At 41.5% G+C, this 558058-nt stretch overlaps 169 protein-coding genes across 169 annotated transcripts; 88 read left to right on the top strand and 81 right to left on the bottom strand.

Moving 5' to 3' along the window:
- Positions 1–61696: 61696 nt before the first annotated feature.
- N7478_008000 (uncharacterized protein) lies at positions 61697–61933 on the top strand (the record flags this gene model as incomplete). Its single annotated transcript, XM_056924214.1, has 1 exon — positions 61697–61933. One exon carries the CDS (start codon positions 61697–61699, stop codon positions 61931–61933), a length of 237 nt encoding a protein of 78 aa, XP_056776940.1.
- A 55768-nt stretch (positions 61934–117701) lies between these two features.
- On the top strand, positions 117702–118757 carry N7478_007999 (SWIRM domain-containing protein; the record flags this gene model as incomplete). Its single annotated transcript, XM_056924213.1, has 1 exon — positions 117702–118757. The coding sequence occupies one exon, from the start codon at positions 117702–117704 to the stop codon at positions 118755–118757; it is 1056 nt and encodes a 351-aa protein (XP_056776939.1).
- A 1318-nt stretch (positions 118758–120075) lies between these two features.
- N7478_007998 (CDC50/LEM3 family protein) lies at positions 120076–121517 on the top strand (the record flags this gene model as incomplete). The annotated part of the gene is made up of 5 exons (XM_056924212.1): positions 120076–120175; positions 120258–120439; positions 120503–121211; positions 121279–121441; positions 121487–121517. The coding sequence occupies 5 exons, from the start codon at positions 120076–120078 to the stop codon at positions 121515–121517; spliced, it is 1185 nt and encodes a 394-aa protein (XP_056776938.1).
- A 732-nt stretch (positions 121518–122249) lies between these two features.
- On the top strand, positions 122250–123254 carry N7478_007997 (zinc metalloprotease; the record flags this gene model as incomplete). The annotated part of the gene is made up of 2 exons (XM_056924211.1): positions 122250–122534; positions 122595–123254. 2 exons carry the CDS (start codon positions 122250–122252, stop codon positions 123252–123254), a joined length of 945 nt encoding a protein of 314 aa, XP_056776937.1.
- Positions 123255–123996: 742 nt separating this feature from the next.
- Positions 123997–127498, bottom strand: spt16 (chromatin-remodeling protein SPT16; the record flags this gene model as incomplete). The annotated part of the gene is made up of 7 exons (XM_056924210.1): positions 123997–124488; positions 124554–125152; positions 125256–126681; positions 126738–126890; positions 126955–127076; positions 127142–127226; positions 127316–127498. 7 exons carry the CDS (start codon positions 127496–127498, stop codon positions 123997–123999), a joined length of 3060 nt encoding a protein of 1019 aa, XP_056776936.1.
- A 566-nt stretch (positions 127499–128064) lies between these two features.
- Positions 128065–129450, top strand: N7478_007995 (putative mitochondrial carrier protein; the record flags this gene model as incomplete). Its single annotated transcript, XM_056924209.1, has 4 exons — positions 128065–128234; positions 128296–128302; positions 128372–128520; positions 128592–129450. The coding sequence occupies 4 exons, from the start codon at positions 128065–128067 to the stop codon at positions 129448–129450; spliced, it is 1185 nt and encodes a 394-aa protein (XP_056776935.1).
- Positions 129451–129785: 335 nt separating this feature from the next.
- Positions 129786–133124, top strand: N7478_007994 (putative MFS monosaccharide transporter; the record flags this gene model as incomplete). Its single annotated transcript, XM_056924208.1, has 7 exons — positions 129786–129840; positions 130761–131127; positions 131184–131261; positions 131343–131631; positions 131685–131878; positions 131952–132664; positions 132733–133124. 7 exons carry the CDS (start codon positions 129786–129788, stop codon positions 133122–133124), a joined length of 2088 nt encoding a protein of 695 aa, XP_056776934.1.
- Positions 133125–134262: 1138 nt separating this feature from the next.
- On the top strand, positions 134263–136757 carry pmt2 (uncharacterized protein; the record flags this gene model as incomplete). Its single annotated transcript, XM_056924207.1, has 5 exons — positions 134263–134397; positions 134476–134606; positions 134674–135226; positions 135286–136045; positions 136114–136757. 5 exons carry the CDS (start codon positions 134263–134265, stop codon positions 136755–136757), a joined length of 2223 nt encoding a protein of 740 aa, XP_056776933.1.
- A 368-nt stretch (positions 136758–137125) lies between these two features.
- On the bottom strand, positions 137126–138022 carry N7478_007992 (Rab family GTPase; the record flags this gene model as incomplete). The annotated part of the gene is made up of 2 exons (XM_056924206.1): positions 137126–137884; positions 137954–138022. 2 exons carry the CDS (start codon positions 138020–138022, stop codon positions 137126–137128), a joined length of 828 nt encoding a protein of 275 aa, XP_056776932.1.
- A 391-nt stretch (positions 138023–138413) lies between these two features.
- Positions 138414–140765, top strand: N7478_007991 (uncharacterized protein; the record flags this gene model as incomplete). The annotated part of the gene is made up of 2 exons (XM_056924205.1): positions 138414–138426; positions 138490–140765. The coding sequence occupies 2 exons, from the start codon at positions 138414–138416 to the stop codon at positions 140763–140765; spliced, it is 2289 nt and encodes a 762-aa protein (XP_056776931.1).
- Positions 140766–141337: 572 nt separating this feature from the next.
- Positions 141338–143620, bottom strand: N7478_007990 (uncharacterized protein; the record flags this gene model as incomplete). The annotated part of the gene is made up of 1 exon (XM_056924204.1): positions 141338–143620. The coding sequence occupies one exon, from the start codon at positions 143618–143620 to the stop codon at positions 141338–141340; it is 2283 nt and encodes a 760-aa protein (XP_056776930.1).
- An 842-nt stretch (positions 143621–144462) lies between these two features.
- N7478_007989 (aldo/keto reductase) lies at positions 144463–145556 on the bottom strand (the record flags this gene model as incomplete). The annotated part of the gene is made up of 3 exons (XM_056924203.1): positions 144463–145045; positions 145144–145424; positions 145497–145556. 3 exons carry the CDS (start codon positions 145554–145556, stop codon positions 144463–144465), a joined length of 924 nt encoding a protein of 307 aa, XP_056776929.1.
- A 451-nt stretch (positions 145557–146007) lies between these two features.
- Positions 146008–148209, top strand: N7478_007988 (uncharacterized protein; the record flags this gene model as incomplete). The annotated part of the gene is made up of 6 exons (XM_056924202.1): positions 146008–146365; positions 146433–146442; positions 146514–146544; positions 146633–146783; positions 146846–147951; positions 148009–148209. 6 exons carry the CDS (start codon positions 146008–146010, stop codon positions 148207–148209), a joined length of 1857 nt encoding a protein of 618 aa, XP_056776928.1.
- A 395-nt stretch (positions 148210–148604) lies between these two features.
- N7478_007987 (uncharacterized protein) lies at positions 148605–149693 on the bottom strand (the record flags this gene model as incomplete). Its single annotated transcript, XM_056924201.1, has 6 exons — positions 148605–148714; positions 148766–149071; positions 149142–149170; positions 149246–149280; positions 149419–149438; positions 149663–149693. The coding sequence occupies 6 exons, from the start codon at positions 149691–149693 to the stop codon at positions 148605–148607; spliced, it is 531 nt and encodes a 176-aa protein (XP_056776927.1).
- A 250-nt stretch (positions 149694–149943) lies between these two features.
- Positions 149944–150282, top strand: N7478_007986 (uncharacterized protein; the record flags this gene model as incomplete). Its single annotated transcript, XM_056924200.1, has 2 exons — positions 149944–149957; positions 150036–150282. 2 exons carry the CDS (start codon positions 149944–149946, stop codon positions 150280–150282), a joined length of 261 nt encoding a protein of 86 aa, XP_056776926.1.
- Positions 150283–150984: 702 nt separating this feature from the next.
- On the bottom strand, positions 150985–152710 carry N7478_007985 (WD domain protein; the record flags this gene model as incomplete). Its single annotated transcript, XM_056924199.1, has 2 exons — positions 150985–152482; positions 152547–152710. 2 exons carry the CDS (start codon positions 152708–152710, stop codon positions 150985–150987), a joined length of 1662 nt encoding a protein of 553 aa, XP_056776925.1.
- A 291-nt stretch (positions 152711–153001) lies between these two features.
- N7478_007984 (SAE2 C-terminal domain-containing protein) lies at positions 153002–155056 on the top strand (the record flags this gene model as incomplete). Its single annotated transcript, XM_056924198.1, has 1 exon — positions 153002–155056. The coding sequence occupies one exon, from the start codon at positions 153002–153004 to the stop codon at positions 155054–155056; it is 2055 nt and encodes a 684-aa protein (XP_056776924.1).
- A 326-nt stretch (positions 155057–155382) lies between these two features.
- Positions 155383–156728, top strand: N7478_007983 (peroxisomal membrane protein PEX16; the record flags this gene model as incomplete). Its single annotated transcript, XM_056924197.1, has 2 exons — positions 155383–155536; positions 155617–156728. The coding sequence occupies 2 exons, from the start codon at positions 155383–155385 to the stop codon at positions 156726–156728; spliced, it is 1266 nt and encodes a 421-aa protein (XP_056776923.1).
- A 221-nt stretch (positions 156729–156949) lies between these two features.
- On the bottom strand, positions 156950–157978 carry N7478_007982 (ribonuclease H2 catalytic subunit RNH201; the record flags this gene model as incomplete). Its single annotated transcript, XM_056924196.1, has 1 exon — positions 156950–157978. One exon carries the CDS (start codon positions 157976–157978, stop codon positions 156950–156952), a length of 1029 nt encoding a protein of 342 aa, XP_056776922.1.
- A 317-nt stretch (positions 157979–158295) lies between these two features.
- N7478_007981 (Cupin domain protein) lies at positions 158296–160477 on the top strand (the record flags this gene model as incomplete). Its single annotated transcript, XM_056924195.1, has 5 exons — positions 158296–158357; positions 158429–158592; positions 158660–159853; positions 159917–160165; positions 160236–160477. The coding sequence occupies 5 exons, from the start codon at positions 158296–158298 to the stop codon at positions 160475–160477; spliced, it is 1911 nt and encodes a 636-aa protein (XP_056776921.1).
- Positions 160478–160824: 347 nt separating this feature from the next.
- N7478_007980 (tubulin-folding cofactor B) lies at positions 160825–162005 on the bottom strand (the record flags this gene model as incomplete). Its single annotated transcript, XM_056924194.1, has 3 exons — positions 160825–161165; positions 161241–161460; positions 161730–162005. The coding sequence occupies 3 exons, from the start codon at positions 162003–162005 to the stop codon at positions 160825–160827; spliced, it is 837 nt and encodes a 278-aa protein (XP_056776920.1).
- A 1047-nt stretch (positions 162006–163052) lies between these two features.
- Positions 163053–164029, top strand: N7478_007979 (tRNA (carboxymethyluridine(34)-5-O)-methyltransferase; the record flags this gene model as incomplete). The annotated part of the gene is made up of 3 exons (XM_056924193.1): positions 163053–163142; positions 163210–163334; positions 163555–164029. The coding sequence occupies 3 exons, from the start codon at positions 163053–163055 to the stop codon at positions 164027–164029; spliced, it is 690 nt and encodes a 229-aa protein (XP_056776919.1).
- A 308-nt stretch (positions 164030–164337) lies between these two features.
- Positions 164338–165389, bottom strand: N7478_007978 (MYB DNA-binding domain protein; the record flags this gene model as incomplete). Its single annotated transcript, XM_056924192.1, has 2 exons — positions 164338–164761; positions 164926–165389. The coding sequence occupies 2 exons, from the start codon at positions 165387–165389 to the stop codon at positions 164338–164340; spliced, it is 888 nt and encodes a 295-aa protein (XP_056776918.1).
- Positions 165390–170636: 5247 nt separating this feature from the next.
- N7478_007977 (uncharacterized protein) lies at positions 170637–170885 on the bottom strand (the record flags this gene model as incomplete). Its single annotated transcript, XM_056924191.1, is given in 2 exon segments — positions 170637–170822; positions 170838–170885. The coding sequence occupies 2 exon segments, from the start codon at positions 170883–170885 to the stop codon at positions 170637–170639; spliced, it is 234 nt and encodes a 77-aa protein (XP_056776917.1).
- Positions 170886–172735: 1850 nt separating this feature from the next.
- N7478_007976 (uncharacterized protein) lies at positions 172736–173019 on the top strand (the record flags this gene model as incomplete). Its single annotated transcript, XM_056924190.1, has 2 exons — positions 172736–172750; positions 172828–173019. The coding sequence occupies 2 exons, from the start codon at positions 172736–172738 to the stop codon at positions 173017–173019; spliced, it is 207 nt and encodes a 68-aa protein (XP_056776916.1).
- Positions 173020–173745: 726 nt separating this feature from the next.
- N7478_007975 (uncharacterized protein) lies at positions 173746–174600 on the top strand (the record flags this gene model as incomplete). Its single annotated transcript, XM_056924189.1, has 1 exon — positions 173746–174600. The coding sequence occupies one exon, from the start codon at positions 173746–173748 to the stop codon at positions 174598–174600; it is 855 nt and encodes a 284-aa protein (XP_056776915.1).
- A 921-nt stretch (positions 174601–175521) lies between these two features.
- N7478_007974 (uncharacterized protein) lies at positions 175522–176397 on the top strand (the record flags this gene model as incomplete). The annotated part of the gene is made up of 1 exon (XM_056924188.1): positions 175522–176397. One exon carries the CDS (start codon positions 175522–175524, stop codon positions 176395–176397), a length of 876 nt encoding a protein of 291 aa, XP_056776914.1.
- Positions 176398–176966: 569 nt separating this feature from the next.
- Positions 176967–178207, bottom strand: rpn8 (proteasome regulatory particle lid subunit RPN8; the record flags this gene model as incomplete). Its single annotated transcript, XM_056924187.1, has 3 exons — positions 176967–177572; positions 177663–177934; positions 178024–178207. 3 exons carry the CDS (start codon positions 178205–178207, stop codon positions 176967–176969), a joined length of 1062 nt encoding a protein of 353 aa, XP_056776913.1.
- Positions 178208–178798: 591 nt separating this feature from the next.
- Positions 178799–179841, top strand: adk1 (adenylate kinase ADK1; the record flags this gene model as incomplete). Its single annotated transcript, XM_056924186.1, has 4 exons — positions 178799–178961; positions 179028–179080; positions 179161–179315; positions 179433–179841. 4 exons carry the CDS (start codon positions 178799–178801, stop codon positions 179839–179841), a joined length of 780 nt encoding a protein of 259 aa, XP_056776912.1.
- Positions 179842–180221: 380 nt separating this feature from the next.
- N7478_007971 (Gfo/Idh/MocA family protein) lies at positions 180222–181601 on the bottom strand (the record flags this gene model as incomplete). The annotated part of the gene is made up of 4 exons (XM_056924185.1): positions 180222–180793; positions 180867–181397; positions 181452–181472; positions 181571–181601. 4 exons carry the CDS (start codon positions 181599–181601, stop codon positions 180222–180224), a joined length of 1155 nt encoding a protein of 384 aa, XP_056776911.1.
- A 368-nt stretch (positions 181602–181969) lies between these two features.
- On the bottom strand, positions 181970–184119 carry N7478_007970 (putative mRNA cleavage factor complex component Pcf11; the record flags this gene model as incomplete). Its single annotated transcript, XM_056924184.1, has 6 exons — positions 181970–182017; positions 182082–182447; positions 182512–182707; positions 182761–183413; positions 183474–183899; positions 183955–184119. The coding sequence occupies 6 exons, from the start codon at positions 184117–184119 to the stop codon at positions 181970–181972; spliced, it is 1854 nt and encodes a 617-aa protein (XP_056776910.1).
- A 931-nt stretch (positions 184120–185050) lies between these two features.
- On the top strand, positions 185051–185566 carry N7478_007969 (uncharacterized protein; the record flags this gene model as incomplete). Its single annotated transcript, XM_056924183.1, has 2 exons — positions 185051–185191; positions 185417–185566. The coding sequence occupies 2 exons, from the start codon at positions 185051–185053 to the stop codon at positions 185564–185566; spliced, it is 291 nt and encodes a 96-aa protein (XP_056776909.1).
- A 455-nt stretch (positions 185567–186021) lies between these two features.
- Positions 186022–188640, top strand: N7478_007968 (putative microtubule binding protein HOOK3; the record flags this gene model as incomplete). The annotated part of the gene is made up of 7 exons (XM_056924182.1): positions 186022–187394; positions 187447–187504; positions 187559–187562; positions 187634–187801; positions 187857–188239; positions 188304–188399; positions 188458–188640. The coding sequence occupies 7 exons, from the start codon at positions 186022–186024 to the stop codon at positions 188638–188640; spliced, it is 2265 nt and encodes a 754-aa protein (XP_056776908.1).
- Positions 188641–189148: 508 nt separating this feature from the next.
- On the bottom strand, positions 189149–190525 carry hem13 (coproporphyrinogen oxidase; the record flags this gene model as incomplete). Its single annotated transcript, XM_056924181.1, has 2 exons — positions 189149–190255; positions 190319–190525. The coding sequence occupies 2 exons, from the start codon at positions 190523–190525 to the stop codon at positions 189149–189151; spliced, it is 1314 nt and encodes a 437-aa protein (XP_056776907.1).
- A 1505-nt stretch (positions 190526–192030) lies between these two features.
- N7478_007966 (autophagy-related protein 8) lies at positions 192031–192603 on the top strand (the record flags this gene model as incomplete). The annotated part of the gene is made up of 3 exons (XM_056924180.1): positions 192031–192120; positions 192226–192458; positions 192570–192603. 3 exons carry the CDS (start codon positions 192031–192033, stop codon positions 192601–192603), a joined length of 357 nt encoding a protein of 118 aa, XP_056776906.1.
- Positions 192604–193373: 770 nt separating this feature from the next.
- On the top strand, positions 193374–194693 carry N7478_007965 (putative mitochondrial GTP/GDP transporter Ggc1; the record flags this gene model as incomplete). The annotated part of the gene is made up of 7 exons (XM_056924179.1): positions 193374–193461; positions 193521–193558; positions 193615–193656; positions 193730–193843; positions 193921–194054; positions 194117–194294; positions 194358–194693. The coding sequence occupies 7 exons, from the start codon at positions 193374–193376 to the stop codon at positions 194691–194693; spliced, it is 930 nt and encodes a 309-aa protein (XP_056776905.1).
- Positions 194694–195238: 545 nt separating this feature from the next.
- On the top strand, positions 195239–195530 carry N7478_007964 (uncharacterized protein; the record flags this gene model as incomplete). The annotated part of the gene is made up of 2 exons (XM_056924178.1): positions 195239–195261; positions 195353–195530. The coding sequence occupies 2 exons, from the start codon at positions 195239–195241 to the stop codon at positions 195528–195530; spliced, it is 201 nt and encodes a 66-aa protein (XP_056776904.1).
- A 1150-nt stretch (positions 195531–196680) lies between these two features.
- hsp70 (molecular chaperone Hsp70) lies at positions 196681–198582 on the bottom strand (the record flags this gene model as incomplete). Its single annotated transcript, XM_056924177.1, has 1 exon — positions 196681–198582. One exon carries the CDS (start codon positions 198580–198582, stop codon positions 196681–196683), a length of 1902 nt encoding a protein of 633 aa, XP_056776903.1.
- Positions 198583–200177: 1595 nt separating this feature from the next.
- On the top strand, positions 200178–202541 carry N7478_007962 (OPT family oligopeptide transporter; the record flags this gene model as incomplete). Its single annotated transcript, XM_056924176.1, has 1 exon — positions 200178–202541. One exon carries the CDS (start codon positions 200178–200180, stop codon positions 202539–202541), a length of 2364 nt encoding a protein of 787 aa, XP_056776902.1.
- A 382-nt stretch (positions 202542–202923) lies between these two features.
- Positions 202924–203465, top strand: N7478_007961 (histone H2A.Z-specific chaperone CHZ1; the record flags this gene model as incomplete). Its single annotated transcript, XM_056924175.1, has 3 exons — positions 202924–203058; positions 203134–203143; positions 203269–203465. The coding sequence occupies 3 exons, from the start codon at positions 202924–202926 to the stop codon at positions 203463–203465; spliced, it is 342 nt and encodes a 113-aa protein (XP_056776901.1).
- A 747-nt stretch (positions 203466–204212) lies between these two features.
- N7478_007960 (SNARE domain- containing protein) lies at positions 204213–204951 on the top strand (the record flags this gene model as incomplete). The annotated part of the gene is made up of 4 exons (XM_056924174.1): positions 204213–204223; positions 204306–204506; positions 204570–204663; positions 204748–204951. 4 exons carry the CDS (start codon positions 204213–204215, stop codon positions 204949–204951), a joined length of 510 nt encoding a protein of 169 aa, XP_056776900.1.
- Positions 204952–205488: 537 nt separating this feature from the next.
- Positions 205489–206680, bottom strand: N7478_007959 (uncharacterized protein; the record flags this gene model as incomplete). The annotated part of the gene is made up of 2 exons (XM_056924173.1): positions 205489–206568; positions 206648–206680. The coding sequence occupies 2 exons, from the start codon at positions 206678–206680 to the stop codon at positions 205489–205491; spliced, it is 1113 nt and encodes a 370-aa protein (XP_056776899.1).
- Positions 206681–207274: 594 nt separating this feature from the next.
- On the bottom strand, positions 207275–208006 carry N7478_007958 (GNAT family N-acetyltransferase; the record flags this gene model as incomplete). Its single annotated transcript, XM_056924172.1, has 1 exon — positions 207275–208006. The coding sequence occupies one exon, from the start codon at positions 208004–208006 to the stop codon at positions 207275–207277; it is 732 nt and encodes a 243-aa protein (XP_056776898.1).
- Positions 208007–211523: 3517 nt separating this feature from the next.
- N7478_007957 (glutamate synthase (NADH)) lies at positions 211524–218113 on the top strand (the record flags this gene model as incomplete). Its single annotated transcript, XM_056924171.1, has 4 exons — positions 211524–211699; positions 211771–211811; positions 211893–217905; positions 217966–218113. 4 exons carry the CDS (start codon positions 211524–211526, stop codon positions 218111–218113), a joined length of 6378 nt encoding a protein of 2125 aa, XP_056776897.1.
- A 672-nt stretch (positions 218114–218785) lies between these two features.
- Positions 218786–219415, bottom strand: N7478_007956 (EMI1 family protein; the record flags this gene model as incomplete). The annotated part of the gene is made up of 1 exon (XM_056924170.1): positions 218786–219415. The coding sequence occupies one exon, from the start codon at positions 219413–219415 to the stop codon at positions 218786–218788; it is 630 nt and encodes a 209-aa protein (XP_056776896.1).
- Positions 219416–219686: 271 nt separating this feature from the next.
- yme2 (uncharacterized protein) lies at positions 219687–222291 on the top strand (the record flags this gene model as incomplete). The annotated part of the gene is made up of 3 exons (XM_056924169.1): positions 219687–219879; positions 219936–221681; positions 221735–222291. The coding sequence occupies 3 exons, from the start codon at positions 219687–219689 to the stop codon at positions 222289–222291; spliced, it is 2496 nt and encodes an 831-aa protein (XP_056776895.1).
- Positions 222292–222807: 516 nt separating this feature from the next.
- Positions 222808–225744, top strand: N7478_007954 (WD40 repeat domain-containing protein; the record flags this gene model as incomplete). Its single annotated transcript, XM_056924168.1, has 9 exons — positions 222808–222847; positions 222905–223065; positions 223128–223279; positions 223335–224251; positions 224347–224481; positions 224537–224665; positions 224727–225025; positions 225079–225130; positions 225191–225744. The coding sequence occupies 9 exons, from the start codon at positions 222808–222810 to the stop codon at positions 225742–225744; spliced, it is 2439 nt and encodes an 812-aa protein (XP_056776894.1).
- Positions 225745–226042: 298 nt separating this feature from the next.
- On the top strand, positions 226043–227178 carry N7478_007953 (uncharacterized protein; the record flags this gene model as incomplete). The annotated part of the gene is made up of 2 exons (XM_056924167.1): positions 226043–226316; positions 226403–227178. 2 exons carry the CDS (start codon positions 226043–226045, stop codon positions 227176–227178), a joined length of 1050 nt encoding a protein of 349 aa, XP_056776893.1.
- A 453-nt stretch (positions 227179–227631) lies between these two features.
- Positions 227632–229088, bottom strand: N7478_007952 (putative tetracycline transporter; the record flags this gene model as incomplete). The annotated part of the gene is made up of 2 exons (XM_056924166.1): positions 227632–228939; positions 229020–229088. The coding sequence occupies 2 exons, from the start codon at positions 229086–229088 to the stop codon at positions 227632–227634; spliced, it is 1377 nt and encodes a 458-aa protein (XP_056776892.1).
- A 481-nt stretch (positions 229089–229569) lies between these two features.
- On the bottom strand, positions 229570–231049 carry N7478_007951 (uncharacterized protein; the record flags this gene model as incomplete). The annotated part of the gene is made up of 4 exons (XM_056924165.1): positions 229570–230147; positions 230205–230715; positions 230821–230848; positions 230907–231049. The coding sequence occupies 4 exons, from the start codon at positions 231047–231049 to the stop codon at positions 229570–229572; spliced, it is 1260 nt and encodes a 419-aa protein (XP_056776891.1).
- A 444-nt stretch (positions 231050–231493) lies between these two features.
- N7478_007950 (uncharacterized protein) lies at positions 231494–232067 on the bottom strand (the record flags this gene model as incomplete). Its single annotated transcript, XM_056924164.1, has 2 exons — positions 231494–231586; positions 231972–232067. 2 exons carry the CDS (start codon positions 232065–232067, stop codon positions 231494–231496), a joined length of 189 nt encoding a protein of 62 aa, XP_056776890.1.
- A 312-nt stretch (positions 232068–232379) lies between these two features.
- Positions 232380–233745, bottom strand: N7478_007949 (NUDIX hydrolase; the record flags this gene model as incomplete). The annotated part of the gene is made up of 2 exons (XM_056924163.1): positions 232380–233208; positions 233273–233745. The coding sequence occupies 2 exons, from the start codon at positions 233743–233745 to the stop codon at positions 232380–232382; spliced, it is 1302 nt and encodes a 433-aa protein (XP_056776889.1).
- Positions 233746–234315: 570 nt separating this feature from the next.
- N7478_007948 (SPX domain protein) lies at positions 234316–236749 on the top strand (the record flags this gene model as incomplete). The annotated part of the gene is made up of 2 exons (XM_056924162.1): positions 234316–236562; positions 236624–236749. 2 exons carry the CDS (start codon positions 234316–234318, stop codon positions 236747–236749), a joined length of 2373 nt encoding a protein of 790 aa, XP_056776888.1.
- Positions 236750–237277: 528 nt separating this feature from the next.
- On the top strand, positions 237278–238067 carry N7478_007947 (DsbA family oxidoreductase; the record flags this gene model as incomplete). The annotated part of the gene is made up of 2 exons (XM_056924161.1): positions 237278–237322; positions 237420–238067. 2 exons carry the CDS (start codon positions 237278–237280, stop codon positions 238065–238067), a joined length of 693 nt encoding a protein of 230 aa, XP_056776887.1.
- Positions 238068–238850: 783 nt separating this feature from the next.
- On the bottom strand, positions 238851–241319 carry N7478_007946 (6-phosphofructo-2-kinase PFK26; the record flags this gene model as incomplete). Its single annotated transcript, XM_056924160.1, has 2 exons — positions 238851–240702; positions 241021–241319. 2 exons carry the CDS (start codon positions 241317–241319, stop codon positions 238851–238853), a joined length of 2151 nt encoding a protein of 716 aa, XP_056776886.1.
- A 1415-nt stretch (positions 241320–242734) lies between these two features.
- On the bottom strand, positions 242735–243233 carry N7478_007945 (uncharacterized protein; the record flags this gene model as incomplete). Its single annotated transcript, XM_056924159.1, has 2 exons — positions 242735–243136; positions 243225–243233. The coding sequence occupies 2 exons, from the start codon at positions 243231–243233 to the stop codon at positions 242735–242737; spliced, it is 411 nt and encodes a 136-aa protein (XP_056776885.1).
- An 821-nt stretch (positions 243234–244054) lies between these two features.
- On the top strand, positions 244055–245659 carry N7478_007944 (cytochrome P450; the record flags this gene model as incomplete). The annotated part of the gene is made up of 4 exons (XM_056924158.1): positions 244055–244126; positions 244219–245010; positions 245066–245380; positions 245462–245659. 4 exons carry the CDS (start codon positions 244055–244057, stop codon positions 245657–245659), a joined length of 1377 nt encoding a protein of 458 aa, XP_056776884.1.
- A 327-nt stretch (positions 245660–245986) lies between these two features.
- N7478_007943 (sugar porter family MFS transporter) lies at positions 245987–247618 on the bottom strand (the record flags this gene model as incomplete). Its single annotated transcript, XM_056924157.1, has 2 exons — positions 245987–247431; positions 247534–247618. The coding sequence occupies 2 exons, from the start codon at positions 247616–247618 to the stop codon at positions 245987–245989; spliced, it is 1530 nt and encodes a 509-aa protein (XP_056776883.1).
- Positions 247619–248493: 875 nt separating this feature from the next.
- On the bottom strand, positions 248494–250158 carry N7478_007942 (carboxylesterase/lipase family protein; the record flags this gene model as incomplete). The annotated part of the gene is made up of 1 exon (XM_056924156.1): positions 248494–250158. One exon carries the CDS (start codon positions 250156–250158, stop codon positions 248494–248496), a length of 1665 nt encoding a protein of 554 aa, XP_056776882.1.
- A 1388-nt stretch (positions 250159–251546) lies between these two features.
- On the top strand, positions 251547–252872 carry N7478_007941 (nitronate monooxygenase; the record flags this gene model as incomplete). Its single annotated transcript, XM_056924155.1, has 5 exons — positions 251547–251604; positions 251730–252266; positions 252346–252374; positions 252430–252692; positions 252764–252872. The coding sequence occupies 5 exons, from the start codon at positions 251547–251549 to the stop codon at positions 252870–252872; spliced, it is 996 nt and encodes a 331-aa protein (XP_056776881.1).
- A 793-nt stretch (positions 252873–253665) lies between these two features.
- Positions 253666–255027, top strand: N7478_007940 (RNA-DNA hybrid ribonuclease; the record flags this gene model as incomplete). Its single annotated transcript, XM_056924154.1, has 3 exons — positions 253666–253873; positions 253958–254525; positions 254601–255027. 3 exons carry the CDS (start codon positions 253666–253668, stop codon positions 255025–255027), a joined length of 1203 nt encoding a protein of 400 aa, XP_056776880.1.
- A 553-nt stretch (positions 255028–255580) lies between these two features.
- On the top strand, positions 255581–257470 carry N7478_007939 (putative Na/H antiporter; the record flags this gene model as incomplete). Its single annotated transcript, XM_056924153.1, has 5 exons — positions 255581–255698; positions 255776–256449; positions 256506–256588; positions 256644–257052; positions 257108–257470. 5 exons carry the CDS (start codon positions 255581–255583, stop codon positions 257468–257470), a joined length of 1647 nt encoding a protein of 548 aa, XP_056776879.1.
- A 1118-nt stretch (positions 257471–258588) lies between these two features.
- Positions 258589–259386, top strand: N7478_007938 (uncharacterized protein; the record flags this gene model as incomplete). The annotated part of the gene is made up of 1 exon (XM_056924152.1): positions 258589–259386. One exon carries the CDS (start codon positions 258589–258591, stop codon positions 259384–259386), a length of 798 nt encoding a protein of 265 aa, XP_056776878.1.
- A 488-nt stretch (positions 259387–259874) lies between these two features.
- N7478_007937 (uncharacterized protein) lies at positions 259875–264575 on the bottom strand (the record flags this gene model as incomplete). The annotated part of the gene is made up of 3 exons (XM_056924151.1): positions 259875–260039; positions 260106–260294; positions 260349–264575. 3 exons carry the CDS (start codon positions 264573–264575, stop codon positions 259875–259877), a joined length of 4581 nt encoding a protein of 1526 aa, XP_056776877.1.
- A 533-nt stretch (positions 264576–265108) lies between these two features.
- N7478_007936 (uncharacterized protein) lies at positions 265109–265699 on the top strand (the record flags this gene model as incomplete). Its single annotated transcript, XM_056924150.1, has 2 exons — positions 265109–265125; positions 265237–265699. 2 exons carry the CDS (start codon positions 265109–265111, stop codon positions 265697–265699), a joined length of 480 nt encoding a protein of 159 aa, XP_056776876.1.
- Positions 265700–267856: 2157 nt separating this feature from the next.
- N7478_007935 (chitin synthase export chaperone) lies at positions 267857–269196 on the bottom strand (the record flags this gene model as incomplete). The annotated part of the gene is made up of 7 exons (XM_056924149.1): positions 267857–268068; positions 268135–268468; positions 268540–268633; positions 268701–268788; positions 268858–268951; positions 269033–269113; positions 269167–269196. 7 exons carry the CDS (start codon positions 269194–269196, stop codon positions 267857–267859), a joined length of 933 nt encoding a protein of 310 aa, XP_056776875.1.
- A 949-nt stretch (positions 269197–270145) lies between these two features.
- N7478_007934 (dienelactone hydrolase family protein) lies at positions 270146–271551 on the bottom strand (the record flags this gene model as incomplete). The annotated part of the gene is made up of 5 exons (XM_056924148.1): positions 270146–270300; positions 270404–270515; positions 270644–270895; positions 271085–271236; positions 271491–271551. 5 exons carry the CDS (start codon positions 271549–271551, stop codon positions 270146–270148), a joined length of 732 nt encoding a protein of 243 aa, XP_056776874.1.
- Positions 271552–272333: 782 nt separating this feature from the next.
- erg4 (c-24(28) sterol reductase) lies at positions 272334–274298 on the bottom strand (the record flags this gene model as incomplete). The annotated part of the gene is made up of 5 exons (XM_056924147.1): positions 272334–272345; positions 272401–272618; positions 272681–273012; positions 273072–274115; positions 274261–274298. The coding sequence occupies 5 exons, from the start codon at positions 274296–274298 to the stop codon at positions 272334–272336; spliced, it is 1644 nt and encodes a 547-aa protein (XP_056776873.1).
- A 925-nt stretch (positions 274299–275223) lies between these two features.
- On the bottom strand, positions 275224–277472 carry N7478_007932 (RING-type E3 ubiquitin transferase MAG2; the record flags this gene model as incomplete). Its single annotated transcript, XM_056924146.1, has 2 exons — positions 275224–277155; positions 277215–277472. The coding sequence occupies 2 exons, from the start codon at positions 277470–277472 to the stop codon at positions 275224–275226; spliced, it is 2190 nt and encodes a 729-aa protein (XP_056776872.1).
- A 783-nt stretch (positions 277473–278255) lies between these two features.
- Positions 278256–280917, top strand: N7478_007931 (mRNA-binding ubiquitin-specific protease UBP3; the record flags this gene model as incomplete). Its single annotated transcript, XM_056924145.1, has 2 exons — positions 278256–278828; positions 278884–280917. 2 exons carry the CDS (start codon positions 278256–278258, stop codon positions 280915–280917), a joined length of 2607 nt encoding a protein of 868 aa, XP_056776871.1.
- A 1272-nt stretch (positions 280918–282189) lies between these two features.
- On the bottom strand, positions 282190–284046 carry N7478_007930 (putative tRNA-specific adenosine-34 deaminase subunit Tad3; the record flags this gene model as incomplete). The annotated part of the gene is made up of 3 exons (XM_056924144.1): positions 282190–283765; positions 283838–283889; positions 283950–284046. The coding sequence occupies 3 exons, from the start codon at positions 284044–284046 to the stop codon at positions 282190–282192; spliced, it is 1725 nt and encodes a 574-aa protein (XP_056776870.1).
- A 794-nt stretch (positions 284047–284840) lies between these two features.
- Positions 284841–285896, bottom strand: phoB (regulatory cyclin phoB; the record flags this gene model as incomplete). The annotated part of the gene is made up of 1 exon (XM_056924143.1): positions 284841–285896. One exon carries the CDS (start codon positions 285894–285896, stop codon positions 284841–284843), a length of 1056 nt encoding a protein of 351 aa, XP_056776869.1.
- Positions 285897–289773: 3877 nt separating this feature from the next.
- Positions 289774–292898, top strand: N7478_007928 (armadillo repeat protein; the record flags this gene model as incomplete). The annotated part of the gene is made up of 3 exons (XM_056924142.1): positions 289774–290077; positions 290141–291843; positions 291909–292898. 3 exons carry the CDS (start codon positions 289774–289776, stop codon positions 292896–292898), a joined length of 2997 nt encoding a protein of 998 aa, XP_056776868.1.
- Positions 292899–293240: 342 nt separating this feature from the next.
- N7478_007927 (uncharacterized protein) lies at positions 293241–293961 on the top strand (the record flags this gene model as incomplete). Its single annotated transcript, XM_056924141.1, has 2 exons — positions 293241–293336; positions 293506–293961. The coding sequence occupies 2 exons, from the start codon at positions 293241–293243 to the stop codon at positions 293959–293961; spliced, it is 552 nt and encodes a 183-aa protein (XP_056776867.1).
- Positions 293962–294903: 942 nt separating this feature from the next.
- N7478_007926 (putative cyclin) lies at positions 294904–296312 on the top strand (the record flags this gene model as incomplete). Its single annotated transcript, XM_056924140.1, has 5 exons — positions 294904–295133; positions 295214–295295; positions 295328–295480; positions 295549–295870; positions 295933–296312. The coding sequence occupies 5 exons, from the start codon at positions 294904–294906 to the stop codon at positions 296310–296312; spliced, it is 1167 nt and encodes a 388-aa protein (XP_056776866.1).
- Positions 296313–297332: 1020 nt separating this feature from the next.
- On the bottom strand, positions 297333–298831 carry cds1 (phosphatidate cytidylyltransferase; the record flags this gene model as incomplete). The annotated part of the gene is made up of 4 exons (XM_056924139.1): positions 297333–297368; positions 297426–298216; positions 298268–298649; positions 298715–298831. 4 exons carry the CDS (start codon positions 298829–298831, stop codon positions 297333–297335), a joined length of 1326 nt encoding a protein of 441 aa, XP_056776865.1.
- An 831-nt stretch (positions 298832–299662) lies between these two features.
- mirB (uncharacterized protein) lies at positions 299663–301621 on the bottom strand (the record flags this gene model as incomplete). Its single annotated transcript, XM_056924138.1, has 3 exons — positions 299663–300594; positions 300662–301278; positions 301386–301621. 3 exons carry the CDS (start codon positions 301619–301621, stop codon positions 299663–299665), a joined length of 1785 nt encoding a protein of 594 aa, XP_056776864.1.
- A 2718-nt stretch (positions 301622–304339) lies between these two features.
- On the top strand, positions 304340–305957 carry N7478_007923 (purple acid phosphatase family protein; the record flags this gene model as incomplete). The annotated part of the gene is made up of 3 exons (XM_056924137.1): positions 304340–304877; positions 305210–305373; positions 305460–305957. The coding sequence occupies 3 exons, from the start codon at positions 304340–304342 to the stop codon at positions 305955–305957; spliced, it is 1200 nt and encodes a 399-aa protein (XP_056776863.1).
- Positions 305958–306651: 694 nt separating this feature from the next.
- Positions 306652–308930, top strand: N7478_007922 (uncharacterized protein; the record flags this gene model as incomplete). The annotated part of the gene is made up of 2 exons (XM_056924136.1): positions 306652–307074; positions 307137–308930. 2 exons carry the CDS (start codon positions 306652–306654, stop codon positions 308928–308930), a joined length of 2217 nt encoding a protein of 738 aa, XP_056776862.1.
- Positions 308931–309942: 1012 nt separating this feature from the next.
- N7478_007921 (mitochondrial 37S ribosomal protein uS4m) lies at positions 309943–311412 on the top strand (the record flags this gene model as incomplete). Its single annotated transcript, XM_056924135.1, has 3 exons — positions 309943–309978; positions 310043–310471; positions 310537–311412. 3 exons carry the CDS (start codon positions 309943–309945, stop codon positions 311410–311412), a joined length of 1341 nt encoding a protein of 446 aa, XP_056776861.1.
- A 973-nt stretch (positions 311413–312385) lies between these two features.
- On the top strand, positions 312386–313726 carry N7478_007920 (uncharacterized protein; the record flags this gene model as incomplete). The annotated part of the gene is made up of 1 exon (XM_056924134.1): positions 312386–313726. One exon carries the CDS (start codon positions 312386–312388, stop codon positions 313724–313726), a length of 1341 nt encoding a protein of 446 aa, XP_056776860.1.
- Positions 313727–313786: 60 nt separating this feature from the next.
- On the top strand, positions 313787–315973 carry N7478_007919 (ankyrin repeat domain-containing protein; the record flags this gene model as incomplete). The annotated part of the gene is made up of 1 exon (XM_056924133.1): positions 313787–315973. The coding sequence occupies one exon, from the start codon at positions 313787–313789 to the stop codon at positions 315971–315973; it is 2187 nt and encodes a 728-aa protein (XP_056776859.1).
- An 87-nt stretch (positions 315974–316060) lies between these two features.
- N7478_007918 (putative fructosamine-3-kinase) lies at positions 316061–316735 on the top strand (the record flags this gene model as incomplete). The annotated part of the gene is made up of 1 exon (XM_056924132.1): positions 316061–316735. One exon carries the CDS (start codon positions 316061–316063, stop codon positions 316733–316735), a length of 675 nt encoding a protein of 224 aa, XP_056776858.1.
- A 1422-nt stretch (positions 316736–318157) lies between these two features.
- N7478_007917 (OSTA/TMEM184 family protein) lies at positions 318158–319665 on the top strand (the record flags this gene model as incomplete). The annotated part of the gene is made up of 6 exons (XM_056924131.1): positions 318158–318200; positions 318266–318416; positions 318477–318780; positions 318862–318987; positions 319043–319192; positions 319267–319665. The coding sequence occupies 6 exons, from the start codon at positions 318158–318160 to the stop codon at positions 319663–319665; spliced, it is 1173 nt and encodes a 390-aa protein (XP_056776857.1).
- Positions 319666–320469: 804 nt separating this feature from the next.
- N7478_007916 (uncharacterized protein) lies at positions 320470–321855 on the top strand (the record flags this gene model as incomplete). Its single annotated transcript, XM_056924130.1, has 1 exon — positions 320470–321855. One exon carries the CDS (start codon positions 320470–320472, stop codon positions 321853–321855), a length of 1386 nt encoding a protein of 461 aa, XP_056776856.1.
- Positions 321856–322439: 584 nt separating this feature from the next.
- N7478_007915 (pyruvate dehydrogenase (acetyl-transferring) subunit E1 alpha) lies at positions 322440–323888 on the bottom strand (the record flags this gene model as incomplete). Its single annotated transcript, XM_056924129.1, has 4 exons — positions 322440–322945; positions 323019–323473; positions 323547–323680; positions 323769–323888. 4 exons carry the CDS (start codon positions 323886–323888, stop codon positions 322440–322442), a joined length of 1215 nt encoding a protein of 404 aa, XP_056776855.1.
- A 10271-nt stretch (positions 323889–334159) lies between these two features.
- N7478_007914 (VWA and PH domain-containing protein) lies at positions 334160–337016 on the top strand (the record flags this gene model as incomplete). The annotated part of the gene is made up of 2 exons (XM_056924128.1): positions 334160–334836; positions 334916–337016. The coding sequence occupies 2 exons, from the start codon at positions 334160–334162 to the stop codon at positions 337014–337016; spliced, it is 2778 nt and encodes a 925-aa protein (XP_056776854.1).
- Positions 337017–338342: 1326 nt separating this feature from the next.
- N7478_007913 (M48 family metallopeptidase) lies at positions 338343–339483 on the top strand (the record flags this gene model as incomplete). The annotated part of the gene is made up of 8 exons (XM_056924127.1): positions 338343–338533; positions 338616–338856; positions 338925–338949; positions 339001–339046; positions 339098–339158; positions 339223–339254; positions 339308–339366; positions 339440–339483. The coding sequence occupies 8 exons, from the start codon at positions 338343–338345 to the stop codon at positions 339481–339483; spliced, it is 699 nt and encodes a 232-aa protein (XP_056776853.1).
- A 299-nt stretch (positions 339484–339782) lies between these two features.
- N7478_007912 (chaperonin-containing T-complex subunit CCT8) lies at positions 339783–341720 on the top strand (the record flags this gene model as incomplete). Its single annotated transcript, XM_056924126.1, has 3 exons — positions 339783–339841; positions 339987–340357; positions 340459–341720. 3 exons carry the CDS (start codon positions 339783–339785, stop codon positions 341718–341720), a joined length of 1692 nt encoding a protein of 563 aa, XP_056776852.1.
- A 644-nt stretch (positions 341721–342364) lies between these two features.
- N7478_007911 (mitochondrial 54S ribosomal protein bL12m) lies at positions 342365–343067 on the top strand (the record flags this gene model as incomplete). The annotated part of the gene is made up of 2 exons (XM_056924125.1): positions 342365–342601; positions 342735–343067. 2 exons carry the CDS (start codon positions 342365–342367, stop codon positions 343065–343067), a joined length of 570 nt encoding a protein of 189 aa, XP_056776851.1.
- Positions 343068–343761: 694 nt separating this feature from the next.
- N7478_007910 (uncharacterized protein) lies at positions 343762–345230 on the top strand (the record flags this gene model as incomplete). The annotated part of the gene is made up of 2 exons (XM_056924124.1): positions 343762–344077; positions 344182–345230. 2 exons carry the CDS (start codon positions 343762–343764, stop codon positions 345228–345230), a joined length of 1365 nt encoding a protein of 454 aa, XP_056776850.1.
- A 1574-nt stretch (positions 345231–346804) lies between these two features.
- On the bottom strand, positions 346805–347149 carry N7478_007909 (uncharacterized protein; the record flags this gene model as incomplete). The annotated part of the gene is made up of 2 exons (XM_056924123.1): positions 346805–346993; positions 347021–347149. 2 exons carry the CDS (start codon positions 347147–347149, stop codon positions 346805–346807), a joined length of 318 nt encoding a protein of 105 aa, XP_056776849.1.
- A 511-nt stretch (positions 347150–347660) lies between these two features.
- On the top strand, positions 347661–348107 carry N7478_007908 (uncharacterized protein; the record flags this gene model as incomplete). Its single annotated transcript, XM_056924122.1, has 1 exon — positions 347661–348107. One exon carries the CDS (start codon positions 347661–347663, stop codon positions 348105–348107), a length of 447 nt encoding a protein of 148 aa, XP_056776848.1.
- A 567-nt stretch (positions 348108–348674) lies between these two features.
- Positions 348675–350211, bottom strand: N7478_007907 (velvet factor family protein; the record flags this gene model as incomplete). Its single annotated transcript, XM_056924121.1, has 2 exons — positions 348675–349671; positions 349859–350211. The coding sequence occupies 2 exons, from the start codon at positions 350209–350211 to the stop codon at positions 348675–348677; spliced, it is 1350 nt and encodes a 449-aa protein (XP_056776847.1).
- A 3703-nt stretch (positions 350212–353914) lies between these two features.
- Positions 353915–355750, bottom strand: N7478_007906 (uncharacterized protein; the record flags this gene model as incomplete). Its single annotated transcript, XM_056924120.1, has 1 exon — positions 353915–355750. One exon carries the CDS (start codon positions 355748–355750, stop codon positions 353915–353917), a length of 1836 nt encoding a protein of 611 aa, XP_056776846.1.
- A 245-nt stretch (positions 355751–355995) lies between these two features.
- On the top strand, positions 355996–357004 carry N7478_007905 (pre-mRNA-splicing factor SYF2; the record flags this gene model as incomplete). The annotated part of the gene is made up of 3 exons (XM_056924119.1): positions 355996–356175; positions 356254–356889; positions 356957–357004. The coding sequence occupies 3 exons, from the start codon at positions 355996–355998 to the stop codon at positions 357002–357004; spliced, it is 864 nt and encodes a 287-aa protein (XP_056776845.1).
- A 169-nt stretch (positions 357005–357173) lies between these two features.
- horA (ubiquinone biosynthesis protein COQ11) lies at positions 357174–358216 on the bottom strand (the record flags this gene model as incomplete). Its single annotated transcript, XM_056924118.1, has 4 exons — positions 357174–357595; positions 357654–357994; positions 358066–358120; positions 358171–358216. The coding sequence occupies 4 exons, from the start codon at positions 358214–358216 to the stop codon at positions 357174–357176; spliced, it is 864 nt and encodes a 287-aa protein (XP_056776844.1).
- Positions 358217–358455: 239 nt separating this feature from the next.
- On the top strand, positions 358456–359318 carry yaf9 (YEATS domain-containing protein YAF9; the record flags this gene model as incomplete). Its single annotated transcript, XM_056924117.1, has 3 exons — positions 358456–358488; positions 358550–358574; positions 358633–359318. The coding sequence occupies 3 exons, from the start codon at positions 358456–358458 to the stop codon at positions 359316–359318; spliced, it is 744 nt and encodes a 247-aa protein (XP_056776843.1).
- A 680-nt stretch (positions 359319–359998) lies between these two features.
- On the bottom strand, positions 359999–361403 carry N7478_007902 (indoleamine 2,3-dioxygenase; the record flags this gene model as incomplete). Its single annotated transcript, XM_056924116.1, has 3 exons — positions 359999–360367; positions 360448–361041; positions 361110–361403. The coding sequence occupies 3 exons, from the start codon at positions 361401–361403 to the stop codon at positions 359999–360001; spliced, it is 1257 nt and encodes a 418-aa protein (XP_056776842.1).
- Positions 361404–362363: 960 nt separating this feature from the next.
- Positions 362364–363962, top strand: N7478_007901 (kynureninase; the record flags this gene model as incomplete). Its single annotated transcript, XM_056924115.1, has 4 exons — positions 362364–362541; positions 362618–362955; positions 363009–363486; positions 363544–363962. The coding sequence occupies 4 exons, from the start codon at positions 362364–362366 to the stop codon at positions 363960–363962; spliced, it is 1413 nt and encodes a 470-aa protein (XP_056776841.1).
- A 196-nt stretch (positions 363963–364158) lies between these two features.
- On the bottom strand, positions 364159–365610 carry N7478_007900 (fungal specific transcription factor domain-containing protein; the record flags this gene model as incomplete). Its single annotated transcript, XM_056924114.1, has 2 exons — positions 364159–364614; positions 364681–365610. 2 exons carry the CDS (start codon positions 365608–365610, stop codon positions 364159–364161), a joined length of 1386 nt encoding a protein of 461 aa, XP_056776840.1.
- A 1637-nt stretch (positions 365611–367247) lies between these two features.
- N7478_007899 (cytochrome c oxidase subunit 7) lies at positions 367248–367896 on the bottom strand (the record flags this gene model as incomplete). Its single annotated transcript, XM_056924113.1, has 5 exons — positions 367248–367268; positions 367364–367395; positions 367458–367518; positions 367593–367671; positions 367868–367896. The coding sequence occupies 5 exons, from the start codon at positions 367894–367896 to the stop codon at positions 367248–367250; spliced, it is 222 nt and encodes a 73-aa protein (XP_056776839.1).
- A 306-nt stretch (positions 367897–368202) lies between these two features.
- Positions 368203–370737, top strand: N7478_007898 (uncharacterized protein; the record flags this gene model as incomplete). Its single annotated transcript, XM_056924112.1, has 1 exon — positions 368203–370737. The coding sequence occupies one exon, from the start codon at positions 368203–368205 to the stop codon at positions 370735–370737; it is 2535 nt and encodes an 844-aa protein (XP_056776838.1).
- A 504-nt stretch (positions 370738–371241) lies between these two features.
- On the top strand, positions 371242–372516 carry N7478_007897 (uncharacterized protein; the record flags this gene model as incomplete). The annotated part of the gene is made up of 3 exons (XM_056924111.1): positions 371242–371438; positions 371507–371682; positions 371753–372516. 3 exons carry the CDS (start codon positions 371242–371244, stop codon positions 372514–372516), a joined length of 1137 nt encoding a protein of 378 aa, XP_056776837.1.
- Positions 372517–372548: 32 nt separating this feature from the next.
- On the bottom strand, positions 372549–373785 carry N7478_007896 (thiamine-binding protein; the record flags this gene model as incomplete). Its single annotated transcript, XM_056924110.1, has 6 exons — positions 372549–372697; positions 372946–372962; positions 373150–373212; positions 373334–373436; positions 373563–373668; positions 373726–373785. 6 exons carry the CDS (start codon positions 373783–373785, stop codon positions 372549–372551), a joined length of 498 nt encoding a protein of 165 aa, XP_056776836.1.
- Positions 373786–374528: 743 nt separating this feature from the next.
- On the bottom strand, positions 374529–375667 carry N7478_007895 (inositol-pentakisphosphate 2-kinase; the record flags this gene model as incomplete). Its single annotated transcript, XM_056924109.1, has 2 exons — positions 374529–374750; positions 374819–375667. 2 exons carry the CDS (start codon positions 375665–375667, stop codon positions 374529–374531), a joined length of 1071 nt encoding a protein of 356 aa, XP_056776835.1.
- A 923-nt stretch (positions 375668–376590) lies between these two features.
- On the bottom strand, positions 376591–377649 carry N7478_007894 (uncharacterized protein; the record flags this gene model as incomplete). Its single annotated transcript, XM_056924108.1, has 1 exon — positions 376591–377649. The coding sequence occupies one exon, from the start codon at positions 377647–377649 to the stop codon at positions 376591–376593; it is 1059 nt and encodes a 352-aa protein (XP_056776834.1).
- A 606-nt stretch (positions 377650–378255) lies between these two features.
- Positions 378256–378891, bottom strand: N7478_007893 (nucleotide triphosphate diphosphatase NUDT15; the record flags this gene model as incomplete). The annotated part of the gene is made up of 3 exons (XM_056924107.1): positions 378256–378417; positions 378525–378730; positions 378804–378891. 3 exons carry the CDS (start codon positions 378889–378891, stop codon positions 378256–378258), a joined length of 456 nt encoding a protein of 151 aa, XP_056776833.1.
- An 828-nt stretch (positions 378892–379719) lies between these two features.
- Positions 379720–380331, top strand: N7478_007892 (VOC family protein; the record flags this gene model as incomplete). The annotated part of the gene is made up of 4 exons (XM_056924106.1): positions 379720–379862; positions 379930–380092; positions 380148–380239; positions 380313–380331. 4 exons carry the CDS (start codon positions 379720–379722, stop codon positions 380329–380331), a joined length of 417 nt encoding a protein of 138 aa, XP_056776832.1.
- Positions 380332–380455: 124 nt separating this feature from the next.
- On the bottom strand, positions 380456–381093 carry N7478_007891 (uncharacterized protein; the record flags this gene model as incomplete). Its single annotated transcript, XM_056924105.1, has 3 exons — positions 380456–380575; positions 380639–380898; positions 380961–381093. 3 exons carry the CDS (start codon positions 381091–381093, stop codon positions 380456–380458), a joined length of 513 nt encoding a protein of 170 aa, XP_056776831.1.
- Positions 381094–382371: 1278 nt separating this feature from the next.
- Positions 382372–383264, top strand: N7478_007890 (copper acquisition factor BIM1-like domain-containing protein; the record flags this gene model as incomplete). The annotated part of the gene is made up of 3 exons (XM_056924104.1): positions 382372–382564; positions 382619–382690; positions 382762–383264. 3 exons carry the CDS (start codon positions 382372–382374, stop codon positions 383262–383264), a joined length of 768 nt encoding a protein of 255 aa, XP_056776830.1.
- Positions 383265–385525: 2261 nt separating this feature from the next.
- On the top strand, positions 385526–386282 carry N7478_007889 (nitroreductase family protein; the record flags this gene model as incomplete). Its single annotated transcript, XM_056924103.1, has 3 exons — positions 385526–385831; positions 385898–386012; positions 386077–386282. 3 exons carry the CDS (start codon positions 385526–385528, stop codon positions 386280–386282), a joined length of 627 nt encoding a protein of 208 aa, XP_056776829.1.
- Positions 386283–386837: 555 nt separating this feature from the next.
- Positions 386838–387908, bottom strand: N7478_007888 (chitin deacetylase; the record flags this gene model as incomplete). Its single annotated transcript, XM_056924102.1, has 3 exons — positions 386838–386899; positions 387019–387383; positions 387550–387908. The coding sequence occupies 3 exons, from the start codon at positions 387906–387908 to the stop codon at positions 386838–386840; spliced, it is 786 nt and encodes a 261-aa protein (XP_056776828.1).
- Positions 387909–388328: 420 nt separating this feature from the next.
- On the bottom strand, positions 388329–389768 carry N7478_007887 (CCDC47 family protein; the record flags this gene model as incomplete). The annotated part of the gene is made up of 3 exons (XM_056924101.1): positions 388329–388701; positions 388770–389631; positions 389708–389768. The coding sequence occupies 3 exons, from the start codon at positions 389766–389768 to the stop codon at positions 388329–388331; spliced, it is 1296 nt and encodes a 431-aa protein (XP_056776827.1).
- A 533-nt stretch (positions 389769–390301) lies between these two features.
- On the bottom strand, positions 390302–392094 carry N7478_007886 (MDM34 family protein; the record flags this gene model as incomplete). The annotated part of the gene is made up of 2 exons (XM_056924100.1): positions 390302–391658; positions 391760–392094. The coding sequence occupies 2 exons, from the start codon at positions 392092–392094 to the stop codon at positions 390302–390304; spliced, it is 1692 nt and encodes a 563-aa protein (XP_056776826.1).
- A 1537-nt stretch (positions 392095–393631) lies between these two features.
- On the top strand, positions 393632–395729 carry N7478_007885 (uncharacterized protein; the record flags this gene model as incomplete). The annotated part of the gene is made up of 3 exons (XM_056924099.1): positions 393632–394834; positions 394895–395193; positions 395252–395729. The coding sequence occupies 3 exons, from the start codon at positions 393632–393634 to the stop codon at positions 395727–395729; spliced, it is 1980 nt and encodes a 659-aa protein (XP_056776825.1).
- Positions 395730–396379: 650 nt separating this feature from the next.
- N7478_007884 (cytochrome P450) lies at positions 396380–398158 on the bottom strand (the record flags this gene model as incomplete). The annotated part of the gene is made up of 4 exons (XM_056924098.1): positions 396380–396554; positions 396639–396814; positions 396900–398021; positions 398096–398158. 4 exons carry the CDS (start codon positions 398156–398158, stop codon positions 396380–396382), a joined length of 1536 nt encoding a protein of 511 aa, XP_056776824.1.
- Positions 398159–398880: 722 nt separating this feature from the next.
- N7478_007883 (nucleoside transmembrane transporter FUN26) lies at positions 398881–400279 on the bottom strand (the record flags this gene model as incomplete). The annotated part of the gene is made up of 2 exons (XM_056924097.1): positions 398881–400054; positions 400128–400279. 2 exons carry the CDS (start codon positions 400277–400279, stop codon positions 398881–398883), a joined length of 1326 nt encoding a protein of 441 aa, XP_056776823.1.
- A 725-nt stretch (positions 400280–401004) lies between these two features.
- Positions 401005–402281, bottom strand: N7478_007882 (uncharacterized protein; the record flags this gene model as incomplete). Its single annotated transcript, XM_056924096.1, is given in 4 exon segments — positions 401005–401118; positions 401275–401656; positions 401668–401841; positions 401926–402281. 4 exon segments carry the CDS (start codon positions 402279–402281, stop codon positions 401005–401007), a joined length of 1026 nt encoding a protein of 341 aa, XP_056776822.1.
- Positions 402282–402854: 573 nt separating this feature from the next.
- Positions 402855–405324, bottom strand: mdr2 (ATP-binding cassette permease mdr2; the record flags this gene model as incomplete). The annotated part of the gene is made up of 3 exons (XM_056924095.1): positions 402855–403340; positions 403392–404027; positions 404083–405324. The coding sequence occupies 3 exons, from the start codon at positions 405322–405324 to the stop codon at positions 402855–402857; spliced, it is 2364 nt and encodes a 787-aa protein (XP_056776821.1).
- A 459-nt stretch (positions 405325–405783) lies between these two features.
- On the top strand, positions 405784–407310 carry N7478_007880 (Hsp90 co-chaperone CDC37; the record flags this gene model as incomplete). The annotated part of the gene is made up of 2 exons (XM_056924094.1): positions 405784–406742; positions 406815–407310. The coding sequence occupies 2 exons, from the start codon at positions 405784–405786 to the stop codon at positions 407308–407310; spliced, it is 1455 nt and encodes a 484-aa protein (XP_056776820.1).
- Positions 407311–407715: 405 nt separating this feature from the next.
- On the bottom strand, positions 407716–408657 carry N7478_007879 (clathrin light chain CLC1; the record flags this gene model as incomplete). Its single annotated transcript, XM_056924093.1, has 4 exons — positions 407716–408067; positions 408145–408242; positions 408310–408545; positions 408618–408657. 4 exons carry the CDS (start codon positions 408655–408657, stop codon positions 407716–407718), a joined length of 726 nt encoding a protein of 241 aa, XP_056776819.1.
- A 1191-nt stretch (positions 408658–409848) lies between these two features.
- Positions 409849–411321, top strand: N7478_007878 (CTD-interacting domain-containing protein; the record flags this gene model as incomplete). The annotated part of the gene is made up of 5 exons (XM_056924092.1): positions 409849–409946; positions 410014–410105; positions 410156–410214; positions 410268–410409; positions 410474–411321. The coding sequence occupies 5 exons, from the start codon at positions 409849–409851 to the stop codon at positions 411319–411321; spliced, it is 1239 nt and encodes a 412-aa protein (XP_056776818.1).
- A 287-nt stretch (positions 411322–411608) lies between these two features.
- N7478_007877 (t-SNARE syntaxin TLG2) lies at positions 411609–412964 on the bottom strand (the record flags this gene model as incomplete). Its single annotated transcript, XM_056924091.1, has 4 exons — positions 411609–411851; positions 411910–412253; positions 412325–412854; positions 412942–412964. 4 exons carry the CDS (start codon positions 412962–412964, stop codon positions 411609–411611), a joined length of 1140 nt encoding a protein of 379 aa, XP_056776817.1.
- Positions 412965–414660: 1696 nt separating this feature from the next.
- Positions 414661–415600, top strand: N7478_007876 (calmodulin; the record flags this gene model as incomplete). Its single annotated transcript, XM_056924090.1, has 6 exons — positions 414661–414663; positions 414824–414880; positions 414966–414981; positions 415074–415199; positions 415262–415474; positions 415566–415600. 6 exons carry the CDS (start codon positions 414661–414663, stop codon positions 415598–415600), a joined length of 450 nt encoding a protein of 149 aa, XP_056776816.1.
- A 414-nt stretch (positions 415601–416014) lies between these two features.
- N7478_007875 (uncharacterized protein) lies at positions 416015–417092 on the bottom strand (the record flags this gene model as incomplete). Its single annotated transcript, XM_056924089.1, has 2 exons — positions 416015–417017; positions 417079–417092. The coding sequence occupies 2 exons, from the start codon at positions 417090–417092 to the stop codon at positions 416015–416017; spliced, it is 1017 nt and encodes a 338-aa protein (XP_056776815.1).
- A 1538-nt stretch (positions 417093–418630) lies between these two features.
- N7478_007874 (glycoside hydrolase family 47 protein) lies at positions 418631–420555 on the top strand (the record flags this gene model as incomplete). The annotated part of the gene is made up of 3 exons (XM_056924088.1): positions 418631–420117; positions 420187–420444; positions 420510–420555. The coding sequence occupies 3 exons, from the start codon at positions 418631–418633 to the stop codon at positions 420553–420555; spliced, it is 1791 nt and encodes a 596-aa protein (XP_056776814.1).
- A 313-nt stretch (positions 420556–420868) lies between these two features.
- On the bottom strand, positions 420869–422662 carry N7478_007873 (uncharacterized protein; the record flags this gene model as incomplete). The annotated part of the gene is made up of 4 exons (XM_056924087.1): positions 420869–421712; positions 421787–421929; positions 422011–422235; positions 422468–422662. The coding sequence occupies 4 exons, from the start codon at positions 422660–422662 to the stop codon at positions 420869–420871; spliced, it is 1407 nt and encodes a 468-aa protein (XP_056776813.1).
- Positions 422663–424280: 1618 nt separating this feature from the next.
- Positions 424281–426215, top strand: N7478_007872 (putative GABA permease; the record flags this gene model as incomplete). Its single annotated transcript, XM_056924086.1, has 7 exons — positions 424281–424418; positions 424474–424544; positions 424610–424723; positions 424777–424859; positions 424930–425331; positions 425388–425713; positions 425775–426215. 7 exons carry the CDS (start codon positions 424281–424283, stop codon positions 426213–426215), a joined length of 1575 nt encoding a protein of 524 aa, XP_056776812.1.
- Positions 426216–427839: 1624 nt separating this feature from the next.
- On the bottom strand, positions 427840–429525 carry N7478_007871 (uncharacterized protein; the record flags this gene model as incomplete). The annotated part of the gene is made up of 1 exon (XM_056924085.1): positions 427840–429525. One exon carries the CDS (start codon positions 429523–429525, stop codon positions 427840–427842), a length of 1686 nt encoding a protein of 561 aa, XP_056776811.1.
- A 979-nt stretch (positions 429526–430504) lies between these two features.
- N7478_007870 (FAD binding domain protein) lies at positions 430505–432572 on the top strand (the record flags this gene model as incomplete). The annotated part of the gene is made up of 3 exons (XM_056924084.1): positions 430505–430508; positions 430600–432506; positions 432561–432572. 3 exons carry the CDS (start codon positions 430505–430507, stop codon positions 432570–432572), a joined length of 1923 nt encoding a protein of 640 aa, XP_056776810.1.
- A 993-nt stretch (positions 432573–433565) lies between these two features.
- On the bottom strand, positions 433566–434164 carry N7478_007869 (uncharacterized protein; the record flags this gene model as incomplete). The annotated part of the gene is made up of 2 exons (XM_056924083.1): positions 433566–433688; positions 433841–434164. 2 exons carry the CDS (start codon positions 434162–434164, stop codon positions 433566–433568), a joined length of 447 nt encoding a protein of 148 aa, XP_056776809.1.
- Positions 434165–435487: 1323 nt separating this feature from the next.
- On the top strand, positions 435488–436388 carry N7478_007868 (pyrroline-5-carboxylate reductase family protein; the record flags this gene model as incomplete). The annotated part of the gene is made up of 2 exons (XM_056924082.1): positions 435488–436037; positions 436096–436388. 2 exons carry the CDS (start codon positions 435488–435490, stop codon positions 436386–436388), a joined length of 843 nt encoding a protein of 280 aa, XP_056776808.1.
- A 6441-nt stretch (positions 436389–442829) lies between these two features.
- Positions 442830–443943, top strand: N7478_007867 (homeobox domain-containing protein; the record flags this gene model as incomplete). Its single annotated transcript, XM_056924081.1, has 3 exons — positions 442830–442934; positions 443011–443733; positions 443797–443943. The coding sequence occupies 3 exons, from the start codon at positions 442830–442832 to the stop codon at positions 443941–443943; spliced, it is 975 nt and encodes a 324-aa protein (XP_056776807.1).
- Positions 443944–452652: 8709 nt separating this feature from the next.
- On the bottom strand, positions 452653–452923 carry N7478_007866 (uncharacterized protein; the record flags this gene model as incomplete). Its single annotated transcript, XM_056924080.1, has 2 exons — positions 452653–452820; positions 452861–452923. The coding sequence occupies 2 exons, from the start codon at positions 452921–452923 to the stop codon at positions 452653–452655; spliced, it is 231 nt and encodes a 76-aa protein (XP_056776806.1).
- A 2032-nt stretch (positions 452924–454955) lies between these two features.
- N7478_007865 (Zn(II)2Cys6 transcription factor domain-containing protein) lies at positions 454956–455731 on the top strand (the record flags this gene model as incomplete). The annotated part of the gene is made up of 2 exons (XM_056924079.1): positions 454956–455173; positions 455335–455731. 2 exons carry the CDS (start codon positions 454956–454958, stop codon positions 455729–455731), a joined length of 615 nt encoding a protein of 204 aa, XP_056776805.1.
- Positions 455732–455910: 179 nt separating this feature from the next.
- On the top strand, positions 455911–457236 carry N7478_007864 (fungal specific transcription factor domain-containing protein; the record flags this gene model as incomplete). The annotated part of the gene is made up of 2 exons (XM_056924078.1): positions 455911–456209; positions 456288–457236. The coding sequence occupies 2 exons, from the start codon at positions 455911–455913 to the stop codon at positions 457234–457236; spliced, it is 1248 nt and encodes a 415-aa protein (XP_056776804.1).
- A 2830-nt stretch (positions 457237–460066) lies between these two features.
- N7478_007863 (alpha-amylase) lies at positions 460067–462004 on the bottom strand (the record flags this gene model as incomplete). Its single annotated transcript, XM_056924077.1, has 9 exons — positions 460067–460348; positions 460407–460647; positions 460701–460847; positions 460901–461063; positions 461119–461347; positions 461413–461521; positions 461575–461690; positions 461742–461780; positions 461843–462004. The coding sequence occupies 9 exons, from the start codon at positions 462002–462004 to the stop codon at positions 460067–460069; spliced, it is 1488 nt and encodes a 495-aa protein (XP_056776803.1).
- Positions 462005–463061: 1057 nt separating this feature from the next.
- Positions 463062–463607, bottom strand: N7478_007862 (acetyltransferase (GNAT) family protein; the record flags this gene model as incomplete). The annotated part of the gene is made up of 1 exon (XM_056924076.1): positions 463062–463607. One exon carries the CDS (start codon positions 463605–463607, stop codon positions 463062–463064), a length of 546 nt encoding a protein of 181 aa, XP_056776802.1.
- Positions 463608–463890: 283 nt separating this feature from the next.
- N7478_007861 (glycoside hydrolase family 31 protein) lies at positions 463891–467062 on the bottom strand (the record flags this gene model as incomplete). Its single annotated transcript, XM_056924075.1, has 5 exons — positions 463891–465568; positions 465623–465793; positions 465857–466264; positions 466323–466944; positions 467008–467062. The coding sequence occupies 5 exons, from the start codon at positions 467060–467062 to the stop codon at positions 463891–463893; spliced, it is 2934 nt and encodes a 977-aa protein (XP_056776801.1).
- An 821-nt stretch (positions 467063–467883) lies between these two features.
- N7478_007860 (putative RING and UBP finger domain protein) lies at positions 467884–470058 on the bottom strand (the record flags this gene model as incomplete). Its single annotated transcript, XM_056924074.1, has 1 exon — positions 467884–470058. The coding sequence occupies one exon, from the start codon at positions 470056–470058 to the stop codon at positions 467884–467886; it is 2175 nt and encodes a 724-aa protein (XP_056776800.1).
- A 796-nt stretch (positions 470059–470854) lies between these two features.
- On the bottom strand, positions 470855–471893 carry N7478_007859 (ubiquitin family protein; the record flags this gene model as incomplete). Its single annotated transcript, XM_056924073.1, has 2 exons — positions 470855–471750; positions 471872–471893. 2 exons carry the CDS (start codon positions 471891–471893, stop codon positions 470855–470857), a joined length of 918 nt encoding a protein of 305 aa, XP_056776799.1.
- A 1552-nt stretch (positions 471894–473445) lies between these two features.
- N7478_007858 (Zn(II)2Cys6 transcription factor domain-containing protein) lies at positions 473446–475814 on the bottom strand (the record flags this gene model as incomplete). The annotated part of the gene is made up of 2 exons (XM_056924072.1): positions 473446–473546; positions 473612–475814. 2 exons carry the CDS (start codon positions 475812–475814, stop codon positions 473446–473448), a joined length of 2304 nt encoding a protein of 767 aa, XP_056776798.1.
- A 1983-nt stretch (positions 475815–477797) lies between these two features.
- On the top strand, positions 477798–480027 carry N7478_007857 (CAAX farnesyltransferase subunit beta RAM1; the record flags this gene model as incomplete). Its single annotated transcript, XM_056924071.1, has 7 exons — positions 477798–478315; positions 478628–478783; positions 478853–478927; positions 479011–479138; positions 479207–479324; positions 479385–479663; positions 479769–480027. The coding sequence occupies 7 exons, from the start codon at positions 477798–477800 to the stop codon at positions 480025–480027; spliced, it is 1533 nt and encodes a 510-aa protein (XP_056776797.1).
- Positions 480028–483549: 3522 nt separating this feature from the next.
- On the top strand, positions 483550–484206 carry N7478_007856 (uncharacterized protein; the record flags this gene model as incomplete). The annotated part of the gene is made up of 1 exon (XM_056924070.1): positions 483550–484206. The coding sequence occupies one exon, from the start codon at positions 483550–483552 to the stop codon at positions 484204–484206; it is 657 nt and encodes a 218-aa protein (XP_056776796.1).
- A 1815-nt stretch (positions 484207–486021) lies between these two features.
- On the top strand, positions 486022–486694 carry N7478_007855 (uncharacterized protein; the record flags this gene model as incomplete). The annotated part of the gene is made up of 2 exons (XM_056924069.1): positions 486022–486146; positions 486268–486694. The coding sequence occupies 2 exons, from the start codon at positions 486022–486024 to the stop codon at positions 486692–486694; spliced, it is 552 nt and encodes a 183-aa protein (XP_056776795.1).
- A 1116-nt stretch (positions 486695–487810) lies between these two features.
- N7478_007854 (uncharacterized protein) lies at positions 487811–489439 on the top strand (the record flags this gene model as incomplete). Its single annotated transcript, XM_056924068.1, has 2 exons — positions 487811–488192; positions 488415–489439. The coding sequence occupies 2 exons, from the start codon at positions 487811–487813 to the stop codon at positions 489437–489439; spliced, it is 1407 nt and encodes a 468-aa protein (XP_056776794.1).
- A 168-nt stretch (positions 489440–489607) lies between these two features.
- Positions 489608–490316, bottom strand: N7478_007853 (uncharacterized protein; the record flags this gene model as incomplete). Its single annotated transcript, XM_056924067.1, has 3 exons — positions 489608–489684; positions 489759–490077; positions 490215–490316. The coding sequence occupies 3 exons, from the start codon at positions 490314–490316 to the stop codon at positions 489608–489610; spliced, it is 498 nt and encodes a 165-aa protein (XP_056776793.1).
- A 4492-nt stretch (positions 490317–494808) lies between these two features.
- On the bottom strand, positions 494809–495569 carry N7478_007852 (Hpt domain-containing protein; the record flags this gene model as incomplete). The annotated part of the gene is made up of 3 exons (XM_056924066.1): positions 494809–495232; positions 495308–495474; positions 495534–495569. The coding sequence occupies 3 exons, from the start codon at positions 495567–495569 to the stop codon at positions 494809–494811; spliced, it is 627 nt and encodes a 208-aa protein (XP_056776792.1).
- Positions 495570–500037: 4468 nt separating this feature from the next.
- N7478_007851 (protein tyrosine phosphatase-like domain-containing protein) lies at positions 500038–500796 on the top strand (the record flags this gene model as incomplete). Its single annotated transcript, XM_056924065.1, has 2 exons — positions 500038–500662; positions 500723–500796. The coding sequence occupies 2 exons, from the start codon at positions 500038–500040 to the stop codon at positions 500794–500796; spliced, it is 699 nt and encodes a 232-aa protein (XP_056776791.1).
- A 282-nt stretch (positions 500797–501078) lies between these two features.
- On the bottom strand, positions 501079–502529 carry N7478_007850 (adaptin-binding domain-containing protein; the record flags this gene model as incomplete). The annotated part of the gene is made up of 3 exons (XM_056924064.1): positions 501079–501158; positions 501216–501545; positions 501638–502529. The coding sequence occupies 3 exons, from the start codon at positions 502527–502529 to the stop codon at positions 501079–501081; spliced, it is 1302 nt and encodes a 433-aa protein (XP_056776790.1).
- A 616-nt stretch (positions 502530–503145) lies between these two features.
- N7478_007849 (putative small nuclear ribonucleoprotein SmD3) lies at positions 503146–503878 on the bottom strand (the record flags this gene model as incomplete). The annotated part of the gene is made up of 4 exons (XM_056924063.1): positions 503146–503251; positions 503384–503513; positions 503641–503701; positions 503822–503878. 4 exons carry the CDS (start codon positions 503876–503878, stop codon positions 503146–503148), a joined length of 354 nt encoding a protein of 117 aa, XP_056776789.1.
- A 395-nt stretch (positions 503879–504273) lies between these two features.
- On the top strand, positions 504274–505035 carry N7478_007848 (phosphatidylglycerophosphatase; the record flags this gene model as incomplete). The annotated part of the gene is made up of 1 exon (XM_056924062.1): positions 504274–505035. The coding sequence occupies one exon, from the start codon at positions 504274–504276 to the stop codon at positions 505033–505035; it is 762 nt and encodes a 253-aa protein (XP_056776788.1).
- Positions 505036–506346: 1311 nt separating this feature from the next.
- On the bottom strand, positions 506347–508307 carry N7478_007847 (homeobox domain-containing protein; the record flags this gene model as incomplete). Its single annotated transcript, XM_056924061.1, has 3 exons — positions 506347–507656; positions 507726–507928; positions 507991–508307. The coding sequence occupies 3 exons, from the start codon at positions 508305–508307 to the stop codon at positions 506347–506349; spliced, it is 1830 nt and encodes a 609-aa protein (XP_056776787.1).
- Positions 508308–511030: 2723 nt separating this feature from the next.
- Positions 511031–512212, bottom strand: N7478_007846 (uncharacterized protein; the record flags this gene model as incomplete). The annotated part of the gene is made up of 1 exon (XM_056924060.1): positions 511031–512212. One exon carries the CDS (start codon positions 512210–512212, stop codon positions 511031–511033), a length of 1182 nt encoding a protein of 393 aa, XP_056776786.1.
- A 2513-nt stretch (positions 512213–514725) lies between these two features.
- N7478_007845 (uncharacterized protein) lies at positions 514726–514908 on the top strand (the record flags this gene model as incomplete). The annotated part of the gene is made up of 1 exon (XM_056924059.1): positions 514726–514908. The coding sequence occupies one exon, from the start codon at positions 514726–514728 to the stop codon at positions 514906–514908; it is 183 nt and encodes a 60-aa protein (XP_056776785.1).
- Positions 514909–516279: 1371 nt separating this feature from the next.
- Positions 516280–517191, top strand: N7478_007844 (aromatic alcohol reductase; the record flags this gene model as incomplete). The annotated part of the gene is made up of 1 exon (XM_056924058.1): positions 516280–517191. One exon carries the CDS (start codon positions 516280–516282, stop codon positions 517189–517191), a length of 912 nt encoding a protein of 303 aa, XP_056776784.1.
- A 179-nt stretch (positions 517192–517370) lies between these two features.
- N7478_007843 (uncharacterized protein) lies at positions 517371–518974 on the bottom strand (the record flags this gene model as incomplete). The annotated part of the gene is made up of 4 exons (XM_056924057.1): positions 517371–517616; positions 517672–518124; positions 518182–518528; positions 518593–518974. The coding sequence occupies 4 exons, from the start codon at positions 518972–518974 to the stop codon at positions 517371–517373; spliced, it is 1428 nt and encodes a 475-aa protein (XP_056776783.1).
- Positions 518975–519800: 826 nt separating this feature from the next.
- On the bottom strand, positions 519801–520787 carry N7478_007842 (SDR family NAD(P)-dependent oxidoreductase; the record flags this gene model as incomplete). Its single annotated transcript, XM_056924056.1, has 2 exons — positions 519801–519991; positions 520055–520787. 2 exons carry the CDS (start codon positions 520785–520787, stop codon positions 519801–519803), a joined length of 924 nt encoding a protein of 307 aa, XP_056776782.1.
- A 378-nt stretch (positions 520788–521165) lies between these two features.
- N7478_007841 (NmrA/HSCARG family protein) lies at positions 521166–522089 on the bottom strand (the record flags this gene model as incomplete). The annotated part of the gene is made up of 1 exon (XM_056924055.1): positions 521166–522089. One exon carries the CDS (start codon positions 522087–522089, stop codon positions 521166–521168), a length of 924 nt encoding a protein of 307 aa, XP_056776781.1.
- A 395-nt stretch (positions 522090–522484) lies between these two features.
- On the top strand, positions 522485–523785 carry N7478_007840 (Zn(II)2Cys6 transcription factor domain-containing protein; the record flags this gene model as incomplete). The annotated part of the gene is made up of 2 exons (XM_056924054.1): positions 522485–523034; positions 523103–523785. The coding sequence occupies 2 exons, from the start codon at positions 522485–522487 to the stop codon at positions 523783–523785; spliced, it is 1233 nt and encodes a 410-aa protein (XP_056776780.1).
- A 1421-nt stretch (positions 523786–525206) lies between these two features.
- Positions 525207–525740, top strand: N7478_007839 (uncharacterized protein; the record flags this gene model as incomplete). Its single annotated transcript, XM_056924053.1, has 3 exons — positions 525207–525335; positions 525395–525628; positions 525687–525740. 3 exons carry the CDS (start codon positions 525207–525209, stop codon positions 525738–525740), a joined length of 417 nt encoding a protein of 138 aa, XP_056776779.1.
- A 3091-nt stretch (positions 525741–528831) lies between these two features.
- Positions 528832–529576, bottom strand: N7478_007838 (uncharacterized protein; the record flags this gene model as incomplete). Its single annotated transcript, XM_056924052.1, has 2 exons — positions 528832–529266; positions 529361–529576. The coding sequence occupies 2 exons, from the start codon at positions 529574–529576 to the stop codon at positions 528832–528834; spliced, it is 651 nt and encodes a 216-aa protein (XP_056776778.1).
- Positions 529577–530262: 686 nt separating this feature from the next.
- Positions 530263–530835, top strand: N7478_007837 (uncharacterized protein; the record flags this gene model as incomplete). Its single annotated transcript, XM_056924051.1, has 1 exon — positions 530263–530835. The coding sequence occupies one exon, from the start codon at positions 530263–530265 to the stop codon at positions 530833–530835; it is 573 nt and encodes a 190-aa protein (XP_056776777.1).
- A 1450-nt stretch (positions 530836–532285) lies between these two features.
- N7478_007836 (aminophospholipid-translocating P4-type ATPase DNF3) lies at positions 532286–537304 on the bottom strand (the record flags this gene model as incomplete). The annotated part of the gene is made up of 1 exon (XM_056924050.1): positions 532286–537304. One exon carries the CDS (start codon positions 537302–537304, stop codon positions 532286–532288), a length of 5019 nt encoding a protein of 1672 aa, XP_056776776.1.
- A 1973-nt stretch (positions 537305–539277) lies between these two features.
- Positions 539278–541802, bottom strand: rfeF (uncharacterized protein; the record flags this gene model as incomplete). Its single annotated transcript, XM_056924049.1, has 7 exons — positions 539278–539655; positions 539712–539779; positions 539844–540735; positions 540868–541164; positions 541402–541485; positions 541564–541731; positions 541797–541802. 7 exons carry the CDS (start codon positions 541800–541802, stop codon positions 539278–539280), a joined length of 1893 nt encoding a protein of 630 aa, XP_056776775.1.
- A 1308-nt stretch (positions 541803–543110) lies between these two features.
- N7478_007834 (Gfo/Idh/MocA family oxidoreductase) lies at positions 543111–544454 on the top strand (the record flags this gene model as incomplete). Its single annotated transcript, XM_056924048.1, has 1 exon — positions 543111–544454. One exon carries the CDS (start codon positions 543111–543113, stop codon positions 544452–544454), a length of 1344 nt encoding a protein of 447 aa, XP_056776774.1.
- Positions 544455–545053: 599 nt separating this feature from the next.
- N7478_007833 (signal recognition particle subunit SRP72) lies at positions 545054–547171 on the bottom strand (the record flags this gene model as incomplete). Its single annotated transcript, XM_056924047.1, has 4 exons — positions 545054–546254; positions 546316–546460; positions 546516–546789; positions 546851–547171. 4 exons carry the CDS (start codon positions 547169–547171, stop codon positions 545054–545056), a joined length of 1941 nt encoding a protein of 646 aa, XP_056776773.1.
- A 2441-nt stretch (positions 547172–549612) lies between these two features.
- On the top strand, positions 549613–551064 carry N7478_007832 (glycosyltransferase family 31 protein; the record flags this gene model as incomplete). Its single annotated transcript, XM_056924046.1, has 1 exon — positions 549613–551064. One exon carries the CDS (start codon positions 549613–549615, stop codon positions 551062–551064), a length of 1452 nt encoding a protein of 483 aa, XP_056776772.1.
- Between the last annotated feature and the right edge of the window lie 6994 nt (positions 551065–558058).

The raw sequence follows: 558058 nt of genomic DNA, 5'->3' as shown, positions 1-558058 counted from the left end.
AAATAGTGTATATATAGATCTAAAGAAGATCTATATAATTATTAAATAGAAAACCCAAACTTATCTAATTAATATATAAGCCCTTTTTAGTTTTATAAACTACTATTAATAGTTTATTTAAGATTTTTAAAAGTTCACTATATAACTAATCTATCTAACTAAGAAAAGTATTATTTTCATTTAGAATCCTATTTATTAGAAAATATTTAAGATACTAAAGTCTATCTTTATTTTTACTTCTATTCTAATATTTTATAACTAGATAAAAGACATAATACTAGAAACTCTAACTATATTTCTACTAAAGTAATCTTATAATATAATAACTAGAATATCCTATATCCTATTATATTCTTTTTAAAGAAATACTTTATAATAGAATATAACTATAAGATCTATAATAAAGAATTACTTATAATTATATAATATTTTAATAAATAGTATCTAGAATTAGAAGAAAATAAATTCCTTAATCTCTATAATTATATTAAAGCCTAGAATATTTTAAAATATTAAAGTTACTAAACTAATAATATATTATAGGATTCCTAAATCCTCTTAGATACAACTTAGATATAATTTATAGCTACTCTATAGATAAATCTACCTTAATATACCTATTTATATATAATAGTCCTAAGCCCTAGTAATATAAAAATCTAGTATTATTAATTATATATATAGATAGTTCTAGCTATAAAAGTAAGATAGGGACAGTTATGTAGATAGATACTACCTATAAGGGTAGTAACTTTCTCTAGAGCTAGATAAATATACTAAAGATAGTAATAGTCTATAGTATAGAACATCGAGACTTAGAAATAATAATAGAGTTAATCTAGAAGAGAGCTTATAATTAATTATATATATATTATATATTATAATCTTCTCTAACTCCTAGACAATACTCTTAGTACTCTACTATCTATAGATACTATCTAGCTAATACTTCCTCTACTCTACTCTTAAAATATTATATATCCTTACCGATATAGATATTAATATTAAGTTCTATTAGATTCCTATCTATATAGGGATCTTTAATAATAAGGAAGTCAATAAGCTAGCTAAAGAAGCTATAATATCTACTAGATATACTACCGATTATAATATTATATAAGACTATATAATTATTTTAGGTATAGCTATTAAGACCTATATCTAGAAAGAAGCAAAGGAAATATAGAAGAAAAAATAGAGAAGAACGAAAATAGTAAAAGCGATACAATATTTAATTAAGCTACTAAATAAAAAGACTCTAGAAAACTAGTAAAAGAAATAAAAAGGTACTATATTAGTAATAATATAACTATATATAGGGAAGATAGCTATAGTAGCTTATTTTATAAAGATCAATACTTATAATATACTATAATATAACTATAGTCTTAGAAATTAATTAGTAAGATATATTTTATTAGAGTATAAACTCTAGATAGGTAAGAGATATATAATAAATCTTAAACTATATAAGAAAAGCTTTAACTAGTTAATACTAGATATAATTCTTGTAAAAGAGAAAGTATCTAATATCATAGTAGATTTTATCTTTACTATAGATATATTAGGCTAGTTCTATATTATTAATCTAGAGATAACTAGATAGAAGCTAATAAATACTATAGATATAGATAAATAAGAGTAATATAGAGTAATATATTAATAAAGATAAAGAGAATACTTAAAGAGGTATAGCTCTAGTTAATTATATCTTCTTAATATTAAAAGAACTCAATTAGTAAATAGTTTTTATAAAGGGGATTTATTATATTATAGTCAACTCTTAATTATTACATACCCTTCTATCTAAGGAAAATTATATATAAAAGGCAGGAGATATAATAATAGGAGAATTATATAATCAATTGGTCAGCTAGCCCTAAGCCCTATTACCTATTTAAGCTTCTATCCTATATCCTCTAAGATTACCTAACGCTTCTCTTCTATCTAAATTTAGCTAAAATTACTAATTAAGCTCTTAATCTAATATATATAGTTAGATATACTCTTTTCTTTACTTCTAGCCTATAGTAATATACCCTATATATAACGGGCTGAAGCCCTGTAGTAGTTATATAGCACGTGACCGATCGCCTGTGTTTACGTCTGAACGTATATAGAAAGCTTCCTTTTCTTCAAGATTATTGTAAATAGTATGTTAGCCTAGTATAATTGAATCAATTCTGCTATAGTCTTTTATATATAATAATCTTCTGATTTATATTATTAAATATAATAAAACCTTCTAGATGCTATTATATACAACGATATATGATTAGTCCTTAACGGATAATAAAAACCCCTTAGGAAGATTATATTCCCTGACGACGATAATAAAACTCCTAGAAAGATAGTCTTTCCCGATAACGATAAAAATAGATGATACTAGGTTCTCTAGTCTCTTATAGTAGGTATAGACCCTTTTATAATAGATAGCTGAACGCTTATACTAATAAGATAAGCGAATTTAACGGCTTAAAATACTATTTTTATAGTAGAATATCTTTTAGTTATCTATAGTAGAGACTAAGGATATATAACTATATATAACTTTTAATAATAAACCTATAGCTTCTAATAGAGTTATATAATAACCTTAAATATATCTACTAGATCTTATAATATTCAGTAGAAATATAAATAAATAGTTAATATAGAGAATTACTATAGAAAATAAACTAGATATTAACAGTAATATAATTAGACTACTATAAGACTAATTTATTTATATTTTAAATATCTTAAGAAGATAGTATAGAAAAATATAGATATATTTATTTATATTTATTATAAGAATAGTACTCTTAAGACTTTCTTAAATTATTTTAAGAATATATATAGTAATCTAAATATAAATATATAAATAATAAGATACTTCTATTAGATATACTAGGATAAGAATATTCCCTTCCAAAAATTTTTATTTAAGATTAAATAAGAATTTATAGATATAGATATAATTAAATAACTAGATAAGATAAAATATTAGATTATATTAAATATCTTAAATAGTAGTATAAACAAAGACTTAATAAGTTATAGAGTTCCTAAAATATTTATAGGTTTAATTAAGTAGTTATAATAAATCTCTATAGACTAGGATATACTAGATATAGACTATAAGATATAAACTATAATAAAAGAAGTAAAATCTTATTAGTCTATTATAATTAATAAGATAGACTAGATATTATTAATTAGTATAAAATATATAGATATCTATATAGGATCCTATAAGAGAAGAGCTATAAATATAGATTATATAGATATATAATAGATATAGGTATAATAGGTACTATAGAGTAAGCTAGAATAATATTATAAGAATAGAATCTATTTATAATATAGTAAAGAAGATTACTAGATATTAAGATATCTATATTTACTAGTAGTATATTAGTTATAGAGAAATAATATAAATTATATTAAGAGGATTATAATAGATAGATCTAAATATAGTTTAATATCCTTATCTAAGAATAAAATAGGCTAAACTAATAATAAGGATTTAGAAAAAGAATAACTTCTATTCTTAGTTATAAATAAAAGTAAAAGAGGGTTAAGAGATTACTAAAGAAAGAATTATTACTATTTATTATTAATACTAGAGTAAATAGAACCTAATATATTTAAGTTTAAGTAGATAATAGTTACTAGAGCTATATAACTATAAATAAATAAATAGTTAGATCTTTTAACTTACTATATATTTAGATCTCTATATAGTAGCTAGATAATATTATATCTAATCTAGGTTTAATTATATATATTATCTATTTTAATCTAGATATCTATAGATATTAATAAAGATAAGTATTTATATATATTATTAAATAATAGATAGATAATATATTATTTAGAGACCTATAGTTAACTAATATTAATAGATAATATTTAGTAAAAAAAGGGTATCTAGATATTTATAACTAGAATAGTATAAAATTAAGATATTAGAATTATATAGACTATATAATTAGATTATTATATTTATAATAATTAAATATAGAATTAATAAATATTATTAGAGTTAAGAGATTATTTAGCTTTATTAAAGACCTTAATTAAATAAAGATTAGAAAAGTAATATTAGATAATATTAAGAAGGTATTATATTTATAAATAGATATAGATCCTAAGAAGAAATTATTATAGTACTATTAGTTATAGCTAGATATATTTAACTAGTAATTAGTAAATAAGCTACTACTATATAGGCTTAGAATTAATTATTAGATATTATTAAAATATAATATAACTAAAATTAAAGAATTATTATTATATAGATTACTTTATAGAATAAATAAAGAGAAACTACTTTTTCTATAGAAAATATTAACTAATCTACTAGATAAAAACTTTATATATATTAGTTAATTACCTATAACAATACTAATATTATTTATATAAAAACTAGATAGAGATATATAATTCTATATAGACTATTAAGACCTAAATACATTAAGTATTAAGAACTATTATCTATTATTATTAATTTATAAAATACTAAGGAATATAGGGAAGATATATTAATTTATAAAACTTAATATTATTATTATTTTTTATAAGATTTATATCTAACTAAATAATAAGTAGAAAATAGTCTTTTATATATATTATAGACTCTTTAAATAGAATATAATATTATTTAGACTTACTAGAGTATCTATAACTTTCTAGTAATATATTAATTATATATATATTAAGGGAATTTCTAGATAACTTTATCTCTATATATATAGATAATATTATTATTTATTTTAATAGATTATAAGATAACTATTAATATAAGATTAAAAAGATTTTAGATAAGTTATATAATATAGGTTTTTAATATAATATTAATAAATTAGAGTTTAAAAGAATATAGTTAAATATCTTAGGTTTATTATATATATAAATAAAGGGATATATATAGATTTAGTAAAGATTAAAGCTATTTATATATAGATAATACTATAGATAGTATAGGATATATAAAGTTTCTTAGACTTTATAAACTTCTACTAATTATTTATATCTAGTTTTATAATAATTTTAGTATCTCTTATCTAGCTTATATAGAAAAATATATAGTTTAATTAGATAAATAACTATTAATAGGTATTTATAAGTTTAAAGGAGTTATTTATTAATATATTAATCTTAGTATATTTTAAAGAAGATTATAATACTATAGTAGAAATAGATATATCTAGATAAATAATTAGAGTTATTATCTTTTAATAATAGAATAATAGTAATCTAGTACTATTTATCTATCTATCCTAAAAGCTATTACTTATAGAAGTAAACTATAAGATTTATAATAAAGAACTCTTAGTAATTATATATATACTATAAGAATAAAAACTAGACTTAAAGATAGTCCTAAAGTTTATAATTATTATAGATTATAAAAACTTATAGTATTTCTAGAAAGTATAGTATCTAAATAAATAATAGATATAGTAAATAAGTTTACTTTTAGAATTTAATTTTAATTTATAGTATAGGCTTAATAAACTTATAGTATAACTAAATATATTATTATAATATAGATAGGATATACTATAGAATATTATAGATAAATATCTTTTTAATTAGTTTAGAGTCTTATTAAAATAATTATAAGTAAAAAAAGTATAAATAAGTAGTATTATAAGTAATAAGAATCGTATATTAGACTTTAAGATTATAATTCTAGTATTTAAGCTAGATAAATAATAATAAGAATAGATACTAGTATATATAATAGACTAGACCATTAAGCTATTTTAGAAGTTTTATATAAAGATAATTAATAACTAGTAGTAGATCTTAGTATAAAGACTAACTTAGTAAAATATTATCTAGATAAATAGGGATTATTATACTTCTAGGACTATATTTAGATACTTAAGAATAAGAGTCTATATACTAGAATTATCTAATAGATTTATAACTTGTATATTATAGGATACCTAGGATATAATATAATATATATGATCCTCTTATAATAATTCCTTTAGTCTAAAGTTATAAAAGATATATAATAGTTCTTATATAATTATACTATCTATAGATAAAATATAATATAGAGGGATATAAAATATAAACTCTTTAAATTATTATTTATTCTATAGTATATATAGATTAAGATATTAATAGACTTTATTATAGATCTATCTATATCTAGACCTAATAAAGTAATAAATTATCTTATAATTATAGACTAATTAATAAAAGGGATTATCCTAATTAGAATAAGTAATATTATAGCTAAGAGTATTATAAATATCTTTCTTATATATTTTTATATATATTATAGACTTCTATTAGTAATTATAAGTAATTAAGGAAGTTAGTTTATTAGAGGGTTTTAGAGAGTAGTTTATATATATTTAGGGATATAATAATAATTATCTATAGTTTTCTATCCCTAATTAGATAGTTTAATAGAATAAGTAAATCAGGAAGTAGAATAGATATTATATATTTTTATAATATATATATAAATAAACTAGAATAACTTATTTCTTATTATAATAGGTACTATTAATAATTATAATATAGTGTTTATAGGTCTATTACTCTTTTTCTTTATATATAGTTATTATATTAATCTTATTATATTAGAAGAATCTATATTAATAGAGATATAAATACTATTTAAGAAGTCTAGATAAGACTTTATATAATAATTTTAAGATACTATAGAATAGGTATAATTAGCTATTATAGGGTTATAGATATATTAATATTATATATAGTATAGTTAGAGGTTCCTACTGGAATATACTTTATCTTCTATATAGATCTTATTTATCTAGTAGTAATAGATCTATTATCCTCTTAGACTATTAATAATATATAATCTCTAGCTATTATAGTTAATAGTTAACTAGAGTATAAGATTGAAGAGATTCAGGATATTAGGGAATGTTGTGTAGGACAATATATATATATAGAAGTACTTATTAAATAGACTGGATACACTAAGCTAATATAGGAGCTAATTAGTGAAATCAAGGATTATTTAGTACTTAATAAATATAAGAAGAAATTTGAAAATATTATTTTAAAGTTAATAAATATAATCTATATAGGTTTAGTATATATAAAGAGAGAGAAAGTACTATAATAGACTAAAGCCTTATAGTAGTTATATAGTATATAACTAATTACCTATATTTATATCTAAATATATATAGAAAGCTTCCTTTTCTTTAAGATTATTATAAACAGTATATTGGCCTAGTATAATTAAATCAATTCCGCTATAGCTCTTTATACTATAGATAAACTATAACCTTAGAATTAGATAATATCTTTAGTAGTAGCCTATTTTCTTTAATATCTTATACTTCTAAGCTCTTTATATTAATATATATATCTTATCTATTAGCCTTATCTTATCTATTGGTCTTATCTTTAATAATATCTTCCTTTATTAGATTTAAGAATTAATTAAATAGTATAATATTATTATAACTAAGCTTCTTAATTATTTTATTATATAAAATTAAAATCTTATTAATTAATTCTAATTTAGATATTAGATATAGTTTAGAATTAGTTTTAGACTAATCTTTTAGATAAATTAAAAAGTTTTTAATAAAATAATTCTTAATTATTTAATCTAATACTAAACTTTTTTAAATCTAAATAATCTAAAATAATATATAGAAGATATTTATCTAAATATATAGATTAAGATCTTAATTAATAATAGTATTTATCTATCTTATCTATTTCTTCTAATAATAGTATTTTAAATTTTAAATAATTCCTTAATCTAATAATTAATAAATAGATATTATATTTATTAGGAATAAAAGAATCTTAATATAGATAGATAGTAGAATAGACTTTAGATTAGTAATATATAGAGAAATATTATCTAAAAGTAATAGTACTTTCTTATATAAAGGAATATACCTATAAAAAATATATAACTACTCTACTATAATATCTTAATATATCTATACTTTCTTATTTAAATACTAGATATATCCTAAATTTTAGAGATTAACTCCCTAGAGAGTATATAATATTTTTACTCTTCTAATTAACTAGAAAGATATTTAGTCTAAACTATCTATATTTATTATTATGATAAGAGAGATTTAAGTCTTATCTTTCTTTTTTCTAGTAATTTTTCTATTAGAAAGACCTCTATTTAGTATTTATTACTAGGATAGGCCGGTTTTATCTATATTATATATCTTAGATAGTTTATATTAATCGTATATTAGACGAATCCCTTTTATCTTATTATATATAGAAGATAGGACTAAAACAGCTTCTCTATAGAAAGTATAATATTATAGATTATACTAGTTTTTAAAGTATATAAGCTATCCTTCTAAGAAAGTAGGTTTTTATTAATTTTAATATTTAGGAATTCAAGACCAAAACTTATTTACTTTAATCTAAATTAAAAAGCTAATAATTAGATAACTACTATTAATATAGCCAATAGCCTAATCAGAGAGCTTTTAGTCTAATATAGACTAAAAAGATAAAGAAGTATATATATTTAACCCTATAGGCCCTATATTAAGATATTTATATTAGGACGAAAGAATTCTTAAGACTAATATATAATTAATCTTATAGTTAAATTAGGACTAAAACTAATCTCTATATATAGATTAGGTCGGTTTAGGGTTAGAATTAGACTAAAAGATATATAATACCTACTTCTATATATCTAATATACCTAATCAACTACGTTTTAGTAGTAATAGGATAACTTATATAGCCGGTCTAACATATAGTAGGAGTAGAAGATTAGGCTTTTCAGATATTCTAATTAGTTAATATTAATAACTAAGCAAATAACTTAGCTAAAAAGTTATATAAAAAAATAAGTATAAAATAAGCAGGAGATTTATATATAAAATCAAAAAAGTAGGTGCAAACTATATCTTATATATAAGAGTATATAATAAGTTGATATATAATAACTAAGAGTTGACTATATATATAATAAGCTTAATACTAAGAACTTATCTAGCTAATATAAAGAAGCCTATAAGATATAGTAATATAATATAGTAGTAATCTTAGTAATTCAAGATCTTAATAATATAAAGAAGCCGATAGGAAGTAGAAATATATATAATTAAGAAGGGCTTATAGGGATAGAGCTATAAGGGATATAAGATCTTAAAGGGGAGTTTAGCTATAACGTAGTAATACATATTGTCAAGAGATCACTACTATATTTAGTATATTTAGTATATTTATTTTTGTTTATTTATTTACTACATTTGCACACTCTTTCTATATTTCCTTTATCTATATTATATTTACTTTGCTTCTATAACAACAATAAGTAACTTAGACATATCTTCTAGATATACTTAGGGGTACCTAAAGCCTAAGCCTAGCGCTAACACTATTTTTCTTAGCTGTAGCTAGCCTAATAGTAACCCTAGTATAGCCTACTTCATAGACTACAGTAGGTTAATAAATTCTATTAATACTACTACTACTACTATAAGAAAAGTATTAAAATATTAATTCTAAGAAACTTTTATATTATAAGAGATATCTTTATATTCCTATTATAAGAAACCTAAAGTAAAAGTTAATTAAACTTTATTATAATAAATAACTTATAGAATATTTTAGAAGAATATATATAAAAGAACTTTTAAAAAAGAAATTCTATTAGGAATATCTATTAAAAGATATATAAAAAAATATTAAAATATATCTAATATATTAAGAAATTAAAATATTTAGATATTATTTCTATAGAAAACTCTAATCTCTTTCTATATTTTATAGATTATTTATAAAATTAAATATAGATTTTATTATAAGATTTCAAATTATAATCTTTTTAAAAAAAAGTATAATATAATTCTAGTAATTATTTACTAACTTATAAAATTCTTTTAATTCTTTTTATATTAATAATAATATTTATAAAAGATCTTACTAAACTTTTTTTTTATTAAATTAAACTTAAATATAGAAACCTAAAAAAATTATCTTTAATTAAAAGTCTATTTTTATAAATAGATTTTTGTTATAACTTTATTATTATTCTAAGATTAAATTATAGTTCTCTATTATATTCTACTTCTAAATTAATAGATAAATAGAAAGATTTAATTAAGTATTAAAAGATTATCTTAGGTATTTTATTAATAAAAAATAGTTAAACGAAGCTTAATTCCTTAAGATAGTATAATTTATATATAATAATACTATTAATATATTAATTAATAAGATCTCTTTTTATATATTATTTAGATATAATCTTAATTTCTAAATCTAAACTCTTAATAAAATATTTAAAAGGGAAATCCTTAATACTAAAAAATAAGTAAATTACCTTTAAAATATCTAGAAAGAGACTATAAAAAAGCTTTAAATTTTATAAGAAATATAATAAAAATCCTATAATAAAACCTATAAGCTAAAGAACTTTAAACTAGAAATCTTTATATCCTTTTTAATAAAGAATTTCTATTTTAAAGCTAAAGAAAAGAAATTATCTCTCTATTAGATTAGACTCTTTTATATTCTTATAAAAGTGAGTACTTAAGCTTATTATATTATATTACTAGAAAAATACTTAAGATTATATAATATCTTCTTTATTTCTCTTTTTAAACTATAGAATAACTAAAATAATAATAATTTATAGATACTAATACTAAAACTTAAGAAGAATAGAAAGTTAAAGAGATCTAAAATAAAAAAGTCTTTAATAAAATACTATATTACTATATAAAATAAATAGGATAGTCCTTAGAATATAACTAATAGAAACTAGTAGAATACTTAGAAAATATAAGAGATATAATAACTTTATTTAAGAAAAAATAAGCTTATAAGATAATATTATAATAATACTAAAAAACCCTTAAAACCTATTTAAAATACCTTTAAATTAATACTAGATAAAAAAAAAGCTATATTAAATAAGATTATTTAATTTAAAAAAAAGGAAGAATAAATAAAATAAAAAATAAAAAACTACTATAGAATACTATACTAAGCTATAAATATCTTAATATTAATAATAGTTACTATTATAACTAGAGTTAAAGTAATCCTAACTAGAGTTATATTATACTAATATCCTACTATAACCTCTATAAAAAAAGATTATATACTACTCTATTAGAGAGTAAAACTAATATTACTAATCTATAGATATAAAAAATTATTAGGATAGCTATAAGATTAAATAAAAGAAAAGAATTAGTCTTAAGATTTAACTCTTTTTATTACTTAATAATAAATATACTATACCGTCCTATAGCTTAGTCTATATTCTATAAATTAAAATAAAGCTTATAACTAAAAAGATAAATAAAGATTATCTTTTAAAAAGATACTAAGAGATAAGTAGATCTCTTTATAGCTATAGCTTTATTTTCTTTACTTTAAATAAATATACTATTACTAATAATTATTATAGTAATATTATTACTCTAAACTTTATATATCTAGTTAAAAATTAACTAAAACTAATATAAGTTATTTTAAATTCTATAAGATATCTAAAATAAATTAGTCCTAAATTAAATATAACCTTATTTAAAAATAATTCTTACTATACTTTTTATATAAAGTATAAGTAATTAAATTTATATAATCCTAGTTATATCTAATTTTAGGAATAGTATCTATAGAAGAACAAAAAGCTATTTTAATAATATATCTAATATAGAATATAAAAGAAGAATAAGTTATTTAATTATAAAGAGAATATAAGCTAGTAGAAGTATTAGTAATACTTCTTAAACTAGATTTACTCTCTTCTTTACTTCTATTATCTCTATTATCTCTATTACTATTATCTTTATCTCTATCTCTAGCCTAATCTTTATCTCTAGTTATATAATAACTACCTTAATAAAAAGGACTACTAGAAGTACTAATAATAATAGTATTAGATATATTAAAAAAGAAATAAAACAAAAGTAGAGAGTAAGAGAAATAGAAAGTTAAAAGTTAAGAGAAAGAAAGAGATAGAAATTAAGAAAATAAAAAAGAAGCTTTTATCTTAAAGATATTAAAGAAACTATATTACTTTATTTATATCTATATATAAAGATACCTAAAATAGTATTAGTTCTAGAAGTTTTATTTAATATAATACTACTTTATATAGATTATCTAATTAAATATAAGTTATAAAGATAGTTAAGTTAACTATTATTAAAAGAAAAGAATAAATTATTATAGGATTCCTAAATCCCTTTAGATATAACTTAGATATAATTTATAACTACTCTATAGATAAATCTATCTTAGTATATCTATTTATATATAATAGTCCTAAGTCCTAGTAATATAAAAATATATAAATAATAGCTATAATTCTTATTCTATAAGAATCAGTCTATATATTAACTATTATATTTGATCTCTACTATCTAATATCCTTACCTAGTTATAGGTCTCTAGCCTAATAACTTAGTAACTATTATATAATAAGTCTAATAATCTAGATTCCTATCTTATTTTAACTTTAAGATTACTTATTATTTTAGATAATAAGGTATCAAATCTAATATCCTAACTAGGAGATTCTAAAGAAAAGGATAAATAACTCCAATACTAAAGTTATATAATCTCAAATAGAGAGAACTTAAATAACTAGATTTAAAATAATCTAAATATTAATACTACTACTATACAATAACTTAGTCTAACTTTATTAGAATATAATCCTAAACCAACTTTACTAGAGTATAAACCAACCCCTAAAAGTCCCTAAAAGTCCCTAAGATTTATTAATAATATTCTATATAAACTACTTATTATACTAAAAGAAGCCTTTAATAAGATATATAAAAGAAATAATAAGCTCTAATTAATCTTAGAAGTATTAGACTAAAACTGATCCTAATATCTAAAAATTATATTTACTAAGTATATATAAAGTAAAAAATATTTTCTATTTAAAGATTAACTTTATATTTCTAATAATAAGAATCTAAAAAATAAGCTTATATAATTTTATTATAAAACCCTTACTACTAGATACTCTAAGTATTTAAAGATATATAAGCTAATCTCCTAAGAATATTACTAGTCTAGAATATACTAATATATTACTTATTAGATCTAAAATTACTATATCTACTAAAGAATTATCCTATTCTAAGAAACTTAATAAGAAGTTATCTACTCTCTATTTATATCTATATAATCTTAGTAAAATATATTAATAGATTTTATTACCTATCTACTTAAAAGTAATAGATTTAATATTATTCTAGTAGTTATAGACTAACTTATAAAAATAAGATATTTTATATCCTATTATAGAATCTATAATACTAAAGAAATCTTTTAACTATATATCTAAAATATCTAGAAACTATATAGTTATCTTATATAATTATATTTAATTATAGATCCTAGTTTATATCTAAACTTTAGAAATACCTAATTTAATATCTATAAATTATAAATCTATTATTAACTATATATTATTTTAAGACTAATAATTAAACTAAATATATAAATATAATCTTAGAATAATATCTATAAATATATATATTATATCTATAAGATAAATAGTTAGAATAACTACTATTAATTAAGTTTATATTAAACTCCTATAAATTAAAGACTACTTCAATCTTTTTATTTTTTATTAACTTTAGATTCTATTTAATCCTAGGATTTAAATCTATATAATTAGAATCTTACTTATCTGCTACTATCTTAGATACTAAAAGGATTATTTCCTAAATAAAAGATATTATTAAGTTTATATAAAAAAGATAATATCTATTTAAGCTTATTATAAAGACTTTATAAACTAATACTATTAGTCTATTTAAAATTATTGAATTAAATAACTAGTCTAGTTTAATATTTAAAATATAAAACTTTTTATTTATAGAAGAAACTTAGAAGAATCTTAATCTATTTAAAATCCTAGAAACTATAGGTTTATATATCTATTCTCTAAAACTTCTACCTAAGATAAAGATTTATCTTATCTTTAATATAATATTACTTTATTCTATTAATAATAATCTATTCTTAACTTAATAATAATCTTCTTTACTTCTAATTAAGATTGAAGATCTTAAAGAATAGATTATTAAAAATATCCTAGATTCTATCTAGGAATAATAAGATTATATAGAACTTTATTTAAAATATATTATAAAATAGATTAATTATAGTAATCTAATTAAAGAGCTTATTAAATATTTAAAAAATACTAATAAGATTATAAAGAACTTCTATTAAAGATATTTATTAAAATCTTATTTAACTTAGGTACTATCTATATTTTATAGAGCTTAGCTTTAAGAAGAGGAATAATATTATATTATAGATCTTTATATAAAAGGATTCCTATTCCTATTATTATATAATCTATAAGTTTATTAGAACTTCTTATTCTTATTAGATATAGCTTAAAAAGCTATATCTTAGTTAATCTTTTATCTTATAGTCTATCAAAATATAATCTATTCTATATTCTTATATCTATTATATAAGTTAGTCTACTAGCTCCTAATATATATTTATCTATACCCCTAATACTATAGTCTATAAATTAGGCTATACTAAGATTACTATTAGACTAGCTATAACTAAAGAAAAAAATACTAGTACTAGGCTTAGACTTTAGGTATACTATTATTAAAGAAGTAAAGTAAATATAATATAGATAAAGGAAATATAGAAAAAATATATAAATATAGTAAACTAAATAAATAAAAATTTATATATTAAATATACTAAATATAATAGTAATCTCCTAGTATTATTTTTCTAAACTATCTATTAATTCAATTGCTTTAATATTAAGAAGATATAATTAACTAAAACTATATTTTTATAAGTAATTTTTTTATTTTTATTAATATACTATTTTATATTATTATTATTTATTTATATCTATAATATTTATTAGTTTCTACTTAGTTACTTCTAGATTAATAATATAGAATTAATCTTATATAATATTATTATTAGATATCTACTTTTCTACTAGACTTATTCCTCTAAGAATAACTATCTATAGAAATACTATTAAAGGATTCTTTCTATAATTATAAGCTTTAAAATAGTAAAGATTAGGTCTATATAAATCTATATAGCTATTTTTTTCTTAATTTAATCTATCTATTATTTATAGAGATTATAAATAAAGATATTTATTTATTTAATACTAGTCTTTTTCCTATATAGATTTAGAATCTAGTAATTAAAGTTTATAAATTAATTAAATTAGATTATAAGATTAATATTTTTAGATATCTATATTATAATATCTAGAAGCTTTCTCTTCTTAATAAAAAAAAAATAGTTAGAACTATTCTAATACTAGTTAATATATAATATTAGAAAATATATTTTATTATAAGTCTTATATTATAATTATATCTATATCTAATATCTTTTAATTATAGAGAAATAATTAGATTATTTCTATATTATAGTTTATATTATATTAAATAAATTAGAATTAATCTATTTCTTCTATAAAAGGCTTTATAAGAGATTAAAATAATCTTCTAGATTATATATCTCCTTTATTTGAAAGATTATTTTATTAGTTTAGACTAATATTCATATAGTAAGCTTAATAAATATCTAATATAGTAATAGAGACCTTTTAGGATATTATTTAAATTTATATAGCTAAATATTAGAGAATTATATAATTAAATTGATTAGTGAAAATAATATAGAATCTAATATATATAGTAATAATTATAATAACTATAGTAAACTAAAGGATAAGCTAGGAAACAATAAGTAATTTAGATTAATCAAGTTATTAAAATAGATTAAGTCTTTTTCTATCCATTATTCTAGACTATATATTTAGACTTTTCTATATAAAATAAGTAAGTACTTCTATAGAGATTTAATTAAATCTTAGAGAAGAGTTAATTAACTTTAAGTTCTTTATTATCTTAATTAATTATATATTATTTAGATAAATATAATATTCTTATATATTTTCTTATTTCTACTTTTATAACTATATATACTTCTATTGTCAAAAATTTTAATAACTAATATAATATTAGACTTTATAGACTAAGAAACTCTATCTCTAGTTTTAGTTTTATTCTTAGAGTTCTTTAAATATCTATATCTTTTTTTTAAAGATCTATAAGTATTATATAGCTTAGGAGAAGTATCTAACTAATTTTCTAAAACCTTAGTCTATTATATTAATTTTTAGATTAGATTAAGCTAGTTTTTAGTTACTAGTATAATAGTATATAATAGTAATATAGTATATTAGTAATAACTACTTAAACTATAATAAGTATCTCTTATTTTATTAAATAGTTTAGATAAGTAGTTTTATATAGCTATTTTAATAGAAGGTTCTAATATAGTAAAGCTTACTATTTTAGACTACTTCTAGATTAATTATATTATTAATTACTAGAGGATTAGTAATCTCTATAACTAATATATTTTACTAATAAGTAAGCTGTCCCGGTCAGATAAGCTATCTTATTAACTTTAATTAATTTAAACAAGTATAATTTACCTAAAATAATATAATATTAAATATCTAAGCTATTTAATTAATTTTAGATAATATATTCTCTTATAACCCTAGATATTATACTTAGAGTATCTTAGTAGTACCTTAGGTTATTATTCTTATACTTCTATTTAACTAGTCAACTAGTTGAATGGAGCTATAATTTAACTATTTCTATTATCTTGAGCTAGTTCTTAAAGCTTAGTAATAGATATATCTTCTTAAGCTGCTATCTAGAGCTGCTATCTAGAGCTTAGAATATACTTTTTTTAATTTTTTTTCTCTACTTTAGTCTATAAAAGCTTTATATCTTAAGTTATAAGAGTATAATTATATATATAGATTTAAGCTAATTTAAGTACTTAATCTATATAAGAAACTAATAGACTTAGTAGGTTCTTAAAGTATACTTTTAAGAGCTTTTTCATTAAAATTTTATACTTCTAGAGCTATTTATAATTTAAAGGTATCTAATATATACTACTTTAGCTATTTTAGCTATTTTAAAATAGTAGTAGTATAGGTATTTAGAACTAAATATTAAGCTTTAAAATAATCTAATTTAGATTATATAGTAGTAGTAGTAGTAGTAGTAGTAGTAGTAGTAGTAGAATTTATTGACCTACTGTAGCCTACGAAGTAGGCTATGCCAGGGTTACTATCAGATTAGCTATAGCTAAGAAGAATAGTGCTAGCACTGGGCTTAGGCTTTAGGTACCCCTAAGTATACCTAGAAGGTATACCTAAGTTACTTACCGTTACTAAAGAAGCGAAGTAAATATAATATGGATAAAGGAAATACAGAAAGAGTAAACAAACGCAGCAAATAAACAAAAATAAATAAAAATAAACATACTAAATATACTAAATATAATAATGATCTCCCGATAATATATATTATTATACTATAACTAAACTCCTCTCTAAGATCCTATATTACTTATTATTTATAGCCTTTAAGCTTTGTTCCTTATAGCTCTATCCTATAAGCTATTTCCTACTTTTAATTAGCTTCCTTATATTACTAAGGTCTTAAATCACTAAGCTTACTACCTATAATATAGTATATCCCCTTTTATAAAAACTATTTACTAACTAGGTTCTTTTAATATTAAAAAGATATAACTAACTAGAGTTATATCTCTATAAGTACTTCCTTTATCTTTATTAGTATACTATCCTATATTATTCTTATTTATCTATATCTATAATATCTACTAGTTTATATCTAGTTATCTCTAGATCTATAATATAGAACTAGCCTAGTATACCTATAGTAAAGATAAAGTTAGCTACAATATTAGATATCTTCTCCTTCGCAAGAAGTATATCTAATATTAATTAGTTAAAGCCTTTTTTATATAGTTTAAGGCTTATTATATATCTCTTATCTATCTAGAGTTTATACTCTAGTAAGATATATCTTACTAATTAATTTCTAAGGCTATACTTATATTATAGTATATTATAAGTATTAATCTTTATTAAGTAAGCTGCTATAACTATCTTTCTTATATAGAGCTATATTATTACTAATATTATAGCCTTTTATTTCTTTTACTAGTATTCTAGAGTCTTCTTATTTAATAGCTTAATTAGATACTATATTACTTTTACTATCTTTATTCTCCTCTACTCCTTCTCCTATCTTTCCTTTATTTTCTTCCGGATATAAGTCTTAATAGCTATATCTAAAATAATTATATAGTCTTATATAATATTATGATCGGCGGTACACCTAGTAGATATTATAACTTCTTTAGCTAACTTATTAACTTCCTTATTACTAAAGATCCCTATATAAGTAAGAATCTAATAGAACTTAATATTAATAACTATATTAGTAAGGATATATAACATTTTAAGAATAGAGTAGAGGAAGTATTAATTAAATAATATCTATAGATAGTAGAGTACTAAGAGTACTATCTAGAAGTTAGAGAAGATTATAATATATAGTATATATAGTTAATTATAAGCTCTCTTCTAGATTAACTCTATTATTATTTCTAAGCCTTAATATTCTATACTATAAACTATTATTATCTCTAGTATACCTATCTAGCGCTAGAGAAAGCTACTACCCTTATAGATAGTATTTATCTATATAACTACCCCTACCTTACCTTTATAGCTAGAACTATCTATATATATAATTAATAGTACTAGATTTTTAAATACAATAACCTATAGATAAATATCCTCTATAGTATCTTTATTCTTAATAAACACCTTTAGTAGTACTTACTATAGTTCCTAGATAAATATTTATTAGCTCTTCTATACTTTTACTATAGATCTAGAGAAAGCTATTAGATATCTACCCTTCTACTAGGCTTATTCCTCTAAAGATATCTACCTATAGAGGTATTATTAAAGGATTCTCTCTATAATTATAAGCTTTAGGATAGTAAAGGTTGGGCCTATATAGATTTATATAACTATCTTCTTCTTAATTTAATCTATCTAAATCTATATTAATAACAAAAACAGCTTAGCTTCTAATACTATAAGTATAATAGTATAGAAGATACTAGAGATTAGATATATAGTATATTTTTAGATAGAGTTAAATAGTATTATTAGTTTTCTTACTTATTCCTAGGTCTATAGTTACTACTATACTAATACTTTATATAGTATCTATAATAGTACTATAGCAAGATAGATTTAATATATAACTATTATTAATAAGCCCTATATTAAGTCTAAGAGACTTTATATCACTTCTAAGGACTTATTTACCTTCTTTATTACTTTAGTCTAATAAAAGTCAAAGCTTAGTTCTTAATTAAACTAAAACCCTAGATATTTAACTAGTTTAGTAGTTATATATAGATATTAAATAGCTTATAGAGTATATCTAATACTACTAGAGTCTTAATAACTAGATACTAGAAGAAATTAAGGATTAGATCTTTTTTAAGGGCCTTACTTGTAGGTATATCTATTACTACCTCTTTGATCTTATATTTTATAATTTCTAAAAAAACTAGTAGTTCTAGATACTTATATCCCTTAATATTAGTTAAATTAGACTTTAGGAATATAGAGAAGAAGGCTATTTAGAAGGCTTTAGCCTTAGCTTCTAGTATCTCTATAAGACCTCCTTCTAGTAGTTTTAGCAATAATATAATACTCTTCTTATATATACTAAGATAGTTATATATCTATTTTATTAGTTACTAGAGCCCTTAGGATCTATTTTCTATAACTTATTATACCTAGTATTAATATACTAAGTAAAACCTCTATTTAATTAGTTTTAATTTCTTATTCCTTATAATTATATATATTATCTAGTTATCTAGTTAATAGAACTAGCTCTATATCCTCTTAAAATATCTTACTTCCTTTATAGTTTCCTAATAATTAGTATTAAAACCTAGTCTTACCTATTAAAATAATATAGTCTAAGAGATATACTTCTTAATTATAATATAGATTATCTATAAAAATATACTAAATTCTAATTCTAACTAGTCTATAGTAACCTATTTTAATAGTTAGGGTTATATATTTTTAGTAATAAATTTAATAAGTTTTTTAGTATCTATAGCTTACTAATTTCTATATTTTTATAGTATAAATAGAGGGGTTTTAATATCTAAAAGTATCTATATTAGCTAATAATCTAAGCTATACTTAATATTATCTATAGGCCTATAGATAATAAACTAGTTAATAAGATTCTTACTAATATATATAAGATCTAAGATAAATAATTATATTTCTTTACTATATTACTACTTCTATATTATTCTACTCTTCTTTATAATTATCTCTATTTCTAGTTTATCTATAATTATAATAAAATCTTTATCTATAGGTATAATTCTTACTCTTATACCTTCCTATATAATATAATAAGTATTTATATTATCTATTATAATATACTTATCTAGCTATATCTAGATCTTCTATTATAAGATAAAGAAGAGCTCTAACCTATTCTTTAGTTATTTATAGAGATTATAGATAAAGATATTTATTAATTTACTACTAGCCTTTTTTCTATATAGATTCAGAATCTAATAGTCATAGCTTATAAATCGATTAGATTAGGTTATAGGATTAATATTTTTAAAAATCTATATTATAATACTTAGAAGCTTCCTCTCTTCTAATAGGAAGTATAATAATTAGAACTACCCTAATATTAACTAATATATAGTATTAGAAAAAACATTTTATTATAGGTCTTATACTATAATTATATCTATATCTAATATCTTCTAGTTATAGAGAAATAATTATATTACTTCTATATTATAGTTTATATTATATTAGATAAGTTAGAATTAATTTATTTCTTCTATAAAAGGCTCTATAAGAGGTTAGAGTAGTCTTCTAGGTTATAGATCTCTTCTACTTTAGAGATTATTTTATTAATCTAGATTAATATCTATATAGTAAGCTTAGTAGATATCTAATATAGTAATATAGACTTTTTAAGATATTAGCTAAGCCTATATAGCTAGATATTAGAGGACTATATAATTAGATTAATTAATAGAGATAGTATAGAATCTAATATATATAATAGTAGTTATAATAAACTAAAAAATAATAAATAGCTTAGGCTAATTAGATTATTAAAATAGATAAAATCTTCTTCTATCTATTATTCTAGGCTATATACTTAGACTTTTCTATATAAGATAGATACCTCTATAGAGATCTAGCTAAACCTTAGAGAGTAACTAATTTACTTTAGGTTCTTTATTGTCTCTATTAGTTATATATTATTTAGATAGATATAATATTCTTATATATATATATATTTCTATTTTTATAGTTATATATACTCCTATTTTTAAGTATTAATAACTAATATAATATTAGACTTTATAGACTATAAAGTTTTACTACTAGTCTTAGATTTATTCTTAGAGTCCTTTAGATATCTATATCCCTTTTTCTGAAGGTCTATAAATATTATATAGCTTAGGGTAAGTATAGCTAGCTATAATATATAGATAGATATATCTAATTAGTTTCCTAAAGTCTTAGTCTATACTAAATTTTTAGACTAGACTAAGCTAGGCTTTAGTTATTAATATAGTAGTATATAATAGTAATATAATATATTAATAATAGCTATCTTAGCTATAATAAGTACCTTTTACTTTATTAGATAGCTTAGATAGGTAGTTTTATACTTCTTACTATTATAATTTATATATTTAATAGCTATTAGCTTACTATATTTAGATAGATATTCCTAGGTTAAGTATCTATTAGTATAGAGACTATATTTAGCTATATTTAGATAGTATATTTATATATATCTAAACTTTTAATATTTCTTATATTACTTTATATAGCTATCTTAATAGAAGGCTATAATATAGTAGAGCTTACTATTCTAGACTACTTCTAGATTAATTATATTATTAGCTATCTAGAGATTAGTAATCTCTATAACTATTAATATATAAAACTAGTAGTCCTTTAGGATAGTAAGCTATCCTAGGTATATAATTCTAAATAGCTTCTTTTTAAATAGCTTCTTCTTAATACCCCATATTATTATATTTTAGTATTATAGATCTCTTATCTTCTCTATCTATATCTCTAGTATAAGCTTTATTCTATATATCTTAATACTATAAATTACTATACCCTAGGTTGGCTATTAGATATATATATCTAGTCTAAATATCTTTAACTAACTATTATAATACTAGAGGATCTCTATACCTATAGCTATATTAGTATATAATATTATATTACTAGATTATAGTTTCTAAACAGCCTAGAAGTAGTAGCTACCTCCTAGAGGAAGAGATTTTCTATTTTTAGCTAATATCTACTATATCTACTCTAGTTTATCTATTAGCTCTACTAAAGAATACTTTTATATTATCTTATAGTATTAGTTAGATACCTTAACTATAATTTCCTAGTTAGATTATAATACTAAGAATAATATACTAGGGGTAACTAAGCTATTATTAATAAAAAGAGAAGCTAGTAGCCTAGTATAGTAGGTACTATATTACTAACTTATTATATTAAAATAGACTATAGAAGTATAGGTTTATATAGTATTCAATAATAATAATAATAATTTAGTAGTCATCTTAAATACTTTTATCTTACTCTAGAGAATATTAATTACTATAAGTATCTTCTATATAGTAGGTATATTACCCTATTAAGTACTTTCAATATATTTTTCGATTTATTAGAGGAATATAATACTAAATAGGCTAGAAAAGCCGGTATTCTCTATCTTATTTAGTACTCTATATACTCCTTTAATAATTTAGTTTATTATAAGTTCTAGAGGGATATAAGTCTTTTAGTATATAATTTTCAACCTCTAGATAGATCTTAGCGGTATAGAATAGTATAAAATTCGACAATCGGGATATAGGAAAGCTTCCTTAGACTACACTACCTCGACGGCGGCCATTTTGACGGATAAAACCAATATCAAAATATAGCTAGCGAAGTAACTAAGAATTTGAACTAGGTCTTAGGTTCCTAGGACCTCTAGTTAACGAGTTATTCTAAGAATTAGATTTGACGAGAGATAGTTGTTTTATGTTGTGGATAGTAAATCTTTGTTATAATTTAGATTATATAGAACTAAACTAATTACCGAAAAACTATTTTTATCTATTTTTATTTATAAGCTTTAATTTAAGTATCTAGAAAGGTATTTAAGAAGTCTAACTTATTGATATAGTTCTAATCTAATTATATTATATTCTTAATATAATTTTTATATATATACTTTAAGATAGCAAAACAACTTATATCTAGAGGTTATAAAAAATATAAAAAATATAGTAATATATAGATTAGAATAACACAAATTTTAGAGTAAATTTTATTAAATTTTAGAGTTAGATAGCTTCTATAATTATCTAGAACTAAAAGTTAATATATTCTATTTAATCTTAAGAAAGTTAATAGAATAAAGATTTTTTTTAAGCTAGTAAAGTCTAATCTTATTTAAGTTTTATCTATTTAAACTAACCTAGAATTATTAATTACTTAGAAGCTTTAACTCTTAAGCCTAGCCTTTTATAAATAATTCTACTTTAAAAATAACTATTAAAGGAAGACTATACCTAGATATACTTATATATTTAATTATAATAATCTATTTATAATTTCTAGGCTATAAAAGAGAGTATTAACTATAATATTCTATTTTTATAATAACTTTTATAGTTATAGTTAAGGCTATTATAAACCGTATCTTATTAAAATTATAATAAATTTTTATAGATCCTATACTTTAAGATTATCTTTTGAACTAGATTAAACTATTCTATATTAATCTTTAGGTCTTTATACTTTATATACTTATAATTATAATATCTTAAGAATCTTATATTAAGCTTTAGATATTATTTAATATATTTTATAATCTAATTTTTACTAAAGGTTTAGATTGGGGTAGTTCTATATATAATAAGTAAAAGATTAGTTATTTCTTAGACTATAGAAGATTATAGTACTACTTTATATATATCTATAGAGATTATCTATTCTTTAAATAAATTCTTCTTATATTTAGTTGATTTAAAGAAGATTATATAAAATTTAATAACTTTTCTTACTTTTTTTTAATAGTTTAGATAGTAAGTAAGATATAATCTTCTTATTTAATTAATTTTAAACGATTTTAAAAGTAAATTAGTAATATAGTAGTTAGTTAAAGAAGATAGATCTAATTAATTAATATATTTTAGTTAGATTAGCTTATCTAACTAGGATAGCTTACTTAGTAGTAAATTATATTTATTATAGGATTCCTAAATCCCTTTAGGTATAATTTAGATATGATTTATAGCTACTCTATAGGTGAATCTACTATAATATATCTACTAATATATAACTACTCTAAGTCCTAGTAAGCTTTAATAATATTAAAATATATAAATAATAGCTATAATTCTTGTCCTATAAGAATTAGTTTTATATATTAACTATTCTATTTAATCTTTATTATCTAATATTCTTATTTAGTTATAGGTCTCTAGTCTAACAACTTAGTAATTATTATAATTCTAATTCTTCTCTTTTAATTACCTAAGGATTAATAATAGTACTCTCTATATACTAAAACCCTATATCCTTTTATAATAGTACTTAATCTAAGTCTACTATATCTTTTTCTTAATAATCTAAGATTAAATTAGTTCTAGATTAGTATATAAACCTAGTTAAATCTAGTCTAGACTAGATTAGGGAAATTATTAATAGCTTTATAACTAAAAGTATTAATAGACCTAGAAGTATTACTATAGATATCCTAGAAAAAAAGAGATATAAATTAGAATACTTAGAAGAGTTCCTTATAATTTATATTTACCTTAAAAAGCTTTTTACTTAGGTCTTTAGAATTAATATTAGGGCTTTCCTAGATAATCTATCTATAGCTTATAGAGGAACTAAGATTAAAATATATAAGAAAATAGAGGGTTTTAAGATTAATAAGTTTAAGAAATTATTTAGTTTTTAAGAATAAGTAAATTAGCTTTTATAGTTTAGATATATTTTTTAAGATAATCTTAGGATCTATAAAGATAAAAAGATAAAGATTCTTATAGAAGTTAAATATCTTAACTCTAATTATAAAAATAATTAGACTATAGAGGAAAGATATCTTAAAGATAATAATAATAATTATTTTAGTAATTAGAAATACTTTAAGGAATAGACTCTTATCTTAATATATAATAAAAATATCTTTATTAAAGAAATTAATAATAAGATAAAGTATTATTACTAATAAACTAATAAGGAATTAAAGACTTTTTATTATTATCTTATAGATCTAGAATATTATTTTTCTTAGGTCTTTTAGAATAAGTAAATATACTATTATATATTAAAACTATAGCTATAGTTAATACTATATATTTATTAATATATAAAGGTTTTTTTTAAGACTTAAGTATAATAGATAGAAGAAATATAAAGTATCTAGGAATTTATAAAAGTAAAGATATATAAATATAATCTATTTATTAATAATTTAAATTTAAACTTAAAATATCTATAATCTAATAGCTTATTCTTAAATTAGTCTAATAGTATAGAATAAGACTAAAAGAGTCCTAGAAATCTATACTTGAAAGATTTTTATAGTCCTAGACCTAATCTAAATTATAATAACTCTAAGTTATATCTAAATCTTTTTTATTTTAGAGATAAATCTTAATTATTTCTCTCTTAGAATAAGAATAATCTAAATAATACTTTTATTAAAAGGACTAATCTATTTAATCTATCTAATCTATTTACTAGAATTCCTTTAAATAGTTAGTTTAATTATAATAAACTAGGTTACTAAATAAATAAATATTATTTATTACTATAAACCTTAAAAATAAAGATCTAGAAAGCTTATTTAAGACCCTAATATTATTATTATAATACTTAGTTAAAAGACTTAGGAAAAACACTAGGATTAAATTAACTTCTATAAATTCTAACTCTTAGTCTTAAGTAGGAATAGTTATTTATCTTTATATTCTAATTTATATCTAAAATAATATTAAGATATATATAGATATTAATATTTATATAGAGATAGATCTTATTAGTTATAAATTTATTGAGAAATACTACTTTAATTAAACTAAGTATAATACCTTTATTCTAGAAGTAGTAGACTAATAAAATATCCTTATCTATAGTATATAGACTTTTTAATTACTATATATAACTTTTAAAGAATTAAATAAAAGTTTTTATATCTTTATATTATAGTTAATAGAGATCCCTATTTATTATAATTACTAGTATTACTATTAAATATAACTATCTAAGATATATAAATTATATTAGCCCTATAGTAGAAATAATAGTAGTTTAAATATAAGGGAGAAATAATAGAATAGTTAAAGCTTTATTAGTTTATAAAAGTATATAAAAACTAAGCTTATATCTTTATAGTTATTAAAATCCTAGAAGAAATTTAGCTTCTCTTAGAAGAAAAAGAAAATAAATTAATAGTAAGTTAAGGCTAAATCCCTCTTAAATTATTAATATTCTAGGATATATTTAAGATATAGAACTCTAAAATTATATTATTATAAAAAGAGACTAACTATTTAATTAAACTTAAAGAAGATATATTATCTTTATATAGTTTAATCTATCTCCTCTTATAGATAAAACTTATAGAGTTATAGAAGTATTTTAATAAAAACTTAATAAATAGTTAAATTAGACTATTAAAGAGCCTAACTAGTATATCTATCTTATTTATATTTAAAAAAGATAGAGAGCTATAGTTTTATATTAATTATTAAGATCTAAATAAGATTTTAGTTAAAAATCAATACCCCCTACCCTTTATTTTAGAGATTTTTAACTATCTTTCTAAGGCTTAATTCCTTAGTAAAATTAATATATAAGATATATACTATTAATTTTATATTTAAAAAGAAGAAGAATAGAAGATAGCTTTTTATATAAGATATAGCTATTTTAAATATATAGTTATACTATTTAGTCTTATTAATATATCTATAATATTTTAAAACTATATCTATACTATACTTTATAGTCTTCTTAATATTATCTATATTATATATTTAGATAATATTCTTATCTTCTCTAGGACCTATAAAGAATATATAGAATATCTTTATCTTATATTTAAAAGATTAAGAGAAGTATAACTATTTATAAAAGTCTCTAAATATTAATTCTATAAGAAATAAATTAAATTCCTTAACTTTATTATTAGTTAAAATAATATCTCTATAGATCTAGAATAAGTTTAAGCTATCTAAGAATAGAAATAATCTATATCCTATAGAGAGATTTAAGTCTTCCTAGGATTCTATAATTTTTATTAAAGGTTTATTAAAAAATACTTCTTAATTATATTACTATTTATAGAGCTTCTTAAAGAAAGCAAAGATAGGAAAAAACTAGAGAATATTAAGCTAAATAACTATAAATTAAAAGTATTTTAAGATCTTATTAAGATCTTTTTAACTATATCTCTCTTATAATACTTTAATCTAGAGAGATCTATCTAATTTAAAACTAATACTTTAAGTTTTAGAATAGATAGAATCCTTTTATAACTAGATAATTAAAGAATATAGTATCTTATTATCTTCTAGTTAAAGAAATTCTTATCTATAGAATAGAACTATATAATATTAGATTAAGAGCTATTTATAATTATTTATTTATTTAAATACTAGTATTAATATCTTAAAGAAAGCTAATATTAAATTAAGGTTCTAATAAATTACTATAACCTAAAGCTATTTATAGATTAATCTAAGATTAATAGAAGATAAATATATTAATATCTTTCCCTTACTCTATTTAACTTTATAATATATTACTACTCTAAGAAGACTAATCTTATATTAATAAAGTATAATATCTAAATAAATAATAAATAAGATAGATAGATATCTATTATAGGCCAATACCTAGTATAAGGTTATATAGTATATATAACTATAATAACCTAATATATAGAATACCTACTTAGTAATTCTTTCTTTAAGCTTTTTATATATAGTATATAGCCTAGCTTAATTAGGTATAAATTCTACTTTAGCCCTTTATAAATAAAAAGCTTCTAATTAGATATTGTAAAAATCTAAAACCATATATAAATTATCCCTAAATCAAAAGTAATTTAGTGATATAACCCCTAAATAAAAGATATAGAAGTCTATAAGCCTACTATTATAAATATAAATACTACTATAGTAAATAGTATAGTTATAAGCTATATAAAGTAAATAGAATAAGTAAATTGATATAGAATATATAGTAGAGGAAGAATTAATATAATAATATGACTAAGAGTATATTATCTAAGATAAATAAATCTATTACCTAGAGACTATAATAGAGTAATTAGTCTTATAATTAATAATAAAAATAATAAGGGAACTAACTCTAGTATAAACTATAATTAAATTAACCCTAGAATCCCTACGATTAGAATCTATATATTACTTAAAGATATAATTACTAGATCTAATCCTATTTAGAGAAAAAGTAGTTAACTAGTTAATATAATATATAATAATAGAGAATAAACTATATATAAATAATATAGTAATTAGCTTACCCTAAGACTAGTTTATATATATATTCTCTAGGTTTCAAAAGCTTATCTAGAAGAATACTAGAATCTTTATAAAACTATAATAAAATAATAGAAATCTATAGATAATTCTAGATTATCTTAAAGGTATTTATAAAGATCTAAATATTAAAATATATACTATAAGATATCTCTACTAGATATACTAGTTAAATAATATATCTTTTATAAAATTCCTATCTAGATTAGAGAAGGAGTTTATAGATATAGATACTTTTAAATAATATAATATAATAAAGAGATAGATCTTACTAAGATCTTTAAATAAAAATATAATAAATTTATTAATAAATTATAATATTCCTATTATATTTTTGGATTTTATTACTTAACTCTATAAAATTAGTACTAATATAGATACCCTTAGTATTAATATCCTAGAAAGATTATATTATATATATATCTAGTAGTATTAGGATTTAATAGATTGAGCTCTAATTACTATAATTAATTAAGCTAAATTCTATATAAAATACTATTAATTAAGATCTAAAATAAATAAATAAATAAAGTAGATTAATTATAAAGAGATAGAGAGATAATAGGATAAAGAAAGATATCTTTATTATAGTAAATAAAATTACTTTATTATAAAATATTCTTTACTAACTATATAATATTAAAAACTAAGAGAAAGATATCCCTATAGGATTAAAAATAAGAAAGCTAGAAATATAACTAACTATAAGTTAAGTATATTAGCTTCTAAGAATAAACTCCTGTTAAATAAAGATTTAGAAAAAGAGTAATTCTAGTTCTAAGTTATAAATAAGAGTAAAAAGAAGTTAAAAAACTACTAAAATAAGAAATACTACTATTTCTAGTTAATACTAAAATAAATAAAATCTAATTTATATAAGCCCTAGTTAATAGTAGATATTATTATTATATAACTATAAATAAAGTATTAGTTTGGTTACTTAACCTTCTATATATTAAGATATTTATATAAATCCTAAATAAAGTAGTTCTAAATTAGAACTAAATTACCTAGGTTATATACTTTAACCTAGATATTTATAACTATTATTAAAAATAAGTATTTATATATATTATTCTCTAATAGAAGAATAGTATAATATTAAAGGACCTTTAGCTATAAGATATTAATAATTAATACTTAGTAAAGAAAGAATATATTAATATATTTATAAGAAATAAAGAGTAAATAAGATATTAAAACTATATAGACTATATAATTAGACTAACTAATATAAGAAAAATATAGATTAAGAAGTTAATAGCCTAAGTACTATATAACTTTATCTATAGAGAGAAATAACTAAATTAACTATAAATTAATAAAATTATAATAGATAATATTAAGAAAGTACTATATCTAAAGAAATAGAATAACCTTAAGAATAAGTTATTAAGATATTATTAATAATAGTTAGATATCTTTAATTAATAGTTAGTTAATAAGTTATTTCTAAATTAACTAGGAATTAACTATAAAATTATCTTAAAATAAGACTATAATAATATTAAGAAACTATTCTTATATAATCCTTTCTATATTATAATATGACTCCTAGTTAGCCGGGCGAACCGGTTAAGCGAGTAACCCTATCAAAATTTAAAAACCTATTAAAACAACAAAAATAATAAAATATTGACTATTTAACATATATAGGGTATTTAGTATAAGTATGATCTTTAATTCCATATCTAGAACATATTATCTACTAATATATTATAGATATAGAAGGTAAAGCTAGCTTAGCCTTAGTTTCTACAGGTACGTCTAGTAAAGATATATCTTTGCTTTTAGTCTAATTCTTGATTACTATATTATCTTTACTACTCTCTAAACCTCTAAATAGGCCTTTTTAAGTAGTAAATATATACTTTATAGCACATTTTTTAATTTGTTTTTTATTAGTAGCTTCTAATTAGCTACAACAATCTTAAAGAAAAAGATAGTAATAAACAATTTTAATAGTTATATTATATATCTTCTTAATCTCTTGTTTAATCGGTAATAATATAATTAATAATAATAATTCTAGACCTTTTTCAATTAAAGATTATAATTTTATGAATTTTAATAAAGTCTAAAGAGTATTAGGGTTACTATTATTACTAGATAATATTAGTTAGTAATCTTAGATCTTAAAAATAGGAAGAGACTCTAAGTATATATTTAACTTTTCTAAGATCCTATTAGAATTAAATAATACTAGTCTAGTAGCTAAGAAGCTATTTTAGATAATAGAGCCTTTAAAAGTCTTTAATCTTATATCTATAATTATTTTAAGAAAGTCTTCTTTATCAATAGAATTAACTCTATTCTATATCAAGTTTAAAATAGCTCTATTATAAAGCTTTTTTAATACTAAAAAACAGCTTATATCTAAAGGCTATAAGAGATAGGATATATATAAAGATATATAGATTAAAATAATCTAGTTTTTCTTATAAAGTTAATTAAATTTAGGGGTTAAATAACTTCTATAACTATTAAGGACTAATAAGTAGTATTTCCTAACTTTTTTCCTAATATTAGAAATAAAATAATACTCTAACTACTATAAACTAATTATATTAGTTATTTAACTATTTTTATTTATAATTAAATAAGAGTCTTTTTGGTTTTAAAGAAGATAAGGTTATAAATATTCTAGAAATATTTTTCCTTTAAAAATAAAAAGTAGAGATAAAATACTTCTAGAAGCTTAAATATATTTAATTATAATAACCTATTTATAATTTCTAGCTTATAAAAGATATCTTTTATTATAGTATTTTACTAAAGAAATAACCTTTTGTATTAAATTAATACCTATAGTAAAACTACTCTTATAGAAGATTAAAGATATTATCTAAAACAATACCCTACTTTTCGATTGTTCTTTAAACTAAATTAAACTATAGTTTAATAATTTGAGGATCTTGTAAAAGAGCTTTCTAATAGTTATATTATTATAAAAATTAACCAAAGAGGTCTAAATATTGTTTAATAAACTCTATAGACTAGTTTTTATTAATACTAGGCAGTAGGGTAGTAGAGAGTATATTTTTCTATATATAGAGTAGAATATTAGCTATATCTTATAATATAGAGAGACTAAGAGCTATACTTAAATTTATACTTAAAAGCCAATCTTCTATTAAATTTCCTTCAATTTCAGAGAAAATATAGCAATTATATCGTTTTTCAATATATAATTAATATCTATTAAGCCAGGTCTTCAAAGTTAAGACCAGTAGTTAAAAAGACTATATAGCGATAGTAGTCGAGGTATATTTACTATCTTTTATAGCTTATATAACTAATAAAAGACAACCCTCCTATTCGACTAGCTTTTTTTTCCGATTAGAGCGTTGGGGTGGCATCTTTATTGTAATTAAAAAAAAGTACTGTTTTAAAAGTAGATTTTTGATAGGGCCGCTCGCTTAGCCGGGGTGCCCGGGCAACCAGAAATCATGTTAATTAGAAGATAAAGTTTGTTAATATTAACTATATTTAGTAGTAGTAGTAGTAGTAATAATAGTAGTAGTAGTAATAGTAATAGAATTTATTAACCTGCTACAGCCAGCGGAGCTAGCTATACTAGGGTTACTATTAGACTAGCTTTAGCTAAAAGAAAATAATACTAGTACTAGGCTTAGGTATTAAGTATACCTAAGTATATCTAAAGAGAATACTAAAGTTACCTACTATTACCTAAGAATTAAAGTAAATATAATATAATAAAGGAAATATAAAAAGGAATACAAATATAATGAATAATACTAAAATAAATATACTAAATACGATAGTAATCTCTAGTACCCTACTAATAAATATTACTATACTATAACTAAACTTCTCTCTATAAGATCCTATAACTCCTATATAGCTTCTAATCTCTTAAGCCTTATTCCTTATAACTTTACTCTATAAATCTTTTCTTACTTATTTACTCTCTACTTCCTACTTCCTACTAGCTTCTTTATATTACTAAGACCTTAAATTACTAAGAATACTATTATATTATATCACTATACTCTAAGGATTTCTTTATACTACTAAGATAAGATCTTAATACTAAGCCTACTATTTATAATATATCCCTATGATAGAAACTATTCACTAACTAAATTCTTTTAATATTAAAGAAATAAAGCTAATTAGAGTAATATCCTTAATTATATCTTCTTTTATTTACTTATACTATCTTTATAAGTTTATTTATCTTTTATCTAAAGCTTTTTTAATAATATTAAGACTAATTATCTATAGATCTATATTATAAAATTACTATAATAACCCTATAAATAGTATAAAGTTAACTATAATATCTATAGTTATTATATTACTAAGAAACTCTTTAATAGAGAACTTAATATTCCTCTTACTAAGCTTAAGCTATAACGTAATTCCCGGTCGGGCTGTACACCCGGCCGAGCTGTACACCCCAACCCATTAGAAAAATTTAAATCGATATATATTGGCCAACATATATTAATTTAGCTAAATAACGCGATTTATACATCGATTGATCTTATGGCCAATATTCCCACATCCACTACACCGAGGCGGAGCCCTTTTGGCTGGCTGACCTGGCTGAATAGGCGTTTTGCCCTGTGTATTCGAATCTACCGGAGTAGCTTCATCTAGTAAATTGTAGGCCCTCTTCGACCGTTAGACCAGTATCATAGGGTATCTACCTATTTGATCGATTGCGTTTTTAGCGTTTTTTCTTATTGGCTGTACGTAAATTTGTGTTTTCCTATATGAGTAACGTTGTGTTATATAGCGATATATAGTAACCTTTAATAATTTAATCTAATATAGTCTTTGATGGGCTTGGTGGGCTATTTGACCGTTGTTTTAATAGATTTTTTATTATAGAAGCTTATTTTTGTAGTTGAATGATAGTTCTCGGCGTTTTTGGTATAAATTAGCTAGATCTGCTGCTTGGTCGGCTTCCTGGGGGTATTGGTGTTCGTAGAGAGATATTAAGCTTTAAAAGTACTTTTTCTGGATTAATAGGTACTAGACCAGTAGCTATAAAGCTATTTTAAATAATAATTAGCTTTTTAAACACTTCTAGTCTTATGTATTAGTAGTTATCTAGAAAATTAAACTTATTAATATAGTTATAGTCTATATATGCAAGATTACTTATAAAGTAACTGTATATGCGTTTAAGTACTACGAAATATCCAATATCAAGTAGTTATAATAAATATAAAGAATACGTAGGTATATAAAGTGGTATAATATTATTTTCTGCGTAGATTTAGTTAAATTTAGTTGTAAGATAGCTACTATAGCTATTAAGAATTAATAGTTGAAACCGGCTATATATATACAAATTTATATATAGGATAAATAGTTTCTGTAGCTAATGTAGGCCAATTTTATTAGTAGTCTAGCTATTATTTAAGATCTTAAATCGCTAGTCTTTTAGTAGATTATTAAACTAATTAGCTATAGTAACTTAGCCTTTAAAAACTATATATAGTAGTAATAAATAGCTATCTATACAAATAGTTTTAATAGTAGTAACCTATTTGTAGTTTCCTAGTTATAATATAGCTCTCCGACCATAGTATCTAGCTTATATAACTACTTTCTATATTGAAATAAGACCCATTGCAAACCCTATCTTATTGAAGTTATAGATATCCCGTTATCGTCAATAGTATGTTATACAGTCATAAACTACTCTCGTAGCGATTTAGGATCTTCGTTTAATATACGTTAATAGTCGTAACGCCTAGAGAAGCGTGATCGAATCTCTTTACGTCGATTTATAAAGCTTGATGGCCAATTTTTACCAACTATTAGTGGAGGGTAGTTACTACACGTAGCTAGTAGTATATTAGCCATCTCTCGTACAGTAGCTAGCCTAGGCGCTGCTCCATACGTATCCATAGAGATTATCTATTCAACAAGTGAATCCTCTTCTAATTGTGTCAGTTTATAGCCATTTGGACGTATATCGACGCATAATTATACACTATTGATACGCGTAGCCAGCGTTGTATAGGGGATATCATATAGCTTTGCTGCTGCGCGGAGAGAGTTAATACGGCCATCTTTGAATCTTTAACAGCTAATAAGATCCTACCCTCTTTTCCGGCAGAATTTCGAGACGATTGGGCGCGAATTGGTGGCATAGTGGCTGGTTAAAGTTGGTATATTGGTAGGAAGATGTGATTTTTGATAGGGTATACAGCTCGGCCGGGTGTACAGCCCGACCGGGAATTACGTTATCTTATAATATTACTTAATCTATATTTAATATATTATTAGAATATACTCTATACCCTAATATTATCTAAGACTATATAGATAGTATAATAACTTATAAGTATAGATTCTCTAAAGGTAAACAATAAATCCAATCTTTCTAGACTATAGTTAAATTATAACTAATATAGTAACTTTTCTCTTTCTTTTCTAGTACTTAAGGTTTTTCTTATATAGTTTTTTTATTAGTTTCTTAGTTAATTATAATATATAGATTGATTCCTACTACTTTTCCTATAATACTTTAGCTTTTTTATTAATGTATATTTTAATAACTATATCTAAAAATATACTATAATTATTACTTATATTATAGACTTTAGAAGTATTTCTATCTATTGCTATAGCTACTTCTTTAACTAAATTATTAACTATCTTATTACTTAAGATACCCTAATATACTAAGATCTAATAAATTTTAATATTAATACTATCTTCTATAAGAAACTAAAGGATTTTAAGAATACTAAGGATATATACTTAGTTAAATAATATTTATAGTTAGTAGAGTACCTTTAATATAATTTAGGAATTAGAGAAGATTACTATTCTATAGCTAAGGATACTATCTAACTCTATTACTTTTCTCTAGATAATTTCTATAGCTATCTTAATAATATAGAGCTCTATAATATAAACTATATATACTAATAATATATCTATCTAATATATTACAAAATATTTCTCTTAGATAATATCTATCTAGATAACTACTCTTACTTTATCTTTATAGCCAGACCTATCTATATAAATAATTAATAGTATTAGAAGTTTTTTAATATAAATTTAGTAGTATTTATTTTTATAGCCTTATATTCCTTAATAAATACCTTTAAAACAAATATATTATAGTTCCGAATAAATACTTGCTAGCTTTTCTATTTATATCTTACTAAATTAGTTTCTAAGAGAGTTATTAAGTATTTATCTTTATACTAAGCTTATTCCTCTATTAGTATCTATTCTAGCTAATATTATATACGGTTTCTTTCTTTAATTATTAATCTAAATATTATAAACTTAGATCCTATAAAAATCTAAATAATAGTATATCTTTTTAGCTATTCTATCTAGATAACTATTAGTAGAATAAAAAGCTTAGCTTCTAGTACTATAATTCCTATAATATAGAAAGTATTAGAAATTAGATATATAACTTACTTTTAGATAAAATTAAATAGTATTATTAGTTTTCTTATTTCTTTTTTATTATAAAACTACTATTATACTGATATCCTATAGAGTATCTATAGTAGTACTATAATTAAATAAACTCTCTATATAGTATCTATAGATAAGCCCTATATTAAGTTATATAAGCTTTATAGTACTTCTAATAACTTATTTTTTATACTACATTTTAGCGATAGAAATTAAATAATAGCTCTAGATCTAGCTAGAAGTCTAGATATTTTATAGACTTTATAGATATAGGAATAATCATTTTGTTCCCTAGTAATACTAATAATATTAACCTTAGTTCATAGAGCTTTAGATAGATAAATTAAATTAAATTATACCTTTTTATATTAAAAACTAATATATATTACTTAGCCTGTTCTTCTATTTTTATATAAATCTATTATAATATAGCTATATTATTAGACTTCTAGTTCCTAATTACTATAACTTCTATATTATTAATTTAGCTACTAGTTATTGATTTAGATATTATATATGCTTTAATTAGGTCTATATTATAAAAGAGATAAAGAAAGGATTGGTAAGAATAGTAAGTCTTAGGGAATTCCTATTAATATATTTATTAATTATAAGATATCCTTAAATATTCTAATCTTTATACTATAACTAATAAGAAATACCTATATCTATAAAATAAGATATCTAAGATACTATTTCTATAAGATATTGTTATAAGCTCTAGAGATATTAAATATTAAGAAGATAACTACTAGCTACTTTTTCTTTTATACTTAGTAGATCTAGTCAATAGAATTTAGATAGTATAGTTAGTAAAAATACTATACTACCTATTAAGATAATTATCTAATAAAAGGATATATTTTTCTATTAAAAAGCTAATCTACTAATCTATAATAGCTTCTAGGAGCTTATCTAGTATATTAAATAGTACTATTAGATAGTAGGATTTTAATATTTAGTAATCTTAATTACCTCCTTTCTATAGTACTACTATAATAGATTTTTAGAAGTAAAATTAATTATAACTAAATTAGATATAAGTATTAAATAACTTATAAAATATATCTAGAACTATAGGAATTTTAATAGTAATATACTAAATTAAATTAAAGATTAAATCTTTCTTAGATATTTTAGTTCTAGATATATCTTTAATAATCTCTTAAATTTTATAGTATATTACTTCTAGTAATATAATAAGTTCTAATTATTTAAATTCTTTAATTATCTAAGAGATCTAGTTCTAAAGATATTAAAAAATTTTTTAAAAGGCTTTAGCTTTAGTTTTTATAGTTTCTATAAGACTTTTATCTAATTACTTTAAAGCTAGTATAACTCTATATTTATATATTTTAAGATAGTTCTAAGCTTATCTAGTAAACTATTAAAATCTATAAGGCCTTTTCTTAACTATTTTTTTATTTTTATTAGTAAATTAGTTATAACTATTATTTAATAAGTTTAGACTTCTTATTATATATAATAATATACTTTATCTCTATTAATAAATACTATTTCCTCTATTTCCTCTTTAACTATTTTACTTTCTTTTTAATTTTCTAATAGTTAGTATTAAAACCTAGCTTAGGCTATAAAAAGGTCTATCTAGGGGATAGCTTAATAATAGTATAGATTACTTTTATAAAAATATTAAATTTAAGTCTAAAGTACTTTATCAAAGTAGATACTTATAGTTAATATTATATATTTTATTTAAAAAATTTAATAAGTTTTTCTATATCTATAATATACTAGTTCTTTCTCTTTAGTATCATAAACTCTAGTATTTCTAGATTAAGAGTAGTTTTTGTAAATAGATAGTTAAAGTTATAATTAAGACTAATATTAATACTATAGTAAATTAAATAATTATATAGACTAATACTAATATAGATAAGATTAAGAACTAATAATTAAACTATTACTATACTATCTTTTATATTCTTTCTTTTCTATATAGTACTATTCTTCTCTGTAGCTATTTCTATCTCTAATTTATTTATAATTAATATAAAATCCTTACTATATAAATTAATCTTTATATAAGCTTCTCCCTATAATATATAATATATATTTATATTATCTATAATAACATACTCTTCTTACTAATTTTAGATCTCTCTCTATATAATAAAAAAATAGCTCTAATCTAGAGCTTTGTTATTAATATATATTATAAATATAGAGAGAAGAAGTAATATAGAATAGCTCTCTCTATTCTATATTACTTCTTCTAGTATCCTATTAACTATAATTAGGTTTATAACTTCTTTGATAACTAAGACCTATGATTACCTTAATATAAAGATAGTAAACTAACTAAAATATAAGATCTTAAAGGATTAATTATTATCTATCTATATTATAATATTCTAGTACTTTAATTCTACTACTATAACTTCCTAGCTCTCTAGTATAACCTTTATACTCTATATAGGAAGCTATATAACCTGTAAGGCCTTATTAACTATTAGACTATCTTAGTATACTATCTACTTAGTTGATTATATACATTTCTACTACTTTTTCTTGTTCTACAAGTATAGATCACTAGCTTCCTTTATAAGAAGTACTATATAATAAAAAGCAAAATAGTAGTCTTTAATAATTTGGTTAAATATAGTTTTAGAAGGACTTAGTAGGCTTTTTAAATATTATTTAAATAGATCTTTAAGTATTTTAGCCCACTTCTCTAATTAAATAATTATTCTAGGTGTTTTTAGTATAAAAATATTGGATCTACTACTTAGTTAGCTATTAGATAATATAGGTATATATAGTAATATAGGTATATATAGTAATATAGGTATATATAGTAATATAGGTATATATAGTAATATAGGTATATATAGTAATATAGGTATATATAGTAATATAGGTATATATAGTAATATATTAAGTTTTAAAAGTATATATTTAGGGTTAATTAGTAATAGGCCTACTACTATAAAACTATTTTAAATAGATTCTAGTCTAAATATATCTATACGTATTTTGAGATAGGCTATTAAAAAATTAAACTTATTAATATAGTTATAGCTAAGCTGTACTTAATTCTCTATAAGATAGTAAAATAACCTATATTAAGAGGTTATAAGATATATAATAAATATACTAGTATATAGAGTACTTATTTTCGGAGTAGATTTAATTAAATTATACTATAAGATAGTTACTATAACTATTAAGAATTAATAATTAATATTTTCTATATGTATAACTAGCAATTATAGGAATAAAGAATTTTTCTAGTTAACGTAGATTAATTTTATCAGTAGTCTAGCTATTTGATAAGACTTTAAAGTACTAGTTATATAGAAGACCCTTAAACTATCCTTTAATATAGTTTTTACTCTTAATTATTATAGTAGGCGGTAATATCTAACTAATAGTATTAAGTAATTTAATTATAATATAGCTTAGATTATTAGTTAATATAGATACTTTTAGATATTAAAGCCTCTCTATTTATACTATAAAAATATAAGAACTAATAAACTATATATTAAAAACTTACTAAGTTTATTACTAAAAATATATAACTCTAGTTATTAAAATAGATTATTATAAACTAGCTAGGATTAGAATTTAGTATATTTTTATAGATAATCTATACTATAATTAAGAAGTATATTCTATAGACTATATTTTTCCTATAGATATAACTAAGCTTTAATACTAATTACTAAGAAACTATAAAGAAAATAAGATATTTTAAAAGGATATAGAGCTAGTTCTATTAACTAGATAAATAGATAATATATATATTATATATAATTAGAAGATAAAACTTATTAAATAATAGCTATATTTAATATACTAATATAGGATATAATAAGTTATAGAAAATAGATCCTAGGGGCTTTAGTAATTAGTAAAGTAGATATATAACTATCTAGGAGTATATAAAAACGATTATTATACTATTACTAAAGCTAATAGAAGAAGATCTTATAAAAATATTAGAAACTAAAGCTAAAGCCTTCTAAATAGTCCTCTTCTCTATATTTTTAAAGTCTAATCTAGCTAATATTAAAAGATATAAGTATCTAAAACTATTAGTTTTCTTAAAGATTATAAAATATAAAATTAAAGAAGTAATAACTAATATACCTATATATAAGATCCATAAAAAAGATATAATCTCTAATTCCTTTTAGTATTTAGCTATTAAGATCCTAATAGTACTAGATATACTTTATAAGCTATTTAATATCTATATATAACTTAGCTATAACTTACTATACTTCTAATAATTAATTATTATAATACTATATAAAAGAAATAACTATAACTACTAGATATCTAAATTTTATTAGCTAGTAATACTATTAAATATCCTTAGGAAGTATTTAGAAACTATATAGTAACCTATTTATAGTTTCTAACCTATAGAAAAGCTTACTGACTATAGAATCTAGTATAAATAATAACCCTAGCTATAGTAATTAAGCCTATTGTAAAGCCTATCTTATTAAAATTATAGATATCCTCTAGCTAAATACTATTATTATTAATAATATTTTATATAGTTATAAACTATATATATATAGCCTTTAGATCTCTATTTAGAGTATATTAATAGTTATATTATCTTAAGAATTGTATATAAAGCTTTAGCTAGTGGTTAATAAAGATTAATAGCTAATTTTTACTAATAGTAGATAATAGTATAGACCTATATACTATAAGAAGAATATTAGCTATTTCTTCTATAGTAGCTAGCCTAGGCGCTACTCTATATATATCTATAGAAAGTATCTATTATATAAACAAATCCTCCTCTTCCTAAGTTAATTTATAGCGGCTATTATATATATTATCTTTATAGGCTATATCGTTTAGCTAGTCCTAGAGTATAATAAGAGAGATCTTAAATATAGCTGTAACTTAATATTAAGATACTATTTTATAATTTTTAATAGTATTTATAGTTAGTAGTATTCTACCCTCTTATCCTAGTGATTTCTAGTGTTTTTCAGTATGTTTTGGTAGTATAGTGGATAGTTAAAGATAGTAGGTTATAATAGAATATATATAAATATGTTGGGTGACCGGGTCGACCGTAAGATATATTAGTAGTTTAGTAAAGACTATACTATTAGTTGGATATTAGTTTTACTACTCTAGTTATAATAGAAATCTAGGTTAATTAAATAGTATTAGTTAATCTAGTAATAGCCTTTTTAATAATAAGTATCTATTTATTTAATATACTAATAGTAGAAAATACTCTCTCTATAGTATTTTAATTATTTTTTTTAGATAATTTTAGTAAATAGTTTAAACCGGACGATAAAATAGATAATATAAGTATTAATATAGCTATTATTTTCTATATTATCTAGGGCTCTATATACTCCTTTAGTAATTTAGTTTATTATAAACTAACTAGGGGTATTTAATAGGTTTTTAGGTATATTTTTCAACCCCTAGCCGGGTCTTAGTGCTTAAAGATTTTAGAGAATTTAATAGTCTAGGTATATAACTATATCTATAGGCTGTACTATATTAATAGAAGCTATTCTACTAGGTAAAAACCGAGATTAAATAGTAGTTGGTGAAGTAACTAAGAATTTGAACTAGGTCTTAAGTCCCTAGGACCACTAGTTAGTGAGTTATTCTAAGAATTAGATTTCCTAAGAGATAGTTAGATCTCTTTAATAACTATACTTAGTATATTAATATAGGATATGATAAATAATAAAAAATAGATCTTAGGGATTCTAGTGGTTAATAAAGTAGATATATAACTATCTTAAAATATATAAGAAGAATATTATACTATTACTAAAATTACTAGAAAAAGAATATCTTATAGAGATACTAGAAGCTAAAACTAAAGTCTTGTAAAGTATTTTCTTCTTTATACTCTTAAAATCTAAGTTAGTTAATATTAAAAGATATAAAGATCTAGAATTATTAGTTTTCCTAAAGATTCTAAAGTATAAGATTAAAGAGACTATAATTCATATATTTGATAAGCTATTTAATATTTATATATAGCTTAGCTATAATCTACTATACTTCTAATAATTCATTATTATAGTACTATATAAAAAAGATAACTATAACTACTAAATATCTAAATTTTATTAGTTAGTAGTATTATTAAATATCCTTAGGAAATATCTAGAAACTATTATTATATAGAGAGTTGGTTTTTTTAATAGAAAAATATAGTTTATTACTAGAAGATTATTTTAGTAGGAGATATAAGATTTCTATTAATTATATAATATACCAAATTTAGAGAAAATAGAATAAAGTAGTCTTATTTCTAATATTAGATATCTTTAGAGGATATAATATTATCTTATATATATAATTACTTTATAATCTATAGAAATAATATTTAGAATATCTTATACTATAAATATAGATCTTTTTAATAAATAATAGTATAAAGATATAGATACTAAAAGATATTTTAGATATAATTCTTATATTAATAAATATTCTAAAAGAATTACTACTATCTTTAATTCTGAGGTCTTAGGGTACAAACAGATATATATTACTAAGTTAGGGGAAACAACAGTTAATATATATATATATTAGTTAAATAAACATAGTAAACAGATAGGGCCTAATTATATATAATCAGCTAACTATAATAGATAGTAATAGATATAGATATAGATATTACTATATATAAATAAATATAATAGATCATAATATATAAAATATATAGAGAGAATTAGATAAAAATATCTTATTCTTCTTTATTTAATCAAAGATTATCTCGATCTTAAGTATTTATATAGAGTAGTAGTATATAAAATACTTATAATATAATTATATATATAGAGGATCACAAATATTTATAATTTATTTTTATAAGAGTGCTATATAGCTTGATTTCGGCTAATCCTATATTATTTTATATAATAGCTTATATTAGTATATTTAGCTATATAGTAAATAGTCTAATTATATTATAGATATTATATAAGGGAATACTAATAATATTAAGGATTGTTATATAATTTATAGTATTCTAGGGGTATAGAGATAACAAAGCCTTATAAGTTACTTTTCTAGCTTCTAAATTAATAGCCTTAGGCTTAATAATAGCCTGTTAATCATTTCCGGATAGTTCTAATAATAATATAGTAAATAGTAAGAAGGAAAAGACTATAATAATGGTTTGTATAGGGTTTTCTAAATAGTATTATAATTACTACTTTTAGTATTATAAATACCTATATTAGCCTAAGGCCTCTTACTTAGCTTTATAAAGCTTCTTATCTATAGGGGTCTATATAAAGTATTAATCCCCCCCCTTAGCTATAAGTTTTCTTTCTCTTTAACCTTCTATTAGTTTAATAGTTAGTATTATCTTATTATTATATTACCTTCTTTCGGTAGTATAATTCTATTTATATTCAAAAAAAAGCTTACTAATACTATCCTTCGGCTTATTTACTATGCTTCTTATATATTATTGTTTTTTATACTCTCTTCCTTTATATAATTCTCTTCTTATATTTCTCTTTCTATATATCTTATTATATCTCTTCTTTTCTAATAGGTACAATTCTAGATTCTTATAATATTATTTAAACTAAATATAAGCTAACATCTTATTTCTTATAGAAATATTAGGTATTCTACCTCTTAATATAAATATAATCATACCCTAGAACTTTAATATTAGACCTTAGATATATTAGTCTTAACTATAAATAGTTTTATTAGATTAGGTTAGATTAATATAAGAATAGTAATAATAAGATAGTTTAGTTATCTAAAAGCCTTTTTATATATTATTAACTATAAAATTAGATAAAGCTTATCTTTTTAGAGCTACTTATTAGGCTTCTTTAATAATTTATATAAAGATATATAGATTCTAGTAAAATCCTTAATAAACCATTAGTAATATATTATAAATCCTAAGAATTACTAGACTTTATATATATTTATAGACCTTGGCTATAATATAATTATATTAAACTTTACTAATACTTTTAAAATTTATTCTCCTTTAATATAGAATCTATAGAACTTAATATATTTAATATATAGAATCTATAGAACTTAATATATTTAATAGTAATCTTATATTTTCCTAATATAGTATATAGTTAATATTCTTTTAGTATAATTAATATTTTTTTAAGGTATTTATAATATTCTTCTATAGTTTTTTAAAAAATAAAGATATTATCTAAGTAAACTATAATAAATTAACTAAGAAATAATCTTAAAATATTATTTATAATAGATTAGAAAGTAATAAATATATTATATAGTCTAAATAGTATTATAATCTACTTATATTTTCCCTATATTGTATTAAAAATAGTCTTTTTAATTAACTATACTCTTATTTAAACCTACTAGTATCTAGATATTAAATCTATCTTAAATATAATCTTAGTAATATCTCTATAATTAAGTAGATCTTAAGTTTATAATAGTAGATAACTATTCTTTAATATTAATCTATTTAATATATAATAATCTATATATATCCTCTAGCTACTATTCGGTTTTATAATAAATATTATAGAGAATCCTTTAGTACTTATAGATAGTTAAATTAGACCCTTTTCTAATAGTTTAAATATTTATTTCTTCTACTTTTATAGCTTTTGCTTAAATAATATATATAAATTAATATTAATAAATATACTATCTCTAGTATATATATTATATAAAATAGCTTATTCTAGTAGTAATTCTTATAGTAATATTAATTTAAAGATATCTTTATATTCTTTTAGAATAGTATAAATCTTTAGGTCTCTATATATAAGAATCCTAGATAACTTAGATGTTTTAAACTGTTCTATTATCTTTAGATATATAATATACTATACTCCTTATATAGACTTATAATTTAGTTCTTTTTATATTTATCTAGCTAATATTAAATTTAGCTATAGGTTATTATTATTTAAGATATACCTATATTAATTATTAACCTATATAATATATATTTAGTTATAATTATAAATCTTTATAATAGATATTTTCTAATAGATCTTAAGGTTCTAATACTTTAGGAAATCCTATCTAAGAATAAGTTTATATTCTAGTAAATTAAGTACCTATACTAAAATTATTATATACTAGCTTCTAAGAACTACTAAAAGATAAATCTTTAATCTTATAATAAGCCTTTTTCTATTAGGTATTTAAATATATATATCTAAGCTTATTTTATAATAGTTAAGATATAAATAATTTTTCTTAAGGAAGTCAATAGAAATAAAGATATAGGAAGTACTATAATTAAATAAGATATAAATAGCTATATTTCTATTTTAGCTATATACTAAAACTTTATAATATAATAAGGAATCTCCTATAGTATAAAGATCTATCTTAATATTAGTAAATTTAGCTTTCTTCTTAAATTTTTCTATACTCTCTAGCTTCTATAAAATAACTAGAGTAATAAGAACTACTAATAACGTATTCGGTAAGCGAGTGACGCATATAAGCAAGTAACGCACCCCACCCAAAACGCGTCTATGAATTAGCACTTAATTAATTCGACCACCTATTATACTACTAATTCGCCTCTAAACCTCAAGAAACTCAATCGAGTAAGAGGATAGGATCTTATTAGCTATATAGACTATAAAGAACCAAGAAATCAGCGCTATTTATAAAGTAGTATATTGTTTTAATATGTCGGAGCCGATACTTCACCACTATCTCCATAGTATTCAAAACCACACAAATTCACACACCAACTTATATGAATTAACAGAAATCGAAGAGGAAACACTTCAAAAATAGATTTTATTACTTAATAATCGTAGAGTAGCACCCCGGCCGACTACTATATAAGAAATTGTGAATATTCTTCTTAAGGCTTATAAAACAACCCCTATTTAAATAATTAGGGAAAAATAGGTTTATAACTTTATAAAAAGGTATCCTAAACTATTAAACTAGTTCTTAAGATACTATAATTATAAATATATAAAATATAAAGACCCAAAAATTATTAGTAAACGGTTTAATCTTATTTAAAAAACAATACTTTAATATAATATCGATCCTAATAATATTTATAATTTTGATAAGACTGGTTTTGTGATAGGATTAATAATAATTATAAAAGTTATTATAAAAATTAAATATTATAGTCAGTAATTACTTTTATAACCTAGAAATTATAAGTAAATAACTATAATTAAATATATAAATACTTTAGGTTAGGTCTTATCTTTATATATAATTTTTAAAGATAAGGTTTTTATTAAATCTTAGTTTAATAATATTCTAGATAATTAGCAATTTAAAGTAAGCCTAAATAGCTAGACTTCCGATAAAATTAGTCTTTATTAGTTTAAAAAGCTCTTTATTCTATTAATTTCTTTATAATTAAAGGGTTAATATTAACTTTTAATATTTAATAACTATAGAAGTTATTTAATCCTGAGGTTTAACGAAATCTGTGAAAAAAACAATATTATACTAATTTATATATCTATATATTTATTATATCTTTTATAGCCTCTTAATATTAGTTATTTTATAGTATTAAAGTACTTATATAGTTAGTTTATTAAAATAAAGATATATCTTAAGATTAACTATATTAATAAACTTAATTTCTTTAAGATATATCTATATATCTAAATTAAGGCTTTTAAACGTAATACTATTAAAAATAGCTTTAGAGTAGTTAGTTTAATACCTTTTTTACCCGATTAAATACTCTTAAAGCTTAATATTTATTTTTAAATCTTAATATCCCTAGTAAGCTAAGATAGTAAATTAAGCTAAAATTTTATATTAAAAACTCCCTATATAGAGAAAGAACTATATTAATAGGCTTTATTAATTAAAGTTTTATTTTATATATAGTCTTATAGTCTATCTAGTCTATTAGATTATATATTAAACCGGCTTATAAAAAGCTTTTAACTCTAGATATAAAGTTATATTCTATAAGTATAAGAAATTAAGGAATTATATACTACTAATAAGAAATAGAAGCAAAAGCAGACTTAGTCGACTAGACAAATAGCTTATAAAAATAATATCTTAGTTTAAGAAGTTTATAAGCTATATATAGAGCTATTTAAGGCCTAAGTAGTCTATATTAATACCTATTATAAATAGGTTTTAAAAGGTTTATAACTATCTATATAGGACTAGTGAGAATATAGAATATATAGGAAGCTAAGATATAAAAAAGAAACATACCTAGATAGAGAAGCTAGCTAGTTAAATTAATTTAATGGCGTTTTGGTTAAGAAAAATGCATTTAAAATAGATAATATATAGTAGGTGTGTCACTTGCTTATATGCGTCACTCACTTACTAAATACATTACTAGGTCTAATAGATCTAGATCTATATATATTAATAATTTCGAAGCCTTTTTTATATAGCTAATAAGAGCTTTAGTTATTTTAACTATCTTTAGTTTTTTAACTTTATAGTATATCTATAATTCTTATTCTAACTTTTCTTAGATAATTAGTAACTCTACTTAATATATCCTTTCTTATTATAATTAAAATATATTTAAGTTTCTTTCTATTAGTTATCCTTTAATTTATTTATAGACTTAAGAATATCTTAGTCTATTATATTAGGATTATACTAGTTACTATATAGATTACTACTTCTATTCTTCTTTTCTAAATAACTAATAATTATAGCTTTTTATTTAAACTATATAAAATACTTAATTATCTCTATAAGTCTTATTAAATAATTTTAGTTCTCTATCTAATACTTCTATAACTATATTTTTATATCCTTCTATAAGAATTAAATTAGAATAGTCTCTAATATCTTAATTCTATATTTAGCTATAGCCTCTTAGAGATCTATTATATATTTAATAAAAATATAATCTCTCTAATAACTCTTCTAGAAGTAGTCCTATTGTTTTTTACTACTAAGATATTCTAAGAACTTATATTTAATCTATATCTTATATATTATAAATATATAAACTTCCTAGCTTAGATTTATAACTATAATACATTACTTATAACGTTTCTAAAACTAAACTACTCTTCCTTTAAGAGCTCTATTTGTTTAAATTATCTTATTATATTCTTTTAGTTATACTCTAGTAAACTATATAATCTTATAAAAGTAATATCTATAGTTATAGAGATAGTTTTGTATAATATTGTACTAAATTTAACTATTATATTTATTAATTATATAGATACTTTTTATTAATATATGTTTAATAGTTAATATATTTAATTATATATAAATAATATTAGATATAATATTATTATACTAAGTAGCTTATAGTACTTCTTACTCTATATATTCCTATTTAAATATAGTAGTAGTCTAGATAATAATTTTAAATATAACTACTAGATTACTATTGATACTCTATATATTTATATAAATCTCTATAAATACCTGTAGTAGAATAGAAAGTATATATATGGTTTACTTATTTATAAATAAAGCTTACTATTAATCTTCTAGTCTATTATTAATAGCTTTATATAAGTAATAATTATCTATTACTATTAATATATTCTAGCCTTTTCTTTAATAAAATTAAATATACTAACTCTTCTTTTCTTTATAGTAAAGTTCTTCTAAAGATATTAAGTCCTTACTATATTTCTCTTTTTTACTTCTCTTAGAGATAACTATATAATAGTTCTTAACTACTAGTCTCTAGTTTTACTTAGAAGAATACCCTAAAATAGTATAGTCAATATAATATAATATAATAGCTCAAAAATAAAATACTAATATATATAGATCTATAGGATTTACTATATTTTATCTATACTTAGAGTTTTAACTATCCGATTATAGTAGTTTGTGCTTTTCCGATAAACTTTAGCTTCAGAATTCTCTTAAATAAAAGCTATATATATAGTATTAAGTTTTTATATACTATTACTATATTAAGACTCCTTCAGCGGACTTTATTACTTTTTAAATCGTTTTTTCTAGGGTTATATAGATCTTTATATTATATCTCTAGTAACCCCTAATAGGCTATAAAAGGTACTATCTTTAAAATAATACTACTATATAAGATCTTAGGGTATAAATAAGTATATATTACTACGTTAGGGGAAATAATAGTTAATATATATATATTAATTAAATAAACATAATAAATAGATAGGGCCTGATTATATATAATTAGCTAACTATAATAGATAGTAATAGATATAGAAATAGATGTTGCTATATATAAACGAATATAATAGATCGTAATATATAAAATATATAAGGAGAATTAGATAAAAATATCTTACTATCTTTAATTCTAAATATTTTTTATTAATCTATTAGAAGTGTATACTATAAAGAGATTAATTACTAGTAATTAAATAGATAATATAGAAATTACTATAGTAGATAAAGATAAAACTTAGAATATAGTAATCTTATAAGAAATCTATACTAAAATATAACTCTAGATATATAGATATACTTTAGTATTTAACAAAAGAAGTATTTACTATTTTATTTTATATATCTAAAACTTATAGAATCTAAATTTATATCTTTTATTTCCCTAGATAGTCTAATTACTATATTAATAACTACTAAACTAATTAAATATTATTTAATTTATCTAAAAATATACTATATATCTGATTTTTAATATTCTCTATACTAATATATTTATAATTCTAAAAGCTAAACTATTTTAATTATTAATATAGATCTAGATAGATTAAATTAAGAAAAAGATAATTATATAGATTAAGTAATAGAAGTAGTAGTAGAATTTATTAACCTACTATAGCCTACGAAGTAGGCTATACTAGGGTTGCTATTAGGTTAGCTATAGCTAAGAAGAATGGCGCTAGTGTCTGGCTTAGGCTTTGGGTACCTCTAAGTATATCTAGAAGGTATATTTAAGTTACTTACTATTGCTAAAGAAGCGAAGTAAATATAATATGGATAAAGGAAATACGGAAAGAGTGTGGAAATATAATAAATAAATAAATATAAATAAATATACTAAACGTAATGGTAATCTCCCGATAATGTGTATTACTATATTATAGCTAAACCTCTCTCTAAGATCATATATCTCTCATAGCTCTGTCCTATAAGCTACTTTCTACTTTATATACTTCTTTTTTCTACTTCTAATTAGCTTCTTTATATTATTAAGACCTTAAATTACTAAGATTACTATTATATTGTATTACTGTGCTTTAAAAGTTTCTTTATATTACTAAGGTGAGTTCTTAGTACTAAGTCTACTATATAATATATCCCCTTTATAATACTATTTATTAACCAAGTTCTTTTAATATTAAGAAGATATAACTAATTAGAGTTATATCTTTATAAGTACCCTCTCTCTTTATCTTTATTAATATACTATCCTATATTACTTTTATTTATCTATATCTATAATTTTTAGCTTATACCTAGTTATCTTTAGATCTATAGTATAGAATTAATCTAGTATATCTATAGTAAAGATAAAGTTAACCATAATATTAGATATCTTCTTCTTTATAAGAAGTATATCTAATATTAGTTAGTTAAAGCCTTTTTTATATAGTTTAAGGCTTATTATATATTTTGTATCTATCTAGAGTTTATACTTTAGTAGAATATATCTTACTAATTAATTTCTAAGGCTATACTTATATTATAAATATTAATCTTTATAAGATAAGCTGCTATAATTATATTTTTTATATATAGCTATATTATTACTGATGTTGTAGCTTTTTGTTTCTTTTACTAGTATTCTGAAGTCTTTTTGTTCAGTAGCTTGATTAAATACTATATTACTTTTACTATTTTCGTTCTTCTTTACTCCTTCTATATTTCCTTTATTTCTTTCTGAATATAAGTCTTAATAACTATACTTAGGATAATTATATAGTCTTATATAGTATTATAGTTATAATTAGCTACTTACCTAGTAAATATTATAGTTTTTTTAGCTAGCTTATTAAATTCCTTATTATTAAAGATCCCTATATAAATAAGAATCTAATAAAACTTAATATTAAAACTTACATTAGTAAGAATATATAATATTTTACAGATAAAATAGCGGAAGTATTAGCTAGATAATATCTATAGATAATAGAATATAAAGAGTACTACCTAAAAATCAAAGAAGACTATAGTATATAATATAAGTAGTTATTAATTATGAATTCTTTTCTAGATTAACTCTATTACTATCTCTAGACTATAATAATCTATCCCGTAGACTATTATATTTCTAATATACCTATTTAGTTTTAGAGAAAACTACTTCTCTTATAAGTGGTATCTATTCATATAACTACTCTAACCTTATCTTTATAGCTAAAGCTATCTATATAAATAATTAATAATATTAGATTTTTAAAAGCAATTACCTATAGGTAGGTATCCTTTGTAGTTTCTCTATCCTAGTTAAATAGTATTATAAGTTTTCTTATTTATTCTTAGGTTTATGGTTACTACTATATTAATACTTTATATAGTATCTATAGTAGTTCTACTATTAGATAGATTTAGTATATAGCTATTACTAATAAGCCCTATATTAAGCTTAAGAGGCTCTATATTACTTCTAAGGACTTATCTACCTTCTCTATAGCTTTAGCTTAGTAGAAATTAAAGCTTAGTTCTTAATTAGAGCCTAAATATTTAATTAGTTTAGTTACTAATATAGTCATTAGATTACTAGATAGGCTCTGAGGTCCTATATCTATATCTAGGAGAATAAAAGATATAAGTTTAGGCTTTATAAGCTTTAGATATATAAAGTAAAGTAGTAAATATTTCTTTATATTAAATATAGAAGTATATCTATATATCTATAACTATATTTTAGTATAGGTTTCTTATAAAATTTCTATATTCTAAGTCTTACTTTTATCTACTATAGTAATTTCTATATTATCTATCTAACTATTAGTAGTTAATCTCTTTATAGTATAAGCTTCTAGTAGATCTATATTATAAAAGAGACATAGAATTAGGAATAATAGTAATTCTTATAGAATACTTATTAATATAGGAATTGTATCTAAGATATCTTCTAGTGTCTAGATCTTTATACTATAATCTATTAAAAAGGCTTATATCTATAGTACTAGATACTCTAGGTACTATTTCTATAGATTATAAAGTAGTTATATATATAAGATATTATTATAGGCTCTAGAGATATCTAATATTAGAAATAAGACTATTTCGTTCTGTTTTCTTTAGGTTTAGTATACTTTATTAATAAGGATTTATATTATATAGTTAGTAGAGATTCTATATCTTCTACTAAGATAATCTTTTAGTAATAAACTATATTTTTCTAGTAAGAAACTAACTCTATATATAATTCTAGCTTCTAGATACTTTCTAAAAATATTTAATAATACTACTAGTTAGTAGGACTTAGATATCTAGTAGTTATAGTTTCCCCCTATATATAGTACTATAATAATTAATTATTAGAAGTATAGTAGGTTATAGCTAAGCTATATATAGATATTAAATAGCTTATAGAGTATATCTAGTACTATTAGGATCTTAATAACTAGATACTAGAAGAAATTAGGAATTAGATCTTCTTTAAAGGTCTTATCTATACGTATATTAATCACTACTTCTTTAATCTTATACTTTATAATCTCTAGGAAAACTAATAGTTTTAGATACTTATATCTCTTAATATTAACTAGATTAGACTCTAGGAGTATAGGGAAAAAGACTATTTAGAAGGCTTTAGCTTTAGCTTCTAATATTTCTATAAGGTCTTCTTGTAGTAACTTTAGCAATAGTATAATATCTTTTTTATATATTCTTAGGTAGTTATATATCTATTTTACTAATTATTAGAGTTCCTAGAGTTTATTTTCTATAGTTTATTATACCCTATACTAGTATACTAAATATAATCATTACTTAATAAGCTTTATCTTCTGATTGTATATGATAGTATATATTATTTAGTTATCTAGCTAATAGAACTAGCTCTATATTCTCTTAAGATATCTTACTTTCTTTATAGTCTCCTAGTAATTAATATTAAAATCTAGTTATACCTATAAGAAGAGGATAGTCTAAGAGATATACTTTTTAATAATAGTATAGATTACTTATAAAAATATATTAAATTCTAATCTTAGCTAGTCTATAGTAGCCTATTTTAATAGCTAGGATTATATATTTTTAGTAATAAATTTAGTAAGTTTTTTAGTATCTATAGCTTATTAGTTCCTATACTTTTATAGTGTAAAAGAGAGGGTTTTGATATCTAAAAGTATCTATATTAGCTAATAATCTAAGTTCTATTTAATATTATCTATAGGCCTATAGGTAATAAGCTAGCTAATAAGACTCTTGTTGATATATATAAGATTTAAGATAGATAATTATATTTTCTTATTATATTACTATTTCTATATTATTCTATTCTTCTCTATAATTATCTCTATTTCTAGTTTATCTATAATTATAATAAAATCTTTTTCTATAGGCTTAATTTTTGCTTCTACATCTTTCTGTATAATATAGTAAGTATTTATATTACTTACTATAATATACTTATCTAGCTATACCTAGATCTCCTATTGTAAAATAAAGAAGAGCTTTAATCTACTCTTTAGCTAATTATAAAGGTTATAGATAAAGATATCTATCTATTTACTACTAGTCTTTTTCCTATATAGATTCAGAATCTAATAGTTACAGCTTATAAATTAATTAGATTAGGTTATAAAATTAATATTTTTAGATATCTATATTACAATGCTTAGAAGCTTCTCTTCCTTAGTAAGAAGATATAATAATTGGAACTATCTTAATATTAGCTAGTATATAGTGTTAGAAAAAATATTTTACTATAGGTCTTATATTGTAATTATATCTATATTTAATACTTTCTGATTATAAAGAAATAATTATATTATTCCTATATTATAGTTTATATTATATTAGATAAGTTATAATTAATTTATTCCTCCTATAAGAGGCTCTATAAAAGATTAGAGTAGCCTTCTAGGTTATATATCTCTCCTATTTTAGAGATTATCTTATTAATTTAGACTAAGACCTATATAATAGGCTTAGTAAGTATCTAATATAGGAATAACGTAACTCCCGGTTAGCCGGGCGAACCGGTTAGGCGAGCGACCCCATCAAAATTCAAAAAACCATCAACTTTCAATAACTATTAAAACAATAAAAACGAAAAAATATTGACTATTTAATATATATAGGGTATTTAGTATAAGTATAACCTTTAATTCCATATCTAGAATATGTTATCTGCCGACGTATTGTAGGTATAGAAGGTAAAGCTGGCTTAGTCTTAGTTTCTATAGGCACATCTGGCAAAGATATATCTTTATATTCAATCGTACTCTTAATCACTATATTATCTTTATTACTCTCTATACCTCTAAAGATACCTTTTTTATTAATAAATTAATACTTAGTAGTACGTTTTTTGATTTGTTTTTTGTTAGTAGCTTCTAATTGGCTACAATAATCTTAGAGAAAAAGATGGTGATAGACGACTTTAATAACGTAATCCACTACCGAGCCGCCAGAACCACCGAGCCGCCAGGCTAACACGAAACGCGTCAATTAATTAGACCTTCCTTCTTCAACCACCCACTATACCACCAATTCGCACCCAAAATAGTCAAAAATTGATAAAATAAGAGGGGTGGATATTACTAGCTATTCAGGCTATTAAGAAATAAGAACAGCTCTCTATTAGTGTAGCAGCACACTATTTCAATATACCTTATATAACCCTCTACGATCGACTATATAGCCACCAAAATCGACACAAAACATATACAAACAGTCATAAATTGACTGAAATTGAGGAAGAATCGCTTTAAAAATAGATACTTTCTATAAATAATTATGGAGTAGCCCCTCAGCCTACTACTATACAAGAAATAGTAAATCTACTACTATCTGTACATAGATCGACCCTAGTTCAAATAGTTAGCAAAAATTAGATTAATAAATATATAAGAAGACACCTACAGCTTTTAACCCGATTCTCTAGATATTATAATTATAAGTATACAAAATATAAAGATATAAAGATTATTTAAGAATAGTTTGATCTTATTCAAAAATCAATCCTTAAAAATAGTATTAACCTAGACGATATCTATAACTTCGATAAGACTAGTTTTATAATAGGCTTAATTATAATTATAAGGATTATAATAAGAGCTAAATACTATAGTTAGAGAGTACTTTTATAATCTAGAAATCGCTAGTAGATAACTATAATTAAATATATAGATATATCAGGGTAGATACTTTCTCTATATATTATTTTTAAAAGTAAAGTCTATATTAAAGATTAGGGTAATACTCTTCTAAGGGATTAGCAACTTAAAGTTAATCTAAATAGATAGATCTCTAATAAAATTGGATTTCACTAGCTTAAAAAAGTCTTTATTCCTTTAACTTTTCTTTATATAAAAGGGAAATATTAATTTTTAATCCTTAATAGTTATAGAAGTCATTTAACTCTAAAGTTTAATAAACTTTATAGTAAAAATAATACAATTCTAAGTTATATACTAATATATTCCTTATACCTTTTATAACCTCTTAATATTAGATGTTTTATAGTTTTAAAACGTTTATATAGTTAACTTATTAAGAATTAAATATAGATTAGGATCAATTATATTAATAAATTTAATTTCCTTAAAGTTTATCCTTCTATCTAAGACAATATATTTAAATTAGAGATAATTAAAAATAGCTTTACAGTAGCTAGTTTAGTCCTATTTAACCCTGATCAAGTTATTTTAAAGCTTAATATTTAATTTTAATATCTACTCCTCTCTTAAACTAGAGTAGTAAATAGGAGTTAAAAATATCTTTAAACTATATCTAATTATAAAAGTAAGTATCTTCGATTAAAGTACTACTAAAACAATACTTATAGAGCCTACTAAGTCTATTAAATTCTATACTTAACTAGATTTTAAAAGCTTACTAAATTAATATATAATCAAATACTTTTCTTAAGAAAGAAATAAGTGATTTACGTATTAGAATAGAGAAGAAGAAATAAAAAAGGACTAGATCTAGGCAGTAGATACCACATAAACAAGCCTATTAGTTATAGAGCTTCAAGACTTTATTAATCTATTAGCTATACCCCTAGTAGTATAAGGAGTAAGACAGGCCTAGAGGCCACAACTACCTTTACAACTATATACAAAAGCCTTACCAAAGTGTGGATTATATAGAAATAAGGAACATAAAAGAAATATATATCCAAATAGAGCTATATAGGTTATAATATTAATAAATTAATATTTTGGTTGATATAATTGCGTTTAAATCTATTAGGTATGGATTGCCTGGCGGCTCGGTGGTTCTGGCGGCTCGGTAGTGGATTACGTTAGTTATATTATATATCTTCTTAATCTTTCATTTAACTGGTGAAGATATAATTAAAGATAATAATTCTAGACCTTTTTTGATTAGAGATTACGATTTAGTGAATTTTGATAGAGTCTAAAGAGTATTAGGGTTATTGTTGCTACTGGATAATACTAGTTATTAATTAAAGACTTTAAGAGTAGGAAGAGAATCTAAGTATATATTTAACTTTTCTAAGACTTTATTAGTATTAAATAATGCTAATCTAGTAGCTAAAAAGCTATTCTAGATAGTAGAACTTTTAAAAGTCTTTAATCTTATATCTATAATTATTTTAAGAAAATCTTCTTTATCGATAGAACTAACTCTATTCCGTATTAAGTTTAAAATAGCTCTACTATAAAGCTTTTTTAATACTAAAAAACAGCTTATATCCAAAGGCTGTAAAAGATAGGATGTATATAGGGATATATAGATTAGAATAATCTGGTTTTTCTCGTAAAGTTAATTAAATTTAGGGATTAAATAGCTTCTATAACTATTGAGGACTAATAGATAGTATTTCCTAACTCTTTCTTTAGTATTTAGAATAAAATAATATTCTAGAAATAGTTTTCCTTTAAAAATAAAAAGTAGAGACAAAACACTTTTAGAAGCTTAAATATATTTAATTATAGTGATCTATTTATAATTTTTAGCTTATAAAAGATATCTTTTACTATAGTATTCTACTAAAGAAATAATCTTTTATATTAAACTAATATCTATAGTAAAACTACTTTTATTAAAATTAAAGATATTGTCTGAAACAATACCCTATTTTTTAATTATTATTTAAATTAAATTAAACTATAGTTTAATAATTTGAGGATCTTCTAAAATAGTTCTCTAATAGTTATATTATTATAAGAAATAACTAGAGAGGTTTAGTTATTATTTAATAAACTCTATAAACTAATTTTTACTAATACTAAGTAGTAGGGTAGTAGAAAATATATTTTTCTATATATAAAGTAGAATATTAGCTATATCTTACAATATAGATAAATTAAGAGCTATATCTCTTAAATCTATACTTAATAACCAATTTTCTATTGATTCTTCTTCAATTTTAAAGAAAATATAATAACCATATTGTTATTTAATATATAATTAATATCTATTAAACTAGGCTTTTAAAGTTAAGACTAGTAGTTAAAAAGACTATATAATAGTAGTAGTAGAGGTATATTTACTATCTTTTATAGCTTATATAGCTAATAAAAGATAACCCTTCTATTTAATTAGCTTTTCTTTCCGATCAGAGTATTAGGATAGTATCTTTATTGTAGTTTTAAAAAAAAGTACTATTTTAAAAGTAGATTTTTAATAGGGTCGCTCACCTAATCGGGTTACTTAGTTAACTAAGAAATATATTATAGGCTCCTTAGGATATTAGCTAAGTCTATATAGCTAGGTATTAAAGGATTATATAATTAGATTAATTAGTAGAGATAGTATAGAGTCTAGTATTTATAGTAATAGTTATAGTAGCTATAGTAAATTAAGAAATAAATCAGGAGATAATAAGTAGTTTAGGCTAATTAGGTTATTAAAATAAATAAAATCTTTTTCTATCTATTATTTAAGGCTATATACTTAGGCTCTCTTATTTAAAATAATATATTTAATAAGTAAGTAATATATATAAATAAGTAATATATCCTATCTAAAATATAATTATAAATTAGTACTTAATTAATTTAACTACCTATTATATTACTAATTTATCTCTAAACCTTAGGAAACTTAATTAAGTAAGAGGATAGGATCTTATTAGTTATTTAAGCTATAAAGAACTAAGAAATTAGTACTATTTATACAATAATATATTATTTTAATATATCAGAGCTAATACTTTACTACTATCTTTATAGTATTTAAAACTATATAAATTAATAGAAATCGAAGATAAAATACTTTAAAGATAAATCTTATTATTTAATAATTATAGAGTAATACCTTAGTTAATTACTATATAAAAAACTATAAATATTCTTCTTAAGACTTATAAAATAATCCTTATTTAAATAATTAAGGAAAAATAGGTTTATAGCTTTATAAAAAGATATCTTAAACTATTAAACTAATTCTTAAGATATTATAATTATAAAGGGCTAAAGCAGAATTTATATCCAATTAAACTAGGCTATATACTATATATAAAAAGCTTAAAAAGATAATTATTAAATAGATATTCTATATATTAGATTATTATAGTTATATATACTATATAACCTTATATTAGGCACTAGCCTATAATAGTATCCCTCCTTTAGAGTAGTTCTTCTTATATATATTATAGTTATATTTAATTATCTTTAGATCTATAATAGAGTTAAATAAAGCTAAATTTTCTTTCAAAGATATATAATACAGAGTAATCTTAAATATTATTAAGACTCTATTAGATCTATTTTATTTAATCTATCTCTTTTATTAGGGCTTTATAATAATATCCTTAATTAATTTTCTTATATCTTATATTTATTATCTTTTCTACTTTATACTTAAGTTCTTTATTAACTAATATTAATAGGGGATATAAATTATCTATAATTTATAATAGAAATAGATCTAAAACAACCAGTTTAACTAGCTTTATGTAGAATACTAGATAGATATTAGTAAATATCTTTAATTATACTATATAAAATATAGGAATATCTAAAACTTAATATTAGATATAAAATTAGTCTAGCTTCTTTAATTATTATTATATATATATATTCTATACATTTAACTATACCTAGTTATCTTTCTTATAGACTAGTGTAGCCTATTATTACCTATTTAATTACTTTTCTTATAGAGCTTATATAGAAATAATTATAGCTTAGGCCTAATTAATAGCTTCTTATAATTAATTTATAAATATTTTATCTATAATTCCTAGTTATATATAGATTTTATAAGATTCCTTTATCTTTTTTCTTTTAATAAGATTAATATAGTAACTATATATAAAGAAGAAAAGGGATAGTCCTATTATACTAATATTTCAATTATTAATTACTATAGTAATAATAAGAAGTAGTATATCCTAATTATTCTAAGTATAGGTTATAAATATATATAAGATCTATTTAACTTCTTAGTTTATATACTCTATGATACTATCAGATTATAGATAGAAAGTAGTCAATAGTCAATATTAAATCAATAGCTTCTTATATATTATTTACTAGAATATATCTATAAATTAGGATCTATAATTATTTATAACTACTTATAATAGCCTATATATAGTATATATAAAAGTAAATAAAGAATATATCTATTACTTTTTTAATAGTTATTTCTACTATACTTATAAGAATTATATTTTTTATAAGCTAGTCTATAATTATTATTAAATTTGTTATATCTATATATACTATTAGGGGTAGTTCTATAATAAAATCAATAGATAATTCTATCTATATTTATTATAGAATTAGTAGTAGTTTTAGTAATCTATACTTTATATTATATTATATAATACTATAGTTATAAACTATATAGTTTTATAAGAAGTATTATATATCTCTTACTACTTCTAGCTAGAAGAATCTCTATAATAGTATTATATAGATAGTATCTTAACCAGGATATATTATAATATAAGAGTTATAGATCTTCTATATAATCTCTATATATAATATCTTATTATTTAGGATCTATATCTATTATCTAAAATAAAATTGTCTTTATTTATCTAGATAGTACTCTAATAGGCTTACTTATTTTTATATTTACTTTAGTAGCGATTCGCTAGTCTCCCTCTACTAAGGTTTTATATATCTTCTAATACTCTAGATTAATAAATCTTATATTCTTCTATTCTTATTATAATATAGAATCCTTAAATAAAGATATTTTCTTCTTAAAGTTAATTCTCTCTATTACTAGTAAGTTAAGTTATCCTATCTTAATCTATACCTTTTTTAATAGGGTTTAGAACTAATTTAATAGCTTTTTATCTATAATATACTATAGGATATCTTAGCTTTATTATAAAAGTATATTAAATCTTATAATAAGCTTCCTAAAATAATACTTTAGTTTATAGTTAAATTTTATAAGGATATCTATCTATCTTATTTATTATTTATTTAGATATTATATTTTATTAAAGTATTATAGGTTTTTATAGTCTATTATAATAGTAAATTAAGATATTATCTTTAACTTTAGTCTCTACTCTTAGAGAATATATATAATTACTAGTAACTCTTTATTATAAATCTTATAATTTAACTCTACTAGTAATAGTTTCTAAGAAAAGTAGATATATAGATATAGTTACTTATTTAGCTTATATTATAATAAGATAGCTTTTATAACCTATTCTAATATATCTATCTTAATAATAATTTCCTCATTCTCTTTAAAATATACTAGAATTAAGATATTAATAAAGAAGCCTTTTAATTCTTTAAATATTTATTAATAGTTATTATTCTATATAAATTAGATATCTTTTCTTATTAATTTTATTAGGAATACTAAGAGATTAGTAAATTAGGATATAAATAAATAGTAAAAGTTAATAAATCTAAAGAAGCTTTATATATCTTATATTATTTTTAATATTTCCTATTTTTAGATAGCTATAATCTTTTTAAGATTAATATAGATTTATTTATCTACTTATATAATAAACCCTAGATATTTTATAGAATTTTATTTAAACTTTGATTTTCTAATATTATATTATAGGCCTACTTCCTATAGTTTCTATAGTATTTATTTTACTTTCTATTAAGAATCCTTTAATAATCTATTATTATATATAATAATATTATCTATATATATAAATATAAAATTATTAAAATATTTTTATAGAGTCCTATTAATATATCTCTAAAAAGTTATTAGTATATTAGTTAGTCTAAATAAAGTAATATTCTATTTATATAGATTATACTATATATCTAAAACACTATTTTCTATTCTTCTTTTAGTTAGATATAAATCTTATAGAAAGTAATATTAATATCTAACTTAGAAAACTATTTAGTCTATCCTATATTCTTTAGTATCTCTCTAATTAATAATAATAAATAATAATTCTTTATTATTAATTTATTTAATCTATAGTAATTAATATAGAATTATACTTCTTTATTTAGTTTTTTTATTAGTAGGACTAGAGCTATAGTAAATAATTTACTTATTTAGATAAAGCTTTTTCTAAGAAGATCTATTAATATCTTTTATATATAAAGAAACTCTTTTTTATTTATACTATAGAGAGAACTAACGTAATTCCCGGGCGGGTCGTACACCCAACCGAGCCGGACACCCCATCAAAAATCACGTCTTCCTACCGATATACCAACTTTAACCAACCACCATGCCACCAATTCGCGCCCAATCGTCTCGGAATTCTGCCGAAAAAGAGGGTAGGATCTTATTAGCCATCAAAGATATCAAAAATGGCTGTATCAGCTCTGTCCGCGCAGCAGCAACTCTATACGTAATCCCCCATACAATGCTAGCTGATCGTGTCAATGGTGTACAATCACGCGTCGATATACACCCAAATAGCCATAAATTGACAAAATTAGAAGAGGATTCACTTATTGAATAGATACTTTCTATAGATATACATGGAGCAGCGCCTAGACCAGCTACTATATAAGAGATAGCTAATATACTACTAGCTATATATAGTAGCTACTCTCCACCTACAATTAGTAAAAATTGGCTATCAAATTTTATAAATCGACATAAAGAGATTCAATCACACTTCTCTAGGCGCTATGACTATTAATATACATTAAACAAAGATCCTAAATCGCTACGAGAGTGGTTTTCGACTGTATAATGTATTATTAATAATAACGGTATACAGACAGAGGATATCTATAACTTTAATAAGACAGGATTTGCAATAGGTCTTATTTTAACACAGAAAGTACTTATATATGCTAGATACTACAGTCGGAGAGCTATATTACAGCCAGAAAACCGTAAATAGATCACTATTATTAAAACTATTTATATAGATAGTTATTTACTACTACTATATATAATTTTTAAAGGTAAAGTTACTATCACTAGTTGGTTTAATAATCTACCAAAAGACTAGCGATTTAAGGTCTTAAATAATAGCTAGACTACTAATAAAATTGGTCTATATTAGCTACAGAATCTATTTATCCTATATATAAATTTATATATATATAGCCGGTTTCGGCTATTAATTCTTAATGGCTATAGTAACTATCTTATAACTAAATTTAACCAGATCTATATAGAAAATAATATTATACTACTTTATATATCTATATATTCTTTATATTTATTATAACCACTTAATATTAGATATTTTATAGTACTTAAATATATATATAGTTACTTTATAAACAATCTTATATATATAGGCTATAACTATATTAATAAGTTTAATTTTTTAGATAACTACTAATATATAGGACTAGAAGTATTCAAAAAGCCAATTATTATTTAAAATAGCTTTATAACTACTAGCCTAGTACCTATTAATCTAGAAAGAGTACTTTTAAAGCTTAATATCTCTCTACAAATACTAATACCCCTAGGAAGCTAACTAAGTAGTAGATCTAATTAATTTATACCAAAAACGCTAAGAACTATTATTCAACTATAAAAATAAGCTTCTATAATAAAAGATCTATTAAAACAATAGTTAAATAGCCTACTAAGCCTATTAAAGACTATATTAGATTAAATTATTAAAGGCCATTATATATTGTTATATAATATAGTATTACTAGTATAGGAAAACATAAATTTATATATAGCCAATAATAAAAAACACCAAAAATATAATCAATTAAATAGATAGATACCTTATAATACTAACCTAATAGTTAAAGAGGGCCTATAACTAGCTATATAGCTAAATTTACTAGATAAAACTACTCTAGTAGATTTAAATATATAGGATAAAATACCTATTTAACTAGATCAGCTAGCTAAAAGGGCTCTATCTTAATATAATAGATATAGGAATATTAACTATAAGATTAATTAATATATAAATCATATTATTTAGCTAAATTAATATATATTAGCTAATATATATTAATTTAAATTTTTCTAATAGGTTAGGATATATAGCTTAGTTAGGTATATAACCTATCTAGGAATTATATTATATAGAAATAGTTTTTTAATATTATTATAATCTTATTTTAGAATAATTTTATAATTAATTCTTAGTTAATTTAAGAATAACTTATTAATTAACTACTAGTTAAAGATATTTAAATATTATTAATAATATTTTAGTAGCTTATTCTTAGGATTATTCTATTTCTTTAGATATAGTGTTTTCTTAATATTATCTATTATAACTTTATTAATTTATAGTTAATTTAGCTACTTCTCTCTATAAATAAAGTTATATACTTCTTAGATTATTAGCTTTTTAATCTATATTCTTCTTATATTAGTCTAATTATATAGTCTATATAGTTCTAATACTTTATCTACTTTTTATTTCTTATAAATATATTAATATACCCTTTCTTTATAAAGTATTAACTATTAATATCTTATAACTAAAGATCTTCTAATATTATACTATTCTTTTACTAGGAAATAATATATATAAATACTTATTCTTATTAATAATTATAAATATCTAGATTAAAATATATAATCTAGGTAATTTAGTCCTAATTTAGAACTACTCTATCTAGGATCTATATAAATATCTTAATATACAAGAGATTAAATAATTAAACTAATACTTTACTTATAATTATATAATAATAATATCTACTATTAACTAAAGCTTATATAAATTAGATTTTATTTACTTTAGTATTAACTAGAAATAGTAGTATTTCTTATTTTAGTAATTTTTTAACTCTTTTTTATTTTTATTTATAACTTAGAACTAAAATTACTTTTTTCTTAAATTCTTACTTAAAAAAAGTTTATTCTTAGAAGTTAATATACTTAACTTATAGTTAATTATATATCTAGCTTTCTTATCTTTAATCCTATAGAAATATCTCTTTTTTAGTTTTTAGTACTATATAGCTAATAAGAAATACTTTATAATAAAATAGTCTTATTTATTATAATAAAGATATCTTCCTTTATTTTATTATCTCTCTATCTTTTTATAATTAATCTACTTTATTTATCTATTTATTTTAGATCCTAATTAGTAGTATTTTATATAGAACTTAGCTTAGTTAATTATAATAATTAAGATCTAATCTATTAAGTCCTAGTACTACTAAGTATATATATAATATAATCTTTCTAGAGTATTAATACTAGGGTTATCTATATTAATACTAATTTTATAAAACTAAGTAATAAGATCTATCTATTTACTTTATTATACTATTTAAAAGTATTTATATTATAAACTCCTTCTCTAATCTAAATAGGAATTTTATAAAAGATATATTATTTAACTAGTATATCTAGTAGAGATATCTTATAGTATATATTTTAATATTTAGATCTTTATAAATATCTTTAAAATAATCTAGAATTATCTATAGATTCTTATTATTTTATTAAAATTTTATAAAGATTCTAATATTCTTCTAGGTAAGCTTCTTAAGCCTAGAGAATATATATATAAACTAATCTTAGGATAAGCTAATTACTATATTATCTATATATAGTTTATTCTCTATTATTGTATATTATATTAACTAGTTAGCTGCTTTTCCTCTAAATAGAATTAGATCTAATAATTATATCTTTAAGTAATATATAGATTCTAATTATAGGGGTTCTTAGTTTAATTTGATTATAGTTTATACTAAAATTAGTTCTCCTATTGTTATTAATATTAATTATAAGACTAATTACTCTATTATAATCTCTAGATAATAGATTTATTTATCTTAGATAATATACTCTTAGTTATATTATTATATTAATTCTTCTTATATTATATATTCTATATTAATTTACTTATTCTATTTACTTTATATAGCTTATAACTATACTATTTACTATAGTAGTATCTATATTTATAATAATAGGCTTATAGACTTCTATATCTTTTACTTAAGGGTTATATTACTAAATTACTCTTAATTTAAGTATAATTTATATATAGTTTTAGATTTTTACAATATCTAATTAGAAGCTTTTTATTTATAAAGGGCTAAAGTAGAATTTATATCTAATTAAACTAGACTATATACTATATATAAAAAGCTTAAAGATAGAATTACTAAGTAGATATTCTATATATTAGGTTATTATAGTTATATATACTATATAACCTTATACTAAGTACTAGCCTATAATAATAATTATAAATATATAAAATATAAAGATCTAAAATTATTAGTAAATAGTTTAATCTTATTTAAAAAACTATACTTTAATATAATATTAATCTTAATATTATTTATAATTTTAATAAGATTAGTTTTATAATAGGATTAATAATAATTATAAAAATTATTATAAGAATTAAATACTATAATTAGTAATTACTTTTATAACTTAAAAATTAGAAGTAGATAATTATAATTAAATATATAAATACTTTAGATTAAGTCTTATCTTTATATATAATTTTTAACGATAAGGTTTTTATTAAATCTTAATTTAATAACCTTTTAAATAATTAATAATTTAAAGTAAGTCTAAATAGCTAGATTTCTAATAAAATTAGTCTTTATTAGTTTAAAAAGCTCTTTATTCTATTAACTTCTTTATAGTTAAAGGATTAGTATTAACTTCTAATACTTAATAACTATAGAAGTTATTTAATCCTAAGATTTAATAAGATCTAAAAAGAAAAATATTATATTAATTTATATATCTATATATTTATTATATCTTTTATAGTCTTTTAATATTAGTGATTTTATAGTATTAAGGAATTATATAGTTAACTTATTAAAATAAAGATATATATTAGGATTAACTATATTAATAAACTTAATTTCCTTAAGATATATCTATATATCTAAATTAAGATCTTTAAACCTAATACTATTGAAAATGATTTTAGAGTAGTTAGTTTAATACCTTTTTTACCTAATTAAGTACTTTTAAAACTTAATATTTACTTTTGAATCCTAATATCCTTAGTAAACTAAAGTAGTAAATTAAATTAAAATTTTATATTAAAAACTCCCTATATAGAGAAAGAGCTATATTAATAGATTTTATTAATTAAAGCTTTACTTTATATATAGTCTTATAGTCTACCTAATCTATTAGATTATATATTAAATTAGTTTATAAAAAGCTACTAACTCTAGATATAAAGTTATATTCTATAAGTATAAGAAATTAAAGAATTATATACCATAAATAAAAAGTAGAAGTAAAAGTAGACTTAGTTAATTAGATAGATAGCTTATAAAGATAATGTCTTAGTTTAAGAAGTTTATAAGCTATATATAAAGCTATTTAAGGCCTAAGTAGCTTATATTAATATCTATCATAAGTAGTTTTTAGAGGGTTTATAACTATTTATATAAGGCTAGTAAGGATATAGAATATATAGAAAGCTAAGATATAGAAGAGAAATATATCTAGATAGAGAAGCTAGCTAGTTAAATTAATTTAATAGTATTTTGGTTAAGAAAAATATATTTACAATAGATAATATATAGTAGGTATATTACTTGCTTATATATATTACTCGCTTACTAAATATATTATAGTAAGCTAATAGCTATAATATATATATTATAATAGTAAGAAGTATAAAACTATCTATCTAAGCTATCTTATAAAATAAAAGGTACTTATTATAGCTAAGGTAGCTATTACTAATATATTATATTATTATTATATATTACTATACTAGTAACTAAAGCCTAGTTTAGTCTAGTCTAAAAGTTTAGTATAGACTAAGGCTTTAGGAAACTAGTTAGATATATCTATTTATATACTATAGTTAGCTATACTTCTCCTAAATTATATAATACTTATAAACTTTTAAAAAAAAAGAATATAAATACCTAAAGGACTCTAAAAATAAATCTAAGACTAGTAGTAGAACTTCTTAGCCTATAGAGTCTAATATTATATTAGTTATTAATACTTAAGAATAGGAGTATATATAGCTATAAGAGTAGAAGTAGAAGTATATATAAGAATATTATACCTATTTAAATAATATATAACTAACTAAGATAGTAATGAACCTAAAGTTAATTGATTATTTTCTAAGGCTTAGCTAGGTTTTTATAGAGATACTTATCTTATATAAGAAAGCTTAAGTGTATAGCCTAGAATAGTAGATAAAAAAAGATTTTACTTATTTTAATAATCTAATTAACCTAGTTAGCCTAGGTTATTTACTTCTTAGCTTACTATAGTTACTATTATATATATTAAATTTTATATTACCCCTACTAATTAATCTAATTATATAATCCTCTAATACTTAGTTATATAGACTTAGCTAATATTCTAAAGAGTCTATATTATTATATTAAATACTTACTAAGCTTATTATATAGGTCTTAGTCTAAATTAATAAAATAATCTTTCAAGTAGAAGAGATCTATAATCTAGAAGACTATTTTAATCTCTTATAGAGTCTCTTATAGAAGAAATAAATTAATTCTAACTTATCTAGTATAATATAAACTATAATATAAGGATAATATAGTTATTTCTTTATAATTAGAAGATATTAGATATAGATATAATTATAGTATAAGACCTATAGTAAAATATTCTTTTTAATACTATATACTAATTAGTATTAGATAGTTCTAATTATTATATCTCTCTATTAAGAAGAAGGAGTTTCTAGATATTATAATATAGGTATCTTAAAATATTAATCCTATAACCTAGTCTAATTAATTTATAAGTTATAATTATTAGATTTTGAATCTATATAGGAAAAAGACTAATAGTAAATAGATAGATATCTTTATCTATAATCTCTATAAATAGCTAAAAAGTCGATTAGAGTCCTTCTTTATTTTATAATAAGAGATCTAGATATAGTTAAGTAAGTATATTATAGTAGGTAATATAAATACTTACTATATTATATAGGGAGATATAGGAATAAGAATTATATCTATAGATAAAGATTTTATTATAATTATAGATAAATTAGAGATAAAGATAAGTATAGAGAAGGATAAAATAATATAGAAGTAGTAATATAGTAAGAAAGTATAATTATCTATTCTAGATCTTATATATATTAGTAAGAGTCTTATTAACTAGCTTATTATCTATAGGCCTATAAATAATATTAGATATAACGTAATTCCCGGTCGGGCTGTACACCCGGCCGAGCTATACACCCCAACCCATTAGAAAAATTTAAATCGATATATATTAGCTAATACATATTAATTTAGCTAAATAATGCGATTTATATATCGATTGATCTTATGGCTAATATTCCTATATCTACTATACTAAGGCGGAGCCCTTTTGGCTGGCTAACCTGGCTGAATAGGTGTTTCACCCTGTGTATTTGAATCTACTAGGGTAGCTTCATCTAGTAAATTTAGCTATATAGCTAGCTGTAGGTCCTCTTTGACCGTTAGGCTAGTATTATAAGGTATCTATCTATTTAATCGATTATGTTTTTGGTGTTTTTTTTTATTAGCTGTATATAAATTTATGTTTTCCTATACTAGTAATATATAGTAGTCTTTAATAATTTAATCTAATATAGTCTTCGATAGGCTTAGTAGGCTATTTGACTGTTATTTTAATAGATCTTTCATCATAGAAGCTTATTTTTATAGTTGAATAATAGTTCTTAGTGTTTTTGGTATAAATTAGCTAGATCTACTGCTTAGTTAGCTTCCTAGGAGTATTAGTGTTTATAGAGAGGTATTAAGCTTTAAAAGTACTTTTTCTAGATTAATAGGCACTAGGTTAGTAGCTATAAAGCTATTTTAAATAATAATTAGCTTTTTGAATACTTCTAGCCTTATACGTTGGTAGTTATCTAAAAAATTAAACTTATTAATATAGTTATAGCCTATATACATAAGATTGTTTATAAAGTAACTATATATATATTTAAATACTATAAAACATCTAATATCAAGCGGTTATAATAAATATAAAGAATATATAGATATATAAAGTGGTATAATATTATTTTCTATATAGATCTGGTTATATTTAGCTATAAGATAACTACTATAGCTATTAAGAATTTTAACTAAAACCGGCTGTATACATACAAATTTATATATAGGATATATTATAGGATTCCTGAATCCCTTTAGATATAATTCGGGTATGATTTATAGCTACTCTATAGGCGAATCTAATATACCTACTAATATATAACTACCCTAAGCCCTAGTAAGCTCTAGTAATATTAAAATATATAAATAATAGCTATAATTCTTATCCTATAAGAATTAGTTCTATATATTAACTATTCTATTTAATCTCTACTATCTAATATTCTTATCTAGTTATAGGTCTTTAGTCTAATAACTTAGTAATTATTATAATTCTAATTCTTTTCTCTTAACTATCTAAGGATTAATAATAGTATTCTTTATATACTAAAATCCTATATTCTTTTATAATAGTATTTAATCTAAGCCTACTATATCTCTTCCTTTTAATATTAGATAACCTAAGATTAAATTAATCTTAGATTAGTATATAAACCTAATTAAATCTAATCTAGACTAGATTAAAGAAATTACTAATAACCTTATAACTAAAAGTATTAGTAGACTTAGAAATATTACTATAGATATCTTAAAAAAGAAGAGATATAAACTAGAATATCTAGAAGAGTTCTTTATAATTTATATTTATCTTAAAGAACTCTCTATTTAAATCTCTAGAATTAATATTAAGGCTTTCCTAGATAATCTATCTATAGCTTATAGAGGAACTAAGATTAAAATATATAAGAAAGTAGAGGATTTTAAGATTAATAAGTTTAAGAAATTATTTAGTCTTTAAGAATAAGTAAATTAATTTTTATAATTTAAATATATCTTTTAAAATAATCCTAGGGTCTATAAGAATAAAAAGATAAAGATCCTTATAAAAGTTAAATATCTTAACTCTAATTATAAAAATAACTAGACTATAGAGAAGAGATATCTTAAAAATAATAATAATAATTACTTTAATAACTAGAAATACTTTAAAGAATAGATTTTTATTTTAATATATAATAAAAATACCTTTACTAAAGAAATTAATAATAAGATAGAATATTATTATTAATAAACTAATAAAAAACCAAAAGCTTTTTATTATTATTTTATAGATCTAGAATATTATCTTTCTTAGATCTTCTAGAATAAATAAATATACTATTATATATTAAAACTATAGTTATAGTTAATACTATATATTTACTAATATATAAAGGTTTCTTCTAAAACTTAAGTATAATAGATAGAAAAAATATAGAATACTTAGGAATTTATAAAAGTAAAGATATATAAATATAATCTATTTATTAATAATTTAAATTTAAACTTAAAATATCTATAATCTAATAACTTATTCCTAAAATAATCTAATAATATAAAATAAGTCTAAAAGGATCCTAGAAATCTATATTTAAAGAGTCTTTATAGTCCTAGATCTAATCTAAATTATAATAACTTTAAGTTATATATAAATCTCTTTTACTTTAGAGATAAATCTTAACTATTTCTTTCTTAGAATAAGAATAATCTAAATAATATATTTATTAGAGAGACTAATCTATTTAATCTATCTAATCTATCTACTAGAATCTCTTTAAATAGTTATTTTAATTATAATAAACTAGATTACTAGATAAATAAATATTATCTATTACTATAAGTCCTAAGAATAAAGATCTAGAAAGTTTATTTAAGATCCTAGTATTACTATAATAATACTTAGTTAAAAGATTTAAGAAAAATATTAAGATTAAATTAACTTCTATAAATCCTAACTCTTAGTCTTAAATAAAAATAATTATTTACTTCTATATCCTAATTTATATCTAAAATAATATTAAGATATATATAGATATTAATACTTATATAAAAATAGATCTTATTAGTTATAAATTTATTTAGAAATACTATTTTAATTAAACTAAGTATAATATCTTTATTCTAGAAGTAGTAGACTAATAAAATATCCTTATCTATAGTATATAGATTATTCTAATTACTATATATAACTCTTAAGGAACTAAATAAAAGTTTTTATATCTTTATATTATAATTAATAAAGATCCTTATCTATTAGAATTATTAGTATTATTATTAAATATAACTATCTAAGAAATATAAATTATATTAGCCCTATAGTAAAAATAATAGTAGTTCGAATATAAGAGAAAAATAATAGAATAATTAAAGTCTTACTAGTTTATAAAAGTATATAAGAACTAAGTCTATATCTTTATAGTTATTAAAATCCTAGAAGAAATCTAGCTTCTTCTAGAAGAAGAAGATAAATTAATAGTAAGCTAAGACTAAATCTCTTTTGAATTATTAGTATTCTAGGATATATTTAAAGTATAGAACTTTAAAATTATACTACTATAAAAAGAGACTAACTACTTAATCAAACTTAAAGAAGATATATTATCTTTATATAGTCTAATCTATCTCCTCTTATAGATAAAACTTATAGAGTTATAGAAATATCTTAACAAAAACTTAATAAATAGTTAAATTAGACTATTAAAGAGCCTAGTTAATATACCTATTCTATTTATATCTAAAAAGAATAAAGAGCTATAGCTTTATATTAATTATTAAGATCTAAATAAGATTTTAGTTAAAAATTAATATCCCCTATTCCTTATTTTAGAGATTCTTAACTACCTTTCTAGAGTTTAATTCCTTAATAAAATTAATATATAAGATATATACTATTAAATTTATATTTAAGAAGAAGAATAGAAAATAGCTTTTTATATAAGATATAGCTATTTTAAATATATAGTTATATTATTTAGTCTTATTAATATACCTATAATATTTTAAAACTATATCTATACTATACTTTATAGCCTTCTTAATATTATTTATATTATATATTTAGATAATATTCTTATTTTCTCTAGGACCTATAAAGAATATATAGAATATCTTTATTTTATATTTAAAAGGTTAAGAGAAGTATAGCTATTTATAAAAGCCTCTAAATATTAATTCTATAAGAAATAAGTTAAATTCCTTAGCTTTATTATTAGTTAAATAGTATCTCTATAGATCTAGAATAGATTTAAACTATTTAGGAATAGAAATAATCTATATCCTATAGAGAGATTTAAGTCTTCCTAGGATTCTATAACTTCTATTAAAGATTTATTAAAAATTACTTTTTAATTATATTACTACTTATAAAGCTTTTTAAGAAAAGTAAAAATAGGAAAAAACTAAGGAATATTAAGCTAAATAACTATAAATTAAAAGTATTTTAGGATCTTATTAATATCTTTTTAATTATATCTCCCTTATAATACTTTAACTTAAAAAGACTTATCTAATTTAAAACTAATACTTTAGGTTTTAGAATATATAGAATCCTTTTATAACTAGATAATTAAAAGATATAGTATCCTATTATCTTCTAGTTAAAGAAATTCTTACTTATAGAAAGAAACTATATAATACTAGATTAAAAGCTATTTATAATTATTTACTTATTTAAATATTAGTATTAATACTTTAAAAAAGTTATTATTAAGTTAAGATTCTAATAAATTACTATAATCTAAAGTTATTTATAGATTAATCTAAGATTAATAAAAAATAAATATATTAGTACCTTTCTCTTACTTTATTTAATTTTATAATATATTATTACTCTAGGAAAATAACCCTATAGATAGATTATCTTATATTCTAAAAGAAGAGAAGTCTCTACCTATAGAAAAGATATTAGAACTAATTTATAAGAGAATTATAGCTAAATTATTTATAAAAATATAGTAGTTTACTACTAGTATAATACTATCTAGAAAAGAAAGTAAAGAGAAATAAGAATTAATAATTATAATTATATTAGTCTATAGAAGTCTATTACTATTCTTCTTCTTAACTATAAGTAGCTTAACTAATAATCTAAAATTAAAACTAAGCTAGATTTAAAATAATACTACTATCCCTATAGATTAGAAGGATCTAAAGAAGACTATAAATAAATCTAATAAAACTAATTATTTAGATCTAAAGAATAATAAAGAAGTTTTCCTAAATTAAGATTATAATATAACTAAGTTTTTCCTAAGTTAAGATTATAATATAATATATTATAAGATTTTAAATTACTCTTAATTTATATTCTTTTAAATAATAGCTACTATAACTATAAATAAAGATCTATTTATAGATAAATCTTTAAAAGAACTAAAATTATTAATTAAAGAACTCTAAGATAAAGATAAGATAATCTAAAAAAGAATTAATATAACTTAAAAAAATATTCTATAAGGAAAGTATTAAAGTATTAACTTTAAGAAACTTTTATATTATAAAGAATATCTTTATATCCCTATTATTAAAAACTTAAGATAAAAATTAATTAAACTTTATTATAATAAATAATTTATAGGATATTTTAAAAGAATATATATAGAAGAACTTCTAAAAAAGAAATTCTATTAGAAATATTTATTAAAGAATATATAAGAATATATTAAAATATATCTAATATATTAAAAGATTAAAATATCTAGATATTATTCTTATAGAAACCTTTAATCCCTTTTTATATTTTATAAACTATTTATAAAATTAAATATAAACTTTATTATAAGACTTTTAATTATAATCTTTAAAAGAAGGAAATATAATATAATCCTAATAATTATCTATTAACTTATAAAATTCTTTTAATTCCTTTCTATATTAATAATAATATCTATAAGAGATCTTATTAAATTCTTTTTTAATTAAATTAAACTTAAATATAAAAACCTAAAAAAGATTATCTCTAATTAAAGATCTATTTTTATAAATAAGTTTTAGTTATAACTCTATTATTATTTTAAGATTAAACTATAATTTTTATTATATTCTATTTCTAAACTAATAGATAAATAAAAAGATTTAATTAGGTTTTAAAAGATTATCTTAGATATTTTATTAATAAAAAATAGTTAAACTAGGTTTAACTTCTTAAAATAATATAACTTATATATAATAATACTATTAATATATTAATTAATAAGATTTCTTTTTATATATTACTTAGATATAATCCTAATTTCTAAAGCTAAACTCTTAATAAAATACTTAAGAAAAAGATTTCTAATACTAAAAAATAAATAAATTACCTCTAGAATATCTATAAAAAGACTATAAATAAGCTTTAAATTATATAGGAAATATAATAAAAATCCTATAATAAAAATCATAAGCTAAAGGACTTTAAAGTAAGAACCTTTATATTCTTTTTAATAAAGAATCTTTACTTTAAAACTAAAAAAAAGAAACTATCTCTTTATTAAATTAGATCTTTTTATATTCTTATAAAAATTAATACTTAGGCTTATTATATTATATTACTAGAAAAATACTTAAGATTATATAATATTTTCTTTATCTCTCTTCTTAAACTATAAATAACTAAAATAATAATAACTTATAAATACTAATACTAGAACTTAAAGATAAAGAAGAATAAGAAGTTAAAGAGATTTAAGATAAAAAAGTCTTTAATAGAATACTATATTACTATATAAAATAAATAAGATAGTTCTTAGAATATAACTAATAAAAACTAGTAGAATACTTAAAAAATATAAAAGATATATAACTTTATTTAAAAAAAACTAAGCTTATAAAATAATATCTTAATAATACTAAAAAAACCCCTAAAACCCTTTTAAATTATCTTTAAATTAATACTAAATAAAGAAAAACTATACTAGATAAGACTATTTAGTTAAAAAAAGGAAGGATAAGTAAAATAAAAAATAATAAATTATTATAGAATTCTATACTAAGCTATAAATATCTTAATATTAGTAATTATTATTATTATAATTAGAATTAAAATAACCTTAATTAGAATTATATTATATTAATATCCTATTATAATCTTTATAAAGAAGGATTAAATATTATTTTACTAAAGAGTAAAACTAGTATTACTAATCTATAGATATAAAAGATTATTAAGATAATAAAAAGGCTAAATAAGAGATAAACTAGTTTTAATATTTAACTCCTTCTATTACTTAATAATAAATATAGTATATACTCCTATAGCTTAGTCTATATTTTATAAATCAAAATAAAGCTTATAACTAGAAAGATAAATAAAGATTATCTTTTAAAATGATACTAAGAGATAAGTAGACCCCCCTATAGCTATAGTTTTACTTTCTTTATTTTAGATAAGTATAGTACTATTAATAACTACTATAGTAGTATTACTATTTTAAACTTTATATATCTAGTTAAAGATTAACTAAAGCTAATATAAATCACTATAAATTCTATAAGGTATCTAAAATAAATTAGTACTAAATTAAATATAACTTAAAGAAGAACCTTATCTAAATATAATTTTTACTATACTTTTTATATAAAATATAAGTAATTAAGTTTATATAATCCTAGTTATAATAAATCTTAGGAATAGTATTCTTAGGAGAATAAAAAGCTATTTTAATAATATATCTAATATAGAATATAAAAGAAGAGTAAATAATTTAATTATAAAGAGAGTATAAGCTAATAGAAGTACTAGTAATACTTTTATTATCTCTATTAATCCTATTACCTCTATTACTATTACTATTATCTCTATCTCTAGCTTAATCTTTATCTCTAGTTATATAATAACTACTATAGTAAGAAGGATTACTAAAAACATTAGAAGTAGTAGTCTTAGATATATTAAAAAGAAATAAAATAAAAATAGAGAGTAAGAAGATAGAGAGTTAAGAATTAAAAGCTAAGAAATAAGAAAAGATAAGAATTAAAAAAATAAGAAAGAAGCTTTTATCTTAAAGATATTAAAAAACCTATATTACTTTATTTATATTTATATATAAAGATATCTAAAGTAGTATTAATCCTAGAATCTTTATTTAATATAATACTATTAGATATAAATTATCTAATTAAATATAAGTTATATAGATAGTTAAGTTAACTATTATTAAAAAAGAAGGATAAATTATTATAGGATTCCTAAATCCCTTTAGATATAATTTAGATATAATTTATAGCTATTCTATAGATAAATCTACTATAATATATCTATTAATATATAACTACCCTAAGTCCTAGTAAGCTCTAATAATATTAAAATATATAAATAATAACTATAATTCTTATTCTATAATAATCAGTTCTATATATTAATTATTCTATTTGATCTCTACTATCTGATATCCTTGCCTAGTTATAGGTCTCTAGCCTAATAACTTAGTAACTATTATAGATTAAACTATAGTTCTTTATTATATTCTATTTCTAAACTAATAGATAAATAAAAAGATTTAATTAGGTTTTAGAAGATTATCTTAGATATTTTATTAATAAAGAATAATTAAACTAGGCTTAACTCTTTAAGATAGTATAATTTATATATAATAATATTATTAATATATTAATTAATAAGATCTCTTTTTATATATTATTTAGATATAATCCTAATTTTTAAATCTAAACTCTTAATAAAATACTTAAGAAAAAGGCTTTTAATATTAAAAAATAAGTAAATTATCTCTAGAATATCTAGAAAAAGACTAAAAAAGCTTTAATTTATATAGGAAATATGATAGAGATCCTATAATAAAAATTATAAACTAAAGAATTTTAAAATAAGAACCCTTATATCCCTCTTAATAAAGAATCTCTATTTTAAAACTAAAAAAAGAAAGCTATCTCCCTATTAAATTAGACCTTTCTATATCCTTATAAAAGTTAATATCTAGACCTATTATATTATATTACTAGAAAAATACTTAAGATTATATAATATTTTCTCTATCTCTTTTTTTAAACTATAGAATAACTAAAATAATAGTAATTTATAAATACTAATACTAGAACTTAATGATAAAGAAGAATAAGAAGTTAAAGAGATTTAAAATAAAAAAGTCTTTAATAAAGTACTAAATTATTATATAAAATAGATAGAATAATCTTTAGAATATAACTAATAGAAACTAGTAGAATATTTAGAAAATATAAGAAATATAATAGCTTTATTTAAGAAAAACTAAGCTTATAAAATAATATCTTAATAATACTAAAAACCCCTTGAATTACCTTTAAATTAATATTAGATAAAGAAAAGCTATACTAAATAAGACTACTTAGTTAAAAAAGAGAAGAATAAGTAAAATAATAAATAATAAACTACTATAGAATTCTATACTAAGCTATAAATATCTTAATATTAGTAATAGTTATTGTTATAACTAAAGTTAAAATAACCCTAATTAGAGTTATATTATACTAATATTCTACTATAATCTCTATAAAAAAGAATTAAATACTACTCTACTAGAGAGTAAAACTAGTATTACTAATCTATAGATATAAAAGATTATTAGGATAGTAAGAAGACTAAATAAGAGATAAGCTAGTCTTAATATTTAACTTCTTCTATTATTTAGTAATAAATATAATATATACCCCTATAGCTTAGTCTATATTCTATAAATTAAAATAAAGCTTACAACTAGAAAGATAAATAGATATTATCTTTTAAAAAAGATACTAAGAGATAAATAGATCTCTCTATAGCTATAGCCTTACTTTCTTTATTTTAAATAAATATAATACTACTAATAACTATTATAGTAATACTATTATTTTAAACTTTATATATCTAGTTAAGGATTAACTAAAGCTAATATAAATTACTATAAATTCTATAAGATATCTAAAATAAATTAGTATTAAATTAAATATAACTTAGAGAAGAACCTTATCTAAAAGTAATTTTTACTATACTCTTTATATAAAGTATAAGTAATTAAGTTTATATAATCCTAGTTATAATAGATCTTAGAAATAATATCCTTAGAAAGATAAAGAGCTATTTTAGTAATATATCTAATATAGAATATAAAGGAAGGGTAAGTAATTTAATTATAAAGAGGATATAAGCTAATAGAAGTACTAGTAATACTTCTTATAATACCCCTATTACCTCTATTATCTTTATTATCTCTAATATCTTTATTACCTCTATTATCTCTATTATCTCTATCTCTAGTCTAATCTTTATCTCTAGTTATATAATAATCACTATAGTAAGGAGGATTACTAAAAATACTAGAAGTAGTAGCCTTAGATATATTAAAAAGAAATAAGATAAAAATAAAGAGTAAGAAGATAGAGAGTTAAGAATTAAAAGCTAAGAAAAGGGAAAAGATAAGATTTAAAAAGATAGGAGAGGAGCTTTTATCTTAAAGATATAAAAGAATCTATATTATTTTATTTATATCTATATATAAAGATATCTAAGATAGTATTAGTTCTAAAGTCTTTATTTAATATAATACTACTAGATATAAATTACCTAATTAAATATAAGTTATATAAATAGTTAAGTTAACTATTATTAAAAGGGAAGGATAAATTATTATAGGATTCCTAAATCCCTTTAGATATAATTTAGATATAATTTATAATTACTCTATAGATAAATCTACTATAATATATCTACTAATATATAACTACCCTAAGTCTTAGTAAGCTCTAATAATATTAAAATATATAAACAATAGCTATAATTCTTATCCTATAAGAATTAGTTCTATATATTAACTATTCTATTTGATCTCTATTATCCGATATCCTTACCTATTTATAGGTCTCTAGCCTAATAACTTAGTAACTATTATATATTATATCTAAAGAAATAGAATAATCCTAAGGATAAGTTATTAAAATACTATTAGTAATAGTTAGATATCTTTAGTTAGTAGTTAGTTTATAAGTTATCTCTAAATTAACTAGGAATTAACTATAAAATCATCCTAAAATAAGACTATAATAATATTAAGGAACTATCTCTATATAGTCCTATTTATAGTATAAATAAAAAAAAGCTTCTATATCTATAGAAAATATTAATAGACCTTCTTAGAAAAAGCTTTATCTAAGTAAATAAATTATCTATTATAGCCCTAGTCCTATTAATAAAGAAGCTAAATAAAGAAGTATAATTCTATATTAATTACTATAGATTAAATAATTTAATAATAAAGGATTATTATCTATTACTATTAATTAAAAAGATACTAAGGAATATAGAGTAGACTAAATAGTTTTCTAAGCTAGATATTATTATTATTTTCTATAAGATTTATATCTAACTAAAAGAAGAATAGAAAATAATATTTTAGATATAGTATAGTCTATATAAATAGAATATTACTTTATTTAGATTAATTAGTATACTAATAACTTTTTAGAGATATATTAATAGGACTCTATAAAAGTATTTTAATAATTTTATATTTATATATATAGATAATATTATTATATATAGTAATAGATTATAGGAGGATTATTAATAGAAAGTAAAATAAGTATTATAGAAACTATAAGAAGTAGATCTATAGTATAATATTAGAAAATTAGAGTTTAAATAAGATTCTATAAAATATTTAGGGTTTATTATATAAGTAGATAAAAGAATCTATATTAATCTAAAGAAGATTATAACTATTTAAAAATAAGAAATACTTAATTTAATATAAGATATATAAAGCTTCCTTAGATTTATTAATTTTTACTACTTATTTATACTTTAATTTATTAATTCCCTAATATTCTTAATAAAATTAATAAGAAAAGATATCTAATTTATATAGAATAATTATTATTAATAAGTATTTAAAGAATTAAAGGACCTCTTTATTAATACCCTAATTCTAATATATTTTAAAAAGGATAAGAAAACTATTATTAAGATAGATATATTAGGATAGATTATAAGAGTTATCTTATTATAATATAGACTAGATAGATAGCTATATTTATATATTTATCTCTCTTAGAAACTATTATTAGTAGAGTTAAAATATAAGATTTATAATAAAGAGCTATTAGTAATTATATATATTCTCTAAGAGTAGAGATTAAAATTAAAGATAGTACTTTGATTTATTATTATAATAGACTATAAAAACCTATAATATTTTAATAAAGTATAATATCTAAATAAATAATAAATAAGGTAGATAGATATTCTTATAGAGTTTAACTATAAATTAAAGTATTATTCTAGAAAGCTTATTATAAGACTTAATATACTTTTATAGTAAAGCTAAGATATCCTATAGTATATTATAGATAAAAGATTATTAAATTAGTTCTAAACCCTACTAAAAAAGATATAGATTAAGATAGAATAACCTAATCTATTAGTAGTAGAGGAAATTAATTTTAAGAAGGAAATATTCTTATATAAGAAGCCTATATTATAATAAGAATAGAAGAATATAAGATCTACTAATCTAGAGTATTAGAAGATATATAAAGTCTTAGTAAAGGGAGACTAGCGAATTACTACTAAAGTAAATATAAAAATAAGCCTATTAGAGTATTATTTAGATAAATAAGGACTATTTTACTTTAGATAATAGATATAGATCCTAAATAATAAGATACTATATATAGAGATTATATAGAAGATCTATAATTTTTATATTATAGTATACTTTAGTTAAGATATTACCTATATAATACTATTATAGAGATTCTTTTAGCTAAGAGTAATAAAGAATATATAATACTTCTTATAAAACTATATAGTTTATAGCTATAGTATTATATAATATAATATAAAGTATAGATTACTAAAACTACTACTAATTCTATAATAAATATAGATAGAATTATCTATTGATTTTATTATAGAACTACTTCTAATAATATATATAAATTTAATAAATTTAATAGTAATTATAGACTAGCTTATAAAGAGTATAATTCTTATAAATATAATAGAAATAATTACTAAGAGAGTAGTAGATATATTCTTTATTTACTTTTATATATACTATAGACTACTATAAGTAGTTATAAGTAACTATAGATCCTAATTTATAGGTATATTCTAGTAAATAATATATAAGAAGCTATTAATTTAATATTAACTATTAACTACTTTCTATCTATAATCTAATAGTACTATAAAGTATATAAACCAAGAAGTTAAATAGATCTTATATATATTTATAATCTATATATAGAATAATTAGGATATACTACTTTTCATTATTACTATAGTAATTAATAACTATAATACTAGTATAATAGGACTATTCCTTTTTTTCTTTATATATAGTTACTATATTAACCCTATTAAGATAAAAGAGATAGAGGAACCCTATAAAATCTATATATATAGTAGTAGGTTAAATATCTCTAACTACCCCTACTGACTACCTATAATACTATCTTCCTATTATAGTATAGTATATCTATATGTAGGTATATAGAATAATCTATATTATGTCTTTTTTATTATTATTTCTATATACTACCCTCTATTATACCTCAAACCAAAGCTTTACTAAGACCTCTAATACCTAGGGGTCCTATACTAATACCTAGAATAAAATCTAAGCCTCTAGTAACTCTATAGCTATATTAAAGAGATTAAAAACTTAATATCTATCTTTATATTAAGATTACTACTTTAAAAAAAAGATAGACTAGTCTTATAATAATATTAAGAAGAAATTCCTTAATCTATTTTTATTAATAATTAAATATACTTATCTAAAGTTATAGTTTCGATATAAAAAGGAATCTATAAAGTAGAGTAGATATCTAAAAAAACTTAATAAGAATAACTATTAAAAGATTTTCTAAAAGGTCTATAAAAATCCTTAAGTTAAATATAAAGATCTTCTTAAAAAGGTAGATTATAAAGTTAAAAAATACTTTATTAGTTAGTTTCTTAGCTTAGAGAATATAAGAAAATAGAGAATTATAAAATATTCTTATTTTAAATCTAAATATTTTACTACTTAACTTAAATAGATAAAAAGATATTAATACTACTAAAAAGATAATTTTAATTAAGTCTTTTAGTTAGATAGATATATAATTAAATAGGGGATTAGACTTTATCCTAAGTATTCTTTTATTTAATCCTTAGACTAAACTATAACTAGAGAAGTTATATTAACTTCTTATTAAAGATTCTAGTATAAGTAAATATTTTAGGGTTATTTTTCTTAGGCTCTTACTATTATTCTAGATTATTAACTTTTAATAGTAATCTAGAGTTAGATAAAGATATAAATTGTTTTATTATCCTTTATATATATTATATAATTTTACTGATTTTTTAATTAATCTAAATATAATTTTCTAATAGGATAATACTCTAACTTATACTATTATTATTATTTATAATTATCTTTATAATAAGCTTAGATAAGAAGTTATAATCTAGTCTCTATTTTTACTAGATCTTAATCTAATTAAGAACCTTTAGACTCTTTTAAAGTAGAAAATCTATAATCTATAATCTAACCTATTTTATATATTTAATAATAATACTATATTAAATATTTTGATTAATATAGCTTAGGCTATATAGTAAGATATTGATTTTAGTATATTAGAGTATCTTTTAGAGACTATATTATATTATATATAAGTAATTCTTAACTCCTATAGATAGTATACTAAATATTAGATAGGAATTTAATATTTTTATAAGGTTTAATATAGTAGAATTAGTATAGTAGAAAATAGTAGTTAGTATAGATAGTTAAAGATATTTAATATACTACTATAACTAAGAATTATAGATAAAATATTTATAAATTAACTATAAGAAGCTACTAATTAGGCCTAAACTATAATCACTTCTATATAAGCTTTATAGGAAAAGTAATTAAATAAATAATAATAAGCTATACTAGTCTATAAAAAAGATAACTAAGTATAACTAAATTTATAGAATATATATATATAATAATAATCAAAAAAGCTAGACTAGCTATATACTTAATATTAAGTTTTAGATATTTCTATATCTTATATAATATAATTAGAGATATCTACTAATATCTACCTAATATTCTATATAGAGCTAGTTAGACTAGTTATTTTGAATCTATTTCTATTATAGATTATAGATAATTTATATTCCCTACTAATATTAATTAATAAAAAACTTAAGTATAAAATAAAAGAGATAATAAATATAAGATATAAGAAAATTAATTAAGAATATTATAATAAAGCCCTAATAAAATAGATAGATTAAGTAGAATAGATCTAATAAAGTCTTAATAATATTTAAAATTACTCTATATTAGATACTTTTAAAAGATAATTTAGCCCTATTTCAACTCTATTATAAGTCTAAAGATAACTAAATATAACTATAATATATATAAAAAGGACTACCCTAAAGGAGAGATACTATTATAGGCTAGTACCTAATATAAGGTTATATAGTATATATAACTATAATAGCCTAATATATAGAATACCTACTTAGTAATTCTCTCTTTAAGCTTTTTATATATAGTATATAGTCTAGCTTAATTAGATATAAATTCTGCTTTAGTCCTTTATATAAACAAAGTCTTATATTAAGTAAGATAAGTAAAGAATTCTTTTAGTTAATAGCTATAGCTTATATCTAATATTTAAATTCTTAAATATAGTTAAAGAAGCTAAGATCATAATCTTTAGTTTTCTACTAAATAAGATAAATTATATTTAACCTTTGGATAGTAAGCCTTTTTTGGCTTATAAGGCTTATTTTTATTAATAAAATAACCTTATTTTATAATAGTATAGGGGTCTTACAGTAAATAAAAACTTATTTCTTACAGATTTCATAGGCTTTAGAGATAAAGCTTTAATATAGAGAGTTTGCTAAAATATATTTCAAAAGTAAGGGATCTATCTAGTTAATACAAAAATTGTATATAATAAATTAGCAGATACTCTTCCTTCTATACTAGAGATATTAATTAATCTCCAAAAAATACTATTACTACCTCTAGAAAATCTATTATCTTCAAGTTTAGAGAATATATCTCTAAAGAATATAGAAGATATTTAGAAATACTATAAAAAACTAGTACCTTTAAGGAAATTAGATAGTATTACACCACAATAAAAATAGATATTAGATTAAATTCTTATAGAGATAGATTTCTATATTAAGGTAATCCAAAACGTATCTTCTATAATCGTAAAAATAGCCTAAATCCAGATCCTACATGCTAGAAAAATTACTAAACAACGATTATTAAATCTCAAAGATAATAGAATTTTATATATTAAGGATACTAATCAATCTATTATTATAAGACATAAGAAAGAAGATATAAAAGAGAATAGATAGCTGGCTAGGGATTTTAAAAAACATTTTAGATATATACCTTCCTAAGATCTATAAAGGGCTAAAGTAGAATTTATATCTAATTGAGCTAGGCTATATACTATATATAAAAAGCTTAAAGAGAGAATTACTAAGTAGGTATTCTATGTATTAGGTTATTATAGTTATATATACTATATAACCTTATACTAAGTATTAGTCTATAATAGTATCTCTCCTTTAGGATAGTTCTTCTTATATATATTATAGTTATATTCAGTTATCTTTAGACCTATAATAAAGTTAAAACAAGGCTGAATTGTCTTTTAAAGATATCTAATATAGAGTAATCTTAAATATTATTAAGACTTTATTAGATCTATTCTATCTAATCTATTTATTTTACTAGGGTTTTATTATAGTATCTTTAACTAATTTTCTTATATCTTATATTTATTATCTTTTCTACTTTATACTTAAGTTTTTTATTAATTAATATTAGTAGGGGATATAGATTATCTATAATCTATAATAGAAATAGATCTAAAGTAATAGGTCTAGCTAGCTTTATATAGAATATTAGGTAAATATTAGTAAATATCTCTAATTATATTATATAAGATATAAAGATATCTAAAACTTAATATTAAATATATAGCTAGTCTAACTTCTTTAATTATTATTATATATATATATTCTATAAATTTAGTTATATCTAATTATCTTTTTTATAGATTAATATAGTCTATTATTACTTATTTAATTACTCTTTTTATAGAGTTTATATAGAAGTAATTATAGCTTAGGCTTAATTAGTAGCTTCTTATAATTAATTTATAAATATTTTATCTATAATTCTTAGTTATATATAGGTTTTATAGGGTTCTTTTATTTTTTCTATTTTAATAGGGTTAATATAGTAACTATATATAAAGAAGAAAGAGGATAGTCTTATTATATTAGTATTATAGTTATTAATTATTATAGTAACGATAAGAAGTAGTATATTCTAATTATTCTATATATAGATTATAAATATATATAAGATCTATTTAACTTCTTAGTTTATATACTCTATAATATTATTAGATTATAAATAGAAAGTAGTTAATAGTGAGATAAATTTATCTAATTCTCCTTGTATACTTTATATATTACGATCTGTTACGTTCGTTTATATATAGTAATATCTATGTCTATATTTGTTGCTATCTATCTATAGTTATCTGATTGTATATGATCAGATATATCTATTTGCTATATTTGTTTACTAGTATATATATATTAACTATCGTTTCTCTTAACTTAGTAATATATATCTATTTGTATCTAAAGATCTTATATAGTTAATATTAAATTAATAGCTTCTTATATATTATTCGTTAGAATATACCTATAAATTAGGATCTATAGTTACTTATAACTACTTATAATAGCCTATAGTATATATAAAAATAGATAAAGAATATATTTACTACTTTTTTAGTAGTTATCTCTATTATACTTATAAGAATTATACTCTTTATAAGCTAGTCTATGATTATTATTAAATTTATTATATCTATATATACTATTAGAGGTAGTTCTATAATAAAATCTATAGATAATTCTATCTATATTTATTATAGAATTAGTAGTAGTTTTAGTAACCTATACTTTATATTATACTATATAGTACTATAACTATATACTATATAGTTTTATAAGAAATATTATATATCTTTTATTACTTCTAACTAGAAGAATCTCTATAATAGTATTATATAAGTAGTATTTTAACTAAGATATACTATAATATAAGAGTTATAGATCTTTTATATAATCCCTATATATAGTATCTTATTATTTAGGATCTATATCTATTATCTAAAGTAAAGTAGTCTTTATTTATTTAGATAGTACTCTAATAAGCTTATTTTTATATTTACTTTAGTAGTAATTTATTAGTCTTCCTTTAAATAAGACTTTATATATCTTCTAATACTTTAGATTAGTAGATCTTATATTCTTCTATTCTTATTATAGTATAGGCTTCTTAAATAGAAGTATTTCTTTCTTAAAGTTAATTCCTTTTACTATTAGTAGATTAGGTTATCCTATTTTAATCTATATCTTTTTTAATAGGGTTTAGAACTAATTTAATAGCCTTTTATCTATAATATACTATAGGATATCTTAACTTTACTATAAAAGTATATTAGGTCTAATAGTAAGTTTTCTAAAGTAATACTTTAGTTTATAGTTAAACTCTATAAGAATATCTATCTATTTTATTTATTATTTATTTAGATATTATATTTTACTAAAATATTATAGGTTTTTATAGTTTATTATAATAGTAAATTAAAGTACTATCTTTTATTTTAGTCTCTATTCTTAAAGGATATATATAATTACTAGTAGCTTTTTATTATAAATCTTATAATTTAACTTTATTAGTAATAGTTTCTAGGAGAGATAGATATATAGATATAGCTATTTATCTAGCTTATATTATAATAAGACTACTCCTATAGCCTATCTTAATATATCTATCTTAATAATAGTTTCTTTATTCTCTTTAAAATATATTAGAATTAGGGTATTAATAAAGAGGCCCTTTAATTCTTTAAATATTTATTAATAGTTATTATTCTATATAAATTAGATATCTTTTCTTATTAATTTTATTAGGAGTACTAAGAGATTAGTAAATTAAAATATAAATAAATAGTAAAAGTTAGTAAATCTAAGGAAGCTCTATATATCTTATATTAATTTTAATACTTCTTATTCTTAGATAGCTATAATCTTCTTTAGATTAATATAGATTTCTTTATCTACTTATATAATAAACCCTAGATATTTTATAAAATCTTATTTAAACTCTAATTTTCTAATATTATACTATAGATCTACTTCTTATAGTTTCTATAGTATTTATCTTATTTTTTATTAGTAATCTTCTTATAATCTACTACTATATATAATAATATTATCTATATATATAGATATAAAATTATTAAAATACTCTTATAGGATCTTATTAATATATCTCTAAAAAGTTATTAGTATATTAATTAGTCTAAATAGAGTAATATTCTATTTATATAGACTATACTATATCTAAAATATTATTTTCTATTCTTCTTTTAGTTAGATATAAATCTTATAGAAAATAATAATAATATCTAGCTTAGAAAACTATTTAGTCTACTCTATATTCCTTAGTATCTTTTTAATTAATAGTAATAGATAATAATCCTTTATTATTAATTTATTTAATCTATAGTAATTAATATAGAATTATACTCTTCTATCTAGCTTTTTTATTAGTAGGATTAGGATTATAATAAGTAATTTACTTATTTAGATAAAGCTTTTTCTAAGAAGATCTATTAATATTTTCTATAGATATAGAAATTTTTCTTTATTTATATTATAGAGAGAACTATATAAAAATAGTTTCTTAATATTATTATAGTTTTATTTTAGAGTGATTTTATAGTTAATTCCTAATTAATTTAGAAGTAACTTATTAGTTAATTACTAATTAAAGATATCTAATTATTATTAATAGTATTTTAATAGCTTATCTTTAGGATTATTCTATTTCTTTAGATATAGTACTTTCTTAATATTATTTATTATAATTTTATTAATTTATAGTTAATTTAGTTATTTCTCTCTATAAATAAAGTTATATAGTACTTAGGCTATTAACTTCTTAATCTATATTCTTCTTATATTAATTAATCTAATTATATAGTTTATATAGTTCTAGTATCTTATTTACTTTCTATTTCTTATAATATATTAATATATCCTTTCCTTACTAAGTATTAACTATTAATATCTTATAGCTAAAGATCTTTTAATATTATACTATTCTTCTATTAGAGAATAATATATATAAATACTTATTTTTACTAATAGCTATAAATATTTAGATTAAAGTATATAACCTAAGTAATTTAGTCCTAATTTAGAACTATCTTATCTAAGATCTATATAAATATCCTAATATATAAAAGATTAAATAACTAAACTAATATTTTATTTATAGTTATATAATAATAGTATCTACTATTAACTAAAGCTTATATAAATTAGATTTTATTTATTCTAGTATTAACTAGAAATAGTAGTATTTCTTATTTTAGTCGTTTTTTATTTTTTTTTATTTCTATTTATAATTTAGAACTAAAGTTCCTTTTCTCCTAAATCCTTATTTAAAGAGAGCTTATTCTTAGAAATTAATATATTTAACTTATAGTTAGTTATATATCTAGCTTTCTTATCTTTAATCCTATAGAAATATCTTTTTTTTAGTTCTTAGTACTATATAGTTAATAAAGTAGTTTTATTTACTATAATAAAGATATCTTTCTTTATCTTATTATCTCTTTATCTCTTTATAATTAATCTATTTTACTTATCTATTTATTTTAGATCTTAATTAATAGTATTTTATATAGAATTCGGTTTAGTTAACTATAGTAATTAAGATCTAATCTATTAAATCTTAGTACTACTAGATATATATATAATATAATCTTTCTAAGATATTAATATTAAGAATATCTATATTAGTATTAATTTTATAAAACTAAGTAATAAGATCTAAAAATATAGTAGGAATACTATAGTTTATTAATAAATTTATTATATTTTTATTTAAGGATCTTAATAAGATCTATCTTTTTATTTTATTATACTATTTAAAGATATCTATATCTATAAACTCTTTCTCTAATCTAGATAGGAATTTTATAAAAAATATATTATTTAACTAATATATCTAGTAGAGATATCTTATTGTATATATTTTAATATTTAAGTCCCTATAAATATCTTTAAGATAGTCTAGAATTATTTATAGATCCCTATTATTTTATTATAATTTTATAAAGATTCTAGTATTCTTCTAGATAAGCTTCTTAAGCCTAGAGAATATATATATAAATTAGTCTTAGAGTAAGCTAATTACTATACTATTTATATATAGTTTATTCTCTATTATTATATACTATATTAACTAGTTAATTACTTTTCCTCTAAATAGGATTAGATCTAATAATTATATCTTTAGGTAATATATAGGTTCTAATTATAGGGATTCTAAGGTTAATTTAATTATAGTTTATACTAGAGTTAGTTCTCCTATTATTATTATTATTAATTATAAGACTAATTATTTTATTATAGTCTCTAAGTAATAGATTTATTTATCTTAGGTAATATACTTTTAGTTATATTATTGTATTAATTCCTTTTATATTATATATTCTATATTAATTTACTTATTCTATTTACTCTATATAGCTTATAACTATACTATTTACTATAATAGTATCTATATCTATAATAGTAAGCTTATAGACTTCTATATCTTTTATTGAAGGGTTATATTATTGAATTACTCTTGATTTAAGGACGATTTATATATAGTTTTAGATTTTTATAATATCTAATTAGAAGCTTTTTATTTATAAAGGGCTAAAGTAGAATTTATATCTAATTAAGCTAGGCTATATATTATATATAAAAAGCTTAAAGAAAGAATTACTAAGTAGGTATTCTATATATTAGGTTATTATAGTTATATATACTATATAACCTTATACTAGGTATTGGCCTATGATAGATATCTATCTATCTTATTTATTTATTATTTATTTAGATATTATACTTTATTAAAGTATTATAGGTTTTTATAATCTATTATAATAATAAATTAAAGTATTATCTTTAACTCTAATCTCTACTCTTAGAGGATATATATAATTACTAGTAGCTCTTTATTATAAATCTTATAATTTGACTCTATTAATAATAGTTTTTAAGAAAGATAGATATATAGATATAGCTATCTATCTAGTCTATATTATAATAAGACTATTCCTATAGTCTATCCTAATATATCTACTTTAATAATAATTTCCTTATTCTCTTTGAAATATATTAGAATTAGGGTATTAATAAAAAGGTCTTTTAATTCTTTAAATACTTATTAATAGTTGTTATTCTATATAAATTAGGTATCTTTTCTTATTAATTTTATTAAAGACGCTAAAAGATTAGTGAATTAGGATATAAATAAATAATAAAAGTTAGTAAATCTAAGGAAGCTCTATATATTCTATATTAATTTTAGTACTTTCTATTTTTAGATAGTTATAATCTTCTTTAGATTAATATAGATTCTCTTATCTACTTATATAATAAACCCTAGATATTTTATAGAATCTTATTTAAACTCTAATTTTCTAATATTATACTATAGGTCTACTTTCTATAGTTTCTATAATACTTATTCTACTTTCTATTAATAATCCCTCCATAATCTATTACTATATATAATAATATTATCTATATATATAGATATAAAATTATTAAGATATTTTTATAGGGTCCTATTAATATATCTTTAAAAAGTTATTAATATATTAATTAGCCTAAATAGAGTAATATTCTATTTATATAGACTATATTATATTTAAAATATTGTTTTCTATTCTTCTTCTAATTAAATATAAATCTTATAGAAAGTAATAATAATATCTAGCTTAGAAAATTATTTAGTCTATCCTATATTCCTTAGTATCTCTCTAATTAGTAGTAATAAATAATAATCCTTTATTATTAATTTATTTAATCTATAGTAATTAATATAGAATTATACTTCTTTATCTAGCTTTCTTACTAGTAGGACTAGGACTATAGTAAATAATTTATTTACTTAGATAAAGCTCTTTCTAAGAAAGTCTATTAATATTTTTTATAGATATAGGAGTTCTTCTTTATTTATATTATAGAGAGAATTATATAAAAGTAGTTCTTTAATACTTTTATAATCTTATTTTAAAGTGATTTTATAGTTAATTCTTAGTTAATTTAGAAATAACTTATTAGTTAATTACTAGCTAAAAATATCTAACTACTACTAATAGTATCTTAGTAGCTTATCTTTAGGATTATCCTATTTCTTTAAATATAGTACTTTCTTAATATTATCTATTATAACTTTACTAATTTATAGTTAATTTAGTTACTTCCTTTTATAAATAAAGTTATATAGTACTTAGATTATTAACTTTTTAATCTATATTCTTCTTATATTAGTTAGTCTAATTATATAGTTTATATAGTTCTAGTACTTTATTTACTTTCTATTTCTTATAAATATATTAATATATTAAATTTTTGCCTTCCTATACTATATTATTTCCTATATTGTCCTACTATGTTAGTATCCCTATTGTATCTGCTGCTATGATATCTATACTACCTGATCTAACCTAATCGAGCCTGTTTATTGTGTTTGTCTTTATACCTAGTATATATTATATAGTTGTTTCCCCTACTATAGTTAAATATACCTATATAATATACTAATTTCGCTATAAAGATCTTATCTAGTAGTATTATTTTCTAATAGTATCTTCTATAAGGCTATTTAGATATAATTACTATATTAGCTAAGAATATATATATCTATTTATAGAAGATCTAATAGTATAGAGATCTGTTGAGAGATAGAGAGCCTAGAACAATACTAGTAATAGAATAATACTAAAAGTGTTATATTATGAAGATTTTTACTTAAAAATCACTATATAGAAGTAATTACTATAATTATATACTAAAGACTACCTAATATTAGTTAAGTATATATAAATTAAGGGATTTCTATAAAGATTATATATAATTATATATTATTTACTATAGAAGGTTTCTACTCTAAACTATTATAGGGGTTATCTATTTATATAAGACTAGAGTATTACTATAGTAATATATTTAGAGGGATATAAAATATTAATTTGATATTAGAGATCTGGTTGTTTTTAGAAGAACTTTAAATTAAAGAAAAGCTATTTAGATAGTATTAAATCTTACTAGAAAGGCTAGTATTTAATAATATAGAATAATAACTATAGTAATTACTACTAGATAGATTAGTAGTATCTAAACTAGATAAAGAGACTCTCTAAATATTATAAATATTGCTTATTAAACTTATAGAATATTATATTATCTTATAGAATAATAACCTAGTAAATCATATAACTATTATAATATTAATATATAATACTACCTAAGTATTCTAGAATAAATAATAGGCTTATATACTATAGCTAGCGCCTATAGTATTTATACTATTACTACCTAAATATTCTATATCTATATTAAACTAACTATCTAAAAATATATTAGCTACTAAGTATATATTAATAAAAGATATCTATTTTATTAAAGAATATAGTAACTAGATTAAAGATAATACTATATAAAAGTACTTATATAATTATAAATATTATTTTTATAAAATCATTTAGTTTATTAGATCTAAACTAGAAGAGTATAATAAGGTTATCTATTCTAATAGAGTTCTTAAGAATTATATAGCTTATATTTAGAGATACTATAATAAGTATATTAGTATATCTAACCTAACCTATACTATATATATTTTTATTATATACTATAAATAGATTAAATATAAGTTTTCCAAATATCTTAGTAAAGAGAAAAAATAGGATTATTTCTAGAAGTGCTATTAGAAAGACTATAGTTTTATTAAATATATAATAGACTTATAAGAAGCTATAATAGAATATAGAATTAATATACTTAAGCTAATACTTATTTAATTCCTATAAAAAAATATAAATATATCTCTCTAAAGATAATAGACTAAAGACTATAACTATCTAAATACTATACTTAATATTATTAAAAGATTTATATAGTATAAATAGGAAGCCTTAATTATAGATTATATCAAAAAGAATAATAATAACTAAGGATATAACTATAATCCTAATACTATAGATTTAGATACTATACTATTAAATAATACTAATTAGAACTATAATTAAAGATAATCTAATTATAGAAATAGCTTATTTAGATACTATAATTATAATAAACTAGGTTATATTATTTATAATTATAGTTATCTAAAGAAGAATTAAGACTTAAAAAAATAGATATAACTAATAAGTATAAAGTTCTTACTAATTATCTAAGAAAGGCTTTGAAATTATTAGTTAATAATAGTCCTAATTAGCTTAATCTAACTATAGAAATTATTACTATTCTAGAGGCTTTATAGGAGTTAAAGAAGGAGGAAAAGGATAATATTATATATATTAATATATATCTTAATATAATAGGTAATTTACTATTATACTATATAGTTTTAGTATATAGTCTAAATTAAGATATAACTATTTATATTTTATTAGATTATAGTATTTTATATATCTTTATTTCTATAACTTTCTTATATTAAAATAGATTAGACTATCTCTATAAGTAAACCTATAAGAATATATATATTTATTTACTAAATAGTAATAACCTAATAATATAATTTTATATATAACTATTAGTTATAATTAGAAGCTAATATACTAGTATTACTATATAGATTCTTAATATTCTAGAATTTAAGCTTATATTAAGGAAGGATTTCTTATATTATTAGAACCTTAATATTAATTAGAGAATATCTATTATAAAGATTTATAATTAAAGTTATTTATATATTATATATATTAATAAATAAAGAAGTTATTATCTACTTAAAAGAGATAACCTAAAGCTAAATTTAATATTAGTAAAATAAGCTAGATATATATTAAAAGATAAAGTAGGGGATATATTATATATAATCTATCTAACTATTAAAAATACTATATCTAAAGAGAAGATATTAAATTATTCTGATTTAAAGATTTATACTATCTTAAATAATTATTAAGATATATATAAGTTAGTATTATTTTAAGAGTTACTACTAGAATAAGTTATCTCTTATAATATCTATACTAGAGATACTATATTTATTAATATTAATTTATATTTATTATCTAACTTAAAGCTATAAGAATAATCAAAATAAGTTTAAGAATTATTAGAAAAAGATCTGATTTAACTATCTACTAGTTCTTAGGGCTTCTCTATCTTATTTATTCTAAAAAAGAATAGTAGCTAGAGGATATATATAGATTACTAAGTATTAAATAAACTAATATTAAAGAATAGATATCTATTACTATATATCTAAGATTTATTAGACTATATAGGAATTACTAAAATTATATCTAAGATAGATTTAATCTCTAGATACTAATAAGTTTATATAGGAAAGGAATTAATTAAAAAGATTATATTTAATACTATTTAGGGAAAGTATAAATAGCTTATTATACTTTTTAGGTTATATAATATCCTAGTAATATTTTAATTAATTATAAATAATACTTTATAACCCTTTCTTAGCTAAATAGTTATTATTTATCTTAATAATATCCTTATTTTCTTAGATACTATAAAGAAGTACTATTAATATTTAAAAGAAGTTTTAGATATTTTACAAAAATATTAGTTATATATATCTCTTAAAAAGTATTAAATCATATTAAAAAAGATTAAATTCTATAGATTTTATCTTAGAGATAGAAAGCTTTTATCTATATCTATTAAAATTAATATAATTATATTATAGCTATAATCTAGAAATATATAAGAAGTATAATAATTCCTTAGTCTTATAATATATTACTAATAATTTATTTATAGTTTTACTAAAATCTATATACTATTATATAAATTATTAAAGGAACTAGATATAGAGTTATATTATAATAAACTCTATCTAATTTCTTAGTTAGTAAATTATAAATAGGCTTTTTAAAGAATAAAGAAGCTTATAACTATTATATCTATATTAGTTTAATTAAATCTTATAAAACCTTTTATAATTAAGATAGATATATTAGAATAGACTATTAGAATAGTTCTATACTAGGATAATATATAAGAAAAGATATATCTAGTTATATTTAATAGTTAGAAGCTTACTAGTATAGAATTAAATTATCCTATCTAAGAGAAAGAACTACTTACTATTAAAGAAGTACTATATATTTAGGATTATTATATTAAAAATAGTATAAAAATATTTATTATTACTAATTATATAAGTTTATAATATTTATAAATAACTATAACCTATAGTAAAAGACTTACTAAATAGGTTATTAAATTCTAAGAGTATAATCTAAAGATTTAGTATTAGAAAGGTAAAGAAGCTATTATATCTAATACTATTAGTAGAAGACTAGACTTTCTAGGAGAAGGTCCTATAAATATATCTGATTTTCCTCTGATTTAGGATATTACTCTTATTATTCTATAGACTATTTCTAAATAAATAGTTATAAAAGTCCTTAAAAAAGAATAGCTATTAGCTATAGAAATATATCTTAATATAAATATATTATCTATTAATAAAAAACTTATAAGTACTATAGAGAAGTTTATTCTAAACTTAAGCTATTATAATACTATATTATTAATATACTCTAAGAGTATAGTTTATTGTTAGTTAGTCTTTATCTATAAAGATAAGATTTATACCTTATTTTTAGAACTAATCTTTTATAGAGAATTATTATAATACCTATATAAAGAATTTAGTTATCTAGAATAACTAGGATTAAATAGAGTAGTCTATTTATATATATAGTAGCTAAATATAAAGAAAGAGATAATAGAAACTACTTAGAAGTATCTATAATACTAAATAAACTAAAATCTAAAGAAAGGATTAGAGTAAGAGACTATTAGATATATAGTTTCTAATAGTATACTTTTATTTAAATAGTAGAGAATTAATCTAATTAGTTATTTTCCTTATATACTAAATAATAATAGATAGATTATTACTATTATTAATTATACTATAGGTTAGGTTATTATAGAAGTTATTTTATATATTATTAAAGAAGTATTAGGAAAGTTCTTATATAATTATATCTTTATGAATTATAGAGTATTGAAGGAAATAATATCTAATAATAGTAAGAATCTCTTAGCTAGAGGTATTTAATATTATATTAATTTACTTAATATTTACTACTATATTACTATACTATATTATCCTTAAATTAATAGAAAAGTTAAGAATATTAATAGTTTATTAGATAGAATATTTACTAAATATTTAATAAATAAACTAATAAAGTTATAGGATATTTATCTTATATAAGCTATTTTTACTATATATATTTATAAATATATAATAACTAGATATAGCTTATTTTACTTAGTTTATAGTATATATCTATATATATCTAGTAATAATAATATTATTATTATAGTACTATCTTTTATAGATAGGCTAGATATTTTATAGAATTTAAATAATATATAATCTAAGATAAATAAATTACTTCCTAATTATACTATCTAGATAAATTATATATATAATAGTAAGATTACTAAAATAGGCTTTTAAAAGAATAACTAGGTATTAATATATAATAAAAGTAGGAAGAAATTTAAAAGTAAGTAGTTTAAACTATATTAAGTCTTAATAATCTATATTCTTAGAATATATATTTTAGTAGAGCTATCTAGCTATATACTCTAATCTCTTATAAATAGATTAAGACTCTTAAAAATAACTATAGATAATCTAAAGAATTTATAGATATTATAATCTATATATTTTACTATATAAAAGGCTAGTATCTATCTTAATTAACTAGAAGAGATATAAAGAATCCTAGAGAATAAAATATTACTACTAACCTATTTAGAATTATTAATATTTATCTATTAGAAGTAAGAGAAGTTCTACTATAATAGAGTATAGTAAGGTTTAATAGGGAAGGAAGTAATTATTAAATATATTATATAGAGAATATATTATTCTATATCTAAATATATAATAAATAAACTAAATAAACTTAAGCTCTCTTTTAATAAGGAGTTAATTAATAAAAACTCTAAAGAATAGATATTAAATAACTAAGATATACTATCTAATAAGAATATCCTAAGAGATAATTCTACTTAAGAATAGGATTCTTATAAAAAAGAGATAGATAAGAATATTTAAATATCTCTAGAAATATCTGTTTAAAGAAGTATAAAAGATAATATATAATAAACTTATACTTATAGATTACTAGCTTATTATATAACTAATACTTATAAATAAATACTAATAAAGAATAGTCTATTTATTATTATAATATCTTCTAAGACTTCTAAATAAATAAGTCTATAGAGAAAAAGAGTAAAGTATCTAGAAATCTTATATATTTTATACTATTTCTAAGAGAATATTTTAGCTTATCTAGAGTATTAGTTAAAAAAGCTTTATTTCTAAATAAGAGAAAAAGAAATTATTAGAATATATTATATTATATTATTAAGTTATCCCTATATAAAAAGAAAGAAAAAAGAATAATTACTTATAAGAATAACTATAACAATATTTAATTAGAGTTAAAGTTAACTAAATAGAACTAGGAGTTATAAGAAATATATTAATAGTAAGAGAATTATTAGTCTCTTTAATAATATTTTTTTTAATTATATCTACTATTTCTATAGTAAATAGATTATTATCTTTAGACTCCTTCTCTTTCTTAATCTATTAGTTAGGATAGGTCTTATTCTTATATAAAACCTTATTTAACTTTTCTATATCTTTATCTAAATATATATAAATAAAAGATAAAGTATCTAGAGTAAAAACTATTTCTAAGAAGTTATTTAATTTAATATAACTATATATCTTTTTACTTTCTAAAGAAGAAGTATATTAGTTAGTAAGATATTCCTTACTAGTAGTTTTCTTTAGAGTTAAAGATATAGTTAAAAATATCTAATTTAGAGGGTTTAAAGAATATTTAATAATAGAAGAACCCTTAGAAGAAATAAGTTTATACTTCTTAATTAGAGTAGTAAAAGATAATATAGTACTAACTAATTTATTATTAATTAAGTAGAATAAATATAAATAATACTCTTAAAGATATATAATTAATTTAGAAGAAGATATCTCTTAGAATAAATAATAATTTATAGTATCTCTATATAAATAATTAATATTGAGATAAATTTACCTAATTCTCCCTGTATATTTTATATGTTACGATCTGTTATGTTCGTTTATATATGGTAATATCTATATCTATATCTGTTGCTATCTATCTATAATTATCTGATTGTATATGATTAGATATATCTATTTGCTATGTTTGTTTACTAGTATATATATATTAACTATTGTTTCCCCTAACTTAGTAATATATACCTGTTTACACCTAAAGATCTTATATGGTAGCATTACTTTAAAGATAGTGCCTTTTATGGTCTATTAGGGGCTGCTAGGGGCATAATATAAATATCTATACGACCCTAGAAAAAACGATTCGAAAGGCGATAAGGTCCGCCGAAGAGATCTTAATGTAGTGATAGTGTATAGAAGCTCAATACTATATATATAACTTTTATCTGAGGGAATTCAAAAGCCAAAGTTCGTAGGATAAGTACAAATTATTATGATCGGATAGTTAAGGCTCTAAGCATAGGTAAGATATAGTAAATCCTGTAGATCTATATATGTTAGCACTTTATTTTTGAGCTATTATATTGTATTATATTAACTATATTATTTTAGGGTATTCTTCTAAGCGAAACTGGAGACTAGTGGTTAAGAATTATGATATGGTTATCTCTAAGGGAAGTAAAAAGATAAATATAGTAAGGACTTGATATTTTTAGAAGAACTTTATTGTGAAGAAAAGAAGAGTTAGTATATTTAATTTTACTAAAGAAAAGGCTAGAATATATTAACTATAATAGATAATTATTATTTATATAAAGTTATTAACAATAGATTAGAAGATTACTAGTAAGCTTTATCTATAGATAAGTAAACTATATATATACTTTTTATCCTTCTATCGGTACTTATAGAGACTTATATAAATATATAGAGTATTAATAGTAATCTAGTAGTTATATCTGAAATTATTATCCAGACTATTATTATATTTAAGTATAAATATATAGAGTAAGGAGTACTGTAGGCTACTTAGTATAATATAATATCCAATACTATTTATACCTAGTTAAATATATTAGTTACTAAATAGATATTGATAAAGAGTATTTATATAATTGACAAATATAACAGCTGAATTCAGGATAATATTATATAAAAGTATCTTTGTGACTATAAATACTACTTTTATAAGATTATATAGTTTGTTGGAGTATAACTAGAAGAATATAATAAGATGATTTAAACTAATAGAACTCTTAAGGAAAGAGTAGCTTAGTTTTAGAAATATTATAAACAATATATTGTAGTTATAGATCCTAACTAGGAAGTTTATATATTTATAGTATATAGGGTATAGATTAAATATAAGTTCTTAGAATATCTTAGTAAAGAAAAACAATAGGACTACTTCTAGAAATATTATTAAAGAGATTATATCTTTATTAAGTATATAATAGATCTCTAAGAGGTTATAGCTAAATATAGAATTAAGATATTAAAGACTATTCTAATTTAATTCTTATAGAAAGGTATAAAAATATAGTTGTAGAAGTATTAGATAGAGGACTAAAATTATCTAATAAGACTTATAGAGGTGATTAAGTATTTTATATAGTTTAAATAAGAAGTTATAATCACTAGCTATTTAGAAAAGAAGGATAGAAGTAGTAATCTATATAGTAATTAGTATAATCTTGATATAATAGACTTAGATATTCTTAAGTCTATAAATAAATTAAAGGATAACTAATAGAAAGAAACTTAGATATATTTTAATTATAATAAGAAAGGGTATATTAAGTAGAATTATTAATCATTTAAGAAGAGTTAAAATAGGGATTTTAGATATATTAAAAAGTTAAAAAACTAAGGATAGCTGAGATAATTAAAACTCTTATTAGTTATATAAAAAAAACTTTGAAATTACTAGTATATATAGGTCTAGATCTATTAGACCTAGTATTAGTAATTCTTACTACTCTAGTTATTTTATAGAAGCTAGAGAGTATAGAAAAGTATAAGAAGAAAGCTAAACTTACTAATATTAAGGTAGATCTCTATACTATAGGAGATTCTTTATTGTATTATAAAGTTTTAGTATATAGCTAAAATAGAAATATAGCTATTTATACCTTACTTAATTATAGTACTTCCTATATCTTTATTTCTATTAACTTCCTTAAGAAAAATTATTTGTATCCTAATTATTATAAAATAAGCTTAGATATATATATTTAAATACCTAATAGAAAAAGACTTATTGTAAGGTTGAAGGTTTAACTCCTAATAATTTTTAGAAGTTAGTATATAACTATTTTAGTATAGGTACTTGATTTACTAGAATATAAACTTATTCTTAAGTAGGATTTCCTAAAGTATTAGAATCCTAAGATCTGTTAGAAAATATCTATTATAAAGATTTATAATTACAACTGGACGTATATCATATAGATTAATAATCAATATAGGTATATCTTAAATAATAATGACCTACAGCTAAATTTAATATTAGCTAGATAAGTATAAAAAGAATTAAAGTATAAGTCTATATAAGGAGTATTATATATTATATATCCGGAGATAGTAGGAGAGTTTAAAGTACTTAAGTTATCTAGGATTCCTATATATAGAGACCTAAAGATTTATACTATCCTAATAGAATATAAGGATATCTTTAAGATAATATTACTATAAGAGTTATTATTAGAATAGGCTATCTTATATAATATATATACTAGAGATACTATACCTATTAATATTAACTTATATATATTATCTAAATAAAAGCTATAAGAATAGGTAAAATAAGTATCCAAACTATTAAAAAAGGATCTGATTTGACTATCTATAAGCGCTTAGAGATTTTTTGTAATATTTATTATAAAACTGAATAGTAGCTGGAGGATATATATAGATTATTATATATTAAATAGACTAATGTCGAAAAATAGTTATCTACTGTTATGAATTTAAGATCTACTTGATTATATAGGTATTATTAAGATTATATTTAAGATAGATTTAATATCTAGGTATTAGTAGGTTCAAATAAGAGTATAGTTGATTGAAAAGATTGCTTTTAATACAATATAGGGAAAATATGAGTGGATTGTAATACTATTTGGGCTATATAATATACTTATTACTTTTTAGTCTATTATAAATAATATATTAAGATCTTTTCTTAGCTGATTTGTTGTGGTTTATTTAGATAATATTCTTATTTTCTTAAAAACTATAGAAGAATACTATAAGTATCTTAAAAAAGTGTTAGCTATATTAAGAGAATATTAATTATATATTATACTAGGAAAATGTAAGATTACTGCTAAATATATTAAATTCTATAGGTTTTATATAGAAGAAGGATAAGTCTTAGTAGTATTAGTAAAGATTAATATAATTATATTATAACTAAGGTCTATAAATATATACAAAGTCTAGTAATTCTTAGGACTTGTAATATATTATTAATAGTTTATTAAGGATTTTATTAGAATCTATATATCTCTATATAAATTGTTAAAGAAGCCTAATAAATAGCTTTAAAAAGATAAGCTTTATCTAATTTTATAGTTAGTAGTATATAAAAAGGTTTTTAGATAACTAAAATATCTTATTACTATTACTTCTATATTAATCTAACCTGATCTAATAAAACTATTTATAATTGAGATTAATGTATCTAAATAGGCTATTAGGATAGTCCTAAACCAAATAGATGAGAATAGAAAACTTTATTTTATAATCTTTAATAGTTATAAGCTTTCTGGTGCAGAATTGAATTACTTTGTGTATAAAAAGAAGTTATTGGCTATTAAAAAGGCCTTATATCTGTAGGATTGTTATCTAGAAAACGGTACGAAAATAACTATTATAATTGATTATTAGGATTTATAGTATTTGTAAATGTTGTTAATCTATAGTAAATAGCTTGTTTATTGGGTTATAGAGTATTAAGAGTATGATCTGAAGATTTAGTATTAGAAAGATAAAGAGGCGATTATTCTTAATACTATTAGTAGGAGGCTGGATTTTATTAGTAAAAGCCCTGTGAATATATTATTCCCTCTAATTTAGGATATTACTCTTATTGTAATCTCGACTATAGTAAAATAGATAATTATGAAAGTCCTAGAAAAAGAATAGTTAGTAGCTATAGAAGAGTATTTAGATTTAGGAATACTTCCTGTTGATAAGAAGCTTATAAGAGCCGTGGAAAAGTTTGCTCCGAACTTGTTATACTATGATATAAAGTTACTAATAAAGTCTATAAGTATAGCTTATTATTAGTTAGTCTTTATCTATAAAGATAAGGTTTATATACCTTATCTAGAACCTCTCTTTTATAGAGAATAGTTACTATACCTCTATAAGAAATTTAGTTATTTAGAATACCTAGGTATAAATAGAGTTATTTACCCACAAGTGTAATAACTAAATATAAAAAAGGATATAGAAGATATTATAAAATTATACCTTGAATACTAAGTTAGCTAGAACCCTCAAAAAGGTTTAGAATAAGAAGTAGCTTAATATATAGTAGAGAACAATATCTATCTATTTAAATAGTAGGGTATTAATCTGATTGGATACTTTTCTTGTATATCTAATAGTAATCACTAGATTATTACTACAATTGATTATACTACTGGCTGGGTTGTTATATAGATTATTCTAGAAGCTATAGAAGAAGCTTTAAGTTAGTTTATATATAAGTAAATCTTTATAAATTATAGTATACTAAGGGAAATAGTTACTAATAATAACTAGAATCTATTAGTCAAGACAGTAAGATACTATATCTAGTTTCTTAGTGCCTAATATCGAATAACTACTCTATACTATCTATATATAAATAGGAAGGTAGAAAACTTTAATAGATTATTAGACTAAATATTAATAAAGTATTTAATAAATAAACTAATAAAGTTATAGGATCTTTACCTAATATAGACTATTTTTATTGTATATATATACAAACATAGTATAACAAGGTTTAGTCTATTTTATTTAGTATACAATAAATAACTATAAATATTTAGTAATAATAATAATATAATAGTAGCATAACTTTTTGTGGAAAGGTTAGATATATTATAGAACTTAAATAATATATAAACGAAGGTAAATAAATTATTATTAAATTATATAATTAAGAAGGGTTATATCTATAATAGTAAAGTTATAAAAACTAGCTTCTAGAAGGATGATTAGGTATTAATATATAACAAAAATAGAAAGAAATTTAAAAGTAAGTAGTTTAGACTATATTATATTCTAATAGTCTATATCCTTAGAATATATACTTTAGTAGAACTATCTAACTATATACTCCAAAATCTTATAAATAAATCAAGACTTCTAGAAATAAGAGTAGACAACCTAAAGTTATTATAGATATTATAAGTCACTTAAACTATAATATAACAAGCTAGTTTAAACCTAAAAAGACTTAAAAAGATCTAGAAGATCTTAAAGAATAATACTTTACTACTAACTTATTTAGATCTATTAACTTTTATTTGTAAAGAGTAGGAAGAGTTCTACTATAACAATATATAGTAAAGTTTAGTAGGGGAGGATATAATTATAGAATATATTATTAAGAAAGTATATAGATATATAGCAAAATACTAATATATATAAGGAGATCTAAAATAGAAGAATCCTAAAGAGTTATAGGAAGAGTTAAGTTTAGACTTAAGTAATAATAATAAAACTAGGTATATCTCTAAAAATAAAGATATAGATATAGAAGGAGATGTTCTTCTAGGAAGAAGTGTTCTATATATTATAATAGTATACAAAAGGATACTAATAAAAGATAGTCCTTTTGTTGTTATAATCCTAAAGGCTAAGTCATAAAGTCTATAAAAAAGGAAGGGGATAAAGTAGAGATTTATATTAGATATATAAGGCTTATTAAGTACTAGCTAAGAATATAAAAGAAAGTACAATCAAATTAAATATAGAAAAATACTAAGAATCATCCCCAGAAAAAGGTTATAAATGTTATAAAGTGGTATAAAATAGTATAAAATAGTATAAATTATACTAAGGTATTCTTATAGGGCCAGCTACAGTAAATAGGTTATTTACTAATAGTCTTCTTTAAAGGAGTTGTTAGAGATCTAGGCAATACACTAAACGAAAGTTTATTATTAAAGGTATTATAGGTGGAAAGTTTAGGCTTATTATAAATAATATCTCTAAACTCTTTAAGTTCTTCCTTAAGAATAGACTTCTTCTTATAATAATTATCCCTCTTTATAGATAAAATAACTACTTAAGATATAGTCTTAATTATATTAAGTATAAAAGGATTCCCCTCTAACTTAGCCTTACTCTTATTAGAATTAAGAATATAGTATTCTATTAGAACTATTACTATCTATATATAATTATAGGCTAGTTAAGACTTTATAAGAGAAAGCTAATTATATATTACTAGTATTAGCTTAAACTTGCTAGTTTTAATATAGTAATAGATATTATAGTTATCTAGTAGAGAAAAATACTAGTCTATTAGATAGACTAGTCTACTAGAATACTTAATATCAATAGTATAAGTAGGTCCTTTTGGACTAGGAGAGGAAGAAGAAGCTATAAGAAAAGAAGATTAGATCTTCTAGGTCTTTTGTATAGGAGAAAGGATCAGCTTAGTATAAACTAAAGTTTTTGGAGTTATTAGAGTAGGAATAGTTATATATAGCTTCTTAGAGATAGGAGATATAGTCTTCTTAGAAAAAGATATAGAGATAGTAATATAATACTTTCATAGTGTGATTATAGGAGAAGAAGCTTCCTCTATATTACAATTATTCTCTTCTATAGCTGGATCTTTAATTAGATGGTAAGAGATATAATAATAGGAGGTTGGATAAGTATCCTATATAAAGTAAATAAGGTTCTTAGGAGGATTCTAATAGAAAGAGTATCTATTTATAGTATTCCTATATACATATAAAGTGTAAGAGCTACTAAATATAATATTTCTACTATTGAGAATTACAACTATATATAAAAGAAAAGGCCCATAATCTACTAAATAGTATATATATAATAGAGAGGTAGCTATCCTGATTTATTAAGTAATATATATACATCTTTGTCCTTTCGAATTGATTTTAACATTATTAATATTATATTAATCTATATTATATATAACTAGTATAGCAATAAGTATAAGATCAGAAGTAGATTAGAAATCAAGAAGAAAGGTATTACTAAATATATTAATATCTTTGCTATATACAATAGCTTTTATAAATTAAGGTCTGATATTAAAGTTCTAGGGTATGATTATATTTATATTAAGGGGTGGAATATCCAATATTTCTATAAGAAATAAGACGTTAGCTTATATTTAGTTTAAGTAATACTATAAGAATCTAGAATTATACTTGTTGGAAAAGAAGAGATATGATGAGATATTTAAGAAAAGAAGTGTAGGAGAAAAAGTATATAAAAGAAGAGAGAGTGTGATATAACGATATATAAGAAGGATAGTAAATAATGTGAAGGTGGTGTTAGTAAGCTTTAGTAAATAAGTAGAATCATATTGCTAGAGAGAAAGACAATATAATAATAATAGTGATGTTAATTATTAAGTTATGATAGGAGATTAAAGAGAAAGAGGACTTACAGCTGGAGGAGGGGTTAATACTTTATATAGACCCCCTATAAATAGGAAGCTTTATGAAGCTAAGTAAGAGGCCTTAGGCCAATATAGGTGTTTATATAGCTAGAAGGGGTAATCATAATACTATTTAGTAAATATTATATAATCTATGATCATAGCCTTTCTCTCTATATTATTCATTACATTATTATTAAAACCATCTAGAAAATGATCGGCAGGCTACTATTAAGCTTGAGATTGTCAATTTATATGCTAGAAGGATAATTTAAGAGGTTCTATTACCTTAATATCCTTAGGATATTACTATTATATAATAATCCTTAATATTATTAGTATTTCCTTATACAATATATACTATATAATAAGACTATCTACTATATAGCTGGATATATTATTATATACTATTATATAAGATGCTTTATAAGTAGCCAAAAAAGTAAGCAATATGGTACTCTCGAAAAGACGAATCGTGAATATTTGTGATTCCTTATATATATAATTACACCACAGGTGTTTTATACACCGTCGTTCTATATGAATACTTAAGATTAAGATAATCTTGGTTAAGTAGGGGAGGATAAGATAAATTTATCTAATTCTCCTTATATATTTTATATATTACAATCTGTTATGTTTGTTTATGTATGGCAACATCTATATCTATGTCTATTACTATCTATCTACAGTTATCTGATCGTACATAATCAGATATATCTGTTTGCTATGTTTGTTTACTAGTGTATGTATATTAACTGTCGTTTCCCCTAACTTAGTAATACATGCCTGTTCGTACCCAAAGATCTTAATATAAGAACCCCTAAAAGTAATATTACTATTATTAAAAATAATAATAATATAGGATATAAAAGGACTATATTAGTAAATATAATAGTTATATAATATATCTAGAAGAACTCTATTATATTAACTAAAGATAACTCTAACTTATTATTTAGAAATAACTTTTATATAGCTAAGATTGCACTAGTTAATATTATATATTATTATTAGATTAGTAAATAGCTTATTATAATTAGTAGTTATAAGAATTATTAGAGGGTTACTAGAATAGTTAACCCTAAGATCCTTAATCTTATTAAGAAGGTATTTTTAAATCTTTAGTACTATTATTATAATTACTATAAAAAAAGATATATTAGTAAGAGAAGTTATATAATCTAGGAGATATAATACTTAGAACGAAAGAGTAAGCCTAAGAGTAATATCCTAAATATAATATAATAATATCTAGAATAATAATAATAAAATAGAATAAATATACTTTTCTTAAAGCTATAATATTATATAATATATACTAAGAAGGAATTGTAAAAAAGAAGAAAAGGATATATATTTAATACTAATCTAAAGACTAGATATAGTAAGAAAAGATAGAACTTTATTTAAACTTAAGTAAAATAATAACTATTAATATATTAGCCTCTATTATACTAGTATATCTATTTTTAGGCTGATTTTAATAAATATTTTTAAGATATTAGAAGAATATACTTTTTATAATTACTTCTTAATAGGGAATTTAATAAACTTATTATAGTTTAAGAGTAGTTAATAATTAATATAAAGATATAAGAATATATAATATATAAGAAGGAAGAAGTTATTAAGTAATATCTTAGACTTTTTTATATCTTAAGAGTCCTTTACTAAGAATTAGATATTTATTATACTAAAGGTTTAGCGATCTAATAGTAGTAAATAGCTTTAATTCTTTCTACTTTAATATAGTTTAATATAATTAGGTATTGTAATTAGATAGTCTATTTAATATTATAACTCTAGTCTATTTACCCTTTTTACTAGTAAGTAAATATATTTAATACTACTATATATTTTAGTATATAGAATATCTAATATTACTATATATATTTGGTCTATAGATATTAATATAACTATATATATTTATATATAAAAAACTATCTATCTAAGGTAGATAAAGAGATACTACTATTTAGACTATATCTTACTATTATAATATTACTAATTTGTAATACTCTAATAGTAATACTATATAATTAGATATGTTTATATTTATTTTGATTAACTATAGATGATTAAGTCTAAGTAGGGAAAGATATTAAATTTTTATCTTCCTATACTATATTATTTCCTATATTATCCTACTATATTAGTATCTCTATTATATCTACTATTATAATATCTATACTACCTGATCTAACCTGATTAAGCCTGTTTATTATGTTTATCTTTATACCTAGTATATATTATATAATTGTTTCCCCTACTATAGTTAGATATACCTATATAACATACCAATTCCGCCATAAAGATCTCAAATATATCCTTTTCTTATTAAGTATTAACTATTAATATCTTATAGTTAAGGGTCTTCTAATATTATATTATCTTTTTATTAGAGAATAATATATATAAATACTTATTTTTACTAATAACTATAAATATCTAGATTAAAGTATATAACCTAAATAATTTAGTTTTAATTTAGAACTACCTTATCTAGGATCTATATAAATATTCTAATATATAAGAGATTAAATAATTAAATTAATATTTTATTTATAATTATATAATAATAATATCTACTATTAACTAAGACTTATATAATTTAGATTTTATTTATTCTAGTATTAACTAGAAATAGTAGTATTTCTTATTTTAATAGCTTTTTAACTTCTTTTTATTTTTATTTATAACTTAGAACTAAAGTTACTCTTTTTCTAAATTCTTATTTAAAAAGAGTTTATCCTTAGAAGTTAATATATTTAACTTATAATTAATTATTATTACGGTGTGGATCCTCGTATGAGAGGATCCCTGTTCCTGTTATCACGTGACCCCTGAGACTATTAGAACTTCCTATTCCTATTTGACATAGCTCTTTAAGCTATGTCTTAGTCAACCTTCTATCCTGTAGTCTATCTATAATATAACTACTTCTGATCCCCTACTTACTGTATAAGCTAGTTTACTAGTTCTTAATATATAACTACCTACTATACCTTAATACTATATAGCTTCTATCCCTATATTAGGAGTTAGACTATCTATTAATTATAAACTAACTACCGGAACCTATAGAGACTCCCCTACTATTATTCCTATCTAAAAATCTTAAAACCTATACTAAATACTATAATATAAACCCTAAAGCCTAGTTTATATACTACAGATAAATATATAAATACCCTAAAGAGATTGGAAAATTAATCTATCTATACTACTAACAATACTATATTATTTAATAAGAGATTATCTATCTAATCTAAGAAATTATCTAGATTAAAGAAGAACTTATATAAACTTATAATAAATTATTTAAGAAAAATAGTATCTTTAAATATTAAGAAGAAAAACTAGTATAAACTTAAGAAAACCTCCTAAAATATACCTATAAACTAGAATCTATCTACTAAAAATATAATTAAATCTTAATAACTACTATCTCTACTATAAATATTCCTTATATAAGCCTAGTTCCTAAAGTATTTACTAAAAGACTATTAATTCTAGTATTAGGAATATCTCTATTATCTAATTCCTATACTACTTACTTCTTTATTCTTTCTAAATATCTTCTAGACCCCTATATATTTAATAGAGATTATAAGAATCTCTACCAATTTATATCTTAAATTTAAAAAAAATTAATTATAAACCTTAATTAATTTCCAACCCCAATAAGCTAAATATTATATATAATAAGTTAACTTAAAGGAATCCTATATATCTAGATCCTACTATATATCTAGAATAGAAATTATATTCTATCTAACTATAGAGAAATCCTAAGTATCCTTAAAAATACTTTTAGTAATCCTAATTATATAAATAATACTTAAGATAAACTCTTCTAATTCCGATAGACTAATAAAGAATTTAGTTAGTTCTTTATTAAATTCTAATATCTTATACTTAAAGAAGAAATATCTAAGAAAACCCTATCTATATTATTAGAATAAACTATTAACTAAGAACTCTATAGAATACTTCTCTATAATAAGCCTCTAACCTATAAATACTACTAGTTTACAGCTTTCCTTTAGAAGCTTAAAAACTAATATATATACTATAATAAAGTAATCTAACCCCCTATTATATAATTAGTATTAATATAGATATAAGTTTATAACTTATCCCCTACTTAGAATAACTATCTAGATTTTTATATAGTAAGGAATAGTTCTTCTATCTTAATATCTATATCTACTTCTAATCCTATAGATCTAACTTTAAACTACCTAACTTATTAAGACTATAGTAAATACTTCTACTATAGAACTAAAAACTATTTTATATAAGACTATCTATATCTTAATTAATATTCTATATAAATATACTCTACCTATATAGAAAGATCTACTTCCCTAGAATACTAGTATACTACCTTACTAGAATAATACTCCTAATCCCTACTATCTAGCTACTCTTTATATAATAAACTACTAAAAGAAATAAGCCTAGTTTAAACTATAACTAGATTAATATAATTTATATAATCTATTTATCTACTACTATTACTTAAAGAACTACTATTAATAAAGAAATCTAATACTCTAACCTAATTATATTACTAATTACCCTAAACCAGAATAAGAAAGAAATCCTGATATATACAATAATTAATAGTAGTACTAAAGAAAAGTATTTTATTAATACTGACTAGACTAAAGAATATAGCCTTATATAAGAACTCCTAAAGAATCTAATCTAACTAGAAGGCTTTAATAACTAAGAATCTAAAAGTAGATAGATAATCTACTTTATATAAATAAAGATAACTACTAGTAAATACTAAGAAAAAGCTAAGTTCTTAGTTATTTAACTTATATACTATCTAATTATTCTTAGACTATCTTAGCTTAAGATCTATAATCTAAGAGTCTAGTTTATTGCTTATATAGTTAAGTTTAATAGTATATATTACTAAAAAAACTATAATACTACTATATGAAGCCTAAAGATCTATATTATATATAAAATTCCCCTAAAAGCCTATCTCTATAATTGACTAGACTAATCTATCTACCTAAGATCCTAAGATATTAAAGCTATAAGCTTAAATACCTATATAGTATATACTAGAAGCCAAAAGGGCTACTAACTCTTTACTATAATAATTAAAGATATTAAAGCTACTCTAAATAAGAAACCTAAAGAAGAGAACCCTACTAATTATCTACCTACTAAATTTTAAGACTATACCGATATATTCTCTCTAAAAGAAGCTAATAAACTATCCCTATACTACTTATATAACTATAATATATAGCTAGTAGAAGATAAGATATTACTATTTAGGCCTCTCTATACTATATCTTATATAGAGCTTACTATCCTAAAGGACTAGATTATAGAGAACCTAAAGAAAGGGTTTATTTATCTAAGTTTATTTTTTATTATCTTATTTATACTATTTATCTATAAACCTAGTAGTAGTCTATAATTCTATATAGACTACTATATCTTAAATATAGTTATAGTTAAAGACTACTACTTACTATCCTTAATAAAAGAGACTCTAAATAACCTAAAAGGAATAAAATTCTTTATAAGAGTTGATATTATATTAGTATTTAATAATCTCTATATAAAGGCTAAGTAGGAATATCTTATAGTATTTTATATAAGACTTAGACTCTTTGAATCCCTTATAATACTATTTGGACTTACTAGAGCCTCTATAATCTTCTAAAGGTTTATTAATAACTCTCTCTATAATTACTTAGACTTATTTTATATTATATATCTAGATAATATTTTAATCTATAGTTGTATAAGAGCTAAGTATATTAAATATATATAAAAAGTCCTATAATAACTCTATAAAGCTAGCCTATTTATAAAACTATTTAAATATAAATTCTATATATATAAGATAAAGTTCTTAGGAATTATTGTTAGATAAGATAGTCTCTATATAGATCTAGAAAAGATTTATATAATTACTAAGTAAAAGATCTTAACCTACTTTATTAATATATAAGCCTTCCTAGGATTTATAAACTTCTACTAATAGTTTATCTAAGATTTTTTAAAACTAACTATATAATTAGTCTATCTAATTAAAAAAGGTATTATCTTTACTTAGAATCCTATCTATTAGAAAGTATTTAAAATATTAAAGTCTACTTTTATATCTACCCCTATCCTAGTCCCTTTTAATTAAATAAAGGATATAATACTTAAAACTAATACTTCTAACTATATCTCTACTAGAGTAATCTCATAGTATAATAACTAGAATATTCTTTATCTTATTGTATTTTTCTCTAAGAAACACTCTATAATAAAGTATAATTATAAAATCTATAATAAAGAACTACTTATAATTATATAATATTTTAAAGAATAGTATCTAGAGTTAAAAGGAATAAACTTCCTAATCTCTATAATTACTAACTACTAAAACTTAAAGTACTTTATAATAATAAAGCTTTTAAACTAATAATAAGCCTAATAGTCTAAGTTTCTATCTTAGTTTAATTTTAAGATTATCTACTACCCTAGATAATAAGGTATTAAGCCTAATACCCTAACTAGGAGATTAGAAGATCTCTCTAAAGAAGGGGATAAATAACTCTAATACTAGAGTTATATAATCCTAAAAAGAGAGAACTTAGATAATTAGATTTAAGATAATCTAAATATTAATATTATAATTATATAATAATCTAAATTAACTCTATTAAAATATAATACTAAATCTAAACTAACTTTATTAGAGTATAATCCTAAATCTAAACTAACTCTATTAGAGTATAAACTAATCTTTAAGAGACCTTAAAAGTCTTTAAGATTTATTAATAATATCTTATATAAACTACTTATTACTCTAAAAGAAGTCTTTAATAAGATATATAAAAGAGATAAAGAGTTTTAATTAATCCTAGAAACCTTAGATCTAAACTAATTCTAATACCTAAAGATTATATTTACTAAATATATATAAAATAGAAATTACCTCTTATTTAGAGGCTAACTTTATATCCCTAATAATAAAAACCTAAAAGATAAGCTTATATAACTTTACTATAAAACCTCTACTACTAGATATCCTAGATATTTAAAAATATATAAACTAATCTTCTAAGAGTATTACTAGCCTAGAATCTACTAATATATTACTTATTAGACCTAAAACTATTATATTTACTAAAGGATTACCCTATCTTAAGAAGCCTAATAAGAAGTTCTTTACCCTCTATTTATATCTATATAACCCTAGTAAGATATCTTAATAGATTTTATTATATATCTATTAGAAAGTAATAGATTTAATACTATCCTAGTAATAGTAGACTAACTTATAAAGATAAAATATTTTATATCCTACTATAGAACCTATAATACTAGGGAAGTCTCCTAATTATATATCTAGTATATCTAGAAGTTATATAGCTTATTTTATATAATTATATCTAATTATAGACCCTAATTTATATTAGAACTCTAAAGATACTTAACCTAATATCTATAAATTATAAACCTACTATTAACTATATACTATTCTAAGACTAATAGTTAAACTAAATAAATAAATATAATCCTAGAATAATATCTATAAGTATATATCTTATATCTATAAGATAACTAGTTAGAATAACTCCTATTAGCTAAATTTACTTTAAACTCTAATAAATCTAAGACTACTAAAGTTTTCCTATTCTTTACTAACTTTAGATTCTACTTAACCCTAGGATTTAAGTCTATATAACTAGATCCCTACTTATCTATTACTATCTTAAATATTAAGAAGATTACTATATAAATAAAAGATATTACTAAGTTTATATAGAATAAGATAATATCTATCTAAGCCTATTATAAAGAATCTATAAATTAATATTACTAGTTTACTTAGAACTACTAAGTTAGATAACTAATCTAGCTTAGTATCTAAAATATTAAGACTCTCTATCTATAGAAGAAACTTAACTAGAAGAACCTTAGTCTATTTAAGATTCTTAAGACTATAAGCTTATATACCTACTATCTAGAACTTCTACCTAGAATAAAGATCTACCCTATTTTTAATATAAACTTACTCTATCCTATCTTAGATAACCCTCTCCTAATATAAAGATAGCTTCCTCTACCCCTAATTAAAGTTAAAGATCTTAAAGAATAGATTATTAAAGATATCCTAGACTCTAGATAGGAATAATAAGATTATATAAAACCCTACTTAAAATATATTATAAAATAGTTAGATTATAATAACCCTACAGAAAAGCCTACTAAATACTTAAAGAATACTAGAGAGATTATAAATAACTTCTATCGAAAATACCTATTAAAACCTAGTCTAAACTAAATACTATCTTAGTCTTACAGAGCTTAGCTCTAAAGAGAAAGATAATATTATAGTATAGATCCTTATATAAGAAGATCCCTATTCCTATTATTATATGATCCCTAAGACTATTAGAACTTCCTATTCCTATTTAATATAGCTCTTTAAGCTATATCTTAGTTAATCTTCTGTCTTGTAGCCTATCTATAATATAACTACTTCTGATCCCCTACTTACTATACAAGCCAGCCTACTAGCTCCTGATATATAACTACCTGCCACACCCTAACAATTATATATTTAGCTTTCTTATCTTTAATCCTATAGAAATATCTTTCTTTTAGTCCTTAATACTATATAGCTAATAAAGAATACTTTATAATAAAGTAACTTTATTTATTATAATAAAAATATCTTCCTTTATTCTATTATCTCTCTATCTCTTTATAATTAATTAATTTTATTTATCTATTTATTTTAAGCCCTAATTAGTAGTATTTTATATAGAATTTAGCTTAGTTAATTATAGTAGTTAAGATCTAATTTATTAAGTCTTAGTATTACTAGATATATATATAATATAATCTTTCTAGAATATTAATACTAAGGGTATTTATATTAGTACTAATTTTATAAAACTAAATAATAAGATCTAAAAATATAGTAGGAATACTATAATTTATTAATAAATTTATTATACTTTTATTTAAAGATCTTAATAAGATCTATCTTTTTATTTTATTATACTATTTAAAGATATCTATATTTATAAACTCCTTCTCTAATCTAGGTAGGAATTTTATAAAAGATATATTATTTAATTAGTATATCTAGTAGAGATATCTTATAGTATATACTTTAATATTTAGATCCTTATAAATACTCTTAAGATAGTCTAGAATTATCTATAGATCCCTATTATTTTATTATAATTTTATAAAGGTTCTAATATTCTTCTAGATAAGCTTCTTAAACCTAGAGAATATATATATAAACTAGTCTTAGGGTAAGCTAATTATTATACTATCTATATATAGTTTATTCTCTATTATTATATATTATATTAGCTAGTTAATTATTTTTCCTCTAAATAGGATTAGATCTAGTAATTATATTTTCGGGTAATATATAGGTTCTAATTATAGGGATTCTAGGATTAATTTAACTATAGTTTATATTAAAGTTAGTTCTCCTATTATCGTTATTGTTAATTGTAAGACTAATTACTCTATTATAGTCTCTAGATAATAGATTTATTTATTTTAAATAATATACTTTTAGTTATATTATTATATTAATTCCTTCTATACTATATATTTTATATTAATTTATTTATTCTATTTGCTCTATATAGCTTACGATTATACTATTTGCTATAGTAGTATCTATACCTATAATAGTAGGCTTATAGACTTCTATATCTTTTACTTAGGGATTATATCACTGAATCACTTTTGATTTAGGGACGATTTGTATATAGTTTTAGATTTTTACAATATCTAATTGGAAGCTTTTTATTTATAAAGGGCTAAAGTAGAATTTATGTCCAATTGAGCTAGGCTACGTACTATATATAAAAAGCTTAAAGAGAGAATTACCAAGTAGGTGTTCTACGTATTAGGTTGTTATAGTTACGTGTGCTATATGACCTTATACCGGGCATTGGCCCGTGACAAGATCTAGGTGAAGATCCAATTATTGCGTTATCTACGCCGATTCTAGGCGGAAATAGCGATATAATTGGTTATCAAGATTCTTTTGTTACTTAGTAAAAAATTGATATTTTGTTATGTGTTTTCCATTATAGTGATATTTTCCAATACAGTGGGGGACACTAATTAGGGGTATCCCAATTAGTGGCCGACGGCACAGCTACCTCCTATCGCTCCAGCTAGTACTACTATTGTACTCCGCCCGCCCTCTCAGCCTGTAGGGCTTATAACACTACTCTATATAACTTTATTGTAGGGATAGAATATAGTAGTATCATAAAGAACACCCTCTACACAAAATTTACAACGGACCCTATTAAGCTTTTTCAGTCACGTGCCCACTACTAAGAGCTCAGTAGGGCACAGCTGACCTGTTTTTTCTGGCTACGAAGTTTCTGTGGTATTGATGCCTGAGGCACAAATGGCATAGATTTGTATATGCCTGGGATTGGGAATAATGGTAGGGATCAGACACCCCTCAAGTGCTCTTTTGGCTTAGTCTAGTTAAGACATCTGACATACTAGAGTCAATTCCTAGGATATCTCCAACTGATCAATGCCGAGGCTTTCTCCCTCCTTCAGGCCCAGTCCTTGTCCTTTATCAGCCCCGTTCTTGATTTCCGATTCTTTCCTTGATCTTCTTATTCTTTAGTATAATGATCAATGGGGTCAGGTGGTAGCTTTTGGAATTGTTATTATTGCTCTCTTTAATCTTTCTAGTTTGGCAGATCCATCAAGCAGGCAACCAGAGCCCTTGTGAGATCAGCCTGCAGATCGACACGATCACACTTACTTCAGATGTCGCAAGGCCCCATCTATCAGATGTATGATTGGTGGAACCCGGGGGAGATGGAGTGGGGCACTCAAGGCAGCATTGGCGTATTGCGAACGATGATACGGGGGTGATAGCGCCCATCAGCCCGCACAGCCTGCATGGGATGTTGTCATGGGGCCCAAGAGGGGGGCGATCTGTGTGTCATCGGGTGCCCAGATGACTCTGCGCTATAGTTAATGGACTACGCGCCAGCCCCGCACGATAGTTTCAGTAACTCTTTGACTCTTTGACTCTTTGACTCATTATACACAATACCGGTTTATAAAGGAAATCGGAATTCATCTTTCTTTCCCCTTCCCCCTCCTTCTCCTACTTACTATCCCCTTCTGAACACTGATCGGGGCTTTCCTTGGGGATTGACTTTCAGGATTTCCCACTGTTCCCACTGTTACCACTGTTACCACTGTTACCTTGGTTTGGGTGCCGAGATCTTGACTCATAACTCTCGGCCATTGGCAACTCTTATCGCCGTTTATCGCCACTGACAAATCCCCAATCCCCTTTGGGCTCGCATGCTCTCTCTCTCTCTTTCTGTATCAATCTCATTATAATATTTCTTTTTCTTCTCACTTTCTCTCACTTTCTCACTTTCTCACCTTCTCAACTTCCTCAAAACCCGCACGTACTGGCTTAAAAAGCGCCATTTCCCCTCCCAACCCAATCTCCCCCACTCACTCACCCCCCTGTCCCCTCCCAATCTCAATTGCCACACCACAAACCATCCATTTGAAACTATTGGTATGAATTCTGGCGCCTCACAGCCCGGAAACCATCCAGACATCATGAATCGGCTTCCTCTTTCAAGCTTGATGTCACCCCCCGAGACGAAGCCATTGGAGAGCTTCCAATCATCTCTTGATATGAAACTACCCCCCATCTCAGCTGATCGCAAGCGCACCCAGTCTGAGATGGACCTCCCATCCCCTCCAGTGACCCCTTATACAGGCACCAAGAAACGGCATTCACACACAGCCGAGCAAATTGAGCGTGATGTTGGTTCTCCGCGGGATCCTGTTTTGTTCCCTCGCCACGAGTCCGTCACTGGGGAGGAACCACTCTTTGGTCCCATTATTCAACCAACAGCTGAGGCCGTGGTCGAGCAGCACATTAACTCGCACATGGCCCGCTTCGACAATAAGCGCAATAAACCCACACGTGATGAGTATTTGCTTGCGCTGTCGTGTGTGCCGATCGTTTCCACGCAATATAATCGAAACCCTGCTGCCTGGGCCCGCGAAGAACGAGAAACCTTGGAACGCCAGTTGGCCTTGATGAATCGATACCGACCGAGTGATCTGGCTGCTAAACTAAAGAAGATTGCGCCCGCTCCCAAGAAAGCGATGACTCCCCGTGTGCAACGCACCCGAGTCAAGCGTACCCCCAAATCCACCCCTAAGCAGCAGACTCTCGATACATTTGATCCCCTCCCCACCACATCGAAGTCCCGGGCCCTGGGAACTAATCGGGATGATACCGACTTCCATGCCCTCCAGGATTATTCGCCTCCATTGGACACACTGGGCAGCAATGCCAAAGCGTTGAAAGCCGATTGGAAAGGGCAAATGTTGGATTTGAGCAATGACCCGGACAGACATTTGCTTAGTCCTGCCGAGCTCAATTTAGCTTCTACCTTACGATTGTCTTGTGCCACATACCTTTGTAGTAAACGCCGCATCTTTGAGGCGCGTTTGCGAGCCTTGGGTGTGGGCAAAGAGTTCCGCAAGACCGATGCCCAACAAGCTTGCAAGATTGATGTCAACAAAGCAAGCAAGCTCTGGACTGCCTATGAGCGCGTTGGATGGTTCAGGCCCGAATACTTTCATCAGTATTTAAGATGATTCCATCATTTGGCTCCTTTCCAATCTCCCCTTTCCCGTCACCGATTCCTCCCCCCTCCAATCCCCAACGGCATTTGAGATGTTTGTCGCCTATTCATATCGATATTCCTTCAAGGCTTTATGGTCTTAGGAATCATTTTCCCAATTCCCCCAACTTCTCAACGTCTCCACCCATCCCTCTCGTCCTCGACTCCCCTTCTTCTTGACGCCTCTTCTCCTTCATTCCTCCTACCAATCTTCAACCATATTGCCTGAGTTCTCGGTCAATCGTGTGGATTGCTGACTTGTGTGGAATTGAATGGGGGCTTGGTCGCATCTCTTCCACTCCACTCCCCCGGCCCGTCAATCCTTTCATCGCCTTCTCACCACCTAGTAACCATGACATACTCGAGTAACTGACTGTGCCTCTTCGGATGAACCTATTATTAATCCTCATTTGACTCCAGTCCCACTACGTGGCCCTGACATCACGATCAGACGGTTGCTCGGGGCTGTGCCCTCCAACGGCGGCAAATTTATTTTTTTGAAGAGGCATTTTACATATTGATGTCTTGTCATACCCGACGATATCTTGGTTGTCTCTTGGCTTTCCATTCTCGACATTTGCACAATTCTGCCATCAATCATGGCTACGCCTTTTGCGACCTCGAGCATTCTTTGCTATTTCGTTCTCGCATCATGCTGTTATTGCTCGCCTAGCTCATGCTTTTCTTCTTTTCACTATATTTTTATTAGTTACTTGTCCTGGTTACAGCTTACTTTGATCTTCTGGTGTTCATGGCGTTCCATTTCCCATCTAGAATGGCAAGGCTTGGGGCTCCTGACATAGCCTCCACATACCCCCTGCAACATATGGAGTTGCTATGATACTTGGTTTTCCCTTTTTTTTTCTGCTTTTCCTTCTTCTTCTTCCCTTTTTGCAGATTCTCTCTCGGCGAGCAATCGGGATGATATGATACCCTCTGACCAGATACGATTCTTTTAAATGATACACCCATTTGCAAATTTTGAACCTTTCAATTAAAATAGATGGTCATCCAGTAGGAAGCCTTGATAATAATAAAAAGAAGTAAAAAACATTAACCATTAAATATTAACACCAATACCAAACAAAGGATCTTGCAATATACGGCCAGACACGGCAAAGCAGTTTCTCCTGGGGCCCGCCTCATGTGGGGCGGCGGTGCACGGTAAGTCAATCCAGTGATCTGGCTCCGCCCGGCGCCACCTTTTTCTGACGTCTCCTTCATTTCATCTTTCACAACCCATCTCCCCATTCATCCGACTGCTTACTACTCTGTGAACACCCATCGAAGCCATGTCACAGGCTGAGGCGACTCGCGCCGAGTCAATCGACGAGCAAGAACGCGCCCGAGCGGCCGATGGCGACAAGAAGTCGAAGTCCAAACGACCCGCCAGTGCGCATCCCCCCCCTGCCTCCAACTTGTTCGCTTCTCAGCTAATATATTCCATGTACTAGATACCGCTTTCCGACAACAGCGATTGAAAGCATGGCAGTAGGTGCAACCAACCCCTTTACGATCCATTCGCCCGATTATCTTACTGACGCGGGCTCTCCCGGTAGACCGATCTTAACGCCAAAGAGCGTCTTGCCATTGTTCTTCATTGTCGGCATCATATTCGCGCCGCTCGGTGGAGTCCTTCTCTGGGCCAGCTCTACGGTAGGTTCGACCAAATATCACCCTGTTTGAATTTCTGCCCATCTGATATTACATTCGTTGTAGGTCCAAGAGATTGTGATTGATTACACCGATTGTATCAGGCTGGCCCCTGATACACTGACCACCATCCCAGATAGCGACAAACGAGTTTCAGCTACCTTCAAATCGAAGTCGTCGCAGTCGCCCATGTGGCAATTTAAAAAAAATGGAACCGACAATATCTGCCTCCTCCAATTCGATATCCCCAATGATATGGGTCCCCCGGTTTTCTTATACTATCGTCTCACCAATTTCTACCAAAACCATCGCCGATATGTGCAGTCCTTGTCACTGCCGCAGTTGAAGGGCGACGCGCTTAGCAACAAAACGATTGCAGATAGTACTTGTGACCCTCTTACGACGGACCCGGTCACCAAGAAAGCCTACTACCCATGTGGATTGATCGCAAACTCCCAGTTCAATGATACATTCTCAAGCCCCAGCGATGTCAGTAGCGGGACGCAAGACCCGGTCACTTACAAAATGACAAATAAAGGAATCGCTTGGGAGAGTGACAGGGCGTTATACGGAAAGAGCTCATACAAACCGGATGAGGTGGTCCCTCCACCCAACTGGGGCTATTACAATGGTAGTTACACGAAAATCCCTGACCTGTCAGAAGAATTCATGGTTTGGATGAGAACAGCTGGGTTACCGTCCTTCAGCAAACTCGCCCTCCGGAACGATGACACGGTTATGGGTAAGGGAACGTACCAGTTAGAAATTGCTGACAGTCAGTTCCCACCGCATAATCTCCTGCAGAGGACTTCTGTCCGAACATGAATACTGACGTTTTCTAGAATTCAATGTGACCGAGTATGATGGAACAAAGTCGATTTTGTTGTCCACTAGGACCGTCCTTGGAGGCAAGAATCCCTTCATGGGAATTGCCTATGTCGTTGTTGGAGGAGTCTGCGTGCTGCTTGGAGCTCTGTTTACCGTGGCTCACCTAATCCGACCGAGGTATGTTCTTATACATCTTGAATCTGTCTCCATTTACACGTTTAGAGCCATATCTCACCCGACTCTTTTCTTTTAGGAAACTTGGTGATCACACTTATTTGACTTGGGATTCAACCAATCAACCAACTACCGCCATGGCCACCGGACATGATGATCGACTACGACCATCATCATAGACACTTGGTAACTCCAATGTGGTTATACTCCCGGCGCCGCGTTTCCCCCTTCTTCTTCTTCCCTATTTTCCTCTTTCTCTGTATTTTGGCTTTCTATTTTCATGTTTCCGTATTTCCATGGGTTTTGACTGTGAATAAATGGACCGTTCCGGCTCAAGGCGTTTAGTCAAGTTTCACGAGGAGTTTTCGATGTATCTAATCAAAATCACAACAATGAGCATTCCTCTTTCTTTCCTTTCCCCACTTTTCGAAGATTTATGTACAAGGCCACCCAGATCTTGAAATTACTCGGCTACACTAAATACCAATGAGTTGCGAATGCTATCTCCACTTTCGCGGACTTTTTGCCGATCTTGTCTAAGCATAGTCAATCCCTTGCTGTTGACATACATTCCACCATGACGCGACATTCTTAGGGCTCATGGCAGAGGACCATGGGTACGTGGATGATCAACTGAGCCATTTGCTGATTGAATGAATGATGAACAGCTTGTTCCTTGATTCTGAATTGCCGACTATCATTTGAGTCCGACCTTCTCTCTTTTGCATCTTCTTCGTTTTATTCGTATTCAACGGTAGGCGTTTTGTTTTTGTTTTTTTTCCTACCCAAGTCACTCCCTAAATCAACCATCATGGCCTGTCACTCATTTACGCCACTGGTCTTTCTTTACATTGCTCTATTTCTCGTGGCTGTTCAGTCCGGTCCAATAATTTCCCAAAAACGCGGCATCTGCGCCACCGAAGATCCAGACTCGTCTTTCTTAGATGCCCTTCAACAAGTCAAGGATGGCGAGTCCCAATCATCTCCCAACGCGTCTGAGGCCCGAAAAGCCCCAATCGAAATTGAAACTTGGTTCCATGTTGTCAGCAGCGAGGCTGAAGAGGACCAAGTTACCGATGATATGATTAATTACCAGGTTTGTTCTTGTCGTCGCCAAGGGCCCATATTGGCGACTGATCACTAATTCCTTCCATAGCTTTCCATCCTTCAGGATTCGTATGAAGATGCTGCCATCAAGTTCCTTTTACAGGGGGTGACCCGTCATGTAAATGACAACTGGGCTCAAGATGGGGATGACATAGCCATGAAGAAGGCGCTTCGAAGAGGAACCTATCGAACCCTGAATGTCTATTTCCAAACCGATCTACAAGCGGCCCCTGGGCAGGCCGGCCGAACTACACACCGAGGAGCCAGCGTGGCTAATGATTTATCATCCAGTGTACTGGGATTTTGTACATTGCCTGATCCAAGTGTGAACGCAACTAGTTCTCGAGATGACTATGTCAAGGATGGGTGCAACATTCTTGCGAAAACGATGCCTGGAGGCTCTTTAGACCTATACAATCGCGGAGGAACGGCCATTCACGAAATCGGGCACTGGAACGGCCTCCTCCATACTTTCCAGGGAGAATCTTGCTCAGATAGCAACCCTGGAGACTACATTGCGGATACACCGCAACAATCCACACCGACAGATGGATGCCCAGCCCGCAAAGATTCATGTCCTGACTCGCCAGGACTTGATGCCGTTCACGATTTCATGGACTACTCATCAGATGTCTGCTATGAGACCTTCACACCAGGTCAAATGAATCGAATGCGTAACATGTGGACTACAATGCGTGAAGGCAAATGAACCACGTCTGGCTTGAAGATACTAGCATGCACTCGTATATCAAAGCAAGATGACAACATTTTATATCAGCAGATAATGACATTCTTCTACGGAGGACCATAGCGTCCAGAGGGAAAATCTTCCATCTTGGCTTATCTTAGACCGGCAAGAAACTGCGATTCATGTAATACAGTAATACTCCTATAGGCCCAAGATATCGCCAAGTTAAGCTGCAAGCATGCTGTCTTGAGATAAATTTTTGAAATATCACCTTTCTTTCTGTTTTAACGAACTTACTAGTACTGCTAGTCTATTCTTGAAATCTAAAGTATCTATAAAAAATATTTCTTTAGTTGTCTTTCCATGTCGAGCTTACAGTACAGCTGGGCAGATAACGGTGTATTTAGACTAAAGCACGGTTATGTAGGGCCAACGGGTTTTCCCCCTTTGGACGCTATCGGCCCCCGTCATTCTCCTTTAGTTAATGCAGGAAGTGAAGCCTCCTTTAGTTTTCTTTCCTTCTTTCTTTTTGCTTGATAAAGTTATACATGACTGAATATTTGAAAATACAATTAATTGACTCTAAGCATCACCGCCTTTTAAAGCCCTGATGATGCGGACTGAATAAAGCAAGCGTTGCCCTGCTCTCAAATTGGAGATGAATTGCGTATCACGAGAGAAAGGAATATAAAAACACATGAAAAGAAAGGGCGGACGACATGTAATACAGTTGAAGAAAGGCAAGAAAATGTTTGATACCCGTCTAACGCTTGCGCTTGGTGCCACGGTCATCCTCCTCTGCGATCGCTTCTTTATCATGACGCTTAGCTTTCTTTTCCAGCTCATCCCAATCTTCGCCGCTTTCCTCGTCGCCACTGAAGTCCTCCTCGCTGGCATCGGCACTAGCATCATCATCAAACTCACTATCCTCTTCCGAGCTTTCATCGGCAGCAGCCAGATCAGAATCGGATAATTCGAATGCCGACTCTTCCTCTTCATCCGAACCCTCCGAGTCGGATTCAGCAGCCAAGAAAGACCAACCACCATCGGTGAAAAAGCCATATGGATCGCTGACGACGGTTTTCATGATTGTGGTCCAGTTCAGGTTCAAGGGACCTTCAGTAAATGCAATGTCAACCGAATCGAGCCAATCCTTAACACTCTCAAGAGCTTCAACTGGGATTGTGTTGACATGGACGGGAGGTCGATGGAAGTCTTTGTAAACGAAGACGAGATCGAAGTTTTTGAGTCCAAACTTTAGTTGTGTTAATAAGAAAAAAATCGTGTAACATAGAGGGAGGGAAGACATGTGTTGCATACCTGTACTCTCTCCAAATGAGCAATTTCAATCTCATTGAGAGTGATTACCATGAAGGGTGGCTCCGTGAGTTGCACGAGCGCGTCCGTGGTGGGTTGAATCAAAACATTAGAGCGGTTAGGAACACCAGTGAAGCCAATCTCTCGGAAAGGAATGTCGACATCCACGGTCTCGTCCTTTCCAGCATCCGCAACCTTCTCAGCAAACGCCTTGAACTCACGATCGAGTGCAGCCCTTCGGCGTCTTTCCTCCTGTTCGGCCTCAAACTCCTCTTCATCTCCAAATCGGTGCTTACGTCGACGGTTGCCGGTCTCATCGAATTGCATCTCTGTAGCTTCACGGTAGAATTGGACATCTCTGGTCTTTCTCTTTCCGATCATGATCGGGGTCTTCAAGTGCACATGAATGAGGACAATCAACTCATGAGCACATGGTTGGAAGAACAGATGCTTGACATTGCTGAAAAGAACATCGACATGTTCGTTTCGGAAAGGTGATAGATACCGAAGACCGTTCTGATGGATTTCCACCTCACCTGGAACTCGCTTGCCGTCCAGTGGGGGCCGAAGATACACATCAGGCAGCTTCACAGGTCGACGATCTAGATAGTGTTAGTCTATTAGTGAAACGGAAAAAAGACAAAATAAACAAAAACTGCGAAGCATGCATTGTTGTTGTTGGGTTGGGGGGGGGGGTTTGCTGACTTCGGATTTCCACAAGTTTATCTTGCTCGACCACGTCTTCCATTTCCTTCTTCTCCTGCTCCCGACGTAGAGCATTCTTTCGGAGTTCGGTGATGTCCTGCGCCACCTGGGCAAACCGATCATTGTGTTTTGACCGCAGTGTTAGGTTTCGAACGAAGTGGGCATTAGGATCCTCAAACGGCTGGTCATCCTTTCTACCGACTCCCTGTCCAGGCGAGAGGAAGTTAATACGCAGGTAAGCATATTCACCTTCATCACTCTTGCTGGCATTTTTGATAGTATTGATATGGAACGGCACCGGTCTGCCCATGATGGGCACAATTATAGTTGATGCTTTGTGGTCGACATAGACTGTGAGGTCTTTGACCTTGGCGGGCAGCTGATTGTCTCGCTTGTAGGACTCGAAACGTTTGAACTTCTTTTGAGCCACACCGTTATCATCTCCTGTGGTTCCGGTAAACCGGTCAAGACCCTCCTTAGTCTTCTTTTGAGCCAACTCCTTTTGGTGTTCTCGACGACGTGCTTCGGCGCCTTCGTTACTTTGTGTAGGACGCTCCGCACGGAGCTTTGTGCGTGTAACATTCCTGCCCGCCACCGCACTTGACTTTGCTTCTTTCTTCTCTTTCACAGGCTTCTCTGGTTCTTCATCATCGCCGAAATAGAACGAAACAGAGTCCATGTCAATACCTGCATCTTTGGTGAAGATAAGAGGTCCACTGTCCCCAACACGGACAGTGTCAGTGATGACCATGGAATACACATCTTTCCCTTTGGAAGATGCATCCTTCACGTCAGTGAACCCGATGCTGATCGCCAAAGTCATGCCGTTCTTTAGAACTCGGGTGTTCTTAGCATTCAAGACCATATTAGAGTCCCGGAGCTCAATGCCAATTCCTGAACCGATATTTTTGGTCATGTGGTTTTCAAGCTCTGGCTTTTTGGACTTCACGAGATTGAGGGCCTTATTGTACACATCTTTGACGACGGCACCATCCCGGATCTCTTTCATGACCGCATCATGGAGACTTAGCAAGAAAGAGTAATTTGCTTCTTGAGACTTGCTGGGATCGACTAGATAAGTGCGACCGATGAGAGAGTTATATGTTTTGTAGCGAATGCCAAAGCTGGATAGAATAATCCCGGCTTCGAGGTTCTTGCTATCGGGAGTTGCAGTTAATTTGAGGTCATATGTACCTCCACTCTGGACAACTGGCCCGTAAGCCCAGTCAATCTGCTCAGCATCAAATTCAGATGGTAGGCGAGCAAGCTTGTTGAAAAATTTGGCATCGTCGATTTTTGCCTCCACCTTGCCAGCAAGAGCTTTGTGTGTCATCTGCTTTTCTTCGTCGAGCAGACGAGACATCTCATCCACGAAATAATCCGACATTAGGCCACTGCATGCCCTGGAAGCATTTCGAATAGAAACCTTATATTTCATCAGCGGACTGGCACCAAGATACTTCGCGGCGTGGTGATACTTACGAGTTCCTCTGGGTCTTTGATTGAAAATGCAGCTGACAGGGCCGGGGTAATATCAACCTCCTCCACGTCCTTGGAAATTTCCGAGAAGGTACGTTTCCAATCATCGGCGAAAGGGCCGGAAGTGGTATCTTTTGGCAGAGTACCAACTTTGTTCTGCGTTCCCTTAATCAGCGAATGCCCATCGTCACCTCGAAGTTATATCCCCATATTAACTTACCCCGGAGTTTTTGATGACCTCAACACATTTTTCAAAGGCCTTTGTTTTGGACTCTGGGTCTTTGGTAGTCACCAAAAGTTCCACCGGAATCTTCCCACCTTTCAGAGGCTCAAGAAGCTCCGCTGAATTTGCGCATATTGTATTAGCAAAACAACCACCAAGAAAGTGAGTTACCGTATGCGCTCACCTTTTTTGGCGGTGGTAACCACATATATCGCTTCGGTGGTCAGGACGAGGAGGGTGGCCGGGAATTCGTAGCCAAGGAGCCAGAACTAAGCGTTCATTTAGATTAGCAATCCAGTTCATTGACATATTGAGCCAAAATGATGATGAAATGGGATGATAAGAGCAGCAAACGTACGTGCATCGCATTGTTCTTCTGAAAGGCGCTTTCATCGGTTCTAGTCTTGCCCATAAGGACGACAATGGAACTTGCGCCCCCGAAAAGAGCATTGCCTGACCGCTTATCCGCCTTCCATGATACGTAGAGGTTGGACAGGTGATTGAAAAAATTGTTTTTGTCGATAGCAATCTTCTCGGCCATCTTTGGCGATCTGGCGCAAGCAAGATCTGCTGGCAGCAGCGAGATAGACGATATGGACGTTGGGAATGAAATTCAGGATCGAAGTTGAGTGTTGCAATAGTGGAGTTAATTCGAAATAAGATAAAAGCCCAGGAACGGCCGGGTGGAAGGTGGAGGGTGGAGGGTGGAGGCTTTTGGGGGAACTTCAAGATGTAAGAGAAGCTCACTTGCTCTCTCACTCTTGGGCCTTTCTCCCTTTGAACGCGAAAAGCGCGTTTCCGCGTAGTTGGCTACTGTGGAATACCGTAAAAATTTACCCTATTAGGTCTAGTGTAGGGAGCGGGCTCTTAGCACCTGAGACCTGAGGCAGCTCAACCTTGTTGCTAATTAACTAGTAGCTTCTTCTTCTTTCTTCTTTCTTTCTTTATTTTTTTTTTGTTGGTGACGAGTCAAAAGGCTCTCGTCTATTTTCCAAAATGCTCTCCATGGATGCCTTGTGTCTTTTTTAAACCGATTTAGTTGCTTCTCCGACTCCTACCACCACCACCGCCCTCCAATCTCCAATGCGATGAACCACGAGATCTGCAATGAATCCCATTTACCTGGACCCCCACCTTCAGGACCCAGGCACTCGACGAAAACCACGCAATGATGCAGCAACTGGTGCGTCGGCAGCCGGTGTTCGTGCCCTCAGTGCTCAAATGGTTGCTTTCTATTTCCGAGCCCCGATCAAGGCATTTTTTCGCACCCGTGTCGAGTAGGTCCAAGTGCATATATGGGAAAGCATCTTTTTGTCGCGAGGTTAACGTGTGATATAGTTACATGGTGAATTATTCTCCCCACTTCCCACCTCATTACTCAGGCTAATTATTTGGGTAACCTTCATGTCAACAGGCATTTGCCCGCGCTGTGAATCCTCGCGTTGCTGAGGGCAAATGGTCCCTCCATACCACCACGCCTGGCCTACTGCTTCATGCCGTCCGAACGTACGGCTGGCAGTTTATCCCAAATCAAGTCTTGCCACCACTACTGGCAAATGCGGCGTAAGCATCACTGTTTCTTATCTGGACCGGTTTCAAACCTGGATACTCGATAGCTGACCGATCATACATAGTGTCGGAGCCGTACTTTACACATCTTATTTACAGGTTCTGGGAGCCCTCCACGAACCTGTATCCCAGGGTGTCAAACGCGTGTGGCCTCCTGCCCCACCATCGGCTACCTTTACCGCTGGGTTCACTGCCGGGGCCATTCAGTCAATTGTTGCGGCTCCTTTGGATGCACTGCAGGTCCGGCTGCAGACTAGCGATATGCTTGAAGGTCAATACCGAAGTATGTGGCACTATGGTAACCACAAGTTAAAACAAATCGGGCTTCGAGGGGTCTTCGCTGGTTGGAGCCTCTCCTTTCTCCGAGACTCTATGGGGTATGCTGTATTCTTTTCGTCTTTTGAATACGTCAAATCTCAATCCTATTATTCCTTTATCACTTGGTATTATGGTTCCCTTCGTGCCGATAATCTGGAAGCGCTTCCTATTTCGGGCTCCAGTGACCGTGGTGTACCCATCATCAAGCCTCATTATGCATTGGAGCCTTGTTTTCTGATGATGGCTGGTGTGGTTGCTTCGATGGCCCAACAAGTGATTCAGCATCCCCTCAGCCGGATTCAGGACCTCCATCTAGGCCGACTGGAATATCTGGATCACCAAGCGAGTTTGGATCATTCACGACGACAGATGCTTCGTCTTTATTACCATGCCTATCAAGAGACGTGGAAACGGTGTCGACGCAAAGCCGAGCGAATCGGTGGAATACGGCAATGGCTTTTCTGTGGATTCTTGAATAGCTCTCTTCGACAGGTCCCTAGTACTAGCGCCGGCCTGATTATCTTTGAGCTGGTGCGTCGGCGATATGCAAGCCTCGCCGACACAGTGCATATCCAGAAAGATGGATACGATATTCTTCTGAACTAAATGGAGACATTTCATCTTCCACAGGTGCACGCTCGATTCTTGTCTCTTTCTGATCTCATTGAAAGATATTGTCAATACCGACAAGCGTTAACACCTCCATCATTTACCTCCATCATTTACCTCCATCATTTACCTCCATCTCCTTATCTCCTCTCCTTACTTCATTGATGCGCAAGGCCCGCCAGATTTCCCCTTCTAACACCCGGCCTCCAAACTCCGGCCAATAGAAAGGTGTATTATCATGGTAAGGTGGGCCATGATGATAACTGCCTGCATAGCAATCGTCCTTGAATGTATATACCATGTCGATATCTTCTGTAGATACACATATGCATATGAAAACCCTTTCTAAAACGTTTCTCGGCTTCTTCCTCCTCATCTTTATTCTTAGTATGTTCAGATGTATATATACTTCATCAACATCAACTATCCACATATACAGTCCGACAATCAGACAGGTATAGATAGATACATTCTAGAAATGCCCGGGTTTTGCTTTATCTAGTAATTTCAAAGGACTCCAGGGCTGATATTTCAAGTGGAGAACTACATATTACGGATCCTTCTTCGGTCGCTCTTGGCTTCTTCTCCACTGTGGGGCCCAAGATCTGACACCCCGTATTCCTTCCCTCTTGTGCCTCATCCGTACAGTGACATTCTTCAAGTTTCTAGCTGAAATACCAATTTGGTCCTTCCAACTTCAATCAACCTTCCTGCTCACATAGGCTACTTACCTGGAAAGTAACGGGCGACTCATATCTACTCGATTTTGCATATACTCTTAACACGTTGTATATTGTGAATCTCGTACCCTTTCCCCCTTTTCACTTTTGAAAGTAACAATCAAATTTTCTCTCTCTCTTACTCTTCGTCTGGTGCCGCTTGCTTCCTCCGACTCTTCTCCATTCTTTCTTTTCCCCTTTAATATATAAGGAAAGAAACTCGGCATCATCCACGCATCGGTCACGCTGCAGTGCCACCTGACTTCCCGCCATCGCATCTTGTGAGCTCTGTGCGACCATCACGTCGTTTTTTTACCCCAATAACTTTGAACCCACTCCAAGCCATTCAGAGAGGCCCCCGGACTACTGATCCTCGACTTGTATTGCCAGGGTTGGCTCTCAAGTTGTTGAGGCTCTCTCTTTTTCCTTTTCTGCGTTTTCCTTGTTTCTTGGTGTCGTCCTCCGCCTCTCCACCCAAACCACGAAACAGGCCTTCCCGGCCCATCGACATCATTCCTTCTCCAACGTCCCCACGCGCCATTCCGCTCCAGTCTCTCTCCCACTCCCCAACCCAACCCATATTCATAGAATCCGCCAGCGAGAAAGGCAGTCGTCGCTCATCGAATTCCTTAGCTCGGTCCGAGTCGGACTTCTCCATTTTGTCAGATACCGGCGATCTTGCCCAGCAATTCGCCGAGGAAGATTCCCCTCAGGCCCATTTGAGGGATTCTTTCGATCGTGACTTTCTGACCCGGAAAGACCGCCGAAAGCCTTCAAAACGAGTCCACTACCCACAAGATTTGCAAACCGATACCTCGGCCTTTAAAGAGGAGATCGAGATCCCCAGCCCTCCGCCGCGGCGGATCACCCGAGTGGAGCGGCTCATAGCCATCACCATGTCCCCTGGGGATCGGCAAAATGCCCGAGTCCATGGATTGGTGGGCAAACCACTGCTGTAAGTGTTTGGATGAGTGGGAAAGCCAATAATTCATACTGACGCTAGTCCCGTAGTTACTTTACCAGTGTCTTTGTATCATTAGGTGTCTTCCTCTTTGGTTACGACCAGGGCGTCATGTCCGGCATCATCACGTACGTCCGTATTTTCGCTTCTACCATTTGCTCCTCCACATGCGACAAAATAAACTAGTAACGAGTCTAACTCATAAATAGTGGGCATTATTTTGCGATCTATTTTGACGAACCCTCCCGGGCCACCATTGGTACGGTGGTAGCTATCTTGGAGGTCGGAGCGTTCATCTCCTCGCTCTTGGTAGGGCGTATCGGGGATATGATCGGCCGACGTAAGACCATTCTATATGGCTCGTTAATTTTTACAGTTGGTGGCGCCCTCCAAACCTTTGCTACGAGTATGGCCATGATGATGGTCGGTCGAATTATTGCTGGTTTTGGTGTAGGCGCGTTATCCACAATCGTGCCGGTATACCAGTCGGAAATTTCAGTATGGACACCTTTAATCCCAGACATATTTATAGTGTGTACTGACTACGGCAGCCTCCTCACAACCGCGGAAAACTGGCCTGCATTGAATTCACTGGAAATATTGCAGGATACGCAACCAGTGTCTGGGTAGACTATGTCTGTAGTTTTATCAAGTCGAATTACTCCTGGAGGCTGCCTCTTATGTGTCAATGTGTAATGGGCCTCGCTCTTGGATTGGGAAGCGTGATAATTTGCGAATCTCCCAGGTAGGTATTCTATGTTAAAGGTGCATAGACTCTTTTATTTTCACCAGCCACTCTAACATTTGCTTTCTTCTAGATGGCTTCTGGATAATGACCATGATGAAGAGGGCATGGTTGTTATTGCCAATCTTTATGGTGCAGGCGATATCCATAACGATAAGGCACGCCAGGAATACCGCGATATAAAAATGGGGGTTCTGCTCCAACGACAGGAGGGTGAAAGATCATACGGTGACATGTTCAATCGTTACTATAAACGAGTTTTGATTGCCATGTCAGCTCAAGCTCTAGCACAACTAAACGGGATCAATGTCATCTCGTATTATGCACCTCTGGTGTTCGAATCTGCCGGTTGGAAAGGTCGAGATGCCATTCTCATGACGGGAATCAATGGAATCTCATATCTCCTGTCCACCATCCCTCCTTGGTACCTTGTGGACGGCTGGGGACGACGGCCCATTCTTCTTTCAGGGGCAGTAGCGATGATTTTATCTCTTTCCGCGATTTCCTACTTCATCTACATCGACATTGAAGCCACTGCAACTTTAACCGTGGTCTTTGTTATGATCTACAATGCTGCATTTGGGGCATCATGGGGCCCTATCCCGTGGCTTTACCCACCCGAGATCCTCCCCTTGAGTATTCGTGCTAAGGGAGCCAGTTTGAGTACCGCTGCTAACTGGGCCTTCAATTGGCTTGTTGGAGAGGTGACGCCAGTGCTCCAAAGTCTCATCACATGGCGGCTGTACCTAGTCCACGCATTCTTCTGCGCGTGTAGTTTTGTGGTTGGTAAGAATTCTTCAAACCCTACTACCTTCAAGGATAGAGTTAAGTGAGCCATGCTGACAATAACACAGTATACTTCTTGTATCCCGAAACTAGGGGGGTTCGACTTGAAGACATGAATACCCTTTTTGGAGATGCCTCAACCGCTATGCCAACTCCAGCCACTGAAGGTGAGCGAGGGTCCCTTCTAGGTGCAGGCTCACCTGTTCCCTCGCTCGATATCCGCCGACCGTATGGTCAATTTGGAACCGAAAGCGCCATACCAGGTCTCAATATCGATCCGCCAACTTTGACCCAGACTCATGATGGTTCTGGCAAGCCTGGGCAGTCCAGCTCGCACCCGAGTAGTAGCCGGGGCGAGGGAATTGGTGGCTGGATTTCGAACATGGTCAGCCGGCAGCGAAGCTCTGTCAGTCAAAGTTATAGCCGCCTGGAACAAGGCGATGAAGCCGAGGACCAGTAGAATAGACGATTGTTGATTCCCAATGGCATCTTCCCTGTTCAAATTGCCTGTCTGCTTCAGCAAGCTGGAAGCCACTCTTACGATCAACCTCTCTATTGACAATGATCTCAGCCTTGATATATTGCCCCCTGACGAACTGGGGCCATAAACTGGAAATACCGCCATAATCAGCCTCCCTGTCAGCCCTTTTTTTTTTTTTTTTTTTTTTTTTACCGAAGTCTGCATACCTGTCATAACCCCAACTTGAACCCGACCTTGCTTTCTAGCGCTGTATCTTTTTTCTTATAATATTCACATGGATGTGTAGCTACATAACAGAGCCCGATTTGGCATGACTTCATAGATTAAAAAAAAGATAATTGACAATTGTCTTTATGAATATTGATGCTGGCCTGTTTGGAACATCGCCGCGTTCCTTTACGGGGATCTATATCCTACGTGCATGATGCTATAGCTAGGCTTTAATATGATATATAATTTGTATCGATATACTGCTTGTCTCTTCGTTGCTCTTTTATGAATATATTCAAGCAAAAAAAAGTTGGCATCATAGCTGTGGTAATGAGTTGAAGCATTTGAGTGTTTTTAGGGTGTCATCACCAGCTTAGCATCAATATTTATTTTACTCGGAATAAAATTGACACATAGAGTATTTGCATGCTTATATTTGGCGTTTACCACAATCCTAATCATTGTCTCGGAGAATTCGGTTGCATGCGGCCAAGCACGTTCGTCCCGAAAACGGCCCCCCCTTAAACCCTTAAAAGGACGGAGAGATGACAAAGGCGGTGTTTACCCTTCAGGACAGTTCAGTCGCTTTCATGAACCTCCTTCTACGTCCTTTTCCCCTTTGCATTTCTTCGCCTACATTTCCCCCTTTCCCTTTCCCTTTTCTTCTTCTTATTCTCTTATTAATACCGTGCTATCGGCAACACCGTTAGCATTGTTCCTCTTGGTCTTTCGTGGCCAGTATGGTTGTTTGAGCCTACGTTGCTAATTCCTCTCCTTATCCTGGTTGACATTGTCCCGCCTCATTTTTCTTGAAATACTTTGTCCAGTTTTTCTTTCCATTTCCCTATTCTTTTCTCTTCACTTTCACATTGGAACGACACGGTATTAAACCAAGTCTTCCGATAAAATGGCCGACAGCGCCATTAGTACCGGTGCCAAACATGACCCCGACCTACGACGGAGAAATGTGCCAGATGCCACCAAAGCCCAGGTGTTCACACCTGCGCCCACCGAGAAAGATGACAAGAAGCGAAAACCACAGGTATGATTGGTTATCTACTACTATGTAGTGGTTTTTTATTTATATATATTTTTTTACTAATTGCGGTTCTGCCTATAGTCTACTTCGTTCCTGCAGGTACTAGCGGGTTGGGAACCAGTCCTGGCCCCCATCATCCTAACGCTGCTTTCCCTCTTCACTCGACTCTATCGTATCGGCCGCTCCAACATCGTGACCTGGGATGAAGCCCAGTAAGATCATATCCTTCCCATTAACTTGGCCATTCTGTGGTACATTGGCTAATTCCATCATTTATAGTTTTGGCAAGTTCGGCTCCCACTACTTAAAACGCGAGTTTTACTTCGATGTTCACCCTCCACTCGGAAAGATGCTGGTTGGCCTTTCGGGCTACCTTGCTGGCTACAATGGATCTTTCGAATTTAAATCCGGTGAAAAATACCCCGAAGACGTCAACTATACCTTTATGCGCGCCTTCAACGCTATGTTCGGTGTTGTATGCGTGCCATTGGCCTACTACACGGCCCGTGACCTGAATTTCCGCAAAGCTACTGTGTGGCTGATCAGCTTCATGGTCCTCTTCGAAAACTCATATGCCACGATTTCCCGCTTCATTCTGTTAGACTCCATGCTCCTGTGCTTTACCTTCACAACTACGATGTGCTGGGCTCGATTCCACCGTCTTCAGCGAGCTAGCTTTACGCTAGAGTGGTATACCTGGCTGTGTTTGACTGGCCTGAGTATAGGCTGTGTCTGCAGTGTTAAATGGGTCGGTTTCTTTTGCACTGCTATTGTTGGCCTGTACACAATCGAGGACCTGTGGAACAAATTTGGCGACTTGAAGATATCTCAGGTGAGTGGTCGTAGAACTGTCGAACCAACTATTTCAATTACTAACTGAATCCTCGAAAGGCGGTACTGGCGAAGCATCTTTTTGCTCGTGTTGGAGGCCTAATTGTCATCCCAATTCTGGTTTACATGGCCTCATTTTACGCGCACTTCCTCGTTCTTTCCAACAGCGGCCCGGGAGATGCCCAAATGAGCTCTCTCTTCCAAGCCAACCTGCGGGGTACCGAAGTTGGCAGGGATAGTCCCCTCGAGGTTGCCCTTGGGTCACGCGTTACCCTGAAGAATATGGGATACGGTGGTGGTCTTTTGCACTCTCATGTTCAGACATTCCCTGAAGGCTCCAACCAACAACAGGTTACTTGCTACCATCACAAAGATGCCAACAATGACTGGTTTATCTACCCTAACAGACACGATCCGGATTATGATGCCGAGGCCGACTTAAGATTCATCGGAGACGGCCAAACAATTCGTCTTATTCACGGTTCAACAGGTCGGAATTTGCACTCCCATGCCATCCCTGCGCCAATTTCCAAATCTCACAACGAAGTTTCATGCTACGGAAATATTACGATTGGCGATGACAAGGATCATTGGAAGATCGAGGTGGTGGACGACGCTGCATCCCGGGACCGCTCTCGGATCCGAACACTAACCACTGCTTTCCGTCTTCGTCATCCAGTGCTGGGCTGCTATCTGCGGGCTGGAAATGTCAACCTCCCACAATGGGGCTTCAAACAGATCGAGACTACCTGTGTCAAGGAAAACAAGCCCGGCGACGTATACACACACTGGAATGTCGAGTCACACAACAACGAGCGTCGTAAGTAATAAAAAATTCCATTATTTTGCTTCTTCAAAGGCGAGCTGTTCTAATCTTCAATTCTGCAGTACCTCCTGGCGACCCTGGCTCCTACAAGTCTCCATTTTTGAAGGACTTCATCCACTTGAATGTGGCCATGATGACATCCAACAATGCGTTGGTCCCTGACCCAGACAAGCAAGATGACCTTGCTTCAAAGTTTTGGCAATGGCCAGTTTTGAATGTTGGCTTGCGCATGTGCTCTTGGGACGATAGCGTGACCAAGTACTTCCTCCTTGGAAACCCCCTTGTTTACTGGGGAAGTACCGCCGGACTCGGTGGCTTCGGTTTGTTGTTCGTGTGGTACCTCCTTCGGTGGCAGAGAGGTTACCAAGAACTCAGCCAGGCGGACATTGACCAGATTCATTATTCCGGAATTTACCCGCTTATCGGCTGGGTTTTACACTACCTGCCTTTCATCATCATGGCTCGCGTGACTTATGTTCATCACTACTACCCGGCTCTATACTACGCCATCTTGACCTTTGGCTTCTGTGTCGATTGGATCTCCCGAAGCTTAAACGCACGCTTTGTGGTCATTATGTATGCCGTTCTCTATGCCATCGTCATTGGGCTGTTTATTCACTTCCGTGCCATCGTGTTTGGAATGGAGGGCCCTAGCCAACAGTGGAACCACCTACGCTGGTTGTCTGGATGGCGGATCTCGAACTAAAAGGAATAGAGAACCAATCCATCATGTTGTCTTTCCTTTCCTTGTTGGCGAAGAGACACAGTGCGCTTATTTGCCAAGTTCCAAATGTAAAGGGAATCTACGGAAAAAGTGTGTGCACGAGACAGACTAAAGAGGCAGAAGCGGAACAGGCCTGCAAAATGCCAACCAATAATATGTTGATGTATGTTTGTTCGAATAGATTTATATGTGTAAATGTGAACAATTCCAAGGCATAATCCTATCTTAACCCTTGTCCTATTGTAGAAGGCTGGGACCGACTTGCCCTGATCAACAGGCTGACTGCAAGTCCTAAAGCCCCCCTCCCCTCAAGATCCTGCTCATTGTTTGTACAAATGGACATGGAGCGCCTAACAGCATCCACCAGCCCAGCTATTACCTCCGCGCATTGCATCGTCCATACCTAGAGTTATTGTTTTCGGCGCACCACTGTTTCCTCCTCCCGAAGCACCAAAGCCTTTGACCCCACTGCGCCGGTCATTAAGATCGTATTTGCCAGCTTCAATGTTGCGATAGATCCGTTCTGCGACCTCCAAAAATGCCCGTTCCACGCCATCTCCTGATTTGGCGCTAGTTTCGACATAGCGCACAATGTTGTTCGCTTGGCACCATGTCTCTGCCTCTTGCTGCGTCACCTCTCTTTTATTTGACCCGGATGCCTGTCCTGCCAGATCGCTTTTGTTCCCCACCAAGATAACCACTATTCCTTCTTCAGCAATCTGGCGCAAATCCTGGAGCCACTGCGTACACGAGATGAAGGTTGAGCGCCTGGAGATGTCAAAGACGAGGAGAGCGCCGGAAGCACCACGGAAGTAAGATCGTGTTATTGACTTGTAGGTTTCTTGACCAGCTGTATCCCACAGAGATAGCTTCATTCGCTTCTGAGGGGCGGTCTCCGGCTTTCGTGGCGGGCTTGGTAACCCTGAGGCTGTTGATTGTGATGTAGCTGCGTCTTCTCCGACCGAGGTAGACTCAGTGCGAGAGAACTCCTCGATGCCCAGTTCCAATGAGGCAGGTGGCCCTACTGGAACAATTCTCGAACCAAACTCCACCCCGATAGTAACATCGTGTGAGGGAGAGAATCGACCTTCGCAGAGGCGGATTGTGAGCTATGATGATATAGATAACCAGTTAACGAAGATCACGATTTAATCGAAACAAAACAACCACACACTCACGCTGGATTTGCCAGTGCCAGAGTCACCGATGCAAACGAGCTTAGCAATATAGTCCCATGGCTGTGACATGGAGAACAGAGGTATACCTATCTGTCTTGTTGAACGTAGAGATACCTATGATGATGCTTGCCGGTTCAGGAGTGGGAAGGTGTTTATCGGCGGGGATGAGTCAGCTATCGGGAGACGGAGACTGACCTGCTCGGATGACGCTTGCATAGTCTGAATGACCTTATCTTCCCTTTTTCTCTTCTCCTCATTATTGGATTGGGGTTTTGGCTTGTAACTCGCTCCTTATTAAGAGGGTGAGGAAACTTACGCTGAGACATCTGGAAAACCCATATATCCTACTTTCAAATGAATATAATTTAATCCTGTCTTTCTTCCTTCTGTCCAACATTTATTCAAAGTGATATCTCCCCATCTCCACACCTACTTACTCCAAGCTTGCCGATAGTGGGCCATGTTCTCGGAATGTACGTGATGCGTCCAAAAATTACATGTAGATTCTGGTCAAGCTAACGGTGAATTTTCCGTAGATGCATCGAGGTTTCTGGCTCAGTCACAGTCGCGAGTAGCATCTCGCCCTGACGAGCTTCAAAGAACTGGTCGTGCCCGCCCCAATAACCAACGGCAGGGTAACAGCTCACGGAACCCATCCTCGCGCTCTTTTCTAAGGACTGGGGATCCTTACCGACCAGGAGCCTCTCAAGTTTCCAACTTCCCATTTGCCTCCCGAGCATCGGCCCAACCAGCTCCCCTATTCTTCAGTGCCACCGATGAATTTCGAGAAGAAGACGATGAGACCGAGCGGGAACGCGAGATCGCCGACTTCTATGCGTTGCAAAGGTCGCGGCGACATTTTGGAGACAGTCACCTAAAAGAATCATCTGAATTAGACGACGATTCTGAACGCTCGGTGGGGCTGGATGATGACTATGATGACAATGAACAATCCCCATATGATGCCCGACCCGGTAATGGGAAGGGTATTAAAAGCTCATGGCGCGGAGACAAGCCCATTCCCCCTACTCATCAATCTCGCATCGATCCAGTAGAAGAAGTTTCAGAACCAGAACGTCGCCCTGCCTCCAGCTCTAGCAGCGGTAAAGCCCGAGGGAATCTTGTGGATGTTGGCCTGGAAGACTCTTTCCGTGGTCATATCGATGAGGATGATCGTAGCCCCTCCGATTTTCTAGGTGATCAGCCGCCCATCCAACGCTTCCGAGAAAGACCAGACACCAAGCCAGACCACTTTGGCTTAAATCGGACTGAAGGATTCGCAGAAAATTCCGAACACTTCCCATCAGATGCCCTGAGACCCCCAAGCTCCGCTAGCTCCTTCCCGGCATCCGTATCACCACTCACATCTGAAGCCTCTTTACATGATGCCTTTTGGGGTCAGCTATTTTTAATATCACTTGCTGGTTTGTTTGCCACCGCATTCCTCGTCTATCTGCATACATCAACTCCATCCGGGGATCAGTCAAAGTGGGGCGATACGATCTACTTCACCGTCCACCGCTCTTTCTTTCGCCTTGGAATCTATACCCTTGTCTCCATTTTTGTGTCTCTTGTCTGGCTTGCTTTGCTACGATCATACGTTAGGCTTCTTGTCTACGTTATTATCGTTACTGTCCCCATCATTCTGTACTCCTTCTCCCTATACCCCTTTATCTCAAGTTTCAAGGGCGCGTGGCATGGATCAAGTGTCCAGGATAATCTTATGCGTTGGGGGTCTATTGTACCATTTCTGATGGCTAGCGCTTGGGTTTACAATGTCGTCCGCGGTCGGCGGTCCATCGGAAAGGCCATCGGGGTCCTTGAATTTTCCTGTCGAATTCTCGCTGCTAACCCAGAGCTTCTTGCCTTGGGCTTAGGCGTACTTGCTATTGTTGTCTCCTGGACCTGGGTATGGATGCTTATGTTTACTCGTGTGTTCTTGGGCGGCCACTTGACTGGACAAAGATCTTTCATAATCGACTTGAGCAGCTGGTGGCTTGGTGTCTACTTTGTTTTGATTTATTTGTGGTCCATCGGAGTTATCGCTGGTATTCAACGCGCAGTCACGGCTGCAACTGTGAGCCAGTGGTATTTCCATCGATTAGCCACCCCCGCGCCGACATCCAGACAGATCATCCAAGCTGCCATCGTCCACGCCACCACGACCCTTTTTGGTACCATCTGCCTGTCTCGTTTCCTAACGCTCCTAATTCGACTTCCTCTCCTACTACTCCCTCGTCGTATCTCTTCCTTGCTCAGTCTCTTTGCCTACTCCATAATTCCCAGTCCCATCACCTTCCTCACAAATCCTCTCGCTCTCACATATGGAGCTATCCATTCCCAGTCACTGGCCAAGTCTGCCCACGGCCTGAGTAGAATGGCTGTTCTTGCTCCGGCGGCAGCTTCGTCATCGTTACATCCCCGGGCATACGGCCGTCCTCCCGGGAATTCGGGGTCATTGCTCTCATATAGGCTCTCCAAACTCATTCTGCATGCTGCACGCTTTATGATGTCTTTGGCATTGGGATTTGGCGGCTGGGTGACTACTGCACGAAGTCTAGTCACGACTGCTTCCAATAATACCATTCGGGGTAGTCTATATGCCTACGTCGTTGGCCTTATTGCGGGTATGCTTGGATGGAGCATTCTAGGCGCTACAGAAAGCGTCATTGCAGATATCGTAGATGCCTCGGTGATCTGTTGGGCTAGTGAAGTCGGAATCAATGGACGAGAAGCTCGATACTGCCGGGAAGCTGGATGGCTCTTCGGCGAGTCCAATACTGATTTACAACCCGATTATCGAGAAGTCTAGCCTGGGGCGCCTCTCCCATATTGTCTATCACCTTTTCATTGGTATTTGAAAGATTCTTCTTTTTCATATCCCCCCTTTAGTTCCCACTGATGTTTACGTTTGATTTTCATGATTTCCTCTTCAGCGACTTGTCATATTGTCATTTGAGATCTAGCGATTAACGGAATGGAGGCGTTGGACAACGATGCTCTTGTTTCTTATCTCTTTTTGGTATTTTTTTCTTACTTTTTTCTTACTCTTCCTTTTGAGAACAAATCGGTAGATCTGCAAATTATTCATTGGTATTGAGCATGGTATATTCAACGTCAAAATAGCTACATTGGAAGTAATTTCCAGGGCTTCATGGTATCATAGGGATATAATCACTCGAAATGCAAAAACCCTGGGACGCCTAACTACCCACGATCCTTGCCGCCAACGTGAGAAAGAAGATATGTAGGAGGAAAAGATGATAGCGACAAAATGAAAAGAGAGAACAAAAAAGTCAAAAATTAGGGAGAGATAGAGATGGGAGGGAGCTGAGAGGGATGAGGATATAGCAGCACCAGGGCCAGCGTTGAACGACATCATTATTAGAGACCCAAACGGGCACTCCATTCCACCTTCTCCTGCGCACACCACTCTTGTAGTAGAGACCAACCAAATCGCACAACTTCGATGGGAGGAGTAGCTCCCCCAAGCGGTAGAAAGTAGTCACCTGCGTAATCCCCCGGTTTTAAAGTTGCCTTGCCTCGATCGCCGTGATTGTGGGATCGTGAAGTCCAGGTAGTAGGAAATTCTCGGCTCAAAACATCCTCAGAGAGACAGCGTGAGCCCTCTAGCCAAAGCTTTTGTGATTCTTTCCAACACTCAGGGAGTCGATTCTTAAGCTCGAGAAACTCCTTGCGATTCTTCCTATTTTCGTCAGACGGGACAGCGTTTCCGTCACTGCCAGGAGTGGGTACAGGTGTATGTTCTCCAGGGAGTGGGCTGACGGCGAGCCGCTCAAGATCTAACGAGTGAATAGCCTCGTAGGAAACAGCTCCCAAGAATAGACAAAGTCCATGCAAGGCTGGGTATGAGACGCTATTCTTTCTGACCACCCGCCAATACGCCAGTATAGATTGCCAGGTCGAAGAGTCCCCCACTTGTCGTGTGATGAGTTTGCAATGATCATCGGCCACAAAAGCGAGAATAAAACACATGATAGCTTCGATTGCAGTCACGGCAGCGAGTTTCTCGTCGGAAGTGGACGAATCAGTCTTGGCGTTATATCGGACAGCGGCATGTTTTAATTCTCGCCCTATATTGCTAAACTTCTGAAACTCATCGCGCCAGACCCTACGCTGATCATTTCGAGAACGGCCGTCGGGTTGAGAAGGAGAGCCCTTGACACCTTGATCCCCAGGGGGGCGTTTGTTCGCCGGGTTTACAGGCGTCCGACCCTCCCCTTCCCCAAGGTCGTTTCGTCGTGAGATGGAGGCTTTCGGGTCTTTCACCGGTGTCAACGATACAGGTTTCGCCTTATCATTCACCGGTTGATGGGAACGAGGGGGGTGAGGCACTTGGCTGTGAGGTTTTTCAGAGGAGCCTTTTGCTTCCTTTGAGCGGCCATTTATCGAGCTAGACAGTCCCTCTTCATGCGTGTTGCTCTTAGCTTTGAGTCGTTCAGACGGTTCACTTGCACGAGATGAAGCTAACTCCCCTCTCTTCAATCCCGCAGATTTCGAATCGTCGTGATCCGTGTCATTGCTAGGTGGGGAGTCAGGCCGGTTCGGTTTCTTTTTCCCTGTGAATTTGAGCAAGGCCTCAACTCGTCGTTTGTTGCCTTTCCCGTAACGAAGCCTCACGAGGAGTTCTGGGTTAGCGTCTTTAGACGAAACAGCGAGGCGACTGCCCGGGAGGCTAGAGTTCGTACTGCTGTTTATAGAGCTCGGTGTCCTGGTCTGAGCTGCTTCTTCCCGCTTCTGCCTGGATGGTAAAGCATCGCCTTTAGGGGATTGGCGAGTGGGGGAACGATCTCCGAGTTTGGCAAGTTCCTTTTCAATGTCTGGTGGGAGAGTAGGGGACAGCAGTCTCGGTAGTTTAGGACCCGGGCCTGTTGGTGGGAGAGTCGGAGAAAGGAGTACTGGCAGTCTGGGTGAATTCGAATTGTTTGGAGTTGGTTCCTGGCGAAGGTCTCTCTCCTGCGAGAGTCGTCGTTTCTTAGAGGAGTGCATATCTTGGTTTCTGTTTGTTGAGGGGTGGCCAAAGTCAAGTTCAGATGTCGAAGGTCGTTTCTTGGGGCCTTTGTCGAGGGAAAGATGTGACTGTAATTTAGGAGGAGGGTGGGAAGGTTCCGTCTTGTCGCTCTTTTTAACACCGTGTTTGGTTTTCTGCTGAGGTTCTTCGCGCGTCGCCGGTTTTCGAGCTTCCCTATCCTTCTGATCATGTAGATTAGGGGACGTGCCACGGTTTTTCTGGTTCTTGTAGTCGTTCAAGCTGATCTTCTTTTTCGCGACTGTCTCTTTTGGGAGCTCGTTTTTGGTCGGTGCCGTGGACCGATCGGTCATCATGTTTCCCTTTTCGTCAGACCAGTCTCCAACTGCCTTGAGCAATGAATCTGTATTGTGGTGGGTTAGGAAGGTCATATACTGAAGTTCCTGTTCCTCTGGTTTGAACGGTCGGTCATGTCCTATAGCCCAATTGCTTGCTGATCGACGGACGAGGCGATAAGGCGACTGTGTTGGAAGGGTGAGGAGGTAAGGGTGGCCGGGTAGCACGTCTTTTGAGAGACTCTTTAATCGTGAATCCAAGGTCTGGAGGTCCGATGAAGGTTGGTTTGCGCGTTGACAGGTTGTTACGTCCACGGAGGGGGGCTGATCGTTCACCGACATCGCAGTCTGCGGGAGATTACAACTTGTCTCACCATTGATGTAGGATTGCGCGCACGATTGTCAAGTTTGCTTATGATCTGCGAGAGAGAAGGTATCACGGAGAGCACCGCGGTGGCATGCGCCTGGGCAAAGATTCGGGGTGGGTCAAAGCATGGAGATCGAGTCGAGGGGTAACGGCCTCGAGGCTCGCTCATCAGGGCGTCTCTCGATGCGCGAAAGAGACGCCAGTGAGGTCACCACCTGCCTTTCGGGGTTGCAGTGGAAAATATGAAATGATGGGAGCAGGTGAAAGAGAAAAGTCCCCGATGCATGAGAGGAAGAGAAAGCGCGAATGGGGAAGTCCGGGGTTGCCCTTTGGGGAAATACATCCCTTGCCGCTTTTATTGTTTATCCAAATGTTGTTATCGACCACCTCCAGCGCTTACTAGTACATGTATATGTAGTAGTAGTAGTAGTATTATTATTATTACTATGCCAATTCACCCGTATATCAGTAGCTAGGTGGCTTGCTATACGATCTGCGACCCCCGAGGCTGAATTTCATCTATTCTATTGTCGCAGCAGGTGATATGAGGGACGATCAGACATACTACAGTAGTAGGTATAGTTTGGAAAACAGCAGACAACAGGCGGGTTATATCTACCCATCTCAACTACCCCAGCAATAGTTTGGGTACCCAGTAGGCAGTAACATATGGTATTCACTTGAAGTTCATTATTCACGGATCTAATTGTCGTAAGATATGCATGTATGTAGCACCTCAGGCTGTCCATGGATTATATGAAATAAGTCAAAAAGATGTTTATTTGTCAACACGTGTAAAAGTCAGTGAATATATAAATCATGAGCGATCATCAGCGGAGAATTTCTCCCGCCAAAACGATCGATGATGATTCTGTTGACCCAATTCAGAGATTTCGGCCACCTCTTGGGGGTTGAGGGTGAATGCCAAGGTACGCAAGTAACTGGCCAAGCGAGATTCCTTGCTGCTAGTGGTGATTGCCACACACCCACGATCCAACGTCCAGCGTAACAAGATCTCCGATTCACTAACTCCATATTTAAAAGCCAGACCAGAGATAAGCGAGTCCAGTGGGCCTCCATGGGCTCGAGTAATTGGTGCAAGCCCACCATACCCAACTGTTCGGATCCCTTGGCTCTCTTGCCACGGGACTAAGTTTCCATGTTGGAGATACGGATGAAATTCAATCTGGTTCACTTCAGGGACGACCTTGGCCGTTTTCAAAATAGTCTCCAGGTGGCTCTGTAGGAAATTGGAAACCCCGATGACACGGGCTTTTCCGGTCGCCTGCACTTGTTCCATGGCCGCCCAGGCTGTCTGCAGCTCTTTCTCGGTCGTGATAGTGAAAGGGGCATGGATCAGGTATCTGTATTTCAAGAAGAAGAAAAGAAGAGAGTTAGTACTAGACAAATATTGGTATATCATCCACCCTCGCTCAACCGTTTTTGATGGAGCAGAAAAGAGAAACACAACAAGATGCAGGTGCAGGCAATATCTTACAAATCAACATAATCGAGACGCAACTTTTTCAAGCTGGCATCCAGGGCAGCAGGGATATCCGCGAGATTGGGATAGACCTTAGTTGTCACAAAAAGGCTCTCGCGAGGGGATTGACTCTCTTCAATAGCCACACCTAGTTCCGGCTCAGTTCCATACACCTCTGCGCCATCGAGATGATTATAACCCAGCTTGATAGCATTCTTGGCGCTGTCAATCAGGTTGCGATCGAGCTCTATATCTCCAGATTTCTTGTACCATGCTGTACCCGTTCCATACCCGAGCTATCTGAATGTCAGGATGAGTTGAACTAGACTCAGAAAAGACGAATAAAAAAAAACACTTCGGGCTCTTACAGTTGGAATCTCGGTGCCATTGCGAAGCTTGATGGTTGGAATGTCGATGGTGCTGGCCATAGTGGTGGTCGAATGGGGTACTAATACTATACTGGTAGATGTTGAAAGCACGCCTGCTATCTTCGGCAGCAGATGGAGGGGAAACCATAACCGAAGCCGGACTGCCCCGCATAACAGATGATGCAAGGGCCCATTATGTCCTGATAAGACGTGAATTGTGTATGGTGGATTGTGGCGACACAGAGGACTTGAGACATTTGGAGAGAGTCTAGTTCGTAAAAGATTAATAATAATGTGATGTCATTCGTGCCGCCTGAAGCGACATCGCGCGGCTTTCTGGTTCGCCGAGTTCCGCAGGAGACCACTTGCAGCGCCATCAAGTTGATTTGAGTTCTATAATCTTTCATACATATTCTTCATGGTCTCGGCTCATGTATCTCGTGTATGCCCAAGATCTCGGTGTATGTCCTCACGAAACTTTTATCCGTCAATTCGGAACCGATTAGGCCAAATGACAGCCCATCTTTCCACTCGCAGTGCAGGGACAACCCTGGAAAACCTGCCCAAATCCAATGTATTCACATCTAAGCTTCCTCCAGACGCGGCATTTCCGACGCCGGATGTCTCTCACAAGGCACCTAGAGAAACACTAGGGCCGCGCATGGTGAAGGAGGCTTTGTTTACATATGTCCGCCCGGAGGAAGCGGAAGAGCCAGAATTACTAGGAGTGAGTCCACGCGCAATGGAAGATCTGGGACTCAAGGATGGCGAAGAGGAAAACCCAAAGTTCCGAGCTTTGGTAGCAGGAAACGAAATCTTCTGGTCCGAGGAAAAGGGGGGTATTTATCCATGGGCTCAGTGCTATGGTGGTAAGTAATTTGAGTTGGCCCGACTATCCCTTGTACCTAGTGGTAATCATGACTGACACATATACAGGTTGGCAATTGTGAGCATACTACTTGACATTATATTGTGTAAACCCACACAGGCAGGAACAAATATGCTGACAATCCACAGCGGCGCATGGGCTGGACAACTTGGAGATGGTGTATGTTTCTCGATCTTGATATACCCTTGCCCCGAATCGCCCAAAAACCCTGAATGAATACCTTGAGGTTACTAACAACTTCCAATAGCGAGCCATCAGTCTCTTTGAATGCCAAAACCCGGATTCAAATATTCGGTATGAACTGCAGCTTAAGGGCGCGGGAAAAACACCATATTCGCGCTTCGCAGATGGTAAAGCCGTTCTTCGCTCGAGTATTCGAGAGTACATAGTTTCTGAAGGTGATTACATCATACATCTCCCCTACCATTGATATCAATTATTAATACGAAGTCTGTTCTAGCACTCAACGCTCTAGGCATACCTACAACTCGTGCATTGTCTCTTACGCTGGTAGCCAAGTCAAAGGTCATACGAGAGCGTCTCGAGCCCGGCGCAATTGTGGCCCGTTTTGCCGAATCATGGTTACGTATTGGAAACTTCGATATTTTAAGGGCTCGTGGCGATCGCGACTTGATCAGAAAGCTGGCCACCTATATCGCAGAAAACGTTTTTGGCGGGTGGGAAACCCTCCCAGCCATAGTATCTGTGGGCGAAGGCCACTCTGCTTCAGAAACTGATAACCCCGCAAGAGGTATCCCATCTGGCGAGGTACAGGGCAAATCAGAGATTGAAGAGAATCGATTTGCTCGACTATACCGCGAAATCTCCCGTCGAAACGCAAAGACTGTTGCTGCTTGGCAGGCCTATGGCTTCATGAACGGCGTTCTCAACACCGACAATACTTCTATCTACGGTCTATCACTTGATTATGGCCCCTTCGCTTTCATGGACAACTTTGACCCCCAGTATACCCCAAACCATGATGATCACATGTTGCGTTATTCTTACAAGAACCAACCAAGCATTATTTGGTGGAACTTGGTTCGGTTAGGCGAATCCCTGGGAGAACTGATCGGTGCCGGAAAGAAAGTCGATGACGAGAATTTCATCAAAGAAGGTGTTAGCGAGGATATGGAACAGGAGCTTATCAAACGTGCAGAAGCCATTATCGACCGAACAGGCGAAGAGTACAAGGCAGTCTTCCTAGCCGAGTATAAGCGGTTGATGTGTCAAAGACTTGGCCTCAAGACGCAGCAGGAGTCAGATTTCCAGGACCTTTTCTCCGAGATGCTCGATACCCTAGAGGCTTTAGAATTAGATTTCAATCATTTCTTCCGCCGTCTATCAGGGCTGAGTGTATCAGAGTTAGAGACTGAGGATCAGCGAACCAAAGCAGCAGCGGTCTTCTTCCATGAGGACGGATTTGGGGGAATAGGCTACACTGATGAAACAGCCAAAGCGCGCATTGCCAAGTGGCTGGATAATTGGCGCGCCCGGGTGCTCGAGGACTGGGGTGCTGGCAACGACGAGCAGAGACAGAGGGCTATGAAGGCTGTGAATCCAAATGTAAGATCTGAATGTATTTCCCTCCTACTGGATACCCTTGTCTAATTATCATGTTAGTTCATTCCTCGAGGATGGATTCTGGACGAAGTCATTGAACGAGTGGAACGTAAAGGAGACCGGGATGTACTGGGCCGGGTGATGCAGATGAGTCTGAATCCTTTCCAAGACAAATGGGGTCTTCTGGAGGAAGAAGAGCAGCGTTTTTGTGGCGACGTTCCCAAGTACAAGAGAGCAATGATGTGTAGTTGCAGTTCATAAGTATCTGAGATTGAAGGCCTTTTTATTTTGAAATAAATGAGAAAGAAAATCTTAAAATATCTCCTGTAAAAGCGCCCAAAGAAATCCCATGCATAACCCGTTTTAGTTTTCTGCAAGCAAAATTGCCAGTTGCATATCACTTCCAATGCGCGAGCCCAGAAGACGCGGAAAGAAAAGAATTAAATTGCAAGAGGAAATAAAGCAATATGCAGGGCGCCCATGCTTGTGATTCAAGCCGTGAGTGATAATACAAAAAATTGAAGGAACCCCCGAGAAATAAACATTTCAGATCGTGGCGCATGCAAAATAGTTCTCATAAATATCAGAAAAATCCATGGGGAAGCGGAAACAACGGAAGAGGAAGATAAGACGCAAGCTTTAAGCTTCTCCCCTCCTTAGTTGGGGCAGGCAGCCTGGACGTGGCCGGGCTGCTTACACTTGTAGCAGACACGCTCACCGCGAGCCTCAGTGGTGCAATCGCGGGAAACGTGGCCAACCTCGCCACCTATTTGGTTGATTAGAAATGTAGGGATTGAATCAGATCAAGGCAACTCACAGTTGTAGCATTTTTGACCCTGGGTGCAGTCACGGGCCATGTGGCCGAAGCCACCGCAGGAGTAGCAAGTTTGGCCACGGTTGTTGTTGAATGACGAGTAGCCACCACCGTAGCTACCACCCTGGGCACCGCCCTGGGAGCAGTTACGGGCAATGTGGCCGGGCTGGCCACACTTGTAGCACTCTTGGGGAGCACCACCCTGGGCACCGCCGAAGCTGCCACCCTGGGGGCACTCCCGGGACAGGTGACCAGCTTGACCACAGCGGTAGCAGGTACGCTCCTTGGGGGGGTTGGGGCACTCGCGGTCTATATAAATCGTTAATGGGCTGTTTTCTTGAAAACTCTCCCATTTGATCGTCGTCCGTTATTAACTTACTGACGTGACCCTCACCACCGCAGTTGTAACTATATAGAAAGATCCGTTAGCTCTTGATTTGGGTGCTGACTGATAAGACTCAGTTGGAAGCAGCGATAACATACCAAGTAGGGGTTCCCTTCTTAGGGCAATCCTTGGCCTATAAGACAAGGGATAGTCAGCTTTAAGCCTGACCAGTTGCCACCATACCCCAAGTACAACACCATTTTAGAGGCGCACTCCTTGAAGTCGCAACTAGCAATTAGAGAGAAAAAAAGGTTCAAAAAGGTATCTTTACCTGGTGAGCAGCGTCACCGCCTGCAAAGAAAAAAAAAGTCAGTCAAGATCGGCCGATTGGTAAAAATTTGGATGCGCTCAAAACAGATCAGATCAGAGGGAGATGTAAATCAAATGAACACAAGCGCATGAAAATTAGGCCCAGTATCAATTTGTTTGCGAATTGAGGCAGTAAATTTCGCATGCATTGTGTGGATTATAGGCGAGCAGAGAACGCGGCACGGCTCGGGGAATGAGAAACGCACAGTTGTAACAGGCACGAGAACGGGGATCCATTTTGAAGCGAGGTTTTGGATTATATCCGGTGAGATAGGAGAATTTTGGGGGGAGGGGTGGTGAGGTTTGGTTGGTGGTTGTAGAAGCGAGGTAGAAGAAGGTTGCAGAGGGAAGAAATTTGTAGTGCGGGGCCCTTGTTTCTGAGGGAGAAAAGTTCCCGAAGGTTTTGGGCGGGTGACAATCTGGAACCGGGAACCACTAAGAAGAACTCGAGACTTTGAGTAAACAATATTGGAAAGATCAAAGGAATATGGAGAAGATACAGTAAGTGAAAAAGATGGTAGGAAGAAGGAAGAAGGAAGAAGAAGAAGAAGAAGAGTAGGATAGAGAGATGGTAAGAAGAAGGAAGAAGAAGAGGAAGAAGAAGAAAAAGAAGAAGAAGAAGAAGAAGAAGAAGAAGAAGAAGAAGAAGAAGAAGAAGAAGAAGAAGAAGAAGAAGAAGAAGAAGAAGAAGAAGAAGAAGAAGAAGAAGAAGAAGAAGAAGAAGAAGAAGAAGAAGAAGAAGAAGAAGAAGAAGAAGAAGAAGAAGAAGAAGAAGAAGAAGAAGAAGAAGAAGAAGAAGAAGAAGAAGAAGAGAGATGGGTTTTAAAGAGTCATTGTTCATACCAACTAACTATTCTTCCTACTTGTCTTCCTCTAAACTATCTCCATATCTCTTCTCGCCCTCTTTTGCTGCCGATATAGCCCATAGAATAGTAGAACTTTTCTATTTCTTGTGCGAGAAAGGCCAGAGGAGCAGTCGGTTCCATATATGGCTGTAAATCGCATACAGGATTTGCTTAATGACGCACCAGCCTCACTGGCCTTACAATCAGCTAAGAACAACATGTCAATGGTTTTATTTGTTTGATCCAAGTGAGTACTTGTACCATCGCCGGCGGAGTGTTGAAAGGCATGGCAACTGAGATGTATTCTCTATCTGAGTAGACCGGAGAACATAATAGGTCGGCCAGGTAGGCATAACACAGAACATAAGAGTTCAATGATTAGAACAGAGAGACTCGCAGAATGCAAAGTTATAAGTTTAGCAACCGAGAGGGGATGTCGTGCTTCTTATATCCGAGGGCGACACAAACTGCTCCCAGGGTCCCCGGTTCCTGAGTACCTTTGTGCTACCCGCCCGACCGCATCCATGATCTTGACATTGACATTGACGTCGTGTATATCATATTCTGGCCATTTTTGGCGGGTATCGATGGCATTGATATCTCATGTTTCCTGTCAGGTATCACTGATGGAAACAATATCGCATATGGTGATCTCTCTCTACATGCTTGAGTCGCCCGAAATGCTACGTGAAATCGTAACATTCCAAAAGTTGGGTGCCAACCGTCTTCTCTCCAAGTAGGAGAACTCGCTCTTCGTCGAAGCCAACGCATTCGTACATACAGTCGAGCGGTTGAGGTGTGCTGGTAACAAGCTCCGACCCGGAAAGCTCTTTTCGGGTACTTTTAGGTATGTCAAACCAGGATTTCGCTGCTCGATTGTCCGGGCTGACTTGTATACTACTCTCTTCTTTCAAGGATCGATGACTGTTCAATGAAGAAACGGCTGTCTCGAGCTCCCAGATCCGGATCTCGTTACCCAGTGAGCTCACAGAGACCGCTTTTCCCCGATTCGTAACCAGAACGGTAGAGACTGATGATGTGTGACCCCAGAGCCGTTGACCGCCTCGAACAAAAAGCCGATCCGAGTCCGAGACCACCAGATACATAGTCAAAGTATTATCAGCATGGGAGGTTAGCAGATACGGGTGGTTATATGACATAGACGTTGGCGGTCGTTGGTGCATGATCGATGGTTCTGTTGGCACCAAAAGCGATGTTGAATCGGAGGTAGAACGCAGCCGTTGGTTGGATTGAAGGTGTCCTCGAAGGAGCCGGGTGCCATACTGGGAATCCACGGTACTAGTGAGCCGGGATTCCAGTTGTTGGCCATCTTTGGCGAACCGCAGCTCTTGGATCCCTGAGGACCAACCGCAGCCGATATGAAAGAAGCTATACACGATGGTAGCCACAATTTCATTTGCGGAGACCCGCAAAGATAGAGTCATCGGTGCAACCATATTTTCCGCCCGAAGAGAGGCAATTTCGCATGGTCCTGTGGTATCTTGAGCATCGCCAGAATTGCCAGACCGGCCTTGAAGGTTGTACAAGGAGAGAAGTTTATGTTGAGAGACAATCAGTAGGTATGGAGATGACAAAGCCATAGCGGTTATGGCGCCATCACTGAATGCAAGGTGGGAAGAGAGTAGCTTCAACTGGGATGTTGCAACATCCAATGCGTAGCGATCAAAGTGGCCATCTTCAAACCCTACCACAATTTCTTGCACATTCTCTAGCTGGGATACCGATAAAGCAGTTGGGCGAGTATTTTGCCTCCGGAGCTCGGGAAATGCGACTTTACACAAACACCTGGTTGGGTCTTTTGCAGCCCATCCCCGAAGCCCATGAGCAGTATCGGCAGTGAATACAATGCCAGAACACAGTTTCACCAGCACAGGAGGGCAAGGCGGTTCGATAAATTCAACTTCCGTGACTCGACATGACCCACTAGCCCAATTGTGGCGCAAGCGATATTGCCGCTTCCAATTAGTTACTCTCCCCTCTGCAGCGAGATGGCCATGATCAAACCAGGTCGAGACTTTGGGCGAGTACTCGGCCTTAGATGGTAATATTGAGCGTCTTACATTGGCCAGACGACGGGCACGAGGGCGTACCCATTGAGAGTAGTACTGTCGCTTCCACAGTTCGGAGTCGCCGCCCAAGGCATGGAACCGGCGGGATAGCCTACAAGAATTAGCAAACGTAAGCCTGGAATTTTCAGAAGAATATATTAAGTGATTCCACAAACCTTTGACAAACATTCAAAGACGATATTGGAAGAAAGGAAAGAATGTGGAGTAAAAGCTCATTGCTCATGGAAGATAGTCGATCGACGGGCGTAGTTATTACAGTACGACTCCTTTTTGTAGAGGGTAAGGCTAACGGTGAGTCTTCCCTTAGACGTTTCGGCATGTTGGTGGATCGTATTGGGAGCCATGAAATATCCTATGAGGATCTGAATGATCCTGAGGATAAGAGACAGTATAACACAAACCCGCCCGATCTTTCCCTACGTCAAAGGGGCCTCTTATCTACATCACGATAAGGCATCACGTGGCACTCCTCATGCCTGGCCCATGGAGATACACTATCTCCGTTAGGCGGTTAGTCACTGCCCCGCGTGGACGCGTTTGACTCGCGTGTTCCTGGTACAGAAACGCCGAGAATAAAACAGTTGGTCCATTCAGTGACGCACATACATCTATGGATGTTTTAAAAGAGCTCCAGTCCGCTGTCACGGATACCTATGAGCGATCTTTTGAAAGAGCTTTTCGGACTCTGGAGTCTAGACTTGCTGCCCATGAGGTAGAGTTGACAGAGGCCAAAAACCACGCATTTATTGCCAACGAAGCCCGTCAAATAGCGGAATGCAGATGTCTAGCACTGCAACAGGAGGCCACAGCACTTCAAGAAGAATTGAGTCACTATGCATCTAAACCAACCGATCTGGAGCCGACTCTGAAATGGGAGGATATCGAACATGAATTTGCTCCAGAGCACGTTTGGAGAACTCATCGAAGCGATACGGGTCGACGGATGCCTTCCTTGGAAAGCAAATACAAGGCACTATACAACAACTTCCAAACATACGGACAGACTTGGATGGATCTCAAAGCGAAGGTCTTACAGCATAAAAAGAAATTGCGCCATATTCAAAGACAGCTGCGACGTGACGAATTCATCCACATACTTGATGATGGCACACCAGTCACATATCAAAGAGTTCCAAGAATGAATGCCGCTCATGCCAGCAAGTCTGCGGAGCCTCCTGTTTCATTGCTGCGAAACTTACCTCAAGTCTCAAGAATCTCGCGCAGCGCGATTGAGAGTGCGGATTCTACAAGCCCCGATCAGAATTTGATTTGCTCCGCTGCAGCTAGTCCCCCTATTAAGTCGGAGCCCAACAGCCAAAATTTGGGGTCCATTCACCATGCAGAACTGAATTCCGCCAAATCACCTCCAAGGCGTGATTCGGAAACCTCGGAGTCGGCCTCCGATATGGTTCCTCCATTGCCAGACTTACACACGCGAAAGAGAAAGCGAGATCCGGTCACTGGCCAGCTCCAACGGGCAAGCTGTATCATTGACCGTCCAGTGCATGTCAAAAATGAGCCAACATCGTCAAGCCCTTCACATAATTCAGCTTATGCTCTGGGGCAGTTAATTCCAAGCACTCAGGACTTAGATGATATGGGCAGCGCTGTACAGACTCCAACAAAACGGCACATGCAACGTACAGTGCGTTGGCACGACTCTGTTCCCCTGGATTTCAATGATTTGTCAGGCCCATCCACTGTGTTACAACCGGTTGACGGCAATTCCAGAAACACAAAATCTCTTGATCAGAGACCCGGATATAAGAAAGCGAAGTTCACCGATCCACGCGCCATTTTGTCCATATCTGAGGATGGTGACACTGGTGATTCTAGTGCTCCTTCGCACCACGCAGGAACACCCTCTATGCCTAGCCCAGAACTTCCACAAATGGAAACTCATTTCAAAGGCACCCAAGGCCGCCTTGAAGGCCTGCTTGAGAAGCCGTTGCGGTCTAGGACACCACTCATGCCTTTTAATGGGAAGGCAAATACAGGAACCACCAAAGAACCACGGGGAATTACTCCGGAGGGAGAAAATCGCCCGACCAATGCTAGCTCTTTTCAACAACAGCCGCAGTTACCCCAGAACTCTATTAGCCAGGTTGAGCAAAATATAAATCCTGAAGATGAGCCATATAGATCACGACCTTTACACCGATTGACTCTGAACCACTTCAAGATCAACCCCCATAACAATCAAGGACTGGACTACGCTTATACCGCAGTTGTCCGCAAGAAGGATGATCGCAAATGCCTCTCGGGTTGTACGCGGCCTGAATGCTGTGGAGGCAAATTTCGTGCAATGGCTCGTCTTGGTGGATTACCAGCCAAGTCCCCAGGAGAACAGAAGGAAGAAGATCAACGAGTGTTAGAAGAGTACGTAGGAGATGATTTGATTTTATTGAACGGGTTGAGTAGCGAAGAACGTGAAAATCTCCTTATTGAAGCTCGAACAAGAGCCATGGCAAATCAATATGGTAAGCATCGACATAACCACCAGCGTGCGAGGTCGCCTCCTGGATTTTGGCGAACCGATATGCCATCTACGCAAGAAATTGAATCTGATCGGGAGACCGCTCAAAGACTCGAGCGAGATAAAGTAGAGGAACGATACCGAGAAGCTATGCGGCCAGGAGGGCTTTGGACCTGGGCAGATGAGTAGGCAGGCGAATCTATGATTATATGAATCCTGCCAAGATCTAATGTAAATATGCTCCATCTTACTTTCTCATTTAATAGAAGAATGCCTATGCAAATATATCATATATGGACCTTGTTTACCGTAGTTCCGCAGCAAAATACGCCAGTGATAGACGAATTCGTCCATATAATGATCCCTGTGCCTAGTATGAGTGGAGAGGGACGAAACACGCTGCAAACAAGCAGACAGCCTCGGCTCGGCTGTCTTGGCGGCCCGTGACTTCCCCCGACATCTTTCCCGCTTTCTCCCACGCGACTGCGCCATGAGTTGCTGTATCCCGTTGGACCATGGAGACCATTCGGAAGATCCAGAATCCCATTCCGACGGCGATGCTACAGCCATCTAAGTGGCTGCCTCTCTATGAAGACTTTGTTACCAAGAATGCTAGCTCTGTTGGGCAGGTCGAGTCCGCTCTGAGGTCCTTAACCTACATCATCCCAGGTACATCAAATGACGAATGCAACCGTTCATCAGCCTTGATCCATATCGCTAATATTGTTCCTTTTTTTTCCCCTGAATAGGTCGATATCGTGAATCAGAAGTCGCTTCAGAATGTGGTAAGTCAAAGCCCCCCGCAACGACGTATCTGCAAGGAAATGTGCCTGACAACCATACAGTGCACTCCGGTGTACAGCTTCTATCGTTATACCATGATTCTCTAGTTTCGCGAGTTGTCTCTCAACTCCCATCAACTGTTCCCAAGCAGCCACTGACCCCCCATACTCGATACACGAAGTACTGGACGTCGCGCTCCTCTCTATATCACCGAGTCGCTGTCGCGCTTCAGATGCTCCAATACACCGAGCTTTTATGGGAGATGTCAGCACGCCGACGAGGCCAGAAAACGAGATGGCGCATTGTTGTATTCATTGAATTTGCGAAAGCAATCTGCCGGCTACTTCTTCTTCGCCTGACCAATTCCCGCCCGCTGGTAAGCCCCCCGTTGCCCGAGCGGGAGGTGGATCCACGTACAACGGAGAAGGAGGACCAAGAGGACTGGAATGGCATGGAGACGCCAATCAGTGAAAGATCCTCAGACCTTAGCTGGACCATGCCTCGTACAGGATTGTCCCTCCCATCTCTTCCAGATGCCAACGACGTCTCAAATTATCTCATCTCAAAAGTACTCACTGCAGATGATATCAAGCCCCCTAAAACGCTACTACACCGTGTCACTGGACAAGGTCAATTGGCAGAGGTTCTCTATATTCTACGACCCGTTGTGTATGCTCTGGCGATGCAGCGGTGGGGTCGTGACAAGCGGAGTTGGCGACCATGGCTAATTGGCTTCGGAATGGAATACGGCTGTCGCCAACTTGCCAAGCGAGACTTCCGTGAACGAGTTGCTGGTGGTCTTCGTGGTCTCACAGGCCTCGAACGAGAGGAGTTGCGAAAGCGTGGATGGTCAATGGGATGGTGGTTGATGCGTGGCGCCTTCTATGAGAATATTACCAAGTACATAACCCAACTCACCTTTTTCTATCATCACGAAGCTAACATTACACACAGATCATGGCTGCACAGTCTAACTAATAAAATGAAGGGAAAACCACTACTCGACTTGGTTGGTAGCGTGGTAGAGGACTACGAATATCTTTGGGACAACTACTACTTCTCAACTGCCACTTTATGATCATTGTGCCCAGAATTTCCCCTTCTTTCGTGATACCCGGTTTATCTTATTTTATTTCATTATATTGATTAACTTTCGTGATGAAAGTTCTTTTTTCGCCCCTTTGTTTGTCAATTACAACATGGTTTATGCTTCACGGATTGGTGGTATGGGGGTATCATCGATTGTTATATTAGCTTCATACTAGCCTCATTATGCCTATTTCTCAATTGTTCCATGTATCATATAATCTCTGCCTGTCTGTTTCCGTACCAATCCCGTAATCCATCATTGCTAGAACTTTTCGTTGGTGCAGATGTCAACAGGAATTCAAGCCGCCCGTTTCCTTCATCGTCCTCTTCCGGCCAGTCAACTCGCGCTCCGCCCTTCACTTCCAACATTTCTTTGGCTGTGCCCCAGCTAAATCGGCACTCATTACCCCATCCAAATAGAGGGTCCATGTTGCGCCGAAGCCAGCCAACACACTTTGAATCCGAAGGGTAGCCACTGCCCCATCCCTCGGGGCCATTTGACGCATCGTCGGGGCTTTGAGCACGCAACACTCCATCGTAGAGCACTTCAAGTGCAACATCACGGGTCACTTTTGCGGCCACACTAGCCGCACTAACGCAGGGGTACAAGGAGTCTGCCTTTTTTGCCACGGTGATTTTCAAAGTTGGGAAAATCCGTTCCAATTTGGCTTGATATGTCGCGGGATTACCAATTGTATCGATGTATACCTCCTGGACACTTACCGACCGATCTTGAATCACCCCGCGAATGATCTCAATTGTAGCGTCCATGGCTTGGGCATTCAAATTGTAAGTGGCGCCAGTTGGTTTCATCATGCCCGAGGAGATGTCACGAGCTGATAGGACTTTGACCGCATATCCACATGACTCGAATAAATTGTTGCCCGGGGTATTAAGGAGTCGCATTAAGTTGGCACGTACGGCGGGTGTCAGGACTTTGCTGTCGTCAAAGCTGTGCTCTTCTGCGAGAAGAGAGTGGTGTAGATGCATGGGCAAATAGAAAGCCCCGTAGACCATTGGACCGAGAACAGGACCACGGCCAGCCTCATCAACTCCAAGTACACATGGTGTGATTTCCGTAGGCTGGTCTGTTGTTGATGTGCCATACGGGGTGATAGCTTCGGGACAGGGAGTATAATAAGCGTAGGACTCGCCCGACAAAAGGCGATCTTTGTCTATACTTGGAGGAACGAAGGACATATCGTCCTCTGTTTGACTCTGGTCATTTTTGTTTTTCATCGTGGAAAGGCTGAGGAAGTAAATTTTGGGGGGATTATAAAGAAGAGAGATGGTGTCAACGTGGATAAGAGCTGATAGGGAAGAATTCCAAAGAATGCGCCAAACGCGTCGACATTTCGGGCTTAGCGGCACGCGCTGGTTCTCTTCCCCAAATTCCGGCGCATTCCTCTTTCCCCTCCGTTGAACTACCCTGGTCATTCTCCCACTCACCAAGGGTGCTAAACCTTGAACAAAAAGTTTTAGGGGTTTATTTACATTTGGTATCACTCGCAAAATTTTCGACCCAAATATTCGATCGCTCCCCAATTCTGCCCAAGATGGCTCGTGGTGGAGTGAAGTCCCGCGAATTAGACTGGACTTCTGTAGGAACCCAGGGAAGGTGAGGCGCGCATCGTTCGCTCCAATCCGCATCGGAATATCTAAGCTGACTCGCTCATTCAACGCTGTTAGACGAACTGGAATTACACTGAAGGAAGGAAAGCGCGACGAGCATGGAATGGAAGAAGTGGATGGGCTTTTCTCGTCTCCTGAGAAATCACCCACCGAATTAAACGGTTTTGATGACGAGGGCAGTGAGGATTCAATCGGCTCTGAGGGGATGTCTATAGAGGATGGTATGCTGATTCCGACTTCCCGTTGAAACGCCTACCAAGATTCTGACTGGACTTACGTGAAAATTAGGCAATGCGCCGGGCCCTCTGGACTATCTTAACCCCCAAAGCAACACACGTACCTCCTTACTGTCTGCGCCCGGTCGTTCGCCTGCGAAGGGTCGCTCTGCATTTACTCGAAGATCTCCTGATCTGCACTCCACACCAGAGCCAGAGGGGGACCTATTATCCTCTAGTCCATCCGATGACAGGAGCTTAAACGTGACACGTCCTTCGCGCCAGGAGCATTCTCCATTAACCGCCAGATCCGCAAACGCGAACATCTCCAGGCAGAGGGTCAATTCTCAGCGAACTACGAAAGCGCAAATGGCAGCTTCTGAGCCCACAGTCCTACCTGAATTTTCAGATGGGGAAGGCGATGAGAATGCCAATTCGTTTCTGCCTGGGGACGATGATCAATACGATAGCTTTGGTGCGGGTGATGACACCGTTCTTCCCGATGGTGGTGATGATTACGACGATGATGTCGCAGAGCCAATCACTGAAAATCACAGTGAGCCGGAGGATGAGGATGAGAATGAGGATGAGGAACCGCCCAAAACATCGAAGAATGCAACATCGACCTCGAAAGAAACAAAGAAGGGGCTCGCAAAGAAGAGCGGCAATCCAGGGAAAACCGAATCTTCAGGTCCGAAAGGTCGTCCTGCGAAAACAGCACGCCCCGTTGACGAAGACGATGATGAAGCTGCAGCCGCAGATGCAAGACCAACCAAGAAGCAAAAGACATTGAAGAAGAAACCCGAGGAAAATCGCGCGCAATTGGACCCCGAGCTTGAAAAAGTGGTTGAAAATTACGCTCAGCGTTCAGGTCCATTAAAGGGCCGTAGCTTATACATTCTTAAGAGAGAGAACCCAACAGATCCGGCCTCCACCCATACTCGTTCTGGACGAACATCCATTCGGCCTCTCGCTTACTGGCGCAATGAAAGATGTGTTTATGGTGATAACGAGGCGGTAGAAGACGGCCATCGTTTCCCACTCTCCACTATCAAAGAAATCGTTCGCACCGAGGAGCTTGAACCAGAGCAGAAGAAAAAAGGCAAAAAGGCAGGTCGTAAAGGAAAGTCCAAGAAGCGTGGGAATGAATCTTCAGATGATGAAGATGGCGAAGCAGATATTTGGGAGAAAGAAGGTGTTCTTCATGGCTACATTCCTAGATGGGACCCCAAGACACAAGCAAGCAGCAAGGACGAAGATATCCTAGGTAATAAAAACCGTACATTTATGGCTGGCTTATGTTGCTCTCGCTAACACGTTTGCCTTGCAGATATTGCATACGCTCCTTCTGGCATTGAGACAAGAGAGGTCAAAGACTCTACTTTCCGATTTGCCAAGTTGCTTAGTTCTTCTTTCATTGGATCTGGTGTTGTAGAGCTCCCACCGGAGGGCGTGAAGCGACCCAAAAACTCGAAGAAGATGCACATGGTCTTTTATGTTTGCCATGGACGTGTGCAAGTCGATATTTCAGGAGTCCAGTTCAGTGCTGGAAAGGGATGCGTCTTCCAGGTTCCTCGAGGTAAACTAAAATACCCCCTCACATAATTTCCAAGTGTCCGACTAACGTGACTTTTTTTCAATAACATTAGGCAATTACTATAGCTTTCAGAACGCCCACAGGAAAGAAGCACGGTTGTTCTTCACGCAGGGATGTGTACCAGAGGACGAGGCCTCTCCTACATCTCAATCGAGACCTGCTGTACAAGAGAGCGAATTTGAAGTCGACGGCGAAGTTGAAAATGGAGCTAAAGGTGGCTCATCTGCAGCCTCAGTTAGAAAGGCCCGTGGTCGCCCCAAGGCCAAGCCGAAGGCCAAACAAATCTTGTCTTGAAGCCTGCTTGTTCCCTTTCCTTTGATTCCCAAGGACCTTCTAGGGCCCTCTTCAATGTGTTATGATACCACATATGTCTTGTTTCTAGCGATTGATCGTCTTATTCCTCAATGGCCCTTTTGTTCCATTAATCTTTTTTTGTTTTCTTTTCTTTTCTTTTCTTCTTTTGTACTCATACCAGGATATTTGTTCCATCAACTTAATCTATGTTGAATATTATGATAATATGGCAGCGGGATAGGCATGGAAGGAAAGAAGGAAAAAAGAAATTGAAAGCAAGGTCTCTCTGATAGTAGTCAACACTTCTTGATCTCAGGAATCAACTCATGTTTCTCATTAATAAAGTTTCAAATCTCCTCCATAAGCTCGTCTAACTCATCATCCAGTCCTAGCGGAGGGAAATCACCCACCTCCACCTTCTCCGGCTTGACAAATGCACCACGTTTCTCAAGACATTCAAAATAACGTTTCCCATTCACACTACCATCATTCTTACCCGTTGGTTCATCCAATTCAATTCCCACCCAGATAGGCTGAAGCTCTACAGGAAGTTCACCTTCATTCTCAAGCTCACGACCAGGTCCAGAGACAGGAATCGATGGTACGGGCCCAACAAAGCGAACAGTCCCGCGTCTAATGTGCGGCGGGGAAGAAGGCAGAATAATAGCACGCTTGGACACGGTGATACCTATTTAATGGCGATATAATTTTTAGGTCCAACTTCAAATTTAAGGTGTTATCACCACTCCTGAGAAATACATACCTTTAGAAACCACCTCGGCCTGGTCTTTTTCTACTTGCTGACGAAGAGACTCTTCGGGAGAAAGAGCATTGGGATCAAAGCGTCCCAGCTTCTGGTTCTTCTTCCACGCGAGGACAGAATTCGAAAGTGTTTCGTACGTCTCGGCGGGCAGTTCATACTTTTCAACCGAGGAAAGGTCGGTGAAGTTAGGTCTCGCAGCTCTTGGGCGAGAGTCATGGACCTAAAGGTAGTTTTTTAGTAAATGTAATAATGGACAAAACAGCCGCCAAAAATCGAAGGGGGCATCATCATGCTGGTGCGAATATAACAGTTCCTTCTGTCTCTCGTCGAGAGCATCACACAGTTGCACATCTCGCACAGGGGATATTCTTCAAAGACATTGCTCAGATGAAAGCAAATTTTTCTCGCAGTATTTTAGGATCATACCAGATAAATCTTTCATGACAATGCATCTAACGCTTCAAATAGCCAGAAAGAAAAAGAACCTACCTCAATTTCCGATCCTTTAGCCAATCCCCAGTCGCCAATTGCACGATCCTCTTCATCTGCCCACTGATCAGGTCGTCCAGGAACTTTTACACGCAGACGTTGGCAGCCTGGTGGGATACCAGTCATAGTCTCTAGCTTCCCTTTCAGCTGATACACAGTCCATGTCGGTGTGATACGACGCTCCGTGACGAAGCTAGGTTCCGCACTGCCACTTCGCGAAACAGTCGAATTGGTGATCAGGACAGAGATATCTGCCGGAGTAGGTTGAAAAGCCATTTTGATAGCGAATCTCCCTTCAGGGGTTGAAGATTCTGTTTAAATTTGTGTTCTGCGGGGCAAAATGTCAGCATTGATGATTGTAGTCTCAATAGTGGGAGGTGTAAAATCAAAATGAAACAGCAGCAAAGCCCCCAACACAGGAACTGTAAACACTAGATTGATCGATTGGCGTAGTGTTTCAAGACAGCCCCTCCAATGCTTTTTTATATTGGATTCAAAATCCATGATCACACTCTTTGTTACGAAGGAATGGCAGTGACTACTGGTCATGCAAACCCCAACAAGCAGCACCAGAAAGATTGCAGGGACCACCATGCCACAATTAAGGGGTGAACTTACATTTTCGATCGAAGTGACCTTTAAGGAGATGCTCCTGAACGCGATATGCGCGATCCATGGATGAGACCTGCATGTGGACGCTGTGGACGCTTAGTCATCGACCACGCCAGCCTTCCAAAGTTTTCTATGTAGGCCCTAGCAGGTACTTTCGACGTTGTACTTGGTATTTAAGCGGCGATCGTGATGGTTTCACGACGACTTCTCGAAAAGCCTGTATAGAAAACCAGATCAATTGGAAATCGAGCACAGTCCCGATTCAGGAGTAGAAGCATCACTGTGCAACCGAATACAGATGTTTCAATTACAACGAGTACGGGAGCCTCACAGATCTGGTCCTACTCTGTATACGGCAAGAAGATTAAATGATTTTATCGGGGACTATGTTTAAGAAAACAACGAAATAAAGTAAAATACAGAGTCAAGTGGAATGATACTGTAGTAGATACCTTCCAATGTCCATGCCCCTTTATACAAATTGAGCCCTGAGCACATGAGTAGACCAGAACCGTTCCAATGCGTTGATTGGTTCATTCAGAATAAGAACGTGTCAACTGGTGCTGTGCTTCTGGCATCCACCAATCACGGGACTTGTAGCCATCTAAAGTAATCATCCCACGTGATACCCCTCGCTTGAATAGTGGGCGATCAAATCATCGGAATCTCTAAACTATTCACTCCCAGGCGCCCAAAGCCCAACTCGCAGCCATGACATCCAACGCCGACGAGTACGAACAGCAAAATGTGCATGAAGTTTATCAACACATTGCCCAGCACTTTTCAGCCACTCGCTACAAGGTAGCGTCATGACCTCATCATCGGAATTACAGTCCTCTAAAATGCGCGATACTTACTGTTTTACCAGCCATGGCCCATTGTGGAACAATACCTCCAAAATCTCCCCCCTGGCGCCATCGGTCTTGATGTGGGGTGCGGCAATGGTAAAAACCTGATGGTAAATCGCAATGTCTTTATTATTGCTTCAGATCGGTAAGTTCGAAATCTACGCAAATACAATGAAAGTTCCCATGAAAAATGTGGTATCAGCATAAATGTTCTTTTTTTGGTTATTTGCTATTTGTGTGTTTTCTTTATGTCCCAATAAACAATTGATTTTTATCATCAACTCTGGGATTGTCTCTTTTTTTGGGTTCTTTCTTTTTCTTCCACTTCCCATCATCCGATCTGGTTCACTCATCAAGTCGGGTAGTTCGGAAAATTTAGCCCAGATTGCTCGTCAGCATCAACCACATACAGCTGTGGTGGCCGATATTCTCCACCTGCCACACCGAGATGCGCAATTCGACTTTGCCATCTGTATTGCTGTCGTACATCACCTATCTACCCCGGAACGTAGAGTCCAGGCCATCGCCGAGATTATACGAACCGTGAAACCAGGCTCAGGCACGCAGCCGGGTGGCACTGTGCTTATTTATGCTTGGGCACTGGAGCAAAAGCATAGTCGTCGTGGCTGGGATAAGGGAGACCAGCAGGACATCATGGTACCTTGGGTCCGAAAGACCCCATCTGCACCAAACGGGACCCAGACTTTCAACCGCTACTACCATCTGTTTGAAGAGGGCGAGCTAGAGCGAGACATCGAGAAAGCTGGTGGTCAGGTTGTGACGTCGGGATATGAGAAGGACAATTGGTGGGCCATCGCAACACCCAAAATCAACCCGTGATCTGTGTGGTATCGAAAAGCCCGAGAGCCAGCCTCGGTCGTCCAACATCAGAGTTTGGGGGGAGATGGGTAACACCGCATGATGAAATTGGAAGGGCAGGCGAAGGTCCCTTCTTTTGATAAAGCACACGGATGAGCTCACAAAAAAGAAATTCGAAAAGAAAACGCGCAAAAGACAGGAGGTGGTGCGAAACTTGTGTCTATTGAAATCACGACCTCCCATAAATCACGGTATACCTCCAGCCGGCGCTATGCAAGTCGTATTGAAACAAAAGGAAAGCCGTACAGGCGTTGATCGTCATCACATCTTTAGGGCAGAGTTCGTGGGGGCATTCCCATGTGAGGGCCCATCATCCCAGGTGGGGGAATGCCCATGTCGGGTCGTCCAACTCCATAGTACTCTCTCGGTGGTGGTAGAGGAGCTGGGGGTGCGGGTGCGTATGCGGGGACTCCCGCTGTCAATTCTTCGAGGGATGGAAGTTGAGGAGCAAGGCCTGGGAGGTGGCCTGGAATGGCTCGGGAGGTAGACATCTTTCGTGGTCGAGTTAGAGATGTGCTGGCTCGACGAGTTCTGGTTGTTGGAGGATCAATTGCATGGCTTGATAAAGAGAATGGCACCACGCCTGCGCGGCGGGCCATTTCCTGCTCTCCAAGCTGCCAATGCATAGCTTCAGCGGCGCGCCAAGGAATGGCCATTTCTTCTGCAACTTTGGACCACATCTCTGCCTTGAATCTATCAGATTAAAAGGTGAACTGTTAGCAGATCGTTCTTCAACTTCATATCTCATTTCCTTCAGTCCTTCAGTCCTTCAGTCCTTCATTCCTCCATGGCTTGTTTCTTCTCCTCCTCCTCTTTCTTTTCTTTGGTGCGTTTGGGAGAGGGAACAAAAAGCATACCTTTCATATAAACGAGCCAGTTTGTTTTTCTTGTCTTCGTCCCACTCGCTGCGTCGCTCTAGGTAGTTTTGATAGTGAAGACGGCAGCTGATCGCACTGCGACCTGGCAACCGTTTGCTGATATCCTCCCATTTCATTCCACTGCCCCGCAGTTCGATGATCAAAGCATCTTCTTCAGGCGACCACTTGGACTGTTTCTTAGCAGGCGATTCTGCGGTATGGGCGGGTTGCAGACGTTTTGTTGCCCCAGTTGGACCTGTCTTAGTCAAAGGTGGTGGTACTGACACTGGTGTCGGGCCAGTCAGGAAGGAAGCGGTACCAAGAGGAGGCCCTGGCAAAGTTCTAGGGATGTAGAGGGGAGCAGGGTTGCCTAAGGCGGCCTCTTCCTCATCTTGGGGCTTGAGTAGCAGTGAGATATCCACTTTGGCGGGCGGCAAGATAGGCCGATTTTGTAACGCAATCATATGCGCGATGGGGGGTCTTGGAAGTTTCAAGGTTTCTCAAAAGATTTTGAATAGTCGGCTTTTTGCTCTGGGGCACACAAGGCAAAATCAACAAGGGACAACAACAAACAGTCCTGTTTGTTTCTTCAAAACTTAAAAAAGAAGAAGCTGGTGGTTCCTGACCGGTTTGGGAAGGAAAAAGAGTAGAGAATGGAAACCCCGATGGGTAAAAGTTGGAAGAAATTTGGAAATTTCTTATGAATGACCACAGTTCAGTGACCGAGAAGTTGACTCAAATGCTCCGTGATTTCTTTTCAACGGAAACTCAAACACTCGTGCAGTCTCGTGCAACAAATAATGAGGTCAGAGGAGGTGTCGTTGAAGGTCTACACGGGCAGAACGGGACCAAGTAACCGTGGATCAGACAAGCTTAGAACCTGGGGAGAGTGAAAAGACGAAAAAAAGAATCCTCCCAAGTAGAAAAGAAAAAGAAGTATATAAAAAAGAAGAAGGAAAAAAATTGAAATAGAAAATAGAAGACAGAAGACAGAAGACAGAAGACAGAAAATTTTAGAAGTTGAAACACCCAAATAGAGATCTTCCAGAAGATAACCCAGGTCAATGGTGTTTGGGAATAAAGGTTGGAGGGGTAAACGATAGAGGGGAGGGAAGAGAGAAAGAGAGAAAGAAAAGAATATTGAAGATGTATGGAAGAGAAGAAGAAGAGGAAAGAAGAAGGTCTAGAAGGGGAAAGACAAGAAGATAATCATCAGTGGTAAGAGTAGAGAGAGTCCAGAACTTGATGAAACTCGTTCGCCAAAACCTCCGGGATAACCAGAGAAAATAGGAGGAGAGAGAGAGAGAGAGAGAGTCTTAGACCACGGGAATGGAGACCTATACAAGATTAGAGAGGGAATATGGAGAACATTTTGATGGAGAACATCGGGAAGAGAGGGTCAACCAGGTATTGTAAAGTGGTATAAACCTGGTATAAAGTGGGCATTGGAAATTGCGAACCCCCCAGAACTGCTGCATGTGGGCTGAATCACTTGGTAATGTAATATAAAACAATTATGGATATAAAATATATAATAATAATAATAATAAATAATAATAAAATAGAAAATAGAAAATAGAAAATAGAAACTAAAATAAATCTTGAATTTATTATTATTATTATTATTCCCCCCTCCAGCAAAAATCCACAATATCTCCGATCCACTCACGGGTTTTAATTAAAGATGGCCCTGCTGCAAGCGGTCAAACCTCTGCTTCAGTGTAATCCTGTTGGTGGTTCATTTCCTGGTCCTACAGAGGGAACGATGATTCCAAGCTTGGAAGTTGGGATGATTATGGTTATGATTGCTAAGTACTGAAGAACCGTGACCTATACACGTTGAAAAGGTTGAGTACTAAATGAAGCATTTTAGATACATAAGGATGACATAGGTCGGAATAGATTTTTATTTTAGTTTGAAATTATAATAATAAAAGGAGAACCAGACCCAAACTCCAGCTCTCCCTAACTGAAGGAAAATGAGGCCCAAGGATGAACATGGTTCCTCTCATGATGGAGACCTAACGGGAGAGAAAAAGAGAAAGGAAAAAATAAAATAAAATTCTCCCCTCTTCCATTCCCCCCCCAAAAAAGTAAATAAATAAATAATCCCTAATTTAAAGAGAGGGGAAACGAGGAGACCCGCAGCCCATCCTTGGTGAAATGAGCGGCGTCAGAATGCGTAACGGGAGACTTTAAAGGCAGCACTGGCCAGTCATAACGCGTGCTAGTGGGCTGCTCCAGTCCAGACGCTAACCCGCCCTAATGCCATGCCGTTGCGACTAACAGCACTGTCTGGACCCAGATCGGACTTGCTTTTCAACGGCTTTCTGCCGCCCTGGCTCCACTTCTTTAAGGGGCCATCACGAGGGGCTGGGTAATGTACTTGGTTGTACTTGTTGGACTCGCTGGGCTCTCGGGTACTCGTGAGTTAGTACTCTTGAGTATGTAAATTGATAGACCAAGATCACTGCATAATGAGGATATACTAGCACTATGTATAATACTATGTATAATGCTATGTATAATGTTATGTCATTCATTACCATAGTTTATTTGATTTACTTTTTATTAGTTCCTATCCCTTTTCCTATTACTTTGAATATCACAATCATAAGTAAACAAATCTCTGTCGTGCTAGGATCGCTGTGTTCGCCTCGTCCCACCTCAGTGGGCGTTGCCTCCTTTGACCTCCGTGGTTTTGCAGCCTCAGTGCAACCAGTCGGGGATTTTTCTCATCTCTTAGGGCTTAAGTGGCTTTCCTAACTCCCCCCTCTTTCCCCCTCTTTTGATATCGCAGGGCCAACTGGGTCTAGCTAGCGCCCTCTTTTTTTTTCTTTTCTTTTTTCTTTTCTTTTCTTTTTTCTGCTGTTTCGGATTTGACGCTAAATCTCCTTTCTTGAACTACCTGGGAGCTATAGCTCGGGGGGATGAGCTTGAATAGAGCTCCCCCTCAATAAGTACGGAACCCGATCCTGTGTTCTCATTTTAATTGATTTTATTCTCGCCTCCTAAGTGGATCCCGGTTTCTCGGGTTTTGTTGTAAGAATGATTGATTTCTATGCGCTTCCATGTGTCGATTTTCAGATCCCGTTTTATGTACTTGGGTACCTACTACATAGTATATGTATAACACTCCGGAGTATCGTTGATGACTTCAAGTTGATATTGTTATTATTCCAATCTCTCTTCTTCCTCCAGTTCGTCCCTCCAACCTCGGTAACAACGATCTGTCAAACCAAAGAGAGAAATGGGGCAGTTCTTCTAGAACTTCCCGCGCCCAGTTCAAGACGGGATAAGCTCGATGCTGTCAGACTGCCCAAAGGTCGTGCGGCAGGGCCATCGTTTGCAGATGCACATCTCTGGTCACACGGCGTCGCAATTGCGATGCTCTGGAGGGGGGCAAAGGGTTTTGCTCTGGCCAGACCCGAGTGAAACTAGACCTGAGTGAAATTGGCCCCGTTGATCAGAAAATCTAGAATTCGAAATCCAATATGAGATGAACCGAATAGAAACCGTTCATCATAGCAAGTACCTAGCCATAATTAGCAGTTTGGCGTATTAAACAGTTACAGCTTGCAGGAGGGCCGATCGAGGGATCAAGGACCGGATCGTCCTCGGCATTCTCCGTTTGGGATAGGATGAGATTAAAGGAATTGAGGCATTGTAAATTATGAGCTACGAGTATGATTTATGATCTATGATCAGTCGGATATTAGGATGATCCCCAGGGAAATAAGGGCCAACAAGCGAGCGAGACTAAGGTCTCAGGATTCCGGGACTAATTAGCCTGAACTGCCCTTAATTTAGGGAGTAGCCCCGTGTTATAAGAGGGACTTTTGTACCGGTTTGTACCTTTTCGCTGGGATTTTAATATATTGAGTATGTTTAATTTCATATCCATACATCATGTATATATTGATACCTTTTTTGAATTGATTCTTTTCTCCCCCAAGAGTTTTATTTTGATTTCTTGTCCGAACGACGGGGCCGCGGAAGGGAGACGCGTTCCCACCAGGGTAAGGGACTAGTGGGTCTGGGTCAACAGCGTCCGTGCTGTTTGATTTGCTCCTTTTTTTTCTTTTTTTTTTGGGGGGGGGGGGGGGGGTCTCCCTATTAATAAAAGACAATAGGATTGACGTAGTTAAGAGATATGGTAAAATTATAATAATACTGAACTAATAAGACAGATAGTGTGTAAGACTACACTATGATCGCATTGACAATAACAATCACAACCACTTTGAAACCCAAACCATAACGGCTGATGACGCCAGAAGAACGGGCAAGCTGCAGCTGCAAATTGTTGTTTTATTCTCCGTGATTGGACCGATGCACACGCAGGCTCTAGCACGGAGCCCCAAGTGGCAAAGCCACCCCTAATGTAGCTTAACCCTGGATGCCTGGTTGTAAAACTGACCCGTGGTGCAAAGTGGCGGTGGAGTGCCAATGCAGGTTCTTCAACCTGCTCGAACATGAGTTCACTTCTTCTTTTCGCCTTGGCTTTGGGGCCGAGTATCGCCGATGCATTTTGATTCTGTGGAAGTATAGTCACTCCACCCCTCGTCGTCCCGAAAGCCTCCCCCCCCCCCCTCTCATAATACCTAGTATACTATATTCCATAATAAAATTAAAATCAAAAATTAAAGATTAAAAATTAAAAATTATCAATCCCGGATTGTGATCCAGTTGCCTGAAACACCCAGTCCATGCGCCGAGTGATCGGCATGCAACCTGTCAACTTTTACAAACTCGTGATTTTTGTCTGGATTGCTTCGTGTCCACTTAGACCATCGCGCCGCCGACAAGATGGGGAACGCTTCGGGCCTCGAGAGTGTTTCCAGTAGTAACATGCGAGTCAACCGCACATCAATGGAGTCTCACCCCATTCATGGCCTGATCTGATGGGCCATGGCCTGATCTGATGGGCCATGTTTGGAGAGGATCAAAAGAAATGGGGCAACGGTCTGGAGGGGCTCCAGTTGGACCCGAAGCGAGGACGATCCCTTGACGATCTCCGTGGCTGGACAATTTCCCGACTGGTGTATTCATAGTATTGATTGATTGATATTTATTTTTGTTCTTCTCATCGGTAGTTGATATTAGTTGAAAAGCTGCTCCAAAGGAAGAGGGGCAGCCTCATACTTACTAACTACATGAATGTACAGTCAATAGTCAGCAACCTTCAAAATCTCCAAATCTCCAAATCCCGATGCATACAGACATTATCATCGCACTTGTGCCTTAGCTTGGCAATCTTTGCCACACGAGCCAACCAAAACAGTGGAGACGGACAGTAGGCCACCGTTAGATCATCGCGACTATGACCTAGGTGGAAGTGCCCGAAGAGCGAAACGGAGTACATAAAAGAAAGATGTAGACCAAGTGCTTTGATTTCGTGCAGTCTTTTGCGCTGTGATCGCCCCCAAGTTCCCGATACATCCACTCATTTATTACCCTAAGTCTCTGGCTTTTCTCCCATTTAATTTATTTCATGCCGAGAATCCATGGAGCTTGGGCTTCGAGTCCTATGAAATTGAGGGGGATGGGGATTGTTAATCAGATATTAATCTATTAAAATCTTATGTTTCGGGTGTTCGATCCCTTTGATCCCGTTTTTTTAGATGACTCCAGAGATTTAATTTATTCTCTGACTTTCCCTTCCAGCTCCTTTTCTTCAATCCTAGGTCATTTCGATGATACCCGTAAAGTTACACCGAGCACTCGGAAGGCCCGACGAGAACGACGGGGGCGGGTTCCACTTTGATGAGTGGCAGAGCTGAATGAGTGGCGCCCAACCGTTGCGATGGGGCAGTGCGCGCAACGGTGGATCTTCGGTAGACGCGAGGAACGCCGCTGTCACCCTCACGAAATGCTAGCAAAATTGTTCGAAAACCCTATGAGAGACATACATATATATAGGACCAACAGGGGAGAACCTGGTTTCTTCCCCGGTGCATATTTGATAGATCCATTTCCCTCCTTTTTTTTGACCCGAAGTACCGTGCCTCTTCCCGAACAGGGTAGATTTGAAGCTAAGAAAGATGAGGAAACGGAGGGAACACGAAACGGGGAGGGGCCACGCAAATTGAAGGAAAACAAGGCTCATGAGGAGGAGATTGAGAGAAGAAAGATCGCCTTGCAGCTTCGGTGTTGAGACTCGGCCGGATCTCAGCACGATCGAACTTGCTGCGAGCCAATCAGTTCCGCGTCACAATCAATTTGAACGCCTTTCGTCAGGTTTGCGCTCCACCCGAGAACCACCTGAAACACGCTTTCTGGCCTTGTGGGGTTGGGGTTGGGCAAAGTGAGCTCATCACCTCGTCTAGACTCTTGGGGGCCTCGATTGCTCAGACTGCCTATACTACCTAAGGGTACAGGTTAGTTCCTTATTTTAAATTAACATCTACGGGGAATTGGATACTGTAGTCACATCTGTACTAACTCCTAAATACGGTAGTTTGTATACCCAGGAACCGGTTCCTGGCCATCGTGAAATAGCATCCACACGAACCTTCGGGACTTGTTTTCTGGAAATTATAGCTCGAACTTCTTGACAAGTACCAAAGCTAGTTCTGTACCGTGGAAATTGTTCCGAGCCGAGATGGCAGGTTACCACCCGGTTGACTCTATCCCCTGTATCCTGTACCCTGTTTGCCTGTCCCCATCGCCACATATATCACATATACCAGATTCAGTAATTAGCAGAGACGATCATTATGACAGTTGATGCCTCACATCTGGTCGAGACTCTGAATCAGATAGCTAATTAAAGGAGCCATGCTGGGATGAATTGTCCCCAAGTCTAGACTCTCAGGTTCTCAGGTCGTGTGTGATTCTGGACCATTGTGGAGTCGGTTTGATCTTCATTGGGGATTCAATCCACGGTTCGGTATGACAGCCCCCACACAACTGGGAAGAAAAAGAAGACAACCAGAAAGGGAGAGAAAGGGAAAAAATTCTCACAGGCTGTTAGGTATCAATCATGTCAAGTTTTAGCTCCATAACGTGTCATAACATAGGAAAACTATGGCTGAGTTCAGGCACTCGTGCCCATCGAACTAGGTTCAACCATGTTTCTGCGGGTTAGGAGATGCCGCCCAAAACCCACTCGAGACGACACAGAAACTTCGGAGTTGGGGAATCTCCCTTGATTCTCTATTTGGGCTTGAAATTAATTTCAGCAACAAATCAAAGACAAGGAAAGAGATAAATTTCTACCAGGCTAATAACATATGGAGTTCTAAGGCTGGCAACTGTAACGTTGGGCCTCTTCTTTGTTACTGTTGTTGCTGAGCCATTCACCGGATTATACAACCACCAAAACTCCATATCATGGAGAACCCCGATCAGTTGCTTTGATGGTTACCTTTCAAACAAGTATAAGTGATTTCTTTCTATTTTCTCTTTTCTTTCGCTTCTCTATATTCCCCAAAGACTAGACCATGATCTAGGGATCTTAGTGCAAAAATATCTTTCACGACTCAAAGGATAGTCGTCATATAAAACTGGCTATCTTTCATCTAGTTTTCTTTTTCTAATCTAGTCCATCGTAGATCCAAGCAGCATCAAATTTCCAAAACAAAGAACTATCTTTTATTCATTCCAGTCTCTTTTCACATAGGTCAAGGAGCCTTTCTTCGAATGCTGAAGCGCCGGATGGAATTCTTTGACCAATATATTGTTTAAATTGACCATAAGAGACTTGAACTTTCTCACAGACATTTCCACGTCGTGCTCGTATTCAAAACGAAGCTGTCAACATAATCATATCTGGGGCTGTCGACCTATTACAACCACTATATCCATCATGGACCTCGGGCCGGTAAGAACATATTTTGAGAATCGCACTCTTAAAACCCCACCCAAAAATGAAACAGAAAATAATATCATTATATATAGTTTACTGGTGAGCGGGATTGGCCAGCGACCATCCATCCAAACCCCAAGGTTTCCCAAACCCTGGCACTTCAGTATGCTATCGGAATGTGTTGTTCCAGACCCTTCTGCGTATACCGGCTTTACAGATTGGGTTGCACTCTATTCAAATCGACATGCTCCCGATCAAAAGTGCCCCTATCAGACAAGTGCTGACAGACTCTGCAAACTGTGCCTGTTTCATAAACTCAATACACTTTACTGGAAGCCCCAGGACGGATCCGACGAAGACTACAATGCCGTATTTCTTAAGCTATGGGGGTCAATTTTAACTGACTGGGAAAAAGGTTTGAAGGGTAGCCGAGACAATCAACAACAAGATGCTCCAGAAGTATGGACTGAACTAGTCACGCAATTCCTAAACAATATACCGCTAGACGTGAAGTCAGTGACTTTTTTATTATTATCCTGTCGCTGAAGGTCTCTGCTTGTTACAAATCAACAATGAATATATAAGCTAATATCTTCCCCCATTCTAGCAAAGAAGTCCCGAGAACTATTTTCTTTCAGTGCATTGTTAGAGTCACAACTTGCACCGTAGGAGACGGAGATGATGCTCAAAAATGCAATGAACCGAAACTCAACCAGCAGCGAGAAACCGTGCTGGGGCTTCCGTTCCCTTCTGCAGTGCAATGGAAGAATTCAAACAAAGTACAGACGACTCTACCTTGCTTCAGGTTGAGAGACGCACTCGACAGTTATTTTGTTAAGACGGATATAGAGACGCCATGTGGAAGATGCAAACATACTCGAAAGGAAAAAACTAAACTTAGCAACGTGGCAGAGGTGCTTGTACTACAACTCAATCGAAGTATATTTGACAAGTATATAAAGCAGATGAGAAAGATCGAAGACAGAATCTTTTTTGAACTATATCTTAAAATGGGGGCAGAATATTATCACGAAACGGTTGGTATTACTGCAGATAACTCCGTTTTTTACGAGCTGGTTTCGTTGATTGCGCACAACGGCGAACCTGGGGGTGGTCATTATATTAACTGGTGCAAAGAAGCTAATACCACATGGACGGCTTGCGATGATGGCATCACAACTGAATTAAATGACTTCAAAGACTGGGGCACTCATCACAAAACCCAAGAGAGTGCATATTTGTTAATATATCGTCGAATTGACCGCATTCCCAATGGAGTTCATGAGCCAAAAGTTCAGGAAACCATTCAGACACCCGGGCCGAAAAGAGGCCTCGATGAAAGCACTCAGACAGACTTGACTTCAAATGAGCATAAGAGGAGCAAGAATGGGCACTCTGGCAACTTCATAGTCAGGTACAATGCGCCGGATGGAGTAATATTGATGGAATTAGATGTCCCAAGCGATAGGATTACTTTCCCAAAGGATGCGACAAAAGGCTCTGTGGAAATCGATTGGGCGGACAATAACAAAAATATTCTCGATCATCTCATTGTACAGGGAGGAGGATTAAGGAGAACTCCTTCTATTGATTTAAAGAGACGCGGCGAAGAGGAGAGACTTCAGATATTGAACGAGCGACTTGAAAAAGAGGGAAAGATTGTTGAAAAAGCGGAAGAGGATAATAGGAAGGAGAAGGAGAGTATTGAGAAAGCGAAAGAGGATATTAAGAGACAGAAAGAGAATAATAGAAAGGAGAAGGAGAGTATTGAGAAAGCGAAAAAGGAGATTAGGAGGGAGAAGGAGAGAGTTGTTAAACGGAAAGAAGATATCAAACAGGAAGAACATAAAAAAAAAGAAAGCTAAGAAAGAAAAAGAAACAGAACTTAAGAATAAGGGAGAAAAACTTAACGAAGAGGAAAAGAGATATAAAAAAGAAGAAGGGAGACTTACAGAAAAAGAAAATATACTCACAGAAAGAGAAGAGAGACTTGGAGAAGCAGAAGAGATACTTACGAAAAAAGAAAAAGTATTCAAGGAAGAAGAAAAGAACTTTAAAGCGAAAGAACTAGATCCCAAAAAAGAAGTCAAGAGACTTAAAAAAGAAGAACAGAAACAACAGGAAGAGATACAGAGACTTAAAAAAGTAAACAAGGATCTTGAATAAGAGATAGGGAAGCTTCAGGACGAGAAAAGGCAAGATGAACTTAAGAGAGAGAGAGAAAGACTCCAAAAAGAGCAATTTGAGCAAGAGAATATGCTACTCGGGAGGCAGGGACATCAACGTAGGACACGGATCCACGAGCTAGAGGGTCATATAAGAGAGATAGAGAGACTCGAGGCAGAAGCGAGAATCACCGAAGAGACGAGAGTCCGTGAAGAGGCGGAGACGGCAGCCGATGCAGAGAGACGCACAAGGAGAAGACACAGAGCTAAAATTACAGACACGGCTAAAGAGATGGGTAAAAAAATTGGGGATAAATTGAAAATTCGTCGCAGACGAGGATAGAAGATCAGGGTTGCGAGTGAATGTTTTCTGCTTTTGATGTTATGATATTTTGATATGTATGTGGATAAGTGCGATGTTGAAATCAAGTTTCTCTACCCAGTCATAAATTAATTAGAAAGAAGCCTCCCTTCAAAGGTTCATATATCTTGATCATCAAAACTGTAAGATATTGACCTCATGGAGTCATGGACCCAGGGCGTCCCGCAGTTCAAACCGCTTCGTCTCCACCGCCCAAACATTAATACTTAGCCAACAACCAACCACTCCATGCCAATATCATGGAGACCCGGGATTCACAACCAGATCTCAAGGTCCAATCTAGTGCATCATTTGTGAATAGCCTGATAAATGATTTGGCGGAATTACAACCTCTCAACACTGCTGCAAATGAACCTGACCCGCCAAGGACGCAACGAGTGCTCCATGAGAAACACCCTCAGAATCCACTTTCGAGACTACCAGCATCACAATTAGCAAGGGCAAAGCCTCTAATGTTGACTTTGCATTGTCTCTTTCCAAATGATCTCCTACCAGCTCTCGACATATTGGACCGCCGACTCGTACATCGTCTCGTGCGTCAAGACAGAGCCAATGTGCTTACCATAGACGCTGACGACAACCAAACAGCCACACCACAAGAAAGCAGTACAAGTACATTCGCCAAAGAATCAGAAACAGGTCATGCTCATGCTCATGCTCAAAACCAAGACCATCATAACCCACGAACACCACACGAAGACATTTTTTTTGTCACATCTGCATCAACTGCCCCTCCACCAGGAACTCAACCTGTCCCTCAACATCAAGTACAGGATCAGATGAAAGGGTACGAGGTTCGCTTGCATGCATGGAATTGCACCTGTCCCACGTTTACTTTATCGGCATTTCGAGATATGCAAACTAGACGACTGGATATACCCACAGGGAATTCCCCTGGATCAGAGATGCCGCGTGATCAGAAGGGAACTAACATCTATCCATTTGGTGGGACCCTTACATGTCTCACAGACAGGGGTTCACCCCCAGTCTGTAAGCATGTTTTGGCTTCTGTGTTGTTTGCTCGATGCCCGGGCTTGTTTGGGGGTGATGGAGACCGTAGATGTCTGGTTTCGATGGAGGAGCTGGCAGGCTGGTGTGCTGGTTGGGGCGGATGAATACTATGCATGTCATTGGGATTAATGCAAAGTCTGACAGTGGCTTGCATTTCTCTATCATTTCTATACGATACTAACACGTGAAAGGTCATGTTGCAATGGCGCTCGTAACGCCGCCATTTCGGTACACAGATAAGTCTCTGGAGGGTCATCGACACTTCCTCAACAGCAAACGGCATGTCCAGCGATACGAATGATCCAACTCCCATTATCTTTTTTAGAGAGTCTGACTTGTTAAGGTCTAGAGTGAAGCGGACGAATCACTGGTTTGCTTGGGCCCTGGAGATTATGGCGGTAGCCATGTATATGTACCTACGAGATCACCGTGTGCTTGTTGAGCCATGGAACAAAGGAATTGTACTAGGTGTGCAATTTCCATCACGAATCTACAATCACATAGATCGCGATGAACAAGATAGAAAGACAGACAGAGAGAAGGGGTTTAATAGCCACCGGGTCATATCCTTGATTATCCATACTATACACTGCTAAAGCAGATGCAGTTCTAAGCGGTCATGTTGTATTGACGGGCATTGAATTTCTCCAATCTAAGACAAACCAAAAGAATTTTAAGTCTTCTTGTTCTTATCGGAAACCTCCTGCTCCTCCTCCTTCTGGTCACCGTTGGTCGAACCATTAGCCTTCTTAGTATCCTTATCTCCCTTAGCCGCATTAAGCTCCTGCTCGCGCTTCGATTCATTCTCCTCTTGCTGCTGTCGGTTTTGGATCTTGTTCTCGATCAGATCGTGGAATGCTGTAATAGCACGGATCAAGCTGCTGATATAGATGGCCATCAGCTGGTCATTCGTCTTCACGCTCATAGCTCGAGCAAGCTCGCTGTTCTCCATCTGTGTCTCTTGGCCGCTGATTCTTGGTGTTTGAGCTGGGGTCGAAAGGTTGGGGAGGAGATTGAAGACATCCTGTAGGTTACCCAGGATAGCGTGATTGACCGGAAGTTCGTGATCGAGGACTTTTTGGAGGTATTGGCCGATATCACGCAGGCGGAGATGCAAGCCTTGCAATGATTGCAGCTGTGAGGTGATCCGTGTAGAGAGCGTGCCGACTGCGACGTCCCTGATATCCCGTAGCAGATGTTCCACACCAATTTCCTCCGCTTCTTCAGCTTCGATTATCGACGGTGTATGCACAAAGGTCTTGGAGGTTGTGGTTCCGTCCTAAATTTCAATAAAACAAAAACATTTGGTCAGCTCTATGATATCTTTACAGGGGCCCGCCTTTCTAGATAACAAGGGAAGTCCACTCACATCTTTGATCTCATCCACGGCAAAATAAGCATCTGTGGGGACGCCAACTTCCTTAGGTTGTACGTCGACAATAACCAGCAAGGGATTAGGGGTGTATTTCTTGAAGAGTTCATTGATTTCCAGATCGGAGGCGCGCAACTTGGGGCCAGAGTGATACCAGCCGACAAGCTTCTCGCGAGCATTGATCTTCTTGAACATATCTCTCATCGACTCGACAAAGTTGTGGTCTAGGAACCATACTGATGGGTCTTTCTCATCTTCCTCGAATGGTACTGAATGGTGATGGTTATAGTTAGCTATCTGGACTTTGTGATGGACCCTATCGTCATCATCATCACAACATAGCTTGGCGTATACATACCTGCGAAACTGTTGGATACCCGCACATTATTGCCAGAGTTCTCGCCAAGTAGCACACCGACTACACGCTTCCGGGTGCCTTTCGCCGTCCGCCCGTAATGATCGGCGACGGAGAGCAGGACTAACGGAGCAACCGTGACGCTGCGGTTGACGAGGGATAAGGTGTCCGCCGTGGTGGCAGGCATGGTGAAAGAGGAGTCCGACAGAAAATGCGATAGGAATAGAAGCTGAACAGGGTCCAACAAAGTGATGATATAATTAACCAGATGAAATGGAGGATACTTGAAGGTGAATTGGTGAGGAACTCGGAGCAGGACGATGATGCTCATTTGGAGAGAGCTTCGGTGTTTGCGCCACTGTGGCTGGTATTGTTTAGGTAATCATGGCGTCGCAGCAAGTTTTTTTCTTTTCTTGTTGAAGATTGATTTGGACTGAGAAGATGTAAATAAACAGGGATTTTAAAGAAGTTGAATATAATATAATATTATATTAACTAGAGATATAGATAGATCTTACTGGATTGACCCCCTACAAAACAAATACCTATTACTAGCCTTGATCTAATACGGAGTATAGAGTCGGTTGAAGCAGGAGTCCGCCTACGTAGCAATACGCAGCCTCCGAGCCTCGGGCGCTAAGTCCTAATTCCTTCCCTTCCGTTTATCCATCTCCATCTCCATTTCCCCGACTCTTCTTCCTCTTCCAACCATCCTACCCCCTTCCCTCTCTCCCCCGAAATAATCCTTAGAGACGCCTCTCCCCTCTCCTCAGTCACAATGGCCCCTATCACTGAAGAGACCGTCTCCGGTCTGAAGAACACCATCGGCCAGCTGGAGGCCAAGGTTGTTGAGCTGGAGCAGCGCTTGGTCAATGGCGACGAGAAGCCCAAGTCCCTGACCGAGCAGATGCGCATCATTCTGATGGGTCCCCCTGGTGCCGGTAGGTGTTATTCCGAAAGAAAAGAGAACCTCAACGAATTGATCTATGGTTATTAACGCGTCCTAGGCAAGGGTACCCAAGCCCCGAACATCAAGGACAAGTACTGCGTGTGCCACCTGGTGCGTAATTGCAATCAATCTACACCAATTCTATCAAGAGGTCATCAAGTTTGCTAATGATATACCGTTTTTCCGATTAGGCTACCGGCGACATGCTGCGCTCACAGGTCGCGAAGAAGACCGACCTCGGAAAAGAGGCTAAGAAGATTATGGACCAGGGTGGCCTTGTCAGCGATGAGATCATGGTCAACATGATCAAGAGCGAGCTGGAGAACAACTCTGAGTGCAAGAATGGGTAAGACAAAAACGACATCCAGTTTCATTTTTTTGCCGGTGTCGATGCCGATGCCGATGCCGGATGTCGGCGCCAGTTGTCTTAATTATTTATGGTTGGTTAACGTTCGATTGACAGTTTCATCCTGGACGGATTCCCTCGCACAGTCGCTCAGGCCGAGCGTCTGGATGATATGCTTAACGCCCGCCAGCAGAAGCTCCAGCACGCCGTCGAGCTGCAAATCGACGACGCTCTCCTCGTTGCCCGTATCACTGGCCGTCTGGTTCACCCTGCCTCCGGCCGCTCTTACCACAAAATCTTCAACCCTCCCAAGTCCGACATGGCTGATGATATCACTGGCGAGCCTTTGATCCAGCGCTCCGACGACAACGCCGAGACTCTGACCAAGCGCCTGGCTACCTACCACTCCCAGACCTCTCCTGTCTGCGACTACTACAAGAAGACCGGTGTCTGGCGCGGCATTGACGCCAGCCAGGAGCCTGGTCAGGTCTGGAAGAGCCTGCTGGGTGTCTTCCACAAGAACTAAGCGAAAAGCGTTTTCTAATTTGGAGGGATGGGCCAAAAATTAACTCCCGCTCCAAAACATAAAGGAGGCTTGTCAGTAAATCTCCCTGGGATGCTCACCCATTTTCTTTTGTTTGGGTTTGGTCCGGGGAGCACCCAAGGAGCTTGTAATGGCTTGATGTCCGCATATAGACGAATAATCTGTCTCCTATGGCCATGTATAGTATGTGTACTCTCTAGTACCCAATACAATGTTATCCACCTTACTTTTTTCCTTTGCACCCTTGTAGACAAATAAACCAGACATATATGGTGATTGAAATTCAATCTGTCAATGAACAGATTAACGGTCTGTATCTTGATGCTCTATGGCGCCTATTTCTATACACCTTTAACAGCTTCTCACAGCTCCAGTGGATATTGAGTAGACTCAATCGACTCAGGATACTTCAAACCACCCTGCCTTCGTACCTCATCCATGACCTCCATGATCACAAGACTTTCCTCCCACGGCATACCTTCACTCTCCAATTTACCACCCCGCAAGCAACGGGCAACTTCATCGGCCTCCCAGTACATACCGCGACCATTGGCGGGGAATGAGAACTCAACATCACGGACCTCCCCGAGACCCTTCTTTGGGATTACGCGATACCGTGTAGGCTGGAATGGTAGTCCGAAAACCTGAATCTCTCCTTTATCACCTTGAATACGAATTGGGGGCCCGGAGGTACCCTTCTCATCCGGGTCATTACCAACACGCATGCTGGTCAAAGCCACGCCGTGGGAATGCTTGACATGAGGTCCATTGTTCGGGGTAGAGGTCGGGAAACCAAGGAGAACTGTGGTGCTTTCGTCTGAGCCAGTGAGGTGGTAGGGTGTGACTTGAGATGTAACAGTTGGTGGCTTTCTCTGGTCTCTGGGTAGAGTATGATAAAGGGTCTGGAAAATCCATGTAAGAGAATAGATACCAACTATCCAGAGAGTTAGTTATGTTATGTTTACTTGAACCAAAGATGCAAAATAGAGGGATTCCAAATAACTCACGATCTAAAAGGCAACCACCAGCCAGATCAAGGTTCACCATTCTGCTTTCAAGACCCCATTTGGTCTCAGGATCATCGCCAAAGCTGGTGTCAGCAAGAACTCGGAACACTTCACCAATAGCACCCTGTTGAATCAACTCGCGCACTTGGATGCTCAATGGAAAGTAGCGAGTCCAGACGGCTTCCATCAGAAATAGATTCTTCTTCCGCGCGGTCTCGACCAGTATCTTGGCTTGAGCTACATTGACCGTGAACGCTTTCTCACACAACACATTTTTGCCGGCCTCGAGAGCCAGCATGGCATTCTGGTAGTGGTGAGAATGCGGAGTAGCAATGTACACAACGTCCACATCGGGGTCGGCAACGAGCTCTTCGTACGAAGCGTATGCGGCGCAGGAACCGGGAATACCGGCATCCGTGATAAATTGAGCTGCTCTATCCTTGGAGGACGACGAGGCGACGGCGACGACCTGGTGGGCGACATCAGTGGCATCGCGGGTCTTGGGGTCTTTTAAAAGGTCGAGGACAAATGCTATGCCGGGGTGGTTAGTTGGTTGATTGATTTCGAGAAGAATTTAGAGCTTACTTTTCGCAATGCCACCCGTGGCTAATTATACATGTCAATCTGGTTAGCGTGGCGTGCTTTAAGTACTTCCCAATGCTCGTTGACTGTCTTGGGATGTTATGTGTTGAGGAAGGTCATACCCATGATACCCCATCGAGTTAAGTGAGCCATGATGAAGTTAAGACAAGAAGAAAAAGGAACAAGGGACAAGGAACAAGGGTGTATCTAGTTATGTTTGTGTGTATGTATTGGAGGACGTCAATGTTTGAGATATTTGAAGAGAAGAGTGCACGAAGGTAATAATCATTGGTGGTTTTTGATTGATGTTACTGCGCTTTGCCACGTGGGGAATACGGGAATCCCAAGCGGAGATGCGCCGAGCGGGGCTCAAAAAGCAACGTCATGATGCGACACGGCGCCATATGAATAATGCCTACTACAGTACATGTATGTAGATATAGAAAAGTGTAACTACGGAGATAGATATTGGCTTTACATAATATGTCCTTTATTTGTTGATGTTATTTCCGAGCGCCTGTTCATGGTTCCGTCTTGATGCGCACTTTCTGCCCAGGAGATTCGACGCCCTATATCAGTTAGTTAATGATTCGAAACGTATAAAGCATGAAGGAGGGCGGAATAAGGACTAACCTCTGCTTTTCGCTTGCCCAGCACTGAGTCCGGTGTCCCTGTTCGCCCTTGAGGCGTGAAACTGCGAGGGGCAGGGCCATCTTTTGTAACTTCATCGTAGCAGCTGGCGTGGTAGACTCGACCAGTGACTGTAACGGCATCTTGCCAGATCCAGTCCTGCACCTCTTCGGACCATGTTGACTCAAATTTCTCCTGGCAAATGGGACAAGGGGTGTTGCGCAGCATGGCATCATTGGGAGCCCGAATCCATTGTTTTGGTGGACTTTGTTTGGAACCATTGTTGTCAGCCCCAGCAGCTCCCTCGGCATTGGCCTCAGAATAAGCTGTCCCTTGGTCATCGTCGGCTTCGCGGGATTGAACCCAATCCTATCGATCTTTGTTAGTAAAGCAACCCACAAATACATCATATTCCGAGAGAAAAAATACGAACCCCTTCATCGACATACCAACTACGAGTCTGGGCTCGCTTGGTAGCCTCAACCATGCGTTGATTTGTTTTGAAGTGCCAGTCTAAATGCCTGGCTTTCTTTTCTTTGCCTTCATTGGTGGCAGGAAAACGGCTACCACAGGTTCCACATCGGTTTGACTTTGCTTCGTAGAGGGAACCGACTAGTGCCATTCGAGGGCTATTTCATCATCAGTAAGAGCAAATGCATTTAGTGCCAAATGGAGTACTTACATTTTCATAGAGGTAGTGGCCATAGATACTGTCGATGAAACTCCAACTGGGGTGGATGCTTGAGGGGTTGATACTGGTGGCGTAGATCGCAGTTGACCAGGAATTAAGAATGGGAGAGATGCTGGAGGAGTAGCGTTGGATCCCATCATCGGTGGTGCTGATGCAGGAGGTAGTAGCCCTCGCATTCTAAGGGCAGCGATGAGGGGGCTCTCTGCTGGCTGCGGGGTGCTACTGGCAGGAGGCATTTGAGGCATTTGAGGGAGAAGGTTGGGCATCTGAGGAGGAATGGGAGCAGGGGGTGTTTGGTTAACGCCAGTCGCTTTGAGGAGTTCTGCAATGGTTTCGGAATTTAACATCGAGGGAAGCGACTGAGCCGGGGGTTGAGGCGGTGGTGTTGGGACAGGAGCTGCACTAGGTCCTGGCTGCGGAGTGGTCAATGAGGCGAGCTGGTCTCGAACAAGCTTGCGCTCCTCTGGGCTAAGCTGTTGGCGTTGCATAATACCCTGGAGATCAAGCAATGACTTAAGCCGCTGTTGGATTGTCTGATTAAATGGATTATTCCCAAAGTCATTTCGCGCCGAAGCGACCAGGGCTTCCAGGTCCCGATGCAATGATGCCAACTCCGAATCAGGGCGATGAGCTTGAGGGGGTGTCTGGGAATGCGATCGGGTCAATATCGATGGCTGGAACAGGGCATAAGTGAGCCTTCTTACCGCAATGCTTGGAATGCCTTGTCCATTGTTGGCATATGGCTGATTCGGTCGAGACATGGCTGGCAGTGTTGGGCTATTGGTCCACCCGGTTGGTGTCACGCTGCCACGAGCTCGATTGATTTCTAGCTGACCTCTCTGTTGTTGAGCCTGCAAAAATGCCGTCCGGGCCTTGATTAGGGCGTTTTCAATGTCCCGAGTGATATGAGGTGGAAAGACCGGGCGTTTGTCTAACGAGCCAGGAACGGGCTCCTTCCATGTCTTAAGCATTTCATCCAGCTTCCGTCGAGTCTGGGCGTCGACTAGAGTGTACGCATTTATAAAAGTCTGGTACATCTTTCGTCCCAGGAAGAGGGTGTATGGGGTGCCCACGTTCTTCACAATGGAATCAACTACATAGAGGGCGGGCAATTTCTGTGGAGGGGGAGTCTACTGAACAGTCAGAAGATCCAAGCTACGTCACGAAACCAGGAATGATACCTACAGCTCGAATATGATCCTCCAACACTTTCGAAATCGCCTCGGCATGCTCGGTGTTCTCTTTGGCGATCACTGTCAAATTGCTAATTTGGAATCTGTCGTTGTTGGTGAGGTCCTCCAAAGAGCTTTTGTAGTCTTCTGCGACTTCGTCTGAAACAGGGTTGGACATAATGGTGATGTGCTATGCGGTATATTGCGACGGCGGCGTTGGTGGTGGTTGGAAGGAGATAAGAGATAGTAGTAAATGCTGGAGAAGGATTAGTTTGGTACCACACAGCACACGCGTAGTCAAGTCTCTTTATATGTGACCCTTCACTGGTCCTGCGTCGAATCAGGGTTGGATATTCCCTTGTCTTCTGTTTTTTCCCCTTCTTGAGTTTCTCTCTTGGTTTTTCTTGTTTCTTTCTTTTCTTGTTGGTTTGTTAGACCGGAATTGAAGCCAAGATCACTATCAACAGGTTTTTCCTTAAGCCAGAGGGGTCCATGCAATGAAATCGCCCTTTGGGACAAGATGGAGAGAAAAGTCGAAACTTGTAAAATGCTTGCTAGCTATCTTGCACGAAGACTCGAGACAATAGGTACTCTAATCCACCCTCTTTTCCAACGGCTATGATTCTTCTTTTTCCAAACCAAAATCAATCGGGAGATGGGAGATGTAACGCCGATAGGGGAAGTTACGGGTTAAGATGAGGCCGTACGAGTAACCGAAACCCGGAAAACCAACACAGTCCACCAAAGAATTAAATTAAAGCAATGGAACGAAAGAAATGGGTTTGGAAATGCAACGCTGAAGAGAAAAGATGAGAAAAACCGAAGATGGAGGGAAGAGTTGAGAGGGCAGTTGAAGGGTCGTGAAGGAGAGATTAAGAGAGAGAGAGAGAGAGAGTCAAAAGGGAGAAAGTTGGAGTTTCCCAACACGGAAGTGCCCGGGTCAGGTGACTTATGACGCAGTCCCGCCTTCTACAATACTCTCTCCTCTTGTACATTCATTATTCCATCTTCTGGACTTTACTCTTTTACTCTTTACATCTCGCGTGGTCTTTTTCAAACTCACACTCTCGTCTTCATATCAGATCCTGATCTCACATCTATTTACCATCATGAAGTTTCATTTCGCGGCTATTCTGGCCCTTCTACCTTTGGCACTGGCCGCCAAGTCCCTCAAATCCGTCATTGTCACATTTCCCAAGGGAACGCCTTCTGGGGTGGTCCAACAGGCCAAAGATTCCCTAGTAGCAGCAGTGAGTAATCCATCTCAATGGTTATCATATCGATAAACAACTGACAGAGTTGGTGTTGGTAGGGCGGTGTTATCACACATGAGTATAGTAGGTTCCCCACATTATATTTATGACTATGGATACCCTAACAAGATTCCCTTTGACCACCGCTAACCATATTTGTGATTTAGATCTTATCAAGTACGGCTGACTTCAATTCCCTTCACTTCTATTCTTTGCTAACAGATGCTTTTTTTCAGTGGGTTTGCGGCAGAAGCTCCAGTGAATGCCCTTCAGACCCTCTCTACGGCATCCACCCAGTACAAACCGGAAATCGAAGAGGACAAGGTGGTTACTATAAATGGAGAATTTGAGGGCTCTAAACATTCCTTTTAAAGGGACCTGACCTTCTCATCCCATGATATTTAACCCATGCAGGTGGTTGTACGTTATGGTCCATCAGGCTGCGGAGCGGCTGAACAAGGGACTCGGGTCGGGCAGGGAGTTACTGTGGAGTTGGATTAATTTACAATGAGATTTTATTTTTTGGAGTAAAACATTTTACTATATTATACATTTTGTAGGTTTAGAGACCAATCGTAATCAAGCGTAACAGACTCCATAAATTTCCCCGGGTCTTTGCAAACTACATGTACCATGGTGCTGAGGCCAACCCCCGTCAGGACGATCATCCCCCCCGCTAGTGACTCGGCGTTCGACTTTGGCCCCGAACGCGCTCGCGTGGATCCGCAACACTTCCCCCCAACTCTTTTGCCCGGGGGAATGTAAATGCTGCACACTGCATTCATTCCTTTCGCCTTTTAGCCAATTTTGAGTTCTCCCATTCCGTCATGTCTGCGGAACACAACGTGACCAAGGTTCTGCTGGAATGGATCAACAGCTTTTCCCTGGGCAAAACACTACGGGCCACAGATGAACTGACAGATGGGATCATCCTTTGGGAAATCCTCCAGGACATCGATCCGCAATACTTCCTCGACGAAATCCCCGAGCGCAATCCTGACAATCATTGGGTGGCCAAATGGCAGAATTTGAAACACATTCATAAACTCCTGTTGAGCTATATTCGACACCAAAACGACGAAACGTTACCGTCAGGCCTCGACCCCTCCCCAGATCTCGAAGCCGTCGCGGAGAAAGCATCTTCCAAAGAGACGAATAAACTGGTGAAGCTGCTCCTGATCGCCGCGATCAGCTCCCCCAATGCGGAGACCTACGTTCAAACCCTCCAAGGGTTGTCAACATCGACTCAGGAGGGGTTGAAGGATATAATTGAGGAGGCACACAATGGTCAACATGAGCCCTTGGATGCAGCTGATGAGCTTCGGGAGGATCTGGCAAAGAATCCTCCAGTTGACTTAGAGCTGCAATTCGAGGAACGTGTTGGCAAGGTGCTTGCGGAGAACGATCGCCTTTCGCACGAGAAAAAGGAGTTGGAGAAGGCGTTGGAGGACCTGCACAATCGCCTGGCGCGCTTGCAAGAGAACAACGATACACTTCAAAATCGATTGGCCTCTACCGAGGATCGTTTAGTCACCCTTAAGTCCGGCAAGGGTGATCTGGGTTTCAATGCCAAAGCTTTGGAGAGCAAGACCCGTCAACAAGATGATCTCATCGCATCCCAGGAGGCCAAATTATCAGCTGCCCAGGATGAGGTGGACAGTCTTCGTATGACCGTAGAATCGTTGAAGGTCAAGAATCAACGCTACCAGAAGTTGCAAGATGACTACGATGAGCTCCGCACGGACAGAGACCAGCTCGCGCGCAAGGCTAACGCGGCAGAGAAGTATCGCCAGAAACTCCAGGCCAGTCAGGATTTTGAGAAAGAGAACCAAACTCTCAAGAATCAGATCACAGATCTTCAGCAGCAGTTGAAGGAGACCGATTCGCAGCAACGGTGGACCTCGGAGCGTGACGTGGAACTCGAAGAGTATCGCAAACTTCTTCCTCGCATTGAGCAGGAGTGTAGTGAGATCCAGAACCTCAAAAAGCAGCTTGAATTCAACAACCACGCGCTTACTGAACGACTTCAGGGTTCTGATGAACAGCACGAAAGAGACGATGCCTTGATCAGTGAACTTCGTGAACGTCTGCGCGAATTGGAAGGTCTACCAGGCAGTCCTTCGCCGGGCTCGGAGACACCTAAAATGCAAGGAACTTTGTCCAAGGATTTCGAGTCAATGAGCATGAAAGATTCTCAGCTGTAAGTGCATCATAATATACAATCAAATGTGCCGGGGCTAACGTGTCTATAGTAAATCCGAACCCGATGAGTCGAAACGAGAGGGAGATTCATTCAAGGTCCCATCAGCGGTATGTTCTTTTATGACAACTACGAGACCGCGCTTTTCAACTGACAGGTACCAGCCGGGTTCGCACACAGAAGGCTTCTCTGAGAATTTCACTGCATCCGTGCAAATCGCCCGCTCTAACTCTACACAGAGGCAGGTGGATCAAAAATCACTGCCTGCATATCAATCGCTAACTCCGTCTCTAGCGATGAATATTGGAAATTATACGAGACTTATACCAGCACATTAAAGAGGCTTGCGGAAATTCAGGATAGTCTGGAAAGTACGAAGAAGGACCTGTCCGAAGCACAAACGCAGAGTATGTTGTCATTAATTAAACCGTCAATTTGAATACACTGCTAATTTTGGCCAAGTCGGTCTTGTCGACATGGAGAAGACCGAGATGTTCCGCGAGCTTGAAGAGCAAAACTCTGTCGAGTTATCTAAGCTCCGCGAAGATTGGGGAAATCTCACTAAGAATATCCACCACATCGAGGCTGAGTTGGATGCAAGCCAAACCTTAGTTCGTGAGGTTTGCTCTGAACGAGAAGAGCTGCGCAAGATGCTTGACAACAAACAGAACGAAATTAGCGTCGAGGACCAGGAGGTCATGAATGAGATGCAGATGCTTCTAGGTGAATTCGAGATGCACAGCAGTGAGGGTGGCGAAGTATCCCAGAAGTCTAGCTTCGAGCTGCTTAAACAGTGCGCTGGGGTATTGGAGAAGAATGTTGAGCGTCTGGCTCAGCGTGCAGAGGTTAGTTTGCATTCCCGAGTTTTATATTGAAATTCCCCCATGCTAATTGAAAATTCGTCGACAGTATATCCAACAACAGAATGAACTTATTAAGTCTCTCCGGGAGAGCTTGAAGAATTATGAGGAGAACTTGGATGACGGCATTCCTAAGGAGCGAGAAGTAAGTTCTAAACACCAATTCATGACTCGGGCGGATTTCTAACAACATATTACTGCAGGTTGAACTTCAGAAAATTATTGATGGTCAAGCTCGAGAACTCACTCTTGTGAGCTCCGCCTGGTACCATCTTCAAAGCCGATGGCAAAATAACAACATGACCGTGTCGCGCTATCGACAAGGCCCGAGTATGACAGATCCACGAGGCTGGCTGGCCAAGCAACGAAGTGCAGTTGCTGGTTAATAGGCTTCATGGGATCTCTGTTGCTAAGGTCATTTCTTTCCTCTTCCTTGTGTTTGTAAAGGTTTGAGATTTTTCGTTTATATCCCACTAGATCATCCGTTTATACCTTCGGTGATATTTTATGCTACTGTAGCATATAGATTGCATTTTACTTTTTGCTTTTCTTTTTGAAATGTTTATATCGCATGGCTATTTCTCTTCTATGTTGCTAGCCATCGCCAGAGGTGCTCTGCCCATTGTTGGATCCTGTACAAATACAAACAATGCATCTGGATTCAGAGTTGAATTAGTCTATGCGGACTTGTGAAATTTAGACAACAATTTAACATTGAGAAACCACATTCCCAGGTTCCAGTATATGTGTAAGTATAATGCTGCTCAAGTAATGTACAATAATAAAAACAGCCATATCTATTATGGCGAACAGATAGTGGTACATCAAATAATTATGACAAAGTTTTGTATTCAGAAGGCAGGGTCTTCCAAACAAGAAGAAGTGGCTCACCCATTAAGCCCACTGTCGTGGGTGCTTCAGCACATCCATGATCTCTTTTTCGCTGGTTTTGTCTTCCGTGAGCTCATCCTCGTCAACGGACATGTTATCTGTCCTTGTACCCGAGACAGGGTCCATATAGGCCCAGCTAGCTGTACGCGGGAGACTCATGAGAATACTCTCAATGCGTGCATTGGGGGTCCGCAGACCGAAGCTAGTGCCACGGTCATAGACGAGGTTGAATTCAACATAGCGGCCACGGCGCAGCTGTTGCCATTCCTTTTGGGATGGAGTGTACGACATATCCTTTCTTCGCTCGATGATAGGCACGTAAGAAGGTAGGAAAGAAGCCAAGCCATCAGAGACAAAGGAAAACAAAGTCTCTTGCGGGTTGGAGGACGAACTAGTAGATGACTGGAGGAAATGTGCGTCTAGGTCATCGAAGAAAATGCCACCAACTCCACGGCATTCACCACGGTGGGGGATATAGAAGTATTTATCACACCAGGCCTTGAATTTGGGATAGTAGGTCGCGTCATGACGATCACAAGTATCCTTGATGGTCTTGTGGAAGTGCTGGGCATCCTCGGAGAAGAGGTAGGTAGGAGTTAAATCCGTACCGCCGCCAAACCACCAGTTTTTGTCACCGTTGATAGGATCCTTGGGGTCCGAAGTCTCGAAGTACCGATAGTTCAGGTGCACAGTAGGAGCCATGGGGTTGTGCGGGTGCAAGACAAGTGAAAGACCAGCTGCGAAGAAACTGAGCGATTCGACATCAGAGCCGACGAATGACTTATGATCGGCGCGCATCTTCTCAATGGCAGGTCGTGGTAACTCGCCGTAGACGACGGAGACATTCACGCCAGCCTTCTCGAAGACATTGCCATCCTGCAGTACGCATGAAATGCCACCACCGCCATTAGGCCGGCTCCAGGTATCCTGCTTGAATTCTGTGCCATCTATTCTGCCCAGCTCCTCGATGATCTTCTGTTGTTGGTCCTTGATGAGTTTTTCCATTCGCAACCGCATGGGGGAAGATTCCGTGATGGCGGATGATCGCTTCAGGGCCTCATCCAGTTCGACAATGGAAGGGGAATCGAGTTCGGTAACTTCGCCAGTTGCCTAATTATGGAATCAACAAATGTTTAACACGCAATTGCGTGAATGCTTTTGATTAATTCATACCATGGAGTATATGATTGCGCTAATGAACGGCACGCCAATCGCGAGCCGTAGGTAAGGACGCCAGACAGTGAATTCTTGTTTTTTCTTAGGGTTTTGTCCTGTGGTATACTCACGGGATGACCGAGCACTTTGACCAGTGGAGCGAAGTTGGCGAGCTGCGAATTGAGCCCAAGTTCGCCGCAGAGGCATGAGTGATCGCGATGCCATTTTTCGCAATGTAGATGAATTGCGCGTTCGGAATTGGGGAATGGGCAACTTTCGGGGGTTAAGCGCGGTTATATCCAATTGTACCGATTAAACCCTTCTATTCATGTGTGCAAAACAATTGATCGGCCAGAGGTCCTTGGGGCATTCAAGAAACGCAGGTGGCATGTCATGTCTTCCTGGGCATCAGACCACAGTTTGTTGCATTTGCTCGGATGAGATAAGCGATAAGATAGGGCCCATGTGATTGGCTGGGGATTCCGGAACCGACCGAGTACTTCTGGCCCACTTCATGCTGCCTCCAGGGCTGGGTCATTACATAGTTTGGGTAGTTAACATAATTATCTCGAGTTGGAAGAACAAGGAGTTGGTTTTCAAAGACAAAGAACCGTTTTTATGATGTAGGGTTTTGGATCTTTACAGATGGCCACAAACAGCAAGAAAGAGAAAATGCCAGTGAGTACTATCTATGTCTCTCAAGGTTGCAATGGAGTCTTTTCTTCGGCGAAGAGAAATAGAACAAAGATCGGACTGGGAAGCATCGGCCTTGTAATCCAAGGACAGGTATCAAGAGCAAAGAATTTGTAATTTTTTGTCAGTCAATATTAGTAGCATTTGTTACTTGGTAGTACTGAAGGAGTGATATACCTTGCAGAGTTACTTGAACGTACTGGAAACATGCTATAGATCATGATACACTAGCACATAGTGAATAACTAATTATACAGCAAGGATCTTGTTACGTTAAAAAAACGACCCGAGTCCTCTAACGTATATCGAACAAAACGGAAATTTTAACGTACAGTATAGCCTGGGCCGGATCACTTGGTGGATCATTGTAGGTGGGAACATTAAACCGCTCCCGGCGATGCAAGTGGGGGGGGGGGGAGGCTCTATCTTTTACATGTAGAGGGGAGACAAACCCAAAGCAGTATATATTCCTCTGTATAAGAAGCTTATAGGAGCTCTAGAGCTACACAAAATTTTACTGCAACCCCCCTGAGTAGTGGAATACCTTGTGGGCATATTATACTTCGAGTTCTACCTAGCTTATCGAATTATCAGTGCAGAACCCACACCTTCCGTAGATGTACCGAGGGTCTGACAATGGCGGTCTACACCATCTCCAGGTAATGTGAGACAAGGATAAATCATCATTAGATCTTCCGCACAAGGAAGAGCCTCCAGATATATTCAAATTATTACGAAATTGCTTCATATGTTAAGTAAAAGAATATAAAGATGAAATGACCTTGTCCCGTGACTGTACTGCGCGTGACTCACCGCCTCGTGATGATGCTCTTACTAACGTCAGCGGGGGTTTGCCAGCTGCCTTTTGTCATCACCCCTCTCCTTTTCCATTTCTCTCTTGGATTCCTCGACACCATTTTCATCACCGTCACATCTCACAACCCATAGTGCTACACAGCTACACTTACTCCTCTGCTGGACCTCGACTCTTTCCGTTCCACCCGCCCCGCTTTCTACTTATCAGCCTTATCAACACCATGCGTTCCAAGTTTAAGGACGAGCACCCCTTTGAGAAGCGCAAGGCGGAGGCCGAGCGTATTCGCCAGAAGTACACTGACCGAATCCCGGTAAGCCTTTCGTGGGTTACTGGATCAGCTAAAGCGCTCGATGCGCTGTGGCAACCAGCACCCTTATCTTCACCGCTTCTTCGGTAGCTAACGGATGTATCATAGGTTATCTGTGAGAAGGTCGAGAAGTCAGATATCGCTACCATCGACAAGAAGAAGTACCTTGTCCCAGCCGATCTCACAGTAGGCCAGTTCGTCTATGTCATTCGCAAGCGCATAAAGCTCTCTCCAGAGAAGGCGATCTTCATCTTTGTGGATGAGGTTCTGCCACCCACTGCTGCCTTGATGAGCAGTATTTATGAAGAGCACAAAGACGAAGATGGGTTTCTTTACATCACGTATGCATTTACCTCATTCGGTTATTCATTTAGCTCTCCTTTTCCTTCCACACTGTGCTTCATCCGGAGAGACGTTCTTTAAGAAATGTTACTAACGCTACGTGTCCACAGATACTCTGGTGAGAACACCTTCGGCGACTTTTGAAGTTTGACGCGATCGATTTTTGTATGCGACATCATGAGATTGAGATAATATCGTCTCTCTCTGCCACGAGGACCCGACGCTCGGGACTTATTTAAATGCCGCAAGCGAGTTGTATTTGCTCAACCTTGGGGTTTTGTTTTCTACTGGGGCGTTCTTTCGGTGTTGTTCTTTCTTATCTTTGCTCGGCAAATATGCCCTTTGCTGGCCTTTTCAAATAAATGAAATCAAATGAACCGATTAGTTTGATGCTCTGGCTCAAACATATCCAAAATATGCCTGGGACAGAAGTCCGAACTGCTTAAAAAGGGTAGTTATTGATTCCGCTCTAGGACCCAACTCTTCGTATATACTACATTAGAACAATACCTAGTATGGACCAACTGGTAGTTATGACATAACGCCTTGAGCTGGCACACCAAAATGGCAAAATCCTACAGAATGCTGGTAATAGGCACATGGCCAGGACAATAACGAAGAAGGCAATTGGAACTTGTAAACTTATTTGTATTGCTTCCAACAACTAAGCCTTAAGACTCCAAAGCTATGTAAAAATGACCAAGTGACTTTGAAAGTGGATTCGGCCATCAACTATGGAAATTTCATTGACCAGTTGACGGGGTGCTCTTATCAGGCCAAACGCGCTTGCGAAGTTCTCCGACTCCGGACCCCAATCAGGACTAGCGCCCGATCCGCATGCTCAGATAAAATTTACGAGAGGCACATGTTCCTGACGCATTTACACCGCTGCATACCTTTCCCATTCTCTCAAAATGTCTCCCGCTCTCGCTCAAGCCGGTGCTGGCGCCGCCTCCAACGATGTCAAGAAGGAATCTGCCGTTGCCCGCCTCCTTGGTTCCGGTACGAAGCTTCTCTCTCTCTGCGCACAGGGATCCGAATCGCTAATCCGTGTTTTGTAGGCTCTGCTGGTATCGCCGAGTTGGCCGTCTTCCACCCCGTACGCTCCAAATGCCCTAGAAGTCATTCGAATCAACAGCTAACAGACGATACAAGGTTGATACCACAGCGAAGCGATTGATGAGCAACCAGACCCGGGTAAGACGAAATGCCAATCACAACTTGTGGATGTCTTCAATCTCGAAATTGTTTACTGATGAACGTCGCTCAGATTACCAACGCGGAACAATTCAATAAGGTTGTCTTCAAGGAGTACGCCGATGCTGCTGTCGGTCGCAAGTTCACCTCGCTTTTCCCTGGTTTGGGCTACGCTGCGTGTTACAAGGTCAGTGGATTCCGGAAATACGAACAAAAACCCCTGGGTTTATTATACGGTGGTCTAACTATCTCTCTACAAAATAGGTTCTCCAGCGTATCTACAAGTACGGTGGCCAGCCATTTGCCCGTGACTACTTGGCTCAGCACTACGGCAACGAGTTCGACAACGCTTTCGGAAAGGGTAATGGAAAGGCTATTATGCACGCCACCGCTGGCAGGTGAGTAATTGTGATGGGATTCATTGGGTTCGGAATACCAGTTGCTAATCTTTTGTTTCTAGTTTGGTCGGTATCGGTGAGGTCGTCCTCCTTCCTTTGGACGTCCTGAAGATTAAGCGTCAGACAAACCCCGAGGCCTTCCGTGGCCGTGGTCTCTTCAAGATCATTTCTGATGAGGGTATGGGTCTCTACCGGGGTGCCGGCTGGACCGCTGCCCGTAATGCCCCTGGTTCTTTCGCTGTAAGTACCCCAACTGGGAATGCTTTTGAGTTGCGGGCCAGTTTTTACTAACATCTACATTAGCTCTTCGGTGGATCTGCTTTTGCCAAGGAATACATCTACGGTCTGACTGATTACAACAAGGCCAGCTGGGGCCAGAACTTCGTCGCCTCCGTCGTCGGTGCCAGTGCTTCCCTTGTTGTTTCCGCTCCTCTGGATGTCATCAAGACTCGTATCCAGAACCGCAACTTCGATAACCCCGAGTCTGGATTCCGAATTGTGTCTACAATGCTTAAGAACGAGGGTCCCACCAGTCTGTTCAAGGGATTGATCCCCAAGCTGCTGATGACAGGTCCCAAGTTGGTTTTCAGCTTCTGGTTGGCGCAAACTTTGATTCCTGCCTTTGGTCAGGTTGTATAGAGGTCAGATACATAGAGACTTTCTTTTTTAGCCCTGGCGTTCTCCGACAACTCCCCCCTTTTCGGCTCATTTTTGTTCTTCATTTCTGTTCTTCTTGGGCATTTTTTGGGCTTGCTCCGCCCTGGGAGGACTTGTGTATTTTTTCTCTCATATACATGGTTTATTTATCCGATAGGGTTACCGCGATAGTCAAAGAAGACGTAACAAAAAGCTCTTATGCCCATAATCATTGGCTAATATTTCCTCACGTCAAATCCCGCATTGCTCTGATTTCCAGTATCCATGGATAATGGAATTCCGATATTCCACCTCCCAGAATAGTCTACCGAGGTCTTCGGTTATAGAACCAGAGTCCCATGAATTAGAACATTATCTAAATGCGTGACTGAGTTCCATATCAAAGGAACCAGCAGTTAGTATGTGTAATGTACATAGTTGTCAGCGTCACGTGACTGTTATATCTCCGGGAGGACGGAAAAGCTTCCCCAATGCTTGATCTAGCTCCACCTCCAATACAAGAAACCAGACTACAATTTTAGGTTATCATGGCTGCCTATCTCATTTCTCGGTAAGGCAATCTTCAATATTCTCCGAACAGCCCATAGTCCGCTCTACCTGACTCCCAGTCTCCTCACTAACGACCATTTCTTGAACAACAGGGTAGCCGATCCTCTCTTCGCAATTACGATGGGCGTCGCTGCTTCCATGTCCCGAATTCGCCGCGATCAGCAAGAAAAGAACCCCGAGAAAGCATCTCAAATTGGGTACGGAACCGTGGTACAGCTTGGCCAGCAGCGACTCCAGCGATGGTGGAACGGGGACTTCAAAGATATTTGAAGCGCTGCGTTTATAATCCCTAGCTCTGCTTGGGTAAGGTCGACATGTCGCCCTCTACTAGACCCAGGCAGAGCCTGTGTACAGTGTCTTGGAGTTGGTGTTACGGTTTTTATCGGGTGCATGGGAATGGATGATGCTCTATGTAAATTGATATGGAAACTGGTGGGTTCACTTCAGATGCATCCACTTGCATTATTTATTTCAGTTGGAGCTAATAGTCTTCTATTCTAAGACGTTTCTTGGAAACTTTCTAATTTTAAGTCGTGTTGGCTATTTGAATACCTGGACGAGATAGTTGATTATTGGATATATTTCAAAGCTACATATCAATTCTATTATGTCCTCAGAAACCTGAATGTTATGGCTGCCCAAAAAGATCCAAGGAATGTTCTCACGATAGGATAAGTAGAAAATGGTACAAAACCTGGGTGGAAGAGCCAATTGGTCATGTCATTTGTCACTGGATCAATATGATTTAGGAACATTTGAAGCTGCAGGTATAGTGTGTTGATAAAGAGGCTTAGCAGACATCCGGCCCGCCATCCGCTTTCGGGGCCGGCTTGGCTGCCAGTTCTTCATACAAATGTACTGTGTACTAGTAGGTATCACTGTCGTAATACTTCATTGTTGTTGTCTCTCTATTCATATGGCTAATAATCTAAGTGCTTTAACAAGTGACGTTTGATTGCCTCGGTGAATAACAAAACATCAGCTCTGTCTATACAACGTACCTAGCATTGGGCAGCAACTGATAGAAAACCCTTTGGTTACAGCATCATGTCAACGGGTAGCATATATGTTTTACTATAAGGGGCAGAGAGATCAAGCGCAGGGCACATGCAATTGTGCAGCTAGGCCATGATACCAAGACTGAACTTTTGATAGTATCATTTTTTCTACGTTGGACTTAATTTACTCAATACAGCATATTACATGGAAGTATATCAGAGAAAATATCTGAATTAAAAGGAAATTTTAAATTCGCTAGGACTTTTCTTTTCCTAGTAAGATAACCTTGTATCTATGCAATCATGCGCAAATAAAAAGAGGAAAACTCGATATCCCATAATTTCGTAAAACAAGACGTGAAAGGAAAAGGTGAAGCCATGAAAACAGCGTCATAACGTGAGAAAAGCAAAAGGCGAGACGCTTAGTCAAGCTCCTCGGGCTTCTCCTCAACATCATCGGGCTGGCGGGCACCACCAGCACCGGGGGCGCCGGCAGCACCGCCGTAGGCAGCGGAGATGATGGGGTTGGCAACACCCTCAAGCTCCTTCTGCTGGGACTCGTACTCGTCCTTCTCAGCAGTCTGGTTGCTGTCGAGCCAGGTGATGGTCTCGGAGATCTTGTCCTCAACAGTCTTCTTGTCTTCCTCAGAGATCTGGAGCTTGCCCTCACCCAGAGTGTTCTTGAGGGAGTAGGCGTAAGACTCAAGACCGTTCTTGGCCTGGATACGGCCGGCCTCAAGCTCATCCTCGGCCTTGTACTTCTCGGCCTCAGCAAGCATGCGCTCAATCTCCTCCTTGGACAGACGGCCCTTGTCGTTGGTGATGGTGATCTGGTGGGACTTGCCGGTACCCTTCTCGACGGCAGAGACGTTCATGATTCCGTTGGCATCGAGATCGAAGGTGACCTCAATCTGGGGAACACCACGGGGAGCGGGGGGGATACCAGTAAGCTCGAACTTTCCGAGCAGGTTGTTGTCCTTGGTGCGAGCACGCTCACCCTCGAAGACCTGGATCAGGACACCGGGCTGGTTGTCGGAGTAGGTGGAGAAGGTCTCGGACTTCTTGGTGGGGATGGTAGTGTTACGCTTGATCAGAGCAGTCATGACACCACCGGCAGTCTCGATACCGAGGGACAGAGGAGCGACATCGAGCAGGAGGATCTCGTTAGTGGACTTGGAGGAAGTGTCACCAGACAGGATAGCGGCCTGGACGGCGGCACCGTAGGCAACAGCCTCATCGGGGTTGATAGACTTGTTGGGGTCCTTGTTGAAGAAGTCGGAGACGAGCTTCTGGATCTTGGGGATACGGGTGGAACCACCGACCAAGACGATCTCGTGGACGGTAGACTTGTCACACTTGGCGTCACGGAGGACACGCTCGACGGGCTCCATGGTGGAGCGGAAGAGGTCCTGGCAGAGCTCCTCGAAACGGGCACGGGTGATAGAAGTGTAGAAGTCGATACCCTCGAAGAGAGAGTCGATCTCGATAGAGGTCTGAGCAGCGGAAGAGAGGGTACGCTTAGCACGCTCGCAAGCAGTGCGGAGACGACGCAGGGCACGGGCGTTGGTGGTGAGATCCTTCTTGTGCTTACGCTTGAACTCGTTGACGAAGTGGTTGACCAGACGGTTGTCGAAGTCCTCACCACCCAAGTGAGTGTCACCAGCAGTGGACTTGACCTCGAAGATACCCTCCTCAATAGTCAGGAGAGAAACATCGAAGGTACCACCACCCAGATCGAAGATCAGGACGTTGCGCTCACCCTCAGTCTTCTTGTCAAGACCGTAGGCAATAGCGGCGGCGGTAGGCTCGTTGATAATACGGAGGACGTTAAGACCAGCAATGAGACCGGCGTCCTTGGTAGCCTGACGCTGAGAGTCGTTGAAGTAGGCAGGGACAGTGATAACAGCGTTGTTGACGGTACCACCGAGGTAAGCCTCAGCAGTCTCACGCATCTTAGTGAGGATCATGGAGGAGACCTCCTCAGGAGTGAACTGCTTGGCCTCACCCTTGAACTCAACCTCAATGACGGGCTTGGTAGCTTTCTCAATGATCTTGAATGGCCAGTGCTTCATATCAGCCTGGACCTCGGCGTCCTGAAATCTACGACCGATCAGACGCTTGGCGTCGAAGACGGTGTTGTGAGGGTTCATGGCGACTTGGTTCTTGGCGGCATCACCGATGAGACGCTCGGTGTCGGTGAAACCAACGAAGGAGGGAGTGGTGCGGTTACCCTGGTCGTTGGCGATGATCTCAATGCGGTCATCACGGAAGACACCCACACAGGAGTAGGTGGTACCCAGATCGATACCGACAGCGGGAGCCATTGTGAATGTGTGTGTGTGTAGTTGAGTCGTTAAAAAAGAAATTCGTGAGGTAATGTGTGTAAGACCCAAGTAGTGTACAGGTAAGAGGAAGAAAGGGTATTGAAGATGGAAGATGAAAAAAAAAAAGAGAAGAGAAGAGACTGTGGGTAGCGAAATCCTGCTATATAGTGAGCGGTGTATTGCTCAGAAGCTTCTAGCAGGGAGCTTCCATGGGCATCCACGGGTTTCCATCAGCTTCGATGCCCCAGCAACAGCGCCAATGCCCCCGTCATTGAAAGGTCTTGTTGGTTCCAGATGGGCCCAGTGGATTCAATCTTTGTTTCTACGAATTTACAAGGGATTTCTAGATGACTCTTTCAGCCGCCAGCTCATATTAACTGTATAGTGTTTATTGGCGTGTAGATTTTTTTTTCCTGATGCAGATGGCGGGGCAAAAAGTATGATGTAATCGTGGGATGCCCGGGTAACAGTATTGAAGGGGTACGTCACTGAATATTCCAGGGAGTTCTAGTGGGGTACTGTGGTATTGGTATGGTCACTGACTCGATAAGCGTCATCATGAATTCATTCATTCAAAACTCTCAGTGCTTAGTCACGTGCCAGTGATTCTATCGACACCTGAGGCAGACAGTCTCCCCAAGGCATAAAGGCATAAAGGCAGAAAGGCAGCCATGGTTGCTTCTAGAGCATTTCCTAATTGAGGGGGACTTCCCTTTCAAGAGGCACACTCTAACCCCGAGGTCCTAGATAAGCACATACTAGTACATACACCCTGGGAACCTTTGTACCAGAAAACCCTACTTTCTAAAGCTTCAACTTTCCTCACGAACAAGGATATTCCTTGCCAGATTCCTTCTTTGTACTTATCGGGTTATCCCTCCGACCACTGCTAAGATGGCCAAGGCATGACACCATAAACTATAGTTCTAGGAAGCCTTTATTCAAAACGTGGTACTACGGAGTAGTATCCATCAAAGGTAGTCTGTTCCTTTATTTTATTTTTATCTTCCTTCCTTTTTATAATAGAAAAGAAAGAAGAAAAGTAAAAAAAACCTCGGCCATCACCGGAGTTCAAGGCAAAAATCAAAAGACCCCCCCGGAGAAACTGTAGCTAAATCCTCGGTGAAATGAAGATTGGGTAAAAAGACCGGTCCACACGAGGGGGACCAAACCCGAATCAGCAGATTTTGATAACGCCATCCACGCTAAGATTGACTTGCTCCCAGGGCTAACTCTATTCAAGCTTCCGGGACGCATAGAATGCATGGAATGTAACTTGCTTGACAACGTCTGGACCCCCACCATATCGTGGTTGCGTTGATCTGCTCCCATGATTGGCTCAAATATCTACACTTAGCCCAAAGTCGCCGTCAGTTGATTTCGTGATTGCTGGCTTGGCACCGAAAGGTCACATTTTCTATTCGTAATGTGTCTATCTGAGTTGGAGTCTTACGGGTTATCCGGTTGAGACATTAAATAAATTGGGATTTCCCCCCGAGCAAAATGAATTGGAATTCTATTACTCCAGCCACTTTCTGGTATTCACAAAAAATACTCAAGAACCTCCCTTGAGAGGCTTCTTCAACTGTACCATCATGGCTCTCTTGGGTGTGTTCAAGCGGCGCAGAGATGTCCAAGAGGACGCGGTCACAGTAGTTGCGGCGGATAGTACCCAGGTTGAACCAGGATCCAAAGCTGAGGTGACTGACACCATTCTACCCGATGAAGAGAAAGTTCATATCCAAAGCGAGACTTTGGCAATTGAAAAGGAGGGTCTTGATGATCCGGAAATTGCTGCATTGCCCTTACAAGTACGCCAATTAATCAACTTGACCGATGACCCGACATTGCCTACCATCACCTTTCGATACTTCGTTCTTTCGGCCCTCTTCGTGATTCCCGGCGCTTTCTTATCCCAAATGAGTTACTTCCGTACCACCAGCGCGCCTTATTCCGTCTTCTTCGTCCAGATCGCCTGTCATTATGCTGGTCACTTTCTCGCTAGAACCCTTCCGGCATGGAATGTCGGAGCGCCAGGAACTCGCTTCTCCTTCAACTTGAACCCTGGCCCATGGAGCATCAAGGAACATGTGCTAGTTACCGTCACTGCAGCATCGGGAGCAACATATAACATGGGTTATACCCCAATTGTCTTAGCAGAGCTTTGGTACGGGACAAAGATTAATCCTGCTGTTGCCATCTTCTTCATGTGGGCTATTGTATGGACTGGATATGCATTCGCCGCTCTTGCTCGCAACATCCTTTTGCCTGATCCGGAGTATCTCTGGCCGAAAGCTCTAATGCAAACGACTTTATTCGAGACTTTTCGAAAGCAAGACGCCTCGTCACCTATCGCCAAACGACAAATGAAGGTCTTCTTCTTTGCATTCTTGGGGATGACCCTCTGGCAGTTCCTCCCAGAATACGTCTTCCCATTTTTCTCATCCTTGGCTTTTCTGTGCTGGGTTGCACCGCGAAATCCAGTGGCTAATTTCATTGGATCGGGTCTTGGGGGTATGGGATTTTTGAATCTGTCACTGGATTGGTCAAATATCAACTGGAACGGCTCTTCCATCATGCTTACTCCTTTCTGGACCCAAGTCATTCTATTCTTGGCTTTTGCTTTTAACTGTTGGGTTTTGATCCCCGCCGGGAAATGGGGCAAGCTGGGCTCATATAAACATGGCATGATGTCCAATAGTCTTATGTTGGCCAACGGGACAGAGTATCCGACACTGGACGTGTTGACTTCGGACTATCACTTGAACGAAACAGCTTATGAGCACTATGGACCTATGTACATGGGGCTACAAAATGTGTGGGCGACATTCTTCGACTACGCTAAATTGCCAGCTGCGATCACCTGGATTGCAACCTTCGGATACGTTCAAATTAAGAACAATCTTACCAAGATTTTCCGTGGTAATAAAGAATCTGAATCTTCGCAGGGTGGAATTCACCATCAGTATCATGACCGGCTCAATGTCATTCAGAGACAATACAAAGAGATCCCCTTGTGGTGGTACGGTCTTTTGTTTCTGGTTGCATTTATCATCCTCGTGGCCTGCATTGCGACTGGAAACCTTTTTATTCCTATCTGGACTCTTTTCGTGGCTTTAGCTAGTGCTGCTATCTTTGTCATTCCATTCGCATGGCTATATGCCATTTCCAACTATCAATTGGAGACTGGTTCATTCAACGAGCTGATGTACGGATACATGGTACACACTAAAGCCGGCTCCGGCCACCAGCATCCATGCGGTCCCTCAGTTTACGGCTCGATCGCCGGTGATGCTTGGTATCGGGCTCAGTACATGTTGCAAGACCAGAAGATTGGTTATTACATGCACATTCCACCACGCGAGATCTTCTTTTCCCAGATCTTCGGTACCCTCATGGGTGTCCCCATAAACTATGCCGTTATCCGCTGGGTTATGGATACGAAGGGCGACTATTTGACAGGCGCAAAGACGGACCCCCTGAACCAGTGGACTGGTCAGAGTTTACACACATCTAATACTATGGGTGTGCAATATGCAGTCCTTGGTCCCAAACGACTTTTTGCTGAAGCTGAGATGAAGCCCCTGCCGTGGTCTTTTCTCGTGGGTGCCGTCATTCCACCGATCCTCTTTGTGTTCCATCGCTTCTTCCCCAAATTGCGCATTGAGCTTTGGAATGTCAGTATCTTCTTCGGTGGCCTGGCGATGTTCTACGGAAATGTCAGTACCGGTTATACCTCAGCCATCATCGGCGGCTATGTTGTTATGTACTGGGCATATCGGCGTCACTTTGAAGTGTGGAAGCGGTACAACTATCTAGTTGCCGCTGCATTTGATGCTGGCTTCAACCTCAACATGCTGCTTATCTTCTTCTTCTTTGGAGCAGGCAAACAAGTGTCAATGCCAAACTGGTGGGGGAATAATGCGCAGTCGGTGGAAAGATGCTTCGCTTTGGAATAAACAAATAAACAGATCTTGTATATGTTTTGCTACTCGGGCTTCACGTCAGAGAGATTAAAATAATTACGAATGAACTTTCTATTCCACATATACGTTTCTTGTACAGAAAATGTAAAAAACAAGGAAGCATTTCACCTAGAAGTATTTACTTCCACCTAGTAGATGGCCCAGGGCACAGACTGTCACGGGGTCCCCACTCTGCAAAACTCAATAGCGAATCACATCACGGGATCGCGGCGTCCCTTACTGCTGCGGTTGTTTTGGTAGGAGAGCTATCTGACTTGCAGACCGTCTCTTTAAATTTCCCCCTCTTTCCTCCCTCCAATCCTCCCTTCCTACCATCCACACTTCCCATTTCATACAACCAACACATCTATCTGCCATGGGTGACCACGCTACTACCAATAACCCCACCACCGACCCCGCCTTCGAGAAGGGCAAGGGCAAGGCCACTGATCCTACCAATGAAATGAGCATGGATGAGGAAGATAGCTCATCTGAAAGCGAGCCCGAAGTTGTAAGTTCACTTCTGTGCAATACGTCACTTCTATTTCTCCTTCTCTCAATTGTGTACTAACTAGTGTCTCTTTAGGAACAAAACGGTACGCGCCGCTCTCAAGTCTGAACGTCATTGTGCCCTGTCTACACCCATACTTGGCCCAATGGCATTCTGCGACTTTCTCTCTATCGATTTCTGAGGCCCCTTATACTAAATTTCCAATTGCAGAGGAGGACGAAGACATGGACAACAACCTCGAGCCCATTGACCAAAGCAACATCATCCAGGGCGGCCGACGCACGCGCGGCAAGGTTATCGACTACGCCAATGTTGCTGAGCAGAATAAGGGCGAGATGGATGATGAGGACGAGGATGATGAGGAGTACGAGGGTGCTGGTGACGAGGACCACGAGATGCGCGGTTAAACGCCCAGCTTCCACGACACGACTCAGGCGATACGGAACTAGCTTTGAAGGATCAGGTTGGACCGGCGCTATTTACTGTCCAGGAGAGGCTTTCTCATCTTGTCATTTACCTGAGCCATGATCTCATCTTCCTCTTTGGGTCACGCTAGCCAGCGTTGACAACGATTCAATGAAAACTCATTTCTGATATGTACTCAACTTTTTCTTTTGCCTTGGAAAGATTCATAACATACATAGATCTTCAAAATGGCAGTGCATCCTTGATATTTAAAAATGCGTAACATGTATATGTGAAAACTTGTATTCAGCAAGGCGCGAGGGACTGAAGTATGTCTCAATTGTTGTGCCGATGATGTAACTGCTCCGATCGCAAAGAGCATACTACGAACACCCCCAAAACCGGACGCTATGACAACACGTATTCTCAACCCCATTGTTAGCATTGTCTTCAATACCATTACCTTTGTTGTATATTTTTCCTTTTCTGTTGTTAAGATCCTTGTAAATAAGACGCCTTATCACGTGCGGCCCCTGGCCGTAGTCTCGGAGTTACGCTTTGGCCACCTTGTGTTTTTGTCCGCCGCAAGCATCCAAAGTGCCTACACGCCTCGAATGCCATGAATCTGACAGTCACCTAGCATCGCACTATGCTTTTTGCTAATTATTGATTGATTATTTGATGGTTAATTGATTGGCGAACCACAGATTTACCGCCCGGGTCCCTCTGAACATATCTACACGAGCGTCATGGCTTCACGGTATAGTCCCGGTCCTCCACGCAAACACATCACAGAACTATCGAACCTCTATCGAAACTTTCAAGCTAATACTCATATATAGATTCCCACGCCAACGTGATCCCCGCGCTTCATCCTCCCTCTTCGACTCATACGGTGGTGGTGGCAACTCCCGCCCGGCGAGCAGATCACCCGCTCCAGCAGGCGGATACGGCTATGGAGGGTATCCCAGCTCAGGGGGGAATGGATATGGCAATGGAAACGCAGCTGGGCCTTCATTTCGAAGTGCGACCCCAGATAAAAAGTAAGCTATTCGGGAAAAAGCCGCTGAGTCCCTCAACATGATTCATGTCTAACCTTCGCTAAGGGGCCACTACTCCGATGCAGTCCTGTCATCACTGGAGTCACAAAACGATTCGGAGGTAGAAGGTATCACCGCCAAGGTGAAGATGCTCAAAGATGTAAGGAGGGTGTTCCATGCGTTCGCGGCGAAGAGAACGCAGCGCTGCATAACTATAAACACGGTCACTGACACGACCCTTTAGATAACTCTTGCCATTGGCGATGAAATCCGAGATACCACACATATGGACAATCTTGAGAGTTCGTTCGAAAACACCCGAGTCCGAATCCGAGGAAACATGAACCGCATGCTTCGCATGGCCGATAGTACTGGTATTGGCTGGAGGGTATGGCTCGGGTTTTTCTTCGCTGTTTTCCTCTTGTTCTTCTACGTCTGGATATTTTGATTGTCAGGATTATGAGACTTGGTCTTTTATACCCATTCGTGACCACCGTTTTTGATTTGACTTTTCGAAGCAATAGTGTCAAGCTCATATATTGTTTCCCTTTCTCTCCCCTGCTGCTTTGCTTGATCGCGGTAGAATTTACATACACGCAAACATACATCACTATTAGTATAGCATGGCTTTTCTGGCTAAGGCGTTTTATGGGCTTTTATTGTCAATTGAATATTCCGATTGTATCGATATGTTATATGCTTTATGGCTATGTGTCACTTTCTAAGGTTTACGCACAAGCACATGATTTATGCTTCTACACTTTGATCTATGGCAGTGATATGCTTTGCATAAAGGCCACCTGAAATGACCAGGGTCTTGAACTTCAGAATGTGGGAAGTAATAATATACATGATATCGAATGCCGTGAATGTTTGGATGCCTGAATCTAATATCTTAACCCTAACCCCATAATTTGATGCCCTTCGCAACGCCCATAGACACCATGCAAAAAACCTCATTTGAACGCAATAAGAGAGAGCCAAATCAATTAAGACTATCTCGTGGACCACCGACATGGCGAGGAAATCGCCGAGCAAATCCACTGCGCCGACTACCATGACTCGTGATTGAAGCACGCAGATCGTCCTCTTCATAAAGCATACTGCTCGAGTCAAGGGCATCACCACCCCCACTCCACCTATTGATAAACCGGCTTTGGGCTTCAGTCTCACGCGCTCGGCGCATCGGTGGCGTAGGAAGCATTCCACCACGAGTATTTGGCGTGCTAGTTCTGAAATTCTCAGCGAAACGACTCCGAGTGATTTCGTCGTTCTCGTTCTCATCTTCCTCGTCGGATTCTTCCTCCGTATCCGTATGTTGCCATTCACCTTCCTGTTCAGATCCATCCTCCGCCGCGGCAGGGATATCATCATCCAAATCTCGAGACATATCCTCACTCATAGGTTCAACGGCCTCAGGAATATCCGCATCCAAATCAGGTTGGTTATCAAAGTCTTCGTCCTCGTCATACAAGCCGCTCTCCTCGTAGTCATCATCATCTGGAAATCCCTCGGGAATATCATCGTCCAAGTCCTGCTCCATAAATCCATCTTCATCCCCAACATCTTCGCCCTCAAGCCCTTCCTCCCCTTCTTCAATTAAACCCTCAACATCTGCGTCCGCATCTGCATCCACAACCGCATCAGGGATATCATCATCGAGATCCCGCTCCATCCCCTGCTCTTCCTCATCATCTTCACCCTGCGTCATCCCCATATCATCCTCCATCATGCCTTCTGCATTCATCTCCATAGCCGCCGCCGCAAGCGCCTCTTCACGCTCCGCCTCTTCCTCTTTCATGCCCAGCATGGTTTTTGGACATCCAGCCGGCTTAATCCAGGAGTATCCGAAAGATGCAATGTTTTGTTTCCGGGTGCGTAAGGCTCGCTCCTCTATCAATAAAGCGGCGAGGCCATTTGATGGGGATCGAGAGGGCATGAAAGCTCGGCTGTTGTTCTGGTTGCTGTGTCCATTGCGGCGGGGGTTTGTAGCGGGGTCTTGGTGGGATTGCTGTGAGTCGACGGAGCGATATGGTTGTGATGAACCGAACCAGAGTTCATGTGACTATTATATTCGCAGGTGTTAGATCTGAGCTGCCCTTCGTTTAGAGATGGAAGGAAAACGAGGTGATCTCGATACTTACGTCGCGTGGGGTGAGGAATGGGAGAGACAGCATAATTGTTAAAGGGATGCAGGATTATATCTTTAGCTTCGTTCAGAAAAGCCACGGTCTTCGGTGGAAGGTGTAGATGTAGAGCTTTGAGATCTTGTGAAGTCCTGGGGTCGTGGCCTGCAACCTTCAGCCTTGCTAGCGCCGAGCGTCTGCTGTAGTTATCGGGGTCGAGAATGAGACGCTATGGGATCGGTGGGCCGGCCTTTAGATCTATAATTTGATTGCTGCGCCAATTCAACAAAGAAAGCCAAAGTGGGATGCGCGTGCTTGGTCTTGAACCAGGTTGAGGGAGCTAGGGCGGGTGGAAAAGTCCGCGGAGGCTCCACCCACCAACCATAACATTGGCAATTGCGGGGAGCTCATGCATGTCGCTATGGAGATGTTTTTATAGATGAATTGAATTGACCGTGTAGTCAATTCTTTGCTTTTTATTTTTTGTCAATGAATCCCGTAGCTACTTATATTCCTGCGCTCAATTGTTTTCGGGCAAGATAAATACCTGCTCATAGTATGTACTATTGACTATTATTTGTTCATCCGAGTCTTTGCTAGTATTGAAGCCGCTCCGCATAATGAGAAATACCTATACTCCAACGACTACTGTGGTGACCACATCATAAACCCTCCTAACATAAGCCCAGCATGTGGAAGGACCATTGAAAATGGCCCTCGTAATTGGAACCCTAAATTTTGATAAAGCTTCTCCCCATCCTCACTTGCTTCCAAATCAACAACCACCCCTTCATCTTGCGCCCTTCGCAAAACCTCATCCATCAATCGACGCCCTAATCCCAGGCGCTGATAGAAAGACGACACAACCACACTTTGCGTATGCCACCGATTCATACTTTTCATCTCAGGAGACCCCCAATAAAGGTGCGTATCATGATGAACAGATTTCATAAATGCACCCATAGCAGCAGGGTCGATCGACCGATCGGGCCAGAAGAAATTCACTACAGAAGTATGAATCTTGAACCACCACCTTCTTAGGGTAAGCCAGACAGAGCTCTGAGTGGCAACTAGTTGCACGGCAGCTTGATCGTGCCCGAGCCGTATGAATTGTGCATAGGCTACTGGTTTGGATGGGTTGAGAGCATCTGCGGCTACGAATCCGATATTCCTGGGATCAAGGGAGCGGCCTTGGATCATCTGGGTGAAGCGACGGGTGACGTGGTCGGGGTATTTATGACGATGTGGACATAGAAATGAATTGAGCTCTGAATCAAAGTATTCTGTTGCTGCTATATGGGCCACGATTGGAATGTCTGAGCTTTGTAGATGGCGGATCAGAAATCCTTCCCCGGGCTTCTGTTGTGACAATGCCATTGGTTCGTTCTGGAGCGAAATATTGGGAAAGTATGTATGCTTTTATGCTGGTCTTATGTACGTAGAGCTGGAGGTCATAAATGCTGAGCTTGATGGATCTTTCGTGGGCTCATATAGGGAGTGAGATGTATACAGTGCAAAAGGGATTGTAGTTATCTTAAGATCTCCAACTCTAAAGGCAATGAGTCATGCTCTGATGTCGTATTCATTCAGATGTCATGGGGCACTTATTTAGCCAGTGACAGTGACTTTAAAAGCAGTTTTTATAGGGGGCTAGATAATCTGATCAAGTGAGATGCCAACCGGAATACTACTCATACCCTAACAGAAGCCATAGCATGCAATAGGAGTCTCAGAGCATTTCCGCAAGTGCCAAGTCAGAATCCCAGGACCACCCGCCACGCTCTGGCTAGTGTTTAACGTAAGGCTATTGCCAGGCCCAAGGCTGTAAGAACACATCCATAATCCGGTTCGTATTCAACTGAACAGTACCCAGTAGACCGTAGACAATTCCAAAGAGCCCCGAAATTCACCGAATCTCCTCCGTGACAGCTAAACTAGCAGCTAATACCCGGTGAACCCAAGTAGACAAAGGTTCCAGGCAGGTGAAGAACAGTGTCTCGGGAAAAGTCGGGTGCGGACGCGATGCGGCGGGTTCTTGCAGCAGGTTACCATCAGTTCGCATTTGATGGGCACGCACCCCAGTCTTATATTCACCTTGCGTTTCATTGGACTATGGAAGATAGTGCATAATCAGGTGATATCCACTACTAGTGGATCCCGCGGCGGAGTGGGTTTTGGTCAGAAACTAGTGGTATGGAGTGCTAGATGCGGGCATAGATACTCAATAACATGATGATTCAAATAAACAGATTTAGATGAATGAGTGTTTTTGGAAATGACGAAATATGGATAGGAATATGTAGGTTCTCGTGATATTTTACCAAATGTTGCTAAGTAGGTCAATACCTAGAAGCTCTGAGTCAAAACGGTCTCTTCCTAGTGCTGGTAGGACTCTTGTAGATGGTCGATTCCCGAAGACTATACACACAATGGGTGACACAGGAGCACTAGCGTGTGAAATCTACTGGTTTCGAATGCGTAGTTAGTGCATGGTCCTGTGTTACCCGAGGCAAGTGGTCCCTGGGAGATGTATGGCCTGATGAAACATTTCATGGTGTCTATGTTAAAGGGAGAAGAGACTAGAATTTTTCGTACGGATCGGCCGATAGGTATTGTGCTAGGAAATTCCTCTTGCAAAACGATTGTTTACAACCATATCCACATGTGCATACTCTTTAGAACGGGATGATGTATTATGTATTTTCATTATCAAGGTGAATCTTATCATACTATACATCCTCACCCGCTTCACGTGTCAGAGTCGGAGTATTGCCCTCCGGATGAATGCTTAAGTCCGAGGTTCTAATTTACGGGGTAAACGAAAGACTGGTCCCAACTCTCCCCAGAAAAGTTTCTATTTCAGACGCGAAAAGTGGAGGGAAAGGGGGGAATGAAGAGTGGCAAGAAGGGAAGAGACCGGGAGTTTATTTGATGTTTTCCCCTGGGAAGAGGAATGGAATCAGTGAGTGAAAAGCGGATTAATTTCCCCCATGCCGCGATAAGCAGTTTGAATGACCATCAACAATGAGCTGGGGAAAACTGATTTGAGGGAGGGGGTCCAGGAGTAGGGGGAAAGCGAATGAAGCGAGCCCGAAATCGGGGAGCGCACAAGCAATGATTTGAGGTGGAATCATTGGTCAGATCAAGTATTGAGAACATTTGAAGGGTACACCTGGGGGGGCAGTTAGGGAGGAGAGGAAGATTCCGGACAGCTTGGCCGTTGTCGGAATTGGGGGAAACATGTCCATACTGTATTGGTATGTATGGGGCGTATGGAGGGTATGGAGGGTATACTCCGCGGGTGCGTGGCCCCTGATCTGATGCACAGGTGCACGCAGAGAAGTGGGTCGAGGCTCGGAAACGGTGAGCTTCAGATCCCCTTCTAAATGGGAGATTCATGGGTTGGATCTGAGGGAGATTACCAATTTTCCAAAACATCTTGGCAGTCCGATCTAGCTGTGCCAAGTTCAATGATCCTTGCCTTGCTTTTTCTTCAAGGATCGCCCTTTTGACTGAGACGTACGCTGGCCGGCGAGCCATCCGTTGTCCACACATAGTAAGTACATAGCAGTGTAGGCATGGAATGGCCATTGGAGGGGGATAAGCATTGGATATACTGCCCCACTACCAGACATCGGCCACGGGGGACCATCAACACTTCTCCGTACACCCGTGCCCAAATGGCCCAGATGGACAAGTAGGGACAAGACGGTTTTCGTGCCTTGGGTGGTCTGTTTGCGGCTACAGGCCAATCAGACTGTCGGATTTCCCAGAAGGGGCCGTTCGGTGGCTCCACCACCCGAGCATGCGTCCGTACGAGATGCATGTGGATGCGGATGAGACTATGGAGAAGAGGAAGAATCTCTTACTTGGGGAGAGAGGGAGAGAGAGAGAGAGAGAGAGAGACCAGATCTCTGTATTGATACAATACGGTTATTTCAATGTACCGCTCCACCTTGGATCAATTAATCTTTGCCCAGGTGAAGGGAGTCAAAGTTGACGTAGCAAAAACCTAATCGTTTTGACCCAAAGGTTGCAATATCAGCCCGCTGATTGGCTGGTCTACGCTTATCTCGATGATTTGCACGCCGTAATCATAATGATTATCATTACTCGGCCCATCATTGCTGGAAGCTCTAACGTCGCTGGAATGTCCTGCTTCCGGCTATGAGGGGAACGAAACCATTTGAACGGGGTTTTTGGGAATTTGGTATTGGAGATTTCATTGATGCTTATAGGTAAATACATAAATGGATGAAATAAATTAAATTAAAATCCAAACCTCCAAATTTGGTTCCAAAAATTACAGCAAACCATCTCCCCCTCCAACTTGACCAAGAAAAGAACTTGAAGCCGGGGAACATTGGAAGTTAACCACCTCGAACTACCTGGGAAAAGACCGACCACTTAAAGTAACGTCTCCAAGTTGAAAGGCCCAGTTTTTTGCCACGAGCAGGGAAATCCAGGCAAAGTAATACCCCACAGGTATTTTATTTGGAGGGGGGAAAAAGGAGCCCTTCGGAGCTGCTCTCTCTCTACCTGCAAAGCCCCCTCGGAGCTATTGTCCTGCCTTAATCTTTTTTTTTTTAATTTTTAATTTTTATTAATTTTTATGGTTATTATTATTATTCCAACCCCTCCTTGATCTTTTTTCTCTCTCTGTTACTTCTCTCCCTCTCCTCATCTTGTGATTTTCCCTCTCCCCCTCGCAGACGGGATATCACATTGAATTGATTGATCTCACCTTCCCCGTGCTGCATCTGGTGACAAATCCTCTTATCGCCCTATCGAAACAACTTATCCCGCCCACGAGTGTCGGCGGAGATCTCCAGAGCCAGCATTTCCAACTTCATCTTGACTTGATTCATTCATTCGCTGCCCCCAAGGCGGAAGGATGGGTCTTAACTTGCAGGAAATATATGGCAATGATATAAGTGAAGCCGAAGCTCCTCATGAGTATTCGGAGTACCAGCCAAAGAAAGGTTATGGCTGGGCAAATACTCTGCCAGAGCGACAGGGTCTTTATGACCCCGAATATGAAAAGGATGCGTGTGGTGTTGGATTCGCAGCGTAAGTGGCACCCATTCAACTCATGAATTGGCCTAGATGGACGGCACAACTGACTCCAATTCCAAATCCAGCCACATCAAGGGCAAGCCGAGCCACAAGATTGTGAGCGATGGTAAGTCCTCCCCCCACCTTCCCTCAGTTTCCTGCAGACACAATGATCCCGAGAATACAGGCTGACGTACTTCCCGGACAGCCCGCAATCTATTGTGCAACATGACCCATCGTGGAGCGGTTGGCTCAGATGCGCGAGATGGTGACGGTGCTGGTGTGATGACCAGTATCCCACATAAGTTTTTTATTAAGAATTTTGCTCGTGAGGTGGGTGTAGACCTCCCACCACTAGGCCAGTATGCTGTCGGCAACTTGTTCTTCAAGCCCGATGAAGATACTCTTAAGCAATCCATCGCTAGCTTCGAGGAATTGGCCACCTCCCTCGGCCTACGAGTCCTGGGATGGCGCGAGGTGCCTCATGACTCCACAATTCTTGGACCGGCTGCATTATCAAGGGAGCCTACTATTATGCAACCCTTTGTTGTGCTGAAATCCGCCTATGGCGAGGGCAACAAGCCCGAGATTACTGACACTGAAAAGTTCGATGCGCGGACGTTTGAACTTCAACTCTATGTTCTACGGAAACGTGCCACCCACGTTATTGGGATGGGTAACTGGTTCTACCTGTGCTCTCTCAGTAACCGTAATATCGTTTACAAGGGTCAGCTATCCCCTGTGCAGGTGTATCAATACTACCATGATCTTGTCAATGTTGACTACGAGGGTCACTTTGCCCTGGTTCATTCGCGTTTCTCGACAAATACATTCCCTTCTTGGGACCGTGCGCAACCCTTGCGATGGGCTGCTCACAATGGTGAAATTAACACATTGCGCGGAAATAAGAACTGGATGCGTGCACGTGAAGGAGTGCTTCGATCGGAAGTCTTCGGCGATGAGTTAGACCAGTTGTACCCCATTGTTGAGGAAGGTGGATCCGACTCGGCTGCCTTCGATAATGTCCTGGAGTTGCTTATGATTAACGGTGTCTTGTCTCTGCCAGAGGCTGTCATGATTATGATTCCCGAGGCCTGGCAAGACAACCCAGCTATGGATCCGGCCAAGTCTGCTTTCTACGAATGGGCAGCTTGTCAGATGGAACCCTGGGACGGCCCCGCCTTGTTTACCTTCTCTGATGGTCGTTACTGTGGTGCTAACCTTGACCGTAATGGTCTGCGTCCATGTCGTTTCTATGTGATGGATGACGACCGCATTGTTTGTGCCTCAGAAGTCGGCGCTATCGATATTGACCCCGAGCGTGTGGTCCAAAAGGGTCGTCTACAGCCCGGAAAGATGCTTCTCGTCGATACGGTGGCTGGACGCATTATAGATGACTCTGAATTGAAGCAGACTGTTGCTCAACGTCAGGACTTTGCCAGCTGGCTGGACAAAGAGCTCCTGAAGTTGCCTGCTATAAAAAAGCTACTACTGGATCAGAATGTTGATCTTTCATTTGCTCTTGATGATAACACAGTGCAGAATGATCCCCGCCTTCGAGCATTTGGCTACTCATTCGAGCAAGTCAGTCTGCTCCTTGGCCCCATGGGTGCGGATTCTAAGGAAGCCCTTGGCTCTATGGGCAACGATGCTCCCTTGGCTTGCATTGCTCAACAACCTCGTCTTCTTTACGAGTATTTCCGCCAACTCTTCGCCCAGGTTACCAATCCTCCAATCGATCCCATCCGAGAAGCCGTGGTCATGTCTCTTGAGTGCTACGTTGGCCCGCAGGGTAACTTGCTAGAAATGGATCCATCCCAGTGCCACCGTTTGCTTCTACCATCTCCTATTCTGAGCATTCCCGAGTTCAACGCCTTGAAGAACATTACTCACGCCCATAGAGATTGGACTGTCCGTACAATCGACATCACTTTTGAAAAAATCAAGGGCACCGCCGGCTATCTTGAAACATTAGATGCAATTTGCGATGCTACAACGGAGGCTATTCAAAGTGGTGACAAAATTATTGTTCTTTCTGACCGCGCTACCAGCGCTGACCGTGTGCCTATTTCGGCATTGCTGGCCACCGGTCTGGTACACCACCACTTGGTCCGCAACAAGTGGCGCTCATTCGCTGCTCTAGTTGTTGAAACTGCCGAGGCTCGTGAAGTTCACCACCACTGTGTCCTCCTTGGATACGGTGCTGATGCTATTAACCCGTACCTTGCCATGGAGTGCATCCTTAAGATGAACCGCGAGAACCTGATTAGAAAGGATCTCCCTGACGAGAAGGTCATTGAAAACTACAAGGCCTCTTGTGATGGTGGTATTCTCAAGGTCATGAGTAAGATGGGTATCTCCACTCTTCAGTCCTACAAGGGTGCTCAGATCTTTGAGGCCCTCGGTATCGATGACAGCGTGATCGATCGTTGCTTTGCTGGTACCGCCAGTCGCATCCGTGGTATCACCTTTGACCTGATCGCCCAAGATGCCTTTGCTTTCCATGAGCGTGGGTACCCGTCTCGCGACATTGTTGAGATTCCCGGTCTCCCTGAGTCGGGTGAATACCACTGGCGTGACGGTGGCGAGGCTCATGTCAACGACCCAGTCAGCATCGCTAATATGCAAGATGCCGTTCGCAACAAGAACGATAAGTCTTACGAGGCTTATGCCAAGGCTGAACACGAGCAGATCAAGAATTGTACTCTACGTGGTATGCTCGAATTCGACTTTGAGCAGCGTGCACCAATTCCTATTGACCAGGTTGAGCCTTGGACCGAGATTGTACGCCGTTTCGTGACTGGTGCTATGTCTTACGGATCCATTTCCATGGAGTCCCACTCGACTATTGCTATTGCCATGAACCGCTTGGGTGGTAAGTCCAACACTGGTGAAGGTGGTGAAGATGCTGAGCGCAGTAACCGTATGGAGAATGGCGACACTATGCGTTCTGCCATTAAGCAGATTGCCTCTGGACGTTTTGGTGTGACTTCGAACTACCTGGCAGACGCCGATGAGCTGCAAATCAAGATGGCCCAGGGTGCCAAGCCCGGTGAGGGTGGTGAGCTGCCTGGTCATAAAGTCCTCGGTCCTATCGCTCGCACTCGTCACTCTACCCCGGGTGTCGGTCTGATCTCTCCTCCTCCGCACCACGACATCTACTCAATTGAGGATCTGAAGCAGCTCATTTACGATCTGAAGTGCTCTAACCCACGTGCTCGTGTCTCAGTCAAGCTTGTGTCTGAAGTTGGTGTTGGCATCGTTGCTTCCGGTGTCGCCAAGGCGAAGGCGGATCACATCTTGATTTCTGGTCATGACGGTGGTACCGGTGCCTCGCGCTGGACTGGTATCAAGTATGCTGGTCTTCCCTGGGAGTTGGGTCTTGCAGAGACCCACCAGACGCTTGTCCTAAACGATCTTCGTGGTCGTGTTGTGGTTCAGACTGACGGTCAGATTCGCACTGGTCGTGATCTTGCTATTGCCTGTCTCCTCGGTGCCGAAGAGTTTGGTTTCGCAACAACTCCATTGATTGCTATGGGTTGTATCATGATGAGAAAGTGCCACCTCAACACTTGCCCTGTTGGCATTGCTACCCAGGATCCTGAACTTCGCAAGAAGTTCAAGGGTACCCCGGAGAATGTTATCAACTTCTTCTTCTATGTCGCTAATGAGATGCGAGCTATCATGGCTAAGCTTGGTGTTCGTACTATCAACGAAATGGTTGGCCGGGCCGAGCTGCTCAAGGTTCGAGATGATATTCGCAACCAGAAGCAGGAACGTGTGGACCTATCGCTCATCCTCACCCCTGCACACTCGCTCCGCCCAGGTGTTGCTACCTACAACGTTCGGAAGCAGGACCATCGCCTTCACACTCGTCTTGATAACAAGTTGATTGCCGAATCCGAGCTTGCTCTGGAGAAGGGTCTTCCTTGTCGCATCGAGTGCGATGTCGTTAACACTGATCGTGCTATGGGTGCTACATTGTCATACCAGATTAGTCGACGCTACGGCGAGGAAGGGCTTCCTCAAGACACTATTCATGCCAACATCAAGGGCTCTGCTGGTCAATCATTCGGCGCCTTCCTCGCCCCTGGTGTCACTCTGGAGCTTGAAGGTGATGCCAATGACTATGTTGGCAAGGGTCTTTCTGGTGGTCGTCTCATTGTCTATCCTCCTCGAGGTGCTGCTTTCAGGGCCGAGGAGAACGTTATTGTGGGTAACACCTGTTTGTATGGTGCTACTCGTGGTACTGTCTACTTCCGCGGTGTTGCCGCCGAACGATTCGCTGTCCGCAACTCAGGTGCCACTGCTATTGTTGAGGGCGTTGGTGACCACGGTTGTGAGTACATGACTGGTGGCCGTGTCCTCATTTTAGGCTCTACTGGTCGTAACTTTGCTGCCGGTATGTCCGGTGGTATTGCTTATGTCCTAGACATGAAGCGGGACTTCCACTCTAAGGTCAACTTGGAAATGGTTGAAGTCTCTGGCATCGAGGACCCCTCGGAGATTGCATTCGTTCGCGGTTTGATTGAGGACCACCACCACTACACTGGATCCGAGCTTGCTGCTCGCATTCTTCTTGACTTTAACCGTGCCCTTCCCCATTTCATCAAGGTTTTGCCAACTGACTACAAACGTGTCATGGAAGAAGAGGCTGCCAAGGCAGAGGCTGCTAAGAAGGCCGAGTTCTCTCTTCCTCAGCTTCCCAGCACTTCCGTTGGAAGCGAGAAAGCCAAGGCTAAGACCGATGAGAAGAAGGCCGAGTTGTTGGACATTGAGGATAGCATTAGTGACTCCAAGACCGAGAAGAAGCGCTCTGCGCTGATCTTGGATAAGACCCGCGGTTTCATGAAGTATAGCCGTCGCAGCGAGAAATACCGCAACCCGACCACTCGTACTCGTGATTGGGGTGAGATATCCAACCGTCTCAGTGAGGACGAGCTCAAATACCAGTCGGCTCGTTGTATGGACTGCGGTGTTCCCTTCTGTCAATCTGACACCGGTTGTCCCATTTCCAACATTATTCCCAAGTGGAACGAATTGGTCTTTCAGAATCAATGGCAAGATGCGCTTAACCGCTTGCTCATGACCAACAACTTCCCTGAGTTCACTGGTCGTGTATGCCCTGCGCCTTGCGAGGGCGCCTGTGTTTTGGGAATCAACGAGGACCCTGTTGGCATCAAGTCCATCGAGTGTGCCATCATTGACCGTGGTTTCGAGATGGGCTGGATGATTCCTTGTCCTCCTCAGACCCGCACTGGCAAAACTATTTCCATCATTGGATCTGGCCCTGCCGGTCTTGCCGCCGCTGACCAGCTGAACCGCGCCGGTCACTCTGTTACCGTCTATGAGCGTGCTGACCGCTTTGGTGGTCTTCTCATGTACGGTATTCCAAACATGAAGCTTGACAAGAAGGTTGTCCAGCGCCGCGTGGATCTGATGGCCGCAGAGGGCGTCAAGTTCGTGGCTGGTACAGCCGTTGGGCCTGACAGTGATGTGACACTACAGTCTCTACGTGCCACCAGTGATTCTGTTATCATTGCCACTGGTGCTACTGTTGCTCGTGATCTAAAGGTTCCCGGACGTGAGCTCGATGGTGTCCACTATGCTATGCAATTCCTCCACAAGAACACCAAGTCTCTCCTCGACTCCGATCTTTCTGATGGCGAGTACATTTCTGCCAAAGACAAGCACGTCGTCGTCATTGGCGGTGGTGACACTGGTAACGACTGCATTGGTACCTCTGTTCGTCATGGTGCTAAGTCGGTCACCAACTTTGAGCTGTTGCCCCAGCCTCCTCCGGAGCGTGCCAACGACAACCCATGGCCTCAGTGGCCCCGTATCTACCGTGTCGATTACGGACACTCAGAGGTCAAGACTCACATGGGCAAGGATCCTCGTGAGTACTGTGTCATGTCTACTGAATTTGTGGACGATGGCAGTGGTCGCGTCCGTGGTATCAACACCGTTCGTGTTGAATGGACCAAGAGTGCTACTGGCGGCTGGGATATGAAGACTGTGGAAGGCAGCGAGCAATTCTTCCCCGCTGACCTTGTTCTCCTGTCCATGGGCTTCTTGGGTCCCGAGGACCGCCTCCTTGGTGATGAGATTTCTCGTGACCCTCGCAAGAACGTCAAGACACCCCCTGGTCACTACTCGACCAACATCCCTGGTGTCTACGCCGCCGGTGATTGTCGCCGTGGACAATCTTTGATCGTCTGGTAAGCTTATCTTGATAAAATGTTCTCATAATTTTGCCCTCGCTAACATGATTATTTTAGGGGTATTAATGAAGGTCGCCAATGTGCTAGAGAAGTTGATGCTTTCCTGAGTGGTGTCAGCTCACACCTCCCTGTCACCGGTGGCATTGTCCGCCGACCAGCTATCGACTCTGTCCCTCAGCCCGCTGAGACACAAGTCGTTGCTTAAACGAATTTCTTATATGCCTGAGGTCTGTTTACGAGTATGACGGATGACTATGAGTATGATATCCGGCCTGGTGACAAAAGGGTGGTCAAAACTGGAGTTTTACTGTACTGTTCGAATGGAGATTCTTTTTGATTATTGATGCGATGTTTTCCTTGTTTTGGTTTTTGTCTCATTTTAATTTCGGCCATTTTAACTGCGCTGGTGGTTTCTTTTTTCTTTTTTCTCCCAGCAGCGTTCCTCTATGCAAGGTGTTTAGAGCGTCTGCCATGCGGTGGTTTTTTTTCTGTTGTACATAGTCCTGCGTTTTCATGTTTGAATTTTTATCAAGCATAATGATTACGTTCCTCATTCAATCTTACTCTTCCTGAGAGTAGTTATCCCGATCCTCTAATACTCACTGAGAAAGGCACTTGCATTGTTTACACCGTAAAGCCAGAAACTCTCCGGCAAGCTTGACAATGTCAAATTTCCTCTATTAAAACCGGGAACAAGAACTTGAACATAATATACCCGTTAGAGTAGAGAATTGCAGGAAATTAAACATCCCTGACATCGTAAATTATAATACAAAATTTGCGCCCAAACAAAGTGATGTATATCTACATATCATAATACAAAGACAAGACCAAAAATAATACACAGAGCCCACTGGCACCAACTTGACCGGATATCTCAAACACCCCCCTTCTGCTTCTCCGTCTGCTGCGCCTCCTCAGCAACCTTCATCTCTTTCTCAAGAGCCGCAAAATCACCCTTAAAAGCATCCGAAGCAGGATCAAGCCTTACATCCCAAACATCCTCGCTACTAGGCCCAGTCTTATATTTAATAGCCTTCTTCTTGTTATGATCACGAATAGTTTTCCTCCGCAGCTCATCCGACCATCCTCTCGTCTTCATGCATAACCAGAAATTATCCCAGTGGTCGCTGCAAGACCTCAATTCTCCATAACGATAGACATTGACGAATTGTCCTCCGAACGATTGACAGAAAAATGCGTAATCAAAGGCTGTGCGGCAGGACATGGTGTCTGCGTAGAGAGATTCGGGAGCAATGGATGAAGTTGGGTGTTCGGCGGTGCCATTTAATGACGACGTAGATGATTGTGTGGTATTATTTAATTCTCCATCTGCTCTTCGGAGGTCGGCGAGAAGCTGATTGAATTCTAGGTCGGCTTGTTCGTCTGGTGTCAACTTTTTAGGTGGTGCATTTTGCGGAGTGGTTGATTCTGGTAAAGTTGGAGTGTTGTTGGAGCTGGAGCTGGGTTTGTCTCCGGAAGTACTGGAGTTCCATAACCAACCCATGATCTTTGGAGGGGAGACTAAGGGATCTGTAGCCTGCTGTGGTATTTGTGTTGGAATTGAAGTAGCACAACGCGGTGCTAATCCGCCTGGCAGATCTCGGGAGTGATATTCGATATGGTCACGTGTTGAACAGGCACCCGATAACTAAGGATAAGGCGATAAGATTGACCGACGTCATCAGTGATCTGAGTTCTTGATCACCGAAACTTAAGAAGCTTCTTGTCCCCTGTATGGATGAACACACTTCCTATTTCATAGGCCAACAGCTATTATGGGCTCTGTTCTCCGATCAAAGGGAAATCTGGCTCCATGGACCCCAAGAAGGCTCTCTCATAGCCAAATCCATTGTCGTCGAGCTTGGAGACCAGCTCCACTATGCTCTCCCATTAACGCGAGGTTTACATCCTCGATCCAGTCCGGACATATCAAACTGGAGGCGAATGAGGGGATCGTCTACATAAATAGTAAGTATTTGAGCTGAAAGGACTATAGGCATTGAAAAATGGCTGACTAGATCCAGATATCTTCCCCCACCGGCTTCAATGGCTGCTGCGGGGCCCTCTTAGCCATGTGCAACCTTTGGAGGGGCTATTAAAACAAATCAACAATCCCAGCTTCGCTGCAGCTGATCCAATCCGAATAGCCCAGCGAGCAGTGCCAAAAACCCTGGATATTGAAATCAAAGAAGTGGTCTCACGCTACAAGGAAGGCGGTGCCTTCGTCAAATACGCACGCAAGCCAGATACAACCGACGAAAGTATCAGCGATGCAATCAAGGAGCATCTTCTTGAAAACCCCATCAAGCCATGGTTTAATCCATTTCAAACGGTAGATGTAGATCGTGTCCGTGGCAGGCCCTGGATAGAAGATCTCTATCGCATTCCTAGCCAGAGTTTGAAAATTGAATTTCTCCCAGATTCAACCGAAGGCCCCCCAGTAGAACTCACACAAGAAGCTCTCTACACGCTCTTTCGCCCTTATGGAAAAATATTGGACATTCAACATCAGCCTTCTGAGTCCAAGGTTGAGCCGAGGTACGCTATCTTACGCTTTTCCCGGCCCCGATCCTCTGTCCTTGCTAGAAATTGCATGCACGGCTTTGCTGCATCTGAGGAGGATGGTGGAGGAAAATCCGGTACCAGATTCAAAATCAACTATGAGCGTAAAATCCGATTCTCCATGATCAAGGACTGGATTCTGAGCCATCCAAGGATTGTGATTCCTGCCATCGCGGCTTTGGTGGCGGCAATCACCGTCATTATTTTTGACCCAATCAGGACTTTCTTCATCAAAATCAAAATCAAGTCCACTCTTCATACCGAGGATAATGCAATCTTACAATGGATCCGAAAGCAAGCTAGCAAAGCCAACAGGATATATTTTGGAGCACGGAAAGCGGACCCTCGAGGGCTGACAGCTATTTGGGAAGATCGCCAAAGTGATATCTCCCAATTGCAGGCTTGGCTTACGGAAACTGCGGAGACATTTATTGTTATTCATGGCCCAAGAGGCTCAGGCAAGCGGGAGCTTGTGCTGGATCAGGCATTGAAGGATCATCACTACAAGGTTGTCATTGACTGCAAGCAGATCCAAGATGCTCGAGGCGACACAGCGAAAATCTCCCGAGCAGGAGCACAAGTTGGTTATCGGCCAATTTTCTCCTGGATGAACAGTATCAGCAGCTTTATTGATCTAGCTGCACAGGGAATGATTGGTACCAAAGCTGGATTTTCCGAAACTTTGGATGCTCAGCTCAGCAAGATCTGGCAAAGTACAGCAGTAGCTATGAAACGGGTTGCGCTTGAAGGCCGTCACAAAGATGACAAGGATGCTAATCTGAGCGACGATGAGTATCTGGAGGTTCATCCTGAGAAGCGCCCCGTCGTCATCGTGGACAATTTCTCATATGACGCTGAAGATAGTGTTGTGCTCGACAAACTTACAGAGTGGGCTGCTAGCTTAACTTCTTCTAACATCGCACATGTCATCTTTTTGACTACCGACTCCTCCTTTTCGAAACCTTTGAGCAAAGCTCTTCCGAGTCAGGTCTTCCGCACAATTGGATTGGGTGATTGCTCCCTCGAAGTAGGCCGCCGCTTTGTCATGAACCACCTGGAGTCCGGGGAATCCGAGGATCAGGAAAAGGGGAAACAAGGCTCAACAAATAACCTTGAAGGTCTTGACGGGTGTATTCAGGTTCTTGGGGGCCGAGTTACCGACCTCGAGTTCATGGCGCATCGAATTGAAGCCGGAGAAACACCTCAAGGTTCGTATTTTCCCTATAAACATGACTATATCTCGCTGACTTACATATAACAGCTGCGGTGGATCGTATCATTGAGCAATCCGCCTCTGAAATCTTGAAAATCTTCATTCTGGACACAGACTCCGCTTCTCCGCAATGGTCTACCGAGCAGGCATGGCATATCATAAAAGCTCTCGGAAAAGCCAAAGACGGCAAAATTCTCTACAGCAAAGCTCTACTCAACGACTTGTTCAAGAGTAACGGAGAAACAACCTTGCGGGCCTTAGAGCAAGCGGAACTCATCTCTGTTGGCTCTGTCCGAGGATTCCCACAATGGATCAAGCCTGGAAAGCCAGTGTACAAAGCTGCGTTCCAGCGACTCGTTGAGAATAAAACTCTGGAAGGTCGCATGGATCTCCTGATTCTGGGCGAGCTGATCAGCAACGAAAACAAGAGCATTGGCAAGTATGAAGAGGAGCTCAAGGTGCTTGCTTCTTTCCCGAACCACCCCTGGGAGCTTAGATCGCGCATTCAGTGGCTGTTGAGCAAGATGAACGGCTCGCAACTCAAGGTTCAGCAGTACGAAAAGGACAGTGCTACTCTGCAAAAGAATCTGGCAAGTGAAGTTTGAGAGGCTTTTAGTTCTGGTCTTTGTTGTACATTTACTGCCAAAAGTCCGTCATGGTCTCTGTAAATAGTGATTGGCGAAATTCTCTGCTCTTCCTTGATTTTTGTACACTCGACTCAATTGGACATACTTTTACGAATCTGGGATCTCCAAAGCTCTATTGTAGATTGTACCTGAGAGGTGGGTCGGTAACTCAAAAGGGAAGAGAGCCTCTGCACAGTATAGTTACCTGGGAAACAGGCTTGAGAATAAGAATTTTAAAGAATTGACTCAATTCTCAAGACCCATCGCCTCATTAGCATGAATTTCCGAACTATGTAGTATAGATCTGAACTATGCATCTCTTATCGGCACGCGCCCTAAGCCCTACTTTTCCATATCGGGCTTAATTCGCCGCGTGACGCGACGCGTTCTTCCCCGTCCCATCATCGGCGATCACCAACACCGTGAGATAGGATGATGCTTTCATGTCTTGCATTGTGATTGAACTTCCCAATTGCAAGCTAGAGATTATCCACAATGAGCCACGACCCCAATCGCCCTAGAGGCCGACCCGCCCGTAAGTTTCATAATGTTGGATCTACTCAACCCTGCTAAGAAGTACCCTGCCACTTAGACACTCCGGGTGTAACGGTCCTAGCCTACACACCAAATGGCAAGCACGTCATTACTGCTGGCTCCAACTCGGCAGTTCGTATTTACAATGTTGGTGATGATGGTGAACCGAAGACCCTCGACGAGGGTTTCCTGGATGGATATGTAGCAATTGGTGCCACGGTAAGGCAGACAGACATCCGATGCGGCGATTGAGATCAAGGGCCTAACAAGGAAGTAAACAGAACGATCAATTCATTGTTGGTACCGAGGATGGACAAGTTTGGCCATACGATATCACGACAGGAAAGATGGGAGATCAGCTGGTGCGGTCTGCTCTACCCTTGAGAGACCTTGCAGTCTCCCCGGATCAACAATGGGTCGCTGTGGCAAGCGAGTGAGTTCATATCCGACAAAATATGGATGGAACGAAGACTAATTCTTGCGACCAGTGAACTTACCGTGAAACTCGTCAAAATCGATAACCAGCTCCAAATCAAATACCTTCGTGAACAAACCACAGGCTCGAAACATGTCACGTTCGATCCCAGCGGTCGCTACATGGCTGTATCCGCCATAGATGGCATTCTCTATATCTATTCGCTCGCCGAAGAGGAACCACAATTGCTTCGCAAACTGGATGGTGTCATTCAAAAACTCGAGCCATCTGCTGAGGCAACCTCTGCAGCTGTTTGGCACCCCGACGGTACTGCGTTTGCCGTGGCAGAAAGTACAAGAGAAATCGCAATTTACTCAGTATCCGACTGGAAGAAAGAGAAATTATTCACTGGCGGACATACTGGTGACATCACTGCGGTGAGCTGGGCATCCAATGGTACCTTGTTGGTATCTGCCGGTGCCGATGGCCAAGTTGTGCTTTGGGAATCACGCACTCAGCAAGTTCTTCGACGATTCGAATTTGCAAACATTATCAACTTTGCGTGGCACCCCAAAAACAAAAACACGGCATCTTTTACCAACTCCGACGGAGAGCTGTTCATCTACGATAACTTTGTGCCAAAGGAACATGAGGCTCAGCTCCAAAAGTCGCTTCAAGCGGCTCCAATTTATCCTGGGCCATTGGGTGAAATTTCCAACAATGTCCAGCGAACACTGACTGATAGATCCAGAGATGCAATCAAGCGGACAGCTCGCGCAGGTTCCCTGGACTCGCTAGATGACATCCTTGGGCAAGATGAGGATATGGAAGACTTTGTGGAAGATGATGATGGAGCAGGGTATTTCGAAGGCACGAATCAGCATGGCAAGCGTCCAAATGGCCATTTGGACGACTTAGATGGCCCAGCCAGCAAGCGAGTGAACTCGGGTGCTGTGCAACCAAAAGCCCATCCTCCTATCCAGCCTGGTAGTACGCCATGGGCAGGAAGCCGGCGTTATCTCTGTATGATGAAAATTCCCTCTCCGATTGCTTTTTTTACGGTATCATTTTGCTAACCAACCTAGGCTTGAACTTGACTGGTGCCGTGTGGACTGTGGATCAAGAAACACACCATACCGTGACAGTGGAGTTCTTTGATCAGGAGCTTCATCGGAACTACCACTTTACTGACCCATATCAATATGACAAAGCATGCATAAGTGAGTTTGCAAAGCAACATATGCTCAAAATTGATGCTAATGGTGCATATGAAAGATGAAAACGGAACTTTGTTCTCGAACGACCCTTCGGATGGACCTGCTACCATCTTCTATCGGCCTCATGAGACATGGACAACGAGAGCTGATTGGCGAATTCAGTTACCTGAAGGAGAGAGCGTGCGAGGTAAGATCTCTTGTTGAGAAAGAAAAAAAAACTTTCAAATATAAATATTAACGCCTCTCAGCGATGGCACTGAGCGAGTCTTATGTTGTTGCCGTCACATCCAAAGATTATGTGCGGGTGTACACTCTATTTGGCACGCCATTTCGATTGTATCGCCAGAAGAGTCAGGCTGTAACATGTGTTGCCTGGCGAGACTATATCATGACCATTGGAAACGGCCCAGTAGGGCCCGACGGTCGGCATACAACTTTGCAATACACACTTGAGAACGTTAAGCGCGATGAAGTTTGCCAGAACGAAGATGTGGTCGCTCTCCCAGCTGAGGCTCAATTGCAAAGTGTTTTCTTTTCAGACACCGGGGTATGTATATTGAACCAATGAACAATTCGTAACATAAAGCTGACTCATTGCAGGACCCGTGCATTTACGACTCAACTGGTGTTTTGCTAGTCCTACAACATTGGCGTACGTCAGGTCAAGCTCGTTGGGTGCCACTGCTGGACACCAAACAACTTGCTCGATTAGCTGGTGGTCGCAAGGAAGAGAATTACTGGCCAGTGGCCGTCGCGCATGACAAGTTCCACTGTATCATTCTCAAGGGTGGTGATAAGAACCCATACTTTCCACGACCACTCCTTAGCGAATTTGACTTCCAGGTGCCTATCTCCAGCAGCGCCGCCAATGATCCCGATGAAACGAAAGAAGCAGCAGACAGTCGCAAAACGTCGTCGAAACTTGAAGAGACGTTTGTCCGCAGCAGTCTACTTCTATCTCTCTTCCGGGACCTCTTGTCTTCGACCAATGCACCGGCCAGTCAACGTTCGGAAATGGCCCGAAAAGAATTGGAGATCGATAAGACCCTGCTGCAGATGCTGGCCATCGAATGCCGAGATGGTGAAGAGCGCGGTATGAAGGCGCTTGAGATCGTGAAGATGATGACAGACCGTAACGGCAAGATGGTTGAAGCAGCAGCCAAGGTGGCCGAACGTTATGATCGTGGTGTTTTAGAAGACAAGATTCGCGATTTGGCTGAGAGACGGGCGACGGGCTTGGACGATGATGATGACGAATTGGCGTAGAACTTCTGCAATGGAAAATAATTTTAAGACACAAGGAATACCAAGGTTATGTTTACGCCCAAACTATTCAAGAAGTTCCTCTTTACCAATCGTATTCAGTAACGTGGCTCGATCTGCGTTCTCAGTATAAACGTACGTACCTTAATCCGGGGCCGTTGCCTTCACATTGTATACTGCCGCACTCCGATTGGCCCGCAAGTTTGAAGCAGAAACCGGGCCGAACTTGATCTCCGCAACTTCCAACTTTCTTCTTTCCTCATTCCCTCACTCCATGGCATGACAATAAAAACAAGGCAGAATGCCAAAGCTGGCCTCGCCCTCTCTGCGCCTCCAGGTGCTACAGCCCTCAACCACAGCAGGCCGAGGCTTCACATCTTCACCGCGGTGCCGGCTCGCCCAAGCGCAGCATGGCATCTTGAATGAGCCCTGGCTGCCCCCACCCACGACAGTGCCTCTCTCTACTACATATTTCTCGCCAGCCAGAGTACGCAGGGGTATCGATGGCCTGGAACCACCTTTTCAAAAAGGAGATTACAAGCCACCAGATGAGCGGGTCCTGAAGCTCGGAAAGAGTGAGTGCGGGACCGAGTTCAATGATTCATTGTTTTCTTACAGCTTGACAAATGTTCATTTAAATAGCGCTGACACTTTATAATAGCTTTACGAACACTATCTCCTCTTCTTCCTACAATTCTATACAATACCCTCCCAGCCGAAATCCTTGCGCCGAGCGTCAATCTCCACCTCTTCCCGTCAACCCATCCACATCTCCCTACCGTTAAAGGCCGTACTCTCTATCGAGCAGCATTATGGACCGTTCCAGTCGCATGGAGTAGCGTTCCACTTGTCGGGAATGTGAAACTTCAAATTCTCAGCGAGCGAATAGTGCGCGCCGGAACCGTTCTTGATCCCGAACATACAGAAAACCACGACTGCGGGGACGAGCGGTTAGTTGTACGTTGGAGGACCGAGCCGCGAACCGATAGTCGACCATTCCATGAGTCGCGTAGTACTGCAGAGGAACAGCGAACCCCTTCAAATCCAGCCCAAGTTGCGGGTACTGATACAGGAGCTACATCCCAACCGCATCATGCGAATAGCCATTTGTCGTCCTCATCAGCAGCGAAGAAGAGCACGAACAAGGGACTGAGTAAACTGCTTGGTGGCGAAGAACCAATCTTCAAGCTATCCAAGGAGGAACAATTTACAGGACTGTTCATATTTTCTTTCGACGAAAAGGGTCGCATCTTAACACATACGATCGAGCACGCTGATGAGGCCGATGGATGGGATCGCACAGCAAAGTTCGTAACCCTGACAGATTGGCTTATCGGTAAAGCACGCGGGTCATTAGACCCAGCACCAAACCCTGGACTAGCGATCGAGTCTTGTGGAGACTATGAGCTACGTACCAGCAACGCTCGGCGATCATAAATAAGCTGTTCAGCAACAACCAACAATGGCCATTCCAGTGAATCGATTATCCTAGGAATGTTACCCTGACGCAAAACCCTCTCACGTACTTGTTATCATCACTCTGGGACTGATTTTCCCCTTTCTACTTCACCTTTGTACTATACCCTCTGTTACATATGCAGCATGATCATAATAAACACCACTCAGATTTCTAAGTTCTCTCATACAAGCCCTAACCGTATAAAGATGATATTCCACTAAACAACAAATGTCAAAATCAAAACCCCATCAATCATATTCGAGCCGATCAAATACCCAGCAACTGCATAGTACACAATTTTGAAATACATCTTTAAATGCTTGCCGAGCACATTGCCGAACGCGACCAGCGAGCGAGGCAAGTGGCTTCATAAATCACCAGCGCATCCAAAATACAATAAATACAACAACGGATGGAATAGAAGCTTCCAATCACTGTGTCTTTTTGTGCACAACAGGCTGCACAACAGGCGACTTCAAGAACCCGAAGACTCCAACTGCAACAACGCACATGGCAGCGCCGCCAACCATGTATGCCGTCTCACGACCTGCCCACCAGAACAAGCTACAGAAAAGGATAGGACCTGTAGCACGACCCGCCTGACCCCAGCCCCGAAGCCGGCCCATAACAGCGCCACGATTGGCATCCCTAGCCTCGAAGCTGCCGAGACTGTTAAGACCTGTTACAACGGTGGCGCTTGTGACTGCAAGGAGAGCGCCAGCGGCGTAGAGGCCTGATACCGAAGAGATACGGGCAAGACAGAAGAATGAGAGTGCGCAAGCTACCACGCCCGCGCGTACGGTTACGAGTGGAGGCAAGCGACGAACAAGCGTTCCCTGGAGAAGGGATGCAATGAGACCCATCAACGAGAGAAGACGACCATTCAGAGCTGCAGGGCTGGCAGTGGTAGTTCCGGCGTAGAGGGTGGTTGTCAGGAACGGTAGAGAGAACTCCAATCCGGAAAATGGGAGCAAGAAAAGGAAGTGGATGACATTGAGAATTGCGGGATTGTTCGTGTGCGGCTTCTGTACCTGGTCACTCGAAGCAGATTCGTTCTTCAAGTTGGATGATTTCCCGTTTAATGAGTCTGCGTCTTCATTCGCAGTCTCTTGTTTTAGTGTCGTGAGTCGCGGATGTGTCTCTGGCAGACATGCCCAGAGATAGAAAGTCTCCAGCGCGATCAAAGCGAGGGAAACAATAGCTGCGACAATGAACGGGTTTGCCGTTACCATGTCGATGGTGCTCAATCCAGCGCCTAGCAGGGGACCAAAGGTAAAGGCCACACTGAAGCAAGCGCCAACCAAAGCCATAGAAGCACCGCGGTGTGCTTCATCAGTGACGTCTGCGACAATAGCATTGGCCAACTGGACATTCGCTTCACTCAAGCCTCCGACAACACGGCTAGCCAGGAAAGTACGGAAGTCCGTCGCAGAGACCCAGAGGGTAACACTAAGGATGTTTCCTACCATTGCGACTAACAGGGCGCGACGGCGGCCATGTTTATCGGATAGGTGACCGATGACTGGGGCAGCGAAGGCCTGAAGTAAGGAGAAGAGAGAGCCAAGGGCTCCACCGAGCAGTACAATATCATAGCGCGAATCGATTGGGCGCGCGAAAGAGTTCTTATACGCATTGAGATAGTGGAAGATGCGATTGAGGAGAGAATTTGGCGAGGGGTCTTGGGCGCGATAGAAAGACAGTAAGGAGGGGAATAGTGGGAGAATGAAGGTAAAGGAGATCTGGCCAGTTCATATTAGAGCCACAGCGTGTCAAGTGGGATGGGGATGATCCAAGTAAATAAATAGAAGGTCACACTTACCAGATCCAAGAGCAACGAGATCATCAAGACCTTGAGGACCTGTTTACGTTGGGCGCCAGCGATAGCCATCTTTGAAATTGTTCAATATGCTTTGCTGACGCCGAGAAAAAAAGTAAGAAAAACAAAAAAATTGAGAGAGAGGTGGGTAATGAAGGTGCAATGCGGAATGATGTGATTACGCTGCAAGTGGGCACTAGTTAAGTGGATCCTTCAAGGTGGAAGATGGGGGTTTACTGGATTCGGCTCTGACTAAACCCATGGAATTTGTTTATCTGATCTTCCCTTGTCAACTGGTCTTTCTTCTCCCTCCCCGAAAACAACTTAAACATAGAATACATGAGACAAAGTCTGGGAATATGCACGCTCGAAACAAAACACATTAATAAAAGAGCTCTTTTTCTTCTTCTCTCTCTTCGTAATTGTAAAAAAAGAAAGACATCACTCCAAAGAAGAAAATTCGTTGCGTTCGTCATCCATCACACCAGACCGATTAACTCAAGACAAAGTGGGAAGGCGACAGATAGAAACCCGGGCTTTCTTCTTATTCTCTCTACTGCTTTTCACCTGTAGGTGTAGCAGTTGGAGAGCCATTGGCACCACCACGCTTGCCACCACGGCCGCCACCCCGACCGCGACCCCGGTGGTCACCTCGACCGCGATTCTCGCGGCCACGTCCACCACGAGACCCATCACCCCGACCGCGTCCATTACGGCCACGGCCACGGCCAGAGTTACCCTTGGCACCTGATGCGTCCTCACTAGCATTGTGGGTCTCATTGTTGGCGGGGGTAGCTTGAAGGCCAGTCTCGGTCTCGGCAGGGTCACGCGGAATTTCAACCCAGCCATCGGTAGTGGCTGAAGAAGTCATGGAAGTAGGATCATAGGTTGCATCAGCCACCTGGTTACCTCCATTTCCAGTTGCAGTCTGGGCCGGCGGGGCCACTTGGTCAACTTGAGGAGCGGAGCTCTCAGCCTGAGTGGCAGCCGCAGCGCTAATTGAAGTGTCCTGGAGCTCGGTCAAGCCAGCATTGACGAGAGTTGGATCGGAGGTAATAGTAGAATCGGTAGCGGTTTGGGTAGGCTCTTCGACGGGTGCGTGTTGGTTGGATGTCTGCTTCACATCTCCGTCTAAAAACGCGCCGTTAGTAAGAGAGTTCAAGAGAATCAGAATAAGAGATTACTAACAAGTGAGATCCAAGGCCCCGCCCTCGATATCCTGCAGCTTTTCATCCGATCCCTCGATAAGCTTCACCATGGACGTCACAGCATCCTGGCTACCTCCATAAACTTGGTATAGAACAGCTTCAAAGGCTCGGCCCTCGGCTGTCTCGTCTCCGGCGCGTCGCAAATTGGCTGCGGCACAAAGGAACTTGCTCACGGTGAGCAATTTTTCACGCAGAGCCTGTGCAGTAGTTTCAGTCGCATCGGCTACAGCATTTGCGCGTACAGCCTCCAGCTCCTCTTGATGACCCTTGGTAATAGCCGCCTTCTGGCTCACCAATTTCTCCTCGTATTGGGCAGCAATTTCTTTGTAATGACCAATCTGTTCCTCGATTTGCGAGATTGTAGCTTGGAGAGCAGGCTTCTTCAGTGCCTGCGCTCTCTGATCTCCATTAATCTTCTTCTCCTCCACAAGTTCGTCGAGCGATTTGCCTGGGTTTTCGGAGATGATGATGTCGACCTTCGCGGTAGCGTTCTAATAATCGAAGAAGGAAGCTCATTAGCATAAACTTCCACACAATATATTTCAAGTGGTCGACTCATTCGTCAGATGCCAGCCAAGGGAAGAAGTACTACATACCAGCTTCTTCACCGCATTGCGAAGGCTCCTACAAACGCGCTGCTCGTTAGTATTATATAGGTGTCACATGCGATCCAGATACTGACTTCTGTAACTCCTTGAGGTAAGCAGGCTCGGATCCATTTTCAGTAGGGCTCTCTGGTTCAGCCTTGGAGACGCTCGAAGCTCGAGAGGTGTGTTTCTTGTCCTTGGCATTGTTGGACTTCTGTGTGGCGGAGGCGGGACCCATGGTGGAATGTGGGTAACACACGGACGAAAGTTTAATAGAAGAGAAAGTAGAGAAAATGATTTACAATGTATAGCTCTGGGGAAGATAATCCACAAGTCCGGAGTAAAGTTGGGGGGGAGAAAGTCGGATTGTTGAAAGAGAAGAATCGATGCGGGTGGAAGTCGCCCGAACCCTTTCCTGATCGGTTCAGCCCACATCGCGCTCCCTTACACCGGCTACATTCACTACTCCAGACATCTTTTACGAACTGATTTCCCTTTATATGAACACCAAGGATTTAATTACATTGATTACGGAGGTGGAAAAAAGCTTCAAGACAAAAGAAAAATACGAGAAGTTGTTTTTTATGGGTATCACCATCCCTCTTAACGCCTGTACGCCATTTCGTCGCAAGAAAAGCAGACAAGAAACCTAGCCCAGAGGCCCTATTCCACCCATTTCCGATTACACGTGTATTGACCAAGTAAATACCAGTTGTAAAACCTCAATATCATCATCCTTGGAATTTGCGTAGTGTTTTCTAGATGAACAGGCGCACTGATCAGTATATGTGTATGTCGAAAGTACAGGACTATAGTCACTGCTGCAAGTTACGGTATCGTATTGATCTTTGACATACCTCAGTAACCTTTCGAATAGAGTTTGCGGAGATATTCTTCTCTCCAGACTTGCGCGATCGGATGGAGGCTTCGCGCATCAATCTGTTACCAAGCAGGTAGGGTTAGCACGCCCACTGCGATTTCAATCGGGGGCTTGTCGGAGAACCGCGTAGTCTGCGACCACCGAATAGTGATTGGATTTAGGCGGGATTCATTCATACTCTTGCATAAACAGCATATAATCGAGAAAGATCTATCGCATCGAGTCAAACACCGGGTTAGTGATGTCGTAGTAGCGTCCGGGGCTAGAACTTGAGACATACCAGGATATCGGCATTCTTGCTAACACTCTTGTTCGAGTGAGCCTTAACAATGCGCTTCACTGTCCCTCGGGGGTAGAGCTTCTGAGTAGGAGCCATATTGCAATGAACTCGGGAAGAAGGTGAAACTTTGGGGAGCAACGCGGGCATTGTTTACGGTGGTGGATCCACAGTGGATTATGTAACCTTATCGCATGTGCGGGTCCGGGCTCTAACTTAGTTATACACAGCTGCTTTGCATAAGATCTGCCGTCCTTGATACTTTAATGCCAGCTTGTAGCTTCCATATAGCTTCATCTTTTTGATATTGGTATTATATGTTCGATTCGCCCCACTGCTTTATCAGATGGAGGCGAGGTTTAAGTATTACATGTCTAGATATCTTGAACACTATACACAACTCGTAAACTATCAACGTCGCCGAAAGAAGCGCCAAGCAGTGAAGCCGGCTGCCGATCCTAGTGCAATGCGCCAGGCAAGAAATAAATAGATCGCCACACGCAATCGATCGTAATAACCTCGTAGCATGATGCCAACTGCATAAGCATGCCCATCGGTTGTTTGGCCACTGGACCCTGATCGTTCGGTTCTGCCAACCTCGCCCTGATCCTGGTTGTGGGTGACAGTATCCGAGGTAGCAGACAGCGCATTGAGTTTGTCGTCTAAGTTAGTATTCTTAAGAATGCCAGCCGCTTTCAATTGCTCTTTATTGTGTTTCCGTAGATTGTAAGTTAAGACACTGACAATCAGCCGGAGATCGGGTACGCCAAAAGTTGGAGGCTTCCACAACTGGACGGCGTCGTTGGGGGGAAATAGATCCAGGAAATCGGTCAAAATGCCGAGGGTGAGACCCCAAAGGAGGAGCGGTCTATCCCTTTCACCGGATTCTGCTTGGTTGCTTAAACACCATGATTTTAAACCTTGTAGAAAGGAGGGCTGAGTTTTCTCATTTGGGATGAATCCAGGAACTGAGGAACATTGTTGAGACTCCGATGGAAGCAGCCGAACAGCGGAGAATTGCATGAACCCCATCAATGATCTAACTGCCATCCTAGCCAGAAAGCCACTCTGCTTAGTGAATCGTTGTGAGATATCCACATGTTCCACGGTGCGGACGCTTGGTGACAGAAGTGCTTTGAAGGGGATCCAATGAGTTGATGCGACCTCGGTGGGCTGTAAATTCAAAGTCGGAGAATCACTTCGAGTGGTTAGAAAGATAAAAGGACAAAGGACCATCAATCTAAGGAAAGCGCAAGATCAGTACCATCCATTTTCAAGTTCAACAGATATTCCATGACACCTACGGCACCGATCCCCAACTAGTCGTTACCCATCGTTCGGGAAGATTTCCCACATGAATGCAGTCATCAGTAGTTAAGTCCAGCCCAATTTCCTCCGAAGCTTCTCGTATAGCTGCTGCTTGATCATCTGTATCTTCTGGGTCTCGTTTTCCGCCGGGCAACGCGATATGACCCGTCCACCGATCTCCGACACGCGCAGCGCGCTTGATAAAAAGGACCTCCGGGTCTCCATTTTGTACCCATGGCTGAGAAAAGAATTCGTCTAGTCGGTCTTTGACTGGTAATGAAGGATCTCCGATTGAGGACGAGGTGGGCCAGTGGTTATAGGTCGGACGAACACGGATAATCAAGGCGACAGAGGCCCGTTTCTTGCAGGATGGAGGGTCAGGAACATGAGGAGAAGGGTGCTGGTAAAGTTCAGACAAAACGCCATGCAGGAAATGCGAAAGGCCTGCTTGGGAGGCGGGGGTATCCATCTGTACAATCTATATGGACCGAGTCTAATACCCCAGGGTTTTAGCGGGGGGAAACATCTCAGCCGACCTCGGGAGCTTTGGTCTGGAATGGCTTGTCTGTATTTTACAGGCTCGGTACGTTAATTACGTTAATTACAATACCGGTAGTTGTGACGGGATCATCTTTAATCCGAGAGCTTCCCTCTGCTGGCTTCTCATTGGCTGAAGCAGCGGTTGCCGGAAACGCTTAACAGCCAGCGAGAGACGCACGTGCAGACTAGTGCAGGCTAAAGCTGTCGACAAGCTGCGATCGCTTAAATCAACTAAACCTGAAGTTTTTAATTCCTGCTTGACGTTTTTGACATTGTTTTTCCCTTGAACTTGAAGATCCTTGCAGTCCGAGAGCATTGTCATTCTATATTCATCAAGCTTGACTGCGTAAGACTCACTCGGGGACTTCCCGTGTTCCCATTCTCTTATCCCATTCTCTCCCTAAGCATCCCCACTTCTTCTCCAATAACCTCCTTCTACCCCCCACTATACTCCGTCCACGCCATATAATCCTGCGTGCTGAATCAAAATCGAGGCAGGATGCGGTTCGGAAAGACTCTCAAGAATACGGTGTACCCCCCTTGGAAGGGCAAGTATATCGACTACACCAAGCTCAAAACACTGCTGCGAGAACATGATGTCACAGGCGATGATGGTAGCGACTCCGATGAAGGTCAATGGACCGAACAGGACGAGGAAGCTTTTGTGCAGGAATTGTTGAATGTTCAAATGGACAAGGTCAACACCTTCCAATCGGAAACTTCACGGCAACTCCGTGAGCGAACCTCGGCATGCGAGGCTAAACTGCGCCCGTTAGCTTCGACCCCAGAGCAAGAGGCCGTCGTCCTGGAGGAAAAAGAGAAACGAAACCTGGCTACAGAAGCCCTACAAGAGCTCGACAGTATCACCAAGGAAGTCAGCGAGCTCGAAAAATACAGTCGTATCAATTTCACTGGTTTCCTTAAGGCAGCCAAGAAGCACGATCGCAAGCGCGGAACTCACTACCGGGTGATGTCCCTGGTGCAGGTGCGCCTGTCTCAGCTGCCATTCAACTCGGAGGACTACTCGCCATTGGTTCATCGCCTGTCCGTGATGTACTCTTTTGTACGAGAGACTCTGACCCAGGACATCGTGCAGCCACTGAAGGAGCCTGAGCGCGGCTTTGGGCACGATGTCTATTCATCCTACAAGTTCTGGGTGCACGCAGATAACGTGCTAGAGGTGAAGACCTATATTCTTCGTCGTCTCCCGGTTCTCATCTACAACCCGGGCACGTCGAAGAATGTCGAGACCCTTGACGACCCAACCATCACCTCCCTCTATTTTGATAACCCTCGATTCGACCTTTACAACCAGAAAGTTGCTCGTGCACCCGAGGCAGGGTCTCTACGGTTGCGCTGGACGGGTCAATTGAAGGATAAGCCATCTATCTTCTTGGAAAAGAAGACTGTGACCGATTCTGACAGCAGTCGGGAAGTTAAGGTTCAATTAAAGGAAAAGCATATCAAAGAATTCCTGGACGACGAATACCACTTGGATAAGAAAGTTCACCGAATGGAGGATATGAACAATGGAGGCTCAGCCGAAGCAGAATCCCTCAAAAATGATGTGGAGGATTTGCAATCTTTCATCAAGGAAAACGACCTGCAGCCTATGGTCCGAGCCAACTACACCCGTACGGCGTTCCAAATCCCCGGCGATGACCGTATTCGTATTTCATTGGATACAAATCTTGCCATGATCCGAGAAGACTCTCTCGACGCCGACCGTCCCTGCAGGGATCCTTCTGAATGGCACCGCACTGACCTTGATGACGGCACTGTGGCTTACCCATTTGGTTCCGTTCGGACTGGCGAGATTGTTCGTTTCCCACATGCTCTACTTGAGATCAAGCTTCGTGGGAAAGCCCATGAGGCAGAATGGATCAATGATCTAATGTCTTCTCATCTTGTCAAAGATGCACCGCGATTTTCAAAGTTCGTTCACGGTATTGCCCAGTTATTTGAAGATCATGTTAACAACTTTCCGTTCTGGATTGGTGATATGGATAATGACATCCGTCGTGATCCTGAAACGGCTTTCTATGAGGAACAAGAGCGGCTAGCAAAGCGCGCGGAGGAGGACATGGCAGTGGGCAGTTTCTTGGGAGGCGCAGGGAGCCCAGGTGGAAATCTGCTCTCAGGATCCCCCCTTGCCCGATGGAATGAGCCTACTTCCCGTTCCACACTACGTCGGCCTTCCGGCATCAGTGAAGTGCCAGTAAAGCGTCGTCTCTCTCATATCGAACCCCATCAGCGTCAGGTGCAGCCTCCCCAGAAAGCGATCGAAGAGCCTGAAGAGCAAGAGCCGCAGTCTCGATTCGCCTCAGTTATCCAATCAATAGGTATTTCGAAACCATCTTGGATGGGCAGAGAGACTGTTTCGTTACCACCTGGTGTGCGAGACCCTGGTGTCTGGATCAAAGACACGGGCCCAGTCCGCGTGGAAAGCAAAGTGTGGCTAGCCAACCAGCGAACATTCATCAAATGGCTGCATATCAGCATTTTGCTGTCAAGTTTGTCTCTGGGTCTTTACAACGCGGCCGGTAAGCATAATCAAATTGCCAAGGCCCTCGCTGCAGTGTACACCTTTTTCGCTCTATTCTCCGCCGCTTGGGGTTGGTACATGTATGAGAAACGCTCCCGACTTATTCGTCAACGAAGCGGCAAGGACTTGGACAACCTGTTCGGGCCTCTGCTTGTATGCCTAGGTTTGGCCGTTGCTCTCGTTCTGAATTTTGCTTTCAAGGTAAGATCGTCTTCTTCTTTTTCTTCTCGAACATGCGCACATATGCTAACAAATTAAATAGTACAAAGCTGTCCTTGAACAAGCTCGGGGAAATAATCCATCCCCTGGAGTTCCTGTTCACAACAGCTCCTCTGCTGCTTTTGAAGCCTCATGGAGTGTCAACAACCAGGCTCAGCAAGTTCTGTAAATTAGAACAATATGTCATGGGCTGGTTCCTTATTTAGAAGGGCAGTTGGAGAAATCAGCATGGTCCTTGGGCCCTTCTAAATGAAGTTCATATTACGCCATCATGTTTTTAGTTGGGACATAGTCTCTTAGCGCATTCATAAATCTGATTGTATGGTATCATGGTCAATATCAGCTTTTCTCGTATACTTCTCATGCGGTTCATGATCAGCAACATTGGAATGGTCGTATGATCTAAACCCCTTCGAGATAAACAGCTCAGAATGAAGATTAATTCCAAATTACAACAAGCACATCGTGACTTGATGTATCTACCTTTGTATCAATTTTATAATCTCAGTTCCGCCCCCTCCGAATGCTGACAAATTGACAGCCGTTGAGACCCACCGATCGACACAAAGTACCTAAGCCTCCACCTCGTGTATGCCGTATGTATAATACGACTGAAGTCCAAAGCAATCGAACATTCTGCATTTAGCCTTTTCCCCTCCCTCTCCCCCTCTCTCCATCACCACCCAACAACCCAACCATGACCAACATCAAGATTCAAATTATCTCCGATAGCGTCTGTCCTGTATGTGACATCTGGAAAAGTGCTTAAGCTCTCTCCAAACTTCTAAATACCCCATAACTACATCTCTACAGAGCCTCCAATACTAATTATCCAATAGTGGTGCTATGTCGGCTACCGGCGCCTCTCACGCGCAATAGCAACACACAAAACCTCCAACCCAAAGGATACATTCACACTCCACTGGCGCGCCTTCTACCTAAACCCAAATGCGGCAGCCTACCCCGGCATAAACAAGCAAGAGATGTACGCTGCGAAATTCGGCGCGGAGCGAGTCACTGCTATGTTTGCCCGTCTTGCACAGGCAGGTGAAGCAGATGGCATCTCGTTCTCATTCGGTGGTAACACTGGTTCCACACGGGATTCGCACAGACTCATCTGGTATGCTGGGGAGAAGGAGAAGGAAGCCGGAGCCGGAGCCGTAAACGAAACAGACGCAGTTGGTGGACTGCAGACACGAGTCGTGGAGAATCTTTTCCGAGCTTATTTCGAGAATGAGAAGAACATTACGGATGCGGAAGTTTTGACTGAGGCGGGTGTTGCGGCGGGATTGGAGAAGGGGGAGATATTGAAGATTCTTGAGGGTGGTGATGGGGCGGAGCAGGTTGATGCGGAAGCATTGACGGCGTCGAGGAGGTTGGTTTCGGGGGTTCCGCATTTTACTATTCAAGGGAAGTATTTGGTTGAAGGGGCAGATGAGCCTGAGACGTTCTTGGAGGTTTTTGAGCGGGTGAAGCTGGATGAATAGACATTTTCGTCTGTACAGGTTGACTTGATAGGAAGTACTCGGGCAGAAACATTGAAGTATTTATGGAAACAATATAATAACTTAGCATTACTTTGAAGCTCGTTTTTGTTGTTTAGCCATCTAAAATATCTGCTTATGTGTATATGAGCACAGACGTATGCACAGTTGAATTAGAAAGACAACGGTCATTTAGATTCATTGTAAACCTGATTGAGACCAGCAAAAGTTGCCAGCATAGAAAAAAAAGGCCATACTAGAGCAAAAAAGGCAGAACACCCTCATAACCTCAAAGTCACTGTACATGGATGACGGATATCTGGCGAAGGATGCTCGTGTGTGTGAATAATATGGTGAGCTCATCAAGTCATCGCTTCCGCTGAAACGCCAAACCCATGCAAAGACAAGGAGTATCATAAGGTGAAAGTCAGAAATCATACCCTGAACGCCCGGATGCAAAAGATGCCTGTATTGTGATCCATGAGAAAAGCAAAAGAGCCGAGAGGGGAGAATTTGAAAATAATACAAAGCAATGACGGTAGGGTGTAGCTTGCGCAAAATGAAATATAAGAGAGAGAAAAAGGCGGGGAAAGCTAGACGCGAGAAGATATGCAAAATGATGCCATGTATTGGCTTTGACCGAGGGGATCTGCAAGACACGTTCTTGAAGGTTGAATTGAGAAAAAAATAATAAAAAAAGGAGAAGAGAAAGGTCATCGCAGTTCATCACAAGTCATGATCATGGAGAGTACATCGCCACGCTTTTCATTCGCTGCAACATGAGGCTTAGGCCACAATGCTTGCCATCCTGTCATGTGCGCTTACTTGTTTCAACTGATAGTTCGGAACTTCGTCAAACCAATCATTGTCGGGGTTGTATCGGTACGCCTTGAAGTCAACGCCGTAAGGCTTAGGCTCGAGCATGTACACAACACCCATCTCAACATCCAGGTTGGCGACCTCATCACGCTTCAGACCCTGAAAATAGGCCAAGAGAACACGAGCGGTGGATCGGTGACTGACTAGCAGGACATGGTCGGTAGTACGCTCCACTTCAACAATGACGGCTCGGAGGCGGTTGATGATGTCGAGATAACCTTCACCACCAGGACCGGGGTATCGGTAGAAAAGCTTATCCTTCTTACGGTGAGCATATTCGTCAGGAAATTGCTGCTGAATCTCTTTGTAGGTCATGCCTTCCATCCTGCCAGAGTGAAGTTCATCGAGCATACGCATCTGCTTGACATCGTAGTCTTCTTCGTTGAAGTAGTCCACTGTCTGAACAGCTCGTTTCATCATTGATGACCATACGCAGAAATTGCGTGGCCGATCACGGGGGATGTAAGAGGGATTAGGAGGAGTACTGTCACCAGGGCGGGGTGGGAAATGTTTGATCAAGTCCTTTTGGCGCTGGTAAACTTCCCACTTCTGGCGGTGGTGATCAATAAAGGCTGTGAGCGCCTTGGCATAACGTTGGCCATTCTCGCTGAGATCAGAATCTCCGCCAATACGACCAGCCTGGTCGTCTTTGCTCTCTCCGTGTCGTGTAATCCAAATTTGGCGTGGGGAGAGGTTGAAGTTAAGAAGGTAGTAAACAACCTGAGATGACAGGAAACCATGTGTTTGGTGAGCAACGACCTTTCGACCGACATCAATCATCTGAATGAAAGCCATGCCCATTTTTTCCTCATATTCACCCAGTGGCACATACGATTTTTCATAGAGACCCACACGTCTCTTGAAGTCTTCCAGTGCCTTAACAGGGTCCTGCCCCTTGTAGTCAGGCCCAGAAAGCTTAAGACGCATGTTAGCCTCCAGCAAGGTCTGATCCACACAGCTGCTCTCGAGGAACAAGATGTTAAGTTCAGGGCCAGCGCGCTTGCGAATGTGGTCGACTACAGCCTTTCGTCGTTCCATAGTGCTGTTGGTCGCATCGAGAATGCCAATGCTGCCACCTTCATCCAGAATGTAGTCAAGAAGTTCATCAAGGGTGTCGAGTGCCACCTGTTCTCGCATCTTAACAGCGCGCTGATTTTGCGGGTCGAAGAAATTGGCGGTCTGGTCCATGGGTTCCGGTGATGCCTCTTTAATAGCCTCTTCGCCCTTGATTGACTGGCCAGGCCCCGCATCGATTGACGGAACTATTGTACTGCCATGCTGGGAGATTGACGGGTTGGGGTCTTCGCCGTTCACAAGAATCTTGGCTGGAACGACTGGGGGAGGGAGAGGTGCTTCATCCGGCGGTGAGATCTCGCCATGATTTTGACTTCCAACACTGACGCTCAGACGGCGCACCGAGTCGAGAAGGTCTCTGTGAACATTCTTTGGACCTTTTCCCTGGCCACAAGCAGGGGCTGGGGAGGGAGATTTTCCGGCTGCGACACGACGACGTTCACCAACATTGAAGATTTGAGTGTCATGCTGGAGCCAGTTCAGGTAACGAGCAAGTTTCTTGGTGATGTAACTTTTGCCTCGAGCCGGGAGGCCAACCATGACAATGACCAACTTAGCACCGACATCTCGTTGAGCAATGCGGCCATCTGGAGAGACCTTTGATTTGGTGAGGCCAGGAATATCAAGAGTAGTTGCTCGAACACGGCTGCTACCAGGAGTACCAGGATGAGTATTACGACCGTTTCTGTAGGTAGAAATAACGTTAGACTAAAGTCAAGCCTCAAAAAACCAAAGAAACACTAATGGATCACGCGACAAACAAGCAAACAAGCGCGGACCCAGTCACATCGACAGAAGGACCGGAGGGGGGCACGCGAGCTAGCTTGTGCATCCCGAGGGCTGCATTTCTCCGCCCTATGAAGCGGGACAAGGCTTGATCCGATGCACATTGCAGATGTCGATCAAGCCCCTGTCTTCGCTCATAGGCTGAAAGCTGGAATTCTTCAAAACAAGGTTCCGAGTGGCAGAAGAATTTGACGACTAAGAGGGGGGTAACACTCACATCTGTGGAGACGGGGGTGCGGTAGAAATCGGAGTGTCAGTCAGGGCAGTTCCGACTCCGCCCTTGGGCGCCTGCGAAGTTTTGTGGGCATCGGAATGCAGGTCATTACCTAGCGCTCTTCCGACTACAGTTTTCGGAGGCATAAGAGTCCCTTCATTTCCCGAGCGGATCCCATTTCCATTCGAACTGATACCGTCAGGGCGGGAGTTCATATTCCTCTGATCACCCAGGGCTGCAGGATCTGGCGAAGTGGCGGACGAAATGATTGCCGACCGTGCAATATCGGAATGTTGTGCCATCCCCGGATAAAGTGCCTGAGGCCTTTCCGGAGAAGCAAGCGATTGCGAGTTTGAAAGTGATCTTTAGACGGTGAAGATGTTTCTGATCTTCTTCAAAGAGGACTGGATCTGTTGAAAGGCCCTGAGAGACAAAGCGGGAGGGGTGAAAAGTAAGGCGGGAGTCACGGATGACTCAACTCCGGGCAAACGTCACTTTCAATAGTGAAGCTGCGGTGCTATTCACCACGGAGCTCTTTCCGTCAAATCGTCCTCTTCAAAGTTGGAAATTGAATGTTTGGGGGGGTTGAAGATGTTCCTTTGGAGGGGTATTCTGAACTATTTTTTTTTCTTTTGGGCGTTTGCGCTGTGTGCGGTGGAGATCAATCGATGGGAAAGGTCAACAGGCATTCACCATAGATAAAACAAACCTCCTTGATATGGAGCCTATAGCACAAGCTATACTGCTTGGAACAGGCAACCGTTCCCCTCTTATTCAAGAGCAAAAACTGACTAGAGAATAAAAAGGTCTGAGAGTCAAGCCACAGTCAATTGATGAAATCACCAAGCAGTTAAAGAAGATCGCCGAGTCCACTCTAGGTGGGGATAAAATGGGGCATCGGAGCTCACAGAATGATGTCAGAGTTTTGCTCTAAAGGGAATAGGAAAAGAATATTATTGAACAAATCAAGTGGGAATAATCGATTAGGATTATGAGGCTCTCTATATACAAATAGGTAGAAAGGAGGTGCAAGGAAGATCTGGTGATATTATGATATGATCTTGATCTCCAGCCTAGAATGCTTGGCTCGAGACATCCTAGGCCAAATCATTATGGTGGAGCAATCACCCATAGCATCCCTGTGCCAATCTAATAGACTCAGGAGAGCTGCGTAGCTCACGAACTGGGGGTCCACTTAAAAGCAATCGAGGTACCTTTGCTTGTCTTGGTGCCCGTGAGACCGAGGCTGATATCAGCTATGCTTCCCAAAGAGAAAGGGGCGATTGTATATATCACAAGTGAGGATCTGAAATAATCAGGCCATGGTCCGATTTCAAAGCCCACGATTCCGGTAGGTTCTCAGCCAGCTATTGGAACGCCTTGTACGACAACTCTTCCACTCGGGCCAGTCCTCCCCTTCCGCAGAACATAACTCGGCTTGCTTGGCGATTCTCGGGCATCAAAACAGCAGCGCGATCTCCGACCAACCGCAAGCTCGGGCTGACTCACGATGATGATCGTCCCGCTATCGTTCCCCCGACACGCCCGACAGGCAATCAATTATCCAGTAGGGTGGCACAGCATCCTTGGCGCTTGGCGGTCACGCAGGGGGTAGGCGCACACATTGTTCAGGGAGATGGGGCTCAGGAAATGTTCTGATAAGCGTATGAATACGGGGTACGGAATGGTCGTTCCATGTTTCGCAAGCGGTTCGTTATCAATTTTGCAGCGAAAGTGTCAGACCGATCAAGCACGCATATGCAGCAATACTGAGTGCGGTCAGAACGACGACTGCATTTCCACTAGTACGGAATTTGTGGCGGTGAATTCCATCCTCCCCCACCTCTGAAAAGAATTGGCGATTCCCTTGGGATCGGCGGAACAATCCAATAATGAGGACTCCAGTGCCGTAGATCGCGAAGAGGGCCCCGATACTGTAGAACTCGGCGGTGAAAATCTTGAGAACGACGAGGGCAAAGGAAAATTGCGAGAGGGCGGTTCGAACATAGGCTCCTTCGAAGGTTCGTTGAGCTGCGCGCACCTCAACGATTTCATCTGAAGTCAGCACTGCCGAGCGGGCGCGGTGCATTCGAAGGTGGTATCGATCCGCAGCTCGGCGCTGATGTTAGCCAGGTTAGCCAGGTTAATCAGAGATAAATGATTCCAAATCTTTCTCAACCCTCAGAGATAAGTCATGATTATCTCACCTCGAACATTTTGTCTACGACATTCAATTTGAGTGGGGGAAATGGAGGAGAACAACTCGGATGCATTCATTGCGGGAAGTGTCCTGGTGATGTTGGTTAACTTATCAACCGACGCATTATGTCATCTGGTGCCAAGTAAGTTACTTTAAACTGCTTTTTTCGCGAATCATCATGTGTACAAACACATTACATTACACATGATAACCTTTGGAATATTTGCAATATTACTTGTTAACCGTGTACCTAGGCAAGGTAAATAGACCCGTGATCACTTCACGTGGTCTGGTGATCTAATCCTAGTGCAAATGATGCAAATATCCATCATCATCACCATCACCGTCGTCATCGTCTGCTATTAAAGTTGGGGTTTGTCTAATATTTGGGTTATCTGCACATTCGTAAAATGTCAATAGAGAAAAGAACGCCTGTAGTCCAGGCTAAGAACATTATGTGGTTAATTATTATTGACTGATTTCTTCGAGCATTACCTATAATATTGATTGATATCCATCAAAGCGCAATGATTACTCACGATAGACTCTGTCCCTTAAGGGGATCTAGATACGAATGCGAACGAGCTTACCATATGAAGCCAATCAGAGCCTAGGAATTATCGGTCAATTTACGCCACCATAAAATGCAGGCAATACTTTGGTAGGGCGTAGGGCCCGTTTACAATGTACTGTACAGTATGTACGTTGTCAAGGGCTGCTGTGTGTTCCCCACCAAGGACTGACGTAGGGACCCACAGGTAAAACAATCGAGGTAACGGGGTACTTGACAACCTCTTTCGCCCGATTTCATAGTTCCAATTGCTAACCGAAGTCAACATGGCTTCGATAGCTTTTCTCCAGTCCCTGCTTCACAACCCTGGCAGTGTGGTAGCTACTCTAATCACAATTGTAAGTCCAACCAACCTTGAACCCGCGAGTCACTCCCAACCCCTTGTTAAAACGTTCCAACCATTTCTCAAACTCTAACAATATCGATACAGGGGTTAATCCATACTCTAGGGAAAGCACTTTACAATGTCTTCTTCCACCCGCTGCGGTCCTTCCCAGGGCCAACACTACATGCAATGTCTCGGATTCCATACTGCTGGAAATTACTACGAGGGACTATGCCATATGACGTGTTAGATCTCCATAAAAAGTATGGCGACGTGGTGCGCATCGCACCAGACGAGTTAGCTTTCTCAAATGCTACTGCCTGGAAAGAAATTATGGGACACCGCCCTGGTGTCGAGGAGTTTGGAAAATTAAAGAACTTTTATCGACCTGTCAAAGCCTCACCAGTGAATATTGTCAATGCGGAGCGCGATGAACATAGCGTCTTAAGGCGTCAATTGGCTCATGGGTTTTCTGAAAAGTCCATGCGAGATCAGGAACCATTAATCAAAGTGTATTTTGACCTCCTTATTCAGCGGCTGCATGAAAATTGTGCTGCAGGGGCAGAGACTATCAATCTAACTGCCTGGTATAACTGGACTACATTTGATATTATTGGAGACCTTGCCTTTGGTGAACCTTTTGGATGTCTTCAGAACTCAGAGTATCATCCCTACGTCCACTTAATATTTGAATCTGCCCGTGCGGGCACCATCTTTCAGTCGGTGGGGTTCTACCCTTTACTCAATAAACTATTTTGGGCATTGATTCCCAAGGCTGCATTGCGAAGATTTGTACGACAAACGAAGCTGTCGATGGAAAAATTGCAAAGACGAATGGAACCTGGAAATGAACGATCTGATCTCATTGAGGGATTATTGCTAAAGAAAGAAGAACTGGTCAGTATATTATCTCCAGTCCATAACATGGTCAAATTCACTTACAAAAGAAAAGAATCTTACTATGGAAAATATCCAATCAAATGGTAACATCTTAATCATTGGAGGCTCTGAGACTACGGCCACTCTTCTATCAGGCGTAACTTATCTTTTATTGTCGAACCCCCACGTCCTCGAGAGGCTTACTACGGAGGTTCGGTCTACATTCGAAAATGAGAAAGAAATCACCATGGCCTCAGTCAACCAGTTAACTTATATGCTGGCTTGTTTGAACGAAGCTCTCCGAGTATACCCACCTGTCCCGACTGGTTTACCCCGCGTTGTCCCTTCGGAGGGCCGTACTGTTCTTGGACGATATATTCCTCAAGATGTAAGATCAAGGATGCCTCTTGGCATTTTTCTCTTCTTCTATTTGTTCATCGCCAGAGGCTAACATATATTCTTCTCAAAGACAATTGTCGCCATACACCATTGGGCATTGTATCACAATGAAAAGCATTTTACAGACCCAGACCTTTATAACCCTGAACGCTTTCTAGGAGATCGGCGGTATGCCAACGACGACTTTGATATACTACAACCGTTCAATGTCGGACCTCGAAATTGCCTAGGAAGAAAGTATGTCAACGCTCTATACCGGCTTCTATAATTGACAACTGTCACTAATACACAGGCCCTAGCTTGGCATATGTTGAAATGCGAATGATCTTAGCGCGAGTCATATTCAACTTTGACATGAAGATTTCCGAGGAAAGCAAAGGATGGATGGAGAGACAGAAGATTTATTTATTCTGGCAGAAAGGACCGCTTCACGTACATTTAACTCCAGCCAGTAAATGATCATATATTGAAACTCTAGAAGGCGAAATATTCTATCTCGCGTTATAATGTCGTGATTCTATTCAAGCGAAATAAATATTTGGAGCATGCCATCTCATAAGATAGTCACCTATACAACTACCGCTGGTAACTCAATCTATAACTCCTCCATGTGCTTAACGGAACATTTGGCATCCATCGTGTTCACAACAAATCCCTTTCCACCTTCACCAGCTATCTCGGCTTCGAAGAGGACCTGCTCTCGTGCAGCTTTGAAAGTCATACCCTTACCTCCTTCAAATTGAATCTCAAACACTCGATCGATCTGTTCAAGAGACAAACGTGCAGTTTCGACATAAAAGAGCCAAATAAATGGAAGGAAGGCAATGTTGAAGATACCAAACATTAAATAGAAGCTCCAACCAAGATTATCCATGCCAATCGGTGTCACCATAACGACCACGTATACGAATAGCCAGTTTGTCGTGGTAGATATCGACGTTCCAACATTGCGCATCGACTGAGAATTGATCTCCGCAGGGTAAAGCCAAGGGATATGAAGATAGCTTATACCAAAGAAGAAGTTATAGACAAATATGAACACCACGCTCAGGATGGAAGTCGAATGTGTTCCAAGCCGAATACCAACAGCTATCAATATGAAGGCAATTCCTTGTCCAGCAGCGCCTATAAGCAGCAACGGACGTCGGCCAACTGAATCAATCGCTAGCATGGAAGTAGTTGCCCATAAAGTTAACGCATGGGAGTAAACTGCCGAGATAATCAGTGCCATCCGATCAGTGAAGCCGAGGGATCGAGTGAGCACAACGGGTAGATAATTTGCAATGATATTAACACCACAAGCTTGCTGCATCAGAGCAAGCCCAGCGCCTAGACAGATACGTCGCAAAGTTTGTGAGCGATCATTCTTCAAGAGATCACGAAAAGAGGCAGTTTCAGCCTCTTGCTCATGATGAACGGTGTTCACGAGAACCTGCAATGATTCCGTAATTTCCGGATCAGAGGGATCTTTATTGGCCAGACGAGCAAGAATATCTTGCGCTTCATCTAGGCGGCCCCTAAGCACCAACCAACGAGGTGATTCTGGCATAATCAAAGTCAAGAGCAATGTCACAATAGAGCAGAAAGATTGAAAGCCCAGAGGAAATCTCCACGAGACAGAGTTGTGAGGAAGGTAGGTAAAGCCATAATTCATCCAACTTGTGACGGCAATACCAAAGATGTTAAGTACCAGTTCCATGATAACTAGTCTTCCTCGATTATGTTGTTTCGAAGTTTCAACCTGCCACATGGGAATAGCAGTGGTGTTCAGACCAGTTCCGAATCCTCCAACGATGCGACCGACAATCATATGAGCAAGCGTACTTGCAGAAGCTTGCAATGCGCCGCCAATTGTCAGAAAAATACATCCCAGAACGATCGCGCGACGACGTCCGATTCGGTCGCCAATGAATCGTGAGCAGAGAGCGCCGAAGACCGCGCCAAGGTAATAAGTGGACGTGATTTGGGCTTGGATTGTGGAATTCGGATTGTTGAACGTAGCAAGGAAGTCTTCATTGTTGAGGATACCACCAAATACACCTATTCATTTTCGAAAGAAGGTTAGCTCGAACTGAAATATCATCCATGCATCATCGCAGTGTCACTGCGATCAACCCCAAGGAGGCTATGAAGCTGGCATACCTTGGTCATAACCGAAGAGGAAGAAACCTGCACCACAAGCAACTGTGATCCCCCAAGTAACGCTCTTTCCACGCAGCAGCACCATTTTGGGCTGAAATACTGACTTGCGAATTTTGAGACTGATGAAGAAAATATAGGGAAAATACAGTAATTGACAGGGACCAGACGTCTGCATTTATAGCAGAGATGTGGACATTTTAAATTGGGTGGGAAATCATTAACTTCGTGAAATCCCTAGGCTATACGCTTTTCCACCCACGAGTCATGGGATTGTTGAGAGTTGGGGGAAGTGGGGGTTGATCAAAGGAATTTTTGTTTTCCCTACAATGTGGTCCCCATCCAGTAATGATTCTGTGAGGGGAAAGGCTGGGGGTGATTCAATGGCGTCCCATGAGTACGATTTGTACATTGGTGAAGGTAAGTAATTGACCATGGATTTTGTTTGGATTTCTTAGATTCATGGTTACAAAAAGGAGGAAAGACTCCATAGATGAACACATGTGAATCTGGGGATTAAGGAGGGTCTGGGGTTTGTGTTCGGGGAAGACCTGGGGTAGATGCGGGGGCGTCTTATTCCCGATGTTATCCCGGTGAACTTTAGCGTCGAAGGATTCACTCGCATCCATGGTATTGGAATCGGGGAAGAAGGCTTATCCCTGCATATCTGTAAGCAAAGTCCAGAGGCTATATTGTCAGCATCTTTGTGGATTCCATGTGCATCTTTCTGAAATTGTAGCTCGACAAATATTGGAATATTGAGGTTTGTCCATTGTGCTTATATGAAGTTCTACATGTACATAAAAGGGCACTCCCGAATTCAGTGTAGAGGGGGCCGTGAAAGAATTGTAAAGTAATGTGATGCAAAGAAGTGAATAAATAAATGAAAGACAAATAATTGTCGAAAGTCATGATGCGGATGCTTCAAGGCTTAAAGCAGAAATGCGAAAGCTCGTCAAAAGCTTACCACTGCTGGAGGGTGGCCTCCCAACGCTTGATGAACTCAATACGAGCCTCGGTCTTGGAGAGAGGGCCAGAGCCCCAAGAGTTGCCAAGCCACATGACATCCTTGTCTGTAGTGGTGGTAGGCCAGTGGGTCAGGCCGTCGCCGTTGGGGTTTCCGGTTTTGATGAAGTTGGCCCAGTAGTTTGACATCTTCTCTTGAATCTTGTAGTCAAGAGGAGTCCAGGTCACGTTTGAGTAATCGGTGTACGGAATGTTGTTGAACACGTACCAAAGCTCACTACCATGGTAAGCACCAGCTGAAGCATCCTCGGCGGGGGTATGGGTCCAGTAGTATGTGTAGACATCGCTCTTGGCACCGCCAGCAGTCCAATCAACACCCCAGCGCCAGGTTCCAACGCGGCTAAGGTCCTGGAACAGTGCGTTGCTGTTATCGTTGGCCTCAGTCTCGTTGTTGCCGGGATAAAGAGAGAAGAATTCTTTGGCAAAAGTGCCAAACATCTCGGTGTATAGCTTCTTGTAGGTAGCAACAGTGAAGTCGGAGTCAGTAGCGGCACCTGACTCATCCTTGTTGTTTCCAGTTAGGATAGGAACATCGGCATGAGCATTGAGATCGAGAGCCTGGCCATAGTTGTGTGTAAGGACGTATCCGTCGATGTTTGGACGCCATAGAGGAGGCTCCATGAAGGAGCTGGTCAGGTTTTCAAACTGGGTGCCTTCAAAGATAGTGTCACTCAGAGAGCCGTAGCTAATAAGGAGCTCAGTTGACAGCTTGCGCATCTCAGCTACAGATGTCGAGTTGAGCTCCTTTTGGAATGAGACTCCCTGGGATTCGGCGGCAGCCTTGGTGCGGTAGCTGGTAGCGTCACTACCAGTGATAGGGTCGTGAGGGCCACGGGCTCCCGACTCGGAGATAACACCGTTGATAAGGTCCTTAGAGAGTGGGGAGTACATCATATCAAGCGAGCTGGAAGATCCAGCCGACTGGCCACCAACAGTCACCTGGTCGGGGTTTCCACCGAACTTAGCGATGTTCTCCTGCACCCATTGGAGGGCGAACTGCTGGTCCAAAAGTCCGTAGTTTCCAGAGCTGTTGTGTCCAGACTCGGCAGAGAGTTCAGGGTGAGCGAGGAATCCAAAGGCACCGAGACGGTAGTTCAAAGTAACCACAATGATATCCTTGCTGGCCAAACCAGATCCATCGTATGTGGCAACATCACCGGATCCAGCTTCAAAACGTCCCCCGAAAATCCAGACATAGACAGGCAGCTTCTTGGAGGTCAGATCACTGGTATCGTTGTAGGTGGGGGTCCAGATGTTGAGGAACAGGCAGTCCTCACTGGAGACATTAGATGCAGTGTTGAAGATTCCAGCGGACGACTGAGTCGACTGGGCGCACTGAGGCCCCCATGTATCGGCCTTCTTCACACCAGACCAAGCCTTGCGTGCCTTCGGCTTCTTCCAGCGGTTTTCACCAGCAGTACTGGCAGCAAAAGGAATTCCCTTGTAGACGGTAATATCATTACGGTAATCAGAAACGATTCCTTGGACAGAGCCCTTGTTGGTCTTGATAACAGGGTACTGGGAGGTAGATCTTGGGACTGGCTCAGCAGCAACCAGAGCTGACCCAATGGCCAGACTGGCAAGGAGTGAATTTAATAACATGACGGGCCAAGGATTTAAAGAAAGACTGGAGTGGAAACTATCAGATGTGAGATCTGCATGACTGCTTATATAGTTTTCAGTCCCTCTGAATAGAGACTTGGCAGGGAAGATAGTGCAGCGAAACGATACATGGCCAGTTACAATTGTGGATTCTTCCACGCAGACGCGTACGTTATGATCAACGTCACGGACCGAAGCCCGTGTTTGATCATACTAGGTGGAGTAGAATTAAGAAGCTTCCGCATGCAAAGTGCGGACGAGAGAACCCTTGCAGAATCTTGCTACAACCGAAGGTGGATCTCGGAGATAGTTAAAGTCGCCTTCGAGTTCCTAATTAGGAATGTAACCTGAAAATCATTGAGGTGCCGAGTTCAAAAGGCTGGAACCACGCGGATGCTGTGGATGTATTAGTTGCCGGGCCAAGCAGATATGTACCAAGGCGTTTTAACGAGCCAAACATGGAAATGATCCGTGACGAAATGCTAAAAATTGGTGCTAAAATTGGCGCCGTCGTTCTCCACATCCGGTGGTGCTTATTGAATATGGTGGATGGGACTATTTGAACAACAACTTAATATGATTTTAATCAATAGATTTACTCCTGGCTAATCAATTTAAGACTGCAAGTTTTGTATTAATAACTGGTCGAGTATTTTTTTAAGATGATGAGTGACCACTGGCAGTGCTGAATACTAGCCCAAGAGCATAAGCATACTTGGAAGCACAGCACAATTGAAGGAAAGAGGTCTTCATGTACAAATTATGGCATGCATAAAACAAAGCAAAAAAATTGTCAAAGTGGGCCAAATTAGAACAATATTATATTATAACTTAGACCTATATCAATAGCAAGGCCTGCGGTCAAGGCAAGGTGCAGGGACTACGAAAGGATCAATTGGAAACACCATAGGCAAACAGGGAGATTGATGACCGATCTAGAGATTTTTACCGGGGTTCCACAATGTCAAATGTGAGTAGTAAATTCATCCTGATGTCAAGTCATGAAGACTATGTTTGGTATCTACCGTTGGCGGGTGCCAGTTGTTCGTTCTCCAAAATGCTCAAAGGAGATAGCGGAGAGAAGGTAGACCTTAATCAAGGTAGGATTTCAAAGTCGAGATCTTTTTCAGTCTTGAGATCAATTTTCGTGGAATTATGAAAGGCGCCGGAAATTTCTGGTGCAAATAAATATTGATTTCTCATCATTAATTATGTCAGATTCATGATGTTGCCCCTCTTTTACACGCTGCACAACCTTCAATCCTTGGAAGTTGCCAAAATAACACAGCAAACAATTCCTGGAATTCATTTACTCGATGGCGTACTCTGAACAGCTTCTTCAGAGATGGTTTCAACATACCCAATCTCCCTTCATCGCCAATGCGCCGATGTTCGGATTCGCGGAATATTCCCTAGCTGCAGCTGTAACAAAAGCCGGAGGCCTCGGTTAGTCTATATCCTCTAGAGCTGATTTATATGAGCATTACGTACCCGTGCCTCCATTGCCTGTGCAATTTCTGGATATGTCCATATGCCCCAGTGTCTCCACTCTTCTAATTGTTCCAAAATAGGCTTCATCGGTGGTGGGTTTGATTTTACCACAGAGTCAGCACAACTCACGAGCCTGAATAATCAACTTGAAAAAGCACGTTCAGAACTGGGAGATATCCCTTCCACAGGCAATCTCCCTATTGGTGTCGGTTTTATTACCTTTCAGCCTGCAGGTTTTATTGAAAACGCTATTCCGATCCTGAGGAAGCACCGAGTTGTGGCCGTCTGGTTATCTTTTCCGGAATCTGACGAAGACCATCTTCCTATTATAGACGCTATTCGTCAAGCTCGGACGCAATCCAATTGGGATGTCCGAATCTTTGTGCAAGTGGGGACCGTCCAGGCAGCCAGAAATGCCACGCAGCAGAGCGCGGACGTCATTGTCGTGCAAGGCTCCGATGCGGGAGGGCATCAGTGGGCACAGGGAGCCAGTTTACTGTCACTTTTACCCGAGGTGCGAGACGCGATCGAGGATTCTGAGGCTGCATCGCGTACTGCAATCCTAGCAGCTGGTGGGATTGTCGATGGCAGGGGCTGTGTTGCGGCGCTTGGGCTTGGTAAGTTCACAGATCTATTGTGATACCATTAAATGGGATAGGTATATGGCATAGCCAACTGACTGATTAATGATTGCAGGCGCAGACGGTGTAGTCATGGGAACTAGAGTAAGATGACCTTCCCATTCCCCTAAATTCGGCAGAGTGCTTACAATTTTTTCAGTTCATTGTAACTGCTGAATGTCCAGCTCCATCTCATTTTAAAGAGACAATTCTGTCCAGTAATGATGGGGGTGTCTCGACGGTCAAGTCCACTCAGCATGATGTTTTCCAATCAACCGATGTCTTCCCTAGACAATATGATGGAAGAGCCATCATAGGTATCAGCTACAAAGAGGCTGAATCTGGTCTTAGCCAAGAGGAAATCATCAAGCGCTACAAAAACGCGACTGAGCAAAAAGAAGACTACCGACGGACAGTATGGGCGTAAGTCTCCACCTGAATGCTCGACTTGAAACTGGTATACTGGTGAAGTGCCTTCTAATGAATATCTTTAGTGGCGCCAGCGTTGGTGTCATTAACGAATTGCTAACTGTTTCCGATCTCATCAAAAATGTCCAGAAGGAGGTTAAGTCCACGCTGGACAGGGTCGCCCGGAGAATCTAGGAGGTCTAGTATATCCATCTTTATCAGCTTTGGATGAGACTTTACAAACCGGCTCGACACAAGCATAGGATTTTTGATCAACTTTGGGGCTCAATTCTTCTTCCAAGAAAGACTCAGGCCAATGCTAAAATCTTTGATTATGAGAATTGGCTTGTGCGTGTACAGCCTTTGGACTCTTCGATCCAAACTATATATGACTGGAGTGTACCAGAGTGAAAAATAAATAAAAATTACCGAACAGATGAATGGCTAGACTTTTTTTTTTTTGAAAGTACGAACTGTTATTTGCCAAGACTCGATTCACGTTGTTTGATGTTGAAAGTTGAAAGTTGTAAGTTGAAGTTGAATTCCCCGATCATCTCTATCACGGTTTGCTCCCCAATCAGGCAAGGTCCCCTCCCTTCCACCCTGTCAACCCCCCCCCCCCCCCCCTCTCTCTCTTCACTTACGGCTTCTCTTCCTCTTTAATTTCTTAGATCCCCCCCCCCCCCCCAACTTACTCTTGCTGAATCTTACTTAAACTATTTTCCTCTTCTTCCTCGCAGCTATTTCCCCGTGTATCTTCGGGGAGTCCATTATTCCCCGTTATATCTCGTCCTTGGCTCGGAGCTTGCGGTCGTGGTCGCTTTGGAGCTCTCAACCGCGTTTCGCTCCGCAGTGCTGGATACCATTTTCGGGTTTAGACCACGCCTCAAATCCGGCCAATAAACTCGCTAAACACTTTATTGCCATTGATCCTTCTTCCGATACTTTGCGATTACCTCCTCCGACAGCTTTATATCCACCCGACTCTATGAAGGGAGCTACTCCTTCTCCAAGCCCGGCTCCCGCGCTGAAAGCTTCACCCGGCCCGAAGTCAACACCTTCTCCTGCCGCAGGGAGCAAACGCAAAAGAGTGGCCGCCTCCAAATATTATGCGGTAAAAGTGGGATTCAAGCCGGGTATCTACTACGGGTGGCCCGAATGCTTAGCTCAAATCACAGGCTACAAGGGAGCTATTTGTGAGTAATTGGAATCCCAGGGAATCTGCAGGCCAATTTCCCGCCCTTGATTTTACCTGAAGCTAATCGACGTATGCTCTGCAGTCCAATCATTTTTAAGCCATGAAGACGCTACTGCTTTTTTAAACGGGACCAAACTTCCATCCGGCCACGCTGCGGATGGCACCGAGAGATATTATGGGATACAAAGAGGTCGCGTTCCCGGGGTGTACACCGACTGGTCAAAAGCACAGGAGCAAATTCGAGGGTTTACACGCCCACGATATCGTAAATTTTCAACACGCGAAGAGGCGGAGGAATTTGTGAGAGAGGGACAAACACAACCCCCAGTCGGATTTGAAGACGCAAAGAAACCCACAGGCCCCCATGGCATAATGAGTGAAAGTCTCAAAGATGAAGAAGGTGCTGAGTATGCTCCCGGAGAGGGTCCTCTACCACAAGGCACAGAGGATCAATTCGATCCAAATGTGCTGCTCGACCCTGCCACAGGGAAGGTGGTCTATAAAACAGCACCTCAAAAGGCCGCCACCAAAACACAGGTGGTGGGGATACCAGGGATGCTCCGGATATACACAGACGGGAGTTCCTTGCGAAACGGGACCCCATTGGCATCAGCTGGGGTTGGCGTTTATTTTGGGCCTGGGGATCCAAGGTTTGTTCCCTCGATTTTTCCTTCCCATTGGGAAATACCAACGTTTCTGACATTTAAATTTTGATGTCCTAGCAGGAATGTATCGGAACCATTGAAGGGTAGCCGTCAAACCAATCAGCGAGCAGAATTGACAGCAATCCTGCGAGCTATTGATATTGCCCCTCGACATCGAGATGTTACCATATTCACTGACAGCAGATACTCGATTGACTGCGTCACCGTTTGGTTTAAAAATTGGCGCCGTAACAATTGGATGACAAAAGACAAGAAGCCCGTGGAGAACCGAGACCTGGTTGAGTCCATTTTGGTGAAAATTGAGGAACGAGCAGAGCTCAAGGTTCAGACCATATTCCAATGGATCAAGGGACATGCCCAGGATCCTGGGAACGAGGCGGCCGATCGATTGGCTGTCAATGGAGCTCACCAGGGTGTGAAGCAGAAGGCTGAGGCGTTGGAAGCTACCCAAGACGTACCCGATGAGACGTTTGAAGATGATTTCTGAAAATTCCATTGCATAGTTTCATTGTCCTTTATCTAACGATCATCATGAGAAAATACCAGTGTCATTTTGCGAGTAATAGTTGGTATAACTTGTATGTACTTGGTAGTGTAGTTCATAGTTTGCCAAGTCCCGCTTTTTTCACGTTGTTCCTTCCCCCACACAACTCTGCGAACAGCAAATCTTCTCTTCTTCCATCATCCCACCCCCGTCTTCCAAAGGAATCATCGACCTCTTAATCACCGTGGCCTTAACCTGGAACCGGTTCTCTATTTCACACATGATCGCCTTGTGCTTCATCCAACTCATTCAAACTATGATTCGATAACATTTGCTCCTTGTTCTACTACCCGTTGACGGTGACCGAAAGTCGTTGACTTTAACTCTGCTACATTGTCTTCGTCGATTTCGATTGAACGTTACTCCAACTTTGATTCTCTTCTCGTAAACTAGATTGAACCCCTAAGATTACCCATCTTTCGTTCTCGATCTACAAATCTCGGACACTGGTTCTCCGTATCGGCTGCCCGATCGTGAAGATTGCATCATCGGCAACATGCCAGCCCTCTCACTGATCAACTTCAATATCGTCTGTGCCACTCTTGGAGGATTTGTATCACTTTTTGGCCTTGTGTCTTATCTATGCAAGGAGAAGTTTTATCTCTCCGAAGCATGTGAGTGACTCCCCTTGCCGCCAGTATCATACAGTAATTATAATAAGCTTGCGGCGAATGACTGACGCATTGCATAGTAATCTCTTTGCTAGCGGGTGTTGTCTTTTCTCCCCATGCAGCCAATTTCATCAGACCGGGGGATTACGCTTTGCACTCCGAAGCGAACCTCGAAGCTATTACCTTGAACTTCACCCGCCTAGTATTGGGCGTGCAACTAGTTCTAGCAGGTGTTCAGCTCCCAAAGCGCTATCTCCAGATCGAATGGCGGAGCTTGTCTCTACTTCTCGGCCCCGGGATGGTCGCGATGTGGATTTGTAGCAGTTTGATTATTTGGGCCATGGTCCCGAACTTCAAGTTCCTTCATGCCCTCATTATTGCATCTTGTGTTACGCCGACTGATCCCGTCCTTTCGAATTCGATTGTGAAGGGGAAGTTTGCCGATAAACATGTTCCGCGTCCACTGCAGCGGATAATTGTGGCGGAATCCGGTGCTAATGATGGTCTGGGTTATCCGTTTCTGTTCTTTGGTATCTATATCCTTAAGTATACTGGTATGGGAGGTCAAGGATACAGTGGTGGCGCTGGCAAGGCTATGGGTCTATGGTTCTATGAGACTTGGGTATATACTATTCTTTTGAGCATTGTATACGGAACAGTAGTCGGTTGGCTATCGAGAAAGTTGCTGCATTGGGCCGAAGAGAAGCATTATGTTGACAGGGAGAGCTTCTTGGTGTTTGCGATTGCCCTTGCGGTAAGTTTCCAGCTGAAGATTCAAAACAGCGATGCTTATTCTAATGATAAACACAGCTCTTCATCCTTGGTACTTGTGGACTCGTTGGCACCGATGACCTTCTCGCATGCTTTATTGCCGGGAATGTATTCACGCAAGAGTAAGATACTATTCTATTTCGAAGAAATAAATATAATGACTGACCTTTTCAAAAGCGATTGGTTCCGCCTTGAGACTATAGATGACTCTCTTCAGCCAACCATCGATATGCTTCTCAACTTGTCCATGTTCATGTGGTTTGGTGCGGTCTGCCCATGGAGATCATTCTTGGATAATGATATTATTCCCATCTATCGACTCATTTTCTTGGGTATCCTCATTCTACTGGTCCGTCGGATGCCAATAATCTTTGCTCTGCATAAATATATCCACCAGATCGATCATCTTTCACATGCAGCCTTTGTGGGATTCTTTGGCCCTATTGGAGTTGGTGCTGTCTTCTATCTATCGATCGCTCGAGAGTTTCTTCTGGAGATCAAAGTCGATGGTAATGTGCGAGAGGATGCACAACAAGTAGCAGATGCTGCCTGGGTCGTGGTGTGGTTTTTGGTTATCTGTAGTATTGTGAGTATTCCCCCGTCCCATCAGAGTCCGAAAGATTTCTGACAGTATACTCTAGGTCGTACATGGATTGTCTGTCCCCGTTGGCAAAGCCGGCTACAATCTTCCTCGGACTCTCTCCACTGTCATAACTACAAGTACTTTGGAAAGCGAGCCTATGCCTATCACAAACACCCGTCATACTCATAGCACTGCAACTCCAGTTGAGAACGATGCCTCAAGCTTCCGCTCGCGTAGGCGCCGACACAACTCATCGCCGACCCCGCCGTTGTTCCGTCTTGGTCGGTCGGTGATCTCTTCGCCATCGCCTTCTTTCCACCAGACGCAAACTGGTGTTGGGCAGACTGATGAACCCGAGCGGCCTGTAAACTTGGTTCTTCACGAATCTGTGAACAGTTTGGGTGAAAGGTATGATGATTGATCTTATTTTAACTTGGTTTTTGTGGTGACAACGTAGTTGGACTGTTTGTTAACTCAGTATATAGCCCACCTTAAAGCATTCAAGCCAGGTGGCTTGAGTCAAATGATCCACCAATCACCAACTTGAACTTGATCCTTATGAATCCCACTCTCGGTTGATAAAATCGAATTCTGCTTGAGTTTTTTACACTTTGATTCTTCTCTCCCTGTCTATTCTGCTTCATTCGCCAACTATTTGTCTCTCGTTTATATAAATTTGTCACTATTGTCAAATAAGCAAGCGCATCAGCCTTGCTTCACCCGAGTATGTTATTATTTGCTCTTATTTATTCTCATATATGTTCCACGGCTATAAATAGCGAATGAAATTTTAATTTGCATCGGACTGAGGACCCAACTAGACTCCGTATGGGACTCTTACGATCGTCCTGAAACGTGGAGAAAAGGCGTAGGGACGGGCTGGCATCAGGGAAAACAAATTGATTGGTTCAATACCGATCTAAACAATACGCACAGCGTGAATCTCAGCCTTGCTAGGAAAATCTAATGCATTCGATTGGCTCAATGGCAATCGCGAACAGACCGGCCCCCACGACCACGTCTCCGCCTCCGCCCCCAATGGACCCCGGGCTATCCTTTAGATAAAAATAGCAGCATACCCACATGGTTCAAGTCGATTATACTAGTTTGGGCAGTTTGTTTGGCCAAACGAGTGCTAGTTTTGTGGATTTTCCTAGAGTCTAATCTACCTCGAGTAAGACTGAGGATGATGAGGATTTGCACCCACTAAACTTTCAACTCGAGGTCCGAGTTCGGGCCATCGGGCCATCATCAAACATATTTACACCGTAATGTAGAGCTCACAGGAGGCTTAAAATGAGAGCCAATAGAATCCTGTTCATGTAGATGATCGATCCTGCGTAGTTATTCCAAGCCCCAGGATCAACCCCAATCCTCTTCCAAGGTTCTTATATAAGGGAGCGAGGCTCTTCATCCCAGGCGTTCGCAATACTTGACTTTTTGTTCTTAAAAGTGATTAATGTCATCATCCGGGCATCCTATACAACCTGATCATTTGTTTTAACAAAAGCCTTTACATCAATCCATTTCACTATAACGATGGATCAAACGGGATATGTGTCTCCCCCTCCATCTCCACCATGGGACGCAGACTCCATCGGTCTTTCACCCCCAATAGACTATTCATCACTCGTCCCTCCGTCGCTGGTAATTCCGGGCCAGGACCAAAAGCGTGACTCGTTATCAGGCCCTCCACAAAGATACCTTAATTACAAGCGCGCCTCACAAGGTCACCCACCTCCATATCGAAACCGCTGCAACCGTGCCTCAATGCCGATACAGATCCAGGAACAGAAAGAACAAATGGACAATGACATATACAAATATGACAAACCAACTGCACCTCCACGACCTAAATTCCATTACATCTCTGAAGCCGATTCCAACCCCGTCAACATATCCAGAGCCTCAACCCGTTCCGAATCAACACAAACGAGTGGCTCTGATACACAAGAGTCTACGACAGAACCTCAAACAAAAAGAAAGCCAACTCCACCGGGACTCGGATCTAGAGAAAGCGCTCAATATAAGGATATCAATCAAAAACGATACTACCAGCCTACAATCATCGGCATGGATAAACCGGACCTCTCTCTCGATCAATCACAACTTGAACACGACAAACTCGCATCTATCACTATAAATATCATTTCGAGTGATAATGAAACTCTTTGGTCAAAAACATGTCCTGAAATTAAGCAGAACCGACCTATTATAATGGGGCCTCCTGTGGAGGCTTTGCGGCGCGGAAAAGTTCAAAACAAACCCGTTTCGACAAATCTGTTGAAGCGTCTTAGGTTCAAGTCGAGATCTCGTGGGAGATCAGCGGACTCATAGTGTTGTATTTGGATATGTGAATGATTTTGATATTATTGTGGCTTCCTTTCTCCCAGATATCTATCTTTCAGTTCAAGGCAAAGTCTACCTATACAGAAGCGAGAATCGGGGATCCTTCCCTTTTAAATGATACCCAATGCAATAAAATTATTTAACTACAATATTTTGATTAAGGGAGTTAGATTATTACTCGAGCTCCTTCAATGTAAAGAGCACACGCAAAAAATGATTCAATTGAAAAAATTAACGAGGCAAAAAGCATAAGTCATATTTGCTTCTGCGTAAGCTATCTTCATGAAAAACGTTCCGCATCGCCAAGATCAAAGAAAAGAGATAAAAAACCCCACTTGAACTCAGGTATGGTACATTATGGTGGAGAGAACCCTGTCAGCAAACGCCGGCAGCCAATCGGTAAGCTCGATGCCATACCGAGTCTCTCCGAACACTGCATAACCCCGAGTAGATATGACGGCCCAGTACTCTTCAACTTAAAGGGAAGCACTATGCAGCTCTCGCACGCGGCGAGAGAGAGGAGGAAGACGACGAAGAAGGGGATCATGTGGGTTCTCCGCAACGAGCCTCATGTACAGAGTGTTCAGGCGTTCAGTCAACACAGACATGATCCGGGCAGAGACACCAGCCAGTTCAGGATCCTGGGATAGAATTAGTTAGCATGAGGGATGTATGAAATGAGTGAAGCATTCGGGTTCGGAACGTACGCGAGGATCAAAGCCATTGAGTACTACACTGAGCCAATGGAAGCGCTGGTGGAGGTTGTTCTCCAGTGAGGTGGTTACGGCCACGCCAACAGACAACATGATAATAGGCTGGAGCCTGGCCAAGAAAGATGGATCCAGGCGGCAAAAGAAATGATCGAACACCTCTGCCTGGTGCTCAGATTGAAGCCACTAAATCGAATATTAGTACTGAATTTTGCTGTTTGAGAATATTAGGGAACTAACCTTGATGATGGCCTCGTCAGGACCAGCGCCCTGTTCGAAGACATGTCTGATCTCAGCGATCTCAGCGCCCAAAGCAGGGGAAGGAGGCGGCTGCAACGTATTCAAAGGACTCTGGGTTGGGGCAGGCGCCAGAGCTGGGGCATGGACTGGAGCTGGAACTGGGGCCCGAGCGGGAGCCCGAGCTTGAGGCTGGACAGGAGCAGGCTGAGCTACAGGCTGGATGCCAATCTGGGTAGGCTGACCCTGAGCATGAACGGGACGATTCTGGGCTGGTCCAGCGCGCGAGAAACCAGCAGGTGGACCAGATGGGTGGCTGTTAACGTCGGTAGCTGGTCGCTCAGTGACAGCGAGCTTGTTGACAGTGGAGGTCAGAGTACGGATCATGTCCTCCATTTGTTCAAGCTTGGCGTTGGTAGCCTTGCGTTCCTGGTTACGTGACTCGTCCGCGCGTCTGATTTGAGACTGGGCATCCTCATGGGCCTTTTTACTATCCTTGGCCATTTTCTCGATCAGAGGCATGAGAGAATTATGGACAGCCTTGATTATGCCATTCTCGACGCGGGTGCTGATTTTCTGCGTGACAAGTTCGGCACACGAATCAATAAAGCCAGTGTTTTGCAGAGACTCTGAAACTGAACGAGGAAGGGCAAGGTGAAGCTGTTCACTGACGACACGCGAGACAGCCTCGTTGGTAGCATCCTTGATAGCAGGAAGAACCTGAGATGAGATACTCTTGTTGATCACGCGATCGAGATTCTTCTCAACGTCCTGTGAGAGCTTGTCAGAGACCAGGCGAAGAACGGTCTCTTGTTTCTTGTTCGAGGCAGTATCCCACTGGCGACGCTCTTCATCAAATCGGGCAAAAAGGGTTTCAATTTCACGGCCCAGAGACGCGTTGAATCCATCAGAGACTGCAGCACGTAGGTCTTCAAAGTGTTTGACGATGGCGTCATTTGTGACACCGTGGCCAGTAAAGCTTTCATCAGTCTCCATTGTTGCGAGGGTGGATGCGAGATTTCCTGAGTCTTTCGGTTGAGAAGTGAGGGGAAGAGATTGAACACCAGCGGTGGCGGTGGGTTCCTTGGCTTTGACGGGAGCCTCAGGAGTCTTCTTCTTCTTTTTCTTCTCAGTCTTCTCAGCACTACTGGGGGTAGGGACAATGTCCAATGGCTCCTCAGAAGGCTTTTTCTTTGAAGAAGTTTTCGTGGGTGAGGGGTTACGAGAGGGAACAACACCAGAAGAAGGGTCAGCGATGTCGTTTTTCTTTGCAACCTCTTTCGCTGTGCGTGAGGGAGTGGAGGCGGTATCACCATTGACAGAGGGGTCATCAGCGGTGTAAGAGGGGAATGATTGAAGGTCAGTGATTTCAATTGAACCGTCCTCCAATGCATCGATGGGAGTGATAACTTTGTTATCTGTAGTCCAACCCAGATCCTCCTTCTTAATGTTAAGACAAGTCACTCCACGGGAGTGCATCACGTAGAGCTCGAACAGATCGCTTTCCTGCGAGTTGCGTTTCTCTGTGCCAGCCCTAGTGAGAGACAGGAGCTCTAGGCTTCTTAGTTGACCCTTAGAGCCAAGAGAAATTTCTCGAATGCCACTGAGGCATGCGGTTGAATCAGGCTTTGGTAGGGAACTGTCCTTCTCCGTCGCAGCCTTGATGAATGCAGCCTGTGACATGCCAGGCAAATTGTACCGTGGCGCAGAGAGATGAACGAAATAGATCGAGTTTCTAGTTGGGTGTCCCACTACGATGATACCTGACGATGGGTGATATGCCACGCTGCAGATCGCGTCCGACTCGTTCTCATGGGGGAACTTCAACTCTTCCACAGCCTTGCCTAGCCCGATATCCCAGAGCTGCAACGTGTGGTTCTGCTTGAGTCCCACCAGAACATATCGAAGGGCATTGGATCGTGAGTAGGGACGCAGCTTATCCAAGAAGAGCACAGATGTGGGCCAAGACTTCTCTGCTGGGGAGCCAGTCACAAATGTGTTTAGAGGAACCCGCACCTCGTTCGGAGTGATGCCTTCACCAAAGTTGGAACGGTCCAACACGTCACGAATATCCCAGAAGCGCAATCGACCGGTCTTATCCAGAGAAGCGATAACAGTATCGTCATCACTGAAGGCAAAATCCTTTCCAGCTTTACCAGTAGAGATCTTAAGTGCACGCTCCTTGAAGAATTTCTCCGTGTTTACGGTACGTTGCGACCCGGACACGCCATAATTGGCATTCATAGCAACTGTGGGGGAGACGACATAGATATTCTTGCCGCGTCCAATAGCGAAGAGATCTGGATGACGAGTGCTTCGTTTGGCCCGCGTTTTCAGCTGGCCGCCAGAAGTATTCTCGTCTGAAGCCGGGAACGGCGGGAAGATAAGGCTTTCACTTTCCAGAGCATCATGCTCAAACAGATCCTTGCCCTCTCGAGAAACGAGGGCCCAGTAGACAGCGCCACTGACACCGATGCCCAGAATGGCCTGCACATCAGGCTGACCCGAAACAGTGACAGAAGTGCATAATGTGACATTGAAGACACGGTCACGGGTAGCACGGAAGACTTGTCGGTCGCTTCCATCGTCTTGGCGAATGATTCGAATTCCACCAGACTTTGCGAGCGCATAAACAATGTAATCAGAGGTAGCTGAAGTAAGCGAGCGATCCAGTTGGTCGAAATCCTTCTTGAGACGTGCGATATCCATGATACCATCATCGCGGAACACCACAAGCTTTCCAGTTCGTGATTTGACGGTAATAGATATGAATGGCTTCAGGGGGAAGTTTTGAACAGACACAACACGCTCTTCTTCCTTTTCAGCGCTGTCCTCGGCGCTCTCCCAGCTATCAGCCAGAGCCTCGGCATTCTCATTCCGGGTCTGGGTAACAGTGGCTGCGGTCTGCGGTTCAGTCGACGCCTTAGCTGGCTGAGAAAACTCAGTCAACTCAGCAACTGCTTTGGCTTCGGTAGCAGTCTCCCGCAAATGGCCAGCAATGGATGAGATAACCGCCTCGGCAGTGTCATCCTTGGCTGGGGTGTCGAACCCAGCTTCCGCTTCCACGGTCGGGACTTTCTCCCCATTGAGCGAGAGTCCAATCTCATCAACAAGACGACCAACGACATCAGTTACAGCCCGTTGCTGGTTTGGCTCTAGGACTGGCGACTTGCTGCGCTTCGGCTGCTGGGGTGCTGCCAATTCTACGGGTGGGGAAGGCTCATCATCCACAGAGACAGAGACATCAGTCGTCAAAGCTTGCGTGGTTTCAACAAACGTCAACTCCTCTTCCTCTCCTTCTTCAAACTTGGGCTGAGGCGACTTGGTTTGTGGGGAGATAGCAGCAAGCTGGTCGAATGGGTTGACGTATGTGAACATCGAGTCCTTGGAGGGAGATACGACCGTTTCCGGCTTCGCAACACTCCCAAACAAGGATTTCACGGTGTCCGTGAGGGCATCGCCATTGTTCAATGAATTTGGATCAATGGATGCAGCTTGTGGAATTGACTGGTGAGCTGCAACTGAGATGGGAGGCTCCGCTGGTCCTCCCTCATGCTGAGATCGGTTGAGCAACCGAAGCAACATATCCTGGGTAATGTCATTGGAAGCACCCTCGACTCTAACAGGAGCTACGCCTACCTCTGCAGGGGCAGGGACATGTGCAGGTGCAGGGGGAACCTGCGCTCCACCAAAGAGAGAAGCCACCAAGTCTGGCCCGGAAGTGTTTCGTCCGTGCGACGAGGTGAGCTCCTGAATCGGTGGGGATTGCGATTGCTCCGGACCACCAACAGAAGAGGACAAGGGAGATTGAGCCCCAGTGCCTGAACCTTGACTGAATCGAAGAAGATTCAGTAGGTTGACAGCACGATCCGGGTTGTTCGGTTGCGGCGGCGGAGGTTGGTTCCATTCAGGGCGAGGAGTAGGCACGTTAGGACTAAGGATATCGGAGTCATGACGCGGTGCAGTATTCGCCGGATGATTGGGGGCAGGGCTCGGAATTCCTGATGAAACGGAGGGATGATGATACCCATGCGCCGCCATTTGAGGATGCGGGTAGTTCTGACCATCATACGGCGGATACTGAGGGTGAGGTGGGAACATGCCGCCAGGTTGGTAGGATTGAGATGGGCGCTGTTGCTGCTGATGATAATCTTGGGCAGACCCATTAGGTGGCGACGGACGAGGCTTAATTGAAGCCAAAAGGGCCTGGAGATTGTTGGGGGTGGACATTTCTGTCACTCGTCATGCACGACGACCTCCGAACGAAATTCCCACACAAGCTTGCGGGAGCTCTCCTCGGTAGCTCTCTCTTTCGAGGGAGAATGTGAGAGCAGAATGCAAGAGACAATCGCAGAAGCTTGACAAAGCAAATGATCGAATTAGTTGGATAACAAAGAGAAGAAAATGAAAAAGGGAGACCGTGAGATCGTGAAAGAGTGATAGTAAAGAGTAGAGTTGAAAGATGAAAGGTGAGAAAGAAGTTCGGAAGTTCCTAATGCGCAAAGATTTGAATTCGGGCTAGCTGTGGCTGGTGTGACCGTGTAATTACATTACCATTGTTACCATCCCTGTCACTGATCTGGACTTCGTCATCGCTGCAACTTCAAATCTTCAAAACGCAACCCTTTTATCCCCTACAGCTGTCCCTGCAAGATTATCTTATATGGGGCAAATACGCATGGATATACAGGAACCCATACAACTTTACATAGGGAGCTCTTGATCTTACCTTGAAACCTCTATTCACTTCAACCTTGCCCACCATGTTCTGTCTACGGAGGTAAGCTTCATGCCTTAAAAGCAGACCAAGTCATAAAAGCCACCCCAAACAGAAATATATCACCAAAAGAGGGGAATAAATGACAGTTCTTCTAATATACAGTTTTTGCAGCTGGCTTCCACTCCTCTTCATCCCAACCAACGCCTCTCCACTATTCATCATTTCTTTCGTCGCCCTCACCTACATCATCCACCGACCATGCATATACTGTTCCGCACTCCTCCTCATTCTCTTCGCCTCATCTTGCCACTGGTCCGATAGATGCATCTTCGATCTGCGCAGCAACTGGTTTGCGCCGCGCTATAGCTCCGAGCCAAATAACTACGCTTCTTTCGCCGGGAACGCCACTATGCCCGCGCCACTACCAGGCGATAGTCTGGCCGGGTTCGCATTCGATACGTTTAACTCAACGGCCAAGGCTCTTGCGGGGGCTGCGTTTGACAGTGCACAGCAACACCTTGGGCTTGAGACTCGGCCGGAGGAGTGGACTGGGGTTGGACTGGAATGGTTGCGCAGTCTTTTAGGAAGACGGGAATGGACACTCCCTTGTGTTGATGTCAAGGTCCGGCTATAGAAGAAATCAAGAGAAAACATGAAATGGCCAGGGTGGGATTTGACCTGGTCGTTTCCTCCAGCTTTATAAGATGCAAAGTGCCTGCTGAGGGTTTTCGCGCAAATGATATAAGATTTCCTTTGTTTTGTTACGAGATATGCCTACTGCAGATGGAGATGGGAATGATGAGCACTCTATTTGGAGTGGAAAAGGATGCTCATATTCAAACAAAATGGGTTAACTGTCGACTACTTGTTATGCCGCTTCCAGAGGGTTGAGACAACACTGTACATAAATAGATCATTGGATATTCAAAAATTGACATTACAGACGTTTTGGTCAAAGAAATATTAATCGATTTATTCATATCATTGCGTCGTCGCGTAATCAAACCATCCTCATCGAATGTCCATACTGAGGTACATTATCAATGTGATCATATAGATAACAGCCCATAGAGACCCCAGGCACAACTTTTTGATAGAATCAGGAACAAAAGCATAAGTATCACCAAATAATCATGGTTCTAGAGTAACTTAGTAGCAGTTGGCTCAGCATTTACTGCATGGGTCTCATCGGTCTTCCATGCCGAGGTATCAAATCATGATGGTGGCCGAGTGACCGGCGGTGGCGCGTAGGTGATTTCCGTCTCAAACAAAGTCGTAAAGGTATGAGAAGGAGAAACGCCCACGTCATCCTCAACGTTCGCCGCAACGCAAATACCAAGAGCTTGTAGAAAGTTGTTTACGGGTGCAATACAAGCCGCGCAAGAGCATATCTGAGTAATTAGAAGTATCAGTCAGAGTCAGAGGAAAGGTAAGTAAATTTCCATAGAACAAGCAGAGAGGGAGAAAAGCTGACCTCGCCTAATCCACCACTTAGACAATGGCGTAAAGCCGACGTGTCTCCGGTTGATACGGCGGATAGAACACATGTAAGTGTCCCTTGAAGCCCGATGCATGCAACTAGGTTACATGTTGGTGGTAGCTGTTCGACAGCTTGACGATTTTGTTCCAGAACTAATAATTCCAATATTGAATAAGCCATGTGGTCGGTGATAAGAAAATGGTTGAATAAGCAATATCAGTGGACTTCATGATGTATGAGGAGCGGATTCCATACAAGATTTTTGATGCAGGTTCTTTGACTGGTCTCGCTGGTTAACTACATGTGAGGATGCTCCAAGAGTGACCAAGACAGATGCCAAAACCCCAGTAGCAATGTTGATACGCATTTTACTTTGAATTTCACTGTGATGTTTCAAGGCCGGCTGTCAAAATAGATTCCCGGAGGTGTCTATAGGGTTCAAATTTGCTGCACCTAGGCAGTGAAGAGTCAAATCGGCTTTATGTTTTCAAGCTACGTGCCAGTCACCTCCGAGGAACTATATACCGCAATATCAATGATCTACAAGGTCCTACAAAGTTTTGGAAAGGAAACCTGCAGCTCGATCAGCATATAATACTGATTCAAATGACCAATGCCACATCTTGAAGGACCATGCCCAGAAAATACCAAGCAAAAGGGAGTTGATGGGTTGCACCATGTCGCATTGAGTTTTGTGTTTCTGTTCTAGACCCTTACACACATAGCATACTACTCCAGGGCTATTATATAAATCGATGTATGTATGTATGTATGTATGTATGTATGTATAGGTACTATTATGACAGAAGCACCATCATTGAAGATATCAGAGAAATCCAGTAAAGATAATCAGCCTCCGATTCAATGGGAAAGCACAAAATAGAGAGAGATAGATTATCGGACATGGGATTATAACTTAAGTACAAGGCTGAGAGGTATCTGACAATTGAAACATAGAAGGATATACCCACAATAAGATGGCCAACCTGTCATTAGATCGTGTCCCTCGTTGAGTGGCCATAGAGGGATCAGGAAGGGCTAGATTATGAGTGAAAGACATGGCAAGCCATTGGACAGACATTAACAAGAGAAATGAAAAAAAGAGGATAAAACAATTAATCGTGAAACATGACCCGGGGGAATGTGGTATCACAACGTCAAAAGCTCTGTTCATCGTTGACGAAAATGTCACAAGGAAAGGATTGAACGACGCGGCGAGTCTGAAAAATGGATGAATAACAGCGGTATGTATTGAACAAAGACATGGAGTAAATCTGCAAGTACCAAATCAAGATCGAAATGAAAATACAATTAGTTGTAACCACTGCCCACGGGCAGAGGCCAGTCATCTTCTGTGATACTACTCCAGAAAGTCCATAGACCGACAACGGAGAGGAGTGTAAAGAGAGTTTCGAACAAGGTTCCGTTGATCTTGCTGCCGGAAGCCGTACAGAGGTGGACGCTGATGACATATTGAAAGATTTGGCCAATGGCAAAGAGGACCGCGGCACCAGCCAGGTAAACTGTATTAAAAAGCATTAGTAGTCTATTCTCGAGAGCATTTCTGCCAAATTTCAAGGTATACATACGCATAGGCCGAATCTCTCCCAGAACACGCAAAACCAGCACCGTCTCAAGGAGGAAGAACACCACTAGGCAGACCAGAGGGAAGAGTTGATACAAGACGTAAAGAGCGATGTTGCGGTAATTGCTGGCTGAGCTGGCATGGAAATGGCCAGACCAGTTGAAGGCTGTATCAAGGGCAATATATCCAGTGCCAATGAAGATAACAGCGGCAGATGAGGCGATTAAGCCAAGAGATGCTGCTGTGCCATCATCGAGTAGCTGGAACCCCACGAAGGCATTCAACAATAAGATCCAACAAGTTGCCGCGATTGCTCCAAGATGAATTGCCGAGAAACCCTTTGTGCATTCAATTAGCCTTGTTGCAGTCTAAATTCCGCATTGGAAAAAGCCGTTCAACTCTCACTTACCTTGCGAACTTTATCCTCGAGTGGAAGTCCACCCACGGTGAAAATCTCACATATCTCGATAATGATGAATCCTAGAAGAAACAGTTGCATTTCACTGTTTGATATCGTGTGTTAGCTTCTGATACTTGCGCGAAATAGGCCCTCAGACGAGAAATACGTACCGACGTCCGACGGCGGCATGCTTCTTGTCCGACCTCCACAGCAAAAAGAGCGATACCAAGATAGCGACAAAGGCGAGCAAAATAGACCCTGTAATTCAAATTAACCTCCGCCACTCCAATACACATATACGATTTCCCGTCCCAGTTGCATTCATACCGAGATTGGCGAGGTTTCGATCCCCACTCAGATCGATACCGTAGAGCGGACATCCTCCAAAGTTCTTGTTGGGAGGCTGGTTGTCTAAGAAGAGCTATAACACGCGACCGAAGATTTCCCGTTAGTTTAGTGTACCTCGCACAGTTTTAGTTATCGAATTTATGGTCTCACGAACATTGCAGACGGGTAATGTCGAGTCGCGACAGAAGTCCTGTAATACCCGGGTCGGGTCTGTGGTCAGCGGGGGGACTGTGACCTATTAAATGGCGAAGCTGAAGGCTTTCGAACGCCCTATTCTCCCGCACTCACCTTGAAGTTGCCAAATTGCGTTGAACCCATGGCGAATACGAGGCGATCACGATCGTTCAGGTGAGGGGCGCGACGAGGACGTGCTGAGTTGGGGACGGGGAACCGGAGCGTCCCCTGACCCGCGCGGAAAAGACGACTTCACAATCGAAAGGAGATGAAGGTGGCGGGTGAGGGCGAGAAGGAATCAGCAGAATCGACCTGGGAGGCTCTAAAGGACGGTGAAAAACGAGAGGAGTCAGGCCCAAGAACGAGAGGAGACGGTTCCAGGTTTCCAAGGTTGGAATTCGGGAAATTGGCACTAGTTGGACTAGGCTCAAGTGGGCTTTCAACGCTAAGCAAAATCTGGGATCACAAATTTCAGATTGCAAATTTGGCTATGGGAATGATTTGGGGCTGAACGATGAATGATAAATCGATTCAAACATTCCAGCTAGAATATCTTTTGATCTTTGCCTTCTCGAAGATCTAAATTCTAATGTTCTATTCTTAACTCATGAATGTGCCATGGGAGACGGCCAGATCCGTTGGTTCAGCATTTTTGGCTCCAGTTGTTGCCGTGGGAGAATGATGACTAAGGAATTAGCACACCACATCATGATTTTTATAGCATAGAGTATGCAGTGCTATACTGTACTATTCAAATTTGGGGCTTCATTTTGTTTGTCCTAAGGTATCCACTAAACATCTGCAAGCAAAGTAATCATCTTCAAATCCATTGGATCCATCACCCTTGCATAATTAACCCGCGAAATCAGCCTGGTCGACGGGGCGACGCACAATAAACTCCACAGCCCATATGTCCTCGGAGTTATTCCTCCATCGCGACAGGCGTTTTTCCAATCCAGCTCTCCACTAAACATGTGTATGAAGAAGTGGCGATGGAGCACCCCGGGAAAAGAGGCAAAGGATCAACAGGCCCCCTCCTCTTATGAGACGCCCACTTGTCCCACCCAGGACGGGAGATCAGCACCAGCTGCGTTTAGCACACATCCTCCACCACCACCTCCCTACCATCATGCTCGCCCAGATCTAGTTTCAACGTGCGTCCAAACAATTCTAGGAGCATCTCAAAACATGATTTGGTGATTGCTGGGTCATATCGGCCCTTGCTGAGTTCATCCCGAATAAACGCATCTAAAGTACGGATATCGATGATCAGCTTGAAGGATCTTGCATCGTCGTAATAGAGCGATATGAGAAGGGGGGAGAAGAAAAAAATAAACAAGAAAAGACTCACGTTGTGCCCACGCAACTTCATAGAAACTAAACAGGACCCCCTTATCATGGAGGTTCTTGCGGATCAAATCGCGACCCTCAGGAGGGACGTGTGTGTCGCTTTTGCCAAAGATCTGTAGACAATCAGTAACTCGCAAATATGTAAATAGCCCGCCATCCAAAATATGTAAAGTGTGTAGAGCTCAAGATCCAGAAAACCCAAAAGAAAGAGACACCCATGAAGAGAAATCAATGAACTCACCATCAACAACTCGCCCTTAATATCCCCAGTCCTTTCAAGACTGTCATCATTCTTACCCGCAGCCAGGGTCTTGCCGTGGATATCCGTGGCAAAGTAACACACGGCTGCCTTAACCCGACTATCGAGCGCACAGCGGTATGCAAGGTGCCCACCCAAACACATGCCTGTAGCGCCAACCCGGCCATTGCAAGTGGGCAACGAGAGCAAGTAATCCACGCTCAGACTTGCGTCCTCATCATAGGCCGCCAATTTCTATTGCCGTAGAATTGGGATTAGTTGCTTTCCTGAAGCTCAAGGTAGATATTCGTCTCTTCCCCAATAAAAAAATCTAAAAATATACCAATGGCTCATACGTATGCGCATGCCCATGCGCATGCCCGGCATATGCCAGGTATACAATCACGATTGGGAGTACATATCATATCAGAACAAATTTCATACCTTGCTGATCTTCCACGCGTTACCCTTGTCCGTATCCTCTGCATTATACTGCAAGGGCTCCGGGCCCGTGAATTCGTGGTAGCTCGATGGTGCCACACAGATGTAGCCTTGGCCTGCGATTTGGCGGGCAAATCGCGCCACAGGTCCCGTTACTGTGGAGGGGCATTAGATCTTGCTTAATCCCTTTATCCAATGAGCTGGGCTGCGGTGCATAGGTAGCCTACCTTGATAGATTTCGCTGAAGACAACCACACCGGGGAAACGGGCCTTGGGATACCCCGGAATTGTTGGGTGAAAGACATACAGCCCTGCCAATATGTCAATTTGAGAATTACATGGAAGTGTGAGGGTGGAGTATTAATCTAGCCTCATGTGATAGCTTAAAGGGCAAAAAGAGTGGTCATACGCATGGTTCCCTGTCCATCGGCTTTGGTGGGGACATCGTGAACGGATTCCTGGACGAGCATGATGTATCTCTATGGAAATAATTTTGAGGTTGATGAGGCTTGTCAATGATTCTGGGACTGCAAAAGAACGTCAATTGAATAGGGTGAAGCTGCAGCTACTTATCGATAAGACCTGCGGGGTTATATGGATTATCTCAGCAGCACGCTGAATGCATCGTCCACAGATCTACATGGAGGTTTTCGTGTCTTAATATCTAGATGAAAATTAGATTGAATTAAAAAAAAAACTTGGGATACGATATCCAGCATTTTTGTGAAGGCTTGATAGCTGTGTTTAAGTAGGATTCGGGTTGGGTTTACATAGTGGTGACAAGCCCCGTGGCATGATCATATCCATGGATACAGTAGTATTCAAGAGTCAAACAGTATAGTAATGTCAACTTGAAACGTCGACTGCAAGCCTGAGCTTAAAGAGACGCTCAGTTGCTCTGGTTGTCGCCCACAGGCAGCTAACTTCAATAAATAAATTTCCAATGTTAAGATGCCAAAATATGTGGTTTACAGAGCAGTGGATAGTCAAGAACCAAATGAAAGACCCGATGAATTGATAGAATATTATACATGGAACAAAATGTTGAACGATTACTGCGAACAGGTGCTTTGGATCAAGGCTCCAAGGAGCCTTACCTTGGCAAAGATTATAAAGAAAGTATCTCGAGTCGTGTGTTGATAATCTCCCCCAAAAGTCCTTTTCCAATTTTTGTGGGTTCAAACCCGCTGTACAGAATGACGGGGAAAGGGAAAAAAAAGGTTATATATGAATACCCGTGTCAATGGATGTATTAGATGACATACTGTGAAAATGAGAGTTAGTACTTGTGTTAACATTGATGGCTGCGGAGAACTAACGGGGATGAAAAGGTAAGGAACATCCCGCTCATACTGGAGCCAGGCCTCGCCGTACTTGGTGCGGCAGCGTTGGATATCACGAAGCGCACGGTGAGAGATCATGCAGGCGAAGAAGAGCGGATAGAACCAGGGGAAGGGGCTTGAGAAGCCAGTGATAAGACCCCAGTTCAAAGCAAAGAAGAGATCGCAAGTGTAGTGGATCTTGCGAGCTTTGCCATCTATAGAGATATTTGTCAGTAATCGGATCATTGAGTCGAAGAGCACATTCAAAGACACTTACACCACCCGTCAACAAGGATCTTTGAGCCATCATCGGCGGTAATAGTCTTGGGGTTCTTGACTGTTTGCCAGGGCAGCTGAGGGAAAGTATTACGGGCCACCATAGTTCCGCGTTCCTGCTGGCGGAAACGGTTCTTCTGGCTGTTGGTAGTATCCCAGACCCAGTAAACAAAGAGGTAAGCGATAAAGAGGAAAGCCAGGAAAAAGCGGTTCCAGCGGTATTCAGCAGGGTCGTGGTTGGCCAAGTAGATAGTGCAATGACAGTAACTCAGGGGAACACCGGCCAAATTCCAGAAGATAAGCATGAAACCCCACTTCTCGTAGTACATGTCCCTATTTGAATGTTAAAAGCTGTCTCTGATGGTCGGATTTGAGGAAGCCTGTCAACTTACCAGGTGGACACGATGCACTCTTCACCCTTAGAGCAGGCATTGGCGTAAAGGTAGTGAGCCATTACAAGGAACATCACTTCACCAGACACATAGCCGTAGACTTCATACTGGCGAGCGGCTGCACCCATAGAAAGGAAAAGCAGAATGTACCAAGGCAGACGGACCTCGAAGAACATCTTGAAATCAAGAATTCCAAACATACGGGGATTGAGTTCCGCACCCATGAAGAAATCATAAATTGGGGATCCAGTCATGCGGTGCTCTGCACCACGAGCGAGAGCTGAGAGGTAGGCGACAATAGATACCAGGAAGCCCGACAGAATGGCAACGCTGAGGATGGGTCCGAACTCGTCGATAATTGTGTATAGCTTGAAGATACCGGTGAAGTGCAAGACCAACACTAGAATAATGCTAGTGTAGAAAGACCAGACAGCTGAGCAGTAGTATGGCAGCTGCTTACCACCCGAGTGCGGCAAAGGACGACCAGTAACGGAAACGCCAGGAAGCAGCACGTAGCAAGCACCCTCAAAGATGAAGAAAGTCCAGTATATAGCCCAAGCCTTGAGCGAAGGGAAAGCGCCAGTATAGACCAGATGCGCCATGTGGCCGAAGAAATCAGAGAAGCTTTGCCCCTCCGCGCGGGTAGGGAATTTGCCATTATAGTAGGTCGCGCCGATCCACATATAGTACATCAGCATAGGGAATCCAATCATCATAGCTGATACCCCCAGGGAGCCGCCAAATTCGTAGTGTCCGCTGTAGTCAACCTTGGGGTCGAGTCCTTCTTCCCACCCGTCCACAATGCGAGACTTGGACTTGGACTTGGATTTGGGAGTGGAAGCCTTGCCATTGGTCTCAGACTTGACCGGCGTTTCATCCTCATCAGAAGTGACCTTGGCGGAAGTACGACGACGAGTGGCCGACTTGGATCGGTTCGCGACCGGCGAGTCGATGACTTGTTCGTTTTCACTGCCATCGAAGACAGAGCTGTTGCGAGTTCCGCGACGACCAGGGGTCTCAATGAAACCAGGGCGATCCATCTTCCTGAATTCCGAAATGAATTGACTTGGTTAGCGAGGGAATTGCAAAATACAGCAGGGTGGAAATCGCAAGGGGATCCTATAAACATCCCGCAACGGGGGGGATGAATAGGGTGGAGCGCAAACAAAATCCGAAGAGAGCCACTCACTTGGGTGTTTTCCCCGTTTGGGAGCGTGTGATAGTCATGATCGTCTCTCTGAAAGGACCAATTCCGAGCAGAGAGAAGTGGGAAAAGGGAACAAAAAGGAAAGAGAGAGCGAGAGTGGAAAATAAGGAAGTGGGAAGGAGAAAAACGGATTGTTTACATCTGGCGTACCTGGCGAGTACCTTTCCGCCTGCTGGAGTATGCGCTGGTACCGGTAAAATACCGCGCTATTCTTACCTGCAGATTACGTCCGGCTCGCGCCTCTTCCGCTTTACGTGGGCCTGTCTCTCCCCCACAGTGCCCTGTCCCTTGGAATAACCGAGATTGTTTATATTATAATAGAGGTATAAGGGGAAGCTAGGTGGTGTGATGTATAGTCGAATACATTGTTCCATGGTTAAAATGTAGAATATCAAGGTTTCAGGATTCTATCGCATTGTGAAAGGCTCCGAGCACCGATCTGTTTGTCCCTGCAGTGACGATCCTGTGCCAAGCTTGTCGTTCTTTGCGGCAATCAGTCAATTGGGTTTCTTCTAGCGCTTACTTCCAAGGATGCAAGCAGTATCAGCTGTCCAGCCACTAACAATGTATACATTAGTGAAGGATGCTCTCAGTGCTCAGTATAACGACCAATAAATAATATCAATTAACCGAGGTAAAAAATGTCTATTGTATGTTTATTTTCCATTGAGGTATTCGACATCAAATCGAAATGTTGGGACTGGAATGTGGGCCCGGTGTTGGAAGAGATTGCAAGACAGACAGACCCAACTGCCCGATGGGATAATCATCCTTGGAATGAGTATAGGTAGTATATTTGCAATACCGCGTATGCAAAAAGCAAATCAGGTGAGCCGAAATGCCGAGAATCCATCATTGAATGTATTTCTGAAGACGTCATCCATTCAACTCTTTAAGATGAGTGAGTGAGGTCGTATGATATGTAGTAATCTCAAAGGGTCCGACTTATGCCCCTCGGTGGCTGTTAGTGGACATCAGAGTGATTTTGCTCTTCTTCTTTTTCTTGCCGCCACCACTTGACGGAGCAGATGCAGAGGACCCCTCGGCGGGGGCCGGGGCTGTCCGGGCCATCACCTCGGATTCTTGCTGGGCTAGTAGTTCATCTTCCCAGCCCTGCCGCCATCCATCGTTGGGTATACCATGCTGGGCTTCTAGAGTTGGAGAGCGCGATTGAATGGCAGTTGTACCCCAGACAGTACGAACGCCCGGTGGGCTGGAAGAAGGAGAGGCCAAAGCTCTGAATTGCGAAGAAGCGCGAGGCGGAGAGGCAGAAGAGGTGCCGGTATCAAATTGCGCCGGATCATTGCTGGTCAGCGGGTGAAAGTCGTTAACTGAGAAGGGAGCTTCGCTGATGTTTCCAATACTAGGTCGCTTGTGCCGTGCTGCAGCCCAGCGTTTATCATCCTCTTCTTTCTCTGCACGAATGCGGTCTTTTTCCTCACGAGCCTCTTTTTCGCGGTTGCGCTTTCGTCTCCGTTCGGTTTCAGGGCGAAATTTGGCAAGAATATCAGGTGTAACTACGTCCCGCCAGTCACATTCGAGGAAATTGACTTCACATCCGTACGGTAGATGTCCTAAGTATTTCACTCGTTTGCGAAGTTCGTCATCGACAATGTGACCCGTCGAGATGTGCTCCACTCGAGGCAATATAGTCGCTGGGAATGAAGCGTATTCATTGAATGCTGATTTGAGAATCCTAATGTCAAGGGACGACAGATAGAATTGGGGAAGAGCTTGATAGAAGTGGTAAGCATGGTCCGTTTGTTGCAGTTCTTTCCCCTTGCCCTTTGGTTGGGACTTGGAACTGGAGACCGGCGCAACCTCCATTGAGCCCATAGCCTCTGCCAATTGGTTTAATTCACCCGAATTGGCAGGTGACAATGTGAAATTAGGCAATAATTGCGAATCTGTAGCGACACCAGGAGCCACATCCGTAGACGGACCAGTAGTCGGTGGAATAGCGTCGGTTGATTCGGTCGCGTTGGATCCTGTCTCCTGGCCTACTTCATTGATAGATTTGGAGACAACTAGGCGGCGTGAAACCTCCGGTGGATTGCCAATGCCCTTTAAACTTTCTTTGGCGCCATAAATAGCTGATATTGCCTTGCGCGTCCAGGTATTTTCATCACCGAATAAAAGCTCGTCCTCAATTTCTTGACGGCGAAGATCTTCAATTTCGCTGTCATACTGTGATTCCATGTACTCTTCACCCCCTTTCATGATTCGAGCATAGTCGCTAACCTCAGCCACATGATACCAAGGAATGTCTTCTCCTTTCTCAAGAGTCTCAGCACCATCCCGAGGTAGGGCAAGAGTACTGCCAGGCTCTCGCTTGACTAATCTTAGTACAACATCTCCACCTTCGAATGGTAGATCACCCTCTTGTCCCCGGAACCAACGAACAGCGCGGGTCTCAGATGAGTATATAGAGTCCCAGCAAATTGGACATTTTTTCCAGCGAGGTCTCTTTTCCGGGACAGGGTTTTCCTCTTCCGATGCGTGCATGTACCGGATAAGACAAGGAAGACAAAAGATATGACCACAGCGAGCCATCCGTGGAGCTACTGGCGTTGATAGGCAGATCGGACAACTGGCAGCCTGAGTCTGGGCAGATACTAGTACTTGGAGCACTGACGCCCAATCCAAATGGACGTCGGCATTCGCCGCCTGTGCATGGTAATTACGATCCGGGGACACGATGAAACGGTAGTTAGCGTGGACATAGCGTGCCTTGTCCACAGCGTGATAACCAGAGCTATTATAACGGCGAGTATTGCGAGGAGGTGGTTGGTATTGTGGACGAGGAGGAAGTGAAAAGTTCATCAAATGAGTGATGGACGTTTGTCCTTTGCGACTGTTTGTTGATTTCATCACGGCCTGAAAAGGAAGTAGGTCAGTAAGCGGCTCTCCTTGGGAGGCGATCCTCAACTACTCACTGATTCACTATATTCGTCATCATCTAAAAGTCGCGGTGCTTTCTGACGCTTAGGCTGATTCTTTCGGCCTTGCGTATTCCTTGAAGCTGCAAAGTTTCTCGAAGACAAGCCTGCTCCAAAACTCCCAGAACCTCCGACACGCCGCTGAGCGTTGGTATCAGTTGAAGCTGACGAATAGAATGTTGGAGAGGCGGCCGGGGTATTGGAAATGTTTATTGCTTTGGAGGGAGGCGGGTTTTGTCCTGCATTAGACGACATCTCCGAGCTCCGATTTTGACAAAGCAGATGCAAGAGGCGAACAGACCTTTTATCAATCAAAGGCTAGCAGGTTAACAAGGCGATGCCCGTTAAGATTGATGAAGGAGGGGTTAGGGTGCTTAAGATAAACCCGCCTGATTAGGGCAAACGACGAGGAATGAAACTAGCCATGCACAGCGGCCTCAATCTCGAGGTCGCTAAACTGTAAGAATAGAATGAGCCTCGAGAGGCCATCTAAGAATAGAGCAACCAGACAACAAAAGCCTCATCTGCATTTGCAACATCCGGAGGGGCATGTCATCAGATGGCACGTGCGTCATGACTCAGCCGGTATTATTCAGCATCTTCACTCTGCACTTCAGCTTCGCTTCGGCAAAAGAGAGAGAGAGAGAGCATTATAGAAGGTCTTCTTGTGGCCATTCCCCCCCCTTTTTTTAATCTGGCCACTTTGATCTTCGGCCTATCAGATCATTTCTTCTCTATTTCATCTGAGTCTCAAGGTACGGATCCATTTGTTGGTGGTATTTTTTAGCGCATTGTGTTAACTCCAACTCCTGCGCTCCCAGGTGTTGAATCTTTAAGTCGCCATCCGATATATCGCCTCACCTGTCACCCACACCCTCGAACACACTTTCCCCTCCATCTCAGGGTAGATGCCAAAATGGCTGCTTAAGTGCACCTGAGGGATTCGATTTTGGCTCACCTTGACTATCTTCCGCGCATGGCCTCCACCGTGGCAAAGCGTGGTTGAATACAATATTTATTGTTCGAGCTTTGATCAAGATGAATCACCACCTGCCTGCGATGCCCCACGGGCAACCGCCCATGCCTCCGTCCCGGCGACAACAAGACTTCTCTTACCACCCAGGCCCTCCAAACATGCGCTCCCCGCCGTACATGGGGGGTTGCCCGCCGCACATGAATGGGATGAATGGGATCAATAATATGAATGGAATGAATGGCATGAGTTCAATGAATGGAATGAATGGTCATATGCCTCCTGGATATGCGCCACAGCAATTCCAGCCTTGGTATCCACCATATGGCCAAGCACAACCTCATCCACGTCCATTTCACCCACCATATGGGCCAATGATGGCAGCTACTATGTACCCGCCATCTCACCATGGGGTAGCCCCGAATCACATCCCGCCGCAGTCTTTACCCATGCAGCCTCGAACAGTCACTCCGCTACAGTCAATATTATCTCCATCTATCCCACCACCTTTCGAACCGGAGATGCAGGACCATCCTGTCCCACCACCGTCAGCACCTCAGCACTATCCCATCGCGTCCACCTCGCCTCAGTGGGATCCTAAGATTGTACTGGAGCCCAAACCACCCTTTGTTGCACCAGTAAGTCTGCTAAGACATGTCTGAATCATTGTATACAAGCTAATTTTTGACGCAGGTCCCTTGGTTATCGGTTCCTGAAGAGCTTTTCCCTGCCAGGTCTACATCCCGCCGCCGAAGGCTTCGTCCCTTGCTGAAGTCTGTGGAGTTCCCTAAAAAAGATGGAATCTGTATAATCGGAGCGAGCAAGGACGCATTAGAGCCCGTTGAAGAGCCCAAACCAACCGATCTATCAACTCAATTGATCTCTGAACCCCAAACACCAACCACCTCAGTCCCACAGTCAGTTGCAAACTCGACACAACCTACGACTCCTTCCTCCACGGCCAAATCTCAAGTACAGACACAACTGAAGGCCACGAAGCCTGCCATTCCCGTCGTCCCAGCTGTGCCGAATACACCACGTCGGCAGACTAAAGATAATAATAGCTCCACCCCGGAAACACCAAAACAGGCTGCAGCCGCTCCAGCAGAAACGGATCCAGAGTCTGTAAACGCTGACGCAGAAGCAACCAAATCTTCCTCCCCTGTTCGTACTGCCCCCAAGTCATGGGCAGAACTTCTTCGATCCAAACAAGCGGCAAAGTTGGCCAGTGCTGTGTCTTCGGTTGAACCAACCGCTGTGGCTCCGCAGCATAGTGAGACTCTTGCTAGTGTTCTGAGCAACTTGGGTGAAGATGTCACGCAATATAGTGATAAAATCGCTTTCCTTGAGCCTCGAGGACTGGTCAACACAGGAAATATGTGCTATATGAACTCAGTATTGCAGATCCTAGTCTCCTGTGTGCCTTTCCACCAATTCCTTGACTATGTTGGCCAGAAAGCTGTGCACAGCTTCCAGAGTGACGTGCCTTTGATCGACGCTATGATTATGTTTATGCGAGAATTCCGTGTCATTGATGCTGCAACTTCCGAAGACCAGCTGAGGATGCGCTTAAAACCCAATGAGCTAGAACAGTATGGTGATTCTTTTGTTCCCGAGTTCGTTTATGAAATGATTCGGCAATTGCCTCGCTTTAGAGATATGCGACGCGGTCATCAGCAGGATGCTCAGGAATTCTTGGGCTTTCTTCTCGAGGAGCTGCATGAGGAATGTGACCGAGCCGCGCAAAAGGCCGCTGAAGCAAAGAATGCTGAAGCTGCTGTGGACGGTGCCTCCGGCGATGGATGGTTAGAGGTTGGACACAAGCAGAAAGCAGCCGTCACTCAGTCATCCGGTGCTATAACAACAGAGTCACCTGTTACAAAGATTTTCGGAGGTAAACTGAGATCTGAGTTCAAGGTACCGGGCAACAAGACTTCTGTTACAATGGAACCTTATCAACCCCTGCAACTTGATATCGGGTCCCCCGAAGTCCATAACATTATTGATGCTCTCAAGGGCCTCACAAAGCCTGAAAGCATTCAAGGTGACTTTAACTCATCGCGGGGACCCAACGTCACTGCAACTAAGCAAATCTTCATTGAGACCCTACCTCCTGTCCTCATCCTCCACCTCAAACGTTTCCAGTACGATAGCCTAACTGGAGCAACCCAGAAGATCTGGAAAAAGGTTGGATATCCGCTTGATTTAGAGATTCCTCGGGAAGTTTTCCCTGCACACCGACGTAATGCTTTGACTGCTTCCGGGGGCCTTCCTCAATACCGCTTGATGGGTGTCATTTATCACCATGGAAAGAACGCCAGTGGAGGACATTATACCGTTGATGTGAGACGTCAAGATGGTCGTGAGTGGATTCGCATGGACGATACACTTATCCGGCGTGTTCGCAGTGAGGACGTGGCTGAAGCCGGTGGAGAGGAAGACCCCAAGGTACTCGCTGCTGCACTTGAACAGCATAAACGAGACAACAAGAACCCCCGTGGCAATATTTTCGACCACATTGACCAAGACGAAATTGATTCTGTGGACAGTGATAAAGGTTGGAGCCAGGTTAATGGAAGTGGATCCAGTGGCCATGCAGCCAAAAAGTCAGTCAATGGCATTACACCATCTCCAGGAAACTCGTCCGGAGTACGCACACCTATGGGAAGATACGGTGCCCGCGACAACCGCGTCGCCTACCTACTTTTCTACCAGCGCATGGATTGATTTCCATGCGATTTTGGACATGCTTCAACCACATTCAATCCTTGCACGCTTTCTCATCCACACGATGACTGACATTTTGGATTATCCCTTTTCATCTTTATCATACATCATCCTCGTCATAACCAACACCATATTTCTCCCCTTTTCAAAGAGCACCATACTGCCATGCCCACTGGTGACCACCACGCATGGGAATCCGTCCTATTTACGTCATTTCTGCCAATATTCGGCCCCTGTCGCGACGGGGCGCTTGGTTTCATTTGTTTGATCGGTTGTACATACTTGGATACTCCCAGCCGAATTTCGCTTCTACGCCCACGAATACACATACAAGGACACTACTTGGCGACCACGAGAGCAATTGATTCTCGGGAAGGCGGGCCCGCTAACTTTGCTTCCCGTAGTCCCAACAGAGTCCTCGGGCTACCTTCAACAGCCTTGTCTTTTAAACAAATCAGCACAAAAGACAATACTCAATACCCTCCTCGACCGACATACTATTCATCTTACTCTCCCGATTTTCACATCCGATACTCCTTTCTTAGCTCTCTTCCTATTCTCTCGATTTTATCCCGTGGGATATCAAATCTGGTTTATACCCTTGTTCGTTCCGTTTCGTCGATTTTGCATCATATGGATGCCCGATCTCACCCCTCTTGTCCAATTTGGGTTTTGAGACACAACCGGTGGATGAAAACTTTTGTTATTACTCCGTTTCCTCCTTTATCTCGCAACATGACGTGGATGAGGAGATACGTGACGACGCCATGAATTTCCTTGTCTATTTTCCTTCCTATAGAATGGAAGATGAGAACTACTGGTTGCGGTGGTGGCGATATAAATATTTTATTCGCTAAGCTGTTCCGATGCGACGAAGAATTCAGCATACTGAAATAAACTTTTATTTTTGGCTTTCTAGTCATACCTGTTGACGGAGTTGAGTGAGCCGTGGTGGTGTTGGTTGCTCGTTATATCCACTTGGGTATATTATTCTGATGATGAGAGAGGAGGAGGAGAGACAGCTTGGTAGAGAAGCCGAGAAAAGACGTAGTTGATGAAGAGGTGGAATATGGAGAACCTCGAAAAAGCATGTCTTTACAGCCCAAAAAAATTCCAAAGGAAATTTACATCACAGTTCTGAATATCAAGTAACACGTACATAGTAGTTAAATCGCTAAAGCTCGACCTGCCCGTAAACTACGAAAGATTCTGCAGGAAGAACGATCGATTATATTCGTGTAAAAGGTCTAATCTATCACGCATTATGACGCATTAAGCATGAAAGTCAACCTCATCCTCGCTCGAATTCACAGTATGCTGCTCATCATCCTCAACAAACTCGAACCCCAACGCCCGCCAGTTCAGCTCCTTTCTCCAATTCAATCCATAGTATAATCGGTCATTCCCAGCCTCAGCAGCATCGCTGGATTCTTTACCTTCATCATCTGCAACGGGGAAAACAACAGGCTCAGAGGCTAATCCACCACTCTTCATCCTGCCGGACCGTGGGAAAATAACCGCCCGGAAGCGAGAAAGGAGCAAACCCATTGAGCAACAGAGACATGGCTCGTGCGAGATGTAGATGTCCAAATCGGTGCAAAGATAACCACCTTGAGATCGGGTGCGAATACGAGAAGACGTAGCAAGACTCGTATCTGCAGGCTCAATATGTGGGTGTCGTATTGTGGGATCAGCCAAAGTAGTGACCGTTGATGGTGGAGGAGCAGGAAGAGGGGCGGAAGTAGTAGTTGGCTGATCTTGATTCTGAGAGCCATTTGTGGGCGAAAGACATGTAGATTCGAGCGGGGCAGAGATAGATTCAGGATTTGGCTCCTCTGCCTTTCTCTTCTTTGGAGAGAAAGGAGAAGGCTCTGGTTGATTTGAGTTAGACTGATGTGAAGGCTCGTCGGCCAATGGGGCTCTAGCTTCGGCTTCATAAAGGAAATATGATTCCATCGGGCTGAGTTGTAAAGAAAGTTGGGGGTCTTTACGTATGACAGCCATTGGGTTTGGCAGAGCCGCCATTTCAGCTTGATGCTCGGTTTCTTCACGGCGGCGCCGCGAGATGAGCTCGACAGCTCGCATCAACGCATGGAGATCCGGGCCACCCTCCACATCGGCGTTGAAGGCCGAGGAAGCAGGATTTGGCGCTACGCCTGGGTGAAGATCAGTTTGAGAGGGATTGCCAGCTTCCGAGCGGGCGAACCGCACATCTTCGCTAACGCAGAGAACAGCATCCATCCATCGATCAAGATTAGAGTGACCGTAATTCTCTGCATCTTCTTCGATCTCAGCTTCGATTGCTGGGTCAACTACGACCGCTCCAACGCCGCGACCACGGCCGGACTTTTTCGCTTCTGCAGCGGCTTTCTGTGCCAGTGCAACATAGTAACCTGCGCGTGGTTTAAGAGACTCATGTGCACGAGTGAGGATTTGCAGGGGCGGCGCAACGGTGGCTCGAGGCGCAGCGGGGTTGAAAGTGACTGGCCACATGGTGTTGGTCCATGTTTCAGCTTGCTGGGAATTGAAAGGAGGCTGTAAAGGAATAGTGACAGTGATGAGATCGATTTTGGGGTGTGGGGATGTAGGCGCGAATGAATCTGAAGTGGGAGAGGATGGGCCTGTCTTGTACGTATTTGGCGCAAAGGGTGCAAGCAGCTCTAGGAGTTCCTCCGGATCAGGTAATGGTGCAATAACCACGAAGATCGTTTTTATTGTTGCTTTTTCATGCGATCCATTGGCTTCGATTCTCGCGCGCAATTTCGGTGGTAGATTTTCTCGTTTGGCGAAACGTCGCAGATGCGATAGAGGAAGAGAGGGGTTGCGCGGGTATTTATAATCCAAGACTCTAGTTATCAGAGAAAGAAGAAAGTCAGTTTGAGCCTTGAGGAAAAGGGCAACCAAGACAAGATATGCTCACTTGATAACTTTGGCCGCAGCTTTGACATTGACTTCTGCGACGTAAGCGTCACCTGCAAGAGTTAGCTGTCAGAGCAGAGGGATCGAGGAAACAGATTCTGCAGACGACCTACCAAATTCTTCTGGGGGATTTGTTTCTTGAACTGTGCGAATGGGAATCACCTCTCCACGCAGAGGCTGGATGGCCTTGAGAGTCTCTGAGATGCCCATTTTGGGAATCGCGTTGGACGTGGGATGACCGGAAGATGTGGAGGATGCAAACTACCTAGATTGCACGATTTTCGTATGGTAATTAGGAATCATGACTAGCAAAGATGGAATGTCCCACGTGAGGGAATCATAAGTGACGTTGTAAAACCTGGTGAGGTGACGCATGAAGTTCAAAAGATTTCCAGAATAATTGCCCTAGCCCCCGCACCCTATACCCTAAATTCCTAGTATGGATACTCCGCATCATACGCCGTTATCAACTCTTAACATTGACTTTTAGATGCTCCGTGCATTGTCTAGCTATATACGATGTTGTGTGCTTCATGTTAAGAATAATAAAAGAATAAATTTGTTTATAAATCAAAATTTAAAAGACATGGATTGAGTAAAGATAGGGTCATAGATAGCACCTCGTTATCCCATAGACATAAAAACGCCGAAGAGTTCCGCTGTAAAATGAACCGCTGAAAACATGCTACAAAATCACCACCCAGTGTGATATATTTGAAGATATACCACTCTATGGGGATGGAGGGAGATGCCACGCCAACTAATGCCAGCGTTCTAATGTGCCACATGCATGGACCGGGGTGGCCGACCGTAGAACAACGCCCTTTCGTAGATGCAAGATAGATAGATTAATAAGGTCGAAGTCGGACAAAAGAGAATCAACCAAGCGAAAAGTCGATCGGACGGCCGGTGTCGTGAAACTCGAGGCCAGCCCGAGAATTTAGTCCGACACAAAGCATTCGCAGCCGGATCGTGGATGCTGATTGGAAACCTGCCTCTGGATTTTATGCCGCAGGCGTTGTACCGCTGCGGTCGATCTCGAAACCTTCACACCGTTCTACGAGACTTTGGTAGTAATCGACCAAGACCTCAGGCTGTGGCACAATTCGCCACTGGACTCGGAAGAGGAACTCGAGCTCTAGCATGGCCAGCTCATTCATGCTGATACCACCGACTCGAGAATATGTTTTATTGGTCCAGAAGCTGTCACTCAGGCCTTTGCTGGCGACGGTGGCGCTGGAGATCAAGAAACGGTGAATGGTCAGACTGGACACAGTGAAGGCGGGGTATAATGCACAGAGACGGTCAATATAGTAGACCATACTGAGAAGGATTGGGGGCGAGAGAGTAGCGTGTGTCGTCAAACGCTGCAGGTAATCTTGCACCGAGATCCGGGGCGGAGATCGCGAGTGGAAACGGGTGAGACGGCCTTGATGCAGGGGTATTTTGTCATTGAAGCGAATCAGCTCCATAAGCATGCTGGAAATCAGCACTACAAGATCGCTAGGATCGGCTAGCTCATACTGCGCTGGCAGGGTCTTGACGTCGGGCGCCGCGGGGCGCAGACGCTTGGGTTGCGATACCTCGACATCCTGAGCACCACCACCACCACCACCACCACCAGAAGGGCCGGGAACAGCGGCGTTCGGTGAGTGGTGGTCGCTCTGGCTGTTGCGCTTGTTAGAGACCAAGCTGCCCGGAGCGGGCATTGAGACTGAGGGGCCAGGTGGCGGAATCACCGAGGCAGGAGGTGTGGCGGTAGGGATGGTGGCAGTGGAAGAAGTGGCGGGTTTGCCTTGGGATGAGGAGGGCAGAGAAGCGCCAGAAACTAGGGAGGGATCGACAGATGCAGAAGCGCGTCGACGTTGGAGGGCGGCGGGGGAGTCAGGGGAGGCAGGATCGACAGTATGGCGATTCAAGGCGGAACGCAACTCCTCAATGGCCAGACGTGAAGAACGGGGGCTGCTAAACTGTGGAGCGTTCTCATATTGTGGATGCGCGGAGCCAGAGCAGCCAGAGCGAAGCGCGGCTGATGAGGGCGAAGGAGAGGAAGCTAACATGGCTTAGGGTTGAAGGGTCCCCCAGTGGAATGTTGCGATAAATCAATCGGAGGGCACGCTGGCACCACGTGGGCGCACGAGTCAACGGGGCACCTGCGGAACCTGAATAGTATTGGCGCACAGCCTCATCCTCACGAAGATCGCAAGGTGGAGGCAGTTGTCGATTGGAAATCCGGGGGATCTGGTTTTCGCAAAATGTACTTTGTGGAGAAACCTTGACTCATTTCAATCGGAAAGAAGATGAAGGGGAGAAAGAAGAGAAGAGAGAGGGGAGAGAATCCTGTCCACGGGGTTTCTTGCTATGAGGTAATTTATTACCGCGAATAATACCTGGGTACTAACAAAGACACCGGCTGAGCGCCTCCCAAAAAATGTGCATTTTTTCTGTTTGCACGCCAGTTTGACCCAGTGGACGGCTTAAACAAGGTTTATCTGGACTCCATCGGCAGGAAAGCCGGCCAACATTGGGGGAAGTGATTGGTGGGACAGAGATTGGGGTGACCATACGTGACAATACACAGGGCTGATCAGGTGATGGAGGTGACCAGGTTTAGTCCCAATGTGAATATGTTTGCTCTGTTTGCTTTGAGCGCCGGGGCAAAAATTCAATTGCCACTAACCCAATTAGGCCAGGTCTGCAAGCCGCTCTAGCCGGTCTAGCCTAGACAAGCCTAATTAACAAGCCCCCAACTAAAGAGTCTACCCTAGCCTATGGAGTACATCCTATGCCACACACACAAACACACACCAACTTCGTACCTGATAATCGACAGGTTCATTTCAAGCCGCGTGAAGTGGAGATCTCCGTATGGAGTACAAATGGCTTTTTTTGGGCGGAAATTAGTGTCAAATCACGTCATTGGTTTTTTAAATCGTGGCCTCTAGCTAATTATACCGCTCCTTATCCGATATTTTCATACGCCTCATCCGACCGGTTATCCGATGGTGTCACAGGTGATCAATGCGCCAAACACGCAGATACTACTAGTACTCCGTACTGGAGCAATTATTGGAATTGGGGAGTGGGAAATTTCAATAATACCTGCAGATAATGGTACATACTATAGGTGCCTACTCCGTAGTGTATTCGCCAACGGAGTGCTATAATTCCTCGATAGCTTCATTCTATCTAATTATATTATTTGCAACGATTTTGAACGGATTATTGTCAGAATGCATCATTGGCCAAACCCAAGGACAAAAACATAAAGAAATACCTTGTTCCAATGGATAGTTCGCATAAATTAAGTGTGGTTTAAATAAGCAACATTTAATCTTTAAAAACAACCGCTACTTCTATGCAACAATTCCTTTTGAACTGGCAGAAAACTATTTCTTAAACAAAAATTTAATTCAGCATACATACATTGCAAATAGCTATGTCCAAGGGCATTACCTGAATAAACCTCTGGCAAAATCTGGCCCGGTGCTCTTCATGCAGACAAATACCAAGAGACAGGAAACTAATAAGACAGCAGAACGTCAACCATAATCAAGACCCTGACTCAAAGGTATAAAGACAGCTAAGGAATAACCGAAAAACTGAGTTGAAAGAAGAGAGGCATAGTAGCTGCTACTAGCTGGCCATATATACCATATTTTCTCCAAAGACCTGCCACAGAAATATTCAAGCAACATCATAGTACTCATGGCTAGAAATATTTTGGGCCTTAGCTTACTGTATGTAGAAAGGTTTCGCCTCTGCGTGAATCACTCCTGTACCATGTTTCGAAAGTCACTTCGCCTAGCATGGTGCCAAACCTCGGCAAAGATCCCTTCCTTCTTGCATTTCCTATACTTTTGCAGTCCAAGGTCCACACCCAATAAGTCCATGTAAGATATGCAGTCAAAAGCCAAATTGGAATATCTCTTACCGGCCCCGCCAGCAGAATGTGGATAGCGGATGCGTAAATATTCAGCGTGGATGACTGTTTCGAATTTCACTTTGCTGTAGGGTGAGCCTGGGGATATCGTAGTGCTTCACACTTACGCATACAACCCAACTAGGATGGATATCAAAGGGGCAATGGAAGATAGTAGCTGATATATGGGTGCGCAAAAGATTATTCCCTTTCTTTGATTGTGCTTAGTATGCCCAGATGCTCCAGATGCTCCCTATGTATGAAGTGTAAGTGACCACGTGATAGTAGGGAATTCAATCATTCTGGAACAGCAGGACATTAGGTCTTTCGAGTCGATCATAGAAACAGTTATCCGTGCTGAATATAACCTAAAAATCATGAAATAACAAAGTGCCCACTAACTTAGTTAACTAACTAGTTAACTAACCTAGTTAACTAGTTAAAGTTAACGTTAACTAGTCAGTTAGTTAGTCAATCAATCAGGCATCAAAATCAGGCATCAACGATATCATAACTGAGGAGGGCAATGCTACACGCACCGCAGTTTTGGCTATACGCACCGCAAACTGCTTATATAACCACTTATGCAATATTTTAATCACGTTTGGTCATGTGTAACTTCCATAAACCTCACGCAGGGTATTCTATATAGATATAGTATTTATTTTATACCAAAACTGTCACGGGATTCCTGAATCCCCTCGGGTACGACTCGGGTACGATTCATGGCCGCTCCGCGGGCGAATCTACTTCGATACACCCGCTTATGCATGACGGCCCTAAGCTCTAGCAATATAAAAACGCACGAACAGTAGCTACGATTCTTGTTCGACAAGAATCAGTCTGTGTATCAACTGTTCTATTTGATCTCTACTATCCGATATCCTTGCCTAGTCACAGGTCTCTAGCCTGACAACTTAGTAACCATTACAATCTTAGGGTGTAAATAGGTATATATTGCTAAGTTAAGGGAAACGATAGTTAATATATATATACTAGTTAAATAAATATAGTAAATAGATAGGGCCTGATCACGTGTGATCGGCCAACTGTAATAGATGGTAATAGATATAGATATAGATATTGCTATACATGAACGAACGTAATAGATCGTAACATATGAAATATATAGAGAGAATTAGGTAAAAATATCTCAATAGCATTACTAGTATAGGAAAATATAAATTTACGTATAGCTAATAAGAGAAAACGCTAAAAACGTAATTGATTAAATAGGTAGATACCCTATAATACTAGCCTAACGGTTGAAGAGGGCCTATAGCTAGCTATATAGCTAAATTTGTTAGATGAAGCCGCCCTAGTGGATTCGAATATATAGGGCGAAACACCTAGTCAGCCAGGTCAGCCAGCTAAAAGGGCTCTGCCTTGGTGTAGTGGATGTGGGAATATTAGCCATAAGATCAATCGATGTATAAATCGCGTTATTTAGCTAAATTAATATGTGTTGGCTAATATATATCGATTTAAATTTTTCTAATGGGTTGGGGTGTACGGCTCGGTCGGGTGTACGACCCGCCCGGGAATTACATTATTACATAAGTGGTTACATAAGCAGTTTGCGGTGCGTGTAGCCAAACTGTGGTGCGTGTAGTATTGCCCTCACCCCCGGTGCGGAGTGGAGTCGGTCACCTCCGTCCAACAGGGAGCTTGGAGTCAGGTGCGAATAGCAGATACTATCGCTTTCAATGCTTTACAAGCTTTGAGAAAGAACCGTAGAATTCATCGAGTGAACAGTCGCACCACAACAGTCTCAGTCCGTCGTGACCCAACGCCACCGGCACCGTACGATACACCACGCTTTCCCCGCCCCAAGAACCTGGCCGAATTCGGCCAAGTCTTTCCATACTCTCCAATTTCGCCCAACGTCCACCCAGTTATCAAAGACCCTGCCATATCCAAAACGACTCATCTCGAAAACCCCAACCTCCTATCCCTCTTTCTATTTGGCTTGCTAGAGGACCTACCCCTCGCCGGGAGGTGGTTGTCCTTCGACAATGACGCGAGCGGCTCCGCCAACCCTGCTGCAATTACAAAACCCGGACTCCATCTCCTCCCAGGTCGCATGCCTTCGTGCCCTAAAGAATGAACTGATCGGTCATGATCAACGCAAAGAAACATATGTCGGCGCCGGCATCATCCCCACATTAGCGCAGGTGCTCGAGTCGCGATGGCCAGGGAAACCGACCACAACTGAATCACATGGGTCTATCCCGAGACAGGTGGCTGCCTCATTTCAAACTTCCGATGACCTTGCTGCTTGTTTGCAGGCGATTTTGATCGTTGGAAGCCTAGCACAAGGTATTTACAAACCTTAGTTCCAGACCAAGCCGGGAAGGAAGTCATGTTAACCATTTTGAATAGGCGGTCCAACGTTCCTAGCCCCAATATTTGCCAGTGAGGTCATCCCCACGCTTCTATCTATCCTTTCCTCACCGGATTGCCCACAATGCTTCTGTCTCCCAATCTTACGCCTTCTTAATACAATTGCGGACCGGTTACCACTGCAAAGCCAGGACCAATGGCCCCGCGACACACGTTTAGCTGATAGCGTCTTTGCACCTGAGACTGTGGGAGTTATCCGGAGAATAATCGCACAGGACTATGAGCAGTCTGGCAGCCAAACATGCATCGAGTTGGCAGCTGCCCTAATCGGAAAGCTATGCACTGAAGAGATCCACAAGACAACGTTGGCGGAATGTGGGGTATTGGATGCCTTAGCTGTCAAGATTGCTAGTTTCATAGTTGCCCAAGGGTTTGTCCTGCCTGGTGCAGAGAACCATCTTCAGGAGCCAGGAACTCTGGGCGATTTTCCCCCAGCCGCTCCAGAATCAGCCCGATTAGCACCAATTCTTCGCGCGGTCACTGTGATTATTGAACAGTCGAAGTGGCGGGCAGAACACTTCCTTTCTTCACCGGGGATTGTTACTGTTTTCCCAAAGCATGTTCCTGGCTTCGCAGCTGCGGATATGAGGAGAGGCCCTTGGGGAGGGACATATTTTTCTGGATCTGCCGTCCCACGTAACTCTGGCACAAACCCTGTTGATAGTCTTCTTCCCTCGGTTCCAATGACAAACGCAAAGTCGCCGTCGAGCTCGGCCAACTTTCCACCGCTAGGAAATTCTGCACCACAGCGTCGCCACAGCCATTCTTTCCCCACCCCCTTTTCGCTAACCGATACCACCTCTCCGGAAGAGGAAGAAAATTCCCTTGTGCCATGGCTTCTCTGCATTCTCCGCTCAGAAAGTGGCATGGCACGATTAATGGCTGCTCGACTGGTCACGGTTCTTTTCCGATTGGGTCTTGCCAAAAAGCATAGAGTACCTATGTTTAGTTATCTTTTGGTTCCGATCCTTATTCGTATGCTGGATAAAGATTTCCGAGTACCAGATGAGCCTAGCGCCGATTATGATGGCCTTATAACCCCAACACAGCGTTTAAAAGAAGAAGCCCCGGCTGTATTGGCAAATCTGGTTATGGACGACCAGGAACTACAAAAGCATGCGGTGGATGGAAATGCGCTCAAACGATTGTCTCAACTTTTGAAGGAAACCTACAACCCAGTATCAGAGAGCGTGCGGCCAATGTGGTATTCGGAGGGGGATGCACCAGTTCGGGACCCTGAGACATTGTCAGGCGACCGTCGACTCGGCCCCTCTGGATACTCGCCTACTCTGTGCCATGTGATGAGGTATCGAGAAAGTATTCTGAAGGCTTTAGCAGCCCTGGTGCCTTTCAAGGATGAATATCGCAAATTGGTCTGTGAAAATGGGGTTGTTCCTTACATTATCGATTCCTTGAAACCTCGGCCAAGTGATGCCCCTGTCGACGCTGTATCAGCACCAAAGAATACTGCAGCAGATGGAAATCCAACACCCACCCTCTTAGCCGCCTGTGGTGCTGCTCGTATGCTTACGAGGTCCGTCAGCGTTCTGAGGACTAGTCTAATTGATGCTGGTGTGGCCCAGCCCTTGTTTACACTTATCAAGCATCCCGATCTTGAAGTCCAAATCGCTGCTACTTCGGCGATTTGTAATTTGGCTTTGGACTTTAGCCCCATGAAAGAGGTCAGTATTATTGTTTCGCGCGTTGCCGTTCTTTATAAACTATCGGCTAATATCCCATCCTACAGGCGATCATTTCTGGTGATATAATTCCTATCCTTTGCGAGCATGCTCACTCATCCTATACCAAGTTGCGTATAGAATCATTGTGGGCGCTCAAGCATGTAGTTTACAATACCCCCAATGACACCAAGATGAAAGTCATTGAGGCTCTAGGGCCTGCGTGGATCCGCCAAGTCATCAGTCAAGACCCAATCAGCGCCCTGACACGAAGGGGCTTGGACGAGGAGACCGATCACACTACAGGAATTGCCATGGGTCGAGCCAATTCGGCTGGCGAGCAGGTTGACATTCTCAATCCTATGGAGGATCCTAGCGAGTCGGCTGAACCATTTGAGATGGGCGACGCCATGCCCCCGTCGAAGATGAGCTTGGATAAGTTCCTCCCCGATGCCAGGCGTCGGCGAAAGCTTGTCCTTCATGGCAATCTAGAGCAATTTACTCAGTCACGCCAAGATGACATTGCTGTTCAAGAGCAGACATTTGATTTGCTGCGCAACATCATTTGTGGGGCTGGTGCAGCAGAAATGATTGATTTTCTATTTGAAAAGATTGGCCAAGACGGACTCCTGGATGCATTGGCAGATAATCTGCGTCCACGTACCATTCAACTACCTCATCGCCGCGAATTTTCTAGTGGAGCATTGCATGTACCCCATGAAATCCTGATCGCCGCAAGTGCTGTCATAATCCATATTGCTGCGGGAACTACCCGCCACAGACAGTTACTGATAGCACACGTCGACCTTTTACGTTCTCTAGCAGGCTATTTCACTCACTCCAACAGAGAAGTGAGAGTGAGCTGCGTTTGGGTAATAATCAATCTAATATACGAAGATGATCCCAGCGACCGCGAGGCATGTCGTGAACGTGCTAGCAGACTGAAAGCTCTGGGAATAACAGACCGACTCAATAGTCTCCAAGAAGACTCTGACTTGGATATTAAGGAGCGTACTAAGACTGCCATCCATTTACTGGGCCAACTGAGTGCGCCTTGAATGTCCTTTGGTTATCGGATTTCATTATGTACGGTGTGTGGAGATATCCACAGGCGTTGTTTCGTTTCAATGTGCATAAATGAGCCATTTGAGATAAACATTGATTGTTTTGTTAGATTACCACTGCAATAGAAAGCATCGCTATCTAATTAATTATGTGTTTGGCATTAGTAGCAAGTCTCTGCAGTTGTTGAGTGCATTGGAGCCGTAGCTGGAGAGTAGAGCTAACAAACTGAATGATGTCAGAAATTTCGGATATACTACGTATTTCCCCGCCACTACGATCTTCAGATCTTCAATTACTCACACTAAGTATCTACAACAAGACATCAATCTCGGAAAATGCCTCCTCCTGATGCCGACCTCTTTCCCGAAGCCTCGGGCACGGCCAAACCTTTGGTCGACCAGCATAGAGTAACTAGGGCAACCACTCAAACTGTATGTGGGATGGTTTTGTCCTTAGGTGTTCGCCGCCACTCATCTTTTTATTGCGCATAGCTGAAAAATCGATCGCAGGTTTGGTAAGAGATTCAACTTTTCAATATGAATCTCATTTCCCTACAAAAACGAGAGGAAATACGATCACCGCTAATTTTTTATAGTGCAGCGTGTTTGGGTCGCCCTTGAAGAAAAGCAAATCCCATATGAGTACATTGAAGTCAACCCCTACAACAAACCAGACTCACTTCTCTCCTTGAACCCGAAAGGTCTTATTCCAACACTCCCATGTCCTACCCAGCAAGGCCACAAACCACTCTATGAATCCACCGTGGTTTTGGAGTATTTAGAGGAAGCAAACCCCGACAATCAACCACACCTTCTCCCGCAAGATCCATATGAAAGAGCCCGAGCAAGAATTTGGATCGATTGTGTGACTTCTAAGATCATTCCATCATTCCACCGCTTCTTACAGTATCAACCTCAAAATGACGAGGAGAAAGAGGCAGGACTAGCAAAAGTTCGAGATGAATTTGTTAACCACATGAAAGTCTGGACAAAGAGATGCATGCAGAAGGACCTTTCTTCCTTGGCTCTGAGATGGCATTTCCGGATATTATGTTAGCGCCGTGGGCCGTGCGACTATGAACGTTGGATTTGTTCAAAGCTTATACTGGGATTCCGCTACAAGGGAGCTGGAGGCCCCGACGAAGAAATTTGGAATCGTTGGCGAACATGGCTAACTGCCATCAGAAGACGCAAGAGTGTGAGAGAGACGACGAGTCTTTATGAACATTATTTACCTATCTATAAGCGCTATGCAGATAATACTGCACAAAGTGAGCTGGCAAAGGCTACTCGGTTAGGTCATGGTGTACCATAAATCTCATAGACATCAATAATCAACTCTTTGATCTCAAATAAACTACGTGTACTATACACAATTCTAATTAAGACATCACACCAATTATCGTCGACTAGTATCTTTTCAGTTTTAGACGTTTTGTGCTTGTTGACTTTCTAGAGCACTGTCCGGCGATTTGTTGACAATGGACCAATCGAAGTTATGTTATGTTATTCAGTTTCGCATCTGGGGGGAGTGGTCATAGCCCCCGTTGGGGCATAGAGATGTGCTAGGCTTAAATAATTACGTACAAAATGTGCCATCTGACACCCTCCGTTTGGATTTTTGCTAATGAAGTCCCTCTTATCAAACGTGGCAGGCTTTACATCACTGTTCACATACTTCGCTATCTCCGTAAGGAAGCCTGCCTTGGGTCCACCGGGTTTCAGTTTTTTTGCTCTTCTGCGCAACGCCCTGTATTCACATACTCCCGCCGGAGTGAGCTATCAAGGTCACTGGTGCGCGGGATCACCCGCGTCGACAATGGTTGCTGACTGTGTCGGATTATAATTTTCCCGCGCGGCATCATTTACTCCATCATCTACTCTGGACTTATGAGCATTATCAGTTGCAGCCAACAGAGACATTCATTTTCGACGCTCCATGCGTCCTTTTATGCCCATTTTGCGTGATAAACACACGACAGTTTCATAACCCCCAGTCATGACAACAGACTTCAAGCCTGGCGAGGCCAGCGGAGGAGTAGAGTCAGAGCTTCCTCCCCCAAAGCTCCCTGCGATCCACCCGTCCTTCATCCAGGTGGCTAGGCCTTATATGTTCGAGCAGACTATTCAAGACTGCATTCACGCCATGGGAATGAATCCCATGCGAGAAGAATCACTTCGTTTACAGGGAGTTTCATGGATCGACAATATCCGGAAAGACCTTCATCTGTATGTTTCCACTGGACCTTTGCCTCAGCTTTGTAAATCAGAAGAGTGACACTGAGATCAACGTTGACTTACTTCCACAGACCTGTACGAACTTTCATCACCGCCACTATGTACTACCACCGATTTCGATTAGTACATCCCGATATCGAATATAACTTTATGGTATTCCTTCTCTTTCCCTTCCATTGTGAAAGTGGTCATATCTGACCCAAGTGCAGGATGCGGCCTCGGCTGCATTATTTACAGCATGCAAAACCGAGGATACCTTGAAGAAATCCAGAGACATCGTCCGCGCAGTATACAACCTCAAATTTTCACCTTCAGAACATCTGGCACCAGATGATCCTGTACGTCTTTGATCTGAATTGCGTTCAACTTCTATATGAAATTCACATACTGACCAGTCACCCCTCAGTTGTTCGAAACGAATGCCCGAGGTATCATCGGGCTAGAGAGACTGATGCTAGAGTCGTCGGGTTTCGACTTCCGCACTCGACACCCTCATAAGACACTTTTCAAACTCGCCCGTCGACACAAACTACCAACGGAAGGCTTACATCTCGCATACCGCATCTCACTAGATCTTTATCGAACCTATGCGCCTCTGAAACAAGGGACACCGACCCTGGCATTTGCATGCCTTGAGCTCTCAGGTCGGTTGTTGGACCAGCGCATCGAAGCTCTAGAATCAGAAGAAGGCTACACAGAATGGAATACCAGTCGAGAAGAAGTCCTTGGTAAGACATCTCCCCATTTGACCAAAAACTCACAAGAGCAATAACTGACTCTCATATTCCAGAAACTCTTTTCGATCTGTTAGAACTTTATACGCATCACCGCTCATCTACCACTGTTGGCCCACACTTTCCAGCAGACAGGTTTCTCACAGTCCGCATCCCTCTCAACCAAGAAGCAGGCGCAAATCAAATAGCTCGCTATGCGTTCTGGACAGAACGCCCCAGACACCCGAAGACGAATAATGGTATCAGCTCTGGGCCTCCCGCGCGACTACCGCACCCATTAACGCCTATTGCTGCCAACGGGGAGCGGCACCGCCCAGAAAAGGGAAGGGATGCCGCTGTGCGCTTCATGCTTGATCCTGCCCAGGCGGAGGGGGAGAAGAAGCAGGTGGAAGAGTATTTCAAGGTTGAGACTGAAGAATATGAGGTGGAGGAGTAGGGCAGGAGCAGGGGAGGGCAATATTGGGGTTTATTGGTTTGCGCTACAAAGCGGATTTTGTGCATTTGGTAGTGAGTGGAGCGATGTTCAAAGGGCGGCCGCTTTTCAGGCTGACTTGGCTGGTATTATTCGTTCTGTCAAAAGCTTTTATGATACCCTAGTTCTTTATACATAATGAGGATTAATGAAGACGAAGATATGGGAATACTTTCCGAACTTGTTATTTGTAGCCGAGTTGGATTTCTTATTTGTACGGAGAGAGCAATGCTAGACGTGATGAATACAATATGAGAACCAGGTTACTTGGTGAATTAACCAGTCTTGGGGCGCACACCAACAATTGAATTGATTATGTACAAATTTTACAGGCCGGGTCCACTGCTCTATAGCACCGAAAAATATAAACTGCGAGAGAGAAGCAACCAAGTCAACTCAAAGGTTCCAATCTTTCATTGATGCCATATGAGAAGAAACCTGTTTATTCCTCCTCGCGCAACGAGGTATACCAGCCAGAGACCCTTCATCCCCCAATAGTAAAAACACAGCCAAGGCCACCAAGCTGAACAGCCTGGAACCCAAAAGGCAGAAAAAGAGGGCAATAAATAAAAGAGAATACTTGTTGAAGGGTGCATGTAGAACATAACATAGCCACGAATCGAAATAGAAAATCATTCCGGCATGTTGAGCTCGAAGGAGATAGACTAGCTCTTCGCCATTTTTTCTTCTCTCGCAAAGGATTAATTTTGTGGTGAAAGGCGAAATGTAGAGGGTAGATGTTTGATAACCGGGGCATGCAGTTGGGGGAGCAGAGAATGCATGTCATGTCGCGGGGCAAGAGCAAATCAATTCCCGGTGGGCGAGAGGGACATCAAAAAAGCCACTTTCATTGAGAAAAAACAGCCCTTGAGGAGGCGGGGGTCACGGAGGTTGAGTCAATCATCGGGTGAATTACAAAAAGAGAAGCTGTAAATAGAAGTCGTGAAGTTTTTTAATGGACCGGAGTATAGAGCCTCGAGTCCGTCAGCGCTTAAGCTCGCTGGTAAGGCATTCCAGAATCTAAACGAAACATTAGCAAGATAGATAGATATTAAAGTAGCCAGTGGGAAGACCAACCGATTCGGAGACAACGCCTTGGTTAAAGAGGTACTTGCTAAGGCCGCGCACAACCTCGAGTTGGTCATCGACCGTCAGGCCATTGATAGCGGTCTCGATGATATCACCAACATTTGCCTTGTAGACAGCAATGAAGCTGTGGTAGTACATATAGGCAAAGAAACCCATAATGAACTGGCAGTCAAAACGATCAGTGATACCACCATGACCGGGAATCGACTCGCCAAAGTCCTTGATGCCAAAAGAGCGCTTCAGACCCGAGGCAAAGAAACCACCGAATGGAGCAATCAAAGAGGCGAAAGAAGCGAATCCCAAAACGTGGAACTGCATTGGTTCAACCCAGAAAACTTTATCCAGACCGAAGATTTCAAGGGAGTAAGGCTGCGGGACAAAGGCGGGGTTTGGAATGCACTCCAAACCGGTCAACAGGTTTGCGCCCAGATCATTGACAGGGCAAATGAAATATTTGGACCGAATCAAGAGGTTGGTAATGAAAAAGCCGAAAATGATAGTGCAGATCCAAGCGCCAAGGAAGCCTTCAACAGTCTTCTTTGGGGATAACTGAATCAACTGGGTGCGTCCAAAGGTGATACCACAGACATAAGCAAAGATATCATTGGTGATCACCAGCGCCGCTGGAAGGAAGAACCAAATCATGCCCTCGAAGATGTTGTTCATAACGAAGTGAGCTTGAACAACGATCAGGTACAATGCCATATGAGTCCAAGCAAAGTGCTGGAATTGCAATTTGTAGGTATCTTTTCGCAGGGAGCCGACGAATATCACAAATCCTAGAAATTATTAGCTATCACGTCAGGCGCTCGAGGGCAAGGTACACCAACCTAGAACATATAGAGTGAAGCTGATGAAGCGATGGTGGTTCGCAAGCGGCAGAAGGAGTTTGTCAACCAGCAGGATATGCTTGAAGTAGTAGATCACGCTCTCTCCGTACAAGAAATACATGGTTGTCGCGAGGAAATACCAGCTGAGTGACTTGGTAAAACGAAGGTTTGGCTCCTTTTTGCCTTCGTGCTTCTTCTTTTCCTTGTTAGCGATAGAGATGACTTCCTTGAATGAGACGAGCTGAATGGCAGTGATCAAGCCAATGATGTAGATGTGACCGGAGAACAAGGCAACGAAGAAACCAGCAATCATCACGAAAGTCCATATTGTCCGGGTAATGAAGGTCTGTTTTTTCTTCTCGTAAGCGGCTTGCGCGGATTCCTATAATGAGAAAGAGCAATGTTAGCGACGTGACCAGGCCTCGATCATATGGATTCCGAGCTCACCTTCTGGGTTGGTTCGGCCGGCTTCTCCATTTTGTTGGGGCTGGAGGGCTCCGAAGGTGCATTGCTGGCCTCGGAATGCCGGCGCGCGTGTTGCTTAGGCTTACTGTTTTTCGCCATCTTGACACAGCCGGTCTGGATGGTGAATTTGGGGGGTGGGTAGAAAAGGACAGAGGAGGGGAGAAAAGATACAGAGGGGGGAAGGGTCCAGTTGCATCCGTGGAGTGAGACTGGGACTTTGGCAGCTCATGGGGGAAAGACGGAAGCGGTGGCTGAGGCGGTGGGTGGGTCTACCATCTGCCCCTGTAACATGGCGTGTTGAAGGCTGAACTTCACTACATCTCCATATAACTACGATATATCGACTGTTGGTCTTGAAAACAGGCAGTTGGTATTCCCAAAGAACTGATGGTCTTCAGCTCCAGCTTCAAACTTTACGGAATGAATGCAGGATATAGTGTAGTACATAAGGCACAAAAATGTACCCGAGTGGGTCAGTTCAGGGACCTGGACCAGTGAACGAATGATGATTTATTTCCCGAGGCTTTTACGATATGGACACCTTAGGAATCAACACACGAGGTTCCTCGGGAGCAAGGGGCCAGGGGGTGATCCGTGTTATACACAAACTGCGACTCGAGCCAAACACCATACGAACATTCAAAATGGCACAGGAAGGCACAGCGCGCCAATGAAAAATTGAAAATGACATATCCGATCTGTCCTCTGCTCAAAAAGAAGACTTTTTTAAGCAACTATTGATTCTTGAGCAGCCCTTGAACTTTGTCAAAATAAGATTATAATTATACGTATGTACCTATGGATGTTCTCATGAAAACACTAGCATTAAAACCCATCGCAAGACTCTATTTATCAGACAGTAAGATAGGTTATCTCACACACATCGAATTTATCCAAATGAACGAAGAGAGAGCATCGATACATCACTTTTTAGAAAACATTACCCTTGGTCTGACTCATGTGCTTGACGTTGGGATTCTTGATCATCGCAACCCAAATGAAGCCCAAGACCATGAATGCAGTACCAGCAGCAAGCATTCTCGGCTGGGCATACCCATAAGACTTGATGATGGCCTCTCGCGTGGGATCCCCCCAAGGATAAATGATCTGATACGCGTAAGAAGAGTAAATGGTCGTAATGTCCAGCAGCGTGGCAGCAGGCAGATTTTGCTCAAGCTGCTTGTAGAAAGTATTCGTCCAAATGGCACCACAGATAGCACTGCCTACTGCATCGCCGATACCACCCATCACAAAAAGTAGAGAGAGGACGGAAGCAACATGTTGGTGATCAACCTCAGCAAGAACAGCGAGTTGACAGCAGAGAATGAAGATAGCTCCAGATGCAGAGAAAAAGATCTCACACATCACGATGTACCCAATGTATCCACCGGGTTGACGGAAGTGAATCATTAAGCCGAGGCCAAAAATATAGAGTGGAACAGATATCCATAAAATCCACTTGAAGCGTCCGGTCCAACGAATAAGAAAGCCAGCGGTGAATAAGAAGAAAAAGGAACACGCGCTGAAAGTATTCGTAATATATCCTGCCGTGGCCAAATCCACGTTGTATACCACCATTAAGAAAGATGAGAGGTAGCTGGCATAGCAGTAGTACGAAATTTGGTAAGTCATGTCTAAAAGACAAGCACCCAAGATTGTCCGGTTGACAAGAAACTCGTGGTTCAAAAATGGAACCGGGGCGACATAGATCTCGTACAGAGCAAATAGCACCAGGAGGACGAATCCAACCACGAGCATAGCAATGATGTAGCCAGTAGCCCAGCCATGAGGCGCTCTCGCGGCCAAGGTGAAAGGAAGAAGGAAGATAACCAGTCCACTAGCAAAGAATAATACGCCTAGCACTATATATCAATATTTGAGTTAGCACTTTTGTTTCTTTCTCATAAAGATCAGGCCAGGAAGTCTCACAGTCAAACTCGTTAATAATCCACCAGACGGTCTGCATGTTTAACTTCCGTTTGCTCTTTTCTCTGACAATGACCCCAGTCTTTTCGGCCTTGCGAAAGTTGTATGAAAGCATAAAGTAAATCGGCAGTGCGAAGACTGGGATAATGATGGCGTAGGCACCGTACCCCCATCGCCAGTTGACCTGTTCGTAAAAGCCTGACGCAACCTTTGATCCCGCAAAGGCAGAGATCAAAGCTGGTGACGAGGTAAATGCGAACGCGAGGCCTCGATTTCGCAGATTGGTCACATCAGCTGCAAGTACGTCCCAACTGTAACCAAGACCCCCAAATCCAACTGTATAGAAGACATATCCAGCACAGTAGGTTGCAAGATTTCGAGATGCAGCCAATATGATCATACCCATCGTAGCAAAAACCAGCATCAGGAGGAAGCCTTCTGCTCGACCCCAAATATCTAGTGCTTTAGCCATGGGAATATAAACGGCGCTTCCCAGACTGCTAGCCACAATGTTGACAACAGTCAGCTCGCCGCTGGCACTGAAGTCGGCCGTCGCGAATATGGACAAGGAACCGATTGTGACCCCCTTCATGTTGTTCGCTAGCGTAAGAAGCCAAATCCTTTAAACGGACGTATTATTAGTCTTATGATAGATAAATATAATTGGCCTTGGGGCACCGCAGCTAGTGCAAAAAGGCTGAGTACAAGAAGATGAAGAGAGACTTACAGTCCTAGAATGATGTAGACTGAGTTTTTGCTCCAGGCTAGAGTGACAGCTTCAATTTTCTGTACACCATTCTGAGCCTCTTCGGTGGGTTTAGCCTTTTTATCGCGACTGGGGACCTCCGTCACAGGATGGGAAGCTTCTTTATCATTGGAAATCGCCTCCTCGGTACTTGGATCCTCTGTAATGTTGTCAGACTTTCCACCGACAACATCACGAATTCGATTTCTGATAGCCATGGTGAATGGACTAGCGAAGAGCCAGGAATGTAAACACAGATCGAAAAATTGCCAAGGGGCACGGCCCAATAAGTACTTGCATGTTCCAGAATAATCAGATCACTGATTGATAAAGAAAAGATTAGATTTTTTTTATTTTTTTTTATTTTGACTAGCGCCCACATGGCGCCATCAGAATGAGCCGGGGTTCAAGGACTCTAGCTACTGGGGCAAAAAAAAGTGCGAGCCAGTCATAAGCTCTCTACAGGTCTTGTAAAGTGCTCCGGCCCGAGCGGGGATGAAAAGTGGTCAGAGTTTTTGGCTCTACTTCGTAAGTAGAAACTGGGTATTATGTATATAGGCGCTGTAACCATGGAGAATATCAATCAGGTTTCCGAGGTCCGGCCGTATTTACCTAGAAAGGTATATGTACTTTGCATATCCAAGGGCAGCACCAATATTCTCTGTATAGATCGTTTACTTCAAGTCTAAGTCCAATGTCATGTACAATGCTCAAGGTTATTTGGCATTCATCTACATAACATGTGAACACCTAACAGCAGATAGTGTCATGACTTAATTCTAAATTTGAACTATCAGTCTTTTCTCTGGCAATATCTTCTTAGCTAATGGAATGGTTCGACATATGAGACTTCCTGTATGGTCCTGTACACAATTAATCTGTCCTTTGGGTCGCAATGGTTAGCAGAAGGCTAAAAAGACCCGATTTCGGAGCATAGGCGACGCTAGGAAGAATCCTTGAGTGTTTTAATCCTAAAACAAAGCCAATCACACGCCGTAGCGTATTTGATCTAAGACTGCGCTATAACTCTGGGGGCATATGGCTTACTTGTCGGATATTACAGCCGCCGGATGTTGCTTCAATCAGTAACACACATACTAATTGCATCCTTCAAGTTGGGTCGATTGGTTTCTTCAAACTTATCCTCAGAAGGGTTGTTAGCAAGGGGCCAAGTGCTTGATGTAATATTTGGGGGATGAGTGGGAAAACAAGAAGACCCTGATAACATCGAAAAGTCCCCACCTATTGGCATGGGCTTCCATCATCTATTGGCCGATCCAGCTCCTTATAACCGAAAGGGTACCAAAACTTTTAGTCCAAAATCGGATCTAGCCGATATCCACAATAAAAATGCCCGTGATCCGTACTTACTCCAAATGGGGTTGGAGACGAGATGCCAAGCTCGGCGATTATCGTATCAATCTTATCTGACCCGCCTTTTCTAGCCCAATCCTTGACGAGCACGCGATGGATGATGAGAGAGCCTTGTCTGACAGCCGAGTAGTACTTGACCTTAGGAGCTCCGTTGAGTGGATTTTGGAAGTCTTTTTTTTTTTTTTTTCATATAAGCACCAATAGGTACTATGCCCGGCCCAAAAATTTCGAGTGATTTGACACTCTTCACAATTGATCGTAATTGACCACGGGTGATTCACAGCCGAAGCTCAGCTTACCTCTTGAAGACCCAGCCAAATGACTACGCAGTGGCTACCGAGGCATCGATATGATTATGTCAAGCCTAGAGCTTACATCGAAGAAAAGATGCGGACGAGTCTGCGCTTTACTAAGAAAAAAAAAAAAAAAAAAAAAAAAAACAGGCTGTGGCTACAGCGGTACTGGATCAGATGCATCTCGATATTTGCAAACCGTCAAATGATCCCAACATGTGCATTGCTGACCTTAAATTTGGGGATTTATTTGTAGCGGACCCATGTATGCGTGGATATGTAACACTCGGCAAAGCTATAAGGTTTTGTTAAGTAGGAAGAGAGACTGAAGAATTGGGAAGAAGAATGGGAAGAGGAGAATGCATATAACGTGATGGATGCAAGGATGGTGCTGGACAGATAGTATGTATGTGCAAGGCACGACACAGAGAGAGGAAATGGTCCATGCTAGGAACTGGGGTCAGATCCAACGTGCATGATTTGGACCAACTGAAACATCTCATTTGCCGCACTGACCGCGATGTTTGTTGCTGAACTTGAAGTCGACATGCCTGGAAAGCCTAAGTTTCCGGGTTCCCCGTTTCAGCTCATAGATATGCGAATTTGCAGGATCATTCAAACTTATTGATGGCTCTGTAATATATAAGGCAATGAGAATTCGGTACAGAGGCTTGTCTCAGTTCTCAATCTCGAGTATCCATACTTTCCAGGGCTGCATTTGGGTTCGATTCTTTTGTTCTTTTCGTTGCTTTTGGAGCCCAAGGAAGACAATTGAAATAAAGATATTCTTTAGATCAGTATGCTCTAGGCAATTATTAAAGAACTCTCCAGTGAACTGTAATATGATGTTATCCTCAATGCCCGAAGAGTAAAACCAAGAGATAAACCGAACAGACCAAAGCACGTGCATTCCAAGAAGTTAGTTTAAAATTATATCTCCAGGAACATGCTCACTGTCATCTTAAAAAAATTATTCGTTATCGGTAAAGTAGCACTGTGTGTGCCTATCATCACGAAGCGGTTGATTGGTAGCAGAGAGTGAAGCTAGGCGTGTGGGGGGATTTAAGTGCGGTTTAGTGTGTTATGCGCCCCCCACGTGCAGAGTATCGCAGACTTTATAGGGTTTACATCGAACCCCATACGCCATACATTGCTTTGGCATGGAAGGATGAATTTTTTTTTAAAAAATTCTTACATGGTTATTTAAATGGAAGAGCAAATATTTCAACATGACTCAAGTCGTCTTCTCTTTGAGAATTTCCTTTCGTCATGGCGGCCCAAGCAATTTTCCTACTTGGCCTTGCAGCTGCTGGACAAGCAGCTCCAAGTATGAAAGATTTTCATCGTGGATGCCAAGGTGAAAAAACAACACCAGAGCAGTTGCATTTCAACTATGCCGGTGATCGTGGTATGACAATAAGTTGGAACACCAAGGCCAAACTTGAATTTCCAGCTGTTCGATACGGACGAGATCGATGGCTTGATCAGATGGTGTTTTCCGAGGTCTCCGTCACGTATCCCACATCCACTACATATAGTAACCATGTCTTTATTGATGGCTTAGAGCCAGACACCGAGTACAGCTTTTCTGTTCTGTGTGCCGATGAGAATGATCACCACCAGTTCAAAACTAGCATTGCTCCAGGAAACCCCCGTCCATACACCTTTGCCTTCATCGGAGATCTGGGTACCATGGGGCCACTTGGATTGGCAGATTACGGACAGGAAGATGCTCTCAGCCTTGGTGAGATCACGACAATGCAATCGCTGAGCCAATTTAAGGACCAGTTTGAGTTTGTTTGGCATGGTAAGTTTTCTTCTTCTGCATTCTCTCTCTCTCTGTGATCAATAATGCGACAAGGTGCTGACAAAATGTCCATCTAGATGGTGATTTGGCATACGCAGATGACTGGCTGAAAGAGGAACGCGACGGTTTCTTGCCAAACACCACAACTGAAGGAGGAGCTGCTGTATATGAAGCCATTCTGAACGCTTTCTATAATGAAATGGCACAAAATATTACCATGTATCGCCCGTACATGGTTGGACCCGGTATACCAACAACTCTTTCGCCTTTTCGCATGCTGTTTCGTATACGCCCATTCCTTTTTTTGATATACTAATCATGTCATCAAATAGGTAACCATGAGGCAAACTGTGACAATGGTGGATCTGGCCCTTACACTGATAGCATTTGCATGGAGGGCCAGACCAACTTCACCGGCTTTCGAAACCACTTTCGTATGCCTTCGCCACAGTCTGGGGGCCTCGAGAATTTCTGGTTCTCTTGGGATTCTGGCCTGGTGCATTACATTCAATTTAACACAGAGACAGATGTATGCATTACTCTTCACCTAGTTTTGTTCAATTTCCATCCTGACCTCCCCAGTTTCTTGACGCCCCCGATCTACCCGGCGGCAGCGGTGACGAGAACGCAGGTCCTTTCGCGCCAAACGGTACCCAAATCGAATGGTTGAAGAAAGACTTGGCTTCAGTCGACCGCAAAAAGACTCCATGGATAATCGTCGCTGGTCATCGACCCTGGTATGTTGATGACTCCAAATGTGGTTCTTGTCAGACGGCTTTCGAGCCTCTGCTTCTGGAATACGGAGTCGACATTGCCCTCTTCGGTCACAAGCATTTCTATGAACGTTTGACGCCCATAGCGAGTGACACACCTGATCCTAAAGGCCTGAACAACCCTTCCGCGCCGTGGTATCTTGTAAATGGGGCTGCTGGTCACTACGAGGGTTTGTCATCTGTGGATACTCCATATGAGAACTATACAGTCAAAGCAATCGACACTGTCTACGGGTGGAGCCGCTTCACTGTTCACAATTGTACCCATATTACGCAAGATTTCATTGGTAAGAAACTTTGGCCCTGATTTAATCTTCGGAGTATATCGCTAACGTGTTTATTTCAATCTTGCTAGCCAGTGCCAATGGCACTGTTCTAGACTCTGCTACTCTCTATAAGAACCATGATGGATGCAAATTTTGATTCATATTTATTCTACGTGATACCAAAATCCGATACTTCTTTTCTTTGATATCATACCCCTTGATGTCTTCTCTTGAATATTAATACAGAGCAAAAATTTGAATTTTTTCTCTCTGCGAAATGACAACTCAAAATATGTCCGGCATGCCAAAAGGCATGAAAGAAGCAGCCGCGATTTCTAAATAGTAATTTTCTCGTTTCGCACTATTTTTATGTAACAAGCATAATCTGAATTGAGAGCTTACAAGCCCAGCATACTTGATTTCAAGATCAAATAATCTCCCATAGTAACTAAGTAGTTTTACTCAAATCATGCTTGTTTTATAGTTAGTTCGTGCCGACATGGAAGCCTCAGGCACTAAGGCGGAGATGGCCTCTACCCGAGATCGCGTGGAAAGCGGTCAGCTTCATCTTCACGCGTCTAGCGATGAAAGTACTGCCATTCATACGAGGTGGAATCAACTTGTTCTGACGACTAAACATGCTGATGCACGTCTAAGAGAAATCCAAAAAAACCTCCTCCCACTTCACTTCTCTTCCCGTCCTTACTCAAACCTCTGTTAATTCATGGCGGGGGCATGGAAGACAACGACGATGACTTCTTCTCCGATGAGTTCGATTCTCTACCGCCTGGAACATGGGTTGAGTTAGAACAAAGCGCCTATCAAGCTACCCAAGGTCAAGCTTCACAATATCATCATGGCCATGATCGGACTGTGCCGAGGGACTCTATCCCGCAACCGCTGGCGCAGCCATCGATCCACGCCTCTGGTACTCTGAAGCCACCTCCACGCTTGCACACCGGATATACGAACGAATATGATACGCTGGAAGTCGGTGAGCTGGAGGCGGAGGTTCACGATAATGTGGCGCTTCACCAGGGTCACAATTTACTAGCAACAAATCATGGAATGGCCGCGGGTAGTGCGATATACGACGCTATGGATGTGGATGAACAAGGTGACGAGGGTATTCACCAATGGCAGGCTCACCTTGAAAAGGTATGCTTGATGAACCGCGCGTCTCACTAATCCACTTTTGCTGACACCTATAACTATTACAGCTAGAACGAGAAAAGGAACAAATGCGACGAGAATTGGCCGAGGCCCGAGTCCAAGTCGAAACCAAAGCCGGAGAGATCGCTATTATCCGATCTAAACAGAATAGGGTGGCCGAGGACCACGAGCGGCAGATGAAAGCATTGCGTCAAGCCATAGCGGACCAGGCAACGGAACATAAACAAGCGGTTGAAGCAGCGATGTCCGAAGGGAAAATGCTTGCAACGGAGAACATATTCCTTCAGAATGAATTGGTAGACGAGTCACATCGATTTCGCAATTATAAGTCAAGGCAGCGAGATGAGGAGAAGAATGCACCTGTCACGCCAAGAAAAAACCGCGTTCTTGCGTTTCGAGATGGCTTTGACGATGATGAGATGGCTGCGGTGTCGCCCAGTAAGTCGGCATCTCGGTCGAAGCGATCAACTCCAACTGGCGCGGGCAAGCGGAAACGGCAATCCAGCCTAGACTGTCCGGTCGGACCACATTTAAGTCCTTCCGGGGAGTTAATTATGGTTGACGCCCCTGCCGATGATCCTGATCCGCCCTTCGAAGAGGACGATATTCATCTGACCGGATTAAACGTGCGCAACCAGCGTGCTATGAAACTTCTTTTCAATCATTGTATGGTTCCGGGACAGGAGACTGATATTGAGGCGTTGTCGAAGGTCTGCTTCCCCTCAGAATCGACTCGACCAATATCTCGAATCGTCTTGGATGAATTGGCCAAGTTGGATAAAGGCAGCTATGTCCTGGAATACATCTATACGATCGGCCCACTGCTGCATCGTACAATAACAGAACGATTTTATGAGCCCGTTCCTCGATTTCTCAGTATCATCCGCTGCGTGTTAACAATGAGCGACACCCCTCTTCCAGACCTAATTCAGCCTCTGGTCATTACATTGCAAGATTCTGTTGAGGTCAATGCGGTTCCTCGCTTTAAATTCTCCCCCACTGCACGAGAAAAGGCGAGGGTACTACGACAAACACCCCAATCAGACCTAAACCCGGAAGTTGATTCAACAGAAGGACTGCGCCTTCTATATCAAATGGCATATGAGCTGTTACATATCAAAAGCGCACTAGATGATTTCTGGCGACAAGTCCGGCATACCTTCATATTGGTAATGCTACACGGCTCACAGCGACTAAAGGACGTGGTACTCGTCATCCATCTACTATCAACCAGTGTTCGACCAGACTCGTTCGGCCCCATAATGTCCTCGGAAGGAGCACAGGGTGATGTGCAAAGGTGGATCATCGATCGGCTTTCCCATATGCTCAGTGAACCCGTATTACCAGACGAGGGCATGGAGCCTTATCCCCCGCACGATATTTGTGCAATGCGCCTCGAGGCTTTACTCTTGTTAGAATCACTCGCGTTCAACCCAGCCGCGCCGGCCCGGGAGCATGGCAGCATGATTATTGCTACACACCCAAATGCATTAGCACGTCTATTTCGTTCGATCCATGACGAGCTAGACGCATTATATTCATCGCCTCCCGAGCAGGAGCTTCGATTCGCCTTAGTTAACGGGCTCATGCGGCTAATATTCGGGGTCATGCGCCGCCATGGATCTTCCATCAATATGCAAGATAAACTATCGCGTGTGCCGGGAGCTAAACAAAAACACCTAGTGGTTCTAACTCGCTTGGCGTTTTGTGATGGATCCGTCCTTGAGGCCGGAATTGATGACGAGACCGTTGACATGGCACATGAACTTCTAGAGGACTGGACTAACCCCCAAGAAGCGGAGTCGTTAGCCGAAGTGTTCCCCAGCTCTCGGCGAGAGTGAGCCGAAGAGTTAAAATTTGTACTATTTTGAGATCTTTTTTGCATAGTTGGCATGGCGCGACACGGCATTGGAGTTTTATTAGCAGCATCTGTTTTATGAATTTTACGAGTCTGAGATACCAATAGTTATTGACAATTTACACCTATCTTACCTTCTGAGCTTTACTGCCTTGTATTGAAGCCAACCAAGACCAATCTCAAAGGAAGGATTACCTCGACCCGGCATATTGAGTGGTACTGGAGATAGTCTCTCTATGTAAAATATGGAAGCCAATTTCGCATATTGCTGTACGCTCTTTCATGCGGCTCGTAAGCAAGGTCGCAAGAACAAAGAAAGAACAAAGAAGAGTACGGGACCCCAGAAGAGAGATGAAAGCCTATCTATCCGTGCATGAAGCTGGGTAATCTTCTCCACTAAATACCAAGACAGGAACAGCGTGAACCAATGGTCAAACGAAATGTTTATCAAACTATCCTTCTATTACAAGGGGAAGCTATGAGATATTTTACTTGCTAAACTATTTTATTCCCTTCTCCAAGCTCGGGTCACTGACCCAAGAATTGATGAAAAGAAAAGTTCCATAAATGGAGAGTGCCAAAGAATACGCCTGTCAATGACCCGAAGGCCGTTGAACAAACTGTTCCGCCGCGATGTGCAATGCAGGGACCAATCTGTGGTGGGCCGCCTTCATGATCGCAGCCACCCAAACAAGGTAAGTATGAAGAAGAAAAGAAAAAGGAGAGGAAAGACGGAAGGAGAGAGAAGTATAAATACCCGTGGCCCAGGGCGGTCAGGGCGGTCAGATTGAACTAGGGGTAAGCGAGACATGGTTCAGCCAATGATAAGCTCTATAATTTGCGGCCTTATTTTGCAGGCGAAACACCGGAGTGGAATGTAATCTAGTCACGTGTCATCGAAGTTTTGGGCCGGAGGTGTTCATCAAGTGAAGCCATAGTCACAATTTCTGACCACCAATTCCTTCCCCCACATTGAGTTCTTCGGAGTCGCCATCATGAGGAATAGGGCCAGTAATACTCTGTCCAAGGGGGTATGTCAATTGCAATTCCTAAATTTTCACCGAAACAAGCCACTAACCATGTTATCCGTCTTAGAAAATCCGTCAATCATGGAACAAATACAACTTGTATAACCTACAGCGATTCCGATCTCCCCCCACCGTCAACCGCACATTCTTCCAGCAAAGATGGGCTGCCAAGGCTATCTCGCGTGCCTACCACGGAGAACAGGTCCGCGAAGGTCAATGGAAGCGCATGTTCTCCAAGCGCATCCGCAGCGTTTTCCCCATGAACACAGCCGATCTTGCCGCAGATGATGGATCCAAGATGTCGGCCGGTCGTGGCTCTGGTTTACTCACAAAAGAAGAGAGACAACCCGCCCGCCTTGTTCCGTATACCCATATGGCATTTGCCCCCCTGGAGCGCCGGCTTGATGTTGCCATTTTCCGAGCACTGTTCGCTAGCAGTGCCCGACAAGCGAGACAATTTGTTATCCACGGTGCTGTCACTGTCAATGGACAAAAGGTATTTGATATCACTGAGGTCTTGTTGAAAGCTACTTGGATACTAATCCTTTATGTTGCTACTAGATGAGACACCCCAGCTACCTACTCAACCCGGGCGATCTCTTCCAGGTTGATCCCGAACGCGTCATGTTTGCGACCGGTGCCCCAAAGACGGCATTCGAGCGACGAGAGACACGTCAATTGAAGCTGAAGGAAGCCGAAGAAGAGGCTGAAGCTGAAGCCGAGGCCGAGGGCGAGAAGAAATCAGAGTCCTCAGAGAAGCCCAAAAAGGAAGACTCTCGTGGTACCCTCAAAATCTTGATGGCTCAGGCCAAGTCTATAATGTCGACAGACAAAGACCTTGCTGCCAAGCGCAAGCAAGAACTGCGCGGCTTCCAGAAGGCTGTGCGCCGAGTGCTGTCCCGCTCCGAAACCAGTACGATTCTTACAGACAGCTTGGAGGCGCAGTTCTCTGAGCTTACATTGATGCTGAATGCTAAGCGGGCTGAGAAGAAGCCCAAGGAAGACAAGAAGAAGAAGGAAGTTCAAGAGCAGTCTGCTGAGTCTGATGCTTCCACGGAAGCCGCCGCGGAGGCCAAGCCATCAACACCTGAGGCTGGTGACAAGCTATCTGAGGCCTTCCAGAAAGCCACAGAGGGCAACGAAGTCGACACGTCAGAATTGAGCGATGAAGAATTCGATATTCTTCGCCGCGCCCTTACCCAGATGCGCGACAACCCCATCGACACCTCCAAGCCATACGCCACTCCCTGGCGCCCTCGCGATTACATGTCTGCTTTTGCTTTCATTCCTCGTTACCTCGAAGTCAACCAGAACATCTGTGCTGCTGTATACCTGCGTCACCCCGTTGCCCGTCCTGGTTTCGCCGAAGTACCCACCCCCTTCAGTGAGGCGATTGCCACCCCAGCCTATGGTTGGTACTTGAAGAGACGTTGGTAGAGTGTTTATGGTCAGACAGCTCTACTAGATGATGTCTTCCTGTTTTCTATTACTGCCACTACCCTTCCATCTCCCCCTATTTCCCTCAAGTGTATTATTGGGTATCCTTTTCGAACTTTACCCCTCCACTGCATATCTCTTTTGGTGCTTGTGTTGACCCTGGTGTTGGTGCTTTATTTTCTGTTTGTTCCTCGGGTTCTACTGGCCCTCTGTACCACCATAGCTGTGATGGTTTGTAAATGAATATACAAATACTTCAAATACTGTAAACCTCATGAACTTCATCCTACTTAACAGATTATATTGCGTGACTTGGAATCTTGGAATCGGTCGCAGTCCAAGGCTGATTCTGTTCCAATTACCCCTCTCGTCTCGGCACTGACCCCCGGAAGGAATGATCATCATTGGACTTTCATATTCGAATCAGCCTAACCCGAGAGTATGTGCTGTACATATGCATGCTTTCTTTAGTGCTTACAGCCCATAAGACAGCCACCCAAAACAAGTACGAGCATTGGAACTTCAAGTTGGTACTTTTCGTCGCTTCGTTCAACAACGTAAATATTGATTATCTAGATATGGGGGCTATAAGACTTGAGGTAGCTATATCTGAAGGACTTTATCAATTATAGTTCAATTAATCACAGCCCGAGAACTGTGCATTGTCAGTCAAGCAGAGCATGTACATTGAAGATGATCATAATCTATGTAGCCGCCATGATGAGGCTCTTGGGCAGCGTGACGTGGTCAATGCCTTGGCTAACTCTCGAAGGAATACTCACTAGAAATATGTCAATTTACCCAATTTATACCTGGCAGCCCCGCATCTTATCGGATTTCAGATCAAATGCCTCCAAATTCTGCTTAATTTTAAAAGATACGAACTTCATTGCGCGTCCCCCAACGGAGTCCGGAGCACACGAGCAGCTTCCGTTTGGACATAAACTTCCGCTAGATAGCGGCGATACCCACAATGGACCCAGTCAGTCTAGTGGGTCTAGCTGCGTCGGTTGGACAATTGATCCAATTATCCATGAGCATTGTGAATTATGTCAATAAAGTTGCGACAGCTCCGAAAGAGCGGAAGGCTCTCACACTCGAGATAGTCAGCCTTGTTGGTGTGCTGTTGAGCCTTAAGCAGCGTGCAGATGCGGCTAAGACAGACCAGGACCCGTGGCTTGCCGCCTTTTCGACTATCGGAGGGGAAGAGGGATCTCTACAACAACTCAAGTCGACTTTAGAGTTCCTTAACCGGAAGTTAGAGCCACGGCTTGGAAGGAACCTAATCTGGGCTTTTAGTGAATCCGAAATCAGAGACGCCTTAGCTCGAATCGAACGTGTGAAGAGCCTCATAACACTTGTCTTGCAGGAGAACCATATGGCCATATCGCAGGCTACGAAAGACAGTGTAGGAGGAGTGGAAGTCGGCGTCATGGAGCTGCGTACTGAAGTTGCCGGTATCGAGGCCGGAATTGAGGGCATAGCAGTGGGTGTTATGAGTCTGCAAGATAACTCAAGGGACGAGATGCGACGCAATATCGCTAGCTGGTTATCACCTCTAAACTTCCTGGGCCGCCAAGATGATATTTTTCGCAGGAGACAAGAGGGCACCAATCAGTGGTTGCTGAATTCCCCAGAGTTCAAAGATTGGGTTAGCGGTGCCAACAAACTCCTGCGGTGCTCAGGCATTCCCGGCAGCGGTAAGACCACAATCGCATCTGTTGTTGTTGAACATCTCAAGGCCCATTTTAAAGTCGTCCGCGTCAGCGTCCTTGTCATCTACTGCAACTACAAGGAGCAGGCAGAACAAACGGTTACCAATCTCATTGCTAGTCTTCTGAAGCAGTTACTTCAGAGCGGGGATGTGGTACCGGAAGACTTGATTTCCTTGTATCGCCGCCACAGCGACCGTGACACGCGACCTAGCCTGCAGGACATATCCAAGATTTTGAAGAACCTGATCAACTCTTATGAGAAAGTTTTCGTTATTGCAGATGCGCTAGACGAAAGTCCTGAGGTCATGGGTGTTCGCTCAGAACTCGCAGCCGAGCTTCTGCAATTCCGGTCGTCCAAGTGCAATATGATGATCACAGCAAGAAATTACGCTGGTCTTGAAGAAATATTCGAAGATGATACTAGTATCGAGGTTATCGCAACCGATGAAGATGTCCTCAAATACGTGAATGCTAGGATTTCTCAGGCCAACCGAATCGCCAGACATGGCAAATCCCACCCACATTTACTGGACGAAATCAGAGAGACTGTCGTTAAAAAAGCAAATGGAATGTACGTGCTACTTATCCTATTTTTCTGACTTTAATGATAATATTGTTCTTGTACCTAACATCTCAGGTTCTTGCTTGCTCGACTCCATATGGATTCGCTCGAGAATAAGACAACACCCAAGGCTATTAGAGCGGCTTTACATGATCTTCCAACTTCTCTAAACGCTTCATATGATGAAGCAATGGAGAGAATTTCTTACCAGAGTGCTGAGGATCGAGACCTGGCACATCGTGTTTTGGCATGGATTACGAGCACAAAGAGGGCCTTGACAATCCTTGAACTACGCCACGCCCTTGCTGTAGAAGAGGGAGAAAATGAACTCGACGAAGACAATCTCACTGACGAGGACATAATTATCCTAGTATGCTGTGGACTTATCATGATTGATCAAACCACCAACACAGTTCGGCTGGTCCACTATACGTTGCATACTTATTTTGAGAGCACCCGCAAAGAAAAGTTCCCAGAGGCTGAAACCACAATTGCGAGTACATGTCTCACCTATCTCTCCTTTGATGCAATGGGCGCCAACCCTTGCGGCAATGACAGGGAGCTAGAGTATCGGCTAAAGAGAAACCCATTCCTTCTCTATGCTGCTCAGCATTGGGGTGAACACGCACAAGGGGAATCACAGGAGACCTTGAAGGAGCGAATACTGGAATTATTGAACCAGAATGATCGATTAACCAGCTGTACACAGATAATGTGCATTCCTGAATATCTCTACCACGGTTACAGTCAAGGATTCCCTCGTCAGCCCGATGCTCTGTGGATTGCTTCTTCGTTTGGGTTAGTGGAGATATCGCGAGTTCAGCTACAAAGCGGATCCGATGTCAATGTCATTGATTCTTTCCGCGGATATACACCACTCTATCGAGCCGCAGAGAAGGGATATTTAGAGTTGGCAAAACTACTTTTGGATCATGGAGCTATTATCGACGTATCAGAGTCCACGTATGGGTTCACGCCTCTTCGTGAGGCAGCACAAAGTGGACACGAGAAACTAGTCCGTCTATTGATTGAGGCAGGTGCTAACATATATGCGAAAGCAAAAGACGGAAAACAAGCTCTCCACGGAGCAGCCTCGAAGGGCTGGGTTCCAATACTGAGACTGCTTCTGGATAGTGGCGTGAACGTTGACATTCGAGACAGCGCTTTGAATACTCCTTTGCACATTGCAGCGAGTAGTGGACATGAGGGGGCCGTTGCTTTCCTTCTGGATAACTCTGCAGTCCTGGAAGCGAAGGATCTGGGAGGGCGGACAGCACTTAATATGGCAGCAATCAATGGCCACAATTTGACGACCCGAACTCTGCTCCAACGAGGAGCAAACCCAAATGCAAGAGATCGGGATTCATGTACTCCGATTATGAACACCGCGCAATCCGGACAACTGACAACCTTGCTTACAATGTTGGAAAGCGGTGCGGACGTCAATGCCCGCGATATGAGAGGCAGGACAGCATTGGACATGGCCGTGTTTAACGGCAAGCACGATATTCTATCTGTGCTCCTCAAATGGGGAGCCGATGTTAAGTCTCGAGATGAAGATGGATGGACTGCTCTACACAGAGCGGCATGGACCGGTGATGTCTCAACAGTAAGCCTTCTATTGGAGCATCATGCAGATGTCAATGCGGCAGATGCTCGTGGTGAGACTATTCTGCAACAGGCAGCTTGGCAAGGCCATGCAGACGTCGTTCACCTTTTGCTGGAAGCAAACGCCGCGATAAACACCACATCACTTGATGGCCAGACGGCTATGCATCGAGCTGCCGGGAATGGCCACACCGATGTCGTAGCTGCACTGGTTGCTCGTGGTGCGGACTCCTCCGTTGTGGACAAACACGGGGCACCGGCGGCGGAGCTTGCTAAGGAGAATAACCATGATACTGTATCTCAGCTGCTTTCTATAGTCAAACCAGGAGACTATGAGCCAGCAGTCCCGAAGGCAGACTGGGTGGTAGTTGGGAAGGATGACTCAACTGATCAGAAGTCAAGCGTACCCAAGGAACAACCAAGCGACGCCGGTGATGCCCAGAAAGCCGAGCTCGATCCAGAAATCATAGAAGCAAATTCCAAGCTTTCCGACCCGGCCATCTTCGAGTCGCTTTCACTCGATCCAGAGAAAACAAGGGTCGAGCTGTTCGGCCCTCTTGGTTTCTCCATGAAAGCAACTATCTTCACTGAGATTGACGGAGAGCCGCGGAAATATTTCATGAAAACCCGATTCAACGAGACAACCGACGATCTATACCTTGGTAAAGTCTCCTAACATCCCATAATTTATTATCTAACCCTCACTCGGTAGCTTTTTTATGTACTAACAGCATTTGCAGGTGAATACCTCTCTCTCGAAGCAATGCATACAGCATGTCCATCTGTAACTCCAACTCCTCTCGCTCATGGGAATCTTACCTCATCCATTGGATGCTTCTTGGTAACAGAATTCCTTGACCGCGACAACACCGGAAAGCCCAGCACTGGCTTGAGTCTAGCACAGAAGCTGGCCCAGCTACACGCCACGCCAGCCTCGATCCCCGAAGGCTACGCTAGTCCAGTTTTCGGCTTCCCGGCCGTCACGTACTGCGGACCTACCCCCCAGTCGAAGAAATACTCTACCTCATGGCACGACTTTTTCGTCGAATACCGCATGCGAACTATTCTGCATGAGTGCGAAGTGAAACAGGGACTTGACCATGAGCTACGTTACTGGGTGGAGAAGACTATCGCTGGGCCGATCCATCACTTGCTTGCGGACGGCCACCTGGGTGGCTCCAGTGGAATTACGCCGGTTACGGTGCACGGAAATCTTTGGAACGGTAACAAGATGCGTGGAACGATCTGGGGGACCGAAGAGGTGGGGGACGTGGTATTCGATCCTTCTTCAAGCTGGTGCCACAGCGAGTTTGAGATGGGTATTTTGACATTATTTGGAGGCTTTAGTGCAGGATTCTTCCAAGAGTATCACCGCCTGTTGCCAAAGACGTCTCCTGCACATGAGTATGAAGACCGAGTTGGCTTGTATCAGCTGTAAGTTTATACCGTGCCGTCGTTTGTGTTTGTGTTATCTACCGTCGCGTTCGGGGGAGCTAACTAGGCTTTGACAGATATCACCAACTCAATCACCATGCCATATTTGGAGGGGAGTATCGGGGCGACTCGATAGACAAGATGCGAAAGCTCTGCGACAAGTATCCGGCGAAGTAAGCTAACAACAATTTAACGATGATAATGGCTTATGATATTCTTAGTATTCTTAGTATCACATATTGAAATTGGCTAAATGCAATCGCATCCCATCCAACGGGTATATTCACAATTATTGATACCTCTTTCCTCCCTCTATGTAGTTATTTTTTTTTTCTTTTAAAAAAAGATGAATAAATATGACAGGTATCACCACCTCCAAATGGCTGATCAGTATACAGAACTCCGAGTGCTAGTGCGAGAGTGCCGCACCAGCACCGGAATGCTATTTACCCCCTCATCTTCTTAGTATTACGCGATCGAGACTCACATCGCACTCTCATATTTGGGCCAATTTTCCACTCGAGCGTTCATTTTTAAACAGAATGTCTGCAGTAACTGCCACATCTGGAGACATCTGCGAGGTTGAGCCCCAAAATGCATCGCCCCAAGCTTGCCATCGCCGCGTAATTCTAGAGAAATGTGGCTAGTAGATATGTGTTTCAAGTCCTCGAGTATATCGTATAAATGCAATCTGAGAGGCAAAATACAACGTGTACTGTTTGTGGGGGCTGGACGTATTGGGTGACTATTACCTTTTATGGAGGGGCAAAACAGAAGAAATGCTTGAAACAGTTAAGCACCGATTCAACGCTAGTAAGGATCATCTGAGTTGTGCATCTGAAGATCCTGTCTTGGCTCAAGGCTGGACACAGCCCTATGCATAGAAAATTATAGTCTATAATTCATCTCTATGAAACTGGGATAAACGGAATAAGATACAACCGCCATTTTACCATAATATTCAACCTTGGATTGAATGTACCTAGTCAAACTTAATCATGCGTGGACTTAAATATGAAGTACATACACCATGATAATTAGGTATGGCATATACACTATCTTCAAGTTCAACTTGAATAAAGCCCCCATCTTGAATTTGACTGAAGCACATAATGTACGGATATCTGCATAGATTTATGTACGACCCCACCGACGTATTACGCGGCGTCCCGCACTGGTGCCGAAAAAACAAGCACTTCCCGACCATGATCGATCAATATTGGGAATAAAGTGGAACCGGGATGTACTATGGCAAATTTCTCGCTGCGTGACAACGCAACTCTTTCATACGTCACTGGGAGTGATAATTCTTCTTATAACCGCCAAGATCTGGTGGCTGGGGAAGTTTCCACTGATTATCATCCCTGGATAGTATTTACTTCAAGTTCAACCATTCCCAGGCTCTACGGTTCAAACTTGTGCCAAGATGACTTGGCCCACGTGTAATTCCACCGAGGAGAATATCACAAGTAAGTCAAAAAGCTTAATCAAGTTTATTTTGCTCCTCGGACTCACATTTGTACCTTGCGAATAGTCCATGAGGTCAACCTCTGGGATGGAGGTATTACCTTCCACACCTTAGCGGTGTATCTATGCGCCATCTTCACCGTACTGGCCTCCATTCTCGCCGGGATTATAATGCTAGGCCATGCCACGCATTACAGTAACCCCGCGGAGCAGCGACAGTAAGGCACCTCCTATACCCTTTACTCCCAGTTCTCGATATTGATTCTTCGTTGCTACAGCATCATTCGAATTCTTTTTATGATACCCATCTATTCTATCACTGGTTTCCTCTGTGTCTACTTCTACCGATACTCAGTCTATTACGATCTGATCGGCAACTGTTACGAGCCATTTGCGATCGCCTCCTTTTTCGCTCTCCTCTCCTCTTACATTGCGCCCGACCTGCACTCACAAAAAGAGTATTTCCGCACCATTGTTCCCGTGAACTGGGTTTGGCCCCTCAACTGGTTCCAAAAATGCTGTTGTGGAAGTCGCGATAAAGGGGTTTGGCGCAAGCCTCGAAGCGGACTTACTTGGTTCAATGTATGACAACATCACCCAACCCTTAGGATAACCAAGAGAAGAAAAGGATGAAAGCACAAGAATGCTAACACAACTAAACAGGTGATCTGGATCGGCGTTTTTCAATACTGTATTCTGCGAGTGGTTCTGACCGTAATCGCCGTGGCAGCTGAGGCTGCAGACCGCTATTGCCAGAACTCGGACAGCCCCAAGTTTGCGCATATCTGGGTAAGAAAAACACCAGGTCTTAGAGTCCGAGAGAACGAGAACTAACATAGAACAGGTCATCGTTCTTGAGTCGATTGCAGTCACCATTGCCATGTACTGCTTGATCCAGTACTACATTCAAATTAAAGGAGACATCGCGCACCATCGGCCCTTCCTGAAGATTCTCTGCATCAAGCTAGTGATTTTCCTCTCCTTCTGGCAAACGGTAAGTCTCAAAAATATTGAATTCCAACTCCCCACTGAAACGTACAATGAGATCTAATGCAAAACTTCCTAAAGACCATCATCGATTACCTTACCTCGTCTGGAACGATCAAATCATCCGCCAAAGTCCAATTATACGATTGGAACAATGGACTGCCAAACCTCCTCATCTGTATCGAGATGTTCTTGTTCGCCATTCTACATTTCTGGGGCTTCCCATGGAGCTCCTATGTCATCACCCAAGAAGACATGAAAGACGGCACTGAGCGACGGTATCATGGTGGATGGATGGGCATCAAAGCCTTTGTTGATGCTATGAACCCGTGGGATCTGGTCAAGGCTACTGCACGCGGGTTCCGTTGGTTATTCGTGGGTCGAAGACACCGTGAGGCTGATCCTAGCTACGATATGGATATTCCCAAGCGTGACCCCAACAGCACCGGTGCCTCCAAGGAGGACTTACCAGTTGTGTGATCGATGTTTCTAGGAGTTAGTTCATGATTTATGATGATATGGCTGAGGGTTGACGCTTTGGCTTCAGCTTACATAGATTTTCTTTGCATGCTATAACTGATTTCCACTTTTTGGTTTTACTTTAAATACACCTATACACCTGTCTTTTTTTTTGGAATTGTTTCAGCTATACCAGACATCTTCATTACTTTATCTACGTAACATTGAAACTAGCATGGTTGGCCAATGGTCGTTACTGGTTGAAGATTTTTCTGTTTACGACTTCAACAAATGACTGAGATGTATAACAAACAACCACTTTTCAAGTCATCTATAATTTAAGGCATTATACGCCCATATACCAGTTTCTAGACCCAAAGCCTAGTAGATTAATAGAACATAATGCCTCATACCTAGATACTCTATAGAGTGGATCCACAGTTTGCAAATCATGAAAATTGCGACCGAAAATTACCGTCCGCCTTAAAATTGCAAAACTTCCCGCCTGATTTGCACTTCTCCCCCGCGATCGACCCGCGCACCTGTATCAACGAAGTACTACAGCAGGAAGGTATTAGGTCCTCAACATTTGATGGAAGAGTTCAAGCGCCTGCCTTAAATTTGCGACTTCAATATAAGTCGGTCAAGAGTTTCTTCTTCTTCCGGGGCCACACGTTCTTCCCACTCATCAACAAACCACATCAATTACAAACTGGCCTTGGCCCTGCAATTAATAGTGGCTGTCTTATTACTCTACTTCCGCTTTAAGCCATCCATACCTCTATGGATGCCAACCAACCACTTCAAAGCATTAATACAGCATCAATGGTCGGCTCCTTTTCGCAAGCTGCTCGTCAATCAGCCTACCAGCCTCCAATACAGAAGGGCACCGGCTTATCTCCAGGGATACGCCCATTCAACACCCAATCAGGAATCTACCCAGTACCAATGACACAGATCAATCAACCACGAAACAACCAAAACTTACCCTCTAGCAATAGAAAAGACAATTCCCCGCCCACAAAACGAGGTACCAAACGCAGCCACACAGAAATAGACGAGACAGAGATCGAAATAAGCCGCAAACACGGCAAACGACTAACAACAAAAGAAGAAGTATCTCTCTTCGAGATCTGCAATAAAAACGCACACACCTTCGGCAAACGCAGCGACATCTGCAACTGGTGGCGTACCATAGCAGAAGAATTCACCCGCGCCCATGGCAGGCCGTACTCATGGCATTCTGTCCGTCGGAAGGTGGAGATGGTGACGAAGCAGCGTCTTAAGTTTTTAGAGGACCAGAGCTCCCGCGAACTCACAGGGGTGACTCTAACAGAGGACTCCATGAATCCACAGTGGTGTGCTGTTCTCGATGCGTGGATGCCGACGTGGATACGGTGGGAACAGGCAGAGATACAGCGGATCGCGAAGCGCGACGAGATGATACGCCGGCGCAGCTCAGTAATCAGACCTGACGATCAAGGGGCGGGGCATATTGAGCCTCCAGATGTGCATGCCCCGACTGGGAGTTCTAGTGATGATAGGCGGGAAGATCTCCAGTCCGGTGGTGAGCTGCACGATGAGGAGTTCCTAGACGCATCTTCGGCGGGTGTGTTTGGTTCTGGTGCTGTTGGACCTGGTGCAATGCCGATGGTGGCGGGGGCACATGCATTTGATCCTGTGGCGCCGTCAATACCATCTGCTACTAAGCTACCGCCGGGTTATGACTCAATGTTCACTACACCACTTCATATGACGGCTCGCTCATCTACACTACCGGTTAGTGTTTCAATGAGCCCGCCGCCTGGCTTACCACATACGAATCTGGAGTTGAATCCCATTTTAAATCCGACTCCACAAAACAATCACATGTTCAATGCTGTATTGGAAACATTGGGAAAATTGAATAAACACCTCGATACGGCCTCAGCGAATGGGGGCCCAGATCCTCGGTCTTCGCCTGTGATTTCGGCATTGGTGCAGGCAGCCTCCGAGTCTGGTCCTCATCGGTTTCCATCGAGTTCATCGCACTTGCAGCAATGTACCTCTACCTCGGACATTGATCGTATCAAAGAAGAATTGCGCCATGAGATGCGAGCTGAGTTGCGGAGGGAATTGAGCCGAGATCGGGCTGCATTGGAAGAAAAACTCGATTCTGTGCAGAAGACGCAGGAGATGATACTTCAAATGCTGCGACATGGGTCTAGCTGAACTCATTTCTGAGGAATTTTCTATCCTCAGTTGATAAGATTTGCTTCTCTATGCTTCCAACATAAACTTCATCGCGTGGGAGAAGAAGGGGTGTGAGTTCTTGCTGTATTTCTACCTTTTTTTTCTTTTTAGCAGCAGTATGATACCCAATAAATCGGCAAAGCTTTTCACAAACTTTACACGGACAAGTGCCATGTACTACGTCTGTTTTCAAAGCCCTTTTGATAGAATTCATATAAACGGAAAATGATATATGGATTGTCCTAGGTTCAACTTGCATACTTATCTAGATCTACAAGAGCGAAGGTAGCGAACCAAAATGATGACATTTGCTCTACTCTAGAGAAAAACAGAAGCGCATGAAACAAAGAAAATAGGGAAAGAGTAGTCATCGGCTAAATTACAGAATGGTTGATAGATAGGTTGGAACATGGCCCTGCTTGAGACCCCCGATCCAGGAGAGGTTTTCTCTGAAAGCCCCCCAAGATAATAGCTTTTTTTAGACCCCAATTATGGGAGCTTGGCCTAGATCGGTACCGTCATGCAAGTTTTGGGTGAGATATAAAGCAGAAAAAACAAGCCCTCTAGTAGTAGAAGGTCTCGTCAACGGTACGACCACGCATCCAGCGGGGCTCGGAGCCGCGGACGTAGATGTCCTCGAACAGGATGCGGGAGGTGTTGTCGGGAACGGCCATGTTTTCGGCCTCGGCGACCTCGGCGTCGACATAGGCACGGGCGGCCTTGTCGATGCCCTTAAGTTCCTCCTCGGAGGTGACCTTCCACTCGAGCATCTTCTGCTTGAGACCGGCGATGGGGTCGTTGGTGCTACGCATGCGCTGGATCTCCTCACGGCTACGGTAGGTGGTACCGGGGTCGGACATGGAGTGACCACCGTAACGGTAGGTGACGTACTCGAAGACGAGAGGACCCTTGCCGGAGACGGCGTAGTCCTTACCGTACTGAACGGCGGCCTTGGTGGCCAGAACGTCCATGGCGTTGACCTTAATACCGGGAATGTACTGACCACGCTTGTAGTACTCGGTCAGGGCGGAGGAGCGGGCGGCGGAGGTACCCATACCGTACTTGTTGTCTAAAAATGAATATGTTAGTCTAGGGAATCGCGTGGCGCCGAGAATATTAGGAGGGAGAATTCAATAACATACTCTCACAACCGAACAGAGCGGGGAGGTTCCACAGCTTAGCCATGTTGAAGGCCTCGAAGACCTGGCCCTGGTTGGAGGCACCATCACCGTAGAGGATGATGGAGGTGTTGGGCTGCTCGTTGTACTGCTGGGCAAAAGCCAGACCAGCACCGACGGGCACCTGGGCACCGACAATACCGTTACCACCGTAGAAGTTCTCGGCGAACATGTGCATAGAACCACCCTTGCCGTACGCGATACCCTCGCGGCGACCGAGCAGCTCACCAATGATGGACTTGACGGTACCACCACGCATCAAAGCGAAACCGTGGCAACGGTAGGCAGTGATAATTTTGTCCTGACGATTGATAGCGTGCTCAATACCGACAGCGACGGCCTCCTGACCGGTGGACAGGTGACAGAAACCACGGATCTTCTTCTCCTTGTACAGGCGGTCGGCGGCCATCTCCATACGTCTATAATGTAGCAAACGAAAGAGATTAGCGATTGATTCCGATAACAGCTCCGTATATAGCAGTTGGCGCATACCTGATCGAGACCATGTCGTGGTACATCTGCTTCAGCTCCTTCTTGGTGGTCTCCAGAGTGTAAGGTGGAGGATCGAGCTCGTAGGTCTCGAAGCTCTCGTCGGAGAGACGGACGGTGAAGGGCTTGTCGTCCTCCTAGACAGCGAAGTCGCAAACATTAGCATTGAGTGTCAAATGGACGTGGAGAGGGTTTTCCAGGTTTTCCGGACGGGGCTCAACAAACCTGCGGGATGTTCTCGGCGTGCGCTGAGGCGGCATCGGTGGTGACGGAGCGACGGGTGATAGGGGCGAAAGCCTGGCGGCGCAGGGGCGCAGCCTGGCGGGCCGCAGTACGGAAGAGCATGATGCAAGAATATGCCCAATTGAAGGATGGAGAAGGGAGGTTGAGGGAGGGAGATAGCGATACTTTTCCGATTGAGATGTTGGGAACAAACTTTCCCGATTACCTAAGGGCGCTTCCCCTTCGGGAGCGGCCGGTGTAGGCTTATTGCAAACAATGCAAACCCGGAGCTTGCCTGGTACCAAACACGCCATACTTCAAAGTATACACGACTTTAATATCCTCCGCTGGTGGGATTATGTATTGGAAATGATGTGGAAAATGAGTATCCCACTCGCAATACATAAAATGCTGATTAAAATGTTTTTGTGGAACGAAATGAAGGTCATTCAAGCTTATCGTGGATTGCATTCCTGAGATCCTTGTCTAACCGCCATCCGCCCGTTCACCAGTTGGCGAAATTTACCGTGAAAGTTCTTACAGAACCAATATAACTAACTGTACAACACATTACGAATTTTTACGTAGGCAATTTGTATCAGAACTAATTGCAGCAATTTATCCATTTTGGCAGGCAGACAGAAGCAGAGAAACCAGAGAGAAAAATGGGAAGCCGTGATCCCGGCTTAATACTATGTCGATTATACTTTGATAAACCGGAACTGAAGTCCGATTGCGGCGCGCGGCATCCAATGCTCTAATAACACAGGTGCCCTTGAAATGGTTCTATTCCCATGCAAGCTCGACTTACGAAAGAGCTAAAAGAGCGTTGCATGATTAGCATTTCCTGTACCGCAGGGTGGTGTATTGTGCAATGTTCAGCTTGAAGGAGAGCTCGTCGGGAAAAGTTCTTACAGCTGCACGGAGTCCTCGTATAGTTATGGGTATCGATTCGTTTCATATCTGTGCCACAAGATTTAGCAGTATTGTCTTGGAGCTTCTGTGCTTTGTCCGGCATTGGATCATTCCATCATGCAGCTACCTCTTTATGGGAGCTTACTACCTAGGTAGCTGATTGCATGTATATACTTCCGCAGGTATTCATACTGAACAAAGCGACTTCAGGCTCGAAACTACTACTACTAGTAGCAGTAATCGGTAACATAATCACCATTTGTATACCGACATCATGATTATTGTCCTTCAAGTTCTCATTGTTTCATACTAGGTATTACATAGTAGATAATTTTGTACTTAGTAGACTCTGTAGCCTTGAACAGCTAGTGCACTCTTTATGGGAGCTCATTGCCATTACTTCTGCCTCCATGATAGGTAGTAGTCTTGCACTTCAAAGGCTGTGTATCCAGGGTTGCGCATGTGTCGATGTGATCTTGCGTTAACCCTGGAAGACTTAAAGTAAAAAAAGAAAAAAAGAAAAAAAAAAGAAAGAAAGAAAGAAAGAAAGAAAGAAAGAAAGAAAGAAAGAAAGAAAGAAAGAAAGAAAGAAAGAAAGAAAGAAAGAAAGAAAGAAAGAAAGAAAGAAAGATGGGGAGACGGCGAGATGTCCCGTCTTTGGTTGGCTATCTTCGTAGAGGCTCATTTATACGCAAATAATTGTAGTTGCGTGCTACTGTCGGGGTGCTTCTTTTAATGGCTTTCAGCTGTTGGGGATTCTGCTGGGTTAATACTATCTAGGTAAATTCGTAGTGTTGATGCTGGCATTCATGCAAGAATTATATCGAAGCACCATGAGTTTTGTTGAAACTTGACATACAGCATGCAGGTGGACTCATTGAATAAATTGTATGAAGGAAACGATATAAAACAGTTACTCGCGACTCAATTCCACGGAAAACAGGAATATCAAGATCCATATAAAAAGGCCCTAGTTCCGTAGTATTTCTATGATTATCCGTCTTTAAATGGTCTTCTAATAGTTTCTTTATCTAGTACATATGTATTATAGTATATTCAGGTGACTTTCTGCTTATTGTTTTCTTTATGGTGCTATTAACTATGATACTATGGGTATATATAGATGGATAGTGAAAAAAGAAAGTATCAATTAGAAAATTCAAAGTACCCAGATAACATCTAAAGAAATCCCTTTAGAATCGGCAAAAACTCAAGTGTTTGCCAATATAATCTCAACTCCATAATTCAAGAACGCAGTCATGATCTATTAAACAAGGGAACTTACTTACAAGCAGACATGTGCTATGAAAGGGGCTCAAGTTGAACCTGTGCATAACACCCGTGGGCCATATGCTGGTAGAAATTTAAATTGTTACATATATCACATAATACGAATTGCTCGAAGCATCGGCTCCAGTCCCAGTTCACCGTATCAAACACTCCTATGGCAATACAAACGGACCCCCCCTTGCCCCGCGCCAGATTGCAAGATTTATCTCAGTATTCGGATGACAACGAAATGGAATTTCAAATACGAAATGCGTCGAGGTGAGCTGAGGGCCAGCTCTTTGCATCGACATGAGAAAAGAATGATGATCGGGCAAAGATGGGCTACTCAAGTCGACTCAGAACCAACGGCTTTCTATTTTGTGATAAACTTGAACTAATGGGATACTCAAAATATACTCGAGTCAATCTTGAATATCATAAATCTCAAGTTACTTTCCACTATATCAACCTGCTGAGCTTACTGGCAGTGATGACTTAGGATCTTGATTCCGATGGATACCGTGGAGAGTCATACGGAAGCAGAAACTTGAAGAGCTGTAGCCGCTGTTTGTGCGAATCACTTTATTTATATTTCTCCGGTGGATATGTACAATATTAGTCACTCCATAGAAATTTACCCAAGTATATATGGGTAAGAAGCTTAAGGAGGCCTTCAGGGCCTGTGCGAATTGATGGAAGGGCGATCAAACATCAACATCGAGTCGGGCAGTGCCTAGTCTGTATGTTTGAACAGACACTTGCATATATATGGTCAGGGAAAATATCTATCCCAGGCTCCAGTGCATGGATCAACGGCTGCCAACTTTGGAAAACGCACAACACAGAATATTGCAAAGAAAACAACGACTCGGAATCCCCGAATTGACCGGTCAATACTACTCTGCATGAAATCAAAAGAGAAGCACTTGACCTTTAAAGAAAAAACACGAAGTAATAACTGAAAGTTTGACATGTGAGAAACTATATACCCATTTAAGTTGCGAAGATTTACTAGAAGAATTTGACCCGTCGCATCTCCGTCGGAGATTTCCACCAAACACTGCAATGACAACTCACCTCCTTCTTCATTATCTCACGACCAACCAACTACATCCATGCAGGTTAGTTGCATAGATAGTATAAAATATCTATAACCGTTTTTCCTTTCAATAATCAAGTCTTGGTATCCGGAGATATCCCGATAGACGGGCTAGTATAGTATCTCAACGCTCCACTTAGCAGGGCGCAAGAAGTTAATTCTGGACCATGGAATGTACTAACTAAAATGGGACTCATGATTCAGATTCAGGAGAATATATTCAACTAGTCGCTATATATGAGATTTTTTTATGTCAGATTTTTCTTTTCTTTCTATCACTAATACTATTCTAGTCATGACCGCGCCATAACACACTTTTCCATGGTTAGAGCCGCAATTAGACCTCCGCGAAGTGAAACATCTCGAGGAGGCTGGTAGAATATTGATCCACCATATCCACTAACTAACCAACTCTGTAAACTGTACAGACAGGGGGTCGACCTACCTGAACCTTCTTCGTAGGGCCAGAACTTTTCCCCATTCCCAGCAAGCAAGCCATTGCATATGCAGTTCGGAAAATCCGTAGTCTGGTCTGGACTTAGGTCCAATCCAATCTACTGGAACACCAGCCAAGACAGGTAAGGTAGCCTCGCTTTCACTAACCCGGCTTTGTTACCCGGGAGCAACAGAATCTCGAACTTGTTTCAGATTCACCCTAACAGTTTCATTGTTGACCTGGCTCTTCTTCTGGTAAGAGGTCTAACTGGCGGTGGAGTGATTCTAAGAGCGGAGTCCTGAGCCGATGATGGACGAAAGGAGCATGCGAAAAAGGATCATCATCATCGATTGTTTGATTGATAAAAAGTTGTCCGTCAATTGTCAGATTGGAAGTTTGATACAAAGCACATCGTCTGGTCTAGAATATGAACAGCAAGGATCTTGAAACAACACGCGTCATCTCATTTGATTCTTCTCTCTTAAAGACCAATCAATCATTGCAGTGAAATATTTACTCCGTCGTAGCCTGTAGATGCGATCAGGGTGATTCAGGCCCATTATTCATCACAATCCCACGGTCGGGACCGAGAAGCCCTAGTGGTAATTGACCTAGACCTCCGCTAGGAACTACTGACTGCCGGTATATCGAAAACATACCCTGGCCTAAATCCTTCAGGATACAAACACCGACACCACGTTCGTTACCACACGTGGTCCAAGTAGCGCTTACATGCTACAGATAAATACAGGTGACACGGCGAATCTACTACCCAAGCTGCATAAACAGAAGATATAGGAAAAAGCGCGAACCAATGAATTATCTCACGTAGCCAACAAAAGCCTGAAATCAGGTTCACCATCCCACCGATCAATATGCAGCTCGTTCCTTCAGCACCACGTCGGGGTTATGACTATCGCCCCCGCCAATCCTGATAATCCAATGGGGTCTGCATAAACCCTCTTTGCGCGTTTCAGGAATAACTCCTACGCACTGCGATTGGTTAATTGAGCAGGAAGCATCCCGCAATGGATCTGATCTTCCACTAGTATTCGCACTTGGACTTCGGACCTGTCAAAAGTTGATAGAGCTGTACGAACAACGAGCACAGTTCGATATATCGGTTCCTCCGGTGTCTGTTCCTTGATATGGATGGGATCCTGAAACATTGGCTTGCTGATCTCCCTCCGCACGGACAGATGTTAACACGGATAATATGTACATCCCGATGGTGGAGAGTAAAAGTGATTTGGATTGGTAGATTTATTGCGAATTGATGGCTGTACAGTATGTATGCACATGCTTCGCTCAAACAGTGTTCCTTGTTTATTTTGCTGCTCCTTCCTTTTCCAAGAATTTTCTTCTTGACTGAGAAATTATGAATGTGGATGTGGATATGTATGTGGAGTAGTCTGGACTAAATATGGAGCACAGTATTTTGTATCGAGACAGGCTTGAATAGGTCAGTGGAGTAGTCATGCATATAGGGAAGTAGGCGTGCATATCATCCCCGCTTTGTGTGGCTTCAACGGCGAAGATCCTAATGCAAGCGACACTGGGCGCGTACGCAGAAAGGAAAAATGAAATTTGGTTTAGATGAATATACTTTGAGGAGCAAGAAGATGAGGGGCGTAATCAGGTTCAATGCATATTACTTCTTTCACCCAGTTTTGCGCTCTATGTGATGACCACTGTAGGGTTGTCAGCAATTTCCCAATTGTTTTGTTTGGCAGATAACTTCTGCTACATGTCTATTTAGATGTCCATTGGCATCTTTCAAGATCCAAGGGTACAACTCATTAGTTCTTCAAAATAGATAAACCAAAATTCCTCACAGTTTCCCTGCTCATTACTTTCTATTCTTCCATTTAGAGCATGAGAGCACCCGATCTAGCTATCTGCATAAGAAACTTTAAACTACTGCATGCAAATGCAAAAGACAATGGCCTCATTTTTCAATCTTTATTTCATTTCATTTCATTTCCACAAGAAAACTAGTTGATTTTGCCTTTGTGCGATGAAAAATCCCTAAATTTATCGATTAGACTGCAGGTGAAAAAATAACATTGCGATAAGCAAGATTAGTGGCCTAAAAATGGGACTAGAGCTGTCATGTTAGCTCCGTGATAGTGGCGACGATCAGAGGATTAAGAATGGAGCGTTTAATTTCTGTAAGGCCAAGATGACAGCTCTCAGGGGAGATATGGAGCACGAGGTGGACACTGGTGAGACCGTGGAGAATGGAGACAAAGCACATACTCCAATGCGGGATACACATCACAAACGATCAGTCCACACCACACGTGCTGGAAAATTCTCCGAAAAAAGAGCAAAAAATAGTGTTTGTACTGTATTTCGTACCTTTGGCTGGTACTTTAGTTTGTGCATGCGTGAGCTCACATCCCGGATCCTCGTTGCCGGGGATGTATCTAATTGTCGATACCCACCCGGATGATTCTCCGACAAAAGCGAAAGCCAATTCCATTGGCATCCTTTACCTAGACACCAAAAGAGCTAGACTGCAAGTACCGGCTCGGGAAAAAAAAGGACTGTATAATAGGACGGATGAAAATAAGGCCAATTAGGGCAGCGCACGAGGAAGGATCGCCCGAATCCCGAAAAGCCACTCCGTACAGAGTAAAAATGCCCCAAAAAGCAGAGCAACGTCCAGCGGGCCCTGGGAAAAGGAGCAGATGTGCAAATAATTTTACTTAGCGCGTACATTTTCCGGACAGCTCTCCTATTTCGTGAGGTCGTGGGCGTTGATCTAAATCACTAGGGGGTGGGACGAATGATCAGTGTGGGGAATGATTGACATGCCATACGCAACTGGTAGAAGGGAAAGCTATACCCAGACAGAGTGACCAACAAGGACAGCCGGAGAGTCAGGGGGTGCAGTGCATAGCCAGGAAAGAAAAGAGGAGAGAAAAGTGGATATGTCCACTCTGCAGGACACTTCGGACTGATACGTGATGTACATACCAGTCACGACAGTCGCGCTAAGATTTCTGGGCCCAGAAAATCTCCGTAGTGGATAGGCCTATCTGGTGGTAGTGGTAGTCGTTTCCGTGCGGAGAAAAGAATGATAGACATCGAGGAGATGAGATGATGCGCCGCCACCATCCATCCATGCTCAACTTCACCCTGAAATTGAGACTCCGCTTTAAGGTTCGGCACCTCAACACGAGGTGCATCTGCCGAAGAGGAAAATACCATATACTGTATCTATCGGACGAGTACCTGACATGATCAAAGAATGACGTTCAGCTTTTCAAAATGCGGCGAAAAGCTTAACGTGTGACCTGAAATGAACCTTGGGCAAGGGTGTTCTGCAGTGCCAGTGACAGAAAACGTTTGGGAGGATCGACGCTCGGCTGCTTAGGACCAATGAGATTCGACGGGCGGCAATAAAAATGGGTCAAGGGAAAGGTTTTTCCTTTCCCGTTTTGTCTTGTCGGTTCTCCACTGTCGTGGACATCGCACAGAAATTCCCCAAGGTTCTCGTTCTTCGGATAGAACGGGCAAGTGGTCCGGATTATGTCAGCCCACTATGATCTGCCCGAGCCATATTCGCCTCCCAAAATCAGATCCAGAGTTGGAGATAGATGGGCGTGATCTAATCGGATTCAGGATTCGGTAGTTGCTTTTCCGATGAGAACCTGGGGTAGAGAGAGGAAGGCAAGAAGGTTTCTGTTGGCACGGGAGAAACCATGGATCCAGCCATGATCTGATCGATTAACCGTGAGAGGTTCATCCAGGGTCATGGGATGGTGATGATTGGAATGGGATCAGAATTGGAGTAAAGAGGGGGTTGGAGTAGAGGATCATAGCCGTGGGAATGACGGAATGGTCATATGCCTGTGTCTAAGTACGGCGAAGTTTCAAAGTCCATGATATGATATGATCGTAGTAGATATAAGGATATAAGTGCTTTGTCGACCTTCTACATCTGGAGTATGGAGCACAGAGTGAATACAAATTAGCGCCTTGAGCTGTTGACCGCATTAATCTTTACGCAGAAGGATTTGGAAGGTCTAGAAAGCCTAAATAGCCCGGAAAACCCGCAGGTTGCGAGGGTTGCATTGGTGCCGGCTGGAGTCCGATCAGGATTCCCAGCAACCAGAGGCCAGTATGGGCCAGGCTACTCTACGAAGTACGGGCCCTCGAACTAGGGGGCCAAAATAATCTTCAGATTGATAGTGAACGCGTACACCTTGAGGAAGCAGGAAGCTTCTGAACCGGACAAGTTTCACTTGAAATCCCCCAGCGGAGAAAGTATGAGCTCCACGGGATGTTCCATATTTGCAACAGAAACTTGTACAGAGCAGGGCTTCCCGACACCCTGGTTCCCACTTGTTATACTTACATGAACCACATGAACCACCGCGAGGGACGGAGGTAGGGGAGTCGCCATCTCCGGTTTAAGGCCATGCAACTAAGTGGGCATGTAAGGCAAGGATGTTTGTAAAACGGGTAAACAATAAACAATGCGTAGATTATACAAGTACGAATTGGCCTAATATATGAAGCGCTAAAGGAGGTATGCAGCAGTCACTCCATACTGGTGTGCATGTGTGCATAGGTGTCGGGCGAAACTAATGTAGTGCTAGTCCTGCAGGATTGCATATTTCTTAGCAGTAGGCAAGGGGCATGTCACCCACGTTTTTTCTGTTATGCCGTGCGGGATGGAATCTTCCTTTTTCCTTCTTGACCCAGATTTTTTACTCTGGATAAATTAAAAATCTCCTAGTGTTGTGTAGTGACTCCATCTAGGATTGAAAAATAGGTGGAAGAAGGTATGTAAACGGGGGTCCAGCCAGCCAACGTACAGTGTATCATAAAAAACCCCGAATAAAATCTAATGAAATCAAATTCCAGGGGGAGAAAATGATTGAAAATAAAAAACAGAAAAATATCCGACCCACGTCTAAACCTTTCCAGCCACTCAATCCATGGCTCCGTTGGTTCGCTAGTATCCAGTCGGCAACAGGAGTGGAGCCGATCGTGTTCTCCAGATACCAGGCACAGCACGATCATCATTTTCGCCTTCTCCTTTTTTTGTGGACAGTTTAGGGAGAAAAGGAGAGTCAGTCGAAATTATGTGTAATTTTGTTTTGTTTTATTGTATGTAGATTATAGTGTAAAGGGTATTTCTAATTGAATCTAACTCGTTTTAAGGCTGTTGAATCATGTAGTCCACCAATCAGGAGGGCATCAACCCCTATTCTGCAGCATTTGAGGAGTAGAAGTACTGTAAGTACTGTCTAGGTAGAATCTACCTACTGTAGGTACTCAGTGAACCAAACATTCGGGACAAAAAGGTTCAAGTTAGGGAATCTGGTACGTGGTACCTGGTATTCCTGGATACAGGACTCTGGGATTAACCGTCTTTTGCCATAGTCCGATCTTCCCCCCCCCCCTCTTCCCTCTCTCCTCTTCTCTAACTCCATTGCCCCTGTGAAATTCATTTTTAATATTCATTTTAGGTTTCGGGGGCGTCTCTCTGGATTATTTCCCTTTTTTAAACTTGATTTTTTTTTTTAATTATTTGATTTTATTATTATTATTATTATTTTTTTACTTTCCCCTTCTTCTCTCCCCCCACCTCTGTTTTCCACCTCTTCTTGCTAAGAGAACCCCATGTGGAAACCTCGACTTTCTCCCAGATCGGATTCTCAGTCTGGGAGTGATTCAAATCATCTTCATCTACCTGAAATCGGCTTTCTACGAGGTTCAAGAAGAAGGTCCCAACTACCCGGTGAGTCCAGATCGCAATCCTCCCCATCTGAGACCGTGTCTAGATGCTCCGCCCCCCCCCCATTCAGAAAGAAAAAAAAAATTAAATCACCATCACGATATCCCCCTGTGTCCCAGATCTTTCATGATCTTCCATTCCTCTGATTCTATATCCTGCACATTGCCCGACCCATTCCAGTCCAAAACCGCATTTGGCCCCGTCAGCAGGGTCATTGCCGCTCCATCACCCTATCTTCTCGCCGCCCCGCATTGCTAATAGAAAGGGTTGTGACGTACAGAATTTCAATCGCGACCAGAATCACCTTCACCTTCCCGTTTGACCCTACGCTCGTTACGCTCGTTTGGTCGAGGCAAGACAGAATCATCTCGTCCAGAGAGTGTCATTTCCAACTACACGGGTCCCAGTCATTCCAATAACGCGGCTCGCCCACGAGCTCCGTCTGCCGCAGCCAGCTCCGTTCGCTCCGACTACCCCGATCCGCTACTGTCGCATTCAAACAGATCTCGCGCTTCATTCAATTCACGATCCAGTCGATTACCAACCGGCGCGATGGAAGTTGACCGTACGCGAACTCGGAGGGAAAGAACCTTTATCGGCAGTTCATGCGCCGTATGCGAGGAGCCGCTCGAACATACCCTGCGGGGAGAACGGGTGCTCCAATTTTCCTGCAGCCACGTGTCTCATGAGGCATGCTTCTACGAATATATCCGGGAATTTGAATCCCAATATTGTCCAACATGTAATGCGCCGTTAGGCCTTGACACTAGCCGTGGTGGAAATGTATTAGATATCGGTTCGTATCTCATTTCACCGCACCACCTCCAAAAAACCAAATATGGTTGCATGGGAGAGAGACAGGAGGGGCTAACGGTTATTGTACAACAGAGAAAATCAGTAATATCGTTCGCTCGGTGACAATGAGCGATACTGCAACAACGCGAAGTGGCTTAACAAGTGGCTTGCCAACACCGACTCCATGGGAACAACAATCCAACCGTCGCCCCCCTAGTGACAATGGGAGCCGATTTAATAATCGGGATCCGTCATTATTGAATCGGGATCCGTCATTTTCAAACCGCCGCGACAGTCGCGATACTAGTAGCCAACGTGAGCGTGTCGAGCGACTCACTACAAACTCACAACCCCGCCAACCACACTCGCGAAATGGTAGTGCAGCCGGCTCCTCGGGCGAATATAACGAGGGCCAACATACCAGTAGCGGGAGACGTCACGACTATGATGTGCAAGCCATGGAATCAGATCTCAGCCCTCGTCCGGGTGTCACCAAGAATCCAATCCCCGCCCCAATCGTCACTGTCCGCAGCGAATTCCCCACTATGAACCGGTCTCGCCAGCAACAATCACTTACTTGCTTGATTACCGTGGAAGTACCAGAAGGAAATTGGCGTCCTAATGCCGACGATTTACGACATGGCCCAACAACCCAGGAGCAAATGGATGAGCCATTCTCAGCACGGTTCGGAGGTTCTCAGGATTCCCGTTCAATTCAGCAAGAGCCAGCAGAGAATTTGGATGATGTTGCCGAGGAGCTGAGGAATCGAGTGGACAACTGGCATGGTCTGGAATTCAATCGGTAGGTTGCAAAGCACGAGAAAATCTCGTTCGTTCTTGAACACATGCCCAGGACCCATGCTAATAATTATCGTTTACAGGTTTGGCAAATTGCGACTGCATGGAAACATGCGCGTTGGAAAGGACCGGGAATCGTGGCAAGAGTTGGAATGCTACTTGTTTGCGGAGATGCTCATCTGTGTTAAGGAAAAGAAGGCCACCCAATCAAACCAATACGAAGATCCAGATAGGCGCAAACGATCTCGTTGCACGTTGAAGGGTTCGATATTGATCAAAAAGCACCTGAAGTCTCTGGAGGCAGGTGTCGATGAACCCGTTCTCTCTTTGAACCTTTCTGTTAGCGAGCTTCCTTACTTCTATCTGCGTTTCCAGTCTCGCCAGCAGTTGGAGATGTGGCGCCGAGCCCTGATGGATTTACATCCCGTGGAGAATATCTCACGCGCCAACGACTACGACCTGGAAAATTCGGGTGCCGAGGAGGATGATTATCGCAACAGCCGTGTTCAACGTCAGGCCTCAATCAACTCGTCCTACGGAGCGGGCAAGTCAAGTAACACCGCCATGACCGACTACAGCAATCCCGAGACAGAAAAGCCTTCACTCGACTCATTCCACGTTCCTATTGATATTGTCGTGGTGATTCCAGTTTCCTCGTCTATGCAAGGCCTCAAGATTACTTTGCTGCGCGACGCTCTGAAGTTCCTCGTCATGAATCTAGGCTCTCGGGACCGTATGGGCTTGGTCACCTTTGGTTCAAGTGGCGGTGGAGTGCCTCTGGTGGGAATGACCACCAAGAACTGGACTGGATGGAATAAGATTCTCGACTCAATTCGACCAGTTGGTCAGAAGAGTCTCCGCGCTGATGTTGTCGAGGGTGCGAATGTTGCGATGGATCTTTTGATGCAGCGCAAGTTTACCAACCCCGTTTCAACCATTCTTTTGATCAGCGACTCTTCTACTGCAGACCCTGAAAGTGTTGATTTCGTCGTATCTCGCGCTGAGGCTGCCAAGGTCAGCCTTCACTCATTTGGATTGGGCCTGACCCACAAGCCGGATACAATAATTGAGCTTTCCACTCGAACCAAGGGTTCTTATTTATACGTCAAGGACTGGATGATGCTGCGGGAATGTGTTGCTGGATGTCTCGGTGCTTTGCAGACAACGTCTCATCAAAATGTCAAGCTGAAGCTTCATCTGCCTGAAGGCTCTCCTGCAAAGTTCGTTAAGATCAGTGGAGCACTTCATACTACCAAACGCGCTACCGGTAGGGATGCGGAAGCCGCCCTGGGAGACCTTAGATTTGGCGATAAGCGCGACGTCTTAGTGCAGCTTGTAATCTCACCTGACAATGCCACACAGGATAATATGCCCCAGGATCCATGGGAGAGCTTGGTTTCAGGTCTGGAGGCTTTGGGCGGTGGTCTTGACGGAGATGAGCAACGTGTGCTTAGCGTGGAAGAGGTGCCATTGATCCAAGCTGATCTGACCTATGGTGATCTTCTGCGTGATGGTCATCTTACCCACTCTCCTCGTCCTTCCCTCCTTGCTATTACTATGCTTCCACCGAACCCCAAGGCTAAGAACCAACGGCCCATGACTCCTCCAATTCCTCCTCATCCTTCAATTGTCCAGCGCCGTATGGAGCTTCTCACTTCCGATATGTTGACCCGTGCCCTCACTCTCGTTTCTCGTGGCCAACATGACCGTGGTCAGCATCTCTTGAATGAAACCAGAAGTATCCTCAAGGGACTTGGTAAGGGTGGTCTACCACCTCTTCCTCCGGCCGCATCCCGGCCCTCTGGTACCAGTGATTCAGGCAGTCGCGGAGATACCCCGAACTCCAGTTCCCCTAAATCCTCCACCTTTGCAGACAGCCAAATGTCAGCATCATCCGATGCCGCTACCATCACACCAGCATCTTCGGTTGACTCCCACACAATGACCGCCCTCAACGCTGATCTCGACTCAGCGCTGGAATGGATCAACCACCCAGCTGTCTTTGGTCGCGATTCTCGCAAGGCCGTTTTACAGAGCATCGGCGTCATCTCCTCACAACGTGCCTACACCTACCGCACACCCTCTGAAGCCCATTGGGCCCAGCGGATTTCTGGTGTCCGCCGGTTAACAGACCGATCCAAAGGCTGGCGTGAAATGGGTGACGATGCGTTGACCGAAGAGTAATGCCTCATTCTTTTTTTGCCCCTGCGATACTTATCTAATTTTCCTTATTCATCTCATTGTTTTGCATATCCCCCCCCCCCCCCCCCCTTCTCATATCTTTTTGTCCATGTTTCTTTTATTCCAGGTTGATACATGTACTGTGGAGTCGGCTCATGACTTGATTCTTCTCTTTTCTTCCCTTTTCTTCCCTTTTTTGCCCAATGATACCACTTTTGTTCCCACGATGACTGTGCAGCATGATACCAGGGGCTTTCGTTTTTGATGTCTTTCCGCGTGTCCTATGGATTGGTGTCTGTGGACATTTATCTGTTTCTATGCTATTGTCCTCACGGTCTTCGTTATGGTGTGAGGATGGGTTAGGTTCTTTATTTCTATTTCTACCAAATGTTTCCCCTGATTTATTGTTTGACTATGTACTGTGATGACCCAACGGACTACAATCGCCCTTGCATAATTCAATTTACTGTGAACTATAACTTTAATTTTGCCTCGCATTACGTATTTACCTAGTCCTAGTTTTATTTTAGTTTTAGTTTTAGTTTTAGTTTTAGTTTTCTTGGAACTAGAGAATGTACTGCGGTCCGCTAGATCTTTCCATGTGCTACCTAAATGCCGGAAATGGCTGCTTATCTCCGTGCCTCCCTCCGCTCCCGCGCCTGAAGATCGACCCTCGTCACTTCTCGACTCATTCTCTTCAGCCATCTCTTTTCAATACCCCGAATAATAACCTGGTACTTACTATTCTCAGCTTCACCTGAGAAAATGTTAAGCAGGTTTGCTCTCAGAGCAGTACAAACCTCTCGACCACCCTTATCGGGGTGGGCGCAACTGCAACCGCGACTCCTACAGCTCCGCGCATCCTTCTCAACCAGAACCCATAGGTCGCGCACAGTTCAAACACCCTCTCCTCGAATCCATACACCATGGACACCACAAATATTATTCACAAAATCACCCCATCGGCTCCGATCACCCTTAACCACCCAACCCCCCACAGCGCACCTCTATACAACCCATAGACCTTTCTCCTCAGGCCCACGCTCCAACTACTCAAGAAACACCTATAATAGATTCGGAGGCTCAGGCTCAAGCAGACCAGGTCCACAATCATTATTCTTCAACCTCATTCAGCGCGCAAAACCACAGCACTTTGTTGTCGTCGGACTAGGCATCTCAGGCATATACTTTTACAATACCGATGTAGTAGAGGTAAGTCGCAACACAACCTTGAAAGAGCGGGGCCTTTCTAACAACGTTCTTTATTTTCAAAACCAGATGACCGGTCGCCGACGCTTCAATTGCGTTTCCACACATCGAGAACTTCAGATGGGCGAAGAAAGCTATCGCGAGGTACTCAATTCTGAGCGCGGAAAGGTTCTCCCAGATCATCACCCCGTTACACGGACGGTAGATCGAGTTCTACAACGATTAATTCCACAGGCACCTCTAGAGGGTGCTGATTGGAAAGTCCATGTGATTAAGGATGATAAAATGGCGAATGCATTCGTGCTTCCAGGGTAAGTAGCTAGCCAACCAGCCAGCCAGCCCAACACACGGATCTAAATCAAGAGTGTCCGCTAATCTGCATATTCTTTGTAGAGGCAAAGTCTTTGTCTACACGGGGATTCTTCCTATTTGCGGAGATGAAGATGGCCTTGCGGCTGTTTTAGGTCATGAGATCGCGCATGTTATAGCGCATCATCCGGCTGAGAGAATGAGTAACAGTGTCCTTACTTTAGGAGCTGTATTCTTAATTTCGGCTTTGTTTGATGTTTCCGGGCAACTTTCTTCATTTGTGATGAATCTTATGTGGAGTTTGCCTAATTCACGGACGCAGGAGGTGAGCTTATATTTCCCAATTGCATGGGTATGAGAGATTTACTGATTTTTCTTTCTTTCTACTACTAGGCTGAGGCTGACAACATTGGTTTGAGTATGCATGTCAATGGGTGGGAGAAAAGATATATTACTGACTAGCTCTTAGTGATGATGTCCAAAGCTTGCTTCAACCCTGAAGCTGCTGTTAAATTGTATGTTTCAGGCTTTATTGGATCTATAGCTCTAAACTGACAATCTCCCAGATGGCAGCGAATGCAGAAACAGGAGGTGGCTCAACCCCAATTTATGTCCACTCATCCCTCGGTAAGTCTGAACTCTTGATTTAATTGCACCTTGAGGTTCATATTAACTTACATCCTATTTACAGAGCTACAACCGTGAAGAAGCTATCCGTGGCTGGTAAGGGGCCTCCGTTGGTGATATTGCAAACCTCGATTACTAACCTACTATAGGCTTGAAAAAGCTGAAACTATCTACGCAGACAGCGGATGCAGCTCTCTGGGTGGCTACAGTAAGAAGCTCTCGACATTTTTTCTGTTTTTCAAATGACCGTTGACCATTGACTAACTGCTGTATTGTGATAGTGCCCGGGTTTCACAGTGCGTACCGTTCGCAAACCAACTTTTAGGACTCTGAAATGAAGAGCGAGGGAGAGAAACCAAAGTAAAGTGTAAAAGAAATACTTGCCCATATTGTATTATTAGGTATATGAATAAATCCGAATATCTCCTATAAATGTAGTTTAATTCATGATGTGTAATCTCTACTAAACCCACACCCTCAACTGGCGAGTTCCCCTCGTGCAAACGGAGCAAACCCACCATCCCCGAGCTCCCAAAAAATCCCCGGCACATCTCGATCCAGCATCGACATCCCTCCCTCACCCCCTCATAATCGTCGTATCTTTCTTGGACGCGACCTTTCACAATGTCGCTATCCCTCCCTGGACCCTCCCAAGCGGGTCTCTTCAAACCGGGATATCAAAGGTAAAGCTGCAGGCCCACCAACAGACAAAAACCCCCCATCCCACCTACACCTACACCTCCTTATCTGTCCCTGTCCCTGTCCCGCCCGCAAAGCATCGCATCACCCCCGACAATTCAAACGCATTACTAACTCCTGTTAATCCAGTCACGATTCCGAAGATGGAGCCGTCATTCGAAACATTGAAGCCTGTCAGGCTATCTCTGGAACCGTCCAGACCTCTCTCGGTCCCTATGGCCGCAACAAGATTGTCATCAACCACCTGCAGAAGATGATCTTGACCTCCGACGCTGCTACGATTCTGCGTGAACTCGATGTTGTCCACCCTGCTGCTAAGCTGCTTGTGATGGCTAGTCAACAGCAGGATGCGGAGATGGGTGATGGAACCAACCTGGTTATTGTTCTGGCGGGCGAGTTTCTCAAGAAGGCAGAGGAGCTTATCCGTATGGGATTGAAGACTAGTGATATTGTTTCGGGTTACGAGAAGGCACAGAACTACGCTCTCAAGGTTTTAGAGGGTATGTGGATTGTTTTGCTTGATGCAGATGCAGATGCTCTGATAATGCCATCTATGGTTCATGATGGAATTTGTATGCTGACTGGTACTTCGTACGATTAGATCTCGAGGTCGACCGACTCCAGGAGATGCGCTCCGTGACAGAACTCAGCAAGGCTCTACGAACAGTTGTTGCTAGCAAGCAATCTGGTACCGAAGATGCCCTGGCAGCATTGGTAGCGGAGGCAGTTCTGGCAGTTCTGCCTAAGAACCCGCTCAACTTCAACGTCGATAACGTGCGTGTTGTTAAGATCATGGGTGGTAGCTTGGAACAATCTAAGGTTGTGAAGGGTATGGTGTTTGGACGTGAGCCAGATGGAATTATCAAGTCCGCTAGCAGGGCTAAGGTTGGTGTGTTCAGCTGCCCAATTGATGTCTCCCAAACCGAGACCAAGGGTACTGTTCTGCTTAAGAATGCCCAGGAGATGGTGGACTACACCAAGGGTGAGGAGGAGCGCCTCGAGACTGCCATCAAGGAGCTGTATGACTCCGGTCTGCGTGTGGTCGTTGCTGGCTCCACCGTTGGCGATCTCGCCCTTCACTACCTCAACCGCTTCAACATCCTCGTGATTAAGATTCTGTCTAAGTTCGAGCTCCGTCGCCTGTGCCGCGTAGTCGGTGCCACCCCTCTCGCCCGTCTGGGTGCCCCAATGCCCGATGAGATGGGTCAAGTCGATGTTGTCGAGACCACTGAAATCGGTGGTGACCGAGTCACTGTTTTCCGCCAAGAAGATGCCAACGCCGTGACACGCACTGCCACCATCGTTCTCCGTGGTGCTACCCAGAACCACCTGGATGATGTTGAGCGCGCCATCGACGACGGCGTCAACGTCGTCAAGGCTATCACCAAGGACCCCCGCCTGGTCCCCGGTGCCGGAGCCACCGAGATCCAACTCGTGGAGCGTATCACTAACTTCGCCGACAAGACCCCCGGTCTGCCCCAGCACGCTATCCGCAAATACGCCGAGGCCTTCGAAGTCATCCCCCGCACACTTGCTGAATCCGCCGGTCTCGACGCCACCGAGACTCTCTCCCGCCTTTACACCGCACACCACCGCGCCACAGAGAAGGAAGAGGAGGGCTCATCCGAGGATGAAGAGCCCTTCTGGACTACCGGTGTGGATCTGGAAGTTGGTGGTGATTCGGACGGTACCCTTGATGCTGTGGAGGAGGGTATTCTTGACCTCTTGGCAACGAAGAGCTGGGCTATTCGTCTGGCCAGTGAGTCCGCACGCACTGTGCTGAGCGTCGACCAGATCATCGTCGCTCGCCAGGCTGGTGGACCTAAGCCACCTGGTCCCAACCCCAACTGGGATGAGGATTAAATCTGATGATCGCTAACGTGGTTAACGTGCATTTATATGGATTTTTTCTTTTCAGTTGGCTTCGAGACCGTTTGGACGGTGATAGATCTCCGTACGATATCACGAAAAAACAAAAAGTCGTCTGGTGTGTATAGCAGAGTATGATAATACATCCATACATTATGGTCTACGAATGTAATTGCTTAGGGCGTATATCTTGAATGTCGTAGTATGTGGTGATCTAAAAGCCAATTGTAAAGGCAGCGAGTGTTTAGATCGATGGTACTATCGCCGGATAGACGAGTCTATTTACTTCGTCGAAATTCCCCTTTACAAGCAAAAAAAGACCGACTCCCAAACGACAAAATTGCTAAAATAACCAATCTAGAATACCAAAAAACAAAACGCAACGAATGATTACAAGAATAATACCTTATCTCATCAAATTATACAACTGAATCCCCATCCTCAAGATTTGTCGTTCATCCAAGCTGACATAATCCGATATACAAAGAGCACGTGACACCCAGATTTTCCCCGACACTCTGCCTCACTTTTCATCTTGTATCGCGGCGAAGCTATCCCTCAATCCATCCCACGGTCCACCCAATTGAGAAATAACTTCTCAATCTAAATCTCGACCTCAACAATCACCAATACCCACAATGTCTTTCCCCACCACCGCCGCAGCCCGTTGCTGCCGACAGCTGTCCGGCTCCGTCCGCCCATCCTCCCTGCGCATCGCGTCTACATATCTGCCCACAGCTCGCACACCGGCTAGCCGCCGATGGGAGTCGACTGAGGCTGCTGCTGCGCCTGTTAACCCTAAGATCAACCAGATTGTTGACCAGATCAGCCAATTGACTCTTTTGGAGACTGCGGATCTTGTTTCAAGCTTGAAGGTGAGTTTATACAGAAGCGGAGATGCGAAAGCAAGAAATGTCAAATTTCTTGCTTTCAGTTTAACTTGCGCTTAAGACATACCGACAAAGTAAAATTTATCAGGAAGGAAGCTAACATCAATATCAACCACAGACCCGCCTGAACATCCCCGATCTCCCCGTTGGTGGTTTCGCCATGGCCCCCGGCGCCGGTGCCCCCGGTGCTGCCGCCGCCGTTGAGGAGGAAGAGGCTGCTCCCGCCGCCGCCGAGAAGACATTGTTCAACCTGAAGCTTGAGTCATTCGAGGCTACTTCCAAGCCCAAGGTGATTAAGGAGATCAAGAACATGCTCGGCCTGTCACTGGTAGACAGCAAGAAGTTCGTTGAGTCCGTGCCAAAGATGATGAAGGAGTCCGTTCCTAAAGAGGAGGCCGAGAAGATCATCGAGACTCTCAAGGGTCTCGGTGCTAAGGCTTCCATGGAGTAAATGTAACTGTTAATTTGACATTTACATTTACATGGACAAGGGACAAAAAAGACTATACGAAAATTCGGATGGACCGAACTTATTAGATCGAGCGGCTTTTCTTTGCTCTTTCTTATTTTGTTTTCATAAGACTTCTTGGGCATGTACGAGGAATATCCTAGCGTTGTTGGTTGGCCCGGTTCAAGTTGATGAGGGCAGATGTACATTATACGCATTGTGTTATGGACCCGTCTGGTACAGAGGGCCCGTTTTTGTTTAATTGATTGCATTGAGCATTTAGCAATTCCTATTCAAGTTCCTTGTAGATTTAGACTCGTATCCAGTATTAGTATCTAGTAAACAGAACCATAACGTGTATTGTCAATGCCGAGCTTCCTCCAAAAAAAAAGCGGACCAACCCCGACCTCCGCGCATTTTCCACCTCAAACCTCGAAAGCTCAACTAACCACTTCCCAAACCTGCCACAACAATCGCTTAAATGGCTAGACCATCGCCATTCCTCCACAGATGTCTCAACACCCGACCATTCCTCTTTCCAATTTCAACAATATCAAATACCCCCCGGTACACGAACGCCGTTAATCTCCCCGCAAAATTCCACCCCAGTACCCGGCCAACATGCATTGCGACAAGATCATTCCACCAGAGTACGTCGCGACAAGCAAAGTCGCGTCCAGCTCCTGCAGCGAACGCAATGCGAAAAGCCAAACAGAATAAGCTGTCGCGTGTGGAGGCATTGGAGCGATCGGGACAAATGGATTATGCTGTTGATAGCAGAGGGCTTCATTTAGGCTCGTTGAGTGCTTACAGAGAGGGGAAACTTGATTCGAAGGATGTAATGATGGATAAGTTTCAGCGTGTGTCGAAGTTTCAGTATGACGCTGGAATTAGAGACGGGTTTATTCCTCGCGCGATTAGCGAGAAGACGTTTCATGAGGTGGGCACGAAACTGATATCTGCGGCGTGGACAAATCCACCCAATGGACACTCGATTCGTGCGATATCTACTGGTTAGTGTTGTACCTTTTTGAGACTTTTGAGGGCAATGTTCAAAGCGAATATTTGTGTCTGTCCGGAGAAGAGAGATAGGTCACTAACTATTTCGAACTTTCAGATGTCGATGCTATGGTTCGTCTCGGATTCATGATCAGTATTGACCAGCCGGAACTTCGTGGATGGATAGTTTCATCGTGTGCACTAGCCAGGTCTGCATGGGCAGTTGTGACTCTTGCGCGTAGACAAATCACAGATACCTCGTTACCAACAGGACCCCAGGGTAACTCATGGCTACAAGAAAACGAGAAACTTTCCGACGAAGGATATCCAGCCGCCATGCTCCTACATGCAAAAGTATTAAGCTTGAAAGGAAAATTCCACGAAGCACTCGAGCTTCTTGAAAATGGGGTCCTACCACATCTCAAAGCATCGTCTCGAAGAGCCCCGACATTCGAAGATATCACTCTGGGCGGAATTCTAGATTCACCATACAGATTATATGCCGTTGTACAAGCCACACTTGGCGAACACTATGATTCAAAGAAATACCGCGATGGAGCGGACGAGGCACTTAAGATTGCGGCGGTGGAATATAACGACGTCCAAGCATTAGTGGAATACGGCGGTCTAATGATGAACCAGAACAAGCTGGGACTATATGAAGAATGCATGTCCAAAGCTGCCAGTGGGGGTGATGCTAAAGCATGTCTCTTCCTTGCAAATTACTACTATCTCACCTATCTCGGTGTTTATCCGACACACGGAGAACAAAAACCAACGAAGAAAAACCCCGACCCCCTAGCGACATGGAAACCTATTATTCCCACGCGCGAGGCGAAAGCTACCGAACTCACAACTTGGGGGCCACGGTATTACTTGAGTACATTAAAGAAGATGGTTAATATATCCACATCTCGTCCAGAGTATTATACCCTTGCGAGAGATTGGTATGCACTTGCCTATGAGCATGGGGAGGGTGGAGCGGCTTTCATGTCTGCGCTGATGGATCGGGAGCTTGGTCTATTGCATAATGGCCGGGTGTATCTGGAGAAGTCACAGATGCAGCATGATCCACTTTTTCAAAAGAAAATGGAGGAGCTGAAGGCTAATTGGTACGATAGCGCTTATGAGCCGTCAGTTTCGAGGAAGATGCTGCCTGTACAATAGCTGGTTTTATTGAGATGAGGAGCTGATGATTCCGGTTGAGCGTACTTCGTCCACTGGTGTATATATTTGTATGATAGGTACCATGTAAATTAGTACTCCTGGTGGTGTATTTGAATCATTTCAAGACTGCCCGTTTATTTGATTGAGCTGTATCAAGGTAGAAGTTTCGGAAATGCCCAAAATCACAACAGCTTTAATTCACTATACATCGCCATCATCATGGTCATGATTGAGTTTCAAAGCCTCCCCAAAAAGTTTGAATAATTACAGAGAACGCAGCGACTTCAACTTCGAGTTGAAGCTCCCGATCGCTCATTCCAAACTTGAACCCGTTCTTTTTCTTGCCTAGGCGTCCTCTAAAGAATCATAAATACCGATAATTCGGTCTAAAGGCTTCTGAGTAGCAGGCATCATGGCCGCCAGCATACTCACAGGTAGTATACCGGAATGATTCAAGTTCTTGCCAAACTTAGCTCCATAAACCCGTGTGTTAGTCTTTCGAGCTTCTCAGCCTCCTCCAGTTTGCTTTGTCTCTGGATAGTCAATGCCGATTGGTCATACAGTTCAGAGTTTGTGAGTGATTCTCCCCATATTGAACCTTGTAGACCTCTAGGACATGTCTTTCCATCTTTTCGGCTTCATCTAACCGACCTTGAATGGAAAGAGTGCCTCCCAGTTGTAATAATATCCGTTGAGTGATAGAATTATCCTCGCCTAGCTTGAACTGGTAAGTCTTCAGAAGCTATGTTTCAAGTTTCTCGCCTTTCTTAAACCACCTCATTTCATTGTATACGGTCGCTAAAAGTATCTTGCTTTGAAGGGTTTGTTCATGCTTCTCGCCAAAAAGACCTATTTTGCAATCGATCAATTTCAATGTCATTTTCTTCGCATCGATAGGCGTGCCAATCTTAATTGCATAAATTGCCCCTCTATAGAGCAATGCAGCCCACTTCCGAGAGCATGCTTTCGATTCTTGGGGTTGCATCATTGCAGACTTGACATGAGGACAGAGTGACTGACAACTTACCCAATCCCCAGATTCATAATCGATTGGGAACTGTTTGCACAAACAGCTGAGAAATATATCTTTCCATTAGTACTTTGTTTGAATGTTTGCCTCTAACCATCTACGCACGGAAAGTTGAACAAGTCTAATTGTAAATTGTGTGCCGTCACCCACGATAGAAATGAATGAATAATTTACCAAAACCATGATATCGTAGTCAAACTCATCAGTGTCAGTTCCACAAAGACAAAGATCTTCATCGTCGTCTTCGTCTTCATTGCTAGAAATGTTGAAATTTTCCCTTCGACATTCGTGAAGAAGGGCATCAGGAATCCCTTGTCGGTCACATAGACTCATTAAAGACAGCAAATCCGCCGCGGATAATCTGATATCTCGAATATACTCAAAGGATATCATCTAAGTGCGTAGAATCAAGTTTTCTGCTTCCCAATCCCGAGAGAGAAGGCCCGACTCCCATCCACCGGACGATCCAGTCGTTTTAAGATCAAGAAGCCTGATCGCTTCTTTTTAGTCTCTCGAGATACCGTGGAATCGTGCAACGAGGGGCTCAGTTTCTGATATAACCAGCTGCCTGTGCAATTGCTAGCGGCATAAAATCAAGTTGCTCTACCAGCTGATGTGCTTCGGGGCATTCTTCTTGGTGACCAAGCCTTTTATGAAGAAGCTCTAATGCTTCAGAAGCCACCATAGGCTCAATCAGAATAATATCATCATGACCAGCAACTCTCAATGCAATCTATTTAGTCCGGCTAGTGAAAATAACCGAGCCATTTAAGCTTTGCGGAATGAAGTTCAAAAGTGGTTGCGCGGCAAGATAGGAGTGGTTGTCTGCTTGTTGTTCCTGGCCTGTCGCCGCGCCTGCTGGATTGCGGAGAAGCGTATCATAATCCATGTCATCAACGATGAGAATCCATCTTTCCCTCTTTATATCATCGAAGCCAGCTCTGAACTTGAACTAGATCAAATATATTCTTCGTGGGGTCATGCCGACAGGGAATCTTGACCTGGTCTGCAATATCACGAAAACTTTTCTTGAAGCGATCTGCATTCAAGTTGCTCGCATGAACCCAGAATACCCATGTATCTGCCGCCTCATGTCGAGTACGATAAGAACATCCGATAGTAATTTGCGACTTCTTTCAAGTTACTATCAGAGACGCATCATGCAGGCTTCCGGGTGCTCATACTAACCCAATGCCACCGTTTGGTCGACAAATGTATCGCACAGTAAGTCCAAAGATCCGGGTCGAGCCTATTACAATAAATGATTAATTAACCAATTATTCTCATTAGTTTGATGGAGAGACCGTCGGTGGCTTCAGTGCTTTGGGTCGAGTACCGGAACATCTTGTATTCTTAATTTATCGGGTGAAGAGCCGCTCCTGTTAAAGCAAGTGGTCGCCATGGCCCTCACAGGAAATTATCAGGTTCGCACTGAGTTCAGCACCAGAGACATACCTACAAACACCAACCAAGGAAAAGAAGAGGGAGGCCGAGACAGTAGGAGGATCGGTAGAAATCGGGATACAGAGTTTCTTCATACTCCGGTGTACTTCCATATCTTGATGCATTGCTTGACACGTCGGTACGGCATCTCGTCATTATGGATTAGATCCTGGAGCAAGGCCGTTGGTGCCTTGAGAAGTGATATTAAGTGGCTCCCAGCTACTGTTCACAAAGTCTACACATCTCCAACTTTTCCTGCGGATGATCTATCGCTACGAAAGGTAGTAGTCAATTTGAGCAAGGAGACAAAGATTGGAGCTCAGTCAGTGGCCACCTTGGGTATTTTGAATGACGCAGTTTTTGAGGAAACTCAGCCTTCAAACGCGATTCAACTATGGCGATGATGCGAGGAGAGGGTCGTTGGTGAATGGATACAATGCGGCTATTTGAACGGACTCTTGATGGCGAGAGATGGGATAATTTAAATTCGAAAACCGATCTATTTGATGAGAAGATAATTCCTATCTTCATGATGGTATCGTTTTTGCTACTGTATTTATCATCTACCCCAGAATTGACACCAAAACTGACACCAAAACTGACCCCGAGAAACACCATATCCATGACCCTCCTAAGGCCCATATCCTAGCACCACCACATGGCCATGTACAGAATAGAACAGAATCTCACCTCATCATTCATAATTCATATCAAATGCAAAAATCGTAAAAGTGCGCCCGAAGCAGTATAAAACAGAAGAATAAGGAACAAAATAAACGCCCCTTCCGTTCGTCTCCGTTCCTGACCACTTCCCAAACGCAGAAGACACCAGTATTCAAAGCAGGTACTCGGTAGAAGCTCCAAAGGTGCAGAGTACAAAAAAGGGGGAAACGAAACAAAGAAAGAAATCATGGAGAAATTGAGGTGCAGGTGTAGATACAGATATGTAGTAAACAGGTCAACTACCATAATCAAGACCTCTTTCTACCTTTACCTTTCCCCTTACCACGAGTCTTCAACTCCACAAACCCAAGCTCCTTCAATCCTTCAGCCAAAATAGAAGAATCTCTCATTCCCGGGAAATCCTTCGCAGGATAAACTCGAAAAGGATCAGACCAAGCTTCAGCAAGAATAGGCATAGATTGGCCGGTATCCTCAACAGAACCCCAATTCATGAGCCGAAACTGCAGCCGATAAAGACCAGCAGAGCGAATAGATAGATCGGCAAAAATAAAAAACGTCGCAGGCTGATGAAGTTTCGATGCATTCCGCAAGCCAGGATGTTGAGTAGTAGGGCTTGTGAGTTGCGTATCGTCGGAAGAGGGGTGTGTAGGTGCAGAATTTGGATCTGGATCTGCATCTACGTAGAATGGTGACATGAATGCTTTCCCTGAGAGGAGTGGGGTTGATAGATTGTCGTCTGCACGGGCTACACCGTCGGGTTCTCGTTTATCACGTTCTCTCTCTGCTTGTTCTGTATCTGGTGGCTGGGCCCAATTACCCGAGTCGGTGACTGGGAAAAGTAGACATCCTACTGTGAACCGTGGGTCTTGAAGAATGTCCTTGTCATCTTGGGATTCTGAATCGAAGTCGGTGAGGAGAATCTGAACGATTGGTGGGGGGTCGACGGGGCGACGATCTCGATCGCCTGCACCGCATGCTCGTGCTGCAACGGGCTGTTGACGAACATGTAGGTGATACCTGGGTTGAGTGGAGTCTCGGCATGGCGGTGGTGAAGGTGAAGACGAAGGTGATGGTGATGGTGATGGTTCGGGGTCAGGGTCAGGTTCAGGTTCGTGGTTTAGAATTTTGTCAAAACCATGGGGTATACTGTAGCTTGCTGTTCCGGTCTGTCGTGATTCTTTTGGTGTATTTGCTGGTATTGCTGCTGCTTGAAACCCAGTGAAGGAGATGGGGCTTTTTTCCGAGTATATAGGACTTGGTAAAGCTGTGGAACTGCTGCTGTGACTAGATTTTTTTCGAGTCAGATACGAGTTGCTTATTTGATACTATAATCTCCACCAGAATTATGTCCACTTTATAGTAGGATTGGAGGTTCAAGAACAGAAAAAGAACAAGAAGACCACACGAGGATGGGCGACTGACAGGTAGTGGAGATTTCAATCGACAAAAACGAAAAGAGAAGGAACTTTACTGGGACTCCAAGTCGTATGTCCGCAACCGATGACTAGGGAGTTCGCCGTCATGGCTTAGAATAGGACTCGATCTTTCTTCATATTGGGTATAATCACCGCGCGGATCTGTGATAATAGGACCTTGATGATGCATCCGTAACGGCAATGTTTGCGGTAGAGGCTGATAGTTCACATAGCTATTGTCCGAATAAGCCCTATACCTTGGATCTAGACTGCTGTCCATTATTTGACCCAAGGGTGGTAGTCGAGGACCAGGCAGCGTTGATAGTTCTGGGCGTGCATACCCCGGCGGCTCTTGTGGGGGCACATGACGAGGCTCATGATACAGATAAGGTTGATATACCATAGGCATAGGACCAGGGTGGTGGTGATGGTGATGATTATGGTGCTGATAGGAACGAGGATCGATCCGAGTCCTGTCAGGGGTGGAATGCCCACATTGCTGCGATGGGGTCCTCGACATCTATTCAGGGGAGGAATCGCGCACCCGCCGTTGGGCGGCCGTTGCGCTACCTTAAGTACAAACCGTATTCCGAACAACGATGATCCAACTCAAAGTTTAGGCATTAGATGCGACCCAGGAAGCGGTCAGTCAGCCACACCCGCGCGGGACAAAAAAAAAGTCGATGTCTCAGATGTAGATTTCGGGTTTCTTTTGGGTTTCTTCTTTATATGTAAGGACCCAGTTGTGCAGGGCCGTGGGTAATCACGCAAAAATCCACAGGGTGCATATCCCGGATCTGTCTGCGGTTCACCGAGGAGCATCTGATAATCGAAAGAAAGAAATAAAAAACCACTTTGACGAACTCTTACTCAAGATAAAAAATAAATGACAAAACTATGGGGCTGGAAGGCCCCGGTTACGGTGTGACCGCTGTCAGTTTGCCCGGTGGAGAAAGAAGGAAAAAGGAAAAAAGAGGAAAATTGGATCTATGAACAACAGAGCTGCGAGGGGGGAAATACCAATAATTCTTTTTTGTCTCCTTTTTTCTTCTTCTTCTTCTTCTTCTTCTTATTAGTATTTCTCCCCGAGAATTCTTTAGTTGGTAGAAAGTGGGAACAGAACAATCCTGAGCGCAGAATTTTTCTTTTCTTTTCTTTTTTTTGTGTCTTTTTTCTCTCTTTTCAGCTGGAGAATTCGATGTTGATTCGTGCCGGGTTTCCCCCTCTCTCCCCGCTCTGCCCAGTCCAATCAATCTGACTTATAATAGTGGAGGCGGTTGCTCTGTCTCCTTCCTCTAAGAAGAGACTAGGATTTAGAGCTCCACTCCCAAGATGAAAAGGGAAGAGCCGGGGGAACGGGCCGAGCAAGCATTGGTTTCGCCACGGGGGTGGAAAGGGCCTGTGGGTGCAGAAAGTGGGCTGTGTATGTCTGTATACAAATCTAACCTGTGCGTGGGAATGGTTTTGACGAACCGGTTGCTGTTCCTGACAGAAACTGGCGCCCGAGGGTCTCCAAGTGCTTGAAGAAAAGTACGGTCAGTAGGAAGTTGAGATTTAAGCCCATTAGCGCCGCCAAAGGAAACCTGTCATGCAGTACAAGGTTTCCTTGAGGTGCAGCGTCGGGATTCAAGACCCTGGTTGTGGCTTGCTCAGAGTCGCCTGAACCTCATCCTATTCTAGTAAGGATCTGGGGCTGAGATTTAGAACTATACAGGATAGGACAAACAGGAAAAAAGAAAGGAGGCAATTAATGATAAGTCCTCCGTAATCGAATGAGAAAATTTAATAGATTAATGGGATAATCAGAGAGATCTCTATGGAACCAACACGATGGCCTTGTGGACAGAGCCACCACTAATAACTGGGTAGGTTTAGTCTCTGATTAGACTGTGAATTGTAAGTTTTTAGCTCCATATAAAAAGGGGCTGTGTCTCAAGGAAACAATGGCCCCTCCTTATCCAGCATCCATTGCAGAATCCCATACTCTCTATATAATCCTACGCAAATAATAAAGAACCCCCTTCCAAACTTAGATCTCCGCTTTATAAAGTGTACAGTTGGACCAAGAAATGATTTTTCTTCAGAAATATCAAAATTCAAACCCACCAAGTTTCCAGGTAACATTCGCGGGCATACCCGTCGATCGGATACTGACCGACTAGTTCGAACGGCGTAAATTTCGATTCCCATCAAGGGGAATAGATCGTCGACTCCATTACCAGTCACTTAGCGAGTCGGTATCTTGGAAATCAGACCATTTACGCCGCAAAACCTAAGATCTTCATAGACCTCCACAATGAGGATCTTGAAAAAGTGCGTCAGTGGCACCCAGACCAGCCGTAATAGTGGGGAGTGGTCCGGGCTTCATGACGGCTCCGTGCGGTCGATGACGATATGCCCTTGTATGGATATGGAAAAGAGTGGCAAGCTTTTATTTTTCCTTGGGGAGAAAGGTGTCGGTAAGCCCGCTTTGCGTTTTCCTGGAAATCAGAATAGATTTAGTGTTTGGAGCGTTTCACGGCAGTGCGCGCCGGTCATCCCTCGCATGGCAGCGGCTCGATTTTGCCCTGTAGGGAAAAATCAGATACACGATACACGATCTCGCTCCCAAGCTATAGGTACAGTACAGTGTACAACTCTGTACCTCCCGCGAAAAGGCAACCGGCAAGAAGCTGGAGGAAAAGCGGACCACTTTTTGTTGAGCGTTTTTAACGATTAGATGGGTCGGATGGGTCCAAGCGGCAAGGCAACGTAGGCAAACTTCGTATTAGGTCTGTCACGCCAGGACCTGATGTGCAATCTGCTAAAAACAGGAAGAACTATGGAAGCGAGTCGACATTTAGAGGATACATGCGAACTTTAGATGCTTTTCAGACCCTTTTTATATAGACTTCTACTTTGGGTTCCCGGCATTGAAACGATCCATGGATTGACAGCAAACAACCTTGGAACATTGGGGACAAACAATACGATAGCCCGTTATCTACTCGTAGCTCTCCACCTGATATTACACACAGATATGCCAAGGTTATTCCCAGCTGCCAGGAACTCCCTCCCCTTTAGTAAAGTAATTACAGCCGAGAAGATAATAATAATAATCATTGTCATAATTATGTCAGTACCTAGAAGCCTACGGCGCAGCCGCCAGGATCGCCGAGTTATCTCCTAAAGTGAGTGACGCCCGACTAATTTACATGTTCTCCACAAGGTCTAAATAGCACCATTAGCACGTTGATAAACAAAGCAACCCCAATAACTCCGTAAAGTGGAGTTAGAGTGGACCACAAAACTAATCTAGAGCCTTGCACAAAAGTCCTCGGCTACTTACTACTGCATCGGAATTAAGATAGCTGTCCCGACCACTGGCATTCGCTGACAGAAGGATTCTGGGGAATAAAGAGCAAAAATAGGCATACCAACAGATTGGGACCAGCCAAGGCTATGATCCTGTATCCAGTCTAAAGCGCACTAAATTAACACATTGGCCCAAGTATTAGATGGGCCGCTTGCGAACCCCTACTGTCGATCTGGACCGTGACCCCTCTTCTTGACCCCATAAGACCACACTGTGGCGAGTGATGCTTAGGTGCGTGCTCACGAGCACGAGCTCTATGGTAGTAGTACTCGTGGGTCACATAACGATGAGGGTCCAGATATTCATAGTGTGTGCCGATCAGGGCTACAACGACAATTCGTACTTTAGGGCAATTTTCAAAATCATGGAAATGGTCTCTGATTGGAGCTTGGATGGGAAACCTTCGCCGGTGAAATGAGGCGAGTTGATCATTGTGGATTGTCTTCTGTTTCCTCTTGGCCCACTGTTAATACTTGAAGTTTACTGGAATGATTTGCGAACTGAGATAAAGAGGGGCGAAACCGAGGAGGCCCGAGGCATTGAGGACTATCAATAATTTTTAAGGGTCTCCACAATGCTGTTCATATTCATGTGCTAGAAAAGAATTTTATAATACACCGCTAAATCGTGCATTGCACTCCAACATTTACATGTGAGATCGTCCTATGGTTCGACGCTCCAACGATCTTCCTTGTGCATTGAGTTTGCAACAAATGCACGTGTAAAAGAAAGGTTCAATAGTCTGAAGGCGAACACATCACGGGCCCAGATCGGCACTAGGATCTATATCCAGATAGTAGTGATCCAGGAAGCCCAGAGGGTAACGATCAGGGAACAAAGGAAGCATATCGGGCATGTCGGAAGGCCGAATATACATTAAAGTACCGAAGGGGGCGTCAGACGGAGTTGGACCACAGTCAATGGCCCCAGAGAATTCCCCAACATAAAGAGCCACCATTTCACCATATTGACGATCCCATGCCACGATATACCCGGATGGATTCCATGGATCATCCTCACCACGTCGCATTTCCAGGTAACCCAGCTGCATCAAATGCAAGCTGTTGGCCCCCGCCTGAGGTATGCCGTGGGCCCAAGAGCGAGCACGCATCAATCCGAGGGAGGCCGGAGACCATGCCTCAGACTGCTCTTCTAGGCTTGGAAGTGTGGAGTCTGAAAAGTTGATGGGAGACTGTTGAGGACACCATCGAAATTCCACTCCTTCGAGTTTTGGGTGGAACAATTCCCACTGCTCTTCGTTTAGGTTAGGTTGCACGGTTACGTCAAGCAAATCGCCATCCACATTGTTTAATAGTGAAACAATTTGACTTAGATTTTCGTAAGACTTGGAACATCCGTTGGCCTGGATCTCTGGATAAAGCTGGTTCACATCACCGCCCATTCTTTGCTCCATGCTGGCCGTGCTCGTATCCATCAAGGTCTTATAGGTTTCATCATCAACCAGATTCGTGAGTGATTGACTGATAATATGATCGTCGATTAAGAGCTGGAAGTTATTAAACGACTCAATGTTGGGCAGCCTGCCGTTCAATTTGTTCGAAAAGGCTTCCAGGAGATCCAAAGCCATTTCTGAACGGCCAAATCGGACCAAGGTCACAGCGACACTATAAGCAGAGTGGCATGTCTGAGCATCGTGGAACTCGAATTTCTTCAAAATGACAAGCCACATATCTCTTAGCGATCGATCACTGCCCAATTTTGCGAGAAGTCGTAGTTCAGAGCAAAAGTTATCATGGCTTTGAAGAGCTGCGGGGTACAAGAATCGATGCAATCCCTGCAATCTGGCTGACTCATGAAGCGTTTCTTCTGATGTGATCGCGGAGAGTAATGTGAAAGTATTGAAATGAGGATTCTCATGAAATGCCGAATCAACTGCCGCTGATAATGCTTTAGTTATAACGTGTGCATCCTCGCGTACGCTAGAACTCTTTTTCGTGTCCCACACAGCGATAAATCGGCGTAGGGCCGGGACCGAGAGATTCAACGCAGCATAGTAGACACCCAATTGAGCGATGTAATGACAGCCAGGTAGGTCGAGCTTCTCGAATCGTACAAGAATGTCATTCACGAGTCCAGTAATCTCTGAGTAAGTGCTGTGAGATTCACAACGCCGTAACGCCAATTTGAGTGAGTTAAAATGCCTTGCGTGAAGCTCTCTAGCCCCAAGCTTGTCAAGCACCCTCTCAAGAATTATTCTTATTTCCGATAAGTCAGATGCATTGTCAAGCCAGACCAAGTCACCTTCCCGATTATTCATTATCGGGACTCCTTTGAGAGCTAGCCATAAAGATGGAGGGGGACTAGCAAACTCCCATTCTTGATCAAGTATCTCCAGAGCTCGCTGAATTGCAGTGCCACCGTGATTTCCGCCTGTATTTAGATCACTTGACCCTAAAATTGCGGCCCGAAGCAGCTGTGAGGGGGTTGGGTGGAGATCATTGAGCCCGAGATTGGAATCGATTTCATTGGTAATGTCGAAGGGGTGGTAGCATTGAGCCACCGATCGTGAAGATAATCCGCCATGATTCCTCAAAATTCTTGGTCTCAAAGAATTCAGTCTTAAGGCTCTCATGTTGGGCGCACTGCTCAACATAACACAATTGCGCGGGCAGAATGACCCACGGGTGGAGATGGCGATAAGGGGCCGCGGCCAAAGTCTGGGGTGGCAGTTTGGGCAGAACGCAGGGCGGTGCTATAGGGCGGTGAACTTGATATCAAATCGTCGGCGAAAAACTGCAGCAACGTCCCTCTTCTTACTCCATTCAATAATTTCACCTCAGCGACCACGCGCGTATCAAAATACGCGTGCTATTGACCATGCCACAGGCAAAGAAGACAGATCCTACGGTGGAAGATACCGAACAGCCAGACCAGACGGAGTCCCCCACCGCGAACACTTCTAGCACCGCGGAGTCAAATGCTGACAAGCAAGAGGACGACGCGGCCGCTAAGGCACGGGAGAGACAAGAAAGATTCAAGGCACTCAGGGCGCGAGCAGTAAGATTCCCCTTCTCCCAGAGGCGCGCATGAGCTATATAAAGCTAGTTACGACCAAATAGCTGATCCTCTTGTTAGAAATCTGCCAATGAACGCAACATGAAAGAAACAGTTGCAGAAACCCAGCGACTTGCTACCGATCCAAATCTGGCGACCTCGTTGGCACGGAAGAAAGATTTCGCCTCCCACAACCTTCTCAAAGCCGACACAGAAGCCGCCGGCGAAGATTTTGAGCGCAAGCGAGCTTGGGACTGGACCGTTGATGAATCCGAGAAATGGGATAGACGTATGGCGAAGAAACAGGCTCATCGCGACGATGTGGCCTTCCAGGATTATACTCAGGATGCTCGGAAGATTTATAAGCGTCAGATGCGAGAGCTTCCGCCCGACATGGAGGCTTATGAAAGAGAAAAGATGGCTGCGATCGAGAAGGCCGCCGCCAATGGCGATCTCGAAATCGTCGAAACGGCTGATGGAGAAATGATTGCGATCGACAAGAATGGCAGTTTCTACTCCACGGCAGATAGTGTGGGCTTTACTGAGAACAAGCCGGACCGAGCGGCCGTGGACCGACTGGTCGGTGATATTCAGAAGGCTGAGGAGGTGCGCTTGAAGAAGCGCAAAGACCGACGCGGTGATGAAGAAGCCGATGTGACATACATCAACGAGAAGAACAAGCAGTTCAACCAAAAACTTGCTCGTTTCTACAACAAGGTATGTTGTTGTTACTTTTTTATCATTATTCAAGGACCATTGAAGCTAATTTGATTGTCCATTATAGTACACCAAAGAGATTCGGGACAGTTTCGAGCGAGGAACCAAGGTTTAATGCGCCATGAAAATAGAGATAATATACATGCGCTGGGCACTTTCATGAAGTCAAGTCTGGAACAGAACAATAGTCGCCATCCCGCCAAATATCGTGTGCTTTGCCCAATTGGAGGGATTGGCCTCCGTGCATAATTATGAGCGCCAGAAACAGGCGACGCTCGGTTGATTTAAAGCATCCCTTTCCTCCAGGCCTTGGTGGCCAGCGCCTCAATCTGCTTTGTCCCTACCACACCTCTTGTTGACTCATCTTCCAAAGCCTCCACTACTGCTTCACCCACTGTATCGACTTTCAGAGGTTTCTCGGCCATGGCTCCAAGGAATCCAAGCTTGTTTCCCAGAAAATTGTTGACCTCCGACGTGAGAAGTCCCCCTAGTGCGATAGGCAAAGTGAATTTCCGACTAGAGTCGAACATGAAGGCGGGTCTCATAAATATGCTTCGGAGTTCTGGCAGGGTGGAGGCTATCGTCTCTTCGGCTTCTCTCTTAGTGGTAATGTACCGGGCTGGAAGGATCGGCGCTCCGGCCGCAGCAGATATGTACACGAAAGCTGGAACGTGCTCGGTCAAGGATTCTTGGGCGAGGGCAATAGCTATTCCACCAAAAAGTCAGCTTTCTAACGCATCAATTGCTCAACCATGGGTTCATACCTGAGTCTCTGTTCATCAATTCATATGTCAATTGTCCATCTTTTTCCTTGGGCTGAAGTGCTTCTCCCTCCTTCCGTGATAATGGATCCTGACTTCCCAACTTGGATGAACTAAATGCCCGCTGAAGGCCACCGACTATCGGTTCTCTCCCTTGTACCACACCCTTGTAGTCGGCCTCTAGAAGGATTCCCATAGAATGTACAACAGCGGTAGCACCATTCAAGAATGATTTGTAGCTTCCAGGCTTCAAAAGATCGGCTTTCGCCCACTCGACCGAGCTTGCCCAGCTTGGACGTGTCGAGGACTTGGTAACGGTTTCCCACCGCGGCTCGCCGGACCGACTAGAAGACAAACTTTAGTATTTGAAGATCAATTGGCCATATTTAGGAATATGACGAGGCCGACATTATACCTTAATGAGATGACTTCCCATCCCCGCGCAGCAGCCGATTTACAGATTCTAGATCCTGTAATTGTACATTAGCACCTTGAACACCAGCCCATATGAATCACGAACCCAAAAAGCCGCTTCCACCGGCAACCACAAGTCTCTTCGCAGCCATTATGAAACAGTGGATATTTTTTTTAAGAGCAAACAATGCAGATTTTGTAAAGATTCGCAATATGTATCATCGATTGAACTGGAAAGAAATCAAGCTATGCGAAAGCTCCCGCATGCCGTCACCGAGTCACGTGTATCGCGATTGCCTTTTTCCATCGCGCCCGCAACAGCTTCAATTCAGTTTAACGCGATCATTGATTTTACACTCGATCCATCTTACATTGCTTCCAGCTCTTCGATATGCCCTCGACACCAGCAAATAAGCGCGTCAGAGTGAGTTGTTACGTTCTTCGTGCAGTAAACCAGAAACCCAAGCTAATCCCTTCTTTCATAGGGTGTCTCAGTATTCCGCCCATTCAGTATGTCTGACGAATACAATTCATATATATTCAATAAATACTGATACACCAAGCACAGTTTTTGGCAGTGAAGCGCAACCATTTGACCCCGAGAAGAGACCTGCCAATGCACCCACAGACCACACACATCAATGGCGCATCTTTGTAAAGGGCATCAACGACGAAGACATCTCCTACTGGATTAAGAAAGTCCAATTCAAACTCCACGAGACCTACGCACAAAACGTCCGCACCGTCGAAGCGCCACCGTTCGAAGTCGTCGAAACAGGATGGGGTGAATTCGAGATCCAAATCAAAATCTATTTTGTTCCCGAGTCGAATGAGAAGCCACAAACCCTCTGGCACAGCCTGAAACTCCATCCCTATGGCCCCGATGCGGAAGGAATAAAGGAGCGTCGCGAAGTGGTCACCAGTCAAAATTATGAGGAGGTGATCTTTAATGAGCCCGTTGAGCCCTTTTACGAAATTCTTACCGGGGGTCCTACAGCTGGTGCTGCACCTAGGGCTAAGGGCAAGAATTCAAAACAGGCAGCCATCAGAACAGCAGAGTTGCCGAATTCTGATTCGCCGAAGAACCCGTACAGTCGAGCTACGGAAAATAAAGAGCTTGATCGTATGTCAGAGGCTATGAAAACAGTCGAGGGAATGATTAAAGAGGAGAAGGATCGATTGACTGAACGAGAGAAGACCCTAGCGGAGCTGCGGGAAAGTGAAGGGGTTCCCGCCGCCACCAAAAAGAGATGATTGCAGTTTCTCGCACAGCTGGGCTTTGCCCGGCAGTCTTGCCATCCTCGGACTAAGCAAAGTGTTCCCAAGGCTCCAGGCCCTATGTTTCAGGGGTACGACCTGTTAAGCATTTACTGAAATCCCTGCTTTTGCGTTGGAAGATTCGATCTTCCTAGCGGGTTACTGGTGGACTCGCGGACTTTCGTCGACGGAATGACCATTCGCTCCGAGGTTCCCTTTTCTCGCAGAAGCTGCAAGAGCTTCGCAGAAATATCTAGATTCCAATTCCTCCTCATACCCAACGCTTTTTCTGGCCATCGTGAATCGTGACATTTGATTTAGGCGCAAGTCCTAAATCTTCGCGTCGTACATGTTAAAGGAGCAAAAGTGTCCGAGAAGGGGAGCCTAATCATGCTCCAAAAGCCCCGCCACCCTGGAGGTGTATTATACCAGATAATCAACACGTGTTTGATAATGACATTAATGGTCCCCGTCAACAAAAGTCGGGACTTTCTATTTTGGCATAAGTTCCTCTATATATCTATTGTAATCTATAGCCCAAATCACAAGTCTATGCCTATAGAATACCTACTATTCCAATTACAAAATATCGGGTTATGCAGGTAATTATTATCGACTAAGTAACTCCAGACATCCATGGCTAAGGAGACGTACAGAAAAGAACATTTGGATAGTACTCAGCAGGTAGCATCCTTAGTGGTATCTCTCGTTTGCTTCAAGAACGGAATCAAGCTAGTCCCACCGGTTCCATTCAGCCCCGAGCTCTTCTCGTTTACTTCTTCAACCTTTACACTGGCTGTAGCGAGATTGACCTTTCCCGCTGTTTGTTGTTGCGGGGGTACTCGACGCGATGGCATGATAATGTACCTAGAGACAATCTGGATGTGGGTGTCTCTGAAAGAGCCAAGCATTAAGCAAGCCGCATTATAGGCCTCTTTCAAAGTGGGCTCAGTCTGGGGAGACATCACGTAGGGACGAATATTAGAAATGTGAGACAGGGTCTCGAGGAAGCGCTTATGCGGAGCTGGCATATAGTCTCTCATTTCCTGGTATCTGCGTTAGTAACATGTTCATCCATAAAATATAGGATGTGACAATATAGGACTCGCTGTTTATGAAAACTTACCATAAGATAACCGGAAGGACCACTAATACCCCCGGTCGCAGAATGATTTACCCCAAGAAAAATATCAAAAGTTTGAATGAGTGAACTCTGGCCATTGCTACCTCCACAGTATTGATGCCACTGGCCAACACCGTTGCCCTCGTCATAGAACACACCGCTAGGCAAGCCAGCAGCAGCCATGTTCTTACTACCAGCCAATAGAGGACGAAGTTGATAGAAGAAAACATCCGGATGACATCTCTCATGCATACGTTTCAGAGTCTCATTAAAATCCTGCAGCCCATCTGTGAACTTATAGAGTAATGCAGTCAGCCGTGGGACGTCGTTGGCAGTGACTGCTGCAATCGCATCGAGCATGAGGGTCATGAGTTTCCCACCCTTTGCTTCGATTGCGACCGAGATAACAATGAACCATTCCTCGTCGGTAGTACCAGTAAATGTGGTTATTAAAGATAGGTTATCAGGGTTTGTTATGTCGGCACCTACGGGTGCGGTGTAGTTCCAAAGATTTAGGCCAGCATAGGTAGCACAGGGCGGGAGGCCCAGATGTTTGGAAATTTCCAGAAAAGGCTTGGCGATAGAAGGAGGGACTTTCTGTTCGGTGCATATATATTATTAGACCGAAGAGTTCATCGGGCAGTTGTTACATAGGCGGTTCTTACATCTTTAGGTGTTTCACCTCCCCAGATATAGCCGTGCATCAAGAAGCCAAGGACAGAGTAGGCCCGTCGCCATTCAGACTCTGTCTTTAGAGAAGATGTTTCGAGGATAGGGAGCGAGTCGACCATCATTCTGATATTTCTATTTCGGATGAGAGCAGGCAAATCAGTGGCGATTGTTTCCCATGGCTCATAATAGGCACTTGGTAATTTGGCGAGAGGGAGCTCTACTGGGAGGAACCCATTCGCAAAGGAGACGGAGTATTCGTCGAGGAGAATATTGGGTGATTGAAGCATTTTATACGGATGAACTGAATAAAAAAGGAACAAAAAATGAGAGAAGGCAGATAAGCAGTGTATGTTCAAAGCCAAAGATAGATAATGCCGATGCTGATGGGTTCCAGTGGTGGAAGTGGAGGAATGCCGAGGGAGAATAAAAATAATCTCATAAAAAGTGCAGCTTAATGAATAGAAATAGCAATAGACAATAAGCGCCTAGCAAGCAAAATCAAGACGGCCGGATGTTAATAAAATATACTGATGTAAGTGAGGGACACGCCTTAACGGCTGGTATCGGCTACTGCAGCAACTTGCAATCTATAAAACCCGGATTTCCGATCCGGATGTCTATCCGTGTTCCGTACTGTGATGTAACGGCGTGCGAGAGATCATCATTGGCGTCAAGTATTATAATCCGGTATGAATATTGATCACAGGAACCAGATACACTTCAATAGTTCTGAGAGTCTTATCAACCTGAATTTTAACGAATGTACAACGTGCCACCTTGTGCATATCTGCATCTCATGCAGTAGTATATCAAACATCTATGGCCAGCTTTAATTACCCCCGCCCAAGGATTGAATGCAACAAGTCATGGAGGGGTCGTAAAAAAGTAAATATTAAGATAAGCTAAACTATATAAACCTTCGTGACAATTTGTATATAATTTGTAATAGGTTCAATCTTGTGATAACAATATGGAGAGTAAAAAGATTCAATAGACTGATCAGCCCGAAGCCAAAAGTGTGGGGACGGATCCAGAGGCGGAAGCGGAGAGAACATCCGGATGCCACTGCACTCCACTCCAATTCGACATGATTGTTATAAATGCGGATCGTGCGCGACATCTTATCTCAGTTTCTGCCTAAGCCTAAGCATCCTCCAGCAAATATCTCTCTTAACTCCAGGGAACTAGCCTTCAAACCCCGTGGCCTTTGAATTTCTCATCTTCAACGTCCCCCTCTATCCCCCAAAATGACTGGCTCAAACGGAACAAACGGGGTCAAAGTGACCAAGCCTACCTTCCCCGCCGAGGCCGCAACCAAGGAATATGCAGCTTCCTTAGATGCTCAAGATCCCCTTCGTGGGCTACGGGACCAGTTCATCATTCCTTCCAAAGCTAATCTTGCCTCTAAGAAGCTGGCCAAGCCAGGTGAGTTATAGTGTCCATGTCGCACTGCAAATCGAAGAAGTATCGCGGTATTTGGATTCTAACAATGATATTCAAGGCCTTTCTAAAGAGTCAAGCATTTATTTCTGCGGTAACTCATTGGGTATTCAGCCTAAGGCAGTCTCCAAGTACATGGAGGCGCAGCTCGATACCTGGTCATCAATCGGCGTCTGTGGTCACTTCACTGATGTCGAAGATTCTCCATTGAAGCCATGGCAATTACTCTCAGAGCAGGCCTCAGAATCCATGTGCAAGCTTGTCGGTGCTTCACCCGAAGAAGTTGCTGCGATGGCAACCCTTACTGTGAATCTGCACCTTCTACTTGCCAGTTTCTATAAGCCGACAGAAAAGCGCCAGAAGATTCTCATGGACTGGAAGGCATTCCCTAGTGACCACGTAAGAGATTAAATCGTTGAATACTTCCAACTACAAACTAATTCCAGACACAGTACGCGATTGAATCACACATTGCCTGGCACGGCCTCGACTCTAAGGAAAACATGGTCCTCATCGGCCCCGACGAAGACACATATGAGATCCCAACCGAAAAGATTCTCTCAGTCATTGACAAGCACGCCGAGGACGCTGCTGTTCTTCTCCTACCTGGTATCCAGTACTACACCGGCCAACTATTTGATATCCCCCGCATCACGGCATATGCCCAATCTCGAGGCCTGATCGTAGGCTGGGATCTGGCGCACGCTTATGGAAACGCTGAAGTCAAGTTGCACGACTGGAACGTCGATTTCGCTGCTTGGTGTACTTACAAATATGGCAATGCTGGACCCGGTGCCATGGGTGGTCTTTTCGTGCATGAGCGCCACGGCAAGGTAGATTATAGCGAGGGCGAGGACTCGCCCAAGTTCCGACACCGTCTCACTGGTTGGTACGGTGGTGATCGGTCTGTGCGCTTCCAGATGGACAACAGTAAGACGCATTCAGAAGACCGACTGTCAACGAACCCCTTTTAACTGTTTTTACTAGAATTCAAGCCTATCCCCGGAGCTAATGGTTACGTTGTTTCCAACCCATCAGTCATTGATCTGACTACTCTGTTAGCTTCGCTATCAGTATTCGACCAGACTTCAATGGCTGAACTGCGCCAAAAGTCAATTAAGCTCACTGCCTATCTTGAGTTCCTACTCCTGAAGGATACTGACGAGAAGACACGTCTGTTTGACATTATCACACCGTCGGATCCCAATGCTCGTGGTGCACAACTGAGCTTGCTACTCAAGCCGGGACTTCTGCATAAGGTGGCTGAGCGACTACAAGATGCAGGCATTATCTGTGATAAGCGTGAACCAGGCGTTGTTCGTGCAGCACCTGTTCCTCTTTACAATACCTTCTCTGAGGTGTATACATTTGTGGAGACATTTAAGGGTGCTTTGTCCGAGCAATAAGCAACATTGTTTGTACAAATGCAAACAATATCCCATAAGACACCAAAAAATAATAACACTTCCATCAAGTGTGCCATTATATATATGCATTTCTCCAATTTTCTTTTCTCCTTGAAGGATCTGAGACATGTAATTATTGAGGAGTAATTGATAGATCAAAGTACCTTTAGACCTGAGCCCCGTGATACTGCGATAATCAGAAGTTACCAATATTATCCCAGGTATCACCCCCACGAAGAAATTCTTGACCTTGTGAGAAGAAATTCGTAGCCAGAATAGAAAAGTCATCATTGGTCAATGACAACTGTTGTGGCGAGACAAGTGAGGCAGTAGGGTATGTTGAATCACTTGGAAAAGCCGTGCTGGTAGCAAAACTTTGGGATTGAAGACCAGGTGACCTGTCTTCTTGTGCTGTCAGACGTGTTGGTGCAGGTAAAGGTGAAGTTTGAGATACTTCTGCTGCCAAAGATGGAGGCCCGTTATACAACGAGTCTCCAAAAAGACGCCGGGCCGAGCCCGCATCACTATTTGATGAATACTCGAGGATCTCCCAAAAACGAGAGAGGTCTATGAGTAAACTTTGGTTTTGGTCGCCCGGATTAGATTGATAGGTAGAAGAAACGGCATCTTCCAGGTGCTGTAGCCTCTGGGCCTGGGAATTCCAACATGGTCTTTTAGTTGACTGGCTTCATAGAGAAAGATAATTGGTAATACGCACCAAGCGGGCCATATGAGGCCATTTTTGGCCAATTTGCTGCACAAACTGGACACATTTTGCAAATCTCTCTCTTTTCTGCTCTCGAATGATTGGGTCCTTGGTAAAACTCAGTTGAAGCTCAATAGTAGCTACAACAGCAGCGCTGTATCCCAGCAGTGGATCTGATACAAAAAATAATTTCTCCTCGAAGTAGTTAATGAAATGGATAATCCAAGTTGTATGGGATGAGATGAGATCAGATGTGTGCTGCAAAAATATTTCCGGGATAGTACTTCGGAAAGTTCGCAGGCTGAGGGAAAGTAATAACGGGTGGTTCAGGAGACAGAGGGTAGTATGATACATGAACTGATTCAAAAACCATGGTCCCCAATATTCTCGATGGGTTTGGAGCTCCTCTAAAGACCTGTCACCTAGATTCGCCGGCTTAAATCGATGAGTTAGTGGCATGCGTGTCTCTAATTCCATCTGCAGTGCGATTATCTTGGAATATTCAGAATCGGGAGACCAAGGCGGGACATTCCCTGGTCTACCACGGAGTCGGACATAGCGTGCTGTTCTTGAGAATACCTCACTCAGCATTATAACATATGCAACTATGCCTTGATCCTGTAGTTCGCTCCTTCGGGCCTCAGGAGTCAAAGATTCCGAAGAAAGAAGGCGAGCTGGTCTGGTTGGACTATTTGGATACGGTAGCGCTCCTCCTTCTGGAAAATCTAAGATTGAGAAGTCACCGCCATGCAATCTTTTCAAGAGACATATGCTCCAGAAGCATCGCCTCCGCTCTTCGCGAGTAATTTGGTTTGTCAAAGAGCGAGGCTCGATTCCAAGGTTTGCGCAATGCGCAAGGTTCATTGCAAGACTGCTGTGAATGCTGGAGCGGTGTGTATTACCATCTAATAGTAAAGAACCAGATGAGTATTGGTCAATCATAGAGGCAAGAGCTTTACTAACTTGTGAAGTCAACCAGACTCAAAAGGCACAAGCATTGCAGCGTTGAAATCTCAACCGGCCCTTCTGAGACTCGTTTCATAACAAGGCCCCGCGCCACTTCCGCATATCCATTCACTAGTCCAGTCGGATCATTGAAGCTATTGTATGAATCAGAGAAACGGAGACTCAGAGCCAGAATACCGTATATAACCTCAATATCACGTTCTTGAATACTGGCGAGGAAACTGTCTCTATGGAATAGAGGCAGCGGCTGTGACTCGCAATATAGTAAGTAAAGCTCTGCTATAGGAATGACCTCTTCCCACGGAGGAAGAATAACGTAAGAGCCTGATCCAGAAGGCGTTGATGTAGAAACCCCGTTTGGAATTGAAGAGTCGGCTCTGGAACTGGCAACACCGCAGATCAGTAAATAGTATCTATAGAGAACATTCACGAAAGGTAGGTGTAGGTATATACCCCAGGTGGTCAAGTACGGCCCCTAATTTACCTTCTAGGCTCAACAGTCGATCTTCCTGAGAGTTGTCAGATTGATAATATAGTCATTTTCATATCATCTGAGGAACATTACCTACCAGATTTTGCGAGGAAGAAGCAGGTGGTACGCTCAACCTTTGGGGATCATCACTGGACAGGTGTCGGCGTCTCTCCTCAGCATAAACGCATTGCTGGCGTAGTCTAGCACATAGAGAGCATACAGGCTGCTCTCCGGGGCATTTTGCTTTTTTGCGCCTAAGATGCATATCAGCATGGTCCCAGGATTATGGGCAAAAATCATGTCTCACCTACAGGGCTCGCAGGCTTGCCGAACCCGTTTAGCGGGGCGCTCCGTATATGCTGAGTCCATCTAATATTCTGGCCTCGGAGCGATATGAGGATTATCTCGGGTCTGTATCAAGGTGCACAATGGATAACACGCAGGTGATGCCCTTGTCACAAGCCTGGCACGTTCTGTGGTGAGACCCCAGATGCAATGAATACACCGTTGATTTCTTAGCACGATAAAGCTATGCGACTTGGCATGAAAATCAATAAAGTAATATGCCAAAAAGCACCGAGAAGAAACGGCTTCGCCCTGCCCTTCATTTAATCTGAACCAATAATGCATTGTGGATAAGATTGGTTGACAGGCACACTGTTGCCCTCTTGAAACATGACTAAGCTACACTATGGATCCGGCCGGAGAAGGGGCGGAAGGCGGATTGGACAAGAGCTTCCACCATTTGCCGATAATATTGAATATGGAGTATGTACCCCAAAGTCGATCGCAAGTATACATTGAGAGCAGACAAATCTGATAATCGTATCCTGGTTTGGCTCAAGATCATACCAGTCGAGAGGTTTAAAGAAGGTGATGTCAAATCAGTCGCACAAATTTAGCTAGAACGGTCAAAATTTTGGCATGACTGGTTCTACTACTGTGAATTTCATGTTTGTAGAAAGAAAATCAATTTCATTGGCACTTGAATTGGTGGTATTTACAGCCCCAAACAGTGTGCCTGCGAGTCCACCGGAACCATCACCGGAGTAGAAGTACACCAATATCGAGTCAACCAAGCCCTGCACCTTTAACCATCCCTCTAAGCGTGGATGGTATCGTCTAATTTCGTGAAGATGACTTAGATCCAAGTCTTGTGGCCCTGTTGAAAAGGTTAGATTGCGATTGCGGACGTGGACGTGGGATTGTCAATTTGTAGGAATATCGCGTGGGTTGGGCAACGGATTCAGAACTTACGAAGACCATACGGCACATAGCGTAGGTGGTAGCTATCATTAAGTCAGCTTTCTGTTGTAGATAGTAGTTACAGCCAAGATCAAGATTCACTCACCAGCACCCAGACCGTAAACGGAGATGAGGTAGGGGTACATGACGTAGCCACTACGGGGGGTCTGTATAAGGCAGATCAGTGTTAGATAGGTGCGAATATGGGGTTGTGAGAGTCACGGAGTCGAATTGAGCTGACCTTCCACCATTGACGCTTTCCGTCGTGGTTCTGGAACAGACGCTGGTAGTGAGGGACACGGTTCTCGCGGAACACGAAGCTATAACGTAACAGTCAAAGTTAGCCATTATAATTGATTATTCATGAGTCATTTGTGCAGTGGGAAGTATGTCGAGCAATTGGCTGGGGGCCCCGAGGAACTGCGAAGCGAAAATCGGGCGCACTCGGCCACGAGGCCGTGAAGGGATTCGGGTGGGAATTGAGGTCGGGGAGTTCAAGAATCAACGTTGACATACCCGGCCAGGCGAGGCGCAGTGCGGAACATTTTAGCGGTTGTAAGGGAGTGGAGGATTTGAGGGATGGGACAAAAGGGAATGGGGTGATGTTCACGACGTTTGGGATCGAGCTTCAATGATCATGTGACCCTCCTCTTTCTTCCGCCTTTTTGCCAATCAAACTCATCTGCTTATAAAGGATTTGGATGACTAAGGATCGTTGATTCGCGCTCGAAAAAGGAAGGCTCCGCTAGCCCTCACGACGAAAGCTGTGTCGTCGCGAAGTCTTTCTTTTCTTCTATTTGTACGATTTCCAGCATGGTCCAGCATTGGGTGCCATTTGATACCTTGCACCCATGCGACCGGCTCTGACTCGATTATTGAAGAGGCCATCCGCGCTCTCGATTATCGACACCATCGCCGCTTTGCCAATCGGAATTGAGCAGCTGGATTGCCGATACACGCGCCTTCGATGTTATTCACAATGCCCCAAAAAGTTACCTTTGACCGATGACAGTGATTGCGATTCGTCTAAGTCGCACCAAACGAGACCTCTGTGGCAATCCAAACACAAGAAGAAACCACATAGCTTTTCTGTTTACGACATCGAACCTTCTCACGACCATCACTCCCCCGAACCCTCTCTAATTGCAAACCGATTGGCTTTATCCAACGCAGCAGATGGTTCGATCAAACAACTTCTACTAGATCCAGAAAGGCTGGAATTTGAATCGGACATTGGCCACACGAATAACTTGGGAACACGATTAGTGGACCTTCCGGAACACAGGGATAATTTCGAACTTTGGGAGGAACTCCTTAGGTTTCGACAACGTCATTACGGCGAAAATGGCACCCAAGTCATCTGGGAGGGCATGACAAATCGAGTCGGCGGAGTGCAATTGCCCCTCACAGGAGAACGTGCAGACTTCTTTTGGCAAAGCTTCATTGACCTGGGCTTGAAACGAGAGATCTTCCTGGAACATATCTTGAACTACGCCATAACGATCCGTCAAGAAAACAATGATCAATGCTGGCCACTACTCTATGAGCATGTTGTAGGAGGTCTATTGGAACGAGGCATGGATAAAAAGGCCATTGAATGGCACGGGAAACTCCAAGCCTCGGGGATAGCTAGCCCCGAAAATCTCGCACAGGTTTTACCGTACATAATTTCACCACCCATACTCGCGCATAACAACGATATGATTCTTTTGGCTGGCGTTCGTCCCACCCCGCGGGCGAAGTTAGCCCCTCTACGACTTAAGACCTTGAAGGAGCTATGTCGAGCCACAGATCACCAGGTTTATGGCCTAGTTGTGGAAAAGCTACTTGAGCAAGGTCATGGAGAACATGCATTGGCAATGCACGAATGGCTAGTTGCTCGCGAAGATCATCCAAGCTCATTAAAAGAACTCGACTCTCTGTTGCAGTACACAAGGGACTACGGGCTACGAAGGGAATATGATAACCTCCGGCAATATTCTCAAAGTCGATTCTCATCGCCATTCCGTGCCGAGGATATGTTACATGAGATACTCGAGGGAAAAGAGTCTGACCAGCAAAACACAAAGATCAACTTCTCAGGCAAGCGTCAATACAAAGATGATATCGCAGCGAGACTATTTGCGACCCGTGCTTTGAATCTCGATATGGTGATTGGCGGGCTAAGAATTCTTGGTGTCTCAAAGATCGGCCCACGCACCTTGCGTGAAATGGCCGTGAGAGTTCAAGATAGTCAGGAAATGCTTTCCAATCTCAAAACCCTCCGCAAGTCTGGCATATCACTCGCAGACAGCGTTTTCACCCGTCTAGTGCCAAAACTAGCAGCACAGAACCGCGAGTTCCTTCTTTCCGACTTATTACAAAGTGATCAGCACCCAGACGTATTGGAAGATGCAAAGCTGCAAGAGTCTCTACTGGTGTCATACTACATGGCTCGCGATTGGCGCCAATACAATGTCTCATTAGCTATTCTAGCCGAACATTACCCGGATATCCCTAACTTGTTCGACATACACTTCCGCAAACATCTGGCCGCCGGAGAGCTTAATGCAGCCTCCAAAGTGGTGGACGAGCTCACCTTACATGGCAAGACTTTGAGTGAAGACAGCGTGGATTTCATGGCCGAGAAGCTTTTACCCAATCGTCGCATGCACCATAAACCACAGCAAACCCCCGGACAATACGAACGCGATGCCCTGATGTTCGTATTCAAAGTCTTGAAACGCGTTGTTCCCACCGGATGCTATGTTAGCGCCGCTTTCTGGGAGGAACTTTTGAAGCGTTGGGGAATGGGAAACTACTGGAATGAACTGCGTGAATGCTCGCTCTGGCTCGCCCGCCAGTATATCCAACGACCAGAAGAAACCGAGAAGCTACGAGGGATCTTTCCATCGCAACGTATATCTCCTGTCAGATCCGATAGTCGGATGCTTACTCTTATTTTCAGTGGCAAGATGCAACAGGCCATCGTCTCCTGGGGGTTTATGTTTCGTGTGACCCGTGAGACTGAGAAGAAAAATGCCGTTCATCACCCAAAAACCGGCGAGAAGCTCATACCCTGGACTCGGGGTCTGCTGCTTCTTCGTGAACTCGAGCAAGCTGGCCTTGCTCTTCACACTGGTCCCATCCGATCTATAACTCGTGTTCGCTTAAATCTGCTGTTTGGATCATATTCCCATTCCGCCGTGCGCTTTAACCGCATGTTGCGACGAGTCAATCCCTACAGTCTCAACCGCGTCATGGCGGATATAAACAGCGCTTGGGGTGAGACCCTATTTGAAGGTCGGGAATATTTGCGTTCTGAAGAGTTAGTGAATCCTTCACGCTCGGCGAGGTCTTGGAGAAACTCAGTCAAGGTTGTCCTATCACGCAGACGGGCTCGGTGAGCAGGCGTGGATTGGTTGCTTAGACACCTGTATCAAATCAAATGTACATGTATATAATAGATGATTTATAATATAACCCAAACTCAATACATAGCCTGTATGTTCAGTCTTGGAAGTTCTAGGGGTGTGATCGCCACTCTGCAACAGATCTATGTAAATTGATCCCTCGCGTCTAATACGCTTGGACTTAGCCCCGAAGGCCATGTCATCTTCCGTCGTCAGTACTTTTCACATTGTTTCGCCCACACCAACACGAGATCTTATAACGAATAAAAGGTTGAGCCAAACAGCCAAGACTTAGATGAACAAAGTGCCGTGGCTGTGGCAGATCCACGATCTAAGAATAGTTGAGACGGCAACGCGGCCTGGACCCGCTTAGTATGGATCGGCGGCCAGGCCTAAACATTCCGTGACAACGATTCCCCAGGTTTATTATTCTTCTTTTCCTCATTATCGAATTCTTTCATTCTCCCATTCCCCTGCCGGATTTGATATACATTCAAAATGCGATCCTTCTACTCTTTAGCGTTGCTACCGCTACTAGTCGCCGCTAACTCGCTGACTGCCCGCTCCTCCTCCACCGCCTGTAACAACTCTCCCGACCTTTGCAATAAGACATACGGCGAGATCACACATTTGGGCGCCCATGACAGTCCATTCCTGCGCGATTCCAGTACCGATGATTCCTTGTTTGGTGACCAGTATGTTTCTGTGAAAAGCGACCATAGCTTGAAGACAAAAAAGGATTCTAACGCCCCCCTCCGTATAGATACTATGATACCACCACTCAACTCGACGCTGGTGTCCGTTTAGTGACTGCCCAAGTACACAAAAGCGACTCAGAATGGCACTTATGTCACACAGACTGCGACTATCTTGATGCAGGGTTATTGAAGGATTGGCTTAAGAAAGTCAAGAGCTGGCTCGACGACAACGCCAACGAAGGTGCGCCGCATCACTCATTCTCGGTGTATTATCCTTCAGGCTCGATTAACAATATTCTTCTTATATTTAGTTGTCACAATCCTACTCGTCAATTCGAACGCAACTGCCGCCGACCTCGGTGCTATTTATGAAGATGCCAATATCACCGACTACGCTTACAAGCCCACCTCCCTGACTGAAGCACCAACCGCATGGCCCACACTCCAGGACATGATAAGCAACGGCACCAGGCTGGTAAACTTTGTCGCATCCCTTACCACAAGCTCCGACTACCCTTATCTGATGTCAGAGTGGGATTTCATCTGGGAAAACAACTACGATGTAAAAGAAGCCTCGAACTTCACCTGTACACCAAACCGTCCCTCCACCTACGAGAACGACCTCTCCTCAGCGCTGTCATCCAACTTCCTCCCTTTCATGAACCACTTCCTTTACACTTCGCTTGAGCTTGGAGTCACTGATATCGAGTACCCGAATGCCAGTTATGTCGCCACGACAAATGCTGCGTCTGGGGGTACCGGAAATCTAGGAGATACAGCGACGAAGTGCAAGAGTGATTATAATGGTCGCCAGCCTACATTTATCCTGGTTGATTACTTCAACCGTGGCCCTGCGCTTGATACCATCGACAGCTTGAACAATGTTACCGACCCCGTTGGGCGGACCGCTGTCTCGACTTCTGTGCCTGATGATAGTTCTACTACAAACGGTGTTCTCACTAGTCTTGTGAACTTGGCTTCTACCGCTCGATCTGGAACAACCCCCAGTATGGGAAACTGGATCTGGGTCGGCGGTGACTGGGGTAGTATTCTTGGAGGCGGTATCTCGCTCTAGGAATCTGCTCTAATCCGTGACCCCTTTTGAAGTCACAGGTTTTTTTCTTCTTCATCATCTTCTTCTTCTTCTTCTTCTTCTTCTTCTTCTTCTTCTTCTTCTTCTTCTTCTTCTTCTTCTTCTTCTTCTTCTTCTTCTTCTTCTTCTTCTTCTTCTTCTTCTTCTTCTTCTTCTTCTTCTTCTTGTTATTTTATTGCGTCTATATACTGTGCAGCGTTCTCTTTGCAAACATTTCTTGGGGGAATATTCGATTTTTCATTTCACAACCGCAAGGAACTTGGATCTCATTCTCTGGCCTGGTACATAGATCGTGAGATATTCGGCACGTTTTTGGGTCATGGTATATGGGATATGGTGCGAATCACTCGCGACCATACAAACGGAAAAGGCGTTATTGGTTAATTTTTGACTGAAATGATTGGAACGAACTCGAAGCCCTGTATGGCCTATAAAGATACACTTATGCAGCGCCATCTACCTGTATTAGATAGAGGAATTCACACATTATCCAGTAAAGTCATACTCTTTCCAGTCAGAGAATTGGGACATGATCTTTGGAACCTTATGATCTTGCTTTCTTCTAGTAATACTCTAGATCATGTAAAATCTACCTATCAATATCTCGAATCTCACTCCTTGCCCAACAACTCCCGCACCTTGTTCACCTTATCCTCGGAAGACTGCACCTTATCCGTCCTACATCCAATGAGACCATTCATCAGTAATATGTCTTATCAGCTCGCATGTTCAAAGAGCACCAATAGCGAACTTGAAGGCACCAGCCAAGAAACCAAGTCAGAAAGAAGCAAATACATACCTCGATCCAACACGGATATCAGTTTGAATCCGCACAACGCCTTGCTGATGAAGTAGAGTATGCGCCTGTCCAATAACCTCATGTACTCGGTCCCAAGGACCCTCTATAATTGAATGAATCGTTAGATAAAACCTCAGCGAATCTCTCAACAAACTCCAATCCCTAGTCGAGACAAGAACAGGAAAGACTCAAAAACCAAATAATACTCCCCGGGTTAAGAGATACACACCGAGAGTAGTCCCCGCTGAATGCATCACATATTTCACGCCCGATTGCTCAATCAACCGCTGGACGTCAGCGATTTGGGCCGAGACCGACGCCGACGCGGTCCCGATCTAAGGTGAAGCAGTCAGAAGCTGGTAAAAGCAATTAAGAAATTGGTAGGGACGAACGGGGATCAGGCAGAAATCTGCAAGGCAATGAGCGGGTGTTGGGAGGGATTTGTAGTCCATTTTGAGGGGGATATTGGATGAGTTGGGTTACGATTGGAGGTGTATTAATTAGGTGGGGTTGCGGAGGTTATTTTCTTCCCCGTGGTTGTCGGAACTAAGGTTGCGCTCCACCTAGTATTGAAATTGGAAAATGCTCGACTTGATTTGGAGATAAAGATTATGACGGTGCGGCTGTTTAATTTTTATACTTGCTTATTTCAAGTTTACACTTAAGCCTGTCAAGAGATTGACTTGGTCGGATTGATGTTTGCTGTTCAATTCAAATGTTGTGGTCCATTTGCGTTATAGTGCGTACTACATATTATAGTAGGGGTTAGAGAGTACATACATAGATCTCTAAAAGTTCGCAGTGCCGGTGAACATGTGCGCAAGGGGTAAATATGTGCCCTCGGAAAATGGATAGTCTTAAAATTGAAAAAGGGTTGATCCCATAGAAAGCAATTATTAATGTTTGACTAAAAATTATTAAGGACGAGCCAATCTGAGATGGCCACATGAAAATAATACCAAAAACCAAAGAACCGCAAAAACCAAAGAACCGCCCTTCGTTAGTGAGACCGTACATTGCATCAATCATTTGGATTCCGAGAGAGCCTGAACAGCTGTACCATTTAACAGCCACCCGGGAGTAGAATATGTATAATTCAGCCACTTATAGGCGAATTATAGGCTAGGGCGAGCACCCGCTGTATAGTGCAGCACAGATCCGAAGAGTCAACGAGAAGACTTGCTGAACGAATGAATTATGAGAGTCGAAAATGGGGATTATCGGGCGTAATTGGGGTGTTTGGACGTTGGAGTGCGCATTCGCTAGGGTCTTGACTTGTGTTGAATCCAGAATACCAGCCACCATCAATCAGCTCGACTTCGAGCTTCCGCCAATAGTTCGATTTGCCTCCAGCACCCGTCTTTAGGTCAAGATCACCTAGACGAATCTCAACGGGGGCTTTCTCATCGTGTGGAATCTGGTAATTATGGCATGGTAAGAGACAAGGAATATGTGGTGGGATATGCTTTCAAATAATTCACGTACCTTTATAAACATTGTACAGTCCCGTAAAGTCATGTCAAGGGAGGCCTTTTGAGATAGTGAAGGCGGTCCGAGGAGACCTACTTGGCTCCATGAGGTCTGTTGGGCCCGTAGCCTGGGAAGAACCGGATTGTGAAGTAGAATGCGTGCTAATCTGGCTTTATCCCCACAACCCTTGATAAAAGTTGTAGCACGCAAAACATCTTCGAAGCACTGAGATACGAGGTCCAAGGGGCAGAATGACCTTTGCTCCTTCAAGCCAATTGATCGTGCGTCGTGGTTTTTCATTTCTCTGAGTGCACATGTCCTGCATCGATGTGCCGTAGGAGGTGCAGAGGGAGACTGCGTAAGCCATTTTGGCTTAAGTTCAGCCAACGTGGTGCCAGGTTCATCGAACGTCGTCATGTCCGTGATCAGTAAACCAAACGGCTCATCTAGACACAGATATCCACCAACTCGCTTTTTTGGTCGTTGGCCACTGGTTTCAGCGACACGAAGCTGCTCATTACAATGCTGAATGAGCCCATGAGGGAGAAGGATAAGAGTTTGATCCACCAATTCATCTGATTTAAATAACGGGCGCACAATCGTATTAAAATTGCGATAAATTTCTTTGTACGATATATCGGCGGCAGTTTCTTTCCGTAGGCGGAGTAGTTTCCCTCGAAGCCGCAGAGGCACGGTGCTATGCTCGTCAAGTACAATTGAAGAAACCGATCTTTTGGGATCTCGTACGACAAGTGAGGATTTCGGCGGGTTTGCAACGAAGCGGTAGATCACGTTGGCGCCGCCCTCTGCAAGATAGACGAGCTGAACTCCTTGGGGGAGCTCCAAAATATTAGGGTTGGTCATTCGAAATCAATGATGCAGTGGGTCCTGCAGGAGAAAAGGACACGGGGGAGAACCACAAGAGAGAAAAAAGGCATACACACGGCCGATTTGAAAAAGGCGGAGAGAAACTTGTGCACGCGGCTGTGGGGTGATAGATCGGAAAATATCCCCTTGAGTCGAACTGGGGGGATCGCGTGCAGGGATTAGTTCCCTATGTGGGGGTCTATCAGCATCAGTGGCGTTGCCTCTAGGGTCGATCGTATTTGTCGAAGCGCGATAGTCCAGGCGTCAAAAAGCATCTCCAGAAGGTGCAAGTGCCACCGAACAGAAAGTTAGACCCAATGAGAATCGAGCTCCATATATCCTGTTTCTTGTACTCCCATTTGGCCCGATAGATCAGATGGAGAAAGATGGAGAAAGAATGAAGTTGAACGAAGCACCAGTTGATTCGGAACTCGGATTGATTTGTGGTTGATTGTGAGCAACTGCGGGTTTCAGTTTCGGGTTTAGCGCACGTTGTCTCTCTGCCTTGCCGTGATTCACACGTCAAACATTGAGTAAGTGCAAAGGTATACTTATCTTTTCAGGTTCTTGTATAGAAATAATTAATATATTGCACTTTGGTTTTTTACAGCAAGTTCTGTCTTCTGAATTTCAAGATATGAAACAGAAGGCATAATTGAACATACTTGGGGATAAATTCAAGAAGCAAGAAGTATAAGCCAAGAGTAATTAATCGATTAAAAAATTTCGTATATAGCTGACCAAATATTGAAATATCAGGTCATAGAGAATGTAAAATATTCAAATAATTAAGTTATACACAACAACATGCCATTCGAAAATCGGAAAACACCATTCTCATATAAGCAGCCTTCCAAAGAACTGGACGTTCCTAAAACGTAGATCCAATTCGCCACAAGTACAATACTCACTCTCTTTCTCTAAAATTCAGGTCCTGGCAAATGTGCAGCCTCATGATCTGAGCCCGATGAGAGTTTCGCGTCTTGACCGTCGCCATTGTCAAATGCAGACTCGGAATGAGAAGCAGAAGATTCATACCCTGGAAGCTCGTCCGGATATTGTCTCTTCTCAAAGGGATCAGGTTGGAAGAAAGGATCAACAGATTCCTTATGCGAGTCTGATGAAAATTCTGCGTTTTGACCATCACCATTGCTCAAGTCAAACCCCGAGCCAGAAGTAGAGGATTCATATCCAGGAATCTCATCCCTTGCATTCATAAGCTCTTTCACGACTCCCATGGGATCAGAAGAAGAGGAGGGTACTGCAGATTGCCTCTTAATAGAAGAATAGAATGGTGGTGGGTTTTTAGATGGAGTTGGTGATGGAGTTGCCGATGGTGCTGGGGTAGAAGAGCCAGCCGCTGAAGAAGAACCGCCGGCGAGACCCTCAAGTTCACTCTCGAGCTCACTGAGGATGCCCAGTTGCTTTTTGACCAAATTAGGAGAGGGGGCTTTAGTTGGCTCAGCATCTGGAGCTTTGACCGGAATTGCGTCTGACGTTTCCACTCTTTTGATAAAAGGATCAAAGGAAGTAGGGGTAGCAGAAGGCGTAGGAGTGGCCGAGGCAGCACCTGAAGAGCTGGGCGCCAGCTCAGGTAAGACTTCACCCAGTAAGTCATCAAGCATGCCGAGACCCTTCTTGGTGATACGAGGGCTAGGCGTGCCGGTAGGCTGAGTCGTGGAAGAACTAGATGACTCTCCGAGCAGTTCCTCTACAAGGCTTCCGGCATTGAAATCTCTTTCATTGAGGCCAGGAGATTCCATCACTGTTGGTCCTTTGCCATTGTTCCCCTGATCATCGGGGGTAGTCGAAGCCTTGACACTAGCTCGTCTGGCTTCTTTTTCTAGACGCTTTCCAAGTAGACTTCCCCCTTCGATGGGACCAAGGCCACTACCCAGGTCACTGAGGCCTGACTGGGCAACCACAGGGCTGCTCCAGAAAGCTAAGCTCGAGGCTAAAAGAATGTGTTTGAAATGCATGATCGTGAACAAAGAATGAATGGCGTTGACACAGTATTAAATGAGCGAAAACTGTGGCAAAAGACAGTCGAAAGGAATGTGGGGGGAATAGATGTGTAGGATAATGGGCATGAACACATACTCATCAACGGAATCTGCTGTTTATAAGTATTTCACGACATGCTACATTTTGCGTAACATCTTCAAGAGTAAGCAATAGAGCATTAACAATGATCTACATAGACTAGAACTAGTCGGGATTGATAAAATTCGCTCTCGTGCAGGCGGTTGCACGAATTCCCAATAGTTCTTGCTTTAAGGAACCACAGACTGAGCTTGATCCTCATATGCCTTGTTGATTTGCCTTGGGGTTTATACGCTAGTCCCCGGTAAAGTGGGATGAGCACAGTGTGCTAGGATGATTCAAATCATTGCATATGAGTAACGAGTTATCTGTATTTCCCGGGGATGGAGGGTAATACAAATGTTTATCCCTTCCCAATGGGTATAGGGACATAAATAAAGTATATCTGTGTCTATCATGTAGCAAAAAATGGTTCATTGTCTTACTGCTTTACGCTGACATTCTATCACAGCACTCCAAACACCCACGAGCTCTATCTAGACTCAAAGACGAACATCGGGCCGTTGCTGAAACAGCGCGACGATAGGGGAAAACAGCACTGGTCCCTTGAAATCTAGACCCCCCTGTATCTGTGCATCAGCATTGGCTTCAAGCTCATCCCACGAAGTCCATTGCCACGCCTCGCATTTCTCCGGCTCCAAGATCTGTATTTGTCAGAAGTCAGGCGCGCGTTGCAAAAAAGGGGATTGGAAGGGAAAAGACAAAGAAAAATGAATGGAAAAATGAATGAAAAAAGCAACATGTGACGCACCTGCGGCTGAGCGACAGGGTCGCTGACGACGCCTTTGAGGAAGATAGTGATGTAATGTTTTCCTTCGGACTCCATGACATCGTTCGTAGCAGTCATGAATTCCAAATTGATCACATCCAGACCAGTTTCCTCGAGAAGTTCTCGCGCGGCGCAAGTCTCAAAAGACTCGCCAAATTCAAGATGGCCGCCTGGGAGGGCCCACGTCCCTGAAAACGAAGGACTTCCGTTAGACGCGTTCAAGTTCATCTTATCCAACCAATGCAAGATGTCTTGACTCACCAGCTCCATGGCTTCCCTTTCTTTTTCCCAGGACAAATTTGCCCTCGGGGTTTGTGACGAAGACTGCGACTCCAACTCTTGGATTCATGATTGAGATCAACGAGGTTTGCTTCTTTTTCTTTTCGAAAAGAAGAAAGAAAAATGATCTGAGCTTGAGCTGTAAGGGGCAAGCCGCAAGCCCCACTGGTGCACTGGTGGGGAAGGTAAGAGGGTAAGCGGGGTTGAAGCGACCCGATCCCTATCTTTTTAACGAGAGCTGAATGCTTGATCAATGATGAAAATAAATCAAAAGAAAACATTGACATCTGCGAGGATTTATATCCATTGAGAAATCTGCCTTCATGTCGCTCAAAGGCTTAGTTGGTGAGCAATAATAGTGCTGTTTGGCTAATCTTTCCTGTGCCCACTGGGCGGCAATTTGGAGGGGGCTCCGGCAAGGCGCATTCAGGCTTCTGTCCCAGGCGGCAACTTGAATAGGGGAGTCGGGATCTTGCATAAGGCGTTTCTAACTTCAATTTGGGACTGAGAGGTCATCATTTCATTGTGTGACGTATTCTCTCAAAGCTTTGGGCTATGCGTATACCTTTCAGGGTTATCTATAGTACTGCTGCGCTTAGTGTAGATGAACTGTGCCAACCAAAGATCATTCCCAGCCAATAAATTCCCGCCACTACCACTTGACGCTCATACTAGTGGTGAGATAATCCACAAGAATTAAGACTTTTATTTTCTCACGCCATCAACCTCGGTTAACCCATCATATAACCGCTTCAAATATTTGTTCCAACATAGTTAGTTACTGCCGGTGTTGGATGAGTCATGCATTTTTCTTTGGCGACACCAACATTCGAACTTTGAAACATCATTATACAAAATATTATGAATTCCAAGACACCACCTCACTCAAAATTAAAACATGGCGACTAAATTCGCTGTCAAATCACTCGATCACCTGGTACTGACCGTGCGCTCCATCCCAGAGACAGTGGCCTTTTACACCACCCACTTGGGCATGCGACACGAGGTGTTTGCATCACCTGCCAGCCCAACCATTCAAAGGTATAAACAATATAATATCCTCTTATATATCACACGATTGAACAAACAACTAAAACATTGGGCTTAGACATGCTCTTATCTTTGGGAGCCAGAAAATCAACCTTCACCAATCAGGAAAAGAATTCGAGCCCAAGGCACAAAACGTCATGCCCGGGAGTGGAGATCTGTGTTTCTTGACAGATGAAAATGTGGAGAAAGTCTTGCAAGCATTTCAGCAAGCGAAAATAGAGGTAATATTGCTATTCTTGACTTCGATTGGCGCCAACACATGCTGATTATCTGTAGGTCCTTGAGGGTGCCAAGGTTGTAGACAGAACCGGGGCAGCCGGAAAGATCAGGAGTGTCTACGTGAGAGACCCTGATGGGAATCTTATTGAGTATGTGTTAAGCAGAGTATCTGCATCATTATGGATCCATTTTACAATGCTCCGTCGCTAACTTTTACGACAGAGTATCCAACTATGCTTAATCACTGGTTCAATTCTTCAATTCCATATGCTTTGATAAGTAGCAAATCACTTCAAAGACTTCAAAGAACTCTTTCTCATATTACAGTACTTGAATTTCAAGCATCATGATGATGTATCTTTTATCTAGGCAGCCAGTGCCCATGCCAAGAATCCAATTGCCCCCGAGAACGCAATGTTCTGGTGAAGAACAGAGGCAGCGGCAGAGCTAGTAGCTGCAGAAGACGCAGTAGAGGAAGTAGTTGACTAAATAATAGTCAATGTTATACTCTATCTCCAATGTACTTAATGTAATGGTTGAAAACTTACCGTGGCAGTGTTTGTAGCAGCAGTTGCCGCAGTGTTCGTCGCGGTACTGGTTGAACCGATAGTAGACGCGCATGAACTAGCAGAAGAGGAGGAGCTAGGGGTTGCAGAATCGCTGCAATTTGTTGCAGCTGATTTAACATCTGATCCGTAGTATTTCCAGATATCACACGTATACGCGCATTTCAAACAAGTGCTAAGATCGGAGGAGAAATTTGAACTAGTACAGTAGTCACCCTCTGCAGACATCTCGATGATCTCACCTATTGGTACCATGTATAATTAGTGGGGAATCGATTGTCATTTTAGGCGGTTTTAAACATACCGCACGCCTCGTGGCAGTTGTAAAGAGAGGAGCCCTTCTCGATAGTCTCGCGCTTCATAAGCACATCAAGCTGGCTGGCTAGTGCCGAAGATGCTAGCGCAGCGATGCAGATTGACAAGGACAGGCGAACCATTTTAAAAACAGAAAGCTCAATGGAGAACTGTTATGAGATAATGAGGAAAAGAATAATTTTATAGCATGTTTGCAATTGCTAAGTGGAAGACTAGGTTTTATAAGAGTAGTCGCAAAGTGCAATCGCTCGGAGCTTCCCGCGAAACGTGGCGTTGTTACATCTGACTTCGCCTGCGAGACAAAGAATTCCGGCCAGCCACCAAATCTACATATTGTGCCTAGATACTGGGTGGCTTACATCCTAGTCTTTGGAACACCATGGACGCCAATCTTGCCTTCGCCCCACATGGAAGACCTCGGAATAGTACCGTGTGTGTTAGTCTACTCTTCCACCACTATAATGCAACGAAAAATAAATTAAACAAACTACTAGCTTCAACTCGAATCTGCTCATGCCATTTCCCCACAATTGCCGTTCATTTTTTTGCAACTAGTCTTGGAAAAAATGGATAGCAAGAGACTTCGCTACCGGCTACTTGAGTCAATTGGTAGCTCGGAAATCCTCATGTCAAGCCCGAAATGGAAAGGTTCTCCGTGAGATTCTCGGGGGTATATTATCCTCCGATGAGAGAGACTTCTCAGTGGCTCTTCTTAAGTATTTCTCCGTCAGAAAATAATAAGAATTGGAACATAGCGTGGAAAAGAGGGGCTACTAGCGCCAATCATGGACCACATTCAATCTTATCAATCTAATCTCCTCCCATCGGCAAATGTACTTCCGGGTAGCATCATGCTATGGGTCAACATTAGTCTTACTAGTCTCCACTAAAAACGACTAAAATATGTCGCTAAGAAAACGCCAGAATCCTGGGCATCGTAAATTAGCTCGGTTTACTATAGATTCGAGCCAATGGTTACTTGTAACCACCCTCCATCCCTCATGTATCTTCTACACCATTCTATAATCATACGCACCATGTGCTGTTCATTTCCTCGTTTGAGTCAAGCTAGTGTCCGTCACATGCGCGCTACTATTAGTCTACAGTAACCATGTAGTATCCGGAATCTCCGTTGGCTTGCCGTTCAGCCATGGAAAAAGATATGTGGATCGATTCCACTCTTCCTGCTGCAGAGGGTTCGGTTCATCTAACCGACTTGGATTGTCACTTTCGGACTTAGTACTACCCCTCCTCAGAGCTTGAGACAAAATGAGACCTAAATATTTAAGTATCATTGCCGACCATCTCTCGTAAAGTCAGAGCTTTTCTTTTTTTATCATTCCCAAAAATTTGGATAGGTCTTGGCCCCTAATATCCTAAAAAAAGATCCCCCAGCCATCATGCACGGATATACCGCTCTCCTGGCTTTTGCCAGTCTTTACTTTACTCCTAGCATGGCTGCTGATGAAGCTACTGATATGGGCCCAGCAGCCTTCTTGTGGCCTCCAGATCGGACATGGTCGAAAACAACTGACAATACCGCTCCCTGTGGGTCAAACGCTGGTGTTGAGAACCGAACAGAATTTCCATTGAGTATGTCTTCATCTTTAAAACGATAAGCTATATACGTCTAACTTACAACAATAGCCAATGGTGAGGTTTCTTTGGTCCTACAGGATGAGTCTTACAATGTCAATTTGGCTATCTCTTATCACGACGGTATGTTTCCATGTTTCCTGCAGCTTAAAATCTGGCATGAGTAACTTAATATCTAACACATATTCCATTAGATCCTACCTCCAACAGTGATTTCGTTACCGATGTAGAAGGAAGCAACTTTCCCGATCTCTACCCAGGTCATGAATGCTACTCAGTTCCAAACCCCCCATCCAACATAACTTCCGGTTCCAACGCAACGCTACAATTGCGTTACCAATCCACGTTTGATACCGACACAAACCAAACATACTACGCCTGCGCAGATATCACCTACGTTCCACTTGCAAGCTTTACAACTAATGTTCTCTGTTTCAACGTATCGGTTACTGATACCGCATCCACTACAACAGCTACTAGTAGCAGTTCATCTAAGGCATCTGGCTTATCTGGAGGCCAGATTGCGGGTATTGTTGTAGGATCTGTGGCGGGTGTTGCGCTGATTGCAGGTGGACTATTCATTTTGTGGGGTCGACACCAGCGTAAAGTTCAGCGGGATAAGGTGGTGGCGGTTAGAATGGGCGATTGGGGAAACAAGGCTCAGAAGACGGTGTCAAATGAGGATCAAGCTGTTTGAAATTTGCATTAAGCAACTGATGTTATATCATATTGGAGGGAACTTTGCATTATGGCAATTGTGACGATGTAGTAAAACTTTCTCGTTATTTGATCTATGATTAATTTATGAAATAAATATGATTTGAGACATGATCATAGGACTGAAATTTGTTAAAGCCAAAAATATGATGATAACATTCATTCAATAAGATGTTTTGTCAGAGGTGAATAACACCCGAGTGTTCAAGGTGATGATGCAACCGGTTCGTTTCCTCAGGCATACATACTCAACCTGGTTTAGTCTACTTGCCAGGATCAAGAACTCGCCAGTCAGGTGCTTTGGATTTCTCTTCCATGGTGAGGCTCATAATATATAAAGTTTCAATAATGAAGAAATGATCAAACATTTTTATCTCTTTCTCTAAGAACCTTTTCAACCTCAACTTTTTATTCTGTTGCCGTTTCTTGGTCAACTCAACCACCTTTGCCAAGAGCATTAAAATTCTTTCTGATTCTACTAACAACCAAATTTCATGACACATATCATAATAAATGATGCAAGGAAGACCCATTATACTCTAAAAATCGCACCACTTACCCAATCAAATTTTCTCTATAAGTTCCCAGCAGAAAAGTCTTATATGGCGGTGGGTACATACTCGCACGGTTCCATCTATGACGACATGTTCTCCATATAAAAACGGAAAATGAGAGAAAAACAGGGATGAAATGGTAGGGCCGATGCCCTAGCTCCTGCACAGGAAGAAGTATTTAAGATCGTCCAGAGATACGAAGAGAGTAGTCTTTTCATATTCTCCAATGCCTTGAGAATCGCCTTCGAAACAGATATTAGCAGGCTACCGGGTATGAAGATAAAATTCTTCACTACCCAGAAAATCTCTAATGCTCCATCAAACGCCAATAATTGACTAATGGCGATCGATCGCAGCCATGAAGAAAGAAAACCTTTAACATTATGACAGGAACGATCTCGTTAGGGACGAGTAGTATAGCATCGATCCCAGGATAATGTTTCCGGCATCATACCCTTCCCGCCGCCACACCCTGGCTCCCCCCACTAGCGGGTGGGCTCCGACTGGTTCAGGTACGGATCCCCTGTTTCTTTTGAATTATACCCACACACTGTGCCTAAGCTTCGGTGATGATGACCACGATTTCCCTTACTGCAAAGTAAACCTTGAGGAAAATTGGACATACCTTATGTTTCAAGACGGGTCTCTGATTGATTGTTGGCATTTTATTTTGGATTTTTGAACAACCTTCTCATTTCTTTATGACCCATTGCTAATTGACATTGCTTAATTAGATTCTGTGCCTTCGACCCACGACCTGGCTATGACTTCGATCCGAAGTACCTTTCTCGATTGATCGCACCGTAGAACAAGTCAAATCGGTCGTTCGATTCCTTTCACTCGATCGCTTGCTTGACCAATGCGTTTATCGTTCATCGCGATTGCCATTAGCTTAGCAGGCCAAAAGTAGCATATAGCTAGTTTGACCCATGTCGCGCAATGAAACCACAGTTTTCAAAGAAGATACATTTTATTCTTGCATCGTAATCATCTATACTATGGCGTAGAAAAGGTTTGAAATTCTCCTATGTATGTTCTTCGTCTGGTACAGGACCGAAGCAAATGTATCATTCCAAGGTTCCAAGGTTCAATGTTGTGCCCACACCAGCATCAATCATCTATACTTCACCAAGTCCATATCCTGACCTTTCAGTGGCGCCTAGGTGTAACCTATTTCCGAAAATAGTGCTTCGGCTCCACCTAGTTGGTCATGCTGATCAAGCTTCCACGAGGTCTGGGTCCTTACTCAGCGGAAAGCCGTAATTCCGCGTTTTAGCCCCAAATTTGCAAGCATCTCGGATTTAACATACTACCCCGACCAAAAAAAAAGACAAAAAAGTCTTATAAAACGACCGCGGAAGAACACCGCTCCCATTTGTCACAACCACACAACCCATTGAACAATCTAGAAGGCAATCTAAAACAGGTCCTCCTTCCAAGTTATATCCGAACACGAACGTCCAAGTGGAACTCCGCGAGATTCTATAAAAACGCAATGGCATCCCGTGCTCTCTTTCGACCGGCTTCTACTCTCCACTCTATCTGCCGTACAATTGGATCCACAGGACAGCAATTTACTACATTATCTATTCAAACCCCACTAAAGACGTCTCTACCCCTCCGCGTCCGTCCTTTTTCAACTTCTTTCACCTCCAAGTTTCAACAGTCCAGTCCAATCCATAACAATATGTCTGCCGAAGCCTTCGTCAAAGCGGCCGAGAACCGTCGCACAATTTACAAGCTGGGCAAGAATGCCCCTGTCTCCGACGCAAAGGTCGAGGAGCTTGTCAATGCTGCTATCTTGAACGTTCCCAGCTCGTTCAACACCCAGTCTACCCGTCTTGTTGTCCTGCTTAAGGAGGAGCACGAGCGTCTCTGGGATATCGCTGCCTCTACCTTCGAGGGTCTCGTTGCTACTGGCGCCGTCCCCGAGGAGACATACAAAAACCAGACTCTGCCTAAGCTGCAGATGTTCAAGGCTGCCTACGGAACTGTATGTTGATTTCCTACCATCTCCAGTCCAATCCCTATAACAATAGCTCTAATTGATGTCTTTTAGATCCTCTTCTACGAAGACCCCGCCCACATCAAGGGCTTCCAGGATAAGTTCGCCGCTTTCAAGGACCACTTCGAGCCTTGGGCTGATCACTCCAACGCTATGCACCAGTACTTCCGTACGTATCCCAGCTGAAAAACAAAAACATAAAACCCAAAAGCAAAAGCTAACATCATCTACAGTCTGGACTGCCCTCGAGAGCGTTGGTTTCGGTGCTAACCTGCAACACTACAACCCTCTTATCAACGAGCCCGTCGCTAAGCAGTGGAACCTGCCTACTGAGTGGCGTCTTGTTGCCCAGATGGTCTTCGGTTCCCCCGAGGTACCAGCTGGTGAGAAGGTCCAGAAGCCTATTGAGGAGCGCGTGAAGATCTTCGGAAAGCAGTAGGCGCATTCTGATTTGCCCCTTTATGTATGAATGAATTTCCTTTGTTTAGCATCTGACGTGCTTGTCATTTTATATTTTCGAGGCGGGCACGTATCTGATTACAGATCATGATGTATAAAGTTCAGCTAGAGATAGATGTGTTGAGTCGGCTGTGAATAGAAGCTAGATTCATGTTACAATTGGATTTACTGTTGCGCATGTTCTAGATTTACCTATACTAAGGTTAATCTCGGGATCAACTTGGACTTGAAGATGTAGTATAAATAGATTTCAACTTGAACATCGGAAGGACCATTGATGTAAGTCTGGGGGGAGGCAGAGATCATGATATACAGCATGAGGTGAAGTACTAGGTAATGACCAATAAATGCAATTGTGCAAATTGCTTGCCCAATTTCCGATTCCAGGGCTTTGAATAATGATATACTATATACAACCTGCGAATAAACAAATACTACCCTCAAAGGCCTAACATTACAAATCAATCTTACGAAGAAGTTGAAAAAACCACATCACCCCCATTCAGCCAACCACAATCATACACACAAAACCAATCTACCGACTCGACCGATACCAGTATTCTGGCGGATCCCCAAGACACTCTCCAATAGTAACCACTGCCAAACAGACATCAGTAAGTTTCACTCAAGCACAAACTAGAACGAAAAGACAAAGAGGAATTGAGAGAAAGAATCAAAATCGAAATCAGAAAAAGAAAAAGAAAGGATTCACATACTCTCATACCCCCTCGACTCAATCTCAGCAATCATGTTATCCACCAAAATCTCCACAGTGGTCTGATGAGTATCATGCGCCAAAACAATAGTTCCCCCAGCATCCAACTCAGCTCTGAACTTCTCGAAACTTCGCCAACTATCATCTGGATGATCATTCTCGTAGTCCTTTGTATCGATACTCGCGCTGATAACATGGTACTTGAGGGCAGACATAGCAGCCAACACGTCGGCTGTTACCATTAAGAACGGAGCGCGCATGTAAGTTGGGTAGAAGCCTAGGATGCGTAGGAAGGCGTCTTCGAGATTGATCATTTGGGCGACGATTTCGGCGTAGCTTAGGGTGTCGAGGGAGGGGTGGTTCCATCTGGAAGGGAGATGGTTAGTTTTTGTTATTTGAATTTGGGTTGATTAAAGAGTGGGTGGGTATGTGGTGAAGGGTCAAGTGTTGAAAAGGATTTGAGTGAAATGCGGGTGTCCTGTGGCATGTTGTATCCTTGGGTGGTGAAGAGGGTATTGGTTGAGATACGTACGTGTGAGAGCCGAGCTGGTGGCCTTCATTCACGGCGCGTTGGACCAGTTCAGGAAATGCTTCGATGTTGCCTTTGTTAACACCATTGAGGAAGAAGGTAACGCGAGCACCGTGTTGAGATAGAGTGTCCAGCATCTGTCCGGTATAGATATAAGGGCCATCGTCGAATGTCAGCGCGACGACTCCAGGGCTGTTGCAGTGGGTGATGATTATTCCATATGGAATCGGGGATTGCTGTCTCTTGGTAATGTCGGCCGCATGAAGACTTGGGAACTGGGCGAGGTTGTCTGTAATCACGAAAGCGGATGACAGGCTTGCGATGGAAATGAATACGCCAACTAACAGGTTCTTGAAATGCATGATGAGAAGGAAACGAACGGTGATTTTAACGATGGGGACATGTGAGATTTCCCTACCAGTTATAGAAGAGGTGATACTTCAGAATTACAAGGGTCAAGGCGGGTACAAACAAGGGTAAGCACCGACAGTTGCAGCTGCCAATATAAGAGAACGTCATACTGTCATAGAAATTTGAAATTGCACATTGAAAATTGACATTGAAGACATTGAATGTCCAGCTCGTAGCAAAAAGAAATGGGGCCTCGACTCGTGGACACAAATCAGTTATGAATACATCTGGGGACAAAGATTTAGTAAATAAAAGGCAGATTAAAACATTTCCCCTCGCCAGCCAGCCAGCTCCAACTGGTTTGGTGCAAGTGCATAGAAAGCCAAAGGAAAAAGAAAGTTAATAATCCCCAGATCCAAGCTCGACCACACTTAACCCCGACGGGTCATACGCTTTTGGTTCTTGCGTTGCTCCTTCTGGCTCTCACGGTCCAGGTACTTGCGCTGCTCCTCAGCAGTCATTCCGCGCAGAATACGTTCTCGCTCATCCTTCTTGATCTTCTCAGCGGCGATTTTGCGATCCTCGGCCTTCTCCTCCTCTTCGACACGGCGCAGCTTCTTGATCTCTTCATCACGGACGTTGCGAACCTTGCGCAGAACCTCACCACGGAAGTGGGCAGCTGCGACGAGCTTATCGCCGAAACGCAGGAACTGGTTGAACAGGGGCAGAGTGGCGGAGTAATCGGAAGACGAGGACAGGTTAACCGAAAGCTGAACACGCTTCTTGGGGATGGTCTCATCAATCCTAGAGGAAGAATGTTAGATATCAAAAGTGGTAGATGTAATATCGCTCGGAAAGGCCTAGGAGCTTACTTCAAGGGCTTATCAATAGGCTGGTCAGTGACAATCAAGTATTCAAAGTCGTTGCCAGCCTGCTCGATAGCCTGGATGAGTTCCTTGCTAAGGAGGGTTTCGGTGATCTCAGCGCTCTCTGACATCACAGTGACCCACTGGGGCAACTTGGGGTGATCCTTGGAGAAGGTGATTGAGGCATCATAACGGTCGGTGCGGAACTTCTGCATGTGGCTCTTGTGAACCACTGCCCAGATGAATCCGTCATAGGTCGAGTTGTTAACCTTCAGAGGAGAATCCTTGGAGAAAACAGGAACAAGGTCCTTCTCCTTGCCATCGAAAGCGTACATCAGAGCCTCATACTTCTCAGTGGGAGCGTCCCAGCTCTCGAAGAAGAAGCTGAAAACATACTCCATCAAGTACGTGATAGGGTTGTAACGCTTTGGCATCTTCAGGGAGACATCAACGAAGGCAACGTTCTGGCGACCAGACGCATAGGTTGAGAACTCGTGGCCGGACTTCTCCTTCAGGCTCTTCTCGGGGTTGCTCAATTCCACGGTAACAGTCTCTTCAGCTTGCGGGATGCCATCGAATCCAACGGAGGCAAACTCCTTCTGGAGAGCGGGAACATGGACTTTAGCCCAGTCTCGCGCCTTGCGACGGTTCTTTCTCGTACCCCACAGATGGAAGAAGACGATAGCCAGGATGAAGGGCAGGATCATCGCCTCCTGCATGAAGTCCTTGGGGGAAGTACGCTCCCAGATTCGGTACCATGCTGTGTAAGGAGCAGTGGCGCCATGGGTGTTAGCCGCCGCATTAGTGGTCGAGTCGGCGACAAGGGACGCAGGCGATGGGTTCGGGGCCTCGACGAAGTCGGCGAAATCTACGGAGATCGGCGATTAGAACGGTGCGCTGAGATGCAATTGAGCACAGAAAGCAAGGAAATCAAAATAGCTTACCATCGTCAGAGGCAGCACCTGGCGCTTGGCCACCAAATACGTTCTTGAGCACGCCCGCCATGGTTGGATGAAGACTGGATGGTGGGTGGAAGGGAAAGGAGGTTGAGAGAAACGAAGTGCGGAGCTAAGCTACGCCGGCTCTAGCGCCCCCACGCGATTTCTCCATATTTTCTCCTTGGGTTCAACCCGGACGACAGCCCGGACTACAATCCAAAATCCAATTAAGTTCAATCAGATCAAAATTTATCATGTATTCAAAAGTCCCTGAATGTACCAAAATCCGGTTCCCTATTTCCCCATTTCCCCATTTTATCCCCAGAAGCCCCAAGATTATACAAAGAATACTCGAGTGAGTGTGGTATCCAATAAAAAAAAGCACAAGAAAAGAAGAAAAAGAAACCACGCCAAAAGACCCAAAAATTTTGTACAATCCCGCTTCCAAGCAAAATCAAGATATGAGAAATGAAGTTATGAGAAAAAACAAAAACCAAAAAAAAAACCAAAGGAAAGTCGTAACGGTCATTTAAATCGAGGCTTACTCGAAAAGGAGTATTAGGAGAGGTGGGAAGGCGGAGAGGTGGTGGCGTCGCGTGCTCAATGACCATAGGCCGGGGGAGGCGTGTCATCCTGACCGCGAGTCCAGAAGTTGCTACATGCGTTGTTTGACATGAGCTTCTCTTCGCGCATTCGGCGAGCTATCTCTCCGGCTAGACGTTCGACTAGAAGAGGGTCAACGGGGCCCTTGCTTTCTTCATCCTTTTCTGTGAAGGGAAGAATGGTGGCGGGCAATGGCTGCCGAGCGGCACTTGAGGAACTGGCTTCAGCCTTCTCATTTTGAGAGCTGTTACGCAAGGGGCGAGGAGTAGCATCAAAGTCAGGGAACTTCGAAGGGCGAATTGTTTCATGCAGGTAAGACGGTTCACACTTTTCATAAGCCATGTCGGTAGGTCGAGAGATGCTTGTCCGGTGTCGCTCGGGAATGGTCGGCAAGTGAGCATCTGTCTCGGGGGACAGTGGAGGTGTCACTGGGTCATCAGATTGCTCATTCACAATGGGAAGGGGAGCGGAAGCGATGGATGGAGGACTAGTGGACTCTGTGTGGGTCCCATCGTCACTCACGCTCATCGCGTCGTCGGTGGTCTTGGGACGGCGCAGATCCACCACACGCTTCTTGCGTCTTCGAGAGTTGGCTTTCGAGTGACGTCCTGCTCCCAAACTGAGGCCGTAGCTGCTAAGTGAATGACTTGATAGAGATGGTCGGCTTTGTAGAGAGACAGTGCTGCCGGATTCATGGATCGATGAGGACATGCTGCCCACCTGCGAGTGGGTGCGAGACAAAGCCGGGCTGAGGGGGGACAGGACGCTAGCTGGGAATTCGCTAGGATCGGAAGGTGATGTCCAAGCGCGATAGACCACTTCGGTGATAGAAGGTGTGAAGAGTGAAAGGGTTCGTTGGGAATCTGTAAGGGCGGCGAGACGGAGCAGGTTCTTTTGGGAGAACAGAGAGTGTGTTTCTACCGACGAGTCTAGAGACAAAGATGCGATTTCGGTTTCATTTAATGCATTTCCAAGCGAGTCGACGGGGTCTTGTGGCGGGCTCGCCAGCGGGTCATGGCCGGGACCTTCACTGGTGGTCTTGTCGGTGTTCTCGGACTCGTTCTGCGCATCTTCCCCTGCGCGGTATTCGGGAACCCATAGACGAAGTGATAGTCGATGAATGATGGCGGGTAATTCGTCCATAAAGAGAATTCGTAATTGCGCTTCGATCGCTTTCTGTAGAAAATCACGCACAAAGGGAATAGAGTCGAAGGTTGACGAGACTTTCAAAGATTCTAGTGGGTCATTTCGAAATACAACCGTAATTCCTTTTTGTTTCGAAAAGACTAATATTACGAAGCCTGAGAGCTTGAAATCGGAGAGGGTAATTTGGAGAGGAATGGTGAGCGGGGTACTAGATATTGCGATGACGGTTAGCCAAGACCACGCGAAAGAGAGGTATAAAACACGGCGCATGTAGTTTGCGACCGGCGCATATAGGAAAGAGGGACTTACGCGGCAGCCAAAGGTTTCGGCGACGCAAAAGAAGGTCGAGTAATCAGGTAGGTGTTGAGTGGGTTGGCTTGAACTCGGGTCTTTAGAGTCAAGAAAGCATCGCCGGAATACGACATTTTAAAAATTCCTCGAAATCGGTCCTCCGCTAGATCTCCGATCTCCAGGATTTCCAAGTCAGGGGGCATGGAGCCCAGGTTGAGTTCGGTGACTATAATATCATCGACGATAATGGGCGGTTTTGGCGATTTATTCAGGGCGGCCGTCAAGAGTTCTTGGGCGCGAGTGTAAAAACCCGCGTCCGCCATTAAAGGCGACCAGTTGAAGTTGAACGCCATGCCCTCGCATCGAGAAAGATCGAAAGGTGTAAATTATTGAAGTGGGAGGGGGTAGAAGATGACGGGAGTCGCGATGGCGAAATTGCAGTGTTCAGGAGTGGAAAGGGAAAAAAAGGGAAAAGTAGCAAAGAGCGTTCCCGAGGGTCACAGGTTTGCCTCGCGTGCCCCGACCACAACTGTTTTTTTTTTCCTTCTTACTTTTCCCTTATATACCGGTTTTATCTGAATCAGATTATGATTCTCTTTCATTTCAGGCTTGAATTTTAAACTACCCTTATTTCATTCTCTTCTCTAACCTTGATATTTCTTGTCGATCATCTTGTGTGAATATCTTGCAAAAAACCGCTTTGGGGTACGTCACATCCATGACTTGGTATCGGGGCCCACTCTTTCCGACCAGCCCCGAAGGCATTCCCACTCTGGGGCCATACTGGGCCATTCACATTTCATCTAGCTATTAGGAGATGCATAAGTCTCCTTTTTGGGAGCTGACTTACATGAGTTAAGGTCAATCCACTCTGCCTCCCACGTCTGGGGAGGGAAAGAGGGGGCCAAACATCCAGACGAGTCTTCGCGACGCGTAGTCTTACTAGTCTTACGCGGGCCGAAACAAGCTCTTCAGGGGCCGTGCTAGATACACAATAACCGGCTGTTATATATCTATAAGATAGTTAGTACTGGAGTAATTTAATATATATACATTTTTGGATATATATATACTTGTTACTGAGAGTAGTTGAGGTTGAATATTACATTACATTACATGGGTCTATATTCTTTTAATTCAACCTTGGAAGATTATGTTTATAGTCACTTGAAAGAGTTCTCTTCAACTTCAAGTTGAATACTATCATACGAAGCGAACTTGAACGTTTAATTTTTTTTTTTTTAAAATTGAGGGTTATTCAGAGCCTAACACTCGATGGTCATAGTTATAGCGAATGTCCTACCTCAATATCTGTGAGGTGCTCATATACAACTTGAACATGAGCGGTTGAGACTTGTCGAATATATTCCCTGAAGTTTTCGTTTTCTAGATATTCCCATCGTAAGGTAACAGCTTTCTGGATCCCACGGAGATGTATGTAAAAACTTTGGAATTTTTCCTCCGGGTGCGTGATGGACTCCCTTCTCCCGCAGATGGCATAGTGGTACTCTTCAGTTGGATAGTAGAATGTATGCTGAAGTTGAGTTGACAAAGATTTTCAATTTGTGAAAAAGAGAGCGCGATGCAGACACGGTTGAAACAATAACATTTGAATAAGCGCTGTTGGAATCAATTGATTGATTGATCGTGCGACCAACTATAACCTCGACCTGTGATTGGTCAACAGTCAGTGGCATGCCTCACCAGAGCAACGGTGGCGCTAGTCCAAATATGGCTAAACATCAATACCCTACGTATCGGGCCATCTGGAGCGCATTCTTGTAACTATTCCCCCATCATATTCACACTCCCTTGTGGTATCGTCCGGAATGAAAACCTCTACCCAAAAAAATTCTTAAAATCATCCTAGAAGGCTTCACTCTGCCCATAATGACGTCTGGGTCATCCGCACTGGTTGATCACGCGACATCAACACCACCTCGAAAGCCCTCGACCAGGACAGTAGCGCAACGGAAAGTCTATGGAAAGAAGAAGAAGAATGCACCACGAGCAGTCCTTGATCCAAAGAGTCCATCATGTACGCCCGATCGGCCTCAAGAACCCAGCGATCCCGTTGAAGCTATCCAGACCAAGCTAGCTCAAGTGTCCCTTGTCGACGAGACAGCAAGAACTCCAGCACTGGTACCAGAGGTACCAGAAACACCAACGAAGGAACTTGGAGATCAATCAAAATATATTACTATAGAATTGGACGATGAGTTGACCACAGACTCTTCTTTACCACAACAACCCGCGCGCACCCCGACTAAACAACCATGCCCCGATGCTTCACCTACGAGGAGGAACGGCCGTCAAAAGACGGTGGAGGTCAGAATCTACAACAAAAAGTCCAACAACACAAAATCTACGAGGGCCGAGAAGGACGAAGCGCCATCCGCAAGCACACAAACACCACGAAAGAAGACCGCCAAAGCACGCAGATCCTCTGGATTCGTCCGCGACCCCGAGGCAAACAGCTACGTCCAGCCAATCCTCAACGAGGCACTATCACCACTCGCATCGCAAAGTATCCAAAGATTCAGCACCTGGGCTTCGCGCTCAGCCAGCATGTTCGACGTCGCAAAACTTGCCGAGGGTTCATACGGAGAAGTCTACAAGTTACACCTGCGGGAGGAAAGCAGCCGTCCGGCAGTCTCAAAGTCTAAATTAGCGAAGCTCAAAGCTTACGGAAATGGAGTATTCAAGGTGGTGCCCTTGTGTGCGAAGAAGGGCCCCGGGTCCAAGAAATTCACCAGCATCGCTGAAATCGCGTCGGAAGTAAAGATGCTCAAGTACCTAGATCCAATTCCTGGGTTTGCGCGGTTCAGAGAAATTCATGTGGTGCAGGGCCGTTTCCCGGAATCTTTCCAGCGGGCTTGGGAACACTATAAGGAGACTAAAGATGATTGTGAGAATCCTAACCCGGCTAGCAAGAAGGCATACCCGGAAACTCAGCTATGGGCGATTGTGGAGATGGATGATGCGGGATGTGAGCTGGAGAAGTTCAGTTGGTCGTCAATTTTCCAGATTTATGACATTTTCTGGGGCGTTGCTATGGCCTTGGCTCGTGCAGAGGAGTACGCTCTTTTTGAAGTGAGTTCCCTATAAGGTTTAGAATACAGGCTCAAAGTCTCTAACATTATACCTGTGTAGCATCGGGATCTCCATCTCGGAAACGTGTGCATTCAATCTACTCGACCAGACGGCACGACAAATCCGCCCACTGATATGGAGATCGCACGCCAAAGCTCGCCTAGCGGATTTGGATTGGGCGCACTTGAGACAACTATCATTGATTACTCGCTCTCTCGTGCCGATCTACGCCTAGGTGATTTGCCCGATGACCCCGATGGTGTTATCGAGAATGCTTCTTCCGATTTGGATAAGAAGCAGATCTTCGATGCAGTTGGTGAGGATGAGGATGAAATACTTCTGAGAAATACTTATCGATAGTACGTTTCTTTTCCCTTGATTCAGCCAAGGCAAGACAACTGACAATTTCCTCAACAGTATGCGCGCAACACTTTATACTGGAAATCCCTCGGATACCGAAAAGCCACGCAACGTTCAGGGTATATGGGCGGAGTATGCTCCCCGAACAAATTTGGTGTGGCTACTTTTCATACTTAAGAACCTGATGAAGAACCGGAAGCCCGAGCCGACGCAGTCAACGCCAGTCCCAGTGCCACAGCCCCAAAGAAAGGCATTAGCACCTTGTTCTCCAAATCGAGCTATGGAGAGGCAACCAACGAAGGGAAAGACGAACAAGGCGAACGATCAGAGCTTGGCTGGAGCCCTGGTCAAGGAACGACAAAGTAAGGATCTGCAAACTCGTGTTATGCAGCTCAAGCAGACTCTCGAGGATAGGATGAAGACTGTTCTTGCTCTTCTGGACCTCGAAAATGGGCACGAGGATATGTGCTGCGCAGCTGATCTTGTTGCGTATGCAATGGATTCTCAGTGGTTGGCTGAACAAGACTTTTTCTAAACTGTATATTGGCATCATTGGTTTTCTATCGACTCATTGCGCTTGGTTCAAGCATATGGTTATGGAGTTTGGGATACTTTGCTTGTGAATATCAACATAGGGAGGAGTTTTGATTATTGATTCTTTTGGTTTTCAGTACAAACACACGGTATACAAGCAGGATACATGGTTGAATACTCATTATTTTTACCTTTCATTTTACACGCAATGCTCAAAAGCCGTCTAGTGTTACTAGGATTTACCCAGACACCAATAAAGAATTGGCTACGTCGAATGATGGCTTTTACCCTTTCTAAAACGGGGATAAGGAGAAGGCTAAGTGCAAGACGTGTTAGGATCAAAGGAGCCATAAAGCATCATCCACATTCGTTATCATTACACATGACCCATTGAGTCCTTTGAACTTTTGAAAAATCACTTTTGGGAGCAAAGCCTGGCTCAGGACGGAACGAACGCTCTAAAATGACGCCAGGTCTAAGACAAAGCATTCACTCTGTCTCAAACAGGCTCGAAAATTGTTGTTCTAGTCAAGCCGTGACCCAAGCCCGTCTGAGAACTGAAAAGAATCTCTATCCAAGGTTCAATGTCAATGGAATACAGTCGCTGAAAAGTGCTGGAAATCGCTGGAAAAAGAAGAACGAATCGCGTATTTAAACCACGGTATCTCTTTCAGACCCAGCTCGGAAAAGCTTCACCATGAGAGGTGGGCGCGACCAAAGAGAGAACGAGTTTTGGGCCGCCCAGTTCGAGCACTCAGGTTGAAGAGTGAAGTCATAGTGCCAGAGCAGTTTGGTAAGGATCAAACGCATTTCGGCATTTGCCAAGCTGAGGTAGACGAGCGATTGTTAGTTATTTTGATCTGAATATTTGAGGTGAGTAGGTAAGATATGAGTGTGCTGTATGACTTACTGCTGTCCAAGACAATTGCGGGGTCCATAGGAGAAGGGATTGAAAGCCTCCTTGTTATCTGAGGCGTAAGGCTCAGATTCGGGACCATCTAACCAGCGCTCTGGGACGAAGGAGTCTGGATCCTTGAAGTTGGTTGCTGCACGATGGGCAGAATACAAGGAGATCGAGACAGATGTCTGTATAACGATTAGTACTGGGAGAAAACGCGAGCCCTTGATGTATCACCCGAAACCCCGGGATGGGAGGGAGCGTGGTACTTACACCCTCGGGCACATAACCCTCATTGATCATTGCTCCGCCCGCCGGGACGATGCGAGGAAGCATGGAAGGAATAGGAGGGTAAATGCGGAGACTCTCGGTGAGAACAGCATTGAGATACGGAAACTCTGCAATGGCGGTAAGGTTGATCTTCGATGCCTTCTCAAAAGCGCCACGAATCTCACTGATCAGTCGAATGTATTTATCTTGTTCACATAGCAGATAGTACATGCAGCCGCAAAGGAGGGCAGCGGTCGTTTCACTCCCAGCGAGCACAAAGACGGCAGCATTGGCATCAATTTCAGATTGCGAGAGTCCCTTCCTATCTTTGCTGTGTTTGAGGATATAAGACGTGAAATCGGGCCTGGTTGTACGGCTGTTGATGCGACGGCGCATTTTTTTGACACTGAGATTGAAACTGGCGTTGCGCTTCTCAAGTAAATGCTTTGGAACCAAGAGGGCAAAAAGCGGGAGCAGAAACGGATAAAACCAGAAAACTTTCAGATATGCACTTGCCTTGACAGCATCTAGAATGATTAGTACCCACCAATGATATTTGTTATTCGCCAGACAATCGAAGGGTTCTCCAAAAGCGAGGTCGCCGATCAGATCGAAGGTGGTGAAGTTGAACCAACGAGTTAAATCAACGACTGGAGAGCTCGAACTCGAACCGCAGAGAACCTCGCCCAGTTTATTGATCAGCATGTCCGCATAGGTATGAAGAATACCTTCTTGCTCACCAAGGGCCTTGTTAGAAAAAGCATGCGTCAGCAAGCGACGCATGCGCTGATGATCCAGCTCATTCGCAGTGATGATGGCATTGACTCCATTTGGTGTTGGCGTGTATAGGGCAGGATCTTTGAGAAAGACCCTTTGTCCCTTCTTTCGATGACCATAAATATCCTTCCAGGCAGCCGAAGCACGATAGACAAGTGTGTTGGGGGCAATGCGAACTACGTCACCATACTTGTCGTGCAATCTTTTCACAACGGCATGCTGCTTCCCTTGAATATCCCAGAGCAGATGAGGAAGAAGGGAGCACACAGCCAGCTTGGGACCTGGGTATCGACTGAGGGGATGAAAGTACAAATTGTACGTCGTCCATGCGGCACAGTAGCCAATGAGCTGTGTGAGAAAGCTACATGAGATAATGAATCACTGGTGAGACGCGTGGGACGCGCGGGATTGATTGTACTGACCAGCATGAGGATCGCCTGAATAACTACCCAGAAACTTAGCTCAGTGGGAGCTTTCACTTCCATTTTCGTTCGGGAGATGTTTGACGTTTTGGCTTTGGATGTAAGGAAGGTTGATTCACTTGAGGTAGTGAAATTGGATCATATAATGACCGGAGGAGAAGCCAGGAGGGTGAGACTGCAAACCACGAGTGAAGAGATAGGAGAAAAGGAATCAGTTCAGTAACTCATGTGAATATAAGAGAAGTGGGACCAGTGCTCTCCGGTAACAAGAGGGGCAGCCAAAAAAGTATAAAAGGGATAGACTAGTGCCAGAGACCGTTATAAACTTTCAAGTAAAAGTGGCCATCTAGGTATCTCTTACCTAAAGAAGTCAATTGTAGCCTTGAAAATGTTTAGCAGGAAATATCCAGTGTCATTGCATAGTTATCAATGCTTATCAGACATTGCATAAACTGAGACAGTTTGATTGAGACCTCAAATGACTGCATTGCATTTAGACTGAGATAATCCATGCAAGCTTTGATGAACCCCACAGGTGGACAGAGTCTGTTCTTTGTTGAAGATAACCCTTGTCAGAGAACAGGGGTTGTTTGGAAGTACCAAGGCCATATGAAGTATGAATGAGGAGAGTGAGTTATAATAGAAAGTGAAAATCTTTATCTTTATTGAAACCGAAATGTATTTGTAAATGCGATCGTAAGTCGTCAGATATTAGGGAAATCTCTATAGCATATAGCCGGAACAGTACAGCCAAGACAACATGCAAATCCAACTTTGAGTTGTCATTAACCGGCGACGAGGAAGCTCAATAGGCTTCCAGCTGTCAAGCCACCTACAAGCATCATGCTCATAAATCCACCGGCAGCTTGTCGCTCGTGCGGAGCGACCCAGTAGGTGGCACCCATCATGCAACTAGAGGCCAAGTAACCATTGGTGACACCGCAGAATAATTGCACAACGAAGAGGTAGAACACATCGCTGGACACAAAGGCGCCTCGGCCATTTACATTGCAAAACAGGTAGAGTGGAATGAACCCTACACGTGCAACGGACAGGACAAAAGCGAACCACGGTCGATGAGCAAGAGATAGTCCGGGAATAGCAACAGCCAACCTTCCTAAAAGATCTCCTATGTTCCAGAACAGGAAACCCAGTGGGATGAAGACGGGCGGGTCATATAGCCGTGACTTCTGTGGATCATTGACGGACAATATTTCAGAGGTGTAGACTGGAAACGCCATCATGGTTACTGTAAAGCATAAGAACACGGCGATGGCCAGATATCGAAGCTTTTTGAAAAGCGTCCACAGGCTGACAGTCTGATCATCTGGATTCTCATGATCGACCAGATTAGAATCTTCATCATGGTCAGTGCGCTTCACCTGCGTATAGGGTCTTTCTCTGAGTAGATAGAGAAAGGCCAGCAGTGCCAACGCAGACACGCCAGTGGCTGTCAAAAAGTATATAAAAGCGGATTCGGGAGACGATGTTGTCGGGCCTTGGTCGGTGGTCCCCTTCCTTGGGACAACAAGGACCGATATAATTTGGACAATACAGGGTAGCACTCCAGCCACGCCTTGGCCACTCATAATAGCCTGTGTATACTCCTCCCTTCCAAAGCCTGAAACGTATGCAAAGACGCCATTCTGGTTAAGACCAGTGGCTAGGCTAGCGCCAACTACCATAACCATCAAAAAGCCAAAATATGCGCCCACCGAGATATCTTTGAATACGACAGTCGAAAATGCGAGCAGAGTGAAAATGACACAATTGATGAGTAGCGATAGAGTCACACGCCATGGATAAGAGGCATTCTTTTGAACCTTGGCGAGTGTATATGCTGTTACAAGATTGGTAATAGTTGATACCGACAGAATAGATGACTGATAATGGGTTGCGGTCCACTCGCTTGATTCGAAACGGTTATGGAAATATGGTGCTGCGGCTAAGAACATGTTCCTGGGCATTTCAACGGAAGTTAGAACCAGGGACAGTGATAAGGGGGCTTCCTGCGAATGCGAGGTTGACTGACCATGCCCATAGCATGGAGACTCCCAATAGGAAGAAAATGCTATATTCAAACCGAGAAAAGCGAGACCATGGCTGTCGTTGAGAATGCTCTGTTCCCGCAGAGTCGTCCTCGGGTTGATCCTCCAGAGGTTCGTAAGCCGTGTCTGAGACCATTCTGCGTATTCTTTCCATGATTAATCAACAAAGGAGAAAAAACTCCATTTCAACCCGGTATTTCAAGATTGTGAGCGTGAGGAAACCGCGGTCTTTGAACAGAGCTCGAGGGGTGACGTTACAGCTCGGATGAATCAGCGGGGACGGGCGGTAGTTACGGGGCCCACATGACTCTCTTGGCGGATAGGATTCAGCACATGCGGCTTGAAGCTCGCTGTCAACTCTTGTACTTGGCAAAATATGCAAAGAAATCATAAAGGCTTACAAATATACACGATAAAAAACTAAAGCATACCGCAAATTTACAATGGAGTGCTGTGAAAGGGCTTAGATTGAGGTATCCGACCTCTGGCCTCTGTTCAGCACAGAGCTAACGTGCATAACTAAATGCGGAGAATGCGAATTAATCAAAGTAAGGTGGCACGAGGTGTTGATCATTGATTTTTGATGGTCAGACGCAATGGGTATTATTCAATGTTGATGAATCTTTCAGTACCCAAATAATCCCATGGATTCATGTCCAACCTTGTGATGTTTTATCGATCTCAAGCTGATCCGTGTACTTCATACTACTGTAATTAGTACCATTTAAGTCTGTATTCCTATCTATAGTTTGGACCATCCATCTTGTAGCAAGGAAATTACTAGTAGATAAACCAGGAGTTTAGAATTCGAGCAAATACCTATGTATGCATGCTACTACATAGGTAAATATGAAGCCTTTCCTATTTGTCGCCTTTGGGAGTGAAGAATGTGCCGTCCGGGTTAGGAGTTGGAGGAGTCTCGGACTTTCGAATGTAGACAACGACCTTCTGGAAATCATCGTTGTCCGATGTAAACTTATGTAATCGATCATTTCTCTAACTCTTGGCGTACTGGGATCAGTCCTGAGGAATATGTCAGATCTGAGCTCCTTCATGTAAGGCCCAAATATAATGATATCTGGGGTAGTACACTCACGAAGCAATATATTTCTCTTCTATTTTATACCATACTGCAATAGCAGGTCTGGCGGTGTCCACAATGATTTCTTTCACAGGAACATTGGGTGCAACAGAAAGTACAAAGGATCGCTCGTCGACTTCAAGCCAGCCGCGCGGATCATCGATCATTTCAAAGTCAAAGTCAGCAAGGACCTCCTTATCGACAGAGGTGTTCATCGGATCTTGGATATATGATGATACATCGCTGTTATCAACTCGCTCCTTAAGCCAGTTTTTCACGGTGACAAGCAATGCTGTTTGGACGGAAACATGGTGGTTGTTTGGCAGAGCCAGACTACCGCAAGCGAACCCGATGATTTTGTCAGCGGGATGGCCACTGGCAAATGAACGCAAGATTGACTTTAGGTTCTTGCATGTCTCATATTTTCCCAGTCTGCTGCCGACTTTTGGAAATCTCTAGCAACATCATCCCGTTCTCCAATTGGGTCATCTGGTATAGTTTCCTTATTCTCGCTGCTACTGTCGACCCGGAATAGTTGATGCATTAATTGCAGTGGAGCGTAAGCTGCCTTCCCAACCTCTCCGCATCTCAAATTTCCTTTGAGATGGGCCGCAGATCTGTAATTTACCCCAAGTAACTTACTATGTAATGTCAGTTGCCGAGGGTCATTTTCGTGAATATCTTGGACAGCATCTTACTACATGTATTCATGTCTAACATCCCGATCCGCGGTAGTTGTAAGTTCAATCGATTTCCCGAGCTTCACATTCCATTCGAGAGAGTTGCCAGTCATGTCTTTGGTGACAATCTTATCCCCCAAAGTGGTCTTGCTCTGAATTCGGTCCCATAGCCCTTGAATTGCCTGCTTTGTAAAGAAGGGAATACCAGATTCATACATTTCAACAATGCTAGCTTCGGCTTGCTCCACTGTTACATCGCCACGGGGCTCAAGTAACTTAGGCTGGCCCATTGCCCAGGTCGTGCATGACTGGCATGATGTTGAGCTCATAATAGTTTCATATTCACACTGGCAGTCATCATTGGTGTCGTCACACATGGTGAGGATTGTGTTCTACTGCGCATTCCAAGACAAGTGCACTTTAGAAGAGAAACAACTTGAAGTGGGAAACGAATGGTGAAAGTTGGAAATATGAACTGGGAATTTGGTCCATTTTTATAGGTATATGCCCCTCGAACATGGATGATGGTGAAGCGGCCCATGCGGTTGGCGCCTGAAGCAAACACGAGCCAGCACATCACATTTGGCCTACCATATACATGAACGGATGCACAGGCTCTTAATTCCGAGCGCTAATGTCCACGTCAATAACTGTTGTTCGCTGGCAGGCCTAGTGCTGCCTGTAGTGCTGCCTGCGTAGCTGCACGGTGGCGTTGAACCCGAAATTAAAATTTGTTGATAGAATTTAATCAGTATGTTGGTTGTTTATACACAGTTAAGCGTCTTTATAATATCTATCGCCAAATTGCCAAAAAAAAAAAAACAAAAAGATGCGAGAGAAGAGAGAAAGGAGCGTATTCGAAAGTCGACAGGTATGTAGCTGAGACGCCCTCACAAGAACTCCTTAGGTGAGTGGAGTGGTAGTGTCACACAAAAGAAAGAATGCAACGTTTATTCCTTTTTGTTAAGAGACTGTTCAACAGCCTCCTCTTCCTCCACAAGCTCCGGTTCCGTTTCCGTCTGGAGTTCCCATAGCTCTTCTGGCTCTGTTGCTCGTTTTGGGGGCGAGGTAACCTCTCCACCGCTCATTTGCCATTCCATGAGCTTAGTGAAAGCTCCATCCGGACGGGAGCTGAGATCCTCATAAGAGCCTTGTTCAGCAACCGTTCCATTGGGGCCGAGAACGATGATTGTATCAGAGCGCTTGATTGTAGATAAACGATGGGCAATGCTGATCGTGGTATTGTTTCCGCGTAGCAAAGCGGCCAGGGCACTGTTGACCAGGGTCTCAGATTCAGCGTCAAGTGCTGATGTGGCCTCGTCAAGAATCAGAATATCAGGCTCTTTGATAAGCGCTCTTGCGATGGCAATACGCTGTTTCTGTCCACCGGATAACTGTGCACCGCGAGCTCCAACGTGGGTGTCAAGACCATCGGGCTAAATGCATGTTAGTATTGGGAATCATATGTAGAATACACGAACACTTACGAAGTCGCTGATGAATTGGCAGTTGGCTTTGCGAGCGGCGCTGATAATCTCAGATCGCGTGGCATCGGGAAGACCATATGAGATGTTATCGGCAATAGTACCAGAAAAGAGTACTGGTTCCTGAGAAACGACGCCAATCTTCCTTCGTAGGGATTTGGCATTCATTTCACTGATATCCTTGCCATTGATGTAAACTGTACCATCAGTAGGGCTGTAAAATCGAAGTAGTAGAGACGCGATTGTTGATTTTCCACCACCAGAAGGTCCGACGATGGCAACATTGGTCCCTTGGGGAATTATGAAATCCAGTTTGTTGAAGATTTTCACTGCTGGGCGAGTCGGATAGCTGAAGGTCACATTATCGAAGTGAATAGGCCCGCGGGCGGACTCTACATGGAGGCCTTTGGTGGGGTGTATTGTTGGGTGCCGATCTTGCAGTTCAAAAAGACGACTAGCAGCACCCACACCTTTCATGAGTTCGGAGTAGAAACTAGAAAGACCAATCATACTTGAACCAGCATACGCAGTGTACATCAAGAATGAAGTCAACTCCCCAATACTGATGGCCCCTGATTGGACCATGCCTCCTCCAACATAGAGAAGACTCAACACCGTCAAATTACCCATAAGTCCAGTCTAGAAAATATTAGCAGACGCAATTAAATCAACCGAGAGCGTAATGACGACTCACCGAACTGAAGAATGCTGCACTGATTAGAGATTCCCTCTTGCCAGTGTTGAAGATTTTGCGAACTTGTTGGTTATACCGATTAACCTCAGAGATCTCGCCTGCAAAAGATTGACTAGTCTTAACATTGCCCAGACGTTCTTCAGCAATCTTGGTTAAAGTTCCAAGATTCTTCTGCATCTGACGACTGATGTTTCTGATAGCCCGACCATAGAACAGGGCACCCAGGCCGATTGGCGGCAGCAGCAAAAACAATATGCTTGATAGCTTAAGGCTGGTATAGGCCATGAGACTGAATCCGGCCGCACCGCTGACGGCAGCTCTTAATCCATCTGACAAGTTTTGCGTGATACTCTTACCTACGATAATGGTGTCAGAGCCAAGTCGAGAGATCAGATCACCCACACGATTTGCGTCGAAAAACTCGGCATCCTGGATGAAAGTCTGTCGGAAAAGCTTGGAACGTAGTCTGGCAACGATGCGCTCTCCGACAATACGAAGGATGATAATACGGCCGTAATTGGCGGCCGCACCAATGACTAGTACACCGGCTAAGGCGCTGTAGAACATCGGAAGACTCATCCCAAACAGTTCACCGCCACCTTCCGTGACACTCTTTGTAGCCGTATCCATAATTTTTCCAATTGACAGGGGAATTGACATAGTAATACCAGAAGAAATGAGCAGAAAGAAGAACGCAATAGAGAGCTTCTTGGATTCAGGCTGTGCAACCTTCAGCAATCGCCAAATTTCGGCAAACCCGGATTTTTTGCCTGAAGCGCCCTCCTTAGCAAGACGAGCACTCAAATTAACCTGCGCGGCTTGTGCAGCTCGCTCCGACAATTCGAATCCTTTCTCCTCGTCATCCTCCTCTTTCTTTTCCGGTGTGGAGCGTTTGTTGGAACCGGTGGTATTAGACGGAGCTGCCGGTTTCTCTTGAAGGCGACAAGAGGTATAGGAGATAGATCGAGTTTGCGAAACAATGCGAGACGTAGAGGGGGTATATTGAAAACCATTTTGGTGAATTAACAGGGGAACCTCGGTCAACCGGAAAAGACTGCCACGTGAGTCGCGAAGAGGTCGGAATGATGTTGAAAATGGCCTTTTAGCAGAATTGAAGGTACATGATAGTACAGAACGTTGGCCTGATTGGGAAAACAGTTCTCCCAGCACAGCACTTTGCGGTCTCAAGACTGACCGAGGGCTGGCGCCAGGAACCCAGGCCGGAAGCCGAAGGCCGCGCATATTTCGGATGCGGTTTCGGTCAAGGCTTTAGCAGCGGTATGTCAAGGTGATAGTCACTGATGAGAGATAGGAAAGGCCATTATATGTCTGTTCATGGGTTCATGTGTTCATAGGAAAAGCCAAAGTGGTGTACGGTCCATGACCATTTAGAGCATTGTCCGAAAGCATGTGGTGATGCAAGAGCGCGAAACCCCCGTTGTCGGCAAGACTCCGGCAGAATCTTACCGCCCATCGAAGCTCGTAGAGAGCTTTGGATGTTTAGATGCTTGGGTTGGCGATTTTCTTCCTTCGGCTTGTATTTATTTACAGATTTAAATCCCACGTCAGAAATCGGTTATCTATTTTGTTTGGATCTATTTTCACTCCATAAATACTTCAAGTCGTCCAAAAATTTTCTATCACCATCGCATACCATACCCCGCCTCTCCTACTAAAATCCGCATCCCGCATCCCACCAATATGGTTCTCGACTACAGCAAATGGGATGCTCTTGAGCTATCAGATGACTCGGATATCGAGGTACACCCTAATGTTGATAAACGTTCTTTTATCAGGGCCAAACAATCCCAAATTCATCAGCAACGAGAGCAGCGTCGTTACGAAATCAAGACTCTGAAGTACGAGCGCATTATCAACGATGGACTTCTCGTGCGCATCGATAAACTCCTTTCTACTCTCAAGCAGCATGAAGATTCTTCTGCCCAGCCCGAACAGCCTATCTTTCAAACAATCATGGAGTTTGCCAGTGATCCCAAAGCTGACCAAGCTCCCCCGCCACCTGAAGGTGTCCATACCCAGGAAAAGGAACAACCCAAGTACTCACAGATGATGAGCTCTTTGGTGGATCAGGTGAAGAAGGACCTTGGTGAGGCAAAGCCGGATAATCCGATGAAGGCGTACATTCAAGGCGTGGAAGGGCATCAGGCCAAGGTCAAGGACTTGCAGAAGCAATTGTTGGAAAAGCTTGCTCAGCTAGAGAAGGAGGAAGGAAGCAAGATCACTAGTGACGGACTGCGTGAGGGATTTAACACATCGCATGTTTCCAAGACCGCCGCAGCTCCCAAGCAAGCAGCTTCCTCCAAAGACTCCCAAGTTGAGCTACTGAACCCTGGTGCCGGTCAGTCCTCAAGCACAACAGCCGACTATGAAGATGACGATGACCCCGCCAACGTCGAAATTAGTGAGCTTGGAAAACAGTTCGCCCGCCTCCGGCCCAATGACTATAACGCTTATCTGCAATTCATTGGAGCGCATCCATCAATCATTGCCGAGAAAGAAACCGACGGCTTGCTTGTCGAAGCCTTCAATTCTCAAATCAAGGGACAGGAGGATTATGCCCGCCAGTGTGTGCATCAAGGTCTCCTCCTGCAATATTGTCGATCATTGGGCCCCGATGGTATCAAATTGTTCTTCACTCGGTATGTCGCCACAGTTATAACTGCTTCCCACCAATAAATCGAGGGTCATTAACTAACATAATCATTTAATAGCATTACAACAAAGGACCACCGCGCATCAGCACTGTTCATCAACGATGTCAATGAGACTTACCAGCGCATCAAGACTCGTGCTTTTGAGTTGAGCAAAGAGGGCTCCGCTTCCAACGACCCTGCAGGCGTGGAACAGATTCAGCTACACGCTGTTGACCCCAACACGAAGATTACCATCAACCTCCCCCAAGCGAACAGTCAAGAACCCATCGAGATTGAAGCTCGCAAGATCTATGACGCGTTCTCCGAAGATCTCCAGAAAGCATTGGCCTCTGAATCTCTTGACGAGGTAAACAAGGTTCTTGGCAACATGTCCGTAGAGGAGGCCGAAGGCGTTGTCGAGCAGCTAGGCGAAAGTGGCATGCTCAGCATGGAGGAGGGTATCATTGATGGTACCACTGAAGAGGGCAGACAGAAGCTAGCCGAGCTAGAAGCCGAGGGAAGGCAAACAGAGGAGGTTGGAGAACCTGGTGGTGATATCACAGAGTTAGATTGAGCAACAAGAAATATGACACGACCTCTTTTGTTATGAAGTACATGAATGCATTGATCTGTGTTTTTATCAATCAATCATGCTTTAAGAAACGCATGTGACATTAAAATAACCTTGAGTCTATCACAATAAAAGAAATCCTTGGTATTGACGATGCCGCAAGTCTGAAAGCTTAAATTACAATTCTCCTCAAATCGTCCTTGCATGAAGAGAAAAAAGAATAAAAATAGAGCAGAGTTCAACCCCCCTCTAAACCTGCGACTGAAATCAGGGCATTTGGAGGGTAAGAAACCCAGAGGGGACCAAATGCCTCGCACGCGCCTGGGTATCGATAAACTGATCGACTTTAGACCCATGCCTTCTCAACCCCTCCCTCAACGAATCGTGTATTAAGAAAGCCCAAGCAATCTAGATCCCGCTGGCGCCCGGGGCCTCCTGGTCTTTCCGTAAGTCGATCAACAACTCACGGAAGCGCTCCTTGCCAGAGCCGCTCGCACCACCGACATTACCCTTGCCAGAGACATCCACTAACTTGGCAATGCGCTCCCAGCTAGTACCACCGGCGGAGGTATCCTCACGATTGGCGAGGAATTGGTCAGCCTCTGCCTTTGTCTGGGCACGGTGCTTGTCCGCCTTGTTGTTGTAGGAAACGTAAAAGTCGTCGATGTCCTCTTGTGCCTTCTTGACGGTAGATTCCTTCTTCTCGTTCGAGACCTCGGCACGACGAGCGATCTCCGCGTCGCGCTTCGCACGCCATTCCCTGCATAGCGAAATAAGGTTAGCAACTCCAAGTCTGCATGTGGCAAACAGCTCTTTGTAGGGTATAGCTTAGCTTACCGAATTGCATCGCCCTCATCTTCGGGCTGAGTATTCTGGTATCCAGTTGAGGGAAAGGGAGAGCCGGAGCCGGTGATTGTACCGCCAGGGGCGACTTGCTGCATAATGGTGTCAACGCAACTTCCCGCCTAAGAGGGTCATACAACTAATTCCTTCAAGTCATACCTCGTTCTGTGCCTGTGTACCGATTGAGGGGAAAGATGACTCAAACTGTCCAATCTCCTCTGCAGGTGTGCCATCGCCGCCACCTAGTAGGTCATCATCTCCGTTTCCGCCCTCGTTGGCTGCAGTGTGGTCATTGGAGGTTGCGAATTGATCGGCGTCGTCGCCCAGAGCAGCGCGCTCACGGGCTAGGAAGTCGTCGTGGTCGGCACCTTGGGCCTCAACGACTTCAGTCTGGCCTAGAGACAATGATGTCAGTTAACACCTAACAAACGGATAGGTTCAGGTTAGTGCGGATGCGTGGAACATACCCTCAGAGAAGTCCTCCAAGGAGGGGAAACGGTCAGCCATTATTTATGTGAATGATTCTTTATGGGTTTCTTGAAAGATGGGGAGTGTGAGAGAAGAAGAAAGAAATGGCGAGCAAAGGAAGATGAGAGCTTGTAGTTGACAGGTTGCCGGCGAGATGGCGGAGCCCCGTACACATACACCCACTCTGGCTAGGGCGGTCTAGGGGAGACGATAACGCCCAGCGGGAAAAAACCCAAGTTGCCTGTTTCAGGCTGGCAGAAAACTAAAATACCCGTAATACGGTGACACTATACTTCCTCCGGGGCTCCAGGGCTCCATCCAGGGCTTGGAAGCCCTCTTGGAACACCTTGCTTCAAACATTTGAGGATTCCAAGGTAAGTAGGTGACTTTGCTAAGTTGAGCTTTGATCCTTTATCTTCAGATATAGCTTCAAAGCATTGACTTTCTATGAGTTCTTTATCCTCTGTCTTGTTTTTATAACTTCAAAATAAACAAGGTTATTTACTGGTGCTGACAATTCGAAGATTTTGGATACAATATCAACTTCAAGTTCCTAACATTTTGGAGTTAATGTCGGGAACTATCCTTATAGTCTACTAGTATGAATTCACCAAACCTGCACAAATTATAGGTACTTTGGGTATGTCTGTCACTTGGTATTCTACCCTTAGACAGATAAGAAGGACAAGCTTAGTTAAAATGTAGTTATAAAAATATATATGGATACTTCCAAGGTTGATTTTCCAATTGTCTTTTTAGTTTTCCTTCTAAATATCTTTCTAATGTACTTGTCTTTCTAATGTACTTGTCTTTCTAATTGTTTCCCCATCTATATAGAGCTTACAGTACAGATAGCGGTGTGCCAGGCGGTAAAGGTTAATCTATGGCCCAGTGGGTTTTCTCCCACTGGGTGCTATCGTCTCCTATAGCGTACGGGCGGTCAACACTTTGAGCTGTGATAGGAATAAAGAGTAGCTTCACTTTCTCTCTCTTCAAATTCCAAGGTTACGCACAAGAAGGACCGTGCCAGTGACTTTTTGTGGCCGCTTGTCTTGAATCAATTGTTCCAATCTACCTCCAATCCTTACCCTCATTCAGCAATTAACCAATTGCTATCATTATTCTCTTCTACCAAACATCGCGAATCCACCCGGCTCGCGACTTAGCCCCCTCAAACCCAAACTCCTCTTTTACTTTCACTTCATAAAGAAATATCGCTGAACTGTAACTATGGCGTTTACGGATGACGCCGTCAAGGCAAAGCTCTCAGCATTGAACGAAACCCAAGAGAGTATCGTCACTGTCGCGCAATGGGTTATGTTTCATAGGTACGAAAACGACACGGCACTATTTCTTCGAGCTGAAAATATGCTAACTAGTTTGATACCAATTTAGACGACACGCCGACCGTACCGCGCAGATCTGGCTGCAGAAGATCCGTGATTCTCAACCCCTCAAGCGCCTTAATTTGGTCTACCTTGCCAACGGTACAACGCGTCCCACCGAGTTCAATATCCATTCGCTAACAATACCACAGAGGTTGCGCAGCAATCCAAAGCTCGGAATCGAGAAGAGTTCATTATAGCATTCTCACCAGTTAGTCATTTGGTCCCTGTTCTTATCGGTCTTACGAACTAACAATAGACTAGATTGTCGCCGAGGCCACCGCTACAGCATACAAGGGCGCTACAAATGATATTCAACAGAAGCTTCGTCGTGTTGTGGAGGTATGGCGTCAGCGAAATGTTTTCGAAGGGCCTATTCTGGATGCTGTGGATGGCAGGGTGAATGGTAAGCTAGCAAACGGACCGTTCATACTATTTACGACAGGCTTTTTAACATTGCCCACTATTAGACATTGATAAGACACGTTCGACTACTAAAAAGCAGCCTCTTGGTGGCTCCTTGTTCAAGGACTCCTCCGCTGGGTCTACACCATCCGAGCTTCAACCACTCGTCCCTCTCCAAGTTTCCGTTAATAAAGCCGCTATTGCCTCTAGCACGATAGCTTCATCTGCGACACATGAGTACGAAAAGCTGAATGACACCAAAGAATCGCTGCCCGCTCCTCCCGTTCACGCCGCGCGTCTAAGCCAACTCCTCAAGTCCCTTGCCAATGCTGAAAGCTCGGTTTCAGAGGTCATCAAGTCACGACGCCAGCTGATCGACGGTCTTGAAAAACTTCTTGCAATTAACCGATCGGAATTAGCGAAGGAGGAGAGCATAGCTGAACAAATCACGGAAAGAAAGGCCCAGACAGATGCGAAGAAGCGTGAAGTTGAGGATGCCATTATGCAGAACATGGGTGCAGGTGATGAAGCACCCTATCGATACGGCGAAGAAGATATCGACCGCCCTGAAGCTGAAGAGCTAACCCCTCCACCTGTTGAAGCCATTACACCCGTTGGATCTCCAAAGAATGAGCCACAACAGCAGTCTAGCCATGGTCCCTTTACAGAGGGACCGGAAGTAACTCTTCCCCAATCCCTCGTTATACCCGACAACGCACAGCCTGATAACGGACTTTCATTCCCTGACCCATCGGAAGTTTCTCCTGGGGGCGACAACGACTTTGATATCAGCCTTAATGGGTCTGCCAAGCGACAGAAGGTTTCCCATCGTGAGGAGGATTACGCAGAGTTTGCGACTGGAGATTTGGATGCCGATGTGGCGGCATTGATCGCACAGGAAGGAAAGCAATAGATGGAAGATAATTGCCTTTGAATTTACATCAGAATTTACATTCTATCGCCCACTTTGTCTTCATTTGTACTCATTCATATATTTTACATCCATCTCTGAGAGAAGAAAGCGGTCTCTCTCAAGATTGAACATCGACTAGATTTAAATGAGAGCCATCCATTATGTTTCAAGGTTGGACCTACCCATACCATGGAGCACCAAGGTTTACCTTTGAATCGTCTAGAAACTTCATTCATAGGGATTCCACGCTAATTTGAAATTATTTGCACACAATGTCATAAAGACCATCATCGTAATATATCCGGGTCCATCCAACGATCTCGACCAAAGAGACTGGATGGAGAATTTCGTTTTGCTCGCTTTACCAATGCCAGCACTGATCGAGTGTTGCTATCAGATTCAGCAGCCGCCTCCGGTGGGGATCCATGCTTTTTCGGTTTGATAACCACGATAATGATCAAGCCTATGACCACCAGGGCCAACAAAAGCATAGCCTTTCGTTTGGTAGTTCGTCGTTGATAATTTGTAGCCTGGAAATAACATTTAGTAGTTGCACAATCACATCAAACAAGGAGAGGGCCAACACACCACTTTCAGTTCTTTCTCCGCACCCTTAACCTCGGTTCCCATTTTCTCGACATTATAATCAATGCGATCAAGCATGGTACCTTGATCAATGACCATGGTCTGAAGTTCCCTGAAGATATCCGAAAGTTCAATAATACCCTTAGCGATGTCGTTAATTTCGCGCTCTCGCTGCGCAATAGCTGCGTCGTTTTGACCCGTCGCCCGCTGTTGCGTCTGCATCAACATCGTCTGAGAAAATGACTTGTCCGCATCTGACTCCATGAGAGAGGGATCGGTATAGGGATTCTGAACAGGCGTCGGCGCACGATCGAACGGCGTAGCAAATCCTTCTATATCGCGCAGTTCTAAACGAAGCATCGTAATTAGCCTGAGTCCCCTCTATCAGAATACCAGAAGGGAAATCCAAACCACTCACTCCTCAAATAATTGCTCTGCTTCTTCCGAAAGCTTGCGCTCGCTTCTTGAACTCTGGCCGCTAAAGAAATTTGGATATTCTTCGCCATTGTCTCCTCGGCACCCGTCACGCTACCCTGCTGCTTTGACTCTTGAATCATCACCCCGATCCTTTTAATAGCCCTCTGGCAATCATGGAAACTGCGCGTAATCTCCTGAGTCAACTTCTCAATCATTCCCTCATCTTGTTTCCGAAGATCCTCATCCCCAAATCCAGGGAGCAAGTGCTTCTGATGCAGCTTATCTAGGTGAGCCGACTTCTGCGCAATATCCGCCAAATGCTCCGAGACCTCTTCCTGGACATCAGCCCAGCGCGGCGGTAACAGATCCATCTCAATAACCATGTCTCCATCCTCTTCGAATCCGCCCGGCTCGGAGATCAGTCGCCGGCTTTCCTCCGGTTGGGAGGGTGAGTCGAAGCCATTGGAGGAGCCTGTAAAACGCGGTTTCTTGGCTGGGTGGTGCGCGAAGGATTGGCGGTAGGAGATATAGCTACATTGTTAAGCAGGGTAATGTTAGCATTTGCTTTCATGGTTGCGCAGGGTGCCGTGGCTGGTTCAGGTTCGGGGGCAAGCGTACAGGTTGGTGCGATCCCGCCACATCGTGGCTGGGGCCGATAGGGGGGATGGCGCGTGTAGTTTATGGAGAGTAACGTTGTGTGGATGTATATTTCATGATCGGTCCACGGTGGAATTGGGTGTCGTGTGTTGCTCTCGAGGTATCGGCGGTGATGTGGTCGGAGTATGATGAAGCTAGCGGAGGTGTCAGGTTCCGGGAAGCTCTCTCCACTGCACACGGGCAAGCCAGGTAGGTATTCGCCCGGTATCTAGGACCAACCCCACCCACACACCTTATGGGCATGATTTCGAGTATTTTGGTTGTGATATTATATTTCATAGAAAGGATATGTAGCAAAATAGAATAAAATAAAATTTATAAAACCCAACTGTTTTTTGTGTTGATTTTGACCAGTTGATATGAACCTTGGAAGTATGTTTGATTAAATATGCATGTTGTAAGGTCATACAGCGTCTTATGTAGCAAATTAACACTAGACACGACAAACATCATTTAAATTCCATAGATATCGCTCTTGATAGTTGATTTCTACTCAATTATTTCGCGGATTCCGAAGAAGACTCGAGACATCTACCTCTCCCTGCTGCAATATCAACATCCATGAATTTCTGCTATATTTTATGAGCATATCATGATTCACTTAATACAAGTGCTTCCTGGTAGATTGTAGTTCGAAGACCACCAGATATCACATTTTGGGATTGGTATTAATTCTACATATATATTCCACAAGTACCTGATTGCCTACTTTCGAGGCTGGAAATGGGCAAGAAGTTAGTAAGCCCCGTCATACATTTATCCAATGTTCAAGTACTTGCTCCGTCCCTCTCCTATAGGTATCTAATATGCTCTGATGCCTTAATCATGAACAATACCTATGGAGATCATGGCCACTATGAAACTACATGGGGTCATACTAAATGGATTCGGAATCCGTCTGTATACTCCGACCTCCGCCCAAGAATTCACCTCCAGAGCCCAAATGGCCCAGTGTGTTTCTAGTGCTGTTTAGATCGAACGAATAGCTTCCCGTGTTTTGCCGTTTAACCTAGCCAAGTTCTCTGAGACACGAATCTATGGGCTCATCGTATTTCGTTTTTTAAGCTCGTGCTGTGGATATCCACCTCGTTCAACATCGAGGATTGTTGTACGGGGGCAATCTTGGCCGATGTCAAGTGCGGGGTTGATTGCACCATCAAATCTTCTGGGGCTCTGGGGAGGCAAAATAGAGAAAACGGGGCGTTTGCTAGTCCATTATCGCGGTACCCAAGCTTTCCAGTAGTCATGATCAGGTCTAACGCCAAGATTCTACCTATCGCCCAATTCTGAGTGGTGCCGGGTTAGTGGGTTGGTGCAACACCTGATCCCAGCCCTGTAACTAGGGCCTATTAGAGGCATGTTGCAGCTATCAAGGGTTCCACTTGAGTTTTCAGCTGAGGAGGAGAAGAAAAAAAGGGAATTCAGCCCTGCTAACGTTGAAATGTACACGAATCTCGAATGCTTTTCCACGTTGTTTTTTTGACTAGTGTAGATGGGGCTGACCGCCTGCGGAATACCTTACTGTGAGTGGTGCACTTGCCAGGCACGCTATTTTGGTGTACAGTACCATGTACCTCGCTCGTAAGGCTGGCCCTTTCCCCTTAACATCTTCTCTCCCCACCATTCATCACCCCTCCTCCGACCTTTCTCCATTCCTCATTTTTCCCACCACATTTCACGATGGTATGATCCCATGTCACTCGGATATTCCCATCTGTCTTTATCTCCTCACGCTTGTTCTGCATTGCAGAACCGTGGGAGAAATAAGACCCCACCGTTTTGCGGGGCTGTGAGATAAACTGCCCATTGGGGACATAATGACTGACTGCTGCGCTGAATACAGGCCGATTCTCTGACCGAAGAGCAAGTCTCCGAGTACAAGGAGGCATTCTCCCTGTTTGTGAGTATTCTATTCGGTTGATTGAGAAGAGAGAGAAAAATGTTGCCTAAAAACCAATACTAATGGATACTTTTCCCGATAACAGGACAAGGATGGCGATGGTGAGTGCGATCGTTATCGGACTCGATGATTTAAAACCGATTATGTACTCTATATCGAGTGAACGAGTGACTGAGACGAATAAACTCGATAGGACAAATCACTACCAAGGAGCTGGGCACTGTCATGCGCTCCCTCGGTCAGAACCCCTCCGAGTCCGAGCTGCAGGACATGATCAACGAGGTCGACGCCGATAACAACGGTACCATTGACTTCCCTGGTACGATCTCCCTCTCCGAATAATCCAAGCCTCGGAATACTTGCATTGACATGCGGACACAGAGTTTCTTACCATGATGGCGCGTAAGATGAAGGACACCGACTCCGAGGAGGAGATCCGAGAGGCTTTCAAGGTCTTCGACCGCGACAACAACGGCTTCATCTCCGCCGCCGAGCTGCGCCACGTGATGACCTCAATTGGCGAGAAGCTGACCGACGATGAGGTGGACGAGATGATCCGTGAGGCTGATCAGGACGGTGATGGTCGCATTGACTGTACGTTCCCTCAATCCGGAACCCATGAAGCGTCTCGCTTCATGGGTTCCATGTTTACGAATACCAGAACACACAAGCTAATCCATCGCAGATAACGAGTTCGTTCAGCTCATGATGCAAAAATAAACAATTCTCACGTCACGATATTTTTGTTCATCTTTAACTGAAGTCGCGGGTTTTCAACCAGGATGTTTTCTCTTTTCTCTTCTCAGTTACCCTCATAACGGTCTTTTGTAGTCTATGCTTCTTTCTAGGCTATAGCTTGGATGACCCATGATCAAGCGTGCAATTTGAAATGCAGATAGGACGTTCAGAATTCGGCGAACGATTTGGTTGCATTCGGGATATCATAATGTAGGCCATGGAATTTTATGTTAAAATCTAGCTTGCCCCACCTCTACGTATACCAGATAAGGTTTATTTTTTTGGATAAAGGAGAAGTCTGCAACAGAAATTGGGGTATTTCATAATTAAGAAAGTCTGCTTTTGTCTTCGTGTTCAATGTTCAAGCAGCAATAAGCCTCGCCATATATAATCCACTCACCGATTAAACCGCAAAACCTCCATATACTGCTTTGCAAGATCGGCTCCAGCATAGATATCTGCCTCATTCTCCGCCACAGTTTCTTCTCCACCCCGCTTCTCCCTAGCCCGTAACCTTCTCAAGCAACCCTTGATCTCCTTCCCATATCCAGGAACAAGAATAGCCTCCCTAGCCCCCTCGATACCCAATCTTCCCCAGAACTCCCGAATCAGGGTCGCAGTGGCTATAAACTCAGCATCAAGATCTGCCTCGTCAACAGCAGAGAAATCGACATCGATCCCCAAATCAGCATCCCCATCTGCATTTGCATTGTCTTCACCACCCCGACCCAAAGACGAAGCAACCGTATCAACAAGCGTAGGGCCGCGCCACTCGATTTCAACAACTGTTCCGCGAGCCCGCGCAGTAGGCCACACCTGACGCACATCACCCAGCCTAACCCGGAAATCACCCACATCAAAGACAACACCATTAGATACGGAAACAGTCATTCGATGAGCCCAAAAGGGTTGGCAAGCGTAGACAAAATGGCTAAAAAGCATGCCAAAAGAAGAACTGGGGACAATAGTCATGACTTCCGATCCTGCAGCAAAACTTTTGCTATCGGTATTCGACTGTAGCTGTGGTGGAGTTGGCATTGACGGCCCAGGTGCTTGGGGTGAATTGATGTTTGTAGCTTGGGGATTCGGGCTTTGTCCCGGAGTTGCACCGTTTCCTGTCGATGTAGATAGAGAAAGTTGGGGGTTGGGGGCTTTTGGTGGACCGGCTGTATATATGAAGCCATGCTTGGGGTAATGTGTGGCTATGGACAGGAAATGCATATAATGTGGTGTTCCTTTATATCCTGGAAGGAGACTTGGGGTGTCTCGCATCAATTTTTGTTCTAGGCTCCATTGGCCTAGGGGGAGGAGATCTTCATCCGGGTAGACAGAGCGTAGGCGCTCACTGATAATTCCACGGGCTGTCGAGGCATTTGGCAGCGAGGGAATAAAATATACGCTGTTTAAAATCGTAAGCTGGTTGTTTAATGTGGGCATCAACATTCATGAAGAGAGCGTACCCGGTGATTGGCATTTTGGTCCCTGGTTTTCAAATGTTCTTGCCCAGCAGGCTATGCCCGGTCTTTAGAGTGTCCTAAGCGCGGCTGGCGAGATGAAGACTCCACCAGAAACAAGGATTCTGGATATTGAATATATTTAATTATATCACGAGCTCGTCCACTTCGCCACGGCGAAGGAAGTTAAAGCTCGGGTGACGAACGAGGCTTTTCAAGGAGTCCAATAAACAGAAGACAATGGACGTGAACTCTGAATCTATTTACTGAGTTAGCAGAGTCATTAGAATAAATATCTGCCTAAAATGCACCCACTTTGTTCAGGCAATGAATTGGGGTATATGTAGGCTTGAGGACATCTAGAGTCTATCCATTGCTATCTCGAGTGATTATGCTTCGACTACGGAAGACGTTGCTATTGCAAACAAAACAAACACCATAATCTCGTGAGATCCATCTCACGGGCGCGAGGCAGCTAATTGTGTTTACAACAGGCATTTAATTAATCAAAAAATTGAGTACATATTTGAAGTTGGGATACAGTGATGATGCTTCGTCTCGTGCAACCTTTTTTCCCATGCTCACCGATTGACAGGTTGATTGAAGGCGAACAGGGTTGGTTGTGGCGGTCGCGACGCTCGTTGTTTAATCCCCACAATTCAAACCGAGTAGGATAGATCTGCAGGACAGATCGCACTTATTTCCAAGAATTTGAAGCATTGAGCTAAACTTTAGGAAAGGCTTGGGTGTCCTCCGTGTCAACTGTTCAAGCAAGTGATTGACTTTTTGTCATAACACGGAGTGTTTTGTCCTCCGCCAGCCTAACTTAGACCCGCTAGCACCACGCGCTCCGCCACAATGGATATCACATCCCGAGCTTGACCACGATCAACTGTTTTTCAACCCCGATCGGGTCAGGATTCAGGGGAGAAATGGGTCTGACATGCAGTGGCTTGCTCCTACTCATCGAAACCCCTCCAGTAACCAGAGCCTACAAGGGCCTAGACGAGGCTACGATGAAAATTCATTCTTGTGGACGTTGACCGCCATGACTGCTTCCATATTATCTCTCTTTTCCTGGGACTTGAAAGAAACCTGTCAATTCTATAGGTACTGTATCGAAAATTAGAAGCTGTGTTCCTTCAGCTGCCCCAATCACATTTGATCTGTTGATCTTGCTAATCTTCCCCCAAGACGTGTCTCAAAAGCTTATGTGTATACACATAAAATGGATCCCTGGCGATCAATGGAGCTTCGCCTCCCTAATTCATAAATTTGTCTTTGCCTTCCCCACTGACGTGATTTTTACTTTTGGGGCCATCTCCTTATCCCCAGGACTCAGTGGCGTTGTCATCTCAAAAACGTCCCCTGCTTCTTACGTAGTGCAGGATTTCTCCATGGATCTATTCTGAACAGCCATTCTTTTTTTCTTCGTGTGTTTCTTTATCCTACCAGGCTACCCGTAGCTCATTCTCTCCTTTCGAATTGCCCATGGACATTTTTCATCGATAGACTTCACATTTTGTTCAGCGTTTTCGCGAACTGCCATTCATTCATTATGCCCTCAAATCGCCGAGGTCGGCCATTGACAACTGCATTCTTTCTCTTAATCGCCGCATACATCTTTCTATTCCAACTACCTTTCATTCACTTCCCTTGGTCCCATCTCCGAAGACCGACACCCGTAATAAACCATGACGCTCGAAAAGATAACATCCACTTGACCGACGCACACCAGATATACCCTATTAAATCGACCATTCAATTACCTACAAGTCCATCTCCACTTCCTCGCATCCAACATGAATTCGAGCCAGAGAGTAGGTTTGAGCGCAAAGAAAGACTTCGCAGACAGAAAGTTGTGAAGCAGGAGTTCCTACACGCCTGGAACGGGTATAAAGACCACGCCTGGCTTCGAGATGAAGTAAACCCTGTCAGTGGGAAATTCGAGGACTCATTTAGTGGCTGGGGAGCCACATTGGTGGATTCCTTGGATACTTTGATTATTATGGGTCTGGATGACGAAGTAGAGCTTGCATTGGAAGCACTCGAGCAAATTGATTTCACAACCACATTCAGCTCAGAGGTCAATGTCTTTGAAATCATCATTAGATACATGGGTGGTTTAATCGGAGCCCACGACCTGACCAATGGAAAATACCCAATCCTCCTTCAAAAAGCACAGGAACTCGGCGACATGATCTACCATGCCTTCGACACACACAACCACATGCCTCAGATGCGCTGGAAGTGGAGCAGGTCTGCCATCGGGCAATCCATCGAGCCCATGAGAAATACCAATCTGGCAGAACTAGGCTCTTTGACGCTGGAATTCACTCGCTTGACACAATTGACCAATAACCCGAAATACTACGACGCCGTGCAGCGTATCACGAACGAACTGGACAAAAATCAGATGAAAACCAATGTCCCTGGTCTATGGCCCGTGTCTATTGACGCAATGCGTCTGGACTTTACCGGTACTGAATTTTCAATTGGCGGTTGTGCCGATTCGACCTATGAATACCTTCCTAAAGAGCATATTATCCTCGGTGCTCAGACAGATCAGTATGAGAAGATGTACATCCGAGCTCTGGATGCGATCAAGCACAACTTGCTATTCCGGGCAGTAACGAAGGACGAGGACAAGAAGATTCTCTTCACCGGGGACTTGAAACTGGACCGTAGACATGGCCCTATCGTCCAGCACAGCTCAGACCATCTCAAGTGTTTCCTGGGTGGAACAGTAGGACTGGCGGCAAAGATCTTTAATCGTCCCCAAGACTTGACAATTGCTCGTGGACTCACAGATGGATGTATCTGGGCGTATGATTCAATGCCAACCGGGATCATGCCCGAGTCGTTCCAGTACACTCCCTGTAAAGACATGGATGAATGTCCTTGGGACGAAAAGCGATGGTATGAGTCTGTCCTCAGGCAACCCCTTAAACAGAAGAAGGACCTTCAAGAAGCACAACAGATCATTGCTTCAGAGGGAGTTCCACCGGGGATGGGTACAGCTAGGAACACCGCATACAAACTGAGGTAAGATTCGCGCCTTTTTTGATAGTCAAACAACCAGGGCATCGGGAAAGATACTGACGGCTAAAATAGGCCCGAAGCACTTGAGTCTGTATTCTATATGTACCGAATCACAGGTGATAAGTCTTTGCAAGATGCAGCGTGGCGTATGTTCCAGAACATTGAAAAAAGCACTCGCACCAAATACGGACACTCTTCCATTGAGGATGTTCGTGATCCAATATCGAATATGGAAGACAAAATGGAGAGCTATTGGCTTGCCGAGACGCTCAAATATTTATACCTCATATTTTCCGAGCCGGGCGTGGTTAGCTTGGACGAGTATGTTTTGTAAGTTATCCAATATCTTCATCCCTTGGTTTCTATTATCCGAAGCTAATATTGTTCTGTTTCAGGAGTACCGAGGCCCATCCTTTCAAGCGATCCTCTGGCTTTGTTTGAGGCATTCTTTTGGCTTTTTTTCAGTGCATATTTGGAATCGGCGACATGGTGTTCAACGGGCCAATAAGGCTGTCTTGCTTCGGTTTTGGGATATAAATTCATATATTTGCATATTAAAATGCATATGTACATTACACATTCATTGACTAGCGACAATTATCAAATCCAAAATGGGCATTATATCAATTATCAAATTGAACGCAATTGAGACACGCACTCTTCACATATTCCGAGTATATACACCAACAATGAGAGACTCGAGCCTGCAGTTGAATCCTAAATGTCACCACCAGTGGGCACCAGAAGCCCGGGCCTACACATATGCCATGGCATCAGTCGAGCTCTTCTTTGAGACGCCCTCTGCCTCTCCCTGAATCCTCTCGCGCCTCCGCCCTTCATACTCATACTGGACCGAGTATTCAACTTCCTTCCGAATAACCATTCTATCAGGATCTTCACTGCTCGCAGGCCCTGCCTCATCTGTTCGTGCATGCTGTCGCTGCAATTGTGGCATCAGTTCAATAGCATCGGAGTCAAACTCAAGAAGCGCAGGTTCTTCCTCCAGGATTCTTTCCCCAGACTTTCCTTGATTGGCTTTAACAGGCTTATTCGGCTTACTAGAAATGGGTTGACCGAGAGGAAACATAGACCGTCTCATCGGAGCTCGCGGGCCCGCATCTTTCTCACAACCCCTTTGCTTCATCCCAACAGCCTTCTTCTTCTTCTCTTTCTTATCCGGAAGAGCTGCGTCTGCTCCTAGCCCACCATGAGCAAATTTATCACGACAAAGCTGTTCCTTCGACCCCGATCTCGGCAATTTAGACCCCGTACCGGCCCTTTTCCTTCGAACCCGTGACAAAGACCTTGATCTCGAAGCCGAATTCGATCCTGATCCAGATCCAGATCCGGATTTCGAACTGCTCTTTGTCTCCCTGGATCGAGAAGCACTACTCTCCAGATTTGAATCGCCTGCCGTTCCGTAGTTTGTACTGACAGCTGCCATAAAAGGGCGAAGACAGAATACACTGCATGCAACGAGGGCATAGTGCAGTTCGACCTGGAGCCAAAGTGTAGGTTCTATAGCGGCGATTGTGACATCGTTATCGGCGAGAGCGGAGTTAAGAGACGACATATGGAGCAGAGTGAATATAATTAACCTAGTAAAAGAACATATTAGAATCATATATTTGTGTATGATATGGATGATTTGAATAACAAGTTCTGTACTCACGGAAACCGAAATATGAATGCAAAGCCGATTCCGAGTTTTCGTTTTATCGACATAAAAAGCCCTTTCAACAGAGCAACAGCTAGTGAGAATAAAATGAGTTCCGTTATAATATCGACAGCTGCTATAAATTTCCATCGTCGAAACTAGAAACGACAATGCTGTTAGCAAATCCAAAACATCCTTGCTAGAGTCATATTACGTCTCTGCTGCATTCAACGACTTACTAAATTATGACATTGGCCACCCTGGACCCTCCAAGGCCGTTTAAGCTCACAGTTGACCAGTAAAATGAAAACAGCAGAGATCAACCAAACGGTGCACAAGGCAAAAGTAGCCCACGACGCTCTGTTGTGCGGTTTTTGTGGTGTCAGACGAAAATAGATAGCGACGACACAGCATTTTGAGAGGTAAATAACCACCAAGGCAAATGCGTCGCTTGTCGCAATTAACTAATTTACTTAATGCCTTCTCAAAATTGTATTAAATGTAGAGACGTACATACTGTTTGGATCTGGTTGAGTCGGGATTCGTTCAGAAGTGAGAGTGATGTTCCAAATCCTCTGGAGCAGGCATAAAAAACTAAGGTGGATTGAATGATTCCGACCACCTAGTTTTATTTTAATCGCTCAGCCTTGTTCGTTTCAAGGTTGCTTGTGAATCTCAGCTCTGATGGTAACTTACCGTTGCGGCAAGGAGAACAAAATCATCTCGTGCAAATGGTGGTATCAACATCAACCTGACGTAAAGTCGAATTAAAAAGCAGACAAGTGATATTACCAGCCCTAGGGCAGCGGTTATGATAATCCACGCTCCATGGTGAAAGTCGTCGACAACCTCAAATGGTGGCGATTGGCCCGGAGGCACATAGGGGCCCATGACAGGGTACAGTGGTTTTTGGAAGATGAGGAACTTGCGTTTGTCATGTGGGGAGCTGTTGTATTATGTTTCAAATCAATCGTGATGAGATATTTCTGGGCCAAGGGAGGGCCCATGTGTGTCAGGCGAAGCTCTCCAGCAGCACAATCTCGAGCCGGAGCCGAAATCGCTGATAACAGTATGTACAAAAGCATGTAGCACAAAGGCCACGGTCGCTCTGAGCAATAATCAACTGTACCGATAGTCGGGAGAAAGAAATCCCAAACTCGGCGGGTCCGAATTGTGTTTGTATGTTGCCCAGCATGAAGAGGACTCAACCCACCCGAGCAATCTACCTGACCCTCTGCCTAGAGTTCTAGTGGCAAAATTATCGGGCCATCCCTTTGCACGAGAGAATGATAGGAAGGTAAACATGCACCAATATTATGTACGATGTGCTCAGTTATACAGCCCATCTCATTGATATCACACTTTCGAAGAACCGACTAGTGGCTCCCTCACGTCGTTGACGCTGGCGACCGAGCGCTAATCTTCGGTTCTGACGGCAGCTGCCATTCCTGCGTTGGGGCGTCGATCAAAATGCCAGTTATGTGCTCGTGGATCCGCTGGGCAGCTCTCCAATAGGCCATGTGGTTTGGTCCCCTGGGACAAACATGTGAGGGACGGTGCATCCGGCTCGGGTTGGGACATATACCTCCAGAGCTCTGGCATTGAGTGGTGGACTGTTATAGCGGAAGATTTAAGCATCAAGGGGTGATCTGCTTTGTGTGATAGATCATAATGTGGCGCTGTTCACATTGGAAATTTAACGGAGCCTCGGGTATCATTATTTGGTGATCTACGCCCGGGGGCAAAAGCAAATATACTCTACAGCCTGATCCTACTCTTAATTCCCAACTGCAACATCATAAACACCACAGCCTGATAGATAAAGAAGGTCAATAATAGATAGGTAGAGAGTCGAAAATTCTGGAGTTCGTTTTGAACATTTGTGTTCGTTGCCTGCTGGCAAGGGTCTGCAAGTTCCACCCCCCTTGGCATGCAAGGTGCCGATAACTTCATAGCCCATTCCTCCAGGCTCATTTGAATTCAAGGGATAGAACTTGAACTCAGAAGGATTGTACCTGGCCCAAGCTCAATGCAACGCTTCACTCTGAATCAAACATCAGATGTGTCATTCGAAATTGATGTTTGGGGTTCCCACATGGCTCGCGCGAGAATTTCTCCTGGCCATGCCTTGCTGCCACGTCGCTACCACGCTTGAATCCTGCGATGTGCGACTCATGGCTGGAAATATGCAAGTGACAGTAACAAGACAAGCAACTCTTTCTCCCTATACCTTCTTCTTTAGGTTACGGCCGTTTGTGACCAAGTTACACTTCTGGTGAAGGTCGGACATCTGCGTTTTCTTATATCTTACCCCCGAGTATTTTGTCGCAGACTGCGCCTGCAGTTACTCGAAAGTTTTCATTCCGCTGCCCCAGTCTATTCTTTAATCCTATTTCCTCTCGTTTGTGGGAATTCTGGAAGATTGTTGTCTCAAAGAAAAAGAAAAAGAGTAGTTTGTTGGTCTCTCCCAATAATGCCTAGATTCCGCAGATCCAGGAATGACTCTCAGATGGATTTCAGCGCAACAGACGATGTCGAGGAAGATTTTCCTCAGAAGGCCCAGAAGGGCGGTGTTGCGCCCCGGTATATGGGAACATTGGCTGATCAGCGAGATATGAGTGCACTGGGAAGAGTTCAGGTTCTTCGTGTGCGTGATTAGCCCTGATCATGCGATTGTAGATGAGCTTGCTAACATGACGCAGAGAAATTTCCGATTTATCTCAATTGTAGGGTTCGGATGTACCCTGATCTGTACATGGGAGGTCATTTTAACGTGAGCTTATCGTTTCATGGATGCTGCAGCGACGATCATTGAGTGGATACTAATACCGCATGTAGATTACTATCATCTGGTTTGGCTGATGGCGGCACAGCCGGCTTAATTTGGGGATTCATTGGTGTTTCCATCGGATTTACTCTTGTATATGCTAGTATAGCTGAGATGGCTTCGATGTAAGTGATACAACTTTGCATAATCACGAATCCGGCGCTAATAAATTGACAAGGGCGCCAACTGCTGGCGGCCAATATCACTGGGTATCAGAATTTGCGCCACAGAAAGGTCAAAAGTTCCTCAGTTACATAACTGGTAGGTATTTCCCTACATTTTATTGAATAATAGTATGTGTCTAATGACTTCTTTCTAACATATTCCTTAGGATGGCTATCTGCTATGGGCTGGCAATGTGCAATTGTCTCCATCGCATACCTGGCTGGTACAATCATTCAAGGTCTGATTGTTCTAAACAAACCAGACTATGATTTTCAAAGATGGCATGGAACAATGCTGGTGATTGCAATTTCAACATTCTCTATATTATTTAACACTTTCTTAGCCAAGAACTTGCCGTTTGTCGAGGGATTGATTTTAATCATCCATGTTATTGGTTTATTTGCCATTATTATTCCCCTGTGGGTACTGGCACCGCGTAACAATGCCTACGCTGTGTTTACTAGCTTCCATAATGGTGGCGGTTGGGATAGCTCAGGGACAGCGACTCTGGTTGGACTCTCTACGACCATCACATCCATGCTGGGCTATGACTGCTCTGTCCACATGTGTAAGTTTTCTTTATACCATTGGAAATTTAAGCATATAGCTAAAGAAGAACTCTAGCGGAAGAAATCAAAGATGCATCAGAGACGCTTCCTAAAGCCATGATGTCCTCTGTAGCAGTCAATGGTGTCCTTGGATTCATCATGTTGGTCACCTTATGCTTCACACTAGGGGAAGTGGACATGGTATTGGACACTCCGACTCATTTCCCATTCATTCAAATTTTCTACAACACAACTCGCAGTCTCGCCGCCACCAACGCGATGACAGCAGTTCTCGTAGTGACCTTGACCGCTAGTACGATCACCGAGGTAGCAACAGCATCCCGACAGCTCTGGTCATTTGCCCGGGATGAAGGACTGCCATTCTCATCGTTCTTCGCATATGTAGGCCAATGATCATCACTAGACATGTCGTTTAAACCTGACTAGCTGACTATACTGACAGGTTACACCTGGTTGGAATATCCCCCTCAACTCCGTAATGGTATCGTTGGGTGTTACCGTCCTCCTCTCATTGATCAACATCGGGTCCGAAGTGGCTCTCAACGCCGTCATCTCTCTAACAATCACGTCACTGATCTCAGCATACATAGTCTCGATTGGCTGTGTGTTGCTGAAACGACTCCGTGGCGAGCCACTCCCACACCACCGCTGGTCGTTGGGTCGATTTGGAATGGCAGTGAACATCGGGGCACTGTGCTTCCTAATACCCATTTTTGTCTTTGCTTTCTTCCCCCTATCGACGCCCGTGACGGCTGAGACGATGAACTGGGGCGTAGTGATGTATGTGGGCGTCATTGGATCGGCAACGGCCTATTATTGGGCGAGGGGCCGGCATCATTTCATTCCACCAGTGGCGTTAGTCAACCGGGAGGATGAAAATTAGTTTTGCTGAGAAAGTGGCTTGTTCATGCCGTACGATCTTGCTGTTCTTTGTTAATTTCTTGTCACCTTTGCCCCTTTTTTATTGATGAGTTTATGTGTATTTATCTTTTCTCTGCACATGTACGCTAAGATGATGTGATGTCTCGAAAAATTGAATGAATGTTTGTACTTAATTTGTATAGCTTAGGTATTTGTGGAGCCCTTGTGTAATCTGATCAATAGTGGATCATTCAAGCCCCTTTACACCTGGATCTGCTTTGACTAACCACTTAAGTAACTAGTTACTGTTCTCTAAATTAGCTAATAGAAACTGTGAGTATGTCACGACCACTTCTACGCGTACTGTATGTGGAATTATTTTGGAAAAACAAAGAAAATATTATTCTCAGACCGTGCTGTTGTAATCGATAACTTTACACTCCGTCAAAGATTGACAGTTCAAATGTCGCAGTCGTTCAAGTTGTAACCGAAACTATGGGAACTTGAAATGGCCCAAACATCGAAATGCCCCTATTTCACGTGTGTCGTCAGCAGATGATTGGTTTGGAGCACGGACAACAGTATTTACGTAGTCCGGTCACCTTGGGCATACGCGGTATGAATCGCCAAGCTTGCGAGCTGGTTGAAATGCCACGCGGATTTGGTCGAGTAATCCGAAATGAACCCGAGGTCCAAAGAACGAATAAGCGAACAAGTTTCAAATGTTCATTTACATGTATTTACTTCGGGCCTTTTATATACCTCATGCTACGGCAGAACCCCCATTCATGGATTTGACCGCTCATTCTTAGACTCTAGAAGAGGTAGTAGATGCATATACTTAACATCATCCCTGCAAGATAACATGACAAACCTGGTCTACTCTGTCAAAAACCGCTGAGGACGGCAAGTGAGCAACCAAACGGTCGGAAAAATGGCTCTTTTCCGTTGTACCCACTTCTGCCCCCGATCATTTGAGTTATCAGATGGGGCGGATTCTCTGCCGAGCACTTCCTAACACGGGAGCGCATACCAAGTCTGAATCAATAATCCCTGTCATGACTTTGGGGGGAGAGTCTCACGACACCCAACTATGCCGGATACCCGTGGACCCGAGAGTAGTTACAGTATTTAGCAAGAATCAGTTCAGCCCAGCCTGCGACGATCCTGTCTCCAGGGGAGCCCTCACTAATTCACTGGGCCCCATTCCCTTACAGTACATTGCAGAGCAGCAGCAGTTCCACTCAAAGTGGGAATCGGTCCATGGGGTTTCTAGAACGACCCACTGATTGGGAACGCCAGTGGTCCCGAACCCAGGGACAAGGCTCAAGGGACATTTAGGGCGGGAAAGTGGAACAGATCTATTCCAGTAGCTGATGGGATAGTCCCAGTATAGTTGAACTCCATAAACTAAAGGGAAGAAAGGAAATTGAAATGACAATCTGCCCCTTTTTTTCATCTTGTCTCCTCCCTTTCTCTGGCTGACAGCGAATCGGATCGATGAAGTGACACTGGTGTGACCGAGACTAATCTGATTTGATTGATAACGTAATTCCCGGTCGGGCTGTACACCCGGCCGAGCTGTACACCCCAACCCATTAGAAAAATTTAAATCGATATATATTGGCCAACATATATTAATTTAGCTAAATAACGCGATTTATACATCGATTGATCTTATGGCCAATATTCCCACATCCACTACACCGAGGCGGAGCCCTTTTGGCTGGCTGACCTGGCTGAATAGGCGTTTTGCCCTGTGTATTCGAATCCACCGGAGTAGCTTCATCTAGTAAATTTAGCTGCGTAGCTAGTTGTAGGCCCTCTTCGACCGTTAGGCCAGTATCACAGGGTATCTGCCTATTTGATCGATTGCGTTTTTGGCGTTTTTTCTCATTGGCTGTACGTAAATTTGCGTTTTCCTGTGCGAGTAACGCTGTGTTGTGTAGCGATATATAGTGACCTTTGATAATTTGATCTAACATAGTCTTCGATGGGCTTGGTGGGCTATTTGACCGTTGTTTTAATAGATCTTTCATCATAGAAGCTTGTTTTTGTAGTTGAATGACAGTTCTCGGCGTTTTTGGTGTAAATTGGCTAGATCTGCTGCTTGGTCGGCTTCCTGGGGGTGTTGGTGTTCGTAGAGAGATATTAAGCTTCGAAAGCACTCTTTCTGGATCAATAGGCACTAGGCCAGCAGCTATAAAGCTATTTTGAATAATAATTGGCTTTTTGAACACTTCCAGTCTTGCGCGTTGGTAGTCATCCAGAAAATCAAACTTATCAATGTGGTTATAGCCTACACGCGCAAGATCACTTATAAAGCGACCGTATGCGCGTTTAAGCACTGCGAAACATCCAACATCAAGCGGTTGTAATAAATGCGAAGAATGCGCAGGCATACAAAGTGGTATAATATTGTTTTCTGCGCAGATTTGGTCAAATTTAGCCGTAAGATGGCTACCATGGCCATCAAGAATCAATAGCCGAAACCGGCCATGTACGCGCGAATTTGTACATGGGATGAATAGTTTCTGTAGCCAACGTAGGCCAATTTCATCGGTAGTCCAGCCATTATTTGAGACCTCAAATCGCCAGTCTTTTGGTAGATTATCAAACCAACCAGCCATAGCAACTTGGCCTTTAAAAACTATACATGGCGGTAGCGAATAGCCATCTGCACAAATAGTTTCAATAGCAGTAACCCATTCGCGGTTTCCTGGTTGTAATATAGCTCTCCGACCGTAGTATCCAGCCCGCGTAACCACTTTCTGTGTTGAAATAAGACCCATTGCAAACCCTGTCTCATCGAAGTTGTAGATATCCTCCATTTGGATACCGTTATCGTCAATAGCACGTTGTACGGTCGCAAACCACTCTCGTAGCGATTTAGGATCTTCGTTTAATGCGCGTTGATAGTCGTAACGCCTAGAGAAGCGTGATCGAATCTCTTCGCGTCGATTTATGAAGCTTGATGGCCAATTTTTACCAACTGTTGGTGGAGGGTAGCTACCACGCGCAGCTAGTAGTATATTAGCCATCTCTCGTACAGTAGCTGGCCTAGGCGCTGCTCCACGCGTATCCATAGAGATTATCCATTCAACAAGTGAATCCTCTTCTAATTGTGTCAGTTTATGGCCATTTGGACGTATATCGACGCGTGATTGTACACCATTGACGCGCGTAGCCAGCGTTGTATGGGGGATATCGTATAGCTTTGCTGCTGCGCGGAGAGAGTTGATACGGCCATCTTTGATATCTTTAACGGCTAATAAGATCCTACCCTCTTTTCCGGCAGAATTTCGAGACGATTGGGCGCGAATTGGTGGCATAGTGGCTGGTTAAAGTTGGTATATTGGTAGGAAGATGTGATTTTTGATGGGGTGTACAGCTCGGCCGGGTGTACAGCCCGACCGGGAATTACGTTAAGGGAGCGGCTGACATAAGTCATCGGCCCCGCTGCAGTGGAGAGTTCTGACGGTTCATGTTTGCTTTTTCTCTCCATCGAGATGGGTTCGATGTTATTTATTCTTAATCTAGATTTAAATTATTCTTAAAATGAAATAAGCACATAAATGACTCTGATTTAGTGATAGTTTCGTCCCCAATATTTCCCCCTTTCCCATCTCCTTTAACCGAGAAGTCGTTTGGTTCAATTTAGATCCGACCGGCATCCGGCTTCGGCTATTCCTGTGTATCCGGATTACCATTTTCGTGTTTTTTATTTAGCAATCGAGCAAGTCACAGGAATTGGATGACCACTCCAACGCCTCCGACTGGTGTAACTTGTAATGCACTGTCGATCGTCAGAGGGTCAAAATGGATCAAAATGGATACCCAATCCCCCATGATAATTAATAGACTGAATAAACTTCTCCGTTTAACACTCGCCAAGATACTTTATGGAGTAAAATATCCCCCCTTTCCTCTAATTTTGGTGGGAGGCCAGTATTAAGATTTCCGGTAAACTAAAGTTTTTTCGTGACGAAGAATGTGGCAAAATCAGATAATGTAAGTTCCCATGCCCGAATCTGGCTTGTGCTTCCCGTATTTTTTCTTTCGCTTCGTCTTCCCCTTCTTCATGGCTGGGAATCCTGGTCTGTCTTTCTACTATTAAATTCTTGCTTTCCCCGATGCCCGGATCCACTACCTCCATCCTCATCCCACTTTTGTCCTTGTGGCTGTTACATTAAACCCAAATAATCCCCCCAATCTTCTCTCGCCGGCTTCCTCTTCCCTCTGATACCTGTTACCTTATCTCGGTGTCTCTCGATCCCCCGACGCCCCCACCTCGGTTCTTTTCTACCACCCATGGGTACGAGGTCCCCATACCACTCGACTTTTCTTCCCTTCTTTTCCCTCTTTTTATTTGACTCTAACCAAATTACCCCATCTTTTTTGAATAGTTCACGCCATTGTTGACACAATCATGCCTTCGGCAACTATTGTGGCGGGTCGCCCTCGCAGAAGCACCTTCCAAGATATCCCCGTTTCTTCGACCTCCCATCCCGATAACCCAATCCCTGAAGAACCGCGCGGGGTAGAATCCCTCTCAATCACCGACTACACTTTCAATGGTTCATCATCCTCGCAAGATTCCGACTCCAATGCCTCCAATTCCCCCGCTACCCCCATCACACCGCCAGATACCCAGAATGAGCAAGAAAACTCTCTGAAGACTAGTAGTACTGGCCGGCACCGACGAGCTTCGACCGTCTTGATCTCTCAAAATGCGGAGGATATGAGGAGAGTATTGGAGAATGTTGGAACTGGTGGTACACAGCAGATTAAGTCCATGTGCTGTGGAGGTGGTTGTTGCCGGGGCCGGCCTTTGGAGATGGTCGATGGTCCAATTTCGGGCTTTAATTCCATCACCGCCCCCGATAACAAGGCCTTTGCTAGTCTGGGCTTGAACTTGAACCTCCTCACGCTGGACAGTGAGCTGTCCAGCATTGCCCCACTCCCCGAGAAGACGGTGTCTTTCTCGCCCGCCCCCGCATCGCTTCAGGCTTTGCCCATGGGGCCATTGGATCATCCCCCACAATTCGTGCAGCCGCATCCTCCTTACGAGGTCTATCGCGCGCCTCTCCATCATGCACGTGAGTTGACCAAGGGTGGCGCGGAGAAGCGCACATATCACTTTGACATTGACGTCACTGACTACCCCGCCGAGAGTGGGATGGTCGATTTTGTTGTTGGAGGTGCGATTGGTGTATGTCCAAAGAACAAAGATGAGGAAGTCGAAGATGTTTTGAATCTTCTGTGCGTACCGAAGTCTATGCGAGATAAGAAGGTTTTGATGCGTACCACCACAGGCCGCTGGCCAACTATTTGGGGTGACGACAAGCCACGAGAGTTGGTGACAACACGCCGTGAGGTACTGAGCTGGTGTTCAGATATTCAGAGTTATGCCCCGACAAAGGCCCTCTTCCGACTTTTGGCTGAGTACACTACCGAGCAGAACCAGAAGAAGGTCCTTGAGTACCTTTCATCAGCACAAGGCCAGGGTGCTTTCTGTGACCTTCGTACTAGCTCTCATATCAGCCTCTCTCAGTTGCTGCACGCCTTCCCATCCTCTCAGCCTCCCCTCGATTACCTTCTTTCTGTTCTCAACACTTTGATGCCTCGATTCTACTCCTTGTCCCAAGATCCCATGATCTCTTGCCAGTTCAAGGGCACTGAATGCCGCCGCTTGTGCGAAGTTGCCGTGACCGTCGCTGAGTCTGATGACTGGCGGGGTGGCAACCGAACTGGTGTTGGATCCGGCTACATGGAGCAGCTTGCCCAACGTTTCATCAAAGCCGAAGAGGCTGGCGAAAAGCTCGACGTTTACATTCCCATGTTCCGTGGTCTTATGGCCAACCCACTCGCTACGCGCTTCGCCTCTGATGGACCCATGCTTCTAATCGGTGCGGGTGTGGGCATTGCTCCATTCCGTGGATTCGTTCAGCGTCGCCTGCAATCTGCCAACTGTGCCAACAAGGTCTGGGTTCTTCAAGGTGTGCGTGACTCGCTACTTGATGAGCTGTACAGTGGTGAGTGGGGTGTTCATGAGGATAAGGTTCGAACTGTCGTACAAAGCCGTCGCGGAGAGAGCCGCTATGTCCAGGAAGAGGTCCGTCATCAGGCCGATCTGGTCTGGTATGTGATCAACGCCCTCGATGGGCGTGTCTTCGTTTGCGGTAGCGGCAAGGGTATGGGTGAGGGTGTTGAGGCTGCTCTTGTCGAAGTTGCAATGGCCAAGGGCAACCTGAACTCCCAAGAAGCCGAGCTTTTCTGGCAGCGAAAGAAGGAAGCTGGCCAGTACATTGCTGTAAGTTGATTCATGGTTAAAGCCGTGCAAACATATCACTAATTTTGACTACAGGAAACTTGGTAATCCAAAAGTTCCACACGGGAGCAATACCCAGCATCTTACCTTGATTTGACATTCTTATTCATTTCAAAATTCTGTCGTCTGTACATATTCCGACAGATTTGCATATGCACATAGAATGTGCAATTTTGCCTTTCTACTATAGGCTGTTTGTTAGGTGGTTATTGTCAATGGGTAGCAGATGAATGTGTCTCGCCTTACCCAGCTCAATCACCGACGAGCCTCTTTTGATTCATGTATTTTAGCGGGCCGGCTTCTTGTTTTCTGTTTTTCATTATTCATTTTCGATCTGAATCATTATCTCGAAAATTTCGTTCTCTTGACTCAATCTCGGTTACCATTGGAGTTGTGGAATCTTACTTTATTCTTGTTACGAGAATCAAACATTGGGCATGCGCCCACATTACCCACATTGGGTTGAACATGTCATGGCCTCTTATCTACTAGATCCATATCAATCAACATAATATTTGATTCGTCTATTGAACTGATCAATCAAACTTAATATGCCTATGCGTTCCCTGCCAGAAACTCTCATGCGCTATTCCTCACCAATGATTCAATGCGAAAGCTAAGCACGACTGTCTACTTCTTCGGCCGTCCTTCCTGTTTCATTCCAAACAGTCTAACCTAACTTTATCTCCGCCCAAACATTATCGCGAAATGCAGCTTTGAAAACCTTCCCCAATCCCGCTCTCCCCTAAAGCCCACGCTCTTCATTTCTCTCCAGCAATAACACATAATATAGGTCCCATTCAGACTCTTCCCGCTCGTTGGGTATATCATATGTCCAGATAGGACATTGGTCTTGGGTAAAAATGCTTTACATCCGACATAGCAATGAAAGTACATATATGCCCATTGCTCTTATCAACACGAGTTTCATCCAGAACAATACTGTCGCACCGGTCTCCTTCTAAGCCAACAATGTCACACCAGCGGGGTCCGGCTCCCAATGCATGTGTCTTTGTTGTTGATGCAGGGCCGGTATCATTATCATCTCTGGCCAGAACGCAAAGTTCTTGGCGCCATGTACAGAACTGGAGAATGGGCATGAAGCTTAGGGAATTTGTCGATTTCTTCTTGCGCGGGACTGTCCTTCGTAACACCCCAAACGGACTATCGGGTAAGATTGCTTCTAGTTTTGTGGCGTTCTGGGATATGTTCTTTGGAACCTAACGTCCGTATTCATGTGGTACAGGTGGTGCTAAAGAAGAGATGTTGCCTGGCATGGATGTTGGACTAGTGTGGTTTCCTCTCGCATCACTTACAATACCTGACCGCGCCTGAGGAACAGCTGCTTGCTTTGTCTGATTTTTCCGGTAATGTTTGTTTGTTGCACGTTCGTACTCACGGGAGTTTGTCCCTCTTTCATCTCTTTTCGTCGAATAGTTATCTGTGTCTGGGCTTATTTGTATTTCGATCGTCAGCAGCATCATATTGTATTCCCTGACTATGTCTAGAACTATCTGGAGTGTTAATTTCAGGATAGTAGAAATAGCGGTGATCATGATATCTATCTTCTCGCCTGTTTTGCCATTGTCTTGTTGGTGGTGGCATTGTTCGCCAGTCCTCGTCAGAAATGGATCCTGCATTGCTTCTTAAGGTCATCTGAGCACGATGATCTCTTCCTCGAATTTGTTCCTGACTTTGTTCTCACTGTACTCCTTCGGAGGGATGTTTCTCTACACGCTCTGGTGGAGGAGCCGGGTGTGTTCCCTGGATTTCAGAAGGCTGTTCTGCACTGTCTGGGTTAAAAAGGGTATAACCTCCCCATCGATTATCTTCTTTGGCCTTTGATATCCGATCAGGTGGAGAAGTATAACCCGTGGCTATTGTATTTTCTATAGAGTGATACAGATGAATTACGATTGAGACTGGATGAAAGGTAAATTTATTGATGAGCGCTCACATCTACATGATAATTTTGATTTTCTCTGCATGGAATAGATATCGCAATATCGAAATAATCTTCAAGTTGTCACTGTACAGTGAGCTACATGTCTACAGGCCGTCCTTCCAAGTAACATGGTCATGTTTAATGCCGTGCATATTGCTTTTAACATACATTCTGCATGTCAGGTGGCTTGTTGCTATATTATGTATATCTCACAGCCGTCAAAATGCGAATTTGGTCTACAATATACATATCAGGAGCTCATCATATCCTAATCATGTATATAGTACTTTTGAATATCTCGATCATTATCTCGTCAGTCTTCAAGATTCGTGATACCTATTAGTACTTTAAACCTTTGAAGTGTCCGGGTACCTAGGACATAGTACTCGGGGACAACTTCCAGGTTTAGAATTTCGAATTCTACTAAGTACTAGTAGTCAGTCGCAGATACTACTACTAGTAGTGAACTTGAATACTATATACTATACACTGTCCCAAAGCACGCACATCCATTTCATGAAAAAGAGATACTACTAGATACCTAGGTAAATCTTTGCCTATTTCTAAGGCTCTAAAGCCTATCTATCTGCAATTTTATTAAATCCCCAAGTCAGAACTCATAATTCCCCACAGATAACTTAACCCACTTCCTTCAAGTTCCACCCCATGCGACCCCAGCATTGCCTACTCTATCCCGGCTGACCGGCCCGGGCAGAGTGATAAGCAGCCACGTGACCCAGTTGTAGTCCAGCGATGTGTCACCAATTGACATTTAGCGGGGAAATCAGTAAAGCAAATAAATCAATTGAATGATATAAAAAGGCCCGTCTCCAGATATTAACCAAATATCCTTTCATTCCTATACTTTCTCCCCAAAACCGATATCGGGCATTGTACATACTCATTACCTACCCCACCACCGATAAGCTATCAAAAAGTGGGGGAATCTCAACACCAAAACCTCCAACCAACACGTCCAAAACACCAACCACAAACCCAAACCCAAACCCCAAACACAATGCCCTCCCTCCAAGACAGCAAGATCGCCTTCATCGGCGGTGGCAACATGGCCTCCGCCATCATTGGCGGCCTAACCACCAAAGGCGTCAACAAATCGAACATCATCGTCTCCGAGCCATGGGAAGTCAACCGGGAAAAGCTCGCCGCAACAGGCGTCCAGACAACAACTGTGAATGCCGAAGCGGGCGCCAGAGCCGACATCGTCATCATCGCCGTCAAGCCACAAGTAGCTAAGAGCGTATGCGAAGAGCTCGGCGCCTCATGGGGCGAGCGGCAATCCCTCCCCGTCGTGGTTAGCATCGCGGCCGGAATCACACTGAGCAGTTTGGAGGAGTGGTCGACGACTAAGGACGGGCGATCTGCGCACGTTGTGCGCGTTATGCCGAACACACCTGCGCTAGTTGGAGAAGGTGCATCAGGTGCATTTGCTAGTGCGACGGTAACGGGCGAGGAGAAGGAGCTTGTGAACTCGCTGCTGAGCAGTGTTAGCAAGGCTACTGAGTGGGTTGAGAAGGAGGATCTGCTTGACGTTGTCACTGGTCTTTCTGGTGAGTTTATTGATATGCTTGGATGGAGGTGATTGTTGCTAATGGAATGATGTTTTAGGATCTGGGCCTGCTTATTTCTTTGCTATGGTTGAGCATCTTGTAGCTAGTGCTACTGCTTTGGGATTGCCGAAGGAGCAGGCAACTCGCCTGGCTACTCAGACTTGTCTTGGTGCGGGCAAGATGCTCGTTCAGTCGTCTGATGAGCCTAGTCAACTTCGTAAGAACGTGACTAGTCCCAATGGAACTACATATGCTGCTTTACAGACATTCGAGGGTGAGGGATTCCAGGAGATTGTTGATAAGGCTGTTCGGGCGGCTACGTCGCGGTCTGCTGAGCTTGGTGCGAAATGATAGATCTGTTTAGCCTATAGAATATACCAAAATATAAGACAGGCAATGGGAAGACAAGGGCTTGAATCGTCTTGAACTTCTAGACATAGACATTCCACTTGAGCATTTTAGAATGGTGTTTGAAAAGATAATAGTATCTATGGCTAATGTTGTAAGTTTGGGCCGATCACTAAAAGTACCTGTTAGATACCTGGGCATGAACTGCAGCAGATATGTAGGTCAGTTTGATGAAAATCATTCACGAGGTCAGACCCCGTGGCCAGCATGTTTGATCGATAAAGGCAGTGACCAGATGTCTACTCCTTCAACTGATGTCACTTTGGAGTTTAATGCAATATGCAGATGCACCACTTAATTTTTCCTCGGGTTCCATACGTGGACGTAGGGAACTAATGGAGAATCAGTAGTACTGGCATGCTAGTAGACTATGTTCTATGTAGGTGTGCCCGACGATGGCTGTTGTATTAGGTACTAACCTTCCTTACATCATGAAAGAAAATACGCACCTGCCGAAGAGTTTATTAATAAATTTTTTGAGGTTTTACATAAACTAAAATAAAATAAGATGGCAGGCTATTTTGGAGTCGGTTATATCCGAGACCAGTATATGTCATTAAAGCGGTATGGAGTCAACAAGATGCAAGATCAAGACTGTTGGGCAACCCTTGCTGTACTACGACGCATACTATAATGTATGTACAGAGGTACTTACAGGTAGCAGGGGGCAAACAGGGCAACAAACAGGCATTGGAGCTCAGAATGGTCTAAGCAAAAGACTGGATCGAGTCTGCTGCAGGGGCTTATCAACCATTGACAGCCCGGTTCGTGGGACACTGACACCTCACCGACGACCGAGAAGACTGTGTAGATCGCTGCAGAACAAGTGATACCCAAAACTGAGTCACGTACGGAGTAACCATGCCAGTGAACAAAGTACGCTATCGACGTTACCTAGCACTTGGCAGTATAGCTCGGTACATGAGAGGCGTCATAGCTAAAAAGTTTACACTCTGCTGGGTCCAAAGGCATAATATTGTGGGGGTTGGCATAGGCTTTTTTCAGAGTTAGGAGAGGATGTGGAGCATGCACATGGGGAAATACTTCGTACAAGGTTTAGATGAGCGGATCGCAGTCTCCCAGAAACCAGGGAGTTGGGACAGATAGATTAACCATCGAGAATGACAGGTGGTAGCCGAACTTTGAGATCTTACTGTTTTGATTATTATTATTGTCATTTTCCCCTTTTTTCAAATTCAATTCTTTGATCAGTGAAGTTTCTTATTATGTTATATTATTTATTTTTGAATTTTGCTGGTATTTAATTGGATGCCCTGTGGGATTTATGCCATCCCTCGCATTTTGGACTGATATTTGCAGGGCAACGGATGCAGTTGAGATTCAAATGTTGCCTCACTGAAAGAGTTGAGATCACATCAAAGACCCGAATACCCGGGGAACCAATGTATTAGAATTAAAATAAAAATAAAAATAAAAATAAAAACAAAAAAAACCAAAAGGGTTATCATTAGAAGTTCAGACCCCGAAATCTCCAACTATTGAAAGCGTAAGACGATGTAGGTAGATAGCAATTTGCAGGCGTGAACTCCCCTTCCCCACCCTATATCAATTCAACCAATTCAACAAAGAGTAAATGCCAATATTACACTTGGCAGTGAAGGATCGTTCCTTTTGATTAATTTGAAAAGAACCAAAAAGAAACAGAAACCGCCCAATCCGTTGTAACCGTGCTCTGTGACTCTATAGTGCTGCAAATCAAAAACAAAATAGAAATTAAAGTTCTTTGTTGGTGCGCAAACTTCCCAAAAATGCGATCGTCCATACCCAAATACCAAGTACCAGGATATGTATGGGACCTCGGAGAGGCTAGGTTGCACGATGACAAATTCCTGCATGGTGCATGACGCTATGTATTCCGCGGTTCTGGAGTAATTATTCCGTCCATTCCCCGGGTACTGGGGGCACCTTATCCGATCATCATGCTGGCGCCAATCCTTGGTGCAAGAGCCGATGATCTGCATCCCTCTGCACGATCTCGGATCTCGCGAATGGACAAGGTTCAATCATGGCAGGAATGACGATCTGTCATTATTCAGAGGAAATAATTGAAATTTTTAATTTTCCTTTTTGGCTTTTCTGTCTTTGTCGTGCCTTGGGGTGGCAGGGAATCCACAGTGGAGAAGGTCTAACCGGGAAAACTTTTGCTGATTCTTTGTTCTCAATTGTGTCGAATCCGAGTCCAGATTTGCTTTTTAATTCATGCGGTGCTTTCACACGCAATCAAAAGAAATATATTGTGACTGCACTGGACAAAGAGGAAGAATAAGAAAACAAAATTACGAATCAAAAAAATCAAGTACGGTATACATAACAAAGGACAAAGCGGACAAAATCAGGGAAAGATCTCCAGTAAGGAGGGCTTTGACCGCAATAAAGCACGAATCCCCCATAACTAGTCGGCTAGCCTGCTAGCCTGCGATCTCGCCCTTGAATGACCAACGAATCACAACCGAGCCTGACAAAGATCCAGATCGAAGGCCTCGTGGAGGCTGGATCCGAATTCCATAGTGGCCTCCGCTGTGGTTCCGAAAGGGGAGATGGATCAGTCTAATTGGGTGGACCGCAAGAACCTTAGCATCTGCTTTGACGCCTGGTTAATCGCGAGTGGCGTCTCCCCCCCCTCCCCGACACTTGACTTGCTTAAGCTCCGGGGTTGACTACTATGTTAGGGAAGAGCGCCTTTTTTGACGGCCCGTCAAGGAAGAAATTTGCTTATAAGCGACTAGTAAAGTGGGAGAAAAGCCGGATGGAGTCTTCATTTCTGCGGAGGAAGACCAAAAATGTCGTACACCCGGAAAATGGGTGTCACATTGATTGCAGTTGACAGGGATTATCGACAGCCACGAAACATTGCTGGGGGTACAATACCGGGGAGGAGTCTCCTTTGTTTGAACCTTGAACGAGGCAGTTTGGGTTAGATCACGTCGGGCGCAGTGCCCGGTATAGTGTCTGTGCAAGCATTAAATCAAATGTGTTTCGGGGCGGCCCTCGTTGACTTGCAGCTCTGTATGTACGCCGTACTGAGTACACTTCAGGAACATACCTTGTGATAGCTTCGGCCATTTTCAAGGACCCAAACCTAACAAGGAAAAGTGGACATTATCTATTGTCTCTTTCTTGGAGGATGATTGGATAGCCGACTCAAGACTCGTGGATCACACGGCCCATTGTAGTCCAGCTTACATCTTTTTGAGTGGCATCCCCACTTAGCAGGATCTCCGATGGGCAAATGCTTGGAGGAACCGGGCTTTTGTGCCATTTGTCTTGTCAGCCTAAATGTGGACCATGGAAGTGGAGACTCGGTTGTCTCTTCCATCTTTCGCTTTGAATGTCTGGCGTGGCAAGAAATTGGAGTAAACTAAACTTCTAGTGTGGCTAGTTATTTAGCTAGAGACCACACGGGACAAAGGTAAATATAGGCGATACGCGAGCCGCATGATAAATATGATGGAAATATCAAATATCAAATTAGAGGGAAGATCAATGGCGATCAATAAGAAGTGACCGACGCTAGAAGCACAAGAACCACTGTCAGACACTCATGTCACATCGAGGGGTACTCAAATCCCGGGGAGTGATTCCTTTCAAACCACGTCAGTCTCTCTCCCACACCTTCTACTAACCCACCACCCACCCCATCACAATACATTCCGTAGCGGGATCAAGCAGCATGACAAGGGAGAAAAAAAAAGAAAAGAAAGAAATGCATCCAAGAAAACAAAAAAGAAAAGAATAAACCACCAAACAACATGAGATATCATATGCATGAAGGCGGTCTTTCCCATCAGCTGTGCATCATTCCCCTCCCCCATGAAGATCAACCCACGCCAATCAAGTGATCCGATCATTCAGCTCATGCCTTGTTCTTTTGTCCACTTTTCCGTAACCCCAAAAGCCAAATGTCGCGTCACGGATGGATCCTAGCGGATTCTCCGTGTGGATGATCTGACGTACGGGAGTGCAAAAGGACTGGACGTGGATCCAATGCGCCACATTCTGTATGGTTCATCTCGAAGGAAGTGGAGACGATTTGAAGAACCCCTACGGAGTGGGCGATCTACCCATCCCTGTCCAGGCATTGATGTGCCAAGGAGACCACACCACGGATACCAGCCCCTCTAGCCTTTTCGGTGGTCTCTGCCTCCCTTTCGTGTTCGTTCTTTGGTCGATCGATCTTCGTGTCCACCGATCAGAGGCTTTTACACTTAGGATCGAACCGAGGTGAACAAGATTCCCGTCAGGTTCTTGTTTTTCCTTTTTTTCCATTTTGCTCCTTCTTTCCCTCCTGGTGCACAAGAGCTTCCAGGGATAAGTTCTCCATTCCCCCGAACCAGCTACTACTCGTGTTCTCTTTAATAAGTCTGTGACATAAGTCCTAGAAGAAGAAAGAATAAGGACCAAAAATACTATTTTCGGTTTACATTACATGACCCTTTACCCACCGTCCGGGATAAGCTCTAGCTCGGGACGAGTCGCGATCTGATGGTAACCAGTCGTAGGCTGCGATGGGTGTCTGACACAACCTACAAAGTGGAACTCACCACACCCCGGGAGTCTTCCATCTCAAGGCCCCGGCGATCCTTCCTTGGCCTCGGAGACTGCTTTCTGGGCTAGGTGCGATCCACCGATCACATTTGTGATGTGGTTGGTTTGACTTTTACCATACGGGAGATAGTTCCATAAAATTACCACTGGCAAAGGAAAATCCTTCTGTCTCGCCTGCCGCCGTAATTCGGTAGATTTAATGAATTTCTTCTTGACTCCATTTCCTAGAAAACTTGTGGTCTCCACCGAAAAAGCAATCGATGTCTGGTCCAGTATTTGAATTAATTAAGTTCAGCTTGACTCAGGAACAGTCACAACATGGCACAAGGCCGTTCTCCACCTTCTTGCCTCTCTTTCCCCCTCCCCCCTGCGGCTGCTACTGCCGGCATCCTCCATCCCCTTCCCCGACTTTGGTATGTGTCGAGGGTACTCTGTCGGAGATGCCTATAGAGAATACTTGATGCACTTCTGGTGACTTACGGACCTTGCCGATTGATCTGATCTCAGTTAGATTTCTTTTTCTTTTTTCAATAAATTCCCATAATTTGGCATTTTCCCAAAGAAGGATCCGTCATTAAACCCAAAAATGCCTTAAAAGCCCGAGATCAGTTTTCCTTCACGGCTATTCTATTCACGATATCAGCGCCAAACAATGTCAACCACTGGGTTGTTTGGGCATGTTTGGGGTACTAGGAGTAATAGTGTTTCTTAAACCAGTCTCAGCTGGATTTTGGGGTTTCCTATTCTTTCATTTTCCTTTTTTTTTTTACTTTGGAGACTAGACTGACTTTATGGTTTTCTGATTTTGGACGCAAATGTCCCCTCTGACACCAAGAAACAATGATAATAAAATAATAAAATAAAAATATTGGAAATAATAAAGATGTGAAAAAAAATATAAAAATATAAAAAAATAAAAAAATGCCAAAACTGCAAAATGCAAATAAAATAAATTTAAATTAATCCACCCCATCAGAATCCATATCTCGATGGATTTATTCAAATTTGCCTATTTTTAAAATAATTATTCAAAAATCAAATTCATGTATTTAGATTCTAATATTTAGAATAACCCGAATACAAACACGAACTAACACCGAACCGGGGAACGAGGAGTTCCTGAAGGCCCGCGCCACCTGATAGATCCTGGCACTAGCCAGATGGACTATGCCCGGTTGACAGGAACCAACAGAGATCCTTGGCGTATCTGTCAAGGTCAACCTTAAGGATGCTCCATAGGGTTTTTTGGCGATTTGTACCCCTCTTCTCCGTCTGCATGCCTTGAGGGCACGGAGGAGTGATGCTCCGTAGTTTGTGGCTCCCAAGTACCCACTTGCGCCCACGATCGTCATTTTTCTGGGCCCCCCTGGTTCTTGCTTTCCATGGACCTGTAACAGCTGGGTCTTGCGTCGGAACATGTCTTTTTTTATTTTAAATTGTACAAGCCCTGCCTTATTTGGTGACCCCAAAAGGACCGCATTTCCATCCGCTCTCATTCCCCAACCTTGCATGACCTTGGCTACTCTGCCATGTCAACGTAAATCAAGTCCAGTATCCCAGGTGTGTTCTCTTTCATTTCCTCAGCCCCATTTATTCTTATTCCTACTTTAATCCTCTCTATCCCTCCTCATTCCTTAAATCCTACTATACGTGGCGCTCGTGTGGCTAGGGACCTTTCACCAAGGAGCCTACTTCCTTACATATTTGATTTTCGCAAATCTGATCTCTGACTGTGAATGCTGTGCTTAGAGTTATTTTGATCTGTGAACGCTTTGCTTTATAGCTTTATACCCCTCCACCCGCATTTATACCTCGTCTATGTCACAGCCTCGTGAGCTGGACGAAGACCCCAACATGGCCATTTCATATACAAGCCGGCCCCCGGTTGGTCACTCTCAACAACAGCTACCTTCATTTCGCGATGTGAGTTACACTTGAATCAGTGCAGCAAAAGCAAAAGACAAGGGTAACCAATAAGCTAACAAACCTATTACTGTAGATCATTCCACCTCACCTTCACGATGAAATCGATTCTTCCACATACTATAACTCACGCCCTCAATCACAAGGCCGCCCTAGCTCGGGGCATGAGATGGTAGCAGACCCTCGTTCTATTCCAGGTTACACCGCAGCCCAATCACCCAAAGGAGTCTATGGAGAGCACCACCATGAATACACTACTCGAACCCACGAACACCCAACACGACCAATGAGTGATCACCTATCTATGCGATTTCAAGAGAGCGCCGCACGAGGACCAAGTCCCATTCTACCGCCTATTCGAGACTTGGGACCCATGCAAGACAGGAAGGGATATCCAGAAAACAGGATGGCTCCTGCCCCAGCACCACGGTCCGACCCATATGCGCACGAATATCGCGCTGCGCAACCCGCCCCCATTCCTGGACCAATGGTCGATCCTAGAGCCGCAGAACAATATGGTACCCCGATTATGCATGCACAGCCGCCTTACGGCCACCCTATGGCTTACCCGGGTGAACAAGAACAACTGTCGCCACCAATAATGGGACGCCCCCAACAAGCCAATTTTGGTATAATGGGCGACCCGAATGATTCAAAGAGCAAACGTCGACGTGGTAACCTGCCTAAGCCGGTGACAGACATTTTGCGCGCCTGGTTTCATGAGCATCTGGATCATCCTTACCCTAGTGAAGAGGATAAGCAGATGTTTATGACTCGCACTGGTTTGTCGATAAGCCAGGTAAGAACTATCGCCTTTGAGTACCATGTCTCAATCATGCTAACATTTCTTCTTTTTTATCAGATCAGCAATTGGTTTATTAATGCACGGAGACGACAACTTCCTGCTTTGCGCAACCAAATGCGAAGTGGTGGAGATGACTCGCGGCATTCGCCTTCGGCTTACAGCGACGTCGACCAGGCTTCCGACTTAGCCTCTCCTCACCATTAAACTTACATGAATTTTTCATATGCATATTGAAAAAAAGAGTCGCAGTCGCCCCTGCGGCGCAGACGATATTTCGCATCCTTCTTTTAACGGCCTCTTATTACTATTATTATCAACACCACGCACATGATACACGGCATCAACAACTTCAGCGTTCGGATTACGACAGGGAATGCTTCCCTCCCCAATTTTCTTCTCATTCCATTCATGATTCCACGGGGTTTGGGTACACGGCACCGGTTGGAGATAGACTGGCATATTACTTTCTCTCCTATGTCTTTTTTATTATTTACTTTTTGATTCGATTTCTTTATCAGCCTCAAGATTGTTAGATCCATCTTTTTTGGTTATCATGAAATCCCTCTGCCATGATGGCGACATGGGAAGCTTCAGATACCACTTCTTGATACCCTTATTTTATGACTTTGGATGTTATTTATCAAGCGGGTTGTTCGGGAAAGGGGGTACTAGGGATTTACGGGAAATTATCATTGGATGGGCTCTTATTTTTTTATTCACTATTATTATTCGTTTCTTTTTCTATTTGGATCATTTGATCGAGTCTCTATGCATCTGTCGCACTGCACTTGATCCTCATCGCATACCTCGGATGTCGCGCCAGGCCCAAGATTTGCATTACTCGGCGTTCTACCGGTTCCAAATTCAATAAATTAGCATGACAGATCCTTCCATTTGATTGACATGATCTTCCCCCCTCCCCTTTCGTTTACAAATAATATCTTGCTTTTCGCCTCTCTTATTCGAGAGTAGTGGATAATCATAATCGATAAAATGCATATCACCTCCCCTCCCCGCCAGAAAACACATGACGATCCCGTATTATTGCACGCATGACGGGAAACGTGGATCATGCCTTACGCCCAGGCGGCACGGAGGAGCCACTTTTCCAGCCAATCTAAATGCTGATCACCTCATTCAAGCTGAAGGAGTGTGTAAAAAAACGGAGAGAGTTCAGCTGGCATTGGTTTTTGAATTTTGAATTTTGAATTTTGAACCTCCTGAGACAAAAAAAGGCCCGGCACATCCGAATCACTACGGGGGACTACGGATATTGAGGCTCCAACTATGGACTCCTTCGTTCCTTGAAACACATTATTGTTTCCGTCTCGTCGACCCTGTAACTCGAATCTTTAATCCTCTGCTGCCTGGATATTAGCAGGGATCGCAAATTGCGGGAAATACTCTGATCCCGATCCAAGCTTCCCACCTAATTTACTTTGTCTTTCACGATTAGCCGTCACAGATGCCGACGACTCAATATTGGGATCACTCCAACTTTCCCATGGATCCGGATTCCAATAACTCTGGTTATTTTCATCCTTCTCCGACCTGCCAACTTGACCGGACCCACATGGACCCAAATGCCAACCTGGAAATTCATGCGATCGAGATTTACGTTCCGCTCTTTGCCATTGTCTATTCCATGACGTCGTAATCAATCTCAATAACGTACTGTAAGTGTGAATCTCGGGATCTCTGCCCTTTTTCACAGCGCTTAGAGTTTGGTTCGTCCGCGCGGTTAAAATAACGGAATCTATTTGCCGAACTCTGGCCTATCACTTGTGTCGGAGATTGACGGCTGTCAAGGGGGTGTCAAAAGGAATCGAAAAACTCAAATGTCGAAAAGAAAAGCCCCCTTTAATTTCCAGATTCAGTCCCAAATTTTAGATCTTGTTGTTTGGGGGAGTGTTTCCACCGTTAGATGATGACACCCACGTCTCAGAATACGGGGCACGCCATTCGAAAGCTAAAGTTTAGAGTAGACAGGCAGTTTTTTTTTTTCTTCTCCCTTTTTTTAAAATTCCCTTTTTTCTTTAAATTGAGGACCGATTGAGGACCAAGGTTGGTGCCAGCCACGTGAATCCTGCGGATGAGAATCCCACCCACAAAGATACCGATAACCACGGTGATATAGCTGCCACATGGAGTAATCTCGGGGACATTGGAATTGTAGCTTGCGCCAGCTGGAGTCCACATCCCCGCTGTTATGTGGATTCGGGGTCTGAGGCGGTGATACGTCGAGCCATACTTCTTCTGATCGCCATTTGGGTGACTTCTTTTCACTTTATCGTCTGAGACAAATCTTTCCAATATTGGGGACTGGACCCGGCGGTATACCTTCAAACCAGAAAATGATATGCGCGGAAAATAATCGGGATTTGATGGGCAAATTAGAATACCAGAAAAATGAAATGAAGAAATAAATGTGTCAATTATGGATTCCAATCCTTTGCTGTCACGATGGGGGCGGTCAAAGGATGTCAAATACGGAATATGTCCGACATGCCATGAGATGGAGTGAGAAATCAAAGAGTATAATTGATTATAGATCCTATTCGGGGTTTGCTCCGGGCAGGAGGATCATTAGGGGTTCATGCTGAAGGGAAGTGCATACAAAGTCAATTTCCAATTCGGGGATCATCAATATGGGTCTTAAGGTCCCCGCTACCAATTCCTGTATAGACGCCCAACACCAGCACATAGCTGCATGAAGCATATAGGCCAATACGGAACAAAATAGATAAAAACCGAATCAAAGATTAAAGGCCCAGAGTCAGTCTATGACAGGGAAGAGACAGCGGGAAGCCAGCATTGGGCGCGGTTATGCAAGCCCTGGTCACATCCAGAGACCAGAGACCAGGGTAAGAACTTGGAACAAAATTCCTGGCGCGTAGAGCGACAGGGACGCAACGAATCATATATCCCGGAGATATTTATCCTTTATTTCCCCGCGCAGCCATCGACAGGGGTGGCTGGTTGAGGATAGTGCAACATAAGCAGTCAGGGATGAAGCTATAACTTGATTAATCACATAGCGGTGAATTTCAGCCCATGACGTTCTGGCGCACGATGGGGTGTCACAGCCGCTGTTCGCGCTGCAAGCCTGTGAAGAGGATCAAGATAATCTCAATCATGATCTATACATTCTTATTATCTGCGAGGGTTCTAGGGGCGAGATGCATCGGAGCTATCATTTCTTTTTTTGAAAAATGTGAGCTATCTCATGTCAGTCTGGGTGGGCGCCTATGACGATCTGGTGCAGATCGAGGTGTTCGTGAGGGTGTTCATCGGTGAGTTTTCCTGCAAGCCAATGGGGTTTGATTGCAGGATCAGCGAACTGTTTTTATTCATTCATTTCTTTATTCATGATTCATGTTTTTTTCTATCCCGTACGGTAATTTATTGATACAAATGTTTATGTTCAAGTTTCTTTTTTGTTGTTCCTATTTTTCTTTTTATTCGCCCATAATACGGAGAACGCGGAGAAACATCAAAGTTGCAACTTTGACCCTCACATCATAAATTGCCCTGCCCTATTATCTTTCCTGTAAGATGTTCTTATCTGCAGATAGATGATCATGTAACATAGCCAAATGTCTCCTTCCTTCTTAGGCAGCTTGGGTACCCAGCCTTGGTAAGGCGTCGGGCGTATAAAGTGTAGATACACAGACACGAACCTTGGAAATTCACAAGGCTACACTGTCATGGTGCGGAGAAAGGGATGTGTCAAGGTTTTGGATCTCGATGGATCGCGATGGATCACACTATTGAATTTTTTATTTTTTTGTGCTTTGTTCTTGTCAATCATTCGATTGATCGACGGCTGGACCCACCGTTCCACTTAGCAAAATCAATAGTGCCGGCAGCCTGGGCCAATGTTACTATAGCATGGTCTCATCCCGGGACTATTGAATTTTCTTCTGGAACATCAAACCGAGAAATCGCTAAGCCCGCATTTGTGGCTAAGTTTAAGGTCGCCAACTGACTTTGACTTGTAAGCACGGAGTTTGCCGAGAAGAGCAAAGAGGGCGCGGTGAAGATTTCGGGTTCGGTCCTAAGGTGCGGAGTACATGGTTATGGTGTGGATGCGAACTTCAGGATTCGGTAAATTCGGCAAAAATGGTCGGTGCGAAAATCCATGGATTAAATTTACTTTGGATGAGTGAACCGGCTAGCCGAAGTGACAGCTGCAGGCCTAGGCGATGCCAAATTTAATATTGTACTCTGTAGGCGCGGGCGATGTGTACCTCATGCGTAGCTTGCTCGTTGATATCTGATATTTTGAAGTGGCGTGTTAACATAATACAAAAATAATGGATTCACCACGTGTGCAAACAACAAAACTCGGGACTTTCGATGATTTGCTCTTAGTGTCCATGTGTTTGCCAATCCAGCTTACAATCTGAAATATTACTATATCTACCAGGTACTTGTAGTCATATCCAGGGGATTCAAGTTTGTACAGATCTTGGGATCCACGAGTGGGAAGAATCAATGTAACATCAAGCCCTCTACCTAAGCTAATTTGAATAATAATGGGAACGATTCTGTTTCAAGTAATTCTATTATTCATATGGATCTAAACATGAGTTGTCGAAATTTTGCGTATTTATATGAAGCACTTCCAACTCAGATCAAGTAAGTAATCCGGGAAACATTCGAATCATACTAAATATTGGTATTCCAGTTATTCAAAAGGCCTATTCACAATTGAATGAGCTCTAGGACACAATCCAAAACTACGACCACACTTCCACTGTCCCCGTGGACAATATACTGTGAATAAAACCTCTGGTGAAAATGCGGGACCAGATTGCTCCAGTATACCTAATTCAGCTTAGAATTTGAAAACGAAGGCTAAGCTTCCATGGCTGTATCAAATAAAAGTAAAAGAGCGAATCCAGGCATGCATTAGCGCCAGCCAAAAGCTATTATCGTATGTCATTCAAACACTTGTGATATGTCACTGTTATCGATAGAGGAGAAGTATCGGTAGTAAGGGAGTCATGTATATGCTAAAGCCTTACAGAACGTTGGGGCGGAAGCGTAGAGAAATATCAACTTGAAGCTATTCAAACATGCACTTAAAGCCTCATGTTTCATGATATCATTCTACTGCACGTGTGTCTTCAATACCACCACCGACCTGGACCTTTATACCTGGAATCAATATACCCTCGATCGTTTCTCCGCTGTAGGATGATCAACTCAACCCCAATGGCTGGGGGACATATGGCATTATCGTCTTCGGATAATTCTAATTATCTTTTTGACTTGTTCATTGGAGAGGGGAAGGTGCCCAAGCTCACACTATTTTCGCACTACTGGGTCTTTTTACATCAAAATTCGTACAGAGTTATTATTCAACGAGATGGGACAAGTCTTGAGAGTTATAACCCATAAGTGTCCAGAAAATAATTCTCATGAAAAAGTACTTCGAGATGAAGCTGAGGCTTGACAAGCAGTCATTTGGATTTGATCTCAAGTCTATCTAGTTCTTCATAGAGCTTACCTGTCTAGATAATGAAACCAAACCCAAAGTGTCTGTTGAAACGCGTATTATAACCAATTTATGGGTGGTTTTAATAGTGGGTGGAAATTGGAGTTTTCTTGCAGTCCTTCATGGTTCAACCTCTTCCAAGGTTCAAAAGCAGCCACAACTCGAAATACTTAGCCGACATCAGATGGCATTACAGTATTGCCAACATCTATATATAGCAGAATGAAAATATCACGGCACTCTCATACGTGATGTCACATTTGGACCTTGAATTTGAAATACTAGTACCTTAGACTAGCACGTTGCAGAGGAAAGAGATTCTGTTGTGAGATGTAACAGATTTAATGCGAAATTCGCGAGGATCTTGCATTGAAATGTAGGCATAAAAGACGGAGTGGTTATTGAAACATGATATATCGAATATAAAGGTATAATGTACGAAAATAAGCATAAGGAGTTCCATTTTGCAAGAGCCAAACAATCCCAAGGTCCCGCGGCAATGGAAAAAATTGGAAGTAATTGGTAAAAAGGATGTACCTGATCACCTGTCTATAGGAATTGTAAATCTCTATGATATGCAAGTGACTCTCCAGATGTCATAATATTGAACGTACAATACTATAGCTATTGCAGGGGCATAATAGTAGCATTATTAAATTCCCGATACAGAGATATAGCTCAAAGATCAAATTTATTCAGCGCGGGAAAACAGGGAAATAACTAGTTTAAACCTCAATAGTGGAGGTCTGGATTTATATTTTCGTCACAACTTGAATATATCAAAAAGCTATGCATGTGCAATTTTGTTCGTTATAAGACACGACCAGGATCATTCTCCATGGCAGGGGGCTATGAGCATATCTCTCTTATGACCGCTACTAACTAGTACTACCCATGCTAGTCAAGCACAGCTATGTAGTATATACTAAGTACCTTCCGAGGTTCATCGTCGTATTGATTCTTATTGACACTGGATTGATCTGTCACATGCTATTATAGCTCAAGATAGTGCATATTATTAGCTTGCAGAGCTATACTTAGAGTGTAGATTTGTGTGCAAGGTGGTTACGGGAATAACTTGGGTATAATTTATGGGCACCATAATGCATCCCGTGGTACCAAATAAGGTGGGGTCCATATCTAGATCTGCTAGAATATCAATTAACCACGAATCACCGAAAGGAGCGGCATGCCGCAGTTATAGCTTGCTAATCAGCGAGCCGAGTACCGTCGGATGTCGGAAGCCGGTTATTGCCGTGATTCTAGAAGCCTGCATCACTTTTACAGCTTTGCCATTTTGAGTAAGCAAATAAGCATGTACACGTGGGGCATCTCCAGCTTCCTATTTGCTGTAAGCCAGTCAGTAGGTGCAAACGTAAGAACCTTGGAATTTGCTTCTAATTGTTTTTCGATTAGCTTTTACGTCAATCTAGGCAAATGGGCCTAAATACCCATGATGCACCTTCCGTACCGATAGCTATGTGACTAGAATACTCCAATGGAATATGTCAATGTATATTTATAGAATATCCTGTTGCTTGATCACGAAACGCCTACGGAAGTTTTCCTCGGCTCATGATTGGTTCATAGGAAAATTTTCCTGAAGAATATGCGGCATGGCCCACTATGCAGGGACTCGGACTCATTAGACCAGCCATGAAGTTTCGAAGGATTGAAAATTTGCTCAAAGGCAGTGGCTCGAACATCCATGGACAAATTTGATGACAGCAATTTCTTGCACATTGAAGAAATAGCCAGTGAGTTTCTTCCATGTCAACACAATAAATTAGCCGATGGTAAGGTGACGTTGCTCTAACTGCTTTTGTGGACGCGAAATTAGTCATATTCTATCGATTGATGTAGAAGAATGGGCCAATGTCGTATCTACTAGGATTCAGCTGTCTCACCATAGGTTTTCTTGTGTCACAAAAACTCCCTGTCCCTATTTATAGCCAGCTAAAATTTACTGTACTTATATCCTCTCAACTGCCTCGAAAGCTACGAATTTTTGTACAGACCTTGGAGCGCATTATGCTTGAAGATCAAAATCCAGCGACAGGCTCAGAGTCGAAAAGGAAGAGTGGTAATATCTTGTTGATCCCCATAATGCCAGGGACCTCGTTCAAATCCCATGGGCTTGCAATAGAGCTTGCTAGGTTTGTTGCATGATGCGGGATGTTGACTTTATTTTCATTTTTCAGTTAGGATTATGCCTCTATATGGTTCAATCATCTCCATTTCTCACAATTGAACCCGAAATAGCGGAATCGAAGCGTTAGAATGGAATTGGGATCCAGACAACGGATTCTCCAACAAAATGGCAATGGGATTGGAGCCAACTGTCCGTGCGGCAGGTTAGGTCGACATTAGCCGACCATATGAAGTGTCGCTACCCGCAGCATTCTCGACATCATTTATATGAACGATGGTAGGCAGATGGTAGGCAGATGGCAGCTCCTTTCTCAAGGATTTGATATACATCTTGCAGGAATACGTGGCATCGCAAACATGCATCGAGATTGCCGGCACATTCGAGAAAACGAATATTTGAAGTCATTTGCAGTAAAATCTGGAGTGAGAAAAATAACGCACAGAATTTAAGATCAAGATGTGCGCTCTGAGAAGACTCGCCTCAAATCAATCGTGGCTCGCAATAATTGATGAGTCTTTTGAAGTTGGGAAGTAGTGCGCGGTCTTTCAACAGACGTTTACCTCATTTTTGGTGACCTGGCTGTTCAATTGACCAATTGACCACAGGGTGATCTAATGTGAAGCTACTGAGGGATTTCACGGACCGAAGAAACTATGAAATAACGGTCTCTACAAATTACGTACGACCGACAGATTGCAATCTCTTTGTGTCTGAGAAGTCGGTAATTGGACCCCAAAATGGAAAATAACAGCGGGAACAGTCGGATTTTGCCAGCTGCGCCTCCTCCAAATGTTGTATACTCGATGATGCTCGAGTACTTTAGATTGATGTGATCGCTTTGCGTCGGCAACTCGAGGAGATTCTAGATATGCCCAGTCTTACTTTGGGGGCATAAAGCGGACGGCTACATCCGCTTTCTAGGCAGTGACCTTTGCTTATCTTTTCTAACACCTGGATCGCTTGTTTGCTTCCGAAACTAATCCGGAATAAGTATGGCATGTTCCAAGAAACCTTGAACATATTGACTGTCGTCACCGCATTACGAGTGGCTTGAACCCGTTCGATGAACCTAATGCATAGAAGCAGGATTACGGCGTTCTCGAGCATACAGGGCGGACTAATGAGGAAAAGGAAAATATCTTATCCGCCAATAGCAGATTACGCGACGGTGGTGATCCCGTTCGACCACGGAGGAATTTCTATTCGTGGGGATCGTGATTGGAACGGGCCAGGTATGGGTTCACAATGATTGGTCCGATCATCCTGGACTTATACTTTCTGGCTGCAACATTGTTGAGTTGTCTAAAGTGATGGCCTGCATAAGCGCGTCCAGCTTCTGTAAGAGTCCTCCAATATCCCCTGTTCCAAAATGACCTTCCGTTTGTGATCCTCTTGCGTCGTGATGACGAGAGAGGGGAACATGAAACTATAGACTCCTCACGTTCCTTTTTCTCGTGTCAACTTACATGTGCATGATGTGGGCCTTTTTCGTCCAGACCCGCAGCTTGCTCAGCCCATGTGTGAGCCATTCTGGAGATGAATGACAAGGTCGCAGTCTCAGACCCCTTCGGCGTTGCTTAAATCTCTTGAACCATAACCACCAGACTTGGCGCGATCAACAGCCTTTAATGCATGAAATTCCGCAGAGTCACACGCAAGCGGTGAGAACGTGTCTAGCGGCAAACAAAGGATAGGTGGCATGCCCTTTTTGGTAAATGCATACTGAATCCTTCATTGAAAATGTACCAACGGCCCCCTCAATCCATCCAATCCCACCTGCTAGGATTGGATTACCCCAGAATTGACCACAAGAACTACGAGGGCCAATATAAGCCACTAAGCATATCAATTGGGATCCAGACCGCTCATTGACCTCATTTTCCACATTTTGAGAACCCAAGATTGCGCTATATCTCAAATGGGCAGGCACCAAACTGCCTGCAGGACACCTATATTAAACCACAATGAAAAGTGGATCCACCAGTGGGGGTGGGACGAATAAGCCTCGGCTTCCCAGGTCTCTTATTTCTCTACACCCTCCTTGTCCTTTCGCTTAACAGTGTTTAGAAAGTGCGCGATTAAAAAAGATCGTATTTGTTTTTTCTGTTTTTTTAACCTTCAACGGCCAATGGTTCATGGACTTGCATGTTAGTCGTTTGGGAGAAACTATCGGTTCCCGTATTCCCAAACATTAAAATCCAGAGCGGCTGGGGGCGGGAACTTGATAAGACGATGATGGTATAGAGTATTCCCGGAAAACCCAGAAATGTCTTTCCAGGCGGTGCCGGCGGGATTGTATTATTTTTACGAAAGCACGTTGTCCACAGGGGTCAATGAGGGATTCTTCGGGTTTGGGGGAGAAGGATTGGACCATGGATACGCCATAGAAAAGACCAAAAATCCACGTTTCCCGCTTATAGGTGACGGACTCGCAGTAGGCTAGACTTAACCCGGTTCTCTTTGACGTTAGTCGCTATGGATAACGCTAGTAGGGGCCTATGCAGTAGCCCATTAGCGATCCGGCGTTAGCCGGGGTCCAGAAAGTTACAGAGTCGCATTGCTTTCACACTGGGACCAATCCCCGTCTATTCTTGGATATCGACTGGCCCGACCAGATTCCTGCGAGACAATTGCACATGCTAATCTACCAACCCCAAGCCTTGAATTCTCCACTTCATTCCTATCCTCGACTCCACCAAACGCATGATATGATATCGATCCCACATTGCTTGATCCATTTAGGAAGCCAGCATTAAGGTGTGGACTCACACCCAGGACCAGCCCCCCAATGCCCGTATCATGTCACCCAAATTGGTTTCGGAGATCACCGTCATTCTGGTCAAAGGGGTAATTATCTAGAAAAAACTTGGTAGATCAGGGGAAGAGTTATCAAGGATCTACCGAGTACGATGATAAGGATTTCTAGACTAGTGAGACCTTTCTAACGCAAGATAGATCAGATCGAGTCTGGTGCCACTCTAACCCCTCTTCCCGCCCGGAACGTTTCTAGGCGGTTCACATCGGCGAAGAGAGTTAATAACGATAGTTTTAGGGGGAGGGGAAGAAATAAAAAAAAAGGATAAAATCAAGAATAATATAAAGAAAATCCCAAAAAGCCGATGCACGAGACTATCAACCCCTCTCGCCTAGAAGCAAGCACGGCGGAGTCACTCTTTCTAGAAGCTCGTCGGGGAGAGAGTGGGCACATTAAGATTGACGGATGCCTTGAAACTTACCCCAGGTCCGCCTTGAAGTGGATCGACGTACCTGCGCAACTGGGCAGTTGGGAGAGTGGATGATATCGTCAGTAATCAGTGCCTTGTCGCAATTGGCTACTCCCAACTTGGCCCTCTATCTGTTATAAGCCTTCTACTCTCCACCTTCCTCTGAAAATGATCTTCGTGACCTTGAAACCTCTTGGCAATTAAGGGTCCAATTGTTGATCACTTCGATCTATTTCTCCCCTCTATCTCCCCCTCTCATCATCTTGTTCTACATATCAAATGATTCATGATTAATTTTCTTCTTCTTTCTTTTCGTTGCACATAAATTTCAAATGCAATGACGCGCACCGAACCTGCACATAGCGCTTCCTCTTGGGAAACCAAAAGCATTGCTGCCACCGATGATGGCCACCGACTTGACTCGGGCGGGCAAGATTCACGGCCCCGGGGGCGAATTCGTCGGTCAATGACTGCTTGCAATACATGTCGCAAGCTGAAAACTCGTTGTGATTTGGACCCTCGTGGTCACGCTTGCCGTCGTTGTCTATCTCTAAGGTTTGTGTTCATTTGCGTTGTGCTATCTTTTGAAGACTTGTCAAATTCGTTTGTCTGCGGGTTACAACCTTTAAAACCCCGAGATCACTCGAAAATATTACCCAATGCAACAAGTTTCAATCTAAGCAAGAGCCTTCAAGCTAATTCGTGCATTCTGCAAGACTTGAGTGTGAGCTACCTGAAACACCGGAGCGATATCAAGACAATGCATCATCATGGTCCGATGCCAACGCAACCATCCCTTCAATCGAGGAGCGATTGGTGTCTCTGGAGCGGGGAATGGGCGAAATGATCCATCTCATGCGACAGATAGTCAATCAACCATCCCATAATGCCGGCAGCCCGAATTTCCCCACTCGAAATAACAGCATAGATGAGGCTGCTTTAAATGATCATGGACCCAGTTTTACTTTAAAGCCGGTCCAGTTCATTCGTGATTTACAAGTTGAATGTTTCGGTGAGAGAGACCAGTTCTCCGCCGAAGGTGAAATACTGGGAGATATTGTCTCTCAAGGAATCGTAGATGCTAAATTATCATTGAAACTGATCGAACTGTGAGTGTTTCTTTCCACGTCTCTTTGGACTATTATAGAAAGAAGAATCTAACTGGCCTCATTTCTAGCTTTATCGATTACTTCAGTCCTTGGGTCTCTATAGATCATTCCTCAAATATACAGCGAGCGAATCCTCTTTTGTTCAATACAGCCTGCTTATTAGCTTCCCGATATCTACCAGGAATGCCTCCAAATACTATTCATGAAATTGCACTTCAAGTTCAACATGCCATTACGAAGACTCTTTGGAGAAAGTCACCATTGACAAATGATCTCCTTCAAGCTCTTGCATTACTTTGCTTATATCCTACTTCTGGTCACAAAGAAGGATTTATGGACGCCTGGTTATTGAGCGGGATCTCAATCAACCATGGCTTGAACTCTTTCACTTTCTTGCACAATCCACCTAATAAGGGTGCTTTACCAGATGAGATTCTTCCTCAGATGCGTCTGTGGAATACCTTTTGTCTAACCCATTTACAGTGAGTACACCTGTTTTGAAACCTTATTACTCATTCGACCTAGGCGCAGTATGCTAACAAAAGAGAAAAACAATTTAGCTCTGCACTTGGCTATGGTCGTACTATCAACGTCCACTCACAATTTTTTGATCATTGCTCTCATATTTTGGATCATCCCCGAGCAACACCAGAAGATGGAAGAATTGTTGCAGAAATTTCATTGTATCGCATCACTCTGAAGCTTCAAAGCAGCCCCCAGCGTCTTCGGTTCGCCGAGACAGAGTATGAGGAAATCGAGCGCTGGAAAATGGATTGGGCGCATCTTCTCTGTATGTCGCAATTGCCCTCCCCTCCCCCAAATGAAGACACCTCGTATCCACTAACACATCCAATAGCAAGCGAAGGTCAATCGACCCTCGAACTCAGCATCTGGTTCTGCCAGCTTCTCCTCCACCGAACCGCCACCCGAATCCAATCCGATTCCGATCAACTAGTCTCCGAAATATGCAGTAACGCCCGATTAATCATTTCACGGTCCATGCAAACCCGCTTTTCCGCTGCACCGGGCCTAATAGACCATGTTTATTACATTCTCGGTTATGCCGCCCTCACTCTCTGCGATTATAATCCATCAGACCCACTAATCGACCAAGTGCGAGCTTTCCTGCTCCACCTCGCTCCAAGCAGCGATCATCTCTCTTATCGTATTGCCTACATTGTTGGCGAGGTGCAACGTCGCTACTCCGAAGCTGCAACCGCCACCGCCACCGCGGGCCAGTCTTCCCCCGGTGTCCAAGCTATGAAGAATTCAATATTCGTGCCGCATCCCCCTCGCACAGAAAACTTAGATCTGACTCAGCTCATCTCTACAGCGGGTGGTATGGAGCCCGTCGTAGATAGCTATGGTGTCTTTGACCAACTCATGCCCGGTTATGTGCCGTCTCAAACGGCGTTCTCGGCCCCTGCAATGTTTCAGCAGCATCCTGCGCCCGTCATGGGTGGGGCCATGCCCATAAGCCTGGTGCCGAGGGCTCTTCATGACTTCTGAGAGTATAAATGTTTATTTTTTCTTATTGGACTGCCTTTTTTCTCTTAAATCTTCCTTTTTCTTGGCGTTTGGATTTTACATGTGGGACGTGATCGATGTGTTACATTTGAGCTTCAGACTTTACCATTCTTCGTAAATAACAATATCGTGGCTAAGGGTCCGGTGGAGTACAATTTGACTTTGATTTTCTTGGGGAAGGGAGGGTTTCTTCAACAAAAGATCTAATTACACTGTGAGCCTTGGGGGGTGACGAAGTAAAAAAAGTGTTGTCTGATAGTTATATGCTTTGAATGCAGTTTGTCTCGTTTATCGCGTCATCCGCACATTTAGAATTCTAAGTATCTCCAAGTCCAGATTACGCTACCAATCAAGGGGTCTTTCCTAGTCATCCGTGGATATGACTTTTCAAGTTTCTATTGGTGCAATCGCACTATTACCCGTGGTGTTACAATCGTGTCCCAACTTTGATCTAGCACATCTGTTTCCGGAAGTACAAGGGAGGGGCGTATTTCAATTGGCAGAACTATACAAATAAGCCCCCAACAAAGGAGCATAACGGCCCCGGGACTCAGTGTTAAAATCCGCCATATCGCTGGTAAGCTACTCTCGATCATAAATTGTTAGTTTAAAAAGGTGTACTAGCCAGAGTAATCTGAGTAGTGAATAGAATACGCAAGCCCAAGTATAGTATACCACACAGGTCATAATATTCATAAAGTTAACAAGTAAGACAAAAAGCGTTTAAGAAGATAAACAGAAGAGACAGTCTGATATCTTTGAATCAAGGTATGTTTTTTCTTTCCAGCTCCAGGCTATCCATGCTTTTCCATAATACGCATAACCGGAGAGATATTAACTCGATCTAAACATTGAAAGCCAATGGACATACCTCAATGCGCATAGCCACGAATGCAAGTCTTAGAATTACCACACCGACGTATAACCAAGTATGAGCCACGTCAGTCATTGTGATGGTATTGTTAATACATGGGAAAGGGGCTGATCTGGAGGTAGGATCATTATGATGCTTCTGGGGGATAAGATGATGGGACGGAATTGAGATTCAGCGAATATCTGAGGGCGAGTGATGAATGAAACTAAGACTGTTTGAAAACGAGAAGCACTAGGCCAATTGAAACAATCACATTGAATTGCCAATATATAATCGATGGATAATGAAGTCTCTGAAGGAGGTGTAGCCTATCAAATCCCTCATCCGTTTACCGCCGTGCCATAATAGAACGCAGAGCGCCAACTTCGGGCCCGACTTAGCCAATCCTGAGTTATTATGTTCCCATTGATGGGTACCCACCATGCTAACCGGAAGCATCTATGAATAGGAATGATATGTCTGTAATTATTTCAGATTTAGCTGTTGGGAGTTTCATCATGAAGATGAATTCCCTCAAAAGAAGGCAGTTTGGTGAGGCTTTACAGACGCTGGCAATTAGTCTGAAAATGTTCTTGAACGAGCCAAGGGCTGCTTACTACTTTCGATTCAGCGTCGAGAAACCTTAATCTAGGAAGCTAGAGGCGGAATACCAACATGGATGAAAGTGATGTATGAAGTGAGAAGCTAAGCTACGGAGGTGAGAGATATCATGGATGAAATGGGTGCTTGAGGCAGAACACCTGCATCATCAACACTGAACACCAAGAATTTTTCACGACACGAACCCATGAAGCCGAGCCAGCAAGAGCAGATATCTCCCGTCATTTTACATAAGTGGGGCGTTGAGGCTAATTGCATTGAATTATGGGGCGCTGTCGTGATCGAGTACCAAGCGAGCCGAGTCCCGCCTCACTCGCTCGGATATCTAACAACTTGAATACTCTTCGTCGCATTTTCTCGATGACAATATGGAGAATACTGTTTAAATCGTTGTTCGATAATTCTAGGAAAATTCCGATGCCATGTTAAAGCGTTCTATGGTCAGGAAAATCGCACGCTCTAGTACTGGCTGCCTACAATGCCGGCGGAGAAAGGTCATTATTTGAAACCCGCGAACGATATTTGCGAATATCAAGACGCTAAACTTTATTAGGTGAAATGTGATGAGCAAGCTGGCGGATGTCGAAGCTGTTCAAGGCTTGGTTTCCCATGTTCTCTATCCGATGTTAGCTGCGAGTAGTCCTTCGGCGAGCTACCCCATGGGATTTCTACTGACTCTACCCAGCTCAACCTCAGTACGCCCATCACGGCTCCACATCAGTGTCTTAGAAGCGAGTTGGCCGTGCTTGTGTAGAATGCCGAAATCGAAGACTTCGTTGCTCTGCAGAAAAACCTCAGTGTCCCAATGTGTTGATTATACTCGCAGACGATTTGGGGTTTTCTGATATTGGATGTTTCGGAGGTGAAATACAGACACCGAACATTGAGCAGCTTGCTCAGGATGGCTTGCGCCTTACAGACTTTCATACAGCATCGGCTTGTTCTCATACGAGGGCGATGCTTCTCAGCGGTAGGATGCGACACCACCTTATATTTGGAAAATTGATACTAATTCTGTTTAGGTACCGATAACCATGTTTCTAGTCTGGGATCCATGGCGGAACGAATGAACGAAGAAATCCAGAAAACCCTGGCTACGAGGGCTATCTCAACGATCGCGTTGTATCACTGCAAGAGTGTCTTCGAGACTCAGGTAAATAATAACATCTTGATTCCAAAACAAGAACTGGACATTGACATGAGATTTACTTTAACAGGCTATCAGACTCTGATGCCAGGAAAATGGCATCTCGGCCAAACTCCTGATCGGGTTCCCGACATAATAAAATATACTATATACAGAGATTCATGGATGGTCTGATGAAATACCGATGCAATCTAAGAAGAGCAAAGGGTAGTTCCAAGCGCAGAGCTAGGGTATAGAATCCGTGGCTCTCCGCTGTTCATAGGAACAGGCACATCTCCACTGTCATCAACAGTAAGACTCGCACAGGTGATAATTTCAGTCACGCTCAAACCGGCCTCAAATCCTGTATCGGACAGCGAGAGGGTATACTCGCTTCCACCACTACCAAGGTTCGACAAGACAGTAATGGTCTGAGTGCCATTGTAGCCCTTACGCATTGCCAGGGTGGTATCATCTTGGTAGATGGGGTAGTTCTGGAAATTCCCAAGTTAGACAAAGCAATAACTCGAATGAATGATCGCGATAATTTACCTTGTAAGTGATGTAATCGGCATCCTTGTAGATCGCCTGGTTACGAATGGCATTTCCTTGAGAAATGAGCGTATACAACTCGCTGCTGGTATCAAACTTAGATAGCCAGACAGCTTCACGGTTGTTTGGAACAGCACCGCCATCGTAATGCTGCTCTTGACCTGCGTAGATGATAGGGATACCATCAGACATGATAGTGAAAGCGGCGGCATTCTTGGCGAGAGACATGTCATCGGTGTAACTATGATATTTTAGTTTATGAAGACAACATTACTAATTGGATCGAAAACATACGAGGCAAATCGTGGGTTGTCATGATTTTCGACAAAGCTTCCCAAGAGGGTGGAATCAGCGCAGTCGGATTTCACAGTGTTGATCATGTCGTAGAGATCACTGATACTGCCGCTAGTGGACTCAAAAGCTCGGAGAAGGGGCCAGTACCTGTTCAATATTAGCTATGTCTTCGAATAATATGAAATGAGAGTTGCTCGTACGTGGGGTAATCAAGAACACCATCCAAAACATCTTGGTAAGGACAGACCAAAGTCGGATCACCGTTGTCTACTTCTCCAACACAATAGACGCCGGCTGCCTTTTCAAATCCAGGGAAAAAGTCCTTCTGAACTTCGAAAACCGAGTCAATTCGAAGACCATCAACTGTTCGATAGCGTTAGTTTCACTTCCGGTATACCAGTGATTCAGTGGGACTCACTAGAGTAATTGGAGACGAGATCGGTGATCCAGTCATTCCAGATGTTTTGAACAGTCTCAGACTCCGTGTTAAGATCCGGCAAAGACACAGTAGTGTCACCTTCCCAGCATTGTTCTGCCATAGTTGCATTGCTGTAGTCGGTGATTTCACAGTAGGCGTGGAAGTAGTCCTCAGAGTTGAAAGGGTTGAAGACACTATAGTCTACATCATTGCCAGCGCCTGCGTAGCCCTATAGTCATGCAAAAGTTAGCCATAAATCACTGTTTCTCAGAAGCTCCACCTAATAAGACATACCATATGGTTGGTCACAACATCCACCATAAGGTACATGTTGCGATCATGAAGGGCAGAAGCTAAAGCCTTGAGATCTTCCGCGGTACCATAGTTGGAATTAATCGAGTAGCTGTTTAGTCGTCAGTTACCTAGTCCAAGTAGATGATTCGCTCTGATACTAACATGTCCTGCTGCCAGTAGCCGTGGTATGCTTCTCCATCAGAAGTGGACTGGGGCAGTTGTTCGGTGACGGGAGTGATCCAAATGGCAGTAAAGCCCATGTTTTGAATATAATCCAACTTATTCATACTTAGCACATCTCAATGAGCTCAATGGACCGATATCCTTACCTGATTGATAATTCCTTGCCATGATCCCCCGCAGTATTGCTATACAGAAACAGAATAAGCAAAACAGCACTGCACACCAATCAAGTCAATGTCCAACTCACCCCCATTGACGAATCACAACTAGCAGTTGTCGAATTATCAGTTCTCGCAAACCGATCCGTGAGCATAAAGTAAATCGACTGAGTACGCCATTCGGCCGGTGTCGCAGCAATAGCCGGACCGATCAAGCCTGCAAGCCAGGAGTAGCGCCAGAAAAACATCATGAATCGAACTTGAAATTGTATGAAACCTTCTACAAGGGATAGGACGAAGTATGATTTTTTATACCATCGACTTTGTACTACGTAGGTCGAATGTCAATTTGAAACAAGCTAGAAGAAGCCGATCTTAGGTCTATCGGGGATAAGAACGGAGTGGACACGGACGGCGCGCATACACAACACTGTGACCTGCGACCGAGACAACAAATCACAAGAAGTCCGACTGTATACAGTACAATTCAATTCAATAACCTTGGAATATGATGCGCATCATAAATCTCCATCAAATGTCCGTCCCTGGTAACTTCCAAACTTAAAATATTCACCCGATTCGACCGGTTGAAGAACGCGGTGCTAAAGCCGAAGTTAGAAAGGGGAAGCCCTGAATTTTGATGAGGTCCACCATTCGAACTGCCTAGTGGGTATTATAATGGAATACCGTAAGATCTTATCCACTTAACAGATGTATCGCCAAATCTCATTGCGTGACGCTTTGTTCCCGGATCCGGATTCCATCCTGCACTATCTGATGCGGGCCAAACCCTCATTTTTGCACAGAGCAACGGGGTCGCCGAAGGGCTACCAGGAACGGGCTTCAATCGGCATTTTGGGTTACAGGATCGGCGGTCAGATAACTGCATGTTGGGAATGAGGGATACGTTAGAACTTAAATTTCCAGGGTCGCATGAGGGGTTGCATGGGGGCTGAAGGCGAGGTGATTGGCTTAAGCAGGCGTTTGTCGATCCCTGTTCATATACGTGTTTGAGGAGGATCAAGGCGCTGAGTCTGAACTTGGTTTTACTCGTTCATATACTTTTTTGGAAATTATCTTGATTGCACAATAGTTTCCTAACTCAATCTAATCTAACTTACTCAGGTACCTGGTACTTCGAGATCCGCACTGAATAATGTTCCCGGCCATATCTGCCCACTGGCTCTTTTGAAAGAGAAATCCCCGACTTGATTGAATCCGAGCTTCTCATAGTATCTATCCTAATCAGCAAGTTACTCAGAAGAAGAAAAAAGATAGTCTCATGGACATTATAACCGAAACCAAGACTCACTTATTCAATCTACCCCCATTGCCAGCCCAGCAATCCACATAAAGCGTATCGTATTTGTTCACCCGTCCATAGTCCTTAACAGCCTCAATAAGGGCCGCCCCAGCACCCCTATGAAGTGGATCTGTTCGGAAATCTGAAATAATAACCTCCAGATACAAGAACTTCTTTTCCTTGTTTATCTCATTCTTAAGCTCTTCTCGTGCCGTTAGATAGCTCGGTAGTGAATCAAGCACTACAGCCGCTCCCACTCGCGTAGGCATATTTGCATCCTGTGGACGTTCCTGTCCCTCAACGCGGTTCAAAATTTCAATCTCAACAATCATGACTTTTGGAGGATTTTCGTCTTGCTCGGACTTTCGGACAGAATCGACTGTGTCCTCTTCAAAGCCATCTTTTTGGGAGAAGGGCTGTTCGCCCCACATTCCACCAGCGCCAATGGAGGCCAGGTATGGTAGGGTCGAATCAAATGCTGCGATGATGAACTGGGCATCGTCGCCGGCGAGGGTTGCATTGCGTACATGGAACTTGTTGGAGGTAGACATGGTATGCTGGTGTTATTATTGGAGTGAACACGTAAAATTGTTGTTCAAGAGGGGTAGCTACGAGACTGGTCAATCCGGATGCTACGCCACATTGACTAAGGGGGTTCAACCTTGGAATATCACTTGAGCAATTAAAATGGAAAGTTCAAGCAAAACGCATTGGAGGGTTAAATATTGAAAACCAACGAGACTATGATAGCAAATTTAGAAATTCAATTTAAACTAAAAAGTAAATGAACTAGACGACATGAACCATCAAAACCCAGCCTCATAACTCTCAAATCTACCACTCAAGAACAATTCCCTTCCTGAACGCTCCATCTGGAGTCATACTCTGCAATTTAGTAATATACAAAATGTGTGAGTTAGGATCATAAATCGCTGACACAGGAGGAAGATCCCGACCATCCGCCTTAACCGATACACCATAACCATTCATCGCCGAAGCAACAGGAAGCGTCGCACCCAAAATAGTAATATTAGCAAGCTTATTAGACTCCTTCCAATCCCCCTGAGGCGAGATGGTAAAACGGTGCTGAGTCGCCTCGAACAAAACATCCAAGGTAGATTCGGGATTAACACTCTGCCCATCATCGAGGTAGACTTGTCCCGAAGCTGTGCCGTTTGAACTTAGCGCAGCTATAAGAGACCATTCGGAATTTCGGGCATCTCGAACCGTCAAGGCGGGTTCCTGCGTTGGGATAATGCTTCCTCCACGTAGGTACACGGGGATATGGCCTAGAGGGGCGGAGATGGTAGTGTTGATGCCGGGCTGAGCAGAGATGGCAGTCTGGTTATACCAGTCATACCAGACTTCACCCTGTTGGATTCCTGGGAAGACTGCACAGACGTGATCTACTTGTGGTTCGAGGACGGGAATAATCATAATAGAAGGCCCAAGTAGAAATTGAGCATCAATGCCGGCTAGCGAAGGGTCATTTGGGAATTCCCAGGCTAAAGCGCGCATAACGGTTGAGCCAGTGGTGTGGGCGAGATGGAACAAGGTGTAGAAGTAGGGAAGAATGGCGTAGCGAATCTTCATCGCGGTTTTAGAGGCATCGGTGACAGATGCCCATCGGTATGGCTCCTGACTAACAGCATTGATGTTGTTATGGTTTCGATAAAATGGGAAGAATGCAGATAGCTGCATCCACCTGGAACAGAGTTCCTCGTTTGTGTTACCGTTGAAGCCACATGTATCAACGCCGAACATTGGGATTCCGAAAAGCGAGAAGGAAAGCGCATGTGGAATAGAGAAGAACATGTTTGCCCATGTGGACCAGTTATCACCACCCCAGTGACCGGCCCACTTTCCAGACCCTGCAAAAGTCCCTCGGCCGATTATGAAAGGACGTTTGGCTGAGTTCACTTCAAGTAAACCGTAGTATGTGGCGTTGAGAAGTTGGTAGCCATAGATGTTGTGCACATCATACTCTTGGATGCCATCAAAGTGTGTAGCATTGGGAGACACAGTATGTGCTGCTAGGTCATGACCACCCTGAACATTATTGATGACATAGGGCGGGTAGTTGACATTACGCACCCCGGGAGTAGGGGTAGAGCGGAGGAAAAAAGCAGACGATGCTGATGGTCCTATGGCGCTTTCTTCTGATGCAGAATCGGTCATATTTGTCGGATCAGATCCACCAAAGTAATTTTGGAGTCCATCGCTCTGTCCTCTTAGCAGTGTAGAGGGAGACCGAAGGTGATCCATGTCTCGATCATGGCTCCCACAGCTCCCAACACAGAAGGATGCAGGCTCATTCATGTCAATCCAGATTCCATCAAAGACAATTTCCTCGTGCCAAGTTACAAGCTCATTTGCCCAGAAAGCGCCGGTCTTGGGACTATGCCAGTCAGGAAATACCGCGTTTCCTGGCCAGACAGTGCCGATATAGAGACTTCCGTCAGGATTCTTTAAGAATACATCATCTGCAGCACCACGGGTGTATGTGTCATATCTTCAAAATGTCAGGTGTTAGTTCTTCAAATGCGGGATAGGGTATTTCACGTACTTATCATTCTCATCGTGAGGATTTGGAAAATAGATAGCCGCATCTACAATGGGGATATAATGACGACCACCATCGTGAAGCTTATTCAGAAAGTCTTTACCCTCGCCATAACCGAAGTTTACCGGATCATTAGTGAAATCGCGGAATTTCTTCATGTAATCGATGTCATTCCTATAATCTAGTCAGCATTGGTTCACTAGAATATGACACCCAAAAGTAAGCGCAGCTACTCACCAAACGTTCTCAAGAGGAATCTCAGCTTTTTCGAAATTAGATACAAGGTCATCCATGGTAGACCAGTCATGATATCCAAAGCGACACTGATGATACCCAAATGTAAAATACTGTTGCATAGCAGGAAGACCAACAGTATTGACTTGATAGCTTTTCGTGACCTCTTCCTGAGAAGGACCAAGATAGAAAGTCAGGTCAATACTTCCACCGAGAGAGCGCCAAGTCAACCTTTGAGTATGAGTAAGAATTTCTTGGCCATGGGTATTCCTGAAAAAGACACCATGTGAGTAGGAAACGTAGTTCTTGGATTGATCAGCCCGATCTCTTGCCACGGGAATATGATTTCCATCATCATCGAGTTCGAAGTATCGAGTATCCAGATAAAAAGGATGAGATCCATAAAGATTTCTGCGTATCATAAAGTCAGTACCAGCTAATTGAAGTGGGAGGAAGAAGAGAAACTGACGAATTGATCGGAACCGGGATATCAGTTGCATAAAGCGTTAGTGTCAAATTTTCTAAAAGTCGCGATTGCAAATTATGCTCCCCAAGCCCATAGATATTATAATCTGCCGGCAAAGCCGTAACGAACTCGATGAACTGATTCTCAAAAACCAGAACAGAATTGAATGTATCAAAAATGACATCCTGATTAGACACCCGTTTCAACTTAAACTGGAACGAAGGCTCATTCGACCACTCGATTGAAAACGCATCTCCGAATGTGATCTGGTTTTCATCTTGAGTAACATAGCTGCGCTTGAAGTTCAATTTGTTCGCCTTTGTCGGTGGCACCAGGTAATCTGGAAGTATGAACCACGAGTCATTCGACGAGTCAAGGTATGTAGGTGTAATAGAGACTTTTGCCAAGTCTTCCTGCAAATACTCAACGATAAAATCCAATGAGTCGACATCGGTGCCGTACACATTGCATGAATAACCAGCTAATGACAATGTAGCTTCGAAGGTAGAATCGGTGTTCTTGATGTTGGATGCTTTATATCCTGGACAAGTCGTCTGGGCATCAATAGCTTCTGGATCGTCGATGTTGGCGATCAGTGTTGCGCCCTCGTTTGCAAAGACAGAAACTATAATGATAGTAAGCTACCTGCAGTATCAGAAATCCGGGTGATCTTGTCTGGATTCAATACCATGAATTGCTGAAAATAGCCAATACCCAGCCAAAAGGCCCTTAAAATAAACCATCAATTTCGAAAGATTCACGATGCAATTTCGTGAACCGTAGTCTGTAAACAGACAAGTCGTTTGTCTCTTTTTCTTTTCTTTTGCCCTGAAATATTCTGAACACAACTTCCCAAGTCGGCACTTTATAGCCTCCCGCAAGGATGCAGGTGCCTGATTGCCTCCGTGTTACGCAAGGGTATGTTTCTTCGGCTTGACACTGGCGTGTTATACTCAGACGGGACTCAGCATTGAAGGCGTAACAGTGACAAGCCCTGTGGCATGATTGAAGATTAAGTATGATATTTTGATGCGGAACCTTGGGAGGTGTGGTCAGTTGTTCCTGCGGGGTAGGAAGGGGGAATAAGCAATGGTGAAGTCAATCCGTCATACTTCCGCCCCGGGTCGGTGATACCTCCCTAACGGGAGCAGAGAAGTTTAACAAATGGTTTGCCGTGGAATAGATCCGAGTTATTCGATTTTCAATTGTTCATTGTCAAGCAGTGGAACCGGAAATTTTTGAATGGTCAATTTCAAACACGGAGCTCTTGAACATTGAAGCATGGTCATGGCAGGAGAAGTACTTCAAGGTCAATAATGTTTACTGTCTTCATGGTTAAGTGTAAGCTAGTTGAATCATCATAACCACTTGCAATAGAGAATTGATTTTCATGTCATAACAGATTTCAAATCCCATGAACTTGATAAGCAGAAAGTGAGCTTGATCATAATAGATATTAAAAGCATGCAATGTCATTCAGTCATGATATATTCATACAAAGCAAGAAGAATCCCAGTCCGCTCGGGGCTGGGCTTAATAAAATGCAAGAAGGACAAGAAAAGGACTACCTCTTCCCCTTCCCCTTGTTCTTTTTCTTCTTCCCAGCCTCCGGCTCAGGAACACTAACAGTTCCTTCCGTAATATCATCGCCTTGACCCTCCAATCGCTGAGAAGCACTAATAAAAAAACTCAAATCCCTATTCTCCTCCTCCAACGTCGTCTTCTGAGTCTTCAAGGTTCCATTCTCCTCCGTAAGAAGACCCAACCTCTCCATAAGAGACTGATTCATAGTTTTCTCCTCTCGATAATCCTTCTCCATACGCCGGGCCAACGCCTCGAATTTCTCAGCCCGCTTCTCAAGTCGGGTGCGATCTCGCTCAAGACCAGGAATAGTCTCAGTATGAATAGAGTCGTACTTCAATTGGAGATCTGAAAGATGTTTCGCTGTAGTATTCGCCGCTTCTTCCGCTGCAACGGCGGCGGCACTTGCCTGCGATGCCTTGTCCGCTGCACGTTCGACAATTTCTTCGAAGTAAGCTCGCTGGCTTTCAAGTTGGCTCGTGAGGAGGTGGGTGTATTCTACGCTCATGTTCTCGAGCTTTTCCCGGGGGACGGCGTCAGCCCAGTCTGGCGGATCGAGAGCGCTATGATCTGCGGCTGGGAGCTCGACTAGCTTGCCGTCTGTTTTGCTTTGAATGATACGGTGTACGTATGCGTCGCCGACATAATCCCAGACACGCTGGGAGTTGAGGTCCATTGCGAAAACGTGCGCGGTTTGTTTCCAGTGGTCGAATGCGTGTGCGCCATCATATCGACCGCAGCCAACAGTTCCGCAAATCAGACATGCCCAGAGATTCTCTTCAGAGTGGCAGACGTTACACTCAGCAGGTTCCTCAGTTGAGTCCATGGTATTGCCTGCTCTGCGGAAATCATCTTGCGTATACCGACATACCGGGCAACCGCTTCCTTTCCATTTTTGTAGACAAGTACAATGGAAGACATGCTGACAGATTATAGTCAGTAGACCAGTTGTCTCGTCCATTCGTTCCAAGCAAACAGGGCAAGTAGGCAACTCAATAAGTGCCGGAGTAGGAGGCGCAAGAGGCTTCGTAGAAAGGGTAGCTTGTCCCGAGGAGATAGGACCAGGTTCCGCAGGAGAGAGACTAGATGGCGAACCCGGCTCAACAACTTGAATCTCAACCGATTTGACAAAAACCACATGGCATGTCTCAGGTTCCATGCTATTGAACACCTTCCCATTCCATTCTTTCTGCCACTCAACAGCCTTCTTTCCACCTCGAAACTTCATCAGAACCATGTACCGATTCGCGCGCGGCGTCCGAATCATTCGAAAATGACTAACATCATCCAACGTCTTCTCACCCACGAACCCCAAAAAGTCGGACGGAGAAAGGTAAGAAGGCACAGCGAGAATACACAATGTAGAGCAATCATCAAGACCACGCGTAGGCGAGGACCGAGAGAGAGACGAAGCCGAAGAAGCAGTCACAGGGAAGGGGAATGCTTTGAGATCCGTCGAATTTGTGCCTCCACCATGCCTTGTACTCCCCGTGATAGCTGAGCCCTGCTGATCTCCAGGATGTCTAGCCGCCGCCGCAGAACCTTTCAGGTAGGTCGGATAATCATCATCGTTATTCGCTAGGTACGGCGTTTCCTGAGAGTCGCGGTACAAATGTACGGTTCCAAAGATACTGTCCTTTGTCTTTTGATCGAGCGGGATGTACCGACCCTTTGTGCGCAACCCGCCCAGGATATCAGTTCCAATACCTGCTGCGACGAGGTTATCTTCTTCGGGCGCGGGACACCGTGAGGCGCGATTTGCGGAACCACTATCATGCGCGACCATATCAATGCACTCTATCGTTATGGGGCCAGCGCGGGGGTCTGTTCGTAGTGTCGGTGTGGGATGTGGGGAGGTCGAGGAAGGAGTAGCGGGGGAATGGCTTGATCGTCGTGATTGTTGAGAAGGCGGGGTATTGTTGAAACCGGACGAAAATCGAGACCGGTGTGTGAGTGTGAGTTCGTTGGTATCGTGCTTATTGGTATTCTTTAATTCGCTGGTTGCGCTTGACGGTGGTGTGGAGTTTGAAGAGCGGGATCGGCTTTGGAATGGTTGGAGAGCTTCATAGGCTGATTCTAGAGCTAATGATGACTCTTTTTGAGAGGAATCATTGGTTCGGATCACTTCAAGACTGAGGTGATAGAAGTAAGAGGGCATCCCGGGCGATAGCTCGCATGACGTCGTGGAGTCTCGTGGAGTAGTCTAGTCGTGATCTCAAACATCATAGGCAAGATGGACATCTGGAGATGATTGCGATAAGAAATCGATGATGTAAGCATCCCCGGAGTTTGCACGTGCAATATTCCTGCCTGGGGTGTCATAGTTGCTATGCCACATAGTAATCCTAAATTTTTACAACTCGTGTCTATACAATCTCTTCTGCAAATATCGCTAGAACCGACTTTGTAAATTTTGATTGATAATGCAGATTTACAATCACGGTAGAAGCCCAGAGGTATTTGTAGCAGGTAGGGGCAGAACCTCAATGTTCGGGGTATACAAACAAGCCAAACTCAACAAACGGAGTGCTTCACGTGAAATTATCATGCCTGTCATTCTCGCAAAGCGGTTCGGGGGGAAGTAGAAAGTGGGGAAATCCAGCGGTGCCATTGGCCACTATACACTTTATGGGTGGCGTCACAAGACCTGGTTTTTGCGAATGGGAAAATTTAGACGCGCGTGGCAACTACAGAATACGAACTCAGATACTTTTACAGTTAAGAGTTAAGAAGTAGAAAGTGTCTAGCAAAGGCCGGCAAGTAAAGCCGGGTTCATTTCATTGGGTAGTAGGATATGGAGCACCACGAAGGGTGACAAGAAGGAAGAATGCCCGTTGAACCGAGTAGTAAAAGGTTTAAAAAAGAAAAGAAGCCTCAGCTTCAAAACTGACCGAACGCCATGCAGGTCATATAGGACCCATCGTAGTCGAAATCATAAAAATCAAAATCTGAAATTACTGGCCACCACGCAGGCGAAGCACCAGATGGAGGGTAGACTCCTTTTGGATGTTGTAGTCGGACAGTGTGCGACCATCCTCCAACTGCTTACCAGCGAAGATAAGACGCTGCTGGTCTGGGGGAATACCCTCCTTGTCTTGAATCTTGCTCTTCACGTTGTCGATGGTATCAGAAGACTCCACTTCTAAAGTAATAGTCTTTCCCGTGAGTGTCTTGACGAAAATCTGCATACCACCACGCAGACGGAGAACGAGATGAAGGGTAGATTCCTTTTGAATGTTGTAGTCGGAGAGAGTGCGACCGTCTTCAAGTTGCTTTCCAGCGAAGATAAGACGTTGCTGGTCTGGGGGAATACCCTCCTTATCTTGGATCTTGCTCTTCACATTATCGATAGTGTCCGATGATTCAACCTCAAGCGTAATAGTCTTTCCAGTAAGGGTCTTAACGAAGATCTGCATACCACCACGAAGACGGAGGACAAGGTGGAGGGTAGATTCCTTCTGAATGTTGTAGTCGGAAAGGGTACGGCCATCCTCAAGCTGCTTTCCAGCGAAGATCAGACGCTGCTGGTCAGGAGGGATGCCCTCTTTGTCCTGGATCTTCGACTTAACGTTGTCGATTGTGTCAGAGGACTCGACCTCAAGAGTAATAGTCTTGCCGGTCAGAGTCTTGACGAAGATCTGCATACCACCACGAAGACGAAGGACCAAGTGGAGAGTAGACTCCTTCTGGATGTTGTAGTCGGAGAGGGTGCGGCCATCCTCCAGCTGCTTTCCAGCGAAGATCAGACGCTGCTGGTCAGGGGGGATGCCCTCTTTGTCCTGAATCTTGGACTTGACATTGTCGATGGTGTCGGAGGATTCAACCTCAAGGGTGATGGTCTTGCCAGTCACTAGGGTGATATATTAGTACAGAACAGAGCGATGAGTAGAGTGGCGATAGTGATGAAAGGTCGCATCCAAGCATCATATGCAAAGGAATGGAGGGGGAGGCTGAGGTGGTGGGAAACTCACGAGTCTTGACGAAGATCTGCATGGTGACAGGAGTGATTCAGGTGATGTTCTCTTAATAGAATTGTAGACAGGGATAGAGAAAATATGAGGGGGAAAGAACACGCGTTGCAAGATGGCAGTGTGTGATAAAGAGAAGGTTGGAAAGAGGAGAAAGAGAAAGAGGGGGTTTATAAGTAGGAGAGGGAGAGGGGGCGAGAGTTCTGACTAAGGAACCGCGATGCGTATGGGAAACTGCTAGAAAGGCTGGATGCCGGGTGCCGGATGAGTCAAGTAAGTTAGGAACAGGTTACTGACGCCACCAGTGTGAAAACCTTGTTCCCGGTTTTTCCTCTTACTTTCCTACCTCGTATCTGTACTTTTTCCAATCTACACTAAAATGACACTAACATAAATGCCTCCAGTTAAAACAAAAACGCTACCTACACCGTGCCGTGTTGGTAACGCCATCACCGCCAGGACCCGATGACGTGTGAGGGCTTATCGCAAAAAGAGGGGGTGGAACCCGGATTGCAGTGGATTGCACTCTAGCGGCTATCGAGGTACCCAGATACGGAGTACGGGGCGTCTCGCAGTTCAAAATGCTGATACTGCGTGCCGAAGCGGATTGCTGATTGGCTTGATAGTGCTTAGTCACCCCACTGCGCCCCTTCTTTATTTTCTAAACTTAGCCAGTCAGGTGACAATCGTGTGCGGACAGCAATAGATCGACACACTCCCGCGCTCTGATCCACAACGGCCGAAAGAAATTCCCAAGGTTCCCACGTTTTACACTGAGAGTATATCTTCAAGATTCACTAGTTGATTCAATGGCTTCATATCTACGAACTTTGGAGAGAACTAGTAAATTTAAAGTTTTCCATAGAGAGAATTTGGTATCGCCAGTGAAGGATATATAGACAAGATCCCGCAATTCGCGTAAAGACGGAGAATTCCACCCTTGGTAGGCCCCGTTTTCCTCGGCACGCCGGATTCAAAATAAGACATAAAATCAACAAATGCGGGCGACAAACCACAAAGAATGTGACAGTTGAGACTGAACACAGCCTGGACTTTTTCCTTGAAAACCAAGCGCTGTCACATATAAAAAAAAGAAAATAGGAAAGAAGATAAAGATAAAAAGATAAACAAAAACACATTCACACACTCGGCCGTACATGGTCATAAAATTCGTGATCCTCGTTCATCGCTGGAAAGCTATACGAGAAGGTTATACCACAAAAAGTCAAAAATAGAGTAAAACAAACACAAAACGAGGCTCAGAAAGTCAAATAAAGAAAATGGAATCTTCAACAAGACAGATCAATGAAATGTAAAGAAGGGCGGTTTCTAAGAACCGAAAATGGAAACAGAGATAATTGTCTTCTCGCTAGGAGAGAGGTACAGGATGTAAGTCATAAAAGAGTGGGAGAACACGCTTGCGTATCGTCACGAAGTAGGTCGCGTTTGGATCATCCAGGTCATCTTAAAGCGCAGGAAAATAAACAAAGTCGCTGGATAAGGACTCGCTGTTAACAGACAGTAGTCGTGGGAGAATTCATCGTTCGTCATCATGCGCATGCGCATCATCGGGTCATTTAGTTGGCGCGAATAACAAGGCGAGAAACAAATTTGTTGGACAAACAATCAAAATCATTGCGGTTAAATGAAGAGTTGGAACGGCCACGAAGGTAGTTTTCTAAAAGTAAATCCGTTAGTATCATGGCAGATCGTATTTCCATAGGAAGGAAAGAGAGATCTTACCGTGTTGTTCAACATGTTGGCGGACCTCAGTCATAGTATTGCAGACATCGGGGTTGGAGTACAGCAATTGATGGTGCTTCTGCGAGTCCCATTCGGTGAAAGGAGGCAGCTTTTGCGAGATAGCCTGGAACAGTCCGACAATGACACCAACGGGAGTAGTCTCCATATCAGTGCAGAACTTGTCGACGGCGGACTGATCGGGAGTACGGTAGTGGCAGTCGAACTGCATCTCCTCCCAGACACCCAAGAGGATGGAGGCCAGAATGAAGATCGTAGGCCAGTTCTTCAGCTTGTCTCCGCTGTATACACTAGAGTACAGAGCAGAAAGCTCCTCCAGCACATCCTTTTGTAGCTCACGCCACATGCTAGCCATGGCACACTTGATCTGGAAGTTGATCATCACGGGGGCCAAGGTCTTGCCGCGGAACTTTGAGGAGGCCTCTTTGATGCGACCCAAGAAGCTGTCCTCTTCGCCCAACCCCTCAACCAAGGTAACATGGAGAGTCAAGTTGTACGCGATAATCAGCTTCAGGGCTTTCCGGATGACTGGGAGCTTTGTGCGGTAGTAGTACCGGAAAGCGGTCTTCAGCATTTGGGTCAGAAAAGGTGTACCCTCAAAATAATCATCAACGAACTTCTCAAAGGTGCCGTTGCCGTCGATATGGCGGTCCAGGTAGTCGGACAACATAGCATGTGAGATACCCTCATTGCCAGCGGAGAGCTTGGCGGTCTCAACTTCATACTGTGTTGGTTCGCGGTGCATAGACTCAACCCAGTCCATGGTGAAGCACTGCTCGTCACGAACGTAGACTTCACGAGCCTTAATCGGCAGCATCTGTCCATAACCATGTGTGATGAACAGAGTGCGCTCCTGGTCTGAGAAGCCCTTGATATTACCGATCGAGAATCCCATAGAGATGTGACGCTCGTAATCTGCCTTCCAATCCTTCATGAAGTAGCCAATTTCCTTGATATCAATGCGAGTGCAAGGAACCTGCCATAAACGAGCATGAGATGGCTGGCAGCCAGCACAAGGCTCGCCCTTATCACAGGTCTTCTTGAGGAACTTGCAGCGCAGACACGCACGAAGCTTGCGGATCTCGCTGGCCTGTTTACGCTGATCGGGCTTAAGAGGACCCTTTCGCTTGCCCACACGCTTCTCGGTCTCGGGCTTGCCGGTCTGAGACTGCTTACGGACCTTGGTCTCCGAGGTCTTAGCTGCAATGGGGCTTTTCCTTGACGGTTTGCGGCTGGGGGGAGAGGCTGATGATGAAGAGCCAGAAGCGCGACTGGGCGAGGTAGACTTCTTAATGGGGACTGGGATTGGGCGGACCATAGCACTGGGGCTGACTGCAGAGGGAGAACGAGATCCTTGTGAGGAATGCTCATCACGACGAACAATGGCGTTACTTGGCGGGGAAGTACTGGCGAAACTGAGGGCCGGGTTATGGTTGTATGGCAAGTCCATGTTGGCTTCAGAACAACTGGGAGAGCTAATGGGATGAGCGATATCAACGAAGCTGCCGTAGGATGTTGAGTAAGACGATTCTGAGAGACTGCGGTCATGAAGCGTCTGGGTGGGGTTGACGAAAACACCCTGCTCGGGGAAACCGAAATCCAGCGAGCGACGGTGATCCACTGTACTCCAGCCGTTGTCGCTACTCGAGAGAGAACGGACCTCGAGATAGGTGTCCGTCGGAGAGCTACTTTCCAAAACGGGATGGTGGGCCGCGTAGGATACACTTGACAGGCCATTGGGGAAAGTCATCAGGTCGGCTTGAAAATCGTGATACGTGAATGGAACCATTTCGACGGGGGCGGACATCGGGAGATATGGACCGTCGAGCAAACCGGCACTCATCTGGCCCTGAGGTCCCGACATGAGATCCACCGGCGAAGATTGAATCGCCATTCCATAGCTTGCGGTGGTAAATTGAGGCGCGGACGATGGATCCTCGGGCGAATAAGATAAATGTTGTTGATGAGGGGTATGTTGCAAGTGTTGATGATATTGCCAGTCGACCATCAGGTTGGGATCCTGGGCCACCGACTGTTCTAGAGGGTGACCGCCAGTTTGTAGGGGGGATAGATCGTTTTCGTCAGACCGGGCGTTTTGGTCTACCACGGGCCATGTTTGCTGGAGATAACCTCTTGAATCATAATCGACGATGAGACCGTCACTTGATAAATCGACGTTCGACATTCTCGACAGCCGGACGAGACAGTTGGATGGAGAATAAAGGGCACGGGGGGAAATAAACAAAAGAAGAGAGAAAAAGGACCAGCCTGGATGAAAAGGGCCTTCTTCAGAGTTAGAGTGACACAGCCATTTTGGGGGGGAAAGAAGAACAGAGGCAGAGGCGGTGGGGGGGACAAAGCAGCGGTGAGCAAGAGATGCGCTAGGGTGAGTTATCGTGTGGAGAGTGGAGTCGACTAGAAAACTATCCTAACGAATTATTGTATCTGTTGGTGTATTTTAATTATTTTTAATTATTTTCCTCGGGCTTTATTGAGATTTTATTTCCATTTTGATTTACTTTATGCCTATACTATCTCTAATGCCACTCACTTCCCTCCCAGTCATGGTCCAGGTTTACTGCTTTACTGGCCTTGTGCCCGAAACCTGGGGAATAGAATGATCAGATTCTTATTCTTAGACTTTTTATGCTTGTGTTGGGTATCTCATTTCTTATTCATACTCTTATTTTAATGCACTTTGAGTCCTTTCTATGGCTTTGTCTGTATAGACGTAGATCACGGGGTACATTATACGGATAACTCCAGATATGATCCTAATATTGAGGACCCGTGGGTTGCGAACCGGAGGACGTGGGCGAGACACACGGGAAGATGTCCGGGACGGGAGATCAGTGGAGCCAGAAAAGAAAAGAGGAAAAAAAAAAACAGTGAGAAGAACCTGACAGACTCTGACAGACCATAGACTGGCAGAGTCCTGACTAGACTAGACTAGAGATAGCAAGAGCACATCATCTTTTCCCTTCTCCATCCAGTTTAACTAGTTGGGGCATTCAACAAACAGGACAAGTGCGTGGCAATTAGCCTAGTGGGACCGTGCTCACCCGATCTGACATCGGATCGTGATGCTCTGATAGTCAAGTCCTGTCCTTCTTTTAGTCCAATCATCATCCGAGGTGCAGCACACAACGGCTCTGATTCGACTCTTTCAGGGTTCCTCCTTGGTCCACCATTCCTTATAGGTACTAGGCATCATAGTGAGGGCTGACTATGCATTAAATTGGCGAGAGCAGGGATTTCGGTTGGAGGAGCGGAGGAGCGGAGAAGCCAACTTGCTACTCTGGGAAGAATGTATGGCAAGGTTGGAAGAAAAAAGAAAAAAGAAAAAATCACTGACGCTTTCCGCCAACTTCCATGAACCCTTGAATGCATTTTGCCTTTTTTGCCTTTTGCCTTTCGGTTTGAGCCCGAGCCACTTGACAGATCAACTTGAACTGCCGTGGAGTTTCGCACGGGAAAAGGATTTGGGGGTTTGAAGGAAGTTTGGGGGCTTGAGAAAGAGCACATGCAGTAGTTCAAGCAAGGGAGAGAGTTGAACACGCACCAGCAAAACTAAAGAGAAACCTGGTAACCGCCACTGCACGATCAATTGATACTAGGTATACATATATGCACGCTTCACCAGCCACCGTCGCGTGCAGCCAGTTGTTCCCCCAATTTTGGATATATCACATCACATCCACCAGTTATTGGCCCTCGAGTCATCTGTTCTGGGGCACTCTGACATGCAGCCGCGGAGGATTCAATAACCTCTGCACGCTGGCATGACGCACCTCGGGGCCACGAGAACGTCTAAACCGCCCCGGTTTTATGATTCACGCATGTGCTGTCATTTTATTATCCCTTGGGAAAAGAGGAAGAACTAGATTCTCATCAAGGGAGGGAGAGAGAAGAGGGGCAGAATATGACAGTCAAAGTGTAGTATAGTAGACAGTAGACAAGAAGTCCTCCCCGCGAATGAACCACGAATCAGAGAGGGAAAAATCCCTTCAAGGTGGGGAAGAACAATACCAACGTCCTCCCATCCTCAAGAACAATAGTAAGACACAAAGCAACACCCAATCTCGAACCTCGTAACCACCTGTTATCTGTTCTTTTCAATTTCTTTGTTCTAAATTTCTTCCATCTCATCTTTTAAAAGGTCCAGTCCATGCCACCCATCGTTGCGGGGAAGCACCGACGCAAAGTTCGCTTCCCATCAAGCACAAGCAACACCAACTTGAATCAACCCCCACCAACCCAATCTACACTCACCAACCAGAAGCGACCGGGAAAATCCCGCCCAAGGCCTAAATTATCAGCAGCAACTACCGGCAAAATGTCAAGCCAAGCAGCAACCGCAGTACCCCGACCGGGGATCCCAGACTTGTTCACCCAGCCGTCGGCCATTCGTGACCCGCTCGTGACAGAGACTACCGATCTACAGGATGCAACGCTTGAAAAGTGCCTGCCGTTCCTAAAAGGGATCAGCTCGACTCAACAGGGCCCCTTTAATGCATATGGCGTGCCTGCTCTCCAACGTGATGATCATGTAGCTTTTCTCTATGATTCCTTAGAAGATTATCCAGCCGGTTTTGTCATCTTGGACGCTAGTCGTCCGTGGATGGCATATTGGGGTTTAACAGGCTTGTTCCTGATGGGAGAAGATCCCACTCGATTCCGAGAACGGTGAGTGGCTTTCTATTTCTTTCATTTTTATTTGCTATTTTTTTTTCTCTATTTTTATTCTTTTATCTTTTTGACGTGAGCCCTTATCTGCAATTGCCCCATTATATGGTTTTGCTTTTTTTTATTCGCGTCTCTATTTTTATCAGTGAACTACATCCGTATTATATGGATCCCATATAACTGGCACGATATCAATATATGATGTCAAAAAGATGAAGCATAGACAAAAAAAGAGAGAGAGAAAAACACATGCACAACCTACGCAAAAACAGGAAACGAAAACGAAAAGAAAGTAACTAAACCCTCGTGCAGCTTAATTGATACCCTTCGTCCCGCACAGAACTCCACCGGAGGCTTTGGTGGCGGTCGTGGCCAAATATCCCACCTTGCTGGAAGCTATGCAGCCGTTCTCTCGCTTGCTATTGTTGGAGGCGAGGATACCTATGCGTTAATTGATCGGCAAGCAATGTGAGTTGTCATTATCCTTCCTGCGCATAAGGAAAACCCATCTCTTGCGTGCGTCTGACCAGTTCACAGGTGGCAATGGCTGGGCCGCTTGAAACAAGCCGATGGAGGCTTTCGCGTCTGTGAAGGCGGGGAAGAAGACGTGCGGTAAGTAATTTTCCTGCCTGTTGATGCTAGATGCTAGATCTGGATTCTGATCGGCCCGTTTTTTTCTTTTTCTTTTTTTGCAGAGGCGCATACTGCGTCATGAGTATCATTTCTTTACTCGATTTACCTTCCGAGTTGCCTCCGGATTGTGAAGCCCGGAAGTCCGGATTGACGACTTTGACTGATGGTCTGGCACAATACCTATCACGATGTATGATCATCTTTCTCTTTCTCAACATTCTTGTTGCCATTGACTTATGAATACCGGATAATATGTAGGCCAAACTTTTGAGGGCGGTATCTCCGGGAGCCCTGGCGTAGAGGCGCATGGAGCATATGCATACTGCGCTTTAGCATGTTTGGCTCTCTTGGGACCCCCGGAGGAAATCATTGTCAGGTACGCGAATGAGCTGTTTCCTAATCAATCTTATTGCGTTCTTGCTAATTGTTCTTGCAGGCATATGAATCTTCCATTGCTTCTATCATGGCTATCATCCCGTCAATATGGTCCAGAGGGTGGATTCTCAGGAAGAACAAATAAATTAGTAGACGGATGCTACAGCCATTGGGTTGGCGGGTGCTGGCCAATTATCCAGTCTGCCCTAGACGGCAAACCACAAGGCAGTGCCCCCCCAGCCACGACAGTAGGCAGTCTCTTCAGTCGCGAAGGTCTGAGCCGATATATTCTCAGCTGCTGCCAGTCCCCCACTGGCGGTCTTCGCGACAAACCCGGCAAGTAAGTATCTCGTTCTTTCCCTCCTTCAATCCAATCGTATAAAAAGGGGACACGATCTATTCAGATCCCATCATGAACGACCATGCTGACGGTGACACAATTAAGGCTTGCTGATTCTTACCACACCTGCTACGTGCTTGCGGGCTTGAGCGCCATGCAGCACTACCATTATCGCACGGACTCAGCAACAGGGTCCAACAAGTCCTGGGCATCCGCATTCACCTGGCGCTCAACCCCGATCAGAGAAGACAATGTATATGAGAAGAGCGACCGTCTCGCACCACTCCATCCTCTGTATGGAATTCCATTCCCAAGTGTTGATGAGATGCGGCTCTGGTGTGAAGCCCATCCCATTACGCCCTAGTGGCCGGGAGGGGCGTGCAAAGATGCAGAGTCATCTGACGGGGTTTGTTATCCGTGAAACGCCACTTGCGGTATTTAAAAAAAATTGGGGTTTTTTTCATTTTTTCTGTCACTTTGTAAGTGTGAGATCGGAGGAAGTATGATAGATTAAAGAGTCTTTCCGACGTGCATTGATGGGGGATCAAAGGTTCTAGGTTCCAGGAAAACTTTGACTTGCAGAACGGTAGATATGGAAACAGTCCGAATGTCAGGGAATAATAGCCAAGGACACAGAATACTTCCTATAGATGTTTAATTTGTGGTTAATTTTTATTGGAATTTCACAGGGTTTTCCCGTGGTAGCCACGCTGGTGATGTGTCCAAGCTCTTGAAGCTGATCCTGGGCCCCAGAGCGTGGGAGACGCAAGGGATTTACGATAGCGGCACAATTGATTCTACCTAACTACCTATCCACCTAGTATGAGATGAGAAGAAGAAACGAAAAAAAGTGAAAAAAAATAGGAACCGAATCGACGAGTGCAACGTCGGACTCAGAGACTCAATTAATTTTTTGAAATTGAATTCGATAATAAGTGGATTTTCTTGCATCTTAGACAAGCTCCACAGGTCTCAACTTTACTCCGTATAGATACTGTAGTTCATACCGGTAAAGGGGGAAATCCGAGAAGAACGAAGTGGAGCAGTATAAACTATCGATAAAAACTTGAATAGTTGACTACTCTGTTGCTTTGCCCAGGTGTATTGTATGGCAATATTGACGATCGAACGCCGCTTGATTGTTTGCTCCTGGTCGAACAGACAGTCAATCTGCAGGAGGCCCAACAAGGTAAATGTAATCGTCAATACGCAAAGGCACTATGAATCTACACCCCGCCGTACAGTTTTGCCAACACATCACTGCGTCCGAAGCCTGTCGAGTAACTTTGATCTTGAAACTCCCCTTCGAATCAATTCAATTGAGGAAAGGAGGTACGTGCATAGGTCTCGATTGTGTATTTTTTTCTTCTGTCTACAGCTCTATACTTTTACTTGCTTTTTTTCAACATTTTTTTTTTCTTTTTTCCCTAGACCTTTTCTCCCCTTTTCTCTAACTTTCTGCTGGGATCCGAGCTCCAGATCATCTCCTTCTTCAGGCCACGGTCCTTGCCCCTCCTTTCCCAGACGCGCTCTGCACAACATGAACAGCACCGAGCTTCTTGGCACCAATCATATCCTCTCCCATTGCTACAGCGGTGGATTACAGCAGCGCGTCTCGAAGAAGATCTAGGACCCAGCGGCAAATTCCTGCTTCCTCTTTCTGCGTCTACTGCGGGGCACACGAAGGATGACGGCCAAAACACTACGAAACTCAAAACGGCCAGACCCCTCGTCCGGATTACGCTGGGGGATTTGATGGATTCCATCTTCCATGTTCCATGTTCTGCAGCTTCTTGCAGATATCCCAATCCGAGTATTCCTTTTGCCTCCTCCTCCGAGGTGATTAATGTACTGTAGGTCTCCCTCTTCCATTACTCCACTTTTACCTTTTATCGGAAGGATCTTAAGCCGAGAGCCAGAGCAGAACCAGGTACATGTACCTAGCTGTCAAGTTTGGGGATTTGTCGTATTTCTCTCTCTAAATTTCCCCTCTTCCTTTATCGTGGTTTTTTCCTCCTGTTTTTCGCTCTTTCACTTTTTTACTTTTCGCTTTCCCTTCCTTTCTTTCTCTGCCGCGTATTGTATATTAGCTTGATCGGCGAATTGCAGGCGGGGGAACCTAAGGCCACGACGGGTCCGGAAGTGACCTCAACTCGGTTCGATTCGACTGGCAAGTAGCTATGCCAGCGCATCAAGCACTCTAAAATAGTAATAATAATAACAATAATAAACTCGCCGAGAAATTTCTTTCTGAAAAACCAAAACCCCCAAAAAAAACGAACGGGGTCAATTCCAAGTCTATAGTAATTATCAACTGAACCCACAGTAGCCCAGCGTAACCCATCACAGCCATTGCGGGCTTTTGCCTCTTGCCAACCAAATCCAATGTCGGGCTTGTGTTCCCTGAATCCATGAATCCATCAATGACATCGTGCTCATCTTCTTTGTTGTGCTCGTGTACTTCGTACCCTTAATACGACCCCGTTTTACTTATAGGAATCAATGTCACGGATACTCGGGCCCAAGTTCCAGGGTTCCTGGTGTGTCGTTTTTCTTTTCCTTTTTTTTCTTTCAACGGTGGGTACCTATGTATCTGTATCAGGATTAGAATGATGTGCTGGTAAAAACTCTAGTCTGGTCTTTTTCTGCTCTTTGTTTTCAATCCTTGTCAAAAAGACGTTCGGAAATTGGTCGATGTCGACGGGCTGTCCCTCTTCAGGATTTCTGCAGCGCCTACCGAAACGTCGCTTTCTGCGCGGTGAGAACCGGTAAACATTACAATATACCCTTTTGAATCCTTTCCCTTTTTTTTGTTCTGATTTTTTGTACCTTTCAATATTACTGTCCCGATTACATCTTTGCCCCTGGAACCTTCTCTGTTTGTACTGTATACAATGGCCAATTCAACGGTATCCGATGTGCCCCACCGGTTTCTTTGCCATAGTAATCACAACAAGTATAGCTTGGAAAACCAGTCAACTCATTGACTTTTTTGGGAAATTCCAATCTTAAAATTTCAATTTTCGTTATTTTTCTTCCTGCTTCCGTGGTACGGCCAAAACGTGTATCTGTATAGATGTAGTATATGTGGCGTGGCATCTTCATATCCTAAAGCTTTTAGTTCCTCATTCTCTCTCCTTCCTTTCCCTCTCTTTCATTCCCACACAAGAAAAAAATTCCCACCTACCTAGGTACCGATACCCAGTACATAGAGCCATCCATCGCTCTAAAAAAAGAAGGGAAGAAAAAAAAAATAAGAAAAGAAAGGTTGACGCTATTTAACACCCCGGCTCGGCTCAACAATCACCACATACATACATACTACCATTGCCAAAACGAGGCCAATTAGGCATCATAATCCGCATATCTTGGAACCACACCAGCCAGCTGTCTCAGTTGTCAGATTCAGCCCTACCCGCTCTTATTCGCACAGCACAGCAAATTGACCAATCCTCAATGCTGTCAGGGTAGCCGCCTCATTCCATTGCAAAGTTGACAGCGGACTTCACGCCGGTTCCCGCTCTACTTGCCATTCTTGGAAACGAAGCCGTTACCAGTTGAGCTAGTTTGATTGTCTGGGTACACCGGCTGCACGCTTGACGTTGAGAAAACAAGAAGCCACCAAAAGCAAGAAAGAGAAGAAGATAAGAAAAAGAACGCAAAGAATTAATCACAATGTACTATATTCTTTATCTGGCAAGTAAGTACCTACATCTACTATCTGCAAGTCATGAATCATCCATTGCTGCCATGCCCTTTTCAACCCAACCTCAATCCCAACCCACCTACACTCCTGCATTGCATCGCATCTAGATCTGAATCTGGGTCCGGATCTATCTAGCATGCATTGCGCCTTGCGGCTCATTGAAGTTACATCCAAACGGCCATGATATCCCGACCCATGAAATATGGTCAAATGGGTTGTGTTGCATCAGTGGCCACAAACACAAACACCAATTGCACCAATCATCCAAAGACACAGCCCACAAGTCAATCAGATCCAGCCCAACCCAAAACATTATCCAATCAAAAAAAAAGCCCCAAGATAAAACACCAACTAACAAACCCAGGCCTCTGCCGTCGTCGCCGCTGGCAAGAACCCTCCTACGAACCCTACCCCACAACAACAGGGTATGCATGCATCGTCCGCGTAAACAATCGCGAATATACAACAGAATCAGGCACACAGTGTGCATCAGAGGATCTAGCCCGTGAAAGCGCCGCAATGCGCGCATACCTAATCTGTCGCAATTTTTCCGTGAACGACGGCATGATACCCGTTGGCCATGGAGTCCATCATCGCGGCGCAGCAGTACAGGGTATTCCTGTTGCGATTGGGACGGGGCGGAAATCCAGTCGTGATGACGATGATACTTCCAGCAGTGGGGGAAGTTGGAGTGGAGGGAGCAGTCCTGAGAGTATGTTGAGGCTTGATGCATTGGTTCTTGGACATGGACATGGGAGGAATGGATCGGATTCTGAGGGGAGCCGTGTTGGGTCTGAGTCTGATTCGGGGAGAATTGTTTATGGGAGGGAGATGTAAAATGGGATCGTCAACCGCACATGTGAACTTGAAGTTCTGTTCTTCTGTGCTATGTGGTATATGACTGATGGTATCATGATATGAAATATGAAGATTAGGTGGGATCTCGCAAGAGAATGGAAATGAAATTCCCAGGTGATGGTGGGAATCTCACGACTTACGACTTATGATGATGGCTGGTTTACTCTCAAAATGCTTTACGCATTTATGTCAGCATTTCTTTTTTTATTTTTGTTTATGCTTTTATTCTTGTTCTTGTCCTCGCCGATCTGATAGATGAATATGCTGGTGGCTCTTTCATGTTTGATGATGGACTTGTGGCTTTTCTGTGTTTAACGTGCTTAATTGTGTTTTTGAGCTTGATGCTCCGGTCCAAATTGGTGATTCCATAGATGAAGGGATGACATGGATTGCTCTACTGATGATTGACATGATTGCATCATTCTGGAGGTCAGCGATTGATTTTGCTTGAGACCTGAGGCATTTTTCTTGAACGGATAAATATTGCTCAATGCATGAGAAATTTTTACTTGATTGATTCTTAGTTCGTTGGTAGTAGAGAATTAAAGTAAGTTCTTATCATGCAGGTCCATTTCACCGTTGATTAATCTCTTGAAAGTAATGGATTCACTGCCAGTGCCAGCCGAAGTGCTCCGAGTCCTCATAGTACTACTACTGTACAAGGACCGATTTTATTTTATATACTAATTAGTAGTAGTGATATCCTGATGCGCGAAAATATTTTGGATATTTGAACACAGACACAACCTTGGTCACCAGTAGGTCTTTATGCTCGCCATTTCCCAAAATAATTGGAGATGCGTAATTTGGAGTAGCTCCCGTAGCAAAATACTTGATGAGACGTAGTGCAAATTGTTAATTTATAGCGCGCACGGCTCGGCCCTCGCGCTAGTAGTAACTACCGACCGTCGAGGCATTGCATAATGCCAGGAGCAAATACGAGATGACGTTCCACACACTCCAGGGCTGATAAGGGCCCAGTAGGCTGCCAATTCACAGCCATCTATCTCTGTTGTATGTCCAAATGTCCTCATTCAAGATTTCTTACAAAATCATTGGACATCGAATATTGCCAACCTTGTTGACAGCAAAGAAAGAAATTCATCTCCGAAACCGCCGTGGAATCTCGATCATAATATAATGCTGACAGCCTGACGAATATACGACGAGACACATAAGCCAGGATAGCTATGTTTTCCGATTCTTGGGTCGTCGGAAAGCCCTGGAGTTGAACTCCCATGCAGAGCCATTCTGATGACAACATGTGAGCCGTTTCTCACCGCCCACTATTATCGGTCCCGAATACCGTGACGTCGATCATACCTTCTTCTTTCAGCCTACTGCAGATGTCCTCGTTTCTAAGGACCTACAAAAATATAGATACAGTAACTACTAACAATATGCCTGAAGCAAAAGGCTCGAAAGGTAGGAACATGAAATTCCGCAGCAGCTTTCGGACACCAATTTAAAGTACTTTCCAGTTTGGACGACTCTCATAACAAATACCGAGTATTTGTCTGGTCTTTTGACTCTCGATTATTCTCTTAAGAAGGTTGGCTCAAAATATCCTCTCGTTGTTCTTTACACAGATTCCCTCCGGGTGGCCATAAAGCTATTGAGTCAAGGGGACTCGGGATAGCGAAGCGCCATGTACCATATCTTCTTCCAACAGCTCAGAAAGATTATACCAACGATGTGCGCTTCTACGATTGCTGGAGCAAGCTCACGCCATTCTCACTAGTTGAATATGACCGTGTTGTTCAACTTGACAGTGACATGTTGGTCCTCAAAAATATGGATGAGCTTATGGATATCCCTTTGGATGCAGCAGAGTTAAAAGGAGCGGGACCTCGAGTATTCGCCGCCAGCCCCGCATGTGTCTGCAATCCGCTCAAGAAAAGACACTATCCCAAAGACTGGTAAGCACAATGACTTTATCTAAGAGAAACTCTCCCTTTCGTACTCAAATAACTTAAAAATGCTGATTTCGCCTTGAAAAAGGATTCCGGTAAATTGTGCATACACAACTCAGCATAATAGTCCAGAATTTGCGCAAACAGCCGGGCCTTCAGCGGGCGCAGGATTGGGGATGCCAAACGGTGGCCTACAAGTGGTAATCCCATCCCAAGGGACCTATGATAAAATCCTCGAACACCTCTCCTCTTCTGCAACATCCGAATATGATTTTGCTGACCAGTCCCTACTCGGTGATGTATTCAATAGTCGATGGGTGCCGCTACCTTACACATACAACGCGCTCAAAACGCTACGATGGAAGGGGGTCCACGATGCCATCTGGCGGGATGAGAATGTAAAAAATGTACACTATATACTAAGCCCGAAGCCATGGGATGAAAAGACAGACGTGCAGGATCAGCATCAGGATCCATCCCATGCTTGGTGGAAATCACTGAATGAAGAAAGGTTAGCAGAGGAGCAACAGAGAGGCATCTCAGATGGTTTTTAAGCTCGTTTTACAAACTCTGAATTTTGTGCTTCATGTTTGTTGGCGCGGCGGCGACCAATGGTGTGCAGCTCATCAAATCCTCGCACCTGGACAACTTGGATCAACACCTTTTGCGGCAAGCAGTATACCCTGACCATATGGCCTTAGGGCAGTATAAAGCCAAACGTGCGTTTGGGCGAACGCATTGACCTCGATTGTCGACTCCAAACTGTCTGCAATGGAACCAGAGAGCCATTCCGTCAAGATTGAATCGATAGCCATCAGTCGGCAGAGCATAGTAAAGAGCCTCTTGAAGTGAGACAAACCTGTCCTGTGCTAAGATGAGAAACCCCCGAACATTACCAAACTGACCGGCCGTTATTTAATCTCCATTGAAAAGATTGCGCGGCAGTCAAAATGGTTACAGCTTGAAATTACAGAATGTACCAGTTATTTAAAAGCAAAAATTCAGATCAGAATTGTAGTTGTTCTTTATTCTAAAACTTCAGTTTTTTGATAACCCGGTCAAAGTATGGGATATAGTAGTATATAGCAGGACAAGGTGAGAACTGGCTCTCTATGGGAGAAATTGACAACGATATACATACTTATTAAAGTCCATCTAGCTTGCCATTTCCCCTGCACTCCTCTTCATTTCCTCTATTATAGACGTAGGCACCAGTTGATGGCACCTGGATAATTTGGAATGTATACATAGTGTTACGTCATAGATCGGCAAATATCTGTGTAGCCTTAGGCATCGAACACCCCCTACAATAACTAACACAGAGATGGGCAAGCCACACACCGCCACGGAACCCCCCGACCCAAGCGGCGCCACACTGACGTCAATCCATCACCCGAGGCCAAGGAAGCTGTGCAGCAGCTCTTCATCATGATTGTGCCTGGATCCTCCTAGCTTCCACAATGCTCGTGTTCTAGGCAAATTCGGGCGTGTTTCAAGGCCCGATCTCCACTTCTCCATTAAACGTTCCATGCGTCATGAATTGACTGCGCCTCTGTTGCTGCCCACTTTTTGTCAAGGCATATACTTCGCACGCTACAACCCGCATCCTATCCCTTAACATTCTTTAAAACGAGAGCTGGGTGTTCCTCCTTCTCAACCAATTCATTAAAATGTCATCATTATCAAGAGGCTGTGCACCCTTTCTATTGCCCGCGAAGAGGTGTATTAGGTCGCGTGCAACTGGGCCAAGTTTACTTCCAGGTCGCTTGTTCTCTAGCATTGCCCGGCCTACCCAAGGGAACTCAACTATCCTCTCCTGGAAATCGAGAACAAAAATAGACAACTGCTTTAAGAGTGCAATACTATCCAATGGTTCCCAGACTCGATCTTTTAAGAGAGCAAATTATGTTGAGAGAATTGGCGACAATGAGCGGTCAGAGGAAATACTGGAGGCTCTGGATGTCAATGACGAGCAGAGGGACACAGAGCCACAGCGAAATATCATAGATGAGGGCAAAAAGAATGCCAAATGGGCTGAGGATATGACAAAAGGTAACTCTAAGCTTACTAGGCACACGTTCCATCAATTACCTATACTTATCTTCACACTCTCATAGGGAAAATGCTCACAACACCATCCCGACTCTTCAAATTGATTATTCCTCTCACAACCGTTGGCGTCACAGATAATGAAAAAGGTAATCAAACCCCACGCCAAAAGAATATAGAACCGCAGCGCAGTTTAATGTCAATATATACTAACTCTGCACCCAGGAATCGAACCAATTGCAATCCTAGTACACCCTCAACAACCACTCTCCTACCTAGAACGCCTTATCCAATCCGAACTTCCCCCAATAGAAGGCGAGAAAGAAAAGCTCCGACCCCCCGCTATATCATTCATTGCCCTCCAACACGAAGACAACGCCATCAGGCCAAGAAAGCGTATTGGAGACGACGATGAAGGAGACGCAATTCGCCAAAACGCCGTCGAAACAGAATACCAAGCTGGGAAACCTCAACAGCGCCGTCGATCACGTGAAGAAGACGCCGAGATCTACAGCTACCCCCGAAAAACAGATACCAGTCTTGATCCATTGAACGGGGAGCCAGAGCGATTCGTGCGCTGGTCACAATCGACGGAGGTGGGCGATTTCATTCGGGATGCGGCGAGAACACAAGAATTCATTGTGACTATTGAAGGCGCGCCGAGTGGACTGGGACAGATCCGCGTGACGGTGCCGTCATTCAATGAGCGCACGTATTTCTTGCGGATGCGGTTGAGGAAGCTATCGAGGCGTATTCAAGGAATCGCGGAAATCAAGCATACTTGTGATGAACTAGCACATCGCGGGGCACAGCGAGTTGCGATTGGAGGATTCGGAATTTTATCTGTTTGGTGGTATAGTGTTTACAAGCTGACATTTGAGACGGATCTGGGTTGGGATACCATGGAGCCAGTGACGTATTTGGTCAGTTTGTCAACCTTGATGGGGGGTTACCTGTGGTTTTTGTATCATAATCGAGAGATCTCGTATAAGTCCGCGTTGGACTTTACAGTCAGTGCTCGACAAAAGAAGCTGTATCAGCAGCATAACTTGGACTTGCAGCTCTGGGAGTCCCTTATTGATGAAGGGAAGACTCTAAGGAGCGAAATCAAGAGTATTGCAGCGGAGTACGACGCTGACTGGAATGAGCGGGCTGACGAACAAGATGAGAGAGTTACCGAGGCATTACGTTCTGATCGAGGGGAAAACAATGAAAAGAAGGGCAGTGACGAGAGGAAGAAGGATGATTGATCAATAGTACAAGAAATACGGAGACTAATACTTTCAAGAACATCATAGCGTTTCCAAGTTTGAAGCCATATTCTTCTTTGATACTCCAATAGAAAAGATCACAGACCAATCAATATGTAAAAATACAATAAGAAAGAATGCACGCTCACAAATCGAAAGAAAAACAATCTAAAGCGTGCCATTCCGCACAGGATCATAGTATCCCTTCTTAGGTGATGTCGTCTCCTCAACCTGCTTAACTCTCCCTAAAATAAACATTAGCACCGAAAGTTTAAAGTCTAAAAATCATAAAATTATAGATCCACATGATCAATCTTACCAGAATCCACGACAGATACATTATTCTCCCCCTTCCGTCGATTCCGATTGTTTCTCACATCCCGCGAACGAAACACACTGTACAACAACCACCCAGCAACCCAATTAGGTCCATACTCTGAACTAGTCGCGCCGCGATCAAACAGCGAGCGAGTGAGAGGACCCGCGTTTCGCCAGGTTTCCAGAATTGCCCAGCGCTGGCGGTCGGGTAGGATGTGGTGCCAGAAGAATGGGGGACGGGTGTTTGGGTCATGGCGGACGGCGTCGACGAGGAACGAGTTATCTTGGTTCATGCGATTATATACGACTATTGCTTCGTCCTAAACAGATAAGGCGGGTTTGTTAATACGCGTTTCATATTGGTTTGGGAGGGTATAGATCTAATGATTGATACGTAGGAAAATAAATCATAGAAAATAAATCAAATAGTATGCAAAGGTGAATAGTTATTACTTACTCTCATGGCACGGTAGTATTGTTCGTGATGAGAATCCTGAGGGTTCAAGCCTAAGGCATGCATGAACTCTTCTTTTGAGACTCGGGGGCCAACAGCAGCCATTGTTTGTACTAGTGATGAGAAACGACACGAAGATAGATGAGAGGAATAGTATGTATAAGTTATTCTGACAGCAGATAAAACCTCACAGAAGCACAGTAGTTTAAAATCTGAATGAAGATGAGATGTAAAGAGCCAAGAGAGTTGTCGAGTAGAATGGAGGATCGACGAACTCCCCAAGGCGAGATTTTATATCAAGAGAGGGACGATGTACACTTCAAACAGGATACACGGTGTTTCGCAAATTCAACGGTCAACGGTTTCCCCGATGCCCAACTTGCAGAGGACTGCTCCCGATCCGATATCAATGCAATCAGATCGTCTCTGGTAGCGGGACGAAGCAGGCGAACGAACGGACGAGGATGAACAATCAGCAAGCAGGCAATCTGCAATCGGTTGAGTGGGTATACAGGGACCCGGTTGACAGGGAAGTGGAATATGGTGTGTTCGAGGGATCGAGACAATGGTAGAGAATTATTGGAGTCTGTTCGCAGGACGCGTGATAGCCCGAGACATTGAGATGAAGAGGTTATTAAGAGGGGATGAAAATAAGACCAAGACAAGAAGACCCTTGGCTTCTAAAAATGAATTAAGTTAAAACGCCGATGAAATAATTAGAAATAACATAGGATAAAAAAGGGAAAATGGAAAGATAAACCACACATTTATGCAAAACAATACGGGAAATACCTCAATAAGACCAAGTATACCACTACAAATTGCAAGGTGGACAGGACAACCAGAATTAAGTCCACCCGGCCTCTTACTACCTTCAGGGATTTTTCTCTGAAGAAAGATTTGGATTTGGATTATCCAAGGCTACTTTCCCCGATGAATCTGCAAGATCGTGACTGCTCCTGGCTGTCTTGGGTTGTACAATAAGCCTGGTCGGTAGTCTCACATCCCCGTTGATATCCAACCCCGGACTACGTCAGACTAGGACCCCCATTGGAGGGAACCTCACGGGTGCTAACCGGCTTTCAATGGTATTTGATCAGCGTTGGAACATTTGAAGAGGTAAGGAGTGTTCTTTTTATTTTACTCTCTCCCTTCAGTCGACTCATCTACCTCAGGCTATGGTACGGTTCCATGATAGGAAGGAGATTGGGGATTTACGGTAGTGGGCAAACGGGTGGCGTGGCCAGGTAACTCTCATCGGGATAAGGTGCACGTTGTACGCCTGCGTTTATCTTTCGGTTTGTGGCGTTCCGGATTTCCCGTTCAATGAAACGAATTGAAAGATATGAGGTCCTTTCTGGTCATGGTGTTGTCGAGGATTAATCGTAGCGGGGATCAGGTATGTATCTACGGAAAGGCTCGAGTCTGCTATCCGAGACAGACAGACGGCGATATATTTTGGCTTGCATGAATAAGCTAACTGTCTTCGGGCGTGGTTTGTAAATATCTCATCGGAAGAGCCGGGAATCCTTGGAACTGGTAGTAGTATCTACCTGAGTATCTGATAGACCAGAATCATGATATACATACTAGTAGTGAACCCCTAAACTCAAAGATTCTATATCTAAAATATCCCTATCGATTGAGATGTATACAATTTCATAAAAAATTGAATCCCATGATAAATCTCATCATTAACGCGCGCTAGTCACCCCGTGGAGAAGGAAACCAGGCAACTTCAAAACAAAACCAACCAACTCCAGCCTTCAGATAAGTTCAAGCTCGAGTATATCACAAACAAACCCAGTATTTCCACATCTAAGTCCCGATCCCCCTCCCATCTATCAATAAATCAAGTGGCTGGAACCTCTCGCCAATGCGCGTACCCATCCACGGCCGCAGACGAAAAGAAAACAAGGCTCATCAACCATGCCGTACGACGCTTAAGCCGCTTCCCGAAGTAAATTGTAAATCCATATTAAACTTCCACTCATACAGAACGGTCAGCCCGCTTACGTCTGCATTTACATTGCATCGGATATACATCCGCGATGATCAAAGCGTGCATCGAGTTCCGGAGAAATAAAACGAAACAAAAATCAATAAAATCGAAAAATGCAGCCAGGTAAGTAGGTAGGATTGCATTGCATGAATCTGGACTTTACTCGAGCTCTCTTTTTCGTTTGCAAGGCAAGGCTTGTGCGTTTCTTGTGCGCGGATAAATTTTATAAAGAAAGAGGAGAAAGGAGAAAGGAGAAAATAGCGGTATGATGGAGCCGCTTGTCGAACAAACGGCTTCGGCCACGATTTTTTATGAAAGGTTTGATTCGATGGTCTCAGACGAAAACCACACGCACACCGTGTGCACACAACGTGGTGAGAAGTTAGATCTATCATCACGTTCGTCTGTCAGATGGATATGAATACATGCTCAGGCTTGTACTACGGGAATTTTGATTCTTAGGATTACTCGGGTCTCCACTAGAAGAAGTTAGAGCTAAATCAAAAAAGAAAAAAAAAGAAAACATGGGGAAATGTCGTCCACTTGCCAACTCGTGGACTGCAGTGGTCATTTTGAATTTCAGATCATGAGGTATATATATATGTAGCTATTGCCAGTACGGAGTAGGGAGTAGGGAGTACACGATGACCAAAGTATGCCCGGGCATGCAAGACCGGACCAGATAAGAAGAGACCCAAGAAGCGTGGACGGGGTGACGCAGCCCCAAGCCCGGTTGCTGGTGCTAATTCTCATCTCGGAGCTTTTTTTTGTTTTGTTTTTCTCTTCTTCTTTATCACCTCAACCTTGAAGCTCCACAGCCACCTTCCCGTTAATATTTCATTTTTGCCATTGCTCAGGTTACTTCGCTTAATTCAAAGACGGATACGACGTGTAGACAGGAGGCAAGGGTAAGAAGAACGTAAGGAACTTGATTAATTAGTCCGTATTCTTTGATTCTAGTTCTGGCTCTGGTTTCGATTGCGATTTTGATTCTCAGGCTGCATTGTTTCCCTGTTGTATGCTGTATGCTGTATGCTGCAGCAAGATCTGTACGGGGAATAGGTAGCGACAAATCTGCAAAGCACATTCATGTCACTCCTGTGCATTATTGAAATAAAATTACGAAATTCATAAACATCGTTCAATCATGGTACCTACTATCTTTATTATTAATCTGGAGTAACGATCTCTCATCTGCCGAAAGAACATACAACGACCCTAGATAAACAAACATGAACCCAATACAGAAGGAGTCCCAGCGCCAGTCATCCCGAGCGCGCCATTAACCAAAGCGAGAATTACATGAGGCAGCCAACCAGAATCAGCACGGGATGCAGGTTCCCGTTGTCCGGTTTTAAATCAGTGCGGACCGGACCGGGTTCATGATGCAGCGAGCCTCGGGAGGCATCGGTACCCCGGTTTAATGAGTGCCACGATTACTATGGAGATGTGCGTTTGTGCGGCTCTGGACTTGTTGCTTTCAGTTTTGCTTCTTGTTTCTTCTTTTTGTGTTGGGTGTTTTGGTTGGGGTTCAAGGGATCACGGGAGTAGAGGTGAGGTAGTTGATGGGATTCAAGGAGTGTGTTTGGATGTTAGACGTTTTTTGGGTAGATTCGCAGCTTGGTGGAACTTATTTGTTCGAATATATCAAGGTGAGATGATAATCGTTAGGTCGAATTTGAGACAGGATGCCAGTTGGTGGGTATACATACCTGCTATGTAGAGTGGATCTTCTCCCTCGTGCGTTCATATTCATCGATTTAGTGTATCTCGAACAATGAAGAGATTTTAATTGGATAGCTCAAATTTTTATTTGATATTTATGTACTAAACATGGAATACAAGAGATACTTAATCAAAATAATAAAATTGCCACGATCCCAGCTCAAGCTCCCAAGGTTGAGAACGTCGGGCCGTTAATTCAAGCTTATCGAACCGTCCCCAGTCTCACGCATGTGGCTGAAGGAAGGTTTCGGAGGCGCCAATGGCCATAATTGGAGGCTCAGGATTGTGGACCGGGCGTTCTTATTATGCCAGTCTATTCGACGCTAATCCCCTGAAAGGAACTACAATATACCCTGAATGAAGATTGAATATCTCTGCAGAGCCGCATCCTACTAGCGCCGGAGGTCGCGTGCTCTCAAGACTGAACTAGTTGACTGAATATAGATGTTCCAACATTCCAAGCTTACGAGGTACAAGCGAATTCTCTCAGTCTTCTTCTTTCCCGCGGAGCATGGAAACGCTTATCAAGCTAATTAGATGAAAATGCAAGAAACGTAGCCAGAAAGGAGCACTCGGATTTCCGTATCTCGATACTCTTCAGTTCCCTCAGCTGTGGGGAAACACACTGTCGTGATCCCTCCCTGACTTGTGGACGTATTGTCCATGCAAGTGCCTGGCCCAGATCAAGCTGGAGCAAAGGTGTAGGGGTAGTAATTGTATGTACGTCAAGAAAGCCAGAAACCATACACGAAGAAGCAAAATCAGGCCATTGCAATGCTCCATCCATCGCTAAAGAAAAAAAAAAAAAAAAAAAGGGTGGGGGTAGGATGGGGGGTGGACAGAAAAGAACCAATTTAAGAGATATCAAGCTTATTTTTTCTTAGGCTCTTCTTCCTTGGTATCTTCCTTCTTCTCATCTTTCTTCTCGGTGGTCTTTTCGTCCTTCTTCTCGACCTTCTCTTCCTTCTCTTCCTTCTCTTCCTTCTCTTCCTTCTCGGCCTTCTCGGCCTCTTTGTCGTCCTTTTCTTCCTCGGCTGGAAGTTGTTCGCCGTAGTATCGGCGCAGGAATCGCTCTACCTTGGCGTATGCGACCTTAACTTCTTTCACGGTCTTGTCGATGTTGTCGAGAGAAATCTTATCATCGGGCTGATCTGTTGTGCCCGTCTCGTCCTTCCCAGCTCCAAAGTGCTGAATCTTTTCACATCCATCCTTGACGTTGGTGAGACCCAAAGTGGCCGATGATCCCTTCAAAAAGTGACCAAGAGATGAAAGTTCCGACAGATCCTTGTCCTCGCTAGTGAGGGAATTAGATCATATTCACTGAGATGCCCCGGGGATTCAGCAATCAAGTCTGATGCGAATTACTTACATAGCCTTCTCCATTTTCTTAAATGTCTGTTCAGCCTGCTCAAAGAAACCGTAGACAATACCCTGGCTGAAATCACGGTCGTCATCATCGTCCATCTCCAGGATCTGTTCAAATGTCGATGCGTCGATGATGTCACTGTTATCCTCAAGGGTAGGCGGGGCCTCCTTCTTTTGATCGAGGATGTCAGTCACGACCTTATGAAAGTGGCGCATTGGATAATACTCACAGGCGCGGCGGCCTTCTTAGGATCGATGGGGGCCATTTCTGAAATGTGTGGGAGAAATATTCGTAAAAGATGAGATCAATCTCAAGTCCACCGGTTGGCTTTTCAGAATAAGATCAAACACTTCGCCGATCTGACTGCCGTTCTTAATTCCGGACTCGACGGGCCTATCAATCAGAGTCAGCTCACATGTCCGATCAAGGTGATGATTTCTGATCGACACGAAAAGGCAAGATGGATGCAAATGAGTCACGCCGAAGTCACAAGGAAAGTCACATATCCCGATTACAACCTCATTCCTGAAATGACACGCGATTTCAACTAGCGGGGAGTCCTTGCCTTTAGAAAGCAACAGGCCTGGAATTATAGATCGAGACAGTATGAAGGACGAAGGCTAGGGGGAGAACAGATAAAATGGAAACAACGGGTGTTGAATCTAGGTGCATGCACGAGGACAGGGATTCAAAGCCACAGATCGCGTGAACCAGATCATCTGTACGGTGGGGTTGATGTGGAAGTGGGCTGGGGTGTTTGAAAAGGCGGCAACGACTAAGAAGCAGAACAGAACAAGAACAAAGCTTACTGTGCGATACCGCAAGCCGAGCGGGGGACAGGGGTGAGGAGGGACAGGAGACGAGGGAGATCGAAGAGGGAAAAAAGGCAGAATACATAAACCCTGGGTCGATTCACCCATATAACCTGCACGGCACTGTAAGAAGGTGCGTAGGGGTCCCACACCGAGCAAACGCGACAGGGGCAAGAGATAAAAGACAAATGGAGAGAGAGAGGGGAAACAACAATAATATCAAATAATTAATTTAAAAAAAAGAAAAAAAAAAAAAAAAAAAGAATCAAAAAAGATATGCCCAAAATAACAGAGATCAATCGGGTAACGCGTGTAGGAGAATTTGATGCCCAGGCTACATGGGCTAAAAAAAGGAGGGGCAACTCCGAGGGGGGTTTGGCTTCATCCCACCTTTTGTTTCTGAGATTCGGATCTGGGAATCTGTTCTACCTCTCAAATTTGTCGAGGCAATCAATTTCGTGAAGATTAAATTGGGCTTTGGGCGCAAGGAAGGAGTTTACACCCGGTAGCAAAGAGGACACGAGGGGAGAAGGAGGAAAGAAGGTTAGCGAGAAAAAGGGCGGAGAAACGTTTGGGTGGGTAAACTGAGAAGTCCAGTGGGAGGAACGAGTGGAGGTGCACCATTTCCCGTGCAATCTATCGGAAATGAAGAACAGGAACATTCAATCAATCATAATAATATGGATTATTTTAATTATAATTATAATTATAGAAAGGCCCGTTTGATAATGCTCTTATGCATAGAGGCTTCTATATCTACTATACAACCTCCAACCTTCCACTTTCTATTCCCGATACCCATTCCTCATACCTTCATTCTAACAATCCTACCTACTACATTGTGGTAGGTCTCTTGAATCACTAATTTTCCAGCCCTGCCAAACTACTAACTCACCTGCATCTTTCCCCCACCAAGCAGAGTTCGATCCTGATACTCCGAATCCTTTCTGTCATCCCTTCAACCGGGGGTATAGCCAGGTTTTTCCACCCCATTTCCCAAACGCAGATTGGATAACACTTTGTCATATTGTCATATTTTTCAATTTTCTCATCTGGTCATCTGGACTCCATCGTCGTGTGAAACCACGAAAAGCCCGGGCCCTCGCTCCACCCAGAGCCGAGCAACGGTATGAGATCATCTCCTGCTATTTTGGCCCGCAAGGATACAGTACATACATAGTCTCTGCCTTGTACCCCCCCAAAAAAAGGTAAAACCACGGCCAAAGTGGAGACTAGTAGAGCTAGCATGTAAAAAACAACGCATGATAAGAAACATCACCGAATATTCTACAGTAGTTGGTTTACAAATCGTTCTTGGTTCTAATGGACGATTTTGCCCAAATTGACGGGGTGGAGAAGAGTAAGATCTGGCAGCAGTAAGTGCAGCCGCACAACGACATCATCGCTGTGCCGATCCCAGCTCCTGGCACGTCACTGGTCATGATAATGACCGACTTGGTTTGCCCTTTTCCGAGCCGCACACATGGGTTAATTCGTTGGCCTTTTCCCTTTCCAGAGCTGAATTCCAGATTAACTAACCCACCATGTCTGCATGGCATCTCCACCTGTATCTGGCATGCCCGATTCCAAGGGGAAAAGAAAAAGATATTGGTGAAGAACCGTGGAAAAAGTGAGACGGGAGTAACGAAATTTTTGACCAAAATTTAGTACTTGGGGGGAGTGGGGGGGGGGGGAAGGGGCCCAGTCAGTAGTGTGAGAATCAGCCGGGTCTTTCTGTAGTGTTAACTCCGATTCTCTTTTTTCCCAAGTACCATTCCCTTTTTTCTTTTTTTTTTTTCGTACAGCAGCAAAACAGCCTTGTCCCCGGCGCATTGGACAGCAAAACCAAGTAAGAATCCCGGATGAGGTATGGTCTGGGCCCTCGGGGACCGCGACCATGTGTCCTAACCACCCCAAAAATACCCTTGTTTCCCACCCCTTCCATCTCCAAGTGTCGGTGCTATGTTGCATGGAATTCCATCTGACGCACCGGTTTGAATCCGTAAGTGAGAGGCCGTAAAGAGAGCGGGGGTAAAGGTGGTTGGGGGGCCAGGAGTTCGCCGACTAGTAGTAAGACAAAAGTGACCATGCTGTCACCGATGACGACGTTGGGTGGGCAGAAAAAAAAACAAATGGACCTAGGAATACCGTCACTGTAGTAGACTCCCAACCCAACCCACCCCGGATGAAGACGTTCACCTTCAATTGAAGGTATCGAGGGGGTCCAGGGAAGTCAGAATCCTATCCAAACTAACCGTGCCAACCCACGCGCGAAGCGTCGTCGCATCTTTTGTTTATATAGCAGGTGGAGGGGCATTTCTGCCTCTGGTGGCTTTCTGGGGGTTTTGGGTGTGAAGTGGTTGGTGCCGAGAAGCATCAGCCAATCATACTATACTCTGCCAGCCATGACATCACGGTGGAGCTTCATATTCAGCCCGTGCAGCCTCTGATGTCATTTCGGCTTGAAGGTGCTTCAGGGCCGGTACCGCTATCCTTACGTATTAGTTACGCGAGGGCTTGGCAACGGAGACTAAGCGGGCGTGGGTGCTTAGGTTTACACTGTTCGGTAGTCTATGTAAGATGCAGATGTATGAATATGCGGAGTACTCTCCCCAAGCACTCCGTACTTTGATCCAAGACACTACATATGAACATGCAAGTCGGCATCACCAACTCATCATGATATCACGTTGCATAAGCCTGTATGACTGTCGGTGTCCGTTCAAAAGGGTGAATGGTACACAACAGTATTGATTTCTGCCAGTTTGGTCGTACATGGCCCAACTTGGTTTGGTCCCGGCAAATAAAGCCTAATCAGGCATATCAAACTGTGCCCACGTTCAATCTCGACGCCCGTGATAACTGAGGTGTGAGCAGATCACGGAGTATAAGTTCCTCGAGTGCACTATTTTTCTCCTCAGGCTCACGTCCAGAAAATTTGTTCATGATTTAGTTCATGAAGTTTAGGGATCGGAGTTTGAAGTACGCAGTATGCTAATAATTCATCCACATCATATAATAGCATCAACCGCAGTCGATGCCCGAATTGGGGCCCACTCAGAGTACACTAATGCAGTATTTGCTTTTTTAGACCAGAAACACCAAGATTTTAAACTAGTAATACCGAATGACAAACATTTAGCCGTACTAACCTGTCTATGGTGGCCCTTCGCCTATTGCAGATGTTATTTCCATGCATTGGCGTGCAGTGGTGTTGGCATAGACACCAGTACTAGTCTTCAAGTCTACTAGTCCCAAAATGCCACCCAGGAAGCTTTCCGCTTGGTTACCGCTGCATGCACTCGACTCAAAGCTACCCCAGTAGCGGCAACCATCTCCACGAATCATCAAAGAAAGAACAGCACCTGACTTGGGAATGTTTCGCGAACATATATAAAAACTCTATTAGTGGATAATGAGTACTTGTTTGCTAGACTCCCGTACCGGACTAAAATATGATAGTCTCGAGGTCTGACCGGTCCAATCCCTGCACGGGATATTTTCGGCTGCGAAAAAAACCTAGCAATGCGAGGCTAGACTAGTCATGATTTGACAACTGGAAATTCCCGATTTGCAAGACGGGATCGGTTGATCGGGCCCAAAGAAAATGAAAAAAAGACACCTGATATCTTGGAGAACTGAGATTTGGAGAGATCGGGGACAGTCAATAAACCCCACTATGAACTAACCTTCAATGTTCGAACGATCTTCCAGAATCCGCTTAGTAACCACCCGAGGTCCAACGCGATTTGGACCACGAGATTCAACATTCAACAATTTTGATCCCCAAAGCAACCAACACCTTCGCGACCAGCGCAATTGGTATCCGACTTGCTTCAGCGCTTCTCAATTCCACCCATACACCCAGTCTAAACAATCACTACCACCAAAGAGAAAAAAGAAGAGAAAATAACCATCACCATGCCCGCCTCAAGCTCAACCGCGAGCAAACCACGCTCCTCCGGCCCATCAGGTCTAACAAGAGCCTACCTATTCGCCTACAACACCACAAATCTCCTAACATGGAGTTTCTGCGTCCTATACACAATCTCCCTCTTAGCCCCTGCCCTCCCAAACAACCTACACACCATCTTCCCTCAAACATTCACCCCCTACCTCCTCGGTACCCAATCGCTCGCCATCCTAGAAGTCCTCCACAGTCTGACAGGTCTTGTCCGCGCCCCCTTCCTCACAACAGCAATGCAAGTTGCTAGTCGTCTCCTCCTCGTCTGGGGCATTATGGTTCCCTTCGGCGGACAGATTGTAGGCGGAAACACTACTCAGCTGGGCGACTATGCGTATCTAGGTTGTGTTAGCGCGTGGGGAATCACAGAAATAATTCGTTATGGGTTCTTCGCTATTACGCTTTCTGGGAATCAGGTTCCGAAGTTCTGGACTTGGTTAAGGTATAATACCTTCTATGTGTTATATCCTGTTGGTATCTCGAGCGAGTGTGCGCTTGTTTACCTTTCGCTTGGTGTGGCTGGGGATGTTAGTCCGTTGCTTTACTGGGGTCTTGTTGCTGTGTTGGCTATTTATGTACCTGGTATGTTGCTTTGTTTCTTGAGGCTTGTGAAGAGGGTTGTTTGCTAATTATGGATTGAAGGTTCTTATATCCTTTACACGCATATGATTGCTCAGCGCCGAAAGGTTATGCGGGGTAAGCAACGTGCTGATTAGGTGTATTGGGTGGACTTGATGGAGGTTTGTTGTGAGCTTTCAAAGCTAAAAACTAACGGGGATGGACGTTCGGTTTTTGATTTCAATTCCGAGAAATGCCTTTTAGTTGTATAGAATTATCATTTCCAGCTTGCTGGGTCAATGGAATGATAAAAATAGTATCTTCAAATGGAGAATAATACTTGACACATCATATAAATGCGCATACCCGTACACATGTATCTTCAATTCTATTTGAATAACCATACAATATACCAGTTGTCAAGATTGAGATTTACATTTCTATAAGTCACGCATAAGATCATTAACAGCCTTGGCAGCGAATTTCTTCCGCTCGTTCTCCGGCAAATCTGCTCCCATATCTAGCATTCAACGAGTTAGTACAAAACGAGCCCCAGACAGTCTCATATCCAACGTACCTCGTATGGCCTGCACACGCATCATAAGCGCTTCCATAGACTCAACCTTGACTTCTTCACCGTCATCTTCGGCGTCGTCTTCCTCGCCATCTCCTCCACCACGTTCAATCGCCATGCGCAAACCTAACATCTCACGCTCTAACTCTTGAACCTCCTGTCCGAAACCTCGGGTATGTGAGGATCTACCAAAGCCTAGAAGTTCACTCTCCAGATCATCTTCATCATCGAATCCGAAATCGGGATCCTGATCTTCAAGGGCACCCAAGTCTCCCGATGCTGTCCAGTCGTGCGTCTCGAGGACTTCCTTGATACGCGGCATACCCTCATACTCTGTAGGAAATCAGTATCAATCACCAGTATATCCAGCAGACAAACCATCATCTATTCGCAGCCTGGTTCGGAAGTAAAAGAGAAGAACATACCTCCATATTTATTCCTCGTCTTCTCACCACCATCCATCCTAGGATCCCACTCAATAACCTCCCACCCAACTAACCCGCAATCAAACAACTGGTCCTCCCACCACCCCGCCGAGAACGGCTCATCTTCTACCCCGTCCAAGCCCTCATCAAGTCCAAGTCTCAATTCATCAGGCTCGCCAATGCCAGCGGTGGACGTAGACTTGGATTCAGGAATCCCACTCTTAACAGCACCAACTAGAACAAACACACCAGGTACATCTCCCACACCCCCACGCTCCTCATCAATACACCCTTTCACATCACCAATATCACGCATAAAATCCCGCAAAGCAAGAACATCAGGTCTAGAACCTGGTTCTGTAGAAGTACGCTCCTCGGCCCCAGGATTTGTCACACAAACCATCAAAGCACCAACGGCATCTCGAACAATCTGGGCTTCATCGCTCATAAACTCAGCGCGCCATTGCGCAGCACCAGCACCAGTTCCCCGCTCAGTCTTTTCCGCAGGCGCACTCTTAGACTCTGACCCTGACTCTGTAGATTGCGAATCCCCCTCTACAAGAAGAGGTACCTCATCAACCCAAACAGGAACATCAGCAGTGTAATATTTCGTATCTAGCCGCAGAGGACTATGCGTCGTATACCCCGCAAACGACGTCTGCGATGTGTGAGGGGTATCGGAACCGGGGTCATCGGGGGTAGCATCTTGCGAGGCTTGCGCGGATCCAGCTTGAGGAGGATTTTCAACCGGAACACCGGTAAGAGAGTGTAGGAATTGAGGAATTATAGAGGTTGACTGGTATGGTGGGGAGAGGATGAGAAGCCGGCGTGGGTTAGCGATTTGTTTCGCCTGGGTTTTGGAGGGGTTCGCGAGGGTGGCCGATGCGGCCATGGCGTTATGGTTGTGTTGTTGACTTTCTGTTCTTATTTTATCGGATCGAGTCGGATGTATGGAGTTGGGCGTATGTTGAATTATTGGATTGTTATGGGATTGCAATGGCTTAGGTTGGAGGTTGATATGTGAAGAAGCTGGAAGGTGATCACCCCGCATAGAAGGAAATATTGCGGAGATCGCGTCGTGCGCCAGAGCTAGTATCGATCCATCTCAACTTCAAATTGATTTCTGGCATGTAGCATATTTGAAAACGCCGTACTATAGGTGCCAATCATCTAAATAATTGAGCCCTGCTCTACTTTTAGCAAGATTCTACCAGTGCTATAACTTGCCACAGCATTATAGAAAGCTTCTTACTCTACTAGCTCCCCTCAACAAGCCAGAGTAATCAGGATGCACTATGTGCGCCAGGTATTCATTCATATCCGTATTGAAGATACACTAGTCCTAAGACAAATGCCGACGATTCCAGACCTAGCAAAATGGAAAGAAAGCCTGAATTTTTTTTTTCCCATAACGAACCGAAGAAAACACAAAGGACGAACGCCAACCACTAGAATCCGCCCGGTCTTGAAAACTGCGCTCCTATACTATCTTATCTTTCCTCGATGATTTACCGACCGCGCTGCTGGCCACGCGCACGCTGCACGGTAGCCTTACCACGGGCCAAACCGACACCGCGCCCACGCTGGCCTCGTGAGCGGAACATGGGAGCATTCCTACAGAGAGAACAATTAGTAAATGCCGGTGCAAGAATGATATGTATGCATCTGGGACTTAGTAGAGATAATTTTCTAGGTTAAAGTCCTCAAATCTGGGACGAATGGCTGAAAGTGCCAAATCAAACGTACCTCAGCATGTCTGGAACAATGAAGAATCGCACATGGCTTCCACGAATGTAAACCTGGTCAAGATGCGAGACACGACCATCGCGAGCGGTAACGGTGATATCCTTAAGTTGGACGTTCATGTTGTCCTCAGCTGTAACGACAAAACCGGTCAGCGGTGATTTTCAACATTAGAGCATTTAAGACGAAGCCGCCATCTCAGCGAAGATCCAGCCTGACTCTCCAGCTCCATTGAACAATATAGATCTCAATTTACGCACCTTCCAACAGCTTCCCCCGGTAGACGACGCCCGATGTGATCTCCAATGTCACGACATGGCCCTGAAAGAATAACATTAGCCGCTGGAACTCCTCGCATGTCCTAACCACATGGTATCTCTAAGCCGGGAAGAGAGCCCATCCAGCCAGTTGAAATATCTAGGAAGAACGATAGCGACGAACCTGTGCTTCGTTGAGGAGCTTGATCGGGATGCCGATGGTGCTAGTCAGCTTGCCCATATTGAAGGAATGTGCGGTGTGGAGGGAGGGGAATCGATTAAAGACGGATAATTAACGGGTGCGACGACGACAATCGCAATATGCCGGTCGGTTCGAGTGTGTAAAAAGGCCGATTAAGTAGCGGCGCGGTGGTATGGTTGACTAAATAGTGGGACAGAGATGGGATGGCGGAGGTCGCGAAGTGAGTTTTGCGGCAAGCTTCCTCCTTTCCGCTTTGGGCTTTTCTTCCTTCAAACTGCACTTCTACAACAACTACTCCGTCCACCCACAACCACTTCCAGGCAATAGCAACGCGAAACAACTATTGGAAAAGCTGCTGTTATCGCAATTTAAATTAAAATCGAAATCTTAATTTCAAATTAATTCTCGTCTACTATATCTACTACGCCACCACTATGGCTGGTTCACCGAACTCCAACCTCCGCGGCTTCAACTACGCTGTCCAAACGCTCCTCAAACAACCTTCTCAGTTTCTTCCACATCTTACCATCCCGACATTCACACATCTTCCTGAAGACCTTGGTCCCCACCTTACCAATTCATCTCCCCCCTCAAACCAAGCCAAAACCACAACCACAACGCCAGAAAAGAAACAACAACCTCGAACCCCATCAATTCGCGCCCTAGTCCTAGACAAAGATAACACCCTCTGCCCACCTAAAACAACCACCCTCCCCTCCAAAATACTCGACAAGCTCGCCGCCCTCCGCAACTCCCCAACAAGTCCATTCAACCTCACCAAGAACCCACACTCAATCCTTATCGTTTCCAATCGCGCCGGAAGCCACCCAAACTACGACTCGGAGGTTACCTCGTTAGAAACACAGCTTTCGCATCTCCAGATTCCTGTCTTCAGGTTACCTGCTGGAACGGAGAAGAAGCCATTCTGTGGAGATGAGGTAGTGAAATGGTTCCGGGAGAGGGAGGTGATTAGTTCGCCGAATGAGATTGCGGTTGTGGGTGATCGGTTGGGTACGGATGTTATCATGGCGGGCATGATGGGGTCTTGGAGTGTTTGGTGTAAGGAGGGAGTGTTTGAGGTTGGTGAGGAGGGGAAGCCGGAGAGGAATCTGTTGGAGAAGATGGAGGTTTGGATTGAGAAGTATTTGAGGGAGAAGAAGGGGCTTCAGGCGCCTGCGCCGAGGGGATGGGAGTGATATGCTATTTGTTTGATTCGGAATGTAGAGCCTGGTGTTTTAGGGCTGAACTTTGTGTAATTTTATCAGGGTATATGGATGTATAAGACATAGCTGGATATAGACGTGCATACTACTAATAACCTCAGGGCTGTCTCGCAGATCAGGAATCTGGGGCTGAAGATAAAAGAGAAGGATATGTATACGCATAGATATTGCCGTCATATTTTGAAATAGAGGACTCGAATGGCAATACTCCAAACAACGAAATGTGCAAGTCATACTACAAGCGGCTACATACTAAGTATGGAGGGAATCTTGGGATTCAAGTTCTCAGGCCGGATGGCAGACGGCTCCTCTTATCATTATGGATTTCTATGGCTTGGGAGCTTAGCGTATGGTCTAAAGACCATGGATTTACAATAATTTCAAGGAACAGATAAAAGAGTCGATAGTTGATTCGGAGTCTAGCGTCAATCTCACACATTCGTTTACTGCCTGATCAGCGCCATATCCACCCCGTAAACCGCCTGAGTAAAGAATATCTCAACTTTGAAACAGGGTCACGAGGTGGAAAGCCAGTTATATACCATACACATTCAGGTGTTGACAAGACATTGTGTGCGAAGACTGACTCCAAACTCGTGACGAGGGCAGTGGTCTTCGTCTGCAAGAAGACGCGGACAAAGTTCTAACCAATCTTTGGAAGACCAAGCCCTCGTCTCCGATAACACAAGAACCTCAAACACAGACAATGAAAAAAGAAAAGAAAAATTGGGGTTGAGAGGGGTGTCTCCTCCGAGTCGGTCTGTTTGGCATAACCACGTAAAAAAAGACCCTGATCAACATATCAGATGCAAAACACTAGGAATGATGACACGGGGTAGAAAAAGAAGAGATGAGAAAATATAATCAGGATTCAACCGGAACATCCAGGAATCCATCAAAGATGAGGATAAAGAAGCAGTGAATCAAAAATCGCTTCAGGACCGGCCCCAGAATAGAAAGGGTATTAATACAAAACAACGCACAAGACAGAAGGGATATATGTCACGCAAGAAGAAAAAAGAAAAAGAAAACAGAAACAAGCAACGAGTTCAATCGGAATTGTTTTTTCCCGGCCATCGCCAGCGATACGTGGAAGTTACTCGAAGGATATCGTGAAATCAAGATAGCATGTCAAATACACATGCCGAAACTGACCAACCAAATCCAGAGCAACAAGAATTTTCCGAGATGCCCATCCAACCATGCGCCACAAGCACCCCAAAGGCCGTGAAACATCAAAAGTAACACCAAAAAATAGATTTATTGAGCCAATTCAATTGAGCCTCAAGGTCCCCCGGAAGGCAGGCCTTGAGAATTGATCTCATCAAGATTGACCATGCTGTGGGTGTAATCACCCAGACCTGGAGAACCGTGGCCGGACATGCCGTGCATTGGCAACTCAAAGCTTGGGCCTTCATGCGAGATGCCATAGTTGACATTGTGCTTTGGGTACATCTCATTCATTGAAAGCCCATCCTCGACAAACCCTGACTGCTGATCGTGGGAGAAGCCGTACATGTCTGATGTAGAGTGAGACATGTTGGATAAGGGAGGCGAGTGGTTTGCAATCATAGGGTCAGCCGGGCTAACGCCAGAGTAAGGCGATGCTGTGTGCGACCCGACAGTTGATGAATCAGACGGCCCCGTTGAAACGAATTGGGGCACGTTAAACTGAGGCGGCATGCTAGCGACAGGGGTCGAGTCACCTTGTGCGGCGCTGCTGAACATTGAGGGGCTGGCGAAATCAGAAGGCGATCCAGCCGTCGTGGCAGACATGGGGTTAGTCCGGAAATCCAGTCCATAGCCTTCAGTATCAATGCGCAGGTCGGTGGGAAGAGCATGCGCAGATTGAGGAACCGGGGCGTAAATGCCAGAATCAGCAGGGTTGTTATACGAAGCTGGAGTCTGGGGCATGTGGAATGAAGTCATAGGGGCTTGTAGCGCAGAAATGTCGACCGCTGCTGGCACAGACCGACTGCGCTGACGCTTATGCCCACGGGCAGCAGGCATGTTGAAGCTCAAGTAATTGTGATCTTGGTAGAGGTTCATGTAGGCAGGCGGCGCAAAGTGGTTTGGTTGAGAAGCAGGGCGCTGGATAAAAGGCGGGGACATCGCACCGGGAACAGCAAAGTTGTTATTGTTGTTATTGTTGCTACCATAAGCCAGGCGGTTTTGAAAAGATTCCAAGGACACAAGTTTAGCAAGCTGAACACTCAGAACCTTGGGATGGCCTCCCAGGTGATGAACCATAATCTGACTTGCTTGTTGCTCCTCAGTAAAATCACCGCATTGATAAAAGCCTCCTGAGTTTGAGGAGTCCATGTAAAACATAGGAGGTCGGTTGAGCTCCACTACCAAGCCACCGGGTCGAGGTGGCTGGCCATTCGGCCCTGGATTCGGGTCTCCAGTTTCTAGTGTGATATTTTTGATGTGGGCAAATGGGTATTCAATCTTATAGCCTGCTGAGTCGTTGTTGATGTAGTATGTCATACACGCCTTGTCGGGCGAGTAAAAGATTACTAGATCCATCGCGTTCTGTCCAATTCGTCGCCAGCTTCCGATAGTCAAAGATCGACAAGTGAAATGCGAGATGACTGTGAAAATAGATAATTAGCAAACCCTTCCATGCAGAATCGATAATTAAGTATCAGCTGGTGACATACCAACTTTGCCTGACGCATTAGACTCGTTCGCATACATACCAGGAGCCCCGTATCCCGAGGATGAACGTCCAAAGGGATCACGGGTTCCAGGCTTGCTGGGATCGAATTGCATTGCAAGATAGTGGCGCATTGACTCGGGGATCGAGTCACAGCCCTCACCAGTTTCAATGCTCTTCTTAGCGAGCATCTTGATTTTGGCACGGCTAGATTCCGCTCATCAGTACGGTTCTCAATCCAAAACATGCCGTTGAAAAAAAAAACCTACCGGTTCTGAAACCAGATCTGAACCGAGCGTTCCGTCATGTTGATATCTGAAGCAATTCGCTCGCGGGTCGCAGCAGTGGGAGTCGGGTTCTTATTGAATTCCACCTCGAGGGTGACAAGTTGATCCTGGGTTGCACGTTGGCGTTTGTTGTTTTTCTGTTGCTGGGTCAAGGTGCTTTTCCGAGGCGGCCGACGTGAGGCGGACGAGGAAGGTCCTGTACCACTCGAGGCCGAAGGGGAAGGGCTGGATGTCGGGGATGCAGAAGATCCCGTCGTGGGCGCACCCGCTGACGGGTCGGGGGTTTCACTCAATGACATCTTTGTTATGCGCTCGACAGAAATCGATGCACGAAATGCAAGTATCGAACGATATATATATTCTGAGCGGTTTCGTATAAACTTGTTGCGTAAATGTTTCCTTTCTTTTCTACAAAAAAAGATTCGATGCGTGACGATCCGGCCGACAGGTGAAGAGGGGTGAGTGTTGAAAAATGATTGATAGTCTTTCCAAATGAAGAGTGTAGTTGTTTTTTTTTCTCTCGAAGCAGCTTCAAGCGCGAGAGAAGGAAGTCAAAAATGAAACGAATGAATGCGCGCTGGCGTAGGGATGAGATCAAATCGCGATCGATAGCATCCACGTCAGAAACGGAGGGGGTTGGGTAGTAAGGGCGCGTCGCAGAGGCGTCCTGAGCAAAGGAAAGTATATGAATAAAAAAGGCTGGCCTATGCAGCACAGATAGAAGGGCAAGGGACTATTCCCAGATCGACCCGATATATCGAGTCTTGGACGTTGGAGTCGGGCTGGGGAGGGGGGGGGGGGGGGAATAATCGCAATACCCAGGTTGAGTCGATCAACTGGGAACGGGGTCTTCGAAGGGAAGAAAAAAGCCGTTCGAGGAAACGAATGGAGATGGTCAAGCAGAAAGAGCGATATAGGATCGTCGTGAAAGAATGAAACGAACGACCTCGTAAAAAGAAAAGAATGGAAAAATTGGAAGACACACACTGGGGAAGAAGAGGAAGAAGTCAGGAAGGAAGTGGAAAGGAGATGCTTACTACGCCGGGAACCAGGAACAGGAACCACAACTCTCTTTCTCTCTCTCCCTATACCTCGTGGGGCCCGTGTCGCTTCCGACCGCGCGCCTCATGGGTCTCGATGGATTTCTATTTCTTTTATATGGCTATACATGGGGTATTCTTGATTTTCTATCGACTTAATATTCTATAATACTCGTTCCTTTCTTTCTTCTCAATTTTTACACTGAATGGCAATAATGGAAAAGGGGGAGGGGGGGAAGACAACCGGAACTCCCATAGTGTGACTGTTTGGCCCCTGCGTTGGCCTGCATGTTCAGCCAAAATCAAATTCTAGACGGTGCGATCTGATTGACTCTGAGCCTCTTCCCTGAAGAGGGGTTTTCGCATGCGCTTGCGCTCTCCTTACTCGGCCCATTTGTACAAACAACTTGTCCCACTCTTGCCATTGTGTGCTGTACGACGGGGCTTACCGACGATCCTGAACCAAGGAATGTTATGGTCTAGGTGGTTGACAGACTGCAATGATGGAGTCTTGTGGCGTTTGTGAGGACCGAAGAACCCCAGGAAAACTCGGGGACCATCTTGTGTCTATCCACTCTCAAGCAAACCAGAACCCAAATGCCCTGATCGTCGCCAAATGCCGCCGAACGGCAACCACCACGTGAGATCCGCGGGGATCTGAAACACCGGCTGCTCGTGACAACTCAACAGGTCGTTCCTGGCGAAAGCCAAATACGAATTTCACATCTACAGAGAGAGAAGACACGATGGCGTCCAGAAAACCACAATTGCTATCGGCAAACAATAAATGTTGTCTCGGACTCCGGGTTTCCTCCAATTCTTAGTGCTCAATAGTTTCAATAGAACGTGCAGAGTCCAGTTCTTTGGGAAACCCCCATCTGCCCCTGATTCGAGAACATTTCAGCCACGGCTCCAGTTAGCGCCACTGTTGGTTATCCACGGTCCAGGGGCTACAGTTAGAACTCTCCACCAATCGCCGCGCACTTGAAGTCTAAGACCCACGTCGTCCGAGTTGCTGAATGGCCTGTCACTGCCAAAGCGACAATTCAGGTACCCGCCGTTTCTACTCTTGTGATTGGCCTCGGGCCCATTGACAGGTCATTCCAGACCAACACAGCCAGAGTGTTGGACAATGGTACAGAGTTCTGTTCCGGCCTGCAAGGCTATGATAAACCCCCCTTCCTGATCCTTGTCCTTGACTGACAGTCGGCCCAGTCATGAGCTTCCTTGGAAAATGTTCCGTGCGCGCTTTCTCTGCAGTGTCTCCATTGGACCGACCCGTCCGAGAGTCGCCGTCAAGTGGACTGGAGAAAAGTTCTTTTCATTTTCTTCGCCTGTCGCGCACGTCGCACTTGAATCCCCGTGCGCCTGTGCTTCCGTAGTATCCGATCACATTGGGGATGCCGAAACATCAGGTAGTAACTCTGTCAGTGCATATGGGCTAATAGTCGAATTTGAAGATTATCCTAGTTGTCAGGGAAAGCCACATATGTGCGACCATGGTTGGTCACACCTAAGTGACCTGACTTTGGGAAAGGTTCTATCATTATCTTTTTTTTTCTCTTCGCTTTTTTTTCTTCTGGATCCAGGGGTCAATCCTGTTCTCTGGTCACGGTAAAATCCACCGCACGCTATTTTTGGGGATAAAAACGGGGCTTCTGGTTGCTTTCCTAATTAGGCTTAGCGCATGGACATATCCCGACACCGTGAAATGCGAGCATGAGAACTGAAGCACTACGTAGTATGTATCAGATGGATCCACATTTGAACCAGAGATTTTGCAGACCCGGCCAAGCTGTGCTGATTGTACAACGGTTACAATGAAGACGCAGGTTCAACTACAACATTGGAATGATTCCAAGATCGGTCCAAGTACTTCGTGTTTATTTACAACCTCAGGCTTTGATGAACAGGCAACCGGCAACTGACGAACCCAATTGCATTGTCGGGACGCCTCCTTACTACCTGGACTGAATTCTCAATCAAAAAATGAAGAGACAAGACTGCTCATCGAGCATCTTGATCTGCTCGTCTGCATGCGAAACAGCCAAGTCCGTATGCAACCCAGCCAGACTAATGTTCTTAGCCCGATCCGTAATTTCCCATACTTGCTCCGTCAAGTGCATCGCCATATTCCTTTGTTGTTCTCGATAATACGCCGTCATAGACTCGTGCTTGTTTCGGGCCCATTCCCGATCTTTGTGGGTGACTGCCTCCCGCGCAGCGAGGTAAAAGGGCTGCGGAAGAGATGAATCAGGGCCGCATCCCGTTGATAACTGATCCATCAGTCCAAAGCAAGTATGTGCTAAATGCTGAACACGTGGAGAACAGGTTGGATCACGGAAGACGCGACGTGCAAGTAAAAGGTGAGAGGTCCAGTAGAAACACTCCGTCAAAATGTCCAAGGGTGGGCGTGTGCAGTCGTCTGGAAGAACCGCTGGGTAGTGTGATCCCCACGCACGGAGTTCACTTTCCAGTTGATACGCATCGCTTAACTGGCTATCTATTGAACTGTTCTCATCTATACATTTTTCCACGTCGCAGGCAAGATGTGCGATCCGCACCAAGAAGCACATTAATGGCTGGGGGCAGCCAGTCATTTTATGGAAAGACGGCTCTGAATGATCCCATTTTTCGGAGTCGGGATGATGTAGCAAGAAGTTCCGTGGCGCATAAGGACGTCGTTGTCTGGAGAAAGCTAGCATAAGATCAACCATAGCATATCGCTGCACGGTCATCCGCATAATATCAGTGAACGGTATGTGTCGGAAGTAGTCCAATGTCTCCATGAGAAACGACGCACATCGCACATGAGGCTCTAAAACACCATCCTTCGACTGGGCAACAACAACTCCCTGTAACACAACTGCTGTGAGCAAGGCTTCTTGATCCGAGTGTGTTATGTTCCTCGGCGCGATGCTTCTTGTTTCAGTCGTATTTGGACGGCCTATCAGCTGAAGATTTTGGCCTAATGTGCGAAGCATTCGCTGCTGGCGTTGGGCGGCAAGGGAGACACTTCCCATGCCAAAGTTAAGCATATGCTCAGTGGCTATGCATACAATTGTCTCAAGCAATATAGGTGAGGACAGAGCTGCGAAAGATAAATGACGGTACGGGTTATCCGGCCCGTCCAACGCTGGCACATTGCATGCAACCAGCCTCATGTCTAGCGTATAGTAAGTTAGCTAAAACGTACCAGCGTGAAGAAGATAGTCAATCGCAGATTTCGTACAGTATTCCCATGCTAGCTTCTCTTCTTCACAATCAAAAAGTCCATTTCCAAATGGTGATGGAGGCAATATGAGTAATTGCGCATTATCTTCAAGTCTGGTTTCTCTGTTCCGAGGCCGATGCCTCGACACGGTAGGCTGGTTTCGCCGAACCCATTTTAATCCCGAAGGCCATTGGCAATCAATCCCCCTCGAAGAACAGAAAGAGCAGGAAGGTCTTTTCTCGTCACATTTGTTGTGCCTTTTTCGACACTGAAGGCACCCTGTCGTGTTCGTTAGTATTATTTCATATTCGAGGTGGGAAATATGCTGATACCGTTACGCGATCTCGATAAGGGCTCCCCTCGGGGCATTCCGTGTGTACGGTCAGCAATGTATAATAATATTTGTCCACAATAGTCTGTCGTTGGGTCTGTGGAAGCGTCGAGGGGTCTTCGGTTCCCCGCTTATCGCGACATCATGTAGTCACATGATGTAGTATCTAGCCAACAAAGAAGGCTCTCTCCGAGTCTTCTTTCACTTTGGAATCAAAGTGGAGTAATTACAAAGCCATAAAGAAATCGATTGTGGAGTTTAATTCTAAATACCTGATAGGTACTACTATTCAGTCGTGCACATGTGCTTAGATAGCCCCAGGCTGCCTCCACCAGGCTGAAGCGTCAGTGATAGTAGACACAGGGATATGTACAATCTCCATGTGATACGCGACTCACCACCTGGGTATAAATTGAAGGCTATTCTAAGGTGTTTTTTCTTCAAGTTCCTCTCTCTCTGTTCCCCTAGACTCGGATACTAGATTGTCAAAGTTCTACAACCATTACCTACTAGGCTCCTACAACAGGTGAATACTATCAAGTTGCCATGCCACTGGCAGTCATTCAAAGCCCTTTGTTGTCATTCTATACTAACTCAGATGGCCCTATCCTTTAACTTGCTCATTCAGGTGCTCGATTCAAGGCATCTTTCACCCCTTTGAATCGGAACAACCGGTCAGGCCGGCGCCTTTACCGCCGTACCGTCTGCCTCGCCCACCTCGTAAACAGCGCTTTCGTTATATTTGTTTCTTTTGCATTTGCTCGACTGGTAGTTGCCATGGACACTTCGAAAATGCCAGACCGTCCACTAGTGTTCCCCATGGAGCTTTGGTGGATGATCATTCAATATCTTCGAGAGGAAAAAAGTCCCCAGCATATCAGCAGGCTTACCCAAACCTGTTAATGTTTCCACGGAGCGATACATCACTCCATTTATCAACCTGCTCGCCTCATACAAGAGAAAATGCACTTAGGCTTGCTATAACCTTCGTGTTCTTCAAATCAAGCTCTTACACTCTACGACTAACCAAAACGAGTGACGTCTTACAACAAGGCATATCTACAGTTACTTCTATTCGGCCTTTCCAGCTCCCGCAAATCTAAATATGTCGACAGTGAGTGGAACTCAGAATACACATACTGACTCTTTCTATAGTATCCGCGTAAAGTGACAATAGATCACTTTGGCAGAACGCCCTTTCCTAATTTTTTCCGATTCAACAAGACTTCTCAAAAAAGCAAGAAGAATATATTACGCCGCAAACACAAAGGCGTTCCAACATCCATATTTCTACACCGATTAGAAGAACACCAATCAAGATCATTAGCGTTGAGTACAAACGCCCAACTGCTTTGAGAACGGCAAAACCATCACCAAGCTCGTGGAATGAGTCAATCACGCAACTCGAGTATTATTTATCTCAAGTGAGACACACGCAACAAGATCCAAGATTCCTGATGCGAGAAATCGTAGCCATAAGCAGAAAAGTGAAAACCTCGACCGGACTTGAAAGCTCTCATCATGGAAGTTCGCCATGATGCTGATATGGGATTCATGGACTTTGTGAGCTATTCCGATCCGTTCTATGAAGAAATTTTGACACTGGGAAACTTGGGAAATCTTATCATGAGACCAAATTACTGACCGTACAAGGGACCCTGGTTGAAAGATGCAGAGAAATTGCTTTATAATATGTACATGTCCCTGCACATCGATAAGGGGAAGGTTTGGGATCTGCTCATCGGGCCGTTGAAAAAGATTCTCGAAGAAGAAGAATAGCTATATGGTCCTCCCTGTACATGGGTAGATCCCTATGAAATTGGATGGGATCCTTTGGTGGCGGTCGACCGAGGTCATGAGACGGCGATGAAGTATGTAGTAGCCTCCGATCTGTCGGGCCGAAAATTCTTTTGCAATACCTATTTAGATCTTGAATCACCCGCTGCTCTACGCACACGTAAGCTCATAAGTACTGAGATAACTTTCACGTAAATTGTTGCTCACATGAAACAGGCCACATTGGAACCGATTCGGTCCAAAGCTTCACAAGTCAATTAGGAATCTTCAACGACTCAATTTTACGAGTATCGCCGCTTAAAGAAGTTTCCATCACTGGTGCCAGGTATTACACAATGGATACTATTGCTACATCTGAAGGCTTCATGGATTTTCTTGAAGAACTGTTGATTTTGAACTGTCTATTTGATTTTATCGACGGCCTCATAGAGATCATGGGAGACCCGGATGACTTGAGGAGCTTAACGCTGAGAGGCTCTAGTTATTCCGAGGCACCAGACCGTGGAAATGATGAATAAATACTTTTTGAAACCGCACTAGTCTTCTACCACGGCCAACATATACAGTCGCTTGACCTTGATATCTACTGAGGGACATAGGCCTGAATCAATCTTACTCGCCTGGCCGGCCTCAAAAGTTTGACAGTCACACCCTACTCTGTTGTCCGCGGCATTTGGGCAGAGGCAATCGCTGGATTGAGTGAAGCTTTACCACTATCTCTCCAGAAACTGACACTAAGACACCAAGAGGGAGCTCCTCTACCAATTTCAACCCTTTATGAGTCCATGAAGCGTGGGGCTTTACCCCAGCGACGCGAAATTGATTGCCAGATTCCAGACACAATCGAGGATGGCCAGAACGACTCTTAGTTGCGCTCCGAGCTGAGATCTTGGAAGAGTAGATTCAAAGACCTGGAAGTGGAGTTGGAAGTGGTTCTTGCTCCGTACCCCTTGACTATGCCGAAGTACGATGCCTGTTCTTGTGAATAACTTGAGTTCTGTCATCGATCCCCGTTTCATGCACGTTCCCCAGCTCCTCTCACTACTGAAAATGAAGCTAAAAATTCCAATAACCTCGATGCGTCCAGCCTGTCAGGTGATGGGCCACCTTTTATGTGGCATTCCGTTTACGCCTAGGATGATTACCTTGACCGGGTCAGTGAATATTGACACAAATCTTCCATAGACCCTTTTTTAAAGGGTTGACTACCCAGTGGTGATACCTTAAATAATCTTGATATCGAATATCTAAAACATAATAAACCAAGATGGGACTCCTTCAAGTTTGTATTATATGCGCAATGTAATTAAGCCCATTTTCGAGCATCTATAGGATTCTGTGCGATCCCTTTGAAAATACATGAATTAATTAGTCTATATCTTCCTGAGATATAGGAAGCTTATAAGCAACTTTCCTTGTCCTTCCCAATACTACAAGCTGGACAGCGGACCCTACACTAATTCGCGAAACACCAATTGTGGACAATGAAATTACTGTCCGTTTCAATTCATTTTTGGTCTCTGATACATCCAGTCGACCATCAAATGCTTTCACAAGCTTTGCCACTTTAACTTGAGTGTCTCCTCATTATTTAACTGCTGGCTTAATGTCGTTGTCGGCTGGCGCACGGGCATTCTAACAAGACGAATTGCTTCTCAGTAGAACAGAAAAACATGGGCAGCAAAGACGCGTTTTCCTAGTTTGTTTGACAATGGAGCAGGATTTTGCGTAAAGTCGGGAAAATAAACATTGCAAACTTCGAAATTGGGACGAAGTTAAGCTGAACGACAAGGAACATGAATATACCAGATTCGCTTACCAGACACACATTCCCGAGAATTTCGGAACGTTCCGTCTGAATACCACAACTTCATCCCCGCCGTAAAAAAATGACGATCAAAACTGTTGCGATTGCCGGAGGTTCTGGCTCACTGGGAAAGCCCATAATTAAATCACTCGTCTCATCTGGATTCGAGGTCACGGTTCTTGTTCGGGACGGGAAAAAGTCCTCTTTCACAACCCCCGTGAAGACAGTAACAGTCGACTATGCATCACACGAGAGCCTTGTTTTCGCTCTCCAGGACATCAATGCCGTGGTCTCCGTTTTGAATGGCCCAGGCCTTGATGCGCAGCCTGTGCTTCTCGATGCAGCTATCGACGCTGGTGTCTCCAGATTCATACCCAGTGAATTTGGCGCAAATACGTACATTCAAAAGACGTCGCAGATCCCAATCTTCCAGGGCAAGATTGCGTTCCAGAAATTGCTTGCCCAAAAAGCAGCAGAACACCCCAGCTTATCCTATTCATTGGTCATTCATAATCCACTCTTTGATTTCTGTTTAGCCGGTGGGCTGCTTTGTGATGTTAAGAATCGGGATATGACCATTTATGATGGCGGCGACAATAAGTTTTCGACTACTTGCTTATCTGACCTTGGAACCGTTGTTGTCGGAATTTTGAAGAATCCTGGACAGACGAAGAATCGGGCAATCTTCGTTGAGGGTGTCAATTTGACACAGAACAAGTTGTTGAGTATCTTGGAAAAGGTTACTGGGTCGAAGTGGACGAGAAAAGAAGAAAGCATCTCGGATCTGAATACCGCTATGTATGCTGAATTGAGCAAGGAGCAGCCAAATCCTGGTGTCTTTGTTCCGGGATTCTTGAAGGTTGCGATTTTCGGTGGATCTGCTTATGGCGCCGACCTGAACGAGCAAACACCTGGTTTGGATAACAATGTTGTGGGCCTGAAACCATACAATGAGAACGACGTGGAAGAAATCATCAAGGCCATTGTTGCTTGAAAGCATGCCAATTTGTCAAGAAATCATTCCGAGTTCTCAGCTATCCATTGACCGAGGGATTCAACGTACTTTTGATTACTGGAAGCGTCTGTCAAAGAAATATTGGGGAAAGTCTTGTCATTCATGTAATTAAATTTTCATCCGGGTTCAGTAATGCCCGCCTGATCAAATCATTGTATTTACTGTGCCAAGGCATCATATACAACTCGAGAAAGGCGATCAACAATCAACTCAATCTCGGCTTTGGTCGTGTTATATGCAGGGGCCACGCAGACATGATCACCATTGATGCCGTCTACACACCCACTTCCCGGAATCAAAGACACCGCGTATTCCGGCTTGAGTCCAGTTGTATGCAGCGTCCATGAAACACCTTGTGATGGTGGATAGGGTTCTTTTGTGTCCTTATTTTTGACAAATTCAATCTGCATGGGTATCAGTAAACATCGATAATCGCAAATAATTATCAGAATAACTTACAGCCCAAAACAGTCCTCGGCCTCGAATATCACCGACGTGAGGATGATCACCCAGCTTTTCATGCAGGAGTTGACTTAGGTAAGCGCCCATTTCACGGACATTAGGAAGAAGATTATCGTCTTGGATGATCCTTTGTACTCGATAAGCAGCTGCGCATGAAACAGGATGACCTTGGTAAGTTTGGCTATGAGAGAAGACCCCGGTGCCCCTTGTCAAGGTATCGACCACATGTTGATTGATGAGAAGGCCAGCAATTGGCGCATAGCCTCCACCGAGGCCCTTGGCAATAGTTTGAAGATCTGGAACAACATCCTCCTGCTCCCATGCATGAAGTGTTCCTGTTCGACCCATACCAGACATCACTTCATCCAAGATGAGCAGAGCGCCGTGGCGCTGGCATACTTCTTTCATGGCTTTCAAATAACCAGGAAGGGCAGGCATGCATCCCAGTGTCTAGATTTGAATAATTAGTATATTCTAGACATGATTTCGACCAAATCAGTTACTTACTGCGCCAGCCATTGTCTCCGCTACGAAGGCGCAAACGGTATCAGGTCCGACTCTTTGAAACTCATCTTCCAGTTCCTGTGCAAGTCTTCCGACATAGCTCTCAACGGTCTCGTCGGCTTTCATGTCTCGGTACGGATAGCATTGTGAAACGTGGGAAACATTCTTCGCAAGGACCTTCTCATAAAGTGACCTGCGGCCGATGTGGTGACCAACAGAAAGCGAACCAAGTGTATTGCCATGGTAAGACTGCTTGCGAGCAATGAAATTAGCGCGCTGCGGCTGTGGCGTGGGAAGCTCCATGAAATATTGAACCGCCATCTTGAGCGATGCTTCGACGGCTTCGGTGCCTATTAATATCGCATTGTATTAGTCAATGATACTCTCTACAAGAATATGTGTGTCAAAACAAACCTGACGCGACAATGAACGCTCGGGTCATTTTACCGCCAGTCGAATCAACTAAAAACTTGCAGAGGTTTTCCATGGCACTGTTTGTAAAGTATAGCGAGTAGCAGTAGGAAACTTTCTGCAGCTGCTCTTGAATAGCCTCATGCACACGCTTATCATGGTGACCAAGGCAAGACACTGCAGCACCGCATGTAGCATCCAGAATTTCAAGCCCGGTATCTGTTACCAGGTAGCTTCCTCGTGCCCCCACGATATTGAGGGGCTTCTGACGAAGCTGCCGGTAAAGAACACCGCTCTGGCCGTCAGCGAGTCCGTCTGAAACCTGCTTCGCAACAGCAAATGGCGCCACGGAGGGCTCAGTTGAATCTGATTGGTAATCGCCCATTATTCAAAATTTTAAGTTGCGAAAGACAAGTATAGATAAAGGATTTGAAAGAACAAAATGAATGAGATGGAGGGAGAGCAAACCGAAAGATTTATAGCAAGGACATTCGGTTTCCCCTCACAGCCCCTCCTCATATTCATATAGCTCCAGCCGATATCTAACTTCTAGATCCATTTCTATTGGCGAATGCTATCGTGACAACGGCTGGTCGGGACTGGGGAGCCGCATTGACGCTTCTTATCCCTGTGGGCCACTAAACCCGAAGAGGAAATCTTTGTCGGGCCCACATGAAGAACAAGGTTGTTTGGGTGTCGAGTGGAGCGCGATAAGACAAAGCCTTTGGGCAGCTTCGTACATGCAATCTTTAAGTGTGATCTGCCATTATCCCACGATGATTTGAAAATAGCAAAGATTGGCTGGTGGTTCCGGATCTGTCTGAAAGCGCGAAGATGATTTGGCGAAACCACCGAGCTACAGCTGACATGGACTGAGTAAAGTTTAGAATTTGGCCCCGAATTTAGTACGTGCATGTCTGGTGATACCTAAACCATTTGGTCATGAGCTAGTTGAATGACCCCATGCGGGCCCTGGAAAAGTTCTTGGTGATTTTATCAAATTCAAAGCTAGTATGTACCTTACGGTTGGAATATGAAAGCCATTTGTAAGTGTCAAAGGTGCGCCAGAGAACATTTTACTAATTTGTTAGGTGCCAATTTGGCCGCTCTACGTACGCAGATCATATTGTAATCTCATAAAGCCGATCGTTTCATCATTGATGAATGTTGTGCCTCCCGAAGCCCAAAGCATTACCGAGTGACATCGTCCATCACTCTACGGCGATTCGAAACTTGAGAAGATCCTTCTCTTTTATCTCATCAAAACGAGATTCCAATTCTGAAACATCCCATTTGCAAGACAAAAAGCGACCCTTTAATATATCTCGTCGGATTTGAGGGGCATCAGGTTTGGATAGCCAAACACAAAAGGCCCCAACAAGATCCGGGCTATCGTTCAGCACTGCATTCTGTTAATTCACTCTGTTCACAATATATATCGCAAGAGAATTGGGAGATGACATACACTTCAATATCTCCTCAGGTAAATCCTTCACGAATCCACTTCTCATACCACCAGGGTGAACAGTAGCAGAAAATAGTCCCTGCCCACTATACTGCTCATTGATCATCTCGATCAACCTAGCCTGAGCCGCCTTGCTCACACAGTAAGAGGCATGGCCACTTGGGCCAGCAACAGTCGGAGCACCCATCGAATTGATAGTAATAAATGAATTAGCTCCTGAGTCCGTCGCCAATAATAAAGGCAGCAGATAATGCGCCACGAGAAATGGTCCAACGGTATTCACATCGAACGCATTTTGGATATCACTTGGTTTTTCCCGAACAACATCTGCGATTAACGGGCCAGAATATCCCGCATTCGCGACCACGGCATCGAGACGTCCCTCGAACTCTGAATTCGCTGTACCAACAAGAGACTTGACATCATCATCTGAAGCAATATTACATTGCACGATGACAACTTTTGTTTGTGGGTTGATTGAGCGCACCTCGCTGGCTGTCTCCTCGAGAGCTGAAACAGTCCGCGCGGCTAATATTATGCCAGATGCTCCAGCTCGTGCATATGCTCGGGCTAGACCACCACCTGCTGCTCCGTGGCCTCCAAGAATGCAGACCACATAAGGCGATGGAAGGTTGACAAGTGAAGGGTCAATGGCTGGGTAAGGCGTTGTATGAAGTGTTGGCACGAAGGTCCGGCATTGTTGTGCATTTAGCTGGCCTAGTGTAGGTGGCATTGTGAATTGCGGAAGAATTGAGTGAGTAGAGATTGTAGTTACTACTACTTATTTAAAGCATTATTTTTCTCATATGGAAAGATCTACCATTTTATGTGAGTTGGTTAGCATGATATCGGGGTTAACGGACTTAGATCGGAAACAACAACATGGACGCACAATATGTCACAATTAAACCTTAGAACTAGAAAAGCAGCCTAAATTGAGTGTTAATAGAGTTTGGTATAGAATATGCAAGATTGATACGGTTTGTTCCAAGTTTTTACAACTTAGCGCGCATCTTATATTTTGTTTTGAAACTGATGGACCCTAGAAGAGCATCACTATTGATAACAAGGAAATAGCATTGAAATTCGCATCGACTGTCCTTAGAATTATTTACATGTATGTCTGGTTCACTCTCTCCTTCTCTCGCTCCAGAAATTCAACAAAGGTTCCCAGCTTGATTCCCCACTTCTTCACTTCCTCCATATCGACAAACAATGACATGTCGCGCATCACCTTCTGCGGTCCTAGTAGTGGATTTTCTGGCAATTTTTCGAGTAGGTCTTCCTCTGAAAGGAAGGTAATTTGAATAGGTTCTCCAATAGATTGGGAGAGGTCGTTGATCAGGTCCTTGACATTGATCATCTGAGACACAGTGTTGATTTCCTGCTGATTGAACTTGACAGGGTCGATGATGGAAGCCGCGGCGAACTTGCCAATATCATTGGGATCAATCATAGGGAGAATTGTGTCTGGCAGAAACGCGGTCGTGAATTTCTTCGTTTGAACGAGTCCCTGGTACATATAAACCAATGGGCTTAGGAAATTCGACATGAAGTTTCCCGGTCGGAGGATGGTCCAATTCTCGAATCCGGCATTTTTGACTTCGTTTTCGATGGCTTGTTTACCACGAAGAAGCATTCCGACAATACTGGAAGGGTCCCAGTGAGTAAGTCGTTCCGGGTTGTTGGTGGCGAGGGCGCTAGTGTAGACGATGTGTTTGATACCGGCTTCTTTGGCTGCGGAGATAAGAGTTCTCGCTTGATTGAGCTCGCCAGTAGGGTTGCCGTGGTCGGGGCTTAGATTGAGGAAAATAGCTGTACAGTTGGTCATGGTCTTCTTCAAGGATTCTTTATCGTTGAAATCGCCCTCGGAGAGAAATATGCCTTTTGAAAGAAGACGCTTTGCTTGCGGAGAATTGATGTTTCGAGTGATGGATCTCACTTCAATTCCATGCTCGAGAAGGTTGTGGGCGACTGCATTTCCTTGAGTTCCGGTTGCACCACAAACGAAGACAATAGGCGAGACCGTGACCATGGTGGAAATCTTGTAAGGTGTGGAAAGTGGGTGGATATAAGATTGGAAAGATGCTTGATCTTATTCTAACCCTGAACACATGGTGGCTTAACAGATCCTTATATACCTTTTTCAGCCCAACTTTCGACTTGAAAATACGTGGAACAGTCACCTAAATAGCCCGAGTTGAGTCATTATTATATTATGACTGTGGAAATCCGTCTCAAGATCGCGGAGATCCGTATAGAGACTTCAGCTGTTCCATCCTTTGATTGGTCGCCATATCTTCCTAGACCCACTTCGCCATGCGGACTTCCGCACGCCATACCGTAATGAAGTGCTAGTCTGCGGGGTGGAGAAAACTTTCCAAATGTCCTCCCACCTTTAAATGGCATTGCTCCACTTGTTCAAAGGCCATGGCGTATGATACAACCCCTTTGCCCCGGCGGAAATCATGCGAAGTGTGCAAAAAGGGCAAGCGACGCTGTGACCTCGGTCTCCCCGCCTGCTCGCGATGTATCCACCGCAAAGTAGCGTGCGTCTACCCGTGGCGACAGCCACCAGCGTTTGAAGACTTGCATGAAACGCCTTCATCTATTAGCCACTATATCACCACCCAGCACAGTTTCAGCATGGGACCTGAAAACCAGGCCAATGATCCTTCTTTTCCCCAGCTGCCCTGCTCTCCGGCCTTAACCGAGCTAGTGGACTCACTTCTCGAGAACCACAATGACTGGGATCATTCTCTCCATGTGGTCCCTGATCGGCAAGCCAATGTCGGAGCCTACTTTGCACTTACTATTCCAAGAGCAAGACAACCAAGACCTCTTCCGGAAATAATTGCCACCAACCTTCAGTTTGCAATTGATATCCTGAAGGACACACCGAGGACAATGGTCCTTGAAAATCAAGCACCGTGGTGTCACCAAAAACTTTACCAAAATCATATGCCCAGGGCAATGCAAGGTATTTAATTTCCTTATTGTTTAATATAAATGCCCGATTATTTTTCGATGAAATCTAATCCATTACAGATGCGTTTGCATGTTGCTCTCTTTATATGTCCAAGAATGAGACCAATGCCCCAGTTATAATGGCCTTGTTCGATGCCAGAATAAAAGATATTATATCAAGTCCTGAACCCGATGAACTTCTTGATAAACTCGCCCGAGTTCACGCTCTTATCCTTTATCAAATTATGCGCCTATTCGATGGCGACATCCGCTCCCAAGCAACGGCAGATGCTCTTTTCGCATCCCTCAATTCTTCCGTCGTTTCTCTTCTATCTCATCTGCATCTACCACTATCATCAGACTCTCTCCAACCCCTACCGGTATCGATCGACTCTATCATCGCTTTCTGGAATTCTTGGGTTGTGCAGGAATCGGCTCGGAGAACGGTGCTGCTCGCCTTCCTTTTCATGCAAATATATAAAGTCCTACAAGGCAATGTCCCGTTACAATGCGATGGTAGACTTGGGTTAGAACATTCATGGTATCTTTCAGCACATCTCTGGAGCGCGCAGAGTGCTTTCGATTTCGCGGTGGCTTGGGCAGAGAAACCACATTTTGTTGTGCACAATCTGGACTTTTCCTGGGTCTTGACTAGTGCCCAGCCAGTGGACTTGGATCAATTTGGAAAAATGCTTTTGGTTATTTTGCTGGGGATCGATTCGACAAAGGCATGGTTCCATGGCAAAGGGGCTATATTCCCGTGATTAGTATATTGTATATAAACGAAGACCAAGTATAATGATGACAACGTTAATGCGTAGGTCTACGGGTCCCTTGTCCAATAACTGGAGACCAGACGAGGCTTTCAAAAGTCGACAACTGGCTTATAATTCCTTCAACGATTTTGAGAGACATGTCTCTACATACTATTCTAAAATGCGTGATATTAGCGAGCAATATTATGCCATAAGCAACACCCGGTAGGAACAAGGCGAAGGATTTCCAATATTGTATCCTCCCTTACTTGGATCAAAATGGCACCGTTACATTTCTTCGGTCGGCGTATATTATACGCCAGTTTTAATAAAAATCGTGTTTGAGACAAAGTTAGCTATTCATAGATAAAGATACATCGAAAGACTTGCTTCAATAGGTAGTGACCTGAGCCTTTAGTCATGTAGCGTTGCTATGGCGACTTCCCGGCGACCCTCGACTCGACCCGAGTAGGTTCAACAAGCAGCGATAATTGGATAGAATCCAAACGTCTCAGACACTGAATAATCCAGATGTCTATTAAAGGGTACTTAGTAGTCTACATTCTATTTTTCTCATCTCACCGCACGTCATCTTCCTATGAATCATCTTACCTCACAGCGACAAATTCGATATAATTGGTCTTTTTCAAAACGGTACTTGATTCTCTGCCGTGCCCAAAACATGACCAATGATCACCCGCGCTATATGTACGTTGGGTGAAGGCTTTTTATAAAATTCGAACGCTAATCCCCAGATCCAATGAAAGAAAGATATACAGTCAGGCATGGCGAAAAACTATGTAGACGTTAGCTGTGATGGACACCGCTAAAGTGACTGCGCCGAAGGCTTTTTTAGTTCCATGCTAAAAGCTACCCTGGCTCGTAAGGCGCATAACCCGATTCCCCCTCCACACAAAATGCGAAGTGGTGGCTATGTGGCTTAGGCCACCCGCCGCCCGTAAGCTTGACATCGAGTAAACGCGGTTATCTTTAGACCTCCCCAGATTAGTGGGCTGGATCTGATTCTAAAATTAATAAGAATAGGAAAATCTTACGATCCTAGCGTGGAGAATCAATTAATTGGAACAAAAGTGGCTCAGCGAGGACCCTGTATGGGGCTGATTGGAGAAACCGAGGGGTGAGATCTCCACAGTAAACTGGAAAACGGGACTTACATTGCATCTAACCGAGACATCGTACCAAGATTTGGGCGAATCACCACTGCTGACCATGGGTCTTTGAAACCTTCCTGCATTTGACCTGGGAAGGCCAGGTCCGGTTTCTGGGTACCTGAAGGAGGATAAAAGGGACAAGGCTTCGCCGTTTTTTCTCATCTATCATCACATTCAAACAATCATCTACAGTCTCGTTATATCTAGATATTCCGCTACAACCATTCTCATCTTCAATTTCAATCACCGCCCGACAATATGAAGTTCATTATCTCTCTCATTGCCCTCGCTGGAGTCGCTCTGGCCCAGAGCGCTGATATTGGCCTCCCCAAGGAAAACCAGAAGGTTATTGCTGGAGAGGATGTGGTTGTCCAGGTCCAGCGTCCTGTAAGTCAAGCTTAAACAGCATCTTTCTCCTTTAAACGCAATGCTAACTGAGTTCTCAGAACACTTTGACTGGATCCGAGGAAATCAACGTTTCCATTGGCTTCACCTCTTGCCCTAACGGTGGCTGCCCCCCTGCTGAGGAGGAGCTCGGCACCGTTGTATACAGCGGAAGCTTCACCCCCGAGTACCATGAAAGCCCTCTTCCACCATACGAGAACTTCACAGTCAAGGTTCCCTCCTCTTTCGCTCAGGGCAAGGCTCAAGTCAATGTCGCCCATTTCGCTCTTGTCGGCGTAAGTACCACTTTGCTCTATTCTACGGAATTACATGCATACTAAACATTCACCTTAGGCTTCAAATGTGCCTCTATTCGAGCCCCTCAACCAGACCATCATCGTCGCCTAAACATCGCTCTAAAACCTGTCATATGCACTCTTAGATTGTTCTTTTTGTATATCTTGTCTGCACTTTACTTTTGTCAATCCTTTGGAAATATAGTCGCGCATACATAAGACTCGTTATCGTTTTTACAAAATAATGACATACTACCTACCATTCATTCAATCTCGAAAAATTATATTTTTAGCGCTAGAAACGATCATCCAACGCCCTATAGTCCCTTCCAATCTGGGTCATTGGTCCCTCCTTGCCATAGATAAGATCATGGATGGGCACTGGAACCAACTTGCATTTTTCACGTTTCTGATTTGTCTCTTCTACAGAGTCCATTGCATCTTCAATGTCAAACATCTGATCGATAGAATTTCGTTCGCTCTGAAGAATAATTAGGAGAATTAGTATTATTCTCGTGCTCTACTATATCCACGTTAATCATGCATCCTAATTCCAAAAAGAAAACACAACATTGAGTAAAAACTGAGGATCTCGTATCCGTCCGCAGTGTCTATCACAAAGTGTGTTGTACCAGCCTAGTCTAGATAAGCTTGGGATATAGTTTCACAGAACCAGGGGCTCATCTTATTGGGAAAACAAACATATCCTCAGCATAGGCAGTGAGCTTCACGCCAACGGGCTCCCCATTGCTACCTATCTGTGGGTCTAGAGATGACTTGCCAAGGAGATATGTGGCAGTTCCGTGCAGAACTGTATACCCTTCGTGGGTTGTTAAGTGGCAGTGAGGAGTAGCTGCCAAAGATTCCTTTGCGATCTTCTAATGTCCTCCATTCTTCCATTCGCTTTGTTCAACAGCTGCACGGGCACCGTCTGGAGTTCGATCTATCAGGGCATTACGATACACCACTATCGGTAGCCTTGAGTTAGGTGAGCGTGCCGTTGGTGGGACGATGAATGTCTCTGGTGGTACCTGGTTTACTTGCGGCATATACTGGTGTCGGATAAAGGCTATATATAGCAAGATATGGGGTAGAGAAAGTTCAAGAGATAACTGGGACATGAAGCCGCTTCTATAGTATTTGGTTTGGCTAAGCGAGAGGGCATCGCCGGCAATTACCGCATTAATGAAGTTTGTGCGGGGTGATGACTGCCTCAATCAATTGTACCGAAATTGACCTGACCTGGAACTACGATAGACCCTAGTCTGGAGCGAATGTGGAGATCGGTTCTCGGGGGAGAATGATTCGGGCGTGGATTCCGGGGGTACCATCGGCTCCATACCCGATAGCCAACCAGAGTATGCTTTTAAGTCCGGAAGGCATTAATATAGATATATCTATAGATATCTTTAAAGTCAGTAATAAATAATACAGTTGCAGGTAATCTACGTCAATCTTTGAGGCTGGACAGTATGCTTTTGTAAACGAGAGGCTCGATTTGAATTCGACTTTTGACTTGATAGCAGCCATTTGGATCAAAAATTGGATAATTCCTTTTCTTGGAGGGTGAAAATGACTAGGCGAAAGTAGTTGTTATTGTTCTTGATTAAATTGAACAGGTTGAAGGTGTTGTGTGGAATGCAACCTATGATGGCAATGATGAGAACTCGACTAGTCCAGGTTCATTTTATGCTGCAGGAGGCTCCGTTACACATGAGACATTTCTCATGGAGCCTCTCGGGACAATTGGTCAACTAAATGCCTATACTGTAATTTGGAAGAAGGCAAAGTGAAGCATGAGAAAATGCTTGAGGGATTGCTAATTTCGAACTCATAAGGGTATCCCAATACAGTCGAATTTCATTTGTGAAGTAATATGACAATGAGCTTGGAAACGCCTGTGGAGCAAAATGGATACATTTACGTTAAGCCGAGTCTTGTAGGTTCCAAAAAACCAGGCCTCTCCAGTCAGCTCAAGTTCTACTAGAACTCTACCCGAATCATGATGAGGCTTGAAGAGCAGGATTGACTCGTGATAAACGGAGAACTCCGTGGACCCATAACTCAAGCGTATCTGTAGTAGCATAAATGGGTCTAAATTCATACTATTAAATGCGAAGTTGTGTATGCAGTACAAACGCATGCACTCCATATGGGGTGCAGCACGTCATAAGCCTAACTAACGCTCAGTTTGGGCGACATATTAGCTTTAAGTACGGGTGCTATAAAATTACTTGTTTCACCACACATGCGATCTCACAAAACAGGATCACGATCGTCCCACGCCTCTTTCATTATTGGAGCCAGCTCGCCCGCGCGTGGAGCCCTGAGGTTGCGTTATTTTTGACCCATTATGCATGGTCGGAACACCTGAGCCAAACTAAAGGAGGAAGGAGAACTAGATGTGCAGAAAGTGGGGGCATTGAATTAAGCCACAAAGAGGAGCAAACTGCCTCCCGTCGCGTAGGTATGGAGATTCTTCGAGCCCTCAAAACATCAAGTCAATTGAGTTGTCCTTCATGAATGTTGGATATCTTTTAAGAATTCAGTCTTGGTTCTTGTGACGCGAATAAACAACAATGAATGGAACAGGATCAAGCTGCAATCAAGCTGCAGATCGGGCCCAAGCCCCCTCTTTTCGGAGCAACCGACACGCGAACCCCACGAGCAGCCCCATCGAACCAAAATTTTGGCACCGATAGCCCGGAAAGTGACAATACGCGTACTGTAAGCTGGATGCTGGCATTGAACAGCGGGGAGAAAACTCAAGTAGCGGGTGTCTGTGCCTGTAGCCCCACTATGACAGCCAACCAGGAACCGATAAGCCTTAAGCAGCATAACTAATTACGATCTCCTGTTCGTAGGCAACACTAGTGCGATCGTTTCGAACACAAGAGATTTATTTGTGTGCATTTCTTGTTGCGATCGACTCCCTGTCACGTCACAATAGCTTCGGAAGGTTTTCGAACGCCTTGAGTTTGGGTTTATACTGCCAAGTTTGTCAATTCTCAGCTATTTGGACTCGACTTCTATACCGTTATGGGCGAAATAAGAGAGACTGTCTAATAGTATAAGTGGGTATTTATTGTACTTTTGTTCCCGGTTTTGCTCAGAGTCTTTTTCAACCCCCCCACTCTCGGCATTAATTAATATTCAAGCTGGAAAAAAAATTGAAGAATTGTAATTTTACATGATACAAACAATTAAGACTGCGCTGTCGTTCGCTTCAGCTGGATTTCCAGCCCCTTGGCCCCCGGCGGTAAATCAGCGCCGTCATCATTTCGGTCAAAATACAACCGCCAGACGTCGCTCCCATTGACGATCCCATGCTCTGCTGGGCCATGAACCTCATCCCCTGGCAATTGCACCGCCAACCACCCTTCCCATCCATTTAACGTCACATACTGCTCATCTTTTGTCCAGTCAAAAGGTCCACATACATGGCCCTCGGAATCGGGCCGACCACCCCACCGCATTTCATGTGTGTCCGCATCTAAAAACACCCAGCGAAGAGTAGGAGCTTCCTCTCCACTAATAGTCACCATGCCCGATGTATTATCCGGGGGAAAGTCCGGGTGTGTATAGAACCCCCCATTGAACGGGACCATCGTGGCGCTAGGTTTCTTGGTGATGTAGAGCTGAAAGAGTCGATACAAAAGCACAGTAATTAGTCCGTCTTTTTTCCGTTTCAAGCTGCTACTGGGGTCGTTTCTCATGCATGACAGAACTTACTTTGCCGTCCAGACCCACCTGGATCTGAGCATTTTGAATTTGTTGGCGCGATTCTGTGGTGCCCTGAGATAGGGAGCATGTCGCCACTAGGTGAGAGCGTTGCTTGCGAGCCGCGGCGCGACGACCCTCCTCTTGATCCCGATGCCCCTGAGTAGCTTCATTCAATCCGATCATGGTGGGTAACATGGTCGCCATCATGGCGATTCCGATAACCATGATGTAAGATAATGAAGGGGATACAGGGAGCCCCGTGCTAAGCGAGTATAAGTGGTAAGTGTCAGAAAAAAATTGTGGGCGCCCAGCGTATGTATAACAGCCCCAAATACAGAGCTTGTTTCCCGAGGTCTTCGACCGGTGGGGGGAGGGAAGTACAGCAGATTGGCACAAGGAGTGGATATGATCTAAGTGGGTTCTGTTTCCCACCAGACTCCACAACTTGCATCATCCTTTTTGCAAGCATACCAGTTCAGCCATTCCCATCAACAGAGCACGGATAATTGTGGTGAAATTGGTGCTGTGATGGAGTCCACTAATGCAGATCTCCTTGAGGAACCCACGTTCAGCTGTGACCCAAACACGGGCTGGGACGAGGTAGAAAACCTCCATTGCGTCGAATAAACAGCTGCCCTTCTCTACTTTGACCCATAGAATTACTCTTTTTTTCTTTCTCCTCTTCCTCAATTCCTCCTTGCGCTTGTTTTTCGCCGGGGTTATCTTATTTTCCCTGTATTTTCCACACCCGTCCCCGACTTCTCTTAACCACCAACCAACCTGCTCATTTCACTGAAATGTCTCTTAACACCAGGTATCTCTCTCAATTCCTTTTTTTTATCATCCCCCAAATTGATTCTGCCCTGGCCGCTTGGATTCTTTATTTTGCATATCATTTTCATCCTCCATCCATGTCCAAGAAATCCAGCAAGATCAAGAACAAGCCGAGACCACCGCCGGCCCCGGGGTCCAAGCGTGAGGATCTTACGACTGGTCAGAATGAGGGTCCATCTGAACAGAAAGACCCTTCTGAAGAACAGGATGCTCCTTCATCGGAGCTGAATGAACCTTCACCTGAACAGGCAGACCCTCTGTCTGAACAGAAGGATCCTTCATCTGAGCAAAATGATTCTCCGCCTGGGCCCGAGGAGCCTCCAGCCGAGCAGCCAGAGACCACAACTGAGGAGACAAATCCTCCACCGGAGCAGCAACCTGCTAACACTTCATCTCCGCCACCTAGTACCACCGATCTCCCCGAGGGCAACCGTCAGGCCAGAAATGATCCCGTCGGCGGTGCTGCCGACAAGGCCGGCGCAGTCGCTCAGGGTGCCCTTCCCAACGCTGGTCTCGAGCTCCCTGGTAACCCCCTGCAGGAGGATGAGAAGAGCAGCTTGAAGATCAAGATTCACCTTAACATCCACGCCAAGGTTCAACTGAACCTTGATGCTCAAATCTACGGTGATATTGTTATCGGTCTGCTGTAATGGATGTCTAGGTATGAATGAGCTTATCCTTTCCTTTTAATTTTTGAGCCATCATAATATTTTCTAACAGCCCATTCTCAGCATGAATCACCCTGGCTTGACAACCTTGGAAACTGCGTCTGCAAGAGCAGCCCTTCACGAATGTATTTAAACGATCGGAATATGCGGAAATATAACCATGAAAGCTTGGACAGTGTTGCTTTCAAGCACTTACAAGCCCTTCTGTTTTGAATATTTCCCCCGCTAAGCGCTATAGTCCCTCGTAAATATCGTAATCAACTGTGGTGCTTGTCACCAGGATCCCTGTCTGCTTGAGGCTGATCTCGGGCCGCCCCCTTCTCCGAACCTTGGTTGCATCCGGGCCGTTCCCTCCGGCTTCACCCCAACTTGGACTCCCTTCAATTTGTGATCATCCACGAGCTCAATAGGTGCTAGTAGGCGTGGTTAGCTATCGAGCCTATTGGGTAAGCTCGGGTATTTTGATTCAAGCTGGCTTGCTTTGCAATTTCTTACACCAGCTTCATGACCCTTCGTGATCCTCTTTCTCCTAACTTCCAACTTCCCATGGGATTTAAGCTTAAACCTACTGCACTGATTTTGACTCGGTATTCTCTGAGGCAGAATTCTGTTTCTGGGTCAAAACTTATTCCACAATCAAGCTACATACAGGGAATGACCATAATCCAGACACTTCTAAGTTTAGTTTTATAACCTTACCTACCTGATTTTTCTGGGAGGAGTAGGAAACGAATTAAAAGAAGGAGTAGAAAGAGAATTAGAAAAAGGATTAAAAAGAGCGTAAGGAAGAGGAGTAGGGGGACGAGTAGGTATTTAGCCAAGTATTGTGTATTGGACTTAAGATGTTCAAACCTTCCAAGGTTATTTTCCTACTACTAGTAGTTACTAATCCCCAAGCCCTGAGGATTGGAATAATATTGAAATGCTACTAATCTACTTCGAATGTTCAAGTTACAGACTAGATAGTAGAGCACATGTGCATGAAAGTACATATCTGCTTCCAGTAATCTCCACTATATACTACTCAAAGACAAAACAGTATTCTAGAATAGCCATGAATTGAGACTGGGGAATCTAAAAAATTAAAATAACAAGCCGAAAACATATATATATATAGCGGAATTCAGATTTCCAACCGAGTCGGGGTATCTAAGTCTATAAGACTGTGCAGAAAAACAGAAAAACAGAAAAGAAAAGAAAAACACCAGCGCCTTTTAGGCCGTTAGACCCTGAGATATAGGGAGTGGGCATGAAGATGAAGATATGATATATAGACGGGAGGTAGGAAAGGAAAGCAGAGGAAAGGAAAGGAAACAAATCAAACGCTCGCTGTGGGAATAGGTAAAGGAGAGAAAAGAAAAAAAAGGAAACAAATCAAAACCATGCACTGTACATGATGTATACACAAAACACCCCATCATATTCCAGAAACTCATTTCAGTTGGCCCTTTCGAATAGCACCGAAGCCCTTACTGAATAGTTCGTGGATCTCATGAGAGCGGCGCGGAGCACAAGACTCCGAAGGAGAAACAGGTCCAAGACCAGCACCAAGATCATGCTCCTGTGGAACAGCAAGATGACCCTGATTCTTCCCAGTGGTGCTATTACTAGCCACTTGACTAGCACTAGCACTAGCATCTGAGCCAAAGTATCCATCCATTTCGATTTCCTTCGTCTCAGGCTTCTCATTCTCAGTCATAGTCATGACACGAGGACGAGAAAGAAGTTCCTGAACATGACGCTCACGAGCATCCAAATCAGCAGCTTCAATCTCACGATCACGTTCAAGCTCAAAGCTAGATTTCTTGTTTCCTCTATCCCAGCCCTGCTGAAGTTCAGAAGCAGCTGCTTCTTCGAAACGTTTGCGGATTTCAAGATCTTGTTCGTATTCTTGGAAGATGTCGACGTCTGTAGGGAAGAAGAGGGCACGAAGTGTGCTAACTGTCATTTCGAACATGAGGACCGCCACGGCGGAGATGAGGAGAACGGCCCAGAAGAGGAGGTTGTGGCCGACGTGGTGGAGGAAGTTGCTGGGGACATCGTAGACTCCCTTTCCGGAACTCATTTTGTATTGTTTGGAGAGAATCATGTTCCAGAGGAACCAGCCGCCGATTGAGATGATCATTACGGCTAGGTTGAGGTATGTCTTGTTGTGGACTTCTGTGGCTTGGAGTTTGATGTTGATGACGATTACACAGGCAGTGAAGGTTAGGAGACCCAATGCGAACAGATCGATGTCACTTATGTTGATTTGGATCATGCCGAAGAGGCTGAACATGGTGAAGAAGATAATGACCGCTTCACAGGTAGCCATGAAAGACCAGCCGAGCCATAATCGGATATTGAACCCGCCGTTGCGTTGGCCTTTCGTATAAAGTTCCGGAACAGCTAGTAGTGTCGATGCTGCGAGGTCTTTGGTGAAGATACCCAGGAATATAACGGGGAGAGAAGTAAATAGCGTATTGAACATACTCAAACTCCAGGACTCATACAAACTGGTTCCGGTATAACCGTTCCAATGCTGGTACAGCGCTTGAGTCAAGTAGAAAAGCATTTCCTTCCAAAAGGTACCAAGGGTATATTTGCATGCGCGCATGTAATTCCACCGACCATGAACCAGAAGAAGCTTCTGTAGGAAACGGAACTGCCCGATAGAATAGTCTGAGATACGAGCAGCTTGAAGACCCTCTTTACCAGCGATACCAATACCTACATGCGCTTCTTGAATCATAGCGATGTCATTGGCACCATCTCCAATGGCAAGAGTAATCGCATCATCAAGATGGGTACGAATAGTCTTGACAAGGAAGGCTTTCTGTTTGGGACTGGCACGGCAGCAAATCACGGAGTCGACACGAATAGCCAATTGGAAGAAGCGTTTCCGCATGACTTCGCTCTCTTCAATAGTTGCCAATGTTTGACCATCAACAACGACCACGGAATGAGCGACACGACCGCGAACAAGCTCACTGGTCAAATCAATAATCAACTGCTCGACATTGCCATTTTCATGGTCTAGGATGGTCAACTTCGAATACTCCTTGACTAAGCGACATGCATGACCGATATTGATAGCAGTCTCACGCTTATCGCCAGTTAACATCCAAAGCTTGATGTTTGCACGTCGCAATTTGTCAATGGTCTCCGGAACACCCTTTTGTAATCTGTCCTCAATAGCAGTGGCTCCAGTCAACTCAAGCTGTTGCTCGATTTGCTCACCAACCTGCTCCATCTTCTCTTGTCGATCAACAATACTAGTGGAAGCATCATGGTAATCAGCCTTCCAGGACTTATAGGTTGCCTCGTCCAAGAACCGATGGCCATAAAGAAGAGTACGCAGTCCATCAGTAGCAAAGTCGTTGAGATGTTGGAAGCAGCGCTCAAATATAGCACTCTCATTAACCACAAGGGCCTCTTCAACGAGATCCTCATCTTCCTCGCCATTTGTCGAACTGCCGGAATCAGAAATCACAGTGGAGTGTCTTCCCATCTGTGCAGAAGGCCGGGGAGAGTAATACTCGCTATCAGCTTCGCGGTTAAGAATACCACCATCTGATTCACGATCGCGCAGCCAAACATCAATACTGGCACGAAGAGTCGAAGCATGTTGACCAGAGACAGATGAGCGACGACGATTGAAGCTGGGTCGACTGAAACTGCTCCGGACACCACTATCTTTCCGACTGGTATGCTGACTATTACGACGAATAATCTGGTTGGCTTCGGCAGCCTTGCGCTTGCTAACACGTTGTTCGATCTCCATCGACTTCTCATGCGCTAGGTCAGCACGTTTGAGCAGACGCATCAACGAGGTATCGGCACCCTTGCAGAAGAGACAGAGTCGCTGATCAGGCATACGAACAACGACAGACATACGCTTCCGCGCACTTGAGAACTCAATAACATCCAAGACCTCAAAGGTCTCCTCATTTGCAGCCTCATCAGGACCATTGGGATATGTCCGAATAGTCAAGGTATTAGGTTGTCGATCCATAACCAGATATCCCAGTTCCTTAGCGGCCATAACCAACGCAAGTTCATCGGGTGAAGCAGCCTGGAAAGTAAATTCACCATTCTCATCCTCTTCGGGGATACAAGCATGACAGAGAGCCATAGCGAGGATAAACAACTTAGCCTTGCGAGCAAAGATAGTATACGGCTTGCGCTGGATATACTCGATCATCTCCGTAGTCCGGTGAGGGGTAGAGCGACGCAAAACATCTCCAGCAGACACGTTGGAGGGACGGGGCATACGAGCCTCAGAGACATTAGACTTCCGTCCCATAGCCTTCTTGCCCTTGACATTTCGCTTCTTGTGAATGAGCTTCTCACCCTCACGGGCAGCTTCTTCCTGTAGATCCGAATCATGTAACCAGGCTGTTCCGGCAACGCTCATCTTACGGAAACGCATGGAGTTGTTGGTAAGAGTACCGGTCTTGTCGGAAAATATGTAGCTCACTTGACCCAGTTCTTCGTTGATTGTCGACGTGTGAGCTTCCAGTGGTGTATTAGTCTCGGGATCGTACATGTCGATGTCGTTGAGCAGAAACATTTGCACAACCTTGACAATCTCCATACTGACATAGAGCGAGATGGGAATCATAGTATTGAACATGATAATGAATGAAGTAAAAATAGGACCAATGGATACACTAGCATCTTTCAGATACCATGAGTGGCTTTCGACATCCTGGGACCAGTATTTGTAGGCGACTGTGCATGCAACAGACATGATTATAACGATGAGCACAATGAGAATGACAACTCTGTTGACCTTGGCCTGCAAAGCTGGCTTCTTGATTCGAGGGTTTTTGTTGGCGTTCATGCGAATCTTGCACTCTTCACCCGTATAAATAACCAGACCAATAGCCTGATCAGTGTTTCGCAAGATACTTCCACGGTAAACGATCTCGTTATTGGTCAAGGGCAGTTTTTCCTCCTGGTTAACAATGACATGGCCGTCGAATTTGTAAAGATCTAGGTTCGGGTCCTCCACAACGAAATGCAGCGAATGACGAGCGATATCTTCCTCTGTTGAACACACCTTAGCAACAGGTTGACAAGGCGCCTTATTCTTCAAGTTTGTCTCTCCATCAAGCGCCATAGTCTCGATATAAGCCACACCATTGGGTCCATTAGCATGAAGTAAAGCGAGATCAGCAGGAATTGGCTCATCGCGCTTAAGTTTGATAACGTCTCCAACTTGAATATCCGACCACTTAATCTCAATCCATTCATAAGAGTGCGATCCGGGCATATTCTCATGGATAGGCGTTTCAGAAGACCTCAGCACCAACGCAACGCGATTATTCTCCTCTTTGTCCATGCGATATCGGCGCCAATCATCGAATCCTTCCTTTCCCATTGAGATACCAACGAAGATAAGAAGCGGAACAATAGTCGTATAAGTACCCGTCGTACTCAGTCCAGGAATCATTTGAAGAATAGCGACAATTAAGAAGTAAAAATTGGCCAGCTTAGTGAACTGCGCGAAGAACTGGCGAGGAAAGAAACTCCAAAAGCTGTATCGGCTCGAGCGAATCCAATTCTGAATATAAGGCTTTCCGGTCCGCTCATCGAGAAACGTATCCACATCCGACGGCTTCAAATCAATATGGCGACCATTTTCTGTTGGAGGAATTTCCTTAATGCGCAAGATCGCATTTCGAACCCGGAGCAAGTAAGCCTCGACACGAGCTGAAATCACCGCCATCTCCACCTTCTTGCTTGACCATCCATCCTGCGCGACGGAGTAATATTCCTTCAGACCGCGATCCGAAGGTTCAGACGAAAGGTATGTCGAGGTAGCTTCTTTGGTATCTGGTTCTGCGGGCGCGGTGGGCGCGAAAGCCAATTCATTCTTCTCTTCGACGGGACTAGGCAGTTTAGGCGCAGGAGCAGAAGCAGGCCCATCATGTTGATTTGAACTCGTGGCATCTGTCTTCTCGTTCACTTCGCCCGTACCCGAATCATCTTGCTCCGAGCCCGAGAGGATATTCTTATTGAAGAGCGATCGACGTAGGGAATACCCACGATTGCGCGACCGAGACCGACCGGTGGATTCAGGACTCTGGGGAGACGTTGGGGAGAGGGTGGCACCGGGGCTAGGACTCGTGCTGGTAGTACTGTTTGTATTCGCTGTCGCATTCGCATTAGGGGAGAGGGGAGAGGTCGGTGAACGGAGCGCAGGCCGAACACTGGGAGGCGCCAGCGCCGTGTCGATAGTCAGTCCGCGGGAGCTGGGACGTCGGTCGGAATTTGTATTTGAGACATTGCGCTGTTCTTCTGCGGAGGGGGCGTTGAAGTCCGTCGAGAATCGCACCTGTTGTTGGGAGGAGCGGCGACCGGAGTCGGACATGGTCCGCGATGAAACGAGGGAAGGTCGTCGCACGACATCCTGGGATTGGCGAGAGTCATTTTCGCCATTTGTAGGCTCATCGTGGTTGGACATGGCTGGAATGCGAGATCGTGCCTGCGCGGGATCTGGGGTAGATCACTGTTTCCAATTGCCCGATCGATCTCTCCGAAGTTAAATTCTCTTTTCTCTTTTGCGTCCTTCTCTTCCTTTGCGTCGTCAAGGAGCGTATATCGAATGGTGAGATATTTTCGTCTGGTTTTCTCAGGACTCTTTAAAAAGCGACCGAGCGAAAGAACGAACCCGGCATTCTCTGATCGTCTCTCTTGAGTCCTTTAAATTCAAGTTCGAGCTCGATTTCGAATTCGAATTCGAATTCACCGGGATATAAAGAAAGTCGTAGGTGTTAACTGCAGTAAACAACAGAACAGAAATTAACGAGGGGCAGAGTCGAAGGGAGAAGGTTTATTGATCCCATGAGAGAAAAGGGAGAAGAGAAAACAGCAAGAAGGCGACGTACAGCACGGATGCGGCAACCCAAGCCAAAAGCGGGTTCAGGCCACACACTAATTTACTACGAATCAGACCAGACAAAATAAAGCATAATAAGAAAGAATGGAGCAGTTCAATTCCAGACAAATCAGATGTAGGACCGTTCAGCCATTCCCATCAACATCTGGACCAAGTGGATCCTAACGCGCAAACGCTTGGATGTTGGTTGCATCGTCGCCATGTGCGGAGGATACACAGCCACCTGTTCAACGTGACGGAATTAGATCTGACTGTTCTCCAGTTGGAGTCTCTGGAATAAACTCCCCCGCAACCATGGGTGGCCTTGTTTCAGAAAATTCATTGGTACTTGCCTCTTACATTTATCCACAAGGCTAACCAACGGTTTACTCAAAAAGGATTGATCCACGTCTGTCTATGTGGTGGCAAGAGAATGACATTTCGAGGCTGTGAACTCATACACCTGAGATGTTTAAGGTACTTGTGGACCAAGGAAGATATTTAGACCACAAATAGCAAGCCAGGAAATTAGTCAAGAACCATGTCCCTCTATACAAATATCGATGCTCCTGTGCAAATACAGCATCGCCGACTATGAGGAAGAGGAAGGTGACGACGCTGGTTAGAATGCAGAGCCCGAGAAGGCGTGTTTTCTTAATGGGACTGGTTCTTGGATTTCCCGGATTCTCATTCCGATTCTCCATGACTATATTACAGTGGAAATATTAGAATTTAGGTAGAAGAAAAGAGAAGAAAATAACCGCCGGCTTATTAGACTCACCAATGACAAGGGTGTTGAAGTTGACAAGTTACATACAAGACGCCTCGCAAATACTGTACCAAATGTAGTATACGGTGTAGCCCCCACGCGACTTCTATTTCGGTATGCATATGCAAAGTACATGTACGGCGTACCTACACTGGTATCTGCATCTATCTGTATCTTGTGGCTATGTAATGAATTACTAGGTTGCCTATTATCATCCATGGATATGGAAACCTACACAGATATTGGTGTGACAGCCATACGAACATACTTCCATAATTACTCCCTTGTCCTCATGACCATGTGGCATGTTCCAAGATTTTGTTGGTCAAAGTGCTGATCGTTCATTTGTTGAGACTGCCCAGGTGTCGGGGCACTACACTAACAATGGAAAAGGCTAGAGTCGCGATTTAGTGCAGGGACTAGTGCTCCGCGCGGGACACAATCTCAAACAAAGATTCGTTTACAGGGGAAATCAAGGAGTACAGTGCCGATAATACTTGGAAGTGGATTTCCCCCGTATCCATGTCAAGGGGTGAAATATGGAAATCGTACAGTGCAATACGGGCAGTTAAGATGCAAGCTTCGGGTTCCTTCTATTCAGACGAGTCCTGCATGGCGGGGAAGACTGAACATTGAAATTACATGTACAAAAAACGTAAAACGTAAAAGGGAAAAAGGCAAAAAGAGTGAAAAAGTCGAGAACATGCCAAGAACAATGCGGATAAGGATACGTCATCGCCGCTTGGACTCTGACCAATTTATGTTCACGTCCATATTCACGTTATCGTAACTAATACCGACGAGGTGGTGGCGGATACCCTCCCGCTCCGGCCGGATAACCATAGCCCTGGGGCTGGCCATAGGGTGATCCTCGTGATGCTCCTCCATACTGTTGTTGCTGTTGTTGCTGCTGCTGAGGAGGGGGCCCTTGTTGGTAGCCTGGCTGAGGAGTGTATGACCCTTGTGGTGGTCCGGATTGGTATCCTGCTGGCGGAGCACCATATCCTGGAGGTGGTCCACCTGGCGGAGGGCCTTGGTTGTACCCACCGCCGCCACCATAAGAAGCAGGTGGAGGAGGACGTCCATCACCACCACTAGAGCGACCGGATGCCTTCTCATCCTTTGTATCATACGAGGCGTCGATCGCACCGAGCATCAGCTTCGCACACTGGGCAACAAAATTAGTAAACAATCTTTAGTATACTCAGTTAGAGAGGAACTCACCCAAAGTTCTCGAGTCAAATGGACAGGTGGGTTGGCACGAGACATCTCGTCCTGTTCAACCTCGAAATCTGCAATTCAAAGAGTCAAAATCATGTAACCGACCAAAATGAAAAATGCATATTCGTCACTTACTTGATGTACAATCAACAAAGTTGCCAATCTCAGGATCTTCGTCCAAGTCACCCAGGAACTCTCGAGCGCGCTGGTCATTGCCAACCTGTGAGAACTGGAAAGACACCGCACCACGACCATAGCGAGTGCGTGATGTCTCGGCGATAGCGTGGCGGATAGCATCGCTGACGGAGCTGTGAGGCTCACCAGCAGGCTGACCATCAGTGATCGTAATCACCAGCACTGGCTTTTCCAAACGACCAGCCCGGGCAGGACCGACAACCATAGGGTCGAGAACCTTGCTCCTCAAGCTAGTACCAAGGGGTGTCAATCCTGCGAATCGGACACGGGAGACGAGCCTGTTGACATCCTCGGCATTGCGAATGCCATCGCCGCTTTCTTGCGAGTTCATGAATCGCACAGAGATTCCATCCTCGTCAAAGGTTGATGCGGCCGTTGCCACGATGCCGAGAATCTGGCGCAGCTGATCCTTACGCAGACCCTTCTCTTCAAATTCGATAGAGCCACTGTCATCCACGTAGAGAATCACATCGAAGAGCGCGAGCTTCATCACATCCGTAGCTACCTCCATAGGGACTGACCATTCCTGGATCAATCTTTGGAGCTTCCCCGGTGCATTGTTGGCCAGAGAATCGACGAGTTGGTTTAGACGCTCGGGCGGATAGAAGGCCTGGAGATTCTTCTCTTGGATAGTGGCAATCAATAGCTGGCGATATGCTGAGACTTGTTGCGGGGTTGGCGGGGCAGCCTGGGGAGGAGCACCACCGCCGGGCGCACCATACTGGCCACTGGGAGGACCAGGTGGGGGACCAGGTCGGCCCTGTGCACCGGGGTATGGCGAGCCTTGGGGTGGGTAAGGAGAGCCTTGGGGCGGCGGGTATTGGCCCTGGTTCTATTTTTCTTCAGTTAGTATCGCATTGAAGCAAAAATCAACAGACGAAAAAGACGACACAGAAAACATATAAATGAAGAACAACACGCAATGAAATAAACAATGAGAAAACAAGAAGGGGCTCATCTGTACATAGGCGGGCTGCTGTCCAGGATAAGGTGAAGGCTCGCCTGGGTATGGAGGTTGTTGTTGTCCAGGATATGGAGGTTGCTGTCCAGGGTAAGGCGATTGTTGTCCAGGGTATGGTGATCCCGATCCATAGGGCTGACCTTGAGGAGGCGGCGGCGGAGGACGTGCATAGCCTTGGGCTGATGCGGGGTAGGGTGAAGGTTGCTGCGGAGGAGCTCTGGAATAAGATGTTGCGGCCGGAGACGGAGTATGATATGGCTGGTATTGTTGAGCAGGTGAGCCGCCGTACGGAGGGTAACCCTGTTGTTGGTAGGGACCCGACATAATTGTTGTTGGGATTTTTTGGGAAAGTCGAGTCGACAAGCCCGAGGGGTAAAAAGGCGAGTGTGGAGGGGTAAAATGCGAGGCAACAACAAACAAAGCAAAATGTAGCCAAAAAAAATTTGAAAGAACAAATAATCCCAAGAGTATTCTGAAATAATTGAAGGGTGGCAAAGAAAATAAATCAAATAATCAGATCATAGAAGGGAAGCTTACCGATCCCTGATTAGGAGGTGGGGATCCTGGGAAAGCCTGATACTGTGCTTGCTGAGGTTGCTGCTGCTGCTGCTGTTGCGGTGGCTAATACACATTTCATCTTGTTAGTTGACCAACATGAAAAATTTCGATGACGTCGAAACAACAGCTGATCGGACTTACGTATCCACCAGGGCGTAGTGCTGCAGGTGGCCCTCCAGTGTATCCTGCTGGCGGTGCACCACCGTAAGTGCCTTGGTTGCTAGGCATATTCTGCTGACCTTGACCTAGACCTTGACTGGGAGGCTGAGTCTGCGAGTTATTCTGAGATGCGGCGATTTTCGAGGCGAACTAGGAAGCGATGGTGTTAGATTTGAGTGAAGAAGATAGATGTTCGTGTAGAAACGATGACTTACACCCATCTCGGAGGAGTTGAAGTGGATAAATCAGATTTGAGGGTAAAAGAAGTGTAAAGAGATCGAAACAGGTGACAGTCAGCAGATGACGAGGGTGTATGGAGCCGCCACTCTAGATTGGGCAAGGCTGAAGCCAATAGCGCTGAACACTGTTGGAGGACAAGCCAGTGTGGGGATACACAGCCTACGCCTGCAAGGTTGACTCAGAGTGAGACACCAGGTTAGACACGATCCAGGGTTTTTAGGATTATTCTAGAATGATCTTAACTCCACTGATTTGAAGTATTTGTTGTATTTTATTCTCTCCCGAAGTCCAAATCACAGTGTAGGCACTTGTACTCGTACTCTGTACCTCTGGTCGTTGTACCTTGAGGCCCACTTAGCCTGCTCCACCCGCGCTTCCAGAAGATTTGCACTGCAGCTAAGTAATAAGCTGGTTTAAATCTATCAAATATATGATCTTGATAAGGATATGCAATATTCTATGACCAAAGTATGACAGATCGCCCTTTCAGTCGACCTTCAGGACTATGCATGTATCCTACCAAAACAGGCAATCCCAGTTCTGCATCTATAAACCAGAACCAGAATGTTGGAAACAATAGCTCCATACATCTCCAGAACTATTCAACCCCATCTACAACATCAATTAGAGCCAAAAATAGACACATCATATCCTTCTACACACATATCTAAGCATTCACGGACTCATTCGCCCCCTACATTCCATAACTAGTTCCCATTGGCCCCTACGAACATCATTGCGACATGTAACACCGATCGCCAGCACCTGAACAGCTTCAATCCTCTGATTCCCCGGATCTGCCTGATCGGCCCCGGAGTGCCGAGTCGCCCCCTAATCCATGGTGCAGCTGTGATCTAAACAGGTTACTCTGGCCCCTGGACCGCTTGACCTAAACGAATCAGGCCGCACTGATGTCACTACGGTATGCGAGGGAGATTGGATACATGGAATGGGTTGTTAGGACTAAAAGGGAATCTGAACCTCAATCTCCTTTTTAAAAACAGTTTACAGCCTATTGTCACCTCAATAACCTTTTCAATCTTGATCATTCAACCAATTTAAACTTTTTGAATTCAAACATGATATTTTGAATCTTTACTTCCTAGCATTCACTTCATCACATTCACACCCATACTTTTCACACCACGACCCATCACCATAACTCACCGCAGGAGGACAGGGCAGAGTCAACAGTTCTCAACCTCTTCCTTCTCGACATCGCATCCTCAAATCTACAACCCTCCACTCCATCCACTCGACTTATCAAGAACAAAGCAAATCAAAGCAAAATGTCAACAACCCTCCGCGTCGGCATCCTAGGTGCCCCAAACAACGTCCAGCCCACCTTCCTCCCAACCCTCACCTCCCTCCCAACCTACAAATTAACAGCAATCTACGACCAAAACGACTCTACCGCAAAAACCACCGCAAAGAAATTCAACATCCAAACCATCACAAATTCCGCCCACGACCTCATCTCTCACAACGAGGTAGATCTAGTCCTTAACCTCCTCTCATTCGAATACCATGAACAATTCACCATTGCCGCCCTCGAGGCCGGAAAACACGTCATGGTCGAAGTACCACTCAGCCTGAGCATTCATGGCCTTCGTCGTATTCGCGCCGCAACTCAAAACGGCGCAAACAATACTAGCACTGGTACTCCGCCGAAGGTCTTTGTTGGATGTGCCCGTCGCTATGCACCGTGTTTTACAGATTTGTTTAAGAAGGAACTTGCTTCGATGGGAAGAATTTATTATGCAAGGTGTCGCAATATTGCGGGGCCACTTCATATTCCTGCTATGGATATGAAGATGAGTGGGAATGGTATCAGCAACAGCAACGGAAATAGAACGAACACAAGGCTTCAAGCCGAAGCCCAAGCAAATGGAATCACAAGCCTCCCCTCGCAGTCGCAAAAACAATTCCAGGCCCTCCTATCCGATATTTTCGGCTCAACAGACGATCTGACACCGGATAGAATAGCATTCTGTCGCTTCCTCGGAAACCTAGGCTGTCACGATCTCTCTCTAATGCGAGAATCCCTCGGATTCCCAGACGCAGTAGCAAACATCGCTATCACGGATCCATTCTACAGCGCAATATTCCACTACACTAGCTCGAAGGCCGCGACTTCGTCTTCAGCTTCGGCCTCGGTCTCCGGCAACTCCAACTCAGAACCAGATCCAGACGGACACCCCTTTACAGTCCTATACGAGACGGGTGTAGATTCCGTCCCGAGATGTGATGCGCATTTAACCGTTTACGGAGCCCAGAAAACCATATCTGTTGAGTATGATTTTCCATGCTTGGCGATGTCGGAAGAAGATGGGGTCACTGGGAGCGTGAAGGTTGTTGTTGAGGAGTTGGAGAGTAAGGTTGATATTGATCATGGGGGTCGACCTCGCGTGAAGAGAACTGAGGTTGTCAGTTCTGCAGCTGAGGCTTATGAGAGGGAGTTTTTGGCTATGCATTCTTATTTTGTTGGGGATGATTCTGGTGTCGGGGTGAATGGGTGTGCTGTGGAAGCGAAAACGACCGCGAATGATGCTTTGATGGATTTGAGGTTGCTGCATATGATTTTCGAGCATTATGATCGGCAGTGCGGGACTATTCGGACTCCGTTGGGTTGATTTGGAGAGGATAGGTTTTTTCGGAGGTATCCCTGGGTCTAGATATGGGTCGGCAGATGTCATTTCGGGCATTTGCATCATAAATTGAATCAGGATAGCAACTAGCGGAATAAACTTTTTGACATTCAAATGACCGAACTTTATGCCATAGTTGATTTCGAGTTATTGATCTTGATCTGGTTCGTCTGCGGGACGTCCAGAGGGTACTAAACTCCCATGGATCGACTTGGGTTGGAAAAGAAGTGGAAAGGCAAATGGAAAGACAAGTAGAAAGATGAGGAGACTATCCCGAGGTCTATTATAAACAATTTACCGGTATATGTTCCCAAGATATTAGGATAGAGCTCAAGCTGGCAAAGCCTGCTTAACCTCCAGGGCTTCCAAGGTTCTAGGGTTGGAATCTTAGAAGTATCCCGGGGCTACATTCTAGGTATTATCATTTTCTCTCGGTCTGTGAGGTTTTCCAGCTAACGCTATAGTCCCCAGTAGGTAGTTGAGGTCATCTGCTTTTTCATTTATCTATGCACATTTAACCCGTGGGTATACATATAACATTCAACTACGGCCATAACTCGAGATATCTTCCCCATATAGATACACTACCGCTTGCCCTTCTTCTTATTCTTCTTAGAGCTAGCACCACCCCCAGAAGTCTGCGGCTGTTGCTGAGCAGCGGACTCCTGCTTCTCAGAAACAGGCCCACCTTGAGTACGATCCGCAGCACGTTGCTTACCCTTCTTACCCTTAGGACGATATGAGGAGCGGTCACGCAGTGGCAGCCAACGCTCGGGGTCTGGTTTTTTAGCAGAATCGAAATCTTTAGGCAGGCGAGACTTTCGAATACGCTTTGTAGCAGGTCCCTCCTTGTCCGCTGCAGATCGCTTACGCGCACTCGCCAAGGCGGCGGCGTGAGCCGCAGACAAGGCGGATGGCGCAATACCAGCTGACTCGAGGGCGGAGATGTCAATTTCCGCAACAAGGTCATTGATGGCAGGGAGCTGGTCGATATGTGACTCTACTTGGGAGTAGTCGAGGGTAGCTTGTGAAGCGACATAGCCGGCGGTGGCGATGCGATCGCTAGAGTCTTTTTGGTAGAGAGACTTGAAGAGGTCGCCTGCTGTAGCTAGGTCTGATGGGCTGTCGGAGTAAAGAAGAGCCTTGGCGGCGGCGCGCAGGAGAGAGGTGGGGGCTTCGGGCTTGGTGCGCCAGTATGAGGCGGCTTGTGCGAGAGTAGAGCGGATCTGGAGCTTTCGGCCCTCAGTCTGATACAAGGAAACGAGAACACTGAGAAGACCGGGGTTGAAGCGGGCGTCTTGGTCGGCTTCGGAGATGGAGTCCTCCAGGGCACGGAGTGATCGCTCCACAGCAGTAATGGCAGATGTGGTGTTGCCAGCATCAACGTACAATTGGACAACAGTCAACAGGAGGCCCAGATCCTTGGGTCGTCGTTCCAGTAAGGAGAGAATCTGCTTCAGGGCCTTGGGACCTGTTTGTCCCTCTGCATGGCCAGCAGCATTATACACGGAGAGGAGGTTTGCGCTAGCCTCAGTAGAAGGGGAGGTGAATTTTGAAAGACCCTTGACTGTTGATCGAATGATACCATCGTATTTTTTAACGAGAAGATCCGCGGCGTGGGAGTTGCCTGTCAGAGCATTATCCTGAAATCCAAATAACCGGTCGGCATCGACAGCCTCTGGGGTCTCGTGGAGAGACTTATACAGATTATACGGGTTGACCGCAGTTTGCTGAGCAAGGACAATGTTGTTTCGGGCAACTCGCCTGGTGGAGAGTTCTGGGATACTGAGCCAAAATATTAGCTTCCGAAGTTGCAATCGATGTTACCAATCATAACAGGACTTACTCTTCGACGGAAATCTCCTTGAGGAGTGACTCCGCCTGCTCTGTCTTGCCCTGCTTGATCAAGACATAGAGATGTTGCACAGAAATAGGGAGTAACTCTGCAGCCCGATCTTCGGAAGACAGCTCCTCTGATGTCTGACAGATATCTGTGCAAGGGTCAGTATTCTTATATCAAAAAACATGGTCCAGCGGTCCACCTACTCTTCGCACGGCTCAGAAGCACCTCTCCTTGAGCGAATGCTCCCTTGGCGATATTCAAACAAGCCGCATTATAAGCGGTCTCGAAAGACTCCAAATCCTCTCTTGAGGGTCGATCATGGCGCACGTATTCCGACTCTCCCTTCCACTGAAGCTGGGCATCAGTAGCCCACGAGTTGATGCTCAGATCATTCTCTTCATGACGATGAGCCTCTTTATCTTCCGACAATTTCTCGTAGATCTCGGCGGCACGACGGAAATGTTCAGCGCGGTAGCTCTACATCAACATTAATATTAGTAAAAGTCCACGAATTTCCACGAATCATTGTGCATCTTACCACTTGAGCCTCAAGATGACCAGAGCCTCGGCCACCAGTAGACTGAGTGACAGCAACAAGAGCCTCCTCCAGCCGGGAACATTTGTATAGTGCATAGGCATACTCCAAGCTTGCTTGCTGCTTCAAGGCAATGTCTCCGGTTTCCAGCACCCGCAGTGCTTCTTCGTAACGATCAAGCTTCAACAGGGCGATAGCTTTAATGTATTGGGCGTTGATATCGGATTTGGATTTGGTAAGAGCTTCGTTGCAGGATTGGATAACCTCCTCATGATCGTCAATCGATGCCCGCCCCAAGAGCGAACTTAGTGACTGCGCAACCATGGTGGGGGAGGTCGCTAGGATGGTCAATGACTGCTCCTTTTTGTCGAAATGATTTAAGAATGATCCGGTAGGTTGAATTCCTGAGGATAGGGGACTGGGGCCCGTTGTAATTAGTTGTCGTGTCCTCCACCTCCACAAGACAGAGTGTGCGGAAAGAATGTTTCCCCATTGGGAAGTCTTGCACTGTGGGGTTCAACCCCTCGCCGTACCAGTCACGTGTCGGTGGCAGTAAATGGAAGGCGGTAAGTTGGAGTCCTAAGATTGGCAGATTGGAGCGTTGAAGGCTAGACTGTACACGAATAGGATCGCAGCGACCGAAGTTAAATGTCCTAAAACGTGCCCTGTGGCGACGTAGCTGTTGGTTATTTACATTTGAATACTCCTTCTTCTCTTGCCACATAGGTGAATTTAAAAGTCCATGCTGTACCTTCGTGATTTATGGAACCATTTGTTGCAGTTATATTAAAGTGCATGTTGTCGGAACGTTCGAATGTAGGTATTCCTTGAGCATTCAGTCCGAGTCTAGAACTTGAATGATGGCCTACCCACTAAGAAAGTAGCCAATGGCCGCAAATATAAAGCTAGTCTATATTTGAATATCGTGCATGAGTACCCTGTAAATTCCCTTCCTTTCAACTGAGAAAAGGAGAAGCTGCAGGGTTCAACGTTGGGAGACGTATACTGGGGGGCTGAGCTAGATCAGATCAGATCTATCCGTGCAGACGCACAGGCAGCCTCATTTTTATGCACATATGACATGGTCTTATGAATGGGAGATCTACAAGTAATGGAGGCGATGAACTCTAAATCACCAAATCGACACGGATATAAAACCAATGAAATCGGGCATAAGACTCACGACATCTGGTGGAAAGATGAAGACTGTCCTATTGCATTGGCGTGAGAGACCATGCAAAACTCCACTTGGGCGAGGCTGTGGGAAGTTTACATTCCTTTAAAAAGGGGGCCGAAGCCAAATTGGCCAAATTGGCTAAATTAGAATGCACCCACCCGCAGATTAAGGTGGACTCTGACTGGACCCTGAAATCCAATCCCCCTTGATCAATCCGATACTCCCGTGGCAGTGAACAACACGTTTGCACTCCATCTAAACCTTCAGAAAGATGGGAGTGAAGATGAAATCCATATTTTGATAGCGGTGTCCGCCAATTCGAGTAGATCATCGACAGGGGATGATGATCGACATCCTAACCACCCTAAAAGTCCATAGTATACGGCATTGGACGGCTCCCGGGTCAAGCAAAATCCGAAGATCTCAAGCGTTGTCTCGGGAATTTCGGCTCTCCTAGCTCAAGCAGGAATTTGGCATATTTAGGGTGTCACTGCCAGGGGACTCTAACTCTGTTGCAAGGATTTGTATTCCGTGGTTTTCTTTTCGTCCCAATCTCCGGAGACAGCGGCCTTTTTTCGCACTTGTGGGCATGGACCCTTTATGTACCTTCGTACTAGTCACGAGAGGAGTGTAGTCAACTTCGTATACGGAGAACGGAGCTGAGACCGTCGCAAAGCCCACTGACCTTACCCCATACAGGTTGTAAATCAGAAAAAAAAAGCAGGTCTAAAATGACGCGCGGACGTGGAGACGACGGACAGAAGGACGAGTCGGAGGAGAGAGTGGATGGCGTTGGTGTCTTGGCGAAATCTTGGGGCTTTGGGAGGAGACTTCTCATACGCTCGCAGAGGAATCACCCGGACTTGATATCGTTCACAAGTGGTTGTGGCCATGGATTGGAGCGCCCTGAACCCACCTGCCCCTAATTAGTAGAGAACAGAGAGAAAAACCTGTCCAGCTAAAAAAAAAAAAGCCAGAAGCAGCCGAAAACGACTCGAAGACACGCGACCGGGAGTCGACGGGCACGTCATAAAATCCATTAAACCCAGTAGGTAAGCAGAGAGTAGGATTCAAAGTAGAAAATTAAGAAATTAAAATAAAAAAATGCCAATTTTATTCGATTTGAATCATTTCCCGCCCATTTTTGCCTTGAATCCCTCCCTCCCCCCCCCCAAATCCGTCTTTCCCCCCCCCTTTTACCACCCAGTAACCTTGCCTCTTCTGGATCCGCGGAACCATGATCGTCCCCTGTCCCATCTCTGCTCTTTAGACATCCTCTCGCTTTTCTTCTTTCTCTTCTTCTCTCTTGTATACACATCCACATCATTTATACTCCGTATACTTCCTCCTCTTCTCCTCCCCGCCCCCATCGGGACCCTTGGATTTCGGAGTACCTTCTCCGCAATGCGGATGTTCGACTGGTGATTCCCTCCCCCCGAAATCTGTGTACGAGTACGAGCATAGCCTTCCCGCGACTTTACCACGACGCGAGAAGAAGGAGGACTTCCCAAATAGGAGAAAACTTGGCTAGAACCAAGAATCCCAAAAGCGAAAAAAGAATCCCTGGAGGTACTCGAGTATAGATAAGATGTTCTCCTCATCACGAGAAGGGGTCTTCCCCGTTTCCTGGGCCTGGAAACGAATGGTGCGATTCGTCGTAATTCTCCTCACCGTCGCAGTATTTGCGACCATCTTATGGCCTTCCACCGTGGAAAGCGATTTCCATCAATTGCACTCCAGCTCTAATATAACCATTTCAACAAATGTGAAATGTGACCCCGACCTCGACATCTTGCGCAAACTGGATATCTCCAAGTTGGCCCAATACACCCGCCGCGATATGGTCATCGACTTCGCCGAAAACTCCATGGCCATGACACAGGATATCGATATCCCCCTACTGGATGTCGACCTACCACCACCCAGCACCGATCCCGCAATCGCCGCAGCGCAGGACGGCTGCTTGATTCCGTTCCCTATACCCGCCACGGTCCCGAGGCCCCCTAAGCCCGCGGACGCTTCCCACATCGACTTCGGAGTCGCCACGACTGTATCGCGATTGAACGAGTCCCTCGATCAATTCGCTCACTGGGCCGGATACTCGAACACACGAATCTTTGCTCTGATCGAACCGGATGAGACGGTTGATGGAATTCAGCAAGTGCAGGTGAAAGCGGAGGCGTTGGGAGTCAACCTTTATATCACCGAAGCGGATGACGATTACCTGCATCGGTATTTCTCGCTGATCCCCTTGCTGGAGGAGCACAAGCGCGATACAACTAAGTGGGGATGTATCATCGACGATGACACATTTTTCCCTTCAATGCCTGCGCTGGTTGACGCACTCAACGGCTACGACCACACGAAATCCCTGTACATCGGTGCAGTCTCAGAGGGTATTCCTCAGATTGCGGTATTCGGCATGATCGCGTTCGGAGGCGCAGGCGTCTTTCTGTCGCGTCCACTTCTCACCGAACTCACCGCCGTCTACGACGAATGCGAGCAAATGACTTTCACAGGTGACCGTCGCATCGCCAACTGTATTTACGGATACACCAACACCCGAATGACGTTGGATCACCGACTCCACCAACTCGACCTGATGAAGGATGCCTCAGGCTTCTTCGAAGCCGGTCGTGAGCTCCCACTTTCCGTACACCACTGGAAATCCTGGTTCCAAGCAGATATGCCCAAGCTCAGCGTCATTTCTGAACTCTGCGGACCTACATGTTTGCTCCGCCGATTCAGGTTCAACGACGGCTGGATGCTCACCAACGGCTTCTCAATTGTCAAATACGGCTATCAAATCGCTCCAGGCGATCTCACCATGGAAATGACATGGGAGCCCCATAATGGCGCTAACACCGAATCATACCTTCACGAGCTCGGTCCACTCCGTCTCAGAGATGACGAGAAGATCAGCTACCTTCTCGAAGACGCAGTTCTTCAACCAGATGGCCGAGTAACACAGTGGTATGTGCGCCGCGACTCCAAAAACGGAGATGAGATTATTGAGCTCTCATGGCGAAAACGGTCATGAAGAAATCGTTAGCTATGGGACTTTTTTTTTTAAAAAAAACCCCCCATGTTGTTTCATCATATTTGCATAAACTCACTCCTCAAGCGAGTTCTTGGTGCGGTTTGGTCTGGTTCGGTTCATTGCTTCTTTTCTTTCTTTATGGCCGACCTCCCTCTCCTTGTTTGTCCGGCGCTTGGTTGTTGGTCTTGGGCATACCTTTTGCATCTTTCTTGTTTATAGATCGGTGATACATATACACCCTTTGTACACCTTTTATGTCTACGGCCCTAATTCCGAGGACGAATCACCCTTAATGTGACAAGGAATAAATACGGATATTTTGTTTTATGTTATAGGGGCTTTTGTGAAAATATTTTCTCCTCTAATCAATCAAATCAAATCAAATTATGCATAGGTCATCCATTCTGCATTTGTATTACTAGTGCTATGCCTAGGTGTATATCAATCGACGTCATTTCTGACTAAACATGGCAATATCTCAATCAAAGAATCGCGTTTTGTGTGCAAACGAAGTAACCAATGGGATGTTTACTATGTTTCGCTAAAATCATGAGGTCTACACCTAGTCTACTACAATTGCCTCTAAGCGTACAAGCATTGGCATGAATCACACAACTTTATACGTTCATATATCTCCTGGTCTAGCTGAGTATACATCATATTAACCTTGAAGTTGACGTGCCACGAAAAGTCAACGTGCACGAAGATATTCGACCTCATCAGAGTCAGATGAATCATCGTCAGAGGAGTCGGAAGGCTCAGATTATGAAGGAGGTGTACACATCTCACAAGAAGATGCAAGCATAGTAGGAGGACGTTTCTCCAAGGACAGACGAATGAGAAATAAGAAAAAATGAAACTTCGCGAATACTGTCAAATTCCACTCACTAGGAGCTCATAACCTGACGGCAACCAATAACATGTGCTATGCATGTGCTAGGACCACAAGCACCACCACACATAGCAAGAATACACTGTCTTCTTCCATCGCGTGTTTTCCTGCCCCTAGCACATGCATAGCACATGCTATTAGTTGCTGTCACAGCTACGTTCCATTTTATGGATATGGATTGGGTATGGCGTCGATCTGCAGCCAACGATAAGCTCTCAGTATAGCCCTCAATATTATTTACACCCTCTAGTATTGGCGCAGCAGAGGTACTCAGTACTACTATATTGCGTGTGACGTCAAAGTGAATCTGCTTTCCTGTAACCAGCGCCTCCTGTCCCTCATCGACGACAAGGTCGCCAAGGAAGGTTTGCAGCTTTAACTTCGCGCAGCGCCAGCGCAGAGCCAGGGACCCCACGTGATGGTGTGGGACTCGGAGGCATATATAAACATTCATCAACTTTATCCATCGATGTATGTAATGTTGATCTCTGCTGGTAGAGTATTTCGATGAGAGGTAATACTCAGGTAGAGTTGTTTGATAGGGACCAACCATAACTTGATTGATTCGAGCGTTTCAAGCTTTCTTAACAGGTCCCAATACAGTGTCAGCTTCCCATGCTGTATCACTGTTAACATTATATCTGCTTCAGCGCACAGTTCTCACAAAGTACTGATTCTGGTAAATGCCATGTAAGTAGTTTGCTGGTGAATTGGCGTTGGTAGTATCGTCAACAACGTCAAGCAGCCTAAGTACATGTCTGCGCCGTAGAGGCCAGTTAGTACTATGTCAGAAGGGAAGCGATAAGTACTTGAAGTACCTCGAGGTCAGCGATACTAGTAGCTCTGAAGCGTGGTCGAAGCACTGGCAATGATTATAGATCCAGAACCTTGTAGTATATATACGGAAAATAACGAGGCCCGGGGATAGAGGAAGAGTGGGAGTAGGAGAGAAAACAAGCAAGCAATGCGAACTTGAAGATGTAATCCATGTGTGGGATCACGAGACTTTTATCATCATGTGTGGCTTGGATAATCATACAATGGGGCAATCGTTACAAAAGCTTGGCCTGGTCCAACAAGGATTTAGGATTTGGTAACCTACCCGCTGGGACAAAGCGACCTCGTCTGATTATAAGGTTGGGGTTATCGCTATTCGCTTCGTGCAGCGAGGAAATGAAGAAAATAGGAATGCCTATTTCCAGACTGCTTATTATTGTCGTTAGCATCGAGGGAAATCATCATGTAGTAGTCCATAAGTTAGTATAGGGCTTGTACATGGATATCCACAAAACAACTTTGATACTCTCAACTTAATTATATCTCTTGTCACAAGACATGAAGTCATAATATCAAAATGATATGCTGATAGAACAGATGTGTAAATACATGGTTCGACTATTTCATTCTGATAAGACTGCTAACCTAGGCTTGCAGCCAGTCTACTTTCCATATCTAGACTTGCTGAACAATAGCCCTTGACCATACAGCAAACATATCGGGGCAAATATGGTATCCCACATATGTAAGTACATACTACCTGGCGATCTCCGAGTCTGGAGCCGACGGATACCGACGGCTGGTCTTGGCCTTTGAAATAGAATATAATACATTTAGGCAGACACTACGACCTTATAATCAGCTTCAGTGCTTTGCAGGTGACCCGGGCCGTTGAGCATCACTCAATTCCTATGTTACATTTCAATTGTCTTTCTCTGTATACATTTCCCCATCTCATGACGATCCAAAATCAGAATCCATGGATGCTTACCCATTAGCCAGATGTCGTCAGTTCTCTGAAAAGCAAGTATAACAAATAAAATTATGAGCGACATCACACAAAAAAACAAGTAGCGACATTTTCAAAACTCCACAAAAACAAAACTCCGACGCAGACTCCGTCGGTGTGTCATGATTTCTGCACGAAACACACTAAGGGCCTCATTTCCCCATCCGATCCACGATGGAGCCCAGATCGGCTTCACATACCTAGATTAGTCCTAAAAGTCAAAAGTCCAAAGGGAAAACAAAGATGGGCCACGGATGATGTCTTAAAAATAGTCCCTCTCGCTTCCAAGACATGAGCACCATTCACGAAGATCACCAGCACTATAACCATGTAAAATGAGCAGATGTTGATCGACCCGAACTATTTATTTGAATGGGTCTGTGGACGGAAGAACGTGGGCCAGTGCACGATTTCCCCAGTGACATCATGTGCAGTGCTCGGGGCAAGTGAAGACTCACTCCCCTTGGTCATAGCGTGACCGTTGACATTGGCGTTGGCTGTGCTGTGCTGCATCAACTTGCTCCTCAATCATCTACATATGTACATACTGTCAAGGGTTTATTTTTATTTTTATCTTTATTTTTCTGCCCCTGAAAGAAAAGGTCGGGAAGGTTCCAAGGTTTGACCAAGCCCATTGAATCTCTGCCAGAGTTCCAGGGGTACGACTCCCGTTCTACTAATAGAAAATATGGAGCCTAGCGTCGTTTTGATACAGCAAGACACGTCTCAGCCACAACCATGTGGGAATGCCCCGTGCCGAATAAACCAATTATCATAGCGTGGCCCCCAGTCAGATACATGGCGTGCCTGATGAAATCGTAAACTCACCTTCCGATTAGGTGTTGGGCGGTTTTGGCTCGACGCGAATTTGAGACATACAGGAGCCTGAGTCCACATAGATACTTTCTTTTGATTTGTTTATGGACGCGGCGCGTCTGCCTTTTATTTTGTTTTTACTTATGATAGTAATGTTTTAAAAATTCTTTTTTAAATTCTGGTTTGCAGTGAATGGCTGCAAATGAAATGAAGTATAATTTCCGCAAACCTCCGTCTGTCCGGGATAATGGTTTACGCACGAATGGGTAGCTGGAGGTTCAAGTTGTTATTGTGTAGGTAGTGTGGTGTCGTCACAACGGTCAGGCCAGGGGTAGATAGAGCGATCATGACAAAGAAGTAAAAGATGTCAGCCAGCCTCATGAGAAAGAGAGGTCATGATTTACCCCCTTTTAGACATCGGATTGACTCAGCGGCAAGAATCGGGCACTAATGACGCCGCAGTATTCAGATCGCGAAACTTGGCAAAACCCAGACCAACACAAAACTCCCTCTCAAGCTGCCCCTATCTACATACTCAGTAGCACGGGGAGATATGCACATACTCAGAATACCTACGTATGGAGCACATCCGAACAGAGCATATCCACACAGAGTAGGGGAGTAGGGTGCAGTAAGTAATCAGGCCTTGGAACGAAGAGAGTTACTATTGTGCTCGGACCTCATACTACCGTGCAAGATGGAGCCAGGCAACGGCTCAATTTCCTTTTTCTTTTCCTTTTTAATTTTTTAAACCCATTTATTTTCCATCGCGGCTTCCACGGCCCTTCGAAATCCCTTCTGGCGCCCTTCTGGAAGGTCAGGAGAAGGCTTGGCAGTCCAATGGAGAGTTAATCCTTGGCCCGCTGTCCCCATCTGTGTGGCAGTGGAGTGGAGCGACTAGAGGCTGAATCCCGACCGGAGGGCTGTAGCGTCCCCAGAAAGGAAAAGGGGGAATGCACCTAGTCTGTGGACGGAGTAGGAGGGGGGTTAGTTAATTACCGATGCGTCGGGGGTCTCCACAGCCATGCGTTAGATCTTCATTCAAAAGGACCTAATAAGGCTCAGAGGCCGGAGTTACTAAGTAACAGAACTTGAGAAACGAACAATAGGGGGAAAAGGTTGTACAGGCATCCCGAATCCATGTCCTGCGTTGGAAAGTTCCGATTATGATGACTGCGTGAAACGGGGGCGGTAGTTATTTTCCAATATTTGAAGGTTGTGTGTATGTAACACGTTGTGGATGTACATGTATGAGATTCTGCGCCATGTGTAGGTTGAAGTGGGTATTGGGAGATTAGAAGAGATGTGCAGTTCCTCCCCGAGAATTGGAAACCTTCTAGAAGGAAAAATGAAGGGAAAAAAAAGGCATGGATGTTTTTTATTTTAGTGTTTGACCATCTCTCTTCGGTTAGCAATAGTGGAACTGACTATCGAGATGGCAGAGTATATCCCCTTTGTCCCGCAAGGCTTTCGGCATCGGCTCTGCAAATCAAGAGGGCAACGATTGTCGTATTATCATAATGACTCGTGTCGCACCATCACTTTCAAAAAGGGTCATGCATGTCATCACACCCAGAGTTCCGGTTTCTGTGTCTGGTTGTAGTTTTTGTACCCCCCAATCCCCTTCTATGTATAGGTCAACATGAAGATGATATTTGGCTTTTGTTCTACCAGACCAACCGAACCTAAACCAAAAATCAGCAATCATTTGCCAAGTCTTAGGCACTCAGCCACATGTTACTTTGGTCAGGGGCCCCTTTCATGCACGCTGGATATCGGGGAAGACCCACCAGGGCACATCTGCCCGATCACATCTCTCCTGTTCTCTAGCTCCAGGAGAAAGTCTGCGTCATGGAAAGTTTGTTCTCCTGCATCCTCGTTTCATATTATATGACTGGATGAGAGTTGGTTGGGTCATCCGGTTAATATACCGGTAGCTAGGAGGAGAAGTACTCCGTACATACTTCATACTGTATGTAAACTGTATGTATACCAAAGAAAGTCCAGATGTCGTGTATACAGAATAAACAGTCATCGCAGTTATTGCTGTTGGATTCAGATTCAGATCGGCGTCACTATCTCGTATCCACATTCACTAATCCCAGCTTTGTAGCTCTGGTTGGGCCTTTTCGGCCCTATCAAGCTCTGTGATGTGTGGTGAAGCGCTGTGGATCCGTTGCTGACTGGGGCCTTTTTCAGTGCTTCTGGTCCTTCTAGCGGACTTCGCTGGGTCCAACTAGGAGAAACTAGTTGGGCTAGAGCAGGGATGGTCTAAAGGCTTAGTGCGACTTTTTTATTTAATCTTTTAATTTTTATTTTTAAATTTAAATTTAAATTTCTTGATTTCCTCTGACATATTATTCCTATTATTATTAAAAAAGGAGGCAGAACTGCGGCTACGATTTAATTCATAGGGGATTATGTCCATATACAGTATTAGGCTGGAATAGAAAGAGAGAGAGAATAGAATCATCCCAGCACAATTAGAGCTCGGATCGTAAGGAGGATTTCATTTCCAGAACGTGTAAGTGGATTCCATAGAAAGAAAGAAAAACAGCGAACAAAAGCAGCGAATCCGCAATGTTAAGTAAATAATGATGTTATGGGCTCCATCGAACAAACCAGTGGCACCTACCACACCTAAATATCATTAAACAGATTAATTTTCTTCCCCTTTCTCTCTCTCCATCCTCCTTTTAATCACTCGTGATTCCCTCTTCCCCTACATTCTCCCGTTACGCGCTTTCTTCGAATAACATCCTCGGAATCACTTGTCCCCGGCTTTTGTTTTTGCGAATTCCTTCGACTCCCGATCCTTCCTTTCCTATCCAACTTTCGGGTCCAACTCGCCTCGTCCCAACTTCCAAGCCTGCGAGCTCCCCGCCGATTACAAACAAAAAAAGGTAAAACAACCAGTGCATTTTCCTTGGAGATGGTGATTTTTGACCGCGACTGCCCCAACTGCACCTGGCACCGCGGGCCCTGTCCTCGGCACGTCCACACTGCTCGTGCGCCCGTTTGTTCCCTCCGGCTCGTCTGGTATACGATCCGCGCCCTCGATGGATGCCCAGCTGGCACGGTCCCCCTGTCTATGCCATCGAGTTCACCCTCACCAAAGATATTCTTCCCCCAGGCCAGCTGATGCGGAGTACCGAAAACCCGGGGACGAGTCCATTCGAGATTGGAGGGTCAAATGGGCGAGAGGGGGCCACAACGACATTGCTGTTAATTAACTCTGGCTGACCGTGCTTGTTTCTAATAGGACTGTTACCACTCTATCTCCTCCTCCCCCTCACCTCACAACGATCCGGCATACCAATCACACCCTCCGCTTCTAGCCGGTCGCCTTTGCTGGTTTCACGCTGTTCCCTACTCTTATCACGATCAACATACGACGCGCAAAGGTCCAAACGACATACGAAATCTACGACATCCCCCTTCGGGTCCAGAACCTGTCTATATTCAAAATCCCGCAGTGTGCATGTCTGGGATTTACCAGT

Source organism: Penicillium angulare (assembly GCF_028827245.1).
Source record: "Penicillium angulare strain IBT 27051 chromosome Unknown utg000005l_segment0_segment0, whole genome shotgun sequence".
Taxonomy (NCBI): domain Eukaryota; kingdom Fungi; phylum Ascomycota; class Eurotiomycetes; order Eurotiales; family Aspergillaceae; genus Penicillium; species Penicillium angulare.
The sequence above is the reverse complement of the archived record's forward strand: the minus strand, read 5'-3'. Positions and strand labels throughout refer to the sequence as shown.